General features: G+C 44.8%; 5 protein-coding genes and 1 long non-coding RNA gene across 11 annotated transcripts; 4 read left to right on the top strand and 2 right to left on the bottom strand.

Moving 5' to 3' along the window:
• Positions 1–30,213: 30,213 nt before the first annotated feature.
• GAA (alpha glucosidase) lies at positions 30,214–178,708 on the bottom strand. The gene is made up of 20 exons (XM_073588085.1): positions 178,559–178,708; positions 167,496–167,928; positions 167,270–167,415; positions 163,539–163,704; positions 131,128–131,224; positions 117,768–117,887; positions 114,910–115,028; positions 85,921–86,052; positions 85,722–85,832; positions 85,405–85,518; positions 66,025–66,109; positions 58,234–58,351; positions 58,029–58,162; positions 57,790–57,941; positions 57,186–57,334; positions 54,445–54,586; positions 38,943–39,041; positions 36,467–36,631; positions 36,228–36,380; positions 30,214–31,357 (listed from the first exon to the last, which is right to left on the bottom strand). The coding sequence occupies exons 2-20, from the start codon at positions 167,916–167,918 to the stop codon at positions 31,295–31,297; spliced, it is 2,688 nt and encodes an 895-aa protein (XP_073444186.1). The 5' UTR covers positions 167,919–167,928; positions 178,559–178,708; the 3' UTR covers positions 30,214–31,294.
• Positions 178,709–180,689: 1,981 nt separating this feature from the next.
• LOC141099953 (ferritin light chain, oocyte isoform-like) lies at positions 180,690–185,085 on the top strand. The gene is made up of 4 exons (XM_073588084.1): positions 180,690–180,958; positions 181,465–181,611; positions 182,733–182,858; positions 184,852–185,085. Exons 1-4 carry the CDS (start codon positions 180,857–180,859, stop codon positions 184,999–185,001), a joined length of 525 nt encoding a protein of 174 aa, XP_073444185.1. The 5' UTR covers positions 180,690–180,856; the 3' UTR covers positions 185,002–185,085.
• A 12,876-nt stretch (positions 185,086–197,961) lies between these two features.
• CCDC40 (coiled-coil domain 40 molecular ruler complex subunit) lies at positions 197,962–269,153 on the bottom strand. 5 transcript variants are annotated; one of them, XM_073588075.1, is made up of 19 exons: positions 269,127–269,153; positions 254,930–254,993; positions 253,591–253,726; positions 250,313–250,467; positions 250,001–250,084; positions 246,380–246,599; positions 244,211–244,368; positions 240,102–240,224; positions 239,896–240,017; positions 232,651–232,894; positions 230,672–230,854; positions 230,087–230,332; positions 226,683–226,896; positions 216,926–217,095; positions 216,718–216,809; positions 210,163–210,283; positions 207,520–207,708; positions 200,615–200,773; positions 197,962–198,313 (listed from the first exon to the last, which is right to left on the bottom strand). In XM_073588075.1, exons 2-19 carry the CDS (start codon positions 254,954–254,956, stop codon positions 198,050–198,052), a joined length of 2,907 nt encoding a protein of 968 aa, XP_073444176.1. In that variant the 5' UTR covers positions 254,957–254,993; positions 269,127–269,153; the 3' UTR covers positions 197,962–198,049. The 5 variants fall into 5 exon arrangements, with proteins under 5 accessions (XP_073444176.1, XP_073444175.1, XP_073444177.1 ...); XM_073588074.1 differs by lacking the exon at positions 269,127–269,153 and adding an exon at positions 266,945–267,082; XM_073588076.1 differs by lacking the exon at positions 269,127–269,153 and adding an exon at positions 266,917–266,976.
• TBC1D16 (TBC1 domain family member 16) lies at positions 267,017–359,182 on the top strand. Of its 2 annotated transcripts, none has more exons than XM_073588081.1 (12): positions 267,017–267,034; positions 305,512–305,719; positions 306,570–307,041; positions 311,320–311,502; positions 312,132–312,279; positions 316,925–317,086; positions 322,394–322,542; positions 323,140–323,274; positions 335,682–335,868; positions 337,249–337,428; positions 343,874–344,020; positions 358,368–359,182. In XM_073588081.1, exons 2-12 carry the CDS (start codon positions 305,548–305,550, stop codon positions 358,611–358,613), a joined length of 2,181 nt encoding a protein of 726 aa, XP_073444182.1. In that variant the 5' UTR covers positions 267,017–267,034; positions 305,512–305,547; the 3' UTR covers positions 358,614–359,182. The 2 variants fall into 2 exon arrangements, with proteins under 2 accessions (XP_073444182.1, XP_073444180.1); XM_073588079.1 differs by lacking the exon at positions 267,017–267,034 and adding an exon at positions 267,258–267,388.
• Positions 323,287–327,502, top strand: LOC141099952 (uncharacterized). Its single transcript, XR_012234565.1, has 4 exons — positions 323,287–324,872; positions 326,713–326,891; positions 326,964–327,118; positions 327,191–327,502. It is a non-coding gene; the product is annotated as an uncharacterized lncRNA (long non-coding RNA).
• Positions 327,537–329,294, top strand: LOC141100219 (uncharacterized). Its single transcript, XM_073588552.1, has 4 exons — positions 327,537–327,623; positions 327,719–327,932; positions 328,018–328,180; positions 328,300–329,294. Exons 2-4 carry the CDS (start codon positions 327,818–327,820, stop codon positions 329,279–329,281), a joined length of 1,260 nt encoding a protein of 419 aa, XP_073444653.1. The 5' UTR covers positions 327,537–327,623; positions 327,719–327,817; the 3' UTR covers positions 329,282–329,294.
• Positions 359,183–434,241: the final 75,059 nt, after the last annotated feature.

Below are 434,241 nucleotides of genomic sequence, written 5' to 3'. Positions count from 1 at the left end.
GACGCAGAACCACTGAAAAGATGCTGGAAGAGTCCCTGACGCCATCTGTCAAGCAAGGTGGAGGTAATGTGATGGTCTGGGGTTGCTTTGGTGCTGGTAAAGTTGGAGATTTGTACAAGGTAAAAAGGATTTTGATTAAGGAAGGCTATCACTCCATTTTTCAACGCCATGCCAAACCCGGTCAACAGCGCTTGATTGGAGCCAATTTCATCCTACAACAGGACAATGACCCAAAGCACACCTCCAAATTATGCAAGAAGTATTTAGGGAAGAAGCAGGCAGCTGGTATTCTATCTGTAATGGAGTGGCCAGCGCAGTCACCAGATCTCAACCCCATTGAGCCGTTGTGGGAGCAGCTTGACCATTTGGTACACAATAAGTGCCCATCAAGCCAAACCAACTTGTGGGAGGGGCTTCTGGAAGCATGGGGTGAAATTTCTCCAGATTACCTCAGCAAATTAACTGCTAGAATGCCAAAGGTCTGCAATGCTGTAATTGCTGCAAAGGGGGCATTCTTTGACGAAAGCAAAGTTTGAAGAAGAAAATTATTATTTCAAATAAAAATCTTTTTTTTTAACCTTGTCAATGTCTGGACTAGATTTTAAATTCATTTGACAACTCATTTGATTAATAAAAGTATGAGTTTTCATGGATAACACAAAATTGGATGACCCCAACATTTTGAATGGTATTGTAGGTGCCAATATTGTAAAAATAAAAAAAGCCTCTTTAATAAAAACTAGAACTCTCAATGAATATGTCTAGCTGTATGGTGAGCACCTTTGAACTCCGAGATGCTTCATAGAAGTTTATAATATGGAGTTGTGAAATAAAAAAAAATCAAATTTTTTCACCCGAAAAAAATATTTTGGGCCCCAATTTCTTTATTTCCATGAGGGTAACAAAATTGACCCCAAAAATAGTTGGGCAGTAGAATGAATGAAAAATCAGGAATTCAGGATTTGTTTTTTAGGGGGGTTTATGACGTTCCACATGTGGTAAAATTGATAAGGCAGCTTTAGTGTATGTGCGCACTTTGCAGATTTGCTTTTGTAAAATTCTGCGCGGATTCTGCCTCTCTTTGCAGAAAACGCCTTGAAATTACGCAAAGTTTAATATGCATTTTTATGCAGATTTTCATGCGGTTCTTTTAATGTGGATTTGTATGCGTTTTTGTAAGCTAAATAAAGATTTATTATTTAACAAAAAAAAAGAATTATGATGTCATTTCCTTGTCCAAATTCTTTTTCATAATATCATTACATACCATGTTCAAATATAAAGTTTACACACACAAAACAAATATAAGTGAATATAATACATATGTATGTGTCAGCCAGATACCCTCATTAATAAAAGACACACACACCTGAAATTTGCATGAAACGCAATATCAGTTTGTTTTTCGAAAAATGTTTAAAAAAAAAATTGCGTGGGCTCCCGTTTACTTTTCATAACCAGCAGAAGAAAAGCCGACAGCTAATGTTAATATTCTGGGAAGGAGCCAATAGCCATAAAGGTTCCCAGGCTATTAGTATCAGCTCACAGATGTTTGCTTAGTTTTTACTGGCTAGTTTACAGGGGAACCCCAGAAAATAATTGATATGGGGTACCCCTATAAAATCAAACTAGCAAAGGCTATGCAGACAGCTGCGGGCTGATATTAATAGCCTGGGAAGGGGCCATGTATATTGGCACCCCCCAGGCTGAAAACATCAGCTCTCCTCTGCCCCACAAATGGCGCATCTTATAGATGCGCCAATTCTGGCACTTAGCCTCGCTTTTCCCACTTGCCTTGTAGCGGTGGCAAGTAGGATAATATTTGTGGGGTTGATGACTCCTTTGTATTGTCAGGTGACATCAAGCCCACAGATTAGTAATGGAGAAGCGTCAATAAGACACCTATCCATTACTAATCCTAAAGTTATATGGTAAATAAAGACACAGCAACAATAAAGTCCTTTATTTGAAATAATCACACACTCCTTTATTGACTCTAAATTTACTATACTTACTGCATCCCCAAATCCCTCAATTTTCTGCAACAAAAATAAATAATAAACCAACATAAATAATACTCCTTGTCTGACGTAGTCCATTTACCGAGTGTGCCACAACGATCTGACGTGTAGAACAGTCACATCGGGAGATGTGACTGCTCAACCGAGGCTCCGGTGATACACTGCAGGAACGATTATCTCCTGTCAGTGTATCACTGAGATTTCTTCGGAGTGTGTTACGTTTCATACAATGTAGCTATGCATGTTTTTCTTTGGATTGAACACCCGTACTGTGGGTAGTTAGCGAGCAGCCCAGGTGTGTGAGTTTGTACCGCACTATAGTGCACATCAAGGTGGCGGCAGTGGTGCCGAATTTTCTTTTCTTCTTGGTCATCGGAGTTTGTGCTCATAGGTGTTTTGAGTATGAATGTTTTGGTTTTTTTTTGTTATAATTGAACACAGTCGCCAGATGATGGGACTACTGTCCTATCATCGGCTCATGCTGTCACTGTTATATGTGTAGCAGATATAGCCGGATGGGAGTATTAATCCCATCAGACAACACCTGGCTACAACAACAGACACCAGCAGACATGCACATATTCTCCGCTCACACATATTCTCCACCCACACACACAGTCTCCACCCACACACGATTCCTCCTTCCTTTATACAGCATTTTTGGCACGCAAATCTGCAAATCTTTTTACACCTGTGGTTTGGCTACGGATTTGACTGACTCAATGTAAGTCAATTGGTGTAGAAACGCTGCAGATCGGCAAAAATAATTGACATGCTGTGGAAAATAAAACGCTGACAATCGGGACGGAATTTTCCGCAGCATGCGCACACTAATTCTGGATTGCCATTGATTAACATTGCTTGAGCAATACTTTGCGGATTTGGTGCAATTCTGCACAGAAAAAACAATGCGGATCCGCAACAAATCCTCAACGTGTGCAGATAGCCTCATTCTTCGGGTCAGTACGATTACAGCGATACCACATTTATGTTTTCTTTTTTTGTTTAAGTGCTTTTACTTAATAACTATTTTTTAGCAAAAAAATTTGCATCACTTTATTCTGAGAGCTGTAACTTTTTTTTCCCGCTGATGGAGCTGTATGGCGACTTGTTTTATGCGTCACAAGATGACTTTTTATCTATACCAGTTTTGTTCCACTTTTTGTTCAGCGGTATGATAAAGCATTGTGTTTTGTCTCAGTATTGTTTCTTTTTTTACGGTGTTCACAGAGGGGGTTAACTAATGGGTCTTTTTTATAGGTCTGGTCCTTCCGAACACGGCGATACCAAATGTGTACTTTTATTGTGTTTATTCTCTAGTCACCTTCCATGACAGCATAGGAGGTTGTCTCCAGGCCCTAATGGGGGACAGGAAGCACAAAGAGGCTAAAAGCCCCTCCCACCTCCTATTTGACAATGACTTATAACGAGCACCATAGCACCGGTTACCTTTTAGGCTCTCAGGAATTATCCAAGGAACTTAGGGAGGGAATTAGTGCTGTCGTGGAAGGTTCCTAGAAACTGAAATAATTCTCGAGCTGCGAATTCTGCCCTGAGGTGAACAGATCGATTTCTGGTAAACCCCATCTTTCTACCAGCATCCAGAAGATTCCCTGATTGAGGCCTCATTCCCCTGGCTGTATAGCCTGTTGACTCAGGAAGTCTGCCTGAAGGTTGGAGGATTCCTTTAGATGGACTGCAGTCAGTGAGAGAAGATGTCTTTCTGCCCAATAAAACATTCGGCAGATATACACTTTAAAATGTCGAATCTTGTGCTCCCCTGATGATTGAGGTGAGCTACAGCAGTGACGTCCGAATACACCCTGACATGACGACTGGTGGCCAGGTTGCCTGCCATAAGAAGGGTCTCCTCCTCCTTTTTCAACTCCCTTAAGTTAGAGGATCTGGCTCTCATCTCCGGATTCCATTGTCCCTGGAAATGGGTATAGGATACCACGCTGCACCACCCCCTCTTGCTGGCGTCGTTTGTTACTGTAATCAGAGGTGATTGGGACCAGGCTACACCTTTTCGAAGATTTTTGGTGTTTAACCACCAAGTCAGGGAGGCCTTTACCTTGTCCGAGGTCTGAATCCTCCTGTTTAGGGAGAAACCTAGAAACTGAATTACCGGTAAGTCTAATTCTATTTTTTTTTTCATAAAAATATTTACATGTGAGTACAATATAAAATATATGTTTAAATTAAAAGATAATTTTCTTCTATTATTACTTTGTGGTTTTTTTTTTTAAATGTTTACACTTTTTTTTAATTAGTCAAGACTTTTTTTTTTACAGTACTATGGGACTTTAACTTTCTGCAGTCTGATTGTTGCCATAAAGCATTGCAATGCACGAGTATTGCTTTGCTTTTTAACCTTTTGTAGCCATATCCTCCTTCTCCCCTCCCTTCCTTAAACTCATGTGGCCAAATCTGAACTCATCATCTTTCCTCCATCTCACAGATCTTCTTTACCTAATCTATCACAATAAATCACGCTTCCCCCCATACCAGAAGTCCGCTGCCTCGGAGTAACCCTTGACCCTGCTCTGTCCTTCAAACCGCACATCCAAGCTCTTTCCACCTCCTGTCACCTCCAGCTCAAAAATATTTCCAGAATCCGTGCTTTCCTCATCCCCCAATTTACTAAAATGCTTGTGCATGCTCTCATCATCTCCCGCCTCGACTACTGCAACATTCTTCTCTTTAGCCTCCCTGCAAACACTCTCGCACCTCTCCAGTCTGTCCTTAACTCTGCTGCCCAACTCATTCATCTCTATCCTCGCTACTCCTCCGCTTCTCCCCTTTGCAAATCTCTTCACTGGCTCCCATTTCCGCAGCGTATCCAGTTCAAATTACTAATACTGACCTACAAGGCCATCTATAACCTGTCTCCTCCATATATCTCTGAACTAATCTCCCGATATCTCCCCTCATATTATCTCCAGTCCTTCCAAGACCTTGTTCTCTCCTCCGCACTTATTCGCTCCTCACCTAATTGCCCCCATGACTTCTGAATATCCCCCATCCTCTGGAATTCTGTGCCCCAACACACTCCCGAATATGAACCACATTTGGATCCTTCAAACTTAAGCTGAAAACCCAACTCTTCAAGAAAGCTTATAGCCTGCAGTGACCCCGCTGCCTCCTCACCACTACCGGAGTTACCGCCTCACCAACACCGGAGCTGCTGCAACCCCCTAACCTACCGTCTCCTTCCCCACCATCCTGTAGAATATAAGCCCCCAAGGGCAGGGTCCTCTCCCCTCTATCAGTCTGTTATTTTAGTTTGTTTACTGTAAGTGCTATCTGTAATTTGTATGTAACCCCTTCTCAAGTACAGCACCATTGAAACAATGGTGCTACATAAATAAATACTGTATATACTCACGTATAAGCCGAGAGGGGAACTTTCAGCCTTAAAAAATGGGGCGAAAATCTCGGCTTATACGCGAGTCATATACCGAGGGTCGGCGGGGGAGCGCGGGTGTCAGAGACCATACCCACCCCCTCCTGGTACGTATTTGCAACCCCTGCTTCTCCGTAGGTCTCCTGCGCCTGTGTTCAGGGTTACGTGGTACCGCTCATTAAAGTCATGAATATGTGCATATTCATGACTTTAATGAGCGGTACCACGTGAACGCTGAACACAGGAAGAAGACGACCGAAGGAGAAGCAGGGGCTGCAGAGAAGACCATGCGCCAGGAGTGGGTGAGTATGACGGGGGCAGAGCAATATTCACCTGTCCCCGTTCCACCGCCGTGCACTGCTGTGTCTCCCGGGTCCTCCGGCTGTGACATTCAGCAGAGGGTGCGATGACGAAGTCAGTGCGCGCCCTCTGCTGAACGTCACTGCAGAGACCCAGAAGACACAGCGGCGCTCAGCAATGGATCGGGGACCGGTAAATATCACCAGTGCAGGGGGCATGAGCAAGCGGCGACACCGGCACCTGGCCCCCAGCGACGAGAGCTGAGTATGTCCTTTTTTTTTTTTTAATCATTTTTTTTTTTAATTGCAGCAGTGGCAGCAGCAATATATGGGGGGTATTTATGGACCATCTTCTTGGGCCAGGATTTACCCTTGTGCAGCAACATATGGGGTTTTTTTTATCTATGGAGCATCTTATTGGGCCACCATTAACCCTTGTGCAGCAATATATGGGGGGTATTTATGGACCATCTTCTTGGGCCAGGATTTACCCTTGTGCAGCAACATATGGGTTTTTTTTATCTATGGAGCATCTTCTTGGGCCACCATTAACCCTTGTGAAGCACCACCCTCGGCTTATACATGAGTCAATAAGTTTTCCCATTTTTTGTGGCAAAATTGGGGGGGGGGGGGGGGTCGGCTTATACGCGGGTCAGCTTATACACAAGTATATACGGTAATGATAACCTTTAAAGCACTGCAGACACAAGTTAGTTAGATCTTGCACTGCACATGGTCTAACTATCTTGCTAGTGCCTGGTGCCCCAGATGTTGTGAAGAAGATATCGGGTCATCATGGCAATGATCGGGTCCCTGCGATGACGTCACAGGGGCAACGATTTGAAGGCAGCGGGGGCTCCCTCCCTCTGCCTGCTTTTTAAATGCTGCAAGCCCATAATTTAGGGCATTAAGGTGCAATATTTAAACACAGGTTGTAATGTAACAAAATACATAAGATGCTAAGGGGGTGAATACTTTCACAAGCCACTGTATAGGTAGAGTTGCACTTGAGCCAGGCAACTGGTTTACTTCAGTTCAGTTATATTCTGATTGTAAATGCAAATATTTTGTAATTTGTTTTCTTAACCCCTTACCTACAATTGACGTAATATTCCGTCCATGTGACCATGGACCTAATTACCATGGACGGAATATTACGTCATCGCGATCAGCGGCGCCCACGTGGTGAGCGCCGCTGATCGCGGCCGAGTGTCAGCTAATTATCATAGCTGACACCCGGCACAATGTGTCAGGGGCGGTCACGACACGTTAACCCCTTGCACACCGCGATCAAACGTGATCGCGGTGTATCGGGGGTTAAAGGGAAGCATCGGCAGGGAGGGGGCTCCCTCCGTGCTTCCCTGAGCCCCCCACGGCAGCGCAATGTGCAGCGCTGCTGCGGGGGGCTCTTTCCCTACAGGCCCCCGGATCCAAGATGGCGACGGGGACCTGTAGAGAGCTGACTTCCTCACTGCCTGCAAAGCGCAGGCATGAGGAAGTCTGCAGCAGTGCCTGTGACAGATCGCTGATCTGTCACAGTGATCTGTGATGTGACAGATCAGCGATCTGTCACAGGACAGTGATGTCCCACCTGGGACAAGGTAATAAAGTAAAAAAAAAAAAAAGTGTTAAAAATAATTAAAAAAAAAATCGCTAAATAAATTAGCAAAAAAAAAAAAAAATATTCCCCAATAAATCCATTTTTTCAAAATAAAAAAACCCAAAAACAATAAAAGTACACATATTTGGTATCGCCGCGTCCGTAATGACCTGCCCTATAAAACTGTCCCATTAGTTAACCCCTTTAGCGAACCCCTTAAAAAATAAAAATAAAAAACGAAGCAAAAAATGATTTATTATCATACCACCGAACAAAAAGTGCAATAACGCGCGATCAAAAAGACGCATATAAATATGCATGGTACCGCTGAAAACGTCATCTTGTCCCGCAAAAAACGAGCCACCATACAGCATCATCCGCAAAAAAATAAAAAAGTTATAGCTCGCAGAATAAAGCGATACAAAAATAATTATTTTTTATATAAAATTGTTTTCATTGCAAAAAACCGACAAAACATAAAAAAACGACCTAAATGAGGTATCGCTGTAACCGTACTGACCCGAAGAATAAAAATGCGTTATCAATTTTACCGCACGCGGAACGGTGTAAACGCACCCCCCAAAAGAAATTCATGAAACGCTGGTTTTTGTTCATTCTGCGTCCCAAAAATCGGAATAAAAAGCGATCAAAAAATGTCACGTGCCCGAAAATGGTACCAATAAAAACGTCAACTCGTCCCGCAAAAAATAAGACCTCACATGACTCGGTGGGTCAAAATACGGAAAAATTATAGCTCACAATATGTGGTGATGCAAAAACTATTTTTACAATAAAAAGCGTCTTTTTGCGTGCGACAGCCGCCAAACATAAAAACCGCCATAAATCGTAAATCAAACCCCCCGTTATCACCCCCTTAGTTAGGGAAAAATAATAAAACTAAAAGAAAATGTATTTATTTCCATTTTCCCGCTAGGGTTAGGGTTAGGGCTAGGGTTAGGGCTAGGGTTAGGGCTAGGGTTAGGGCTAGGGCTCAGATTAGGGTTAGGGGTGTGTTGAGGTTAGGGTTGGAGTTATAATTGGGGGTTTCCACTGTTTGGGCACATCAGGTGCTCTCCAAAGGCAACATGGCGTCTGATCTCAATTCCAGCCAATTCTGCGTTGAAAAAGTCAAATGGTGCTCCTTCCCTTCCAAGCTCTGCCATGCACCCAAACAGTGTTTTACCCCCACATGTAGGGTATCAGCCTACTCAGGACAAATTACAAAACAACTTTTGGGGTCCAATTTCTCCTGTTACCCTTAGGAAAATAAAAAATTGGGGGCAAAAATATAATTTTGCGGAAAAAAATGTTTTTTTTATTTTCACGCCCAGGCGTTATAAACTTCTGTGAAGCACTTGGGGGTTCAAAGTGCTCTCCACACATCTAGATAAGCTCCGTGGGGGGTCTAGTTTCCAAAATGGGGTCACTTGTGGGGAGTTTCAATAGTTTAGGTACATCAGGGGCTCTCCAAACGCACATGACACCCGCATACCAATCCATCAAAGTCTGCATTCCAAAACGTCACTACTTCCCTTCCGAGCCCCGACGTGTGCCCATACAGTAGTTTTCTCCCACATGAGGTATCAGCGTACTCAGGACAAATTGGACAACAACTTTTGGGGTCCAATTTCTCCTGTTACCCTTGGGAAAATTAAAAAAATGGGGACTAAAAGATGTTTGTTGAAAAAATACGATATTTTTATTTTCACGCCCGGTCGTTATAAACTTCTGTGAAGCACTGGGGGGTTCAAAGTGCTCACCACACATCTAGATAAGTTCATTAGGGGGTCTAGTTTCCAAAACGGGGTCACTTGTGGGGGGTTTCCACTGTTTAGGTACATCAGGGGCTCTCCAAACGCACATGACACCCACAGACCAATCCATCAAAGTCTACATTCCAAAACGTCACTACTTCCCTTCCGAGCCCCGACGTGTGCCCATACAGTAGTTTTCTCCCACATATGAGGTATCAGCGTACTCAGGACAAATTGGACAACAACTTTTGGGGTCCAATTTCTCCTGTTACCCTTGGGAAAATAAAAAATGGGGACTAAAAGATCATGTTTGTGGAAAAAATACGATTTTTTTATTTTCACGCCCGGACGTTATAAACTTCAGTGAAGCACTGGGGGTTTCAAAGTGCTCACCACACATCTAGATAAGTTCCTTGGGGGGTCTAGTTTCCAAAATGGTGTCATTTGTGGGGGGTTTCTACTGTTTTGGTACATCAGGGGCTTTCCTAACGCGACATGGTGTCCGATCTCAATTCCAGCCAAAAACGTCAAATGGCGCTGCTTCCCTTCCGAGCTTTGCCATGCGCCCAAATAGTGGTTTACACCCACATGTGGGGTATCAGCGTACTCAGGATAAATTGCACAATATCTTTTAGGGTCCTGTTACTTTTGGAAAAATAAGAATTGAGGGTGAAAAGATCATTTTTGTGGAAAAAATGATTTTTTAATTGTACTGCTGTACGTTATAAACTTCTGTGAAGCCCTTGGGGGTTCAAAGTTCTCACCACACATCTAGATAAGTTCCTTGGGGGGTCTAGATTCCAAAATGGTGTCATTTGTGGGGGGTTTCCACTGTTTTGGTACATCAGGGGTTTTCCAATCGCGACATGGTGTCCGATCTCAATTCTAGCCAAAAACGTCAAATGGCGCTGCTTCCCTTCCGAGCTCTGCTATGCGCCCAAATAGTCATTTACACCCACATATGGGGTATCAGCGTACTCAGGACAAATTGCACAATAACTTTTAGGGTCCTGTTACCCTTGGAAAAATAAAAATTGGGGGTGAAAAGATCATTTTTGTGGAAAAAATATGGTTTTTTAATTGTACCGCTGTACGTTATAAACTTCTGTGAAGCCCTTGTGGGTTCAAAGTTCTCACCACATATCTAGATAAGTTCCTTGGGGGGTCTAGTTTCCAAAATGGGGTCACTTGGGGGGTTTCCACTGTTTAGGTACATCAGGGGCTCTCCAAACGCGACATGGCGTCCGATCTGAATTCCAGCCAATTTTGCATTGAAAAAGTCAAACGGCGCTCCTTCCCTACTGAGGTCTGCCATGCGCTGAAACAGTGGTTCCCCCCCACATATCAGGTATCAGCGTACTCAGGACAAATTGCACAATAACTTTTGCAGTCCAATTTCTCCTGTTACCCTTGGTAAAATAAAGAAAATTGAACCTGAAGTACTGAAGTATTTTTTTTGTGAAAAAAAGTTAAATGTTCATTTTTTTTTAATATTCAAAAAATTCCTGTGACGCACCTAAAGGGTTAATAAACTTCTTGAATGTGGTTTTAAGCACCTTAAGGGGTGCAGTTTTTAGAATGGTGTCACTTTTGTGTATTTTCTATCATATAGACCCCTCAAAGTGGCTTCAAATGTGAAGTGGTCCCTAAAAATAAAATGGTGTTGCAAAAATGAGAAATCGCTGGTCAATTTTTAACCCTTATAACTTCCTAACAAAAAAAAATTTTGGTTCCAAAATTGTGCTGATGTAAAGTAAACATGTGGGAAATGTTATGTATTAAGTTTTTTGTGTGCCGTATCGCTGTGATTTAAGGGCATAAAAATTCAAAGTTGGAAAATTGCAAATTTTCAAAATTTTCGCCAAATTTCCATTTTTTTCACAAATAAACGCAAGTTATTTGAATGCAATTTTACCACTAACATGAAGTACAATATGTCACGAGAAAACAATGTCAGAATCACCGGGATCCATGAAAGCGTTCCAGAGTTATGACCTCATAAAGGTACAGTGGTCAGAATTGTAAAAATTGGCCCGGGAGTTAACGTGCAAACCACCCTTGGTAGTGAAGGGGTTAATGCAATAAAAACTTTTTCCATTTTCGTATGTTGCAACATTGTTTTTGCATGCCTGTTTTTATTATTATCATTGTTTTTTTTAGAACATCCCTAATTCCAAGGTATGTAAAAGGGGTTACATGCAAAATACAAATATATATCACAATAAACAAAATGACAGTGACAGACTGGAACAAAAGGTTCGAGGACCCCTGCCCTTGCGGTCTTACAGTCTAAAGGATAATGGTGAAAGAGACAGTAGGTTAGGGGGATTGCAGCAGCTCAGGTTGTGGTGAGGTGACAGCGGAGTCATTAGAAGCTGCAAACTTTTTTGAAGAGATGAGTCTTCTTACGAATGATGCAAGTTTTTCACACCTGGATTTGGGGATCCTCTGCCATTCTTCCTTGCAGATCCTCTCCAGTTCTGTCACGTTGGATGGTGAACATTGGTGGACAGCCATTTTCAAGTCTCTCCAGAGATGCTCAATAGGGTTTAGGTCAGGGCTCTGGCTAGGACAGTCAAGAATGGTCACAGAGTTGTTCCGAAGCCACTCCTTTGTTATTTTAGCTGTGTGCTTAGGGTCGTTGTCTTGTTGGAAGGTGAACCTTCAGCCAAGTCTGAGGCCCAGAGCACTTTGGAAGAGGTTTTCATTCATGATATCTCTGTACTTGGCCGCATTCATGTTTCCTTCAATAGCAACCAGTCGTCCTGTCCATGCAGCTGAAAAATGATTATATAATTATACAGTACAGACCAAAAGTTTGGACACACCTTATGAAAATTGTAGATTCACTCTGAAGGCATCAAAACTATGAATTAAGGCTGGTTTCACATTAGCGTTAAACCAACGCTGCGCCCTGCGTCGTTAAGCCCCGCCCCGAGCCGGCTCCCTGCCCGCCCCATCCGGGATCACCGCCTACTTTCGCATTTGCACGCATGCGATCGGCGCATTCTAGGTTCTTCAAAGTAGCCACCTTTTGCTTTGATTACTGCTTTGCACACTCTTGGCATTCTCTTGATGAGCTTCAAGAGGTAGTCACCGGAAATGGTCTTCCAAAAGTCTTGAAGGAGTTCCCAGAGATGCTTAACACTTGTTGGCCCTTTTGCCTTCACTCTGCGGTCCAGCTCACCCCAAACCATCTCGATTGGGTTCAGGTCTGGTGACTGTGGAGGCCAGGTCATCTGGGATAGCACCCCATCACTCACCTTCTTGGTCAAATAGCCCTTACACAGCCTGGAGGTGTGTTTGGGGTCATTGTCCTGTTGAAAAATAAATGATGGTCCAACTAAACGCAAACCAGATGGAATAGCATGCCGCTGCAAGATGCTGTGGTAGCTAGCCATGCTGGTTCAGTATGCCTTCAATTTTGAATAAATCCCCAACAGCGTCACCAGCAAAGCACCATAACACCTCCTCCATGCTTCACGGTGGGAACCAGGCATGTAGAGTCCATCCGTTCACCTTTTCTGCGTCGCACAAAGATACGTTGGTTGGAACCAAAGACCACAAATTTGGACTCATCAGACCAAAGCACAGATTTCCACTGGTCTAATGTCCATTCCTTGTGTTCTTTAGCCCAAACAAGCCTCTTCTGCTTGTTGCCTGTCCTTAGCAGTGGTTTCCTAGCAGCTATTTTACCATGAAGGCCTGCTTCACAAAGTCTCCTCTTAACAGTTGTTGTAGAGATGTGTCTGCTGCTAGAACTCTGTGTGGCATTGACCTGGTCTCTAATCTGAGCTGCTGTTAACCTGCGATTTCTGAGGCTGGTGACTCAGATGAACTTATCCTCCGCAGCAGAGGTGACTCTTGGTCTTCCTTTCCTGGGGCGGTCCTCTTGTGAGCCAGTTTCTTTGTAGCTCTTGATGGTTTTTGCCACTGCACTTGGGGACACTTTCAAAGTTTTCAAAAATTTTCGGACTGACTGACCTTCATTTCTTAAAGTAATGATAGCCACTCGTTTTTCTTTACTTAGCTGCTTTTTTCTTGCCATAATACAAATTCTAACAGTCTATTCAGTAGAACTATCAGCTGTTTATCCACCAGACTTCTGCACAACACAGCTGATGTTCCCAACCCCATTTATAAGGCAAGAAATCCCACTTATTAAACCTGACAGGGCACACCTGTGAAGTGAAAACCATTTCCGGTGACTACCTCTTGAAGCTCATCAAGAGAATGCCAAGAGTGTGCAAAGCAGTAATCAAAGCAAAAGGTGGCTACTTTGAAGAACCTAGAGTATAAGATATGTTTTCAGCTGTTTCACACTTTTTTGTTAATTATATAATTTCACATATTCATAGTTTTGATGCCTTCAGAGTGAATCTACAATTTTCAGTCATGAAAATAAAGAAAACCTTTTGGTCTTTAGTGTGTGTGTGTGTGTGTGTGTGTGTGTGTGTGTGTGTGTGTGTGTGTGTGTGTGTGTGTGTGTGTGTATGTATGTGTGTGTGTATGTGTGTATATATATATATATATATATATATATATATATATATATATATATATATACACACACATTTTATATATATATACTGCTCAAAAAAATAAAGGGAACACTTAAACAACAATATAACTCCCAAGTAAATCAAACATCTGTGAAATCAAACTGTCCATTTAGGAAGCAACACTGATTGACAATCAATTTCACATGCTATTGTGCAAATGGAATAGACAACAGATGGAAATGATTGGCAATTATCAAGACACTCTCAATAAAGAAGTGATTCTGCAGGTGGGGACCACAGACCACATCTCAGTACCAATGCTTTCTGGCTGATGTTTTGGTCACTTTTGAATGTTGGCTGTGCTTTCACACTCGTGGTAGCATGAGACAGAGTCTACAACCCACACAAGTGGCTTAGGTAGTGCAGCTCATCCAGGATGGCACATCAATGCGAGCTGTGGCAAGAAGGTTTGGGGTGTCTGTCAGCATAGTGTCCAGAGGCTGGAGGGGCTACCAGAAGACAGGCCAGTACACCAGGAGATGTGGAGGGGGCCATAGGAGGGCAACAACCCAGCAGCAGGACTGCTACCTCAGCCTTTGTGCAAGGAGGAACAGGAGGAGCACTGCCAGAGCTCTACAAAATGACCTCCAGCAGGCCACAAATGTGCATGTGTCTGCACAAACGGTTAGAAACTGACTCCATGAGGATGGTCTGAGTGCACGACGTCCACAGATGGAGGTTGTGCACACAGCCCAACACCGTGCGGCCCTACAAAGAATGCCACCCCACACCATTACTGACCCACTGCCAAACCAGTCAAGCTGAAGGAAGTTGCTGGCAGCAGATCGATCTCCATGGCTTCTCCAGACTCTGTCACGTCTTTCACGTGCTCAGTGTGAGCCTGCTTTCATCTGTGAAGGGCACAGGGCGCCAGTGGCGAATTTGCCAATCCTAGTGTTCTGTGGCAAATGCCAAGCGTCCTGCACTTGCGCTCAACACAATCCCTAACCACAACACCAACCAGAGGTGTATCTAGGGGGGGCAGCCGAGCAGCCTAATGAGGTGGTCTGAGATGTCTCCCATGGTGGCTGCATTTTGCCGCCCCACAGACTGGGAGTCAGCAGTTCTCTGAGCCGGCTTTCAACTGATAGCCTGCTCACAGAATGTCGGCTCCCAGTGATCAATTGTACTGGTGTCTTTGAGACGCGAGTACAGTTGAAGCTCTGACCGTCGGCTCAGAGTGACGTCAGTAGCATGATCAGGTCATGTGATCACGCTTCTGATGTCACTTGCTGTCGCGGAGAGCATTGGTGGTAAGTGTTCCATGCTAGTGGAGCTGAAGACACTAAAGATGGGGGGAAAATTAGTGTAATGGGGCTGGGGAGAATTTACTGTGTGTGTGGTATTTACTGCCTGGGGGTACTTACTGTGTAGAGGGGGAATTACTGTGGGTGGGGTATTTCCTGTATGTGTGGGTGTGGTATTTTGTGTATGTAGGGGGTATTTGCTGTGTGAGAGTATTTGCTGTTGGTGGGGGAAATTTACTGTAACGGCCCTGGGGGAGATTTACTGTGATGGGGGTATTTAGTGTAATGGGGGTGGAGGAGATTTAGTGTAATGGGGAGACACCGGTTTGGGGAGCAAAGAATGGACAGGTGCAGACAACATGGGGAGCGAGAGAAATTTGAAGACACAATATGAGGAGGAAGGGGTGAGATGGGGCATGTATGGGGGGTATGGGTGCAGATACAGTATAAGGCGTAAAGGGAAAATGTATGTGGACACAGTATGGGAAGCAAAGGTGATGGGATGGGTGCGGACACAGTATGGGGGTTCGGAGGGATGTGTGCAGAGACAGTATGGAAAGTGAGAGGATAAATTTAATGAGTAGGGAGGGCGAAACGTGTGAGGAGACAATTGAGAGGAAAACTGCAAGAAGACAGTATGGGGGAAGAAAAGTGAGAGTAGGCACAGAATAGTGTGGGGGGGGGGTAGCGAGGGCGAAACAGTGTAACGGCACAGCCAGTAGGTAACAGTATACAAAGGAGGGAAAGTGGTCAGGGGAGGACAGTATAGAGAATGGGCCCTATAGGGGGGACCCAGCGTAAGATGACAGTGTGAAGAGGTGGCCCAGAATAGAAAGGAAGGGACAGTGTGGAGGGCATGAACCATAAGGGGGCAGTATGGGGGTCATATTTTGTGCAGGGAATATAGTGAGGGTCAATTATTTATACAGGGGCTCAGCACAGGGCAGATATTTTTATTCAGGAACATTATAATGACACTGCTAGCTTTAAGGACATTGTGTGGAGATGTTCTGCAGAAGACCAGAGAAGATGAAAGCATGAAGAAATGAGCTGTGGATGAGAAAACTCATCATGGTGTCTGGACAAGATGAAGAAGAAAAGAAAGCGAACAACACCAGAGACTACGCCATCTATCAGGTACTTGGATGTAAAAAAATTTGTGATACTAATTCTCATATTTTTTATTTATGTTAGGAGCATTGAAGGAGTTGTTCAAGTTTGTGCTGAGTCTGCAGTCATTCTATGTAACTGCAGACTTTTGAATTCTCACAATGCGGACTGCACGCTGTCAGGACTCTCTCATGCCGGCAATTTACATACATGTGGTCATGTGCCGACTAGACATTTGGAGTTCCGTTTGGAGGTACATCTTCCGATACAGGATGCCATCATGCAACCGAAGCCTCTCCCATTGACGCAGCATTCTCAGCATTCCAGGTGATGCAGACCTCCTCTCGTGATGGCTGGGCACCTGTTTAGACGCAACCCACCGTCTCAACTGGGCTTTCTCCTGATCCTCCTGCTGCATTCGGATCCACTCATCGCGGGGTTGCTCCAGCAAACTCACACGGGTCTCCTCCTGATCTGTTTCCCGTGTAGCTGTCACCGTCCTGGCAGTCTCCAAACTCGGGGACTTCCACAGCCTCCAGCTCCTCATCCCGACTGGGCGATGGCTTGTGATTCACTCGAGAAAGGGCATCAGCATGAGTATTCTCTGCTCCTCTCTTATAGGAGATCCTGTATTCGAACTTTGCCATCCAGGCTACCCAACGTTGTTCTAGGGCCCGTAACTTTACTGTCTCGAGATGAGCCAACGGATTGTTATCCATACGCACGTGAACTTCTGAGCCAGCCAGATACTCCGCAAACATCTCAGTCATCGCCCACACCAGTGCCAACAACTCCAACTTTAATGAACTGTAGTTATCTGGATTTTTTTCCGAGTCATGTAAGGACTGACTGGTGTATGCTATGACGCGCTCTTTCCCGTCCTGCATCTGTGAAAGCACCGCCCCGAGCCCCTGTAGACTCCCATCGGTATGCAAGATGAACGGCTGTGTGAAGTCAGCATAGGCCAGCACTGTGGCCTCCGTCAAAGCTTTCTTCAGGGCTAGGAATGCTTCTTCCTGACGTTCTCCCCATTGTATATTCCTGTTTTTTGTACAAGAGGGTACTCCCCTCAACAACTCCAGAAGGGAATTTGTGATGCGGGCAAAATCTTTTAAGAAGCGCCGGAAATATCATGTGAGTCCCAGGAAGGCACGCACACCTTTCACGGTCTTTGCGGTCAGCCACTCTTGTACCGCAGCAATTTTCTTCCTGAGAGGGCCTTACTCCTTCAGCAGAGACAACGTGCCCCAAGTATTCAATCTGGATATGAAATAGGTGACACTTTTTTGGTTTCACTTTCAATCCATACTAATGTAGCCGACTCAGAACCTGCTCCAGTCTCTGCAGATGTTCATCAAAGGTGGGGGCAAAGACGATGATATCGTCCAGGTAAATCAAAGTAGCTTCAAAGATCAGGTCTCCCAGACATCTCTCCATGAGGCGTTGAAATGTTCCTGGGGCATTGGCTAGACCGAAGAACATGCGATCGAACTCATATAATCCCATCAGAAAGATGAAAGCTGTCCTGGCTCGATCTTGTTCGGACAATGGTACCTACCAGTAACCGCTGGCCAGATCTAGTGTGGAAAAGTACCGGGCATTCCCTAGCACCGACAGGGACACCTCTATCCTCGACAATGGGTACGAGTCTCGCACTGTACAAGCGTTGAGCCAGCGGTAGTCCACATAGAAGCGTAAGGACCCATCCTTCTTCCGCACCAAGACTATGGGGGCAGCCCATGGGCTCTGACTCTCATGAATCACTCCCTTCAATATCTGTGACAGCATCCCCTTTACCTCTTGATACATCTGTGGGGGTATCTGGTGATACCGTTCCCAGATTGGTGCCGCATCCCCGGTGGGTATCTCGTGGGTGATGGAAGTGGTGTGTCCAGTCATCTACGTTTTTGGTGAACATTTCCTGGTATTTTCCTAACAAGGCTACCACCCAGGGAACCTGCTGAGGGGTCAGTTTTGAGAGCTCTGCTCGCATGTGTTCCAGTATCCGTCACCCTTCCTGCAGCAATCTGGGGTCTGGGGCTGTCTCTGCCTTGACAGTCACCAATCACTTCTGGCTTTGCAGTCAGCTCTACTGTCTCAGATGGAATCAGCTCATCTGGCATGCCCAGGATATAAGCAACTTCACTAATGGGGGCAAAGTTGCATCGGTCTCCCCCCAAATTTACACAGCGTACGAGGACAGTGCCATCCCGTACATTAGCCAAGGTCCGTGCGACCAATATTCCCGACGGCAGGTGCTAGGGGGAGGAGGAGATCCATAGAATCCCCATCAACACCTGATGACTTTCCTCCGCAGTTCTCCGCCCTTCCATGTGCGCATACATCAAGTGCATTCTGCGTAAGTGCCATTTCCAGTATTCTCCAGTACACCTAATCAGCTTGTTGAACACATGAAGTGGCCCGTGCGCAAAATGCATTTGATGTCTTCCATTAATACAATGACGCCAATAAAATCGGCTATTAAACTTTTGTTCCCAGATTGTTACATGTGTAATAATGTGCATGTGCTGAGTATGTCACCATGGAACAGAGACAGACCAAAACTTTAAAGGGCTTATTTACAGGGGTCAGAATCTCCTCACAGGGAGAAAACAGTGGGGGTTAGACTGACAAGGTAATAGTGATTTAACGGTATACGAAAACTAGACAACATTATCAAACAGATTAAAAACACATGTGACATGCACAAATGTGAACAAGTCGGTCGGACAGTGTTCACACCACCCACTGACTGAAACACAAAAAGAAAACAGTGACAAATGTGCAAAAATACACTGCAGTAAAAAATATGACAGTAGTCAGCAAGTGCTGGTAAAAAGATGACAACAAATACAGGGTATATAGTAGATACGTTTTTTTTGCAAAAAAATGCATACCAAGCTACTCCACCTCGTCAAGGTAACCTTTAATGGAGCAGTCCCTATCTAATGTATTTAAAACCTGAACATATGAACAGTGTCTAAATGAACTAAAAGTCTAAAAGTTATCAAACAGTCAAGCAGAATAACGGTAATTAACGGGTATTCTTGCAACTTATCAATCTGATGAAATCTTGATCGAAGGGTCGTCTTCTCCAACGTAGGCACCGTCAACAGCGGCACTTGTAGTCTCTGTTAACTCTGTAATCTCTGTTAGCAGGTAACTGGGGCTTCAAGGGTTAAAGCGGGTGGCAGGGGGGACACTGGGCAAACTGGTCTGAGTCTCTGCTTCCAAACTAACAGTCACTCCTCTAGTCAATGGGGACTCTGTGAGTACTCACAGACAGCAGTATCTAAGTCACGTCCTCCTCTTAGCCCTCTAACCGGGAGGTCTCTCTCTTCTGATGCGCGCGGCTGCGACCTGCTCTCTCTGCTGCACACGCTGCTCTGACCCACGCACACTCTGCTTTTGCGCCCTCAGCCTGCACTGCTTCCTGTCCTGCGCCCCTTCAACTTCCCCACTGCTTCTGACAGTCACATGATGTGGTTGGTCCAGGTCTAAAAGTCTTCCCCCCCCGGCAACCCTGCTGCCCAGCTATGTGGTTCCGGACACTGAGCAGAGGAGGTAACCCCCTTCTGATTCTTCTTGTGCTTCACCCCCTTACACATGAGTATGCTGGACCTGAAAGATGCATACTACCATGTTCAGATCCACGTAAAAAACTAGAAATTCCTAAGAGTGGCACTATGTGTGACACAGTGTGACAGCACCGCAGACATGAGAGATGGTATCCGCCCCCAGGAAACCTGTAGCAGAGAGATAAGAAGGGGGCGGCACCTCTCTCCTCAGTTCGTTTCAGAGTATGCAAAGGTAACCACCTTATTAGTTTACATACATGTTATATAACAGTGTCACTAATATTCACCTTCTTTTTCCTTTTTTTTTTTTTTCATATATCTATATATATTTTTCCCTTCCCCATGACAGCACCGCAGACGTGAGAGGAAAAATAGAATGGACTCCTAGGGTGGGACAACAGCAGACAACACTTTTCTCCCAAAGGCCAGATTTGAGGGCTCTAGGTCTAGTCTATAGTGTCGGAAGAAAGTGGATGGCGAGGACCATACTGCTGCCTTACAAATCTGCTCTACCGAAGCATTTGCCCTTTCAGCCCAGGACGTGGCTATAGCTCTCGTAGAGTGAGCCGTTACACCCAGTGGGGGTCTGACCTGAAGGATAAGCCAGTGCAATACCCATACGTAGCCATTGTGCAATCGTTGACTTTGAAGCTTTCTTACCCGTTTGTCCCCTGAAAGGAGACAAAAAGGGCTGATGACTGTCGCCATGATTTTGAGGCTTCTATATATTGAAGCAGGCAACATCTGACATCCAGGCAATGAAAGGTTTTCTCTCCCTGGGATTTGGGGTTTGGACAAAACGAGGTCAAAATTATCTCCTGCTCCCTGTGGAATTTGGAATTAACCTTCGGTAGGAAGGCCGGATCAGTTTCTATGATCACTCTATCATCCAAAAAGGTGGTATATGGTGGATTTACGGATACTGCCTGCAGCTCGCAGACACGACGAGCTGAAGTCAGGGCCACCAAGAGTACTGTTTTTAGCGTTAGTGCCTTTATTGAGATGGAAGCAATAGGCTCAAATGGAGACGATGTCAGTGCCCTTAACACTAAATTTAGATCCCAGGGAGCTACCTTTGTTGGCAATTTTGTGGGCCTGGATGTAAAGGAGGCCCGAATGAATCTATAGATCCATGGGTGGTCAGCCAATTTTTGATCAAACAATGCCCCCAGGGCCGATACCTGCACCTTTAAGGTGCTTGTGGTCAGTCCTTTTTCTAGTCCTTTCTGGAGGAACTCTAGGATCTCTTTTATTGGTACTTTTTGGCCTCTCTCAGTCCATTGTCGGCCCGTGAACTGTAAGAATTTTTCCCAAATTTTTTGGTATTTACGTGAAGTTACCTCCTTCCTGCTAGCGAGCAGAGTGGTTACTAACGGAACTGAGAAACCCTTTGCTAGAAGGAGTCCCCTCTCAAGTTCCACGCAGTGAGGTGCAGCCTGTGAACTCGGGGATGTTCTACTGGGCCCTGGTATAGCAGATTCGGGGTATCTGGGAGGATCCATGGGTCCGAGATAGACATGCGTCTGAGCCATGTGAACCATGCCCTTTTCGGCCAGAAGGGCGCAACCAGGATTATTCGAGCTTTGCCTTGTCGGATCTTTTTTAAGACTACTGGAATCAATGGAAACGGAGGGAACGCATAGGCCAGACGAAATTTCCAGCGGTGTAGTAGCGAATCCACCCCCTCTGGTCGTTCTCTTGGATTTAGAGAGTAGAACCTGTCCACTTTCCGATTTTGTCTTGTAGCAAACAGGTCTACCTCCGGTGTGCCCCAGGCAGCGCAGATTTCCCCAAATATTTTTTGATTTAGGGACCATTCTCCCTGGTGTAGTACATGACGGCTTAAATAATCGGCCAGATAATTGTCTGCCCCCTTTAAATGTGTACCCGATAAAGGACAGAAGATTGTCTTCCGCCCATGCGAATAATTCCCTGGCCTCTGCCATAAGGGTTGCCGACCTTGTACCCCCGTGTCTGTTTATGTATGCTATGACGACGATCTTTTCGCACTACATAGCGCTTCTACAGGTCATCTGACCAGTAGTAGCGCTATGTAGCATGAAACGATAGTCGTCTGTTTTCTGCTCCATTGTTTTATCTGCCTGCTGTTGGTATGATGAATCCACAATAAAGGATTATTTTGCATGGTACGGTCAGTGCCTATACGCTTTCTTCACTATGGATATACAGAACTTTTTTCATTGGAAGTGACACCCGTAAACCCTGGTGTGTGTGCAGCTTCATTATCCTGAGGTAATACAGCTGTGCCAGATTACTGTTTCTTCTCTATGGTACGTGATTTGGATTTACTTGAAGCCGTGGGCCGCTGGCGGCACCAATTGGGATCTCGGGCTCCAGCAGCCATTTTCCTGAGGCTGTGAGCTTCAGTGAAATGTCCGGACTCCACATGTGCACAGACTGAGATCTCGGCTGGGCTGATATCTCAATCTGTGAACACGCCACCTCCAGCGCGCCATGGCTTCAAGAAAATGGCCGCTGGGAAACTAATCATGCAATCCGCTCTGCTCACTGCCGACAACGGGCACGCATCGCCACACTTCTGACGCCGCTGGCTTTCTGAGAAAGGGACCCCGCTTTACTCAACACTCTCTACCTCACTGTGGACATCGTGACCGCAGCATCGCACCGCTGGTATACACCCCTCCTCCCACCCAGGAACTGCAACATTGCTCTACTTGTGCCGCCACTAGCTTACTGAGGAAAGGACCACGTCTTCTGACCACCCCCCCCACTCCACCGCTGCCGGCACCCAGGTAAGAGGCCTTAAATTTGGACTAGAAGATGGACCCCCATCTTATAAAAATCTTTTTTTATTCAGGGGTGCATCTTCTGATCCGATGCATCTTCTAGTCCGAAAAATAAATACTTACCTGTAATGGGATTTTCCATATTCCGAGACAGCACCCTTATATTTTCCCCCTTCATTCGTATGGGTGTGCACTAATAGAATTCTAGGTGAATGCTTGATATTGTGTTTATAGCTTATGTTCTGCCCTTTTTATACAGTAGGCTTCTGTCCTTGATGGGCTTTTTTTTTTAACCCCTTTCCAACATCAGGCGTAATAGTACGCCGCTGTCAGACTCCCTCCCTTTGAAGTGGGCTCCGGCGCTCAGCCCCCATCTTTTCCGGCACATATTAGCTGTTTTGAACAGCTGACATGTGCCTCTAACAGCCGTAGGTGAAATTGCGATCCACCCGCGGCTGTTAACTAGTTAAATGCCGCTGTCAATCTCTGACAGCGGCATTTAACCTGCGCTTCCGGCAAGTGTGCTGGAAATCCCTCCCACTGGTGACCCTGTCACGTGATCGCGAGTCACCAATGCATTGGTATGACAACCAGAGGTCTCCAGCAGACCTCTATGGTTGTCACTGCTGGATTGTTATGAGCGCCGCCCGGTGGTCGGCACTAAAAGCAACGAGTTTGGTAAAAATCCTGGCAGAATGTAGTCGCTCCAGCAACTTAGGAATTATGCATGGGAATGACAAAATGAGATGATGGTGATTGCTCTTTGCCCTTATCCTGCATTACAGACTAGATGGTCTGCATAACCAGATCTAGCGGTGAAGAAAGGTCTTAATTGCTTGCAATTTTGGCATTTGTGAAGGCTATAGTCCTTATATTAGGACAATTAATGGCAAAATGTCCATAATCCCTACAATAGAGGCATAAATTCTCTGTATGTCACCCCTCCTTCTCTACTGCAAAGAGAGGTTTTCATATTACATCAATTTTCACAGGTTCAGGAACACTTTCCATTTCCTGTTGTTTTTTTAATGTGGATTGAGTAAAGGAGTAGTAAGGGTTCTTTCCAAATACTCGCAGTCTTTCTTTTTTTCGTTCAGTGAGTCTCTGATCAATTTGGATGCACAATTGAATAAAGTCCTCTAAGTTATCAGCGTTCTATGACCCGGAAGTATTGCGATATTTCTGGGTCATAGAACATAATGGCGTATGCGCAATAATGATTTTAAGATTTGCCCACAATTGGGCAAAGCATACTGTGCACGTGCGGGAGGACATTTCAATGCGCACGTGCGACAACTCTATGGTATCTGTGATATTCAGATCACAATACGTACAGCAAACCGAGGAGGGGGGTGAGAAAAGAATAAGCCCCGCCCTTCGGACCGGACCGCAGAGATTTTCATACACCGCAGGAGAGCTAAAAACGGTATTTATGCATCAAAGGTGGGGAGTCAGGGGGTATCAAAAGTACTGCTATAATGCTTATGTGACACTAAATTGAATGATATCTTTACAGCATATAAAAAATGGGTTACATATTCCCTTTAACGGCTATTCTTCTATCTTTCTGTGCAATATAAATACTGTATATATATATACACACACACACATACACACACCTATTCTATGTGTATATAGAATAGCACAACTCCCATCTGTGGACATCGGGCCCTCAGACCATCCTCATGGAGTCGGTTTCTAACAGTTTGGGCAGACACATGCACATTTGTGGCCTGCTGGAGGTCATTTTGCATGTCTCTGGCAGTACTTCTCTTGTTCCTCCTTGCACAAAGGCTGAGGTAGCGGTCCTGCTGCTGGTTGTTGCCCTCCTATGGCCACATCCACGTCTCCTGGTGTACTGTCCTGTCTCCTGGTAGCGCCTCCGGACACTACGCTGACAGACACAGCAACCCTTCTTGCCACAGCTCGCATTGATGTGCCATCCTGGATGAGCTGCAATACCTGAGCCACTTCTGTGGGTTGTAGAGTCCATCTCATGCTACCCCGAGCGTGAAAGCACAAACATTCAAAAGTGACCAAAACATCAGCCAGAAAGCATTGGTACTGAGATGTGGTCTGTGGTCCCCACCTGCAGAACCACTCCTTTATTGAGGGTGTCTTGATAATTGCCAATAATTTCCATCTCTTGTCTATTCCATTTGCACAACAGCATGTGAAATTGATTGTCAATCAGTTTTGCTTCCTAAGTGGACAGTTTGATTTCACTAAAGTTTGATACACTTGGAGTTATATTCTGTTATTTAAGTGTTCCCTTTATTTTTTTTGAGCAGTGTAGTTATTTCAACTTACTCTGCTTGTCCCCTTATGCTACGAGGTCATGTAACTTTTCAAAGTGGTTTATGATCCATGTAGGCCTGGACACTTGTTTATCTGCTCACTACATGTATTGTGTCCTGCTGTCTCAACTTAGTATGATTGATTGCTAACGAGAAAGGAAAAAAAAAAAGTATAAGATCTTAGAACTGGCCTCCTATATATTCAGACATAGCCTGGGGAAGCATTTATGTACATTTATCAAAGTATGGGAAGTTATAACATGGCAGTTAAGACAGGTAAGACAAATTAATAAATCTGTTCCCTGTACATTTGGATTACCACAAAGATATACCATATGCATTTGTATAATTTATATCCTGGCTGCTGCATTCACTCACATCCACCACCCTTGCATTAATTCTTTAAATTCCATCCATATTGGCCCCTCTGTCCTTTTCTTTCCTATGTATAGCACTCACGCTCTTTTCACATTGCTAAACAGCACAGATCCATTCTGTCACACCATCCAGGACGCGAGACGCTCTCACAAATCACTCTTTCTATCCTCCTTCTCCTAGTCGCAGGAGACATCTCTCCCAACCTCGGCCCCTCATGTTATAGTAAGTCGAACGCCTCAACTGCTACACTCAGAAACCCCTCTAATCTCAATAATGCCTTCTCTTTTAATTGTGCCCTTTGGATTTCTCGCTCAGTGTGTAATAAACTCTCCTTCATCCATGACTTCTTCCTTTCTGATTCTCTTAACCTTCTGGCTTTTACTGAAACCTGGATCCAGCAGTCAGACACCACCGCTGCTGCTGCGCTTTCATATGGCGGACTACACTTCTCTCATATCCCAAGATCTGTCAACAGACCAGGTGGAGGCGTTGGTCTGCTCCTATCACCCAAATGTACCTTTCAGGTTATCTCTCAAGTATCCCCACTTGTCTTCCCTTCTTTCGAGGTCCATGCTGTCAGACTCTACATCCCCTTCTCCATGCGAGTGGCGGTGGTGTATCGTCCTCCGGGTCCCTCCCATTAGTTTCTGGATCACTTTGCCACCTGGCTTCCACACTATCTCTCCTGTGACATCCCCACCCTCATCATGGGAGACTTCAACATCCCCATTGCTATTCCCCTCTCACCATGTGCTTCTCACCATTTATCTCTAACCTCCTTCTTTCGGCCTCTCGCAGCATACTAACTCCCCCACGCATGAAGATGGAAACTCCCTCGACTTGGTCTTCTCCCAGCTTTGCTCAGTGGATGATTTCCCAAACTCACCTCTCCTGCTCTCTGACCACAACCTTCTATCATTCTCTATCAAGAACTGCCATTCCGCCCAGGTCACCCCCACTTTCCACACTTTTAGAAACATACAGGCCATTAACACCCAAAAACTTATGAAGGACTTGCTGTCATCGTTGGCCCCTATCTCCTCCCTCTCATGTCATGGATTCTGCACTGAAGCATTACAATGAAACACTTCAAAGTGCCCTGGATGAAACCGCGCTTCCTATACATAGAACAACTAGGCGCAGACGGCGACAATCCTGGCACACGCTGCAAACACGCTTCCTACAGCGGTGCTCCAGAGGTGCGCCGAACATCTGTGGAGAAAATCCAATCTACCTGAATATTTCATCCATTATAAGTTTATGCTTAAAACATACAACATTGCCCTTCACCTCTCCAAACAAACCTATTTCAACACCCTCATCACCTCACTATCCAATAACCTGAAACGTCTGACACTTTTCATTCCCTACTCAACCAAAGAGTGCAGGCCCCAACCACGGATCTCCACGCTGACGATCTGGCTAATTATTTCAAAGAAAAAATTGACCATATCCGACAGGAAATTATCTCCCAATCCCCCGATACCATGCACTGTCCTCCCTCCCCCACTGCATCTAGCTCACTGATTTTGAACCAGTAACAAAAGAAGTAATCAGGCTCCTTGCATCATCTCGCCCTACCACTTGCACCAGTGACCCCATTCCATCACATCTCCTCCAGAACCTTTCCCCTGCGGTCACCACTCACCTAACAAAAATATTTAACCTCTCTCTCTCTTCCGGTATCTTTCCTTCCCCATTTAAGCATGCCATCATACAGCCATTACTTAAAAAAACCATCCCTCGACCAAAACTGTGCCGCTAACTATAGACCTGTCTCTAATCTTCCCTTCATCTCTAAACTCCTGGAACGCCTGGTTCACGCCCAACTTAGGCTAGTTTCACACTAGCGTTTATGAGCGCAGCGACGGGCTGCGCACGGCCGCCGCTAAGCCCCGCCCCCCTGCCGCGCCTCCGCCGGTAGCTCCGCCCACCGGCGCATGACGCTGCATGCGCCCTGCGTCCCCTATCTTTATCACTGGGGGCGCAGGCCGTGCGCAGTATGCGTTTGGCGGCGCATGCGTCCTTTTGACGGTGCGCCGACCTGCGCCAAACGCAACCTGCTGCACTTTGGTTGCGTCGGCGCACCGTCAAAAAGGCGCATGCGCCGCCAAACACATACTGCGCACGGCCTGCGCCCCCAGTGATAGATAGGGGACGCAGGGCGCATGCAGCGTCATGCGCCGGTGGGCGGAGCTACCGGCGGAGGCGCGGCAGGGCTTAGCGGCGGCCGTGCGCAGCCCGTCGCTGCGCTCATAAACGCTAGTGTGAAACTAGCCTCATCCGTTATCTTTCAGATAACTCTCTCCTCAACCCTCTACAATCCGGTTTCTGCTCTCTTCACTCTACTGAAACTGCCCTCACTAAAGTCTCTAATGATCTTCTAACCGCTAAATCTAATGGTCTCTACTCCGTGCTAATTCTCTTGGATCTCTCCGCAGCATTCAACACAGTGGATCATCAGCTCCTCCTCACTATGCTCCGTTCCATTGGCCTCAAGGACACAGTTCTCTCCTGGTTCTCCTCCTATCTCTCTGACAGCTGCTTTATTGTATCTTTTGCTGGCTCCTCCTCTCATCTTCCTCTTACTGTTGGGGTTCCTCAAGGATCAGTTCTAGGCCCCCTCCTCTTCTCTTTGTACACTGCCCCTATTGGTCAAGCAATCAGTAGATTTGGCCTCCAGTACCATCTCTATGCTGATGACACCCAATTCTACACTTCTCCTGATATCATGCCTGCCTTTTTGGAAAACACCAGTGATAGTCTTACCGCTATCTCTAACATCATGTCCTCCCTCTATCTGAAATTGAACCTGTCAAAAACTGAACTCCTTGTGTTTCCTCTCTCTACTAACCTACCTATGCCCGACATTGCCATTTCCGTGTGTGGTTACACCATTACTCCCCAGCAACATGCCCGCTGTCTTGGGGGTCATACTTGATTCCGAGCTTTCATTCACCCCCCACATCTGATCCCTGGCTCGCTCTTGTTATCTGCACCTCAAAAACATTTCTAGAATTCGACCCTTTCTTACTTTCGACTCTACAAAAACTCTTACCGTTTCTCGTATTCATTCTCGTCTGGACTATTGTAACTCTCTACTAATCGGTCTTCCTCTTACCAAACTCTCCCCTCTCCAATCTGTCTTGAATGCTGCAGCAAGGATCATATTCCTTGTCAATCATTATACCGATGCCTCTACCTTGTGCCAGTCATTGCACTGGCTAAAAGCACTCCATGGCTCAGCACCACCCTACATCTCTGCCCTTGTTTCATCCTACCACCCTACCCGTGCCCTCCGTTTTTTTAAAGACCTGATGTTAACATCCTCAATAATCAGAGCCTCCCACTGCCGTGTCCAAGACTTTTCACGTGCTGCGCCAATTCTTTGGAATGCACTACTCAGGTTAATACGATTAATCCCCACAGTTTTAAGCGTGCCCTAAAAACACATTTGTTCAGACTGGCCTATCGCCTCAACGCATTAACCTAATTATCTCTGTGTGGCTCATTCAAAATTTTTTACCATAACCAGGTTCCTCGCATCATGTTCTCACATGTTTTATGCATTTAATAGCCCTCTATGTCTGTACTGTTACATATTTAGACTGTTAACTGGTTCATGAAGCAACTGGAACACCCGATTCTTACACTATGTCTAGTCCAAACAATAAAAGCAATTGTTACCATCCACTTTCCGTGTCTCCCCTTTTTCCTTATAGATTGTAAGCTTGCGAGCAGGGCCCTCACTCCTCTTGGTATCTGTTTTGACCTATGTGTTTATTGGTATGCTGTAATGTCTATTGTCTGTACATGTCCCCTCTTTAATGTAAAGTGCAGCGGAATATGTTGGTGCTATAGAAATAAAATTATTATTATTAGAAGTGACTATTCACACTGTATCCCTCCGGAAACCTGAAAAGAAACGATGCACATTAGGTAGATATGGGTCTCAAGAGAGAACATTGTCCACCTCCTACTGACACGAAGCTAAAACTGATTAACTTAGTGCCAGTCAGTGGGGTGTATACTGCAGAGGCGCTAACTCTTTTTGCATACTGTCATCCTCCTAGTGGCAGCAGCATACACCCATGGTTCCTGTGTCCCCCAATGTAAGTTCATTGTGGGTTGAAAATAAACCGACTGTAACATCTTATGTACATTACTACTGCCAGATGAGAACATGACATCTCTAAGGGTACCGTTACACTTAGCGATGCACCAGCGATCCCGACAACGATATGGATCGCTGGTGCATCGCTAAGTGGTCGCTAGTGAGCTGCCACACAGGCAGATCTCACCAGCGACATCGCTGGGGTTGGGGGTCGCTACTTACCTGTCAGACGCGGCGATCCTGACGTCCTCCTGCCCGTGTCCACGCGTCGCTCGTCGGCGCCACAGGAAGCCCAGCAGTAAGCGCCCGACGAGAAATGGTCCAGTACGTTCTTGCGCGACCAGCGATAATCAGCGGGGGAGCCGGTCGGAGGTAAGTATCAGACATAGCGATATCGCTAGCAATATCTCTGCTACGTCACAAAATCGGTGACTTTACAGCGATATTGCTAGCGATATCTCAGTGTGTAACGGGGGCTTTAGTGTACATTACAAGTCATCTGATAATACATCAGATCAAACACAAATTAGGAATACAAGTTCTAAAATCAACAGGATTGCAAGATCACAATTAAAGATGGTTGTCTAAAAAACTCCTCCCATTAAGTTTTCACCCCAAACCTGGGCATGTGTATATAGTGTAGTGTGTATGTGTTAATAAACTCCTGTACTGCCATCTGTGGGATCTACGCTGGAGACTGTAGGAGGCGGCAGTAGGCATATTACCACGCAAGATAGATAGACAGACAGACAGATATTCCTTACTGCAGGTTTGACTTCTGAAATTACCAAATCGGCAAATGCCAGGAATTTGAAGCCCGCCATATATTCACCCTGCAGCAGCAGCTGAAAGGAGAAGTGGCTTTACATGGTGGCCATTCATTGATGGTTTGGGTCTGCGGCTGGGAAAGCAACTGATACTCTGTTTTTTCTCATTAGGAGAGCATATGGCCATCGCTAAGGGTAGCAGTCTTCTAACAGGTCATACAGAGTCGTCCTGATTAGATAACTGAATAGACAAGTGGACACCAAAAGTACAGTTTGCCAACCCAGCACTAATACATAGTAGCTGAAAAGGAGGAGTCTTCAATACATATATATTTTTCTACAATTTAACACATGGAAAATACAAGCAAGGTAGGATACAGGATGGTAAAAAGAAAAATTTACAGCACCACTTTGATGCAAATCCCAATAGATTTAAAGTAGTATTTCCATTTTAGGCATTTATGGAATAGCAACAGGACCTGCCCTAAATAGCAGATCGGTGATGGTCTCAGAGCTGGGGAGAGAACAGGAGTCCAGTGACGGATGTTCACCAATTACCTGCGGCACTCTACATATATTTCAAGTATACAAAGAATGGAGGAAAGAATGTGGAATTCTCATCCTCTTAGCTCAGGGCTTAATGTGGGACCCGCATCTATCCAGCGTATCTATATTTATCATACATGCTAAAAACGAGAATTTATTGCATTTTTTACATTTATTTATTTTAAAAGTTGAGTAGTCAAAGCAGACCTGTGAACAAATTTCACACTACAACCTGCATACCATATTATAATAGACCCCTAGGACCCGATGAGCTGCTGTGCTTCATTTGAAAATGTAAATCAGAATGGCTGTGTAAAACTCATTGAAAAGTCCTTTATCTCCAAATCAGCCTGAATGACAGCTCCTCAGTGTCCCTCCTCCCTGCTGCTGCTTTAATCTCTCAATGCTCCGTATGGGATGCACATATAGCTCGTCAAAGTGTATTGCATTAATTCAATAAATATCAAGATTGTACTACCATTCTGATGTAGATTTTCAAAGTAAACACATCAGCCTTATCAGGTCTAAGATCTATTTAACAATATAGGCAGTTTTGTAATTGCAAAATATGGTGACAGATCCCCTTTAGTTCTAGTACAGCAGTATTTTTCTAACAGCATTATTGCTATAGCACTATTTTCTTCTTACATCAAATCAATTTCAAAATAATCATTTTTGAACTGTGAAAATGTAAATTTGAACATTCAATGCAAAGATTTTCCAGAAGTCCTATGTAACATTATTAAAGAATGCAAATCAATATCCTGAAAAATGAAAACACATCAAATATTACAGTTTCTGGACTTTGAAAACTTCACTTTTCCAGAGTTTGAGCAGCAGCACAGCATCAAGACCATGTAATGGCAAACTGAGATCCTATTTGTAGACTGAGCTTTGATATGGTCAAAACCTGTGAAATATAAATGATTATTAGTACTTTAAATACAAGAGTAATTAAAGGGATCCAGTCACCTAACAATACGCCATTTAGCTGCAGATAAAGGTGTAATCTGCATTCTAATCATAGTTGGCAGCGTAATAAAACAGGAGCTAGAGGGAGAACATGGAGTTATATGCTCGCTAGCAGTCATTGGGGCGGAGCAGGGGTGTAACAGTTACCATTCACTATATGCTGTAATCACCCCCTGCACCTCGTGTAACAGCCTGAAGCACTGACTGTCAGCCAGAGGAGGGATTACAGCGTGTAGTGAACGATGATTGCTACAGCCCCCTGCACCGCCCCGATGACCAATTGAGCAGCTGTATTAAAGGTAGTTGGTTTGAACATTCATTATGTGCTCACAAAGTACAGGCGCTTATCCCCCCAGTCGGCGAGGTCAAACATTTAAGTGTACCTTCCCATCTACTACTTTTCCATCTATCTCTGTCCTTCTCAAGCTCAATAAAGCCAGAGCTGTCAATCAAAGAAGAGGAGGATGGTGGAGATAGAGGGAAAACAAGCAGGTGGATAGGTGCCCTTAAATGTCTGACCTCACCAAGGGTGTGCCGAGCGCCTGTATGTGGTTTGACCACTCATTCTGTGCTGACACAGTCCCTTTAAAAATATAAATTCATCTTCTCTGTAGACGCTGTTCCATCTACACAGCCAAGCATGAATGATTAAAATGCTACTTACCTGTAGGTCTGCAGGTGTACAGACATTCTGGAGGTTCCCATTTACAGACACTATCCATGAGTATTAACCCCAATGAATAAATAGCATTACAGAATACCAACAAAACACGTCATCGTTTGAAAACGAAACGTAAATCAAATGTAAGAAAAAAAACACATTACAAAAAAAATCAAACACATGAATGTTCACATAAAATAAAGGAATATAGATATCATGGTGGTTAGCACTGTGGCCTTTCAGCAACTGGGGTCCTGGTTTCACATCCCACAAGGATGCATGTGCTTGTATGGGTTTCCTTTAGGTACTCTGCTTTCCTTCCAAACTCCAAAAACATACTGAATTTAGATCATCATCACTGTCCCCATCGGGGCTCATTGTGTCTGTAACGTGCAGTGGAAATTAATGGCGCCATGTACACAAGTAAAGGAAATAAATATCATTAAGGCCACAAGAGAAACGTTTATGCCCTCTTGTGACCATTACTGGCATAGATTTTGGCATTCCAGACATACAGTACTGTGATTTCTGCAACTGTTTGGTCATGTCTTTTGTTTGACCATTTTCATGTATTTGATTTTTTTTTTTTTTTTTTAAATTGGCTTCAATAATTGTGGTTTTATTTTTTCATAACCATGTCCTACATAACGGTTCTGCTTAAAGTGCTACTCTGGTACTTTATAGCCTATCCTTCACATAGGTCATCATTATCAGATCGGTGGGAGTTTGACACCCACATCCCCGCCGATCTGCTGTTCTTTGTGCCAGCGAGAACTGGATGTGCCCAGTTGTGGAGGGTAACTGATCCATAACCTGTATAGTGGGTATTGCAGGTCCACACCTATCCATTTAGCATGGATCTGCAGTACCCCGCTGCAGCCATCAGGGCTGTGGAGTCGGAGTCGGAGTCGTGGAGTCGGAGTTAGTTTTGGTTGGAGTCGGAGTCGGTAGAAATGTACCGACTCCAGCTTTAAAAAAAATGTATTAATATTTCATAATTGAACTTTCATATGAATTTTATAAATGTTACTCAAATATATATGTTCTATCAAACTATGAACAACAGTGATAAGCAGTTCTGCTGGAGATAGAGACATTTCTTACTTCTTGTGTGTCACTGTTCTCCACTGCCCTTATCTAATCTTATACTTGGTTAACCTCATGCTGCCCCAACCCCCCTACTTACAATGTATGAAACTGAAAGTGAAAATGTGTTGCAAATTCTTAGTAGTAAAGCTCCTCCTCTAGACTAGATCATACTAGGTGTGCGTCTTCCAAGCATCTCACAGCTGCCTGCTACTCAGAAGAGGAAGACTGTAAGAAGTATTATCCTTTCAGCAAACTTTGCATCAGTTAACTGTGAGTACATGAGGAATAATAACAGTATTACTGACCACTATATCAGTTGTACAACCTGGCAATAATTTTGTACAATTGTTTTTAGGAAAAACAATTGTCATTTGGATTGTGAATGCAGAATTAAAAACCTGAGAATGTCAAAGAAGCATCACATTAAATCAGCTGTATTTGAACATTTCACCATCACTCAAGATAGAAAACATTATGTCTGTCAGTGTATGACAAATGATCCAGACAAAAACAAATGCTGTGAAGCCAAGATGAGTGCATATTCAGGCAAAGATAAAAATGCTCCTACCAGAGCTTCTAATCTAAAGAGACATTTACAGCGCTTTCATCCAGAAGTACTGAAAGCAGTGGATGAGAAAGACTGCATCCAAACCAATGAACCAGTGCCCAGCTCTTCCAGCCAAACAAAGGAGCAGAGAACTTTGCAGCCATCAGTTGCAAGATATTTTGTCAGTGACAAAGTTACTGTGACAATGACAGTAGATACATTTAAAAAACAGATCATAGAGCTTGTTGTAAAGGATAGTGTGCCTATTTCATTATTTTCACGACCAGCTTTTAAGTGTCTGAATGGGGAAATGGCCCGCAAGCTTGGTGTTTCTCTGGAGAGAGAGAGTATTAGAAAATTAGTAATCGAAGAAGCTTTTAAACAAAAGGAAGAACTTAAAAAAACTCTCAAGGGATGCTTTCTGTTTCTTAAAATGGATGCCTGCACACGTCACAGAGTGAACTATTTTGCCATCAATGTCCGATTTGTTTGTGACAAAAATGAAATAGTTACCAAGACATTGGCAGTAAAAGACACCAAAGCTCATCACACCAGTGAGTTTCTCCAGGTCTTGGTGGAAAAGGTTCTGCAAGACTATGAACTTAAAAAAGAGCAAGTTCTTTCTGTCGTAACTGACAATGCTTCAAATATGATAAGTACTATTAAGCTAATGAATGAGAGTAATGATGGTGACCAGCAGCTAGAAGAACATTCTGGGTCCACAGACACAGAAATGTTTGAAATAGAGGAACACAGTATTGTAACTGAGGAGCAAACTGAAGTTGCTTCAGATGAACAGCAACATGATAGTTTAGATGATCTTGTTGAAACTGTGTCAATATGTTCTTTCATTCATCACATGCGCTGTGTTGTGCATATGCTACAGCTGGCTATAAGAGACAATCTGCAAGAAGGACATGCTGCTGCACTGATTGGCAAGGTGAGAAAATTGGCTACTGTTGCCAGAACCCCTAAAGTCGACTCAATTTTGAAGAGACGTGCTGGAAAAGGGGCAATTATTGATCAAGCCACACGATGGGGCAGTACTTATTTAATGATTCAGCGCTTGGTTGAACTGAAAACCTTTCTTGTAGACATGGCTAACCCTCAACTGACGCTAAATGAAAGTCAGTGGAATCAGGTGACTGAGCTGGAAAAATTGCTAGAGCACCCATTTACAGTGACTAAAAAATTACAAGCAGAGGACTTAACTCCAGGTATTTTCTTAAAGGAGTGGAAGAACCTAATGTTTCGCCTGTCCCAAAGAGGAGGGTTAATTGCAAGTGGCATTGCTACATCAATGAAACGGAGAGAGGAGCTACTATTACAAAATAACATTCTTTTGGCAGCTGTTTATGTAGACCCAATGCATCGGATTCTTCTAGATGATCAACAGCTAAGTAAAGGAAAAGAAGCTCTGTTTGAAATAGCAGTAAGGATGAAAGGGTTGCAGAACAGTCAGGAGGAACAAGAAGAATTTGGTCGTCCTGCCACATCTTCACCCTCATCATCAACTGATGAAGAATTTAATTTTGAAAAATATTTGGATCACAATGACCGTGCAAAGCGTTCCCGCATAGAAGAAGAGTCATCCCCATCAAGGAACACAGCCAGTACATTTCAGCAGAATTTTTCATGTGCACTAAAAGAAATTGAGAAATTTGACCGTTCATCAAAAATAACAGTGCAACAAGCGATTCCTCTGTATCCTGACATTGTCAGAGATGTTGCCCGAGTGGTTACTGCTTTGCCACCAACACAAATTAGTGTAGAGAGGTTTTTCTCTGCTCTCAAAATAATTAGATCAGATTTGAGGACATCCATGAAGGAGGATCTGACAGAGGCAATACTTTTTCTGAGGACAAATTTATAGATTTCTTCTTATTAACTGCATAAAAGTGTTTATTGCATATTTACTTACAGTTTAGAAAAGTTTATAAAAGTTATTTGCTATATTCTAATTGTATTCTAATAAATGTAGTTTTTGCTCTAAGTGGTCTGATTACTTATATGATGGTGAGAAACTGAATAAGCACGATGTTTAATATTTTACAACAGTAAATTTGTTGTTATGAATTGGCCATTTATGAAGGAGTCGGAGTCGGAGTCGGAGCCTGATAAAATCCAGGAGTCGGAGTCGCAACTGTGGCTTACCGACTCCACAGCCCTGGCAGCCATTACGGTCTATGTACAGTAGGTGTGTAGTTCCACTCTGCAACTAATCACTTCCAGACAGCGGTGGCTCAAGGAGTCGTACCCACACCGATAGGATATGGATGACCTATTCTAAGGATATGCTATAAGTTACAGGATAACCCCTTCGATTTACATTTATTTCTACAAAAGGTACAGGAAGAAATACTTAAATTCTTCCAGAGGGAGAAATCTCCATCAAATCTACCTGGGTCTGTCCGATACAAGAAAAATATGAGCAAAGGCATTGTTATATTGTAAAATCACCAATTATCATTTTATAATATCTGTTATGTAAAAAACAGTAGCGTTCAATACCTTGGTATCTGATCTGAATGCAAAGTCTTTGGTGGGCACCTGGTTAACCAGAACCTTCTTGGGAGGGTTTGGTATGCCAAATATTTGCACTGATGCCAGTCTGAGGCCGTCTGCTTCACTGTTCAAGTGCATCACTTCACTAACAAGTGCATTCTGTGACAAAGAGCCTGAATTAGCTTATAGCATCATAAAGGTAATCTAAGTTTTAGGAACAATGCCCGACACATTACATTACGTACATTTGTCGCAATGAACAGCACTTGAGTGTAATCCATCCTCTCAAAAGTTCCTAAACTGTCTCCATCATCCCAGAACAGATCTCCTCTTGCAAATCCCTCTGGTGTAAGTGCCACCACTAGGTTCAGGCAACTCTTGCGGGTCTCCTCTGTAGTCAGACCCGGTACCTGCATAGAGAGAACAGAAGTGAAACAGATTTCCCATGAATTAAATGAGATTTATGAATAAATGGACAAACGAAGTGCCCCGACTATCAGATTTCTGGTCTGTTTCAGTAAGAATTTTGGGGGCAGGAGTTGCAGTCGCTCCAGGACCCTGGAGTAAAGGAGTAAAAAAAAAAAAGTCACTTTAACCAAAAGTAAAACCAATTAAAATGGCTCGTGATCGCTGGGGGCCCTATTAAAGATTTTGCATTGGTGCCTATGAGATTTAAGTTACACCACTGATAAGTTGTTTGTTTTTTTTTAAAGTGAATCTGTCAGCAGGATTTCATCCCCCAAACTATTTATATGCACATATAGCTCTTTCATAGACAAGTCCAGCAATACCTTTACATGGCCAGTCCATTACTCTGTTACTGACAAACCAGAGTTGTATTTGTTATCCATATAAAGTTGTAGAAATATTTGTAGATGTGAAGCCTCTGTCACTCCAGCTCTATTCCCAGCCCACCACCGCCTCCTCCTGCTTGACTGATTGCCTGCCTGAAGTCACACACTGTATATAGGCTAAGGAACCATCAATCAAGCAGGAGGTGGCGGCACTGGGTGGGGAATAGAGCTGGAGTGACAGAGGCTTCAAAACTTCACATCGCTTTTCATCCTCATGTGCCTTTTAATTCATATGCTGACTTCTCCGTAACAGAGAAACAAACCTTCCATGTAAAAGTATTGCTGGCCTGGTCTGTGAAAGAGCTACATGCACAAATAGTTTAGACGGGGGATGAAATCCTGCTAACAGACTGCTTTTATATACCGCTATTAACCTGCAGATATAGGGTTAATCTGCAGCTCAACAGCATTATGACGGTGCTAGGGTTTGATATTCTCTTTCTCACAGGATTATTAATACTATTTTTGTACCATCCTGTGCCCTGCTTATCTGCATTGAGCAATGCCACCCGGGCAATATACAGTATTATTTATCAGGGCACAAATATTTTTTTAAGGGAAAATGTGTAAACACCTCCATAAAAATTCAGTGTTTGCCCGGGAGGATACAGTGGGAATAATGTGCTGTGTCATTCAGGCAAGGGGGTGTCTTTAAGAAGGCAAATCAATCCTCAAATGTTGCCATTTAACCCTCGTTGGTGTGTCTTCACAGATATATGGCACAAGTAGTTTGTTAATTAGCTCACATCCTGATCTCACTCTACAAAGTTGTAAGGGTGTTACTAAAGGGGTGATCCAGGACTAATTTTTTTTTTGCTACAAGACACAAATGAATAGACACGTAGTTGCTGACTAGTTACTATCTACCTGCCTATTCTATCTGGGACCAGCTCAGAGTGATCATGGTCCGCTCCTGCTGGTGATTCAGCTGCTCCAAGTCAACATGGCACTTCCTCCTCTTCCAGGCTGCCATGTCGAGAGGGTGTGACTTCCGACTGACAGACGGCTTCCTGCAGTTAGGCAACAGCAGTCACACTCTTCACCAGAGCAGAACAGAAGAGAAGTCGCTACACTGTCAATATGACATTAGCGGAAGCTGCGGAATCACAGGCAGGAGCGGTCTGTGACTGCTCGGTACTAGCAGAGATACGTCACCGGGCACAGGAGGCAAGTAGTAGGCAAGTATATGCCTGGTCATTCTTGGGCTCATAGTAAAAAATTAATAGTCCTGGATAACCCCTTTGAGCCTTAGCAATTTTATACAGTGAAATCATCTAGAAGACAATGCCAGATTTTCACCATCTAATGCCTCATTAAGAAGTCTGTGATTTTTCTCATCCGCAAAAAAAGGTCTAAGTGTCATCAGTATTTTGAATCTGAGCGTCAAAATTTGGTCAGTGTCAGTTTTACCATCAGGGTATCATAAGTCATTTTTACATATAAAAAAATGCTAATGACGCACAACACAAGGGTTGCACACTGATGCCATCCATGTGCCATCTGTGATTTATATGGATCCCTAGCCTTGTACGAGAAATTTTGATCCGTGACTGATCAAAAACAGACATATTTCTGTGATTTTTGACAGAAACACTATCTGCAAAAAAGAAAAAAAAACAAACCCCGTACATGTGAATAGGATCAAAGATTTTAAAGGAAAAGTTTTATATCTGAAAATCACACACAGAACACGAACAGCTGAATGAGGTGTATTGCAGATTTATTAACATCACTCACATAGGGAGACATGGTGGAGGCAAGTACTCTTACTAAGCTCTACCACAACAGCTCCTCCCCGCCTGTAGCACAGTAGAAAGAAAGCAGCCATCATTAAAAGTCAGCTCAGAAAGATTACTGCTACTCTTACCTGTACAGGTAAAATATGGCCTCCTCTAACATGAACATTAATTGTATCCATTGGTGTAGGAAGATTGATCCATTGGCCCTTAGCTTGAATTTGTACACCCTGAGAAAGAAGAGACATTCCCTGTAAATACTAAAATGCACAATGGGAATCTAAAACTATTAGACAATAATAAGACAGCAGCGTAATGCACAAGCACAGACCCCAATTACAGCTATTTGTGACTTACTGAGCTGCTTGCTGTAGTTTTGATAAAAAAAACAAAAAAAAAAACACTTTTTCCCGCAGATTATTATTAGAGGACTAGAAAACCTGCTGCCATATAGTCCTCTATATTCCTGAGCTGTGTGTAACCCTGTCCCATTACGGATAGGTAGCTTTCTGTGCATTAGCAGAAAGCTACCAATCAGTGGAGTGGGGGATAGGTTATACTGAGCTCAGCATTCTGAGAACTGCTAGATCTGCAGAAGAGAAAACAGTGTTTTTATCAAAACTGCAACAAGCAGTCCAAATAAGTGATACATCAATGGAATCAGTGTCCCTGACATAACTTAGGTTATATACACATGTTGAGTAATTTCTTGCAGAAATTTCTGCAACTCTTAGCAGCAAAAACGCTGCGGAAAATTCCACTGTGTTTTTGGTGCGTTTTTTTGCAAGCATTGTTTTCCTGTGCATTCAATTGGTCAAAATCGCAGGCAAAAACGCACAAAGAATTGACATGCTGCAGATTTAAACACACTGCAAATCTTGATCATGTGCACATCACTTCAGGATTTCCATTGACTTTGGCATAAGGAATTCATAGCATTTTTGGGCCAATTCCACGCAGAAAAAAAAAGCATCAAAAACGCATCGTGTGCACACAACAGACTTAATGCTGTTCTCACATGAAATGACAAAAAGCAAGTAACAGTTTCCCTTTAACCCCTTTCCTACATTAGACGTACTATTCCGTCCATGTGACGTAAGTCCCAAGGACGGAATAGTACGTCTAGCGCGATCAGCTGCGCTCACAGGGGGAGCGCAGCTGATCGCGCGGCCGGGTGTCAACTGATTATCACAGCTGACACCCGGCACTATGTGCCAGGGGCGGTCACGGACTGCCCCCAATACGTTAACCCCTGGCACACTGCGATCAAACACGATCACAGTGTACCGGGGGTTTAGGGAAGCATCGGGAGGGAGGGGGCTCCCTCCGTGCTTCCTTGAGACTTCCACAGCAGCGCGATGTGCAGCGCTGCTGTGGGGGTCTCCTTCCCTGCAGGTCTGTGAATCCAAAATTGCGGCGGGACCTTCGGGGGCCTGCAGAGAGGCGGCTTCCTCATGCCTGCAAAGCGCTGGCATGAGGAAGCCTGCAGCACTGCCTGTGACAGATCGCTGATCTGTCACAGCGATCTGTCACATGACAGTTATGTCCCCCCTGGGACATTTGTAATAAAGTTAAAAAAAGGTGTAAAAATAATTTATAAAAAAATTGCTAAATCAATTTAAAAAAAAAATATTCCCTAATAAATTCATTTTTCGAAAAATAAAAAAAAACAAAAAACAATAAAAGTACACACATTTGGTATCGCCACGTCCGTAACGACCCGCCCTATAAAACTGTCCCACTAGTTAACCCGTTTATTGAACCCCTTAAAAAATAAAAAAACGAAGCAAAAAATAAAGCTTTATCATCATACCGCCAAACAAAAAGTGCAATAACGCGCGATCAAAAAGACAGATATAAATAACCATGGTAGCGCTGAAAACATCATCTTGTCCCGCAAAAAACGAGCCACCACACAGCATCATCAGCGAAAAAACAAAAAAATGATAGCTTGCAGAATAAAGCGATGCAAAAATAATTTTTTTTTATAAAAAATTGTTTTCATTGCATAAAAGCGCCAAAACAAACGACAAATGAGGTATCGCTGTAACCGTACTGACCCGAAGAATAAAACTGCTTTATCAATTTTACCGCACGCGGAACGGTGTAAACGCACCCCCCAAAAGAAATTCATGAAACGCTGGTTTTTGTTCATTCTGCGTCCCAAAAATCGGAATAAAAAGCGATCAAAAGATGTCACGTGCCCGAAAATGATACTAATAAAAACGTCAACTCGTCCCGCAAAAAATAAGACCTCACATGACTCGGTGGGTTAAAATATGGAAAAATTATAGCTCTCAATATGTGGTGATGCAAAAACTATTTTTACAATAAAAGTGTCTTTTAGCGTGCGACAGCCACCAAATATAAATACCGCCATAAATAGTAAATCAAACCCCCCGTTATCACCCCCTTAGTTAGGGAAAAATAATTTAGAAAAAAAAAAATGTATTTCCATTTTCCCATTAGGGCTAAGATTAGGGGGCTAGGGGTGTGTTGGGGTTAGAGTTGGAGTTAGAATTGGGGAGTTTCCACTATTTTGGCACATCAGGGGCTTTCCAACCGCGACATGGCGTCCGATCTCCATTCCAGCCAAAAAAGTCAAATGGCGCTGCTTCCCTTCCGAGCTCTGCCATGCGCCCAAATAGTGGTTTACCCCCACATATGGGGTATCAGTGTACTCAGGACAAATTGCACAATATCTTTTGGGGTCCTGTTACTCTTGGGAAAATAACAATTGGGGGTGAAAAGATCATTTTTGTGGAAAAAATATGATTTTCTAATTGTACGGCTGTATGTCATAAACTGCTGTGAAGCCCTTGGGGGTTCAAAGTGCTCACCACATATCTAGTTAAGTTCCTTTTTTCTAGTCTAGTTTCCAAAATGGGGTCACTTGTGGGGGGTTTCCACTGTTTAGGCACATCAGGGGCTCTCCAAACTTGACATGGCATCCGATCTGAATTCCAGCCAATTTTGCAGTGAAAAAGTCAAACGGCGCTCCTTCCCTTCCGAGCTCTGCCATGCGCCCAAACAGTGGTTCCCCCCCACATATCAGGTATCAGCGTACTCAGGACAAATTGCACAATAACTTTCCCGGTCCAATTTCTCCTGTTACCCTTGGTAAAATAAAAAAAATTGAACCTGAAGTAAATTTTTTTGTGAAAAAAAGTTAAAATGTTCATTTTTTTAAGCATTCAAAAAATTCCTGCGAAGCACCTGAAGGGTTAATAAACTTCTTGAATGTGGTTTTGAGCACCTTGAGGGGTGCAGTTTTTAGAATGGTGTCACTTTTGGGTATTTTCTATCATATAGACCCCTCAAAGTGACTTCAAATGTGATGTGGTCCGTAAAAATAAAATGGTGTTGTAAAAATGAGAAATTGCTGGTCAACTTTTAACCCTTATAACTTCCTAACAAAAAAAAAAAAATTGTTTCCAAAATTGTGCTGATGTAAAGTAGACATGTAGAAAATGTTATTTATTAACTATTTTGTGACACATAACTCTCTGGTTTAAGGGCATAAAAATTCAAAATTTGAAAATTGCAAAATTTTCTAAATTTTCACCATATTTCCGTATTTTTCATAAATAAACGCAAGTTATAGCGAAGAAATTTTACCACTAAAGTGAAGTAAAATAAGTCACGAGAAAACAATCTCAGAATCGTCTAGATCAGTTGAAGCATTCCTGAGTTATTACCTCATAAAGGGACAGTGGTCAGAATTGTAATAATTGGCTCGGGAATTAACGTGCAAACCACCCTTGGTAGTAAAGGGGTTAAAGAATAAGCTGTGACAGTATATTCAATGTTCGGCACTAGGGGAGGAACTAGAAATCTTAAGGTCATGTGAAAACACACCTAAATATAAAGCAAGGTTGATTCCTCCCCCCATTGCAGAACTTTCCTACTAAAATAACTGCAATATATACATAGTGTCAATATGTCCAAGTAAGTGTCCAAAGAAAACAGTTACACTGACTACTGTATTTTTCAGACTATAACATGCACTTTTTTTCCCTCCCAAAATGTGGAGATAAATGGGGGGTGCGTCTTATAGTGTGGATGTACCGGCTCTAGTTGTGGTAGGAAGGTGGGTGAGTGGTTTCAGCAGAGCAGCAGGTCACAGAAGCAGGAGTTGGTGGCTGCGGCTAACTCCTGTGCCCGCTGCTAAAGAGAAATGAATATTCTCTGCATTCCACGCCCATGGGTGTGGAGGGCAACGAATATTCATTTCTTTTTGGCATCCTGGTATGATTGGCCCCATCCCTGGTATGCATGGCCTCATCCTTATTGTGGTATGATTGGCCCCATCCCGGTCCTGGTATGCATGGTCACATCCTTATTCTGGTATGATTAGCCCTACCCCGATCCTGGTATGCATGGCCCCATCAGAAAAGATAACAAAAAAAAAAAACACATTACACTTACCTTCCTCCGTTCCCTCGCAGTTGCCTGCTCCGTTGTCAGCAGCTGATTAATGCTTGTAAGCAGCGCATGGCAGGGATGTCATGCGCTGCTCACAAGCAGTGCACAGCTGCCGGAATACTCACCGGAACTGTTCATCGCAGAGAGCAGTGAGCATTCATTGCTCTTCAGTAGCGCGCAGCATCAGCCGCCGGTGGTCACGTGTGCCGATACTTAAAGGGAACCTGTCACCCTTTTTTTTGCCCTATCAGCTGCCGGCATTGACATCAGGGGCTTATCTACAGCATTCTGTAATGCTGTAGATAAGCCCGCGATGTAACCTGAAAGATGAGAAAAACACGTTAGATTATACTCACCGGAGGGGGCGGTCCGGTCCGATGGATGTGACAGTCCGGTCCGGCTCCTCCCATCTTCATACGATGCCGTTCTCTTCTTCCCTTCCTGTAGTAGCTCCAGCGCAGGCGCACTGCTCTGCCCTGTTGTGGGCAGAGCAGAATACTGCAGTGCGCAGGCGCCAGACCTCTCCCGACGCCTGTGCACTGCAGGACTCTGCTCTCAATAGGGTAGAGCAGTGCGCCAGCGCCAAAGCCACTACAGGAAGGGAAGACAAGGACGTCATCGCATGAAGATGGGAGGCGCCGGACCAGACCGCCCCTTCCGGTGAGTATAATCTAGCGTGTTTTTCTTATCTTTCAGGTTACATCGGGGGCTTATCTACAGCATTACAGAATGCTGTAGATAAGCCCCTGATGTCAATGCCGGCAGCTGATAGGGCAAAAAAAGGGTGACAGATGCCCTTTAAGAGAAATGTGAATATTAAGTACAGAATTGACCACATATTTTGCTTCAGTTTTTTTCCTTACTAATTTCCTCCTCTAAAACCTAGGTGCGTCTTATAGTCCGCACATGAAAGGGGCAGTTATAAAGAGAAAAGGTCAGCACGAATTTGGCATGTAAAAGTAAATACATGGCTGAAATGATGCTATAATACTGATTACATTGATACCTTTTGTTTAAATCCATTTTGTTGTTCTTCTGAAATAATCATTTCATTTATGCTAATTAGGTTCAAGGGCAAGGGGGATGTACTGTGCACAGGGAGGGGAAGATCCAGTGCAAAGTCTGGCCCTGTGCACCTAAACCTAACTAGCATAACAAGTCAAATCGTGATTACTCAAGAACAAAGATTTCTTTAAAAGGTATCAACTTAATCAGAGTTGCAGCCATGTCATTACTTTAGATTCCAAATTCATGCCGTTTGATTCTCTTTCATACACTAAGCTTTCATTAAGGTAATAAACTCTTGGAAAACTATAATGCAGTCTTTTAAACCCCTTCTAGGTTAGCTGGAGTCAAAGTCCTGAGAAACCCACTATTTGCACAAAACAAATAAGTGCTCACACAATTGTGTATGGACATAATGGGAAGTCTCTGTATCTGTACACAACTGAGCACTTCTTACCTGGGGTGTGAGCAATCGGTGGTGGTGGTCTATAAACTTTAACCCCTTAATGACCGCCGATATGCCTTTTAACAGTGGCAGTTATGGGTACTTCTTCCTCAGCGCCCCATTTTAACGGCGCTGAGAAATTAGGTTATAGTGCCTCTCCAGCGTCATAAAATCTTGATTCAGACATGATTCGGGTCAGTTTTTACCATCCCCAGTGTTGTGATTGACGTTGTTCACCGAAAAAATTCTGACTTCCCATTTATGTCTCTCACCTCAGTTATGATCTAGCATACTAGATGACAGAGAAATTGGGTTCCCTGAGCTTCCCCCGGTACCTGCGGCATCCCTCAGTCCCTCTGGCTGTGCCCTGGCGTCTTCTTCCGGGAAAAACAAAACAATGGCGTGCGCAGGCGCAGTGCGACCGCCGAGATCTGCCGGTTGGCACCAATAAGAAATTTTTCCTATTAGTTCAGTTGGGGTTAGCGTGGTTGTGTTATGGGTGTGTTAAGGTTGGAGTTAGAATTGGGGGGTGTCCACTATTTATGAACATTAAGGGGACTCCAAACACGATTCCAGCCAATTTTGCGTTTAGAAAGTCAAACGGTGCTCCTTCTCTTCTGAGCCCTGCCATGCGCTCAGTTTCCCCCACATACAGGGTATCGTCGTACTCAGGAGAAACTGCACAACAAATTTTGTGGTCCATTTTCTCCTGCTACCCTTGTGAAAATTAAAGTTTGGCTCCAAAGTAACTTTTTGGTGAAAAAAATCGTAGTTACTTACCGTTAACGGTATTTCTCTGATCCCATGACAGCACCACGGAGAGAGGGGATCCGCCCCACGGGGACAGGAAACCTACCGATAAAAAGGTGGTACCTCTCTCCCGCATCAGTTGTTTTACAGAGCATTAAAGGAACTTCAGCCTAATACTAACACAACACTAAGAAAAAGGAATTTCTATAATTATTAAACTGCATAGAGGAGACACCATGTGACTTTCTGACTAAACTGTATTTACAATAAGTGCGCACCCCCCCACGTGTAGGGAGGGAATACACGGGTGCCGTCATGGGATCAGAGAAATACCGTTAACGGTAAGTAACTACGATTTTCTCTTTCCCCCCATGACGGCACCACGGAGAGAATTGCAGAGACTATCTATTAGGGGGGGACCACTGCTTCCAACACCCTTCTACCAAAGGTTAGATCTGAGGAGGTGGCTAGGTCCAGCCGATCGTGGTTCAAGAAAGTTGAAGGAGAGGACCAAGTAGCGGCTCTACATATCTGCCCAATGGAGACGCCTGCTCTCTCTGCCCAGGAAGTTGACACCGCTCTTGTGGAATGGGCCGTTATTCTGCCTGGGATGTCCGCGCCTTCTGACAAGTACGACAAGGTGATGGCGTCCCTTATCCACCTCGACAGCGTGCTCTTTGATGCCTTTCACCCTTTCTTTGGCCCCTGGAAGCAGACAAAAAGAGACCTATCCTTCCTACACTCCCTGGTTGCCGCTAAGTATTCCATTAAGCATCTTCTGACATCTAATGTGTGCAAGGTCTCTTCTCCCTTGTTTTTGGGATTGGGGCAAAAGGAGGGGAGGGAGATTTCCTGAGTACTGTGGAATCGGGATGCTACCTTCGGCAGATAGGCTGGGTCTGTCCTAAGTACCACCCTGTCATCCTGAATCTGTATGAATGGAGGAAAGGCTGACAGGGCCTGGATGTCGCTAATTCTACGGGCCAATGTGAGGGCAACCAGGAGGGAGGTCTTGAGAGATATTAATTTTAGCGGTGCTTCCTGTAAAGGCTCAAAGGGGGGCTTGGTCAGGGCTGAGAGTACCAAGTTTAGATCCCAGGGAGGGGTGTTTAGGGAAGACACAGGCCTGGATCTACTGACTGCCTTAATGAACCTGGACACCCAACGATTCCCTGCCAAGTCACAGTTGTATAGGGCCCTCAGGGCTGCCACTTGAACCTTTAGTGTGCTGGTAGCTAGGCCTTGCTCTAAGCCCCTTTGTAGGACCTCTAAGATCTTTGATATGGGTACCTTCCCCTTTGGACTAGCCTTTGATACTGAAAGGAACTTCCTCCAGACCCTCCCGTACTGCTTAGTGGTTATCGGCTTCCTGCTTCGTAGTAGCGTGGATACTAGATTTTGGGAGAAGCCTCTGTTGATTAATAGAGCCCTTTCAAATTCCAGGCCGTCATGTGTAGGTTCTCCGCCTGAGGGTGCAGTACTGGGCCCTGGGAGAGTAAGTTCGGGATATCCGGGAGGACCCAAGTATCGGAGATGGACATTCTCCTCAACCAAGAGAACCACGTCCTTCTCGGCCAGAAGGGGGCTATTAATATTACCCTTGCTTTGTCCTCCCAAATCTTCCTTAGAACTGATGGGATTAAGGCTATTGGCAGGAACACATATGCAAGGGGAAAGTGCCAGGGGATCATAAGGGCGTCCAGGGCTATCGGGTCCCCGGATGGGTCTATGGAACAGAATGTTTTCATTTTCCGATTCGTCTTGTTGGCGAATAGGTCTACATTGGGTTTCCCCCATAGCTTTGTGATCTGATTGAAAACTTCCTGGTTCAGCTCCCATTCGCCCTGTCTCAGCTGTGTGCGACTTAAAAAGTCCGCCATCACACTGTCTGCCCCTTTTATGTGTAATGCAGTTAGTGAGCCTAGGTTCCCCTCTGCAAAGTGGAAAATTGACTTTGTCACGTCCATAAGGGTACAGGATCTCGTGCCCCCCTGATGATTTAAGTAAGCAACTACAGTGCTGTTGTCCAAGAACACTCTTACGTGGTGGCGTCTGAGGGGGTTTAGAAAATACGGGAGGGCGCGCTTCACCGCTAAAAGCTCCTTCATATTCGAGGAGGCTGTCTTTTCGTTTTCTGTCCAGGCTCCTTGTGCTACCTGTTTGTCCAAGTGAGCCCCCCACCCCCTGGGGCTTGCGTCTGTAGTAAGGATCTGAGAGAGCGGTATCACCCAAGGAACCCCCCTGGATAGGTTGGATGGTTTCGTCCACCACTGTAGAGAGCGAGCTGTTACGGGTGAGATGTATAACTGCCCTTCTAAATTCCCGTGAAGAGAAATTTCTGCCTCTAGTATCTCCCCCTGGAGATCTCTTGTACGAGCTTGGGCCCACTGGACAGCTGGTAGGCAGGCTGTCATTGAGCCGAGCAAGGACATGGCCTTCCTGAGTGTCATTAGTGTCCGTGTTATTGCTCCTGTTAGCTGTTCTATGTGTAGCCTTTTCCCTTTGGGGAGGCGGCACTCCTGCCTGATGGAATCTATGGTTATGCCCAAATATTCTTGCACTTGACTCGGAATTAACCGAGATTTCGGTAGTTTCAGCAGCCAATCTAGGTTGGATAAAGATTCCATAGTCTGGTTCAACTGGTCTCTGCAATCACCGAGGGACTTGCCTACTACTAGGAAGTCATCCAAGTATGGGACTATTAGGACGTCCTGTTCTCTCAAGTGTGCCATAACCTCCGATATGATTTTTGTGAATACTCTCGGGGCGACGGCCAGCCCGAATGGGAGGGCTTTGAATTGGTAATGCTTTATTTCTCCCCCTATTGTGACTGCTATTCTGAGAAACCGGCGGTAGTCTATGTGTATGGGGATGTGAAAGTACGCGTCTTTTAAAGTCGAGTACTGTCATGTAACAAGCTGGAAACAATATCTTTACTGCAGATTTTATTGTTTCCATATTGAATGGAGGAATCACTAGGCATTTGTTTAACCTTTTTAGGTTCACTATCGTCCTGAACGTCCCATCTGGTTTCTTCCGCAAGATGATAGGGGAATAGAAGCCTTCTCCTTTTTCTTGGTGGGGAACCTCCTGCAACACCGCTTTCTCCACCAGGGTCTGAATCTCTTGTTGTACTGCAACTTGCTCTTCTATCGACTGCCTCTGTGGGGTCACTACGAAAGAGGGTTTGGGTGAGGTGTGGAATTTTGAGACCTGTTTCTACGATGCTTAGGATCCAGGAACTGCTTGATATCTTTTCCCAGGTCGGGAAGAAGAGGCTCAATCTTCCCCCTACCTGGGAGACACCTTCATTGGGGTTGCTTCTTGTCTGCTGGTTTCCCGAACATGAACCGCTTCCCTTTGCCTCTTCTATCTTCCCACTTGTCCTGGGAGTTTTTAGGTGGCTTCCTTTGGATAAATTTCCTGCTCCAAAAACGTTTGAAGGGGAAATTGGATGGGTTAGGGAAAGACTTCTTTTTATCCCGTCTTCTCAAGTATATCGTCAGTGTAGCCCCGAAAAGGAATTCACATCACAGGGGATGGAGCACAACTTTGTTTTTGTTTGCAGGTCTCCCGTCCAGCACTTGAGCCATAGAGCCCTTCGTGCTGCATTCGAGAATGAGGCTGCCCTGGCTGTCAACCTGATTGAATCCGCGGATGCGTCCGCTAGAAATGCCGCTGTTCCTCTCATTAACGGGACGGAGTCCAGGAGTGCTCCCCTTGGCGTTTTGTTCCTTAGTTGGTCGTCCAGCTGGTCCAGCCACACCATCAGGGCTCTGGCTGTGCAAGTGGCAGCTATAGCGGGTTTTAGTCCACCTCCGGCTGCTTCCCAGGCTCCTTTTAGGAATGTATCCGCTTTTTTATCCATAGGGTCTTTCAGTGTCCCCATGTCCTTTTTCGAGGCTTTTGCTATGGCTACATCCACTTTCGGTGCCTTGTCCCAAAACGAGCAGCTTGGCTCCTCAAAGGGGTATTTCCTTTTCGGTGCTAGGAGGCCCTTTTTCTCTGGCCTTTTCCACTCCCTCTGTATAAGCGCCTGGATTTTATCATTCATGGGAAAAGACCTGCTCTTCTTCTGCTCCAACCCACTAAACATGGCATCCTGGATGGTTCTTTAAGGCCTGGTGTCTACTAGCCCCATAGTGGTTCTGTCAGGCTGTGGAGTCGGAGTCGTGGAGTCGGAGTTAGTTTTGGTTGGAGTCAGAGTCGGTAGAAATGTACCGACTCCAGCTTTAAAAAAAATGTATTAATATTTCATAATTGAACTTTCATATGAATTTTATAAATGTTACTCAAATATATATGTTCTATCAAACTATGAACAACAGTGATAAGCAGTTCTGCTGGAGATAGAGACATTTCTTACTTCTTGTGTGTCACTGTTCTCCACTGCCCTTATCTAATCTTATACTTGGTTAACCTCATGCTGCCCCAACCCCCCTACTTACAATGTATGAAACTGAAAGTGAAAATGTGTTGCAAATTCTTAGTAGTAAAGCTCCTCCTCTAGACTAGATCATACTAGGTGTGCGTCTTCCAAGCATCTCACAGCTGCCTGCTACTCAGAAGAGGAAGACTGTAAGAAGTAATATCCTTTCAACAAACTTTGCATCAGTTAACTGTGAGTACATGAGGAATAATAACAGTATTACTGACCACTATATCAGTTGTACGACCTGGCAATAATTTTGTACAATTGTTTTTAGGTAAAACAATTGTCATTTGGATTGTGAATGCAGAATTAAAAACCTGAGAATGTCAAAGTAGCATCACATTAAATCAGCTGTATTTGAACATTTCACCATCACTCAGGATAGAAAACATTATGTCTGTCAGTGTATGACAAATGATCCAGACGAAAACAAATGCTGTGAAGCCAAGATGAGTGCATATTCAGGCAAAGATAAAAATGCTCCTACCAGAGCTTCTAATCTAAAGAGACATTTACAGCGCTTTCATCCAGAAGTACTGAAAGCAGTGGATGAGAAAGACTGCATCCAAACCAATGAACCAGTGCCCAGCTCTTCCAGCCAAACAAAGGAGCAGAGAACTTTGCAGCCATCAGTTGCAAGATATTTTGTCAGTGACAAAGTTACTGTGACAATGACAGTAGATACATTTAAAAAACAGATCATAGAGCTTGTTGTAAAGGATAGTGTGCCTATTTCATTATTTTCACAACCAGCTTTTATGTGTCTGAATGGGGAAATGGCCCGCAAGCTTGGTGTTTCTCTGGAGAGAGAGTATTAGAAAATTAGTAATCGAAGAAGCTTTTAAACAAAAGGAAGACGCTTTCTGTTTCTTAAAATGGATGCCTGCACACGTCACAGAGTGAACTATTTTGCCATCAATGTCCGATTTGTTTGTGACAAAAATGAAATAGTTACCAAGACATTGGCAGTAAGAGACACCAAAGCTCATCACACCAGTGAGTTTCTCCAGGTCTTGGTGGAAAAGGTTCTGCAAGACTATGAACTTAAAAAAGAGCAAGTTCTTTCTGTCGTAACTGACAATGCTTCAAATATGATAAGTACTATTAAGCTAATGAATGAGAGTAATGATGGTGACCAGCAGCTAGAAGAACATTCTGGGTCCACAGACACAGAAATGTTTGAAATAGAGGAACACAGTATTGTAACTGAGGAGCAAACTGAAGTTGCTTCAGATGAACAGCAACATGATAGTTTAGATGATCTTGTTGAAACTGTGTCAATATGTTCTTTCATTCATCACATGCGCTGTGTTGTGCATACGCTACAGCTGGCTATAAGAGACAATCTGCAAGAAGGACATGCTGCTGCACTGATTGGCAAGGTGAGAAAATTGGCTACTGTTGCCAGAACCCCTAAAGTTGACTCAATTTTGAAGAGATGTGCTGGAAAAGGGGCAATTATTGATCAAGCCACACGATGGGGCAGTACTTACTTAATGATTCAGAGCTTGGTTGAACTGAAAACATTTCTTGTAGACATGGCTAACCCTCAACTGACGCTAAATGAAAGTCAGTGGAATCAGGTGACTGAGCTGGAAAAATTGCTAGAGCACCCATTTACAGTGACTAAAAAATTACAAGCAGAGGACTTAACTCCAGGTATTTTCTTAAATGAGTGGAAGAACCTGATGTTTTGCCTGTCCCAAAGAGGAGGGTTAATTGCAAGTGGCATTGCTACATCAATGAAACGGAGAGAGGAGCTACTATTACAAAATAACATTCTTTTGGCAGCTGTTTATGTAGACCCAATGCATCGGATTCTTCTAGATGATCAACAGCTAAGTAAAGGAAAAGAAGCTCTGTTTGAAATAGCAGTAAGGATGAAAGGGTTGCAGAACAGTCAGGAGGAACAAGAAGAATTTGGTCGTCCTGCCACATTCTTCACCCTCATCATCAACTGATGAAGAATTTAATTTCGAAAAATATTTGGATCACAAGGACCGTGCAAAGCGTTCCCGCATAGAAGAAGAGTCATCCCCATCAAGGAACACAGCCAGTACATTTCAGCAGAATTTTTCATGTGCACTAAAAGAAATTGAGAAATTTGACCGTTCATCAAAAATAACAGTGCAACAAGCGATTCCTCTGTATCCTGACATTGTCAGAGATGTTGCCCGAGTGGTTACTGCTTTGCCACCAACACAAGTTAGTGTAGAGAGGTTGTTCTCTGCTCTCAAAATAATTAGATCAGATTTGAGGGCATCCATGAAGGAGGATCTGACAGAGGCAATACTTTTTCTGAGGACAAATGTACAGATTTCTTCTTATTAACTGCATAAAAGTGTTTATTGCATATTTACTTACAGTTTAGAAAAGTTTATAAAAGTTATTTCCTATATTCTAATTGTATTCTAATAAATGTAGTTTTTGCTCTAAGTGGTCTGATTACTTATATGATGGTGAGAAACTGAATAAGCACGATGTTTAATATTTTACAACAGTAAATTTGTTATGAATTGGCCATTTATGAAGGAGTCGGAGCTGGAGTCGGAGCCGGAGTCGGAGCCTGATAAAATCCAGGAGTCGGAGTCGCAACTGTGGCTTACCGACTCCACAGCCCTGGGTTCTGATAGCCTTTATTAAGTTATCCGTCTCTTCGATAGGGAAGCAGCTGCGACCTTCATCCGTAGAAAACGAGGAGCCGGATGACAGGCTGTGTCTGATGAAGAAGATCCGCTCTCCCTTTCACTAGGATCTGACTCGGGTTCCTTTCTTTTGGGTTTCTTATGCTTTCTGCTTTTTCCCCTGAAGGGTTTTGACGGTGTTCTCTACCTGGTGGGCAATTAGGGCTCTAAGGTCAGAAGCGAACCCTGGGAATTCCTTGCATATTGTATGTTCAATGCAGGACTGGCAGAGCCTTTTTTCCCCATGCCGTGGGGAGCTCCTCCTTACAAAGTGGGCAAATCTTGTGGTTGGATTTCTGTGTGCACTTCCTCCCCTATAAGAGGAGGACATGCCCTAATTACAGCATATACGTTCATGTAGTCCACTTACCCGCCAGACCGAAGAAGGATACCGAATCAGACGTGGGCCCCGGATCTGCACGCGGCTTGTCCTTTGGGACCCCTGTCCCCTCGGACTCCTTGCTGCGTCGGGACTCCGAACGGCTGCTGCTGCAGTGTCGCTGTGACTGCTCCTTGGTCTCCTTCTTACGGTGCTGCTGCGGTGACTTCCGTGGCTGCTGCTGGTGTCCTGTGTCTGAGGACACGTCCAATAGCTGCTGCTCTTCTGGCTCGGTGCTCATGGCTGCAGGTGACAGGCTGCATTATGCCCCCTGTGCGCTTTTAAGCCAAGTGAGGGGCAAATTTTCAAAAAAATTTTTTTCCTCCCTTGTACGCGCGCACCCGGCCAGCTGGTTTGCGAGGTCGCACTCTCCGCCCTACGCGTGCGCACCACCGTCGCTCCCAGTGGTGCATTGCGCAGGCGGTGGCGTCTCCCCCTGCCCTCTGGAGCGTGTGTAACGTCGCCGCTCCGCCCCGCGCGTGTGCACCACCGCCAGCTCCCAGTGGTGCATTGCGCGGGCGGCGGCATCTCCCCCGGCCTGCCGACCCCTGTGTGGCGTCACGCGCTCCGCCCTGCGCACCACCGCCGGCTCCCAGTGGTGCATTGCGCGGGCGGCAGCGTCTTCCCCGGCTGCCGGCGCGCGTGGGGGATACCTGCCCCCGCTGGCGCTCTCCCACCCCGGTACCTCTCCGGCCCAGGGCCGCTTCCGGCCGCCATCCTGAGGGAGGACGGGTCTTCTTGTTGCCGCCTCTCCCCCCCGCACACCCTGGAGGCCCGCTGACCCCAGCGGTAGCGCCTCGGGTAACCGCCCCAGCTGGGACAGGGGGCTCCCGCTGCCATCCTCCAGACTGGTCGGCCCAGGCATCTGGTAAGTCTGTAGGTTCCCTATGGGGACAGGAAACCAACTGATGCGGGTGAGAGGTACCGCCTTTTTATCGGTAGGTTTCCTGTCCCCGTGGGGCGGATCCCCTCTCTCCGTGGTGCCGTCATGGGGGAAGGAGAAAGTAAAATGTTCATTTTTTTCCTTCCACATTGCTTTAGTTCTTGTGAAATTGCTGGTCAACTTTTAACCCTTATAGCTACCTAACAAAAAAAAAATATATATATATATATGTTTCCAAAGTTGTGCTGATGTAAACTAGACATGTGGGAAATTGTTATTAACCATTTTGTGCGGGATGACTTGCTAATTTAATGGCACAAAAATTCAAGTTTGAAAATTTTTACAATTTTTGCCAAATTTCTGTTATTTCATAAATAAACGCATGTCATATCGAAGAAATTTTACCACTAACAAAGTACAATATGTCACGAAAAAACAAGCTCAGAATCAGTGGGCTCCATTGAAGCGCTCCAGAGCTACTGTATAACCTCAAAGAGACAGGGGTCAAAATTGTAAAAATTGGCTATGTCACTAAGGGGTTAATATCACTAACGGCTGTTTTCATGTTTCTGAACAGATTTTAATTAGCATACAATGTATGAAAGGAATATATTCCTAGGAGATGCTTACCGTTTGTAGTGCGTACCACGCTCCTGCAGGAAAGTATCCATTTACTTCAGTCTTTCCCTGCTCAAGGACTGGGGTGATCAGCAGTGCATCACCCCAAAGGAACTGACGGTCAATTGTCCACGTGTTTTGGTCAGTAGGAAACCTTGAAGAGACATACGGTAATCAAATCCTGATACACTGAGTAACAACTTTTTTGTATAGTTAGATTAAAGCATGCCTTTGAAACCAAACGAACCAAGTGCTGAGATTTTTAATTCCAAATACAAGTTTAGGGTAAATAAAAGAAAAATCCTCTTATTGATTTTTAGGAAGGTCACATTAAAACAGGGGACTCAAACCAAAACCGGGTTCAGGAGCCACAAAAAAAAACATTAGGGTGCAGTTCACATTTCTAAATTTAGGTTGGAGCTACATAACGCTTTGATAGAGATTAAGACAATACACTCTGCCCCTGAATACAGACAAGCAACACACCACTAATAGATAACTGGCTACTGTGCAATCCACAGTTCAAATTTTAAATAAATTGAATTAAATCAAGTTGTTAAAGCAGCACTCCTCCTCCTATCAAAATTTTTGTCCTCTTAATATATTGCAGTCATCATATTATACAGCACTGTGTACTTACAATTGCTCACTTTGTCCTTCTATCCAGTAAATTCTTCTCTTTTCTCTGCTCTATGTAAAAATAGGAAGTCTCTAGTCCCTACATTCATTATTCCCCTCTTCACCTACTGACCCAGCTGCTGCCTCCCCCTCCTGCCAGGGGCTTTTGCAGTGAGTGTAGAAACAGGAGGTCAATTTTGTTTGCACAAATCATCATAGAGGTTGGAAGGATTCAGCTAGTCAAGTTATTACCGTACAATTCTATGTTCTCTCACCAAACCAACCCAATTAATTGCAATTATATGTTCTTATTCCCTTATCTCACTAACATTACGCTGTGCAAAAAAAATAAAAAATAAGTCCCTTTCCTGTCCAATCCTCTGCAGCACAGCTTCCGTTCTCTTGTGGCCTGGTTTGCGCTAAATGACGCAGGCGACACAATGACATCAGAAAGATCTGGGTGGGAAGCCATAAATGATGGCAATGCATGGTACCAATGGAGACAATATGGCTACAGACACTATCCCAGGTTGCCCTCACAATCCATCCTTGGCTACGACAGAAAATGCATGTGGCCTGGGGGCTGCGTATTTGAGACCCCTGAATTAGAAGATCACAAATAGAATAGAGTACAGTTTTGAGAACCACTTTGTAAGAATGATGTAGGTGACCTGAAGAGGGTTCAAATCTCTGCAGGAGTTAAAAGATCTTAAGGGGTCATTTTTTTGTTATGTAAATGCATGCATTTTGAGCAAAACCACTTCTTTTTGCAGCTAGGTCTCATTAAAATATTGCACTATTAGCCTTCTGTGTTGCACTGACCGTTTCTGGCTGGAGAAAGGGATAACTAAAGCTGTGTCAGTGACTGCATTCTGATGGGGCATTTGGTCCTCATTTGCCTGTATTGTACGCTCAGCCAATTTATGACCACAGAAAAATTGATGTGGTTTGGGCTCATAAATGTGTCCATGTAAAACAAAAGAAAAAACAAAGAAACTGCACAGCAAGCTCTCGTCTCTTCCTTATTCTGGATGAGACTTGCCTATTTTACTCTACAGATAACGTCGGACTGGAGGGCCAAGAGCCCACCAGTAACCACTCCAGAGCCCCACTTTTCAGCTACATGCAAATGTGACATTATCCTCAATGACAAATTTAAATAAAAATTAACTTGGTAGATTGTTAACCCCTTTCCGACATGTGGCGTAAGGAAAATCAAAGTGAAGCTTATTATCGTGCCTTATGACGTGCAGTTCTTTCAAGCCTACATAGTATTGATGGCCTCTGGAGCCAAATGGTCAACTCCAGAGAATATGCACCTACTTCCAACTTTACACCTTTCATTGCGTCGTGCAACCCACACGGTATCTTCTTGTAGTAAAGGCTTTGTCACAGTAAGAGTACACTCAGAGTCATATATCAGCTAAATTTCATATGGAGCAGTAATACAACTGCCATCAATGCAAGCATGTCTTCTCGATGTCTTTGTTGCCAAAGGAAAAAAATACATATACCATAATATAATATATATATATGCGGGGGGCTCTGACGACTTTTTGTGAAAGGCCAGAGCCCCCACTGTTCCTTGGTTTCCTCCTGTGTGGTGTACTCCGGGAAAATGGCCCCGGGGGGAGACGCATGCACAGATGGAGAGCTCATCATCAAGATTTTGAAAGATGAGATTTCAGCGCTGAGATCTCATCTCCTAAGATCTTGATGCCGGGATCTCGATCTGTGCATGTGCTGCCCCCCCCCCCCCAGCGGCCATTTTACCCGGAGTACACCACACATGAGGACACCACAGAACTGCGGGGGCTCTGGCCTTTCACAAAATGTCGGCAGCGCCCCCCGCAGCACCGGAGACCCCGGCAGCAGAGCTGGAGACCCCTTCATCCCACCCTAGAGCAACGGTACTGATAAGGTATATACACATTATAAGACGCACCTCCATTTCCTCCCCAAATTTGGGAGAAAAAAAGTGTGTCTTATAATCCGTAGAATACGGTATGTAAATCGCATACTTGAGGTCACGCCCACCGCCAGAGATTCCGCACAGCGTGCAGTTTGAGGATTCACAAATCTGAAAAACACACACAAACACACCCATATACTTAAAAAAAAAATTAAAAACTTACTCAAGAAAGAGTGCACGAGCAACAGTCTCACCAAAACTGTGAGCCTTATGAAACAAGGTATAAAGATATGGTAGCAAGGAATATCGAATGTTTAAAGCATTCCTTATGGCATCCTGGGATTCTTTGCTAAAAACATACGGCTCTTGTGCCTGAAGGAAAAGGGAGAGGATATAACAATGACATTTCTTCAAAATTGAGCAAATCCAATATTTTGAAAAAGACAAAAAAAAAAAAAAGATGCAATAACAGCGATCAGAAAACTTTTCACATGTTATACAGAAAGCTTTGATTAGTTGGGTCTCAGCATCCATACCTCAACCAATCACTTCATGAAGGAGCAGAAGTAATCAACCAAGCTCTGCTTTCCTCTGAGGCAGAATTTGGGCTCATGGAGCGCCTCTTCAGTCTTAGAGAGGAGCTCCATTTGGTAAAGCACTTCCTTGGTTGTGGGGTTGTGGGTATCGCTTGGAGTCTCAGCACTTAGACCCCATGCAATTTTAGTAACAAACCAAACAAAAAGTAACATTAAAAAAGTAGCAATTTTAGTAACAAAAAGCAATACATGAGTACTACATTTCAGAAATGAGCACATTTATTTTCTTACCCGGGCATCATGACCGTTATGATTTCTCATAAATGGGTAAAAGGCACCAAGTTGACTCCATCGCACACACAGCTCTTCAGTTGTATCCCCATTAAAACCACATATGTCGGCTCCAACCAGAGGGATACCATACATATTGAAAAGCAATATGGCTGAAAAGTGAAAAAAATGACAAATATAGAAAAGAGATTGGCATCCGCTCTTATGATTATAGTAAAATTGTTCTATCCATATCCTACATGGCACTGAGTAGTAAAGCTGTTCCCAGGAACTTTCCACATCTCCTGTCCAATGACCTGCATAGTGACCATGACTGGAAAAAGTGGATCTAGATATCACAAAGGGACGTTTTCCCCGGATCTTCACCATGGCACTAGGAAAAAGCACAAAAGATATCAGTCATTAGATAAACATACAGTAGTAACATTTTATCTGTTCACTTACTGGTGGGATGCTATTGCCTCAGACAGTCCGTACAGATTGTGCAGGTTGTAATGAGAAGAGACGTGTTGCTGACTCGAAGCACAGATCGTAGCGCGTCGTAATGTACCGCCAACTACCGCTGAAAAAGTTAAAAAAAAAAAAAAAATCATACAGAGTGCTCAGTGACCACACAGTAAAAAAATCTACACATTTGGCCACAGTGTTTCATAGGAGATTAGAGATATGGAATAATAATAGTAATAATTTCAACAAACTACTTAAAAGGGGTTTTCCCCATGAACAAAGTACATTTTTCAAAAGATCTTTTAATAATAAGTTCCACAATTGAATGTGTAAAAACGTTCCTGTGCTGAGATAATCTTATAAATGTGCCCCTGCTGTGTACTGTGTAATGGCTGTGTCCGGCCGTGCAGGAACTTGGTCTGATCACATCACATGATGAGGTAAAAAGTGCTTACAAACTGGCAGGGAAATGTTTTACCTCACCAAAAGAATAAGCTGTGATCCAGTGCTGTGCTATCTGTATACTCTCTTCACAAGTGTGTCACGCCCTCCTGGGAGATCTGGGGTTAGGTGATCTTTACATACTGTGAATCGCAGCTCTTCCATTTAGCCTGTGTGTTTGGTTCCTCATATGAAATGGACTTCATTTTCTTTGGCACTGAAGAGGCTAACTATTTGTATATGCTGGTTAGAGACGTGCAGCTCCATCTTACAGCTGCTCCTTTCCCTCTCAATAAAACCTGGCCAGACCTTCTTATCCCCACCTGTGAAAGTTTTACTTCCTGGAGACTGAGAAAACGCTTTGGCTCCTCGCCCCCCAGGAGAAATCCAGCGAATTCTGCACTCCCAAATCAAATGCTTCCCTCCCTTCTTAGCCTCAGTATGCCTAAACAACATTTAGCATCCATATGTTTGGCATCTCTGTAGCGATGAGAGCCCACTTAACTTATGGGGGGCATATCTCCAGAAGCATGAGCTGGGCAAAATGTATGTGCACTATAATGTATGGGCATTACAACATACTGGAAACTACAATGGCAGATTTACATTTTTCACTCCACGTTCAGCAGAAATTGTGGGACACATTTTGGTGACATTTTAACCTATTTCCAGGGTGAAAGTGTAAAATTTGGGGCCAAAAACAAATTTATTGTGGTAAAAAAGTTTGTCTTCACTGCCCAAGGGTATGAAATTCTATGACACACCTGTGATCTCAATATGATCACTGCACCCTTAGATGAATTCATTGAGAGATGTAGTTTGTAAAATGGGGTGACTTATGGAGGAGTTCTGTCAATGTGACATGGCACCTGCACAACATAACAACCAAATCTGCACTACAATATGGCACTCCTTCCTTCTGACCTTTGTATTGATCCTCAAAACTTGTTTTTGACCATACTTCCGAGAAATTGTGTAACAAATTGTATTGTCCAATTTCCTCCATTATCTCTTCTGAAAATTTGGGGCAAAGCAACATTTTAGTGAATAAAAAGGTAATTTTCCAATTCTGTGAATTCCCTGAGGATGATAAATGGTCACTACATCCCTACATCAATTCCTCAAGACATCTTTCCAAAATGAGGTCACGTGTGGGGGTTTCTGTTTTTCCTTTTCCACGTCAGGGGCTCTTCTAAAAGTGACATGGTGTCCACTATCTATTCCAGCCAAAATTGCGCTCCAGAATTTAATTGGTGCTCCTTCCCTTCCGAGCCCTGACATGTGTTTAAACATTTACACAATATGTCCAAATAGTACCATAAAGCACTTCAATACAGAATTTTACCAAATAGTGGCAACAAATTATTGTATCAACCACAAAGAAGCGAACCACCTTTAATAAATTTAAAATATTCCTTTTATTGAGAAAATTAACAAATATTTAGTATGACCACATATACATAGATCCATAGAATTTATACCCACAAGAGGGCAGCAGCAGACCACTTCTAATAATTATTTGTTCATTCCAAAATATAATTAGAATTGGATCAATCCATAAAAGTACATCTATATATCATATAAGTAAACAGCACCCTAAAAAGAAAAAATTTAATAAATGTCCAAGAAAACACTTAGCGATTCGCATATCAAAGAAGGCCTATACGAAATTATGCGGGCAGGAAAGATTCCGCTCCTAATTAGACCACAGCATTTTAATAGCAAATCGCATGTGAAAAAAATGCCTGTACAAAGTTATGTGGGCGGGAATAATCTTGCTCCTAAGCTGACCCCAACGTTCTGACAGACAGCTGGCTAAAGACATACAAGGACATAAAAAGTATTTACCTAATAAGGTGCTGACAACCCGTGCTCCGATGCCAACCCCCGCACCCCGACGCGCGTTTCGCCCTTACTGTTTCTTCCGGGGCGTGGCTACATGTGGTTAGGGGAGGTTCTTTATATATCTAATGAACCAATCCCTGTCCGTATCTAAAACCATGCGACTCCTCGTCATGAATCGTCTGTCTCTATGGATACTGAATGCTTATCATTGACAGGCGCACAAGAAGTATCGGTAACAGAGAACTCTCATGGCGTATGCGCCCGTCATACCGCTCGTCTGTCGCGATAGATACCAGATGCTTCTTACTAACAGACGTATAAGAAAGGAAAGGAAATGCTGGTATTCCAAAGAGGCTCTATGGCGCATGCGCCCGTCATGCCACTCCATATGATTAAAAGCATACTTCCAATATAATTAGAATTGGATCAATCCATAAAGGTACATCTATATATCATATAAGTAAACAGCACCCTAAAAAAATATATTTAATAAATGTCCAAGAAAACACTTAGCGATTCGCATATCAAAGAAGGCCTATACAAAATTATGCAGGCGGGAAAGATCCCGCTCCTAATTAGACCACAGCATTCTAATAGCAAATCGCATGTGAAAAAAATGCCTGTACAGAATTATGCGGGCGGGAATAATCTTGCTCCTAAGCTGACCCCAACGTTCTGATAGACAGCTGGCTAAAGACAAATAAGGACATAAAAGGTATTTACCTAATAAGGTGCTGACAACCCGTGCTCCATTGCTAACCCCCGTGCCCCAACGCGCGTTTCGCCCTTACTGCTTCTTTCGGGGGCGTGACTCCTCGTCATGAATCGTCTGTCTCTATGGTTACTGAATGCTTATCATTGACAGGCGCACAAGAAGTATCGGTAACAGAACTCTCATGGCGCATGCGCCCGTCATACCGCTCGTCTGTCGCTATAGATACCAGATGCTTCTTATTAACAGATGTATAAGAAAGGAAAGGAAATGCTGGTATTGCAAAGAGGCTCTATGGCGCATGCTCCCGTCATGCCACTCCATATGATTAAAAGCATACTTCCAAGTCCACGCCCAGTAAAATGCACCGTAGATTACATGCTATCCACCAGTGGCACTACTTGGAAGTAACAGAAGTGCTGACAGGTATTGCATGCGTACCGCCTGGAGTCCCTCTATACTTCTATTCGTCATGAAGATGGTTTAAATTCAATTTGTTTATTCCTTAATTCTAGTTCCTTGGAAGCTTCTTTGAGTTAATACTGGTTCTATTAGAATTTGTATTGACTCATAATGTATTCATTTTCAATAATATCATCTATTTTCAATAATACCATCTATCTCCAATTGCAGGGTACTGCGATGGGGGCCATTTGTGCCCCCTCGTACGCAAATTTATTTCTTGGGACCTGGGAGAGGGATGTCTTCGGTGATGACCTCATCCAGGAAATGAACCATGTTCATAACTGGATGAGGTACATCGATGACATCCTCTTCTTTTGGGATGGTCCTATTTCAGGTCTCCATAAGATAATTGAACATCTTAATAAAAACAATCTTAATATCAAATTAACTTTCAAATATGGAAGAGAGATAGATTTCTTGGACATCTAGATGGCGATTGGAGATGATGGTTTTCTCAATACCAATGTATATCGTAAGGCCACGGCCACAAACTCTTTTTTGTCAGCTGATTCCTCCCATCCGGTTTCCACCATTCGTGGTATTCCATTGGGACAATTCCTATGAGCTAAAAGAATCTGCTCAAAGAATGATAATTTTGAAGAACAAGCTGTGGATCTCACTTGAAGATTTTTGGATAGGGGTTACAGCAAGATAATGATTAAAAGAGGTTACCGTACTTTTTGGACCATAAGACGCACTTTTTTCCCCAAAAATTTTGGGGGAAATTGGGGGGTGCGTCTTATGGTCGCAATATACTCACACTGGTGCAGGTGCGGCGTGGCTCTGTGGTGTGGTGGCGGCGGCGAAAAATTTGGGGAGCGTTTTATGGTCTGGTGCGTCTTATAGTCCGAAAAATACGGTATCTTCGAGCCTCTAAGACTCCACGCAATAAACTCTTATATTGTCCCTTTCCTTCCAAAAAAAACAAAGCCTGATGATCAAGTATGGTTTATATCAACTTATAGCAATAAATAGAATGAACTTAAAGATATGATCCGTAAACATTGAAATGTCTTGTTAGTGGATCCTACTCTATGTCAAATTTTGTCTAATCAGCCTTCTTTTGTGGCTAGGAGATAGGCAAATTTAAAAGATACTATGAACCAATGTCATTTTGAACCTAATAGGAAGAAAACTGGACTTGGAACGCCTAGCTTCTTTCCCCGTGGCCTCTGTAAAAGCTGTCTGAATCATCATGATCTACAGCCTTTTCTAATTTTGATGGATCACATCAGTTTGAAATGCGGAAGCACCTTAGTTGTAATTCCCAGGGTGTCATTTACCACGCCAGATGTCCATGTGGGAAAGTGTACATCGGATTAACCACCAGAGAAATAAAGGTAAGGACTAGGGAACATGTCAGGGATATAGAAAAAGCTGCCAATTGTGAAGATCTTTCTTCTATGAAGCCTATCCCTAGACATTTCAAATCTTTTCACAATTGTAATGCTAGAGGACTTGTGATCAAGGCAATTGATCAAGAGAATTTAGGTTCTCGTGGAGGACATCTGGGGAAAATTCTTGCCCGAGTAGAAAGTACTGTAGGTGGATCTACCGTCTGGGAACTTTGAGTCCCAATGATCTCAATGAGACATTGGGTTTTTCTGCTTTTCTATAAAAAAAAATAATAATAATAATAATAATAATCTTTATTTTTATATAGCGCTAACATATTCCGCAGTGCTTTACAGTTTGCACACATTATCATCAAATAATTAATAAGAACAATATTTTTGAGAGGTATTTTTATGGGTTAGGGTTTTATTAATTTTTTTAGGTTTATTTTAATTATTCATTATTAATAAAATAGATTTCTTTCTTTAGTTTTTAGAAAGTTCTTGTCCGTCCGTATGGTCTACTTATTCCATGTGATGTCTGGTGGTTATTATCAGAAGTAAGAAGAGTCCTGAAGAATACACTTTGAAAAAAATGGGAATATTTGCAATGTTATATTGTATTTTTTCTTTAAATATTTATTGTGTCACGGTATTTTTTGTATTAATTGTTAATTATATATGCATACTACAGTGTGCATTATTAATTCTATTCACTATATTCATTATATTTGTTTATGCACTATTTTGCACAGCAAATTATTATCATTAATAATTGTCACGATTTTGTAAATTATTTGATGGTTATATATATTATATATATATTCTAATTAATTGCACTTCATATTAATATAGTATAATGTTTTTTGTATTTTGAAGAGTTTATTATATTATTATATATTTTCTTTCAAAAGGCGTACCGGTACGCATGCGATACCTGTCAGCACTTCTATTACTTCCAAGTAGTGCCACTGATGGATAGCATGTACTCTATGGTGCATTTTACCGGGCACGGACTTGGAAGTATGCTTTTAATCATATGGAGTGGCATGACGGGCGCATGCACCATAGAGCCTCTTTGCAATACCAGCATTTCCTTTCCTTTCTTATACGTCTGTTAATAAGAAGCATCTGGTATCTATAGCGACAGATGAGCGGTATGACGGGCGCATGCGCCATGAGAGTTCTCTGTTACCCATACTTCTTGTGCGCCTGTCAATGATAAGCATTCAGTATCCATAGAGACAGACGATTCATGACAAGAAGTCACATGGTTTTAGATACGGACAGGGATTGGTTCATTAGATATATAAAGAACCTCCCCTAACCACATGTAGCAACACCCGGAAGAAACAGTAAGGGTGAAACGCACGTCGGGGTGCGGGGGTTAGCAATGGAGCACGGGTTGTCAGCACCTTATTAGGTAAATACTTTTTATGCCCTTGTTTGTCTTTAGCCAGCTATCAGAACGTTGGGGTCAGCTTAGGAGCAGGATTATTCCTGCCCACATAACTTTGTACAGGCATTTTTTTCACATGCGATTTGCTATTAGAATGCTGTGGTCTAATTAGGAGAGGGATCTTTCCCGCCCGCATAATTTTGTATAGGCCTTCTTTGATATGCGAATCGCTAAGTGTTTTCTTGGACATTTATTAAATATATTTTTTAGGGTGCTGTTTACTCATATGATATATAGATGTACCTTTATGGATTGATCCAATTCTAATTATATGTTGGATTGCGCAAATAATTATTAGAAGTGGTCTGCTGCTGCCCTCTTGTGGGTATAAATTCTATGGATCTATGCATATGTGGTCATACTAAATATTTGTTAATTTTCTCAATAAAAGGAATATTTTAAATTTATTAAAGGTGGTTCGCTTCTTTGTGGTTGATACAATAATTTGTTGCCACTATTTGGTAAAAATCATGTGTTTAAACAGTAGTTTTCTACCTTTCAGGGGTATTGGTGTACGGAGTTGAAATTGCAGAACAGATTTTGGGGCCCATTTTCTCCCGTTACCCTTGTGAAAATTAAAGAATTTGGGGCTAAAAGCAACATTTTTTCGGGAAAAATTTACTTTTTCATTTTCATGCCTCAACGATATAAAATTCTGAGAAGCATCTGTAGGTTCAAGGTGCTCACAACACCTCTAGCTAAGTTCCTTGTGGGGTGTGGTTTCCAAAATGGGGTCACTTGTAGGTGGCTATGCAAATGCGACATAGCGTCCGCCACCTATTCCAACCAATTTTAAGCTCCAACAGTCAAATAGTGCTCCTTCCCTTCCGAGCCCTACAGACCCCCAAATATTCGTTTTTTACATATATGGGGTATCTGCGTACTCAAGTGAAATTGCACAAGAAATTGTACGGCCAATTTCCTGTCACCCCTTTTGAAAACGCTAAACTTGGGGCAAAACTCAATTTTTCCATTTTTTTTTTCTTCTACACTGCTTTAATTCCAGTTAAGCCCCTAAAGGGTTCAAGAACTTCTTGAATGGGGTTTTTGAGGACTTTGAGGGGTGCAGTTTATAAAAGGGTGTCACTTTTAGATATTGTCTGTCAATGTGATGTGGTCCCTAAAAAAAAAAAAAAAATTGCTGATAAAGGTTTAACCCTTCTAACGTCTTAAAGAAAAAATAAAGTATCAAAAATAATGTAAAAGTAGACATGTGGTAAATGTTATTATCTATTTTGTGTGATACAACTACATAAGTTTTTTGTTAAATTTCTAATGTTTTCATAAATAAACGCAAATCGTATTGCCGAAAATTTACCACTAACATGAAGTAAGAAATGTGATGAAAATACATTCTCAGAATCCATGGGATCCATTGAAGCGTTCCAGAATTAGTACCACAAAGTGACACTGGTCAGAATTGAAGAAAAACTGGCCTGCTCAGGAAGGTGAAAACAGGCTCTGGGGTGAAGGGGTTAAAGGTTTTGTAGCTGATGACCATGAACTGAGTAGAATACACTATCAAAACTTACCTGGGACATATGGGGGGTTTTCAATATTGTTATCTGGGCAGTTGTCTACTGAACCTGGGACAAAGTTAGAAGGCTCATTCATATCCTGCAAAAGAAATTAAAGAATAGAACTCATGTGATTAAGACAAAACTGCAATGCCAGGCTCAGCCTCTGCTAAAAAGCGTGGCGCTGTGCTGCACAGAGCAATGCAAGCGCGTTTGTCAGGACGCCACCGTCCCTTTAACCTTAAGACCAGGCAATTTTTGCTTTGTTTCCTTTCGTTCTTTCAATAGCCATAACTCTTTGTTTTAACTTTTCCTTCTGCATAGCTGTATGAGGGCTTGTTATTTGGGGGACAAGTTTTAGTTGTTTATGGCACCATTTATTTTGCTGTATAATGTACTGAAAAAAGTGGGAGAATTTTTTTTTTTTTTTTTTTTTTTTTTTAAATGGGGTGGAAAAAAGGCAATTCTGCTAATGTTTCAATTTATTTATGTCACTAATTGTTAAAAAATAAATAAAAATGTATTTTCCAGCATATAAGACAATTTTTTAACCCCTGAAAATCTTCTTAAAAGTCGGGGGTCGTCTTATGCGCCGGGTGCAGACCAATCTCTGCATATAGTGGGGGAGTTGGTCCCGATGACGAAGGGAGGGGGCATCTCACAGGGAAGATGTAACTGGAGTTATCATCCCCCTTTTATCTCATTTGTGGCAGTGGTGCTATCTGCGGCTCTGTGCTGGGGGTCGGGAGCGGCTCTGTGCTGGGGGTTGGCGGTGGCTCCTCTTAGAGCCGCCACCGTCCCCCAGCTGCACAATGTCCTGTGTCGGGGCTCCGCTGGCATATCCCTAAAGCCCAGAGCCCCCCGCCAGCTCCACTGCTGCGATGTGGTGGCCTCCGGGAAAATGGCCGCTGGAGCCCGCGCAAGCTCAGATTCAGATCTCATCTCCCGAGATCTCGGGACAACATCTGAATCTGAGCTCACGCAGGCTCCGCATCGCAGCAATGGAGCTGCCGGGGGGCCTCCGGGCTTTGGGCATATGCTGGCAGAGCCCCGACGCAGGACATAGAGCCGCCGCCGCCGTCCCCCAGCTGCACAAAGAGGAGCCACTGCCAACCCCCAGCACAGAGCCCCCATGCTACACAAGAGGAGCCGCTGCCGAGCCCCAGCACAGAGCCACAGATAGCACCGCTGCCACCAATGAGGGGGATGATAACTCCAGTTACATCTTCCCTGTGAGACGCCCCCTCCCTTGGTCATCGGGACCACTCCCCCACTATATGTTGATTGCTCCGCACCCAGCGTATAAGAAGACCCCCCCGACTTTTATAAAGATTTTCTATTTTCACTGGAAAAGTTGGGGGGTCGTCGTATATGCCCAGTCGTCTTATATGCCGGAAAATACGGTAACTGGTGATCTTCTCCAGTTCAGTACCATTACTGTAATACCAGACATATAAGTTTTTATATACAAGAAGAGTAAGAAGTGTACTGTAGTCTCAGACTGGAGTACACTGACATTTTATTAATTAATTTTGTTGTTTTGACTGTGGTGAAGGGAACTTTTCTTCTAATCAGCGGCCTTTCAGACCTCTGGAAATACGGTATATGTATGAAGGCATTGTGATTAGGACATGGGGGATCTTGGTGTACGCTGGGGAAGTAAACTATCAACGCCTAACCATCACTGGACTGCAAACCTAAGCGAATTTATGGTACTTTACACACACTGTAGTTTCCAAATTATGAGCACACACGTCAATTCCACAGCAGCTCTGTCACCAGATTTCACACTACAAACTGTGTACATAATTAAATACACCTCTTCAACTTGATGATACTAATGTACTTACTTTTAAAATGCACTTCAGGATGACTGTCTAATCTTAATCCAATAGAATGTAAGTCCGCAAGGACAGGGTCCTCTCTCCCCTCTGTACCAGTCTGTCATCGTAAATTTGTTTACTGTAAACGATGTCTATAACTTTGTATGTAACCCCTTCTCATGTACATCACCATGGAATTAATGGTGCTATATAAATAAACAACAATAATAATAATCTTGATATTAACCCCTTAGTGACAGAGCCAGTTTGCAGCTTAATGACCAGGCCAATTTTTACAATTCTGACCACTGTCACTTTATAAGGTTATAACTCTGGAACGCTTTAACGGATCCCGCTGATTCTGAGATTTTTTTTTTTTATGACATATTGTACTTCATGTTAGTGGTAAAATTTCTTCGATATGTCTTGTGTTTATTTATGAAAAAACGGAAATATGGCAAAAACGTTGAAAATTTTGCAATTTTAAAACTTTACATTTTTATGCCCTTAAATCAGAGAGATGTATCACATAAATTTCTTAATAAATAACATTTCCCACAAGTCTACTTTACATCAGCACAATTTTGGAACCAAAATTTTTTTTTGTTAGGAAGTTATAAGGGTTAAAAGTTGACCAGTGATTTCTCATTTTTACAACAAAATTTACAAAACCATTTTTTTTTTTAGGGACCACATCATATTTAAAGTCATTTTGAGGGGAGTACATGACAGAAAATACCCAAAAGTGACACCATTCTAAAAACTAGACCCCTCAAGGTGCTCCTCAAAACCACATTCAAGAAGTTTATTAACCCTTTAAGTGCTTCCCAGGAACTAAAGCAATGTGGAAAGAAAAAATTAACATTTAACTTTTTCCTTGCAAAAAAATTTACTTCAGAACCAATTATTTTTTATTTTCACAAGTGTTAAAAGAGAAAAATCAACCACAAAATTTGTTGTGCAATTTCTCCTGAATACGCTGATACCCAAAATGTGGGGGTAAACCACTTTTTCAGCGCACAGCAGAGCTTGGAAACTAGACCCCCCATGGAACTTATCTAGATGTGTGGTGAGCACTTTGAACCCCCAAGTGCTTCACAGAAGTTTATAACGCAGAGCAGTGAAAATAAAATAATGGTCTGCGGGCGTCATGTTGCGTTTGCAGAACCCCTCATGTGCCTAAACAGTATAAACCCCCCACAAGTGACCCCATTTTGGAAACTAGACCCCTGAAGGAGTTTATCTAGATATGTGGAGAGCACTTTGATCCCCCAAGTGCTTCACAGAAGTTTATAGACGGAGAGCCGTGAAAATTAAAAATCATTTTTTTTCCTCAAAAATGATTTTTAGCCCGTCATTTTTTATTTTCCTAAGGGTAAAAGGAGAAATTTGACCACAAAAGTTGTTGTGCAATTTGTCCTGAGTACACATACCCCATTTGTGGGGGGGGAACCACTGTTTGGGCGCATGGGAGAGCTCGGAAGAGAAGGAGCGGCATTTTGGAATGCAGACTTTGATGGAATGGTCTGCGGGTATCATGTTGCTTTGGAGAGCTCCTGATGTGCCTAAACAGTATAAACCCCCCACAAGTGACCCCATTTTGGAAACTAGACCCCCCAAAGAGCTTATCTAGATGTGTAGTGAGCACTTTGAACCCCCAAGTTCTTCACAGAAGTTTATAACGCAGAGCCGTGAAAATAAAGTCTTTTTGCTTTCCACAAAAGTGATTTTTTTAGCTCCCAATTCTTTTATTTTCCCAAGGGTAACAGGAGAAATTAGACCCCCAAAGTTGGTAAATAGTGGAAACCCCTCAATTCTTGCTCCAACCCCAATCCCAACACACCCCTAACCCTAATCCCAATTCGCCCTAACCCTAATTCTAACCCTAACCCTAATTCCAACCCTAACCCTGCCCTAGCCCTAACCCTAATGGAAAAATGAAAAAAAAAAAAATTTCTTTATTTCATTATGTTTGCCTAACTAAGGGGGTGATAAACAGGGGGGGGGGGGGGGGGGGTATTTTTTTATTTTTTTTATTTTGATCACTGTGATAGTTTGTCATAGTGATCAAAATGGGTGCGATCACATCAGAGGAAGGAGAAAATAAATGCAAAATTGTGGCTTTTTTTTGCGATCGCCGTTATAGGGTTAATAACGGCGATCGCAAAAGCGGGTCGGTAAAAACCGACCCAATTCATGTTCTCTGGGGTCTCGGCTACCCCCGGCAGCCGAGACCCCGGAAAAAAATCAGACACTGGGGGGCGCTATTTCCTTTCTCCACAGCGCCGTGAATTAACGGCGCTGTGGTTTAAGTGGCCTTAATTACCGCCGTTAAAAGGCGTATCGGCGGTCGTTAAGGGGTTAAGATTCACATTTTGATGTGTCCAGCTATAAAATTAAATAGTTTATGGGCCCAGATGTATTCTGTGTCCGCTGCAGCTTGTACTGAGCCATGAGAGATCTCAGCAGGGAGGAGAGGCACTGAGGATCCATTAGACTAAGTGGAGGTATATTTAGCTACACTTTCATACAGGCTTATACAATCATTGTTACATAGATTTGGCATGTAGAGTACCATAATCAGGTCAATGAGATGTATTTAGTTACATATGCCATTTTCATTTAAACAGATGGCCCTTATGCTCACATCTGTATTTTGTATGGTGACCTCTGGGATCATTTTACAAGTTAGGTTGTATTTTTTAAAAAATAGATGCCATGCTTTTCTTGGACATAGATTTTTGTGGATATTGGGGGATGGCTACTAGGTTATGTTTTGTTAAACCACAGCAACATAAAAATAGTATGCAATAGCATTGAAGGGGATGTCCGTCTTCCTGAATACCCATTTTACAAACTACTTGTATTTGCCTTGAAATAATTCAGAAGCATTTTTCTTTCTTGTGGCACTCATCTATTATTACTTGTAAAAATGTATAAAAAAAATTGACCACTTTAGTATGTTATATAGAGATGTATCCTGCTGACTGTATCACATTGTGTAGGCACGCACCTCTTCCGAGAAATGAAAATGGTAACAACCATTTCCAAATGGCATAATAGTGGAGTTAGGCTATGTGCACATGTTGCGTAATTGCCGCGGAAATTTCCACGGGAATTCCGTAATTCCATTGGGCAGGAAATGTGCGAGAAAACCGCATTTTAATTCCAGTCTATTTCCTGCGGAAAAACTAGCGATTTGCAAGCGTAATTAGCTTGCAGAATGCTAGCGTTTTCCAAGCGATCTGTAGCATCGCTTGGAAAACCGATTGACAGGTTGGTCACACTCGTCAAACATAGTGTTTGACAAGTGTGACCAACTTTTTACTATTGAGGCCGCCTATGCGGCATCAATAGTAAAAGACAGAATGTTAAAAATAATTTAAAAAATGAAAAATCGTGTTTTTCTCACCTTCCGACGTCCCGTGCAGCGTCCCCGATCATCGCGATACTCCCGGCAGGTCCCGTTCCCAGTGATGCATTGCGACAATGATCTTTGATGACGTTGCGGCCTCGCGAGACCGTGACGTCATCAAAGGTCATTGTCGCAATGCATCACTGGGAACGGGACCTGCCGGGAGCATCGCTGAGGCCTGGTGACGCTGCGAGGGACATCGGAAGGTGAGAATATGACGATTTTTTTTATTTTAATTCTATTTTTTACAGGGATATGGTACCCAGAGCCCGGAAGACAGTCTCCTCTCCTCCACACCGTGGGTACCATCCGCAAATGTTCTGCTTACTTTTCGCATGGTGGGCACAGCCACATGTGGAAAGTAAGCAGAACAATGCATTCCTATGTGTGCGGATTTTCCCGCAATTCCGCACAAATAATGAGCATGCTGTGTATTTTACCGCGATGCAACTCCGCCGTGGAAAAATATGCAGCATCAGCTCAGCATGTGCGGAATCACGTCCCGACGCAAAAAAAAAACGCTACATGTGAACACAGCCTTACACTTCCTAAATTATGAGAACAGACACATTAGAAATGCTATGTAACTACTTCTGGACTGCTTAAAGACTTTATACTTCCAGGTAATCCATACTTTACTCTGCACTGATGTTTTAAAACACAAGTGCATAGTGTGGGGAGCTGGCTTTCAGACACAGCCAGACTCCCTAGAGCAGGGGTGGGGAACGTCCAGCCCGCGGACCGCCATATCATTTTGTGCGGCCCGCAGCCACTTTCCCTATTTTTTGGCCGCGGGCCCTTTAAGAATTGCGTGCTGTATTTTGCCGCGCTATTTAATAGCAGGAGCTCGAAGGTGATTGGTTGACGCCTCCGAGCTTTCCTTTTGGCTGAGCGGAAGGATGCGTCAGGCGCCACGTCTGCAGCGGCCAAAGTGAAGTGAGAGAGCGGCCGAGAGGTAAAGAGGGGCAGCGGCAGACGCCAACGGAGAGGTGATACGTGATGTCTACCGGTGAGTTGCGGTCACACCGAACTGTGCGTGGGTTTGTGACGTGGGACGAAGCAGTGCGACAACACCAACATGTCCCCGGGGGTAAATAATCTTCTCTCGCGCTCAAGGGACTATATTGGGGCTTATTAGGAGTAGTAGTCCCATTAGACCCTTGCGGTGCGGCTCCAGGTGTCTGTGAGGGACTGAGTCAGTGGGGAGACTCCTGCGGTGCCGGCTCCAGGTGAGGGACAGTTATAATCCGGCTGCAGCAATAGACACGGGGGCTGCATTGTCAGCAAGCCTGCACCAGGGAGACGCCAGACTCCACGCACAGGAACCAACCCCTACAGGAGTTGCTGCCCTCCCCCGCTCCATCCACTGCTGAGCGAGATAGCAGAGCTGAAAGTGTCACGTCCTCCTGGGCGGCTGCAATGTGCAAGGTAATCACGTTACCTCAGGCCCCATCTACCCCCCATGTGCTGTATACATCATGCCCCATGTACCCCCCCATGTGCTGTATACCTCAGGCCCCATGTACCCCCCATGTGCTGTATACCTCAGGCCCCATGTACCCCCCATGTGCTGTATACCTCAGGCCCCATGTACCCCCCCATGTGCTGTATACCTCAGGCTCCATGTACCCCCCCATGTGCTGTATACCTCAGGCTCCATGTACCTCCCCCATGTGCTGTATACATCATGCCCCATGTACCCCCCCATGTGCTGTATACCTCATGCCCCATGTACCCCCCATGTGCTGTATACCTCAGGCCCCATGTACCCCCCATGTGCTGTATACCTCAGGCCCCATGTACCACACATATGCTGTATACTTCAGACCCCATGTACCACCCATGTGCTGTATACCTCAGGCCCTAGAAATGGGGTTAATCAGCAGGTTAGTAGCGTTCTGAACCTGCCTGGCTCCTGCATATGAAACCCCACTGCTGGGAGGAAATGACCTCTAAATGCCCCGTCAGTAGGAGTTATTTTAATGTTTGAATAAATATAGTTGGCTAATGTTTAAGTTATTAATGAGTGATGAGTGAGTATACTCGTTGCTCAGGCTTTCCTGAGCATGCTCGAGTGTCCTCCGAGTATTTTGGCGTGCTCGGAGATTTAGTTTCTGTCGGCACAGCTGCATGATTTATGGCTGCTGGACAACCTGAATACATGTGAGGAATGCCTGTTTGTTAAGGAATCCCCCACATGTATTCAGGCTGTCTAGCAGCTGCAAATCATGCAAATGCATCGACAGAAAACCCGAGCAACGAGTATACTTGCTCATCATTTTTTTTTTTAAATTCGTTTATTGAACCATTAGCAGTTATATAATACACACATTTAGTACAAAATGTTAAGCGTGGTACATAGTATATATATATATGCTCAAGTAACTGAGAACGTGAAGCATAATATGGGCAACAATTGTGTGTGAATAAAGCAGACATAATCAAGTGAATCACAGTAGTGTTGTGTTATTGTACCAGTAATAAAAACCTGCCTGGCTTCTAAACCTACCTACATCTACCAAATCGTAAACAGTTCCGCAGCCTACTTCTATACAAGAAACGGTTTACTGTGCAACTTCCCCGCTCCGCAAAGTGAGGTGAGAGGAATTCCACCTCTCCCAAATCTTTTTGAATTTACCCGGGCATCCTCTATTTTGATACAGTGTACGTTCACATGGGATAATCGAGTTTACCAGAGTGATCCAGGACCCAAGAGAAGGGGGTGAATTCCCCATCCACCGTAATGCAAGTATCTTCCGTGCCATGAACAGTGTTTCCCGTAGAAAAATCCCCACATAATGACCCCAGGCCTCCTCATCCCACACTCCAAACAGACAAATCAGTGGCTCAAGGGGAACTGGGGTATGTACCAAGGATGTTAATAAAGATGTCACCTCCCTCCAGTATTGCGCAGCAACAGGACAGCATCAGATCATATGAATAAAATCTGCACCTATTGAGTGACATCTCAAACATTCCGATGACAGGTACCGGCCCATCTTTGAAAAGCTGATCTTAGCTGTAAATAGCAAAAAAATTGGGATCTCAGGACTCCACGATTAACTTGTAATTGCTCAAAGGATACCAATTTTCCATGATCATATAGATCACCTATCGTCGAGACACTGTATTGAGCCCAAAACTCAACGGATGGATGTCTAAGTAGCACCGGGAAAGTCATTATTCCATAGGGGCATTTCAGCTATAATAACCCCAAATCTAACCACCCCCCTAATTTGTCTCCATATCGATCGTGCCAGACGAAGCAGGGGTAACAGTTTCGAGACATTTATTTTCCTCATTTCCAAAAAACCCAGTGGGCAACCAATCCCTGCAGCGTGAAGTAGATAGTTCTCAGAATTCGGAAGCTGGCCTCCAGGCATCCATGTACTTATGGCCTTGGCCTGACCAGCCAAATAATATAAAAAGAAATCGGGTAACGCTGCCCCTCCTCCCCTCTTGGGCCTCTGTAGAGTGGCTAGTTTAAGTTTAGGCCTGGCTTTCCCCTAAATAAAGGATGTGGTTTGGTAATTTAAATTAGCAAAAAAGGATTTGGGCACCACCACCGCACTATGCTGAAGAAAGTAGCTAAGCTTGGGGAGTAATATTTTAATTAAATTAATACGTCCGGCTACAGACAGTGGAAGTTTGCCCCAGATCGCGAATTTACTCCTGACCATTGGTTGTATATTGAGCTGCAGGTCAAATTTACCACCCTGAGAGATATGAACACCCAAATATTTAAAACTAGTTACAATGGGCAGTAAGGAGAGAGTCTCAAGTCGTGGCATTGGAGTGTGGGAAAGAGGCATTAAAGCAGACTTCTCCCAATTTATGTATAGGCCAGAATATCTACTGAAATTATTTATGGTAGTGATCACTGTTGCCAGGGTCTCTTCCGCTTTGTCCATAAATATCACCATATCGTCAGCATATACGTAGGCCTATGGTATCTATCCGAGCCGCTATTTCTATACCAGCAATATTAGGGGAGGATCTTATACGTATTGCCAGCGCCTCACTAGCAAGAGCAAAAAGGGCCGGGGAAAGGGGACACCCCTGACAAGTTCCCCTATGTAATGAGAATGGCTCAGATATGGAGTTATTTACAATAACCAGGGCCTTGGGCTTCATGTATATAACATTAACCCATTTTTGGAATCTTTCACCGAATCCATACCTCTGTAAACATGCACGGAGAAAAGGCCATTCAAGAAAGTCAAAGGCCTTGGCCGCATCCAGCGATGCCAATGCCCATTCATTATCTGGTACCAGAGAGCTATATTGGACCACTGACTGTACTCGTCTGATATTTATGGAACTACTGATTCTCGGCATAAAACCCGTCTGATCAGGGTGTACAAGATCTAATATGATTGAATTTATTCTTTTGGCTAACATTTTTGTAAAAATTTTATAATCCACATTTACTAATGATGTAGGCATAGAATCATAGAATCGTAGAGTTGGAAGGGACCTCCTGGGTCATCTGGTCCAACCCCCTGCTCAAAGCAGGATTCGCTAAATCATCCCAGTCAGATGCCTGTCCAGCCTCTGTTTGAAGACTTCCATTGAAGGAGAACTCACCACTTCTCGTGGCAGCCTGTTCCACTCATTGATCACTCTGTCAAAAAGTTTTTTCTAATATCTAATCTGTCTCCTCCCATTCAGTTTCATCCCATTGCTTCTAGTCTTTCCTTGTGCAAATGAGAATAAAGTTGATCCTTCTACAATGTGACAGCCCTTTTGATATTTGTAGGCAGCTATTAAGTCTCCTCTCAGTCTTACGATCCACAGTCTACAGGATCCTTCCCCTCCTTTTTAAGAACTATTATATTGGCCTCATAAAAGGACTCCGGCATGCATCCCCCCTCCCAAATCCCACGAAACACTATCAACAAAAGGGGTGCCAGTATATCCTGATATTTCCTATATAGTTCCACAGGAAATCCATCCGGCTCAGGGGCCTTCCCAGAGGCCATGTCTTTTATGGCATCCTCTACCTCCTCCAGAGTAAACTCTGCATCCATAAAGGCAGGGAAGGACTTAGCTTAGGAAATTCTATATCTAACAAATAATTTAAACACTCCAGGCCATCCCCATCAGTCTTAGAATTGTACAATGAACCATAATAGTCAGAAAAACATTTTAGTATCTCTTCAGTTGAGGAAACCACAGTACCATGTGAGTCACGAACCTGTAGAATTGTATTAGTAGCATTATGCTGTCGTACTAAGTATGCCAGAAATTTACTCGCCTGATTCCCCATTTCAAAATAAGACTGACGGGCAAAGAATAATTTACGTTTCGTTTTAGTGTCAGAGTATTGAGCATATAGCCTTTGAGCGGTCAGCCATTCTACCATGTTACTGTTAGTTTGATCCAATATATAGGCTGCCTCCGAATCTTTCAGACGTTGCTCCATTTCGCCATCCTCTTTCGATGTCACTCGCTTAATATGAGAAATTGTAGAGGATAAGCAACCCCGTAAGTATGCTTTAAGAGCATCCCAGAATACATTGATATTTCGAGGTTCGAGGTGGGACGAGACGAAGCAACGTAATTGATCTATCGTTCTATCAGGGGATGTTATCAACTTCAGCCAAAAAGGGTTCAACTTCCATGTTATCCTATTAGTCAATGGCCCAAATTTAAGTTTGAGAATAACTGGACTATGATCCGAAATTCCTCTACTTCCATGTTTAATATCATCCACCCACGCCGCCAGACCACTAGACCCAAAAATGTAGTCTATACGAGGCAGAGAGCGCTTAGTGGAGGAATTTCAAGTATACTCCCTTGTCTCTGGATGACGCACCCTCCATAGATCTAGCCACCCACTACCCGTCATGAATTGTGACAGTTGGGATGTGCCCGGGGGGAGAACCCCACCCTATATTCCATCACCCAGTCTCAATTTATCCAAATGGCTATTCATGACTAAATTGAAATCTCCCATACTGTTGACATGTGCGTCTGGGTAATTCAAAGCAAAGCTCAATGCCTTCTGAATAATTGATATATTAGCCGGAGGGGAATTATAAATACAAAGGATGACATATTTCTGAGAATTAATCAACGCATGCACAAACACAAATCGACCCTTGGGGTCTTTCCGGGCCTCCCTAACCTCCCACCGAATATCCTTATGAACCAATAGTGAAACTCCCGTTGAGTAGCTGGTGTGAAAAGCATGTATAAACCATTGCACCCACGGTTTCTGTATCCACTGAACCGTATCTCTGGTCAAATACGTCTCCACCAGAGCCACAACGTGAGGACGGTAATGTCTAATTTGGGAGAACACTTTAATTTTTTTTCGAGGGCTTTTTATGCCTCTTACATTCCAGGTCATACAAATCAGCTCAGAACACATTCTCGTTTATCGGGATATAATGCATGATGATGCCTGAACCAGGTGCAGAGAACCCACACAAATAGCAGAATTTGACATAGGCTGCGGCCTCTATCTAAACAATTATAAAAAGTAAAACTTTTGAAAAAGAAAAGGCAAAACAGGAACCTAGTAACATAGGCGTACAGTCTTACGCCCCCATCAAAAGATAAACAAGGGGATACCATCACTGTATACAGCGTCCGGTATAGCTGGCATCTGGGAACTCGCCGAGAGAGCTCCAATTAGACCATTAATTGAGAGGATCCAAGTTAACAGCTGCAACATTAGGAATCTTTGGCTACGATCCCATAGGGGATCCTCTGCGATTCAGTTGCCTCCGCCGGATCTGTAAAAAATACGGAGGAGCCTTCATGGGCAATCCGGAGCCGGGCCAGATATATCATCGAATATATAATGTTCCTGTCCCTGAGCCGCTTCTTGACCTCGAAGAATTGTGCCCATTGCTTCTGCAGTTCCATAGAGAAATCCAGAAAGATGGAAACGACAGCATTGTTGAACTTGATAGGACTTTTCAGGCGTGCGAGACGCAGAATGGTATCTCTGTCTTTGCAATTGAGCAGGCGTGCCAGGAATGGCCGGAGGCAGGGGTCTTGTGGGGACCCTGTGAGCTCGTTCAACAGCGAACATTGAGGAGAATTCAACCCCCAAGGAGGTCTTAAGCCAATCTTCCAGAAACTGCTCAGGATGCTGACCTTCCGAGCGCTCAGGCAGTCCAACAATACGGATATTATTCCGGCGCATTCTATTTTCCAAATCATCCGCTTTCTGCTTCCTAGCATTCATGGAGCCCGCCACCTTCGTTAATTTAGCCTCCATGGGTGTAATGGTATCTTCCACCTTGGACACTCTTGTCTTCACCTCCATAATACGTCCCCTCATAGCCTGCATATCCTGACGGAGTCTCCCCACCTCCGTATGAACATCCTCAATTTTCTCCGTCAGGGATGTCCTGGTCAATGAGATAGTCTGCGTCAACTGCTTTGATGCTTGTTTAAGGGTCAATTCCTCCTGTTCCATCTCCTCTTCACCCCCAGAATGGCGATTTTTGCACTGAGCTTGAGAGGATGTGCTCCTATTATGTCACGCACTTTCAGCGGGGTCAGCTCTAGCAAATTCCTTCAGTTTTTCCGCCACTCCTGACCCTTTAAGTCGGCTCATGATTGTCCCGCTAAACCGCACTGCAGACAATTAAAACGCGTAATCCAGGTATTGCCCACTACAGATGGGAATCGCAGCGGGGCTGGCAACAGTTAATTGCGGATTAGACCACCGAGGGACGCCAGAGGGATTATAAGGATGGTAGCCAGGTACTGTCCAGATCTGAATGACCCGGGGAGGGAGGAGGAACCCCGCAGAGGCAGCTGCAGTGGGGAAGGGCGCACAGAGCCTCCCCTGGTAATGGCGCCAACCGGCACAGTGAGCCAATAGATGAAGAGGGATATCACGCAGGGCCCGTTTTTCCAGGGCACTCACCGCGCGCCCCCTCAGATTGCATGCCGGTTTTCTTCACTGCCCGGCGGCGGTGCAGCAATGGAGGTCAGCGCTGCAGCTCTCAGCAGCTGAGCTGCGGGCCCAAGATGGCCGCCGCCTCGTGGGGAGACCAGCCGTCCGCTTCTATCTCTTCTGCCGCCCGCTCCCAGAAGCCTTCCTCCAACCTGCCACGGAGTGTCCAGGGGTCCCGGTGTCCAAGGGGGTCCAGGTAGCCATGAGTGCGCTGTCAGGAAGAGGTCCAGAGGTCAGGATCTTACAGGGTGGTGAGGAGCTCTTTGTACCAGCGTCCTCTCCCGTTCAAGGCATAGCCACGCCCCCCATACTTGCTCATCATTATTAATAATTTTATGCGACCCACGAACGGTATTATAAAATTCCAAATGGCCCTCGGCAGAAAAAAGGTTCCCCACCCCTGCCCTAGAGAAAAGAGAACATGGTTTATTACCATTTTACCATCTCCATTACTATATAGGCAATGCTGAACCAGCATTCGCACATACAGACTAGGAAGCAGTGACACAGATTCCTAGTCTTAATAGATTCTCGCCCCAGCCGCGTAAATAAAAAAAAAAACCATGATCAATTATTAAAATTACGCTCCATGGAAAGAGAAATATAATTTGAATTTTTTTTTTAGTTGTGCTTTGTGGAAGTAAAGAAAAAAAAAGGGGGGGGTGGAATAAAAAAAGGGCAACAATTATTTAAAATTTGAACAGTCAAAATTTTATTTTATGTATTTTTTAAGAGCCGAAAAAGAATACATACATAAATAATATGTGCCAGGTCAGGAAAGTGGGAAAGAGGCCTGGTCTCGAGTTGGCTACTGAAGAATGCAAGTCATCACTAATTCACACAAGTCAGAAGAGCTGAAAGGCCATTTTTTTTTTTAATAATTTGAGGAGTAGATGCCTTCTGATACTTGTTTGACCTTCTGAATTTCAGAAGACGACTTGATTTAGTTGCAGTATGTGCGCAGTCGTGTGTGTGTGTGTGTATGTGTATATATATATATATATATATATATATTATGCGCATGTGTGTGTGTGAGTGTGTGCACACACTGTTCAAAAATTTTAAGGGAACACTTAAACAACATAATGTAGCTCTTCAGCATCAACCAGTCCAGTTATGAAGCGGCACTCATTATCAATCAATTTTTCCTGCTGTTGTGCAAATGGAACAGACAACAGGAAGAAATGATAGGCAATTAGCAAGACAACCCCTATTAAAGGAGTGGTTCTGCGGATGGTGACCTTAGACCATTTGTCTCTTTTCATCCTCTTTGGCTGTTTTTGTCACTTTTGCATTTTGTCATTGCTCTCACCCCTAGAGGTACTGTACAGTAGCATGTGGCGGTGCCTACAACCCACAGAAGTTGCTCAGGTGGTGCAGCTCATCCAGGATGGCACATGAATGTCAGCTGTGGCAAGAAGGATAGCGTTGTCTGTCAGCACAGTGTCCAGAGCATGGAGCAGGAACCAGATGACGTGGAGGGGGCCCTATGAGGGCAACAACTCATAAGCAGTATCACTACCTTTTCCTTTGTGTAAGGAGGAGCAGTGCCAGAGACCTGCAAAATGACCTCATGGAGGCCACTAACATCCATATGTCTGCTCAAACTGTCAAACAGACTCAAATGAGAATGGTATGAGGGTCCGACGTCCACATGTGGGTGTTGTATTTACCGTCCAACACCGTGCATGGTGATTGGCATTTGCCAGAGAGCACCAAGGAAGGCAGATTCGACCTTGGCTCCCTGTGCTCCTCATGGATAAGAGCAGGTTCACACTGAGCACATGACAGATGTGACTTGTCTTGAGATGCCGGGGAGAATGTTCTGCTGCAACAACTTCCAGCATGACCTGTTTGGAAGTGGGTCAGTAATGGGGTGGGAAGGCATTTCTTTGGAGGCCAGAGTTACCCTGACAGCAATTGGGTACAGAGATGAAATTGTCAAACCCACTGTGAGACCAAATGCAGGTGCAGTGAGCTCTGGGTTCCTTCTGATGCACGACAATGCTAGGCCTCATGTGGCTGAAATGTGTCATCAGTTTCTGATTGATCAAGGTATTGATGCTATGGACTGGCCTGCCCGTTCACTGGACCTGAATCCAACTGAGCACATCTGGGACATCATGACTCATTCTATCCACCAACAACACAGACTGTCCAGGAGTTGACAAATTCTTTAATCCAGATCTGGGATGAGATCCCTCCAGAGAACATCCACCGCCTTATAACGCCCCCCGAAGAAGCAACTAAGCGAAACGTGCATTGGGGTCTCCCTGTTCACACTCCAGCCAGGTTGGTCCTTGATATTATATGTATATATTTCCCTATATGTCTACATTGAATTTTTGAACCTCTGAATCTTACTGGTAAAAACGCTGCTGCCATTTCATACATATCTCTCTATATATATTTTGTGTATGTCCGTTTTTTGGTCCACACATATTGAACTATTGCGCTTTGTATTGTATATCATTTATCTTTTGAGAGCTATTTGCTGTTTTACCTGTGGATATATATTTACTTCATGAAGGTCTCCTTGTGACCATACACTTATATAGACAGTGCCTTGCGAAAGTATTCGGCCCCCAGGAACTTTTCAACCTTTTCCCACATATCATGCTTCAAACATAAAGATACCAAATGTAAAATTTTTGGTGAAGAATCAACAATAAGTGGAAAACAATTGTGAAGTTGAACGAAATTTATTGGTTATTTTAAATTTTTGTGGAAATTCAAAAACTGAAAAGTGGGGCGTGCAATATTATTAGGCCCCTTTACTTTCAGTGCAGCAAACTCACTCCAGAAGTTCATTGTGGATCTCTGAATGATCCAATGTTGTCGTATATAACTAATGATGATAAATATAATCCACCTGTGTGTAATCAAGTCTCCGTATAAATGCACCTGCTCTGTGATAGTCTCAGGGTTCTGTTTGAAGCACAGAGAGCATCATGAAGACCAAGGAACACAACAGGCAGGTCCGTAATACTGCTGTTGAGAAGTTTAAAGCCGGATTTAGATACAAAATGATTTCCATAACTTAAGGCTGTGGGCACACGTAGTGTTTTAAAACGCTCACTAAAAACCGCACTCCTTCCCAGAAATCGCGCGTTTTTTTCCCGCACGATTTCACCGCGATTTTGCCGCAATTTTCGCGTGCGATATTCAAGCACTTTCCAAGCGATTTGAAGCATCGCTTGGAAAGTGATTGACAGGTTGGTCACACTCGTCAAACATAGTGTTTGACAAGTGTGGCCAGGTTTTTACTATTGAGGCCGCCTATGCGGCATCAATAGTAAAAGATAGGATGTTAAAATGCTAAAAAAAAATTTAAAAATCGGGGTATATTTACCTTCCGGCGTCCCGCGCTGCCATCACGGGCCTCAGCGTTCCCAGTAATACCTTGCGAGACCTGTAATGACGTTGGTCTCCCGTTACTATAGCGATCTCGCGAGACCGCTAGAGTCACGTGAGACTACGTCATTACAGGGCCTTGCCGCAAGGCATTACTGGGAACGCTAGGCCGGGAATGCAGCGCGGGATGTCAGAAGGTAAATATACTCCGATTTTTTATTTTTTATTCTTTTTTTTACAGGGGTATGGTACCCAGGGCCTGGAGGACAGTCTCCTCTCCTCCACACCGTGGGTACCAACCGCACATGAGACGCTTAACTTCCCGCATGGTGGGCATAGCCACATGCGGGAAGTAAGCGATTCTCATGCATTCCTATGGGTGCGGAATCGCGGCAATTCTTTGCGATTCCGCACAAAAGAATGAGCATGCTGCGATTTTTTTCCGCGATGCGATTCCGCCGCGGAAAAAAGCGCAGCATTAGCACAGCATGTGCGGAATGCCATAGGAATGCATGGGGTGCGTTCTGTACACGATTTTTAAGCGTTTTCGCGCCGAAAATCGCGGCAAAAACGCTTAAAAATTGCTACGTGTGCACATAGCCTTAAACATCCCAAGGAGCACTGTGCAAGCAATCATATTGAAATGGAAGGAGTATCATACCACTGCAAATCTACCAAGACCTGGCCGTCCATCTAAACTTTCATCTCAAACAAGGAGAAGACTGATCAGAGATGCAGCCAAGAGACCCATGATCACTCTGGATGAACTGAAGAGATCTACAGCTGAGGTGGGACAGTCTGTCCATAGGACAACAATCAATCGTACACTGCACAAATCTGGCCTTTATGGAAGAGTGGCAAGAAGAAAGCCATTTCTCAAAGATATCCATAAAAAGTGTTAAAGTTTGCAACAAGCCACCTGGGAGACACACCAAACATGTGGAAGAAGGTGCTCTGGTCAGATGAAACCAAAATTGAACTTTTTGGCAACAATGTCAAACGATATGTTAGGCGTAAAGGCAACACAGCTCATCACCCTGAACACACCATCCCCACTGTCAAACATAGTGGTGGCAGCATCATGGTTTGGGCCTGATTTTCTTCAGCAGGGACAGGGAAGAAGGTTAAAATTAATAGGAAGATGGATGGAGGCAAATACAGGAAATTCTTGAAGAAAACCTGTTGGAGTCTGCAAAAGACCTGAGACTGGGACGAAGATTTGTCTTCCAACAAGACAATGATCCCAAACATAAAACAAAATCTACAATGGAATGGTTCACAAATAAACGTATCCAGGTGTTAGAATGGCCAAGTCAAAGTCCAGACCTGAATCCAATCGAGAATCTGTGGAAAGAGCTGAAAACTGCTGTTCACAAACGATCTCCATCAAACCTCACTGAGCTCGAGCTGTTTGCCAAGGAAGAATGGGCAAGAATTTCAGTCTCTCGATGTACAAAACTGATATAGACATACCCCAAGCGACTTACAGCTGTAATCGCAGCAAAAGGTGATGCAACAAAGTATTAAGTTAAAGGGGCCGAATAATATTGCACGCCCCACTTTTCAGTTTTTGACTTTCCACAAAAATTTAAAATAACCAATAAATTTCGATCAACTTCACAATTGTGTCCCACTTGTTGTTGATTCTTCACCAAAAATTTATATTTGGTATCTTTATGTTTGAAGCATGATATGTGGGAAAAGGTTGAAAAGTTCCAGGGGGTCGAATACTTTTGCAAGGCAATATATATATTATACTAGCTGAAGAGCCCGGCGCTGCCCGGGCATAGTAACTAACTGTGGTTAGTTATAGCAAATTATAATTATCCTCCATCCCATAGTCCCGTGCCCATATACCCATCATACATATCCACGATCCCATAGTCCCATGCCCATATACCCATCATACATATCCACGATCCCATAGTCCCATGCCCATATACCCATCACACATGCTCCATCCCATAGTCCCGTGCCCATATACCCATCACACATGCTCCATCCCATAGTCCCATGCCCATATACCCATCATACATATCCACCATCCCATAGTCCAGTGCCCATATACCCATCACACATCCTCCATCCCATAGTCCCATGCCCATATACCCATCATACATATCCTCCATCCCATAGTCCTGTGCCCATATACCCATCATACATATTTGCCATCCCATAGTCGAGTGCCCATATACCCATCACACATCCTTCATCTCACACACATATATATATACACACACACACATATATATATATATTTATGTTTTTGCACTTTATATCTGGCATCAATTTTCCATTTGTATTTCCATACTGGTGGTTCACTATACATGTAGCTGACTGTGAATTTCTGTATTATTACTAGGGTTATATTTGACGTATACAGACTCTGCCTAGTTTGAGTGTGGTATCTAGGTGTTGCTGATTCCCTTGTTCTTACATTGCTATATTATATACTACATTTTTATAATTAATTTTGTAACAGTAAAATTCTTATATTTTATCTACCGCTCTTTTGTCCTATTTTTCCTTTTTGGGTTTTTATTATAAGGAGGTCATACAAGCAAGCTGAGATTATAATTTATATATGTAAAAATTTTAGAGCAAAAACGGACCAGAAACTTTAAACATCTTTTTCAAAAAGTTTCTGCTCAATTTCTGCTTTGAAAATTCTGCAAAAAGACTCTTCGATATGAATGTTTTCTGCCTTTCACTAACATAATGTAAAAAACAAAGGAAAAATTCCTTCCGCTTAGAATAGATTTGTGGCATTAACGACTGCCATGATTTTTCACAACGAACACTTAAGTAATGACACAGTTTTGCCAAACTTTAAATGTTTTCACCCCACTGTATTAAGGCAAATATCCATCTTTAATACTCACTATCCACATGCCGTCAAAAGGAACCTGGTCATGAAAGTTCTTCACCATATCGTACCACCAATTAAATGTTTCAGGGTTTGTAAAATCTGGAAACACTGTCAGACCTGGCCAAACCTGATAGAAAGGTTATAAAAGCATTACTGGCTGCTTAAGGAAAAAACCTGAACCAAACAGACAGACATAAGAGGATTTTCACCATTATACTACGGATAATATACAGTTGCATTTACAGTAATAGGCACTTGTCTATTAGAACAATTCTATGTAGCTAAGGCAATAAAAACATTAGTAGCGTCAGTCTGGAGTGAACAATATACCTTTCCAACAAGAGGCTGACCAGTTGCGTTTTTTATAAAAACTCCTCTTTTCAGCCCATCACCGTAAGGAGGGTAACTGTCCGGGGAGCCAGTACTGCTGATGGCTGGATCCTAAAATTTAAAGAGTTGAACTATATTAGATTTCAAGAGTGTTGCAGATGTGGTTATAGCCCTGCAAGAATAGATCACACTTCCTTACCACAATTAGTACATATTTAAGTCCTTGTGCATGGAACTCTCCGAGCATGCTAGGATAGTCCCCGAAACGAGTTTTGTCATATGTAAAGTCGCGATATTCATCCATGTAGTCAATGTCATTCCACTGTACATCCTGGAGAACAAAGGAATATGCTAAAAGAAGAGATCACTTCTGAAATGCTCTTTTGTAAGAACTTCAATGGAGGCCAACATTGCCTAAGCAAATGTAGCACAAGAGAGTTCTAGAACTTAAAAAAAAAAATATAAAGTAAAATAAGCTGGAACCTAAAACTAGCAATATTAAAAACATCAGTCCAATCTGCAAAACCCAACTCTCAAGGGCCACTGCCCGAAAAATAAGTAAAAAGCTAGAGTTCTCAGAGGATGGTTATGAAAGCCAATATAGTACATTTTTTTTTTCTTTTTCCAATTTTGTTTTTAAAAATATATTAAAACTTACCGTATCTTACTATACTTAATAATGTAGCATGCCACAGAGCAGAGTTTCGCTATTTGCAGTTAATCCTAAGCACCAACTCCTTCCTGGCCTGGCGATTTTTTTTTTTTTTTGAGCTTTCATTTTATTTCTCCCTTTCTTCCAAATGTCATTACTATTATAATATTGCTTGAATATAGCCTCATGTGTTTTTTTTTGTTTTTTTTTTTAACCCCTTAACCAGGGCTGTGGAGTCGGAGTCGTGGAGTCGGAGTCGGAGTTAGTTTTGGTTGGAGTCGGAGTCGGTAGAAATGTACCGACTCCGACTTTAAAAAAAATGTATTAATATTTCATAATTGAACTTTCATATGAATTTTATAAATGTTACTCAAATATATATGTTCTATCAAACTATGAACAACAGTGATAAGCAGTTCTGCTGGAGATAGAGACATTTCTTACTTCTTGTGTGTCACTGTTCTCCACTGCCCTTATCTAATCTTATACTTGGTTAACCTCATGCTGCCCCAACCCCCCTACTTACAATGTATGAAACTGAAAGTGAAAATGTGTTGCAAATTCTTAGTAGTAAAGCTCCTCCTCTGGACTAGATCATACTAGGTGTGCGTCTTCCAAGCATCTCACAGCTGCCTGCTACTCAGAAGAGGAAGACTGTAAGAAGTATTATCCTTTTAACAAACTTTGCATCAGTTAACTGTGAGTACATGAGGAATAATAACAGTATTACTGACCACTATATCAGTTGTACGACCTGGCAATAATTTTGTACAATTGTTTTTAGGAGAAACAATTGTCATTTGGATTGTGAATGCAGAATTAAAAACCTGAGAATGTCAAAGAAGCATCACATTAAATCAGCTGTATTTGAACATTTCACCATCACTCAAGATAGAAAACATTATGTCTGTCAGTGTATGACAAATGATCCAGACAAAAACAAATGCTGTGAAGCCAAGATGAGTGCATATTCAGGCAAAGATAAAAATGCTCCTACCAGAGCTTCTAATCTAAAGAGACATTTACAGCGCTTTCATCCAGAAGTACTGAAAGCAGTGGATGAGAAAGACTGCATCCAAACCAATGAACCAGTGCCCAGCTCTTCCAGCCAAACAAAGGAGCAGAGAACTTTGCAGCCATCAGTTGCAAGATATTTTGTCAGTGACAAAGTTACTGTGACAATGACAGGAGATACATTTAAAAAACAGATCATAGAGCTTGTTGTAAAGGATAGTGTGCCTATTTCATTATTTTCACAACCAGCTTTTATGTGTCTGAATGGGGAAATGGCCCGCAAGCTTGGTGTTTCTCTGGAGAGAGAGAGTGTATTAGAAAATTAGTAATCGAAGAAGCTTTTAAACAAAAGGAAGAACTTAAAAAAACTCTCAAGGGACGCTTTCTGTTTCTTAAAATGGATGCCTGCACACGTCACAGAGTGAACTATTTTGCCATCAATGTCCGATTTGTTTGTGACAAAAATGAAATAGTTACCAAGACATTGGCAGTAAAAGACACCAAAGCTCATCACACCAGTGAGTTTCTCCAGGTCTTGGTGGAAAAGGTTCTGCAAGACTATGAACTTAAAAAAGAGCAAGTTCTTTCTGTCGTAACTGACAATGCTTCAAATATGATAAGTACTATTAAGCTAATGAATGAGAGTAATGATGGTGACCAGCAGCTAGAAGAACATTCTGGGTCCACAGACACAGAAATGTTTGAAATAGAGGAACACAGTATTGTAACTGAGGAGCAAACTGAAGTTGCTTCAGATGAACAGCAACATGATAGTTTAGATGATCTTGTTGAAACTGTGTCAATATGTTCTTTCATTCATCACATGCGCTGTGTTGTGCATACGCTACAGCTGGCTATAAGAGGCAGTCTGCAAGAAGGACATGCTGCTGCACTGATTGGCAAGGTGAGAAAATTGGCTACTGTTGCCAGAACCCCTAAAGTTGACTCAATTTTGAAGAGACGTGCTGGAAAAGGGGCAATTATTGATCAAGCCACACGATGGGGCAGTACTTACTTAATGATTCAGCGCTTGGTTGAACAGAAAACCTTTCTTGTAGACATGGCTAACCCTCAACTGACGCTAAATGAAAGTCAGTGGAATCAGGTGACTGAGCTGGAAAAATTGCTAGAGCACCCATTTACAGTGACTAAAAAATTACAAGCAGAGGACTTAACTCCAGGTATTTTCTTAAAGGAGTGGAAGAACCTGATGTTTCGCCTGTCCCAAAGAGGAGGGTTAATTGCAAGTGGCATTGCTACATCAATGAAACGGAGAGAGGAGCTACTATTACAAAATAACATTCTTTTGGCAGCTGTTTATGTAGACCCAATGCATCGGATTCTTCTAGATGATCAACAGCTAAGAAAAAGAAGCTCTGTTTGAAATAGCAGTAAGGATGAAAGGGTTGCAGAACAGTCAGGAGGAACAAGAAGAATTTGGTCGTCCTGCCACATCTTCAACCTCATCATCAACTGATGAAGAATTTAATTTCGAAAAATATTTGGATCACAAGGACCGTGCAAAGCGTTCCCGCATAGAAGAAGAGTCATCCCCATCAAGGAACACAGCCAGTACATTTCAGCAGAATTTTTCATGTGCACTAAAAGAAATTGAGAAATTTGACCGTTCATCAAAAATAACAGTGCAACAAGCGATTCCTCTGTATCCTGACATTGTCAGAGATGTTGCCCGAGTGGTTACTGCTTTGCCACCAACACAAGTTAGTGTAGAGAGGTTGTTCTCTGCTCTCAAAATAATTAGATCAGATTTGAGGGCATCCATGAAGGAGGATCAGACAGAGGCAATACTTTTTCTGAGGACAAATTTATAGATTTCTTCTTATTAACTGCATAAAAGTGTTTATTGCATATTTACTTACAGTTTAGAAAAGTTTATAAAAGTTATTTGCTATATTCTAATTGTATTCTAATAAATGTAGTTTTTGCTCTAAGTGGTCTGATTACTTATAGGATGGTGAGAAACTGAATAAGCACAATGTTTAATATTTTACAACAGTAAATTTGTTGTTATGAATTGGCCATTTATGAAGGAGTCGGAGTCTGAGTCGGAGCCTGATAAAATCCAGGAGTCGGAGTCGCAACTGTGGCTTACCGACTCCACAGCCCTGCCCTTAACGACCAGGGGTATTTTTGGTTTTACATTTTCATTTTTCCCTCCCCTTCTTTCCAGAGCCATAACTTTTTTATTTTTCCGTTTATATGGCCATGTGAGGGCTTATTTTTTGCGGGACGAGTTGTACTTTTAAATGACATCATTGGTTTTACCATATCGTGTACTCGAAAACAGGAAAAAAATTCCAAGTGCGGTGAAATTGCAAAAAAAGTGCAATCCCACACTTGTTTTTTGCTTGGCTTTTTTGTTAGGTTCACTAGATGCTAAATCTGACCTGCCATTATGATTCTCCAGGTCATTACGAGTTCATAGACACCAAACATGTCTAAGTGGTGAAAAAGAATTCCAAAGTTTGCTAAAAAAAAAAAAATTTTGCACAATTTTCCGAGACCCGTAGCGTCTCCATTTTTCATGATCTGGGGTCGGGTGAGGGCTTATTTTTTCCGTGCCGGACTGACGTTTTTAATGATACCACTTTTGTGCAGATACGTTCTTTTGATCGCCCGTTACTGCATTTTAATGCAATGTCTTGGTGACCAAAAAAACGTAATTCTGGAGTTTTGAATTTTTTTCTCGCTACGCCGTTTAGCGATCGGGTTAATGCTTTTTTTTATTGATAGATCGGGCGATTCTGAACGTGGCGATACCTAATATGTGTATGTGGGATTTTTTTTTTACTGTTATTTTGATTGGGGTGAAAGGGGGGTGATTTGAACTTTTAGGTTTTTTTAATTTTTTTTTATTTTTAAACATTTTTTTTTTTTTACTTTTGGCACGCTTCAATAGCCTCCATAGGAGGCTAGAAGCTTGCGCAACCCGATCGGCTCTGCTACATATGGGCGATGAGCAGATCGCCCATATGTAGCAGATTTACTGCTGTGCTTTCAGTGCCGACCACCGGGTGGCGCTGAAAGCCATATGCCTGGAACAACCATAGAGGTCTCATAGAGACCTCTGGTTGTCCAGGCAACATGACGCCGACCCCCGATCACGTGACGGGGGTCGGCGATGAGGTCATTTCCGGCCCGGCGGCCGGAAATGCTATTTAAATGCCTGCTGTCAGCTTTGACAGCGGCATTTAACTAGTTAATAGGCGCGGGCGGACGGCGATTCGGCTCGCGCCTATTGCGGGCACATGTCAGCTGTTCATAACAGCTGACATGTCCCGGCTTTGATGCGGGCTCAGCGCCGGAGCCCTCATCAAAGCAGGGGAGATGTCTGATGACGGACTGTGCACGTCATTGGACATTAAGGGGTTAAGGCTTTTTTGTGGAATAAAAATTAGCTTTCACCACGATTCTTCATGTAAAGACTCAATCACAAGAGCGATACTTTTTCAGACAGCACTCGGACCAATGTTACGCTATGGGAAGTGCTGACCAATATCTCCGGACTGGAACATTGGAGAAAATGGAGAAGTCTTTCTACATCTTATCATCAGAGAGAATCTCCTCACACTAAAGCTGACATTCTTATCAAACTGGGATCAGGGTGTCATTATCAATCCAATTTTCTTGCCTGAGAGAAACAACACTTGTGTGATTGAGCCCTCAATACATTTATCTCAAACCCAAACATGTATAGCAATCTATTGGCACAATGTGGACTTGTCTTAAGTGGGGACGATGAGCACCCAGATCGGCAGACTACCAAGATCTCGACATTTAGAGGGCTATTTCCATCTCAAAGACCCTATCCCAATAAGTAGTGGGTTTAATATTAATAGCAAATACCTTCAATTACAAATTTAGTATAGTTCTTCAGATTCGCTAAGTGGCTTACGCCATATAGGGCATTGCAGTAGGTTAGGTATCCATGGTTATAACTAGAGATGACAAATATCTTCGGAAAACGATCGCCGAATTTGCCATATTCAGGCCGAACTTATGTTTGATGATCCTTTCTGAACACACTTGCTCATCTGTACTCCCATTGACTCCAATGGCATATAGCTATGTTCGGCGAATATTGCAAATACGGCGATCGGAATCTAAACCGAATATTGGAATATTTGTTCAGCTCTAGTTATAACTACTGCAATGCCATGCACATGGGGTAAGCAGCATAGTGAATCAGAAGAACTATACTACATTTCTAACTGGAGTTATTTGCTAATATTACTATTATTACACCTACTACAGATTGGGATAGGATTTTGGAGATGGGAAACCCCCCTTAAATTCAGCTGCCAGTGATTGACAGCAGCATGTAAATGGTTAAAAACAGTCTAGCTCCGCTGTTAAAAGGCAGACACTGTACAACAAAGTCAGCATACATTGTGTGTGGAACAGACTCAGCCAATGAGCCTGTTCCATAAACCAGTACCAGACATTTGATGCACACGCATGTCATACGTCAGGAAGGAGTTAATCAACAAAGTGATCTTACTACAGAGGGATTTGGGGAAGGTGGAGGCTTGGGCTGAGAAATTGCAAATGAGAGTTCTGCAATTGGAAAACAAATATGTCCTTTCCCCTTGTCAACACTGTAGGGTTATAGGTTGCAATTGACGGGTCAATGTCTAATAAGTATATCAACTGTGTAAACATAGTGTCATGGAAAATGGCTCTTCTCTGTATGGCCATTAGGTGGCAGTACATTCACAATAATTGGCTGGTAAGCCAGCCCATACAGCATCCAGGAATGTCTTATCAGTATCACAAGATGTACCGAAGAACAATACCGCTGTGGATTACAGGAACCAAACTACAAAAATACTACATATTCTACAACACATATAATATGGAAATATATTCTGTCCCCAATGTCAGCAGAACTGGTCTACATCAATTTTAAAGCAAGACTTTTAGGACCATAATAATCATTTGCAGTTTTATTTTTTTTTTTTTGTATTGAGGTATTCATAGCCTTTTTTCCCCACAACAATCTTCAAAATAGTATAAATTGTTCATGAGTTGTGAGAATCAAAAGGGGGATTTTTGGTACTTACTATAAAATCTCTTTCTTGGAGCCTTCATTGGGGGACACAGGTTACCATGGGTGTATGCTGCTGTCGCTAGGAGGCTGACACTATGCAAATAAGAAAAAGTTAGCTCCTCCCCAGCAGTATACACCTACCGACAGGCCCAAATTACCTCAATAGGTGCAAAAGCAGTAAGAGGAGCTACTAAAATAACTCAACCGTAAGAACTCAACCTATGTACCAACTAAAACAATGGCACATTGGCCAACACGGTACAACATTAAGGGAGGCTGCTGTGTCCCCCAATGAAGGCTCCAAGAAAGAGATTTTACGGTAAGTAACAAAAATCCACCTTTCTTTCTCGCTTCATTGGGGGACACAGGTTACCATGGGACGTCCTAAAGCAGTCCCAAGGGTGGGAAATAAATGCTGAGAGAAGGGTACTTAGGTCGGCCGGTGAGAGACCGCCGCCTGCAGTATCTTCCTACCCAAGCCTGCATCAGCAGAGGCATGAGTATCTACCTTGTAAAATCTCACGAAAGTATGGAGGGACAACCATGTAGCAGCCTTGCAAACTTGCAAGGCCGAAGCTTGGTGGTGAACGGCCCAAGAAGCTCCCACAGCCCTGGTAGAGTGAGCCCTCAGCCCCGGAGGGGGCTGTTTGTCCTGGATGCGGTATGCCTCCAGAACCGCTGAATGAATCCAACGAGCAATGGTGGATTTGGAGGCTGGAAACCCTTTCCAATGACCTTCAGAGACGACAAACAAGGAATCAGACCGACGGAAGGGAGCAGTCCTAGCAAGGTAGATTCGAATCGCCCTGACCAAGTCCAACTTGTGAAGGGATCTCTCCAAGGGATGAGCTGGAGAGGGACAGAGAGGGGAGGACGATATCCTCATTGATGTGAAAGGCGGAGACTACCTTTGGCAGAAAGGCAGGAACCGGTCTGAGGACTACCTTGTCCTGGTGCAAAACTAGGAAAGGGGAACGGCAGGATAATGCTGCCAACTCTGAAACTCTCCTAATCGAGGTGATGGCGACCAAGAAGGCAACCTTCCACGAAAAGAGGGAGAAAGAAATATCATGAATCGGCTCAAAGGGCGCACGCTGGAGGGCTGTCAAAACAAGATTCAGATCCCATGCGTCGACCGGAGACTGGTAAGGAGGCGCTATGTGAGCGACGCCTTGAAGAAAAGTCTTCACTTGAGACAAATAAGCCAGATCCCTTTGAAAGAGGATAGCCAGAGCGGACACCTGACCCTTTAAGGTACTGATGGAAAGGCCGGAGTCGAGACCCGTTTGCAGAAAACCCAGGACGGAGGGGAGAGAAAAGGTCATAAGAAACAAACTGTTGACCTCACACCACCGAAAGAAGGCTTTCCAACATCTGTGATAGATGCGTGATGATGCTGGATTCCTTGCCTTAATCATGGTCTGTATGACCTTGTGGGAAAAGCCTGCGTCCCTCAGTACCATGGCCTCAACGGCCATGCCATTGAATTCAGAGACCGAGAATTCGGGTGGAAGAGGGGCCTTGCGATAGAAGGTCTGGATGGTATGGTAGACTCCAGGGAACGTCCGCGAGCATGTTCACTAGCTCAGCATACCAGGCCCTCCATGGCCAGTCCGGAGCTACTAACAGAACGGGGACCCCTTCTGCCTTTATCTTCTTTACGATTCTTGGGATCAGGGGAAGGGGTGGGAACAGATAAGGCAAGCGGAACTGGGACCACAGAATCACAAGAGCGTCGCAACCGACTGCCATTGGATCCCAAGACCTGGCTACATACCTGGGAACCTTGTGGTTTGTTCAAGACGCCATGAGGTCGACATCCGGAATGCCCCACCTCAGACAGATTTGGTGGAAGACGGCGGGGTTGAGAGACCACTCGCCTGACCAGAGCTCTTGACGGCTCAGGAAATCGGCTTCCCAGTGTCCACTCCTGTGAATGTGGCGGGGACATGGTTTTCCGCCCAACGCAGAATCCTCGCCACTTCCAGCATGATCTGCTTGCTGCGAGTTCCGCCTTGGTGATTTATGTACGCCACGGCCGTGGCGTTGTCTGACTGGATGCGGACCGGCTTCCCCGCGAGGATGGACTGCCAGCGGATGTGGGCAAGAAAGATTGCCCTGATCTCCAAGAGATTGATTGGGAGGAGAGCTTCCTAAGCATCCCAGCGGCCCAGCGCTGTCAGATGGAGAAAAACCGCTCCCCAACCCAGGAGACTGGCATCGGTGGTGATGACCTGCCATCGAATGGGAAGGAAGGACCTCCCTCGTAAGACAGAGTTGGGATCCATCCACCAAGTTAGGGAATGTCTCACCCTGAGAGGCAGAAGCACTGGACGATTCAGGGAGATCGTCGTCCTGTCCCAAGCAGACAGGAGGGCCAGCTGAAGAGGACGAGAGTGAAACTGAGCATACTGCACTGCTTCCATAGAGGCAATCATCTTCTCGAGGACTCTCATGCAGAGCCGACGGGGAAGAGGGACTGGGCGCTTTACAGCCTTGATCCCCTGTCGGAGGGACGAAAATTTCTTCTTTGGAAGGAAGACTCGAGCTTGGCTAGTATCAAATTCCATGCCCAGGAAAATGAGAAGCCAAGTTGGGATCAGGGTCGACTTTTCTTTGTTGATTATCCAGCCGAGACGATGTAGCGTGTCCAGAGTGATCTGGAGGCTGTGATGGCAGTCTCGGCGAGATGGACCTTTGACCAGGAGATCGTAGAGATAAGGGATTATAAGAATCCCCTTTGAACGAAGGATGGCCATGACCGCCACCATGATCTTGGTGAAGACCCCGGGGGCGGACGCCAGACCGAATGGGAGAGCCGTGAACTGATAATGGCACTCCTGTATGGCAAACCTGAGGAACTTCTGATGCTGCACACAAACAGGAACATGCAAGTAAGCGTCCTGAATGTCCACAGAGCAAAAGTATTCCCCCGGCTCCATGGAGGCGATCATCGAGCGCACGGACTCCATTTGAAAGTGGCACACCCGACGGTAACGATTCAACTGTTTGAGGTCCAAGATCGGACGAAGGGAACAATCCTTTTTTGGGACTACGAACAGGTTTGAGTAAAACAAGGAAAGCTGTTCGTGCCAAGGAACAGGTACGATTACTCCTGAGTTTACGAGGGAAGAGACAGCTTGGGAAAGCCCTGGGGCATGAGCGGGCTGTTTTGGTGGACGAGAGAGGAAGAAACGTCCTTTTGGGGGCGAAGAAAATTCTATTTTGTAGCCTGATGTGACAATCTCCCTGACCCAGGCGTCGTCGACCGCCGCTAACCAAGTTTCCTTGAAAAGAAGCCTGCCTCCCACCCTGGAAAGATTCCCAGGTGGGGGTGACCCGTCATTTAGAGAAAAATCTGTGACCGTGAGAACTGGAAGGCTTAGAGGGTCGGCTTCTAGACCTCCAGCGAGGGGCAGGTTTGAAGGAAGGTTTCCTTCTTTCTCCCTGTGCGGAAGAACGGTCCTGCTGAGAGGATCCGCCTGAGGAAGAGAAAGGCCGAAAGAGCTGAAAAGGCTGGGGGGCTCTTTCTGTTGAAAGGGCGTTTAGGCCTGGATTGGGGCAGAGAAGTACTTTTGCCTCCGGTAGCATCTGAGATGATCTGGTCTAGCTTGGCCCCAAAGAGCCTGGCGCAATGGAAAGGTAGGCCAGTGAGATTTTTTGGAGACCGGATCTGCGTTCCACGCTTTCAACCAAAGGATGCGGCGAATAGCAACAATATTGCGGTTTGCTCTTGCAGAGTAAGCAGCAGCATCCGGGGAAGCATTCAACAAGTATTTGCACGCATGGGCAATTTGTCTGCCAAATCTGCTAGCTCTTGTGTAGGAGCTGCCACCACAATGCCTCAACGAAGTATCTTGGCCTAGGCAGATATTGCTTTTGCCACCCATGAGGAGGCAAAGTTTGGGCAAAAAGAAGCGCCTGACGCCTCGAAGGCCAATTTGGCTAGAGACTCAATCTGTCTGTCCGTAGCATCCTTAAGGGAGGCCGCATCGGGAATGGACAGGACCGTGTGAGATGCTAAGCGTGAAACGGGCGGGTCCACCTCAGGAGATTCTGACCATTTGCTGACAAGGTCAGGACTAAAGGGGTAAAGGATGTCTAGACGTTTGCTTCCCGGGAAGCGATTCCCGGGATGTTCCCAGTGTCTCGAGGTAGTGACCTCAAACTCGTTGTGATTGGGAAAAAGCTTAGAAGGACGTTTTACCTGTTTGAATGAAATGGATTGGTCTTGAGCAGTAGCATTTTCCTCCTTTATTTCGAGTGTTGAACAATAGTCGAAATAAGGCTATCTACCATGTCCTGATTTCTAGAGGTGTGATCTGCATCAGAGTCAGATTCTGACAGAGAGGCTATGTCTGACCCGACGCCCACCTCCTAAGAGGGGGAACGGGCAGAAAGGGGCACCCGTGGTGCTGGCTGAATATGAGGAGGAGCTAGAGAGAGTCTGCTTCCTAGATCTTTCTCCTGATCTATCCATGTGGAGGTCTTGGTCAGGTGCGTGCGAATCACCGTGTGAGTTGTTCGGAGCACTGGTGGTGGCAGATAGATGCGGCATATGTTCCAGGACCTGTACCAGGGATTGTGATATTTTGGTGACGTCTGATATGGACAGACATGGCAACGGTCAGACCAGATACCAACTGGGACATGGTAACAGCCCACTCCGGAGGTGGGGAAGTGCTCTCATCCAGGGTGTTAGAGGTGTTTTGAGGGGCAGACATGGTGGAAGGACTGCAGGACGGGCAAAAAGGAGATGGCTGGCCAGAGGCCCACTTTCTCTTACAGCGGGCACAGGCATAGTGAACTACCGTAGGGATATAGCCAGAGGCCCATGCAGGGTTGGGCATAGGTAGAGCCTATGTGAAGACTGCAACAGGACGCTATGGAGGCGATACTGCTGAGGGAGCTAACAGCTGGCCAAGGGATGGAAGAGCAGAGCCTACCAGACACCCAGCGATGCAGTATCAGTAGCGCAGGTAGCTGTGTCCCCCCACCGGAACTTTTGAGTCCCCTGAGAGAGAGAAGACGCTGCAGGAGCACACGATGGAGGCTGTGCACTCTGAGCCACGAGACACGCTGAACGATGGGCAGGGTTAACAACTTAGGGACTTCCTGTAATTGGCCAGTCAGGCTGAGCGTGCCGAAAAAGAAGGGGGGTGCGCCCGGCCAAAGAAACTGAAAGCGGCGTCCCGATAGGCTGGCACGCCTGTGGAGGCGTGACCAGCCTGCTATGAGCAAAATGTAAGAGTCGGGACTATGAAAAGGAAGGGGTGCGTCCGGCGCTGTAAAGTGAAAGGCGCTGATTGGCTGATGCCGCGAGGGGGTGTGGCCTAAACGGAGAGCAGCCGGAGAAGAAGGCTGCAAAAAATGCTGAACAGCGCGCGCTATAAGAAAAAGGGCGTGGAGTTTGAAAGTGAGCCCTGAGCAGAGAGAGAAGCAGGGGCATAAGGGAGCTTTGGGGGGGGGCACACATGCTACCTGCTTTTTGGATCCGGTTCCTCTTCACGGCTGAGGATGACATCAGGAGCCCTCGGGATACAGAGGGTCCTGGGAGTAAGATCCTCCTTCAGGCACCGTCTCCTGACGGTGCAGAGGACTGTGTCACCCCTTGGAATAAGGGGGAAGGCCACCACCGGTGACCACCATCTTCCTCTCAGCCCTCTCCTAGGAGAGGGGTGAGGAGGGGATAAGGCAAGGACTGGCCACCGAGAGTCGCCCTCAAACACCCCGACGGGGGACAGGGGACAAAGTCCTGCCAGCGGGTCCGAGAGTGGGTGATGTGGGTGAGACCACACTGCTCTCGGTCGCTTAAATGTGGGAAAACAGGGTGAGAAACCTGCACCCTGTTACCCGAAGAGCTGTATCTGAAAAATAAAGCTGAAATGATTAATAAACACACACAAAACCTGTAAGGAAAAAACACTGCGGATCTGGTGTTAGATCCAGGTCCGCCTCCTTCAGACACTAAGCAAAAACTGAGGTAATTTGGGCCTGTCGGTAGGTGTATACTGCTGGGGAGGAGCTAACTTTTCTTATTTGCATAGTGTCAGCCTCCTAGCAACAGCAGCATACACCCATGGTAACCTGTGTCCCCCAATGAAGCGAGACAGAAAAGTGCAGAATGTCCAATAGTTCCACTAAAATTTAAAATTTTCACAAAAATTTTCAGGCATATCTAAAATCACTGTGGTGGGTGGGACTGGTGTACACTTGCACAAAAATGTTGTGACTTTAAAAACTCACGATCGATGTATTGGCCAGAAACATGTGAAAACACCCAAAACAAAAAAAAAGGTGAACAGACAAAACACAAAATAAAGTCACAAAGTGCACAAAATTAAAAGAAAAGTTTAGTGCATATCAAAAACAGTCTAAAACCACCAAAATTTTAAAAAAGGTAATAATGATTCGGGCTTTGGACACGTGATTAGTACATGCACTTATGCACTTAAGGGAGTGTTCTTATCTCTCTCCAGGAGCACACCACTCCACTGCCTCCTGGTTTCCTAGTCACCGGTGGAGGTTCGCTCATGAAGATTGACAGTTCGGACCAGTGGCATGGTGGTTGTGCCGCTTGTCCAAACTAGCAGTATGGGAGATCGCTCAGAAGTGATGAAATGGTAAGACAGGATGTTGAGAAGGCTGAACTTTTAAATTCCTATTTTGCATCTGTTTTCTCTCAGAAAGGAAATGTAACATCAACTGTTCTTCACTGTCCTATTAAGGGAATAGAAGAATCCAGGATATCTATAAACAGAAAGATAGTGAGGAAACACTTAGCTAACCTAAATGAATTCAAGTCTCCAGGTCCAGATGAATTACACCCCAGAGTACTGAAGGAGATAGCAGAAGAAATTTTTGAACCCCTCTCCATAATCTTTGAAAATTCTTGGAGAACAGGAGAAGTGCCAGAAGACTGGAGAAGAGCAAATGTTGTTCCTATCTTCAAAAAGGGGATGAAGGTGGACCCAGGCAACTATAGGCCGGTGAGTCTGACTTCTATACCAGGAAAGATCTTTGAACAAATTATTAAACAACATGTATGTCAATACCTGGATAAGAATGAAGTGATTAAACAGAGTCAGCCATGGGTTTGTAACTAATAAGTCATGTCAGACTAACTTAATTTCCTTCTATGACGGTATCACTGATTGGGTGGATCAAGGAAATGCTGTAGATATAGTATATCTTGACTTCAGCAAAGCATTTGACAAAGTCTCTCATACAATCCTTATTGAAAAAATGACTAAGTATGGAATGGACAAGGCAACTGTTAGGTGGATTCATAACTGGCTTAGTGATCGGACCCAAAGAGTGGTCCGTAAATGGCTGCACATCCAGTTGGAAGAATGTCTCAAGTGGGGTACCACAGGGCTCTGTCCTGGGCCCTGTATTGTTCAACATCTTTATCAACGATTTAGATGAAGGAATTGAGGGTAAACTGATTAAATTTGCTGATAACACAAAGCTAGGAGGGATAGCTAATACTAGAGAAGAGAGAGAGAGGATTCAAAAAGATTTAAATAAACTGGAGAAGTGGGCAGCAACTAACAGAATGGTTTTTAACAGGGAGAAATGCAAAGTACTACATCTGGGCAATAAAAATGAAAAAAGTATATACAGAATGGGAGGAATAGGGCTAAGTGACAGCACATGTGAAAAAGACTTGGGTACACTAATAGATCACAGACTGAATATGAGTCAACAGTGTGATGCAGCAGCAAAAAAGGCAAATGCAATTCTAGGATGTATTAACAGAAGCATACAGTCTAGATCACATGAATCATAGAATCGTAGAGTTGGAAGGGACCTCCTGGGCCATCTGGTCCAACCCCCTGCTCAAAGCAGGATTCGCTAAATCATCCCAGTCAGATGTCTGTCCAGCCTCTGTTTGAAGACTTCCATTGAAGGAGAACTCACCACTTCTCGTGGCAGCTTGTTCCACTCATTGATCACTCTGTCAAAAAGTTTTTTCTAATATCTAATCTGTGTCTCCTCCCATTCAGTTTCATCCCATTGCTTCTAGTCTTTCCTTGTGCAAATGAGAATAAAGATGATCCTTCTACAATGTGACAGCCCTTGAGATATTTGTAGACAGCTATTAAGTCTCCTCTCAGTCTTCTCTTTTGCAAACTAAACAATCCCAAATCCTGCAACCTTTCCTCATAAGACAGGGTTTGCAGACCGGTCACCATTCTGGTTGCTCTTTTCTGAACTTGCTCCAGTTTGTTGATGTCTTTTTTAAAATGTGGTGCCCAAAACTGGACACAATATTCCAGATGAGGTCTGACCAAAGAGGAGTAGAGGGAAATAATGACTTCACGTGATCTAGACTGTATGCTTCTGTTAATACATCCTAGAATTGCATTTGCTTTTTTTGCTGCTGCATCACACTGTTGACTCATTCAGTTTGTGATCTATTAGTATACCCAAGTCTTTTTCACATGTGCTGTTGCTTAGGCCTATTCCTCCCATTCTGTATATGCTTTTTTCATTTTTATTGCCCAGATGTAGTACTTTGCATTTGTCCCTGTTAAAAACCATTCTGTTAGTTGCTGCCCAGGTCTCCAGTTTATTTATATCTTTTTGAATCCTCTCTCTCTCTTCTCTAGTATTAGCTATCCCTCCTAGCTTTGTGTCATCAGCGAATTTAATCAGTTTACCCTCAATTCCTTCATCTAAATTGTTGATAAAGATGTTGAACAATACAGGGCCCAGGACAGAGCCCTGTGGTACCCCACTTGAGACATTCTTCCAACTGGATGTGCAGCCATTTACGACCACTCTTTGGGTCCGATCACTAAGCCAGTTATGAATCCAACTAACAGTTGCCTTGTCCATTCCATACTTAGTCATTTTTTCAATAAGGATTGTATGAGATACTTTGTCAAATGCTTTGCTGAGGTCAAGATATACTATATCTACAGCATTTCCTTGATCCACCCAATCAGTGATTCCGTCATAGAAGGAAATTAAGTTAGTCTGACATGACTTATTAGTTACAAACCCATGCTGACTCTGTTTAATCACTTCATTCTTATCCAGGTACTGACATACATGTTGTTTAATAATTTGTTCCAAGATCTTTCCTGGTATAGAAGTCAGACTCACCGGCCTATAGTTGCCTGGGTCCACCTTCTTCCCCTTTTTGAAGATAGGAACAACATTTGCTCTTCTCCAGTCTTCTGGGACTTCTCCTGTTCTCCAAGAATTTTCAAATATTATGGAGAGGGGTTCAAAAATTTCTTCTGCTATCTCCTTCAGTACTCTGGGGTGTAATTCATCTGGACCTGGAGACTTGAATTCATTTAGGTTAGCTAAGTGTTTCCTCACTATCTTTCTGTTTATAGATATCCTGGATTCTTCTATACCCTTAATAGGACAGTGAAGAACAGTTGATGTCACATTTCCTTTCTGAGAGAAAACAGATGCAAAATAGGAATTTAAAAGTTCGGCCTTCTCAACATCCTGTCTTACCATTTCATCATTTTCATCCTGTAAAAATCCTATAGCATCTTTGACTTTTCTTTTACTTTTGACATATCCCCAAAATCCTTTATTATTGCTTTTGACATCTCTTGCAAGCCTCAATTCATTGTCAGCTTTAGATAATCTGATTTGTGCCCTGCAGGTTCTACAGACAGCATTATATTCTTCTTTAGATATGCCTCCCTCTTTCCATTTTATAAACATTTTTTTCTTCCTTTTTAGCATGTGCTTAAGTTCTGTGTTCATCCATCCTGGCTTCCTTAAATGCTTCCTATTCTTCCCTCTTTTCGGAATTGTTAACAATTGTGCTTTGAGAATTTCATTTTTCAAGATTTCCCATCCTTCCTGGACATTTTTGTCTTTAAGGATATCCAGCCATTGGATCCCTCCAATTCTCTTTCTGAATCCCTTAAAATCTGCCTTTCTGAAATCTAACCTTGACGTCTAAGTCTTCACAGGTCTTCCTCCTCTAGTTATCCAAAATTCTAAAATAGCATGGTCGCTACCTCCTAGGGTCCCAGCCACTTTTACCTCCTCAACCATTTCCTCCCTGTTTATAAGGATTAGATCCAAGGTAGCAGTTCCCCTTGTTTTCTCCCGTACCTTTTGGAAGATAAAGTTGTCAGAAAGAGAGGATAAGAATTTCCTTGACCTGTTAGTTTTGCCTGAGAGAGATTCCCAACAAATGTCTGGATAGTTGAAATCTCCCATGACAACTATGTCATATTTTTGGGAGAACTTGGCCATTTGATGCATAAAGAGTTCATCCATATCTTCAGCTTGCACAGGTGGCCTGTAGTAAATGCCTACAATGGTGTCCTTTCCATTGTTCTGTCCTTGTATTCTTACCCAAACAGTTTCCACAGAACTCCCAGTCTCTGAAGCTTCAATCTCTGTGCAGATATACGCGTTTCTAACATACAATGCGACACCCCCTCCTCGTTTATCAAGTCTGTTTCTTGCAAATAAGTTGTATCCTTCTAGTCTTGTATTCCAATCATGTGTATTGTCCCACCAAGTTTCAGTGATTCCAATGACATATTTCTTTTCCTGCGTTAGTAGTTCCAATTCTCCTTGTTTGTTGCCCATGCTTTGTGCATTAGTATAGAAACATTTTAGTTTGTGATTGGTTTCTCTTTCTCCAATATTTTTATTAATTAGATTCTTTTGTCTTTGTTCTTCCTGTTCTTCCTTTCCACTTCTAATAGCAGAGTTCTCAATAGCATTTGTCAGGTGTATGGCTTTTTCTAGTCTTTTGCTTCCCTTCCCATGTTGTTCTAGTTTAAAGCTCTCCTTACAAGTGTAGCAAGACGACTTCCAAATACATGTTTTCCAATCTTCGTAAGGTGCACCCCATCTCTAGCAAGTAGTCCATCGTAAAGGTACCACACTCCGTGATCCAGAAATCCAAATAGTTGCTGACGGCACCATCGACGTAGCCAGTTGTTCACCTGCAGAATCTTATTCCACCTCCTTGTTCCATGGCCATCCACTGGGAGGATGGAAGAGAAGACCACCTGCGCTCCCAGTTCTTTCACTTTCTTGCCTAAGTCTTCAAAGTCTCTGCAGATGGTTTCCAGGTCGTTTCTTACGGTGTCATTTGTCCCCACATGTAGTAGCAGGAATGGGTAGTCATCTGTAGATCTGAAGAGTCCTGATATCCTGTCAGACACATCTTTAATTTTTGCACCTGGAAGACAGCACATTTCTCTTGAAGTTATATCCGGTCTGCAGATAGTGGCCTCTGTTCCTCTCAACAGGGAATCCTCCATGACCACCACTCTCCGTTTCTTCTTCACAACATTTTTCTTTCTCCATCCAGGAGGACTCTGAAGGTGTACAAGGTTGCTGTTTGTGGGCAAAGTCTTATCCTGATGTATTTCTTCATTGGTTTCCTGTGTGAGAGCCTGGTACTGGTTCCTGAGGAGTATGGGTGCCGACTGCCTCCTGATCCTCCTGCTTCTCTGGGTCACATGTCTCCATTCCTCTGTTTCTTCAGGTGCACTTCGAATTTCTTCTCTTTCTGTAACATGAAGAGATAATTCTGCTCTGTCCAAGAACTCTTCGCCTTCCTTAATGATCTTCAACGTAGCTAACCTCTCTTCGAGACTTTGCAACTTTTCCTCCAACAGGGACACAAGCTTGCATTTGTGGCATGTGAAGTTTGGCTTTTCCACTGGTAAGTCTGTGAACATGTAGCAAGAAATGCAGCTCACCAAATGGCTCCTGGCCTCTTCCATATTGAGATTTCTTAAAAACGATGAAAGATGAGCCAAAATTCGGCGCGCGGCTTTCCGATTTCCTCTTTTCAGCTGCAACAGCCAAAACCCAGTGATCGTTGAGCTCGCGGAGACTCTTCACTTATCCCAGAAGGCACTGGGAATATGCAGATGATCTCCTCAAGACTCTTCCCCTGGTTTTGACATGAAGTCATTATTTCCCTCTACTCCTCTTTGGTCAGACCTCATCTGGAATATTGTGTCCAGTTTTGGGCACCACATTTTAAAAAAGACATCAACAAACTGGAGCAAGTTCAGAAAAGAGCGACCAGAATGGTGACCGGTCTGCAAACTCTGTCTTATGAGGAAAGGTTGCAGGATTTGGGAATGTTTAGTTTGCAAAAGAGAAGACAGAGGAGACTTAATAGCTGTCTACAAATATCTAAAGGGCTGTCACATTGTAAAGGATCAACTTTATTCTCATTTGCACAAGGAAAGACTAGAAGCAATGGAATGAAACTGAATGGGAGGGGAGACAGATTAGATATTAGAAAAAACTTTTTTACAGTTAGAGTGATCAATGAGTGGAACAGGCTGCCACGAGAAGTGGTGAGTTCTCCTTCAATGGAAGTTTTCAAACAGAGGCTGGACAGACATCTGACTGGGATGATTTAGCGAATCCTGCTTTGAGCAGGGGGTTGGACCAGATGGCCCAGGAGGTCCCTTCCAACTCTACGATTCTATGATTCTATGCCAGCTCTACCCTGGTAGCATGGGAGAAGCGTAGGCGGATTGAAACATGCCAGATGCAGGAATCCGACAAACTTCAGAGCGGCACTTGCAGGCTATAAAGCATTAAGCTTGCAAGCTGCGCACACTCCTTACCCAGGTAACAGACCACTCTGAAGACAGCAGAGTTGCCGGTAACCTAGGAAACAATCATTACACAACAGAATTTTAAAAAAAAATTTCCATTTTTGAGAACGGAAAAGATTTAAGACAACCCCTTTAAACAGTCCATGGTTCCACACATGACAATGATCATTTCAATAGAATTACAGGGGTCATTGTAAATGGCGTCCACACCAAAATGCAAAAAAAAAAAAAACAGTGCAAGAAAATCAGTGATTGTCTTGATTACAGGTAGATCAGGTATTTATAAACGGTACATATATAGCATATATATTGTAACCAACTCTTTCATATCCTTCATGGGAAACTTTCCACTCATCTCCAGCTATCATACATAATCAAATGAATTGTAACCATGCCAATAAATCTAAGGCTGAGGAACACATTTGTTAGCCAATGCATCAATATAATGTGTTTATAATGATGGAGCACGTTCTGAACCTGCCAGACGGACAGCTGAAACACAAATCAGATTAAGGGAATCTGGCCTCAGCAAGTCCCTGTAGACTGACCTTCTACGCCCCCAAATAACTGTTCCCTTCTAGGGCTATTGGGAATTATAGTGATGAAATTTAAAGATGCTTAAAGAAGCGTATAATGCAAAGCTAACTGGATTCTTAATTCTGCACCACTATCACTCATGGAGTATTAGATTAGGTTTCCAAGCTGCACAATATGTATTGGCATCACTGTCTTGCCAGAAGATAGTAACTTACTGAAGTATTTGGAAACCAGAAATACAGAACCCAGGAAACTGTCTGTCTAAAGATGGTACACCATGCCATGTCATTTATTAAACCACTAGCTGAAGAGCCCGGCGCTGCCCGGGCATAGTAACTAACTGTGGTTAGTTATAGCAAATTATAATTATCCTCCATCCCATAGGCCCGTGCCCATATACCCATCATACATATCCACGATCCCATAGGCCCGTGCCCATATACCCATCATACATATCCTCCATCCCATAGTCGAGTGCCCATATACCCATCACACATCCTCCATCCCATAGTCCAGTGCCCATATACCCATCACATATCCTCCATCCCATAGTCCCATGCCCATATACCCATCATACATACCCTCCATCCCATAGTCGAGTGCCCATATACCCATCACACATCCTTCATCTCATAGTCCCATGCCCATATACCCGTCACACATCCTCCATCCCATAGTCCAGTGCCCATATACCCATCACACATCCTCCATCCCATAGTCCCATGCCCATATACCCATCATACATATCCTCCATCCCATAGTCCAGTGCCCATATGCCCATCACACATCCTCCATCCCATAGTCAACCATTATGACATCATAATGAGCGGCGGGGCTTGCAACCTATGACGACATCAGTGTCGCCATGGCAACCATTATGACATCATAATGAGGGGCGGGGCTTGATACACACACACTTTTTCCCCATTATGTAGATGGGGCAAAATTGTTTGGTGAATTGGATCGTGCGGGGTTAAAATTTCGCCTCACAACATAGCCTAGGACACTCTTGGGGTCCAGACGTGTGACTGTGCCAAATTTTGTGGCTGTAGCTGCGACGGTGCGGATGCCAATCCCGGACATACACACATACATACATACATACATACATACATACATACATACATACACACTTGAGCTTTATATATTAGATATTCGCGCAAATCAATTGTCAAATTGAAAGCTCATATAGTCTTTATCCAACAGCCCCAAACTATTCAACACTTTATTCCTTCCTTCATCCCTCATTTCAGCAGAATGTTCCAAACTTTTTAATAACCACATCAGAAATCACTAAATGCAAACCTCCACATAACAGACCAATGCTCTTCGCCAATAACCTACTGTACTTTCCTACCAAAGAAAAACTTGTTAATTTACTCTCCAAGTCACATCTCACCAGGCATGTGCTTAAACCTATACCATACTATTTCCTTCCTAACCTAAAGACAGGAAGAAGAAACCGATCATATAGTCCAAAGATAAATAGTTTATTAATTGAATACAGGTAAAAAATTACTGGACAATAAACAATGAATGATTAAAATTAGACAAATGCTAAAAAGGATGCACAACACAGGGATGTACAAAAAGGACTGCTAAGATGTCAGAATTATAAAAAAAATACTAAAGACAATATATGAACAAATACACAAAAATAGATATAGATGAACCAGTATAACTCTGACATCTTAGCGGTCCTTTCTGTACATCCCTGTACATTTACTTTTGGTCCCTTGAAGAAAAAAAAAAAAAAAAGGGAGCTACATATTACAGAGCTGTAATTCTCAAAACTTTAACTCCAATTAGGATGTAACTATCCTCAAATTAAATCTGAGATTCTGCAATTTAAGCGTATCTTGATTACCAAAACATATTCAAGATCGTTATATAAACTTCTAAAATGCCCCAAAACTTGTGTCACTGTCAAAATGTTTCTGGACCTAACTCTACATACCCCCCCCCCCCCATTGGGCTGGCATGACAGCTTTTTTTTTCCCGTAGTGAGCCAGTACATGCAATGTTTTTTTTTTTTCTGGGCAAAGGCGGAGGGGTGAAGTTGACATAGCTAACTGAAAAATGGAAATTCTGTCATTCTCTTTTCTTTATAGGGTTTACCATACAAGTTAAATGAAGTTTTTTGGTACAAACTTTAAAATCTTTTTCTCAGTCGTCATTGGGGGACACAGGAACCATAGGTTACTCTGCTGCATCTTACTAAAAGAAAGTTGGCTCCTCCCCAGCAGACTATACCTCGCATGCTAGCATCAGACTTCCTCAGCTTGTGAGAAAGTAGTAGGGGAAGCAAAAATGAACTAGAGCATAACCAACTTCAGAAGAAAAAACCACTTCAATGCATGCCTGACCAGGTAACCAAGGGTGGGTTTGGTGTCCCCAGTGAAGACCACAAAAAGAGGTTTTACAGTGAGTACTGAAACTCTTACATTTCTAGGTCACTTCATTGGGTGACAAAGGAAAAAAGGGACATCCTAAATCTGTCCCTAGGGCAGAATTTAAAAAAAAAAAAAAATAAAAAAATAAAAAAAAAAAAAAAAGAGAGAGGTTAGCACCTAACCTAACTGGTAGCATACTAAGCCATGGTTCTGGTGTCCTCCAATGAATAAGCCGAAAAATAATTTAACATTTTGTTAGATTGAGCTTTTACTGATGAGGCAATACCACCACTTTAGGTTATGTTTTAAAAAAAAATTAATATCTTTAATCTCAGGAAAATTAGGTTAATTTTTTTTCTTGTTTTGAAAAAAAGTTTTTTAAGTCTATCAAACAGACTTGAACATGCCAACATCCGATTGCTTGTTCTTGTTTTACATACTGCAATACTTTAATCTGTGGCTGGGCTTCACTAGACTGCCAAGATGGCAGCGATATTGGCCTTCAGCCTCCTCACAACTGCATCACAGGGGAGGAAGGTAATGGTCACCAGAACAGATCCTTTCACCGGATATAACCATTTAAATGCTGCAGTTAGAGATTGACAGCTACATCTAAGCTGTTCAACAGCAGCAATCACTCCCCAGCGGTGGAACTACCAGTTTTCACACAGTTGTTACTTTTCCTGTAGATATTTTCTCTTAAGTCAACCCCTATCCATCATAATAGGTAACCGTAATACTTAATTTGCCAATTTTCTTAGTTCAGCTACTTAAAAGGGGATCTGCCACGTTTTTTTCCACCTAATCTTAGAGCAGAATAATATAGAGAAAGAGAAACCGATTCCAGCGATGTATCACTTATGGGGCTGCTTAATGCAGTTTTGATAAAATGAGAATTTTATCAGCAGGAGATCATTAGAGTTCTAGTAAACCTGCTGCCAGGTAGTCAAGCATAATCATGATTTCTGCATAGCCCTCCCCCACCACTGATTGGTAGCTTTCTCTGTACACTGTGAAATCTGACAATCAGTGATTTGGGTGGGGTTATACAAAGCTCAACATTCAGAGAACTGCTAGATCTGCAGCATATAAAGCAGTGATTTATCAAAATGAGAGCAGGCAGTAAGTGACATAAGTTGGAATTGGAATCTCTGTTCTTACATTATACTGATCTTAAGATGGGGGTAGCGGGGAGCGTGGCCTAGCACCTGATGTGAGCGGTCGGCTTCTGGAGCTCCTCCGCTGTGACCCGGCATTTATCCTGACGATAGGACCCCTCTGGAGGCTGGTGATTTTCTGGGCGACTGAGGGAAGACTTGGGAGGTCGGCCCCAACGGGTGAGGCGGTGCGGAGCTGCAGAGATGGGCCGGAGAAGGCAGCAGAACGCCAAGACAGGAGCGGGGATCCGGACCCAAGATGGCGCCGACAGCGTGGAGGCGGCGGAGAGAGCGGACGCGGCAAACGCCTCATATGCAAAGAGGCTAGAAGTGGCGGCCAAGCTGGAAAAGTATACCTGGGTGGAGGGAGCACGGCAGGAGATCGCTGAAGAGAAGGAGGAACAGGCTGGAGAGCAGAGGAATGAGCAAGGAGAAGGCTCTGAGGCTGATACGGTACAGGGGGGGCCAGAGGGGGAAGAAGATGGAGGGGGAAAGGATGGTGTGGAGCAAGAGAATGTGGAGGAGCTTATTACAGGGGAACCCACTTTACGGGACATTTATAAGTTGATCAGGTCATGCAAGATTGCAATAACAACGCTAACTCACAGAGTGGATGGGACTATTACAGAAGTTAATACAATAAAGGCAGACATGGGCAAAATGGATAAGAGAGTGGGAGAGGTGGAGGAGAGAGTGAGTGTGCTGGAAGACCATATCTCTAAAATACAAAAGTCCCACACTCAGTGTCTGCAAAAATGTGCTGCTCTGATTAATAAGACTGATGATCTGGAGAATCGTTCACCGAGGAATAATGTAAGATTAGTGGGTATCCCTGAGAAGACTGAAGGAAATGACCCTACAAAATTTATTGAAAACTGGCTCCAGGACAAGATAGGCGTTGATAACCTGTCTAAGATGTTTGTGGTGGAAAGGGCTCACCGAGTTCCTATGAAACCCCTTCCGATGGGATCCCCCCCTCGTACGGTCCTTGCTAGGATCCTGAACTTTAGAGATAGAGATGCCATATTGAGGTGTGCTCGTACGGCTGAAAACATGTGTATTAATGGCCAGAAGATCTCTATTTACCCAGACTACTCGGCTGAGGTACAAAAACAGAGGATGAGCTATGGAGGGGTTAAAAGGAGATTGAGAGATTTGAAGTTGATGTATTCTACTCTCTACCCAGCGAAATTAAGAGTTGTAGCTCTAGGAACGGTTCACTTTTTTCCCAACACCAGAAGAAGCCAATAAGTGGCTGGACTTAAATCAGCAGAAGCTCTCGGCTAATAAAGAAAGAGGGAAGTGAAGGGACGAGGCTGGAAATGAAGAAGATGCTGCCGTGTTGCTGCCTTTGGACTCTGGTTTAATAGTTTATTGTGGTTTCCGGAGGACTTATTGTCATAATGTTGTTTTATATGCGGAGGGGTGGGGGAGATGTTTTAGTAACAGCGGATCGCAGGTACTGTGGAAGGGGTAGCTAGACGCTGGACTACCTACTCTCTGGTAAGAGAGGTGAACTACAACAGCGGATTAGTTATGGGTTACTGTGTTAAGAAATATTGGGGGGGGAGGAGGGAGGGGAGGGTTGGGGGCTGTTACGGGGAAGTGAGACTTACAGTTTGCTGGGAACAGTGTCCTATTTTAAGGGGTCAGGAATTGGTACTTGTGAGGTTTCATGGGGGGAGACACAATTAAAGTTGTTAGCTGGAATATAAGAGGACTGTCGGAGGGGAATCGGAGAACGGCAATAATGGAGTATGTGAGAAGACGGGGCCCGGAGGTCATTTGTCTCCAAGAGACACATTTACTTGCAGAAAAAGTAGATGTGTTAAAAAGAAGGTGGATAGGGAGGTCTTATCATTCTACGTATTCCTCGTATGCTAGGGGGGTATCGGTGTTGATTGGGGCGTCTACGCCCTTTGAAGAAATTGAGAGCCATATAGATAGAGATGGGCAATATGTTCTGTTATTCTGCAAACTTTATGGGCAGCCACTATGTCTTGCGGCTGTCTAATTCCCGCCCCCATATTCGGGGAAAAAGGTACAAGAAATATTTGAATTATATAAACGGGGTATGGGGCTACCCATGTTAATCATTGGGGATGTCAATAATGTGATGGACGAAGGGTGGGATAGACATAAGAAAGATTCAAGCAAAGGTATTAAAAAACTGTCGAAGTTTGGAAATTATATGACGGAGATGGGGATGGTAGACCTTTGGAGGGTGAGGAATGAGAGCGTAGTTTGTTACTCCTTTTATTCGGCAACTTATGGCTCCCTCTCCAGGATTGACCTGGCACTGGGAAATGTATTAATGACGCGCTTGATCTGTGGAATAGAATATCTGCCGAGGGTGATTTCCGACCATAGGCCTATAGAGCTCTTGATTAGACAAACAGGTGGGAGGCAGGGGCGGGGGGTGGGATGGAAATTTCATCCCTTGTGGCTTGAACATATTGATATGGATATCATTAAGAAGGAAATCACAGAGTACTGGCAGTTTAATGAGGAAAGTGCGGAAAGGCGGGTGGTTTGGGACGCAATGAAAGCTTTTCTGAGGGGTCTTCTTTTTAGGGAGATTTCTAGATGTCAATCCAGGACTAGGTTGGAAGATAAGGAGATCATAGAGGATTTGGAAAAAGCAGAAAGGGATACGGTGTTGGACCCATCAGAAACAACTAAGTGTAGTCTAAAAGAAGCTCAGGAAGCGGTTAATAAGCTATATATGAAAAAGGCGGAGAGAAGAAGGGCTTTTCAGAAATTACAGTTTTTTTGAGGATGGGGAAAGAGTGGGGCACTTACTTTCGGTGGTAGCTGCTGCACAGAGAGAATCAGGATATGTGTACAAATTAAGAACGGGGGAAGGGACTGTATTGACGGAAGTAGAGGATATTTTGGGGGAGTTTAAAAGTTTTTATGAGCAGCTGTATTCATCTGGGTTGGGAGATATAGTGGGGAATATTGAAAGTTTCCTGGGTGAGGCGAATCTGCCTAGGATTGGGGACGACGATAGGGGGAGGTTGGATGAACCTATAACGGAGGAGGAGATTAGATCTGCTATTATGTCAATGACTAACAACAAGGCTCCTGGGGCTGATGGACTCCCGGTTGAGATATATAAGAATTTAATGGACATTTCAGTGGCCAAATTAAAAAAAGTTTTTGAGGAGGCGTTAAGGGTGGGAGAGCTGCCGGCGTCCATGAGAGGCGCGATAATAGTAGTGATTTTAAAGGAAGGAAAGGAACCGGAATTGGCGGAGTCGTATAGGCCAGTTTCGTTATTGTCGGCGGACGTTAAGATTTTAGCTAAAGTATTGGCCGGCCGGCTGGCAAGTGTGGTCCAGGGTCTGGTCCATCCTGATCAGTCTGGCTTTATGCCAAATAAGTCTACAGTGATGAATCTACGTAGATTATTCTTGAACTTGCAGCTGCCGTCGGATAATGAAGGGAGTAGAATTGTAGTCTCATTGGATGCGCGTAAAGCGTTTGATAGTGTTGAATGGTGCTATCTTTGGGAGGTGTTGAGATCTTTTGGTTTCGGACCAACTTTTCTCTCGTGGGTGAGGCTACTGTATTCTTCTCCAACTGCTAGGGTGAGAGTTAATGGGGGGGTCTCTGGGAGTTTTGGTTTATATAGGGGGACTAGGCAGGGGTGTCCGCTGTCGCCGCTGCTTTTCGCGTTGGCTGTGGAGCCCCTGGCACAGACAATCAGGAATTCGACTTTGGTTAGGGGGTTCCGATATGGCATGATAGAGGAGAAAATAACCCTACACGCAGATGACATGCTATTATTCTTAGAAAATTCTGGAGAGACATTGGAGGGGGTGATGAACATTCTTAGGGCATTTGGGGATGTATCGGGTCTGGAGATTAATTGGGCAAAGTCAAATATCTTGCTGGTAGATGAGGGGGGCGGGGATATTCCGATGGCACTGGAGGGTAGCAGGTTGCTGGTGGTTCAGCGGTTCAAATATCTGGGAGTTCAGGTGTCTCTTCCTCTTTCGAGTTATGTCGATTTAAATCTGTCCCCATTGTTGGACAAATTTAGGAAGAAAGTAGGGGTGTGGTGCAGGCTGTGCCTCTCTGTGGTGGGTAGGATAAACTTAACTAAAATGATTCTTATGCCCCAATTGTTATATATATTGCATAACTCCCCCGTTTGGTTGTCCCGAAAGTGGTTTCATACCATCAATTCTATATTTCGTGACCTTGTTTGGGGGAAAAAACAGCCAAGAATTAGGCTGGAACTCCTGCAGAGGCCTAAAGATGGGGGGGGACTGGCTCTTCCGAATCCTTGGATTTATTTTTTGGCAGCACAGGGTCAACAGTTGAGAGGATGGAGAGAGGAGAATGGATTGGGTTCGGTCCAAAGGATTATGGGTTGGTTGGTGGGAAGGGACCCATTGGTTCAAGGTCTGGAGGCAGGGAGTTTTGTGAAGTCTGGTGCGACCTATCCTACTTTGATGCTAGTCCACAGAGTTTGGGAGGCAATTAAAAGGACAAGAGAAGTGGGAGCATTAACAAATCTCTCCCCAATTTGGAATAATGAAGTACTACCTGAATTTATTAAAATGGGGGAATTCAAAAATTGGATATCACTAGGTATACTATATGTAGATCAGATTCAGGATGCACGGGGGCTGTTGTCCTTTGAGACTCTGCAGGGGAGGTATGGGTTGCGGGAGACCAGTAGGTTTCAATATGGACAGGTGAGACATGCCTATCTGGCGCAGAGTAAAATGATGGATATGAAAATTAGTAGGGATATTCTAGTGGACTATGTCTGTGCGGCGGGAGGAACGAAAGGGGTAGTTTCAGATATTTACAGGGATTTATTACATACCTTTCTTAATAGATTTCCCATTAAAGCAAAAGAGAAATGGGAGGAGGCGTTGGGAAGGATAGAGGAGGATATATGGGAAGATGTGATGGCGTATATTCCTCAGTTGTCACTAAGCGAGCCGGGTAGACTTTCACAATATTATGTACTTCACAGAGTATATAGAACTCCAGATAGGCTTTATAAGGCAGGGTTGAGACAGACTTCTGAATGTCCTAGGTGCCGGTCTGAGGGAGCGGGGATTCTGCACATGCTATGGCAGTGTACGAGACTGAATACATACTGGTCGGAGGTGGGAGAAGCAATTGGGAAATCGTATAGATGTACAATCACATGGGATCCTGTGGTATGCATTTTGGGGTATGTAGAGGAGATCAGAGTGAAAAATCATCATAAACTGGCCATAGCTAGATTATTGTATGTTGCACGTAAATTGATTGCCAGACATTGGTTGAGTGGGGAGCCGCCGACTCTGCGGGAATTTTATAGACAGTCTGATGTAGTGATTAAAATGGAAAAGGATATTTATAAGAAAAGGAAAAGTGTGAAATCTTTTGAATCACTTTGGAAACCATGGGTGGAGAGAAAATGATTCCGGAGGGATGCTGTTTTAACGTGTAAGCAATGGGTGTTAATGTCTCATTATCGTTTATAGAGGATTTAAGGGAGGGAGGGAGGAGGGAGGGAACTGGAGGATTGGTTTTAAAATGTTTGTAAACAGGTCTATGCGCCTTTTTGTTCCTTTTTTTTTTTGGACACAATTGTGTGCAATGTCAATTTGAATCCTGTTAATAAAAATTATCTGATTTAAAAAAAAAAGATGGGAGTAGCAAAAATCTGGTGACGGATTTGCTTTAAAACACTCACATATTATAGAACAGGGTCTAGTATTCAGATGTGAAATAAAGTGGTGGTGGAGAATTGTATTCCCGCTTACCAAAGGCATTTCAGCTTTGCTCATATTTCTTACAACCTCTCGAGTCATATTTGAAGTCGAGTATCCCCATCGGCATATGTGAAATCCCAGACCCCAAAGTGGAGGCATGAAGGGAAGTCCTGAAAAGACAAAGTCATAGTTAGTATCCATTAGCCAATTATTAAAATAACCCCTAGCTAAATATTAACAAGTCAAGGGACTCAAAAAACTAAAGTACAACTCTTGTACCCAAACTATTGGTTCTGAGAAATGGAAATGTATTCCATAAATCTGAAAAATTATCAGCCTTTTTTTTTTTCTTATTAAAATAATTAATTGGGAAACAGTATGGTCTCGATTCATCAAAGCAATTTTGTGGCTGCACAGACATTTTGTGATTTGTGGCATTTTTACATCAATTTCTCCCAGCTTTGTCAGAATGGAAGAAGTTGGGACGTGGCACTACAGCGAGTCTAATTCATGAGAAGCCGTGGCATCCCTTACGCTAGAATACTTACTCCAGTGAAGAACTAGAGTAAGATTTATGGCAAGGTGCATGGAGTCGCACGAGACTCGTCAGACACTCTTGAGCGCCTCTTAATGAACTGTAATTGTGGCATTGTCAGTTCCTCCCCAGCGATCACACCATTCAAATTGGACACTGAAATTGATCAAGAAGAAAAGCCATACAGTTCTGGAAATTTTTCAAGACATCTTGATTAAATTATCGCGCATGGAATGCAACATGCAGAAATCCCCACTCTTCCACACTTTGGCTGCTATCAATGAGGTTATTAATGGTTGCCTGAGGAATGGTCTTCCAAGCTGAATGCACTTGGCCAGACAAACCACCAAGATCCATTGCTGGCAAGCCTATCTGTAATTGCTGACGAATGAAGTCAGAGATGTGCTAGATGAGAGACAACTGCTGAGACACTGCAGGCTAGGGTAGCATTTTTAGGTAGCATGGCATAGTTTTGAAAAACAGCTACAGGTACACTTTGTAGAAATGGTTGTACTTCTGGTTTCATGAGCAAATCAATGCAACACCGAGTCATTCGTGTACCTGGAATGAAGACTAGAGCTGTCAAGTTAGCATACATTATGCTTCTTCCCCTCCAACATGACCCTGGGAGCAGGACCAATGTGATGCTCCCTCGTGAAGTGTTCTTCATAGAATTGCCCACATGGTCTCCAGACCAATCTCCAGCTATCATTACATCCAAGACAAAAGTGGAACTGCTGAAATGGTTAGAACTCCATTGAAGCATTCATTGCCATGCCATTGATCTGCATCATGATAGTCTTTGAAAGCAGCAGTTTGAGGTCAAAGGAGTACCAGTAGCTGGATGGCTGTCTTATAGCCCAATGTCATTCAAACATCTTCTGATTCTTTATACAGACACTGCTTGACACAATAGGCTTGGTGTGTAGTGATGGGCGAGTAGCATTGTTGCTCGGATCTCCACGAGCATTCTCGGGTGTCCCCCGAGTATTTTGGCGTGCTCTGAGATTTAGTTTTCGGCGTCTCAGCTGCATGATTTGCGACTTGTAGACAGGCTGAATACATGTGAGAGTTCCCTAAGAAACAGGCATTCCTCACATGTATTCAGGCTGTCTAGCAGTCACAAATCATGCAGCTAAGACGGCAAAAACTAAATATCCGAGCACGCCAAAATACTCGGAGGACACCCGAGCAACGAGTATACTCGCTCATCACTATCTGTGTGTGATGTCTAGTTTCTAATCAGTACAGACTATGTTACTACGCACCATTCTTTTCATCTGATGATCCATATGTGCAGAGGTTAGCATCGGTGCACTTTTTGCCATCATTTCTGTTCATCATTCATTCTCCCCATCAGTGGGACACACAATGATGAACAGTTCTTTGTCTACGCTCAACATCTTCTGAGGTCTCTCAGTTCAAAGATCCCACCCATCTCAATTTGGGATAAGTGTCAATAATTGACACATCAATGAACAGGAGGGATTTCACAATCATACCAAAACACTTGACCTAATTTGGAGATTTCATTTAGCTACAAAAACAATTTGCTTTCAGTCCATAGTTTATGCCCCAGATTGAAACTAGGTACTCAAAGATTTGATCTTTGACAGATCTTCACGACACCTTCTATCTCCTCGATTTGCATAATCGTACAGCTTGTCCTTCTTGGTGTTGCTGCTTCAATGTTGAAGAGTAAAAATCTGCTCAGCTCCTGCTGCTATATAATATTATGCTGGCAGACTTGACTGAATGAGCATTGTGAAAAGTTCCTTTAAACAACAATTGAAGCAATATATTGCCAATTTTTAAAATAAGTCATGAAATTACAAGTTATATCAGGACAGCTGGTCTTCTCACTAATTCCTAAGTCAATTGTTGCATGGAAAGCCTCATCTGCACAGCGCCCATGGAGGTGAGGCGTTGGATCTGACAGTTGTCTACAGTGTCCCCCAGCACCAATTTTAACACTTTAGGTTTTAGTGCTGGCAGACACATAAAAATAAAAAAAAATAAAGTAATCTTAAGACATTTTAAAAGATGGGGAGAAACCACTGGTGATTGGCCTTGGACTAGCCAAGAGAGAGACATAGTCCCATAAACAACATGTGGGAGGAGCAGCATTAATCAAATGGGAAGTTCCCTCTAAAAAGAATGCTAATTCTTTTTAACAATAAGAAAGTATTTAATTACATTTCGTCAGGAGATGTACCTTTTTATGGACAAGATCTACATGTCCACTTGGTGGACAAGTCATATTTTATTAAAAAAATTACTATGTTCACAGCTTAATAAAGTTTTCCAGTTAGCTGGAAATAAATCCATTCCACGACAAACTGATTCAGATTTTCTTGTACGCTCGCATTCTTACCAATCACTTCATGATACTGGCGGATCACTGACTTGGGCTCTGGACCCAAAAACATATAAAAGTCCAAGATGCCTCCTATCGTTCTCCAGGTAAGGGCTGGGGCTGGCTGAAGAAGAACATCTAGATAGAAACAGAAATATTAAATACTACTAATGTTAGGCAACTGCTTTACTTTTTGCCCCTTCCTACGAGTACGGGGCAGAGATCAGATCGCCACTTTTTGCATTACAGCAATTTCAGAAAATTTCAGGGTATGCTGGCATCGTGAAGACGCAGTGTGTACAGCAAAATGAAAATTCTGCAGTTATTCTATGTGACTGCTGAATCTTCACAATTATCCGGTATTCTCCAGGCAGCTGGGCAGTCACTATGTAAGACATTTGCTTCCTTGCAGTCAAGTGACTAGTTCCACCCAACTTCTCTCAATAGAAGAACTCAAAGGCGCAAGAGTCTGGTTGGTAGGTGACCAAGTATACAAATCTCATACATGCAGTTAGCGCCCACACGCCTTGAGGATGGCGGAATCATAAGTGTGCAATTCAGCAGTCTGCAATCGCATAGAGGGAAGGAAATTCTGCAGTCAAAGACCAATCAAATCCATATTGTGGAAAGGTTAGCTATGGGGTTATTTAGCTTTACTTGTCCACTATGTATAAAATAATATTAGCAGCCTTGTAAAATCAGAAATTGGCAATAGCAACTTACTGGGGTTGTCCAGGATTATTTTATTATTCTATAATAAAAAAAAAAAAAAAAGAAAAGAAAAAAAAAAGGAAGACGTTGCTGCAACTATTTAGAGAACCAGATGTAATGTGACCACAGGGTGAAGGAAGTGTGGCATTCGCCTCACAGCATGATAGCATAGGTGGCTCCTCAAGTCCTTAACAGCAGTCCCATTGCATCAGAGCATGATCTACCAGGCACCATGTGATTTATTATATAGAGATCACATTGCTAATAAAAAAGGTAAAAGCACAACTTACCCAGGTTTCTAGTCTCTGCACAAATTAAGCAGACTCCTACTTCAATTTCAATTTTATTAGCAGAAAACTTCTGTAATACATCTACAAATCAGTCAGCGCAATGTCAATCTTAAAAGGGAACCTGTCCTGTCAGATAACGCTATTAACCTGCAAACATAAGGTTAATGAGCAGGTTTACAAATGACGCACAGTGCCATGAATGTTGACCTTATTAGCATCGAAACACTGGTATGAATGAAAGTTGGAGGTGCGTGGTAAGAACACACTAAATTACTTACCAGTAATGGAATTTTCCAGAGCCCATGACAGCACCACCTGAGGGGATCCACCTATCAAGGACAGGATCCTACTAAATAAGAAGTGGGGAACCTTTCCCCCATATCAGTTAGATTACAGAGCATGAGAGGACCTCCAAACAGTTATTTCACTCCTTAACCCCGGGAGGAATATTCGTTTTTGTGTTTTCGTTCCCCTTCTTCCCTGAGCTATAAAACTTTTTTATTTTTCTGTCAATATGGCCATGTGAGGGCTTGTTTTTTGCGGGATGAGTTGTACTTTTGAACGACACCATTGGTTTTACCATGTCGTGTACTACAAAAAATTACAAATGCGGTGAAATTGCAAAAAAAGTGCAAACCCACTCTTGCTTTTTGTTTGGCTTTTTTTTTTTTTTTTACTAGGGTCACTAAATGCCAAACTGACCTGTCATTATGATTCTCCAGGTCATTACGAGTTCATAGACACCAAACATGTCTAGGTTCTTTTTTATATCTAAGGCTGGTTTCACATTAGCATTTTTTAGCGCAGCGCATCGTGCGCATCCATGCACATGCGACATGCGCCCCTATGTTTAACATGGAAGCGCATGGTCTAGCGTTTGTACGCGTTCGTATGAGTTTTCGTGTGCATGATTTTTATTGTAGTGTGCGCCTAGGCGCGCCGGACGCAACCTATTGCATTTTTGGTCCGTCCAACCTGTGTAAAAAAAAAAAAACAAAAAACGCAAAATCACATTACAGTCTATGGGAACGCAGGCGTGTGCATGGACACGCGCACACCTGCGTTTAAAATCGCATGCGTTTTAAGAGTTAACATGGCTAGAAACTGGTTAAAACACATGGGCTTAAAAACACATGCGCTTAAAAACGCAAACGCATGCAAAGTGCATGATGCGGTTTTTGCATCCGTTTCTATTGCGCACAAGGCGCAGCGCTAAAACACGCTAATGTGAAAGTAGCCTAAGAGGTGAAATAAAATTCTAACTTTGCTAAAAAAAAAAAACCCCGCCATATTCTGATACACATAGCGTCTCCATTTTTCGTGATCTTGGGTTGGGTGAGGGCTTATTGTTTGCATGCAGAGGTGACTTTTTAATGATACCATTTTGGTGCAGATACAATCTTTGATCGCCCGATATTGCATTTTAATGCACTGTTGCAGCGACCAAAAAAAAATTCTGATGTTTTGACTTTTTCTCGCTACGTTGTTTAGCGATCGGGTTAATCCTTTTTTTGATTAATAGATCGGGCGATTCTGAACACGGCAATACAAAATATGTGTATGTTTAATTTTTTTTATGGTTTTATTTTGAATGGGGCGAAAGGGGGGGTGATTTGAACATATATAAGAAGACAATGCCGTCCCTCTTCTTTGCTGCCTGTCGTGTCCGGCACACTGCTCTGCCCTGTTGAGGGCAGAGCAGAATACTGCAGTGCGCAGGCGCCGGACCTCTCCCGGCGCCTGCGCACTGCATCGTATGAAGATGGGAGGAGCCGGACCGGACCGCGACACCCATCGAACCGAACCGCCCCCCCGGGTGTGTATAATCTAACTTGTTTTTCTTATCTTTCAGGTTACATCGGGGGGGGGGGGCTTATCTACAGGATTACAGAATGCTGTAGATAAGCCGCTGATGGCGGTGCCGGCTGCTCATAGTCGAAAAAAAGGGTGACGGATTCCCTTTAAACACATGTTGTAATGTAACAAAATAAGTAAAAAACCTAAAAAGGAGGGGGAGGGGAATTTAGCAAGCCACTGTAAATGTATAAAGATCTAACATCCAGCGTCTTGAATTTTTCCACCTTTGGATTCCTAGGATCAGCACAAAAGGAGGGAAGAACAATCCCCTGGCACCCAGGAAATTTCATGGCTATTTTTTGAAGGTAGGCCGGACCTGGTCTTAAGATATAACCTATCTTCAAGCATTTGTGTAAATGTGAAATTAACTGACATTATTTCCTGCCAATTTATAGTTATACAATGCTCCCAGGGTCGCAATCTGGACTTTAAGGCTGTGTGCACACGTAGCGATTTTTAAGCGTTTTTGCCGCGATTTTCGGCGCGAAAACGCTTAAAAATCGTGTACAGAACGCCCCCAATGCATTCCTATGGCATTCCGCACATGCTGTGCTAATGCTGCGCTTTTTTCCGCGGCGGAATCGCATCGCGGAAAAAATCGCAGCATGCTCATTCTTTGTGCGGAATCGCAAAGAATTGCCGCGATTCCGCACCCATAGGAATGCATGAGAATCGCTTAGAATAAAAAAATCGGGGTATATTTACCTTCCGGCGTCCCGCGATGCATTCCCGGCCTAAGCGTTCCCAGTAATGCCTTGCGGCAAGGCCCTGTAATGACGTGGTCTCGCGAGATCGCTATAGCAACGCGAGACTACGTCATCACAGGTCTCGCAAGGCATCGCTGGGAACGCTGAGGCCCGGGAATGCAGCGCGGGACGCCGGAAGGTAAATATACACCGATTTTTTTTTTTTTTTTTTTTTAGCATTTTAACATTCTATCTTTTACTATTGATGCCGCATAGGCGGCCTCAATAGTAAAAACCTGGTCACACTTGTCAAACACTATGTTTGACGAGTGTGACCAACCTGTCAATCACTTTCCAAGCGATGCTTCAAATCGCTTGGAAAGTGCTTGAATATCGCACGCGAAAATCGCGGCAAAATCACGATCATAATCGCGGTAAAATTGCGGTGAAATCGCGCGGAAAAAAACGCACGATTTCTGGGAAGGAGTCCGGTTTTTAGTAAGCGTTTTAAAACGCTACGTGTGCACATAGCCTAAGGCTGTGTGCCCACGTTGCGTTTTTTAAGCGTTTCCGCAGCGCTTTTAGACAAGCGATTCTGCTGCAGAAACGCTTAAGAAAAGCATCCAATTGATTTTTTATGAAAAACGCACATGTTGTGCCAATGGTGCGTTTTTAACCGCTCCGGAAATGCTTAGTGATTAAAAACGCAGCATGTTCATTAATTTTGTGGAATCGCCCGTGATTCCGCATACCATGAATTATATGGGCAAAAACGCTTAGGAAAACGCATGCAAAAACGCTTGACAAACGCTTACAAAAACGCGTCAAAAACCGCATGCGTTTTCCCGGGAGCAGGGTGTGCGATTCTGCTCAGGTTTATTCTGCTTCAGAATCGCTACGTGGGCACATAGCCTAAGGCTATGTGCCCACGTAGCGTTTTTCAAGCATTTTTTTCCTGAGCAGAAGCGCATGCCCATGCCAGGGAAAACGCATGCGCTTTTTGACACGCGTTTTTGACGCGTTTGTCAAGCGTTTTCCTATGCGTTTTTGCAATTACAGTGTATGTATGCGGAAACGCATGCGATTCCGCACAATTAATGAAATATGCTGCGTTTTTTTCCGCTAAGAGTTTCTGCAGCGGAAAAAAACGCACCATTAGCACAACATGTGCGTTTTCCATTCTATTACATTAGATGCTTTTCTTAAGCGTTTCCGCAGCAGAATCGCTTGTCTAAAAGCGCTGCGGAAACGCTTAAAAAACGCAACGTGGGCACACAGCCTAAGAGTGCTAGTGGTTAGCCCCAACTCTAATCTTTGCTGGAGAAACTCCAGGAAAGACCTAATTGGAATTTAAAGATGGAAAGGATTTCTCAGGCACTCCAACGAGGTTGGTGGAAATGATTATTATGTTGCTTGAACCTCTAGGTTCAAGCAACATATTGTAATCCAATTTCTTATATTTATATTGCTTTAAAGAAAGCACTATCTTGTAATCCGAACGCTGCTAACTTATTCTTCTTCTGCTTCTTATTATTATTCAGTTGATTTTCCGCAATTAATGTGGCCCGAATCGCTACACGCAGACTCCGTTGAGGTGTCGTTTTGAAGCCAACGTCCACGAGAGGTGTGCTAAGTAATTTTCGTGTCGATCGGATTTGTAGTTTTTGCGCAATATGCGTTTGAAAAAACATTTTCCTCAATGCATTTCAATGGGAAAATGTTAACATAGGGAAAACATGCCCTGAGGCGATTCAAATGTCAGTTAAGCTCATTGATATGCGCAGGCACACCCAGTTACTATGCCAACGCCTACAAACTTTTCATGACCCCTCCAGGACAGAGTTTCTGGCAGATAATATCAGCTCTTAAAGCGAAACCCACAGCACAAATGCAAATCTAGCTTCATCACATGACGCATGCCCCTGAGAGAGAATGTGCACCAAAGTGGATTTAGAAGCCCAGTGCGCCAAACTGGCTCTTAAACGGCTGACGCGCCTAAGTGATTCTTAAAGGGCCGACGCGCCAAATCGAAAGCTGAGTGACCCCAGGCTCCAAATCAGAGGCTGATCAACCCTGGCCTACAAATCGGACCCAGAGTGGCCACGCCCACCAAATCGGACCCTGAAGGGCCCCGCCCACCAAATCGGACCCTGAGGGGCCCCACTGGCCAACGTGGCCCCCGAGAGGCACCCACAGTTAAAACGGATCCTGAGTTGAAAGTCTTGCAGGGGCAGCAGGCAAGTCTCTCTTAAAGGGGCAGTCCGGGCACCATTTCAAACCACTATCTGTACTTCCTTCAGGAAATACACATCTAGTCGTCTTATTATTATTCAGTTGATTTTCCACAATTAATGCGGCCTGAACCGCTACACGCACAGACTCCGTTGAGATGTCGTTTCGAAGCCAGCGTCCACGAGTGGTGTGCTAAGTAATTTCTGTGTCGATAGGATTTATAGTTTTTGCGCAATTTGCGTTTGAAAAAACATTTTCCTCAATGCATTTCAATGGGAAAATGTTGCCACAGGGAAAACATGCCCTGAGGCGATTCAAATGGCAGTTAAGCTCATTGATATGCGCAGGCACACCCAGTTACTATGCCAACGCCTACGAACTTTTCATGACCCCTCCAGAACATCGGACACAGTGGCCCCACCCACCAAGTCAGACCCTGAGGGCCCCGCCCACCAAATCGGACCCTGAGGGGCCCCGCCCACCAAATCAGACCCTGAGGGGCTACTCCCACTAAATTAGACCCAGAGGGGCTCCGCCCACAAAATCGGACCCTGAGGGGCCCCAGCCACAAAATCGGACCCTGAGGGATCCCGTCCACCAATTCAAGCCCTGAGGAGCCCAGGCCACTGAATCGGATCCTGAGGGGCCCCACGCACCAAATCAGACCCTGAGGGGCCCCACAGGACAAAGTGGCCCCTGAGAGGCACCCACAGTTAAAACGGATCCTGAGTTGAAAGTCTTGCAGGGGCAGCAGGCAAGTCTCTCTTAAAGGGGCAGTCCAGGCACCATTTCAAAGCACTATCTGTACTTCCTTCAGGAAATACACATCTAATTCTTCTTCTTATTATTATTATTCAGTTGATTTCCACAATTAATGCGGCCCGAACCGCTACACGCAGACTCCGTTGAGGCGTCGTTTCGAAGCCAGCGTCCACGAGTGGTGTGCTAAGTATTTTTCGTGTCGATCGGATTTGTAGCTTTTGCGCAATTTGCGTTTGAAATTTTTTTTTCCCCGTCATTGGAATGCATTGTCTCAATGGGAAAATTTTGCCATAGGAATACATTGGGCAGTCGTGAGGCGATTCAAATGACAGTTAAGCTCATTGATATGCGTAGGCACACCCAGTTACTATGCCAACGCCTACGAACTTTACATGACCCCACCAGGACACAGTTTCTTGCCAGATAATATCAGCTCTTAAAGTGAAACCCAAAGCACAAATGCAAATCTAGATTCATCACGACGCATGCCCCTGAGAGAGAATGTGCGCCAAAGTGGATTTAGAAGCCAAGTGCGCCTAACTGGCTCTTAAAGGGCCGACGCGCTAAAGTGATTCTTAAAGGGCCGGCGCACCGAAATGAATCTTAAAGGGCTGGAGCTCCAAATCGGGCCCAGAGTGGCCCCGCCCACCAAATAGGGCCCAGAGTGGCCCCCCCCACCAAATAGGGCCCAGAGTGGCCCCCCCACCAAATAGGGCCCAGAGTGGCCCCCCCACCAAATAGGGCCCAGAGTGGCCCCCCGCCACCAAATCGGACTCTGAGGGGCCCCGCCCACCAAATCGGACTCTGAGGGGCCCTGCCCACCAAATAGGGCCCAGAGGGGCCCCCGCCCACCAAATCGGACTCTGAGGGGCCCCGCCCACCAAATAGGGCCCAGATTGGCCCCCGCCCACCAAATCGGTCCCAGAGGGGCCCCGCCCACCAAATCGGTCCCAGAGGGGCCCCGCCCACCAAATCGGTCCCAGAGGGGCCCCGCCCACCAAATCGGTCCCAGAGGGGCCCCGCCCACCAAATCGGTCCCAGAGGGGCCCCGCCCACCAAATCGGTCCCAGAGGGGCCCCGCCCACCAAATCGGTCCCAGAGGGGCCCCGCCCACCAAATCGGTCCCAGAGGGGCCCCGCCCACCAAATCGGTCCCAGAGGGGCCCCGCCCACCAAATCGGTCCCAGAGGGGCCCCGCCCACCAAATCAGACCATAAGGGGCCCCAGCCACAAAATCGGACCGAGGGATCCCGTCCACCAATTCAAGCCCTGAGGAGTCCAGGCCACCGAATCGGATCCTGAGGGGCCCCACTCACCAAATCAGACCCTGAGGGGCCCCACAGGCCAAAGTGCCCCCTGAGAGGCACCCACAGTTAAAACGGATCCTGAGTTGAAAGTCTTGCAAGGGCAGCAGGCAAGTCTCTCTTAAAGGGGCAGCCCGGGCACCATTTCAAAGCACTATCTGTACTTCCTTCAGGAAATACACATCTAGATATTCTACTTCTCTGCGTTTTCTGCAATTAATGCGGCCCGAACCACTCGGCGCAGAGACCCCATTCAGGCGGCGTTTCGAAGCCCTCGGTGGGGACAGGTGTGCTATGTATTTTTGGAGTCGATCCGATTTGTAGTTTTTTGGGTTTTTTTTAAATCGTATTTTAAGCAAAAATTTTCCCATAGGAATTAATGGCGACCTTTCCATGACCCCCAACTGACATGGATTGAAGCCACAGCACAGGTGCAGTGACCTTTACAAAGATGTCAGCTATGCAAATGCAGCTTCCACACATGACCCGTATTAGCTAAATGAACCTGACAGATTGCTGATTCAAGGTCTTAAAGGTGCAGTGCACCAATGGCTTCTGAAAAGCCCCACCCAGTGATGGCAAACCTTGGCACTCCAGCTGTTGTAAAACTACAACTCCCAGCGTGCCTCAACTGCTGCCTCAACTACTGCAGGTTGCAAGGGCATGCTGGGAGTTGTAGTTCTCCAACAGCTGGAGTGCCAAGGTTCGCCATCACTGCAGTCGGAGCCAAAGTGGCTTTAGAAGCCCAGTGTGCCAAAGTGACCCCTGAGGGGCCCGGAGCACCAAAGTGGCCCCCGAGGCAAAGTGGCAGCATGTGTCAACATGGCTACTGAGGTGCCGAATGTGCCAAAGTGGCTACCAAGTGGCCAAAGAGGCTACCGAGGGGCCGAATGTGCCAAAGTGGCTACCAATTGGCCAAAGTGGCTACCGAGGTGCCGAATGTGCCAAAGTGGCTACCAAGTGGCCAAAGTGGCTACATAGGTGCCGAATGTGCCAAAGTGGCTACCAAGAGGCCAAAGTGGCTACCGAGGTGCCCGAATGTGCCAAAGTGGCTACCAAGTGGCCAAAGTGGCTACCAAGGTGCCCGAATGTACCAAAGTGGCTACCAAGTGGCCAAAGTGGCTACCGAGGGGCCGAATGTGCCAAAGTGGCTACCAAGTGGCCACCGAGGGGCCGAATGTGCCAAAGTGGCTACCAAGTGGCCAAAGTGGCTACCGAGGGGCCGAATGTGCCAATGTGGCTACCGAGGTGCCCAAATGTGCCAAAGTGGCTACCAAGTGGCCAAAGTGGCTACCGAGGGGCCGAATGTGCCAAAGTGGCTACCAAGTGGCCAAAGTGGCTACCGAGGGGCCGAATGTGCCAAAGTGGCTACCAAGTGGCCAAAGTGGCTACCGAGGGGCCGAATGTGCCAATGTGGCTACCAAGTGGCCAAAGTGGCTACCGAGGTGCCGAATGTGCCAAAGTGGCTACCAAGTGGCTACAGAGGTGCCGAATGTGCCAAAGTGGCTACCAAGTGGCCGAAGTGGCTACCGAGGGGCCGAATGTGCCAAAGTGGCTACCAAGTGGCCAAAGTGGCTACCGAGGTGCCGAATGTGCTAAAGTGGCCAAAGTGGCTACCGCAGGGCCGAATGTGCCAAAGTGGCTACCAAGTGGCCAAAATGGCTACAGAGGTGCCGAATGTGCCAAAGTGGCTACCAAGTGGCCGAAGTGGCTACCGAGGGGCCGAATGTGCCAAAGTGCCTACCAAGTGGCCAAAGTGGCTACCGAGGTGCCGAATGTGCCAAAGTGGCTACAGAGGTGCCAAATGTGCCAAAGTGGCTACCAAGTGGCCAAGGTGGCTACCGAGGTGCCAAATGTGCCAATTCAAAACATGGAGACATGTATAAAATTTTTAACTACTTTACATAAAAATAAAAAATGAATATTGGGCTGTTCAAAAAAAAAAAATAGCAATGCCTGCATTTGACTTTTCAAGATCACAATATGTACTATTTTGTTGTCGATTTAGCATTCCTATGAATCACTAACCTAATATTCAGTTGTATACCCACAGTTTTTTAGAACTGCTTCACATCTATGAGGAGGAACCAAACAAACATCAATCCTCTAACCTTTCCTCTTCTGTCCTTCATTTTCTTTTGATCCCTGGGGACGTTTTCTCCAGGCATACCTTGTTCTCTAAGGCTGTGTGCCCACGATGCGATTTTTAAGCGTTTTTGCCACGATTTTCGGCGCGAAAACGTTTAAAAATCGTGTACAGAACGCACCCCACGCATTCCTATGGCATTCCGCACATGCTGTGCTAATGCTGCGCTTTTTTCCGCGGCGGAATCGCATCGCAGAAAAAAATCGCAGCATGATCATTCTTTTGTGCGGAATCGCAAAGAATTGCCGCGATTCCGCACCCATAAGAATGCATGAGAATCGCTTACTTCCCGCATGTGGCTATGCCCACCATGCGGGAAGTTAAGCGTCTCATGTGCGGTTGGTACCCACGGTGTGGAGGAGAGGAGACTGTTCTCCAGGCCCTGGGTACCATACCCCTGTAAAAAAAGAATAAAAAATCGGGGTATATTTACCTTCCGACGTCCCGCGCTGCATTTCCGGCCTAAGCGTTCCCAGTAATGCCTTGCGGCAACGTCCTGTGATGACGTGGTCTCGCGAGATCGCTATAGTAACGAGAGACCAACGTCATCACAGGTCTCGCAAGGCATCGCTGGGAACGCTGAGGCCCAGGATGACAGCGCGGGACGTCGGAAGGTAAATATACCCCGATTTTTTATTTTTTTATCATTTTATCTTTTACTATTGATGCCGCATAGGCAGCCTCAATAGTAAAAAGCTGCTCACACTTGTCAAACACTATGTTTGACGAGTGTGACCAACCTGTCAATCACTTTCCAAGCGATGCTTCAAATCGCTTGGAAAGTGATAAAATCACGGCAAAATCGCAAACAGAATCGTGGTGAAATGGTGCGATTTCTGGGAAGGAGTCTGGTTTTCAGTGTGCGTTTTAACACGCAACGAGGGCACATAGCCTAAAAGGACCTATTATACTGAGGGATGGACGAACTGGGGAACCCCTTCTTACTATCATCAGCCTTGTCCAGGATGTGGTCCAGAATCTGACCAGAGAGAACCTTTCCATCACAAGGAATGTAACATACTTTAGCTTGGTCTTAAACTGGACATCATCAGGCCAACATTTGAGCCACCGTGCCTTAAGAGTTAGAGAGACCTTCTGACCTGCCTACCAACCTTACAGAGCCTGCCGATGCATCAGCAAGAATGGCTGCTTCACCCTGCAAAAGAGGTAGGCTTGTCCAGCATCTTTATCCTCTGAACTTAATCATTCAGTTGCCCTTCCAGATCTTCATGGATCTGGTTGTACAGGTTGCCGATATAGCAAGTTTCAGGGCTCCTGCGGAGGATTCCCGGATGTGCCTTAGGTTACCATCAACCTTCCTATACAGAAGGTCTTTCAAGATTCCCATGTCTTCAAAAGGCAATGTTGATTTCCTGGATGATCTGGCCACTGCTACATCAAACATTGAAATTTTATCCCACAGGGTTGTCTCTTCCTCATCAACTCAAAGGGGTACACCCTCTCTTTGAAGATGAGAGCAGTGAACCATTCTTTTTCTATTTTTTCCCCCATTCCTTTTTATTGAGGGTTTGAATGTTCTTAGGAATGTATACTTTAATCCTCCAAACAAATCTTGCACTAATTTGGGGGTTTTAGCATGTATGATGCCTATAGTGGCCCTTACAGCCTTGACCAATCCAACCATGTCTTCTACAGGGAAACACGGACTACCACCTGCTCCGCCATCAGAGGATGAAGAGGAAGAAGTATCAGATACACATTCACTTTCCGATCTTACAGATTTGTCTGAATCGGTTGATAACATTCTGTATCTTTTGTTCCTTTTCCTATCAATTTCTTTGTACATCAGTGTCTTAAAAGGAATCGTTAACTTCTCCCCTAAAGACGAACTTCAAAACCATGGCAAAATTTGGGGATTCCTCACATAGTTTTCTGGATACATGCTGAGCAGTCTTTTCTGCTATGAGCTTGGTAACCTATCCCTACAAAGCGCACAGTCCTCATTTTTAATTTTTGCACCGCATTTCTTTGGCCTTTTCTAGTAATTAAATTAAAAAAAGGGCCTAATTGCCATGGTGAACATTTACAAAGATCACCGACCACTCAGTTGTTCAGGAAGGATACCGGATTTGGAATGTGAATGAAATCTCACGATTGTTCTTCCATAGACGCAGAGAATCCATGATCCACTCTGCTTTTATGGCTGGACTTTTTTTTAATGGCCAGTGTGAACATGCTCATATTTTGCGTGCATAATAACTTATGCTTCAGTTATTTTTTTTTCACGTTGAATGTCAGGTTTCTGCAACTAGTGCAGGTAAGGGTGTGGCCTCCCTTCCTTTGAGCTGGAAATTACATTTATATAGCTTCCCATTTGCTGTGAGTCCATGTTCAGGACCCGGTCCTGCTCAGCCCTTATTCACACTGGTGTAACTATGACGCATGGTAAGTTTTTAATACCATGACATGACCATACTGATTTGAGTACATCTTGACGCTGGTGGGATGGCGTTTTCGTTGTTTTGTTTGTTCTTTTAATCAAAAACAGCATTTATTAAGTACCCTGTGTTCTTTCAATGCACTTTTGCTTTTACTTATTAACTTACAGCAGGGTATATGTTCATTTTGTCTCCGTTTTGGGTTTTGTCTGGCTGGCGTTACTGTTGCTTCTTCTGACACTCATGCAACTGCTACTGTTGCACCTCCATGACCATAAAGGGGAAGAGAGCTGGAGCAAACTCGCTCTTTGGTGGTTAGACCACATTTTTAAATGAGGGCCGGCCACAGGACCTCTTGCTTCTTCTGGACCCCCCAGAAGTGGAACTAGGTCAAAAGTCACCGACACGCTCGTCATCAGGGCCTGCCACGCCCAGCATGTCCTGCACATGTGCAGACCCGGATCGATGCGGCAGCCGGCAAATATATAGAAAGTCTCAGCAGCTCGTGTCCGCATGAGCCCCTACTGGACCAGCAGAAGCACCTCCAGGACCCGACACCGGCCCTACAGGCTAGGAGCCGTTCAAGGCAACTGGGCTGGGCAAGCTCCTTTCGTTCCTCTTCTGCACATGATCTTCAGATACAGGTTCCCTCAATGACAGAAAACCAACTGATGTGGGAGAGAGGTTCCGCCCTTCAGTACGTTTCTGTCCTTGATGGGTGAATCTCCTCTCTCGTGTGGTGAAGTCATTGGGGAAAGGAAAAAAGTTCATTTTCTCCCAGGTGCCAGCCTTTCAGCACTGCGGCTGGGCACTTCACAACGTTATTATCTGCAGGTTAATAGAGTCATCCTACATGATACGTTCCCTTTAGTGAACAGTATATTAGCACATTCAACCAATTTTGTGAACATTTTACAATGGACAAGATTGCCAGTGGTTACTTCCACATCTTACAAGAACATGAAAAGCATTCATTAAAGTAAAATACTTACCCATAGCATTGCTGTTTAACAAAAACACCCCATGAGCTGAACCATCTTTTTCCAAAGCCAAGTAGAATGGATGGGAACCATATAAATTAGCCTCTTTCTAGTAAAATAAAATAACAAAAATTACACTTGAACAGCTACAATTCTTGAAATTTAAACAGCCAACAATTCAAAGTTCAGCAAAATGGTTTCTTTGACAATGCTTGTGCTTTCTTGTAAAGGGGGCGTTTCGGCAAAAAATTACTATTCAAACCAATTTCAAGCCCTCGGTGCACACTTGGTGTAGCCAAAAAGGTTCACCTTCTCACCTTCTAGTTCTCCCATCTATCTCAGCTCTCTTCCCTGACTGATGGTTGTAACTTTACAGAAGCCTGTGAAGGGTTGGGGTAGATAGAAAACAATTAGGAGGGAATGTGAACGTAACTGCTGCTCCCTGCCAAGGAAACACCAATGGACTGCTTTGTTTGAACAGTCATTTAGTGACGACAAACTCCCTTTACAATGAAACCATCACCGCATTTCACAAAACGAAAAAAAAAAACAAAAAAAAAACAAAAAAAACACAGCATAAAATAGATCTCTAAAAGAAAAAAAAAATGTTAACATGATTGTATAATTCTAATGTGAGCGCTTTAAAATGAGCTGGATTCATTAAAATGCTCATTTTAATATTAGACAGGAAAATTTTCAAAATTGATAATACAGCCATTTTGACATGGCTTTTCAGAGCAATAACGGAATTTCAAAGCCAAATTTTACAATTCTCACCAGTGTCACTTTATGAGGTTAGAACTCTGGAACGTTTCAACGGATCCCACTGATTCTGAGAATGTTTTTCGTGATCTATTGTACTTCATGATAGCAATAAAATGTCTTCCATATGACTTGTGCTAATTTTGGCAAATATTTTTTTTCACAAATATTGAAAATGTCACAATTTTCAAACATTTAACCCCTTTCTGCCATCGGACGGAACAGTACGTCTGATGGCAGAACCTGCACTTTGCTGTGGGCTCCGGCGGCGAGCCCGCATCAAAGCCAGGACATGTCAGCTGTTTAGAACAGCTGACATGTGCCCGCAATAGGCGCGGTTGGAATCGCGATCCACCCACGGCTATTAACTAGTTAAAGGCCGCTGTCAAACTCCGGCCATCCTCGTCACGTGATCGGGTGTCATCAGTTCGTCGGCATGACAACCAGAGGTCTCCCTGAGACCTCTATGGTTGTTAATGCCGGATTGCTGTGGCGCTCATAGCAATGCAGTAAATCTGCTACACAGAGGTGATCTGAGCATCGCCTGTATGTAGCAGAGGCTATCAAGCTACGGCAGCTTCTAGCCTCCCTTGAAGACTATTGAAACATGGCAAAAGTAAAAAAAAAAAAAAAAAAGTTTAAAAAAAAAAAACAAAAAAAAAAACATGAGTTCAAATCACCCCCCTTCCCATTCAAAATAAAATAAAAAAAAAAACAAAAAACAGACATATTTGGTATCGCCACGTTCAGAATCGCCCGATCAATATTTAAAAAAAAAAAAAAAAAAAAAAAAATTACCTTTAACCCGATCGCTAAACGGCGTAGCGGGGAAAAAAAAATCAAAACGCCAGAATTATTTTTTTTGGTCGTCGAGACATTGCATTAAAATGGAATAACGGGCGATCAAAAGATGGCATCTGCAGAAAAAAGGAATTAAAAACGTCAACCCGGCACGCAAAAAATAAGCCCTCATCCGACCTGACCCATGATGGCGAAAAATGGAGACAGTACGGGTCTCGGAAAATGGCGCAATTTGTTTTTTTTTGTTGTTTTTTTTGTTTTTTTTTTAAAGCAAACTTTGGAATTTTTTTTCACCACAGATAAAAAAGAACCTAGACATGTTTGGTGTCTGTGAACTTCTAATGACCTGGAGAATGATAATGGCAGGTCAGTTTTAGCATTTAGTGAACCTTGCAAATAAGCCAAACAAAAAAACTGTGGGATTGCAACCTTTTTTTGCGATTTTACCGCACTTAGAATTTATTTCCCGTTTTCTGTTACATGACACGGTAAAACTAATGGTGTTGTTCAAAAGCACAACTTGTCCTGCAAAAAATAAGCCCTTACATGGCCATATTGACGGAAAAATAAAAGTTATGGCTCTGGGAAGAAGGGGAGCAAAAAACGAAAAAAGCTCCGATCATGAAGGGGTTAATTCTTATGCCCTTAATTCAGAAAGATATGTCACACAGAATAGTTAATAAATAACATTTCCCACATGTCTACTTTACATCAGCACAATTTTTTAAACAATTTTTTTTTGTTAGGAAGTTAATGGTCAAAAGTTGATCAGCAATGTCTCAATTTTACAACAAATGTAATTTTTTTTTTCTTTTTTACTTTTTAGGGACCACCTCACATTTGAAGTGACTGAAGGGCCTATATAACACAAAGTACCCAATAAGTGAGTGACACCATTCAAAAAACTGAACCCCTCAAGGTGTTCAAAAACACATTCAAGAAGTTTATTAACCCTTCAGGTGCTTCACACTAACTGAAGCTATATGGAAGGAAAAAAAGGAGATTTTTGTGTACTCACCGTAAAATCTTTCTCTTAGCCTCTAATTGGGGGACACAGAACCATGGGTGTTATGCTGCTGTCCACTAGGAGGCGACACTATGCATAATCTGAAAAAGATTAACTTTGGCTCCTCCTCTGCAGTATACACCCCTGGACGGCGTCAGCCTTCTCCAGTTTTGTGCAAAAGCATTAGGAGGAACATAACCAAATAACATAACCATGCCTGTAAGAAGGCTACTATGTACGAGCTCAAAGAACAATATGAGAACTCAACCATAAACAACGGCCCATAAGGGCAACAGGGTGGGAGCTGTGTCCCCCAATTAAAGGCTAAGAGAAAGAGATTTTACGGTGAGTACACAAAAATCTCCTTTACTCTGTCGCCTCATTGGGGGACACAGAACCATGGGACGTCCCAAAGCAGTCCCTGGGTGGGAAGCAATGGACGAATATTGTGCTAGCAGGTCCCTAAATTTGGGGCACTGCCGCCTGCAGAACCAGTCTACCCAGGCTCGCATCCGCTGAGGACTGGGTATGAACACTGTAGTGTTTCGTAAACATGTGTAGGCTAGTCCAAGTGGCCGCCTTACACACTTGTTGTGCCGAAGCCTGGTGCCGAATGGCCCAGGAGGCCCCTACTGCCCGTGTAGAGTGTGCCGTGATACCGGCCGGAAGAGGGGAACTGTTAAGTCGGTAGGCCTCATGTATGGTGGACTTGATCCACCTGGCAAGGGTAGCCTTGGAAGCCGGCAGTCCCTTGCGACTACCTTCTGGAAGAATGAAGAGGGAATCAGACTTCCGGAAAGGTGCAGTCCTGGACACGTAAATCCGCAATGCTCTGACGAGGTCAAGCGTATGCAGAGCCTTCTCCACTCTATGAACCGGAACCGGGCAAAGGGATGGCAGTGAAATCTCCTCATTGAGGTGAAAGTTGGACACAACCTTCGGAAGGAAGGATGGTACTGTGCGGAGAACCAACTTGTCCTGGTGAAAGGCTAGGAAAGGCCGTCTGCAGGAAAGTGCTGACAATTCCGACACTCTGCGTAACGAGGTGATCGCCACTAGAAAAACCACCTTCTGAGACAGAATGGAGAGTGGAACTCCTCTAAGAGGTTCGAAGGGTGGAGCTTGCAATGCTGTCAGGACCAGATTGAGGTCCCATGTATCCAGCGGACGTTTGTAGGGAGGAACCAATCGGGAAACTCCCTGGATGAAAGTCCTTACTTGCGGTTTAGTAGCAATGCGCTTTTGAAAAAGGACTGAAAGCGCCGACACCTGACTCTTAAGCGAGCCTAAGGATAGCTTGGCATCTAGACCCGATTGAAGAAAACCTAGTACCTTCGGGAGGGAATAAGGGAGTGGGACTTGTCCATGAGATTCGCACCAAGAAAAGAAAGCTCTCCAGGTACGATAATAGATCTTGGCGGAGGCAGGCTTCCTTGCCCTGATCATAGTCGCAATGACTGCCGGTGAAAAACCTGCCTGGGTTAGAATCCAGGTTTCAAGGGCCATGCCGTCAAATTGAGAGCCCCTGAATTCTGATGGAAGAACGGACCTTGAGACAGAAGGTCGTGACGGTCGGGTAGACACCAGGGGACGTCTGCTGTAAGTTGAACGATGTCGGCGTACCATGTACGTCTGGGCCAGTCTGGCGCGATGAGGATGGTTGGAACTCCCTCTTGCTTGTTCTTCCTCACGACCCTGGAGATTAGGGGGAGGGGTGGAAAAATGTACAGGAGTCGGAACTGGGACCAGTCCTGGACCAGGGCATCCGCTCCGAGCGACCGCAGGTCGTGTGTCCTGGCCATGAAATTGGGGAACTTGGTATTGAGATGGGATGCCATTAGGTCCACCTCCGGGGTTCCCCAGCGTTGACAGATCTGGTAAAAAATCTCGGGATGGAGAGACCACTCCCCCGAGTCCATTCCTTGCCTGCTGAGGAAGTCGGCTTCCCAGTTTTCTACACCCGGAATGTGGACCGCAGAAAGTACCGACCTCGTGTCTTCCGCCCAGCGGAGGATATGCGCCACTTCTCTCATCGCCTGGGCGCTGCGGGTCCCGCCTTGGTGGTTTACGTATGCCACAGCCGTGGCATTGTCCGACTGTATCCGTATGTGCGAGGCTGCAAGCAAGTGATGAAAGGCTCTCAGTGCCAAGTGGATGGCCCTGATTTCCAGAATATTGATGGGCAATGTTACTTCCCTCGGTGACCACTTGCCCTGTGCCCTGTGATGTAGGTGCACCGCCCCCCAGCCTGTCAGGCTTGCATCGGTAGTCAGGATCTTCCATTGTCCTGAGAGAAAGGGCTTCCCTAGTGTAAGCGAGGTTGGTTTGAGCCACCAATGCAGGGACCTCCTGGTTGACGACGTCAACCTGAACTCCCTGTCGAGGGAGAAGGGATTCCTGTCCCAAGAGCTGAGTATGGCTAGTTGAAGGACCCTGAGGTGAAACTGGGCAAATGGCACTGCCTCTATTGCTGCTGCCATCCGGCCGAGGACTCTCATGGCAAACCGGAGAGATCGAGGAGGACTGCGAAGGAGTGTACAAACTCCCAGACGGATGGCCAGTGTCTTGTCCTTGGGAAGGAGCACCAGGCCCCTGGAGGTGTCGAATAACATTCCCAGGAATGTTAGAGTCTGACTTGGGATAGTCGACGATTTCTGTAGGTTGACTAGCCATCCCAGGCGACTCAGTGTGTCTACTGTGATTGAGACACTGACCTCGCAGTCTTTGAAAGTGGGAGACTTGATGAGGAGGTCATCCAGGTACGGGATGACTAGAATTCCTCTTGAGTGCAGAACGTCCATGGTGGCCGCCATGACTTTGGTGAGCGTTCTTGGAGCCGTGGCGAGTCCGAACGGAAGGGCGACAAACTGGTAGTGATTTTGGTTGACCGCGAACCTGAGAAACCTTTGGTGGGGCAATTGGTATGTGCAGATACGCATCCTGTATGTCTATGGAGGCAAGGTATTCTCCCTGCTCCATGGATGCAATGATGGACCGGAGGGACTCCATGCGGAAGTGACGGACTGGTACGTAATTGTTGAGCTGTTTTAGGCCCAGTATGGGTCGGACGCTGCCTCCTTTCTTGGGGACTACGAACAGATTTGAGTAGAACCCACGGAATCTCTCGTTCGCGGGAACCGGCACCACAACTCCTGCTTGAAGGAGAGAGGAGACCACTTGGTGGAAAGCAGGAGCCTTGTCTAATGGTGTTGGAGGAATAGAAAGGAAGAACCGGTTCGGTGGAGCGGAAGTGAACTCTATCTTGTATCCGGAAGACACTATTTCCCTGACCCACCTGTCTTCTGGAATAGGCAGCCAGACTTGCTGGAAGAGTAAAAGTCGGCCGCCTACTGCTGGGGTGTCTTCCGGAGTTCGTGAGTCATGATGAAGCGAAGTTCTGAGGTTTTCCTCCCTTGGGTTTCGCTTGGCCTGCTTTCGACTGCCAAGACCTGTCCGGTCGCTGCTGCGTCCGTGGGTTGTCCCTGCGCGGAGAGCGGTTACGGTTTTGCGCTGGGCGCGAGACGGACCAGCCTGAGGAATTCCGAAAGGATCGGAATCGCGTCTGGTTTCTTCGTTTAAACGTGCGTTTCGGTTTTAGTTGAGGGAGAGAGGTACTCTTACCCCCAGTGGCATTGGCTATCATTGTGTCCAGCTTTTCGCCGAAAAGTCTTCCAGTAAGATACGGAAGTCGCGTGAGGGACTTCGAGGCCGCATCCGCTTTCCATTCTCGCAGCCAGAGAATGCGTCGGATCGTGATGGCGTTTGATGCTATTCCCGCTATACCTCTTGCGGAATCCAGGGCTGCATGAAGCATGTAGTCTGCTACCACTGCTATCTGGACCGCTTGGTCCGAGAGCTCGGGATTTGAAGCTTGAAGACCCTCCTGTAGGTTTTTGGCCCAAGCCAGGATGGCCTTGGCCGCCCAAACTGAAGCAAACGCAGGGCCCAGAGAGGCGCCTGCCGCTTCGAAAATAGAACGAGCCATGCGTTCTACTTGCCGGTCTGCTGCGTCCCTGAGGGTTGAGCTATCTGGCAGAGAGAGTAAGGTCTGCGCTGCTAGCCTAGAAACCGGGGGGTCCACTTCAGGTGGATCTGTCCATTGTTTGGTGTCTGTCCGTGGGAAGGGGTACTTCGCTTCCAAATATTTGCGATTAGCAAATTTTTTCTCAGGCTGCGCAAACTGTTTGGTAAGTATTTCCTCAAACTCATGGTGATTAGGGAAGACCTTAGGTGGTTTCTGAACACTTTCGAAGCAAATCCTATGTTCTGGGACTTCCGGGGCCGACTCTGGAATTTTTAGCACCCGATGAATGGCAGAGATTATGTCCTCAACTAGCGCTGTATTGCTAGGGGGGAGAAGGTACCACGGACCTCTCCGTTTCGTTATCTGAGTCGGAGTCACAGATGCCCTCCGAATCCTGTGCCTCACTAAGGTGATCCCTGGAGGGCGACCTGGGGCAGGGGTCTTCTGTGGTGGGGGATCTCTGTGGTATATTGCACTCTGTCTGTCTGTGACAGGGGACTGCCTAGGAGACCTGGAATGACGCTGTCTCTCCCTGGGGGAGGGGACGACCTTGTGCTATAGGCCGACTCAGGTGATCGAGACCTGTGAGTCCGCTTACGTCTGTGAGAGTCGGAAGCAGCATGTTCCTGAGACAAGCTGTCCATTTGCTGTGTAAAGTCCATAGCCGGGGCCCGACTCTGCAGAGCTTGCAGCAATGCGGCAGTTAGGTTGTCTATGGACTGCGTCATAGACTGTGACATCTGAGTTGCCCATTCCGGCGTGGCCTGTGACACTGAAGCGTCAGTAGGGACTCCCTGGGGTTCTGACCCAGAGCTCTGGATGCAGTCCCGGCAGTGCGGATACGTGCTACCACTAGGGAGCGTGGCTTTGCAGGCTGTGCAGAATGCATAGAAACATTCCTGCCTGGTTCTCTTCCTTGAGCCCGGCATAGTGCACAGAGGCTGGCTATCAGGGATCGTACAGGGGTGGCTACGCAGAGGGAACCCACAGAGAGCCTTCTAGGAAGTACGGATTCACAGCTGAGTAATGAAAACCCAGCTGTGAGCTTACACCACCGGTGTGCCCCTAGGTCCAGCGCCGACAGATCCTAGTTCTGTGCCCCCCGGAGACCGCTGTGATGCTCCTCTCCTGGATCTCATCCAAAAAAAATGGCCACCGGGACTCTGAGGAGAGGGAGGAGGGGGCGGAGAGCTGAAAAGGGCGCGCTGGGCTTGTAAAAACGCGCCCTTTCTGCCTCACTCCGCCCCTTCTATGACACTCCAGCGTGTCATTTTAGTCATCCGGGGGGCGGGGGGCGGGGAAAAGGCGGCGGCTTCGGCTAGGCCGAAGCCGCGGTCTAGATTAGAGGCCTGATGCCCAGGAGGGCTCCAGAGCGGCACGGTAGTCCAGGAGGGGGTCGGATTTGCACCGGACCCCCCCCGGAATGGGCGACTGGCTAGCGGTGGGGGCAGCAGGGCTAGCGGTACCTGTGTGGGGGGTCCCTGGAGCACCATGGAGCCACTGCTGCTGCAGAGGCAGGGGAGCAGAAAGCCCTGTCTCTGCTGTGCCACGTCTGCCTGCACCCTCCCCCGGCCCCAGCAGGATCCCACAGCTGGGCTGGGGTCCCTGGTACAGAATGCTGTCTGTACTCCGACCCTACCTGTGGCGTCTCAACCTAATGACCCCTGCGGGGGATTAGGGAGGGTGCGTCTGTCACCGTCAGGGGGTCTTCATCCTTGCCTCAACCTCAACCCAGACCCTGAAGGGGGTTGGGGAAGGGGGGGGGGGGGGGTCTCAACTTCGGACCAGTACCCGAGGGACTGGGGAAGGAGCGACATGGGGAACCGCCATCTCCACTTCAACTGGGCACCCCTAAAAAGGGGGCCAAGGAAGGAGCCATGCCGGGAGTCTCGCTGGAGACCCACTTTTCTTCATCTGTTCCGACGAAAGGAAAAAAAGAAAAAAGGTGTGCCTCCTTGCGACACTAAGCAAAAACTGGAGAAGGCTGACTCCGTCCAGGGGTGTATACTGCAGAGGAGGAGCTAAAGTTAATCTTTTTCAGATTATGCATAGTGTCGCCTCCTAGTGGACAGCAGCATAACACCCATGGTTCTGTGTCCCCCAATGAGGCGACAGAGTAATGAACATTTAATTATTTTCAAAAAAATGTACTTTAGACCCAAACTTTTTTTATTTTCACAAGGGTAACAGTAGAAAATGGACCCCAAAATAGGTTTGCAATTTCTCCTCAATATGCAGATACCTTATTTGGGGGGGAAATCTACTGCTTGGCCACACGTCAGGGTTCGGAAGGGAAGGAGATCCATTTGACTTTTTGAATGTAAATTTTGATGGAATTACTATCAGATACCAAGTTTATTTTTTATTTAATATGCTTTGCTTATATAGCGCTATCTTAATCCGCAGTGCTTTACATACATTATCATCACTGTCCCCAATGGGGCTCACAATCTAAATTCCCTATAAGTCTTTGGAGTGTGGGAGGAAACTGGAGTACCTGGAGGAAACCCACACAAACACGGGGAGAAGATAAAAACTCTCCTTGCAGATGTTGTCCTTGGTGGGATTTGAACCCAGAACCCCATTTCCCATTTTGCGTTTGAAAAGCCCCTGATGTGCCTAAACAGTGGAAACACCCCCAAAAGTGACGCTATTTTTGAAACCACACCCTTCAAGGAATTTATCCAGTGGAATAGTGAGCAATTTAAACACACAGAATTTGATAACATTTGGTTGTCATAATGAATAGGTCGTCATTAGTTGAGCGCAAGTGCTCGTTACTTCAGTTTGCATGCGGTGCTCGCGGATTCACCAAATATTGCGGGTGCTCAAGTGTAATGCTCGAGACCCTGCCCTGCATCTTTCGCAGCTGTTAGACACCCCCCCCCCCCCCAAAAAAAAAAAAAAAAAAAACACACATGCCACGATACTCTGGGCACCCGATGCCATCTCAGGTAGCGAGCACACGTGCTCAACCCTAGCCGTCAGTTTTTGCTTATTTTTTTACTTTTGGAAAAAAATACTAAGGCCTCTTTCACACATCAGGTTTTCGCCGTCAGGCGCAATCCGGCACTTTTGACAAAAACCGGATCCGGCGAAATGCAATGCCGGATCCGGTTTCCCCCTCATTGACTTGCATTAGAGCTGGATCGCCATGCGTTTCATCCGGTTTTCGCCGGATCCGGCAATGTGTCGCGATCCGGAGTCTGGAAAAAACGGCTACTGTAACGTTTGTCTCCGGCGAAAAAGCCGGACACGCCGGATCCAGCGTGTCCGGCTTTTTCGCACAATGAAAGCCTATGAGCGCCGCAATGCGCCGGATCCGGCTCAGTAGCTCTGCCCACAAGACATATATAAAAGCATGACAGTGGGACCCTCAGCCACACCCAACATGCCACCCAAGACAGCAAACAGGCGCAGGAGAAAGCAGGAGACCACTGCAGCAGCACCATCAGCACCACCACCACCCCAAATGGAGCAGCATGCTGAACAACGGGAGGGGAGTCCAGCAGCAGATGAGAGATGGTAATTATCAAATCCCCCATTCCTCCAAACTAGGGCCATGGAATATCAAGATATTCATTGGCCCTTTGTTTCTCTTTATTCAACAGCCGCCCAAGAGATGCAGCAGCAGCAACAGTGGCAGCACTGGCAGCAGCAGTAACTCCACCCACAGGCATGGAGTCTGGCCAGCAGGAAGACAGGACATCTTCTGGGAGCCCTCCCTCGCATCGTCAGCGTTTGACGGTAAGTTTTTATTTCCAAAATCCATCATCTCTGTAATATATGTCTATTCATTGCCTTTTATTTCAAAACAGGAATCACAAGCTGAAGAGGAGCTCCCAGAAGAAGGAAGGGGTGGACAGACACCTGGAGTGGGCTCACAATTGGTAAGTTTTTTGCATCAAACGCAGAAACACAACATCACACTACACACAACACATAGAAAACCACCATGGTTACTTACCGGTAGCCGGTTTTTCCGGAACCCATGACAGCACCACATGAGAGAGGGATCCGCCCCGCCAGGACAGGAACCTACTGAAACATAAGGGGCGGCACCTCTCCCCCGCTTCAGTTGGATTACAGAGCATTTGAGAGGACTTCCCGGTTAGTTACATATTTATCCAACACCACATCACACAAATACACCCGACTATTGTGCACACCCAAACGGTGAAAAGGGGGGGAAATATACGGGTGCTGTCATGGGTTCCGGAAAAACCGGCTACCGGTAAGTAACCATGGTGGTTTTCCCTTCACCCATGACAGCACCACATGAGAGATTCTGGAGACTTCGAACACCTTAGGGAGGGACCACCGCTTGCAGCACCCTTCTACCAAAGGTCAAGTCAGCAGAGGAGGATAGATTTAGTCTATAGTGTCTAAAGAAAGTTGAGGGTGAGGCCCAGGTAGCGGCCTTACAAATTTGCTCTATTGATACCTCTGCTTTCTCAGCCCAGGAGGTCGCCACGGCTCTGGTGGAATGAGCCTTGATGCCGTCAGGAACCGGGACGCCACTAGCTGAATAAGCTACACTAATGGCCTCCCTAATCCATCGGGCAATAGTCCCCTTTGACACTCCATAACCTTTCCTAGCACCCTGGAAGGCTACGAATAGGGACTGGGACCTCCTGCACTGGCTGGTTATAGACATATACTCTACTAGGGTTCTTTTAACGTCTAGGCTATGAAATTTCTCCTCCCCTGGGTTTTTCGGATTCTCGCAAAAGGAAGGGAGGACAATTTCTTGGTTTCGGTGAAAGTTAGTTACTACTTTCGGCAAGTAAGCAGGGTCTGTTCTCATAACCACCCTATCCTGGTATATCTGGGTATATGGTGGGTTGACTGAGAGGGCCTGCAAGTCACTAACTCTACGTGCCGACGTTAGAGCTACCAAAATGATGGTTTTTAGGGTGAGATTTTTAGTTGAAATCTGCTGTATGGGTTCAAACGGCTCCTTCGTAAGGGCTTCCAGTACCAGATTTAGATCCCATGGAGCTATTTTTGGTAGGGAAACTGGCCTAGATCTGTGGCAAGATTTTATGAACCTGGCTACCCATCTGTTTGCCGCTATATTGCAATTGTATAATGCACCCAGCGCTGAAACCTGTACCTTGAGGGTATTAACCGCCAGGCCTAGCTGTAGGCCTGCCTGCAAGAACTCCAAGATGGACTCGATTGGGGGTTCTTGACCTAACGGTTTTCCCAGGAATTGTAGAAATTTTTTCCACGTCCTGCCATATATGTTGGTTGTTATTGGTTTTCTACTTTTCATTAGAGTAGTCACCAACCCCGGGGAAAACCCTTTATCTCTCAAAAGTGCCCTCTCAAATTACACGCCGTCAGATGGAACCCCTTGACTTGTTTGTGGAATATCGGCCCCTGAGCTAATAAATCTGGAATTTCTGGCAGTACCCACGGGTCCGAGAGAGACATCATTTGTAGTAGTGAAAACCACGGTCTTTTTGGCCAGAACGGGGCTATGAGGATTACTCTGGCTTGCTCATCTCTTATCTTTTTTACCACTGCCGGGATTAACGCTACTGGGGGAAAGGCATAGCTCAGTTTGAACAGCCACGGGATTTGCAGAGCGTCTACTGCCCACGGGTTTTCCCCTGGGTTTAATGAGCAGAACCTCCTCACTTGCCGGTTGTTTTTGGTGGCAAAAAGGTCGATCACTGGCTGCCCCCATAACTGTACTATCCTCTGGAATATTACACGATTTAAGGCCCACTCTCCCTGTTTTAACTTGTTGCGGCTTAGAAAGTCGGCTTGAACATTCTCTGTCCATTTGATGTGTAGGGCCGTCAGGGAGGTTAGATGTTGTTCTGCTTTGAGAAAGATTCTTTTGGCTTCGTCCATTAGGGAGTTTGACCTTGTCCCTCCCTGGTGGTTGACATACGCCACTGCCACCCTGTTGTCTGACATAATTTGGACGTTTTGACCCTGTAACATGGGAATGAATGCCTCTAAGGCTCTGTTTACCGCTCTTAACTCTCTTAAGTTGGAGGAAGCCTTCTGCTCTAGGTGACCCCAGGACCCTTGGGCTATTTGTTCTCTCAGGTGTGCCCCCCATCCCGAGGAGCTTGCGTCCGTCAATATTACATCGGACACGGGCCTGTGCCACAAAGTTCCTCCTGCTAAATTTGTGCAGTCTAGCCACCAAGTGAGAGAGTTTTTCCCCTTTTCGGAAATTTCCAGCTTCCCTTCTAAACGCCCTTTCAATCGTTTCTGGGCTGACAAGATTTCCGCCTGCAGTTGTCGGGTATGAAACTGTGCCCAGTTTACCGCAGGGAATCAGGCTGTTAGCGTGCCCAAAAGGGACATTGCCCTTCTTAGGGTCATGTGAGGATGCTGTATTGCCGTAAGGGTCATTTCTCTCACCTTCTCTAGTTTTTTCTCTGGCAAGAGACAAACTTGACGGTCGGAGTCCAAGACGAAACCTAGAAATGTTTGTTTCCTTAGGGGTTGAAGTTTTGATTTCTTTAAGTTTACCATCCAACCCAGTCTTTGCAGGGTTTCTGTTATTTTCTCTACCTGATGTGCGCAGTGATGTTCTGAATTGCCAATGACCAAAAAATCGTCCAAGTAAGGCACCATAATCACATTGTGGATTCGAAGGAAAGCTGTCATTTCCGCTATTACTTTCGTAAAAATCCTTGGCGCTATGGAGATGCCAAACGGAAGAGCTGTAAATTGAAAGTGCCTGAGGTCGCCCTGGATGTATAGGGCTACCCTGAGGTATTTCTGGTATTCTTGGTGCATCGGGATGTGGTAATAGGCATCCTTCAAATCTATTACGGCCATGAAGCAGTTGTGGTGTAACAGCTTTATGGCCGAAGTCACCGATTCCATTTTGAATGTTTGGTTCATGATCCATTGATTGAGGCGCCTGAGATTTATTATCGTTCTGAAGGAAAGGTCTGGTTTTTTTATTAGGAAGAGGGGAGAATAGAACCCCCTTCTCTCTTGATCTTTTGGGACCTCTATTAAAACCTGTTTCTCCAACAGTCCTAAAATTTCCGTTTCTATGGCTGATTGCTCTCCTGGTTCCTTTCTGACGGGGGTTACCACAAATGAAGCTCTCGGATGCTGGAAGAAAGGGATTTTTAGTCCATTCTTTATAATGCTCAGAATCCAATTTTTGGCCGATATTTTCTCCCATTCTTGAGAAAAGAGCTTCAATCTTCCCCCCACTGGAGGGCTGGCGTCATTGCGGGGATTTTTTGGCGGTTGAGGTAGTTCCCCCGAACATGAACCCTGGTTCTTTTTTCCTCTTGTCGTCCCACCTTTTCCGCTCTCCCGGGGGACGGCCCCGATTGAACTTTCCCCTCCGAAAGGGCGGTCTCCTCTGATCACCCATGAATCTGGGGAAGCCCTTCTTTTTATCACCGGCCTTCTCCAGGATGTCATCCAGGTTTTTCCCAAACAGGAACTGCCCATCACATGGTAACGAGCATAATTTCGCCTTAGATTGAATGTCCCCAGGGCAGCCTTTGAGCCATAACGCCCGTCTTGCGGCGTTCGATAGCCCCGCTGCTCTTGCCGTTAACCTCATTGAGTCGGCGAAGGTGTCAGCCAAGAAAGCGGCAGCTCCGTGTAGCAAGTACATTTCTCCTAATATTTTCTCTCTTGGTACCTTGGAGACTAATTTTTCTTCAAGTTGTTGCAACCAGACCATTAATGACCGGGCTGTGCAGGTGCCGGCTATTGCCGGTTTAAGACCCCCTGCCGCTGCCTCCCAAGTGTGCCTTAGGTATGAGTCCGCTTTTTTATCCAAGGGATCTCTCAAAACCCCTGAGTCCTCCAGGGGCAGGGCCGACTTCTTGGAAGATCTAGACACTGCTGCGTCAATCTTTGGGACCTTGTCCCAGACGTCCGTGTCTTTAGCCTCAAAGGGGTATCTTCGCTTTGAAGAGGAGGGAAGGCTACCTGACTTCTCCGGTTTCTTCCATTCTCTTTCGATTAGGGCCTGAACCTTGTCATTGACCGGAAAGGTACGCTTCTTCCTTTCTTGCAGGCCGCCAAACATTACATCCTCCAGTGATCTCTCTACCTTCTCCTCTTGCAGGCCCATAGTGGACCTGATGGCTTTGAGGAGAGCGTACGTATCTTCTACGGGAAAGCAAGGTCTGCCCCCCGTATCACTGTCTGAGGATGAAGATGACCCGTGCTCAACTTGATACTCCGAAGAGGAGGAGGAGCCTGATGAGGAACTCGGGGAGGCTCTCCTACTCTTACTTTTCTTTTTTAATAATTTTTTAAGTGAGCCCTGTACCTCAGATTTTATTATCGATCTGAGGTTTGTTGCCAGGCTCGGCACCTCTTCAGCCATAGTCCGCTGGATACAGCTGACACATAAGTCCTTTTGGTAGTCTTTTGCTAAAGGGCTGTGGCATATGGCACATTCTCTATTTTTCTTTTTGCTTATAGCTTTTTTGCCTCCCTAAAAGAGAAAAAAACAAGACATAGGAAGGCCTATTATTGTCTAAATTTCACGGAGATCACTCACCACCCAGGAAAGACGAATACCGGGCTCTGGGGCTGCGAAGGAGCGTGCGCTCTGCGCTCTTTTGATCTCGAGGAATCCCTCGATCGGTGACTCGGACGGCTGCTGCTTTTGCCGCTCGAGCGGCTCTTGCGACCAGAAGCTTGCGATGGGGGCAGGGACAACGGGGACGGTGAGCGATCCTCCTGAGACGCCATTGTCACCCCTGCAGCCGCTTCTGCTCCTTTTATGTGGTGAGTGAGCCCCTCATTACCCCTCCCCCCCGCGACCGCCAGCCGCTTCTCCTGGCCGGCGTCGCGCCCGGCGCCATGACCGTCGCGTCCAGATGACGTCAGCGGTCGCGCTCCCACGTCAGACGCCGGTCTCTGCCCCCGGCTTCCCCTGCATGCAGGGGAAGGAACGGGCGCGCGCGCAGGGGGAGGGCGGCACAGGGAGGAACCTCCGAAGGGAGGACATCGGACCGTGCCCGCACGAACCCGGGGCCCGTATGAGGAGAACCCCGGGGACTGCGCTACCAGCTGCCGACGGCCAGCGTCGCAGGTAAGCCAGCCCTGCATTTTTACACGCCGGGACGGCCCTGGGTCTTTTCATCCTGACAGGCACCGCCGCTGTCAGAGGGATTCCTTTCCAGGACAGGAACCCAACTGAAGCGGGGGAGAGGTGCCGCCCCTTATGTTTCAGTAGGTTCCTGTCCTGGCGGGGCGGATCCCTCTCTCATGTGGCGCTGTCATGGGTGAAGGGAAAACAATGTTCTGCAGACCACACACAGCAAACAAATGCCTACATCCAAAGACATAATTTTTTTCTTTTCTTCTCTAGTCTTCCCAATCTGGTGCTCGGCCAAGAGGTCCTCGCAGTGCCTCCCAGGGTCGTCGGCGACAGCGATGCGGCGGTCACCAGCGTGTAAGTATAATATTTTTGCTGTTTTTTTGCACTTTTTATTTCATTTCTTTTGTGGAGGCTAATTATGTTATTTTTGTCTTTTTCTTTAACAGCCTTCACAGCGTGCTCCCGACTCTGATGGTGAGGATGGAGGGATTGATGTGGACCACCTCATCGATCTCGTCAGAGAAAGGGAGCCGCTATGGAATATGGCTGACTGCCGTCATGCTGACCTGATCGTTACCCGACGACTCTGGGAGGAAATCTGTTCGCTCCTTGTGGACCGCTGGGAGGACCTTGATGCTCGGGCCCAGATTAAACAGCGTAAGTATATACAGTACCGGTTGCTTGATGTAAACCAGTGTTTCCTGAACTCCAGTCCTCGTGGTCCCCACGGATCATGTGTTCAGGATTTCCATTTACTATGGAAATCCTGAAAACATGACCCCTGGGGACCATGAGGACTGGAGTTTGGGAAACACTGATGTTGTATACTAACCACTCCTTTCTCGTTTCAAGGGACAGAATTGTGAAGCGGTGGCGGTCTGTGAGGGATCGTTTCAAGAAGGAGTTCAATAAAGAGATGCGGGCCCCGAGTGGATCTGGAGGACGCAGGAGCAAGTACAAGTACGCACAAGCCCTGTCGTTCCTCCGGGAAACAATGGTCACCAGAAGGTAAATATTACACACCACATGTGAAAAAAAAATGATTAGATGTAACAATTTTTTTTCAGCCAGGGCCATGCCATGTCACTATTTTAATTGTTTTTTTTTTTTTCTCTTTATTCCACAGCACGGTGAGCAGCACTCGGGAGCCTGCACGATTGGACCCTTCTGAGGCGATCCCTGAGGAGACTGGCACCGAGGGACACTTCGACCGCCCCGGTACATCTGCACCTTCCCACACATTCGATCCATCTGTCCCATCCACCAGCACAGGAGCATCGTGGCCGCCTACATTACATGAAGCTGCTGGTGAGATCGCTTTCCCTTTACCCCACCCTTCTGCCCCTGCCACCTCTAGTGCACCTGCGGGTACTGGGCGGCAGCGGCAGAGGGGTCAGGAAAAGACTTATGCGCCAGAGTTCTTGCATCTGAATGCATCTTTCCAGAACTGTCTAAAAGTCTTATCAGAGCAAATCTCCGCAGGCTTTCAGCAGATCAACTCCAGCATTCTGGAGGTGAAGACACTTCTGCAAACCATGCATTCAGAAGCAAGATCTTCGCCAAACCACACCTTTTTCAGGTCTGTTGTGGAGCGCATGGAAACGCTCTCTTCTACCCAGCAGATGCATGTAATGCATTCATGCCACAGTGCTCTCCAGCACGTTACTTCCCAACCTCCTCCTCCCACCCCAGTAGTTCCTCCACCTGCACCCCCTCCAGCCACTTTCCATCCTCCCCCTCCTATTACATACCAGCCACCTCCCCAGCACCAGCAACCTCCCCAGTACCAGCAACCTCCCCAGTACCAGCAACCACCCCAGTACCAGCAACCTCCCCAGTACCAGACATCTCCCCACTTCCAGCAACCTGCCCCGTACCAAACTCCTTCCCCGTACCAAACTCCTTCCCCCTACCAAACTCCTTCCCCCTACCAAACTCCTTCCCCCTACCAAACTCCTTCCCCCTACCAAACTCCTTCCCCATACAACTTGCCATCAACATCATCTGCTCCTACAATCCCTGCCCAACCCTCCACTCCACCGCCCACCACCTCTTCTGCCTCCCACATGTCCACCCATTCTGTAGCTTTTTCCACACCTTCACCTCTAACTGTTCCTTCCCCACCACGATCCCAGTCCTCTCTCCACACTCCCAGTGTCGAAGTGTCCCGCAGCCCCTCCAGCAGTATTTCCACCCCACACTACACAGATTTATAATGTGTTTTTTAATAAAAATGCCTATTGGTTTTAAAACCTTTATTAAAAAAGTTTTTTGCACATTAAAAACATTTTACAAAAAAAAAAATATTTTAAATAAAAGTTAAATTATCGTTTCACAATGGTTGTCTGTCATTTCTTTCTGCGGCGAACTATGCTTAAAAAAAAGGTTAAATACAGGGTATTTCAAAGGTAAAAAGGTATTCAAAACCAGGTATATAACTGTGGGTACATTTTACCTTTTTGCCACAGTTGTGTTCCTGGTTGTGTTTGAAGCAAAGTATTTCACCTAAAAAGTTGTGTTTATTGTTGGTGATTTCCTAACAATGTACACAGCTTTTGTTACAAGGTGAAATACTTTGCATAAAACACAACCAGGTACACACCTGTGGCCTAAAGGTAAAAATAGTAAGACCATGACAAGACAGCCAACTTTGGTTGGCAAAGGTATATACTGTTGGTACAGAAGGTACACAAGTTTGGTTAAGGGCACAAATCTTTCACACTCTGTCATCCTGCCAGTGTACTCTGCCTTGAGGTGACATAAAGTATAGTGCAAAATTGTCCCTCATTACTGAAACCGTCACAGAACTTCTAGTGGTAATGTTCTGGTAATCTTGCAAGGTGGTTTCTTCAGAGGTGTCCTCAATGGAAATGGGTTCCTTGCAGCTAACAAAATTGTGGAGTACCACGCAAGCTTTGATCACCTCGTCCACAGTTTCTGTCTTGAGGTTGATCACAGTCAATAGGACCCGCCATTTGGCTGTCAGAATACCAAAGGTACATTCAACCATTCTTCTTGCTCTTGTGAGGCGGTAATTAAAAATGCGTTTTGTTCTTGTCAATCCTCTGCAACCGTACGGTTTCAAAAGGTGTTCTGACAGCTGGAAGGCTTCATCCCCTACACAGACAAATGGCATAGGTGGACCAGATGTTTGCGGCAGCGGTCTAGGGGGTGGGAACTGGAAGGTGTTTCCATACAGTTTACGCCCCATGGCAGACAGTTTGAAAACTTGAGAGTCATTGGAGCGGCCATAGGCCCCAATATTAACAGCAATAAATTTGTATTCCGCGTCAGCGATGGCCATGAGGACAATTGAAAAATATTTCTTGTAATTGAAATATTCCGATCCCGATCCAGCTGGCTTTACAATGCGGATATGTTTCCCGTCCACAGCGCCCAAGCAGTTCGGAAACTGACATATCTGTTGAAACTTTTCTGAAATTTCAATCCACCTCTCTGTTGTGGGCTCTGGTAAAAACTCTTCAGCTAAGGAGTCCCACAGTGCACGGCATGTGTACTTCACTATTCCAGATATGGTGGAAATCCCGAGTCTGTACTGGAAATGCAGTGACGAAAGGGATTCTCCAGTTGCAAGAAATCTGTGGGGAATTAAAAAACAATCAATTAGTTTTAAATCACAGCATTACATACCAAAACTCAGCTATAACACTTGGAGATACAAACTACCACCAACAAGATTGCAGTGAAAGTGTGCTCTGATGCGAGCATATCCAATAAATGTGGCTTACCTTAAAGTCACCATCAGACGCTCTGCGGGTGAAACAGAGAAGCAGCAATAGGTGTCCGCTTTTCTTATGAGGTGTGCAATGCGCTCCACTAAGTAATCAAAATTCTCCATTTTCATCCGAACATATCCAAAAAATGTATCCGGGTTTCGTCTAAGGTCCATGCAGAGTGTAGAATAGACCCCACGCGTCATTCTCTTGGCTGTGATGGGGTGGATCCATAAACGTCGTCTACGATGCCTGATGCGCTGCTGTCTCGCTCGCTCCTTCTCCAGAACAATCACCCTCAAACAATTCGCCTCCGCTGTAAAATCCGCCAAATTCTTCAAAATATTTCCAATCACAACATCCATCTTCGCCAGTAACTTGCTCTTCTCTCCAACCTGCACTTTCTCCTCTACAACCTGTCAAAGAAGGGCTGTAGGAACACGGTATATATAGTTTTTCAGTAGCCAATCCCGTTCGGAAGGCCACAAGGGGCGATTTTAAAAACCGAATCCGGCGTAATCCGTCGAAAAACGGAACAAAAACCGGATTAACCGGATGAGACTGATCCGGTTTTGTCTGTCAAGAACAAGACGGATCCGGCAGAAAAACGGATCCGTCACATCCGGTTTTACGAAATATTTGCCGGATCCGGCACGACGCCGGATCGCGCCTGACGCCGAAAACCTGATGTGTGAAAGTAGCCTAACCCCGACCCTAACCCCAAATGCAAAGAATGGAATAAAGAAAGCAAAAATTATTTCATCATTTTTATCTAACTAAGGGGGGTGACAAAGATATTTGATTTACTATTTATTTTTTATTTTGATCACTGTGATAGACCCTATCACATTGATCAATAAGGAACCAAGAGGAAACATTTCCTATTGTTGCCGGGCACTGGCAAGCAGATCCTGGAGGGTGTACTACAAATATCTGACCTTTTTTTTCCCCAGAAAGATGATGCCAGGCCGGGGGATGGAGCAGGAGGGCCAGGGGGATGGCAGAGGTACCAGGACCTCTCGGGGGGGGGGGCATCATTTCTCTCTCCTCCAACATGTATATCCTGTTGGAAGAGAGAATAATCACTGAAACTATGGGCACACCTTTCTTGTGATTGCCATTATTCCCTGAATATCAGCGATCATGGCATCGGGCACCGGAAAATCTGACCCGGATAATGTTCTCCAGGGTCTCAACTACCTTCGGTAGCTGAGACCCCATAGATTTTCCGTCTCTGGGGGGGTCGCTACAACCTTACTCCCGACTGTCATATTAAAACGATGAGCAAATAAGTACCCTTTCATTTCAATGTCAATCTGGTGTGTGTTGTGCCAGAAATGCTAGGCGTAGCATCCCAGTTGTGCAAAACAGTTCTGACTAATTGGATAGGCAGCGTGACCACATCGTGTCCCGCTCTAGCCCCTCCCCAACTCCAATTTCAGCAAATTGACGTTAAAAGACCAAAAGTCACAACATTTTTCCGCAACTCTGGGTTACACAAGGCCGAAGTTTGCATCTAGCCGTGGCGCAAGCCCAACCCCGCTTCCCTGGGAATAAGCTGCTCCAGGAGATTGTTCTGATGAGCAACACCCTTGGTAGTGAAAGGGACAGTGCCTATCTCCTCTTTTGAGTATTGCAGTCATCAGAACAATCTCCAGCAGCAGCTGCTATCCCCAGAGTACACTAGCATATAAACCGGACAAGTGCAATGCGAGAAAAAAACAAAAAAAACAAAGTCATTGTACTCAGACCAGTGTTATGCAATGAGGAAATGCCGATCTGCGTATTTTCCAGGTAGTGGACAGCCCCTTTAATGGCTACAGAGTAAAAAAAAACAAAAAACATGGATTTTTGTGATAACTCACCGTAAAATCCTTTTCTCCGAGACGCTCATTGGGGGACACAGGTACTGTGGGAGTATGCTACTGCCACTTGGAGGCTGACACTAAGTGAAAAAAAGAGGTTAGCTCCTCTTCCGCCGTATACACCCTCGCCCCGATTGCGGGCGGAAATCAGTTTGGTGCAAAAGCAGTAGGAGATCAAACAAAAATCATAGAATCGTAGAGTTGGAAGGGACATCCTGGGCCATCTGGTCCAACCCCCTGCTCAAAGCAGGATTCGCTAAATCATCCCAGTAAGATGTCTGTCCAGCCTCTATTTGAAGACTTCTATTGAAGGAGAACTCACCACTTCTCGTGGCAGCCTGTTCCACTCATTGATCACTTTGTCAAAAAAAAATTTTCTAATATCTAATCTGTGTCTCCTCCCATTCAGTTTCATCCCATTGCTTCTAGTCTTTCCTTGTGCAAATGAGAATAAAGATGATCCTTCTACAATGTGACAGCCCTTTAGATATTTGTAGACAGCTATAAAGTCTCCTCTCAGTCTTCTCTTTTGCAAACTAAACATTCCCAAATCCTGCAACCTTTCCTCATAAGACAGGGTTTGCAGACCGGTCACCATTCTGGTCACTCTTTTCTGAACTTGCTCCAGTCTGTTGATGTCTTTTTTTAAAATGTGGTGCCCAAAACTGGACACAATATTCCAGATGACGTCTGACCAAAGAGGAGTAGAGGGAAATAATGACTTCACGTGATCTAGACTGTATGCTTCAGTTAATACATCCTAGAATTGAATTTGCCTTTTTTGCTGCTGCATCACACTGTTGACTCATATTCAGTCTGTGATCTATTAGTATACCCAAGTCTTTTTCAAATGTGCTTTTGCTTAGCCCTATTCCTCCCATTCTGTATATGCTTTTTTCATTTTTATTGCCCAGATGTAGTACTTTGCATTTTTCCCTGTTAAAAACCATTCTGTTAGTTGCTGCCCACTTCTCCAGTTTATTTATATCTTTTTGAATCCTCTCTCTCTCTCTTCTCTAGTATTAGCTATCCCTCCTAGCTTTGTGTCATCAGCAAATTTAATCAGTTTACCCTCAATTCCTTCATCTAAATCGCTGATAAAGATGTTGAACTATACAGGGCCCAGGACAGAGCCCTGTGGTACCCCACTTGAGACATTCTTCCAACTGGATGTTCAGCCATTTACGACCACTCTTTGGGTCCGATCACTAAGCCAGTTATGAATCCACCTAACAGTTGCCTTGTCCATTCCATATATACTATATCTACAGCATTTCCTTGATCCACCCAATCAGTGATTCTGTCATAGAAGTTAGTCTGACATGACTTATTAGTTATAAACCCATGCTGACTCTGTTTAATCACTTAATTCTTATCCATGTACTGACATACATGTATAATAATTTGTTCAAAGATCTTACCTGGTATAGAAGTCAGACTCACCGGCCTATAGTTGCCTGGGTCCACCTTCTTCCCCTTTTTGAAGATAGGAATAACATTTGCTCTTCTCCAGTCTTCTGGGACTTCTCCTGTTCTCCAAGATTTTCAAAGATTATCGAGAGGGGTTCAAAAATTTTTTCTGCTATCTCCTTCAGTACTCTGGGGTGTAATTCATCTGGACCTGGAGACTTGAATTCATTTAGGTTAGCTAAGTGTTTCCTCACTATCTTTCTGTTTATAGATATCCTGGATTCTCCTATTCCCTTAATAGGACAGTGAAGAACAGTTGATGTTACATTTCCTTTCTGAGAGAAAACAGATGCAAAATAGGAATTTAAAAGTTCGGCCTTCTCAACATCCTGTCTTACCATTTCATCATTTTCATCCTGTAAAAATCCTATAGCATCTTTGACTTTTCTTTTACTTTTGACATATCCCCCAAATCCTTTATTATTGCTTTTGACATCTCTTGCAAGTCTCAATTCATTGTCAGCTTTAGTTAATCTGATTTGTGCCCTGCAGGTTCTGCAGACAGCATTATATTCTTCCTTAGATATGCCTCCCTCTTTCCATTTTATAAACATTTTTTTCTTCCTCTGTGTTCATCCATCCTGGTTTCCTTAAATGCTTCCTATTCTTCCCTCTTTTCGGAATTGTTAACAATTGTGCTTTGAGAATTTCATTTTTTAAGATTTCCCATCCTTCCTGGACATTTTTGTCTTTAAGGATATCCAGCCATTGGATCCCTTTAATTCTCTCTGAATCCCTTAAAATCTGCCTTTCTGAAATCTAACCTTGACGTCTGAATCTTCACAGGTCTTCCTCCTCTAGTTATCCAAAATTCTAAAATAGCATGGTCGCTACCTCCTAGGGTCCCAGCCACTTTTACCTCGTCAACCATTTCCTCCCTGTTTATAAGGATTAGATCCAAGGTAGCAGTTCCCCTTGTTTTCTCCCCTACCTTTTGGAAGACAAAGTTGTCAGCAAGAGAGGATAAGAATTTCCTTGACCTGTTAGTTTTGCCTGAGAGAGATTCCCAACAAATGTCTGGATAGTTGAAATCTCCCATGACAACTATGTCATTTTTTGGAGAACTTTGCCATTTGATGCATAAAGAGTTCATCCATATCTTCAGCTTGCACAGGCGGCCTGTAGTAAATGCCTACAATGGTGTCCTTTCCATTGTTCTGTCCTTGTATTCTTACCCAAACAGTTTCCACAGAACTCCCAGTCTCTGAAGCTTCAATCTCTGTGCGGATATACTCGTTTCTAACATACAATGCGACACCTCCTCCTCGTTTATCAAGTCTGTTTCTTGCAAATAAGTTGTATCCTTCTTGTATTCCAAATCATGTGTATTGTCCCACCAAGTATCAGTGATTCCAATGACATCATATTTCTTTTCCTGTGTTAGTAGTTCCAATTCTCCTTGTTTGTTGCCCATGCTTTGTGCATTAGTATAGAAACATTTTAGTTTGTGATTGGTTTCTCTTTCTCCAATATTTGTATTAATTAGATTTTGTCTTTCTTCCTTTCCACTTCTAATAGCAGAGCTCTCAATAGCATTTGTCAGGTGTATGGCTTTTTCAGATAACATCAACCTTAATACAGGTAACATGTCTAGAAAATAGCCACCCTAGTTTCATACAGAAAGCATATTAATTAAATAAACAAGAGCCAGCTTGGCTAACAGGGTGGGTGCTGTGTCCCCCAATGAGCGTCTCGGAGAAAAGGATTTTACGGTGAGTTATCACAAAAATCCATGTTTCTCCTTCGCCTTATTGGGGGACACAGGTACTGTGGGACGTCCTAAAGCAGTCCCTGGGTGGGAAGTTGACTCACCGATCCAAGCTAAAGTTGTGCCATGGGCTTTAAACTTCTTGATGACACTGTGCACGGTACACACAGGAACATTCAGGTCTTTGGAGATGGACTTGTAGCCTTGAGATTGCTCATGCTTCCTCAAAATTTGGTTTCTCAAGTCCTCAGACAGTTCTTTGGTCTTCTTTCTTTTCTCCATGCTCAATGTGGTACACACAAGGACACAGGACAGAGGTTGAGTCAACTTTAATCCATGTCAACTGGCTGCAAGTGTGATTTAGTTATTGCCAACACCTGTTAGGTGCCACAGGTAGGTTACAGGTGCTGTTAATTACACAAATTAGAGAAGCATCACATGATTTTTCAAAGAGTGCCAACACTTTTGTCCACCCTGTTTTTTATGTTTGGTGTGGAATTATGTCCAATTTGGCTTTAGGACAATTCTTTTTGTGCTTTTTCATTTAAGGCAAATTAAATGAAGATAATAATACCAAAGAATTTGTGTTTGCAATCATTTTCAGGAAGAAACTGAGTATTATCTGACAGAATTTCAGGGGTGTCAATACTTTTGGCCACAACTGTACATGGACCTCTTGTCTAAAGGTGCGCCACTGCTGCTTGGAGAATCCTTCTACCCAGGCTCGCATCCGCCGAAGCCTGAGTATGGACATTGTAATGTTTACTAAAACGTGTGCAGGCTGGACCAGGTTGCTGCCTTGCTAACCTGTTCCGCCGAAGCCTGGTGTCGAAGCACACAAGATCCTTGTGCTCTGATCCCTGCTGGAATCGGCGGGCCTCTGACCCGGTAGGCTTCCTGAATAGCAAAACGAATCCATCTGGCTATGGTCGATTTTGAGGCAGCGTGTCCCTTCCTGCGACCCTCAGGGAGCACGAACAGCACGTCTGACTGACGAAAGGGTGCCGTCCGCGACACGTACCTCCTGAGTGCTCTCACCAGGTCCAACGTATGAAGAGCCTTTTCCACATGGTGCACCGGTGCTGGACAGAAAGAGGGCAAGACAATATCCTCATTAATATGAAACGAGGAAACGACCTTTGGTAAGAAAGGAGGAGCTGGTTTAAGAACCACCTTGTCTTTGTAAAAGGTCAGGAACGGGGCTCGGCAAGATAACGCTGCCAGCTCCGAGACCCTCCTGATCGATGTTATGGCTACCAGAAACACCACCTTCCAGGAAAGGTATGACAAAGAGACATCCTGCAGCGGCTCAAATGGAGCTTCCTGCAGAACACTTAGGACCAGGTTAAGGTCCCAGGCGTCTATAGGTGCCTTATAGGGAGGTACCAAGTGGGAGACCTCCTGGATGAAAGCCTTAACCTGCAAGTTGGTAGCAATCCTGCGCTGAAAGAGGACGGATAAAGCAGATAGCTGTCTTCTGAGAGAACTGGGAGCCAAGCCTGAGTCTAAACCAGACTGGAGAAAAGCCAAGATATTAGGGATGGAGAATCTCAGTGGCGAACAACCGTTGCCCTGGCACCATGCAAAGAAAACCTTCCAGGTGTGGTGGTAAACTCGTGCCGAGGTAGGCTTTCGGGCGCTAACCATCGTAGCAACCACCTTGCGCCCGAACCCCGCCTGCGTCAGGATCCAGGATTCAACAGCCAAGCCATCAAACACAGGGCCCCTGAGTTCGGGTGGCAGATCGGCCCTTGAGACAGTAAATCTGGGCGCTCTAGCAGGCGCCATGGCACGTCGACGAGCAGCTGCACTAGATCTGCGTACCACGCCCGACGAGGCCAGTCTGGGGCCAGCAGAATCACTGGCACCCCCCTCTGCCTTGATTTTCTTGATCACCCTCAGAAGTAGAGGCAGCGGGGGAAACAGGTATGGGAGGCGAAACTGATTCCATGGCAGAACCAGCGCATCCACGGCGATTGCCTGCAGGTCCCGGGACCGTGCGACGAACATGGACACCTTGGCATTCACCCTGGACGCCATCCGATCCACATCCGGGGTTCCCCACCGTTGGCAAATCTGCTGAAAAACCTCTGGGTGAAGTGACCCAGTCTCCGGACACAAGTCCCTGCCGGCTGAGAAAGTTTGCCGCCCAGTTCTCTACCCCCGGGATGTGGACCGCCGATATCAGCGAGCGGTTCCTCTCGGCCCAGCGAAGCACGTGCCCTACTACGCGCATGGTTTCCCTGCTGCAGGTGCCCCCCTGGTGATTTATGTAAGCCATCGCCGTGGCATTGTCCGACTGAATCGGGACGGGGCGGCCTGCTAGAAGGTGATGGAATCGATGCAGAGTGAGCCGGATCGCCCGTATCTCCAACAAGTTGATCGGGAGGGCTGCCTCCTGCGGTGACCACCGCCCCTGGGTCGTGTGGTGGCGAAAAACCGCTCCCCAGCCGAAAAGGCTGGCGTCGGTTGAGACCACCAGCCACTTATCTGGGGGGGGGGGGGAGGGTTTCCCCTGAAGCAGGGAGGAATTGATTGCCTGACCCGAGAGGACAACCGGCACCGATGATCGAGCGTGAATGGGTTCTTGTCCCAGGCTGACAAGAGGGCGTGCTGCAGGGGATGAAGATGAAACTGCTGCCACCATTTTCCCCAGAATCCTCATGCCGAAACGGATGGTGTGAGGGACTGGTTGGCGCAGTACTCGCACCCCCTGCCGGAGGGCTAGGGCCTTGTCTTGAGGGAGACCTACCAACCCTCGGCAAGTGTCGAAGGTCATCCCTAAAAGGAAATTCTCGGAGCTGGAACAAGGGATGACTTCTTTACATTGACCAACCACCCTAAGCGGGCAAGAGTATCTAGCGTAATGCTGACACTTTCCTCGCATGCCTGCCTTGAAGGGGCTTTGACCAAGAGGTCGTCTAAGTAGGGGAATACTACTATGCCCCGGGAGTGCAGGATGGCCATGGGGACTGCCATGACCTTTGTGAACACTCTGGGGGCCGTGGCTAGCCCGAAGGGCAGCGCTGCAAACTGAAAATGTAGACGGTTGATGACGAAGCGTAGAAACCGTTGATGCGGAGGGAAAATGGGAATATGCAGATAGGAGTCGTGGATATCGATAGAGGCCAAATACTCTCCCTGCCTCATTGCCGCTATGACTGAGCAGAGAGATTCTATCCGGAAATATCTGATCCTGATAAATGTGCTCAGGAACTTTAGATCCAAAACGGGCCTGACCGTCCCGTCCTTTTTGGGAACTGCAAACAGGTTGGAATAGAAGCCCTGCGCCTTTTTGTTTTCCAGTACTGGAATGATAACTCCGTTGTGAGAGAGCGAATCGATGGCCTCTAGTAGAGCCCTTGCCCGGGTATCCACTTTGGGAAGCCGGGAAAGAAAAAAATCGTCTTGGGGGGTACCTGACAAATTCTATCTTGTACCCTGTGGACACCAGCTCTCTCACCCATGCGTCGTGCGTAAAATTGAGCCAGGCGTGGTGAAACCAGAGTAGGTGGCCGCCTACCCCGCTGGTGCCGCCTGACAAATGCCCCGAGTCATTTGCCTGAAGATCTTTGGGACCTGGATCCTCTCGACCTAGACTGGTTAGCACACATCCTCCCCAATGGGTTGGCTCTATACGAGACCTGCCGGTCCCTATTGTGATTGGGACGCCCTGATGCGGCGGAGTTAGCCGCTGTCGTCCACCCAGGGTTGCAAAAGGTCCGAAATTGCGCCTGCAACTGGTGACAAAACGGCGGCTTGGCATTTTGCTGAGGAAGAAAGCCGCTCTTGCCTCCTGTGGAGTCGGAGATGAGCTGATCTAGCCTCTCTCCGACCAGGCGGCCACACTGGTAAGGTAGCGCTGCCAAAGACTTTTTTGAGGCTGAATCCGGCCACCATGTCCTTAACCATAGCGCTCTCCTAATGGAGATTGCATTTGTGGCTGCAAGTGCTGAGCAGTTGGCCGCATCTAAAGATGCATTAATCAAGCAGTCTGCCGCCATGGCTATCTGATTTTGGGATTTCTGATACTTCCGCTGGTAGGCCTAGGTCCTGCAAGGCTCTATTCATAGTTTCTGACCAAGAAATCATGGCCTTGGCTACCCGCGTTGCTGCGAACGAGGGATAAAGCGCTGATCCTGATGCCTCAAACATTGAGCGAGCCAAGTTCTCTATGAGACGATCAGTGAGATCCTTAATAGAAGAACCACTAGGCACAGATAGTAAAGTTCTTGCAGCCAAGCGCGACACTGGTGGGTCCACCGTTGGGGATTCCGTCCACTTTTTACGGAGATCCGGGCGAAAAGGGTACTTCGCCTCGAGTGCCCTCCGACTCGAGAACCGCCTGTCCGGCCGTTCTCTGTTTTTGCACTATGTCCTCAAATTCAGGGTGAGTGCAAAATACTCTATAGGGACGCTTGACATGCTTAAATGACACGTTATGGCCCACAGCCAGAGTGGGATCATCCCCCAGAGTCTGGTTGACGGGTTCTATGAGACTGTCAACCGTTTCCTGACCACCTGGCGTATATAGGTCAAGGGGTATATCCAAGTCGTAGTCCGAGCCTTGTTCGCTATCGACTGCTGGCGACGGGGAGCGAGAAGCAGAGCTCACAGATGCCGAGGCACCGGATGGACCGGGAGACGCCGTGTGGGTTTGTTTCCCCCGGGTCTGCCTGGAGTGAGTGCGACCCCTGCAGGCCAGAGGCTCGTGTGAGGTAGAGGACCCCTCTAAGACAGTGGATCCACTGCCCCTATCTGGGGCTCGAAGGGACTCGATTGCTCTCGTGACGCCATAGATTGCGACAGTGATAACGCCCAATCTGGGGGACCTGTTACACTGGGCTCGGTCGCAGGGGAGGGCTCCTGAGCGCGTTCGGACACGCAGGCTTCGCATACCCGTTTGGTCTGTGCCCGTGGAAAAGCTCACTGACAGGAGATGCATGCAGCATATAGGAATGTATGTGTCTTAGATTTTCCTGACATGATGTACCCGTCAGGTCTCCGTGCTGACAAAAAACCACCAGGGGAGGGCGCTCTTTGTTCCTGATAGCGTGGCCTGTCCGTGGGGCTGGGGGGCAGCACTTACCCCAGTCCTCTGTCCTCAGCATGCGAGGCGCCGCTTTAATTTGCGCGCCAGTACTGCAGGCTGGTCCCCGGAAGTAAAAGAAGGATCCTGGGAGCAGTCTTTTCTTTGCGGCCTAGTTCCGGCTTAAAGTCGGGGACTAAATTTCCTCCGGCGCCCGCCCAGGCTACGGAAATCGCCGGACCTCCAGAAACCGGATCCCTGGACGTCGCAGGAGCCCTCCCTGGCCATCATTCCTCAGGTAAAGGGGAGGGGGCCCTAAACGATTAGGACGGTGCAGGCACCCTAGCTCCATCTAACCCCCTGCAGGGGTGAGGAGAAGGACCGTCCGCCACCTTGCCCCCCGCAGTCCTTAGCATTGGTGGGGCAGCGGGGCCGCGTGGACTACGCTTGTGCCTCTGTGCAGCCCTGGGTTTCTATACCCTGGGGTGTACAGGACTAAGTCCGGCATCATATCCCACGGTGCGGGAGAGGATACGTGGAGGGACACTCACACGTGCTCGTTCGTTGCTGGTTTGGGGAGATCGGACCCCTTCGATAGGGTCCGTCGCCCATATCTCACCTCTGTAGTCTGAAAATATCCCACGGTGCGGGAGAGGATACGTGGAGGGACACTCACACATGCTCGCCCGTTGTTGGTTTGGGGAGATCGGACCCTTTCAATAGGGTCCGTCGCCCTATCTCGTTTTCATTGTGAAAAAATGGAACATCCGGAAAAAAAATCCCCGTTGCGAGAGAGCATACGTGGAGGGACACTCGCACGTGCTCGCCCGTTGTTGGTTTGGGGAGATCGGCCCCTTTCAATAGGGTCCGTCGCCCCTGTCTTATCTTCATGGGGAAAGAAAAAAAAAAAGTTCAGTCTTGAGACAGACCGACGTGTGCCTCCAACAGACACTAAGCAAAAAACTGGTTTCCACCCGCAATCGGGGCGAGGGTGTATACAGCGGAGGAGGAGCTAACCTCTTTTCTTCACTTAGTGTCAGCCTCCAAGCGGCAGTAGCATACAGCCACAGTACCCGTGTCCCCCAATGAGGCGAAGGAGAAAATTATATATATATATATATATATATATATATATATATATATATATATATATATATATATATATATATATATATATATTGTACACAGAGGACATGTGAAAAAAAAATCGTTTCACTTTTCTGGATGAAACTAGGACTTTTCCTAGTGTGAGCGTACCCTTAGTGAGATGTGCTGTGCTGACCCCGTCACTGATGTTAATGCAGTTACGGGCAGCCAAATAGACTGAGGAGAGGCAGAGGTTTTCAACCCACTTATATGCATTTTTAAACACACACAGGTTTGAAGACAAATTACCTAATTAAGTTGATTTGCGATGTTTTGCAACTTTCCATGCTAGACAAAGTTCTTAAAGTTTAGTTACTCTGAGTCAATGTAGTAGGAGGTCTTGTATATATATTTTTTAAAAGCATGCTGTTGATTTCATTGAACCATGTTAGTAAAATAGCTAAAGCAATTTTGCCATTTTGATTTCTTCTCTGGTTGGTGTTCACTATATTTTATTAGTTTGTTGAACTATGCAGGGATGCCAAAACAAACTTTTTCTATATTTTAGATTTTGCTGTCTTTTTGGGAACTAGGATTTAAATTTTTATATACTTAATGTTTTTAATGAAGTCACCTTAGGAAATCTGAATCAGCAATTGCCTATAAAATACACTGAAAAATAAATGATTTCCAATGAAGTCCAGCTGCAGACTAGCTTGTATGGGTGTAATAGCATGGCAGACACAGGGGCATTTATTACACCATGGGCCGCCATGACAACCCATGATCGCTTCTCTCTACTAATCGGTCTCCCTCTTACTAAACTCTCCCCTCTTCAACCCGTCCTGAATGCAGCAGCCAGAATCATATTCCTCTACGCAGTGCCAGTCATAGCACTAATTGCCCAGCCGATATACCGTTCAATATAAACTCATCACTCTCAATCACAAAGCGCTCCACGGTTCAGCACCACCCTACATCTCCACCCACATCTCAAGTCTACCATCCTACCAGTGCCCTCTGTTCCACTAATGACCTAAGATTAACATCCTCCATCCTCAATAATCCGAACCGCTCACTCCACTCTCCTAGAATTGTCGCGTGCTGCGACAATTCTCTGGAATGCACTACCCAGGACAATTTGATTAGTTCCCAATACCCACAGTTTTAAGAATGGCCAAAAATCACATTTTTTTTGACTGGCCTATGGCCTCAACATACTTATCCAACTATCCCTGTTTTGCCCATACAAAATATTCTTCAGAACCAGGACTCTTGTATCATCTGTTCACACACCCTATATGCACTCACTAGCCCTTTGTGTCCGTACACATACTGGTTGGTGATCGATTCATGCAGAATTATGTGAACACCCAATTATATTGATGGCTGGACCGTTCATTGAAAGCAATTGTTACCATCCACCTTTCAGGTCTCCCCTATTTCTTCATAGATTGTGAGCTTGCGAGCAGGGCCCTCATTCCTCTTGGTATTTGCTATAATCTATGTGATTATTGTTATGCTGTAATGTCTATAGTCTGTACAAGTCCCCTCTGAAATGTGAAGTGCTGCGGAATATGTCGGCAATATAGAAATAAAATCATTATTATTCATAGGGTGGGGCAATGGTCATCAGAAATAACACCCCAATTCCTAACGTATATAATGTTCCTGTCATGATTGAGAGCAGCACCTAAGATTAAAATTGAAGCAATAGCGTCAGTTACTTGTGGTTTCTGGCTGCATAACACAGCTGGCACCTGAAGCTTTATGGAGCGGGCTCAGCTCCTGAGCAAGTGAACACATCTTTCGTAACTGTACAGCTGATGTCACCAAAGTAATAATAATGTACTCACTTTATACTGGGAATGCCTTACCTCAGGAGCAATATCTCTATTCCAAAAAGTTAGCCGGGACCAATCAGTATTTAGGTTAATGGCAGTGAGATGCTCCCCCAGACCATATACATATTGAGAGGGAAGAGATGTGGAAATCTGTAAGAACTGATCTGCAAACAATAGTGGAGCCAGGGCAGTATTCACCCTGGAAAGACAAAAAAAAGGAACTTATAAAGCGAAACCACCGGCTCTCCTGCCCCTTGCTTTAGAAAGTGAGAACACGTCCTGTAATATACATCGTGCGTTCTGACGATAGGCCCCCGAGAAGCTTAGAAATAATTTGACAGCTGTCAATGTATTGCTAACATTCTTAAGGGAAATGGTCACATCCAATTTATTCATACATTTCCAAGAGAAAACAGGAAAGCTGAGCAACACAAAACTATAAACATGCTCCAGAATTGCTATTTCATGTGGAATAGTGAATACAGAAATAGAATACCAAGAACGATTAAAAACCAAGCATAATATATAGCACCCTGATCCATCAGAAGATTTCTATACTTTCCTACTTCCTTCCTCATACAGAGTCAGATATATGAACAGGATATTCTAATTTTTAAGTATGACATGTTTAGAATAAAATATATATTTTACAAACAAGAATAGTGTATTGGGAGGTTCAAAAAACTGGTATCTATGATCAAGCAATTGCACAGAAACCCAAGACTGATATGCAAAATACCAGGTGTGGGCTATAGTGGGATAAATTATACCACCACCAGACAGTGGAAGCATTCTCAGAGGATGATGCTACTAATGCCGGTAGAATTAATGCATTGTACCTACTGTGACATATGATGGAGCAAGGATAATTGTATAGGTCTTTTAAGAGTTTGGGATGAAGACCTCACATAACAGATGGCTTTTGGATGAACAATGCTTCAGGTGATTGTTCGGACAAAAGCCATCTTGTCCCTCTCCCATACACAGGAGTTCACTTTTGGCCAAGAGCTCCTGTGTCCCATACGAGAAAGCCGTCAACAGACATCACCGGTGGTGACCTATCTCCAAGAAAACTAAGCAACTGGCAGTCCAAAATCGGACATACTTGCTCAGTATCTCCTCCAACCATCAGTCTGCCGGCATCCGAATATACATTGGAGTTTTATACAAACCCATTGATTATTGGCGTGTGATTTCCATAGTCTAATCTTTATGGTGGGTGGAATGAGACTCTTATTTACAATATATGGTAATGTTACACCATACAATCCACTGTATTAAACTTTATGCTTCCAAATTTATGACAACAGTTTGGGAACGCCTTCGACAATTTCATCACAACTGTGACCCTGTATAAAGCGAAGTCCATAAAGACATCTTATGAGGAGTTTAATTTCAGGGAACTCTAGTGGTTTGCAAAGAGCCCTGGCCTCAAGCCTTTGGACACATTTGGGATTAAATGGAATGCCTATAGTAAGTGTCTTGTAAAAAGCCTTCCTGGAACAGCAGAGGCAGTTAAAGCTGCAAATGAGGACCCAACTTATCAACCACTCATGGCACTACCATTTCACAATCCATTTTCAGTGAGTATAGTCAGTTTCTCAACTGTCTGATAATGGAAAAGATGCCAGCATCATTGAAGACCAGAGCAAGTCTAGCACTGTTGCGGATATGACACCTTAGGCCTGTTTCACACTTCCGTTTTTTCAAATCCGTCAAAATCCGTTGTTTTCCGTTAAAAAACGGATCCGCCATTTTTCGCAGGATCCGTTTATTTTGTCCCATAGACTTCCATTAGCGGTTACCGCGGATCCGTCAAAAAAAGGATCCGTTTTTTTAAAAACGGATACGTTTGCATCAGTTTCCGTCAAAAAACGGAAACGGATCCGTTTGGCGGACACAAAAACGGAAGTGTGAAACAGGCCATAGCGATGTGCCATAATGATGATAGAAGGAACATCATGGGGCTGTGTATATAAGGTCTAGACGTGGAGTCACGTTGACCACCAGTTAGCCTGTGAGATTTTCTAGACTGAGTCCTGTTCAGAGACGTGTCGGTGAACTGAAGATCAGCAATGGTAATCTGTGAGGCAAGAGCAACCCATCCATTGCAAAAGGCTCAACTGAAGGCCACATTTTGTGACAAGATCAGCAGACAAACTGCACAGTGGGGCACTTGGCAGACTTTTAGGAAAGCCAAATGGAGCCTAAAGAGAGGACTACAAGCAGTATGTACAAGCGGGAGCATTAAAGTGAATAAGGGTCTTACTAAATGCTCAGGAACAAACTGTATAACCAGCAAGGAGAGATAAAGAGTAATAGTAAAGGTAAAAAAAACTTATTTGTATCATTAAACTAAACCTAGAATAGGACAAAAATACCATGCTGAACATATATAAAGTGCAAGTGCTCCCAAATACTAGTGCTCATAAATTTAAATGGTTAAATCACACCCACGTATCCTGATGAGACATATCCCTCCAAGGTCTACAAAATCAGAAGCGAGGATAAATCGGGATATGGCACACTTTTGCGACCCTGCAAGATTCCTGTCAAAGTGTGGTAACACAGAGTATAAGGCCCAAAAGTAACCCTCAATACGTGTTTCCTCCAGTGTTGAGCATTCTTCAAGGGAGAATGTGTGTTGGCAGTGAGGATAGGGAGGGTTCTGCAATGGCAGGAGATCCAAAAACAGGTTTGTAGGATGTTGCATAACCTGTATAGGACATGTGGTCATATTGAGCGTGCTGAGGCCTGTATGGCCAGGTTGGTTTAGTTTTGAACGGCAAGACACTTTACAGTGTGTGATAGGGATGAGGAGCTGGTGGGGGAAGGGTTCCTACAAACAAGGCCAGAGTATTAGGGAGTTTCATTCTCAGCATGCACGCAAAACTGTTATAAAATGCAACTTTAGTTACTAAGTAGTTGCACAAAGCTCTGAAAATAAGTTGAAGATAAAAAGATTCAGAGGTCTGTGTGAAGTTATCATTGTCCTGAGGCCCCTGGGTCATCAATAGTAACGAGTGAGAAAGCAATAACCATTGTACACTATTGTCTCTTCACGCAATAATGCCATCAAGTGTAATCTGCAACCAACAAGCTCTAACGGCTCATATGGGATCTGCAACCACCAAGCATGTGATGCCCTCTGTGCGTGAACAAAGGAAACTACATTTCCCACGTATCAATAAACTTCTGCGCTTGTGCATTGTTGGACTGATCACATTAGAATGCGTCAAATTTGTTAGGTTTATCTGTCCAACATAGGCTTTAAGCAATTAAGGCGATTCTGCAGGCAGAATCCACATCCTGAAATGTCCCCTACTGAAGAAACAGAGCATTATTGGTGGCCATTCACATACATCTCTCAAGAAAAACAGGTGGAGAGTCCACCATTTGAAGGTTTGGTTCCCACACTTAGGACATCCATGTTCCCTGTTTCATGGACAATTTTTTTTCTCCATGAGACAAATCAACTTTAAAATGTCTTTTAAAAGATCCATTGTCCAGTGCCTATATAACACATAATTAAGCAGCTTTCTCCGTATGCTGAAAGCAATGTCAAATGAATTCACATATGTACTGACTTAATATAATTGTTTAAGGGTTTTCCTATATCGAAATAAGTTTTTTTGCACAAGAACGTTTTCAGAACATTATCTTTATGAGAGACCAAAAATTATCAAAATGTATGAGACATTAATAAGGGACCTTTTATAATTGCAGTCTGAATTAGTTATATTATACACATCACAGCCACTTACAGCTCCTGTCCATTGCTCTTTCTTTTCACTACAATACTAAAGGGGTCTGCAGTAATTTGGACGTCATACTGGGTATTGGCTGCCTTTCCTTTTACACATGGAGTCTTCATGGGAACTTCATAACGTTTCTGAACTGGGTCAACGATCTGTAAAAAAAATATATATATGTGTAGAATAAATCAATGCAAGAAAAAAAGTGTCAAATATAAAAAATAAAAATACTCACAGTAAAATGCAGTCGATCATCAGTCTCAAATAACACCACAAGCTGCAAAGTCATAATATTGTTGGGCATAAAGGTCTCCTTGGATCGAACAAGGGTAGCAGTAAATCCATGCTCTGTCTCATTTTTGCTGGTCAGCCTATAGTTTGGATATGTGGATGGGAAAAAACACCATGGTTGTCCAATCCTTGGATCGTTTTCAGTTGGAGAGTAGCAGCAACCACGAGCTTCACATTCTTCCTTTGTTACACCTTTTTCTGGTGCACAGTCAAACCGACTAGCAGGGGCCACAGCACATGTATCCAACTCATTCCGAGAAGTGGGCACTGCATTGCAAACTGTACTGACCAAAACAAAGACACCAAGCCCCAATATCATATCATCAGACCACCATTTCCTTCTTCTGCAACACCTTAGATGGGTCATCTCGAGCTACCTGCAAGAATCCAAATATAAACTTTCAAGATCATTACACTCCACATAAATTTGTACATAAATGGGTAGGTAGTAATTATTCGATCAGTGGGGATCCTACTTGGTGGCACCCCAACCAGTTGTTTGATCAGGCATGAAGAGACTTTTATCATCTTAGTTCTCCCAGCCCATTAGAAGATTAATGGGGCATTAATGAATCCTGCTGCTTAATTTCAAGAGTGTCCATCACCCCCAAAATATATTTTAAATGGGCTGTACAGTGTTGTAGGGGTCTTAACCCTTATAACAACCCTACTAAGGCTGGGTTCACACGTAGCGGAACTCTCGCGGAAATTACCGCGAGAATTCCGGAATTCCATTCCGTGGGAAAATCGCATTTTAAATTCCTGCGATTTTCCCGCAGAAAAACTAGCATTTTGCAAGCGTAATTAGCTTGCAGAATTGCTAGCGTTTTCCAAGCGATCTGGAGCATCGCTTGGAGAACTTGACAGGTTGGTCACACTCGTCAAACATAGTGTTTGACGAGTGTGACCAACTTTTTACTATTGAGGCCGCCTGTGCGGCATCAATAGTAAAAGATAGAATGTAAAAAATAATAATTAAAAAAAAAATATATTGTTATTCTCACCTTCCGACGTCCCGCGCAGCCTTCCCGCCTCTCTCCATGCTCCCGGTGGTCCCAGTAATCCTTTGCGACAATTACCGCGATGACGTCTGTTCTCGCGGGATCGCGACGTCTTGCGGTCATTCGCGATGACGTCGCGCGAATGACCGCGAGACTTCGCGATCCCGCGAGAACGGACGTCATCGCTCGCAAAGGCTTCCTGGGACCGGGAGCGTGGAGAGAGGCGGGAAGGCTGCGCGGGACGTCGGAAGGTGAGAATAACAATATTTTTTATTTTAAATTCTATTTTTTACAGGGATATGGTACCCAAAGCCCAGAGGACAGTCTCCTCTCCTCCGGACCGTGGGTACCATCCGCAAATGTTCTGCTTACTTTTCGCATGGTGTGCACAGCCACATGTGAAAAGTAAGCAGAACAATGCATTCCTATGGGTGCAGGATCGCCGCGATTCCGTGAAATTAATGAGCATGCTGCGTTTTTTACCGCGAAGCGATCCCGCCGCGGTAAAAACCGCAGCATTAGCACAGCATTGCGGAATCCCATAGGAATGCATGGGATGCTTATTTTTTGTGTTTTCGCGGCAAAATCGCGCAGTTAAAACGCCACGTGTGAACTCAGCCTAATAATGAACCTGTACTGGCAGAAAGGAGGAAGTCCAGCTTCACGGAAAATCAATTTTTCTTTTATTAGTTATGATCTTGACACCAGAAACGCGTAGATGATTGCATTTCAACCTGTGACTAGTTTGTACACGCACCTGATAAAAGAAGATTTGCTTTCCTGTGAAGCTGGACTACCTCCTTTCTTCCTCTGAATGTGGTGTACAGCACCCACCTGGACGAAGCGCAGACCACTCCATGGCCTGCACAAAGACAGGAAACTATAATTCCACCATTGCACCAGCTGGCAGATATTTTATGATGATTCATTGCCATCAAAATCACCTGACCGCTGTAGCAAATTACAGGCTTCAGCGGTCAGGTGATTTTGGGCAGTGCATCATCAAACATTCAATGATGTACTCTTTAACTGCACTACTTCCATGCTCATGTGAAATTGGATTTGAGATGAAGTGACAGGGGGGCATTTGCAAAAGATCAAGTCTATAGCACTTAAAGAGAACCTGCCATCAGGACTGTGAGAAGAACAAGGGGGCATTCTCTTCGTTTGGAGGAAAGACAATTTCTGCACCAGCATAGAAGAGGGTTCTTCACGGTAAGAGCAGTGAGGCTCTGGAATTCTCTTCCTGAGGAAGTGGTGATGGCCAACTCACTGAATGAATTTAAGAAAGGAATGGATGCTTTTCTTGTGAGTAACAGTATAGAAGGTTACAAAATAACATAATATGGTTGACCCAGTTTAGGGGAAGGAATTTTTTTCCCTATGGAGAAAATTGGCTTCTACTCTGTTGTTTTTTTTTTTTGCCTTCCCCAGGATCAACAATGCAGAACAGCTGCACTAAAAATAGGCTGAACTAGATGGACATAAGGTCTTCCTTCAGCCTTCAAAACTATGTTACTATGTTCAAAACTATGTATCCCCCAAACTAATGGCACTAGAAAGGCGATTTCATGCCGATTAACTCTTTACCTTGCTTGTAGAAATCCATAGATGAATGTAAATGTTAATGAGCTGTAAGAGTAGGAGGGAGCCCTGTATTTCCAGCTCTATGATTGCGCTACCTCTTCCGCCTGCCTCCAGTGAACACCAGAAGATTAAACCTTCAATAACAATAGTGGAATTACAGTTCTTTTCCCATTCCCACTAAAATAACAGTAATGCGTGAATGTGCCCTAAGGAAGTGTGTCTGACATACTATGTGAAGGCACAAAACCTCTGAAGGTGGCATCTGGCATATGACAGCAGCTGATCGATCCACTGCAGATAAGTTGTGAGATGTGGCCTCCATCGATTCCATTTAAATCAATTACCGTAATAGGATTGCTAGAATTTGGAGACTCAGTCAACACCTTGAAAGGGTTTTCCCACTATACCCAAGTAGTTGAATAATTTTAAAACAACAAACTCAGATACCATTCACCCCCTCCCTTGGTCCAGCAACGGCTTTCCACCACTTCTCAAGTCTCAGCATTTTAGCTACATCAGTGATGTCAAGCCGGTGTTGCCATCAATCACTGAGCTTGGCTGCTCAGGTCGTCTACATTGGCAAAGCCAGTTAGCCACGTCATTGACTGCAATGGTGAGGTGTGCTGTTGATGTTATGTCACTGCTGCATCCAATCTACAGTGTCTGGCGCAGTGGAACAGTCGCTGCTGCACCACAGGTGGATGTATTATCAGCCTGTTTTAGAATCCTTCGGGGAGCACTTATAGAAATCCCTTTAAACATTTTGAACCTGATCAATCAAGACTGGCATTCTCTAAGGATATGGATCAATTTTTCAAAAGTTGGTAGAATAGGCCAAGAGTGGTGTAACAAATCGTTAAATTTTGAAATGTTTCAGATAATTTCACATCAGAATTCTGGTGAAAACTGTGCCATTGGTATGACCAAATCATGTCGTCGCACGGTCAGACACAGCCTTTAAGGTACTGTCACACTTAGCGATGCACCAGCGATCCCGACCAGCGATATGACGCGGTCAGGATCGCTGGTTCATCGCTAAGTGGTCGCTAGTGAGCTGCCACACAGGCAGATCTCACCAGCGACATTGCTGGGGACGGGGGTTGCTACTTACCTGTCAGACGAGGCAATCCTGACGTCCTCCCGCTCGCGTCCACGCGTCGCTCGTCTCCACAGCAGGAAGCTGACGACGAGAAACGGCCCAGGACGTTCTCGCGCGATCAGCGATAACCAGCTGGGGAGCGGTCGGAGGTAAGTATCAGACACAGCGATATCGCTAGCAATATCGCTATAACGTCACAAAAACCAGTGACGTTATAGCGATATTGCTAGCAATATCGCTTAGTGTGACAGGCCCTTTACACAGAACACAGCAGGGGAACATTTATAAGATTATCTCAGCACAGGAACATTTTTTTTTTTTTTTTTTAACAAATCCAATTGTGGAACTTATCTATTAAATAAAATGAACATTGTTCAAATCCTTCTGATCTCCCGGAGATAAGTCTCCGCTGGCTATCTCAGAGAGAACAGGAGAAGCTCAGCCAAAGAAGCGCTGCTGTGCATGGGAGAGGCAGCCAAAATGGCTACAGGACACAACTGGCCGACAGCCATCTAATATGTATCAAGGGCTTTACTTTTCAGACGTAATGGCATTTGTTCTTGGCATTGGGATGAACTGGATGACTGTGAGAAGAGCTTGTCATTATAGCAGAATTTGTGGTCTGGACAAACCATAGTGACATCTTGGTGCATCGATCATGTGTCTATGTATTACATGGCATTTAAAAAAAGAAAAAATCGTTTAGCACACTTCTTTGGCTTAACCTTGGATTTCTGCTGCAGAATTAAATATCTGATTTAACCTTTCAAATTGTTATGACCACAGTTGCATTATTTTTCACAAAGCACAGGACATGCACACTAGCTAAAACTATTTCCCAACAGCAGCTCTCTTCCTCTCAGTGCTGCAGACCCCCTTCCTCTCCTTCGTGTTGCTGACAAGCCATACTTATCTTAGTTGATGACTGGAATCTGTGCTGAAAGCCAACTGACTGATGACTATCAACTCTGCCATGCTTCGCTCAGCTGCATCCACCACAGATATTATGCATATCATCAAGCTTTTTTTAAGTGCAGAATTCATTTTTTTGTCCACTGTATGCTCCTGTACACCACTTTGTCAATTGTCCTAAGGTCTGTTCTGCCTGCACAATGAAATTTGTCATAATCAGGCAGCAGTGCAGTCTTGATACACAAACAGAGCAAAACGGTGTTTGATGCCAGAAGCAGATAACTTAGTAATTTGAAACTTCAAATGATGATACATATGGCAGAAGATTAACATCTGCTATGTGCTTCGCCCCAATGGCATTTGTAGTATATCATTAGTCAACTGTCTGCTGCATGTATCAAACACAGCTCAGCCATATTGGCATCTCAGGTCTGCACGGTCTAGTTATTACAAGCTCCATTGTGCAAGCAGAGCAGAGCGCAGGGTTGCGGAGCTATATTAGAATAATGATAATAATAATAATAAATTTTATTTCTATAGCGCCGACATATTCCGCAGCACTTTACATTTCAGAGGGGACTTGTACAGACGACATTACAGCATAACAATAATCACATAGATCGTAACAGATACCAAGAGGAATGAGGGCCCTGCTCGCAAGCTTACAATCTATGAGGAAAAAAGGGAGACACGAAAGGTTGGTGGTAACAATTGCCCTGATTGTATGGACCAGCCATAATGTTAAGTGTGTAACAGTACAGACACAGAGGGCTAATAGAGGCATAAAGCATGTGGGAACATGATGCAGGGAACCTAGTTATGGTAAAACTTTTGACTGTGCCACACAGGGATAGTTAGGTTAATGTGTTGAGGCGGTAGGCCAGTCTGAATAAATGCGTTTTCAGGGCACGCTTAAAATTGTAGGGATTGGGGACTAATCGTATTGACCTGGGAAGTGCATTCCAAAGAATTGGCGCAGCACGTGTATAGCCTTGGAGACGGGAGTGGGAGGTTCTGATTATTAAGGATGCTAACCTCAGGTCGTCAGCAGAACGGAGGGCACGGGTAGGGTGGGTAGACTGAAATGAGGGAGGAGATGTAGGGTGGTGCTGAGCCATGGAGAGCTTTGTGGGTGAGGGTAATAAGTTTGTACTGGATTCTGGAGTGGATGGGTAGCCAGTGCAATGACTGGCACAAGGTAGAGGAATCGGTTTAACGATTGGCAAGGAATATGATCCTGGCTGCAGAATTCAAGACAGATTGGAGGGGGGAGAGTTTGGTAAGAGGAAGACCGATTAGTAGAGAGTTACAACAGTCGAGACGAGAATGAATAAGAGAAACAGTAAGAGTTTTTGCGGAGTCAAAAGTAAGAAAAGGTCGAATTCTAGAAATGTTTTTGAGGTGCAGATAACAAGAGTGAGCCAGTGATTGGATGTGGGGGGCAAAGGAAAGCTCGGAGTCAAGTATGACCCCAAGCTAAACAAGCTAACAGAGGAATGAGGGAAAACCTTACAGGTGGCTATATGGATGTAAATGGTAGAAGATAAAATCGGTCAGGCTCGTTATTGAAGAATAGCATAGAATGCACAGAAGCAGAGTATACTACATGTATACTTGTAGTAGAATGCACTATTTTCAGTGCTGGAGGAAGCTATGCTAGAAGCCAGTGGAAAGACTGCACAACCGACCAGGCGTACTTGAACTACGGCAGGATGGATATAATGGTAATTGGAGGGTAGATATAGCATGGCATAGAGGGGCATTCTTTGGTGATGGGGTGAATTGTGCAATATGGCGCAGATTTAAAAATAAGGTCTACTGAAACAAAGGAATATACGTGCACAAAATTCTAATACCACATTATGATTTGGGGAATAACACTTTAATAACCAGGCCTGTTCAGCCAATTTGTTCTTTTTGCCTCTTCACTTTTCAGCAGCCAAAATTTAAAGGGGTTTTTGTTGTTCATCTTTACTCTGATCAAAGGCTTGGCCCAGAACTGACATGCTGCAGCACTGAGCTCACAACTACAACTCATGAGTCACGTCTGAGGTGTGCACGACCAACACAGCCAATAAATAGGTTCAGCAACACAAGACACAGAGTCCAGTGATTGGCTGCAGCGGTTACGAGTGCTGCAATTGTGACCTACTGGCTGCAGAACATCAACCTACAAAGACCTAGAGCAGTGGAGGGCTATTACTTTTAGGTAGAGAAAGCCTTTTACCAGAAAAAAAAAGTTGAGACCCTAAATCCGCTTTAATAAAAATGATTTGTGTCAAGTGTCCATCCCTTAGATACGCCAGTAACCAAAGAGGAACAATATGGGCCCAATGCACGTGTCTGCTCTATAAGGTTATAGTTAAACGCTGTGGTTTTTCTGCTGTACAGACGTACTGTGATTTCTCTCATAGCACATAAATAATAGAATAAGACTGCAGCAATTCCTAATATACCCCGAATTGTACATAATTATAACAGCATCAATAGACTTCTGTGGTGCTATACTGTATTTCCATATACATCCAAGGTCATTTGGCGGTATACAGAGGTTTCCGACTTATTATAGAGATATAATAGAACGGCTTTCTGTTCTGTATGGTGCCTCATGCGGCAGAGTGACTAAAAATTGCTTGTCCCCCCTCCCCCAATTTTCTGACACCCTTAAGGTCTTTTTTTTGTTTTATCCTCCCTTCCCACCCCACCACCTCCCACACTCAGCTCCACGGAAACCCTACAGCAGCTTGTAATCATGTCAGATGGGGGGAGGGGAGTGATGGTAAACATAGACATCGGCGTCTAAAGATCACAAGATCGCAGGGGGACACAGTGCTCAGCGCAGAGGGGCCAAGCCGGTCTCATAGAGGTAAGTGCGCCATTTATTTGTGAGAGCTGTCCATCAGTCGCCAATCCCTTTAAATAGTTCTGGTCACTGTTATTAGAGGCTGGAGCGTATAGGGTACTACCGACGTACATGTACATTAGGGGGAGCCTGGGGCGTATAGGGCACTACCAACGTACATGTACATTAGGGGGATGCTGGAGCGTATAGGGCACTACCGACGTACATGTACATTAGGGGGAGGCTGGAGCGTATAGGGCACTACCGACGTACATGTACATTAGGGGGAGGCTGGAGCGTATAGGGCACTACCGACGTACATGTACATTAGGGGGAGGCTGGAGCGTATAGGGTACTACCGACGTACATGTACATCAGGGGGAGCCTGGGGCGTATAGGGCACTACCGACGTACATGTACATCAGGGGGAGCCTGGGGCGTATAGGGCGCTACCGACGTACATGTACATTAGGGGGAGCCTGGGGCGTATAGGGCACTACCGACGTACATGTACATCAGGGGGAGGCTGGAGCGTATAGGGCACTTCCGACGTACATTTACATCAGGGGAGGCTGGAGCGTATAGGGCACTACCGACGTACATTTACATCAGGGGAGGCTGGAGCGTATAGGGCACTACCGACGTACATGTACATCAGGGGGAGGCTGGAGCGTATAGGGCACTACCGACGTACATGTACATCAGGGGGAGGCTGGAGCGTATAGGGTACTACCGACGTACATGTACATTAGGGTGAGCCTGAGGCGTATAGGGCACTACCGACGTACATGTACATCAGGGGGAGGCTGGAGCGTATAGGGCACTACCAACGTACATGTACATCAGGGGGAGACTGGAGCGTATAGGGCACTACCGGCGTACATTTACATCAGGGGAGGCTGGAGCGTATAGGGCACTACCGACGTACATGTACATCAGGGGGAGACTGGAGCGTATAGGGCACTACCGGCGTACATTTACATCAGGGGAGGCTGGAGCGTATAGGGCACTACCGACGTACATGTACATCAGGGGGAGGCTGGAGCGTATAGGGCACTACTGACGTACATTTACATCAGGGGAGGCTGGAGCGTATAGGGCACTACCGGCGTACATTTACATCAGGGGAGGCTGGAGCGTATAGGGCACTACCGACGTACATTTACATCAGGGGAGGCTGGAGCGTATAGGGCACTACCGACGTACATTTACATCAGGGGAGGCTGGAGCGTATAGGGCACTACCGACGTACATGTACATCAGGGGGAGGCTGGAGCGTATAGGGCACTACCGACGTACATGTACATCAGGGGGAGGCTGGAGCGTATAGGGCACTACCGACGTACATGTACATCAGGAGGAGGCTGGAGCGTATAGGGCACTACTGACGTACATTTACATCAGGGGAGGCTGGAGCGTATAGGGCACTACCGACGTACATTTACATCAGGGGAGGCTGGAGCGTATAGGGCACTACCGACGTACATGTACATCAGGGGGAGGCTGGAGCGTATAGGGCACTACCGACGTACATGTACATCAGGGGGAGGCTGGAGCGTATAGGGCACTACCGGCGTACATTTACATCAGGGGAGGCTGGAGCGTATAGGGCACTACCGGCGTACATTTACATCAGGGGAGGCTGGAGCGTATAGGGCACTACCGACGTACATGTACATCAGGGGGAGGCTGGAGCGTATAGGGCACTACCGGCGTACATTTACATCAGGGGAGGCTGGAGCGTATAGGGCACTTCTGACGTACATGTACATCAGGGGGAGGCTGGAGCGTATAGGGCACTACCGACGTACATGTACGTCAGGGGGAGGCTGGAGCGTATAGGGCACTTCCGACGTACATGTACATCAGGGGGAGGCTGGAGCGTATAGGGCACTACCGACGTACATGTACGTCAGGGGGAGGCTGGAGCATATATGGCACTACCGACGTCACGTACATGTACATCAGGGGGAGGCTGGAGCGTATAGGGCACTACCGACGTACATGTACGTCAGGGGGAGGCTGGAGCGTATATGGCACTACCGACGTCACGTACATCAGTGGGAGGCTGGAGCGTATAGGGCACTACCGACGTCACGTACATCAGGGGGAGGCTGGAGCGTATAGGGCACTACCGACGTACATGTACATCAGGGGGAGACTGGAGCGTATAGGGCACTACCGACGTACATGTACATCAGTGGGAGGCTGGAGCGTATAGGGCACTACCGGCGTACATTTACATCAGGGGAGGCTGGAGCGTATAGGGCACTACCGACGTACATGTACATCAGGGGGAGGCTGGAGCGTATAGGGCACTACCGGCGTACATTTACATCAGGGGAGGCTGGAGCGTATAGGGCACTTCTGACGTACATGTACATCAGGGGGAGGCTGGAGCGTATAGGGCACTACCGACGTACATGTACGTCAGGGGGAGGCTGGAGCGTATAGGGCACTACCGACGTACATGTACGTCAGGGGGAGGCTGGAGCGTATAGGGCACTACCGACGTACATGTACGTCAGGGGGAGGCTGGAGCGTATAGGGCACTACCGACGTACATGTACATCAGGAGGAGGCTGGAGCGTATAGGGCACTACCGACGTACATGTACATCAGGGGGAGGCTGGAGCGTATAGGGCACTACCGACGTACATGTACGTCAGGGGGAGGCTGGAGCGTATAGGGCACTACCGACGTACATGTACGTCAGGGGGAGGCTGGAGCGTATAGGGCACTACCGACGTACATGTACATCAGGGGGAGGCTGGAGCGTATAGGGCACTACCGACGTACATGTACATCAGGGGGAGGCTGGAGCGTATAGGGCACTACCGGCGTACATTTACATCAGGGGAGGCTGGAGCGTATAGGGCACTACCGACGTACATGTACATCAGGGGGAGGCTGGAGCGTATAGGGCACTACCGGCGTACATTTACATCAGGGGAGGCTGGAGCGTATAGGGCACTTCTGACGTACATGTACATCAGGGGGAGGCTGGAGCGTATAGGGCACTACCGACGTACATGTACGTCAGGGGGAGGCTGGAGCGTATAGGGCACTACCGACGTACATGTACGTCAGGGGGAGGCTGGAGCGTATAGGGCACTACCGACGTACATGTACATCAGGAGGAGGCTGGAGCGTATAGGGCACTACCGACGTACATGTACGTCAGGGGGAGGCTGGAGCGTATAGGGCACTACCGACGTCACGTACATCAGGGGGAGGCTGGAGCGTATAGGGCACTACCGACGTACATGTACATCAGGGGTTAATCAGTTTTCATTTCGCAAATATTTCACAGATCAGGGCACAATAATACACAAAATGCATAATGTTCTGGGGTAACAAGCAGATAGGAGCGGGACAGTAGGGGGAGGACACATGAGCCTTATAGCCAAAAGTGGAGCACAGGCCGGACCCCAGAGCTGACACAGGAGGGGCAGGCTTGTATGGCAATGTCTGGGTACAGGAGCTAAACACTACATCTACCAATAAAGGAAGAGGAAGGCACAAGGGTCCACACAATGTTAGCACGACCCTCGGTGTCTACTCACACTGTCCTCTCCAGCATGCCGCTCTGCTGCGGGCGCGTAGTAGCCAGCCCTTTAATAACAGAAGATCATGTGACTTGTGGACACGTGACAGTGCAGGAAGCGAGCACCGCAGAATAGTGGTACTCGGCTCTGGATGTGACTGGTGACACGCGCGTGCGCACAGTGCTGTCTGCGCCGGGACTAGGGCTGAGCGAGCCGTGACGTCACTGTGAGTCATTAGCATATCTCAGCCCATGTGATACACTAGTGGGACCGCTGAATTGCTTTTTTTTCCAGATGTAAACCCCCCTCCCCACTTCAAATTTTTTGGGGCTTTTCAGTTTTTATTGTATAGGTTAAATGTTATATTTTGATCAGACTTTTTGCATGCAGCAACACTGTATGTGTACACTTTAATATATATACATATTTTATTAATGGTTTTTCTAAGTGATTTACCTAATTTGGTGTCCCCTTAGGGGTACTATGACTGCTGTATAGTCCTGTCCTGCCTCAGACCCTTCCCCACACCGACCTAGGCTGACTGGCATCCTCTGTAAAGGTCTGTTCACACAGTGTGGATTTATCTTTTGCGCAAAGTTCCAAAACATCCTCATTCCAATTAATAGAAACCGATTTTCAGTCTCATAAATTAATGCAATTATATTTCCAGCGAGAGAATTGACCATGCTGGGGAGTGTGTGGAGACTGTCAGTCCTGCCCCGGGACTGGGGACTAGGCAGGCAGGGCTAGTCCTGCCTCATTAGCATATGTGACACTGCAGGAGACAACGTTCAGCTAAACATGCACCCATACAGAGCACCCCGTCTGGATTTCTGTCAGAATCCCCCATAACAGGAACACCAACAGAGACCCGCTGGAGCCATTCACTTCTTTACAGAGTCACTGTGGACACCATGTCCTCCAAGCTGACCGTACTCGTCTTTATCAGACGTGCACCAAAACATGAGCCCCGATTCACCACCGTGTGTAAGGCTACATTCACACTTACGTAAGGAGGAGCAGCGTACGACCGCCGTGCAGCTCCGCCCCCTGCCCTCCGGTCAGCTCCTCCTATGGGCGCATTACGCTGCATGCGACCTGTGTACCTTATCGTTAGCATTGGGTATGCAGACCGTGCGCTGGTATGCTTTTGCCGGCGCATGCGCCCTTTTGACGGTGCGCTGAGCGCATCAAAATGCAACACGAAGCGTTTGACGCACGTCGGCGCAGCGTCAAAAGGGCGCATGCGCCGGCAAAAGCATACCTGCGCACGACCTGCGTACCCAATGCTAAAGATAGGGTATGCAGGTCGCATGCAGCGTCATGCACCCATAGGAGGAGCTGGCCGGAGGGGGCGCAGAAGGGGGCGGAGCTGCACGGCGGTCGTGTGCTGCACCACCTAACGCAAGTGTGAAAGTAGCCTAAGGGTGGTTTCACATTTGCGTTTAAGACCGCAGCGTCGGCCTGCGCACGGCCTCCGCTAAGCCCCGCCCCCTGCCGTGCCCCCGCCAGTAGCTCCGCTACGGGCGCATGACGCTGCATGCGTCCTGCATCCCCTATCTTTAGCACTGGGGACGCAGGCCGTGCGTAGGTATGCGTTTGGCGGCGTATGCGTCCTTTTGACGCTGCGCCGAGCACACCAAATTGCAACCTGTTGCGTTTGCCGCTGGTCGGCGAAGCGCCAAATGGACGCATGCGCCGCCAAACGCATACCTGCGCACGGCCTGCGTCCCCAGTGCTAAAGATAGGGGACGCAGGACGCATGCAGCGTCATGCACCCATAGGCGGAGCTACTGGCGGAGGCACGGCAGGGGGTGGGGCTTAGCGGCGGCTGTGCGCAGGCCGACGCTGCGGCCTTAAACGCAAATGTGAAACCACCCTAAGCTACTTCAGAAAACACTTTGAAAAGTAACTTTTTTGCTCAGTGCAGAGTTGACCAAAATGTTGTGTCTTTTGCCATTTTCAATTGTCTCCAGCAAGCTGGGGAGGGGCCATGGTGGGAAGGGGCGCAGGCAGTGTCTGGTGAATATTCTCTTTCATGCCCTTTTACTAAATTACAAGCCAATCCGAATAATGTGAGCTAATGAAATAGCTGGATTGTGTTTTCAGTGGACTCCACCCAGTGAGTGTATAAAAAGCCAGGGAGCTGCAGTTTGTGGTTCAGAGCAGAGAGTTATAGGAGTTCTTGCGTCAACAGTGATTGAACGGAATAGGAATTCTCTGTGCTAGTCTCACTATACACCTCCTTGTCGCTAGGACTTTGTCTTATTCCCAGTGAAAGAAGCTACTACTACTACCACCACCCTCACCATCATCATGAGCTCCCAGATCCGCCAGAACTACCATCAGCACAGTGAGGCTGGAGTCAACCGCACCATCAACCTTGTGCTTCAGGCTTCCTACACCTACCAGTCCATTGTGAGTATGAGAGCATGAGAGCACTCTTCAGAAGCCTGTCTCTCCTGAGCTGTTGTGGGACCACAACGTATGCTGCATTGCTAGGGCTTGAGTTCCTAATATAGAGTCTCTAGACTCCAAATTCCATGCATGACTAATGTAATTCCTCATTGTTTACCAACCCTCTGATTATGGGTACAGAACAAAGTTTTGAATAGTCTACGTTTTGTGACACAATATAGATGGAAACGTGTCTCCTCGCCCAGCTCTTCTGATAAATCTTCCCAAACCTTCTGGCAGGACTAGTTATGGTGCTGTCTGCATTACTGACCTTCTTACACTTCTCCCTTCTGGCAATAGTCCCCATACATCCATCAAGGTCATCAACTTAACTTGTGCAGCTGGAAGTTCCGTTCTCTCTCAAGAAAGTATATACAATGCGTCATCTCCACATCTTGGGTTCCTCACAATGTCACGTTTTCCAACAATGCTCTCAATAGACTTTTTTTTTGTTTTCTTTCTCATAGGGATTCTTTTTTGACCGGGACGATGTGGCATTAGCCAAGTTCTCAAAGTTCTTCCATGAGCAGTCTGAGAAAAAGCAAGAACAGGCTGAGAAGTTTCTGGAGTTCCAGAACAAACGTGGAGGACGGATTGTTCTTCAGGATATCAAGGTACAAATGTCTGAGACTTGTAGACCTTGTGGATTAGCATATATGTATATTCCCAGCAGATGTTTAATCAATAGCTGATGTTTTTAGGTGATAATTGCATCACCTGCACAGGCAATAACTTCATCACCTGGGCAATACGAAGGAAACCATGATCTGTTGGTGGCTCTTGAGGATGGGAGCGGGGGATCATTGATTTAGATGATGGCAATGCTTTTTCTGTATAGCACAAACTTGGCAGAATTATTTAACGGGAACCTGTCATCCACCCCAGGGCGTCTTTCAGTTAAAGAGCCACCTTCAGCAGCACTAAGGCTGCATTCTGTGAAGGTGGCTCTTCTTTTTCTGACCCCCCCCCCCCCCAGTAATGCCAAAATATTGACTTTTATAATTAGCTCCTCATACCTGTAATGTGTCCCACAGGTATGTTGTGTCCCCCAGTATCAGCCGACTACCATCCGTCAATCTTGCCTGTCCGAGGCCTCGGTGCCGCCCACGATCTGTCCATGATGCCTCGGGTACGTCACTGCCTCCTCTTGATTTGAACCTTGGCGCCTGCGCTGTAACAAGTGTTCTCGGGCATGTGCAGTGTGTGCTGCCCGAGAACTGACATCAAGCTATTGCACCTGCGTGCTGCGGAGGCCCCAGCCCCGCAGTGTGAATACATCATAACACTGCAGGGTGGGATCTAGGGCCTCCACAATGCGCAGGCGCAATAGCTTGGTGTCAGTTCTCGGGCAGTGCGCAGAACTCTTGTCACAGCGCAGGTGCCGGCATTCAAAACAGGAGGATGCAGCGACGCACAGGGTCATCATGATGGACAGATCGTGGGCAGCGCCGAGGCACCAGACAGGCATGATTGACGGATGGTAGGCGCCTGATACTGGGGGACACACTACAGGTATGAGGAGCTAATTATAAAAGTCAATCTTTTGGCATTACTGGGGGACAGAAAAAGAGCCACCTTCACAGACTGCAGCTGAAGGTGGCTCTTTAACTGAAAAATGCCCTGGGTGGGGTGACAGGTTCCCTTTAATGTGGAGGAACTATGACATTTTAGACTGTTATCCATGACTTGAAGTTGTTCTACCATTAATGGAATATCTTGTTCATAATTTCTTTAGAAACCAGAGGCTGATGAATGGAGCAATGGCACCAATGCTATGGACAATGCCCTGAAACTTGAAAAGAGCATAAATCAGGCTCTGCTGGACCTCCACAAGACTGCTACTGACCACGCAGACCCTCATGTAAGTGACTCTTCTATAACATAATACCGCACGGTCATTTCAGTAAATATTCTTCATGAAAGAACTCTTATGGCTCTTCTGTGACCTCCATATTGTGCCATTCCTGGAAATATGAGTAACCTGACTGACATCTGCCTCTTTATTGCAATCTACAGAAGCTGCACCTTATGGTGGTGCTCAGTGTTTACCATCACACTATTATGAAGGGCGATGGTTGACAAACTGGTGCACTATCCTTGTGCTTCAAACAGCTTTTACAAGGTGTCTTAATATTTCCAGAAGGATGTTAACGTGCCAACAATATTTTCATAAACCTGTTGGAATGACCATTAAGTTCTTTATGGCAAAAAGAAGTGTGGCTTTTTTTTTTTTTTTTTTTTTCACGCCCATATAGTATAACTGGGGAAGCCAGACCCACTCTGGGGCTGTTCTGCACTTCTCCATCTTGTGTCGAGGCCAACTTTGCTGTCTGCCATGACCCTCCACCTGAGCAGCCATAAGAACTGTTTGCTGCATCTGTGACTATCTGGGCCCAAATATCCAGTAAGATTCCGTGAGCCAGCATTGTCCCATTCCAGTCACAAGATAGGTGGCTTGCTGTGGTGCACCACCTAAAAACTGCCACTGTCTACAGTGTAGGGTTGCAAAATGGCCTTAGAAGAAACTCTGCAGACCTCCCTTATGCATGGTCATCTGACCCCAATATTCAGTCTGCAATCACCACTAGTAAGCCCTTGTACAACTACCAAGGAAACTATATGGACCCCCTTAGAGTAGAGCTAAAACGCTGCCCACCACTATGGCCAATTGCTGTAGAATTTTATACTTGGCAAATGTATGGCAGTTGGCCTGCCGTGGGTGGAGCTTTATTACTGTTCCGCTGTCTTGTAATTCAGTCTATAATTTGTCTCTTCCCTAATTCCACTGAAAATGGCAGCAGTTACACAGGTAGTCCTTAGAACTTTCTTGAGTAAGGGGTTGTAAAGACTGTCCTGCACCCCCTTAAGTATGTCATGGTGTATAATGTATATACTTGTGTCGTATTGCCGTTATCTAACCCTGCATTATACCAGGTTTGTATTTGTACATAATGTAAATCATAGGGAAAGTGAGGTTTGTAGTCTGGTCACTAGACGGGGGCACAGAGTCCTTTAGTCTAGCCACCTTGTACATAGTTGACTGTAGGAGGGTTTAGCTGGGAAAGTAAGGTAGCAGGATTTCCTGGTTAGGCTCCTTGGTGGAGAGGACGCCCATAGAGCTCGGGTGGCCTCTGGCCCGGGCAAATGAGATGCCTCACTACATTTATACAGAAGTGTGCCCAGTCATCCAGAATGTGGGGAGCAGCATCACCACAGCCTAAGTGAGAAGCAGTGAAGTTACAGCAGAAGTGCAAGCAGTATAGCTACAGAAGTCACTAGAGTAGAAACTAAACAGCAGGACAGACAGTGTGGTACGATCCAATTTCAAGCTGTGTGACAGAGCAAGTAATGGAAGGAAGAGGTGAAATGAATACTGCTGTAAATGCTGTTCTGGATGTACTGTGAAGTTCCGAGAGTAAAGTCTATGTATTTTGAATTATACTTCGGCCGTGATTTGATCATTCGTCAAAGCTTCCCCCCCCCCCCCAAAAAAAAAGAAAAGGAGGGTGGACCTCAGCAGTGTCAGGAATGTGGAGGCAAGTGTACGAGAAGAGCAATGTAGTGTCTGTGAAGGGAGGCCAGGGCTCAGGTATCCTTGGCCATGACTACAGCCCTGGCTGTTCTTTACACCTGCATCCCCTTTACTGCAGTACACATGACTACTGGAGCAGTTCTCCCCTCTAAATCTTTTACACTCTCTCAGTCCAGCCTCCATTGCCTTCATGTTCAACAGATTGTGGTTGAGACTCTCTACCTAAATGTTAGACTGACTTGTTTTCTTTGGGCAAACTTGCAATAACCATTACCAGTGACTTCACGATTTAACTTAATATGTGGATCAATTCCCCATTCAGATGTGCAACTTCCTGGAGGATGAATATCTGGAAAAGGAAGTGGAGCTGATGAAGAAACTGGGAGATCACATTACTAACCTGAAGCGCTTGAAGGCAGCAGATGTTGGCATGGGAGAATATCTGTTTGACAAGCTGACCTTGGAGGACTAATGTGTGACTTCCTATACAAGAGCTGTAGTGTCACAATCAGGACTTGCTGTAAAGTCAGAAATAAAAATAACATGCAGAAACATGGTCTTGTGTGGTGTAAAGGCTACTTCTTCAATAGGACACTTATCAATTTGGAAACCGCTGGAAAACCATGAGGTATAATACACAGGATGCAACAGTTTTGCCATGTTCGGGTGTTGTGTGGAGAGAGGCATTTTATAAAGAGATTCAACTTTGGGGCAATAGGTCATCTTTTAAAGGGGTGGTCTGGTGGAAAACTACAAGTCTGAAGTCATTCTGACTGCAGACTTATGAATGCTCATATTGAGGCTTCTCTGTAGGTGATCCTATGACCAAGTATGTGATACGCATATGTGGCGCCACAGAGGTACTGCACCTTCTCCTAAGGTGTAGTGCCCCACCATCCAGGTATGGTGGGAGCTCCTTTCCACACTCTAACACTCGCACCCCACACAACAGGGTAGTTCTGCACAACCACATTGCGGCTCAGTGATTAGAGAGTAGCAGAGCGCCTTAGGTGGTTCCCTGCTTGGAACACTGGATGTGCTGGGAGGTGGGTGGAGTTAAGATGCATAAAAGAGTGGGAAAGTGTAGGATTACAGGTTCAGTCTGACAGAAGGTCAGTTGGTTAGGAAGTCACTCAGACAGGAGTGAGGATCCCTGGAAGAAGGGATGGAGGAAGGAGTGCTGCCTCAGTGATCTGAGCCAGTTGGCACGGGAAAGGAGAAAGACTTAGAACTGAAATCTAAGCTTCCATAAGAAAGAGAGGTACGGAACGAAGGAGTAGAGAGGACATGGTTTAGAAGAGGAACCCTGCCTATAGGTTCTCAGCGCAAGGCCGGGGCCCGGTCCCCGAGGTTGTATGGATGCTTATGGTTCTGCAGCAGACACCGGTGGAGTAGCTGGCTGTAAATGCACTACTCCCATCTAAGGCCTGTTTCACACTTCCGTTTTTTCAAATCCATCAAAATCCGTTGTTTTCCGTAAAAAAACGGATCCGCCATTTTTTGCAGGATCCGTTTTTTTTGTCCCATAGACTTCCATTACGGTTACCGCGGATCCGTCAAAAACGGATCCGTTTTTAAAAAAACGGATCCGTTTGCATCAGTTTCCGTCAAAAAAACGGAAACGGATCCGTTTGGCGGACACAAAAACGGAAGTGTGAAACAGGCCTTAGACTTGGGGCACAACAGCAACACGAATAGAGAGCCGGGACTCAGGAGAAGGGAGTCCCCGAAGCAGGCTACAGCTGTCTGCCGTACAAGTAGAGTTCTTGGGAACATCTGTAAAGAGGAACTCCAGAGTACCACGGTACTGGAGATCTTCACACTTAAAGGCGCAATAGAGGAGACGTTCAGGAAAGGTACATGTTGGAGGGGAGCTTTCCATCTTGCCTGGGGGTTGGCTGAGTCTCTGACCCGGAGGACACACAGCCTGGAGGCAGGCATCATTGTGTACCGCAGACTGTGAGTAAAGCTTTGGAACTGCAAGCCCCGGTATCCTCCATTCATTCTTGCGCCAACCCGCTCAGCACCACTACATCTGGGTACCATCCTCTACACGGCCTGCACCTCTCCTCATCCATTGCAACTACACGGCCCTGGGGCTACAGCTTCACCTGTGGGGAGCTACGCCATCTATGCTGCAGCACACCACCAGCCCCAGAGGATCCGCATGCAGCGTCGGCCTAACATCTCACTTGCCGAACACCACAGGTGGCGTCACGAACTATTCCATTCCACTTAAACTACATTATAAACCCCCTTTGATTACTTGGGCGCCCAGGGCCATGGACTGAGTCACCACCGCTGTGACAGATCCCCCTGACACCAGCCCGGTACCGAGTACCCCACGGCCCTGGGAGGGCGACCCACATACTTCTGGCCTCACTCAATGCACTTGCAGTGAGCAAGGCCAATACAATTTAGCTGGCACATGACTGCACGTAAACAAATCACCACAGTGCCTAATATCATGTAGTCATTGTTCTTGGGTACTGCAGCTCATCTCCAATTTAAGTGGATGGTAGGTGAGTTGCAATATGCCCCCAAGTGATACTTTGTACTAGGCCTCTCTCCACATTGAAATATTGCAGCAAACCCTTACTTTGTATTCCATAGCCATAAATATTTTTCAGCAGTTAAGAAAACCCAAATACCTTTTCATGGAAATTGGAAGTAAAGCGAGACCTGGATCTATGATCTCATCAATTACGATAATCAAGATGAAGACCTACAAACAGCACTCCTGCTCTGGAGGACCCAACATGTCTGATTTCCATGCACAGCCTAGTGATTAGAGGACTATGTGTAATACTTCTTTCCTCCTTTGGAGGCGCTGTAGAGAAATTCAGCACTTGTTTTTAGGTACTCACTGCAAAAGGTTTGTGCAGAAAGGATCAGTGTGATCATCTTATCAGCTGGTGCTCTTCTAACAAAAGGGGATAAGGAAAAGCTGTACACCTCTATGGGCTTTATTTACTGCACATTGGGGCTTTACCTCTGACCTGTATGGTGGAAACCTTACATGAGACTGAATGACCCCATCATGGTCCATGATCCAGGAGAATAAAGGTACTGTCAACACTTAGCGATGCACCAGCGATCCCGACAATGATATGGATTGCTGGTGCATCGCTAAGTGGTCGCTAGTGCGCTGCCACACAGGCAGATCTCACCAGCGACAGCAGCGGTCGTTACTTACCTGTCAGATGAGGCGATCCTGACGTCCTCCCGCCCGCGTCCACGCCACAGGAAGCCCCAGCAGGAAGCTGACGACGAGAAATGGCCCAGGCCGTTCTTGCGTGATTAGCGATAATCAGCGGGGGAGCCGGTCGGAGGTAAGTATCAGACATAGCGATATCGCTAGCAATATCGCTATAACGTCACAAAACCAGTGACATTATAGCGATATTGCTAGCGATATCGCTTAGTGTGACGGGCCATTTAGACTCGGGGGGGCGTCACTACATGAAAGATAAGAATAATCCTATTTATGGGCCGTGTTGATCCAGAGGAAGGTGAAACTCCAGGGTGAGGGATAGGACAATTTTCATATCGGGGGGGGGGGGATTCCTACCTGACCCCAAATAAACCATGTCAGTCAGAATAAATCCCAGGATCAAGGGCTGAGACCGAACCTGTGGGAATGAAATTTTTTAAATATTCTTAAACTATTTAACTTTATCTGCGTGATCGCATGTCACGGATTGGGTGCTATGACAGCCGGGGGTGTGCTGAAGACCCTTGTGATTGTCATTACAGACCTCCCTTGAAACCTAGTATGAGGCCAAACTTCAAAGGAGACAATCGCAGCTTAAAGTCCCCTAAGTCGACTAACAAGAACAGTGAAAAGTAAAAAAGTACATGTACTGCGCATGTCGTGTCTCCCCCTTTGATGTGGGCTCTGGAGCTGAGCCCACAACTTTCCAGGCACATGTCAGCTGTTTTGAACAGCTGACATGTACCCAGAAGAGCCGAGGGTGGAATCGTGATCCACTGGCGGCTATTAATCCATTAAATGCCGCTGTGAAACTCTGACAGGGGCATTTAACGCATGCTTCCGGCATGTGCGCCAGAGATCCACCCATCGGTGACTCTTGGTCACATGATCGCAGATCACAGATGGGTTGGCATGATAACCAAAGGTCTCCTGCAAACCACTATGGTTGTCACTGCTGGATTGCTATGAGCGCCTACCGGCGGTGGGCGCTCATAGCAAGTCAGCAATTCTGCTACATACATGCGATCTGATCATTGCCTGTATGTAGCAGAGCCGATATGGTTAAGGCAGCTTTAAGTCTCCCATGAAGACTATTGAAGCATGGCAAAAGTAGAAAAAATGTTTAAAAATATAAAAAAAAATTTAACAGTTCAAATCACACCATTTTGCACCATTCAAAATAAAACAATAAAAGAAATCAGACAAACACATTTGGTATCCCGCACAGCAACAGTTAACAGCCACCAGCCAATCACAGGCCGGCAGCTGGCGTCAATGTTCATGTCAACGGCGTATGACTTCACTGCCGTACGCCAGGACGACTGTCTGCGCCTCAGATAAATCGAGAAGAGGACACCGCTGGACCTCGGCCAGGTAAGGAAAAACTTTTTTTTTGTAAAGCCGCACTATGGGGTGCAATATACTACTATGTGGGTGCATTATCCTACTTATGGGGGTGCAATATACTACTCTGGGGGTGCATTATAGAATTATATTACTATGGGGATGCATTATACTACTTTGGGGGTGCAATATACTACTGTGGGGTGCATTATACTAATATATATGACTATGGGGGCGCATTATACTATTATATATGACTATGGGGGTGCATTATACTTTTATATATAACTATAGGCATGCATTACACTATGTGACTATGGGGGTGCATTATACTGCTATGGGCTGCATTATCCTACTATGGGGTGCAATATACTACTATGTGGGTGCATTATCCTTCTTATGGGGGTACAATATACTACTCTGGGGGTGCATTATAGAATTATATTACTATAGGGATGCATTATACTACTTTGGGGGTGCAATATACTACTGTGGGGTGCATTATACTAATATATATGACTATGGGGATGCATTATACTTTTATATATAGCTATAGGCATGCATTACACTATGTATGACTATGGGGGTGCATTATACTGCTATGGGCTGCAGTATCCTACTATGGGGGTGCAATATACTACTATGGGCTGCATTATCCTACTATGGGGTGCAGTATCCTACTATGGAGGTGCATTATACTATAATATGGGAGTGTAATACACTAATATTGGTGTGAATTATACTACTGTATATGACTATGGGGGTGCAATATACTACTATGGGGGCGCATTATACTGCTATATATGAATATGGGGTGCATAATACTATTATATACGATTATGGGGGTGCATTACACTATTATATATAACTATGGGCATACATTACACTTTATGTATGACTATGTGGGTGCATGATACTACTATGGATGACTATGAGGCAGTATGGGGAGACATGGGGGGCAATATGGAGAGACATGAAGCAGAATAGGAGAACACGTGGGAGCAGGATTTCGGACATTATTACTGTAGGGGCTAATTATTTTTTTGAGGATACGGTTTTCAGTGTGGGGGATACGGTCGCTTTTTTTCTTCATCTGGCATAGTGTAGAGGTTAACATCAAAAAGGGATAAAAATTATCCAAAAAGACACCATTTCACAAAGAGATAATTATTAAAAATCATCAATCTTTATTAGAAATATAAACATACAAATATAAAGATAGCCAGAACCGTGTGTACCACAAGACATGTATGAGGTATAGAAAAAATAGGGCTTCAAGTCCATACATATAGTGGAACAGACCAAATTTCAGGCTGCAACACAGTAAATTAACATTTTAGGACTCCACAAGGTCAGAGGCAAATGCCAGCAAAAACAAAAAAAAAAAAAAAAAAAAAAAACACAACCAAATGGAACAGTAATTCATCAATTCAATTGATCTTACCCATGTTGATGTAAGCCTCTGTCTGTGATGCCACTGAACACCCCAACGCGCGAAACGCACAACCGCGGAACAGAGGCAGGGGGGCCCGCCTGCCCCCGCCGCCGCATTGAACTATACCGGCGTCTGCCGGTACAGTTCAAAGCAATGATGGAGGAGAGCACGTCATATGATACTCCCTTCTCCCATCATTCCCCGCTCTGCTCCGACACAGCGGGTGCGCGATGACATCATTGCGCACTCACTGTGTGCCAGGCAGAGCAGCCGCTGAGACAGGAGCCAGCCTGGAGCAGCGCGGGCACGAGGAGAGGTGAGGAGTGCTTTTTTTTTTTTTTAAATATAACAGTGAGTACTGCACTGTGGGGCCATTCTTGGGGGGATGTGGGCTCTGTAATATACTAGGACGGCTGTGCTATATATTGTACAGTGCTGTGCAAATTAATTGGGACAAAGCATTTTTTTAAGTAAAATCGTAAGTTGGTTACCAGTCAGTGATTCAAACCAGTTTTAACTGCTTTGAACAGGCACTCACAACTGTTCAAAGCAGTTAAAACTGGTTAGAATCACTGACTGGTAACCGACTTACGATTTTACTTAAAAAAATGCTTTGTCCCAATTAATTTGCACAGCACTGTACCATGTTGCTGTGCTATGCTATATACCATGCTGCTGTGCTATATACTACGTGGCTGTGCTATATACTATGTGGCTGTGATATATACTACGTGGGGTGTGCTATATACTACATGGGCTGTGCCTTATAATACGTGGGCTGTGCTATATACTATGTTGGCTGTGCTATATATTTTATTGGGGGGGTATATAATATTCTATTGGGGGGCTGTGTTATATACTATGGGGGAGGCTGTTATATACTATGGGGGGGCTACATTATATTCTATGGGAGGTGAGTTGTATTATATTCTATGGGGGCTACATTATATTTTATTGGGGTCTGTACTAGATTTTATGAGGGAGAATTGCATCATACTCTTTGATGGGGCTACATTATATTTTATGGGGAGGTGGGCTGTATTCTATTCTATTCGGGGCAACATTATATTCTATGGGGGCTGTATTATAGTTATTATATTTTATGAGGGATGATTGCATCATGCTCTATGATGGGGCTACATTATACTATATGAGGGGGGCTGCATTATATTCTATGGGGGGGTTACATTATATTCTGTGATATGGTTGCATTATACTCTGCGCGGTGGCTGCATTATACTGCATCGAGGACTATGGGGAATACATTATACTATATGAAGAACTATGGGATGCATTATACTATGGGAAGTGAATTGTACTACATGCATGATTATGGCAGTACATTATACTATATGGAGCACTATGAGGAGTGTATTATACTATGTGGAGGACTGAGCAGTGTATTTTAATATATTGAGGACTATGATGAGTGTATTATGCTATATGGAGCACTATGAGGAGTGTATTATACTATATGGAGGACTGTGATGCACATTATAATATATGGAGGACTATGGGGTGTATTATATTAAACAGGCAAAATGCTGCCTATTCATAGAGTTGATTGGATTGTTTATGTCGGAACAAAAATCATTGTTCTCAGCAGCACATCTCCGATGTAAACTGTAGATATGCTGCTGATAATATGACACTGTATGGGGACAGATTGATCTAATAGTGATTGTTTTGTCCCCATCATTCTTTCTCAGACGGTGGAAAGAGGCCGGGAAACAAGTGTTGAACGACTTAAATATTGTTGATCACACTAATTTAGCAGCCTTAACTCAGCGCACATAACTACAACCGAAATGTTTCTTTGTGATATGCAATATGTTACCATTTGGGGCCCCATTTTAAACTTTGCCTAGGGCCCCACTTTGCCTAAAACCGGCCCTGAGTGCAGGGAAAGGTCAGAGAGGCCCAGCGCCTGCGCACCGCAGTACTTTGCTCTGCCCTCAACAGGGCAGAGAAGTATGCCTGCGCAGGAGCGCAATGTCCAGAGGGATGAAGCAAGCAGGAGAGCGGCATCGCAGGAAGATGGGAGGACCCGGACCTGCGACACCCACCAGACCGGACTGCCCCTTGGGTGAGTATAATAAAACTTATTTTTCTTATCTTGCAGGTCGGACCGGGGGCTTATCTACAGCATTATAGAATGCTGTAGATATGTCCTGAAACGCGGTGGCCGCATCTTATAGCGGCCAAAACAGGTGACAGGTGCACTTTAAATGGAACCCCTAATGCAGTTTAATTTCCATATCATTATGTTAAAAAACAAACAAACTGAAATCTTGCAATTTCTGGACTAGTATTAAGCCTAATACTAGCCTTACACTTCTTATTTTACAGAGAGGACTTTTCAGCAGTCTCATTATGTCACGCTCGCGCCTTGGCTGATTGGCGCGAGCCAGGGGTTGTGGCCCCACTGTGCCACAGACCAGACTACCCTGGAAGGGGCGTGACTAAGACAGCTGCCTTGGTCTTCTCTAGAGCCTCCAATGGTGAGGTCAGGGTTGTGCGGCAGGCAGCTGCTAGGTGCCACTCTAGGGTGGTGTCTGGCTGTGACTGCTGATCCCACTCGGGGACAGGACACTTCGTCAGGTGCCAGTGACAGACAGGCAGGTGGGCACGACTGAGACACAGAGCAAGCAGGCATGGCTTGGAGACACAGGGCAAGCAGGTGTGGCGTACAAAGGAACAGGTAGAGACCTGTTCACACAGCAGGAGCAGGTACTGGCAGGAAGGAATGCAATATAGAGGAACAGGTAGGGTCCTGTTCACACAGAAGGTGCAGGTACGGGTACTGATAGGAGAGAGTGGAATATGACAAAGCTGCAGGACTGCAGAGCAGGCAGAGCCTGCAAGAGTGCAGAGCAGGCAGAGCCTGCAAGAGTGCAGAGCAGGCAGAGCCTGCAAGAGTGCAGAGCAGGCAGAGCCTGCAAGAGTGCAGAGCACAGACAGTGAGGACACAGGGAAAGACAGAAGGGAAAGGAACCACAGACAAGGAGACTGACAGACAGAGGTAGGACAGAGTTCAGACAGGGAAACAACACGAGACAAGGTACAGGTGCGAGAAAATGCTTCCTCCTGGAGGGCGGAATGTTATGAATGAGTCACCGTAGGAGGCAAAAGCAGAAATACAAGCTAAGTCCAGAAAACCAGAGAAGTTGGCAACTATCAGATTGCAGACCCCTGAACCTATCAACACAACTAGCAGTAGCCGTGGGGGGTTCCTACGATGCCCTAGACCCCTTGATCACAGCCGGAGAAATACATAGGCCTAAAGAAAGAAAGGGGAAATCTAAACTGCCCCAGAGCAGACCCCAAAGCAATAGGCAGCCCCCAACATATAATGACGGTGAAGCAAGATGAAAATACTAACACAGACAGAAAGATAGACTGAGCAAAGACGGGGCCCAAAACTACCTAGATAGGAAAGGACAGGAAGGCTGCTGTCTGCAATCTGCCAAAACCCTATCAAAGACATAAGCCAACCAGCTGATATGAAAAAGGCCCTGAAGCAGCTAGGCTTCAAAAACTGAATCAGCACTCAGGTATTTTCAGAAGACAGAGCTAAATGAATTCAGCACACCTCAGCAGGGAATGGCAGAAATCCAGAAAAACAAAGCAAAAACAAAGTCAAAGCACAAAAGCAAAAGGCCGAGCAGCAAACTTAGCTTTGGAGGAGCAGGAATTCAGACTGGTCTCCAAGGATCCCACAGAGAAATCACCCGCAGGGCAGAAGGGCATCGGCAGCATTATATCCAGTCCGTAACTCCACTCAGCCAGTCACAATCATCAGCCTCAGGTGTTTGACAATCAGGCTCACTACCTTTCTTTACCAGAAGAGGGAGTTCCTCGGGCCTCAGTAATGAAGGGGAAAATGAACTCACAACAGCGGAAGGTTAGGTATAAGACAAAGCTAAGACGGAGACACAGAGACCAGGATATTCTGCCTCCTGGCGGGCAGACTAAGAATACTAAGCAAGGCTAGGAGTATTCCTCCAGAGAAGGAGGAGATACACAGGAGAGGACATGGCAGGCTCAGTAGCAAGATACTGAGTTTAGGCATTGCACAGGCAATGTTCCAGTGGATGGGGCAGGCCGAATAGTCGAGGACTCTAGGCAATTGGTCAGGGACACATTAGGAAGGTGCACCCTCACTCCATAAGAAGCAGAGAGTTCAGGCGCCGCCCCCCTATACACACAGTCAGGAAACATGAACACAGCAGACAGGAGGCAAGGAGCTGACAGAATTCACACAGCAAGGCCTGGAGCAGTGAGCAAGTTGGTGAGTGGGGAATGGGAGGCCATGCAGCAATGCCAGCAGAGTTGTTACACATTATCATCACAGATGGGATTGCAATGACAGCTAACGCCTCTATTTACAGCAGATAACATAAGAGCTTTACTTGCCAAAACTCATGATTTTACTATGACAGTCCCGTGAAAGAGGTGGAATTTAGGAAAACCTTGCTCTAAATTTAGCGTTTGTCCATTTTAGGGTGTCGCTATTTAAAAAGTTGGCTAATGTAATCTTTGGAATAGGACAGACGTGCATCTCACGAACGTTAGATCTCATGAAACATGGGAGTGAATAAAAACATGATAGTGTTAGGAAGAGAGATTCTCCCATGGGTCAAGGGATGAGAGTAGAATGCAGCATTGTTGCCCCTGTAGTGCTGGGGGTCGTTCCTGGTATGCAGTGGTTAGTAAGCACCTAACATAAAGAACAACTGCTTGGTAGCGCCATTAGTAGAGGTGGGTGAATCGATTTGCAGCACTCTAGCCCATGGGTCAAGTCAGTAATCTGTGATTGTGGGAGACTTTTTGGAGCACACAGTCAAAAGGAGAGCTTGGAACGCCAAGAAGTAAGGAGATACCACTTAAATCTTCTCTTCCAGTATATAAAAAAAAAAAAAAAAAAATGTCTTTTTCTTGGGTGTACGGTCACATTGTGGGAGAATTCTGAATCTTTGTTGTTTGATAACTTTTCTACACAAAATAAAGGGTAGTATTATAAGCCTATAAGGTTGCATGACACATCGATTCATTATTTTCTAGGATGGTTCTAAACTTTAAATTCTGACATTTTATATTCAGTTTGGTCATAGGTAAAAATTCATGAGGAGGCAGACTTGGATCACTGTCACCTCCAGTATAACTACAGTACATTAAGGGCCCCTTTCAGATGTCAGTCTTTCCAGTAAGTGTGGTGAGAGTTTTCACACGTACCAGAGACACTTACACACGTAGACCCTGTTAAGTGAATGTGTCTGTGCACATGTTGGTGTGTTTCCAAGGACTGTGTGTCTGTGGGCAAAATACGCTGACAAGTTCATTTTTTAACAGCAGCATGGGCTGCAAAATGTCCCGCGCACTAATGACATATGGATGTTATCCGTGTGTCATCAGTGTGACACATACCGGCACCAGGGAGGCAGAAGCAGCGGTACTGTTAACGCTGTTCCCCGGCGCTGGGTGCTGAAGTCGGCTGTCATCATTCTCCTCTGCTCAAGCCATGATCAGCAAGTGCAAGGAATAATGATGAGAGTAGTATTCAATTGATAACGCTGACAGATGAGGGTTGCAGCCTGCAGCTGTCAGTTTTTCCTGGCTGGTTATCACAAAGACAGGGAAACCGACGCTGGATCTTTCATTTATTTATAGCACAGGCGGCAGCTGATGAATACACCCATCAGCCGGCGCCTGCTCTCACTGTTATTAGTGGTTAAAGGCGGCAGGGGTAGGCTAATATGAGTAGTAGTCCCATCAGCCGCCGCCTGCTATCAGTTGAATATAACTCGTAACATTCTCCCCTGCTCGACGGCAGAGCAGGAGAGGATGTTGCGAGCAGTCTTCAACACCCAGCGCCGGGGAACAGCGCTAACTGTTCCAGGTTTTTCCAGTAGCGGAAATATCAGGAAGTGTGAAACCAGCCTTATTTACAGCTTAAACCTTAGACTTTTGTTGAGTCCAATTCTAACTTATTTGTTATAAAGAATATTACAGAAGACACTAGGTTATCAATTTTCTTTCCCATACTTTCACAAAAAAAACTGAAGAAAAGAATGTACGGTACTTGCTCCCTCACAAATATAAAGATAATAATGTCCTCAATCTCCTACTATTTAACCTGTCATGTGCTCCTCGATTGGTCAGTTCCTTTTCATTAACATCCTGCCAGCACTTTAGATGCTGTAGTTTCATTCTCCTCATATCCCAGCCTGCAGTGCTTCTGCTACTGTCTAATGGCTTGTCTGTTTTAAACTGAATGCCCACCTCTTTTTATGCAACAAGGAGATGCGACTTACCCCCACTTAATTTAACCAGCATTTAGGCCAAGAATGCAAAAACCTATCTAGTCAGAGGGCCACATTGTAAGATTGAACCATAAGACATTAATTGCTTATCAAAAGTAAATGTCAAATGTTTGATTTGTGCGGTCACCATTTTCAGTACTTCCACCTATCAAGACAATTGAGGTTTCCGTTTCCCCCATTCAAGCTCAGCCCATACATTTGACCCTCCATTGTAATTTATGCATGCTGCTAAGAAAAGTAGATGTTTCACTATTGATATAGCCACACTCATGCACGGCCATCATCTTATCAGCTCCTTTCAGGAGTGCCACATAAGAGCCAGGAGATCTCCGTCCTCCAAACATATAGGGACCCACATTGCATCATTAGGACTTAGGCCGGTTTCACATTTGCGTTTAGGGCCGCGTCGGCCTGCGCACGGCTGCCGCTAAGCCCCGCCCCGCCTCCTCCAGTAGCTCCACCTCCGGGCGCATGACGCTGCATGCATCCCCTATCTTTATCACTGAGGACGCAGGCCGTGGGCAGTATGTGTTTAGCTGCGCCTTCATCCTTTTGACGGTGCGCTGACCAGCGCCAAACGCAACCTGTTGCAATTTGGTTGCTCTCGGCGCACCGTCAAAAGGACGCAGGTGCCGCCAAACGCATACTGCGTCTCAGTGATAAAGACAGGGGACGCATGACGCATGTAGCGTCATGCGCCTAGAGGCGGAGCAGGGGGCGGGGCTTAGCGGTGGCCGTGCGCAGGCTGACGCTGCGGCCCTAAACGCAAATGTGAAACCGGCCTTACCTGCCTGTTCTCCACTGTTATGTGCCAGTCCTCTTCTTACTGACATAGAAAATACATGTCAGCAACCACTAGACACAATACAGCATGTCTGTGACCAGGAGGTTGGGAGCCGAACATGCTGCATCTGGCCACCAGGTGGCGCTCCCCTGCTCTAGACAGATATTACACTTGACAACAGGAAAACGGCAAATTGAAAGGGGACACCTCAATGTCAGCACTTTGGATTGATTTTTTGGTGGATAATACAACGTAGTTTAAAAAAACAAGTTATTTGAAGATTGTGTATTTAATCACATTATCAGATGAGATTAAGATATCTGACAACACAGTGACATGATATACTTTATTTAGTACCAGTACATTCTGACTACTTAAATTAAAACATAGAGTTTGTAAGACAATGTACGGAGCTATAATTCATGGGGCTCTCTCTGTAGCACTTTCCTGTGCTCCGAGCCTTGCTTCCAGTGCAAGACTTATGTGGTGCAGAACACTCTGATACTGCGGGTACTCCTGCTGGACCTGGTGGATGATCGTGCTGACTGTGTGCATGCGGGTCTCTTGTTTTTGCTGCTCTGCTTCCAATGTTTGTGGGCTGCTGAAAACTGGAACGTATTTGCCGTCCTTCACAGCTTGCAAACGCTTCGCACGAGTCTGAAGGGCCACAATCTGCGACAGGTTCTGGGAGACAGAGAAAATACTCGGCGTTAGGGCTCGCTCACACCAGCGTATAACATGGCTGAGAGCTATATGATGTGTTATCTGGCAGCATGTTATACTATGGGGCAGTGCAGATCTGTGATTTTTTTCTCATGCCGTCTCCAGTTTGCATGTTGCAAGTGCATCTGATAATTGGACCATGAGCACCCATACAAGTTTATGGGTGATTGTGAAACATTAGACTGCACTCATGTCAGAGTGCAGTCCGACATCCGCACACAAACAATGGAGAAGATGGAGAAACCAAGTTCTCCATCTTCTCCACACCAGTGCTCTGATGTGAGAGAATCACATTACACTAAGATGACTCTCGGCTCAAACTTTGACAGCATTAGCAGAACTGGCCCAATTCTCTCACACAATCTATGGCCGTGTGAGCGAGCCGTTAGTGAAAAGAGAATTTAAGGGGTAGTCCAGTGTACACAAGTTACCTTGCTGACTGGTGGGGGTGCCACCACTGGGTCCCACATAGATTTGCAAATCAGGGAATTTATATCCACATTACAAAAATTGAGTAGCTGGTCGGGCATCCGACCGTCACTTCATTCATGCTCGATGGGGCAGCTGGAAATTGCAGATTGCAGTGGCCAGCAGACTCATAGGGACTGACTGGATCACAGGTCGCACTGCAGCTCTATTCTAACCGGGATCAGGCTAGGGCTACACGAAGACTTTGGCCACAACAGCCATCGTGCGACCAAAGTTCGCTCCTTGCTACTGCTACATCACAGAGCTATACAAATGGATAACGTCACATTAGAACATCTACATGGCCACCACAACCAAGGTGTCAAAAAAATCCAACAGAAAATGATTTTTTGAGACTTGCTTGTTGCAGTTGTGATAGTGTAGTTATTACAATGTGATCCCATTCACTTGTATAGTGCTGAGACGTAGCAGCGGCACTGAGCAAACTTCAATCACTTGATGGCTGTTGTGGCTAAAGTAGCCATGCAGCCCTGGCCTAAAAGTCCATCTGTGAGGGTCCCAACAATTGGACGCCCACCAATCAACACGTATTCACATATTCTGTACATAACAGATAACTTGCCTTCAACAGAAAACCCCTCTAGGCTAAGTTCACACTGGGTGTTTTTGCTGAAGTTTTTTTTATGCTAATTTTCAGCAGCGTTTTACAGTACCAGCAAAGCCTATGAGATTTCAGAAATCTCATACACAGCTTGGTTTTTCTGTCATCAGGATTTTGTGCTTTGCATGGTTTTTGTTACGAACCGACTCCATTAAGTCTAATGAACGACAACGAACACCAACAAGGATGGAAAAAGGGGGAGGAAGGCCCTAACAATGGGGAACGAAGGATGGGGCACCTCCTAACTAAGCCTGTGCCTATCCCTAAGCTCCCCTAACACCCTATGCGGGTCCTCCCCCCCCCCCCCCCCCCCCCCCATCGCCGTCACGTGCTTAGTCCCTAGCTGTCACATCACTATACCCTGGCTAGTGCACTGGCCGGCAAGGACACTTGCATCACCACTGAAGATGGTTAAAACATAGGGTGTAGTGACAAGCACGAGACAGGCAAAGACAGGGAATAAGAAAACTTAGCATCCAAGCTGCTGTTGCAAACTCCACTCAGCAGAGGACACAGAAACCGGACCTCAGATAGCTGTTACACGCTGACACCAGAGAGCTCCACACTCATCGGCCGGTCTCCAGAGAAACTCTATCACCAACAGCTGATGCGTCAGTTGACTATTTAAAGGCTGTTGGGAGTGGTCACCACCCACATCAGCTGACCTAGCAATTCAGCAGCTACAGCACGCTGCCAGCAAGGGAAACTGACATTAACCCCTGCTGGCCGGAAGGGAAAAAAAGCTACATTTAAATTATAGTGGAACCAAAACTGCTACGAATCCAAAAATGGATTGTGACAGTTTTTTGGACAATAGAGCATGTCACTTCTTTCCTCAGTTTTCACCCATTGACTTGAATGGGTGTTGAAAAAAAAAAACACATAAAAAATGCAGGTATCATGTTTTGTTGTGTTTTTTGTGCCAAATTCAAAATCCTATGGAATAGGATTTTTGTTTCAACGCTAAGCTTTATCAGCACGCACAAGAGAGAACTCTAGCGTGCCAAAACCACCACAAAAAAGTACCAAAAACACAAGAAAAAAAACAAAGGAAACATGCTTTTTTTCCTGCAGCTTCTTTCCTGCAAAGAGATCAGGTTTTGGTGCAGGAAAAAAGAAGCTGAAAAAATGCCTAGTGTGAACTTACCCTCAAAGAATAAATGTAAGATTACCTGACGCTTCTTTTCTTGCAGCTGCTCAATGTCATTTTCCATGGAGCTGGCGTCTAATCTCAGGGTGGAGATATGGTGCTGTTTTTCTGAAATGGCTGCAGTGATTGTTTTCTGAGTGTCTTCCAGGTCAGAGATGGTGCTGCTACATTCATCTGTATTCTATGCAATATAAAGGGCAATATTTTACTTCCATTTGTCCTTACTTAAGGTGAGTAACATCAGATGAGAGATCATTTTCACTTTATAATAAACATTTTCCATCCCTTGTATTAAAGAGTAATCATTATTTTAATTTGTATTTCATTAATTAGTAATACTGATATAATATATTTGAAAGTTTCACATTTTTAAGAGAAGTTTACTTACTTCTCCCTGTGGACTGATCTTTCAATACATGGTCAAAATCTTTTTTTTTTTTAGTAACAAAAGATTTTCCCATTAGTGAGGTAAAAGATGACAGTTGGTGCTTGTAAAATTCTATAGGGAGGGGGAGGAGCTAGAGGCAGAGAGGAACAATCTGCTGTAAGTTCTTCTGAAACTACAGTTACCGTTCTCCAAAGTTAAAGGTGTATTCCCATCTCCAAGATGCTATCTGACTATGTAGTAGGTGTAATACTAAAGTTAGTATTAACAAATACCTCCAATTAGAACTGGATATAGTTCTTCAGATTCGCTATATCGCTTACCCCATGTGCAGGTCATTGCAGTAGCTTAGATATCCATGGTTATGACCACTAATTGTCACTAAGAGTGGTCACAACCATGAATAACCAAGTTACTGCAATGCCCTGCACATGGGGTAAGGGACATAGCGAATCAGATGAACTATACTACATTTCTAATTGGAGGTATTTGGCAAAATTATTAATAAAAGTTTAACATGTGCAGTGTCCATACATAACACTGTCTACTTTTTTATATATCTTTGTAAAATCATCAGAAATGGAGAATAAAAATATGCGCTGGAAAGTTCAAATCTGCTGTGTCACTTTAAGACGAACCTGTCATCAGGATTGTACTCAGTAAACTACAGGCATCGTCAGGCTGGCACTGTTATACTGATTAACCCGTTTACCCCCCCAAGGGTGGTTTGCACGTTCATGACCGGGCCAATTTTTACAATTCTGACCACTGTCCCTTTATGAGGGAATAACTCTGAAACGCTTCCATGGATCCCGGTGATTCTGACATTGTTTTCTCGTGACATATTGTACTTCATGATAGTGGTAAAATTTCATTGATATAACTTGCGTTTATTTGTGAAAAAAAAAGACAGAAATTTGGCGAAAATTTCGCAATTTGCCCTTAAATCACAGAGATATCGCACACAAAAAGCTTAAGTAACATTTCCCACATGTTCACTTTACATCAGCACAATTTTGGAACCAAAATTTTTTTTGCTAGGAAGTTATAAGGGTTAAAAGTTGACCAGCGATTTCTCATTTTTGCAACATCATTTTATTTTTACGGACCACATCACATTTGAAGCCACTTTGAGTGGTCTATATGATAGAAAATACCCAAAAGTGACACCATTCTAAAAACTGCACCCCTTAAGGTGCTCTAAACCACATTCAAGAAGTTTATTAACCCTTCAGGTGCCTCACGGGAATTTTTTGAATGTTTAAAAAAAAAATGAACATGTAACTTTTTTTCACAAAAAAATTAATTCAGGTGCAATTTTTTTTTATTGAGAAATTGGACTGCAAAAGTTATTGTGCAATTTGTCCTGAGTACGCTGATACCTGATATGAGGGGGGGGGGGGGGGGGAACCACTGTTTCGGCGCATGGCAGAGCTCAGAAGGGAAGGAGCGCCGTTTGACTTTCAGTGCAAAATTGGCTGGAATTCAGATCGGACGCCATGTCACGTTTGGAGAGCCGCTGATGTACCTAAACAGTGGAAACCCCCCACAAGTGACCCTATTTTGGAAACTACACCCCCCCCAAGGAACTTATCTAGATATGTGGTGAGAATTTAGAACCCACAAGGGCTTCACAGAAGTTTATAAAGTAGAGCCGTACAATTAAAAAATCATTTTTTCCACAAAAATTATCTTTTCACCCCCAATTTTTATTTTCCCAAGGGTAACAGGACCCTAAAAGTTATTGTGCAATTTGTCCTGAGTAAGCTGATACCCCACATGTGGGGGTAAACCACTATTTGGGCGCATGGCAGAGCTCGGAAGGGAAGCAGCGCCATTTGACTTTTTTGGCTGGAATTGGGAATGGACGCCATGCCGCGTTTGGAAAGCCCTTGATGTGCCTAAATAGTGGAAACCCCCCACAAATGACACAATTTTGGAAACTAGACCCCCCAAGGAACTTATCTAGATGTGTGGTGAGCACTTTGAACCCCCAAGGGCTTCACAGAAGTTTATAATGCCCAGGTGTGACAATAAAAAAAAATCATATTTTTTCCACAAACATGATCTTTTAGTCCCCAATTTTTTTCATTTTCCCAAGGGTAACAGGAGAATTTGGACCCCAAAAGTTGTTGTCCAATTTGTCCTGAGTACGCGGATACCCCATATGTGGGAGAAAACTACTGTATGGAGGCTCGGAAGGGAAGTAGTGATGTTTTGGAATGCAGACTTTGATGGAATGGTCTGCGGGTGTCATGTTGCGTTTGGAAAGCCCTTGATGTGCCTAAACTGTTGAAACTCCCCACAAGTGACCCCATTTTGGAAACTAGACCCCCCACGGAACTTATCTAGATGTGTGGCGAGCACTTTGAACCCCCAAGTGCTTCACAGAAGTTTATAATGCCCGGGTGTGAAAATAAAAAAATTATATTTTTTTTCCACAAAAATGATATTTTTGCCCCCATTTTTTATTTTCCTAAGGGTAACAGGAGAAATTGGACCCCAAAAGTTGTTTTGCAATTTGTCCTGAGTAGGATGATACCCCATATGTGGGGGTAAAAACACTGTTTGGGCGCATGGCAGAGCTTGGAAGGGAAGGAGCACCATTTGACTTTTTCAACGCAGAATTGGCTGGAATTGAGATCAAACGCCATGTTGCATTTGGAGAGCACCTGATGTGTCCCAACAGTGGAAACCCCCCAATTATAACTCCAACCCTAACCCCAACACATCCCTAACCCTAATTTCAGCCCTAACGGGAAAATTTAAATAAATACATTTTTTTCATTTTATTATTTTTCCCTAACTAAGGGGGTGATAAAGGGGGGTTTGATTTACTATTTATGGTGGGTTTTTATGTTTGGCAGCTGTCACACGCTAAAAGACGCTTTTTATTGTAAAATGTTTTTGTATCATCACATTTTGAGAGCTATAATTTTCCATATTTTAACCCACAAAGTCAAGTTAGGTCTTATTTTTTGTGGGACGAGTTGACGTTTTTATTGGTACCATTTTTCAGGCACATGACATTTTTTGATCGCTTTTTATTCAGATTTTTGGGACGCAGAATGAACAAAAATCCGCATTTCATGAATTTTTTTTTTTTTTTTTTTGGGGGGGGGGGGGGGGGAGGGGCTATTACACCGTTCCGCATGTGGTAAAATTGATATAGCGGTTTTATTTTTCGATTCAGTTCGATTACAGTAATACCTCATATATATTTTTTATGTTTTGGCGCTTTTATACAATAAAAACAGTTTTCTATAAAAAATTATTATTTTTGCATTGCTTTATTCTGCGAGCTATAACTATTTTTTTTGCTGATGACGCTGTATAGCGGGTCGTTTTTTGCTGGAAAAGATGACATTTTCAGCGGTGCCATGTTTATTTATATCCTCTTTTTAATTGCGTGTTATTGCACTTTTTGATTGGCGGTATGATAAAGCATTATTTTTTGCCTTTTTTTAAGGGGTTCTCTAAAGGGGTTAACTAGTGGGACAGTTTTATAGGGCGAGTCGTTACGGATGTGGCGATACTAAATATGTGTACTTTTATTGTTTGTTTTTTTTATCTACAAAAAAAAGAATTTATTAGGGAATATTTTTTTTTTATTTACTTAGGAATTTTTTAAAAATTATTTTTACACTTTTTTTTTACTTTATTACTTTGTCCCAAATGTGGACAATACTATATAGTGTCAGATCGCTGATCTGACACTTTGCAGTGCACTGTGTCAGATCAGCGATCTGACATGCACTGCAGGCGGCTTCTTAGCGCCTTCTCTCAGCAGGCACCAAGAAGGCAGCCTCCCTGCAGGACCCGGAAGGCCCCCACGGCCATCTTGGATCTGGGGGCCTGCAGTGAGGAGGCTCTTGGAACAACGTGGGCACATTGCGTTGTTCCGAGGGGCTCAGGGAAGCACGCAGGGAGCCCCCTCCCTGTGAGATTCTTCCCTATGCCCCCGGTACACTGCGATCATGTTTGATCGCAGTGTGCCAGGGGTTAATGTGCCAGGAGCGGTCCATGACCACTCCTGGCACATAGTGCCGGGTGTCAGCTGTGATATTCAGCTGACACCCGGCCGTGATCAGCGGCGCTCCCCCCGTGAGCGCCGCTGATCGGCTATGACGTACTATTCCGTCCATGGTACTTATGTCCCAGGTCACATGGACCTAATAGTACATCCAATGTAACAAAAGGGTTAAATAAACCAAAAAACTATACATGTTTGCTTTCAGTGTACTCGTACTGACCTGGAGAATCATATTCAGCTTTACCATATAGTGAACATAGTAAATGAAAAACCTCAAAACAATAGTGGAATTGCACTCTTAAATTGGCACTTGAAATTTTTCCAGTACACTATGTGGTAGAATGAACGGTGCCCTTGAAAAGTACAACTCGTACTGCAAAAAAAACAAGTTGTCACACGGCCATACTGATGGAAAAAAAAATGATGTCTCTTGGAAGAAGGGGAGGCAAAAAACTAAAACAGAAAATCGCCATGTCATGAAGGGGGTAAAACAGTCATAGTAGACGAAATAGTTACTGATTGACCTTTCCCATATGACTACCGTATTTACTCGTGTATAAGCAGACCCGAGTATAAGCCGACCCCCCTAATTTTCACACAAAAAATGGGAAACTTATTGACTCGCGTATAAGCCTAGGGTGGAAAATGCAGCAGCTACTGGTAAATTTCAAAAATAAAAATAGATACCAATAAAAGTAAAATTAATTGAGAAATCAGTAGGTTAAATTTTTTTGAATATCCATATTGAATCAGGAGCCCCATATAATGCTCCATACAGTTCACGATGGCCCCATAAGATGCTCCATACAAAATACACCCCATATAATGCTGCACAAAGGTTAATAACGGCTCCATAAAGGTTATGGCTCCATAGATGATGCTCCATAAAGGTTATGGCTCCATAGATGATGCTCCATAGATGATGCTCCATAAAGGTTATGGCTCCCTAGATGCTGCTCCATAAAGGTTATGGCTCCATAGATGCTGCTCCATAAAGGTTATGGCTCCATAGATGCTGCTCCATAAAGGTTATGGCTCCATAGTTGCTGCTCCATAAAGGTTATGGCTCCATAGATGATGCTCCATAAAGGTTATGGCTCCATAGATGATGCTCCATAAAGGTTATGGCTCCATAGATGATGCTCCATAAAGGTTATGGCTCCATAGATGATGCTCCATAAAGGTTATGGCTCCATAGATGATGCTCCATAAAGGTTATGGCTCCATAGATGATGCTCCATAAAGGTTATGGCTCCATAGATGATGCTCCATAAAGGTTATGGCTCCATAGATGATGCTCCATAAAGGTTATGGCTCCATAGATGATGCTCCATAAAGGTTATGGCTCCATAGATGATGCTCCATAAAGGTTATGGCCCCATAAGATGCTCCATAAAGGTTATGGCCCCATAAGATGCTCCATAGATCATGCCCCATATGCTGCCGCTGCAAATAAAAAAAAAAAAAAAAAAATGGCATACTCACCTCTTGATGCTGGGGGCCAGATGCCTGCGTCCGGTGTCACCGCTGGCTCAGTCCCCGACACCTGCTATATTCACCTGTCCCCGGTCCATCGCTACACTCCCCTCTGTCTTCTGGGTCCTCTGTCAGTGACGTTCAGGTAGCAGAGGGCACGCACTAACCACGTCATCGCGCCCTCTGCTGCCTGAACGTCACTGACAGACGATGCGGAGGACAGAGGGGCGCGCAGCGATGGACCGGGGACAGGTGAAAATTGCATATACTTACCCCCTCCTGGCGCGATCTCTGCATCTGCTGTCTCCGGCAGCTCTTCCTTCAGCAGTCACGTGGTACCGCTCATTAAAGTCATGAATATGCGCATATTCATGACTTTAATAAGCGGTACCACGTGACCGCTGAAGGATGGCGTAGGAGAAGAAGGTGGGCTGCAGAGACGCGCCACGGGGGTAAGTATGATCTGACACCTCCACTCCCCCCCACCGACCCCCTGGCGTATATGACTTGCATATAAGCCGAGAGGGGGACTTTCAGCCCAAAAAAATGGGCTAAAAATCTCGGCTTATACGCGAGTATATACAGTACTATGTTTGTTGTTATACATCCATTTATTTTTTGGGGACATTAGGCAGCTGTTTTGGCACCCCAGTGGATCTCCGTGTATAGGTGATAGGGTGTGAGCAATATATTCCATCAAAATTTCCTCTTCAAAAGACAAATAGTGCCCGTTCCCTTCTAAGTTCTGCCGTGTGACCAAGCAGTCTGGTTGTCTTCTTCTGTTGGTGACTTGCCAGATTCCTCCACTATTTGCTGGAGAAGCCGGGGTCACTTCTCGATGCTAGTCTATGAGAACCAGAACGAGGCCGGACCCAAGCTCCCATAAACTTACACTGAGAGCTGGTGACTGTTACCGCTGACTTCCAGCCAGTAAGAAGTTGCAGTAACAAGATGGCGGCATGAGACCAGAGTGGTGCCAGTAACAGCAGAAGACAGCAGGAGTGGAGCTTTAACACTTGCAGTATTTTCTTACCATCAGAATTTCCTTGATTTTTTTCCTTAGCTCATGTAGTTTCCCATGAAAATCATTTGCAGTCAGATGTTTCTTGTCCTTCTCAGTCTGAGTTTTACCCCGCATCATGATTGTTTCTCTTCTGGAAACCACGGCTTCCATGTCCCGGATCATTTTCTCTTGCTGTTTAATCAGCTGTGCATATCGAACCTACAGGCAAAGTAAAGGTTTAGTAGCGTCACCCTGGATCAAAACTGCCATGCAAAACGCCAGTCTTTATGAGTCGGCTTCTTCCGTTTAAGTGACTGAACCATCATATGTGTATAATTCATATCCTTATCCGCAAGTTATTATACAATCTATCAGGGCTAGGCAATTCATCTTCCCAAGGAGCCACACACGTAAGAGACGATGAGGGCCAAATCAATATAGACTGAAATTAATTCTGCTCAATAATATCATTAACATATTAATTATATTATGTTCTATTAATATTAATTGTATCTCTTAATATTGAGCAGAATTAAGTATGCTCACTAGCTGCTGCTAATACATGTTACGGCAGGGCTTATTGTAACCAGTATTCTTACCAGTAGCAGTAACAACCATGTAGTTCACTATTTTGTTTTTTTATTTTAGAAATTATTCTCATTCTGTTCAGCCCTCGTAACTTGATCAACAGCTCCCAACTCAATATGATGCCCCCACATAGTATAATGTCCACACAGCAAACCCAAATATGATGCCCCCACATAATGACCACATACCTCCCCCATACAATATGATGCCCCCACATAGTATAATGCCCACACAGATCCCCCATACAATATGATGCCCCCACATACTATAATGTCCACACAGCTCCCTCATAGTATAATGTCCACACAGCCCTCACACACAATATGATACCCCCACATAATATAATGACCACATACCTCCCCCATACAATATGATGCCCCCACATAGTACAATGCCCACACAGATCCCCCATACAATATGATGCCCCCACATAATATAATGTTCTCATAGCTCCTCCATACAATATGATGCCCCCACATAGTATAATGTCCACACAGATCCCCCATACAATATGATGCCCCCATAAGTGACAGCACATGTGAAAAAGACTTGGGTATACTAATAGATCACAGACTGAATATGAGTCAACAGTGTGATGCAGCAGCAAAAAAGGCAAATGCAGTTCTAGGATGTATTAACAGAAGCATACAGTCTAGATCACGTGAAGTCATTATTTCCCTCTACTCCTCTTTGGTCAGACCTCATCTGGAATATTGTGTCCAGTTTTGGGCACCACATTTTAAAAAAGACATCAACAAACTGGAGCAAGTTCAGAAAAGAGCGACCAGAATGGTGACCGGTCTGCAAACCCTGTCTTATGAGGAAAGGTTGCAGGATTTGGGAATGTTTAGTTTGCAAAAGAGAAGACTGAGAGGAGACTTAATTGCTGTCTACAAATATCTAAAGGGCTGTCACATTGTAGAAGGATCAACTTTATTCTCATTTGCACAAGGAAAGACTAGAAGCAATGGGATGAAACTGAATGGGAGGAGACACAGATTAGATATTAGAAAAAACTTTTTGACAGTTAGAGTGATCAATGAGTGGAATAGGCTGTCACGAGAAGTGGTGAGTTCTCCTTCAATGGAAGTCTTCAAACAGAGGCTGGACAGACATCTGACTGGGATGATTTAGCGAATCCTGCTTTGAGCAGGGGGTTGGACCAGATGGCCCAGGTCCCTTCCAACTCTACGATTCTATGATTCTATAGTATAATGTCCACACAGCTCCCTCATACAATATGATGCCCCCACATAATATAATGTCCACACAGCTCCCCCATACAATATGATGCCCCAACATAGTATAATGTACACAGCCCCCACACAATATGATGTCCCCATAGTCTCCCTCACAGTATGATGCCCACATAGCCGCACACACAGTATGATGCCCCCACAGATCTCAAATATAGCATGATGGCCCCACAAATCCCCACACAGTATGATGAATCTCACAGTCCCCTGCAATTGGTATGATAGTCTTCACTGCCCCCAACAGAGTATGATCCTCCACAGTCCCCCACAAAATATGATGGTCCTTATAGCAGCAAATTATATAATTTAATCAGCCACAGAGTCCCCAGTATGCAGTATGAGCCCCCACACAGACTGTCTATATACAGTGAACCCCCCATACAGCAGTCCCTACAAACAGTATTAGCCCAAACAGAGCCTCCCATATATACTGTATGAGCCCCTATATAAGGTATATAAACATTATATACAATTTGAGCTTACACACAGCCCCCTATATAAATATCCTTGCGTTGCTCCTGTTTCCTCGGTGCTCTGCTCCAGTTTTTGCTCTGTGCACTGAGGCTCCATACAGCAGAGCCGATGGGTTGACGTAATCACATCTGCTGTGTTAGTCGCACATGCTGAACGGTGGAAGGAGGATTTGGCATCTCCATCCGCCACCATTATATTCAGCGCTACCTGCTTCCTAACCATGCAATTAACAGTGATCAGAACCCTGGCCGCATGGTGCAGCCTGTGGCCCACTGTATTCAACCCTACAGGAGCATCTAGAGGGCAGGATGTGGCTAGACTATATATTTTCAAGTTTTCCTTGCATTCTCTGTACCTGCATGCGGTGGATCTCTGCTTTCATGGCTTTGATCTCTCCTTGGCCAGTTTCAGAATCCACTGCATTGCGCATCTCCTTTGCCAATTGAATTTTCTTTTCCCAAAGCATTATTTGGTGTCTGTTAAAATTGCAGAAATCCACATGAGGAAAAATAACCATAATATTTGTTTTTTTCCCCCCCCCCAACTCCTTCCAAATGTATTGTGTATTCCATTTTGTATAATCTAGCCTGGCTCTCTCGCACTCTAACACTCTAAAAGACATCAACGGAGAGATCTGTAGGCAGAAAAATGATATCAAAGTGCAAAAGGTGGAACTCAAAAATAGGCTATATCGATTGTTAAAATGAAAGGCGTCTGCCTTTTCAATTTTAGCATACGTGGCGGTCTCACTCCCGGACCCCCACCTGACAGTTTGCGTTTTGAGCTACAGATGTAAAATTTGCAGCAAATTACAATAGCAGAAATGAAATATCAACCAAATTCAGCAAAAAAAAATTAAAAAGTAAAAAATTCCATGTGGAAACTGAAACACAATGCTGATTTTACCCCTTAACGACTAGTGAATTTTTCTTTTTTTTTCTTTCCTTGTTCTGAGAGCCATAGCCGTTTTTAATGTCCTGTTGAAATAACCATAAGACAGCTGGGGATGTAGCATTGAATTACACTATTCGTTTTACCATACCATCTTTTGGGGAATTTGCTTTTACGACAGTAATTGAGTGGTCAGAATGACCTGTAGCTGGTACAATTACGCCAACATCTAAATTGGTCAGCTTTATTCACATTGTAGTTGTGAAAAGGTTTTAAAACATTTGTAAAAAATAAAAAAAAAATGTTAGCATTGCCATTTTATGAAGCATGTAACTTTTAGAGATATTTTTGGTGTACTTATGTTTTGATTGCTCTTTATTGCATTTTGGGGGGGAAGTGAGGTGCCTGAAAAGTGTCTATGATGGCATTTCAATTTTTTTTCCAGTGTTTAACATATAATTTCAGTAATTATTTATATTAATGGGAATATTTTACACATGATACCAAATACGTTATTTTTTAAATCGCTGTTTTGTAATGGGTGAAAAGTGTAATTCAAATTTTTTCCTATTTTTTTTTATTTTAATTTTTTGTTTTTAGTCCCCCTTAGGGACTTGATCACGTGATCATTTGCACTATACAGAGATAGCTTTCTTTGTATAAGAGCGCATACAGAGCTACAGGTTGTGCTCAAAAGTGTACATACCCCGGCAGAATTTTTGCTTTCTTGGCCTTTTTTCTGAGAATATGAATGATAACACCAAAACTTTTTCTCCACTCATGGTTAGTGGTTGGGTGAAGCCATTTATTGTCAAACTACTGTGTTTTCTCTTTTTATGTTCAATCTATTTTATTAAGCATTTTACAAACAAAGAATATATTATATGCAAACAGATAATCTATAGAATCATAGAAAATATCTAGTGTGGTGTAGTAATCACTGTGTCCGCTAGGGGGCGCTGTGTGCAGGTCCCAAGGGAAAGGATGAATGGAGTATTGAGTGGCCGTTGTGCATCTCAAAGTGGGTGGCTTTGAGATGGAGACTTGTGCATGTGTGATCAGCAAGGACATTGCTGAGGTGCTGCGTTAATAAGTGAGGGAAAAATCTCCAGGTAACTAGAGAGTTGGGGGGCCTGGTTACCTACAAACCCACCCAGGGTGTGTGTTTAAAGCACGGTTGTAAAGAGTGTGAAAATGCCTGAAGGACCTGTGATGAGGTCAGAGTCATGTGACCCAGTGGGCGTGGCTATGAGCGATATAATGTAGCCAGGGTGAGTCACAAGGGGTGAATGCAGGGACCTGGTTGGTCCAGAGCGGAAGGTCCCGTGTGCAGGAGTGTCTCCTGGCTAACAGCCTGTGTGTGGCTGTGTGTAATGGCTGCCAGAGCCTGAAAGTTCCCTGGAAGGATATGGACGTCTGCAGCATGAGTGACGGAACCATGTGGAGACCCTGACGTGGGTGAGATAAATGAGGCTAAGAGAGCCTGTATGCTGGACATTGAGCAACCTGTGTGAACACTGGGTTTACAGAGGGAAACTATAATGGACGCTCTGCTGTTTATGTGAAGTTTTGTTGATTGCTTCTATCGGTTTATGCTGCATAATAAACCGCATGGACTGCTATGTTTGATGGAAAACCCGTGCCGGATGTGTTTTGTTCGCTGCCAAGCGAGAATTCCCCAAGTAAATGACAGCGCTACCTCACATTAGTATTCAAAAATGAGAATACAACCTTCTATCAGTAAGTCAAACATACCATGGTAGACAATAACAGTAGCCATATGGCGAACGCCAACAAGGTATTCAAGAGAGGAAGTATCCTCTATATTATGCAGAGGAAGAGGGGGGGGAAGGGGTTATGGATAAAGAGGGCCTTAAAATCATATATATATTAATGTGCAAATTCCTATGTAACTGAAAAAGTCAGTGGAACAAATTATGGAAATCGGCTAAGTCCTGAAACAAAATCCATCCACTCCACATCCTTGTAAATTTATCGTTTGTACCATTGCAGTCTGCAGACAGCTCCTCCATTCTACACAGATTGACCATTTCCTTATACCAGTCTAATATGTCAGGGGGGTTTGTAAGTTTCCAAAACCGCGGGATTACCATTCGTGCTGCTGTTAGACAAAACCGAAGAATATCTCTCTTCTGAGTCCCTATTGAAGAAGGTAAGATTGACAGAAGAGCTATTTGAGGGGACCTTGCTACACAGTTTCCCGTGATTCGTTGATAATTGTCGAAAACCTTCTCCCAGAATGGCTTGATCTTAGAACATTCCCGCCAAATGTGAATCATAGAGCCCACCTCCCTCTCGCATCTCCAACAAGCCCCTGAAACTGCTGGATATATTGCATGTAGTTTAGAAGGTTAATGATACCATCTCATAAGTATTTTATAGTTCTTCTCTTGTGCAATCCCAGCGCTAACAAGTTTAAGAGTGAAGAGAAACCCCCTTTCCCATTCCTCAGGAGACAAGCTTATCCCCAAGTCTCTCTCACACGCCTGCTGAAATGTTAACTTCTCCGCTTCACCCTCTCTGCTTAATCTCCCATAAATCACAGATATAGCATGTGGAGGCTTATTTTCCTCTACGAACAATTTCTCAAAAAAGGTGAAGTTTGAAATCTAAATTTTATCAAAATTATGTGTCCCTAGGAAGGATTGTAATTGCAAGTACTCAAACCACCTAATTTTCTCATTTGGAAACTGAGCCTGTATAGAGACAAAAGAAGGCAACTCCCCATTTTCTAGCACCTGAAACAATCGGGTATCCTCCAGTGCCCTCCGACCGAGAAAAGATCCACGCAAGTATCCAGGGAGAAAGGATGGATTGAGAAAGAAGGGGTTCCCAGATAGGAATATTAGCCCACTTACATCATTGTTTTTCAGAGTGTGCCATATTTTAGGTGTGTCTCTAGTTAAATTACAATTGACAATAGTCAATGACTCCCCAGAACACCACGGCAGATGCCTTAAAGGGACATCTAAACCCTCCTGTTCCACCCCCACCCATTGTTTAGCATCAGCCCGAAAGTGCCAGTCTAGAATCCTAAGTAATGTAGTAGCCTGAAAATACCTCTTAAAATTGGGAAGACCAGCACCACCTATAGATTTAGGTCGAGAAAGGGTCTGTATGCTTATGCGAGGTTTGAGTTTACCCCATATGAATTGGTTAAAGTTGATTGTAATTTACATAAACTATGAGGGGGGGAAATTGGTATAGTTTGGAATATGTATAAGAAACGGGGTGAAACGTCCATTTTTATAGCATTCATCCTTCCAAACCAGGATAGTTGAAATTTACTATAATTCGCTAGGTCTCTGTATGTTCTGCTTAATAAAGCTTGATAGTTAAGCTCGAACAATTTTTTAGGATCAGAGGGGACCACGACCCCTAGATATTTCAATGACTCTCCTTGCCATTTAAATGGAAATTTATTCATGATTTGAAGGACCTCATTCTGAGAAAATGATATATTTAAGGCTTCTGATTTGGAATAATTGACTTTAAAATTACTAAGTGATCCGAACCTATCAAATTCTTTTAAAATCATTGGAAACAATATTTGTGGTTGTAAGATATAAAGGAGTAAATCATCTGCATACAGAGCTGTTTTATAAGAGTTAGGTCCTATCGTGTATCCATGAATATTGATATTATTTCTGATAGCGTTAGTTAGGTGTTCCATTACCACTACGTAAAGTAATGGAGAAAGTGGGCAGCCCTGTCTGGTTCCATTGTTGATCTTAAATGGGCTGGATAATGAACCATTTATTCTAACCCGCGCTGTTGGACCATTATATAAGGCTAAGATTTTCTGTAGAAAGTGAGGACCTAGACCCATCTGTCTCAAGACTTCCTCCATAAACCCCCAATGGACTCTATCGAAAGCCTTTTCTGCATCTACAGATAAAAGACCTAGTGGTGTGGAGCTAGTTTTTGCCTTGGAGATGATAAGTAATGTCTTAATAGTATTATCCCGGGCTTCTCGTCCTTTGACGAATCCCACCTGATCATTATTGACTCGGGAAGGAAGTAAAGGGGCTAGCCTCTCAGCTAAGATTTTTGAAAATAATTTAATGTCCATGTTTAAGAGAGAAATCGGCCTAAAGTTGGCAATTATTGAAGGGTCTTTACCTGGCTTAGGGAGCACACTAATGTGTGCCTCTAGAGACTGGGGAACAAATCCAGTACTTTCATCAATAGCATTGAAAGTTTTTGCCATTATTGGAGAGAGTTGTTCCCTAAAGTTTTTATAAAACGCCGGTGTGAATCCGTCTGGACCAGGGCATTTACCCGACGGAGAGGACCGTATTGCCAAATCGATCTCCTCTATTAATCTCCTCCTCTAAAGCTTTCAGAGCTGAACTACTCAACATAGGTAAGGATGTTTCCTGAATGTATTCTTTTATCTTATAGGAGAGGTCTAATGGGGGCATATCTGCGAGTGTTTTCTCTTTTTAAATATCAAGCGCGCAGTTCTCGCTAGACAGCCCAGGAATTTACAGGAACTGGAGGCTTTTTGCCAAGAAGAGTGGGCAGCTTTACCGTCTGAGAAAATAGAGACCCTCATCCCACAACTACCACAAAAGACTTCAAGCTGTCATTGATGTTAGAGGGGGCAATACACGGTATTAAGAAATGGGGTATGTGAACTTTTCATCAGGGTCATTTGGATGTTTTGGGTTGTCATTATGATTTAAAGAGAGAAAACACAGTAGTTCGACCATAAATGGATTCACCCAATCACTAACCATGAGTGGAGAAAAAGTTTTGGTGTTATCATTTATATTCTTTGAAAAAAGGTCAAGAAAGCAAAAATTCGGCCAGGGTATGTAAACTTTTGAGCACAACTGTAGCTGTCAATCACTGATCGGACCGCCCACTGGACCAAAAATCCCAGACAAATCCCAAACAAATAAACCGCATTCCTGAATCTCTGACTCCTGTTCATCCACTGGCAGCGCAGAATCGACCCATTTTTCGCCAGCCTTTGATAAAATCCCAGAGAGAGCAGAGGGTTAAATGGTTGAAAACATACATTATACTGGATCATTTGTCACTAAACTATATCAATCTCTCAGTGCCTCCTACTGTATAATATTATGCTGGCAGTTTGAACTGCATTTTCATGCTGACAGATTCCCTTTAAAGCAAATCTGTCAGCAGGTTTTTCAATGTGATCTGACAGCAGCATGATGTAAGGAATGAGACCTCGATTCCAGTGATGTACTACTTTGTTTACTTGTGATAGAAGCAGTTTTCTCAGCTGCAGATTACGGAATGTTGAGCCTTATATAAGCCCACCCACACCAATAATTTGGCCGCATTCTGTAAACACTGTATATTGATAGAAAGCCAATAATCAGTGGTGTGGGCGGGGTTGTACCAGGAGGCATGAGTGATAATCTCTTGCTGATAAAACACGGATTTTATTGAATTGTCAAAACAGTGTCTAATAAGTGACACATCACTGTAATCAGGATCTCTTCCACTACATCATTGTGCTCTCAGATTACAAAGCAAAAACCTGTTGACAGATTCCCAATACGTACATATCAAAGCTTTTTGCCAAATCCATCGCATTGTGTACAGCATGTCAAAATTGGCATGTTAGTCTGAGGAGACCTGTTTTTTCCTGAGTTCATTATTCCATTATTTTCTCCTATCTCTGACAGCGGCATCAGCAGTGCTCAGGCGGGGGGGCACATCATTCTATATGCCACCGGCACGTCTGTGACATAATCTTGGGACACTAATGGGTTGTTGTACCAGCCAGGGGGTCTGTTGAAGTCCTCCATGCTTGTCATTACGGAGCTGGGTTTCAAATGAAACAGTAATTTTTAAAACATGTAATACTGTGGTATTGTTGTATATAGCACAAGCGATCAGATGATCGCAGGTTATAGTTCCCTAAGGGGGCTAAAATATACTGTGAATAGTAAAAAAATTTTGTTAAAGCTGACACTGTATATAATACTACTGGGGTTTTATTACCACCATTCACACTCACTCAGTTTCCACCAGACTATGTAGAAGTCTTTCTTTCTCCTCCTGAACGTTATCCAGATTCTCCTGCATTTCTATTGATTCCTTCTCTGCCTCCTACAAAAAAAAAACAAAAACAAAACAAAACAAAACAAAAAAAAAAACACAAAAGTGAAGAGTCTAGGCCTCTATTGTGCTTCTTAACCTAGCAGAGTACTTCTCCTGGCACTTACCCGAAGAGACCGCATGAACTCGCTCTCCATCAGGTGGTTATGCTGCAGGAGATGTTCCTTAGAGGTTGCCTTCTTGCTGAGCAGCATGTTCAGGCGCAGCATGTCATTCTTCAAGCTTTTCATGTGATGTTCAGTGTCCTTTTGCTCGTTTTTCTCCTGTTCAATATCATCTGCCAGTAAAGAGTGTTTGTGATGACATGATTCAGCAATGAAACAAGAAAACTAAAAATGTTCAGCGTATAAGACAAATTGAGACACAGTAACTTCAGTTATCATGGCTGCCCCACAGAAGTCTTTGACCTACTGGCCACCAATATGTGTAATCCACATTTAAACAAAAAAAAAAAAAAAAAGCTTTATTTTTCACTTTTTAGCATAATAAAAATATTGACAATAGTAACCATTAGAATCATATAAATTATGTACAGTGGTTTAAGGGGTAATGTTTCTCCTTGCGGAGAGAACCATATCGGCTCTGGCATGCCAAGGTAGGGAGGCTTATTCACCGTGCAATGCTCCTCTGGGAAATGTAAAATACAAATTGCCTCTTCAGAGAGGAAGACGACTTTAACTCTATAGCGCCACCTGCTGGAAGGAGCAGTCCTACCAGTCACAATTTGCAGACACGGTGTTTCGGGGTATTGCCCCTCATCAGTGCAACGTATGAGATCCGATTTGGCTAGGTGAGCGGCTCTGGACTGTGGTCTAAGGGGTAAGATCTCTTCTTGCAGACAACGATATACTGCCTCTGGCATGCCAAAGTAGGCTTATTTGCTGTGCAATGTTCTTCTGGGAAATTTAGTATGCAAATTATGTCTTCAGAGAAAAAAGAGGACTTGAAATTAGTAGACAAGAGAGAGTCAGGGAGCTTGCAACCGTTACCAATCAATTCCACATGAGGCTGAGTTCAATGCATGCAGGTGAGTGCCGATCCCGCTGGTAAGCACAGCCACAATATGGAAAAAGAAGGGATGATCAGCTGATATGATCAAATCAGAAACCTTCATTTGGGGTGTCAAGCCATATTAAAATAGTAGGAAAACCTGACGCGTTTCAGGCGCGATAAACAGCGCCCTTAGTCATAGGATACAAAGGAAGACAAGTCATGTGTATATATACAAAAAAGGACCAATCATAGAATAGCATTACAAAATTGCATTGCTATGCACCAGGTGTATGTTATGTTGGCATCGTAAACCACAAAAGTGCGGACCTGCGCAAAGGAAAATGGACATATGCAATAGAAAAAATAAAAAACCATAAATGCACAAAAAATCTTTGTCACCAGTAGATATAGAATAAATAATTTCTGAAATTCATCCCATTGGGGTGCTTAGTGTTTAATTTCAAAATCCAAAATGCTTACCTCGTAGTGAGGAGCTTTACGTCTATCAACTCTACGAATGGGATTTTTCCATGCCATAAAACACAAAATCTGAAACATCACAATTGTGTATTTTGACAAAGTGTCTTTCCCACTATTTTAATATGGCTTGACAAATAAAGGTTTCTGATTTTATCACATCAGCTGATGTGCCGGAGATCAGCCCTTCTTTTTTCGGACTTGAAGTCAATTTCTCTTGCGTTTTTACCTGTGTTCAATAGAAGGCACTGCTTTGGAACAGCGAACATGTGCTGCGTCCAAAGTGCTGCTAGTTTCAGATCGTGGGCACCTGGCCTAGCAGAGTACTATAGGAAAGCAAGAGGTAAGGTTCTGGATGGTAGATATGTGTCAGTAATATAAGCTGTACCAGTAACAACACATGGTTACTGAGAGAGTTTAATGTGAATAGATTTTGGGCCCGGGTTTTTGGAGTAACTAAAAAGCTGGCTGGGGGAAAAGTCGATCCAGTCCAGGGTTTAAAGGCCTATTTTGCAGCAGCTGAGTTAGCTCAGCAGTGTGAAGTGTGTTGAGAATCAATAAAGGCAGAGCTGAGGATTAGGATGATTTTCAGAGGGATGTGCTGGAGCCAAGCAGAGGTGTTTGCTTGGTGAACACGTTTAATAAAAGTGTGAGCTGCTGCTGGAAATACTGAGGTTTGTGATGCTGCCAAATTTATGTTGTTTCATTCTGACTGAAGAAAAGGACTGTTTAAGTTATCCAAAATAGTAATTACGGCACGCCTGTAGATGATGCCCAAGTAGCATGTAAATCTTGTAGAAAACCTGGCACCAGGTAAAGGTGTAAGAAGATAATTTTATTGTGTGCAGGCAATCCAAAAATAAAGAGCTTTCAGTCATATAAACCACGTTCTGCTTATCCAGAGTATTTGATATTCCCTGTATCCTTGTGCACACGGCAATCTGTCTGACTGATGAAGGTCATTATATGACCAAATGTCTTATGTTTGGATCGCCTGCACACAATAAAATTATCTTGTTTATGTTATCCATTGATACTGAAGGAAGGCAGTTTTTGTTTTGGAGCTGTAAAGTTTATGATGGACAATAATCTACATGCTGTTTTGATATAAAACCCTGTTCTACATGTAGCCAAATTTCTCCCAAAGAGTGTTAACCCCTAGAGTACATATTTGGAATCTAAACCATTAGACATATACATGGGCAAATATATCAATACTGTCCAACTTTTACAGTGCAAAATTAAGTTAGATGGTGTTAAAATGCAGCAATGTTGTTATTAGTGGTTTATGCTATTTGATAAATCCAGAACAACATTATGCTTGCTATTCTAACTTCACATCACCTCGTAGCCGGCCAAAAAAAAGGAGATTTTTGTGTACTCACAGTAAAATCTCTCTCTTAGCCTCTAATTGGGGGACACATAACCATGGGTGTTATGCTGCTGTCCACTAGGAGGCGACACTATGCATAATCTGAAAAAAGATGAACTATGGCTCCTCCTCTGCAGTATACACCCCTGGACAGCGTCAGCCTTCTCCAGTTTTGTGCAAAAGCATTAGGAGGAACGTAGCAATAACATAACCATGCCTGTAAGAAGGCTACCATGTACGAGCTCAAAGAACAATATGAGAACTCAACCGTAACAACGGCCCGTAAGGGCAACAGGGTGGGAGCTGTGTCCCCCAATTAGAGGCTAAGAGAAAGAGATTTTACTGTGAGTACACAAAAATCTCCTTTACTCTGTCGCCTCATTGGGGGACACAGAACCATGGGACGTCCCAAAGCAGTCCCTGGGTGGGAAGCAATGGACGAATATTGTGCTAGCAGGTCCCTAAATTTGGGGCACTGCCGCCTGCAGAACCAGTCTACCCAGGCTCGCATCCGCTGAGGACTGGGTATGAACACTGTAGTGTTTCGTAAACATGTGTAGGCTAGTCCAAGTGGCCGCCTTACACACTTGTTGTGCCGAAGCCTGGTGCCAAATGACCCAGGAGGCCCCTACTGCCCGAGTAGTGTGCCGTGATACCGGCCGGAAGAGGGGAACAGTTAAGTCGTTAGGCCTCATGTATGGTGGACTTGATCCACCTGGCAAGGGTAGCCTTGGAAGCCGGCAGTCCCTTGCGACCACCTTCCGGAAGAATGAAGAGGGAATCAGACTTCCGGAAGGGTGCAGTCCTGGACACGTAAATCCGCAATGCTCTGAAGAGGTCAAGCGTATGCAGAGCCTTCTCCACTCTATGAACCGGACAAAGGGATGGCAGCGAGATTTCCTCATTTAGGTGGAAGGTGGACACAACCTTTGGAAGGAAGGATGGTACCGTTCGGAGAACCACCTTGTCCTGGTGAAAGGCTAGGAAAGGCCGTCTGCAGGAAAGTGCTGACAATTCTGACACTCTGCGTAATGAGGTGATTGCCACTAGAAAAACCACTTTCTGTGACAGAATGCAGAGTGGAACTTCTTTAAGGGGTTCGAAGGGTGGTGCCTGCAATGCTGTCAGGACCAGATTGAGGTCCCACGTTTCCAGTGGACGTTTGTAGGGGGGAACCAATCGGAAAACTCCCTGGAGGAAAGTCTTTACTTGCGGTTTGGTAGCAATGCGCCTTTGAAAAAGGACTGAAAGTGCTGACACCTGACTCTTAAGCGAGCCTAGGGATAGCTTGGCGTCTAGGCGCGATTGAAGAAAACCTAGTACCTTCGGGAGGGAATAAGGGAGTGGGACTTGTCCGTGAGATTCGCACCAGGAAAAGAAAGCTCTCCACGTATGATAATATATCTTGGCGGAGGCTGGCTTCCTTGCCCTGATCATGGTCGCAATGACTTCCGGTGAAAACCCTGCCTGGGTTAGAATCCAGGTTTCAAGGGCCATGCCGTTAAATTGAGATCCCCTGAATTCTGATGGTAGAACGGACCTTGAGACAGAAGGTCGTGACAGTCGGGTAGACGCCAGGGGGTGTCTGCTGTAAGTTGAACGATGTCGGCGTACCATGTACGTCTGGGCCAATCTGGCACGATGAGGATGGTTGGAACTCCCTCTTATTTGATCTTCCTCACGACCCTGGAGATCAGGGGGATGGGTGGAAAAATGTACAGGAGTTGGAACTGGGACCAGTCCTGGACAAGGGCATCCGCTCCAAGCGACTGCGGGTCTTGTGTCCTGGCCATGAAATTGGAGACCTTGGCATTGAGATGGGATGCCATTAGGTCCACATCCGGGGTTCCCCAGCGTTGACAGAACTGGTAAACAATCTTGGGATGGAGAGACCACTCCCCCGAGTCCATTCCTTGCCTGCTGAGGAAGTCGGCTTCCCAGTATTCTACACCCGGAATGTGGACCGCAGAGAGTACCGACCTCGTGTCTTCCGCCTAGTGGAGGATATGTGCCACTTCTCTCATCGCCTGGGCGCTGCGGGTCCCACCTTGGTGATTCACATATGCCACAGCCGTGGCATTGTCTGACTGTATCCGTATGTGCGAGGCTGCAAGCAAGTGATGAAAGGGCTCTCAGTGCCAAGATGATGGTCTGGATTTCCAGGATATTGATGGGCAAGGTCGCTACTCTTGGTGACCACTTGCCTTGTGCCCTGTGATGTAGGTGCACCGCCCCCCAGCCTGTCAGGCTTGCATCGGTGGTCAGGACCTTCCATTGACCTGAGAGAAAGGGTTTTCCTCATGCAAGCGAGGTTGGCCTGAGCCACCAATGCAGGGACCTCCTGGTTGACGACATCAACCGGAACTCCCTGTCGAGGGAGAAGGGATTCCTGTCCAAGATCTGAGTATGGCTAGTTGAAGAGGCCTGAGGTGAAACTGGGCAAATGGCACTGCCTCTATTGCTGCTGCCATCCTGCCGAGGACTCTCATGGCAAACCGGAGAGATCGGGGAGGACTGCGGAGTAGTGTACGAACTCCCAGACGGATGGCCAGTGTCTTGTCCTTGGGAAGGAGCACCAGGCCCCTGGAGGTGTCAAATAACATTCCCAGGAAGGTTAGAGTCTGACTCGTGGTAGTCGACGATTTCTGTAGGTTGACTAACCATTCCAGATGACTCAGTGTGTCTATTGTGATTGAGACACTGACCTCGCAGTCCTTGAAGGTGGAAGACTTGATGAGAAGGTCGTCCAGGTATGGGACGACTAGAATGCCTCGAGTGCAGAACGTCCATGGTGGTTGCCATGACCTTGGTAAACGTTCTTGGAGCCGTGGCGAGTCCGAACGGAAGGGCGAAAAACTGGTAGTGGTTTTGGTTGACCGCGAACCTGAGAAACCTTTGATGGGCGGGAGCAATTGGTATGTGCAGATATGCGTCTTGTATGTCTATGGAGGCAAGGTATTCTCCCTGCTCCATGGATGCAATGATGGACCGGAGGGACTCCATGCGGAAATGACGGACCCGTACATATTTGTTGAGCTGTTTTAGGTCTAGTATGGGCCGAACGCTGTCTCCTTTCTTGGGAACTACGAACAGATTGGAGTAGAACCCTCGGAATCTTTCATTCGCGGGAACCGGCACCACGACTCCTGCCTGAAGGAGAGAGGAGACCGCTTGGTGGAAGGCACGAGCCTTGTCTGATGGTGTTGGAGGGATAGAGCGGAAGAACCGGTTCGGTGGAGTGGAAGTGAAGACACTATTTCCCTGACCCACCTGTCTTCTGCAATAGGCAGCCAGACTTGCTGAAAGAATAAAAGTCGCCCGCCTACTGGTGGGATGTCTTCCGGAGTTCGTGAGTCATGATGAAGCAAAGTTCTGAGGTTTTCCTCCCTTGGGTTTCGCTTGGCCTGCTTTCGACTGCCAAGTCCTGTCCGGTCTCTGCGCTGTCCGTGGGTTGTCCCTGCGTGGAGAGCGGTTACGGTTTTGCGCTGGGCGCGAGACGGACCAGCCCGAAAAATTCCGAAAGGATCAGAATCGTGTCTGGTTTCTTCGTTTAAACGTGCGTTTCGGTTTTAGTTGAGGGAGAGAGGTACTCTTACCCCCAGTGGCATTGGCTATCATGGTGTCCAACTTTTCGCCGAAAAGCCTTCCAGTAAAGTACGGAAGATGCGCGAGGGACTTCGAGGCCGCATCCGCTTTCCATTCTCGCAGCCAGAGGATACGCCGAATCGTAATGGCGTTTGCCGCTATCCCCGCTAGACCTCTTGCTGAGTCTAGGGCTGCATGAAGCATGTAGTCTGCTACCACTGCTATCTGGACCGCTTGGTCCGAGAGCCCGGCATTTGAAGCTTGAAGACCCTCCTGTAGTTTTTTGGCCCAAGTGTTGTGAGTTCATTTTTCCCTTCACCATTGAGGTCTGATGAACTCCCTCCTCTGGTGAAGGAAGGTAGTGAGACTGATTACCAAACACCTGGGCAGTTAGATGATAACTGGGTGGCTGGAATTGAGGACTGGATATAAGGCTGCCGACGCCCTTCTTCCTGGCTGGTGATTTTCCTGCTGGATTCTTGGAGACCAGTCTGATTCCTGCGTCTCAAAGCTAAGTTTTTCTGCTCTGCTTTGTAATCTTCAGTTTTGTTTTTGTTTTGCCTTGTTTTTTGGGAGTTCTGCCATCCCCGGCCGGGGGTGAGCTGAATTCCATTTTTGTCTCTGATCTGTTGATCTTTTGCTCTGTCTTCAGAATATACCTGAGTGCTGATATAGTCTTTTGAAGCCTAGCGACTTCAGGGCCTGTTTTTCCTATCAGTCGGTTGGCTCATTTTGATAGGGTTTTTGCGGATGGCAGACAGCAGCTTTCCTATCCTGTCCTATGTAGTTAGCTTGGGCCCCATCATTTGCTCAACCTCTCTTTCTATCTGTGTTAGTGTTTTCATCTTGCTTCACCGTCATTATATGTTGGGGGCTGCCTATTGCTTTGGGGTCTGCTCTAGGGCAGTTTAGTTTTTCCCCTTTCTGTCTTTAGGCTATGTAGCTCTCCGGTTGTGACCGAGGGGTCTAGGGCACCATAGGAACCCCCCACGGCTACTGCTAGTTGTTGTGGATAGGTTCAGGGGTCTGCAATCCGATAGCTGGTATTTTGTTTTTTCCTCCTTCGGTGACTCATCATAACACCCAAGCCAGGATGGCCTTGGCCGCCCAAACTGAAGCGAACGCAGGGGCCAGGGAGGCCCCACCTGCTTCGAAAATGGAATGAGCCATGCGTTCTACTTGCCGGTCTGCTGCGTCCCTGAGGGTTGAGCTGTCTGGCAGAGAGAGTAAGGTCTGCGCTGCTAGTCTAGATACCGGGGGGTCCACTTCGGGTGTATATGTCCACTGTTTGATGTCTTTCTGTGAGAAGGGGTACTTCGCTTCCAGATATTTGCGGTTGGCAAATTTTTTCTCAGGCTGCGAAAACTGTTTAGTAAGTATCTCCTGAAACTCATGGTGATTAAGGAAGACCTTAGGTGGTTTCTGAACACTTTCGATACAAATCTTATGTTCTGGGGCTTCCGGGGCTGGCTCTGAAATTTCCAGCACCCGATGGATGGCACAGATTATGTCCTCAACTAGCGCTATATTGCTAGGGGGAGAAGGTACCACAGACCTCTCCGTTTCGTTGTCTGAGTCGGAGTCACAGATGCCTTCCGAATCCTGTGTATCGCTAAGGTGATCCCTGGTGGGCGACCTGAGGCGGGGATCCTCTGTGGTGGGGGATCTCTGTGGTGACCTGCATTGTCTGTCTCTGACAGGGGACTGCCTAGGAGACCTGGAATGACGGTGTCTCTCCCTGGAGGGGGGGGGGATTGACCTTCTGCTATAGGACGACTCAGGTGAACGTGACCTGTGGGTCCTCTTACGTCTGTGAGAGTCGGAAGCAGCATGTTCCTGAGACAAGCTGTCCGTTTGCTGGGTAACATTCATAGCCGGGACCCGACCCTGCAGAGCTTGCAGCAATGTGGCGGTTAAATTATCTATGGACTGTGTCATAGACTGTGACATCTGAGTATCCCATTCCGGCGTGGTATCTGACACTGAAGCGTTGGTAGGGACTCCCTGGGGTTCTGACCCAGAGTTCTGGATGCAATCCCGGCAGTGCGGATACGTACTGCCTCTGGGGAGCGTGGCTTTGCAGGCTGTGCAGAATGCATAGAAACATTCCTGTCTGGTTCTCTTTCTTGAGCCCGGCACAGTGCACAGAGGCTGGCTATCAGGAATCCTACAGGGGTGGCTACGCAGAGGGAACCCACAGAGAGTCTTATAGGAAGTATGGATTCACAGCTGAGTAAAGAGAACCCAGCTGTGAGCTTACCCCACCAGTGTGCCCCTAGGTCCAGCGCCGACAGATCCCAGTTCTGTGCCCCCAGGAGACTGCTGTGGTTCTCCTCTGCTGGAGGCGTCCGTTATCAGGATGTCTGCAGCCCAAAAAAATGGCCATTGGGACGCTGAGGAGAGTAAGGAGGGGGCGGAGAGCTGAAAAGGGCGCGCTGGGCTATGTAGAAACGCCCCCTCTCTTCCTCGATCCACCCCTTCTATGACACTATAGAGTGTCATTTGAGTCATCCGGGGGGCGGGGAAAAGGCGGCGGCTTCAGCTAGGCTGAAGCCGCGGTCTCAAGAGAGGCCTGATGCCCAGGAGGGCTCCAGAGCGGCGCGGTAGTCCGGGAGGGGGTGGGATTTGTACCAGACCCCCCCCGGAATGGGCGACTGGCTAGCGGTGGGGGCAGCAGGGGTAGCGGTTCCTGTTTGGGGGGTCCCTGGAGCGCCATGGAGCCGCTGCTGCTGCAGAGACAGGGGAGCAGAAAGCCCTGTCTCTGCTGTGCCATGTCTGCCTGCACCCTCCCCCGGCCCCAGCAGGATCCCATCAGCTGGTCTGAGGTCCCTGAATGCTGCCTGTTCTCCGGCCCTACCTGAGGTGTCTCAACCTAATGCCCCCTGCGGGGGATCAGGGAGGGTGCGCCTGTCACCATCAGGGGGTCTTCATCCTCGCCTCAACCTCAACCCAGACCCCAAAGGGGTTGGTGAAGGAGGGGGGTCTCAACTTCGGACCAGTACCCGGGGGACAGGGGAAGGAGCGACATGGGGAATAGCCGTCTCCACTTCAACTGGGCACCCCTAAAAAGGGGGCCAAGGAAGGAGCCATGCCGGGAGTCTCGCTGGAGACCCACTTTTCTTCATTTGTATTCCGGACGAAAAAGGAAAAGACGGAAGAAAAAAAGGTGTGCCTCCTTGCGACACTAAGCAAAAACTGGAGAAGGCTGATGCCGTCCAGGGGTGTATACTGCAGAGAAGGAGCCATAGTTAATCTTTTTTCAGATTATGCATAGTGTCGCCTCCTAGTGGACAGCAGCATAACACCCATGGTTCTGTGTCCCCCAATGAGGCGACAGAGTAAAAATCATGTAAGAAAATGTTTGGTGCAAATGAATCCAGAATTGGACCAGAAATGTATTGCTGGCTTGGCTAGAGTTACTTTATATGGCTACTCACTTTCTGTGCGGACTTTTCTCTGTTGTAATATAGTCAGTTCTCTCTGTAACATCTCTACTGAAGCAGCCTGCTCTTCTCTCTGCTTGGTCAACCTGACCATCTCTGTCTGCAGCCGGAGCCAATACTGCTGGACTGATGCAATTTCCAAATTACATTCTTCTATCTGTTTGGTCAGCGCAGTTATCTGGATCTCCAGGGGTCCTAGTTCTTTACCCTTCAGACAAAAAAAAACATAATATAATAATATTCATACAATAGAAAAAAAGGTCAGCACTATTCGCGGAAACAGGATAAACACATTGGGCAGTATTCACACATGTGCGCAATATTATAGAGAGCTAAAATGAAGCACATGAAAAAGTAGATTGGCACTCACCATGCAGTATGACAAAAAGCATCTATTTTTAAGGTACCTTAAGAAAGCACTCTTTTTATTTACCCCTTAACTATGCAAAGAAAGTAGGTAGCTGCTTCACTATTCTAGGTGGCGAGTGCCAATCTTCCTTTTGATGTGTTACATGACTTTAATATAATGTAAAATAAGTTAAATGTATCACCGGGATTTATATTTTGCAATGCCTACTTGGACTTAAACGCTTGTACCCCAGATTGCTGCCAAAAATCAATACAGTTGTGAGAAATAAAGTGTTAAATACACTGTGTTCCAAATTATTATGCAAATGATATTTTTCTCTGATTTTCCTAAATAGTTGGTACAAATGACAGTCAGTCTAATAAAAGTCATCACCCGTTAGAGTATACATCAAATTTTAGTGAAGAAACCTCCCAATAATAACAGTATAATCTCCAAAATGAATAAAAACTCAAATTGCACTGTTCCAAATTATTAGGCACAGTAGAATTTCTAAACATTTGATATGTTTTAAAGAACTGAAAATGCTCATTTGTGGAATTTGCAGCATTAGGAGGTCACATTCACTGAACAAAAAGGATATTTTGGAGTTAAATAGCTTAACAGGCCAAGTTACATGTTAACATAGGAACCCTTCTTTGATATCACCTTCACAATTCTTGCATCCATTGAACTTGGGAGTTTTTGGAGAGTTTCTGCTTGGATTTGTTTGCATGAAGTCAGAATAGCCTCCCAGAGCTGCTGTCTTGATGTAAACTGCCTCCCACCCTCATAGATCTTTTGATGATACTCCATAGGTTCTCTATAGGGTTGAGGTCAGGGGAAGATGGTGGTCACACCATGAGTTTATCTCCTTTTATGCCCATAGCAGTCAATGACTCAGAGGTATTCTTTGCAGCATGAGATGGTGCATTGTCATGCATGAAGAGGATTTTGCTCCTGAAGGCACCTTTCTGCTTTTTATACCATGGCAGACAGCTGTCAGTCAGAAACTCTATATACTTTGCAGAGGTCATTTTCACACCTTCAGGAACCTTAAAGAGCCCTACCAGCTGTTTCCCCATGATTCTGCCCCAAAACATGACTCCTCCACCTCCTTTCTGACGTCGCAGCCTTATTGGGACATAGTAGCCATCCACCAACCATCCACTACTCCATCCATCTGGACCATCCAGGGTTGCTCGACACTCATCAGTAAACAAGACTGTTTGAAAATTAGTCTTCATGTATGTCTGTTGCCCACTGCAACCGTTTCTGCTTGTGAGCACTGTTTAGGGGTGGCCGAATAATAGGTTTATGCACCACAGCAAGCCTTTGAAGGATCTTACACCTTGAGGTTCGAGGGACTCCAGAGGCACCAGCAGCTTTAAATATCTGTTTGCTGATTTGTAATGGCTTTTTAGCAGCCGCTCTCTTAATCCAATGAACTTGCCTGGCAGAAACCTTCATCATTCTGCCTTTATCAGCACAAACATGTCTGTGCTCAGAATCAACCACAAATATCTTAACAGTACGATGATCACGTTTAAATTTTTGGGAAATATCTAATGTTTTCATCTCTTGACCAAGGCATTGCACTATTTGATGCTTTTCAGCAGCAGAGAGATCCTTATTTCCTAAATTCCTTGAAACCTGTGCCCTGCTTAATAATGTGGAACATCATTCTTAAGTAGCTTTCCTTTAATTGAGCTCATCTTGTAAATTATCACAGGCATTTGAGATTGATTTCAGTAATCCAAAGAGCCCTGATACACAATACCATCTGAGTTTATTTGAAAAACAAAAAAATAACATCTTTATGACACTTAAATCCAATTTGCATAATAATTTGGAACACAGTGTAGTAATGAGTGAATTTGTTCGGGTCACTGCTTATTCAGCAAGCTATAGCGCTTACCGAATAAGCTGCAGAGGGAACCCGGATAGATGGAGTGTGTCGGCTGATCAGCTGCATCACAGTCACAACACATGCATGGAGAGCCTCTTTGTTGTGACAGTGACACATGCAGCTGCAGAGCCGAACAGTTGATCAGCCGGCACGCTCTATGTATCCGGGTTCCCTCTGCAGCTTATTCGGTAAGCGCTATAGCTTGCTGAATACGCAGGGACCCGTTCAAATTCGCTCATCTCTAGAGTAGAAGCCATAAGCAAATCAGACTGATAGAGTAGTGGGGGAGCATGTCACCGGACTCAACATGCCCAAGCCCACCAATCTACATTATATTTCTTATGACTGGAAAATTGAATCTCTAGAAAAAAAAAGTAGCATTTTTATCTACTATATAATCGTCTAATTCTGCGGCGCAGAGAGAGAGATTGATTCTAGAATACCCGATGCGTTAGAATCGGGCCACCATCTACTTTGAGCATAATTGCCTAGAGAGCCATTTAACTAATTCAATATGTAAAATATACATAACTAGGCAATCCCTGCATGTTTAGTGGATGTCTAACAGCCTCGACACATGCGGCCGCGCCAACTCAAACATCTCACTCGAGCATGGGCGATACTTGGTGCATACCCAAGCACCCGAGGCAAACTTGCGCAACAAGCACTTGCGCTCATCACTAATGCTTACAGAACCTCTTAAAGATAGATATGGTGCTAATTAATTTGCAGTACCCGGTTCAATAGTCAAGGAAATGGGAGGGGAGTCCTGCGAACCACTTACCTGCTGGCATCCCAGGTTCCTTTCTTGATTTGCTAGCCTGGCGTGAAGTCATTGTTGCGGCATGATGCACATGTGACATCACGTTAGGCAAGCTAAACAAAAGCAGAGCCGCTGATTCTGGGAAGTGGTTCTCAGGGCTCCTGTCCAATAGCCACAGATTAGCAACCTGGCCACTGGACCGTGTCCTAAAAATTGATTTGGACTATCTGCACTTAAAATATTTTTGGTTTAGATCTCAATATAGTCACCCGTGGTGACTTAAAATGACATTATGGAGAATCACATATAGATACATAATATTTTTCTAAATATTTTATGTAGGGAAATATACTTTTCCACGATTTTCTAAAATGACATACCCCAATTTCTGCCAGAGTTGTCTCAATTTGCTTGCTGTATAAATTAATGCTGGCTTGCTTCCTCTCGATTGCCATGGTACGCTTTGCAATCTCGCTCTGGCTGCGGGAGATCAGCTCATTGGTGGTATCAATTTTCTGCTCCAGCTCCGCCAATGTCCTCTTTAGAGCTTGGATACGCGATGAGCTGTGATTAAGCTCCAGTTGTACTTGAGCAGTCTCGTTCTCCATCTTGGTATAATCGATCTCCTGTATAAGCAGAGAAATATACACTATAAATTGCAGCGTAGTCTGTGATCGGCAAAAGGAATGCAATTAGTAAAATAATGATTAAATAATTAAAAAATCCTTCTGTAAAATAAAATGGTTGTAGCAAGTAACGCTACGTGGGCATTACCTGATAAAGCGATAATGCAGTAGTACAACCTGCATGGAGCACACTTATATTGCTACGCATGGAGAATCAGAATTGTGAGCAATACTTTTATTCTAAGGTGACAGTCATAAAATAATCCGCAGGGCACAACAGCTGAGAAAATGCCAACATGGGCAGAGGCTTCCAGCTGTCGTTACACTGACGTCACATACCAGCTCCAGCTTTCTTCTTTGCAGTTTCTCAGTCAGGAGGGAGGAATATTTTGCAGCTTTGTCAGATGTCATCTTTTCTTGAAGCTTTTCCATTATCTGAGTTTCCAGGGTTCCTTTCACTTGGGATTCCTTCTCCATTTGCTTCCGGAGAGAGTTGAGCTCAGTCCAACGTCCAGCTCTTTCCTGAAGAGAGTTCATAGTGGGTTGGTAAGGGGTAAATCTTTATCATTTGTATTAAAGTAAAACATGCAGCAATGACAGTAAGACAATACAAGCCCCAGTTTAAGGGGTTGTCTCTTCTTGGTAAAACAAGCAACTTTTCTATTTATCTCTTATTAAAATTCCCCTCTGTTCCCAGTAATGGAAGGATATTTCCTTCTAGCCTACAGTTTGTTGCCTATGCTACCCGCCACCTCTGCAGTCTACCAGAGGTGGCAAGCTCTATTCTTTAAAGCTTCCGAGCTGCCCAGATCACAGCTTCTGTCGTCCCGAGCGCCTTCCATGTTGCAAGAGGCGAAGCTTCCTCTGCTTCCAGCATGGGAGAGCGCATAGTCTGGACCAGCAACTCACCTCTGCCGCCGGGCAGACCTGTCAATCATGAAGAGCGTACCGCCCACTCCCAAGAAGAAAGCTGTAGAGATGTGGCCTCCTCATCAACAAACCTGAGAAAGTCAGTATATCTGCACATGTCGTGGATCTGACACAGATTTTCAGCAGAATATCTACAGACAAATCTGCATTTGGATTTTTGCCACAAAATTCAACCCATGAATTACAAAGTACGAAATCGGCAAATCCACATCACAGGTCAATTTCTGTGCAAAGACATCGGTGACGTGCAGATGAGGTTTTTTTTTTTTTTTAAATGTCATCTACCCAGACTGTTATATTCTATGGATTTTCTGCATTCAAATCTGCCTGGAAAGTCCACAGCAAATACCGTTCATGGCTACACTAGATGACCGTTATCCGAAGTAGCCGACTTCAGAGCCAGAAATGTCCGGCAGGGTCTTGGTCTTCTTTTCTCATTTAGGACACACATTTCCACCCCATACATGTATGAGGAGGGTCATAAGGGATAGCTGCCGGCTGAAGCCCCAACCTAATTGTTCCATCCATTGCCAGATGCACAAGGAGAGGCTGCCACAAACTAAATCCAGCTCCATTATGGCCTGGCAAAGACGGATATTGGAGTAAGAAGTTACATGCAGCAATGAAGTGCTCTCACTACCCACTTGTACTGTTCTACCCAAAGAAGTGTGTCAGCTTACAGTGAATCCATTCTCTCGCATGCGAGAATCGCAGAACAGGTGTGGAGAAGATGGAGAACTTAATTTCTCCATCTTTTCCATTGTCTGAGTCTGCACTCGGATGACATCTGCCTGCAGTCTGATGTTTCACACCTACCCATAGGCTTGTATGGTTGCGCGTGATCAGAACTGCAGAGCCACACGCAAATCTGCACTGCCCCATAATATAACATTGGTCCGATGAAACATTGGATAGCAGTTATACGAGTATCTGAGCGAGCCCTAATACTACTGTTGTGTCTACTGGCAGAATAACAAGAGACCATGCTGTGACTACTAGATGGAGAAGGTTGGTCCAAGTGTACTAGGGGTAGAAGGACCTGATGGGATAGAGGGCACAAGTTGGCATGCAGTACCTATTAGAGGATAGAGGTGACAGAGGCATTAAGCAGAGGGGGAAACCCTGGAAGGAAGCCGACTTTGCTGTGACTACTTGGGAAACTCCATGAGGCTCTGCTGTGTGTCCTGGAGTGGATGGTGGGGTCACTACTATAAATAAATAGTAATGGCATCGGATGAATTGATTCCGTAAAACACCTATCCCTCAGTGACACTTATGAGGAGGTGAAGAACTGAATGACTGCTCTCTGCTTTCCAATTGTACGGCCCACTACTCATTGAAATTGCTTTGATTTCGTCATTTTCAACACCATGTAGAAGCATACGTACTGTGGTCACCCGGCTCAGCGCTTGCTCGGTCTCCTCCAGCATACGCATGTACGTGCCGAACTCTACTCTCAGTGCCTCCTGCTTAACCTGACACTGAGAAATCAGTTTTTTGCTCATGGCAGCGTCACTCTCTGCACGATTAATCATAAAAGAAAGTTTCTCATGTTTTTCCTCTTCCTTCGTAACAGACTTCTTATAGCCATCTATCTCTGTCTCCATGGAGAGCAACTCCTGCTGTGCCAGGCTGAAACGGGAAAAAAATATAGCAACTATATTAATTGTTGACAAACAATTTGCACATTTTCTGCATCCGTCACCCGTCAACCCCATCGATCAACAGCTGGAAGTACACTGCGGACCAAGCTGGGATAGCAAAGCGCCTTAAAATGTATAGTGGCAGTATACAGTATTGCAGCTCAGTTCAAATCTAAGTTAATGAGCTGCAGTACCCCAAAACGGCCACTACACGGTGTAAAGAGCTTTGTTATCCTGGCTCTGTACATGACATATCTGGCTTCCCAGGAGCGGCAGTACACGAGAACGTCCACTGCACGGTGTAAAGAGCTTCATTATCACGGCTCTTTCACGGCTTACATCTGGCTGCCCCAGGAGCTGCAAACACTTGGGCCCTCATTGACAGGTCATTGATATCAAAACACGTATAACTTCAAGATATGAAAAGGTTTTTAACGGCTTACGGACTTGCCCATTTTTGGGGTCTTTAGGACCAAACTATTTTTTTTTTTCATCGTTGCATTCAGTAATAATTGTACTTGTTCATCAGCGTGGCTGTAGGAGACCTTGTTTTTTGTGAGAAGAGTAGCATTTGTGAACATATAAATTATTATCCATCTTTTAACAACTCATTGTGGTATGGAATTAGAAAAAACAAAGCAATTTTGCTACTGCTTTTGATGTTTTAAAACTTAAGTTAGCATGTGCTACACAAATAAGAAGTTCACTTTATTCAGTGGGTCAGCACAACCCTGACTAACAAATTTATATACCGTAGTTTAAGAAGTTTTATGGGTCGTGGTATTCTGAGATCCATACAAGTTACATTTTTCCTTCAATAGAGCTATAAGAGGGCTTCATTTTTGCATTACAAGATATAGTTTTCAGTGGTACCATTTTCTAATACAAACAACTTAGATCAAAATCAATTTTTTTTAATGAAAATATTTTTATAATAATTTGAAAACCATAACTTATTAATATTGTTTAGAGTTTCACGTGGGCATGTTTTATTGCGTAACATGCTGCAGTTTTTATTGGCATTTGTTATTGGGGTACATATGAATTTTGATCACCTATTATTTCAAACAATTATGGTATTGTTATTCTTTTGTTTGTGCAGTGTTCCACCTATGGGACAAATAAATGCACCTTGTGTGAGAAGGTCACAGGTAAAATACTGGAGGGATATACCGTGGGTACGGAAAGTATTCAGACCCCTTTCAATTTTTCACTCTTTGTTTCATTGCAGCCATTTGGTAAATTCAATATAGTTCTTTTTTTTCTCATTATTGTACACTCTGCACCCCATCTTGACTGAAAAAAACAGAAATGTAGAAATTTTTGCAAGTTTGTTGAAAAAGAAAAACTGAAATATCAAATGGTCGGTCATAAGTAATCACACCCTTTGCTCAGTATTGAGTAGAAGCACCCTTTTGAGCTAGTACAGCCATGAGTCTTCTTGGGAATGATGCAACAAGTTTTCACACCTGGATTTGGGGATCCTCTGCCATTCTTCCATGCAGATCCTCTCCAGTTCTGTCAGGTTGGATGGTGAACGTTGGTGGACAGCCATTTTCAGGTCTCCCCAGAGATACTCAATTGGGTTTAGGTCAGGGCTCTGGCTGGGCCAGTCAAGAATGGTGACAGAGTTATTCTGAAGAAATTCCTTTGTGTATACCTTTGGATATATCCATAGATATATAGATATATCTATGTATTCTATCATCTGTCTATCTATTCCATATCTATCTATAGATCTGTGTGTGGGTGTTTTTAAAAACGGATCTGTCAAAAAATGGAAGAGACGGATAAAAAAACGGATGCGACGGATCCGTTTTTTTGCCGGATCAGTCGAAAAAAAATGGATCCGTTGCATCAGTTTTTCACAATCTCTAACGGATTGTGACTGATGTAAAAAACTGAAGTGTGAAAGTAGCCTAAGAGAGGAAGGACTTCCTCAAAGTAGTCAGTCGGGCCAGGGTCCCCAAACCGCCCTGAATGATAGCAGTGACCATGCAACGTTTAAGGGAGAGACCCAGCCATCCACAGCCATAGGACAGTACAGCAGGAGACCACAACTGACTTAGCCTCTGTTCTAAGACAGAAACAGTGGCAACACGGGGACACAGGTGGCTTCATTATGTGGCAACTTATTGCATAGGCCGATTCCCTCAGATCCGGGGCAAAATGGCTGAGGGAACTCTCAGATGCAGTGAGTTTAGACCAGGAGGATGCTGTGTCACCGCAGGAGACAGTACTGTACAGGAGGGCAGGTCGCTCGCCATGTGGCAACTGACTTCGGAAACTGATGTTCTTATGTCTGGGGTGAAACAGGCAGAGGATTGTCTAACCATAGCAGAGCTAAACAGGGAGGACGCTGAGGAACCGTATGAGACGGTTCGACGCGGGTACGTGCTGTGTGACAGTGAGAGAAGTGCAGGGAAAGAGGAAGAAATGTGCAATGTGGTTAATGCGGTGAAGAACATGGATGTGCGGCGTAACAAAATCAGTAAAGTTGTTCTTTTGAAAATTGATATGGACTGCGTCTCAATTCATGCGAAACCGATGGCAGACAACCTTCAGTGGCGCAGAAGAGACCCTGATGAGGCTGGACCTGAAGTCACAGGTATGCTGACTGATGGACAATGTTTTCATATGATGGGAGGCCAGAGCACAGATGCCCCGGTGTCCTCGGCCATGACTACGGCCCTGACCCTCCCTCACACTTGCACCAGGAACAAATTTCATGTTACGTTCTGGATAACCTTTCAGTGGGACAGGTGTTGGGATTCACCTGGTTACAGTTGCATAATCCTGTTATTGACTGGGAATCTCGTGATATTCTCAAATGGGATTCTAACTGTTCTAATGGTTGTCTTTCTGCTGTTCTGGTGTCTTCCGTTAATCTGGAGGGTATTCTGGAGTACCTGAAAGATTTTGGAGAAGTGTTTTCCGAAAAAGAGGCTGAGGTCTTGCCACCACATCGCCCCTATGATTGTACTTTTAATCTAATTCCGGGTGCTAAATTGCCCAGGGCCAGTTTGTACAATCTTTCTGGCCTGGAACGCACCGCTATGAAAGAGTATATCTGTGAAAGTTTACACAAAGGTCACATCCGTCTGTTTCACCTGTGGTTGCTGGATTCTTTTCTTGTTAAAAAAAAGTTGGTGATTTATGCCCTTGTCTCGATTTTCGGGAATCAAATAAACTTAAGGTGAGAAATACCTAACCCCCTCCCTCTCGTTACTGATCTTTACAACCAATTATCGGGGGCTAAGTTGTTTTCCAAGCTGGATCTAATAATAATAATAATCTTTATTTTTATATAGTGCTAACATATTCCGCAGCGCTTTACAATTTGCACACATTTTCATCACTGTCTCCGATGGGGCTCACTATTTAAATGGATCTCAGGGGAGCGTGTAACCTTATCCGCATTCAGAAAAGGGACAAGTGGAAAACGGCATTTATCTCCTCTGAGGGTTTGTTTGAAAATCTAGTCATGCCATTTGGTCTCATGAACGCGCCTGCAGTGTTTCTAATCTTCATTGATGTGTTTTCTGATTTCATTGGGCACTTTATGGTTGTATAGCTGGATGACATTCTTATTTTTTCATCTGACAAAGAATCTCACGTGGGTCAAACGTGCGGTTCTTCATAGATTACGGAAGAACTCCCTGTTCGCTAAGCCTGAGAAGTGTTCATTTTGTGTCCAAAAGCTTTCCTTTCTGGGATTCATCCTCTCTGCCAATGGGTTTCGAATGGACCCCAGAAAAGTACAGGCCATTGTTAATTGGGTGCAACCCAGAGACCTTAAGGGTCTTCAGCGTTTTGTGGGTTTCTCCAATTATCGCAAATTTATCAAGGGGTTTTCTCAGGCGGTTAAGCCACTCACCGACCTCACTCGTAAGGGGGCTGGTCTAAGAGTCTGGTCGCCTTTGGCAGTTGAAGCATTGACAGCTTTAAAGAAGTGTTTTAGGTCTGCTCCTGTGTTGGTTCAGCCCGATCCATCAAAACCATTCATTGTAGAGGTGGACGCATTGGAGGTGGGAATGGGGACGGTACTGTCTCAGGGACCCGTCACTTTGACTAATTTTAGACCATGTGCCTTTTTCTCCAAGAAATTTTCTCCTGCGGAGAAAAATTACGATGTTGGTAATTGGGAGTTGTTGGCCATAAAATTGGCTTTTGAAGACTGGAGGCACATTTTTGAGGGGGCTGTTCATTGGATCAAGGTGATTACAGACCACAAGAACTTTGAGTCTGCCAAACGTTTAACTCCTAGGCAGGCTAGGTGGTCGTTTTTTTTCCCATGTTTTCATTTTTATCACCTTTTGGCCTGGTTCCAAGAATATCAAGGCCGAAGCCTTATCTCACAGCTTGGATCAGATATCACCTCCCGAACCTCCTTCCTCCATTCTTCAGCATGGGGTGGTCGTAGGGCTCCATGTCAGGTTTTGTAAGTTGCTCGGCGTGAATCAATGACATCATTTTAGGATTATTTAAGGTACATTTAGACACCTGTGTCTTGGGATTGAGACTTCAAACTTCTATGTTTGGAAAGCTCCACCTTCTGGTCATACTGTGCTTCAAGTTGCTTCCATCCTTCGTGGGTTCCACTTCACCCGTTCTGCTGCTCCTGAGAATGTCAAGACCTTGCTTCCCACGTGCCATCCTTCTTCTGAGCACCCGGACTTCAGGCTTAGGAGGATCCACCTCCCCAGGTGAGCCTAACAGAATCCCAAAACCATTGATTTCAAAGATGCAGGAGCCACAACTCAATTGTTGTGGGATATGGACGATCTGCTTGAACTGGTAATGCAACTTGCTATAAGTTATTGTGAGCTTGTCCAGGCTGTAAAGGAACAATGATATTTTCCTGGCTGTTTTCTATGCAGGCTTATCCAGTTACAGAGCAAGAACAAAACAGACCCTGCCGGATGTCACAGGTCATTCTACTTGGGTAATAATGGGAGCTTCCTATGCTTTCCACCATCAGGAATCGACGTTGCAGCTTTCTAGGGAATGCTTTGCAATGTCCCATGGTTTCCTGTGTCCCCCAATGAAGAGCCTGAGAAAAGAGGATTTTTGTCCATAACGTAAAATCCCTTTCTTGTAGCCATGTTGAACATGTGTATAGTAAGACTGTAGATTTTGTAACAGCTTTTCTCACTATGTGAATCTCTTGGTTTCGAATAGGCGGATGTAGCTTACTGAGGATGAGTAGACTTTTTTTTCTCTGGTTGAAATTATTAGTGTTAACCTCCTGGTGGCAGCAGCATACACCCATGGTACAGACATTACTTAGCTTGTCAGTGTCAGACTAAAGGCCCCGTCACACTAAGCGATCTCGGTAGCGAGATCGCTGTGTGTGACAGCGATCAGCGGCGACCCCCCTGCCGGTATCGCTGAAAGAAACCTCTGGACATTTCTTTGGTCACTGGTCTCCCGCTGGCCAGCACGCATCGCTGTGTGTGACAGGCGGTAGACCAGCGATCAGGTGTAAAAAAAAAAAAAAAGTTATTCTCACCTTCCGACGTCCCGTTCAGCCATCCTGCCTCTCTCCACGCTCCGGTCCCAGTGATCCTTTGCACGAATGACTTTATTATCCCTCGAGACCGTGACATCTTGCGGTCATTCTCGCAAAGGATCACTGGGACTGGAGCGTGGAGAGAGGCGGGATGGCTGAACGGGACATCGGAAGGTGAGAATAACTATTTTTTATTTTGATTCTATTTTTTACAGAGATGGCAAGCGATGCCGGGCGCTCGGCATCGCTGTGCTGATCGTTGGTGAAGCTGTCTGTGTGACAGCTCACCAGCGATCACATAGCGACTTACCAGCGATCCTGACACCTTGATATCGGTGTTGGGATCGCTGGTAAGTCGCTTAGTGTGACGGGGCCTTTACAGCCTATTAAACCACGCCTCCAGCAGCATCTAACAGGCTGAGGTACATGGCAGACCTGGAGGCCATTGCTAGGCATCTGGTTGCCATAGCAACCCATCTGTACCCTGAAACTGTACTTTTTTGGGGGGGAGGGGAGGCTCTCCCTCTATCAAACTCCTCATGTGCTGCTGTCACAAACATCAGCATATGAGAGGGTTAAAGAAATGTTTTCACCCAATACCAAATTAAAAAACTTATACATTCATATATAGGTCGTAGCCCCTATAAAAAAAAACAAAAAAAACACACACTTGTGGTACAAATAATTATTTTGTTTTATTACGTATGTAAATGAGGGGCTTCGATTTACCCTTGACCTGCCCAAGAGCTAGGTACAGCATAACACCCCCTAAATTACTTCCACCCATCCCCTTATAATTGTCTAACCTGTCCCTGGGGCTGTCCCGTCTGCTATCTGGGGCCTGTACAGTCTTAACCTGTCCCTGTGGCCATCTGGTCTGCTATCCGAAACTGCACAGTCTGAACCTGTCCCAAGTGGCCGTGCTGCCTGCACAGTCTGGACCTGTCCTAGTGGCCACCTGCCCTGTCTAGGAATTTGAGTGGCTTAGAACCTAGGGATCAGCTGTTACTGCCTGACCCCGCTCACACTGGAGTGGCACCTGGCAGCTACCTGCATCATAAGTCTGACCTCACCACTAGAGGCTTCAGTAACAGCAAGGTAGCTGTTTATTCCCACCCCTCCAGGGCAGGTCCGGTCTGTGGCAGTGAGTCCACGAATTACATGCACCACCTGCATGTGCAACAGCAGTAGCCTAGAGCTCACACAATGTACCGGTGTGCGTTCGGATTTTTATAGATTTCTACATAAGTGTATAAATGGTTTCGTTTGAGTAATGGGGTGAGAGACTCCATTTAAAATACTGGCATTGGTGAGAGCATCAACCCTAGCTGTTACACCAGGAGGCCATCTGGGTATATCAGTCGGGCTCCTGCGGCTGATAACACCAGTACAAAAGCTGTTCCGTACGATCGGTAGGAAATATGTATCAGTCATGCTCGTGATGGAGATACAAGTCAAATAGCTTTAATCATACACACCTAAAAGCCTCCTGAATAGCAGCATAGGCTTCATCCCTTCTTGTCATCCCAATAAGGCTACTATTCCACTGCTGCAGTAGCTGCTTCTTTTCAAAAGCAATAGCTTCAATTTCCATATTGGCCTGTTAAAAAAGTGATCAGAGTTTTTTGTTGAAAATTATTTCAATATTCATTCATTCTTAAGATGAGGAAACATATACTCTAACCTCTGCTACTGCTTCTCGTGCAGCCTTCGTGTCTTCTCTTTGAGCAGATATTTGGGATTCATAGACAGCAATTTGTTCCCTAAGCCTGTCAACATCCCGTGTTAGCCGATCCACAAATAAGTCCTAATAGAAAAAAAAAAAAAAAAGTGTAAATATTTTAAAAAACTTCTCTCACCCCCCACTGCGGGTGGTCTGTGTAGCCCTTTCTCATTCTCGGGTCCTCCACCAGAGGGCTAGGAGTTTGAGGGTTCTGCACAGGATCTTAGTTGTTCCCAGTATTATTACGGTAAATACCTTTTCTCATGATTTGATACACCTGGCTATGAAGTTCAAAGCTCAATGAGGTTACAAAACCAATTTAGTGCTTCAGGAAGTCAGTAAAAAGTAGTTAGGAGTGTTCAAATCAAGAAAATGATAAGGGTGCCCATACTTTTGCACCGGTCAAATTTTGTTTTCTGTTAGTACAATAAACCTCATTTGACTCCAGAAATCCATCAGTTATTAGATATATGAAACTGAAATAGCTGTTGCAAAAGCCAAAATTGTTATAAAGAAAAAAGGTTAACATTAATAGGGGTGCCCAAACTTTGACTATAATATATATATATATATATATATTTTAGATGGTGGCCCGATTCTTCTAACGCATCGAGTATTCTAGAATATGCATGTAGTTTATTTATGAAGTTTTCATAATAATGCAATAATGCACCCCCCCCCCCCCAATCCTGATATGCATGGTCCTCTCACCCCCCAATCCTGATATGCATGGTACCCTTCCCCCCCTATCCTGGTATGCATGGTCCCCTCACGCCCCAATCTTGATATGCATGGTACCCCTCACCCCCCAATCCTGGTAAGCATAGTCTCCTCACCCTCCAATCCTGGAATGCATGGTCCTCTCACCCCCCAATCCTGGTAGGCATGGTCCGCTCACCCATCTTTCCTAGTAAGCATGGTCCCCTCACCCCCTTTTCCTGGTATGCATGGTCCCATCACCCCCCTTTCCTGGTATGCATGGTGCCGTCACCCCCCTTTCCTGGTATGCATGGTCCCCCCTCACCCCCCCCCCCCCCCCCCCTTTGCTGGCATGCATGGTCCCCCTCACCCCCCTTTGCTGGTATGCATCGTCCCGTCACCCTCCTTTCCTGGGATGCATGGTCTCTGTTAAAATAAAAACTAGTTATATACTCACCTTCCGACAGCCCGCGATCTCCACTCCACGCGCCCGGCCTCGTGGTCCCAGTAACGCATTGCGCGAAAAACCGCTGATGACGTCGCGCTCTCGCGAGGGTGACATCATCTCTGGTCTAAGGCGCAAAGCATTACTGGGACCGCGAGGCCGGGCGCGTGGAGTGGAGATCGCGGGCCGTCGGAAGGTGAGTATATAACTATTTTTTATTTTAATTCTTTTTACAGAGCCCTGCGCCCGATTGAGCGCTGCGCCCAACTGCGCCTGCCACTGATTGGTTGCCGCGACCTAACAGCGGAAGGCGCAGCTTACCGTTACAAATAGCAATCAGCGCCACGGGATTTCGGTTACAGACAGACACGATAAGACGATTATATATATGTCACTGTTAAAGTACTGGAGGGGAGACATGTTTCAATTCATTTAATGACATCAGTGATATAAAACCCACAGATCTTCCTCCAGCACACAAGTGCGGTGAGGGGTTAACAGCTAATTTGCATAATTGGCCGAGTTTTATGTGGACAACCATAGAGCGGGTGGGAGGATGTCCACCTTATCTCCACCCCAGGGTGTGGTCTGGGGCTTAAGTAGCTGGCCTCCAGAGGCAGTAGTTGTTCAGTAGGGCTGGAGAGAGGATCTCCAGCGGTTTGTGTCCTGAGGAGGAAAGACTGAACCTGTTCTATCCCTGAGTTGCTCCCAGGTCCCTGTAAATGTATAGACTGGGAAACAGCATCTTGTTTTTTTGTTTTGCCCGAAGGGTTTTGTTTACTTTTCCCTTTTTGTTGGTTTATTAGACAGACGGCATAAACTAACAGAAAATTTAAAGAGACAGTGTTCCTGTTTTCTACCTCTGCGTACTGCTGAGTGATATATTTACATATATATAAATATATAGCTGAAGAGCCCGGCACTGCCCGGGCATAGTAACTAACTGTGCTTAGTTATAGCAAATTATAATTATCCTCCATCCCATAGTCCCGTGCTCATATACCCATCATACATATCCACAATCCCAGAGGCCCGTGCCCATATACCCATCATACATATCCTCCATCCCATAGTCCCAAGCCCATATACCCATCATACATATCCTCCATCCCATAGTCCCATGCCCATATACCCATCATACATATTCTTCATCTCATAGTCCCGTGCCCATATACCCGTCATACATATCCTCCATCCTATAGTCCAGTGACCATATACCCATCACACATCCTCCATCCCATAGTCCCATGACCATATACATATCCGCCATCCCATAGTCCCGTGCCCATATACCCATCAAACATATCCTCCATCCCATAGTCCAATGCCCAAATACCCATCACACATCCTCCATCCAATAGTCCCGTGCTTGACGCGCACACACTTCCCCCCAGTATGTAAAAAAAATTGTTTGGTGAATTGGAACTTGCGGGGTTAAAATTTCGCCTCACAACATAGCTTAGGACGCTCTCTCCTGGTCATTGCTTGCGTTGAGAAACATGTGATGGTGTCTCCGCGGCTTCTGTTTTGCATGTTTTACATATTTCCCATAAGGGATGGGGGCAGTGCTCTAGAATCACTGCGTTGAGAAACACGTGATGGTGTCTCCGCAGTGTCGGATGTTGATCTCTAGGAGTTCATTCATCCTCCTTTTCATAGTCTTTTTACTAGGCATTGCTCCTACCAGCCAGTTTCCTACTCCACACTGATGAGGGGCAATACCCCGAAACAGCTGTCTGTGGATGGATACCATGTTTTGGCATAGGTGGTTTCCTTCATTGGAGACTGCCCTTCCCGTGGTTGTTCCTTCCCGGGCAAAGACCTGGCTGGTCATTGCTTGCGTTGAGAAACATGTGATGGTGTCTCCGCAGCTTCTGTTTTGCATGTTTTACATATTTCCCTTAAGGGATGGGGGCAGTGCTCTAGAATCACTGCGTTGAGAAACACGTGATGGTGTCTCCGCAGTGTCGGATGTTGATCTCTATGAGTTCATTCATCCTCCTTTTCACGCTCTCGGGGTCCAGACGTGTGACTGTGCCAAATTTTGTGGCTGTAGCTGCGACGGTGCGGATGCCAACCCCGGACATACACACATACATACACACTTTGAGCTTTATATATTAGATTATCTATCAGATAATAATACCTAAATACACCATTATATAAATTTGATTTAGTTGTAATTGTAATGACATCATGGTATAAAAACTAATCCTGAAAGTTAATGACAGATATCCATTTTTACTTCCGTACCCCCACACAAAAAAATAGTTTTAAAAGTTTTACAATAAATTATTCATATTCCAAAACAGTGCCATTAAAATACAACTGCTGCCACAATAGAAGCCATCTATATAGATGGAAAAATGAAAACATTTTGGTTCTCAGAATGCAATAATGTAAAATATGCTGCACACTGTAGAGTTGAGAGGTAAAATCTTGAGAGTTTAACCCCTTTCCGACATCAGGCATATATTTACGCCGGACTCCCTCCCTTTGAGGTGGGCTCCGGCGGTGAGCCCACGCCTTTCCCGGGATATGTCAGCTGTTTTGGACAGCTGACATGTGCCCGCAATAGCTGCAGGTGGAATCGCGATCCACCCATGGCTATTAACTAGTTAAGTGCCGCTGTCAAAGGCTGACAGCGGCATTTAAATGGCGCTTCCGGCAATCACGCTGGAAATACACACCGGTGACCTAAGTCACATGATCACGCAGTGGTCAGCGCTCATAGCAAGTCAGCAATTCTACTACATAGAGGCGATCTGATCAAAAACAAGCCCTCACATGGCCATATCGATGGAAAAATAAAAAAGTTATGGCTCTGGGAAAGAAGGGAGCGAAAAACAAAAAAAAGCAAAAACGAAAAAGTTCTGGGGGTTAAGGGGTTAAAGCCCAGAAATGTCTGCCTTCAGAATGCCATTACCTGCTTCTGCTTCTCCATCTCAGCCTGCATTCTCTCTGCTTCAGTTTTCTGGAGAGCGCGTTTCATAACGGAGATGTCTGATCGCACATCGCTGGACATATTCTCCATGTAGAATAAACGCAATGCCAAATTCTCCACCTCTGTTTGCATAGAAGACACTAGAAGAATGAAAATGAGATGTTAAAAAATGTTTATGCCGAGACTAGAATGGCTAATATTATAAATAATTTAGACACTGAGACATTCAAGTATATTTTTATGATCTCAAGATGGCGGTCATTAAGGTTTAAAGAGGTTGTCCACTACTTATACATTGACCTTTCCTTACGATTGATGATCTATGTCTGATCGGTGGCGGTGCAACAATGTTCCCGATGTTGGCCGGAACTTACCAGTTAGGGTAAGTGCACACGTAGTTTTTAGGTTGTGCTGATTTTGTTAAAAAATCCGCAGGACAGAAGTCCTGCGGTTTATCTGCGGATTAGCCTGCGGTTTCACACCTCATAATGATAAGGTGTGAAACCGCACAAAGAGTTGACATGCTGCGGATTGTAACCCACAGCAAATCCACGCGGAAAAATCCACAGCATGTGCACATCGTTTCTTTTTTCCCATAGGAAATAAAGGTACTGTACAATGCAGCAGAATCTGCTGTGGACCCACAGAGCCAAAACCGCTGCGGATCCGCAGCGTGTGCACAAACCCTTACGGAGCAGCACAGCACAGTCTACTGCATAAAGGCTGGATCCGGCCACTATTCAAATCAATAGGGAGCAGATGTGTAGTACCCGGCCACGGCCATACAGTAGATGGAGCTGTGCAGCTCCGTAACTGGTCAGTTCCAGTTACCACCAACATCGGGAACAGATGTTGTGCGGGGGTAAAGGGTGTCATACCCCCATCAATCAGACATTGACGACCTATCCTAAGGATAAGCCAACAATGATAAAGCATAAAAGGTCTTACTTAATAAATGCAAGCAGAGATCTTGAAACCTGTGAGGCATTGACAAAGTATTTTAGGAAAATTGTAGAACTTTTCATTAGATAAATTCAGCAAGTAAATGTTATGCCTCGACACCACTGTAAGATAAAGATGCTGAAAAAAACCTAAACTTTCTGGGCCACACGCATTGCGCAAACATCATATACCACGAGGGAACGTTACTAGACAATTTGTGCCAAATTTTCTGGTCTAGAAAAGTCAAAATTTTTGGTAAATGCAACAATGTTTACTTTTCTTGCCACTTTTGAGCAATTTTGAGAAAGGCGGGCAGAAATAGGCAGAGGGGTGGTCCGCTGACTGTCAAACACGTTTATTTACAGCAGAAATTGGCGCAAATGACATAGCAAACCTACGCCTGCTCAGTTCAAGTACAGCAAACGTTGTGCCAAATTTATCAAGAGGCCAAGGAGAAAGAATGTGAGGGCCTATGAAGCTAAAATAAAACTACTGTAAGTCCCATTTTCAGAAAGGGATCTTTGAATTTGGTGTGTGTGCTCAGATTTTTGCCTACAGTGGGCGCTCCGACACATGCTGAGCCCCACAATACTAAACACAGCACTACATCAGAAAATAGAATGTTATTAGCATGCCACAATTAAGAAAGTCATAATTAAAAGGAATGTGTCACCAGGTTTTTTCTACCCCATTTCACAGCTGAATAATACAGAGGCAGAGACCCTAATTCCAATGATGTACAGGCTGCAGCTTTGATAAAATTCCTGTTTTCTCTTCATCAGATCTACCAGTTGTCTGAATGTATAACCCGCACAACAATGACCACTTGTGTGGCCGAGAGTAATTCCAATGTAACCCCCTTCCCAATTCTCCCTGAAGCAGATCTAGGATAATTTAGCGTGGATTCGAGACAGAGGTATCCCATAAGAAAATGTGTCAGTCTCAGGATTACCTTCTAGTTTACATAGGCAGCAATAGCCAAAACATACACGTGAATGGGCTGAGCTGCAGAACCAGGCACAGACATACTACTCCAGCATGTGCCACAGCTCCTCTACTCTGCTGACAGGTGGAGGTCTTAGGAGTCAGGACCCCACTAACTATGCACTGACTGCCTATTACTAGGACATATTCTCTTCCTAAAATCCCCGCAAACTCTTAATGAAACATTGCTTAGCAGTAGCATCTAATATGAGAGGATCTCTGCACCTTTTTTGCGCTCAGAACCTGCATTTTGGTGTGTTTTCTTGTACATATTTCGGATATTTTCCAGCTCCTCTTCCACCTGCCTACGTATTGTGGAGATCTGAGCATGCTTATCATGTTGCTTCTCCAGCCCCATCTGATGACGAGCCAATTCCTGCTGCATGCCATACAGAATGACCCCGAGATCTTCACGTTCGCTTTTATTTTTCTTCATTGACGTACTCTGCAAATACAGAAATGTAAAATAACTGTGTACAACGATTACATTCGGATAACGATATCAGACCTAAGAAAAAAAAACAGACAATATGAGATGCTTTAAGGCCCCGTCACACATAACGATGTCCCAGCGATCCCACCAACGATCCGACATGATGGGATCGCTGGGACATAGTTAGACAGCCCCAGCGATCAGGACCAGCGATGCTGTATGCTGGTTTCTAATGCAAACGTCGGGTATCCAGGAGCCGCGCGACTCCTGGATACCTGCTGTTTACCTTGGAAACTGGCGTACATGCTGGTTTCTAATGCAAACGTCGGGTATCCAGGAGCCGCACGACTGATCGCTGGTCTCTTGTTGCCACACGCAGCGATGCGTGCTGGGCAGCGGGAGACCAGTGATCGAAAAACGGCCCAGGCCGCTCGAGCATGATCAGTGATAACCGCCAGGGTGGCCGGTCGCTGATCCCCGTCACACACAGCGATCTCGCTGCCGAGATCGCTTAGTGTGACGGGACCTTTACTGCTGTGGTTCCAGGCATAGTCAGATATGGAGATATTTGAAAGCATTGCTTGTAGATCTGTTCAACCAGTTTTGATTTCCCCAAACCCTCCCACACATGGATGCTCCACTGAGTGTAGATAAGGGACTAAGCTGCCGGCAGACTCCTCTGGTAGTCACATATGTCCTTGAGAAGGAAACCATCAAACAGTGGTATTGCAGTATACAGAGAAAGATTCAAGGCCCCAATGAGGACTAAAAAATAATTAAAAAGAAAACAAAATAAAATTAAAATCAACCCCTTTTTCACCTTTAAAAATAAAGAAATTTAAAAAAAAAAACCATAAATCGGTAGCTGAACTGTCAACATATAGAATTATATTTTTGATCACATCACCTCCTTCAAAAAACAAAAAAAAAATCCAAACATTGTAAGTATCCAACAACAGTATCGATAAAAACCAATAAGCTGCTATATATCTGTTTTGCTGGGGAAAAAAAAAAGGTTTTGGTCTCAGAAAACAATTTTTGTAAATTTTTATAACAAATTTCTGAATTTATAACAGACCATCTAACTGTGTTATCATCACAATCATTCTGACCTGGAATATCAGGTCATTTCTACCGTAAAAACAAAACCTAAAAAGCAACGGCAGAATTGTGTTTTGTTTTTTGTTTTTCTCACAAAAGACGAAAATTGAATGGTGTCATTCGAAACCAAAACTCATCCCGCAAACAACAAGCCATCGCACAACGAAGTAGTCGGAAATATGTAAAAAACAAAAATTAAAAAGTGAAAAAAAAAAACTGAATTTTGGAAGAAGGGGATGAAAAGAAAAACAGATCAAAAATTAAAATTGGCCTTGACGAGAAGGGGTTCATGACTGCTCCAACCTTTGGGGGGATTATAGAAAATGACATGATGGAAACTAACAAGCCTGGTATATCAAATATTTTGGTAAGACTCCTCAATTTTACAGTTCCTTATTGCATTTCTGATTGGTAGAAATTTGCAACCAAGCAGAACTTCCCTCCTATACGTCTCTAGATATCCCCTAGTAATAATCCAACGGCATATTCCTCACTGAAATCCCCATAACTGGATCAGCAAGGGAATAAAGCAATTACAGGGCCTGATGACCATCTCAGACCTCAGGTGCAGAGCATTCCCTCTGGAGATATCTCCTACTGAGGCATTACTTGGCCTCCTTACCTTCCCATTGGGACTAGCCGAGGTCTGTACATAAAGTACTTCTCCGATGCCTATAAAAATGGATCGCCATGGCTTATGTAGCACTGGTAAATGACTCCAGTTCACCCATGCCAGCTATCATGCAAGTAGGAAGCTGACTTTCTAAAGATCAGTGCCTTAAGGCTTAGCCCATTAGTTCTTTTACTTCAGTGTGCCAATCCTCTAGAAGCTTCCCATAAAGTATTTTTATAGTCGGTATGTAACATCTTATCATCTATATATTTGTGTAAGTGATTCTGAACAAAGACAGCAATGTACACTATATGGCCAAAAGTTTTTGGACACCTACATATTAGACCTAAAGCAGCATGTATGATATCCTATTCTAAATCCATAGACATCAGTATGGACTTGGCCTCCACGTTACAGACATAAGAGCCTCTGCTCTTCTCGTAATACTTACCACAAGATTTTGGAGCGTGTCTGGAGAACTTTCACTCATTAATGCAGAGGAGCCTTTGTGAGCATAGCCATTGAGGTTGGCTCATAATTTTCAGTTTACACCAAAGGTGGGATTGTTTTTAGGGATTGCCTGTCAAGTATGTACACCAAACTCGCCCAACCATGCCTTTACGGACCTTGCTTTGTCCACTGGGGCACAGTGATGCTGCAACAGAAAAGGGCCTTCCCCAAACTGTTCCCACAAAGTTAGAGACATTTGTCCAAAATGTTTTATATTCTCAAGTATTAATATTTTCCTTCAATGGGAGTATGGGCTATAGGTAATTCCCTGAAAAATAACCCCATATCAATATCCCGTAACAATCTCCAAACCCAGACTCAGCCACCCGACTGCTAGATTAAGAGGCGTGATTCCTCACTCCACAGAACACATTTCCTCTGTTCAAGAGTCCAGTGGTGTGTGCTTTACACCACTCCATCTGACACTTGGCATTGTGCTTGGTGGTGTAAGGCTTACATGCAGCTGCTTGACAATGCCATGAAGCCTTTGTGCCGATATTAATGCCAGAGGAGGTTTGGACGGTTATTGAGTCAGCAGAGCACTTTTATGCTCTATGATCCCCTGTTCTGTAACTTTGGGTCCGCCATTTCATGACGAAGTTGCTCTGGTTCCTAAACACTTCCACTTTTCAACAATACCACTCACCGTTGATCGTGGAGTATTTCGGAGGGAAGAAATATTATGGACTGACTTGATACAATGGTGACATCCTATTACAGGACCATGCTGGTATCAGGGAGTCTTAAATAGTATGTTATAAAGAAGTTTTTCCTGTCTTCACATCTCTAGCATTCAATTGGCATCACGGAGGAAAATGGAGAAAACAGTCTTGTTATATGACCTTACTCTAAGTCCAAGGAAATCTAGCATCGCTCAGATTGCAACTTATTACAGTCATTTTTCATCTTAAAAACACCTCCCTAAAAGATTTCAGCTCCCGGAGTAAAACAAAAGGGTTATGCAGAATTGGAAACATAAGGATTTGCTTTCCATACAGCTCCAATCTCATCTATGGACAGTAGGTGGTATTGCAGCTGTCTCATTCCCTTGAATGGAGAGGAGCTGTAATGTCAGAGCCCAAGAGGGGTGTTTTTTTCATTTGTTTTTTAAATCCTGCCAGTTAACCTCTCTACCTATATTATATATTGGCCCATATTTTAAGATCTTGTACTGTTTGCTGGTACACACCATTTCCCGCAGTTCAATGTCCAGGCTTTGTATTTGCTTGACGAGGTAATTCCTAAGAGCTGTTTGGAACCTTGTCATCAGTGGCTGCAAAAAAAAAAAACATTTTCATTACTCTATTTTATTAAATTAACACATGTATGAAGCATTACATTACATTTTTGGGCTGCATAATAAAAGTAAAGTCTAGGCGTCTGGTACCCAGATTATCTAGTAGCCATGCAGTGCAGCCTACATTTGTAGAAGTCATCCTATGACATACACTAAATAACATTACACGTCATTCTCAGGTTGATGATCTCAATGAGATCTTACGTGATCTGGGTCTAACACCACCAGTTCTTCGTCATCGTCTTCTTTTGGAGGTTCTTCTCCTTGGTTGGCCTGTTCTTCCTTCTCATATTCACCATCGGCCATTTTATTACTTAGCTGAAGAAGAGCAGAGGACGACACCGCTCCTCTGCCATCATCTGAAAAACACATCACCATGTTAACAAAAACAAGATATCCCATAAATGCTTGATCCAACCTATCCGCTAATCCAAGCTGGCCACTCTTCCCTCATATACAGTCAATAGAAAGGGTGACCATGCCAATGGGCGGTCCTGTCCATTGACATCTGTGGGAGATATACAAGAACCTGATTAGTACTGCTTTATACCTAGATGGCATCATTTTTGGATATGTCACAATTTTTTTTTAACCCCTTAGTGACATCTGCCTTGTATTGATGGTGCATGAACTCACTGACAGTATAGAGTGCTCATGCACAGAAGGTGCCAGCTGCGGTACACAGCCAACACCTGAGCGCAACTACAGTGATCGGAGCTAGCCATCATTGCAACCCTGTAGATGCTGCCGTCAATCAGGACACTGGCATTCAGGAGATAAGTAATGTGATGTGGGTTACTTCTGATGACCAACGCCTAGTCAAGTGATTGCAAGGTGCCGATAGGCTGTCATGGATGTCATGTTAGTACATCTATAAAGGCCAGCTGGTGGCTGGGTTTCATAGGAAGCCAGTAATAATACAATACACTGAAATACTATAATATTTCATTCTACAGTATAGGTGATCAAGTGACTGCAGGGTCATTTGTTTTAAGGGGACTAATAAAAAAAAGTAACAGAGCAAAAAAAAAAAAAAAAAAAAAAAAAAAAAAAAAAGAGCTAATTACAACATATAGGCAAAAAAAACACGGCACTCCAGAGAAAAAAAAAAGGAAGGTTGTTCTGTGCTCAAGTAAGGTTTCCAACCCGTAAATATGTACAAAAATACTTGGCACTCAAAAATGAAGAAGCAGTATATTCTTTATTTAGCATCCAGACAAAAATAGACTCATATCGTATGACCGTTTTCGGTCCAACAACGGACCTTCATCAGAAAGGTTTTTTGGTTTCTTTTGGTAGAAAACTGCAAAAGATACTGACAGGGTAATAGATATCCTTAGGTGGTAGCAAAGTCTATGCTGCTGGTATTATATAGAGGCTGGAACACGAGTCTATCTGGTTGGAATTAGATAAATGTGACTGGATAAAGCAGGGCTACAGGAATGGGTTAACAGCGCTAGGAGTGCAGGCTCTGCAAACAGATACAGCGCTTAATGCCTGCAGGAGAAATCCAGGGTGCCGCCGTGTGAGGAGTTCCAGCCTCTATATAATACCAGCAGCATAGACTTTGCTACCACCTAAGGATATCTATTACCCTATCGGTATCTTTTGCAGTTTTCTACCAAAAGAAACCAAAAAACCTCAGGATAGGGGATAAGGAGCCATGCATACAAGGATAGGGATGAGGAGGCCATGCATACCAGGATAGGGATGAGGAGGCCATGCATACCAGGATAAGGATGAGTGAGCCATGCATACCAGGATAGGGATGAGTGAGCCATGCATACCAGGATAGGGATGAGTGAGCCATGCATACCAGGATAGGGATGAGTGAGCCATGCATACCAGGATAGGGATGAGTGAGCCATGCATACCAGGATAGGGATGAGGGAGCCCTGCATACCAGGATAGGGAAGAGGAGGCCATGCATACCAGGATAGGGATGAGTGAGCCATGCATACCAGGATAGGGATGAGTGAGCCATGCATACCAGGATAGGGATGAGTGAGCCATGCATACCAGGATAGGGATGAGAGGACCATATATACCAGCATAGGGATGAGGGAGCCATGCATACCAGGATAGGGATGAGTGAGCCATGCATACCAGGATAGGGATGAGTGAGCCATGCATACCAGGATAGGGATGAGTGAGCCATGCATACCAGCATAGGGATGAGTGAGCCATGCATACCAGCATAGGGATGAGGGAGCCATGCATACCAGCATAGGGATGAGGGAGCCATGCATACCAGGATAGGGAAGAGGAGGCCATGCATACCAGGATAGGGATGAGTGAGCCATGCATACCAGGATAGGGATGAGTGAGCCATGCATACCAGGATAGGGATGAGTGAGCCATGCATACCAGGATAGGGATGAGTGAGCCATGCATATCAGGACAGGGATAAGGAGCCATGCATACAAGGATAGGGATGAGTGAGCCATGCATATCAGGACAGGGATAAGGAGCCATGCATACAAGGATAGGGATGAGGAGACCATGCATATCAGGACAGGGATAAGGAGCCATGCATACAAGAATAGGGATGAAGAGGCCATGCATACCAGGATAGGGATGGGGGAACAATGCATACCAGGCTTATACTCGAGTTAATGTTTTCCCAGTTTTTCGTGGCAAAATTAGGTGCTTCAGCTTATACACAAGTATATAAGGCACATATAAAAACCATAACCACTTATGGACCCCAAAAGCTTACCAATACAATAAGAGGGTTTCCTGCAAAAACAAGCTTTCATAGAACGCTATTGACCAAGTTATGGGTATCAGAATACGGCGACTTAACAGTACAGTAGTAAAGTAAAAAAAAAAACAAACTAAATTTTGTATGGCTATAACCAAACTGATTCATAGAACAAAATTACCAGATTATTTTTACCCTAGAGTGAACGTTGTAAAAACAATACATGGTTAGGGTTGCTCTTCTTTTTTTCCCCCCCAATTCCATCCCAATTGGAATTCTCTTTTCTTGTTTTTCAATACATTATATGGTAAAATGAATGATGTCATTTATATATACACATCTGTTATCGCGAAAAAAACAAGATGTTGTACACCGATGTCAATGGAAAAATGAAAATGTTCTGACTTTGGGGGATGAAAGCTAAAAACAAAAGCGCAGCCTCCAAAGCGCTTAGGTATCAACGGCCCTTTAATGAAAAGTAGAAGCAGTGTGGGTTAAACGCCTAAAATCATAGCAAATTGTATTTTTCATATTAAACATTACTTTGAAGTCCAATTTACAGTTTCCATTTCATTGATTCATCTGCTAATATTTAGCTACACCACGTCCGTCAGTATACCGTACTGGTCTGGTTGGTGAATAACACCCATAAGTAAATACAAAAAAAAAGAGGGCATGTGTTCATTGGAAGAGGAATGCTTATTTATCAGGGAACACTGCTGGAATAAAGATGATAAAGAGTCTTTAAATAGAAAGGTACATGCCAAAGCATACTTACCCAAGCCTGTGCTGCTTTCCATGTCAGGAGACAGAATAGACCTTGAGAAACTTGCTGCAGAGGAGATGCGGGCTACACTCATGTCACTAGTTTTCAGGTCATCTCTTTTATCATCATCTATGTCATCCCTTTGAGTCTGCACACAAAAAAGAAACATGTGATCCCTATGTATTCTATGCAATCATACATTGCCTTTTTCGTGAACCGGACATATCTCCATATATGTATTCTAGTGACTGTGCCTGGTATTGCAGAATCCCTTGAATTGGACTCAGCTGCAAAGAGCTGAACCACCAGGCACAGCCACTAGATAATGTATGTCGCTGTGTCTGCTAAGCAATGAAGGGAATGCAGAACTTGCAGGAGAGGTTGTGTGGGTGCAGGGAGTCAATAGATACCAAGGTCTGCAATATGGCCTACTTTGCGTGTGAAAAGATCCACTATGTCCACCAACGCAGTCCTGTTAACCATTTCACAAACAGTGGCTCAGTGATTAACACTGTTGCTTAGCAGCGCTGGGGTCCTGGGTTCAAATCCCACCAAGGACAACATCTGCAAGGAGTTTGTATGTTCCCCCCGTGTTTGCGGGGGTTTCCTCCGGGTACGCCGGTGTCCTCCCACACTCCATAGACATATTGATAGGGGATTTAGATTGTGAGCCCCAATGGCGACAGTGCTGATAATGTCTGTAAAGTGCTGTAGAGATAATGGTGCTGTATAAGTGGGTTAAATAATACTAATAACCAGTTCCTCACCAGGCACATTATTGTTTTGTTTTTTTCTCGTATGAGTGGCTTAAACAGCTATAAGAAATTTTGTTTTCTCTTTCGAGAATTAAAGTAATTTAATTTCCAAAAGTCGATACATGGGGCTTCATTTTTATCTCACTGTCATATTCTCTTTCTCTTCTGATATTGGTGGAAAAATAAGGGAAATAAGCGCTTTTCCCATTTTTTATGACCACACAGGACCACTAAAATACATTTAAAACTGTGTTCCTCATTGGGTACCAAACATTTTTATATATTGAACGCAGGTTTTTTTTCTGTTTTTTTTTTTTAAGGGGCGGGGCTAGTAAAAGCGATTTGGATTAACAGTGGCTTTTTGTTACTCATTTTTTTCCTGTTATTTTTTTATTCATTCATGTTTCATTTATATTACACATTGTGTCGCATTGGACAGAAACAGCGTTTGTTATTTTGAATCTCGGCAAGCCTACAGAAAGAAAAGGTTTTGTAATAAATGGTTCCTTTTTAAGAGTAAAAAACAAAAACAAAAAAAACCACATGACAGATGTGCTGAAACCGTTTTGCATACACTTTGCTAGTTGATCTCTTACCTCTTCACTTGTAGCTTGGGTGTCCATTGCTATGTCAGAATCATATTCAGCTTCAGACCTAGGACTTAAAAATGAATAATACACGTTTTACCTAACATAAAAATGTATATGGCAGCACAGTGGCTCAGGGGTTATCACAATTGCTTTGCAGCGCTCTGGTCCTAGGATCTAATCCCACCAAGGACAACATCTGCAAGGAGTTTGTATGTTCTCCCCGTGTTTGCTTGGGTTTCCTCCAGGTACTCCAGTTTCCTCCCACACTCCAAAGACATACTGACAGGGAATTTAGATTATGAGCTCCATCGGGGCCAGTGATGTTTGCTTTCTTATATAGCACAACGGAGTATGATAGCGCTCTATAAGAGCATAATAAGCATATGTTATGGTATTTCATGCAGGGCCGCCATCAGGGCTGGACAGACATCTGCTGGGATGATTTAGTAAATCCTGCTTTGAGCAGGGGGTTGGACCAGATGGCCCAGGAGGTCCCTTCCAACGCTACAATTCTATGACTCTAGGGCATTACTACCGTAACTGGTGTACGGGGCCCGGTGAGCAAAATCTCCTTTGCGTTTGCTCATGGGGTCCCAGGATACAATAATGCATTGTGCGCTATGTAGGTGAATGAACTCGTGTAAGGATATCAGAATTAGAGCTTCAAGGGATTGTGAGAAAAGTATGGAAAACTGAGTGTGGGGGGGGAGCAAATGAAGATGAATTGAGGATGTGGGACGGGGACAGTAAATTATGTATTGCGTTGGGGGATAGGGACAGCAAACGATGAATTCAGGGTGGGGGATAGACAATGATGAACTGAAGATGGGGGTGGAGAATTGAATTGAGTGTGGCGTAGAGTAAATGATTATGAGTTGAGAATGAGGGGATGGGGAACAGCAAACAATGATGACTTGTGGGTGAGGGAGAGCAGATAATGATGAACTGAAGATGGGGGTGGAGAATTGAATTGAGTGTGGCGTAGAGTAAATGATTATGAATTGAGAATGGGGGGATGGGGAACAGCAAATAATTTTGACTTGTGGGTGAGGGAGAGCAGATAATCATTTACTGAGGGTGGGGGAGAGCATATAATGATGAATTGAGGGTGGGAGGAGTAAACGATAATGTATTTAGACTGGGGGATACGAGACAGTAAATTATGATGAATTGAGGGTGGGGAGAGTAAAGGATTATGTAATGAAGGTGGAAGAGAACAAATAATGATGAACTGAGGGTGGAGAACAGCAAAGGATGATAAATTGAGAATGGGGAGAGTAAATGATGATTTCAGTGTGGGGGAGAGCAAATTATGATGAATTGAGAGTGGGGGAGAGTAGATGATAATGAATAGAGGGTGGGGGTGTGAGAGAAGACAAGACAATGAATTGGAGCAGAAGGGTTATGTAAATATATTGAATCAGGGAGAGTGAAGAACAGAGTGGGAGTATGAAAAGTATTAAAGGGGAAAAGAGAACAGGTGTGTGAGGCAGTGACAAATGCGAGGGTTGCTATGTGTCCCCCCAGGATGCGCACAGAGGTGTATTGAGACTGCGGGAGTGCACTGCAGTCACAGGCATAGCTCTGATTGCAATGCAAAATAAAAGTAAATGTTGATCTTGGGCAAGCTATTTGTCCAAGGCAGATTTAAGAAAACCTGCTATGGGCTTTTGTTTTTGAAACGGACTACAGCATGGTAGTGGCGCAGTCCGCTTCCTTCCCGGCCGTGTTTTCCATGTGGCCAACGGCCACGGGTTTCTTGTAAGAACCCCTGCAGCAAAGGGTTGGGTGTGCAGTTTGGTCCTGCATGTGTGCAGAGCAGGAGGCTCTGCAGAGCTCCACCTGTGTGAGGCAACACAGGGCCAAGCGGAGCCAAAAGCCTTGGCACCCCTCAGTGTACATGGCAGTGCAGTCGCCCATGGTAACCGTCACGGAGGAAGGCTGTCCTGTGCCCGGCTGTGAACAGGAGGTGGACTGTCCTGTGCCCGGCTGTGAACCGGAGATGGATTGTCTTGTGCCCAGCTGTGAACCGGAGGTGGACTGTCCTGTGCCCGGCTGTGAACCGGAGGTGGACTGTCCTGTGCCCGGCTGTGAACCGGAGGTGGATTGTCTTGTGCCCAGCTGCTTTCGGGAGGTGGACTGTCCTGTTTCCCGGCTGCAAGCCGGAGGATATCGTGTGCTATGTATTTTTGCGAGTACGCTGAACAATAAAAGACTTTGCTTTGAACTTTGCTGGGTCACTGCCTCATCCCTGCTCAATGTGGATACCGCTGCACTAGAAGGTGCTAATTAATTTATATGTAGATATATACACCTGCGCTCCACCTAATGCAAACTAGATCTGCAGGCACTGAGACAGCCTCTGTGCTGGTGGCTGACAAAAAGGAGGTTTACAAAGACAAAACAAGAAAGCACTGCGCTAAAGTTGCTATTGTGTGAATCAAAATCAAAGAAGCAATAACTAAACATCATGGAGGCATAACATGTAGATGAAAAACCCGTCTGCCTACCTTGAGGTGAATATATGGTCCAGCACGGATAGAATGATACTATGAAGAAAGTTTCTGGGTTACCAACCCGCAAAAAGATCCGCAGAGGTAGCTGCACCAGAAGGATCCTATACGTGTCATGGGAAGCCTAGGTAACTTTAGACTGACACCCCGGGGCCCATGCGGTGTCCCTCAGACTAGGGGAAACCCTGTCTGTCCCTCAACCCAGGGTTTACACTGAAGGTGTGCCTGCCTGGGCCTCCACCCTGTCCTTGTCTCCTGTCCAGCCCTAAGCTGAACCCACCACCCTCCACCCAGTGAGGAGGCCAAACACCAGACCCCACAAATAAGTATGGACAGGGATAACGGAAATGCACCACACCGCGTACACACAGGGGAATACAGTAATGTGCAAGGGCAACCAAATAATACAACACAGGGAGGCAAAATGGCAACAACAGAATATACTACACCAGAAACTGTATGCTCCTTAGACCACCACTCCAGACCGGTATCGCTTAGCACAAGGCAAGAGCTATAGTCGACGACGTCCATAGTCACAGAGGGCAATTTAAAGACAGAGGGCGTGGCTAAGCCCTCAGCCAGAATGACAACTTGGTTAACCCAATCCAAGCCGGATCAGAAGACCAACCAGCGCCGCTGAGAACCATGTGGTAGGATGGGGTATTACCGCTGTCTGCCGGACACCCTGGTGCGAACAGTGTCCGACATGACAATACGCTGGAGCAGGGAAATGGGAGCCAGCAAGTGTGCAGGTACTGGCATGAAAACACAGCGGCACGTAGGGAAAATAACGTGCACCCCAGGTAGAGGACAAGTGGAGACCGGGGAGCGTCCCCACCCTGAGAAGTGGAGCCCAAATGAATCCTCACCAAGAGTAAAAAGCACGCAGCGTGCACCGGCCGAGAGACGCTGCTGCCAGTGCCGAGTGTCGGGGGGCGTGGTCTGGGTGACGTCACCTAGAGCAGGGAGCTAGACACAGGGGGAACGGAGGCTGAGAGGGGCCAATCGCCTACGCGTTTCGAAGGTGCACGGACCTTCTTCGTCAGGGCTGATGATTGGTCCCATCCTTATTCTGGTATGATTGGGCACGTCCCTGCCATTCGCTGCTTACAACCATTAATCAGCTCCTGGCAATGGAACAGGACACTGCGAGGGAGCAGAGGAAGATAAGTGTAATGCCTTTTTTTTTTAATCTTTTCTGATGGGACCAGCGTCGGACTGGAACACCTTGGGTCCACCAGAGAAAATCATTCTTGGGGCCCACTATGTAGCTACATAGAAATAAATACAAGACCACCAATTGTGTGGTAAAACACGCCAATATCAGGGTATAATATGAGGTAGTACATGTCTTATTTATTTAGCAGGGGTTGGGGTAGCCCCCTCATAGAATATAATGTAGCCTCACTTATAGATTTTAATGCAGCCCCACTCATAGAATATAATGTAGCCTCACTTATAGAATATAATGCAGCCCACCTCATAAAATAATGTAGCCCCTCTCATAGAATATAATGAAGCCCACTCATAGAATATAATGCAGCCTCACTTATAGAATATAATGCAGCCCACCTCATAAAATAATGTAGCCCCTCTCATAGAATATAATGCAGCACCCCACAAAATATAATGCAACCCCCCTCATAAGGTATAATGCAGTCCCCACCATAGAATATAACGTAGCACTCTCATAGGGTAAACTGCAGCCCCCCTCGTATAGTATAATGCAGCCCCCCCAGAGTATACTGCAGCCCCCTCATAGGGCATAATGCTGCCCCCCTCATATAGTATGATGTAGCCCCCTAGAATATAATGTAGTCTCCTGAGAGAATAATGCAGCCTCACCACAGAATATAATGCAGGCCCCCTATAGAGTATACTGCAGCCCCCAGAATATAATGTAGTCCCCTGAGAGAATATAATGCAGCTCCTGTCAGAATATAATGTAGCCCCTCAAAGTATAATACAGCCCCCTCATAGGGTATAATGCAGCCCCTCTCCACCTCCATCATTGTTCTCCCCCTCCGCCCCATCATTGTTCTCCTCCTCCACCCCCATCATTGTCCTCATCACCATCTCCATCATTGCCTTCTTCCCCACCACTCCTATCATTGCCCTTTCCACCACCTCCATCATTCCTTTCTCCCCCACAACCCCTATCATTGCCCATTCCACCACCTTCTCCCCCACCACCACCATTGTCCTTTCCACCACCACCATCAATTTCTCCCCCACTACCCCCATCATTGCCCATTTCAACACCTCCATCATTGCCTTCTCCCCCACCACCCCATTATTGCCAATCTCCAATACACACAGCACCACTCTCACACAAAGCACCGCACCACATACATACAGGCACGCAGGCAGACACACACTCAGCACCACTCACCTCTCTGCAAGTTCCCCACAGCATCTTCCTCGCCGGCAGCTTTCTGTCTGAAACAGCGGCACACTAATTGATTACGTCATCCAGCTGCACTGTCTCAGACAGGAAGCACCATGCAGGAAGCTGGGATGTGCTGCGGGGAACTTGCGGAGAGGTGGGGGGCTGTGTGTCTGTCTGCGTGTGTGCATGCATGTGGTGCGGTGCTTTGTGTGTGAGTGAGAGAGTGTGGAGCGGTGGTGGTGGGGCTTTACATGCGGGCAGTGTTAGCTCCAGCCTGCGGCTAACGCTGCCCGCTATTAAAGTGCAATGGGGGTGTGGGGAAGCATGAATATTCATTTATCTTTAGCAGTGGGGACAGGATCCAGCTGCTGCTCCGCTGACACGATGGGACCATGCGTACCAGGATGAGGGTGGGGCCAATCATACTAGAATAAGGATGGGACCATGCATCCTAGGACTGGGATGGGGCCAATCATACCAGGATAAGGATGGGACCATGCTTACCAGGATGGGGCCAGTCATACCAGGATAAGGATGGGACCATGCGTACCAGGATGAGGGTGGGGCCAATCAAACTAGAATAAGGATGGGACCATGCATACCAGGACTGGGATGGGGCCAATCATACCAGGATAAGGATGGGAACATGCATACCAGGACTGGGATGGGGCCAATCATACCAGAATAAGGATGTGACCATGCATACCAGGACCTGGATAGGGCCAGTAATACCAGGATAAAGGCCCTTTTACATTTAGCGATGCACCAGCGATCCGACCAGTGATACGACCCGGTCAGGATCCCTGGTGCATCGCTAAATGATCGCTAGTGAGCTTTCACACAGAAAGACCTCACAGCGATGCAGCAGCGACACAGCGCACGATACTCACCTTTCACACACCGCGATGAAGACGTCCTCCCGCCCGCCTCCACGCGTCGTTCGTCGGCGCCAGCAGGAATCCCAGCAGGAAGCGCCCGACGAGAAATGGAGCCGGCCGATGGTAAGTATCACACACAGCGATATCGTTAGCAATATCGCTATAACGTCACAAAACCAGTGACGTTTAAGCGATATTGCTAGCGATATCGCTATGTGTAAAACCCCCTTAAGGATGGGCCAATCATACCAGGTTAAGGATAGGGCCCTGCATATCAGGATAGTGATGGGGTCATGCATACTTGGACAAGATTGGGACCCTGCATACCAGTATAGCGATGAGGGTGATCATTCCTGCCAGGATAAGGATGAGGGGGACCACTCCTAGCAGGATAGGGATGAGGGGGTCATGCAAGCCAGGCTAGGGATGAGGACGAGGCAGGCATACCAGGATGGGGATGAGGGCCATGCATATCAGGATAGGGATGAGGGGGCCATGTGTATCAGGATGGGGATGAGGGGACCATATTTACCAGGATAGGGGAAATTAAGCACAGAATTGCCCACATTTTTTATTCAGTTTTTTTCTTAATTTCCTCCTCTATAACCTAGGTGAGTTTTATGGTCCGATACATCTTATAGTCCGAAAAAATACACAATACATTTATTGTGGGGTAAAGTGGCTATTTATAGTTAGTGAGAGCAAGGTGGTGGATTATCAATCTAAACTTGGAATGGTGGCTTGCATAATAACTAATCATAAATTAATGTTGGGTGCATGTCTATATTCAGCTTTGTAGTGTAGAAGTTGGGGAAAAAGTGGGGAATGTGCACTGGAAGCGGGATTCTAGATAACTGTGTTATTTTCTACAGAGACGAGTCCTGGCTGGAAGAAGTCATGGCGGTCTGCGCTGGATGAAGAAAAGCAAAGATAAAGGACTTCAACTAGAGATGTCACTGATGAATCAGTGTGTTACTTGTTCACTGAGACTATACACTACAGTATATACAGAGCATATGTGTATAATGGTACTGGTGATTACTATATTACCTATACACTATATACAGAGCTCCTGTGTATAATGTTACTGGTAAACACTATTACCTGTACACTAAATATACAGTATATAGAGCTCCTGTGTATAATATCACTTATGGTAATAATCTTAGTTTTTTTTATATTAATGATCAGTATTAAAGTATTCTGTTACTATATGGTGATAATATGAGTTTTGGTCATGCTGTGTGGTGGTATATGTTCCTTGTATGTGGTATTATTTGATCACTATGTCGTGGTAATATGTGGTGGTATTATTCTGTCTCTATGTGGTGGTAATATATGGTCTGGTTCTGGTGTGACAGTATTTGTTCCTTGTATGTGGTATTATTCAATAATTATGTGGTGGTAATATGTGGTTTGGTCATGGTGTGGCAGTATGTGTGTCTTGCATGTGGTAATATGTGGTCTGGTCATGGTGTGGAGGATTTTGCATCTTGTATGTGGTAATATGTTGTCTGGATCTGGTGTGACAGTATTTGTTCCTTGTATGTGATATTATTCGGTCACTATGTGGTGGTAATATGTGGGTGGCATTTGTTCTTTGTATGCAATATTGTTCAGTCACTATGTGTTGGTAATATGTGGTCTGATCATGGTGTGGCGGTATTGGCTCCTTGTATATAGTATTTTTTGGTCACTATATGATGGCAATTTGTGGTTTGGTCATGGTGTGGCAGTATTTGTGCCTTGTATGTGGTATTATTCGGTCACTATGTGGTGGTAATATATGATCTGGTCATGGTATGGCAGTATTTGTGCCATGTTTATGGTAATATAAGATCTGGTCATGGTGTGGCAGTATTTGTCGCTTGTATGTGGTATTATTAATCATTTAAAAAAATGCATGTGACATATTCCCTTTGAGTGTCAGCTATGTATTCCACAACTAGTTCTGAAACCCCCTGACCCCCCATGTATCACCCATAAAAACCTTTTTTATTTGTGCTGCGCTGTATGTTAATCTGTTTGGTCCGGTCTGATGGGCGTTGCGCCTGTTCCGTCACTCCACCCCTTGTCGGCTTGCTGTAAGCATTCTTCATTGTTAATATTGCAGATCACGTACAGATTTTGCGTGTGCACAATTAATTGTGACCTCGCGAGTGCACAGTATGCTTTGCGCAACTGAGGGCAAAGCCGAAAATCAGTAGTGCGCATGCGCAGGCATACACAGTTGTTTCTTATGTCCCGGAAGTATTTTGCGGCCACTTCTGTGTTTCCTGCCGCCGGATACAGGAACACTGATATGTCCGGACTGAACAGATTAACATACAGCGCGGGACAAATAAAAAAGGTTTTTATGGGTGATACATGGGGAGTCAGGGGGTTTCAGAACTAGTTGTGGAATGCATAGCTGACACTCAATTAAATGATATTTTTAGCTGGTAGGCCAAAAAGAGTGGTGATAGGTTCCCTTTAAAGAAAAATAAACATATACCTAAAAAAGAGTATTGGATATTTTAAGAGATTTGTAATAGGTTAGTAGGGCCCTGTCAGAAGAGTCTACTTTGTTGATCCTCCATCAAGATTGAGCCAGTGATGTGGCTCATGTGATATCTGTATAACACAGCCTGATCCTCATCAGCTTTGTGCACCCATACCCGATATATGAAGTAGGAGCGAAACTTTCATCTTTACAGGCTTCTGAGTGTCTAAAACTTTGCTTTAGTCAGAAGGTTAGTCACAAATATGAATGTACCATGCCTTTTCTGGATGGATGTCCGTGAAGCTGGGCAGTATAAGTGTTAACTGGCTTTCTGCCAATCAGCCATTACTTCTCTTGGTAGATCACAATTGTGAGAATTGGCACAGCTACTGGAATTGCACAATAGCTACAAATATCTGGCAGTAAAAGGGTTAATGTTATCTAGAGAGACAAGTGGCCATATCTATGATTCAGTGGAAATGACAAAACATTTGGCGCATGTTCAGACTGTCTGAAGTCACCAAGCTGCTCTCTGCTTGTTACTGGACACAATTAGCCCTGTCCATACACGATTCAAGGGTCTTGAGTAAAAATTCCTTATCACTTTGCCTCTACAGCTCCTTTGCAGGCCTAAGTGTCACCATGGCAACAGACAACAAACAAACCCTGCACAGTGTCACCCTGCAGCCAGGCTCTATCTGTCCCCTTCTCCTTTCTAATCTACCAAATGGGGACCCCCAAAAGCGACTATCACTGCAGGACCTCCCAACTTTGGAAGTTAGGATAGAGGGACGCAGCAATCATTATTGTACGCTAAGCCACCTACCTATCCTCACCCAGTCTATTATCGACCAGTGCCCTACAGAAATATTGCACCTAGTGAAGACCATTAGTGTTCCCACATGTGTGATACCCATTTCATGGACAACAGTGCCCCCCACACAATGTATGATGCCACACATTCCCATCTATACACTATGCTGTCCCCACAGTACATTAAATGAAGGATAATGCCCCGTAGCACTTCCCCAAAAGAATATAATGTCCCACAACACCCCCAAACAGTATATTGCCCCCCCACACAGTATAATTCCCATACAACATCCTCACCAAATATAATGCCCTACAGCACATCTGCACAATATGATGTCATACAGTACAATGCCCCCACACTCCCCCCACAGTCTGATGCACCCACAGGACATACACTCAGACAGAATGATGCCACACAGTATATTGCCCCCACACACAGCCCCTCCATAGTATGATGAGCACACAGTACAATGCCCCCACACCACAGGATTCTCCCAGAACCACCACACACAGTATGACATTTTCACAGCACTCAAAACAGTATGCTGTCCCCACAGCCTCCAGCACAGTATGATGCCCCCATAGTCCCCCGTATAATGCCTTCACAGTCCAACACAGTATAATGCCCCCTCAACCCTCCAAATACAGTATGATGTCTCCACAGCCCCCCCAACACAGTATAATGCCCCCTCAACCCTCCAAATACAGTATGATGTCTCCACAGCCCCCCAACATAGTATACTGCCCCCTCAACCCTCTAAATACAGTATGATGCCTCTACAGCCCCCCAACACAGTATAATGCCCCCTCAACTCTCCAAATACAGTATGATGCCTCCTCAACCCTCTAAATACAGTATGATGCCTCTACAGCCCCCCAACACAGTATAATGCCCCCTCAACCCTCCAAATACAGTATAATGCCTCCACAGCCCCCCCAACACAGTATAATGCCCCCTCAACCCTCCAAATACAGTATGATGTCTCCACAGCCCCCCAACATAGTATACTGCCCCCTCAACCCTCTAAATACAGTATGATGCCTCTACAGCCCCCCAACACAGTATAATGCCCCCTCAACTCTCCAAATACAGTATGATGCCTCCTCAACCCTCTAAATACAGTATGATGCCTCTACAGCCCCCCAACACAGTATAATGCCCCCTCAACCCTCCAAATACAGTATAATGCCTCCACAGCCCCCCCAACACAGTATAATGCCCCCTCAACCCTCCAAATACAGTATGATGCCTCCACAACCCCCCAACATAGTATACTGCCCCCTCAACCCTCTAAATACAGTATGATGCCTCTACAGCCCCCCACAGTATAATGCCCCCTCAACTCTCCAGATACAGTATGATGCCTCCTCAACCCTCCAAATACAGTATGATGCCGCCACAGCCCCCCCAACATAGTATAATGCCCCTCAACCCTCCAAATACAGTATGATGCCTCCATAGACCCCCCAACATAGTATAGTGCCCCCTCAACCCTCCAAATACAGTATTATGCCTCCACAGCCCCCCACATTATAATGCCCCCTCAACCCTCCAAATACAGTATGATGCCTCCACAGTTTTAACCCCTTGACACACAGGATTTGGGATTGTTTAGTTTGCAAAAGAGAAGACTGAGAGGAGACTTAATAGCTGTCTACAAATATCTCAAGGGCTGTCACATTGTAGAAGGATCAACTTTATTCTCATTTGCACAAGGAAAGACTAGAAGCAATGGGATGAAACTGAATGGGAGGAGACACAGATTAGATATTAGAAAAAACTTTTTGACAGTTACGGTGATCAATGAGTGGAACAGGCTGCCACAGGAAGTGGTGAGTTCTCCTTCAATAGAAGTCCTCAAACAGAGGCTGGACAGACATCTGACTGGGATGATTTAGCGAATCCTGCTTTGAGCAGGGGGTTGGACCAGATGGCCCAGGAGGTCCCTTCCAACTCTACCATTCTAGAATTCTATAACTCCATCCGTGCTCCGGTCTGCATGTGTGGTGTGTGTTATACAACAGGCGTTTGCCTGTAACGGGAGCTGTCTCCTACTCCTGCTGTTTAACCGTTTAGATGCCGCTGAGCGAGGCCGAGCACGTTTAGTTGGCATGACTGGGTTACAGTAATAAATGAGCCATATTCACCTTAGGCTGTGTTCACACACAGCTTTTTTTAGCGGTTTTTACCGCGGTTTTCACTATAAAACCGCTAAAAATAAGCTTCCCAGTCATTTCTATGCATTTTGCACATTGATGCGTTTTTTACCGCAAAAAAACGTATTGCGGTAAAAACTGCAGCATGCTCATTAATTTTGCGGATTTTTCCGCGGTTTTGGCTTCTTCCCTGTGGTTTGAAACCGCTGTGGAAAAAAACACAAAAACCGCCACGGAAAAATAGGTGCGGTTTCTGGGAAGGGATTCAGGTTTTTGAGCAGAAATTTTCTGCAACGTGTGCACTTAGCCTTACCGATCCCCTGCCGCTCTGTTTGGTGATGGCCCACCATGGACATGTGACCACTGCAGCCAATCATTACGTGATGGGACTGACTGCAGCAGTCAGGTGGAACAGGAGCGGAAAGATTATTATGTTAACCCATTCTGATTTAAAAAAACAAAACATTACCTGGCTAAACAATCCCTTTAAGGACTTATTACCTAGTGACAAGATATGGGGGCTCGGGGCCTCACCGATCACTCCATTCAATGCCTGAGAACAGCAGGGCATGCTGGGAGCTCCGGTGATACCTATCTGGTGCTCCCTCCTGTGTGACCCCTGTACAGTTCGGCCGTACGAGCAGTCACTGTGTCACCAGCGCTACAGCTCGGGGTTGGCTGAAGCACTGTCCCTCGCCCACCAACTGTCCACCATGCTTTACACTGCCATCACCTGTCCGTTCCGATACAATAAATATCACCTCAATGATCAGAGATAAAGGCACCGACCTCCGCGCTCCAGACATCTTCTCGTTGCTAAGCGACGCTGTCAACTTCCGGAATGGGCGTAACCTGTGCTGGACTGTACCAAAGCTCATTGTGAGGGGGGAGCTGAAGTGCTGCTCCCGACGCTAGCGTGTATTGGGGAACATTGCGGAGGTCGGGTATATGCGGGGGAGTGTAGTGAGAAGGCGCTCGGTGACCATGTAGGAGGCTTGTCTGCCCCTGACGGCATAACGTGGGGATCGGGCACACAGCGACGTGCTGGGCTCAGGCAGGGCTGCGACCGCCGATAATGCTGGCGCTGTGCGCACGATCTCCTGTGCACGGAGCCTGCTGCTGATGGTGTCCAGCCTGGCAGGGAAGGGGTTACCCGGATCCGCCCCGCCCGCTCACTGGATGGTGCTCGTGGCTCAGGCCGGACGGGGCAGTGTGACCCAGCGGGCGGAGAAGGTAGGTGGCTGGGTGCCCGCTCCGCGAGTGATCGGGGCCCGCAGCTGGCTCCATTACCTATATATATGTAGAATGTGGCAGCCCCCTCTTACCCCAGACCCACTCTTGGGATGTCCGGCTCCCATCACTTGAGTGGGACTGCTGGGATCGTCCACACCTTGAGGGTCTCTGCTCATGGACCCAACTGATCAGTTCCTGTCTCCTTACCATCACTGTCCCCATTGGGGCTCACTATGTAAATGGCCTATTAGTCTGTTTTTAGCTGACCATACAAAAGGTTTGACTTGAGACTGCCCGATCCATCTGTCTCCTGACATAGTTTATGGGGGACAGACGAGAAGCCCCCCATACACGTTACATAGCCATCTGATGACTTTTGGGGTCCTTTTTGCAGTATTGGAAGGAAACTCTCCTATTAAAAGGGGGTTGTCCGGTCACGCCCCGTTGTCACATTTCCTCAGAGTAGGTGACAACTCGATTGGTGGGTGACATGATGCTCCTGTTGGTGAATTTTTATCCCATTTACAGAATGGCGTGGCCGGCCGAGCCGTGCGCCCATCATTCTTTCTAGGGTTGTTGGGAAATGCCAAGCACAGTGCCAGTCAGCCCCATATGGAGAGAACAGAGTGGCGGTGACACAGTTCCCTGTTCTGCCAGTCTGTGCAGGTCCCACCGATCAATAAGTAATAGAGGGTGGTGGCTAGGTGATAACTTGTCACTGGACATCCCCTTTAAGCAGGATTCCTCATGGAGTATCCGTTCTGGAGCTTCCTTTCTTAGGTCTTTGCATTGATCGGTTCCTCTGTTATTTGGCTTAGAAATATATGTCCGAATTGACAACTGGGTGGTAACAGCTGGTGGGGTGTCGCTATGCACTGTCCAATCGGTGCGGACTATAGGGACACGCCCCCTTGACAAAGACAATTGTAATGCCACATTGTCAATTTATTCCCTCCACAAGTTTATATCAGATGACACCACCTAGTCTCAATATTAGCCATGGCTGCTTTCTTCCAAAAACTGCGCCCCATTGGTCAAACTGTGCGTGGCATTGCAGCTCAGCCCTATTATCTTCCATGTAGTTTAACTGCAGTACCAGACATAACCTATAGACCGGGTGTTATGAATGAGTCACCGGAGGAGGAAAAAACAGAAATACAAGCTAAGTCTAGAAAATCTGAGAGGTTGGTAGCTATCGGATTGCAGACCCCTGATCCTATACACCACAACTAACAGTAGCCATGGGGGGTTCCTACGGTGCCCTAGACCCCTCGATCACAGCCGGAGAACTACATAATCCTAAAGACAGAAAGGGAAATCTAAACTGCCCCAGAGCAGACCCCAAAGCAATAGGCAGCCCCCAACATGTGTTGCCGGTGAAAAGCAGATGAAAACACAAACACAGACAGAAAGACAGGCTGAGCAAACGATGGGGCCCAACTAACTAAATAGGAAAGGACAGAAAAGATGCTGGCTGCAATCCGCAAGAAACCCTACCAAAAATGTCCCAACCGTCTGATAGGGAAAACGGCCCTGAAGTCGCTAGACTTCAAAATCACTATATCAGCACTCAGGTATATTCTGAAGACTGAGCAAAAGATCAGCTTGACCAGAGACAAAAATGGAGCTCAGCCTGTACCAACAAGGGCAGGCAGAACACAAACACTAAGTAAACAGACACAATCTCATGGAAAAATAAGAGAGCAAAAACTTAGCTTTCAGAAGACAGGGACTGAACTGGTTTGCAAGAGCTCAGAGCAGAAAGGATCACCAGCAACCCTGCAGGGCATCAGCTGCCTTATATCCACTCAGTGATTCTGGGTGTCCAATCACGCTCCACCTGTTCAGATGACAGGTTTTTCCCATCCCAATCAATTTCACTACCTCTCTTCCCCAGCAGAGGGAGTTCATCAGACATCAACGGTGAAGGGGAAAATGAACTCACAACACCGGGGGTGGCGCTGTTTCTGGCAGGAAGCGGCTATTTTCTGTAACGGTGGGCAGTAGCTTTGAAAATGATTGCGGGAAATCAAGAGCGGTCATTGTGGCTTCTATTTATAACAAAAGCCACAGGGTTTGTGCCGAATCTGTGGTACGACAACTCCCACCGGTGCCTGACGTACCCAACTCACAAGTTTTAGGGTCCTTCGGCTCCTTTTTTTTTTTTTTTTTTTTTTTCTTTTTATAAACTACAGTATTTTATTTTACAAAATTTGTAATTGTAATTTTTTTTTAAATTTCCTTCTGAGGACATTTTGGTGTAAGAAATACATGGCCTGTGCATACTGAAAAATACTATACTGATCACCTGCGCTCGTCGTCATGCTTTCTAGTGGCCGCCAATCACAGGAGCTCGGCTCCTCGCAGTATCAGAGCCGTGTGTCGGTCGCATGATCGGGACAATGCGAGATCCTGCTGAATGACGGCAAGCAGAGATATTGCTAAGAACAGGCAGCTTGTAAAGACAAATAACCTTTATTAGGTAGGTGGGGGCTGGCTAAAGGGTTAATTTAGTCTGTGTGCTTTCTTTTGTCGTATTCCCCTTCCTAGGAGAATGGAGGCGGTGAACATATTGTGTATTCCGCTCCATGGCATCGTGTCCCTCTCTGCCCCACAGAGGTGAGAGCGGTACGTGGGAACCCATGTTGTTCTTGCCTCCTAGGGCCGTATACATGACTTATGTCGCGGTGTACACTACCTTCCTGTAAATGGGAAGGAAGCCTGAAGGTGACGTAATACACCAGATGGAAGAACATGTAGGCGTAAGAGCTGACTATCTACTGTATATGGGTCTCCATTCTCCCCTGACACCCTATGTCCCGGGGTAAGAAGGGTGGGCGTCCTACATAGCCATGGGAGGTAACCCAGTGATGGAGGAGTCTGGCAGCTGCTTATTCCCCTCTCCCTTTTGAAATTAGGCCATGTACACACGGTGCGGATTCTGCTGCGGATCCTCAGCGTTTCTGGCCCTGCGGGTCCGCAGCAGATTTAGGTGCGTTATACAGTACCGTTGTTTTCAATGGTAAACTGAAAAACGCTGTGCACATGCTGCGGATTTTTCCGCGGGTTACAATCCGCAGCATGTCAATTCTTTGTGCGGATTCCGCTGCGGCTTCACATCTTCTCCATTGTAGAGGTGTGAAACCGCAGGCTAATCCGCAGGTCTTTTGACCTGAGAATTTATCTGCGGATTTTTCCAAATCCACAGGACCAAAATCTACGTGTGCACATAGCCTTACTGGCATGCTCGTCTGAGTATGGTGCGCAAAGCCAGTCATCCACATTTTATAACTGATGGCCAAATATTCTACTGAGATCTCCAGATATACAGAGCCATATAAAAGTTTGGACACCCCTGGTCAAGAATTACTGTTATTGTGAACAGTTAAGCAAGTTGAAGATGAAATGATCACTAAAAGGGCTAAAGCTACAGATGACACATTTCCTTTATGTTTTAGGCCAAAAAAAAAAAAAAAATTAGATATATTTTCCATCTTTGACATTTTAAAAATTTCAAAAAGGAAAATGAGCTGATGTAAATGTTTTGGCACCATTGGAGATTTGTGTGCTCAGATAACTTTGCCCAAGGTTTCAGACCTTAATTAGGCCGTAAGGGTTATGGCGTGTTCCCTATCATCTTTAGGAAAGGCCAGGCGACGCAAATTTCCCAGCTGTATAAAAACCCAGCCTCCTCTAACCTTGACTTGGCCTAGCCATGAGTTCTCCTCAGCAGCTGCCTAGCGCTCTGAAAATGAAAATGTTGGAGGCCCACAAAGCAGTAAAAAGGCTGTAAGAAGATAGAAAAGCAGTTTCAAGTTGCCCTTTCCTTAGTTCAAAATGTAATTAAGGAACAGTGGAGGTCAAGATAAGGTCTGGCAGACCAAGCAAAATTTCAGTGAGAGCTGTTCGTAGGATTGCTAGAGAGGCAAATCAACCCACCACCACCACCACTTAAAAGCCAAAAAGATTTAGCATACTCTGAACAATAGAACAGTGCACCACAACTTCAAATATGGCCTTCATGGTAGAGTCATCAGAAGAAAACCTCTCCTGTGTCCTCACCATAAAATTCATCTTCAGAAGTATGCAAAAGAACATCTAAACAAGCCTGATGCATTTTAGAAATAAACACTGTGGACTGATGACGGTAAAATGGAACTCTTTGGCCACTATGATCAAAGGTATGTGTGGGGAAAAAATGATACAGAATTTCAGGTAAAGAACATCTTGCCAACCATTAAGCATGGGGGTGGATCAGTCATGCTTTAAGGTTGTGTTGCAGCCAATGGCATGGGGAACATTACTCAGGTAGAGGGAAAATGGATTTGATGAAATTTTAACAAATTCTTGATGCAAGATGAACAACATCTGTAAAAAAAAAAGCTGAAGTTGAAAAGAAGATGGCTTCTTCAAATGGATAATGATCCTAAACGTACATCAAAACCCACAATGGACTACCTCTCAAAAGGCGCAAGCTGAAGGTTTTACAATGGCTCTCACAGTCCCCTGACCTGAACACCATTGAAAATCTGTGGCTAGACCTTACATGCAAGATGACCCAGGAATCTCACAGACATGGAAGAATATTCAAAGGAGAATGAATGAAAATACCTCACAAGAATTGAAAGACTCGTGTCTGGCTACAAAAGTGTTTACAGGCTGTTATACTTGCAAAGGGGGAGCTGCTAACTACGCAGGGTGCCCAAACTTTTGCATCGACCCATTCTCCTTTTTGTAATTTTTAATGTAGAATATGAAAATACATTCAAAATTTATTTGCCTATAATACAAAGGAAATGTGTCATCTTTAACTTTGGGCCTTTTCAAGATCATTTCATCTTCACAATGCTTAACCGTTCACAATAACAGGAATTTTGACGAGGGGTGCCCAAACTTTCACATGACACTGTATATTTGTCGTGACCGAGCGTTCATGTGCTCTGAAAAGTTACAAAGACCTGTCTGGGGCTGTTGGCACAAAAAAGAGTTGCCTGAGACAGACTTCGCACAACCATACCACTTAGGTTCTAGAGATACCCTGGCCTTCATCCTTTACCCCTCTTCAGGAATTTGGGCCTACAACAAGGGCCCCCTGGGGTTGTATCCCCAGAGTAGCTGCTGGTCGGTGCATCGATTCTGAGGCAGAAGTGTTAAACAAGTCAGGTCAAGAACAGGGACAGAATCAGGAGATGTAGAGAAGTATGAGGAATAGCCAGGGTCAGGTACCAGGAGGTCAATTAAAGAGTAACAAGCTCAGGTCAAGGTCAGGACAAATGAAAGGGTAAAGCTGGATTTAGACAGCCGAATTGCCGGTTGCTTTTTAATTGCATGTTTAGACAGGCCGACCACATATCCATGTGTACAGAACATTGGTCTGTGCACATAAAATCTTACTCTTCTCGGCAGCATGTTTACACACAAGATGTGCTGCTGAGAATGAGGATTTGTAAGAAATCTTCAGAATTATCACACCTGATGACCGAGTAGGAGGGTACAGGGGAGCGCTTCTTCCTGATTATTGGATAGTGTAAATGGGTGAGAACATACAAACTTGCAGATATTGCCCTTGGTGAAATTTGAACCCAGGACCCCAATTACTGCCGTTATTAGGAAGGTCACATTTGGAACACTAAACCCCTTATGTATAATCACATGCTTACCCTGGGGGTCTAGTGACCGTTTGGCTTCAGCTTTTTTTTGGCCAAAGTGGTTTAATGCATGTGACAAGAACACAAGGCATACGTTCTGAGCATGTCGAGCTCTTTGTCATGGCTGATGCCTTCTCCTCCCCCTCTCACCAGTAATCTCACAGTGATCTTGTAGTAATATGCTTCTCAGATGGAGCAAGGGAAACTCAAACACGTGATATCCACATGGGAAGGAAACCGCAGATCCTGCAGAGTGATTTCGAAATCTGAAGCTGGAAGTCAGCACAATTCTGTGAGCGACACGTTATACTCACCGAAGACCCGAAAGGGTGCTCTACTCAGAGATTTTAGCTTCACGTCCTTCATTAATTAGAACCCCAATAAACGAAGCTTATGGACATTAAAGGGTTATATGGATGTACAGTGGCTATGAAAAAGTATACACACCCCGATAAAATCCCATTATACCAAGAAGAATCATTTCAGAACCTGTTCCAACTTTAATGTCATTCATCATTTTTACAATTCCAGTGAGAACTGAAGTGAAATTATTTTTGGTGGGGGAAAAAAAAGTTACATAAATGTTCACACCCTTAAACGAATACATTGTTGAAGAACTGGAATTTATGACACTATTCAGTGTTTTTGGGCAGGCGTCCATCGGCATGATACACCTAGAATTGGCAAGCTTGGCCCACTCTTCCTTGCAGTTGCTCTTCATATATGTGACAGCTCCTGTGTACAGCGCCCTCATCAGGTCAACCTACAGGTTTTGAATTGGTTTTCAGTCTGGTCTCTGGCTGGTCCATTGCAAAACTTTGATCTTCTAAGTCATTTGTTGATTTGTAGGTATGTTTAGCGTCGTTGTGCTGAAAGGTGAAATTCTTCCTCTTTTAGCAGAGGCCTAAAGGTTTTGTTGCAAAAATGGCTGATGTTCCTGCGGCTTTTTTAATATCTCTCTAAGCCTCTTGGCAGCCACCAGGACCAATTTTCTTCTTCTCTTCTCATCATTTGTAGAGAGACGTTCAATTCTAGGTACTGTCACAGTTGTACTAACTTTAATCCAGTTCTTGATGACAATCCACCTAATGTCTTGGAAATTTTCTTGAACCCTTTCCCTGAGTGATGACTTTCAATAATGAGATCCCTTTGCTGTATTGTAAGCTATTTATGCACCATGGCTTTTGCTGTAAAATGCTACTAAGAAAATGTCAGGAAAACTTACTAGAACAGCAAAACTTTATATGGGGTTATTCAGAATCACTGTAAGTGATGGCAGCTGTGTGCAGACTATTATTTACCATGAGTTTGAGGCCGGGGTCACACGACTGTCGATTTTCTCATGCGAGAGACAATTGGGCTGACTATGCTAATGACACTAGGATCAAACTCTGTCTGAGTTTGATCCGAGTGTCATCTTAGTGCGATCCGATTCTCTCGAAGACTGAAAACTTAATTTCTCCATCTTCTCCATTGTCTCTGTGAACGTACACTGAACTGCACTCAGATGACATCAGAGTGCAGTCTGCTGTTTCACACGCACCCACATACTTGTATGGGTGTGCATAATATAATTATCGGATGCACTCACTGCGATTGTTTTCTGAAGCCGAATTGCCATGAGAAAATAATCACAGATCTGCTCAGCCCCATAGTATAACATTGGGCCAACTGCTATGCGATAACACCTTGGATATCACACGGTCGTGTAAGCGAGCCCTAAATGGGATTGGCTAATTCTGAATACAACCACATTCCCAATTATAAGAGGGTGTTCACACTTCTGCTACACAGTTCTATACACAGCTTCCATCTGCAGTACATTGCTCTTCAGCTCTGTGTACACTGTGCATAGGCAGAAAGCTGCCAATCAGTGGTGGGAGAGGGGTTATATAGAGCTCATCTTTCAGAGAATCGATAGATCTGCAGCAAAAAGTGATTTTTATCAAAACTACAGCAAGCAGCCCAAGGGAGCAATACATCTCTGCAATCATAGTCTTTGCCCCTGTCCTGTCCTAGCAGTGAGATAATGTCCTGAATGGAACTGCAGCATCCTCTGCTTATCTGCACAGCTGCAAGTAGCCTCACTGTAATAGGTGTAGGAGTGGAATGACTGACAGGATGACAGCTGCATTGATAACATGACAGCCCTAGATGAGAGCGGCCTGGACAGATTGGGAAAGACATGAGGAAAAGTTCTGCTACTTTGCACATTTTCATTTCATAAATCAGTCCCCCACTACCACCTGATTATAAGATCATACCCTGTTGCACCCACCCGTAGTATCCTATGAAACCCCCCTTCTGCAGTAGTCAGTCTTCCGAACTATAATTTCACAACCATGTTGCATAATAATTAACCCCCATAATTAATATACCCCACTGCAATAATCATTCCCCTCCTCCTGGGTTTATAATCGCACACCTCCTATAGTATTATAGTTAAAGGGTTATTCCCAACAAATGAATTTATTATATATATACCAGAAGATAACCTTCTGATCATTGGGGGTCAAACTGCTGAGCAGCTCTGGAACCCCAAGATCAGAGCTGTGTAAATCTGTCACGCATTGTCTATGGGACTGCTGAGCATCGTACACTGAAATTTCCATCAGTCCCATAGGCCGAGAATGCGCACCTTACCGTTATACAGGACAGATCTGCAGAGCGCACCGTTCTCTGGGTTGCAGAGCCCCGCTTCTGGGATCTCTGGGAGTCCCAATGGCCACACTCCCACAAATCAGTAATTTATCCTTTATTCTAAGAATAGCAGATAATTACATCATTGGGAAATAATTAATCCCTTCAGAATATAATAACACTCCACACAGCGCACTTCTGTTGTAAAAATGTATACATTTCACCAAAATCGCCATACCACAATCCTCCCAAAGAACCAAGAGCGCTGCTGTACCACATTGCCATATTAAAGCATGACCAGGTGAGTGCTGCCTCCAGTGTGACACAATCAGATGACAGCGTCGCCCAGCAACCTGAGTACTGCTGTATGAGTGACCAGTCTCATCAGGTGTCACCTCCAGTCATGGAGATTGCATCTCCCAGCCCGAAGCCCAGCACTCTGGCGAGGAGCAGGACAGGCCTGCTGCTGTGTCGGTCATGTTATAGACTTGGATGTGACCGCAGGTGATTTACCAGCCCACTATACAAGCACACCCTACAGCACATTGCTCCTCAACCCCCTCTTACAGTACAGTACTCCTGTCAGCCCTCTATATACAGCTTCCTCCTGCAGTACATTTTTCCTCAACCCATCTATACACAGCATCCATCTGTAGTTCATCTATCTTCATCCCCTTTATACATAGCTTCCATCTGCAGTAGAATCCTAGAATGGTAGAGTCCCAGCAGATGTCTGTCCAGCCTCTGTTTGAAGACTTCTATTGAAGGAGAACTCACCACCTCCCGTGGCAGCCTGTTCCACTCATTGATCACTCTAACTGTCAAGTTTTTTTTCTAATATCTAATCTGTGTCTCCTCCCATTCAGTTTCATCCCATTGCTTCTAGTCTTTCCTTGTGCAAATGAGAATAAAGTTGATCCTTCTACAATGTGACAGCCCTTTAGATATTTGTAGACAGCTATTAAGTCTCCTCTCAGTCTTCTCTTCTGCAAGCTAAACATTCCCAAATCCTGCAACCTTTCCTCATAAGACAGGGTTTGCAGACCGGTCACCATTCTGGTCGCTCTTTTCTGAACTTGCTCCAGTTTGTTGTCTTTTTTAAAATGTGGTGCCCAAAACTGGACACAATATTCCATATGAGGTCTGACCAAAGAGGAGTAGAGGGCAATAATGACTTCACGTGATCTAGACTGTATGCTTCTGTTAATACATCCTAGAATTGCATTTGCCTTTTTTGCTGCTGCATCACACTGGTGACTCATATTCAGTCTGTGATCTATTAGTATACCCAAGTCTTTTTCACATGTGCTGACACTTAGCCCTATTCCTCCTATTCTATATATGCTTTTTTCATTTTTATTGCCCAGATGTAGTACTTTGCATTTCTCCCTGTTAAAAACCATTCTGTTAGTTGCTGCCCACTTCTCCAGTTTATTTATATCTTTTTGAATCTTCTGTCTCTCTTCTCTAGTATTAGCTATCCCCCCTAGCTTTGTGTCATCAGCAAATTTAATCAGTTTACCCTCAATTCCTTCATCTAAATCGTTGATAAAGATGTTGAAAAATACAGGGCCTAGGACAGAGCCCTGTGGTACCCCACTTGAGACATTCTTCCAACTGGATGTGCAGCCATTTACGACCACTCTTTGGGTCCGATCACTAAGCCAGTTATGAATCCACCTAACAGTTGCCTTGTCCATTCCATACTTAGCCATTTTTTCAGTAAGGTTTGTGTGAGATACTTTGTCAAATGCTTTGCTGAAGTCAAGATATACTATATCTACAGCATTTCCCTGATCCACCCAATCAGTGATTCTGTCATAGAAGGAAATTACCGTAACCCCTTCCCGACCAGTGACACAGCGTATGCGTCATGAAAGTCGGTGCCATTCCGAACAATGACGCATATGCTGTGTCATGACTTCAAAGCCCCCCACTGGGGTCAATGAAAGGTCACCCGACCCGCATATACAGGGGCTTTGTACTTCATCCCAGACCCAGATCCGACCCCCCACACCGACTCACGGGGCCGATCGGCCCCCGATACCGACTGACGGCGGCAATGTGCCGCCGCCGTCATCATCAGCTCCACCTTCTCTCCGCTCCCCCCACCTTACGATCCCCCCCTCCGGTACCTCCGATGTCCCGCTCTGGCTCCCGATGTCCTTCTTCATGGGCGCCGCCATCTTGGAAAATGGTGGGCGCATGCGCAGTACGCCAGCCTGAATCTGCAAATGCTTTAGATTCTCATTCAGTCATTTTGATCTTTCACAGTGATCAAAATGAAAAAAAAAAAAATAGTAAATAAACCCCTGCCTTTATCACCCCATATGCAGGCACATATAACAAAATAAAGAAATAATTTTTATTTTTCCATTAGGGTTGGAATTAGGATTAGAATTAGGTTTGGGGTTAGGGTTAGGGTTGGGATTAGGGTTATGGTTGTAACTAGGTTGGGGTTGGGATTACGGTTAGGCTTGTGGCTTGCGTTAGAGTTTGGATTAGGGTTAGGGGTGTGTTGGGGTTAGGTTTGGAGTTAGAATTGAGGGGTTTCCACTGTTCAGGCACATCACAGGGTCTCCAAACGCGACATGGCGCCACTATTTATTCCAGCCAATTTTGCGTTCAAAAAGTCCAACAGTGTTCCCTCCATTCCAAGCCCCGACATGTGCCCAAAAGTGGTTTACCCCCACATATGGGGTATCAGCGTACTCAGTAAAAATTGCACAACAAGTTTGGGGGTCTAATTTCTCCTGCTATCCTTGGGAAAATAAAAAATTGGGGGCTAAAAAAATGATTTTTGTGGAAAAAAAATGATTTTTAATTTTCACGGCTCTGCGTTATAAGCTGTGAAGCACTTTGGGGTTCAAAGTGCTCACCACACATCTAGGTAAGTTCCTGGGGGGGGTCTAGTTTCCAAAATGGTGTCACTTGTGGGGGGTTTCCACTGTTTAGGAACATCAGGGGCTCTGCAAACGTAACATGTCGCCCGCAGACCATTCCATCAAGTCGGCATTTCAAAACATCACTACTTCCCTTCCGAGCCCCGACGTGTGCCCAAACAGTGATCCCCCCACATATGGGGTACCAGCGTACTCGGGACAAACTGGACAACAACTTTTGGGGTCCAATTTCTCCTGTTACCATTGTGAAAATAAAAAATAGAGGGCTAAAAAATCATTTTTTGAGGGGAAAAAAAATATTTTTATTGTCACGGCTCTGCGTTATAAACTTCTGTGAAGTACCTGGGGGTTCAAAGTGCTCACTATGTATCTAGATAAGTTCCATAGGGTGTCTAGTTTCCAAAATGGGGTCATTTGTGGGGGAGCTCCAAAGTTTAGGCACACAAGGGCTCTCAAACACGACATGGTGTCCGCTAACGATTGGAGCTAATTTTCCATTCAAAAAGTCAAATGGCGCTCCTTCCCTTCTGAGCCCTGCTGTGCGCCCAAACAGTGATTTATGACCACATATGGGGTACCAGCGTACTCAGGACAAACTGGACAACAACTTTTGGGGTCCAATTTATCCTGTTACCCTTGTGAAAATAAAAAATAGCGGGCTAAAATATCATTTTTATGACTCTGCGTTTATAAACTTCTGTGAAGCACTTGGGGGTTCATAGTGCTCACTACATATCTAGATAAGCTCCTTGAGGGGTCTAGTTTCCAAAATGGGGTCACTTGTGGGGGAGCTCCTATGTTTAGGAACATCAGGGGCTCTGCAAACGTAACATGACGCCCACAGACCATTCCATCAAGTTGGCATTCCAAAATGGCGCTCCTTCCCTTCTGAGCTCTCCCATACACCCAAACAGTGGTTCCCCCCACATGTGGGGTATCGGTGTACTAAGGACAAATTGCACAACAACTTTTGGGGTCCAATTTATCCTGTTACCCTTGTGAAAATAAAAAATAGCGGGCTAAAAAATCATTTTTGAGGAAAAAAAATGATTATTTGTTTTCACTGCTCTGCGCTATAAATTTCTGTGAAGCACGTGGGGGTTCAAAGTGCCCACCACACATCTAGATAAGTTCCTTGGGGGGTCTAGTTACCAAAATGGGGTCACTTGTGGGGGAGCTCCAATGTTTAGGCACGCAGGGGCTCTCCAAACGCGACATGGTGTCCGCTAACAATTGGAGCTAATTTTCCATTCAAAAAGTCAAATGGTGCGCCTTCCCTACCGAGCCCTGCCGTGTGCCCAAACAGTGGTTTATGACCACATATGAGGTATTGTTGTACTCAGGAGAAATTGCCCAACAAATTTTAGGATCCAATTTATCCTGTTACCCATGTGAAAATGAAAAAATTGATGCTAAAAGAAAATTTTTGTTGGAAAAATTAAAATGTCCATTTTTTACTTTCACGTTGCTTTAGTTCCTGTGAAGCACCAGAAGGGTTAATAAACTTCTTGAATGTGGTTTTGAGTAACTTGAGGGGTGCAGTTTTTAGAATGGTGTCACTTTTGGGTATTTTCTGCCATATAGACCCCTCAAAGTGACTTCAAATGTGAGGTGGTCCCTAAAAAAAATGGTTTTGTAAATTTTGTTGTAAAAGTGAGAAATCGCTGGTCAACTTTTAACCCTTATAACTTCCTAACAAAAAAAATTTGTTTCCAAAATTGTGCTGATGTAAAGTAGACATGTGGGAAATGTTATTTATTAACTATTTTGTGTCACATAACTCTCTGGTTTAACAGAATAAAAATTTGCAAATTGCGAAATTTTCGCCAAACTTCTGATTTTTTTCACAAATAAACACAAAAATTATCGACCTAAATTTACCACCAACATGAAGCCCAATATGTCACGAAAAAACAGTCTCAGAATCGCTAGGATGCGTTGAAGCGTTCCAGAGTTATTACCTCATAAAGGGACACTGGTCAGAATTGCAAAATGGCCTGGTCATTAAGGTCAAAAAAGGCTTGGTCATGAAGGGGTTAAGTTAGTCTGACTTGACTTTTTCGTTACAAACCCATGCTGACTCTGTTTAATCACTTCATTCTTGTCCAGGTACTGACATACATGTTTAATAATTTTTTCAAAGATCTTTCCTGGTATATAAGTCAGACTCACCGGCCTATAGTTGCTTGGGTCCACCTGCTTACCCTTTTTGAAGATAGGAACAACATTTGCTCTTCTCCAGTCTTCTTGGACTTCTCCTGATCTCCAAGCATTTTCAAAGATTAAGGAGAGGGGTTCAAAAATTTCTTCTGCTATCTCCTTCAGTACTCTGGGGTGTAATTCATCTGGACCTGGATACTTGAATTCATTTATGTTAGCTAAGTGATTCCTCACTATCTTTCTGTTTATAGATATCCTGGATTCTTCTATTCCCTTAATAGGATAGTGAAGAACAGTTGATGTTACATTTCCTTTCTGAGAGAAAACAGATGCAAAATAGGAATTCAAAAGTTCGGCCTTCTCAACATCCTGTCTTACCGTTTCATCATTTTCATCCTGTAAAAATCCTATTGCTCATCAGCCTTTCTCTGTATACACAGCCTCCATCTGCAATACATCACTCCTCATCCTCCAACTGCAGTACATCACTCCTCAGCCCCTCTATACATATCCTCCATCTGCAGTACATCACTCCTCAACCCCTCTATACATATCCTCCATCTGCAGTACATCACTCCTCAGCCCCTCTATACATATCCTCTATCTGCAGTACATCACTCCTCAGCCCCTCTATACTTATCCTCCATCTGCAGTACATCACTCCTCAGCCCCTCTATACTTATCCTCCATCTGCAGTACATCACTCCTCAGCCCCTCTATACTTATCCTCCATCTGCAGTACATCACTCCTCAGCCCCTCTATACTTATCCTCCATCTGCAGTACATCACTCCTCAGCCCCTCTATACTTATCCTCCAACTGCAGTACGTCACTCCTCAGCCTCTCTATACATATCCTCCAACTGCAGTACGTCACTCCTCAGCCCCTCTATACATATCCTCCAACTGCAGTACATCACTCCTCAACCTCTCTATACATATCCCACCAAGGACAACATCTGCAAGGAGTTTGTATGTTCTCCCCGTGTTTGCATGGGTTTCCTCCGGGTACTCCGGTTTCCTCCCACATTCCAAAGACATATTGATAGGCAATTTAAATTGTTAGCCCCATCAGGGACAGTGATGATAATGTGGTGCAAACTGTAAAGCGCTGCGGAATATGTTAGCGTTATATAAAAATATCCTCCAACTGCAGTACTTCACTCCTCAGCCCCTCTATACATATTCTGCATCTGCAGTACATCACTCCTCAGCCTCTCTATACATATCCTCCATCTGCAGTACATCACTCCTCAGCCCCTCTATACATATCCTGCATCTGCAGTACGTCACTCCTCAGCCTCTCTATACATATCCTGCATCTGCAGTACGTCACTCCTCAGCCTCTCTATGCATATCCTCCATCTGCTGTACGTCGCTCCTAAGCCTCTCTATACATATCCTCCATCTGCAGTACGTCGCTCCTCAGCCCCTCTATACATATCCTCCATCTGCAGTACGTCGCTCCTCAGCCCCTCTATTCATATCCTCCATCTGCAGTACGTCGCTCCTCAGCCCCTCTATACATATCCTCCATCTGCAGTACATCACTCCTCAGTCACTCTATACATATCCTCCATCTGCAGTACATCACTCCTCAGTCACTCTATACATATCCTGCATCTGCAGTACATCACTCCTCAGCCCCTCTATACATATCCTGCATCTGCAGCAGAATCATAGAATTGTAGAGTTGGAAGGGGCCTTCTGGGCCATCTGGTCCAACCTCCTGCTCAAAGCAGGATTCGCTAAATCATCCCAGTCAGATGTCTGTCCAGCCTCTGTTTGAAGACTTCCATTGAAGGAGAACTCACCACTTCTCGTGGCAGCTTGTTCCACTCATTGATCACTCTAACTGTCAAAAAGTTTTTTCTAATATCTAATCTGTGTCTCCTCCCATTCAGTTTCATCCTTCTACAATGTGACAGCCCTTTAGATATTTGTAGACAGCTATTAAGTCTCCTCTCAGTCTTCTCTTTTGCAAACTAAACAATCCCAAATCCTGCAACCTTTCCTCATAAGACAGGGTTTGCAGACCGGTCACCATACTGGTTGCTCTTTTCTGAACTTGCTCCAGTTTGTTGATGTCTTTTTTAAAATGTGGTGCCCAAAACTGGACACAATATTCCAGATGAGGTCTGACCAAAGAGGAGTAGAGGGAAATAATGACTTCACGTGATCTAGACTGTATGCTTCTGTTAATACATCCTAGAATTGCATTTGCCTTTTTTGCTGCTGCATCACACTGTTGACTCCTATTCAGTCTGTGATCTATTAGTATACCCAAATCTTTTTCACATGTGCTGTTGCTTAGGCCTATTCCTCCCATTCTGTATATGCTTTTTTCATTTTTATTGCTCAGATGTAGTACTTTGCATTTTTCCCTGTTAAAAACCATTCTGTTAGTTGCTGCCCACTTCTCCAGTTTATTTATATCTTTTTGAATCCTCTCTCTCTTCTCTAGTATTAGCTATCCCTCCTAGCTTTGTGTCATCAGCAAATTTAATCAGTTTACCCTCAATTCCTTCATCTAAATCGTTGATAAAGATGTTGAACAATACAGGGCCCAGGACAGAGCCCTGTGGTACCCCACTTGAGACATTCTTCCAACTGGATGTGCGGCCATTTACGACCACTCTTTGGGTCCGATCACTAAGCCAGTTATGAATCCACCTAACAGTTGCCTTGTCCATTCCATACTTAGTCATTTTTTTTCAATAAGGATTGTATGAGATACTTTGTCAAATGCTTTGCTGAAGTCAAGATATACTATATCTACAGCATTTCCTTGATCCACCCAATCAGTGATTCCGTCATAGAAGGAAATTAAGTTAGTCTGACATGACTTATTAGTTACAAACCCATGCTGACTCTGTTTAATCACTTCATTCTTATCCAGGTACTGACATACATGTTTAATAATTTGTTCAAAGTACATCACTCCTCAGCCCCTCTATACATATCCTACATCTGCAGTACTTCACTCCTCAGCCTCTATATACATATCCTCCAACTGCAGTACGTCACTCCTCAGCCCCTCTATACATATCCTCCAACTGCAGTACATCACTCCTCAACCTCTCTATACATATCCCACCAAGGACAACATCTGCAAGGAGTTTGTATGGGTTTCCTCCGGGTACTCCGGTTTCCTCCCACATTCCAAAGACATATTGATAGGCAATTTAAATTGTTAGCCCCATCAGGGACAGTGATGATAATGTGGTGCAAACTGTAAAGCGCTGCGGAATATGTTAGCGTTATATAAAAATATCCTCCAACTGCAGTACTTCACTCCTCAGCCCCTCTATACATATCCTGCATCTGCAGTACATCACTCCTCAGCCTCTCTATACATATCCTCCATCTGCAGTACATCACTCCTCAGCCCCTCTATACATATCCTACATCTGCAGTACATCACTCCTCAGCCTCTCTATACATATCCTCCATCTGCAGTACATCACTCCTCAGCCCCTCTATACATATCCTACATCTGCAGTACTTCACTCCTCAGCCTCTCTATACATATCCTCCATCTGCAGTACATCACTCCTCAGCCCCTCTATACATATCCTACATCTGCAGTACTTCACTCCTCAGCCTCTATATACATATCTTCCATCTGCAGTACATCGCTCCTAAGCCCCTCTATACATATCTTCCAACAGCAGCACGTCACTCCTCAGCCTCTCTATACATATCCTCCATCTGCAGTACATCACTCCTCAGCCTCTCTATACATATCCTGCATCTGCAGTACATCACTCCTCAGCCTCTCTATACATATCCTCCATCTGCAGTACATCACTCCTCAGCCCCTCTATATATCCTCCATCTGCAGTACATCGCTCCTCAGCCCCTCTATACATATCCTCCATCTGCAGTACATCGCTCCTCAGCCCCTCTATACATATCCTGCATCTGCAGTACATCGCTCCTAAGCCCCTCTATACATATCCTCTCTATACATATCCTCCATCTGCAGTACATCACTCCTCAGCCCCTCTATGCATATCCTCCATCTGCAGTACATCACTCCTCAGCCTCTCTATGCATATCCTCCATCTGCAGTACATCACTCCTCAGCCTCTCTCTACATATCCTGCATCTGCAGTACATCACTCCTCAGCCTCTCTATACATATCCTCCATCTGCAGTACATCACTCCTCAGCCCCTCTATACATATCCTCCATCTGCAGTACATCACTCCTCAGCCCCTCTATACATATCCTCCATCTGCAGTACATCACTCCTCAGCCCCTCTATACATATCCTGCATCTGCAGTACATCACTTCTCAGCCCCTCTATACATATCCTCCATCTGCAGTACTTCACTCCTCAGCCTCTCTATACGTATCCTCCATCTGCAGTACATCGCTCGTAAGCCCCTCTATACATATCCTGCATCTGCAGTACGTCACTCCTCAGCCCCTCTATACATATCCTCCATCTGCAGTACATCACTCCTCAGCCCCTCTATACATATCCTCCATCTGCAGTACATCGCTCCTAAGCCCCCCTATGCATAGAGGATGTTTGTTTTCTGTTGTCTCCCTGCCACAATTAAACTCTCCAGTACAGTTGAACATGCAGGGGCGCTGTAGCCCCATGTCAGCACCTATCATAATTTTTTCTGGTGACAACCCTTTCAGATACAGCCCTCTACACTGCAGCGAGTTGACTTTTCCCCATCTTTGAGGATTCATTTGACTTTGCATTTGCTTTGTGTAGTTTTAATATGTCTTGCTAAAACTTCTGGGCTGTGTATAACCCTGACTGTCAGCTTCCTGTTTACAGGGTGAATTGTCAGCAAGCTGCCAATCAGTGGTGGGGGCGGAGTTACACGGATTAGCCAGACTACTCTGCACATGAACTGTAGTCCTGAAGTGGTAATCTCCTGCTGATAAATTACAACACACAGACTGATAAGTGACACCTCTCTGTAATCAGGCTCTCCTGCCCTATATTATGCTTCTCTCAAGATTAAATAGTGAAAACCTGCTGACAGATAACCCTTAATAGCTTGGAAAGCCCCTATTCTGCTTGTGGTTTTTGTTTTTTTATTTTTTGTAGGAGTTGCACAATTTGAGAAACGAAATGCTGATTTTTTTTTTTTTTTTTTTTTTTTTCATATTTAATTTTTTAGTCAAAATTTCTAATAAGTGTTACTTATTTATGTAAAAAAAAATTATAATTTATATTTTACTGTCAATGGAATAGATTGAAAAATGGTCTTCAGAGCTGCATTCACAATTCTGCAGCCTTTAGTGCTAATTCTGTGCCATCACACTGCATCTGGACTGAGCTTATTGTGGTGATCTGCATTCTGCAAATTGTAGTTCTTACACCAGGCACCATACAGTAATCTGATGTAGGAGACAGTAACAGGCGCGATCATCTGAATTCACTATTTAATCTAGTTTTTACATTTTCTAAGCGTTTGGCATTTATTTATTTTTTTAATTGAAAGTTCATAAAATCCAGAAATCCTTACCAGCAGTTGCAATGTTAGCATAATGGGTCATAGTGGATGACCGATGTTATTTAAAGAGACAGGGCACATTGATGTAGCTGCCATTGTTCGAGGCCGACACCCTATAAAATAGCACAAAGACAAAACTTCTGTGCATTAGCAGAATAAATTCAGTGCCAATGTAATAAATATATAATAAAAATGTGAGTTTTTTTTTTTTTTTTTTTTAAGGACAAATGTACCCCAAAATACATGAGCCTTCTGTCAGTCAGTGCCGGGGTGCGATTACAGCCGCCGCTCTCGGAGCGGTGACTGAAGCCCTGCCGTCACCATCCCTATGACTGAAAGAGTGAGACTGCCAGGGGGACTAAAGTTAATTTCCTCCTGGCAGTGGGGCTCTCAGTGCAGGCGCCACTCGGTGGTCAGAATGCTAATCTGCTGCAAATTAACCCCATATCTGCAGGGGTGTTATTTTACATGACAGGTTCCCTTTAACCGTCTTTTAGTCTAGATTAGGAAGAAGGGCTTCCAGCTCTAGACCACAAGGCTAGTGCAATGAACCGATCCACTCGTCCATGGTTTAAATGGGGGCAGCACAGGGATCCACAGATCACACATATGTGCCGCTGTCTATTTGAACAGTTGTCAAAAAAGGACATGTGATTTAGGCCTAAGGCGTGAGGGTTCTAGAACACTATAAAAGTATCCTGTACATGTAGCAGATGTGCGGCTCTTTGAAGAAAGAAATTGCTACCGTCCATTTCTTTTTACTTTTATTTGTCATTCTGCTTTTAGTATTACCTTGGCATGGAGCAATGGTTCAGAAAATTATTTAAAATATCCTCTATCAGCTCTTGTAATTTCCATCCAAGCCAATATTCTGATCACATTCAGCCATGCAAGTCAATGAGGATGTGGAAATAATTGGACTGCACTCGGATTTCATCTGAGTGCAGTCAGATTTCTGCGCACTGACACAATGCAGAAGATGGAGAAATTTTTTTTCCATCTTTGGTCAAATCACAATGTGATACACTCTGATCACACTCATCATAATCATTATCGTCACATCAGAGTTTGATCGGAGTGTTATTTGCATAAACTGTTTGATTCTCTTGAATGACCGAATCTACGGCCTCCTGGCCTTTGCCTTAAGATGACCCTGTACCTTCAGTAGCTTTTGGCAGAGCTTTCATTTGCAGACTCAACCCCCCCCCCCCCCTCCGTAAACACATGTTCTAGAATTGTCCGTGATTATTCTATAGAGAATGGGAATCGTGCAAAATAGCAGCGTTTTATTTTTGACAAAAACTGTTTCAGAAATGCAGTTAGACGAAAAAGAGAGCCTGAAACTAAATGCATTCTGCAGGCTCATTGGGGCACATCCACTTCTTCTGTGTCTGGCAGCTACATCCGGACTAAACAGGACATTTCCTAATCAGTTCTCCAGGTAGGTAATTTCTTGGTGCTTGCCACTCCAAATGACTCTGTAATTAAAATGTAGTTTTCCTCACTGAGTGTAATAGACATGCCGATTATATGATATGTCTGTGAGTAACAGTGTTCCTTAGTATTTTAGGGAAGTGGTCAGACCAGATGAAAACATTTATCGAGTTGGGCAACATATTTTTCACAGACTGAGCCGTGAATGATAAATGTACAAAAACAATACAATTCAACTTTGCAAACTGTTTTTTTTGAGTGAATACTACAAGATATATATATATATATATATATCATATTCGTTATTTATTAATCTTTGGTGTTTGTGGGCATATGAGTCCTTGTATCATACAGACATATCTGTCAGTCACTACTAAGACCTCCCACTGGACTCGTACGCATGCAGACACCAGGGATTTCAGTGGATAAAATACAATTTATACTAAATCTTTCCCAGCAGACCTATGTATCATGATAACACAGGCCCCACTCTCATACATAAGAAAAAAGGACACGGAGTTCTCAGTTTGGCATAAAATGGCCGTGGCGTTTATTTTGAGTTACTCAACAACCAATTTTATTTCATCATAACCATTAAAACCATTAAATATCTCCATCACTGAATAAACTTATTACTCTCATGACCCAATCCTCCCTAAAACAGGGAGATTATCCACACGCCGTGCATATTAATGCATGGCCCACCCAAAACGCCACAGCCATTTTTCGATGCTGTCCTGGAAAAAGTTAAAAATGTCCAGGCCAACATCTGAAAGGTGCACAAGGTTCCTTCTGTACATACCGGGGATCTTTTCTTCCAAGTCGACGTGTCTGTAAGAAAATCCGTCAATCAAAACCATAAACTTCGGCATACTCCTGTTAACCCTTATTCTTATTTTTTCAACAAACAACATATTGTATGCTGCCCATAACAATCTAGGGACAAGTTCTGAAAATACAAAAAATGACTTAAACAATTCCATTTTTAGTAAATTCAAATCCTTCCTCATGAAGGCTAATAAATCGAGTGTGTTAACTTTACCTAAATCGTTACCCTCTAAATGCAAAATTATTAAATCAGGATATGGATGACTCTATGACAACTGTTGCATACATCCAACCAAATTCTTCCATAACATTCCTCTTCTGCTAAACCAAAAAATGTGGAGGGAAGAAGTATTAAATGAGAGATTCTCTGTATAGCACCGCATCGTCGCCCTTTTTTCGGCCCAATAAATATACGAGTGTCCGATGATCCACACAAGTAGCGGACCTACAAAATGAATAAGATGTTAGCATTCATATAAATTTGGCCGAACATACAATTTGAACCTTTTTAATTCCCACCTTCCAATTTTCATTATATTATTGTCTTGAAAACCCAACCTAGCCGCTTCCGTTGCTGCTCCAATACGAAAAGAGTGCGATGTGATTTTTAACATTTTTCAAACCCAATTGGACCAGACATTTTTTTTTCAAAATAAAATTAAATTGAAAAACAGTCACCGGTGTACTATTGCGGTGACTGAAAAATGGACCTGCTAAACTTGGTCTCATGCGAAGCCATCTCTTCACATTCAAGACTGGACAAATGACTGAATCTGAGATTGCAGATAAACTAACTGCAGCTCCTCTTCCTAACTGATCCGTTTTTGACTTTTTTATAAATAAAACGACAGAGGATTCAAATACCTTTATATCCTCCATTAACAGGCCAGAAGGTGAATTTTTTTGACTGAGAAACTATTTCCCCGACACGAAGAGCTGCAAAAAATGCTAATGTAAATGTTGCTGAAAACAAACACCTTTCTTCAAAATTGTCGCAAACTGATGGGAGAGACACGCAAATGTCTTTTAGCAAGCGAAATGATATGGGGCGACGATCATCCTGTTTAAAATTAGCCCTTCTGAATCCTTTTAACAATTGTTTCATCAAAAAATTGTCATTCAACGGTTTCTTGCCTAAAGTTTTAAGGAAAAATGAAACCCCAGCAATGTGTTTTGCTAACGCTGAATAAGACAAACCATTCAAAACCAAATGCTCCGCAAATTTCAGAGCGGTTTCTTCCTTAGCTTCGTTATGAGTAACAGTTTGCTGTACTAAATCTTATCCATACATTCCAAGCGCCCGAACAAGTTTTTTCAGCCAAGGACTTTCCAATAAAATATTGAATTAGACCTGTACTATGTCCCATATATTCTCTGGGCAAATCGTTCCTTCTTTGTCGGCTCCGGGAACATGCTCCAAAAACTTTGACTACTGGCGGTGACAAATAAGTGTAGCACAATCATTAACTCATTTGAAAAGGACGCTTTTAACCAGATATTACACTCCATACAGGCATGAACTAACGGCCTAAAAATCTGGTTAGCCCATCTGTTTTTATCCGAAAATGTATTTAACATAAAACCAAACCTTGGTTGTTAGAACGAAATAATATACGCATATTGCAAAGGCTAGGTCCCCACAAAAGAATGGCTACATATATGGCGAAAAGGTCTAAAATTGCTCCCTTCTTAATATTACTGTAAGACCAAGAACTAGGCCATCTGTTTGACGACCAGTGCGATTTAAAAGATAAACCAAAACCTTCTGATTCGTCCGTAACAATTTACAAATCCAAACGGGGTCTGCCACATTGTCTTGCCATTAAATTTAGATAGGAAACGACAACCAAGCTTTCAAACCCCTCCGTAAGCTCAATACCTAATCTCAGGTGTGAATTAGGAGCAAGGTTACCTGCTGTGGCATCGTATAGCCTTCTCGAAAAAACCCTACCCATGGGTATGATTTTTAAGGCAAAGTTCAAGGAACCTAATAACGACTGCAAATTTTTCAATAAAACTTTTTCCTTCGACAAAAACAGATTAACCATATAGCAAATTTTGTCAATCTATTCAGCAGGGAGAGAGCATGTCATAGATTCTGAATCTATCAGAATACCCAAAAAATTCCAAAGAAGTACAAGGATACAATTTTTTTTTTTTTTTTTTTTTTGCCATAGATATTCTAAAATGTTCGCAAACTTTAGCAAACTTATCCATCAAAGCAAAACAAACGTCAGAATCTCTGGGACCAGTAAACAAGAAATCATCAAGATAATGCACTACGCCGCCGCCTTTTGATTTGGACTCCACTACCCATTGAAGAAAAGTTGAAAACGTCTCAAAATAATAAGATAATGAAAAATCCCATAGGGAGACATTTATCAAAAAAAAAATTCTTTAAAACAAAAACCAAGGGAATTGAAACCTCTCTGATCAACTGGTGACAACCTGAACGCAGCTTTTATGTCAGATTTTGCTAGCAATGACTTGTGACCAAAACTTTGCAGAAACTCCACTGCAACATCAAACGAAGTGTACCTCACTGAACAAATTTCCGTATCCACTTCATCGTTTAGGGAACTTCCTATGGGATACAATAAGTGATAAATCAGTCTAAACGAACCCACCTCTTTTTTTAGGAACTAAACCCAAGGGAGAGACCCTGAAATTATCAAACGGAGGAGAGTCAAATGGGCCCTCTACTCTACCTGCTTCAATCTCTCTTGGATAATCTAACGCTGATCGCAAATTGTTCCATTGTTTACAACCAGTACCTGAAAATGTTGGAACAAAAAATCTGTTACAGAAACCATTTTTTAGCATGTAACTACTCTCTATGTCTGGGTACATTTCTAACCATGGGATCATATTTTGTAACTTCACTGGAGTCAGCGCTCTTTGAAAGTGCATCTTTATTGGGTCCTTGTTGACCATTTTGTGACTGACTTTTGAAGCATCTAAACATTGCATGTGCACCCCCGCAAAACGAGCACTCATAGCGAAAATGACGGTTTGCAGCCCACTTACAGCTTGATTCGTTGAATGCAAAACACACCCCGTTTTTTATAGGTGTAGACATATTCTGCTTATACAGTCATATGTTAAAGTTTGGGCACCCCTATTAATGTTAACCTTTTTTCTTTATAACAATTTTGTTTTTTGCAACAGCTATTTCAGTTTCATATATCTAATTACTGATGGACTCAGTTATATTTCTGGATTCAAATGAGGTTTATTGTACTAACAGAAAATGTGCAATCTGCATTTAAACAAAATTTGACCGGTGCAAAAGTATGGGCACCCTCATAATTTTCTTGATTTGAACACTCCTAACTACTTTTTACTGACTTCCTGAAGCACTAAATTGGTTTTGTAACCTCATTGAGCTTTGAACTTCATAGCCAGGTGTATCAAATCATGAGAAAAGGTATTTAAGGTGGCCACTTGCAAGTAATTCTCCTCTTTGATTTTCCTATGAAGAGTGGCATCATGGGCTCCTCAAAACAACTCTCAAATGATCTGAAAACAAAGATTATTCAACATAGCTTTTCAGGGGAAGGATACAAAAAGTTGCCTCAGAGATTTAACCTGTCAGTTTCCACTGTGAGGAACATAGTAAGGAAATGGAAGAACACAGGTACAGTTCTTGTTAAGCCCAGAAGTGGCAGGCCAAGAAAAATATCAGAAAGGCAGAGAAGAAGAATGGTGAGAACAGTCAAGGACAATCCACAGACCACCTCCAAAGACCTGCAGCATCATCTTGCTGCAGATGGTGTCATTGTGCATCGGTCAACAATACAGCGCACTTTGCACAAGGAGAAGCTGTATGGGAGAGTGATGCGAAAGAAGCCGTTTCTGCAAGCACGCCACAAACAGTCGCCTGAGGTATGCAAAAGCACATTTGGACAAGCCAGTTACATTTTGGAAGAAGGTCCTGTGGACTGATGAAACAAAGATGGAGTTGTTTGGTCATACAAAAAGGCGTTATGCATGGAGGCTAAAAAACACAGCATTCCAAGAAAAACACTTGCTACCCACAGTAAAATTTGGTGGAGGTTCCATCATGCTTTGGGGCTGTGTGGCCAATGCCGGCACCGGGAATCTTGTTTACGTTGAGGGTCGCATGGATTCAACTCAGTATCAGCAGATTCTTGACAATAATGTGCAAGAATCAGTGACGAAGTTGAAGTTACGCAGGGGATGGATATTTCAGCAAGACAATGATACAAAACACCGCTCCAAATCTACTCAGGCATTCATGCAGAGGAACAATTACAATGTTCTGGAATGGTCATCCCAGTCCCCAGACCAGAATATCATTGAACATCTGTGGGATGATTTGAAGCGGGCTGTCCATGCTCGGCAACCATCAAACTTAACTGAACTGGAATTGTTTTGTAAACAGGAATAGTCACAAATACCTTCATCCGGGATCCAGGAACTCATTAATAGCTACAGGAAGCGACTAGAGGCTGTTATTTCTGCAAAAGGAGGATCTACGAAATATTAATGTCACTTTTATGCTGAGGTGCCCATACTTTTGCACCGGTCAAATTTTGTTTAAATGCAGATTGCACATTTTCTGTTAGTACAATAAACCTCATTTGAATCCAGAAATATAACTGAGTCCATCAGTTATTAGATATATGAAACTGAAATACCTGTTGCAAAAACCAAAATTGTTATAAAGAAAAAAGGTTAACATTAATAGGGGTGCCCAAACTTTAACATATGACTGTATGATGGGAACTTCTGGGGCAACATCAAAGTTAGCCATAATCCTAGGTCTTTTTTTACCCCATGATAGGTTAGGGTGCATGGCTAATTTTTGACGAAATGCTTCGTCATATTGTAACCATGACATGCCCCCAAAGTTCCGATATGCATCCAAAATTGAATCTAAATGCTGAAACAGCCCCGAACATAACAAAGGGTGTTTTTCATGCAGTACAGTAGCATAGATGGCAAATGCCTGAAGCCAATTATTAAATCACCTCTGAATAACCACCCGTTTCTTTTCTTCCGGTTCATCTTTTCTTTCATATCTATGGTATTGTTCTTTAATTGACAGTAAAAGGGAGAAAATATCAATGTATTCCCCGTGCCAAATTTGTTCTTTTACTGACATATAAATATGGAAACCAAGTGGGGACATCTCACATGACAAAGATTCTTTTACAGGACTTCTAGCAGCCCTGTTTATACAACTACTCTGCTGCTGGCTGCAACCTCATGAGGGCGTAACACTGGGGCTGTTCCTGCAGACATACATTCACTTAACACTTCTTTAACCAAACATTTCAAATTAGCATACAATGGGGTAGATAAAGGGACATTAGAAATCTCACCCCTCTGATCCTGTGTGTCGACCGGGTCCAAGGAAGCTTCGGCACTCAAGCCTGTCACGGCAGGCGAATGGTGCTGAGGAGATGATTCCTGGCATACTTCGGTATCCATTGCCGTCGAGACTGCTCTCCATGATAAAGCAGCAGCCACAGCCTCGCTGTCTTCATTTGCACAGACCACTGCTGAATGCTGCCTGGCTTGTACTGGGGATCCCTGGGCCGCTGCAGCTCTTTTACGGCTGCCGCGGCTAGATGTCTCCGGTAAGTTCAAATTCACCGCTGTTTCCCCGGCTGCTCCTCCCCGTCGCCTCCCTGACATGCCGGCGTCTGTGTCTCATGACGTGGACCGGCTTCGCTGGAGTTCTTGCGTTGCCTCATAAGTAACTGCTGAAGTAGTGAATCCATCTCCATCCTGCTTATCTTGAAATCTTCTTGAGGTAAACTGAGGTAACTGTCACAAACAGCTGATTATATACCACAAATTCTTCCCACTCTTACTCTGTCAGCCAATCAAACAGTTTAAAAAAATAAAGAGCGGGAAGGCAAATCTGCCTAACAGGGAACCTGCTCATATCACAGCTTACTGAAACATTAACTCTTTGTAAACCAGAGCTTAAGATAACCAACTGAACACCATCAAATTAATAGTTATGGGAGCCGCGTTATTATGCGCCCCCCCTCTTGTATTCACTAAGGGGGGGCCGTTCATTCTTCTCAGCTTCTCCATACTGTGGTGTCCACAGATCAAACTGCATGACCAGTTCCTTTTAAAGGGAGTTTGTCATCCCAAAAATTGAAATTGAACTTTAAACCTTCATATAGGGGACCTAGAGAAAAGAAATCATACTGGTATTGTAAATTTCAGTAATTAAGTTTGAGAGAAAAATCATTTCATTACATATATAAATGGTGGAGCACAGGGAACTTTTCTGCCCCTCCCCTCATGGTGTCTGACAACAGTGTCGGTGTGCACGGTGTCGGAATTCTCATCCCTCTCCTGCATATAAAGGTTCTTTTACACTTGCCTTGTTTTTGCGACCCCCAATAGATTTCTATGGGGCCGCAAAGACGGCCCGCAAAATTTCATCGGAGTGCCGTATGGCCGTGAGGGCCGTATATACGGCCATGAAAAAATATCGCGCTTGCTCGATATTTTTCACAGACACGGCCGTGATACATTTCAATGATACCGCAAAAGCAACGGTAGCTTGTTTTTGCGGTACACCGTATTTGCAGATCGCCATTTTTGTTCTCACCAATTTGCTAAAACAGGGAACAACGACTATCCGAGAAGGGCCGCAAAAAACCACTAAGTGTAAAAGAAGCTTTATGGCCGCTTACTGCTTGCAGAAGGAGAACGCACACCATGTCAGTATATGTGCAGTCTCATCACTCTCCTGTCTGTAATGGCTGCTTACTCCTGACAGGAGAGGAAGGAGAATGCACACCGTGTAGGTGTATGCGCACTCTCATCACTTTCCTGTCTGTAATGGACGCTTACTCCTGACAGGAGAGGAAGGAGTACGCACACCGTGTCAGTGTATGCTCACTCTCATCACTGTCATGTGAAATGACTGCTTACTCCTGACAGGACAGAAGAGGAATGAGAACACACACCGTGTCAGTGTATGCGCACTCTCATCAGTCTCCTGTCTGTAATGGCTGCTTACTGCTGACAGGAGAGAAAGGAGAACGCACACTGTGTCAGTGTATGCGCAGTGCACTCATCACTCTCCTGTCTGTAATGGCTGCTTACTGCTGACAGGAGAGGAATGAGAACGCACACTGTGTCAGTGTATGCGCAGTGCACTCATCACTCTCCTGTCTGTAATGGCTGCTTACTGCTGACAGGAGAGGAATGAGAACGCACACCGTGTCAGTGTATGCGCACTCTCATCACTCTCCTGTCTGTAATGGCTGCTTACTCCTGACAGGAGAGGAAGGAGAATGCACACCGTGTCAGTGTATGCGCACTCTCATCACTCTCCTGTCTGTAATGGCTGCTTACTCCTGACAGGAGAGGAAGGAGAATGCACACCGTGTCAGTGTATGCGCACTCTCATCACTCTCCTGTCTGTAATGGCTGCTTACTGCTGACAGGAGAGGAAGGAGAATGCACACCGTGACAGTGTATGCGCACTCTCATCACTCTCCTGTCTGTAATGGACGCTTACTCCTGACAGGAGAGGAAGGAGAACGCACACCGTGTCAGTGTATGCGCACTCTCATCACTCTCCTGTCTGTAATGGCTGCTTACTCCTGACAGGAGAGGAAGGAGAATGCACACCGTGTCAGTGTATGCACACTCTCATCACTCTCCTGTCTGTAATGGACGCTTACTGCTGACAGGAGAGGAAGGAGAACGCACACCGTGTCAGTGTATGCGCACTCTCATCACTCTCCTGTCTGTAATGGACGCTTACTGCTGACAGGAGAGGAAGGAGAACACACACCGTGTCAGTGTATGCGCACTCTCATCACTGTCATGTGAAATGACTGCTTACTGCTGACAGGAGAGGAATGAGAACACACACCGTGTCAGTGTATGCGCACTCTCATCACTCTCCTGTCTGTAATGGCTGCTTACTGCTGACAGGAGAGGAATGAGAACGCACACCGTGTCAGTGTATGCACACTCTCATCACTGTCATGTGAAATGGCTGCTCGCTACAGGCAGTATCATACAGCAGTGTGCGGCAACCACACAGAAGGATAAGAGTGTGTATACACGGACACTGTGCACGTTGTCATTCTGTCCTGTCAGCATCAGGCGCCGCTGCTTTGGGATCCGAGCAGCGGGTATACACAGGAGACGAATGAGAACTTTCACAGTGTCCGTGTATGTGCGCTCTCATCCCTCCAATGTGTAGTGGCTTCTTCATACAAGATCACACAGCAGCACTTGGCCACGATACACAGGAGAGGGGGGATGAGAGCACGCACACATACTGACATTGTGCTAGTTCTCATCGAGCCTCAGGAGCCAAGGTTTTGTGATCGTGTAAATAGCGAGCAGCCGCTATACGCAGGAGGAGATGAGCGCTCCATGCACGCAGTTCTCACCAACCTGTCCGCTCAGCAAGCAAAAAAAAGACCTTGTATAGCTCCACAGATAGAAATATAGAAATGATACGAATATAAGAAAATGGCAACACAAATCAATTTTTTTCTCTTTATCATTTTCTAAACAAACTTCTGATTTTTTATTTATTTTTTTAGTTTTCACGACTTACATTAAAAAAGTAAACTAAAAACTAAAATAGATGGTGTCATCCCAAACCACAAATAAACCTAGCCCTCACATGGCTATGTTGACTGAAAAATAAAGTTAAGGCCTTTGGAGGAAGAAGAATAGGAATAAAAGAGAACACCAAAAAATGGAAAATCGCATGTCTGGCACAAATGAGGTTAACTCTTTAATGTTCTCATTTAGTAGCAAAAGCTCTTGTGTAAGGAGTAGCAGGATATGTGCAGAATGTGGACACTGAGCAGGGAAGAAGAAGCCTATGGGGTGAGGGTTCCAATTTTCACTATACCTTGGAGGGTGTGCTGTATTGTATCATGGGTTGTCTGATATTTTTATATTGATGGCCTATCCTTAGGATAGGTCATCAATATCTGATTGGTGGGGGTGCGATATGCAGCTCCCCTGCCGAACAGCTATTCTCGATGTCGGACGCATGTGCTCAGTTGTGGTACAGCACAGCTCCATCAACTGTGTGGTGGCCATGGCTAAGTACTGCATCCCACCTGCAACCATTATTCCTCGCTGAAACGCTGTTCAGCAACTCAGTACATCCAGCCAGCATCAGGAACAACTGATCTTCGGGGGTGCTGGGTGTCACACCCCCATGATATGATGAGTAATCCTAAGTATAGGCCATCAATACAAAAGTCTTGGATAAACCATTTAATAGCCCCTCATGCTGCATTATATCATGTATAATTGGTAAAATAATTATGCTTTTCCTTACAGGACAGGGGTGCACAACTTTTTGGTCCAAGGGCCACACTGCCATACTAAACCAATCCCAAGGGCCGCAAACAAATTTAAAGGGGTACTTCCATGAATACATCTTCAGAACCACTATCGGTACATTCATAAATCACCAGAACCAAGTTTTGGAGGAAGATTTGGAGAATTTCTGCTCCAAAAAAAGCAGTGTAAACACTCGCTAACTTAAACAGTTTTGGGGGCAGAAACTCGCCAAATGCTCCTCATAATTTCCACATAGCCATGAAGCACACTGTGGATTGCTGCATGTGTACAATGTCAGGTCCACTGTCGGCACATGAGTACGGCTCTAGAACCACCATCAGTACATGAATACAAAACCACCGTCCGTATATGAATACAGCATTAGAATTACCATCAGTACATGAATGCAGCACCTGCACCACTGTCATTACATGAATGCAGCATCAGAACCACCATTAATATATGCTTAGTACAACAATCAATTGCAATGTCAGGTCAGCCCCATGTACAATTGTATCACATGAACCTACAACGCCCCAGTGTGTCATTTACAACATTTACAATGGTAAGGATATGCTGGGAGTTGCTGTTGGCAGCCATCACCAGACTGCGAACCATACAGGAACCATAGTAGTGATGAGACGTATTAAGTATCACAAATAAACATTTACATGCAGGTATCTTCTAAGTGACATCTTCTCTGATTGAAGTCATGCCCATCCTTTTTGTCTCCATGTAGAACACACACCATGATAATAATAATAATTTTTATTTCTATAGCGCCGACATATTCCGCAGCACTTTACATTTCAGAGGGGACTTGTACAGACGATAGACATTACAGCATAACAATAAACACATAGATCATAACAGATACCAAGAGGAATGAGGGCCCTGCTCGCAAGCTTACAATCTATGAGGAGATTTCACTCCCAGAGCTCATCTCTGAAGACTTCCGTCTTCTCCATCTTCAACAGCACATCCCGAAATGGTGCCCTTAAAAATAAAAGCATCGTGAGGGTGTGTGCACACGCTGCGGATTCGCAGCGGTTTTGTTCCTGCGGATCCGCCGCAGTTTCTGCTGCGGTGTACAGTACCATAATATCCTATTGGAAATGGAAACTGCAGTGCAGACGGTGCGGATTTTTCCACGGTTTCTAATCCGCAGAAAGAATTGACATGTCAATTCTTTCTGTGGATTCCGCTGCAGTTTATCATCTCCTCCATTGTAGAGGTGATAAACCGCAGGGCAAAACCGCAGGCTAATCTGCAGATAAAAGACCTGCGGACTTACCTGCGGATTTTGCTGAATCCGCGCGATCAATCCGCAGCAGAATCCGCAGCGTGTGCACACACCCTTATACTACCTCATAAATATAAATATCTCCCATGCTATGCCCATGAATAAATTTCTCTTTGCTGTGCTTCCTGCACAAAATATCCCCCCACTGCCCCTCTACATATTGTCCCCACCACAGTTGTTCTCTCCATATTACCCCCCTACACTGACACTCTATGCTACATTCCCCCACACTGCCTTTCTCCATAATGTCCCCCTCACACACTGCCCCTTTCCATATTTCCCCCACACTGCTACTTTCCATATCTCCCCCACTGTGCTTCTATGCTTAAAGTATCGTTGGCACCATCCCTGCCACCCACACTCCAGTTGCCCCTCCTGCAAGGAATTATAGAAGGTCTATCACCAGGTCAAAAGTGGCTCCTACACTGCTCCCTTGATTACCTTTTTCTTTAAAAAAAAAAAAAAAAAAGCCACCATACTGTTCCAGAGATAGGGACCTTTTTATTTGGTGCTACTTTTATGGTCTTTCCCAAGTGGCTGTAGCTCACCGGATTTTCTGGGGATGGGTCTTTAGGCTGCTCTGCACAATTCTACAACTTGAAATCTTTGAAGTAATATATTTATTTATTTTACTCACTTATATGGCGCCATTAATTCCACTTTGCTTTACAATCACTTCGAGAACATACAAACTCCTTGCAGACTGGTTTGGACTGGCCAACAGGAGAATCCTCCGGTGGGCCGCAGTGCAAGAGTGGCCACCACCCTCTTATATGAGCAGTACTTGGTACAATATGCTTGAATCGCTATGTACAGACAATGACAGCATCTTATTCATGTAACAATCTACCCAGCAGCTCATTGTTATATAAGTTTGTGATTGAGGATAATGGCATACTTGCATATAATTGAAAAGTGGGACGCTGGAGCTGGTTACTGGTGGGCCCTTGGCATTTCAGACTGATCTATCATATTGTCCTGTGCATCCTACACAAGAAGCCATACTCTAATACAGTATATTTTTTTTATGCTCTGTTTTTATTTTTTATGTTGTAGCCTGTCACTTGCTGTAAATCTGGATTTTTTTTGTTTTGTTTTTTTCCCGTGCTGTAAATGCCACTGTTTGCTTGAATCTGGCATTGTTTATTTTTTGTTCTTGCACCTCTTCCTGAGATATTACCCCCTCTCATGCTAGTATTTTAGCCAAGCAAGCTTGGTCATCAGCTCTTCTTTAACTAAGTCTTGAGAACCACCCCCAAGAAGCTAAAAATCCTAGATTTGTATGCAGGGAAGAGGTGGCCATGTTTGCAAAGCAGAAGTGCAGGATCAAAAAAAATAATGCCAGATTTGGGAGAACAGCAGCATTTATACCAGGTAAAAAAATACTTATTTCTGGCAAATGGCAGATAAACATCAGTCCCAAAATACGGTGTCTGCTGAGCGATTGTAACAACATTAGGTTGTGTAGTGTTGATAACCCCAGGTGAGGGCTATTGGATGTAGATTGGAGAGAGGTTGGCCATGTTGGCTTTTATGTCTAGTTGTACTGATGAGCTCATGATTGCTGGCCTTGGGAGCAGCAATGTTTGGTGTCTTTACAGCAGCCCTTACTTCCCAGGGAGCTGAACAGCTGCTGACTGGTCAACTATTGGTATGTAACAGCGCAATTGCATCACCATGTGGAAAGAACAGGTGGTGGAAGACAGCCGGGTACTGTAACGTGGTGAGACAGCTACTCATGGCTTGCCTTCACGGGTGCCCCTACCAGAGCGTATCCAAACTAATCCATGACAAGCTTTCAATGTAATATTTACATTCTGCCCTTTTTATAATTCTAGGAAATCTGTGTTGCTGATATATAAGTACTACTTAGTAGAATTATTGCTGTGTTTACAGAATGGGCATGGCATGTTAGCAGTGCGCCTTAGCAGATCAACAGGTTCCAGGACTATATCTTGCAAAACTAATTTATAAAAGCAATCTTCCCTTCTTTATGTTTGCTTTTACATTGGCTGTGTTCAAAGGCTCAGAGCCTACTTCATCCTTTTTGTCACATTTGTTGGCAGCATGCAGCTTTGTATATGCTTTTGAAGTGCAGACACCATGAGAGAAGTTAAGTATCGTAAGTTAGTAATGACCAGCATAGGACTGACCCATCGGAGAACCCAGAGAATCCTCCGGTGGGCTCCAGTCACTGATACTGCTGTTGTAGGTTTGGGACACAGACACATCCATCAGCTCAAGTCTGCAACTTCATTTAAGTGCTATCTTAGGCCGGGGTCACACTTTCAAGACTTGCGCGAGTTTCTCGCATCAATACGCAGCGCTGCCACCGACAGTTGGGACCGGAGTGTGCGGCTGTATTTCTATGCAGCTGAGTGCTCCAGTAATAAGTGCCGGGTATTGATGCGAGAGACTCGCGTGAGTTTCTCGCATTGTACACACAAGTGTGACCCTGGCCTTTAAAGGAGTCTGTCATCCCCCAAAATGCGTTTTAAACCACAACGCCATTTCCAAAAACATTTTAAAACTATAATGGCGGGAAAAAAAACAAGACTGCAATAATTTGAAAACCTTTTTACAGCCATTTTTATTCACAACTACACATATAACACAAATCAGAAGATGAACATAACACATTTTAGAAATTTATGGCAACACATCTCAAAAAATAAAAGTTGTGCCCGTGTCATGTCTACCATAGTGTAACATCCTCTCTTCTTTTTACAACCGTCTGTAAATGTCTGGGAAGCCAGGAGACCAATTGCTGAGCTTTGGGAGAGTAATTTTGTCACAGTCTTGTCTAATACAGGATTCTATCTGTTAATAAGTCCTGGGTCTTCAGTCCCGTATTTTTCGTTTCATAATGCACCAAATGCTTTCTATTGGTGAAAGGTCTGGACTGCAGACTGCGGCCAGTTCATCACCCGAACTGTTCTGTTCTTCTGTGAAGCCATGCTGTTTTTGTGATGGATGCAGTATGTGGTTTAGTATTGTCTTGACCCCCCAAAAAATAGGCCTTCCTTGAAATAAACATTGGACCATTTTGTCAAGACTCATGTAACACTTAATCGCTCTATGCCTGTCTTGCTGGCGTAAAGGTCTCCAAATTCATTAACCCCTTTACCCCCAAGGGTGGTTTGCACGTTAATGACCGGGCCAAATATTACAAGTCTGACTTCTGTCCCTTCTATGAGGTTATGACTCTGGAACGCTTCCATGGATCCCAGTGATTCTGAGAATGTTTTCTTGTGACATATTGTACTTCATGATAGTGGTAAAATTTCTATGATATGACTTGCGTATATTTGTGAAAAAAAACAGAAATTTGGCAAAAATTTTGAAAATTTCGCAATTTTCCAGCTTTGAATTTTCATTCCCTTAAAACAGAGAAATATGTCACACAAAATGGTTAATAAATAACATTTCCCACATGTCTACTTTACATCAGCACAATTTTGGAACCAAAATTTTTTTCTTGTTAGGAAAATATAAGGGTTAAAAGTTAAACAGCGATTTTCTCAATTTTCTGACATCATTTTATTTTTAGGGACCACATCACATTTGGTCATTTTGAGGAGTCTATATGATAGAAAATACCCAAAAGTGACATCATTCTAAAAACTGCACCCCTCAAGGTGCTCAAAACCACATTCAAGAAGTTTATCTACCTGTCCGTGCAGGTCAGACAGGCAAGCGGGTGGTGGACAGTCAGTTCCTCCCTTCCCCCGGACCATTGGTTGGTGGTCACAACCGACGCCAGTCTCCTCGGCTGGGGAGCGTTTTTTCGCCATCACATGACCCAGGGACGGTGGTTGCCGCAGGAGGCACGCCTCCTGATCAACTTGTTAGAGATACGAACGATCTGGCTGGCTCTGCAACATTTTCATCATCTTCTAGCAGGCCGCCCCGTCCGGATTCAATCAGACAACACCACGGCCGTGGCTTACGTAAATCATCAGGGGGGCACCTGCAGCAGGGCAGCCCTGCACGAGGTGGGGCACATCCTTCACTCGGCCGAGAGGAACCACTCTGTGATATCGGCAGTCCACATCCTGGGCGTAGAGAACTGGGCGGCAGACTTCCCCAGCAGGGTCTTGCGTCCGGGGAATGGTCACTACACCCCGAGGTCTTCCGGCAAATTTGCCAACGTTGGGTGACGCCAGACGTGGACCTGATGGCCTCCAGGGTGAACGCCAAGGTGCCCGCATTTGTCGCTCGGTCCCGGGACCCGCAGGCAATCGCCGTGGATGCGTGGGTTCTGCCATGGAACCAGTTTCACCTCCCATACCTATTTCAAGAAGATCAAGGCAGAAGGGGTTCCAGTGATTCTGCTGTCCCCAGATTGGCCTCGTCGGGCGTGGTACGCAGACCTGGTGCAGCTACTCGCCGACGTTCCCTGGCGACTGCCAGAGCGCCCAGATCTACTTTCCCAGGGTCTGATCTACCACCCGAACTCAGGGGCCCCCGTGTTTGACGGCTTGGCCGTTGAATCTTGGATTCTGACCCAGGCTGGGTTCGGACGCAAGATGGCTGCTACAATGGTTAGCGCCCAGAAGCCCGCCTCAGCACGTATTTACCACCACACCTGGAAGGTTTTCTTCACATGGTGTCGGGACCACGGTTGTTCTCCACTGAGATTCTCTCTTCCAGCGCAAGATTGCTACCAATCTGCAGGTAAAGACCTTCATCCAGGGGGTCTCACACTTGGTACCCCCCTATAGGACCCCTCTGGACTCCTGGTGTTCTCCAGGAAGCTCCATTCAAACCACTACAAGATGTCTCTTTGACATACCTTTCCTGGAAGGTGGTATTCCTCGTGGCTATAACATCAATCAGGCGGGTCTCGGAGCTGGCAGCTCTATCTTGCTGAGCTCCGTTCCTGATATTTCACAAGGATAAGGTGGTTCTCAGGCCAGCTCCCCCTTTTCTGCTGAAGGTCGTTTCACATTAATGAGGACATTGTCTTGCCCTCCTTTTGGCCGGCACCGGTACACTGTGTGGAAAAGGCTCTTCATACGTTGGATCTGGTGAGAGCTCTCAGGAGGTACGTGTCACGGATGGCATCCTTTCGTCAGACAGACACGCTGTTCGTGCTCCCCGAGGGTCACAGGAAGGGACTCGCTGCCTCAATTCGACCATAGCCAGGTGGATTTGGCTGACGATCCAGGAATCCTACCGCATCAGAGGCGCAGCTGTTCCAGCAGAGATCAGAGCGCACTCAACTCGAACAGTGTGCGCCTCTTGGGCTCTTCGGCATCAGGCATCGGCGGAGCAGGTATGCAAGGCGGTAACCTGGGCCAGTCTGCACATATTCTCTAAACATTACAATGTCCATACTTAGGCTTCAGCAGATGCAAGCCTGGGTAGAAGGATTCTCCAAGCAGCGGTGGGTGGCGCACCTTTAGACAGGAGGTGCATGTAGCTTTTACCGGTGAGTCGACTTCCCACCCAGGGACTGCTTTAGGACGTCCCACAGTCCTGAGTCCCCCAATGAGGCGAAGGAGAAACATGGATTCTTGTGATACTCACCGTAAAATCCTCTTCTCCGAGACGCTCATTGGGGGGGCACAGCACCCACCCTGCTAGCTAATTGGCTATTTTTTGTTTATTAATATGTATTTATGATACTAGGTGGGTTTTCTAGACATGTTACCTGCATTGAGGTTGATTTTGTCTTTTTGTGATCTCCTATTGCTTTTGCACCGAACTGGTTTTGCCTGCAATTGAGGCGAGGGTGTATACTGCAGAGGAGGATCTAACCTTTTTTTTCAATCACTTAGTGTCAGCCTCCTGGCGGCAGTAGCATACACCCACAGTCCTGTGTCCCCCAATGAGCGTCTCTGAGAAAAGGATTTTACGGTGAGTATCAAAAAAAATCCATGTGTCACAGCTGCAACCAATCACTGGCCTCAGCGCTTGTGCCATCAAGAGAGCAACTTATCAACAGAGATCAGAGCAGCGGCAGAGATGCAGTGCTAAACACAGTGAGGATGTGTAACAGCTGTAATTGTTATTTTATAGGTCTACCTAAATTTTTAAACTAGACAATCCCTTTAACGGCCTGCTCTATACAACTAAAACAGAATATGGAAAAATATGCGGCCCATGAAAGGGTCAAGGAAAGTCAGAGGCCTTCACTGAGTATAAGTTTGACCAAAGATGCTGATGATCATGTACTTCCGGGCAGCCTACTTTGTAATGCTGCTATGAGGGGCAAAGCAATGGGGAACAGGCGGGACATGTGAAGCATATAGCATTCTACATTATTGTTTAATGCATTTTTATTTTTGATGTTTTATTGATATACTGTAATATTTTTGTAAAATAATGAAGAGTATATATTCACTGATCACTTTATGCTATGTGTTGTGATAAACAATGTCTTGCTTTGCAGGAACTATATAGTTTAACAGATGATGGAATTGATGCCATGTCTCTGGGAAAACTTCTTCGCCGTGCTTCATCCAAGGCCTCCGACTTCTTGACCTTAGGCTCTGGGGGAGAAAACTCTTCAGTACTGGATGGAGAAATATTATTCTCTAAAAACAATGTATGCGTACACCCCCCAGAGCTGCTTCAGAATGTTGCATCCCACCATCCAGGTGAGTGATCACATTAACCAATGGTGTTGTCAAGCCATGCAAAGCCTTGTATATGGATTAGGGTTTTTTTTTTAGATCAGGCCCTTGCAAAGTGCTAAAATGGAATTTCCCTGCCTGTTTTATCACTGGGTTGTTTGTTTTTGCCACATCCACAGCTCTTTGAGTGCATCTTAAATTATGTCAGTGACATAAGCTCAGCTGCCGGTAGGAATTCCTATGTCATTGACTTGTTTTATGATGAACTCAGATGGCTAAAGATGCGCAAGAACACTCACTCCTGTGATAAAATGGGCAGTTAAATTTGTTACCTCAGAAAGCATCAGCTTTTTTAGCTAGAAAAAGGAGATGGCCTCCAAAATGTTTCAAGTGTGATCTCTTGCTGCACATAGCTGTGCTTCTGCTGACCTCTCCAAGCCCTTTTCAGCTACGTCCAAAGAACTTTCTGAAAAACAATGACTGAAAAATAAGTATGTTTTATGTTATTGGATCATTATATTTGATATATTTGTGAAATGGTGAAGAATGTCATTGAATTGTGAAGCACAGTCTCCTTGCTTTAAGATCACTGTTGAGGCCAATGACTGTCAGCAGTGATCCTTTTTTTGTTTTTTCTTAAATATAATTTACTACTGTTCACAAAAATTGTTGATCGCATTTCTAACCCATTTTACGTGTATTTTTTATATTCTTAGTGGTATGTACTAACTTGTATATACAGTCAATGTTGATTTTATCTGAAACCCAATCCTGTTATCTCCAATTTATAGTCATCATAAATTTTCCGAACTACAAAAATAAGATTTAATTCTTCCTACTGCTTTTAATTACTTAGTAATTTTGTATTTTTCAGGCTATTTGTGTGTGTACATGGAGAAAGATGAGACCCTGGGTGCTACACTAATATTGGCCTGGGTCCCTAATTCGCGCATACAGCGGCAGGATGAGGAGGCTTTGCGCTACATCACACCCGAAAGCTCCCCTGTTCGAAAAACGCATAAAAGAAGTCGTCACATTGCTAATTCTACATCTTCTACTTTTCCAAAGTCTTCTGTTTTTACCAAAGAGAACACTGGGGATGCCCCAAGCCCTAGCAAAGCTGACTCCATTTCAGAGCGTAATACCTCTGATGGCTCCGCAGAAGGAGCAGCAGACGTCACAGAGCAAGGGGAGGACGAGAGGTCTCTGGACATATCGTCTGATGAAGTCAGCAAAGATAGTACTTTGGATTCCGATTCTGATGCCTTCTCTTCCCCCTTTTGCATGTCTCCAATTTCTGAAGCTCTTGAAGAAAACAGTTCAGTGTTTTTGGAGAATGAACCCAGGTAAGTTAATATTGGAGCCAATTCCAGTTTACTGTTTATATACAGAACTGAATCAATTACTGGCACCTAGAATAAGGGGATCTGCAGCGGATTTGGTGTACAGTAGCATAATATCCTATGGGGAAAAAAAGATGCTGTGCAGACGCTGCAGAATTTTCATCGCGGATTACGCTGCAGTTTGCCATCTCCTCCATTGAGGAGATGCAAAACCGCAGGATTATCCGCAGGTAAAACCGCAGGTCTTTTGACCTGCAGATTTACCTGCGGATTTTACAATATCCACGCTGCCAAATCCGCAGATCATTCCGCAGCGTGTGCACGTAGCCTTAAAGCTACGGTTTCTGTCCCTAGTGCTGATCCTGAAGCCTTTGAAATCTGTAGCCAATTTAACTTTCTGCTTTAAAGAGGACACGATACCAAGTCAAAAGTAGTCCGTTTTTAGTTACCGTGTTTTATTTCCTCTCTTCCACTAAGTATTCCCTTCTATTGTTAGTTTTTCAATTCCGCTGTACAGTTCCAGAAATGTGGGCATTTTTATGTAGTGTTAATTATAATGGTCTTTACCATTGCGGTGGTGCTCAAAGGCTAATTATGCACAGCAGCCCTTAGAGAATTGTGTGAGACACTCCACACCCTAGGTAACAAAAAAGGCCCATTTTTCTGGAACCGTATGGCGGATTTGGAAGAAAAAAAAAAAATTAAATTGATTATTCGAGAGGTTTCTGTCAGTCAGTGATGTGGGCTGGGTGATACAGGGCTCAGCATTCTGAGAACTGCTAAATCTACTGCAGAAAAAAAGTGATTCTATCAAGATGACAGCATACAAAGCAGCAAGTGACACATTGGTGGAATCAGGTTCTCTGTCCCTACCTACATAATGCTGCTCTCAGATTACATTGCAAAAACCTGGCGACTGGTTTGCTTTAATTTTTTAAGTTTAATTTTTTTAAGTTTGTTTCCTTTGAAAAACTACAAAACATACATGTCTGTGGTAATGGAGCCGGGCAATGTGATGCCTGTGGTTCAGGCAACATGAATCAGCTGTTTGGATCACCCAAACGTTCATTCATGGACAAACATCCTCGGCAATCAACTGGTAAGATGCACCTTTCATGTGTACTTTAAAAAAAAATTTAAAAAAAGGATTTTGCCAGTGGTACATCCCTGTGTATAAACCAGTTATGTGCTGCCAACCATTAGGGAAACTGGGGGTTGGGGGTGAAATATTGTACGACTGGAAAAAAGTAAAGCCCCCTTTCATTTACCATAAGCTCTGGAGGCAGGTTCTCCTACAGATCAGTGTTCGGCCCATAGATCTTAACAGCTCATTTTCATATTTAAAAAAAAAAAACAAAAAAAAAAAACGTGCTTTTCTCTGGACTAAGAAATTGGATGTCTGATATAAAGATATCACTATATTCAGATTCCTATGACCTACTTGTCCATATAGACGTCTTAGGAGATTAGATCCTACTGACAGTGCTCTTCTGTAAATATGACTAGGAACGACCTCCTAGTCTTCATTTGTCATTTTTACAAGGAAATAATGTAACTTATTAATATTGTTTATATAGAAATGTTGAGGGTGTACTTATTTAGAAATTCCATGTTGAGAGCAGAGTACTGCATTGCGCAGGCGCCGGGAAATGTCAGAGAGGTCCGGCGCCTGCGCACTGCAGGACTCTGCTCTGCCCTCAAGAGGGCAGAGCAGTGCACCTGCGCAGGAGCTGCGACGGGAAGCAAGGAAGAGGACATCATCATTAGAAGATGGGATGCACCAGACCGCGACACCCATCGGACCAAAAGCGGACCCGGATCGCCCCTGGGTGAGTATAATATAACTTTTTTTCTTTTTCAGGTTACATCTTGGGCTTATCTACAGCATTACAGAATGCTGTAGATAAGCCCCTGATGGCGGTGTCGGCAGCTGATAGTCGAAAAAATAGGTGACAGATTCCCTTTAAGGCTTTTGTGCCATTTGTATTTTTTTCAGCCCTCTTCATTTTTCTAGCTTTGCTCATAATGTGGGCTAAGCTTTTTGTTCTCTGGATGTTTCAACAAATTGATAATTTTTTTTAAAGGCAGACCACAAAATCTCTCATTTTTTTATTTTTGCATAGTGGAAGGCACACATGCAACTTTTAAGTCTTAGTAAAAGTGCTGTGCAAAATATTCGAAGATCATAAAAATGACCAATTCTGAATACTTTTTGAATATAAAAATGTTTTACTATAAAATATGAGGGGCTGCTGATAAGTCTTTGCCTTTACCCAGAAAGAAACCAAATAGGAAGATGAAACTTTACATTTATTCCACATACTCTCCACTGATGTCAACACACTTCTTACATCTTTATTCCAAGTTCTGTAAGCCTTGCAAAAAGAAGGATTTCGGTTGTGCCTCAAACCAGGCATCCATAACAGCCGTGGCATCAGAAATGGTGTGAAATTTGGTACATTTAAGGTGTTTCTTCAGGTTTGGAAACTGATGATAGTCGGAGGATGCTAGACCTGGTGAATAAGGTGGTGGTCAACCAGCTGGAAGCCCAGCTCTTCCAGTTCTGCCTTGGTCGTTTGTGCAGTGTGAGCAGAGGCGTCTTGCAGGAACAAGATTCCTTTGGACAGCTTGCCGCGCCTTTTGGCCTTCAGAGCTGCCTTCAATTGGTCCAAAAGTTCAATGTAATACCTTGAATTGATGGTGGAACCCTTTTGAAGGTAGTCCACTAGCAGCACACCCTCCTTATCCCAGAACACAGACGCCATCACCTTAGTGGCTGATTGTTGCACCCTGAACTTCTTTGGACGAGGAGAACCACTGTGCCTTCACTCTTTTGACTGCTCCTTGGTTTCAGGGTCATACAAATACGTTCAGGTCTCTTCCATAGTGACCAGTCAATCTAGGAAGTTCTTATCAGTCTGGAAATGCTGACAAATGGACCAGGAAGTTTTCACTAGCATGCTTTTCTAATCTGTTGTCAAACATTTGGGGACCCACTTTGCAGATAGCTTCTTCATGTCTAAGGGCCCCGTCACACATAGTGATCTCGCTAGCGAGATCGCTGCTGAGTCACAAGTTTTGTGACACAACAGCGATCTCACCAGCAAGATCGCTGTGTGTGACAGCGATCAGCGATCGGCCCCCCTGCCGGTATCGCTGATCGCTGCAAGAAACCTCTGGACATTTTTTGTCGCTGATCTCCCGCTGGTCAGCACGCATCGCTACGTGTGACAGGCGGGAGACCAGCGATCAGCTGGTAACTAAGGTACACATCGGGTATCCAAGGGACGCGCGTCCCTTGGATACCCGATCTGTACGTTAGTTACCAGCGCGCTGAAGCAGGAAGCTGGTAACTAACGTACACATCGGGTATCTAAGGGATGCACGTCCCTTGGATACCCGATGTGTATGTTAGTTACCAGCTCCCTGCATCAGCGCGCTGGTAACTAACGAACACAGCGACGCCGCGCGCTCGGCGTCGCTGTGCTGATCGCTGGTGAAGCTGTCTGTGTGACAGCTCACCAGCGATCACATAGCGACTTACCAGCGATCCTGACACGTTGATATCGGTGTCGGGATCGCTGGTGAGTCGCTATGTGTGACTCCAGCTTAAAAGTTCATGGATAATTACACAAATGCGTTCAGGGGAAATCCCCATGATGTTTGCTATTGCTTTAGCTGAAATTCGCCGATTCTCCAGTATGAGGTTGTGCACAGCATCGACGGAACAACAACCACTCTCGGTCGTTCAAGACGTTCCTCATGGTGCTGAAGTGGCCCGTTAAAATTTTGGAACCCAGTTCTTAGCTGTAGAATATGAAGGGCATTGATCCCCCAACGTCTGCGACATATCACCATGAATATCCTTCGCGGACTTTCCTTGCAGAAACAAGAACTTTATCACTCCTCTGCTCTCATTTGCTGTGAATATCGCATTAGACTTTGCCATTTTGTTTTCCCGTGTGCATAGAACACTTGCCATAAGCTAAAAACACAACATTTTGAAAACATAAATTAGACACCTTAGGCTTTCATGTGATGTAACATTCATTACCATAGAAACAAAAAAAAAAATCACAAAGCCAAAGACTTATCAGCAGCCCCTCGTATTGTTGGTTAGACAATCCATTTAGGAAATGCTTTACTGCTAAACTAAAGTTTGTACTGGACAACCACATGATTTTTACTATTAATCTGCTCCTTTTTTTAATGCAATATTGAAATATAGAAACGTTTTTATATAAAACGATTAACGGCTTTACTTTGTGTCCTTTTGGTCAGACAAGAGGCTGACATGGCCTGCTACGCATCTAGTCCAGATAACCTTTCCCAATGTTCAGAAATAAATGGTCGCGGAAGCCCCGCTAAGTGGGAGGAGCAGCAGAAGCTCCTGGCTCTTGAGCAGACGTGTGGAGTTTTCCGGGTCGATTTGGGTCAGATGCGTTCACTGCGACTCTTCTTCAAGTAAGTTCTACATTTCTCATCAGTATATGAAATTACTATTCCTTCACTAACTTTGATTTAACTTTTCTTTTTTTTTTTTCATTAGAAGCTGCAATATATTTTTTGGCACATCTTTTACTGTATCATCAGTGTCATGAATAATATGTTAGAGATTTTCCAATTAGCAATATTTATCAGCTAAAACTCACATGTTGCAGATGGAGAAACACCCAACCCGTCAATGTGTGCTGATTAATAAATGATAAATGACCATGGAAAACATAGAATGGATTTGGAACTGCTTGTCACAGTGTTCCTAGTGTAAAATATACTTAATAATATATTAGTTTTTTAATACATAGAACATTGTGGTCCCATAATATGCAGCCGCACACGCCAATATGGTATTTCAAGGGCTGCATTGTTTTCGATATATGATTAGTATTAGTGCATGCTGTACACCAAAGGGCTTATCCAGGACTTTATTTTTACGATGGGTGTAATTATATATATAATATTATACTACAGCCACCCCATAGATTTTCTGGGAGTTGATATGTTGTGACACTACTAACTTGAATCCTGCACACTTATATACCTCCCCATGAGGCATTAGTTTTCATTTGTTTCTCTTTTTTTTTTTTTTTAAGTGATGGAGCTGGTACTAGTGGACAATTGGTGATAGCCAGCAGGGAAAGTCAGTACAAAGTATTTCATTTCCATCATGGAGGACTGGGCAAGTTATCCGAAGTTTTTCAGCAATGGAAATATTGCCGTGAGCCTCAACTCAAGGAGAAGGTGAGAAGACTATACACTGATGCCATCCGTGAGATGTCCGTGACTAGTATTGCTACTTTATCATCAGTTAAGCTGGTAAAAAGACCTGTCTCTGCGATTTCTGCACTGACACAGCCTGTAAAATATCACGGAACAACCCTATCCATAGACTATAATGGGTATGTGTTGTATCAGTGAAAATCTCAGAATTCATCCATGAAACACGGATGTTTCTCAATGAGACCTTAACGTGCTTGAGTCCAAGGTTATTCACTAACTCTCCTTTTTGAATCGGAAAATCCCATTTTAGCTATTATCTCCATATAGAAAATGTAGCATTAGCTGGAATTGTAAATGGGTAGTTTTTCATACTTAAATTATTTTCATCTGATCCTCCCAATTTCGGCAAGTGATATGTATGATGATGGCCATATTCTGCCAGATGTCCAGTTTCACAAGAAGGATAATTACAGAGCAGGACTTTTCTAACTAACTGTATTAGAATCGTAGAGTTGGAAGGGACCTCCTGGGCCATCTGGTCCAACCCCCTGCTCAAAGCAGGATTCGCTAAATCATCCCAGTCAGATGTCTGTCCAGCCTCTGTTTGAAGACTTCCATTGAAGGAGAACTCACCACTTCTCGTGGCAGTCTGTTCCACTCATTGATCACTCTAACTGTCAAAGTTTTTTCTAATATCTAATCTGTGTCTCCTCCCATTCAGTTTCATCCCATTGCTTCTAGTCTTTCCTTGTGCAAATGAGAATAAAGTTGATCCTTCTACAATGTGACAGCCCTTTAGATATTTGTAGACAGCTATTAAGTCTCCTCTCAGTCTTCTCTTTTGCAAACTAAACATTCCCAAATCCTGCAACCTTTCCTCATAAGACAGGGTTTGCAGACCGGTCACCATTCTGGTCGCTCTTTTCTGAACTTGCTCCAGTTTGTTGATGTCTTTTTTAAAATGTGGTGCCCAAAACTGGACACAATATTCCAGATGAGGTCTGACCAAAGAGGAGTAGAGGGAAATAATGACTTCACGTGATCTAGACTGTATGCTTCTGTTAATACATCCTAGAATTGCATTTGCCTTTTTTGCTGCTGCATCACACTGTTGACTCATATTCAGTCTGTGATCTATTAGTATACCCAAGTCTTTTTCACATGTGCTGTCACTTAGCCCTATTCCTCCCATTCTGTATATGCCTTTTTCATTTTTATTGCCCAGATGTAGTACTTTGCATTTCTCCCTGTTAAAAACCATTCTGTTAGTTGTTGCCCACTTCTCCAGTTTATTTATATCTTTTTGAATCCTCTCTCTCTCTTCTCTAGTATTAGCTATCCCTCCTAGCTTTGTGTCATCAGCAAATTTAATCAGTTTACCCTCAATTCCTTCATCTAAATCGTTGATAAAGATGTTGAACAATACAGGGACAAGGCTTCTCAATATTCTTCAACTTGGGCTTTACCAGACAGACGATGGTAATACTTGTACCTCCACAATGGTCATTGCTCTTTCACCTTAAGACCCCAAGCCCTGAGAATGAATACTAACTATAAGATATAGAACTAAAGAAATGGCATCCAAGAACCCCATAAATAAAAAGAACTGATCACACTTTCTCCCTCTGTAAAGCCTTGCTGTTCTCCCCTCAGGCATCATACCCTCAAAATAAATGGACTCCAGACCGGACTCCAAAATAAAATGACTCATGATGTCCTAAATGAATAACGACCTAGACCAAACTTCCTAAATAAAGACCTGACTCCTATATTACACACACCGGCTCACCCTCTGTCCCTTTGCTGCTCTTCTCTTAGGCTTCAGGCACTTGAACATATTTAAGCTGGTTCTTCCAGATGTTGTGTAGCGCACCTCTTTTCTGCTTCAGGTGTAGGGGTATTTCCTTAATATTCAGCTATCTGAGCCTCCACAGTCCAATCCTTTTGGATAACCTTGGAAAGAAGGGAGAACACCAGCACCATAAATCGCATAACGTCTAACTTTACACAGTTGACTATTGCCAATAAAGTCCATCCTTGTAGGTCTTTGACGGCAGTCACTTATCAGTGCAGAAGTCATGTTGTTCATGTGCAGCGAGTACTTTGCCTCCTGTTGTTATGATCCCTGGATAGACCCAGTGAAGATTTCTATAACGGAAGCAGAAAGTAGTGATGGAAGAGAGCGTTGTCTCACCCCCATGCAAAATGGGAAAGGAGCCTGTCTGGTGAATAAAGTAGCAAGAAAAGTACAGTTCTTCCATATCCATCCTGCATAGTGCCTTGGCCATAAATTCACAAGTTATACGGTGAGATACTTGTGCTTGGTCAACACTGAGCAGGTTCTCCTGCACACAGTGGCACTTCATTTATTGACCATGCAGCTGTTTACATCATTGCTGTCATCAGAGAAAAGATGGCCTATAACCTGTTAGCCTGTTCATTCCACTTAAACAAGAGTGTGTTTGTTCCTAGTCAACGAAAGGGGTACTTTTCCATAATCCACCATTTATTTGAATGGCTCCAACAGGCTGTGAAGATGAGATTTCAAAACTCTAAATGACGTGCTGTTGAGAGGTCATCACTACCCCATAGTCCTGCTCACGCCAAAGGATTTAGTAGAGGACAATAGCTCCCCATCTATCAAGGAGCGTATTGCCGATCGACCTGCAGAATTGATGTTTGTACCAGGTAGCTAGCTATCAGATACTTCATGGAGAGAGGTCACTGTAGGAGTATGGGCACACATTGAGTATTTAGATGCATACAATTCTGCACCATTTCTGTATCTCTTGGAAGAAAATACGCAGCAGCAAAACGCGTCTTTTGCTTGTGGTTTTTGGACAGCAATGAATGCTATAGAGATAGATCTAGATAGGCAGATGGCTGCACAACCCTCCAAAATTATTATAAAATTGCACCCTGTGGTGCTTATTGGACAGCTTTTTATATTTAAATGAATGAATGAAAAAAAATGAAGTGGCGTCCCCCCCATTTTTTGTAACCAGCAAAGGTGAGAGCTGATAGTATCAGGTTGGGAAGGTCCATGGTTATTGGGCCCTTCTAAGCCTAAAAATAAAAGCTCGCAGCCGCCCCTGAAGTGGTGCATCACATTAGATGAACCTATTCTGGCCTTTTGCCTTGGCTCTTCCTGATTACCCTGGCGCAGTGGCAATTCGGGTTGATGTCAGCTGTGAATTTTCCAAAAACACAGCTGACATTAAGCTCTGATGTTAGTAATGGAGTGGTATCTATCTGAAACCCCTGTTCCTAACCCAGTAATAAAAGGAAAAGCACACACACAAATACTTCAATGAAATAATCACTCCCCCACACTTTCCCTACTTCACCACTTTTTATTAAAAAAAATAAAAAATAAAATTCCCCACGTAAGTCCTTAGCAGTCCACTGATTTAAAGGTATTACAGCGTGACCAGGAACGTCTGAAGAGCACTGACGTTACTGACATCACTCCTCTTCAGAGCGGTCATGTCCTAGATCCCGTGTTATAATGTCTTTATAAACTCTTTTGCTCCCCATGCCCAGGAGCTGTGGTATGACCAGACCATATCCCTGTATGGTCAGACACAGCCATTTTACAGTACACAGCAGGGACACATTTATAAAATTATCTCAGCACAGGAACATTTTATTTAAAGCGAACCTGTCATTGGGTTTGGCCGATAAGTATTGCAGCCACTGCCTTTCAGGGCGTATCTACAGCATTCTATAATGCTGTACATAAGCCCCCGATCCGACCTGCAAGAGAAGAAAAATAAGTTTTATTACACTCACCCGGGAGTATCGCAGTTCCTGGTCCGACGCCTCCTATCTACTTGGGATGCTACCCTCCTGCTTGCTTCATGGCTCCCCGGCATCATGCTCCTGCGCATGCGTACTTATCTGCCCTGTTGAGGGCAGAGGAAAGTACTGCTGTGCAGAGGCGCCGGAAAAGGTCAGAGGCCCAGCGTCTGTACACTTCAGTACTTTGGTCTGCCCTCAACAGGGCGAATAAGTATGCCTGTGCAGGAGCGCGATGACGGAGAGCCATGAAGCAAGCTGGAGGGCGGCATCGCAAGAAGATGGGAGGCGCCGGATCAGGTCCTGTGAACCCATCGGACTGGACCGCCTCCCGAGTGAGTGTAATAATAGTTATTTTTCTTCACTTCCAGAACGGATTATACAATGCTGTAGATAAGTCCTAAAAGGCGGTGGCCATAACCCTTATCGGCCAAACCTGTTGAAAGGTTCGCGTTAAACACCTCCAATTTTGGAAATTATTATTATTCCAAGATCTATTGAAAATCAACTGTTCATGGGAAAAGCCGTTTTAAGGGGCTTCGATATGCTCCTCCTTCGGCCTGCTTTCTTCTGTCCCAAGGGTATCTCAGGAGCTCCAGTGCTCGTGGCCCGCATATGATAGCCTTAGGGGCTGCACGTGGCCCCCCAGTCTAAGCAGTTTGAGACCCCTGGTCTACAGGGTTTTTATGACTCAGAATGCTCACTATCTTTTATTGTCATTTTCATAATCCAAAGAAAATGGTGTCTGTAGGGCCTCTGCCCCGCTGCCTGTCATTCGCTCTTAGGAATAAAAGCATTACTGAGAAGTGGTTGTTAGATAGACATAGCTTTTCATTTAATCCTGAATTTCCTATTTCCTCCAAATCAGGTAACAGAGAAGACCTGTCTACATTTCTCAATTCAAAGGCCAAGTATCCTCTCCTCTGAGTCTCATCCTGAAGAGGGTATTTATCAAAAACTGAACGTCTCTAGGTGGTTACAGCATCTTAATGAAGCTGGGCAGGTGGAAGAAGAATATAAACTACGGAAGGTAGGAACAACTGTCAGAAGGGATGTTGGGTGCTTATAAAGAACAGTGCCTATAAGGGAGGACTAACAGTAAAACATAATTCCCAACATTAAACTTTCTCACCTATTCGTAGTCCTTAAGTGATAGCTTATTTATTGGTCAGGGTCTGACCGCTGGGGCCTCCTGATCTGGTGAAGGGGAATTCACATCCCCATATCAGAATGGAGCAAGCAATTTGGAGCACCATTCTCGGGACAGGAGTTGAGTGAATTTTTCAAAATTCGGTTCCGAATATAATTGGCTGCGAATATTGTTTTTGCAATATTGCCGAACATCATTGGAGTCAATGGGAGTTGAACTGAACGAATGTTTGACAAATTTATGTTTGACGAGCCTAATAGGGCACCATTGTGGCACGGATATGGCAAATTCAGATTTGGTGACCGATTCCGAACATATTCGCTCAACTCTAGTCAGTACCCCACCCATCCCCTTTTTATAAAGTAATATTAAATGTTGTGACTTACCTTTTTAGGTTTAAAGTTAGGTCCTATGTCTGGCCCCTAACTTTGATGCAGACTTGCACACCAGACCCGCATCTTTTCCCAGCAGATAATGGCTGAATTATTAAACCATCATCTGCCTGTATTAGCCGTGGGTGTATCAGTAATTTTAAAACGTTACGGGTGTCGGAAAATGGCTACACAAGCAATTTTTGTTTCTTGCAAATTTCCAAATACTTTTTCACCACTTCATTAGAAAAAAAAAGATGCATGTTTGGTATCTGCGTACTCGTAATGATCTGGAGAATCCTTTTGCCTGTTCAGTTTTACCTTCTGGTAAATGCAAAAAAAAGAAAAAAATTGTGAAATTGCACTTTTTTTTTTTTGCAATTTCAACACACTTGGATTTTTTTCCCACTTTCCAGTGCATCATATGATAAAGTGAATGGTGTCATTCAAAAGTAATACTTGTCCTGCAAACAATAAGCCCTTGTACGACTAGGTGGATGAAAAAATAGAAAAAAAGTTATGACTCTTGAAAGAAAGGGAGGGAATAAACAGAAAATAGCCTGGTTATGACCGGGTTAACTATTAACAGAAAGGCAAATTAAAACTTCTTTTGACTGATGTGATCAATTCAGGATTATAATATAAATAAAATTCTATTTTGCTTGCAGAAACTACTTCCAGATAACGTTAACTTCATACCCCTTTTTTTATATTTTAGAAAACTCTGCTTATTAGATGGAATGCATCTTCAGGAAACTACCTGCTGTATTAAGTGTAGTTTAAATGTAATTTTTGCTATATATGTCAAATATTACATATATGTATTTATATTCTGTTTTAACAACAGATACTAGAAATTTTGCAATTTTCCCTCTGGCAACTAGGACTATTCTAGTCACAAATCCTGTTCTTTCAGGAAGTTATTTTTTTTTCAATACAGATTTTTATATGAAAAAATACATTTAGCACAAAAACCTGATTTAAAAGGTCAATTTCTGATGATGATGATGATGATGATGATGATGATGATGATGATGATGATGATGATGATCACAATTTTATCATTGTTTTTGTCGTAAGTAAAGGCCCCATCACACACAGCGAGATCGCTGATTTTGTGATCTCGCCAGTGATCTTGCTGTGTGACATGTATTCGCGACCGGCCCCCCGCCGGGTATCGCTGATCGTGCAGGAATGTTCTGGGCCATTTTTTGATCGTTGGTCTCCCGTTGGCCAGCATGCATCGCTGCGTGTGGCAGCAGGAGACCAACGATCAGCGAGCTCCCAGCACTGTAAGCAGACGCTGGGAGCTGGTATACAAGGTAAATATCGGGTAACTAAGCGCGCGCGTCTTTTAGTTACCCGCTGTGTACCTTAGATACCTGCGTGCTCGCGCTGGGAGCTGGTATCCAAGGTACACAGCGGGTAACTAAGTAATGCGCGCGCTTAGTTACCCAATATTTACCTTGGATACCAGCTCCCAGCGCGAGCACGTAGGTATCCAAGGTACACAGCGAGTAACTAAGCGACGCGCTTGCTTCGTTACCTGAAATTAACCTCGGATACCAGCGTCCTCGCTGGTGAGATCTGCCTGTTTGACCGCTCACCAGCGATCATGTAGCAAGGCACCAGCGATCCTGACAAGGTCATATCATTGGCGGGATTGCTGGTGCATCGTTTAGTGTGACGGGACCCTAACTCTTGTTACTGACCCATGTATTGTCAGCTTAAATGGAATGAAGAACCTCTCATCAATGATTGAAACCACTTCCTTGCATATACTTATACATGTTAATAACATGATTTTTTTTTTTGGCACAGCTGAACGAGCCCATATTATACATTCAGAAGAGACAGACAAAATCTTATTTATTTATTTATTTTTTTAAGAGGAGACATAATTATTGTGTCCACTAGTTGGCGGCATTACCGTGAAGTGCTGCCTTTTCTTGCACCACAGGAGGGCGATAGAGCACAACAGCATTTTTCACATCTTCTTCTCTGGCCTGTGAAAAAGGGAGAAGTGAGGAGAATGGGAAGTTCCTCCATCCCTTTTTGAAACCAGGAGAAGCTGTTGGTTTAAACGTAGACCTCTGCAGTGCTGAACAGACTTGAACGGTTACTCAAGTTGTAGCTTTAGTATATTCACCCATAGGAGAATGTATGCAGGGAGATGATCAAATTACAGTATTTATACCTCATTTATAAGTTGTTCCCTTTCTATGTGATTGAGGCTAACATCTTGATTCATGAGGGACGATCACTGGGAACCCCACCTATCCCGAGAACAGAGACCTATCTGAATGGAGTGGAAGTTGCACATCTCCGTTCCTTTCATTCTCTATATATAACTGCAGGAGAAAAGTGAATACATTCTTCAACATTTTCCGGCAGTCCCAAAGAGAATAAACAGAACGGAGATGTGCATGTGTGACCTCCACTCCATTCAGATGGGTCACTGCAGGTCCCTCTTCTCTGGATTGGTTGGACCTCCAGCAATCGGGAAGTCAACTGTTCTCTTATGGATAGGTGATAACTACAGATGAGGAAATCGATTTGCAGGACCCTGGGTAGAGCTGTTTTGTCCATAATCTCTGGCCGCCTGGATGGTAGCCCTGTGGACCACTTACTACCTACTACCATCTCCGGCGCTTCTTCGGTTTAGTAGGCCAAGTGCAATAGCATGTGTTCATCACACCACAACAGTCATGCCAGGTCTACAAGTTGGAAAAGACACCAGGGATGATGGCAGGTAAGAGGTTTGCAAGACTCCCAAATAGCAGCCACAAAATACTGATGTGGCCACTGGATCAGGGTCCTGCATATAGACTCACTCCTCTATAGTTATAACTTTGTAAACACCCCTTTCTGACACCACAGAACAATTTTTATTGATTTCCCCAAACTAACATACTTATTAAATCTTTATGGATGCCCCAATTACAGTGGGTTGAGAAACTCCAGGCAGAGGGCCTCCTGCACTCTGTCATTGATATGCTTGACTAACCTGGCTCCATATGTTCTGGTCTGGATTTACCACAATCACTTGCTTGGGAAAACCCTTTTCTCTATATCATAGCTGTTTTAAGCACTGTCACAAAGAAAAAAAAAATAAACATTTACCCTAAAAGAAAAGTTAATTGTAGATAGCTAGTAAAGAATAGCTTTATGGAATCTATGGCAGGTAGGATGAGCATTAGGGGCAATATAATTGGGATTAGGCTAGGGACACATTGCGTTAAAGCAGCCCGTTCAACGCACAGCATTGACGGGCTACGTTAACGCTATAGCATAATGCGATCGCGTTATGCTATACCGCTAGCGCTGATGATTCATCTGGGCTAGAGGTGACGGAGCCTCAGATGCTGCAGCCCGCGTCCGAGGCTCCGTCACTGAATGACTGCACATCGCGAGCGCATTCCATGCGATGGCAATGCGCCCGACAATGGGGGTTAATGGCAGCTTTAACTGACTGCATTACACCATGTTATACCGCGGTGTAACGCAGTCCGTCTAACGGACTGCCACAACTCAGTGTGACCCCAGCCTTAGTTTAGGGAGAGTTTAAGGTTAAAAATTCATATTGACACAACAAGGTTCAGGGTTTTTGATTTAACTATGGAAAGGCAGTGAAATAGCTTAGAGGGTATTTCACCTGGTTTAGCATGTTAAACTGGCCACATCATGAGAGAGTGAATGCAGAGTTGGCTCTTTATATATAGTTTTTACTTTTGAATTTCTCCTCCTCTTAGAAAATTTAGATTCTAGGTTCTGCTAAGTCCCAGGGGGCATTACTAGAGATTTTTTTCTGTGGGTATGCACTTCGCCTGTATGGTGTTGACCAATCATAAACAGACAGCAACATTCAGGGGCGCAAAAAGATTGCCATAACCCCCCACAATAGCTTAGAGCAGGTTTCTCAGTATAAGACATGCAATCATTTCACTGATCTCACTGCAGAGCTGAGTGTGGTTGCCAAGTGATGGTATCAGAGCAAAGATGAGTGTGATTAGACACCTTTCATCTTACTACAGCCTGGGAGGCGGGGAGAGAAACATTAGAGCTGTCAGCACTGTGAGAGGAGAGCTGCAGACTTGTTTGTAATCAGACAAAGGTCTGCTGACCTCCCCCCACATTGGCCGAATTGATCTGAAAGTTGAAATGTGTTTATCATCACACTCATCACTACTATATTTCCGGTATTTTGTAATTGCACACAGTTCTTCAATAAGATCAGTGAAAGCTGTCTGTCATTACATGTCTCACACAGGGGAAAGCCTGTTCTAAGCTGTTGTGGGAGGCGTGTTTTTGTTTTCCAATGTGTTTTTGCTTGTTTATGATTGGGTAACATCTTGAGCTACGTCCACGCGGTCAGTAACCAGTAGCACTTTGAACTCAGCACATGTCCGCTGTGTCCAAAGCGCTGCCGGCTTTTGAACGCAGGTGATTTTGCATGTGTTCATCGAACCGTATACATGGCACTGGTGATATCTTCACATATCTGCCTTTAGTCACCATCTTTTATTCTAAATCGTCAGCAAATAATTGAAATTAAGTTTTTTGGCCTCCCAAAATCTGGAGATTTGATCAGCTTTATAATTGGGCTGTTCACATGTTTTGTGTGCAGGTTTCTTTTTCAATATTAGACCCTGGGTGGTGGCAGTATGTATTCTAGCCATGTGAAATATAGAAGGTAATCTGTATTGGAAGTCATTTTGTACTATGTATGAACGATGATTGCCAGCTGTAATAATGCTTATTTATATGTAGGCATGTCAGCCGAAAACTGTGGGTTCCTTTTTTTTCTTGCTTTTAGGTTATTTTCTTCGGTGGCATCGAATCCTCCCTTAGAGGAGAAGTGTGGCCATTTCTTTTTGGATATTACAATTGGGAATCGAGTTCGGAGGAACGTGAAGCTCTGCGGGTTCAGAGAAGAGAAGAGTATGCTCAGATTCAGAATAAAAGGTACAAATACAATACAAATGCAAAGAAAAAAAACACGTTTTTGAATGGCATGAAAATAACCCTTGTTTTACTGTATCTAATAATGTAATTTAAAGGGAATCTGTCACCAAGTTTTTGCCATTTAATCTGAAAGCAGCATTATGTAGAGACAGAGACCCTGATTCCAGCGTATTGTCACTAACTGGACTGCTTGCTTTAGTTTTGATAAAATCTCAGTTATCAGCAGGAGATTATCACCAGAGGACTAGTAAACATGCTGCCAGACAGTCCAGCTTATTCATGAGCTCTGTATAACCCCCCAACCACTGAGAACACTGTGCATACACAGAAAGCTGCCGATCAGTGGTATGGGTGGGGTTATACATAGCTCAGCATTCAGAGAACTTCTAAATATGCAGCAGAGAAAAGAAGGATTTTATCAAAATGACGGCAATAACCCAGTAAGTGATACATAGCTGGAATCTGAGTCTCTCCCCCTACATTATGTTTCTTTCATATGGGGTAGCAAAGACCTGGTGACATATTCCCTTTAATAGCACATTTGTATTGACCTTTTTCAGTTATTGTTTTTTACTATATTTACATTTTCTCAATCAGATTGTCCATGAGCCCTGATGCCCAGAAATCTTTTTGGAGGAATGTTCAATTTACTGTGGACAAAGATGTTGTCAGAACAGATCGTAGTAACCAATTTTTTCGAGGGGAAGATAATCCCAACGTGGAGGCAATGAGGTAATTGTGAAAATATATTTATTTAAACCATGTACAGTATTGGACTCTAAATCTGCATTTTACAACATTTTCTATTATTGCATAGTTTGTCTTGCAGCTGAAAGTATCCCTTCAGTTTCTCTGGTAGCTGGTCAGTAAACTACAGACCTGCTTTTATCTGCCAGTAGTATGGAGTCCTGTTTCTTACTATCCCTTTAAGAGCGCAAGTGATAAGGCAGACTAGGCAAATTTAGGACATGACTAAGTAAGCTGTCTTGTGTACAGATCCATAACGCTCATATCCAGGAATGTGTGATGTCCTCAGCGAGATTCCCTGTGCATAGGAGGCATTCAGAGGAGACGTCTGTGTCTTCTCTGCATGTTTGTCTATACAAATCAGTTACAAAGGTGAGCTAATAGTCGTATTCTATGCAAACCAACTCTTCAGGGACAGAGGACTTGGACTCTAGTGCCACCTATTGGAAGTAACAATCCTAAATGTCAGTATTGACCCTTTAAAGGGAACCTGTCACATGAAACAAGCTATTACCTGCAGATATGGGGTTAATCTTGAAGGTTATTAACATTCTGAACCTGCCCGCCACTGACACTTAGACCTACGATGCCAGGAGGAAATTAACTTTTTATTCCTCCCGGTAGAGTTCCGGTTTCAGTCACTGGGTGGCGCTGGCGCGGTGTCAGTCACCGCTGTGTGCATAGTGAACGTGGCTGTAACCGCGCCCCTAGCACTGACTGACAGCAGCTCATTATTAGGGTTGGCTAGCAGCACGGTTACTGTCACCGCTGACTATGCACAGGGCGGTGACTGATACCACTCCAGTGCCACCTCCAAGACGGAAACGTGACAGGCTTCTTTTAACGAACTTTACCACATGACTTGGGATAAAAGCCAAACCAGAATCTCTATATTTTCATACAGTGTTTCCAGGCATGTTGCCTCTCATCATTGCAAAGCATGAGGTCTGATTTGGCTTTATGAGAGGCTTTTGTCTGGCATCTTAGGCCTCTTTCACACTTCAGTTTTTTGCCATCAGTCAAAATCCGCCAAAATTTGAAATTGGCGGATCCGCTTTTTCTTGTTGCGGATCCGCCAATTTCCCCATTGGGATACATTAGTGGCGGATTTTGACGGATGGTCGTCCGTTGCGTCCGATATTCGGCGGATCCGCAAAATTCTTTGCGGATTCTGTCTGAGGGGGACTGAGCATGTAACGTTTTTTTTCGCCGTCAAAATGGCGGATGACGGCGGATCCGCCGTCATCAGCCATGCGGTAGAATGGGGCCCTATGGGCGGCGGATCCGCCGGGATCCGCGATTTTGCGGAATCCGCCGGCAGGATCCGCAAAATCGCACTGCGCATGCCCAGAAAAAAAGATACTTTTCCAGACAGTCCCAAAACTATATAAGATGGGCTAATTGGGCCCAGACATGCAGTAGCAGCCAGACAGCAAGCCAGCCAGACCACCACCAAGCCTGCAAGACAGCCACCAAGCCTGCAAGACAGCCACCAAGCCTGCCAGACCACCCAGCCTGCCAGACACCCACCAAGCCTGCAGCCACAGCTATCAAGAGGCCTGCCAGTACCAGCTTTACCAAGTGTGAGTATACCTATGACATTTCTGTGTATGGCCTGCAAGTGTGTAGCCTGTGTGTGTGTGTGTGTGTGTGTGTGTGTGTGTGGTCTGCGAGTGTTGCATGTCTGTTTTTTGTTTTTTTTTATATTTTTTTTTTTTTCTGTTGCATGTGTACTGCATGTTATTTTCATACAACTTTAATATTGTATTTCTTGCTGTGATTGTGTGGTGTAAGGCTGGTTTCATATTTGCACTTTATAGCGCAGTGATAACCTGCACACGTCCACCACTAATCCCCGTCCCATCTGGTCATCACCGCCTACTAGCACACATGGACGCTTGCGATCTGCACACCCTATCTTTAGTATGGGGTGCGCAGATTGCAAGCGTTCATGTGCGCTAGTAGGTGGGGATTAGTGGCGGACGTGTGCAGGAAATAGCTGCGCTATAAAGTGCAAATGTGAAACCGGCCTAAATGGTATTGTATGTGGTGTTATTGGGCCCAGACATCTACATCAAACACCAGCCTGACTGTATCAGTCAGGCTGGTGTTTGATGTAGATGTCTGGGCCCAATAACACCACATTCAATACCATTTAGGCCGATTTCACATTTGCACTTTATAGCGCAGCGATGGCCTGCACACGTCCGCCACAAATCCCCGCCTACTACCGCACATGAATGCTTGCGATCTGCGCACCCTATCTTTATCATAGGGTGCGCAGATGGTGCGCTGGCAGGATTTTACCGTGTGCTGCGCACTTTTGAAGGTGTGCCCTTGTGCGCCAAACGCAGCATGTTGCATTTTGGCGCGCACGGCACACCTTCAAAAGTGCGCAGCACACTGTAAAATCCTGCCAGCGCACCATCTGCGCACCCTATGATAAAGATAGGGTGCGCAGATCGCAAGCATTCATGTGCGGTAGTAGGCGGGGATTTGTGGCGGACGTGTGCAGGCCATCGCTGCGCTATAAAGTGCAAATGTGAAACCGGCCTAAATGGTATTGTATGTGGTTTGGGCCCAGACATCTGGCAACAGCCACACTGAAGAAACCGAACCAGACATCAAACACCAGCCTGACTGATAGAATTTCAAACTCCGCTGCAAATCTTCCACCTGCAAGACACCTGGAGTGTGTAGCCTGGCTGTGTGTTATGCGTGTTTGCGTTTTTTTATTTTTCATGTATTGTGGTATTTAAAATAAAGAGCAGAGTAGCTCCTATTTTTTGGAAAAAAAAAAAATAATAAAAAAAAAAATAAATAAATTGTTTTGAAAAAATCTCCTTTGTATCATTTTAAAAAAGGTAAAATTAAGTTACCATAAAGGTAATTGAAGTGTTCTGGTATACAAGTGTGGTTAAAAGTGAGATTGCAACATACCATGAAAAAATGGGTATACACAACTGAGTTTCAGGGAATTCAAAACCATGCAAACACAGTGGGTATACACAGAAATTAAACACCTTCAATCACTGGTTACATACTCTGTTGAGAGTTTCAGGGAATGCAAACACTGGTATACACAGCAATTACACACTACACGCCTTCAATCACTGGTTACACTCGGTGAGACCTTTAATCACTGGTTACACTCTCGGTGAGAGTTTCAGGGAATGCAAACTGGTATACACAGCAATTACACACCTTCAATTACTGGTTACACTCAGTTACAAAACACAAAGAAAGTAGGTTTACACAAAATATTACACACCTTCAATCACTGGTTACACTCTGAGATAAGGGAATGTAGACATGCAAACACTTAAAATTGCGTATAATTAGTTTCAGGGAATTACACATACAAAATGTGGTTTGTTTTTTTTTTTTTGTTTTTTTTTAAACTTTCATATCATTTTCTTTCAGTTCACACAATGAAGCGCCACCATACCGGCAGACACGGCCAGCCCAACCGTAGCAGAGATTCAGACCGCAGCAGGGATCAACGCAGCAGACATGACCGGTCAGACCGCAGCAGAAACAACCCTGACCGCAGCAGAGAGGAACAGCCACACCGTGGCGTACAGGCAACCATTAGTTTCCCTGTAAGTATAAAGACCTGAAAGCTTATTATGATCCTTTGTATAGTAGCTTAACAAGTGTCTTTATACTTGCAGATCACTTCAAGCACTACCAGCAGGGTCGCAGCAGAGAGAGCCAGCCAGGCTGCAGCAGAGAGAGCCAGCCAGGCTGCAGCAGAGAGGGCCAGCCAGACCGCAACAGAGACTGCCAGCCAGGCCGAAGCAGATACTGCCAGCCAAACATTTTCCCTGTAAGTATAAAAGCCTGAAAGCTTATTATGATACTTTGTATAGTAGCTTAACAAGTGTGTTTATACTTGCAGATCAGTTCAGGAAGCAACACAGCTGCCCCAAGCCGTAATGTCTTCTCCTGAAAGCTCCCCCTCACATCATCAGCGAGCTGAGGTAAAAAAAATTTTGTTTTTTTTTTATTTAAAATAATTTTTTTGTGGTTAAAAACACTATCCTATTATGTTTTAACAGGAAGCTGATTCAGAGGAGCTTCCAGGAGGAGACGTGCAGGGTGGAGAGACACACGGAGGGGGTGCGCAGATTGTAAGTTTAGCACATACACAGATACATAATGCTACACCCAACACAAACATTCATCACAGTGCACACACCATAACTATGCATCCATCCAAACATTTCCCCCCCCCCCCCCCCCCACAGTCTTCAGAATCCGGTGCCCGCACTAGAGTGACTCCCAGGACATCCCAGGGTCGTGAAGGTGATGCCTCTGGTGGTCGGCAAACTGTAAGTAACCCTATTTTGATAATTGTTTAAATGAACATCATGTGTTTGAATATAATGTAATTTTTTGCTTTTTGTTTTGTTTTTTATCTTCACAGGTTTCACAGCGTGCTCCCCGCAGACATCAGGAGGAGGGTGTCATTATTGATACTGATGACCTCATCCATGAGGTGGAAATCCGGGAGCCGCTGTGGAACATGGCAAACCGTCTTCATGCCGACCAACCAACCACCCGACGGCTCTGGGATGAAGTCTGTTCTTCAGTTATTGACAACTGGGAGGAACTCAATGCGAGGGCCAGGGATTTTGTGCGTAAGTATTACAACTTCAGTAACTTATATTTCCAGCATGTGAAGTGTTGAATACTAAACATTTTTTTTTTTTTTTTGCTTCACAGGTGACAGGGTTATCACACGGTGGCGGTCGCTCCGGGATCGCTTCAAGAGGGACTACAACAAAGAGATTCAGACCCCGAGTGGATCGTCGGGAGGACGCCGGGGACCCCAGTACAAAAACTACCAAGCCCTGGCGTTCCTGCGATCTACAATGGCGTGCAGAAGGTAAATATTCCCCAAACAATTCCTGTAGTAGAAATGTTTAACCAATTTTTTTTTCAGCAGACTTAAATTAAATATCAATATTTTTAATATACATTTTTTTCTTCTTTTTTTTTTTTTAGCACCATCTTCAGCACTCGGGAGTCTGCATCAGAGTTGCGTCCCTCTGGAGTGATCCCTAGTGAGACCGCCCCCGGTGACCACATCGAGGTATCCGACCCCTCTGTACCTACCCTCTTGTCTGATCCCTCTATCCCCTCCACCAGCACTGGAGCAGCAGGGCAGACTTCATCACATGAAGCTGCTGGTGACGACTTGTTCCCTGTTCCCCACCCCTCAGACACTGCCGCAACATCTCGACCAACTTTTGGTTCTGGCCGGCAGCGTCTGAGGAGTCAGGAAAGGCTGACCTTGTCTGACTGTTTGAGTCTAAACTCAACTGTTCAACACGGTTTCCACACTTATGGACAACGGTTATCTTCTGGGTTGACCATGATCAATCAAAGTATCTTGGAACTCAGAAGATACATGGAACAGATGAGTTTAGAATCAAACCAGACACCGAGACATACCTTTTTTCAATCTGTTGTCCGGCAAATGGAAGGTTTAAGTACTCACCAGCAGATGCGTGTGATGCAAGCCTGTCAGAATGCTCTAGTGGAAGTGCTTGCTGAAGCATCTCTTCCTCCCCCTGTCCATCCTCCCCCTGTCTATCCTTCCACAGTCCATCCTCCCCCTGTCTATCCTTCCACAGTCCATCCTTCCCCCGTCCATCCTTCCACCACCATCAATCACACAGCCGTCCCTCCTCCTACCACTCCCTCTCCTTTCTCTAGTTCCCCATTCCATTCTTCCCAGTACCTACCTTCCCCATTGCATTATACCCCAATGCCCTCGCCATACCCACCCCCACATACACCTTCAATGTACCCACAAACCTCGTCTGTCCATCCACTCCCGTCCCAACCACATGTGTTAAACCCCCCTTCCACTTCTGGTCCTCACCAACTCCCTCCCCAGTCCCCTACCCCCCCCCTCGATGTGGTCAACCCTGTTAACCCCCCCTCCAATACTATCTCCACCCAACATTATCATAGTTTGTAATTTTTCTGTTGTAATATACCAAAAAAAAATTAAAAAAAGGTAATATACCAAAAAAAATTAAAAAAGGTAATATTATACCAAAAAAAAAGTTACCAAAAAGGTAATATACCAAAAAAAGTTACAAAAAAAGTTAAGAAAAAAAAAGTAAAAAAAAAAAATACAGTTAATACAAATTGTCAGAAATAAACTGTTTTTTTTCAAAAAACTTTATTGTGATGTTTATTTTTTGCTTCTTTATTCAAATTACACCAGTGGTGTAAAAGGTAAACACAACACTTGTTAACACAACACACAACCCTGGGTAATATTTCACAGTACACCGGTGGTGTACAAGGTACAAAAAAACACTTGGTAGCACAACATTTGATAACCAACACTTGTGAACATTTCAAAGTGTAAAACGCTTGGTACACAACACTTGGTAACTTTACGCTTGGTACACAACACTTGGTAACTTTACGCTTGGTACCCAACAATTGGTAACACTGCAAAGTGTAAAACTAACCAAATCACATGGTAAAACACAATGCTTGTGCAAAGCAAACACTTGGTAAAATTTCAGATAAAAAAAAAAAAAAAAATTACTCACAATTGGTATGAAGAAAATTATATCATGTCATCTTGCCAGTCCACTTGTCCCTCTGGTGTAACAAAATAATCTGCAAAGGTATCCCTAATTCTTGCCACTGAACCAGTACTCCGAAAAGTTTGCTGCTCATAATCCCACAAGGTGGTTTCATACACATTTTCATCGATGGAAACTGGTTCCTTTGAAAGGACAAAATTGTGCAGGATTACACAGGCCTTTACCACCTCATCCACAGTCTCTGTTTTCATTTTCATGGCCGTTAACAGTACTCTCCATTTGGCAGTTAAAATTCCAAACGCGCACTCCACCACTCTGCGCGCTCTGGTTAACCGATAGTTATAGATTCTTTTCTGGTGTGTTAATCCACGACTACCATATGGCTTCAGTAGGTGTTTTGAAAGTTGAAAAGCATCGTCGCCAACGCACACAAAAGGCATTGGTGGGCCTGTTGTTCCAGGGAGTGGTCTTGGAGGTGGGAAGTTAAAATTGTCTCCATACAAGCGACGGCCCATGGTGGAAATCTTGAACACCTGAGAGTCATTAGAACGACCGTATGCACCAATGTCCACGGCAATGAATTTGCAGTTTGCATCCGAAATGGCCATAAGCACAATAGAAAAGTATTTTTTATAGTTGTAAAACTGTGAACCAGATCCCATGGGTTTCACAATCCTGATATGCTTGCCATCCACGGCACCGATGCAGTTTGGAAACTGGCAGATTTCTTGAAACTTCTCTGCAATCTCCAGCCAACTCTCCTGTGTTGGCTCTGGGATGTATTCCTCCTGTAGAGAATCCCATAATGCCCGGCAGGTCTGTTGTACAATTCCAGCAATAGTGGAAATCCCAATCCGGAACTGGAAATGGAGGGAGGTGAAGGATTCTCCAGTTGCCAGGAATCTTAAAAAAAGGGAAAAAAAGTAAAATTAATACAAACTACAAGCCATAACATAACAATAAAAGCCTGCAGAATCTGAAACATTTTAAAAGGTAGATAACTTACCGAAGGGTCACCATCAAACGCTCCGCCGGTGATATAGAAAACCGCATGTAGGTGTCCCTTCTCCGGATTTGTTCTCCAACACGATCCACCAATATCTCAAAGAATTCCATCCGCATGCGCACGTAGTTGAAGAACTTGTCCGGATTCTCCCTCAATTCCAGGTACAGTGTGGAAAAAACGCCACGGGTGAACCTCTGCGCATTAATGGGATGAATCCACTGGCGCTGTCTCCTCATACGCAGGATTCGCAGTCTTCTTTTCTCCCTCTCGATAGCAATAATTGCCAACCGATTCAAGTGAAGATCCAATTCCACACAGAAGCTGTCAATACTCGCAATAACTCCTTCCAGACTCGCACTAACTCCTTCCATCGCTGCCACTAGCTCTAAAACCTTTCAAAGAAATTGTATCACAACACCCTAGATATATTTCTCCCTAGTTTCCAGCATCCAATCACATTTGAGAGCATTTTCCAAGAGCGAATCATATTTGGGAGCATCCCATTTTGGAGGTGTGGAAAAACGGATCCGCAAGAAAACGGATCCAACGGATGACAAAACGGATGCAAACTGATGGAACGGATCCGTTTTGTTGAGGATCCGCAGTAAAATCGGTATGGCGGATCCTCAACAAAACGGATCCGTTCCATCAGTTTGCATCCGTTTTGTTTCCATTTTTTGCGGATCCGCCATTTTCAAATTTTGGCGGATTTTGACTGATGGCAAAAAACTGAAGTGTGAAAGAGGCCTAAGAGGCAATAATTCTCTTTGTGGAAAGTGATATGCCTGATATACCAGTGTAAAGAGGCTCCTCTGGGAAATTAAATATGCCAGTCACTTCTTTAGAGAGTGAGAGAACTTTAGCTCTCGTGCCATTTATTGTCAGTAGCAATCCTAAAAGTCTTAGACCTTAGAACCGAGTCCGAAACCACTCATACAGCCAGATCCGATATCGTGCTTTCCAATGAGGAGGGGTAACACAACGAAACACACTTTCTCAAATTGAGATTCTGGTTTGGCCTTTACCCCAAGTCACATGGCATGGCTCCTTTAAAAGTGTCAATATTGACTTGTAGGATTGCTACTTCCAATAGCTGGCACTAGAGTTCAAGTCCTCTTCCTCTGAAGAGACTATTTGTATATTTTCATTTCCCAGAGGAGCAGTGCATGGCTTCTAAGCCTCCTTACACTGGCATGTCAGACATGTCTCCTCTCGTAAGAAGAAATATTATAATTGGATCACAAAGTCTTCCTCAATTGACTTTCCAACCTGAAGTATCGATCATTTTTTGGAAGTTGTGATTTTTTTAACTCCTTTCGTTTTACTTTACAATGTACTGGAAATGGGCACGAATATATATACAGTTGTGGCCAAAAGTATTGACACCCCTGCAATTCTGTCAGATAATACTCAGTTTCTTCCTGAAAATGATTGCAAACACAAATTCTTTGGTATTATTATCTTCATTTAATTTGTCTTAAATGAAAAAACACAAAAAGAATTGTCCTAAAGCCAAATTGGATATAATTCCACACCAAACATAAAAAAGAGGGTGGACAAAAGTATTGGCACTGTTTGAAAAATCATGTGATGCTTCTCTAATCTGTGTAATTAACAGCACCTGTAACCTACCTGTGGCACCTAACAGGTGTTGGCAATAACTAAATCACACTTGCAGCCAGTTGACATGGCTTAAAGTTGACTCAACCTCTGTCCTGTGTCCTTGTGTGTACCACATTGAGCATGGAGAAAAGAAAGAAGACCAAAGAACTGTCTGAGGACTGGAGAAACCAAATTGTGAGGAAGCATGAGCAATCTCAAGGCTACAAGTCCATCTCCAAAGACCTGAATGTTCCTGTGTCTACCGTGCGCAGTGTCATCAAGAAGTTTAAAGCCCATGGCACTGTGGCTAACCTCCCTAGATGTGGACGGAAAAGAAAAATTGACAAGAGATTTCAACGCAAGATTGTGCGGATGTTGGATAAAGAACCTCGACTAACATCCAAACAAGTTCAAGCTGCCCTGCAGTCCGAGGGTACAACAGTGTCAACCCGTACTATCCGTCGGCGTCTGAATGAAAAGGGACTGTATGGTAGGAGACCCAGGAAGACCCCACTTCTTACCCCGAGACATAAAAAAGCCAGGCTGGAGTTTGCCAAAACTTACCTGAAAAAGCCTAAAACGTTTTGGAAGAATGTTCTCTGGTCAGATGAGACAAAAGTAGAGCTTTTTGGGCAAAGGCATCAACATAGAGTTTACAGGAGAAAAAAAAGAGGCATTCAAAGACAACAACACGGTCCCTACAGTCAAACATGTCGGAGGTTCCCTGATGTTTTGGGGTTGCTTTGCTGCCTCTGGCACTGGACTCCTTGACCGTGTGCATGGCATTATGAAGTCTGAAGACTACCAACAAATTTTGCAGCATAATGTAGGGCCCAGTGTGAGAAAGCTGTGTCTCCCTCAGAGGTCATGGGTCTTCCAGCAGGACAATGACCCAAAACACACTTCAAAAAGCACTAGAAAATGGTTTGAGAGAAAGCACTGGAGACTTCTAAGGTGGCCAGCAATGAGTCCAGACCTGAATCCCATAGAACACCTGTGGAGAGATCTAAAAATGGCAGTTTGGAGAAGGCACCCTTCAAATATCAGGGACCTGGAGCAGTTTGCCAAAGAAGAATGGTCTAAAATCCCAGCAGAGCATTGTAAGAAACTCATTGATGGTTACCGGAAGCGGTTGGTCGCAGTTATTTTGGCTAAAGGTTGTGCAACCAAGTATTAGGCTGAGGGTGCCAATACTTTTGTCTGGCCCATTGTTGGAGTTTTGTGTGAACTGATCAATGTTTTGCTTTTTTCTTCATTCTCTTTTGTGTTTTTTCATTTAAGGCCAGGGTCACAATGGTGAGGAATACAGCCGAGTGAGAGGAGCTAAAAGCACGCATTAGACACGGACAAATGATTCTCTATGGGGTCACTCGCACCAGGCGTATATTTCTCATCCGTATTCTACGCTCCGTGCCAATCGCAGCATGCTGCGATTGTCAGCGTATTACGGCCGTAGTACGCCAATGCAAGTCTATGAGTGCGCAAAAAATACGGATTACACACGAACCACACATGTGAATTGCGAGAAATACGCACCCGGTGTCTTTTAGCAAAGCCGGCAATTCAGTGCGCTATACAGTAAACTCACACTGACAGGTTTAATAAAGAAACGAAAGAATAGATATATACACATAGAATGCATATATATATATATATATATATATATATATATATATATATGTGTGTATTCTATGTGTATATATCTATTCTTTGTTTTCTGTTATAAACCTGTCATAGGGCTCCATTATATGTCCATTTTGCAAGCCTGCGAGAAAATCTCGCCATACGGATTACATACGGATGCTTACATGCGCAAAATACGCGACCACACCTTGATTACGGATGACATACGGAGCACTGTTTAGGGGCCATTCATCCGTATTACGCATGTAAAATACTGACCGTATTTTGCGCTGGTTAGTGTGACCCCGGCCTAAGACAAATTAAATGAAGATAATAATACCAAAGAATTTGTGATTGCAATCATTTTCAGGAAGAAACTGAGTATTTTCTGACAAAATTGCAGGGACACTTTTGGCCACATCTGTGTATATACATATATGTGTGTATGTACTGTGTGTGTGTGTGTGTGTGTGTGTGTGTATGTATATGTGTATATGTATGTATATATGTGTATATATATACACACACTATGTGTGTGTGTGTGTGTGTGTGTGTGTGTGTGTGTGTGTGTGTGTGTGTGTATATATATATATATATATATATACACACTGTGTATGTATGTGTGTGTGTGTGTGTGTGTATATATATATTACAGTATATATAATTTTTTTTTTTTTTTAGGTAATTCTTTAAACCCTTCCAGGATTACTTATACTATATACTGCCACACCACAGTTTTGCAGTATATAGAAAAGTCCCGGTTCTTCTATGAAGCCTAGACTGGCTGAAATTCACATAGCGACCAACGTGGCTGCCATGTTAACCATTTGTTTTCGCACGCTTGTGGGAGCAAAAACATTGCTGTCCGAGGTTGAAAGTGACATTTAAGGCCATGTGCACACATTGAGTATTTTGTAAGTTTTTGACCTCTGTATCTGTAAGCCAAAACCAGGAGTGGAACAGGAAAAGTATAATAGAAACATGTCACCACCTTTGCGTTTGGCGCCGGTCGTCGCACCGTCAAAAGGACTCATGCGCCGGCAAACACATACCTGCGCACGGCCTGCGTACTCAATGCTAAAGATGGGGTATGCAGGTCGCATACAGCGTCTTGCGCCCATAGGCGGAGCTGACAGGAGGAGGCACGGCCGTGGGCGGAGCTTAGCGGCGGCCGTGCGCAGCCCGATGCAGCTCCAGGAAACGCTAGTGTGACACTAGCCTTAGTTGTTAAACTACAGCAAACTTCTCCCTCTAAATCTCATCCTTGTCCTGCAAAAAGCTAAAAAAAAAAGTGTCTTGTGGTGCAAGACAAGTAGGTTCGGGTTTTGGCGTAAATTATGGCAGAATTGAGTTGCATTTCTCTTAGAAAATCTTCTAAACTTTTTTGGCTATGTTGGGCACCACAGACACTAATGACGCTCTATATTAATAAATGAACCTGCGGTAAGGATTCTCTGTAATGTGCTGTACTGTCATCCTGATGAGCGGTAATGACTTATGTATAGTATAGATGAGATGTGCTTGCCCTTTTCGGTTTCCCGGTGCCTTCCATTCTAATGGCCACACCCATTGTCTTTCTCTAGGAGGATCCTTTTGAATTACGCTGTATACTGCCCCAGAGTGGGCTATTCACAAGGAATGTCGGACCTTGTCGCCCCGCTGCTGACCGAGGTTCTTGACGAGTCTGACACGTTCTGGTGCTTTGTTGGCCTTATGCAGAACACTATCTTTATCAGCTCACCCTGCGACGAGGACATGGACAAGCAATTAGTGAGTGTTTCCCGACTTCTAATCCGACCTTACCTGGAGTACTTGTCCTTGCAGTAATTGCATTTTATTGTTTGACTCTAAATAGGTTTATTAACGACTGATTGATATGAAAAAATAAACCATTTGCGTTGTGCTCCACTTCCTATTGACTGAATGCCACATGCGTGATTCTTATACACGTCCTTGATCCGCTGTGGGGCTGAATGTAGCTGCTGATTGCGCTGTACATTGATATTAAAGAGTCTTCTGTTTTCACATCAGCCACGCTCATCTGTCATGTAATATTACAGTAATGGGGGTCTCCCGCAGCATGTGTCTGTAATACCACCAGTGTTGCAGGTCCCAATTTGAAGACCCTATCCATTTCTCCATTTTAAGGAAGACACTGGGGGCCGTGATCCTTATTCACAAATGTATTATTCACTGCTTTTCTCGGTGATGTCTATCAACGCAGAGTTGACCATGGTTGTGCGCCATGCTAGAACGGAAAAAGCGCCACTTTTCTCTTTCCAATTCTCCAATAAACTCCCAATGATGGTGGTTACCTCTCTGATTTTAAAACAAATTGCTGCTTTGAATTGACAATTTTTGTTATTATGGGCTACAGATTCCCTTAAATGTATCAATCAACAGGGTTTTGGGACCGCATCTGAATGCAGCATGATATAGTGGCAGAGACAGTGATTCCAGTGATGTATTACTTACTGGGCTCCTTGCTGGAGTTTGACGAAATTCCTTTTTTAACCTCTGCAGATTTAGCAGTTCTCTGATTGCTGTGCTCAATGTAATCCTGCCCACACAACTGGCAGCTTTCTGCCTATGCACAGTGTACACAGAACGCAGTCAGTCAATAGTAGGGGCGGAGTTATACAGAGCAGGAGGACAACATGGCACAAGACAAGTGTTTTTTTTACTGATAATCTCCTGCTGATAAAGCATGGTTTATATTGAAACGGCACCAAGCAGCCTAGTAAGTACGATATCACTGGAATTAAGGGCTTAATTATCGAAAATAGTCTGACAGATTCCCTTTAAATGGATGGTTAACAGTGCTATCTATCAACTGTTCAATTAATGGGTGCCTCATGTAATGGCTTAACAATGTATCCTTTAGACAGGCCCCATATTAGTCAGTAGATTATGGATGTTGCCGTGAGATATCCATTACAGCCATATTGCAGTAACTCGACCGTCTGCTCACATTGGCATGCTAGGGTATCGCGATAGTGTGCATATCCTTCGCTGTCACGATTATACCGTGACTGCAGACTTTTTCCCCAAGCCTGGAGAACCCCTTTACGAATGCCTGAGAGCTATGGATACAAACCTGGGATATTTTAAAAGCTGCTTTAACTTTATTTTTTGTGAAATTTATTTTAGATGTATCTTCGTGAATTACTTCGGTTGATGCACTTGCGTTTCTACAAACACTTGGTGTCTCTGGGGGAAGATGGTCTCCAAATGCTGTTTTGCCACAGGTGGATCCTTCTGTGTTTCAAAAGAGAATTTACAGACTCTGAAGCCCTAAGGATGTGGGAAGCTTGTTGGGCTCATTACCAGGTACTGTTCATAGTTACTGTGCCCATGAAAACATTAAATCGCTGCTTCCATGATTTAATTTGGCTTACTCGCACTGATTTAAAGAGGCGTTCCCATCTCCAATATCATATCCCAATGTGTAGAAGGTCTAATAATATTAGTAAATACCTTCAATTAGAAATGTAGCATAGTTCTTCTGATTGACTGTGTTGCTAAACCATGTGCAGGGCATTGCAGTAGCTTAGGTATCGATGGTTACCACTAATCATATAGTGAGTTAGTTATTTAGTTAGTTGTTGGTCATAACCATGGATATCTAACCTCTGCAACGCCCTGCATGGGTGAGGTCACAGAGAAGCAGAAGAACAATGCTACATTTTTAATTGGAGGTATTTGCTAATATTATCATTATTACACATACTACATATTTGGATAGGATCTTTAAACTGTAGGTAATTTTTCAGTGATGCCTTACCCTTAAAGGGGTTTTCCCCATCTCAAAGATCCTATCCTAATATGTAGAAAGTGTGATAATAGAAAGTGCTCACGATTGCAGTGCCATCAGGAAGGTCCTGCGAGTTCACAGCTAATGAACTCCGTTCAAATCACTCACGTCAGCGCAAGCACTGTTATGACTTTTCCCACGGTTTTCGTGCTGACGTCAGTGAGATGAAAGGAGTTCACCGCCAGAAGCTGAGCAAGCACGCACAGCTCAGTGTCTCTGCTAGATGGCAGGCTGTATAGTCGCATCATGCAATAATGCAGCCTACAATTTAGATGTAGCAGAGTTAGACTGGTCGTGGGTAGTGTTGAGCATTCCGATACTGCAAATATCGGATATCGGCCGATATTCGCTGTATCGGAGTTCCGATACTGAGTGCCGATATTTTTACAATATCAAATACCGGAATCGGAAGTTCCCATAATGCAATGAGCCAGTTGTGTTAGCCATGTTAACTAATGGCATGGCTGTGATTGGCTGCTGGAATGATGTCATCATGATGCGCGGTCTGTGCGGGCCTACCCGGGGGTCTGTGCAGGCCTGCCCGGGGGGTGGGTGTGTGTGTGTGTGTGTGTGTGCAGGCATCGTCCGATGGGACTACAAGTCCCATCGGGCTATGCCTGCTACAATGACAGTGATTGACACATTAGCCAATGATGGGACAGTAGTAGTCCCATCATCCGGCTAATGTGTTGAATGTAAAAAAAAACATACATACATACATACATACATACATACATACATACATACATTCATACAACATGCATACATACTACATACATACTACATATATAATACATACTACATATATACAACATTCATACTACATACATACTACATAAATACTACATTCATACAACATACTTACATATATACTACATACATACAACATGCTACATACATACTACATACATACTACTTACAATACATTCATACAATACATACATATAGACATACAGTACATATAACATAGAGTACATACTCACCATCACTTGTCACTTTGATCCCCGAAGCCAGTGTCATCTGTAAAAATTATTAAAATAACAAACAACCAATATACTCCCTGATCTGCAGAAATCCACGAGTGTCCCACGACGATCTCCTGCAGTGCATCACTGAGAGGTTACTATAGTTCACTGGTCTCACTTTATGGCAAAAGCTGCGTGGGAACTTTCTCACACAGCAATGCCAAAAGTGAGACTAGAGACTATTTTTTTTACAGTGGCGGAGGAATACAGTGCGGAAGGATACCTACCTCCCGTCATTGTATTCCTGGAGCCCCTAGAGAGCGGTCGCATAAGCTGATACTGCTGTTCTCCACGGGAGATGGTCGTGGGACACTCGTGGATTTCTGTGGATCAGGGAGTATATTGGTTGTTATTTTAATATTTTTTACAGATGACTGGCTTCGGGGATCAAAGTGACAAGTGATGGTGAGTATGTACTCTATGTTATATGTAGTGTATGTCTATATGTATGTATTGTACGAATGTATTGTATGTAGTATGTATGTTGTATGTATGTAGTATGTATGTTGTATATATGTAGTATGTAGTATGTATTTTATTATTTTTTTTATTTTATACATTCAACACATTAGCGGGATGATGGGACTACTACTGTCCCATCATTGGCTAATGTGTCAATCACTGTCATTGTAGCAGGCATAGCCCGATGGGACTTATAGTCCCATCGGACGATGCCTGCACACACACACGACCCCCGGCAGGCCCGCACAGACCCCCGAGAGGCCCTTACAGACCCCGCTCGCACACACGCATAGTCTCTGCCCCCGCACCGCCCACTCTCTTCCCTCCTCCCGAACTGGATGTGCAAGGAAAGAAAGGGTTTATTTTCATTCCGATATTTGTGCCCCATTGACTTGCATGGGTTTCCGGTATCGGAATCGGCGATACCCGATATTTTTGGGGTATCGGTCCGATCCAATCCGATATTTCCCGATATCGGAAGGTATCGGTCAACACTAGTCGTGGGACAAATAGATTATTATGTACTAGGCAGACAGGTGAAGAATACAGTTGTTTTAATTCTCTTACCGGGGACAATTGCTTCAGTGGACTGAGCAATGATTTGAGTATGGTTTCATTTAGATTCGTAAAAGGAGTCTGTGTCATTCCTTCAATTAACCCTTTCCTGACATCAGACGTACTATCCCGTTCATGGGACCCGGGCCCCTATGCCCATGGACGGGATAGTACGTCTACCGCGATCAGCGGCGCCCACGTGGTGAGCGCCGCTGATCGCGGCCGGGTGTCAGCTGATTATCACAGCTGACACCCGGCACAATGTGTCAGGGGCAGTCATGGACCGCCCCCGACACGTTAACCCCTTGCACACCGCGATCAAACATGATCGCGGTGTACCGGGGGTTAAAGGGAAGCATCGGCAGGGAGGGAGCTCCCTCCGTGCTTCCCTGAGCCCCCCACGGCAGCGCAATGTGCAGCGCTGCTGCGGGGGGCTCCTTTCCTGCAGGCCCCCGAATCCAAGATGGCGACGGGGGCCTTCGGGGGCCTGCAGGAAGCTGGCTTCCTCAGTGCCTGCAAAGCGCAGGCATGAGGAAGCCTTCTGCACTGCCTGTGACAGATCGCTGATCTGTCACAGTGATCTGTGATGTGACAGATCAGCGATCTGTCACAGGACAGTGATGTCCCACCTGGGACTATTTAATAAAGTTAAAAAAAAAAAAAAAAAAAAGTGTTAAAATAATTTAAAAAAAATCGCCAAATAAATTAGAAAAAAAAAAAAATATTCCCCCAAATAAATCCATTTTTTGGAAATAAAAAAAAACCAAAACAATAAAAGTACACATATTAGGTATCGCCGCGTCCGTAACGACCCGCCCTATAAATCTGTCCCATTAGTTAACCCCTTTAGCGAACCCCTTAAAAAATAAAAATAAAAAACGAAGTAAAAAATAATGATTTATTGACATACCGCCAAACAAAAAGTGCAATAACGCGCGATCAAAAAGACGCATATAAATATCCATGGTACCGCTGAAAACGTCATCTTGTCCCGAAAAAAACGAGCCGCCTCACAGCATCATCAGCGAAAAAATAAAAAAGTTATAGCTCGCAGAATAAAGCGATGCAAAAATAATTTTTTTATATAAAATAGTTTTCATTGCATAAAACCGACAAAACATAATAAAACGACCTAAATGAGGTATCGCTGTAACCGTACTGACCCGAAGAATAAAACCGCTTTATCAATTTTACCGCACGCAGAACGGTGTAAACGCACTCCCCCAAAAGAAATTCATGAAACGCTGGTTTTTGTTCATTCTGCGTCCCAAAAATCGGAATAAAAAGCGATCAAAAAATGTCACGCGCCCGAAAATGGTACCAATAAAAACGTCAACTCGTCCCGCAAAAAATAAGACCTCACATGACTAGGTGGGTCAAAATACGGAAAAATTATCGCTCTCAATATGTGGTGATGCAAAAACTATTTTTACAATAAAAAGCGTCTTTTAGCGTGCGACAGCTGCCAAACATAAAAACCGCCATAAATAGTAAATCAAACCCCCCGTTATCACACCCTTAGTTAGGGAAAAATAATAAAATAAAAAAAATGTATTTATTTCCATTTTTCCGTTAGGGTAGGGTTAGGGCTAGGGTTAGGGTTAGGGCTGAGATTAGGGTTAGGGGTGTGTGGGGGTTCGGGTTGGAGTTAGAATTGGGGGTTTCCACTGTTTGGGCACATCAGGGGCTCTCCAAATGCAACATGGCGTCTGATCTCAATTCCAGCCAATTCTGAGTTGAAAAAGTCAAATGGTGCTCCTTCCCTTCCAAGCTCTGCCATGCGCCCAAACAGTGTTTTACCCCGACATATGGGGTATCAGCCTACTTAGGACAAATTGCAAAACAATTTTGGGGTCCAATTTCTCCTGTTACCCTTAGGAAAATAAAAAATTGGGGGCAAAAATATCATTTTTGTGGAAAAAAAATGATTTTTATTTTCACGTCCGAGCGTTATAAACTTCTGTGAAGCACTTGGGGGTTCAAAGTGCTCACCACACATCTAGATAAGTTCCGTGGGGGGTCTAGTGTCCAAAATGGGGTCACTTGTGGGGAGTTTCAATAGTTTAGGTACATCAGGGGCTCTCCAAACGCACATGACACCCGCAGACCATTCCATCAAAGTCTGCATTCCAAAACGTCACTACTTCCCTTCCGAGCCCCAACGTGTGTCCATACAGTAGTTTTCTCCCACATATGGGGCGTCAGCGTACTCAGGACAAATTGGACAACAACTTTTGGGGTTCAATTTCTCCTGTTACCCTTGGGAAAATAAAAAAATTGGGGACAAATTGATCATGTTTGTGGAAAAAATACGATTTTTTTATTTTCATGCCCGGGCGTTATAAACTTCTGTGAAGCACTGGGGGGGTTCAAAGTGCTCACCACACATCTAGATAAGTTCCTTGGGGGGTCTAGTTTACAAAATGGTGTCATTTGTGGGGGGGTTCCACTGTTTAGGTACATCAGGGGTTTTCCAATCGCGACATGGTGTCCGATCTCAATTCCAGCCAAAAACGTCAAATGGCGCTGCTTCCCTTCTGAGCTCTGCCATGCGCCCAAATAGTGGTTTACCCCCACATGTGGGGTATCAGCGTACTCAGGACAAATTGCACAATAACTTTTAGGGTGCTGTTACCCTTGGAAAAATAAGAATTGAGGGTGAAAAGATCATTTTTGTGGAAAAAATATGATTTTTTAATTGTACCGCTGTACGTTATAAACTTCTGTAAAGCCCTTGTGGGTTCAAAGTTCTCACCACATATCTAGATAAGTTCCTTGGGGGGTCTAGTTTCCAAAACGGGGTCACTTGTAGGGGGTTTCCACTGTTTAGGTACATCAGGTACTCTCCAAACGTGACATGGCGTCCGATCTGAATTCCAGCCAATTTTGCATTGAAAAAGTCAAACGGCGCTCCTTCCATTCTGAGCTCTGCCATGCGCCGAAACAGTCGTTCCCCCCCACATATCAGGTATCAGCGTACTCAGGACAAATTGCACAATAACTTTTGCAGTCCAATTTCTCCTGTTACCCTTGGTAAAATAAAAAAAATTGAACCTGAAGTATTTTTTTTGTGAAAAAAAGTTAGATGTTCATTTTTTTTTTTTTTAAATATTGAAAAAAATTCCTGTGACGCACCTAAAGGGTTAATAAACTTCTTGAATGTGGTTTTGAGCATCTTAAGGGGTGCAGTTTTTAGAATGGTGTCACTTTTGGGTATTTTCTATCATATAGACCCCTCAAAGTGACCTCAAATGTGATGTGGTCCGTAAAAATAAAATGGTGTTGCAAAAATGAGAAATCGCTGGTCAACTATTAACCTTTTATAACTTCCTGACAAAAAAAAATTTTTCGTTCCAAAATTGTGCTGATGTAAAGTAAACATGTGGGAAATGTTAGTTATCAAGTTTTTTGTGTGCCGTATCTCTGTGATTTAAGGGCATAAAAATTCAAAGTTGGAAAATTGCAAAATTTTCGCCAAATTTCCATTTTTTCTCACAAATAAACGCAAGTTATTTGAATGACATTTTACCACTAACATGAAGTACAATATGTCACGAGAAAACATTTTCACAATCACCGGGATCCGTGGAAGCGTTTCAGAGTTATTACCTCATAAAGGGACAGTGGTCAAAATTGTAAAAATTGGCCCCGTCATGAACGTGCAAACCACCCTTGGGGGTTAAGGGGTTAAAGAACAGCACCACATTTGTGCATGGTTTGTGACTGGTATTGCAGCTAAGCCCAATTCATTGGTCATGTGTATCCCCCATTTTGTGTGTAAGGTCGCTGTTTGCCGAGCACACATTTGGCTGACCGCTGTCATGTATAATTCATGCTCCAATACCTGACCGTGACAGGAGGACAATAACAATTACAGTAAATGAATGTAAAGTGATATAATCACTTTTTCTCCTTTTAGACGGATTATTTCCACCTTTTCCTATGCGTTGCGATAATTGTTCTTTATGGCGAGGATGTCATTGAGCTGCAACTACCGACTGACCAGATGCTGCTACATTTCAGTAACTTGGCTATGCATATGAACGGAGAGCTGGTTCTTAAAAAGGTAAGAACTTTGTTACGTGGCTTACATTTGTCTTATTGTTCCACAAATTAATCCCTTATTCTCCAGTGAAAAAGTAGAAGATGATATATTCTGATAACCAATTTGGCTCCTGTCATCCAAGATTACATTTTGTTATGTTGTTTGGGCCTCAGTGGTCATCATACAGTTGTGGCCAAAAGTATTGACACCCCTGCAATTCTGTCAGATAATACTCAGTTTCTTCCTGAAAATGATTGCAAACACAAATTCTTTGGTATTATTATCTTCATTTAATTTGTCTTAAATGAAAAAACACAAAAGAGAATGAAGCAAAAAGCAAAACATAGGTCATTTCACACAAAACTCCAAAAGTGGGCCAGACAAAAGTATTGGCACCCTCAGCCTAATACTTGGTTGTACAACCTTTAGCCAAAATAACTGCGACCAACCGCTTCCGGTAACCATCAATGAGTTTCTTACAATGCTCTGCTGGAATTTTAGACAATTCTTCTCTGGCAAACTGCTCCAGGTCCCTGATATTTGAAGGGTGCCTTCTCCAAACTGCCATTTTTAGATATCTCCACAGGTGTTCTATGGGATTCAGGTCTGGACTCATTGCTGGCCACATTAGAAGTCTCCAGTGCTTTCTCTCAAACCATTTTCTAGTGCTTTTTGAAGTGTGTTTTGGGTCATTGTCCTGCTGGAAGACCCATGACCTCTGAGGGAGACCCAGTTTTCTCACACTGGGCCCCACATTATGCTGCAAAATTTGTTGGTAGTCTTCAGACTTCATAATGCCATGCACACGGTCAAGCAGAGTGCCAGAGGCAGCAAAGCAACCCCAAAACATCAGGGAACCTCCGCCATGTTTGACTGTAGGGACCGTGTTCTTTTCTTTGAATGCCTCTTTTTTCTCCTGTAAACTCTATGTTGATGCCTTTGCCCAAAAAGCTCTACTTTTGTCTCATCTGACCAGAGAACATTCTTCCAAAACGCTTTAGGCTTTTTCAGGTAAGTTTTGGCAAACTCCAGCCTGGCTTTTTTATGTCTCGGGGTAAGAAGTGGGGTCTTCCTGGGTCTCCTACCATACAGTCCCTTTTCATTCAGACGCCGACGGATAGTACGGGTTGACACTGTTGTACCCTCGGACTGCAGGGCAGCTTGAACTTGTGTGGGTGTTAGTCGAGGTTCTTTATCCAACATCCGCACAATCTTGCATTGAAATCTCTTGTCAATTTTTCTTTTCCGTCCACATCTAGGGAGGTTAGCCACAGTGCCATGGGCTTTAAACTTCTTGATGACACTGCGCACGGTAGACACAGGAACATTCAGGTCTTTGGAGATGGACTTGTAGCCTTGAGATTGCTCATGCTTCCTCACAATTTGGTTTCTCCAGTCCTCAGACAGTTCTTTGGTCTTCTTTCTTTTCTCCATGCTCAATGTGGTACACACAAGGACACAGGACAGAGGTTGAGGCAACTTTAATCCATGTCAACTGGCTGCAAGTGTGATTTAGTTATTGCCATCACCTGTTAGGTGCCACAGGTAAGTTACAGGTGCTGTTAATTACACAAATTAGAGAAGCATCACATGATTTTTCGAACACTGTCACTACTTTTGTCCACCCTCTTTTTTTTTTTTTGTGTTTGGTGTGGAATTATATCCAATTTGGCTTTAGGACACTTCTTTTTGTGTTTTTTCATTTAAGACAAATTAAATGAAGATAATAATACCAAAGAATTTGTGATTGCAATCATTTTCAGGAAGAAACGGAGTATTATCTGACAGAATTGCAGGGGTGTCAATACTTTTGGCCACAACTATATTGCACTTATCGCTAGCAACTAAGTTTACTGTCTGCCGAAAACGACTGCCGCCAATTATCCACCTACGTTTCGAGATCACTGCTGATTGAATATAGTTACTCTGAGCAAGTGCGGATTTGTATCTGCAAAGTCAGCGCATTGTCTGTCTACGCCGTGTAGTTTTCTCCACTGACAACTGTAAAATACTGAAGAAAATAAACCACACATCAGACTTTGTGATGCAAATACAATTAGGGATTTATCATGTCGCCAGGATTTCACAAGAGAGCAGCAATGATTCAGAAAATTGTATCCACCTTCTGGCCAGATAAAAGCGGATGGAGCACTGTGGAATCTTAGCATATTTTATAGATCATCGCACTATTACATTACAAGAATAAACGTATTTTGTCTTGCGGAAAAAAAAATAACATCCAGCTAGGTCAATGGGAATTAAAATAGATATACAACTCTAGCAAAAATTAAGAGACCACTGCACAGTCTTATAAAAATCAGCTTCTCTCCATGTCTGACAGCCATTCCATTCCAGTGTCAGTTGAATCCCAACCAGAGTACACCTCATTCTGCTTAATGTGCTTCTGATTAGGCGATCATCTGAACCAAATCTTATTTAACTAAGGGAAGTATAAAAAAACCCTGCTGTGGTGTTCACAGTCCTCTTGCAATAGGACAAGCTGGATGGCAAAACAAGTGCTAGTAATATCCCAAAAGTAATAGGAAGGAAAAAATAACTTTTAACCATGCCAAGGAGTTGAAAAGAAAAGTCTTGAGTGAGCTCAATTCTTAAAATTTTCAGTCCAATACAACAAGGTCAAGCAGCAGTCATTGGGGACAACAAAACTACAGACCGGTAGAGAGCAAAAGCAACTCTCTACTGACCAGGATGACCGTCCTCTTATTCGAATGTCACTCGGCAACCGCAGGATGATATCAAGTGACCTACAAAAGGAATGGCAAAGGGCAGCTGGGGTGAAGTGCACGGCAAGAACAGTTTGTAACAGGCTCCTAGAGGCAGGGCTCAAGTCTTGTAAAGGTAGAAAAAAGCCTTTCATCAATGAGAAGCAAAGGAGAGCCTGGCTGAAGTTTGCCAAAGACAACAAGGATTGGGCCATAGAGGAATGGAGTAAGGTAATCTTCTCTGATGAATCTAATTTTCAGCTTTGCCCAATACCTGGTTGATGGTTAGACGGAGACCTGGAGAGGCGTACAAGCCACAGTGTCTTGCACCCACTGAAATTTGGTGGAGGATCGGTGATGATCTGAGGATGCTTCAGCAAGGCTAGAATTGGGCAGGATAATCTTTTGCGAAGGATGTATGAATCAAGCCGCATACAAGGATATCCTGGAAAAATAGTTAATTCCTTCTGTTCAGGCAATGTTCCCCAACTCTGAGGACTGTTTTTTCCAGCAGGGCAATGCGCCATGCCACACAGCTAGGTCAAGCAATGTGTGCATGAAGGACCACCACATCAAATCCCTGTCATGGCCAGCCCAATCTCCAGACCTGAACCCCATTGAAAACCTCTGGAATATAATCAAGAGGTAGATGGATAGTCACAAGCCATCAAACAAAAAAGAACTGCTTACATTTTTGTACTAGGAGTGGCATAAGGTCACCTAAAAGCAGTGTGTAAGACTGGTGGAAAGCATGCCAAGACGCAGGAAAGCGGTGATTAAAAATCAGGATTATTCCACAAAATATTGATTTTCCCTTCACCCATGACAGCACCACATGAGAGAGGGATCCGCCCCGCCAGGACAGGAACCTACTGAAACATAAGGGGCGGCACCTCTCCCCCGCTTCAGTTGGGTTCCTGTCCTGGAAAGGAATCCTTCTGACAGCGGCGGTGCCTGTCAGGATGAAAAGACCCAGGGCCGTCCCGGCGTGTAAAAATGCAGGGCTGGTTTACCTGCGACGCTGGCCGTCGGCAGCTGGTAGCGCAGTCCCCGGGGTTTTTCCTCATACGGGCCCCGGGTTCGTGCGGGCACGGTCCGATGTCCTCCCTTCGGAGGTTCCTCCCTGTGCCGCCCTCCCCCTGCGCGCGCGCCCGTTCCTTCCCCTGCATGCAGGGGAAGCCGTGGGCAGAGACTGACGTGGGAGCGCGACCGCTGACGTCATCACGACGCGACGGTCATGACGCCGGCCAGGAGAAGCGGCTGGCGGTCGCGGGGGGAGGGGTAATGAGGGGCTCACTCACTGCATAAAAGAAGGAGCAGAAGCGGCTGCAGGGGTGACAATGGCGTCTCAGGAGGATAGCTCACCGTCCCCGTTGTCCCTGCCCCCATCGCAAGCTTCTGGTCGCAAGAGCCGCTCGAGCGGCAAAAGCAGCAGCCGTCCGAGTCACCGATTGAGGGATTCCTCGAGATCAAAAGAGCGCAGAGAGCACGCTCCTTCGCAGCCCCAGAGCCCGGTATCCGTCTTTCCTGGGTGGTGAGTGATCTCCGTGAAAGTAAGACATTAATAGGCCTTCCTATGTCTTGTTTTTTCTTTTTTAGGGAGGCAAAAAAGCTGTAAGCAAAAAGAAAAATAGAGAATGTGCCATATGCCACAGCCCTTTAGCAAAAGACTACCAAAAGGACTTATGTGTCAGCTGTATCCAGCGGACTATGGCTGAAGAGGTGCCGAGCCTGGCAACAAACCTCAGATCGATAATAAAATCTGAGGTACAGGGCTCACTTAAAAAATTATTAAAAAAGAAGAGTAAGAGTAGGAGAACCTCCCCGAGTTCCTCGTCAGGCTCCTCCTCTTCAGAGTATCAAGTTGAGCACGGGTCATCTTCATCCTCAGACAGTAATACGGGGGGCAGACCTTGCTTTCCTGTAGAAGATACGGACGCTCTCCTCAAAGCCATCAGGTCCACTATGGGCCTGCAAGAGGAGAAGGTAGAGAGATCACTTGAGGATGTAATGTTTGGCGGCCTGCAAGAAAGGAAGAAGCGTACCTTTCCGGTCAATGACAAGGTTCAGGCCCTAATCGAAAGAGAATGGAAGAAACCGGAGAAGTCAGGTAGCCTTCCCTCCTCTTCAAAGCGAAGATACCCCTTTGAGGCTAAAGACACGGACGTCTGGGACAAGGTCCCAAAGATTGACGCAGCAGTGTCTAGGTCTTCCAAGAAGTCGGCCCTGCCCCTGGAGGACTCAGGGGTTTTGAGAGATCCCTTGGATAAAAAGGCGGACTCATACCTAAGGCACACTTGGGAGGCAGCGGCAGGGGGTCTGAAACCGGCAATAGCCGGCACCTGCACAGCCCGGTCATTAATGGTCTGGTTGCAACAACTTGAAGAAAAATTAGCCTCCAAGGTACCAAGAGAGAAAATATTGGGAGAAATGTACTTGCTACACGGAGCTGCCGCTTTCTTGGCTGACACCTCCGCCGACTCAATGAGGTTAACGGCAAGAGCAGCGGGGCTATCGAACGCCGCAAGACGGGTGTTATGGCTCAAAGGCTGCCCTGGGGACATTCAATCTAAGGCGAAATTATGCTCGTTACCATGTGATGGGCAGTTCTTGTTTGGGAAAAACCTGGATGACATCCTGGAGAAGGCCGGTGATAAAAAGAAGGGCTTCCCCAGAGTCATGGGTGATCAGAGGAGACCGCCCTTTCAGAGGGGAAAGTTCAATCGGGGCCGTCCCCCGGGAGAGCGGAAAAGGTGGGACGACAAGAGGAAAAAAGAACCAGGGTTCATGTTTGGGGGAACTACCTCAACCGCCAAAAAATCCCCGCAATGACGCCAGCCCTCTGGTGGGGGGAAGATTGAAGCTCTTTTCTCAAGAGTGGGAGAAAATATCGGCCAACAATTGGATTCTGAGCATTATAAAGAATGGCCTAAAAATCCCATTCTTCCAGCATCCGAGAGCTTCATTTGTGGTAACCCCCGTCAGAAAGGAACCAGGAGAGCAATCAGCCATAGAAATAGAAATTTTAGGACTGTTGGAGAAACAAGTTCTAATAGAGGTCCCAAAAGATCAAGAGAAGGGGGTTCTATTCTCCCCTCTTCCTAATAAAAAAAACCAGACCTCTCCTTCAGAACGATAATAAATCTCAGGCGCCTCAATCAATGGATCATGAACCAAACATTCAAAATGGAATCGGTGACTTCGGCCATAAAGCTGTTACACCACAACTGCTTCATGGCCGTAATAGATTTGAAGGATGCCTATTACCACATCCCGATGCACCCAGAATACCAGAAATACCTGAGGGTAGCCCTATACATCCAGGGCGACCTCAGGCACTTTCAATTCACAGCTCTTCCGTTTGGTATCTCCATAGCGCCAAGGATTTTTACGAAAGTAATAGCGGAAATGACAGCTTTCCTTCGAATCCACAATGTGATTATGGTGCCTTACTTGGACGATTTTTTGGTCATTGGCAATTCAGAACATCACTGCGCACATCAAGTAGAGAAAATAACAGAAACCCTGCAAAGACTGGGTTGGATGATAAACTTAAAGAAATCAAAACTTCAACCCCTAAGGAAACAAACATTTCTAGGTTTCGTCTTGGACTCCGACCGTCAAGTTTGTCTCTTGCCAGAGAAAAAACTAGAGAAAGTGAGAGAAATGACCCTTACAGCAATACAACAACCTCACATGACCCTAAGAAGGGCAATGTCCCTGTTGGGCACGCTAACAGCCTGTATCCCTGCGGTCAACTGGGCACAGTTTCATACCCGACAACTGCAGGCGGAAATCTTGTCAGCCCAGAAACGATTGAAAGGGCGTTTAGAAGGGAAGCTGGAACTTTCCGAAAAGGGGAGAAACTCTCTCACTTGGTGGCTAGACGGCACAAATTTAGCAGGAGGAACTTTGTGGCACAGGCCCGTGTCCGATGTAATATTGACGGACGCAAGCTCCTCGGGATGGGGGGCACACCTGAGAGAACAAATAGCCCAAGGGTCCTGGGGTCACCTAGAGCAGAAGGCTTCCTCCCACTTAAGAGAGTTAAGAGCGGTAAACAGAGCCTTGGGGGCATTCATTCCCATGTTACAGGGTCAAAATGTCAGAATTATGTCAGACAACAGGGTGGCAGTGGCGTATGTCAACCACCAGGGAGGGACAAGGTTAAACTCCCTAATGGACGAAGCCAAAAGAATCTTTCTCAAAGCAGAACAACATCTAACCTCCCTGACGGCCCTACACATCAAAGGGACAGAAAATGTTCAAGCCGACTTTCTAAGCCGCAACAAGTTAAAAGAGGGAGAGTGGGCCTTAAATCGTGTAATATTCCAGAGGATAGTACAGTTATGGGGGCAGCCAGTGATCGACCTCTTTGCCACCAAAAACAACCGGCAAGTGAGGAGGTTCTGCTCCTTAAACCCAGGGGAAAACCCGTGGGCAGTAGACGCTCTGCAAATCCCGTGGCTGTTCAAACTGAGCTATGCCTTTCCCCCAGTAGCGTTAATCCCGGCAGTGGTAAAAAAGATAAGAGATGAGCAAGCCAGAGTAATCCTCATAGCCCCGTTCTGGCCAAAAAGACCGTGGTTTTCACTACTGCAAATGATGTCTCTCTCGGACCCGTGGGTACTGCCAGAAATTCCAGATGTATTAGCTCAGGGGCCGATATTCCACAAACAAGTCAAGGGGTTCCATCTGACGGCGTGGAATTTGAGAGGGCACTTTTGAGAGATAAAGGTTTTTCCCCGGGGTTGGTGACTACTCTAATGAAAAGTAGAAAACCTATAACAACCAACATATATGGCAGGACGTGGAAGAAATTTCTACAATTCCTGGGAAAACCGTTAGGTCAAGAACCCCCAATCGAGTCCATCTTGGAGTTCTTGCAGGCAGGCCTACAGCTAGGCCTGGCGGTTAATACCCTCAAGGTACAGGTTTCAGCGCTGGGTGCATTATACAATTGCAATATAGCGGCAAACAGATGGGTAGCCAGGTTCATAAAATCTTGCCACAGATCTAGGCCAGTTTCCCTACCAAAAATAGCTCCATGGGATCTAAATCTGGTGCTGGAAGCCCTTACGAAGGAGCCGTTTGAACCCATACAGCAGATTTCAACTAAAAATCTCACCCTAAAAACCATCATTTTGGTAGCTCTAACGTCGGCGCGTAGAGTTAGTGACTTGCAGGCCCTCAGTCAACCCACCATATACCCAGATATACCAGGATAGGGTGGTTATGAGAACAGACCCTGCTTACTTGCCGAAAGTAGTAACTAACTTTCACCGAAACCAAGAAATTGTCCTCCCTTCCTTCTGCGAGTATCCGAAAAACCCAGGGGAGGAGAAATTTCATAGCCTAGACGTTAAAAGAACCCTAGTAGAGTATATGTCTATAACCAGCCAGTGGAGGAGGTCCCAGTCCCTATTCGTAGCCTTCCAGGGTGCTAGGAAAGGTTATGGAGTGTCAAAGGGGACTATTGCCCGATGGATTAGGGAGGCCATTAGTGTAGCCTACTGAGCTAGTGGCGTCCCGGTTCCTGACGGCATCAAGGCTCATAGCCCAGGAGGTCGCCACGGCTCTGGTGGAGAGAAAGCAGAGGTATCAATAGAGCAAATTTGTAAGGCCGCTACCTGGGCCTCACCCTCAACTTTCTTTAGACACTATAGACTAAATCTATCCTCCTCTGCTGACTTGACCTTTGGTAGAAGGGTGCTGCAAGCGGTGGTCCCTCCCTAAGGTGTTCGAAGTCTCCAGAATCTCTCATGTGGTGCTGTCATGGGTGAAGGGAAAACCACCATGGTTACTTACCGGTAGCCGGTTTTTCCGGAACCCATGACAGCACCCGTATATTTCCCCCCCTTTTTCACCGTTTGGGTGTGCACAATAGTCGGGTGTATTTGTGTGATGTGGTGTTGGATAAATATGTAACTAACCGGGAAGTCCTCTCAAATGCTCTGTAATCCAACTGAAGCGGGGGAGAGGTGCCGCCCCTTATGTTTCAGTAGGTTCCTGTCCTGGCGGGGCGGATCCCTCTCTCATGTGGTGCTGTCATGGGTTCCGGAAAAACCGGCTACCGGTAAGTAACCATGGTGGTTTCTGAACTCTTCCGGAGTTAAAACATTAGTATTGTTGTTTCTAAAGGATTATGAACTTGTTTTCTTTGCATTATTTGAGGCCTGCAAGCACTGCATTTTTTGTTATTTTGAGCTATTTCTCATTTTCAGAAAATAAATACAAAATTTAGTCCTTGGAAATTGAGAGACATGTCAGTAGTTTATAGAATAAAGGAACAATTTACATTTTACTCAAAAAAATACTTATAAAGAGAAAAATCAGACAAACTGAAAATTTTGCAGTGCTCTCTTAATTTTTGCCAGAGCTGTATATCTATATATTTGTGTGTGTGTGTGTGTGTGTGTGTGTGTGTGTGTACGCGCGTGCCGCGACCAATCAGCGACACTTGCTTAGTCGTTGTGGCAACACGGCCGCATTGCTTATTGTACAGGCACATTAGAGCCGTTAAAGGCATCACTGCTGCATTGCTCATTACACAGGCACAGTCCTGTACATATTCTGGAGTACAATACATTAGGTAATTAGGTAACAGTAGAACAGTGACTACAGCTCTGGGTGTAACTGGAGTACAATACATTAGGTGACAGCAGAAAAGTGAATGCAGCTCTGGGTGTAACTGGAGTACAATAGGTAAGAGCAGAACAGTGACTGCAGATCTGGCTGTAACTGGAGTACAATACATTAGGTAACAGCAGAACAGTGACTGCAGCTCTGGTTGTAACAGGAATACATTAGGTAACAGCAGAACAGTGACTGCAGATCTGTGTGTAACTGGAGTACAATACATTAGGTAACAGTAAAACAGTGACTGCAGCTCTGGGTGTAACTTGCGTACAATACATTAGGTGACAGCAGAAAAGTGAATGCAGCTCTGGGTGTAACTGGAGTACAATACATTAGGTAACAGCAGAACAGTGACTACAGCTCTGGCTGTAACTGGAGTACATTACATTAGGTAACAGAACAGTGACAGCAGCTCCGGGTGTAACAGGAGTATAATACACTAGATGGTGGCCCGATTCTATCGCATTGGGTATTCTAGAGTCTCTGTTAAAATAAAAAAGTTATATACTCACCTTCCGATGACCCCCGGACTCTGTCCCTCCTCTAACCACGCTCCCGGCATCTTCCGGTTCCAGTAATGCTTAACGAGAAGGGCCGGAGATGACGTTACTCTCGCGAGAGTGCGACGTCATCAACAGTGTTTCGCGCTAAGCATTACTGGGACCGGAAGATGCCGGGAGTGTGGTGAGAGGAGAGAGAGTCCGGTGGCCGTCAGCAGGTGAGTATATCACTATTTTTTATTTTAACAGCGTCTCTAGAATACCCGATGCGATAGAATCGGGCCACCATCTAGTATAATATAATGTGTATATGTACTCAGGGACATCCTTGTATTTTGCACCATCCATCTTCCCCTTGAATCGTAACACTTTCCCTATCCCTGCTTCAGTAAAACATCCCCACAACATGATGCTGCCACCACCATGTTTCACTGTGGGGATGGTCGTCATGGTCAGGGTTTTCCTTCTTCCATCTCTTTCCCGGCTTTGTCATGTGTGGGTTAACCTTTCCCTGCCTCTCTTTGGTGCGTGGTCGGCTATTTCTCTGCGCTGCTGCTGACAGCCCATATCAGTTATAGTTCCAGTCTGCTGACCCCATTACACCCTGGTTTTCCCTGACTTCCTGTGTTTGAATGCTCCCTGTACCCTTTCCTGACAGCCTTTTACCCCCGTGATTGGACCCCATTGTGTTTGGACCTGGCTTGTACTCTGACCTGTTACTGTCTAGCGCCCTTGGTATTTCCGCTCCCGACTGGCTCTGACCTTCTGGCTTGTTTCTGACTACACATTCGCTTCTCCCCTCTGGTACCGCGCTCGTGACTGTTACTGACCCAGCTTGGCTGACTTCCCTTCAGCTCCCTTGCGGTGGCCGCTGCGGCATCACGGTTTTACATTAGTAGTACCCTACAGAGTCCACCTCTCTATCTCCCTCTGGTGGAGGTCTCCCGTGCCCGTTCTGCAGCGTCAACAATGGTGTTAGGTAGAGTTGAGCGACTTTGGTCGGATCGGGTTTCGTGAAACCCGAATGAAACAAAATAAGTTTCAGATGAAACTCGTCCGACTAGAGCAAAAAAAGTCGGAGTTTCGTCCGACTTTTATTTCCCATTGACTTGCATTGGGGTCGGGTTTCGGACGAAACTCCGACTTTGTTTTGCTCTAGTCGGACGAGTTTCATCTGAAACTTATTTTGTTTCATTCGGGTTTCACGAAACCCGATCCGACCAAAGTCGCTCAACTCTAGTGTTAGGGTGATGGGCAGTTTGTTTGTTTTTTTTTTTGTTTTTGTTTTTTTTTGTGCCTGATAAAAGCACCTTCCTCCATACATTTGAGGAGTCTTCCAAATGTCTTTTGGCAAACTCAAAACAATCCTTACAATATTTGTGCGGAAGTAAAGGGTTTTCTTCTGCTCAGTCTTCCATAAAGTCCACCTCTATGGAGTGTACAGATTATTATGGTCGTATGGACAGACAATCCAGTCTCTGCTTGGGAATGCTGCAGCTCCTTAAGGGTTACCTTTTGGTCTCTGTGCTGCCTATCTGATTAATGCCCTCCTTGCCCGGGCTGAGATTTTCAGAGTGCGGTCCTCTCGTGGCTGGTTTGTTGAGGTACCATGTTCTTTCCATTTTATGATAATGGATTTGATGGTGATCCTGGAATCATCAGAGATTGGGATTTTTTTTTTATAACCCAACTCTGACTTGTACTTCTCAACAACTTGGTCCCTGACTTGTTTGGAGATCTCCTTGGTCTTCATGGTGTTAGGATAGTGATGCCTCTTGCTTCATGGTGTTAAAGCTTCTGTGGCCTTTCAGAAAAGGTAAAGTGTATATACTGACTGACCATGTGAAACTTAGATTACACACAGGTGGACTTCCTTTCATAAAGCATGTGACTTATGAAGGTAATTGCTTGCACCAGAAATTTTTAGGGGCTTCGTAGCAAAATGCGTGAATACATATGTACATGCCAATTTTTGGTTATTTGATACCATAAAATTAATTTATGCCTACATTTTTCTCACTTCACCAACTTAGACTATTTAGTGCTGATGCATCTTACACAAATCAGATTACAAAAATATTTAAACACAGGTTATGTAACAAAATATGTAAAAAGCCAAGGAAGAGGAGGGATGAATACATATGCAAATCACTGTACTTCAGTCTGTTCAGCTTCCCCTGCTCTATAACACGGTGCCTGCAGATTGGACAGCATTTTCATAGTGACAGGTTCCCTTTAATGTTGCTGTAGGCCTCTTGCTAGCCTTTTATTTTAACCCCTTCATGACAGCCAATACGTATATTTACTGACCTGAGATATAAGGGAACAGCATCCCCATACAGGTGACAATCCAGCAGCTGTCGGCTGTCCACTATAGCTGACAACTTGCTGTATCACAAATGATCGGTGTTGTCACGGTCCATATCTGTTTAACCCCTTAGTTGCTGCTGTCAAAAGTGACTACATCAAATAAATGGTTAATAGATTGTGGGGGCTTGCACTTTAATCTAATTGACACACCGAGATCATGATTGTGTACACGGTCCTGATGTTTGCCATAGCAGTTCATGGCCAAATAGCGGCCTTAAGGTACTGTCACACTTAGCGATGCACCAGCGATATGACGCGGTCAGGATCGCTGGTACATCGCTAAGTGGTCGCTAGTGAGCTGCCACACAGGCAGATCTCACCAGCGACATCGCAGGGGACGGGGGTCGCTACTTACCTGTCACACTAGGCGATCCTGCGTCCTCCCGCCCGGCTCCACGCTCGTCGTCACAGCAGGAAGCGTCGCAGGAAGCTGACGAGAAACAGTCCTGGACGTTCTCGCGCAATCAGCGATTACCAGCGGTGGAGCGGTCGGAGGTAAGTATCACACACAGCGATATCGCTAGCAATATCGCTATAACGTCACAAGTTATAGCGATATTGCTAGCGATATCGCTTAGTGTGACAGGCCCTTTAGAGTCTGCCGGCTACAGTGACCAGTTCAGAAGTTAGTGACATTTAGGTGGTAAACAAACACTTTTTCATTCCGGCTATACCACTTTGCATTAATTCCTGAAAATCACCTGAAGGGTTAATAAACTACCTGACAGCAGTTTTCAATATGTCAGGGGGTGCAGTTTTTAAAATGGTATCACGTTTAGGGTTTTCCAATATATAGCACTGCCAAAGTCACGTCAAACCTGGATAGGTCCCTCAAAAAAATAAATTTTGTAAATTTTCTTGAAAAAATGAAAAATTATCGCTACATTTTTATTTTCAATAATATTTATTGAATTTAAAAAAGAAAAAAACATTTTCAACAAACAAAGGAAAAGCAAAGGAAAGCTGGGAGTTAAGGGAATAGGGAAAAAAAAAAAAGGAAAGATTGCTACATTTTTAAACCTCCTAAAAGGCTAACAAAATAAAATCGCGTTTTTAAAAATGGTGCTGATGTAAAGCGGGCATGAGGGAAATGTTATTTATTCATGTTTTTCTGTGGTATGACTATCTGGATTATAGGGATAATCATTCAAAGTTTGAAAATTGCATTTTTTTTTTTACATGTTTAAGTTTCTGATATTTTTTATAAATAAACACAAGACACATCAACCTAAATTTACTATTATCATAAATTATAATGTGCCACGAAAAAACAGTCCCAAAATCACTGGGATTTGTTGAAGCATTCCAGAGTTATGACCACATAAAGTGACATTGGTCAGAATTTAAAAAATTGGCCCAGTCACAAAGGGGTTAATCAATTTCCCAGGGACATCTGGTTCTAAAGCCACATTCACACGTTCAGTATTTGTTGTGTCTTTTACCTCAGTATGTGTAAGCCAAAACCAGGAGTGGGACAATTAGAGGAAAAGTATAATGGAAACCCGTCACCACTGTATTTATCACCCACTCCTGGTTTTGGCTACAAATAGTGATGTAAAATACTGACCAAATACTGAACATGTGTACGTGGCCTAAGCAATACTATTGTTGTGCCAAATTTAAACATCTATGTTCCTTTGCTGTGTTGTAAGCTGTTTATGGACCATGGCTTTTGCAGGAAAATACAACTAAGACAATGTCAGTAAAATCCTACTAGAACTGTGAAACTTTATATGCGGTTAATCAGAATCACTGTGAATGATGGCAGCTGTGTACTGACTACTCATTAACATATGTTTAAATGTGATTGGTTAATTGGGGACACAACTGTATGCCCAATTGTAATAGGGTGTAAAAACTTATGCAACCACATTGTTTTTGTAAAAAAAAATAAATTTCTCTCTCAAAATGATTTGCTTGTCTCAAATGGATTTGTATAGATTATGGGGACATTAAAGGTGGAAAAAGTTCTAAAAAGATTCTTCTTGGTATTTTGTTTTACATGACAAAACCTGACATTTTAACAGGGGTGTGTAAACTTTTTATATCAACTGTACATTGCTTGTCTTATTATAAAAATGCTGCGGTTTCTGATTTCTATTTTTAATACCTTTTTTTTGTTGTTGTTGTTCACAGGCAAGGAGTTTACTTTATCAATTTCGTCTCCTACCCAAAATTCCCTGCAGCCTCCATGACTTGTGTAAGCTGTGCGGTCCCGGTATGTGGGACAGCGGCTATATACCAACAATTGAATGCAATGGTGAACACCCAGACTCCAAAAGTTGTTTGTATGGTGGAACTGTAGAAAAACCTATTCCAACGTCGCCTAGCGAAAGCAAGAAAAAACACAAACCACTTGATGTTTTTACCTTTAGGAAATAAAATGTCTCCAAACTCCTCGAAGAGTTTCAAAGTGAAGTTCTTTATTCACTGTGAATTGGGTTCAGTGGACTCTACATTTATTTATACTGTCAGTGGACTAGCTACCATTTCGATCACTGCCTAAACTGGACTAATTGGTTTAGGAAAGGTTGTTGTTTTTTCTTTTTTTTTTCTATATTTGATTGGTAACAATCCTTAAAAATTTGTCAGGAACATTTTCAAATCTATTATAAAGCCTTTGCTAGCGAAGCACAATCCTGTACCACTTTTCTTCCTAAAACTCACATGAAAATGTAATTTAATTCAATAAATCTGTTAGTGAGCTTTTAACCAATCTGTAGTTTCTAATTACGATTATTTTCAATTATTTTTTAGCTTTTTATGTCTTATTTTTTTTCCTAGTTATTTTCTATTATCGCACAACCAGAAACCAATCAGGTGACTTACGACTATCAATATTTTCCACTGCACTGCATTAATGGGAGATACATGATTTACTTGAAGTCAGTTCCTTTATGTAACCTGTACCGTTCATAGCAGTGTAAATAAATTGCATTTTCACAAAAAAATTTTGTCCTTTCATAATTACTGTAACTTGTATAAAGAATAATGTACCCACCAAAATGACTGTCATCAGGTTTTTGCTATGTAATCTGAGAGCAGCATGATGTAGTGGCGCTATCCCTGATTCTATTGGTGTCACTAACTGGGCTGTTTGCGGTTTCAATACAATCAATTTTTTTTTTTTAATCAGCAGGAGATTATCACTGGAGGACTAGTTGGCTGGTGCCAGGAAGTCCAGCTAATCTGTGTAATCCTGCCCCCATCACTGATTAGCATCTTACTGACCATATACAGTGGAAACAAAAAGATGCCAATCAGGTGTGTGGGCCAGTTATGCACAGATCAGCATTTATAGCACTGCTATGTCTACAGCAGAAAAAAATGGGATATCAGACCTTCAGCTTGCGGTCCAGTAAGTGACAAGTCGCTGGAATCAGGCTCTCTACCCCTACATCATGCTGATTACATGGCAAAAATCTAGTGACCGATTCCCACCAAAAGCCATAAGCATCATGCTAATGTATCCAGCAATTGGTAGGAACACAAGTATCTTTTGATCATGGTAAAGAATCAGGAAAAAAAAATCATGTTAAAAATTTGAAGCCATATATTTTCTTTGCTAGATGTAATTGTGACAGCCTGTTCTTTTAGGAATAACTTTTTAGAATTGAAACATAAGTGTCGCTGCATCAACACCGATGATTAGGAACTGGCTCATTGAAATGTTAGTGTCTCAAAAGTTATGCCATGGAATCATGCTGCTGATCACCCGCTAAACCAGCAAAGCGCTCGTTTGTTGGGTGAAATGTTCTTTTAGTTTCTCGTCAGCGCATGGTGCTGCTGTGAGCGATGGCGGCATATGTGCACTGGACGATCAAGTAATTACCGGTTCAAAGCAGGTTCGGTCTGTGTTTAACAAGTGATCAAACGACTGTCAAACATGTTGCTGATTGCCAGGCATTTGGTGCTGCGAACTGGCAGAAGTGCATGCACCCACAGAAGTGCATGCACCCACAGGGATTTCTGATTCATCTGAAGACCTAAAGCTCAAGTTTGGAACTCATTAGGTACATAAGCTCATGCTTTGGCTTAGATTTGCACAGGATAGGCACAATTTTAGAATTGAAATTCACATTGATAACGTCACTAATCTAGTCTTTTAATGCAAATCTGTCGGTCCCGATGAATATTTAGAATAAACCATTGTGTACATGAGCATTAACAGTGTTCCTGGCCACAATGTCACCTCTAATATACATTTCAGCTTTCAGTAGACTCATCTTTGTCATTTTTTTTTCCTAGTCTTCGCTTCACAAGAGATTGGCATTAGCTACGGTGTTATTCTCTCACTCTTAGCTGCAGAAATTCCCTAGGTCCTGATCAATATCCTAGGTGAACACACTCTGTTCTACCATTTTAAGTAGTGTAATCAGTCACTTTCTGCATTAGGAGAACTGGTGACACAGCAGCTATGGATTTGACACCAAAGCTTGCATTTATTAGATTTTGCACCGAGAAGATTGGACATTTATTCAGTACTGTGTGAATGAGAACGTTTCATGCTGTTGCAAATATCATGGTGAAAATGGCGCAGTTCACACTAGCATTTATACAATCGCTGCGATGTTCATGCCGAAAAGTAGGAAGAGTGTCGTGTATGTCATGTGCTATTCTTCTTTTTCTCGCCTAGCATCCGTATACTACATGCTTTTTAACAATCTTTGACACATTAAAATAATACTCTATGTAAATTAAAACTGGTTGTCATAAACAATAAAGCAGTCTTATATAAACATAGATGATAGAAAGATACTAGATATATAATAGAAATTTAATGAATAGATGTCCTGCAGATACAGTTGTGGCCAAAAGTATTGACACCCCTGCAATTTTGTCAGGTAATACTCAGTTTCTTCCTGAAAATGATTGCAAACACAAATTCTTTGGTATTATCTTCATTTAATTTGTCTTAAATGAAAAAAACACAAAAAGAATTGTCCTAAAGCCAAATTGGATATAATTCCACACCAAACATAAAAAAGAGGGTGGACAAAAGTATTGGCACTGTTCAAAAAATCATGTGATGCTTCTCTAATTTGTGTAATTAACAGCAGTATTATCTGACAGAATTGCAGGGGTGTCAATACTTTTGGCCACAACTGTATGTAATTTCACATGCCCCCTGCATATAATAAACTTGCACCCTTTAGTACTTTTCATGAGACACTAAAGAGTGTTTTAACCTAATAAAAAATTAGAAAAAACAAAATGGGGTCCCCCCTATTTTTGATAACCAGTCATCGTAAAGATGCCCTACAAGTGATGTGCCAGTTTTGGGGCGACTGTGAGCTGTTATTTTTTAGTCAGGGAAGGGAGCAATGACCAGGGACCTTCCCAGTCTGACATCAGTTCTCAGCTGTCTGCTTTACCTTTGCTGGTTATAAAAAAAAAAAAAAAAAAAAAAAAAAATAGTTGGGAACCCAAGCCATTTTTATTTATTAGGTTAAACCAGGCTAAGCACCCTTTAGTGCCACATAAAATGCACTAAAGGGTGCAAGTTTATTATATGTAGGGGGGCTTGTCAAATTATATATCTATCTTATCCTGAGGGTTCTGGCTGTGAGCTTCCTGTGATTGGCCGTGTGCATTCCTTTTTTTTTTTTTTTTTTTAATAAAACATGCAGAATAGCACTGACTCATTAAATAACATTGGTCAGAGAGCAATCCGGTTTTTTTATCACATTGCACTCCTCCAATTTATACGCTAATGTGAGCGAACCTTAAGCAACGTATTTAAAAAAAAATGTAAAGTCTGCGTTAACACCCACAGCATAAATTGACATGCTGTTGATATTATACCTGCAGCGCTGGTCAAGCTATGCTGTGAATGTTGGTTTTAGCACATGCATTAAAGTTCTTAAACTCATGCACAATGCTAATACTGTAAAGCGCAATGGATTTTTTATGCACAAAAAAAAGTTTCAATCCGTACTGACCCTAAGTGAGTGTACAAATAAAGCAGTTCCTCTGTAAGCCCAAGAGACCCCAAATGCGATTGAGAAATCCTGATCCTGTTTGCCGTGGGCATAACAATGGTTCACACAAGTTTTTCCATGTATTGTACCTAAGGGTACGTGCCTATGATCAGGAAGAGCAGTGTTTTTGGACACAGCTCACCTACTGTGCTTCCAAAACGCTGCGTTCTACATTAGAAGCACTGTGGATGGGTTAAAGAAATCCCATTCCCTCTGTGCTTCTATTTAACGCTGCGTAAACTCACCCGCGGTGCGGGTTTACAAGGCGCAGCATGTCAATTACCTGCAGCAGAGACTCTAGTCTGCACTGTGTAGTTTCACCATTAGCCTTAGCTACATTAGATGTAGTAAATCCTCATGGTTCACTGAACACACAGGATTAAAGTGCATGATTAGAACTCAAAAATATGGTGTGTCCAAATCGCTATTTCCTGTTCAAGGACACATAGTCTAGGAGTCAAAACACATACAGACCTTTAAATGATAAAATGTTGCAAGGTTCAGTCTCCTAATAGGAGGACAAAAATGAAGGGGGAGCATTTAGGAAAAGTACAGAAAAATAGAAGAACAAAACTATTTTTCTCTTACAATATGTTTTATCATTAAATTAGTTTTCACGCATCAGTAATGCACCATACTGTAAAAAAAACATTATTTCTGTCAAAAAATGCTGTAAATAAACTCTATGTATTTTTTATTCATCCTGTTTCTCCAAAAGATAACGTGTAATCAAGACGACTCTGTTGAAGTAAAAAAAAAAAAGTTATGGGTAAGGAAAAACTATTTTTCGAACTAAAAAAGTTATCGTATAAAAGTAATAAAACAACAAAAATATACAATGTGATGAACTGTATATTAATAACAAGCCCAAAAAACAAGGATGAAATTGCAGTTGTTTCTTCGCTGAGCACCTCAACTCCCTCCTCCCTACAAAAAAACATCCATAGAAGTTATTGTGGCTAGGCTGACATACAGCCGGGAGCCACACATCAATGGCCATGAGCCACATGTAGCTCCGGAACCACAGATTGGGGATCACTGGTCTAAATCAGGGTTCCCCAACTCCAGTCCTCAAGGCCCACCAACAGGTCATGTTTTCAGGATTTCCTTTGTATTACACAGGTGAAGCAATTATCACCTGAGCAATACTAAGGAAATCCTGAAAACATGATCTGTTGGTGGGCCTTGAGGACTGGATTTGGGGAACCCTGGTCTAAATGAAAGCCTCAAAACAATTTTGTCTTCATGGAAGAACTGGCACGTGATTGGCCACTAAAGCGCGCAGCTCAATACATTTTGGTATGACCACTACCAAGAATGTTACCCTTCCTAACCAATAGTGATTTACAGAGTGGTTCACTGAATCTTCTTAGCAGTACGGTAGTTGTTAGTAGATTCTAGATGTCCAGCAGGAACTTCTTCATCAAGTGTTCATGAAATGGTGACATGGAGAGGTCAAAGGTAAAGAAATCTAGTCTTTGCATTTATGCTTAGAATTTTTTTCCCAATACAGCCTTTAAATATTTAAGGCTGTTCCTCTGCTATTAGGCTTTATTGGTCATACCACCTCCTCTTTGGACTTCTTTGGGATTGTCATCTTGCAGATTGATGACCCAAAATCTTAACACTTTTTGTAAAGCAGATATACAGACTCTAGCCTGGACTTCACTGGCTGTGTAACTTTGTCACTAGAAAGAACATTTTAATAAATTCCTAGGGAGATAGGACAATAGAAAAACATAGTAAGCAGGTAAGGGTATGTGCACACGTTTCAGATTAGCCTGCGGAATTTTCTGCACAGAATCCGCACCTCTTGGCAGAACACACAGGTGCGTTTTTTATGCTGATTTTTATGTTTTTGTAAGCTAAATAAAGATATGTTATTTAACAAAAAAAGATTTGTGATGTCATTTCTTGTCCAACCTCCTCTTACATTTGTCCAACCCATACTCCATTACCCACACAGATGGATAGACATAATTATAGATAGATAGATCTGGGAGAGAGAGATATGGGATAGATAGAGATATGGGATTGATAAAATGGTACATAAATAGACGCACACGCACACAAAATCTTCATGCAATATCTTTAATTTAAAAAAAAAAAAAAGGTGTGGGCTCCCGTGCAATTTTCTCAACATGTGCATGTGGCCTTATACCTATGTGTAGACAGATTGAGCTAATGACTACATGTAAGTGACCCAGAACATCCTGATTAAAGCTTGCAGGGTTAGATTTAAAGTGCCCCCCCCCCAAAAAAAAAAAAAAAAATGACCCAGTGGGCACCTGAAAAGCATTTTCTTCATTCTATTTTAGGTATAGATCTCTATCGTAGCCTAGTCTTTCTAGCTACCATAGAAATGAATTAGGGTTCATACCATCTATTAGGCTGAGCAGGTTAAGCATGACACTTTTTTTTTTGTCAATTATGTGTTCACCATCCAATTTGTTTGTCACTTAAGATAATGTTCCCTTATGGGTGTGTAAGAACCAGCAGGAACTTGGGACGCAGTGACAGGCAGGAGGCAGATCAAGAGTTAAATGGTGTTTTAATACAGGGAATACTCCACACAGGGAGAGAATATGGGGGGTATGGAGGTTAAGGTTCAAGACGAGAATAAGTAAACGGGTAAACTTATCAGTCTGAGGCTTGGAGATCCCACGGTGGCGTCGCAAGTGACACATGAAGTCTCTGGCCTGGTCCTGGAGGAATGTGAGGCAATGTCTCCTGACAGCCACGACGTATCCTGGCTCTCCTAGGCGTAGCCTTGTAACACCGGAGCAGATTGTCCGTGGAGGAGGAATCTGGGGCGCCGGGGTAGTAGGATGGAGGTCAGCGGCGGGTACCGGGAATATGTTGGCAGTCTGTGCATGTTTAACCCCGGGAAGGCCTACAGCACACAATCTTTAGTCAACGGGACGGTATGGGACGTCACCCCAGTATCGGAGGTGAGCGGGACCACTGTCATACACTACTCACCGTCTGTTTGAGTGTGTGAGGGTAGTCAGCTATGCGGCCTGGTCTCCTGTAAATTGTTCTTTTAGTTTATAAACTTCTGACAACATGTCGCTGAATTTCCAAGCAATACATTTTTTGTTTTTTTTTTCTGACAAAGAATAATGGTAAAAATAAAAAAAAACAGTGCTTTCAGACCTCAAATAATGCTAAGAAAACAAGTTCATAATCATTTAGAAACAACAATACTAATGTTTTAACTCAGGAAGAGTTCAGAAATCAATATTTTGTGGAATAACCATGATTTTTAAAAACAGCTTTCATGCGTCTTGGCATGCTTGCCACCAGTCTTTCACACTGCTTCTGGTGCAAAAATGTAAGCAGTTCTTTGTTTGATCGCTTGTAACTATCCATCATCCTCTTGATTACATTCCGGAGGTTTTCAATGGGGTTCGGGTCTGGAGAATGGCCCATGACAGGGTTTTGATGTGGTGGTCTCTTAATTTTTGCCAGAGCTGTATATATGTATGTAATTAACATAATGTAATCATTTTATTACATGAGAACAAGTACTTTTAGTTTGACAGTATGCGCTGATTAATACTGCTAATATTTCAAAGTGGAGATGCTGCTTCTTTAACTGAAAAAAAAAGATTAGAAAAGAAACACGTTCAGTAATTAATCTGATGTAATTTTTGTCTCTTGAGTCTGTATTGCTTCATTTCCTGAAGTAACCTTGTAACTCCCTGATCAGTTGACAGTAATGTATGGCTGGAAATAGCACCCGGCCGCATGTGGTTTTAGCACCTTTGAGAATCTTTAAAAATGCAATAAGATGCCTGGTGCCTATGGATGATTCAATAATTAAGTAATATGATAAAACTATTGTATTTTATTGCACCACAGCAACACATAAAGGGAACCTGTAAACGCCATCAGTGCAGTTCTCCTGCGTATATAATAAAGGACTAGATACTACATACATCCACATGTTGTTCTGGACAAAACACTATACAAAGACCATTATTACTAATGATACCACTATACTAGTCTAAAATAATACCTCCACACCATAAGCATTAATGCTACTACTACATAGTGAAATACATAATACTCTTATGGAACAAAACATTCTAAAAAGACCAATATCACAGTGATCATACAGTGTTAGCTACCAGTTCTGCAATACAGTTATATTAGGTGACTTACAGTTGATGTTTTTTCTGATTTGGAGTTATTCATTTACAGTATATCTTAGTTTCCATTGGGCCTAGATGACCATAGCGACTACTTGACGACTTGTATCTACAAAGTGTGTAACAGACATATTTTACTTCACATCTCACAATGTGATGAACCCGCACCTCGCCACCCCGCCTGACATCACTATTACTTCAGAAGGATCACAATGTGATCTCCCCACTTTCAACAATGTGACGTTCCGCATCCCCTGGGGACACGTAAGGTTAGCTTAGTACAGTTTTACACAGATGACTCCTGTCCACCCAGGCCCAGAGAGGCACAGGAAGCAAGAGGATGTGGCCCATGCAGTCACTGATGTGGCATCACACCTGCTAACACTTGCTGAGGGGCCCCTTTCACTAGCACCAGTGAAACAGATAGCTACCAGACCAATAGGACTGCCACCAGTTGCTCATTACATATTAACCCAGTCCAGTAATGGGATTATGTCAGCCTAGAAACCAGCCCCGGTAGCATGCAAAGTTAAACCGAGAAACGGATGTGTGGATTCGTGGATCAAGATAAAAGAGCAGCCCAAGGTTAAATTATATATTTAATCATCTTAAAGGTACACTAGATAATGCACTGTATACACTATAGTTTATATATAAATTATATACAGTGGTCAGATATGCAAATACAATAGTGGTAGGACAAAAGATATAAGCAGATGGATCATGTCAAATACCAGGTTGAAGTTTTGCAATGTGTGTGCTGGGCCACAGTGGGACAGGGGCTGCCAGCTGGCTCTTAGGTCCTTCAGAGTACATTACTCAACGTGAACCCCCTTCTGAAGTGAACCGCATGCGTAACAGAGAGAGCAACCACATGGCTTTACACTAGCCTTTGGGTATGTGCACACGCTGCAATTGGTCTGCGGATTCATCAGCGTGGATTTTGTAAAATCCGCAGATAAATCCGCAGGTCAAAAGACCTGCGGATTGTTCTGCGGTTTGGCCCTGCGGTTTCACCATCTCCACAATGGAGGAGATAGGAAACTGCTGCGGAATCCGCAGAAAGAATTGACATGTGACACGTGGAAAATTCTGCAGCGTCTGCACTGCGGTTTCCATTTCCCATAGGGAATAATGGTACTGTACACCGCAGCAAAAACTGCTGCGGATCCGCAGCGGCCAAATCCTCTGCGGATCTGCAGCAGAATTCGCAGCGTATGCACACACCCTAAGTCACATTTGGGTCACTCCCTGCCTGCCAAATGGGCAGAAAAACAAATCTCATCCCATTGCCTCTCGCAGCTTAAAACTCCGAAACCTAAGATGAGTCAACTCTTTAATGGACCGTCATAAGGAGGCGTTTTTTTTGCCAATGGATCCAGCCGGGCTCCTGCTCTGTGTTGAGACTGAACAAATCTTTACTATCTGGTGCTTACTGGCCATTCTACATACCCCCCTTCCCTGACGTGTTAGAACGGATCAAGACCCTTGGAGACGTTCTGTCCATTCCAAAGACCTCGAAAATGTATGTGATGTATGGATAGTAAGTATAGTATCTCCATAACGCCTTATGGAATTATGTTTCTGGAATGTTCTTACAATATAGCTCAGAATATAATTTATATATTCAGACATAGTTGAAAACAGCCACAACATTAAAATTATCCGCAATGTTTAAGTGGTATATGTCTAAGTAACATGCAACTCTATAACAAGGTTTTCCTCCAGAATATTGCCCTGAGCCTTCCACTGCCTCTGCTAGCTCTTATTATTTTTTCAGTGCATCCTAGTAGTATCGATTTCCCCAAATAAGCAATACACACATGAACCCAGCCATTCACATAATGTAAAAGATAACAAGATTCATCGAACCAGGCCACTTTCTTACATTACAGGATGGCACAACTACAGATGCTCCTCTGTCCATTGTCAACACTTTCAATGTTGGACAGAAGTTGGCAGACATCAGTTTGTAGCTTCTTTGCAGGATCACACCAGCTGGGTTTGCCCTTGCTCTCTAAGTACATCAATAAGCTTTGGGCCTCATGAAAACCTGACATTTGTTAGATGAACCCGTTGTTTAACCATCAAAACTTTGCCCTTGTCAATTTCTCTCAGATCCTTATATTTGACCATTTAGTATTGTTAATGCTGTAGAAAAAGTCTTAGATGAACATCCCATAGTGCCCTAGAAAAAAAATTAGATGTTTGCTCTAACTGCTGGATTCTCAGAAAACGCATATCTCGGTCATGTAACACTTTGATTTCTGTGGTTTCCTGATATCACAAGGGCTGGGGGACAGGTTTGTCTGTTTACGAAGCTTACTGTTAAAGAGGGCCTTTCACCAATTTGAACATGATAAACTGACCACATCATGGAATAGTGTTGGTAGAGCTGAGTTAAACTGAGTTTTTATTATTAAATTTCTCCTCTCCATTGCAAAGATGTTAGCTTGTAAAGTTTAGGTTATGATTTATAAGTTCAAGATTCTTTTCTTATGGCATGTATTGCTTCCCCTGTATGACATTGAGCAATCATAAACAGGCAGCAAGATACAGTTGGAAAAAAGAACACGACCCTACAATAGCTTTGGGCAGGTTTTTTACTTTGTAAAATGTAATAACAGACAGTCTTCCCTCATTGGTTTCACTGCAGAGCTGTGTGTGATTCAGATTTGTGTGTGAGATCAGTGAAGAATGCAGAGTGTCATTATATGTCTAAACACGGAGAAGCCTGCCTTAAGCTATTGTGAGGGCATATTCTTTTTTTCCCCTGTATGTTGCTGCCTGCTTATGATTGGTCAACCTCATACAGTTTGAGAAGTATAAGCCCCCAGTAACATCTCTGCAATAGAGAGAGAGGAAACTAAAATATGAAAACTATGTTTTATTCAACTCTGCAGCCACTATTTCATGATGTAGCCTGTTTAGCATGCCAAAACTTGTGAAGGGTCCTCTATAAGGCAAAAGTTTATTTGTCTTAATAGCAGTCTATGCCATAGTGACACGGGATAAATAAAATAATATATTCCTGTTTAATAGTTAGAATAGAAAAGATAAACAGTATTCTCTTAATATGATTAACATAAATATGAGGAAAATAACTTATGAAAACAAGTAAAAAAAAAAATTTGCCCAAACATTGTTTTCTAAATTTGAATTGCAAAAAATTAGATAAATTCACCACTAAGCAGCATCAGGAAAAATGTACAAAATATAGAGAAGCAAACAAAAATCAGCTGATTATTAATTCAAAATAGGATGAGACATTTAGGGAATGGATAAAAAATTAGACATAGTTACTCAGTTAATATGGCTGAAACAAACAAATGTCCATAAAGGTTCCGGAGCGATGGGAAAAGACATAAACGCTCCAAAAGAGCTAATCTTTCCCTCCTGATGCCAATTGTCATTCTACTAAACCAAACATTCAGAAAACAACTTTACACATGTCCATAAACATTTATGAAGCAGTTTTTGTCAGTTTTCTTTGATAAAACTTCTTAAAATGACACAACAGCCTTGATGAATTGATGCTATAGCCTACAAGGCAATGAAAGGCTTACCGTAATTTGTAAAAATCCAGGTTCTAATAAGAAATATGTATTACTCTTTAATTTGTAAAATATACTGGAAGAGGTTAATGCTATAAAATTGAAATCATTTTTGTCTATGTTCTCTTAGTTGAGATTAATAACAGGGCCATACAATGTGTAAATAACTGGAGCAAAGAAGCAATGTTTAACTAAAAATGTTAATGGGGTTGTGCACTACTCGGACAACCGCTTCACAATTACAAAATTCCTCCATGTAGAGTAAAAACACCTTATACACAGCTTCGGTGCTGGAAGCCAATTCATGCTGAGTCTCTTGATGCTCACATATCGTTATATCACGTGATCCCTGCAGCCAATCAATGGCCGCTAATGGACAACTTTGCTCTCACGTCCTTCAGACAAAACTGACATCCTGAAAAAGTAAGAACTAGAGTTGAGCGAAACGGGTCGAAAAATTTCAAAAGTCGCCGACTTTTGGTAAAGTCGGGTTTCATGAAACGAAACCCGACCCTAGCTCGGCGACTTTAGTGCCAAAGTCGCGTTTCAAAAGTTTGTTTTCCGCCCTTTTTCAGCCAATCAGGATCCACGGACACTGTGGGCAACGTGATGACATAGGCAGGGGTCACCAACATCTTTGAGAAGGGCATGCAAGTGATTGGCTTGCTTTGGGGGGCGTCACAGAGGGTATAAAAGGGCGTGCACGCCGACCGCCATGTTACTCATGCTGATCTCAGAATAGGGAGAGCTGCTGCTGCTGCTGATTCTGTAGGGAGAGCGTTAGGCAGGGAAGAAGACACCAAAAAACTGCTTCTGCTGCTAGCGATTTTGCCTGTACAACACACCAGTCACTGTATGTGCAGTGCAAGTGGAGGCTATATTTTTCTGGATCAGCTGTGTTGGTTGTTAGGCTGCCTTCTAAGGCTTCCTGATAGCTGCATTGCTGTTTTCCCACTGCTCTGCAAACTGCTTTTTTAAAAGCAATCCAAATTTTTTTTTTGTCCTGGTGAGGTACTGAGCGTGCATTTTTTCACACCATACAGCGGTGTACGCTCCTCACACAGTACCGTGTAACGGCTGTTATCACGGCCACAGTGAAGCTATCTGTGTGTGACTCTGTAAGAATAAGTCGAGGACATGTTCCGTTCTTACAGACCTCCACCTTCTAGTTTTGTCTGGTTTTCAAACACTTAAGTATATTTGCTGTTTGATCACATTCAAAACTATAGAGAGACAGCGTGTGTCAGTCCGTATACTTAAAAAACACGGAGCTTGACAATTTTACGGACACCGGACAGCGGTGTACGTGCACGCTCCTCTCTCAGTACCGTGTAACGGCAGTTATCACGGCCACAGTGAAGCTATCTGTGTGTGACTCTGTAAGAATAAGTTGAGGACATGTTCCGTTCTTACAGACCTACACTCTAGGGAGATTCCTATTCTGCCCAATTCTATATACACCTTGTAGTTTGTCATACACTAGGCAATTTCTGCCTGTGACATAGCGGTGTGATATTCACTGGGCCTCACACAATCCAACAGTGTCCACAAGTGTGTTCAGAAATTCTACATCTCCCCTGTCCTATAGTGACATTTTTCACACCTACGACATTGAGCCTGTGAGATATCGGTGTTATATTCACTGGGCCTCACACAATCCAACAGTGTCCACAAGTGTGTTCAGAAATTCTACATCTCCCCTGTCCTATAGTGACATTTTTCACACCTGCGACATGGAGCCTGTCACATAGTTGTCTGATATTCACTGGGCCTCACCCAATCCAATAGTGTCCACAAGTGTGTTCAGAAATTCTACATCTCCCCTGTCCTATAGTGACATTTGTCACACCTGCGACATTGAGCCTGTGACATAGCGGTGTGATATTCACTGGGCCTCACACAATCCAACAGTGTCCACTAGTGTGTTCAGAAATTCTACATCTCCCCTGTCCTATAGTGACATTTTTCACACCTGCGACATTGAGCCTGTGACATAGCGGTGTGATATTCACTGGGCCTCACACAATCCAACAGTATCCACAAGTGTGTTCAGAAATTCTACATCTCCCCTGTCCTATATACACCTTGTACCTTGTTTTACATTACTATATAGTTTGTGGGATTTTGTGTACATTTTTACCAAAAATGAGGAAGGCTTTTGGAAGAGGCCGTGGAATTGGGCGGGAGTTGCCAGCTGGTAATGATGGTGTTGGTGGTGGATCTGATGGTGGTGGCAAAAGCAAAATAGGACAGAATGCAGGAGGTGTTGAGCCTGCATCATCGTCTGGCTCCACAAGGCCTCGAAGGCTTAGTTTTCTAGGAGTTGGCAAACCGCTTTTAAAGCCATAGCTTCAGGAAAAAGTTTTGGCTTACATTGCTGACTCATCCTCCAGCTCTATCGCCTCCTCTTCTGAAGTTGTAAAAAATAAAAGCACTGAGTCGTCATTGGAGGCTCATGTTCATGAACCACACCTTTCCTTGTGTCCTTCACCCCAACCAAGATTGAAGGATGACGCAGGCCATACAACTGATTACTTCATGGAGCTGTTTTCACATACCATGCCTGGGTTATCAAGTGAAATGGTGAATTACCCAGGCCAAGATGAATCTGACATGGAGTGCACTGATGCACAGCCACTGATAGATGATTCTGCTGGTACATTCACTCAGAGCACTACATTGTCCTCGCAGTGTAATGAGCCAGATTCTGACCCTGATGAGACTCAGGTGCCCCTTCCCGCATACTATACCACCATACACGGTGACACAGAGGAAGGTGCACATGACATTGAAGAGGAGGTGATGGATGACCCAGTTGTTGACATCCCAGATTGGCATCCATTGGGAGAAGAGGGTGCTGCTTCCAATAGCTCAGATGAGGAGGAGGAGCATCCACAGCAGACATCGACATCGCAACAGCTGTTATCTGGCAGGCCCGGAGCACTCCAAAGACAGGTTCCAAAAATCAAAAGAGTTGCTGGACAGCTTGTCCAGACGGTCAAAATAGCACAGCGTGCTAGGCCGCAAAATGTCTTCCAAAGTAGGATGAGTGCAGTGTGGCACTTTTTTGAATAAAATCCTCATGATCAGGTCAAGGTTATCTGTAAGAAGTGCGCAAAGACCTTTAGCCGAGGGAAAAATCTGAAAAATTTGAATACCAGTTGCATGCTTAGACATTTAACCAGCATGCACTTGCAAGTGTGGACACAACACCAAACCTGAAGTATCACATGTGCAACTGATCACAAAGAAGGTAGTCAGTAACGCTACATTGTTTCCACCACTGTAAGCCCACCGGTTAGCACAGCAGCAAATGTTGAGGTGTCGTTGCAAGGCCAAAGCAGTCAGGGAATCCCACTGTTATATCAACGAAAGACTGAATCTAGGCCATCAGAAAGAACACCAACTCCATCACCATCATCAACACTCTCTCAGTCCGCCCTGTCCACCGCTAGTTCCACCATATGCAGCTCTCAAGTCCAGCTCACCCTCCCAGAGACTATGAGTAGGTCAAGAAAGTACTCAATAAAAAAGAAGAAATGCCAGCTTACCCGGTTGGTTCAAAAGATAAGCTGCTATACTGTATAAGCTCCCAGCAACGAATAAATGACTCGAGCTCTTGTCAACAATAAATGCGAAAAGGAGATGAATCCAGCGAGCCAAGTTTGAATTACATAAAAAATCTTGTTCTTTATTTCAAACGTAGATTAAAAATATTTATCCATAGCAGTGTAGGGAAGGTGACCTGACGGACGGACGGACTAGTCAGAGTGAAGAAGGAAAGGTTTGCACAGTGTAGGTAGGTGTCAGTTATTACAGTGGGGAAACAGCTAGGAAAGTGTAGTGGACGTGCAGTACCTTGGGTGGACATTAGATGGCAGGGTGGAGTGTGAGCAAAGGACGTGACATCAGCTTAGGGCTTTAGAAACTGTTGGTCATGGGGGGCGGAGTGACAGTTAGAGTGACAGTTTCAAGGAACCGGGAGAGCTATAAATATTGAGGGAGGGTTCCAGAAGGTTCCAGTCCCCAGGGGGAGCTCAGGTGACAGGATGACTGCGCCAGTCTGTGCGCTCTGAGGAGAATCCGACCAAGGGGACTGAGGAGAAAGAACGTCAGGGGGGTGGTCCTGACAGGAAAGGACCGCAGCAGAGACGAGGCTCTGGGTGAAGGACACCGTATGTGTAACGACGAAACTGGCCAGTAAAGTGCTGATGGTGTACGGGCCTAAGGCGGCCACAGTGACTGAGCTGTCAGGATTGTCACAGTGTGAGACGGGACGGTACTTATAAATACGTCCCTAGTGTAAGAGGACCGTCAGTTGGACGGTGAACAATAAACTTGGACCTGTTGCACCCAGAATCTGCCTCATCGTGTCTCTGTTTATATCTCTGCGCGGTAAGAAGAGGGACCACCCCCCAGCTCGGCACCCCCCAGCTCGCCCGACCCACCGACACTACATTTGGCGTAGTCGGCAGGATCGCCGCCGCTATTACCCCATCTTCTGCGGCAGGCCTGCCTTAAAAGAATGGAAAAGGACTTGGATTGTGCTGCTTGGATTATTAATACCTGTGGATTACAATTGGCTTACCTGTGGATTACAAATTGGGAGCGCTGTGGTGACTCCGTGGTGCTGACCGAAGATCGGGGGCGGTATCAGGAGCTGCGCAAGATGGCGGCATTACTACAGCGCAGGGGAGAGGTCCGGGTGTTTGCAGTCGTGTTGAATGGACTGGGACCCCCTCCAACGTACCCCCGTGGACAGCAGTATGTGCCCGGAGGCCGACGTTTTCATATATTGGACCCTGACAGGTGGGTGGAGAGGCCTGCCAACGCCCCACCCCACAGAGGGAGTGACACCGAAGAAAAGCTTGGGAGCGGCTGTTTGGCGCCATTCGATTGCTGCCCACCGGACGGTATGAGACGCTGCGGGTGTCGGGGCATTGGCCGCCTAGAGTGGCAGTGGCGGCAGGAGAAAGAGCTGAGACAGAAGACGTCATCTTCGGGTCCATGGGCAAGAAGAGGAGTCTGTGCGGAGCCCGTGAGGAGCCAGAAGGAGCGGCCGCCATTGATACCGGCGGAGAGTCTCCCCGTGGAGCCCCTGAGTCTGGAAGCTAGGCCCGCTGAGCAGCGAGCTAGAGAGCGGAGGCTGCGGGATGAGCCGTGCGGTGGTGTGACGGAGGCCGCGGCGCCGGGGAAGGTGAGAATTCCCCCGGGCCTGCCGGCGGCTTCACAAGCGGCCCCTATCATTTTGCCACAACACGCAGCCTCCAGTGAACCGGAAGGCCCGGCTGCGGAGGGCCCTACGCTATACGCGGGGTTGAGCAAGGCCCCCGCTCCTGTCCCTGAGCCATCCCGCCCGGAGTCCCCAGGGCGGAGCTTATTTACAGAAGGCGCGGTTGCGCTCCCTCGGCCGGTGCCAGCCTCATCACCCGAACCGGCCGTTACTCCGGCTCTGCTGGAAGTTGTGGAAGCGGCCTACCCTGCGTCCGCGGTAATGCCAGTATTGGAACCGGCTGTGGTCTGTCTAATGGGCCCTGTGGACCAGCCCTCCGGAATCACGGCTGCTCCCATCCGCTACCCGGCCCCAGCGGCTGCTGGGCCACAGATATCATCGGCCGCCTCTGCCCCGCGCCCTTTCTCGGCAAGTTCCCGCCCACCGGACTCTGGGACTGGCGTGGTACCCTCCGCTTGGGTTGCGGAGGTGGTAAAACAAAAGAAGGTTCGAGAGCAGGAGGTATGGAGCCTGCTTCATTCAAAAGGGGAGGCTGGCATGGCGGTGGAAAGATCCCGGGGGCGGCTGGTGTACACCAATGTGGATCGGGGGTATGGTTTCATACGTGATCAGACTGGTCAGAAGGTATACGTGAACGTAGCCTCCATACGCCACGGCCGTGCCCTGGAAATAGGGGACTTTGTCTCTTATTATAAGGAATACTGTCCCCGCGGGTATTATGCGGTGGCAGTCCTGGCGGTACCCGAGGAATGCGAACCCCCATAAAGAGGACTGTATTGGACACTCCCTTCACCCCAGGAGTTCCACGGCTGTGGGCCCCTTGCTACCGGCCATCAGGAGATGGCCTGGACTGTCAGAGTCTGAAAGAACAGTTCTAGTTTTAAAAAAAAAAAAATGTTTTATGTGTTAAGTTGTTTTCTTTTTAAGAATGTTCCTCTTACAGGATGTTATTTGCTAATTTGGAAACTTGACAGAACGGGGATACGAAGACAAGAGGGAGTGTCCATGTCCAAGGAAGGGGGAGGGAAAAGGAGTACTGGCGAGGTTCATTGTTGAATGTTGAGTTTTAAAGCAAGAGAAAATGAAAAAAAAAAAAATGTATAAAAATGGGTACTTGTGATATTGTAAAGTTGTTTTGGTGTACAATATGCACAAGTAAAATGCAACAGGTCCGAGTGCGGGAAGGTCTGCGGGACCAAAGGAAAGTGTGAGATCCGGTAGGGATCTAAGAGTTGAGGAGGTCTGGGAGACCGGGACGCCGACCATGACATGTAATTGAAAGAAGGGAAAATGAGTTGGAAGACGTGAGAAAAGACAGCCGTCCTAGGTCAGGTCCCCAACACCACGGACACCCCTGAAGGAGGAAGGCGGGCGCTGGTAATGATCTGGAAGGTAAGAGACCTCGATCATGGCGTACCGAATAGTGAAAGGTAACAGAAGGGGAGAGTAGAGGAAAGATACATGCCATAGAGAGAATACGGGTGTACCTTGCCCAGTTTGAAAGACGTTGTCATGTGGCGTGCGCGCTGGTGAGTAGCAGTAGGCTGCTCAGAGCATAGTGCTCCCAGTATGGTTCGGCCCCCGCAGATAGTGGGTTTGGCTCAACAGCTGGTCCGACAACAGAATGTAGGTGTAGCTTCAGAACGACGAAGGCAGGGATGATGATTGTCGAGGACGACAATGGACAAAGGAAGGGGGAGTGTAGGGAAGGTGACCTGACGGACGGACGGACTAGTCAGAGTGAAGAAGGAAAGGTTTGCACAGTGTAGGTAGGTGTCAGTTATTACAGTGGGGAAACAGCTAGGAAAGTGTAGTGGACGTGCAGTACCTTGGGTGGACATTAGATGGCAGGGTGGAGTGTGAGCAAAGGACGTGACATCAGCTTAGGGCTTTAGAAACCGTTGGTCATGGGGGGCGGAGTGACAGTTAGAGTGACAGTTTCAAGGAACCGGGAGAGCTATAAATATTGAGGGAGGGTTCCAGAAGGTTCCAGTCCCCAAGGGGAGCTCAGGTGACAGGATGACTGCGCCAGTCTGTGCGCTCTGAGGAGAATCCGACCAAGGGGACTGAGGAGAAAGAACGTCATGGGGGGTGGTCCTGACAGGAAAGGACCGCAGCAGAGACGAGGCTCTGGGTGAAGGACACCGTATGTGTAACGACGAAACTGGCCAGTAAAGTGCTGATGGTGTACGGGCCTAAGGCGGCCACAGTGACTGAGCTGTCAGGATTGTCACAGTGTGAGACGGGACGGTACGTATAAATACGTCCCTAGTGTACGAGGACCGTCAGTCGGACGGTGAACAATAAACTTGGACCTGTTGCACCCAGAATCTGCCTCATCGTGTCTCTGTTTATATCTCTGCGCGGTAAGAAGAGGGACCACCCCCCAGCTCGGCACCCCCCAGCTCGCCCGACCCACCGACTCTACAGCAGCATATTATAAAAATAGGCAGAGATAGGAAAAATTACTGCTGTAAAGTGCACAGCAAGACGCGTTTCGGCTAAACCTTTATCATTGCCATAATACACATTGCTATTTTTCTGGGATATAAGAAGGAAAAGATCCTAAGAAAGGTGGTGCTATAGTTGATTAAGCGTTAATAGATCACACTTGTGGGCATCCACCTATAAGATTAACTATTTAAAAACCTATTTTTATAATATGCTGCTATGGATAAATATTTTTAATCTACGTTTGAAATAAAGAACAAGATTTTTTATGTACTTCAAACTTGGCTCGCTGGATTCATCTCCTTTTCGCAAGAAAGTCTCTCATTCGCGTACACTGGGTTTGAACGCCCACATTGCCAAACTAATCTAATTAGAGATGATGTCCTATCGGTTGGTGGAAAGCACAGCTTTCCATGAACTCATGGCCTATGCAGTACCACGCTATGACCTACCCAGTCGCCACTTCTTCTCTCGCAAAGCCATCCCAGCCCTCCACCATCATGTGAAAGACCGCATTGTCCATGCACTCAAGCAGTCAGTGAGTGGAAAGGTGCACCTCACAACAGATGCATGGTCCAGTCGGCATGGCCAGGGCCGTTACGTGTCCATCACTGCGCACTGGGTTAATGTGGTGGATGCAGGGTCCACAGGGGACAGCGGTGGTGGGACAGTGCTGCCTAGCCCACGGTATAGGAAACAGTTGGCTGTAGGCGTTCGACCCTCCTCCTCCTCCAGAAGCGAAAGCTCGTCCACAGAGCGCAGTCGTACGAGCACTCCATCTGCAGCTGCCACTGTTGCACACGAGGTGTCCCCCTATCGAGCAGCTAGTGGAAAGCGTCAGCAGGCTGTGTTGCAGATGATGTGTTTGGGAGACAGACACACTGCGGAGGTGCTGGCCGAGTACTTTCAGCGACAAACTGAGTCATGGCTGGGCAGTATACATCTTGAGGCAGGCAAGGTAGTTAGTGATAACGGCCGTAATTTTGTGGCAGCCATAGCCCTTTCAAAACTCAGCCACATACCTTGCTTGGCTCACACCTTGAACCTGGTGGTGCAGTGCTTCCTCAACAATTAACAGCCCTGCTCCAGAAGGTGCGAAGACTGTGCGCGCACATCCGCTGGTCGCCTGTACACTCCATTCGTATGCAGAAGCTGCAGCGATTGCTCCACCTTCCCAACCACCGCCTCATTATCGACATTGCCACAAGGTGGAACTCCACCCTGCACATGGTTGAGCGGCTGTGCGAACAGAGGCAGGCCATAATGCATTTGTGGGTGGATACACGGCCAGGCACTTTGAGAGCAGACATGGAGTTGACAGGTGTGCAGTGGTCGAAGCTGAAAGACCTCTGTAAAGTCCTTCAGTGTTTTGAGGAATGCACACGGCTGGTAAGCGCAGACGACGCCATCCTAAGCATGAGCATCCCACTTATGTGTCTGCTCATGCAAACTTTGACGCACCTTAAGGAGCAGGCGTCTGCAGCCAATGTTGACGAGGAGGAAGAGGAGGAGGGAATCCTTGATGACATTCAGCCATTGTCTGCTCAGGGACCTCTCCAGGACGAGGTGGAGGAAGAAGAGGAAGAGGAGGATGATGATGGGGATGATTACTTAGGGGATGAGGATGCATATCGTGGGGCAATTGAAAATGTTGGCGTGGCAAGGTCTGGTACAGGGTTTGTGCGTGACTGGAGGGATGTGGATTTGCCAGAAAGTGCTCCTCCAACCAGCACTCGCAGTGCATCATTAACACTGGGAACATTGGCCCACATGTCAGATTATGCCTTGCAGATCCTAAAAAGGGACCCCCGCATTGCCAAAATGATGAACGATGACTAGAGTTTTGTTTTTTTAGGGTCGAGTTTCGTTTCGTGAAACCCGACTTTTCCAAAAGTCGGGTCGAGCAAGATCGGCCGATTATAGGGAAAAGTTGGGGTCGTCCCGAAACACGAAACCCAATGTAAGTCAATGGGGAATAAAAGTCGGCAGTGAGAGGAGGACAGGAAACATACCTACAGTGCCCATTTGAATGCCAAAAGCATCAATTCTTCTTACTTAAGCTTGTCAACCTTAATTAACTTCATAATACAAGTTACGCACTGAAAAATGGGGGTTATTTGGCTAAAGTTGTGGGGGGGTAGGGCTGGCTCCAGGTTTTCATGTGCCCTGGGCGAAAGAGCGCCCCTTTAACACATACCACAACTCATCATGCTCCGATACGGCAGAGAAATAGCGGTATAGTACAATGAAAAATACTTCACTTTTTACATCTCATGACGAGGCCCATCTATTTCTCCATACAGAATCATTGGTCCCATATAATGTTTGAAACAGTATATGATGAGCTCCACATAATGCTACAGTATATGTTGGTCCCCATGGATGAAGCTCCACTGTCTTATGGGCCCAAATAATGCTCCAAACATAATGGGCCCCATTTCTAATGCTCTAGTGTATAATGGGCCCTGTAAATGCTGCTCCAGTGTCTGATGTCCACCTTTGGAATGTTCCAGTGTATGGTGGGCCCCATCTATCATTCTTCAGAGTATAGTGCTCCCCAAAAATTGCTGTCCCAACATTGAAAACAATCAAATAAGTCTCCTCGCTAGGGAATCCCTGTACTAGTCTGGACTCCTCGTCGTCCCCATCTTCCATCTCACTGCACAGTATTTCAACCTTGCAAGTGCTGTGATCCTGAGCAAGCAGGGGGGGCCCACTCGTTGGCGACGGCACTGGCACAGGGCCCCTGATAGTACGGTGGTGTGTCTGATGGCGGGTGGGCCGAACCTGCACTTTCATCTGCAGCTTCCTCTTTGTCACCGTGTAAGATGGAACTGTATATGGGAAGGGTAACCTGAGTTTCATCAGGGTCAGATTCAGGCCGTGTAGCGTGCGAGGGGAATGTAGTGGTCTGGGTCAATGTACCAGCAGATTCATCGAGCAGTGTCTGGGCATCAGTGCACTTGTGTCGCCCCCAGGAGTACGGTCGCCACAGTGGCATTACTTTCCTCCTAGGGAGTGTGATGTCATGCTTGGGAGCAACGAAGGATCTCTCTAGCAGGTTAACTGATTGGGCGGCGTTATTCCCACGTGTCATGACCCTCCAAACAGCGTTCATGAAGGCAAAGTGTTTGTTTTACGTGGGCAGTATGGTTGCAAAGCTGAACCTTAAAGGAATGTCCAGAAGGGCACCACCAGGAGTGGAGCCTACGGTTAAATTCGACTCCACCTGGGAAACCTCAACCATGCCAGCTACAGAACAGATGCACACATTGCAAGCTTAATTCCGTTAACGAACGAGACTCTGTCATGCCCCGCGGTCCGAGTCCGGCTTACTAGAGGGACACGTGAGGCTCTGGCACATGAGATTGGCCAATAACTGGTGTGTCATGCCCTTACATGTCCGTGGCTGCATGTGCGCTACACTGAAAAGGCCAGCGTTTGTCGCTTACAAGTGCAGATAACCCGCTGAACAACGTTAGTGATGGGGATCACTGATTACAATTATTACCCGTGAACGATGATTTCCCAGTAAGTGCAGGTCAACCGCAGTTCCGGAATTAGGCCTAACCGTCATTCCTGAAAAAATGAAAAACTTACGTGTGCAAACCACAGGTGCTGTAGCTTGCTTAACAGCTCGCCAGCCGTTCTCACGCCCAGTATGGATTACACGTGATTGCACAAAGGTGAGAAAGGGTACCGTATCGCTGGATAACATGTATGGATAGCGTACACATTCAAAATATATGTCTATACATCAGGAGGCAGGCTCAGACGGTGTTAGGCCCAGTATGGATTGCACGTGATTGCACAAAGGTGAGAAAGGGTACCGTATCCCCGGATAACATGTATGGATAGCGTACACATTCAAAATATATGTCTATACATCAGGAGGCAGGCTCAGACGGTGTTAGGCCCAGTATGGATTGCACGTGATTGCACAAATGGAGAAAGGGTACCGTATCCCCGGATAACATGTATGGATAGCGTACACATTCAAAATATATGTCTATACATCAGGAGGCAGGCTCAGACGGTGTTAGGCCCAGTATGGATTGCACGTGATTGCACAAAGGTGAGAAAGGGTACCGTATCCCCGGATAACATGTATGGATAGCGTACACATTCAAAATATATGTCTATACATCAGGAGGCAGGCTCAGACGGTGTTAGGCCCAGTATGGATTGCACGTGATTGCACAAAGGTGAGAAAGGGTACCGTATCCCCGGATAACATGTATGGATAGCGTACACATTCAAAATATATGTCTATACATCAGGAGGCAGGCTCAGACGGTGTTAGGCCCAGTATGGATTGCACGTGATTGCACAAAGGTGAGAAAGGGTACCGTATCCCCGGATAACATGTATGGATAGCGTACACATTCAAAATATATGTCTATACATCAGGAGGCAGGCTCAGACGGTGTCAGGCACAGTATGGATTTGACGGCCCAGACTACACAGCGGAGGAGCAGGGAGAGGTAAAGATTGCAAATGCTGGGGCCCTGCCCAAGCAAGGGGGGTCCACTCATGGGCGTCGGTACTGGCACTGGGCCCCTCATAGTACGGCGGTGTGTCTGACGGCGGGTGTGCACCACCACCGTCAGAGACACTTGATTGCACTATGAGGGACCCTGTGCCAGTGCCCGCGCCCAAGAGTCGGCCTACCCACCTGTCCAGGGCAACGGCACTCGCACGGTGTCGTGCGCTAGGTGGTGACCCCGGCCATGGGGGGGGGAGGCAGCACAGTTAGGGAGTTTTAGAAAGTGGCATATGTTGATGTTGGACATTCAGCTGATGCAAAAGGCGAAATAGGTCAAGTCCCAGGAAGAGGTGGACCAAAGCAAGCCATTTTTCTGTCACCCTATGTGTCATCAGGGGAAGGTGGGACAAAATCCTTGGAAACCCATGCATGGTTCATTTTAATGAAGGTTAGATCATCCACATTTTGGGTTGACAGACGGGTCCTTTTTTCTGTCAGGATTGATCCAGCTGCACTGAAGACTCTTTCCGATAGCACACTTGCAGCTGGGCAAGCGAGCTCCTGTAAGGCATATTGTGCCAATTCAGGCCAGGTGTCCAGTTTAGCGGCCCAATAGTCAAAGGGGAATGACCTGTGTGGGAGAACATCGATATGGGAGGAAAAGTAGTTTGTAACCATAGTTGACAACTGCTGTCTCCTGTCACTTTCCATCGATGCAGTATTACCAGTTGTGTGAGCGGTACTTGAAAAATCAGTCCACAACATTGTCATGAAACCCCTGTCTCCAATGCCACTTCTGCTGTGTGCACCATGAACACCTCTGCCAAGCTGCCCCCAGCCCGTACGGCTCGTGTGAGAACCATCACCGCTGCTGTGTGCTGGGAATGCCTCAAGCAACCGATTTACCAGAGTTGCTTGTTTATTAGCCAATATTAGGTCAAGGTTCTCCTGTGGCATGATGTTTTGTAATTTGCCTTTATAGCGTGGATCCAGGATGCTGGCCAACCAGTAGTCGTCATCGTTCATCATTTTGGCAATGCGGGGGTCCCTTTTTAGGATCTGCAAGGCATAATCTGACATGTGGGCCAATGTTCCCGGTGTCAATGATGCACTGCGAGTGCTGGTTGGAGGAGCACTTTCTGGCAAATCCACATCCCTCCAGTCACGCAAAAACCCTGTACCAGACCTTGCCACGCCAACATTTTCACTTGCCCCATGAGATGCCTCCTCCTCCCCTAAGTAATCATCCCCATTATCATCCTCCTCCTCCTCTTCTTCCTCCACCTCGTCCTGGAGAGGTCCCTGAGCAGACAATGGCTGAATGTCATCAAGGATTCCCTCCTCCTCTTCCTCCTCATCAACATTGGCTGCAGACGCCTGCTCCTTAAGGTGCGTCAAAGTTTGCATGAGCAGACGCATAAGTGGGATGCTCATGCTTAGGATGGCGTCGTCTGCGCTTACCAGCCGTGCGCATTCCTCAAAACACTGAAGGACTTTACAGAGGTCTTTCAGCTTCGACCACTGCACACCTGTCAACTCCATGTCTGCTCTCAAAGTGCCTGGCCGTGTATCCTCCCACAAATGCATTATGGCCTGCCTCTGCTCGCACAGCCGCTCCACCATGTGCAGGGTGGAGTTCCACCTTGTTGCAATGTCGATAATGAGGCGGTGGTTGGGAAGGTGGAGCAATCGCTGCAGCTTCTGCATACGAACGGAGTGTACAGGCGACCGGCGGATGTGCGCGCACAGTCTTCGCACCTTCTGGAGCAGGGCTGTTAACTCCGGATAGTTTTTGAGGAAGCACTACACCACCAGGTTCAAGGTGTGAGCCAAGCAAGGTATGTGGCTGAGTTTTGAAAGGGCTATGGCTGCCACAAAATTACGGCCGTTATCACTAACTACCTTGCCTGCCTCAAGATGTACACTGCCCAGCCATGACTCAGTTTGTCGCTTCAAGTACTCGGCCAGCACCTCGGCGGTGTGTCTGTCGCCCAAACACATCATCTGCAACACAGCCTGCTGACGCTTTCCACTAGCTGCTCGATAGGGGGACACCTCGTGTGCAACAGTGGCAGCTGCAGATGGAGTGCTCGTACGACTGCGCTCTGTGAACGAGCTTTCGCTTCTGGAGGAGGAGGAGGAGGAGGAGGGTCAAACGCCTACAGCCAACTGTTTCCTATACCGTGGGCTAGGCAGCACTGTCCCACCACCGCTGTCCCCTGTGGACCCTGCATCCACCGCATTAACCCAGTGCGCAGTGATGGACACGTAACGGCCCTGACCATGCCGACTGGACCATGCATCAGTTGTGAGGTGCACCTTTCCACTCACTGACTGCTTGAGTGCATGGACAATGCGGTCTTTTACATGATGGTGGAGGGCTGGGATGGCTTTGCGAGAGAAGAAGTGGCGACTGGGTAGGTCATAGCGTGGTACTGCATAGGCCATGAGTTTGCGGAAAGCTGCGCTTTCCACCAGCCGATAGGGCATCATCTCAAACGAGATTAGTTTGGCAATGTGGGCGTTCAAACCCAGTGTACGCGGATGAGAGACTGAGTACTTTCTTGACCTACTCATAGTGTCTGGGAGGGTGAGCTGGACTTGAGAGCTGCATATGGTGGAAGTAGCGGTGGACAGGGCGGACTGAGAGAGGGTTGATGATGGTGATGGAGTTGGTGTTCTTTCTCATGGCCTAGATTCAGTATTTCGTTGATATAACAGTGGGATTCCCTGACTGCTGTGGCTTTGCAACGACACCTCAACATTTGCTGCTGTGCTAACCGGTGGGCTTACAGTGGGGGAAACAATGTAGCGTTGCTGACTACCTTCTTTGTGATCAGTTGCACATGTGGCACTTGAGGTTTGGTGTTGTGTCCACGCTTGCAAGTGCATGCTGGTTAAATGTCTAAGCATGCAACTGGTATTCAAATTTTTCAGATTTTTCCCTCGGCTAAAGGTCTTTGCGCACTTCTTACAGATAACCTTGGCCTGATCATGAGGATTTTGTTCAAAAAAGAGCCACACTGCACTCTTCCTACTTTGGCAGACATTTTGCGGCCTAGCACGCTGTGATATTTTGACCCTCTGGACAAGCTGTCCAGCAACTCTTTTGATTTTTGGAACCTGTCTTTGGAGTGCTCCAGGCCTGCCAGATAACAGCTGCTGCGATGTCGATGTCTGCTGTGGATGCTCCTCATCTGAGCTATTGGAAGCAGCACCCTCTTCCCCCAATGGATGCCAATCTGGGTCAACAACTGGGTCATCCATCACCTCCTCTTCAATATCATGTGCACCTTCCTCTGTGTCACCGTGTATGGTGGTATAGTGTGCGGGAAGGGGCACCTGAGTCTCATCAGGGTCAGAATCTGGCTCTGTACACTGCGAGGACAATGTAGTGCTCTGAGTGAATGTACCAGCAGAATCTTCTATCAGCGGCTGTGCATCAGCGCACTCCATGTCAGATTCATCTTGGCCTGGGTAATTCACCATTTCACTTGATAATCCAGGCATGGTATGTGAAAACAGCTCCATGGAGTAATCAGTAGTATGGCCTGCATCATCCTTCAATCTTGGTTGGGGTGAAGGACACAAGGAAAGGTGTGGTTCATGAACATGAGCCTCCAATGACGACTCAGTGCTTTTATTTTTTACAACTTCAGAAGAGGAGGCGATAGAGCTGGAGGCTGAGTCAGCAATGTAAGACAAAACTTTTTCCTGAAGCTCTGGCTTTAAAAGCGGTTTGCCAACTCCTAGAAAACTAAGCCTTCGAGGCCTTGTGGAGCCAGACAATGACGCAGGCTCAACACCTCCTGCATTCAGTCCTATTTTGCTTTTGCCACTACCATCAGATCCACCACCAACACCATCATTACCAGCTGCCAACCCCCGCCCAATTCCACGGCCTCTTCCACCAGCCTTCCTCATTTTTCGTAGAAATGTAGACAAAATCCAACAAACTATATAGTAATGTAAAACAAGGTACAAGGTGTCTATAGGACAGGGGAGATTTTGAATTTCTGCAGATACTTGTGGACACTGGACACTTTTGGATTGTGTGAGGCCCACTGAATATCAGAGCGCTATGTCACAGGCTCGATGGCACAGGTGTGAAAAAAGTGACTACAGGATCACAGAGATTTTGAATATCTGCACACACTAGTGGACACTGGACACTTTTGGATTGTGTGAGGCCCACTGAATATCAGAGCGCTATGTCACAGGCTCGATGGCGCAGGTGTGAAAAAAGTGACTACAGGATAAGGGAGATTTTGAATTTCTGCACACACTAGTGGACACTGGACACTTTTGGATTGTGTGAGGCCCACTGAATATCAAAGCGCTATGTCACAGGCTCGATGGCACAGGTGTGAAAAAAGTGACTACAGGATAAGGGAGATTTTGAATTTCTGCACACACTAGTGGACACTGGACACTTTTGGATTGTGTGAGGCCCACTGAATATCAGAGCGCTATGTCACAGGCTCGATGGCACAGGTGTGAAAAAAGTGACTACAGGATCACAGAGATTTTGAATTTCTGCACACACTAGTGGACACTGGACACTTTTGGATTGTGTGAGGCCCACTGAATATCAGAGCGCTATGTCACAGGCAGAAATTGGCTAGTGTATCACAAACTACAAGGTGTATGTAGAATTGGGCAGAATAGGACTCTCCCTAGAGTGTAGGTATGTAAGAACGGAACAAGTCCTCCACTTTTCCTTCCACAGTGACACACAGATAGCTTCACTGTGGCCGTGATAACAGCCGTTACACGGTACTGAGAGGAGCGTACACGTACACGGCTGTCCGGTGTACGTAAAATTGTCAAGCTCCGTGTTTTTTAAGTATACGGACTGACACACGCTGTCTCTCTATAGTTTTGAATGTGATCAAACAGCAAATATATTTAACTGTTTGAAAGCTAGACAAAACTAGTAGGTGCAGGTCTGTAAGAACGAACATGTCCTCGACATATTCTCACAGAGTGACACACAGATAGCTTCACTGTGGCTGTGATAACAGCCGTTACACGGTACTGTGTGAGGAGCGTACACCGCTGTATGGTGTGAAAAAATGCACGCTCAGTACCTCAGCAGGACAAAAAAAAAATTGGGATTGCTTTTAAAAAAGCAGTTTGCAGAGCAGTGGGTAAACAGCAATGCAGCTGTCAGGAAGCCTTAGAAGGCAGCCTAACAACCAACACCGCTGATCCACCACAATATAGCCTCCCCTTGCACTGCACACACAGTGACTGGTGTGTTGTACAGGCAAAATCGCTAGCAGCAGAAGCAGTTTTTTTTTCTTCTTCCCTGCCTAACGCTCTCCCTAAAGAATCAGCAGCAGCAACCTCTCCCTATGCTAAGATCGGCAGAAGTAAGATGGCGGTTGGCGTGCACGCCCTTTTATAACCCCTGTGACGCCCACCAAAGCAAGCCAATCACTTGCATGCCCTTCTGAAAGATGGTGATGACCCCTGCCTATGTCATCAAGTTGCCCACAGTGTCCGTGGATCCTGATTGGCTGAAAAAGAGCGCAAAACAAACTTTTGAAACGCGACTTTGGCGCGTAAGTCGCCAACCTCGTGGCCGACCTCATCCTAGGGTCGGGTTTTGTTTCATGAAACCCGACTTTGCCAAAAGTCGGTGACTTTTGAAATTTTTCGACCCGTTTCGCTCAACTCTAACGATGACTACTGGTTGGCCAGCATCCTGGATCCACGCTATAAAGGCAAATTACAAAACATCATGCCACACAAGAACCTTGACCTAATATTTGCTAATAAACAAGCAACTCTGGTAAACCGGTTGGTTGAGGCATTCCCAGCACACAGCAGCTGTGATGGTTCTCACACAAGCCGTACGGGCCGGGGGCAGCTTGGCAGAGGTGTTCGTGGTGCACACAGCAGAAGTGGCGTTGGAGACAGGGGTTTCATGACAATGTTGTGGACTGATTTTTCAAGTACCGCTCACACAACTGGTAATACTGCATCGATGGAAAGTGACAGGAGACAGCAGTTGTCAACTATAGTTACAAACTACTTTTCCTCCCTTATCGATGTTCTCCCGCACAGGTCATTCCCCTTTGACTATTGGGCCGCTAACCTGGACACCTGACCTGAATTGGCACAATATGCCTTACAGGAGCTCGCTTGCCCAGCTGCAAGTATGCTATCGGAAAGAGTCTTCAGTGCAGCTGGATCAATCCTGACAGAAAAAAGGACCCGTCTGTCAACCCAAAATGTGGATGATCTAACCTTCATTAAAATGAACCATGCATGGGTTTCCAAGGATTTTGTCCCACCTTCCCTTGATGACACATAGGTTGCCAGAAAAATGGCTTGCTTTGGTCCTCCTCCTATTCCGCGAACTTGACCTATTTCGCCTTTCGAAGCAGCTGAATGTCCCACATCAACATATGCCACTTTGTAAACCGCCCTAACTGGGCTGCCCCCCCCCATGGCCGGGGTCACCACCTAGCGCACGAAACCGTGCGAGTGCCGTTGCCCTGGACAGGTGGGTAGGCCGACTCGGGCGCGGGCACTGGCACAGGGTCCCTCATAGTGCAATCAAGTGTCTCTGATGGTGGCGGTGCACACCCGCCGTCAGACACACCGCCGTACTATGAGGGGCCCAGTGTCAGTACCGACGCCCACGAGTGTGCCCCCATTGCTTGGGCAGGGCCCCAGCATTTGCAATGTTTACCTCTCCCTGCTCCTCCGCTGTGTAGTCTGGGCTGTCAAATCCTTCACTGGGAGTGCCACTACAAATTGATTGAACTGAAAGATGATGGTTAAGATGTAGCTATGCCCTGTCCTGCTGGCCAGGCTCTAGCTCCAGATGATCAATGGCTTCCATTTCTTATGGCAGTGGTGGTTTATCATCAGCTTTCACGGTTTTCCTACTCACAAACGTGTGACATTCCGGCGCACATTTTAAAATGTGCCCTCTCATGCCAGTCAAATAGAATCGCCTACGGCCTGTGGCTTCTGTCTTTTGCACTCAAAAGTTACGTGACAGATCATGATAGCTAGTGAGCACCATGTTTACATCGCTCCCTGTGATAAAAATATGATTGAGATGAGTAACAGTGATGGAATCAACGGAAGTGCGATACAGCAAGACTTTATTCACAAAAAAATGTTTTCACTGTCTCAACACACAAATTAATTGAGGGTCAGCATCGCCTATGAGAATTGTGACGGAAGTTTTTCCCGTGAATAGTAATTCCTAGATTTCTGCAATCACTAGCCTTTATGTCAGTAATTGTATGCATCTCATTTCCTATTGCGGAGAGGCTGGACTGTATTACTGAGACAGAAATATATCTGAAGATTTAAAAATAACACCAAAAGTATATAGTTGTGTATGCCTCAAATGCATTTCCTTTTTTCCACTTTTTAGATTGCTGTGTAATCCATACTGAGAAGACAGAGATTTTACATATTTAAACTATGTTATATATACCTGCTATCCAGTGATAAAGTACCCTTTCTCAACTTTGTACAATCTGGTCAAATCTATACTGGGCCTGAGAACATCTGAGTCTGCCTCCTGATCTATAGACATATATTTTTAATGTGTAAACTAGGCTACAATCATGGCCAAAAGTTTTGAGAATGACACAAATATTATATTTTCACATGATCTGCTGCCCTCTGGTTTTTATGTGTGTTTGTCAGATGTTTTTATCACATACAGAAATATAATTGCAATCATATTATGAGTAACAAAAGGTTATATTGACAGTTAGAATGAGTTAATGCAGCAAGTCAATATGTGCAGTGTTGACCCTTCTTCTTCAGGACCTCAGCAATGCTCCCTGGCATGCTCTCAATCAACTTCTGGATCAAATCCTGACGGATAGTAGTCCATTCTTGCAAAATCAATGCTTTTTTTTGTCTGAATTTGAAGGTTTTTGTTTGTCCACCCGTCTCTTGATGATTGACCACAAGTTATGTTTTGTTCCCTGAGCCATTTAGTTATTACCTTTGCTTTATGGCAAGGTGCTCCATCATGTTGAAAAAGGCATTGTTGATCGCCAAACTGCTCTTGGACGGTTGGGAGAAGTTGCTCTTGGAGGACATTCTGGTACCATTCTTTATTCATGGCTGTGTTTTTAGGCAAGACTGAGAGAGCCCATTCCCTTGGCTGAGAAGCAACCCCACACATGAATGGTTTCAGGATGCTTGACAGTTGGCATGAGACAAGACTGGTGGTAGCGGTCACCTGGTCTTCTCTGAATAAGCCGTTTTCCAGATGTCCCAAACAATCGAAAAGGGGATTCATCAGAGAAAATGAATTTACCCCAGTCCTCAGCAGTCCACTCCCTGTACCTCTTGCAGAATATCAGTCTGTCCATGATGTTTTTTCTGGAGAGAAGTGGCTTCTTTGCTGCCCTCCTTGAGACCAGGCCTTGCTCCAAGAGTCTCCGCCTCACAGTGCGTGCAGATGCACTCACACCTGCCTGCTGCCATTCCTGAGCAAGCTCTGCACTGCTGGTAGCCCGATCCCGCAGCTGAAGCACTTTTAAGAGACGGTCCTGGCGCTTGCTGGTCTTTCTTGGGCGCCCTGGAGCCTTTTGGGCAACAAGGGAACCTCTCTCCTTGAAGTTCTTGATGATGCGATAGATTGTTGACTGAGGTGCAATCTTTCTAGCTGCGATACTCTTCCCTGTTAGGCCATTTTTGTGCAGTGCAATGATGACTGCACGTGTTTCTTTAGAGATAACCATGGTTAACAGAAGTGAAACAATGATGCCAAGCACCAGCCTCCTTTTAAAGTGTCCAGTGGTGTCATTCATACTTAATCATGACAGATTGATCTCCAGCCCTGTCCTCATCAACACCCACACCTGTGTTAATGGAGCAATCACTGAAACGATGTTAGCTGGTCCTTTTAAGGCAGGGCTGCAATGATGTTGAAATGTGTTTTGGGGGATAAAGTTAATTTTCTTTGCAAATATTGACTTTGCAAGTAATTGCTGTTAAGCTGATCACTCTTTATAACATTCTGGAGTATATGCAAATTGCCATTAGAAAAAATGAAGCAGTAGACTTTGTAAAAATTAATATTTGTGTCATTCTCAAAACTTTTGGCCATGACTGTACATATATACATGTTATCTGGTGAAACTGTACCCTTTATCAACTTTCTACAATGTTGTTGAATCCATACTGGGCCTGAGAACGGCTGCCGAGCTGTTAAGCAAGCTACAGCACCTGTGGTTTGGACACGTAATTTTTTCAGGAATGACGGTTAGGCCTAACTCCGGAATTGCAGTTGACCTGAACTTACTGGGAAATCATCGTTTGCGGGGAATAATCTGAATCCCAGATCCCCATCACTAACGGAGTTCAGCAGGTTATCTGCACCTGTAAGCGACAAAAGCTGGTCCTTTCAGTGTAGCGTGCATGCAGCCCTGGACATGTACGGGAATGCTAGACCTGTTATTGCTCGATCTCATGTGCCAGAGCCTCGCTTATCCCTCTAGTAAGCTTGACGTGTACTGCGGGGGCATGCCGGAGTCTCGATTGTTAACGGAATAAAGCTGAGAAATCGCTAGCACAACTACAAACACATACCACACCACACACAGAATCGACAAAGCTTTCAAAGTGTGCATCTTTTCTTTAGGTGGCATGGTTGTGGTTTCCCGGGTGGAGTCCAATTAAGCCACAGGCTCCACTCCTGGTGGTGCCCTTTTGGACATTCCTTTAAGGTTCAGCTTTGCAATCAAACTGCCCCCGGAAACCAAAAACTTTGCCTTCATGGACGCTGTTTGGAGGTTCGTGGGAATAACGCCGCCCGATCAGCAGTCGGCATATGGGTCGCCCTTCTAGGGCTGTGGGGTACTCGGTATCGGGCCGGTGTCAGTGGGATGTGTCGCAGCAGCGGTGGCCTAGGGCCCCCATGTAAATGGCGTGGTATAATGGTAAAGCGTTTATATAGATAGTTTGACGCCACCTGTGGTGTTTGGCAACATAGATGTTAGGCCGACGCTGCATGCAGATCCTCTGGGACTGATGGTGTTGTGCAGCAAAGATGGTGAAGCTCCCCACAGGTGGCGCTGGAGTCCCAGGGAAGTGTAGATGTAGTGATGGGGGAAAGGCACAGGCGGTGTAGGTACTGGTACCCAGATGTATCGGTGCTGGAATAACTGTAGGACACCAGAGCGTGCAGTTCCAAAGCTTTACTCACAGTCTGCAGGTTACACAGATGCCTGCCTCCGTGCTGTGTCCTCCGGGTCAGGACCTCAGCCAACCTCCGGGACCAAAATGGAAAGCTCCCTTCCAACACTCCGCCAACATGTACCTTCCTGAACATCTCCTTTCTAGCGCTTGTGGGGGAAGCACTCACAGGACCGTGGTTCACTGAAGCGCCTCCTGTCTAACAGATGTTCCTCAGACTTTACTTGTATGGCAGACAGCTGTAGCCTTTTCCTTCTGGCTCCCACACGTCGATGCTGGGGCCTCCGAGCCTTAGTTGGGTACAGAGCATTTATAGCTGCTACTTCCCCCGGTTTCTGCTGCAGGAACGTCAGTGTCCCTACAAACTCGGAGACCGGAATCGGGACCATGCGTTCCAGCTAGGAGTGAGCCTTAACTCTGCTCATCCTCCAGCTCCCCTTCTCACGTCCACACACTTCCCCTTCCCTGCACAGAGTGCCCTAACTTACCTCCTCCCGACCACAGAGAGCAGCTCCTCAGCAGTAAGGTTCAGAGGTCTCCCTGCTGGCCTGGAGTGGGAAATGAGTTGTGTGTTGGTTTCACTGCTAGAGAGATCCTTCGTTGCTCCCAAGCTTGACAACACACTCCCTAGGAGGAAGGTAATGCCACAGTGGTGACCGTACTCTTGGGGACGCCACAAGTGCACTGAGGCCCAGCCACTGCTGGATGATGCTGCTGGTAGATTGACCCAGACCACTACATTCCCCTCGCTCTCTACACTGCCAGAATCTGACCCAGAGGAAACTCAGGTTCCCCTTCCCACATACTATACCACCTTACACGGTGACAAAGAGGAAGGTGCAGATGAAAATGCAGGTTCCTTGAGCAGGTGGGGGTGGCATACTCATGGGCGATGGCACTGGCACAGGGCACCGCATAGTACGCCAAAGTGTCTCTGTCGGTGGGAGGGCCTAAACAGCCAGGTGCAGTGAGATGGAAGATGGGGACGACAAGGAGTTCAGAGTAGTGCTGGGATTCCCTAGCAAGGAGACTTATGTAATTGTTTTCAATGTTGGGACAGCAATTTTTGGGGAGCACTATACTCTGTTGAATGATATATGGGGCCCACCATACACTGGAGCATTCCAAAGGTGGACATCAGACACTGGAGCAGCATTTACAGGGCCCATTATACACTAGAGCAGTAGAAATGGGGCCCATTATATATGGAGCATTAGTTGGGCCCATAAGACAGTGGAGCTTCATCCATTGGGACCAACATATACTATAGCATTATGTGGAGCTCATCATATACGGTTTGAAACATTATATGGGATCAATGATTCCATATGGAGAAATATATGGGCCTCATTACTCTGTATAGCGCACTAAGCGCTGGCCATAATACTGTATGGAGTTATATACTGTCCGTTTTTGGAGGTATATATATTTGGAGAATTTAAAATGGATATCAGTCATGAGATGTAAGAAGTGAAGTATTTTTCATTGTACTATACTGCTATTTCGTATCGGAGCATCATGAGTTGTGGTATGTGTTAAAGGGACGCTCTTTGGCCCTGGGCCCACGAAAACCTGGAGCCAGCCCTACCCCCCCACAACTGTAGTCAAATAACCCCCATTTTTCAGTGCGTAACTAGCATTATGAAGTAAATTAAGGTTGACAAGCTTAAGTAATAAGAATTGATGCTTTTGGCATTCAAATGGGCACTGTAGGTGTGTTTCCTGTCCTCCTCTCACTGCCGACTTTAATTCCCCATTGACTTACATTGGGTTTCGTGTTTCGGTCGGACCCCCGACTTTTCCCTATAGTCGGCCGATTTTGCTCGACCCGACTTTTGGAAAAGTCGGGTTTCATGAAACGAAACTCGACCCTAAAAAACCAAAAGTCGCTCAACTCTAGTGAGAACTGCTACGGCTCCTTCCTCCTGATGTCAGTTACGTCTGAAGAAAGTGAGAGTGAAGTGCTCCATTAAAGGCCACTGATTGGCTGCAGGGCTCATGTGACATGATGCCACTCGAACCCAGGGAGGCTCCATGTCAATGTCTCTGTAAAACGGCCGACATCGGAGGTGAGTATAAGGTGTTATTATTTTACACGGAGGAATATTGTAATTGAGAAGGGGTTGTCCAAGTATTATACAACCCATCTAACAAGTGAGCTAATAACAGATACCATGCACAAATAACTGTGCCAAATAATATCCATAGAAGAAAAAAAGGTCTCCTCTATCGCAGTGCACGGATATCACCCTTTTTTTCTTCCTAGTTCAAATAATATCCATATCACAGTAAAGTACAGTACACCAAGCAACTTGCCGGTCATAAAAACTGGGCAAAATGCAACTTATAAAACAATACCCTGTGCAAATGGAAATGACTGTAATATATCAAATAATTATTACTGCCATAAACTACTAGTTTTAAAAAGCCATATAGTGGCTGACAAGCAGTCTCTCGCCAGCTTCAAGTCCATGCTTACTGCCGCAAAACAAACTTACTTCTCATCTCTCATATCATCCCTGTCTCACAACTCTAAACAGCTTTTCAACACTTTCAATTCTCTACTCCATCCCCCAGTACCTCGTCCCTCTCCTCTCATTTCTGCTGAAGACTTTGCCTCCTTCTTTAAGCAGAAGATCGATAACATCAGAGAAAGCTTTGGCCCGCAGCCCCCAATGCCCCTCCTTTTAACTTCTCAGCCCTGTTCTTCCAAAACTAGCTTCTCCACCATGACAGAAGATCAGCTCTTCACCCTTCTGTCATTATCACATCTCACCACTTGCACGCTTGACCCGCTCCCGTCCAACCTCATCCCTAACCTCGCCACAGTCTTCATCTCAACCCTAACCCATCTCTTCAGCATTTCACTTACAAATGGTGCCTTCCCCTTATCCTTCAAACATGCCTTGATCACACCCATCCTCAAAAAGCCCACCCTCGGTCCATCCTCTGTGTCTTGCTATCGCCCGATATCACTTCTCCTCTATGCCTCAAAACTACTGGAACAGCATGTACATTTTTTTTTTTTAAACCAGTTATTTTTATTTAGGTTTCAAAAGATTTTAAACAATAAACAGTGGATATCAATATACATGTAACAATTCACATATCTTGTAATAATACAATCAAAGCCATCCCCCCCTCCCCCAATACTCCTTATGCCGGGTATACTTGAGAGTCTTAGCAATCATATCACTGCCATCCAGGCGGACCATATTTTTTCGAAAGTGCTTTCACCATGCCTTCGCCTGTAAATGCTTTCCTCTAAATGCATTACCGTACGTGTCTGAGCAATAAATTCCCTCCTAGTGGGGGGTTCCGAATCCTTCCATTTTCGTGCTATTAGTTTGCGTGCCACATACAGCAACCTCGCTATTGCCACTTTGTAATGTTCTGAGACAGGTATCCCATCCACCTCCCCCAAAACACACAGCACTGGATTCCTGTCGAGCGTACATGCATAAGCTCTCTCAATTTTGTTGATAACGACCAGCCAGTATGCCACCAGCCGCGGACACGACCATAACATATGTAACAGTCCGGCCTGGTCTGTGCCACATCTAGGGCAGCAAGAGTCTCCCCTCAAGCCCGCCTTGAATAGGACCAGCGGTGTTTTGTATGTTCTATGTATTACATATAATTGGGAGAGCCGTGCCTGCTCGCTTAGAGAGATCTTCGGGACATATTCAAAAATTGTCTCCCATTGTTCTGTTGTGAGGGTACCCACCTCCCTCTCCCATTTACTCTTTGCAGTGAGGTGATTGTCCCCCAGATAGGAGTGTAGTAGATCATGATATATGCTCGATATAACTCCCCTCGTCCCTCCTTTCATACACACAAATTCTAGTACAATGTCGCCCTGAACCGTCATGGCTCCCAATCTACACTGTGCCCTCCAAGCATGTCGAAGCATATAGTATTGAAACCCCCATACCGAAGGCAAATCAAATTCCTCTCTCAATGTCTCAAAGGTCTTCAGGTCCGTTCCACTCTGCAGCTGGCACACATATCTTACTCCTTTCGCCTTCCAATTGCCCATTTGACGCAGCTTATTAAGTTCCGGCAGATGCTCATTGTCCCACACCGGTGAGTACCTAGTCAGCTCATCCACCCCTCTGATCCTTTTAATGGTGTCCCATACCTTCTGAATCATGCCTATGGTAGGATATGGTGCTCCCAGTTTCTTAAAGGTACCATCCTCTAGACCCTGGATAAGTGGGCGTCTCCCCGTCACATGTACCAGCACCCGGTGAGCTGCTCCTCCACAATCGAGCTCTCTCCATCCCCTGACATGCTGGCCCTGTACTGCCAAGAAATAGACCCATGGATTTGGTGCGGCCAGTCCTCCCTCTTCCTTTCCTTTTTGCAGAGTTCCAAATTTAATCCGTGCCTGCTTCTTGCCCCATATCAAGGATCTGAAGATAGCATCAAACCGTTTTTTTGGTAGCCATATCGGCGAATTGTGCAAAACGTACATTAGTTGTGGCATAAGGACCATCTTAATCAGGTTAGTTCTACCCGTTACCGTTAAAGCCAATTTGCACCAAGCACCTATTTTCCCTTTAAATTTCTCTAGCAGAGGAACCAAATTCAGATCCGTGAATCGGGACAGTGGAAGAGCTACCCATATCCCTAGGTATTTAAACTGTGAAACTAGCTGGAGTTGTTTCCCCCTCTCATCTATCTCCTCCGCTTCTATTGCTCTATCCACAGCCATGACATAAGACTTGTGCCAATTTATCTCCAGTCCCGAAATGCTCCCAAATTGTTTAATTACATCCATCGCGCACCCCAGTGTCTCTCCTGCACTTTCCAAAAACAACAGGATGTCGTCGGCATGCAATGATATTTTTTCTTCCAGCTTCCCAAATTTAAATCCGACCACTCCCCTCTCAGCTCTAATCTTGGCCGCCAGGGGCTCCACTGCCACCGCGAACAATAGCGGGGACAGCGGACACCCCTGCCTTGTGCCCCTATGCAAGTCAAACATCCCGGACTGTTCTCCATTCACCTTAACTACCGCCTTTGGGGATGAGTACAATAACTTCACCCAGGCCATGAACGCGGGGCCGAATCCCATCAGTTCCATGATTTTCCATAAGTATTGCCATTCCACGCTATCAAATGCTTTCCTAGCGTCCAATGACATCACTATTCTCCTGCCACCATTATCAGCAGGCAGTTGCATATTAAGAAATAATCTTCTTAAGTTAACAGCCGTGGAGCGGTTAGGCATAAAGCCCGACTGGTCCTCGTGTATAATGGTATGCACAACCCCGGTGAGCCGGGTGGCCAGGATCTTAGCGAGTATTTTGACATCCGTTGTCAACAACGAAATGGGCCTGTACGACTCCGCATCCATGGGATCTTTTCCCTCCTTCGGCAGAACTACTATCACCGCTTCCTCCATTGATCTCGGCAGTGCCCCCATCACTAAAGCCTCATCAAGCACAAATTTCAATTTCGGATCCAGCAGTTCCACTAACTCCCTGTACACCTCCCCAGGTAGACCATCAGCTCCCGGTGATTTGTTATTGGGCATAGACAGTATTGCACATTCCACCTCCTTCACACTCACAGGTTCTTCCAACCTCAACCTATCTTCCTCAGACAATTTAGGTAGTGAAATGCCTTCCAAAAATTTCTCCACATCCCCCTCTGTGTCCCGTGCTCTCGAAGTGTACAGTGCCATGTAATATGCCTTGAAGACCTCCAGTATGTCCTTTGTGTCTGTCAGAGTCACCCCTGTTTGATCTCTCAGTTTATACAACCTGGAAGACTCCCTTTGTGCCGCAGATATCACCGCCAACAAGTGACCTACTCTCTCTCCTTCTTCAAAGAATTGAGCTTGCTGAAATGCCCTTTTCCTCTCAGCTTGCATCATGTGCAGTTTATCAACTGCCTCCTGAGCCAATTTTAGTCTATTGTGAGCTTCACTCGTTGGCGCCAAAATCATGTCTGCCTCCGCTCTTGTCAGGTCATCCTTTATTTGTTGATCTGCCAATTTAGTTTTCGTCTTACACCTCGCAATCTCACTTATAAAAAGTCCCCTCGTAAACGCCTTCATGGCATCCCATACCGTTGTGGCCTCAGTACTCCCTTCGTTCATTTGGAAGAAGTGCTCTAGCTCTTTGGTTATGCCACCCATGTCCACCACTTTAAGCCACGTCGGGTGTAGACGCCAACCTCCCCTCTGACCCCGAGCAGATCTCACCAGAAGCGTGACCACCATAGGACCATGATCCGAGAGAGTCCTCTGTAGGTATTCCACCTCCCCCACCATCCCGTCCATAGCGGTATCCCCAAAAGCCAGGTCTATCCTCGACAGTGTTCCATGTGTTGCCGAATGACATGAAAAAGTCCTCTTACCCTCATTTCGTACTCTCCACAGATCTACCAGCCCAAGTTCCCCTACATACTTGCCAAAGGCAGTCATCCTGTCCTGTCCAGCTTCCGTACCTGCCGGTCGTACTTTATCCCAAAAATCATTCATAGTGTTATTAACATCTCCCATAATCAACAATGGAGTCTCCCCCCATCTGCCCGTCAGTTCCAGTACTGCTTGTAGTTTCTTTTTAGAGTAAGGTGGAGGGATATATAAAGCCACTAAAATCATTTTGTGTCCGAACAATCTGCAAGCAATCCATACATACTGCCCTTCACTGTCTACATGCACTTCCAGCTCTTCATAATGTGTGTTTTTGTGTATTAGGACTGACACCCCCCTGGAGTACGAGGAATAAGTAGAATGATATGTCTTTAGCATCCAGGCTCTTGACAACCAGTGCATAGTGTCTCTAGTGAGATGTGTCTCCTGCATGCACGCGATCATAGGTTCACAGGATTTGATATGATTCAGAACAGCCGCCCTCTTAACCTTATCAGATATACCGCGTACATTCCAACTTAACATCCGAACAGTACGGTTACTCATTGTGCATTAGAAAGAACAATCCATCATCATCAAGTAACATCATTACATTGTGGTCCCAATCATACCCGGTCAAACAGCATGAAAACCCCCATCTCCCTACAAATCCGCCCCACCCACCTCCCCCCATCCCTCTCCGCTTCCCCTCCCCCCACCCTTCCCCTTTTGCAGTTGTCACTCTCTCCCCAACGTGAGAGTGGGAGCTCAAAGAACCTGAGCAACTTCTCAGTATTCCGCACTTCAACATGCGTCGTGTCCTCCTCCATCATTGGCAGCCTCTCCGCCATATTGTCAACAGTATGCATAGTCCCGAACCATTAGTCAAACAATTAACCATAATACGTAGATCACAGTGGGGAGTTCTCCCCCTCCTCTGCGCTCCTATTTCGCAGAGTAAAGCAGCGCCACAACCCTGTCCAGTGATCAGTCTAGCAGGGTCATGTGGTCATATTGCCATTATCTTCTCTCAATTTGCTCCGGTTGCGCTCCAACCACGAAGCAGCCTCAACCGGTGACGGGAAAAAAATGAGCTTTCCAAAAGCTTCCACTCTTAATTTAGCAGGATAAATTGTAGAGTATTTCAAATGCAAAGAGCGGAGCTGTTTCTTCACTTCGCCATACCGCAGTCGCAACTTTTGCACCTCGGCTGAGTAATCCGGGTATATTCCGATTCGTTTGCCCTCCAGGTTAAGATCTGTCAACTTTGCAGCCTTTCGTAAGATAGTGTCCCTGTCTCTGCAATTCAGGATTCTGGCCAGCATCGTGCGAGGTCCATCTCCCGGCACTGGGGGTCTCATGGGTACGCGATGGGCACGCTCCACCGCAAACACTCTCGACAAGTTATCAGCACCAAACTTGTCCAGCAGCCAGGTTTCAATAAAGGCTGTGGGGTCAGCACCCTCAGCTCTCTCAGCGATGCCCACAATGCGCAAATTGTTCCTACGTGACCGGTTTTCCAGGTCATCATTTTTATTGGCTACTACCGTGATCCTCTGAGTGTGCTGTTGTTGTGTCTTTTGCACTGAGGTTAAGTGATCTTCTGTTACACCAACTCTGTCCTCCACCTCAGTTAATCTGGCTGTAACTTTCTGCATAGATGTTTTTATGCCTCCCATTTCTTCTTTCAAGCAATTCACTTGCTTTGTTAGAGCAGTTAAGGCAGTCTTGCAGTATAAGACAGCTTGGAATACATCCTGCAGGGTGGGCTCTGCTACATCTGCACTTTCAGCTAACTGCACAGTGTCACCATCCCCCTCTTCCTCCTGCTCCAGCTCTGCATTCAGCACAGGCATCTCCTCATCGTCTTCCTCCTCATCTCTGTGCTTCTCACTCTCTCCATTTCCTTCTTCATCTGTCTCTATGCCCTTCACATACCTGTTCAGCCGGGCTGAGACTTCCAGCCTCTGTGCAAAGGCTGTGTTTCTTCTTCCCGCCTCCTCCTCTCTCTCAGCACCATCTTGGACTGAGGCACTGCTGCAGGCTCCGACATCTTTCTGCCTTTTGCGGCCCATGTCTGTCTCTCTGAGTCTGGCAGAAGCTCACCCCTGACTCCTGGGACCTTCAGACATCTAATCCTGGTAAAGGAATTAGCTGGTTCGGGCTCTGTGCAGGATAATTGAGGCTAATGGTGGCAGAGAAGCACAGCCACCCGACTTCTCACATCAAGAGCTAGGCCCCGCTCCCCAGCATGTACATCTTGAACTACTGTACTCCCACCTCTCCTCCTGCTCCCTCTTTGACCGGTTACAATCTGTCTTCCGACCAAATCACTCAACTGAAACTGCACTAATTTAAGTCAATAATGACCTACTAACCGCCAAGAGCAAGCAACACTACTCTGTCCTTCTCCTGGACCTGTCTTCTGCCTTTGACACCGTGGGCCATTCCCTCATGTTACAGATTCTCTCATCTCTTGGCATCACAGATTTGGCCCTATCCTGGATCTCATCGTATCTAAGAGACCAAACATTCAGTGTCTTCCTCTCCCACACCACCTCCTCACCTCGCCCCCTATCTGTCGGTGTTCCCCAAGGGTCAGTTCTTGGACCTCTACTCTTCTCCATCTACACCTTCAGCCTGGGACAGCTCATAGAATCCCATGGTTTGCGTATCATCTCTACACCGATGACTCGCAGATCTACCTATCTGGACGTGACATCACCTCCTTGCTGAACAAAATGCCACAATGTCTGTCTGCTATTTCATCTTTCTTTTCTGCTTGCTTTCTATAAATAAACATGGACAAAGCAGAATTCATAATCTCTCCCCTATCTCATTCCTCCCTTCGACCAAACCTAACCATCAATGTCAATGGCTGCTCATTTTCGCCAGTCCCGCATGCTTGGTGCCTCAGGGTGATCCTCGACTCTGCTCTCTCTTTCAAGCCACATATCCAAGCCCTTGCCTCCTCCTGCCGACTCCAACTCAAAAAGATTTCCCAGATCCGTACATTTCTTGAACAAGAAACTGCAAAAACGCTCGTACACGCCCTCATCATTTCCTGCCTCGACTATTGCAACCTCTTACTCTCTGGCCTCCCCTCTAGCACTCTTGCACCTCTCCAATCTATCCTAAACTCTGCTACCAGACTAATCCACCTGTCTCCCCGGTATTCCCCAACCTCTCCTCTCTGCCAAGCCCTTCACTGGCTTCCTATTGTCCAGAGGCTCCAGTTTAAAACCCTAACTATGACATACTAAGCCATCCACAACCTGTCTCCTCCATACACCTGTGGCATAGTCTCCTGGTACTTACCTACATCGATCCTCACAAGTTCTCCTTCTCTAATCCCCTCTTATCTCTTCTTCCCACAACTGCATACAAGACTTCTCCCGTGCTTCCCCCCAACACATCAGACTTTCGCCTACCATGGAAACTTTCAAAAGGAACCTGAAGACCCACCTCTTCTGACAAGCCTAGAGCCTGCAGTGATCTTCAGTCTAATGAACCGCTGCACAACTGGCTCTACCCTCTCCTAGTGTATCCTCACCCATCCCCTGTAGACTGTGAGCCCTAACAGGCAGGGTCCTCTTTTCCTCTGTACTTGTGTGTGCCTTGTATTGCTCATGTTTATTGTACTTGTCTATGCATGCCCCTTTTTCACATGTAAAGCACCATGGAATAAATGGTGCTATAAAAATGAATAATAATAATAATAGTAAGCAAATAACAGTAACCTTTCATTTAGACATCTTATATCTCTAAGGGATCGTTCATATGTCGGTTTATATCATATGAGTGCTATCCATGATCTTCAGTGATATCACTTGTACCTATGATAGTCTATGGGTATTTCACTTGTCCGATTTTTTTTTTTCCACAGACAGAGTGTTCCACATAAAAAGGACAAACACTTGATTGCCTAACAAACAGGCAATCTCTGCATGTGTTGCGGCTGTCGGATAGCCACAAGACATGCAGCCATGGGGACTCAAACTTATTGTTAGAGCATGCCAAACACATGTATGCTCGGATAACACCTTATATGAGCACGCTCGCTCATCACTAAAGTTTATGGATCCATTAAAAAAAAATCAGCACTCAGATGCCATCCCTGTGCTGTCCATTTTTCATGGACTGTTTGATAGGAGAAGCTTGAGAAACCTCCACCAGTTTTTTTTTTTTTTTCTTTTACCTGAGAAAAACTGATGAAGCTCTGACCAAACTCTGATGGTAAAAACTTACACTGACCAGACTCTCGGGCACTCTGATCTAAACTAGTGATGAAACCTTGACTGTTTTTCGCATACGAGAAAAATCACTGAATTCTGAATGAGCCCTTACTCAGATGACTGGAGCCAGCCATTATACTTGTCAACTCTCTTGAAAAATACGGTATGCTCCTGTCTCAGCCACAGCCATTTTTCTTACTGCAGCTGAGATTGTGTCTGACATCTCATTCATGGTTGATGATTTGTGGACCTTATACTATATACAGAGTTAATACTCACTCTGTAATACATGGCGCTAAGCCAAACATCATACGAAAAGAACAAATTGTAACCGAGCTGTGATGAGTCCTTGAGGAAGGATTGTTGATCCTAATGACACATTCATGGATTTTTTCCTAGAGGTACATCAGACAAAACTTGGGCAATGTGCCCCACCAAAGCCAAATGAAAATGAAGAGTTACTCGAAGAAATGTACTGGGCTTGGGAAATGGCATTTTTATCAATTCGTACCTCTAGTTAAGCCTGAGAGTTACTGTGACTGGGAAAATAAAAAGCTGGTTGTAAATTGTAATTTTGTTACATCCTTTCCCCCTAATTTTACAAAACTTTTATAAAAGAACGTGTTGCATGTAAGAGAACTACCCCTGGATAAGTATGCCGCTCTGTACATTGCAGTCCTTCCCGAACTGTAGATGGGGAGGTAGTTTTCATAGGAATGATCGATCATATGATGTATGGTCCTATCTTTGATTAAGGCAAGATTTAGGTTAGCAAAATAATTGACTCTTTTTGAAATGGTATTGTAAAAAAGGAAAATTGAAAGATATTTTAGTATGGACTACCCATACAAATGGTGAAGATTAGGGTTAATCACATAACTTTCATTACAAAATCTTCAGTTTTACTTAAATTAGTTGATGCAAAAATGAATACATCTCACATCACAAACATCTACATCTAGTCATAGAATCAGAATGAGAAAGTTGGCGCCATGTTGTTGTAACCTATCTTTTTCCATTCCTCAAGAACAACCTCTTTTAGAGCCTGGATGCTGGAAGGAGATTGATGCTTAACGTGCCTCTTCAGAATTCCCCATAAGTATTTCACCCTGTTCTTCTTCAGAAATGCAATAGATGTCTGTTTTGGATCATTTAACAAAAGACTGACTGGCACTTCTAAATCAGAAAACTGGTGTGCACAGTTGCGAACTAGGAGTATCCATCTCTATACAAAACAAACAAATAAAGCTGTACTATTAAGTAAACTAATAAAACAATACCCTGTGCAAATAGCAATGACTGTAAAGTAATGCTAGAAACTACTCATTTTAAAAACCATATAGTGATCCAATAACAGTACTCTCATCTTAGAAGTCTCATATTCCTATGGGCTCATTAAGACATCAGTTTTTGTCATACATTTCTCAAAATCTAGATTCATCACTGCTTGGATCCATTGCTGGCCTTAGCTATGTATGAATTGTGTGAGCACAAGACACCGGCTGTTAGTCTACTGTGGGCTTTACCGAACTGGGGTGAAAACGTGCCACCATCTGGGTTCTCTTCAATATTTAGTCAGGAGAAAGCTTAATTGCCTCACTGAATAGACAGAATGACATCAGATAGACAGTCCAGCGCAGGGACTGATCATCCCCGAATCCTTTCAGATAGGAACACATAGGGCTGCCACTAGGAATTTCGGGGGCCCCTTGAGACTCCGTCCAGGCTCCACCCCTCGAACTGTCCACAGTCCCACCGCTTTCTCTTGGAAACACTCCATTTCTCACCATTCACACATTAACAGTTCCCAACACCAGATCGCTTTTGTTTTGGCCAAAAGATTTTTTTATGCTGCCACCACAATACAGTAGACTATTTTGGCCGGACTCTACTCTACTCTAACCTTTTAAACATTACTCTGCACAGTAACAGGACCGCCCCCCCATTTAAAACAGTATCCCCTAAAATAAATACATCACTGCAGTAATAATATCCCTTAATTAGCCCCTATGGTAATATCCCCATCCTGGCCCCCATGTGTCTCATTCCTGGCTCCAGCCACATGTTCTCCCATCCTGCCGTCATGAGTATCCATTCTGCCCCATATGATCTCCCCATCCTGCCCCATCTGTCCCATGATCCTGCCCCAACTGTCTCCATCGTATCCACCCTGCCCCATGATCCTGCATCATCTGTCTCCATCCTGCTCCATGATCCTGCCCCATGTCTCCATCCTGCCCCATGATCCTGCATAATCTGTCTCCATCCTGCCCCATGATCCTGCCCCATGTCTCCATCCTGCCCCATGATCCTGCATCATCTGTCTCCATCCTGCACCATCTCTCTCCATCCTGCCCCATCTGTCTCCATCCTGCTCTATAATCCTGCCCCATCTGTCTCCCTCCTGCCCCATATATCTCCATCCCGCACCATGTCTCCAATCCTGCCCCCTGTGTCTCCAACCGTGCCCCCATGTCTTTCAACCTGCACTTGTGCCTCCAATCCTGCCCCATGGTCCAGCACCATCTGTCTCCATCCTGCCCCATGATCCTGCCCTTTCTGTCTCCATCCTGCCCCGTCTCCAGGGTGAAGGGATTAAGGGGTTAAACACTGCAATTTCAGGTAGAGGCCATGTGTTTGACACTCACTGCTGACTGACTGGTTATTTTAGGTATTCCTATATCTGTGCACAGTCAGCCTCAGATCACTTTGCATTTCTCACCCACAGTGGACATGGCAGCAACCACAGAAATTAATAGCAGACAGGTAGAAATTGTCTATGTAATATGGCCTCCTCGTCTCCTGCCCATTGTCACCTCTCTCCCTGTCTGACAGAATGCAATAACATTGTGTGCACTGTGGCTGCACTGTCAGAGCGACTCTTACACTTCATTGACGTCAGCAATTTACTGAAGGACCTTAATTATGTCACTGATCACGTGCACAGACTAAGCAGCCAGTCATAAGTGTATGGCTCAATAGGGAGGAGTCTCACAGGACATGGCCATTCCTTCCCCCCCTGCATTTGTGCTCCCTTATACTGCTCACCTTCTCCCACTGCCCAGTGATTGGCTCAGCTCCCAGTGAGCCATCCTATCACTAATGTGGACACTGGAACAGTGCAGAGACCTGCCGCCGAGGCAGTGGGGCCCGATGCGGGCCCCCTCTGCTGATTGGGCCCCATACGCCAGTCAGGGCATTAATGCCCTGATGGTGGCCCTGGAAACACATGACATATATACTATGTTACTATGTTGTTCTATCTCCTAAAGGGTTTATTGATGGGAAACATTTTTTCCTCAACAAGGTGAATGCAGTATTTCCCTTGCTCAACTCCCTGTTTCCCTGTCCCAATTGTCTTCATGTTTAACTTCCTTGCAGGACCTTTTCCCATGTAGAATAAATCCCTCTGTAGGTATTTAGCCATTCCCCCCATGCAGCGCTGAGATCTCATCTCCTGAGATCTTGGTGCCAAGATCTCCATCTGCGCATGCTCCGCCCTGGAGTCCACCACATAGGAAACCATGGAACTGCAGGGGGCTCTGGCCTTTCACAGAGCCCCCGCAGCACCAGAGACACCCGCAGCAGCACTGGTATAGACAACTTGGCACACTCAAGTGGATGAAGTGAGAAAATTTAATGTGGTCTGGAGTACACACAGTAGTCACAACAAACATTTCGGTTGTCAAGACCTTCATCAGTGTACTACAATCAAGAACAAAATAATAAATAGAGAGCAAAATAAAATAAAAAAGAATATACATAACAAAAGTATATACGGTACAATATGGTGATGTTTGCAAACGAGTCGCAAGGATACAGTGAGTATATCCAACACTATTGACTAAAAATTGTATGCAGAGAAAAATAGTATTGACATGTGCATGATACCAAATAGCATGATGAGAAAGTGGATAATGAGAAATATAACTACCACTGACATATGGTAGTAGGATGTGTGGTTAACACAGTCACTAAGATGGGAACAGAGGAAAATTGAGGCCAGAGATGTACAAATAAGTGCATGGAATAAGGTGGTGAGTGAGGAACACCTACCAGTATATATGGTATAGCAGGTATGCTGGTAGCCAGAACCATGCTACTGGCATATCTAAGGGGAACATAGTATATAATTAGCACCATACCGTATAAGGAAGATGCCTTTGACTGCGGAGCCCCCTAGGAGATAATCCTGATTGAAACTCCGTTCAGTGCTCATTCCCCCCTCCGACTACTCCGCCCAGATGATGCCTTGAATGGGATGCCCAACTAACCAATGGGAAAAAAAGAGGAAGGGGCATCCGGCCACTCCTTCAGGGGTTAATTTCAGTGCCTAGGGTCAGTGACTTTCTGTTTCTCCCCGGCTGGCCCTTTGGAAGCTGTTGTCAGCCGGGAAGAAAGAGGAAGTCACTGACCCTAGGCACTGAATTTAACCCCTGAGGGTGTGGCCGGATGCCCCTTCCTCTTTCTTCCCATTGGTCATTTGGCGTCCCAATCAAGGCATCATCTGGGTGAATAGTGGGAGGGGGGAATGAGCAGTGAACGGAGATTCTATCTAGATTATCTCCTAGTGGGCTCCACAGTCAGAGGCACCTTCCCTATACGGTATGGTGCCTGCCAGATTTCAAGTCATTGAACACATTTCACCTCCTCGTCATGGAGGGGAACTTGTTACAATGCTTAAGCGCAGGGAGGCATATTGGGTCCACGAGTTAAATACCTTGGCTCCTAAGGAACTCAACAGAGATTACGAGCCCTGTGTAGATCATACACATGGTCCTCCGTGGCGGTAGTGTAGGGGGGGCAAAGGTTCGTAACCTCTCATCTGCTTGCTTGTCCAGCAGTCAGTGACGGGGCCTTCAGCGATGAGTCCATTGCGAATTGTGCTTGCCTCTCTCTGCTTATAAATTTAATAAACTGTGACCGACCTGTTCAACCCATCTATGCCTGTCAGTGTTTTTGTTATTACGGGATTGGTGGGAGGTGGGAAGGCACTGTTTACGACACACGGGTCTCTGCAGTCTGGCAGGCACCATACCGTATAGAGAAGGTACCTCTGACTGCGGAGCCCCCTAGGAGATATTCTAGATAGAAACTCCGTTCAGTGCCCATTCCCCCCTCCCACTACTCCCCCAGATGATGCCTTGATTGGGACACGCAAATGACCAACGGGAAGAAAGAGGAAGGGGCATCGGGCCACACCCTCAGGGGTTAAATTCAGTGCCTAGGGTCAGTGACTACCTCTTTGTCCCCGGCTAACCCTTTGGAAGCTGTTGTCCCACCCCCCCTCCCTAATAGACTTGCGATTGTGGTGTGCGGCTATAGTTTTAAAATGTTATTATTTAACAAAAAAAAATTTTTTTTAGATACATTTCATAATTACTATTCACGTTGTTATTGTTGTTATGATGTCACAGCGGTAGTGTAGAGGGGTCCAAAGGTTCGTAACCTCTCATCTGCTTGCTTACCCAGCGGTCAGTGACGGGGCCTTCAGCGATGAGTCCGTTGCGAATTATGCTTGCCTCTCTCTGCTTATAAATTTAGTAATCTGTGACCGACCTGTTCCACCCATCCATGCCTGTTGGTGTTTTTGTTATTACGGGATTGGTGGGAGGCGGGAAGGCACTGTTTACAACACACTGATCTCTGCAGTCTTAACTGAGACACATTGTGACCCCTGGAGACGAAGTGTTGTGGAATGGGGAGTAAGAGATTCTTACACCTAATGGTCGATTTGTGCTTTGAAATTCTGTCTTTTATCGGCTGAGTGGTTTTGCTGACGTAAAGTAGACCTCAGGGGCACTTGATCAAATACACCACGAAAGTTGAATCACATGTAAAAAATTCACTAATGGTGTATCTCTTGCCAGTATGAGGGTGGTGCATAGTGTCCCCTTTGAGGACATTGCTGCACTGATTACAGTTTAAATAAGGGAATGTGCCCATTTTGGGATTACGCAAAAAACGTGTGGTGGATGTCCGAGTAGGGCCAATGTTGGCTCTAACTAAGGTATCACGTATATTGCGTGCTCTTCTGAAGTAGGGAAGAAAAGCAATTTTGAAAGATTCAATATTAGGATGGCCATCTGTAAAATATGCCAGTGTTTTTGAATAGTTCTGTGAATAATATAGGTTGACGGATAATAGTGATGTACGAACGGGATTCGGTTGGTAATATCATTACCTTGATTCCTAGTGTTAGAATTGATTGTGTGTAGAGCATGCGGGGGGTAACTCCTTGCAAGGAATTTGGACTTCCTTTCCCCAATTCTGTGTTGTAAAGAGGGGCTGGAGACTATTCTATTTACTCTTTGGAATTGGGAACCGGGTATGGAATTTTTCATTTTCCTCGAATGGAAGCTATCGTAGTGTAGTGTTTCAAACATTTTATTGGATTTTTAGTACAATAACAGGGGATAGGAAGAGGGGAGGGAAGGAAAAGGAAAGAAAGGGAATAATAAAGGGAAAAGGGTTAAGGGGATAAAAATAGAGAACTCAAGTCTATTTGACCATACCTTACTAGTACATGAATATACAAAATTAAGTTATCGTAACCGCGTACACAATGTATATATTTGAAGTCAAGCTAGCGAATTCAAACCAGACCAAATATGATTAAGCGTTGCAATATTTAGTATTCCAAACCTTCCATTTGTTGGAGTATTTGCTTATTCCGTCATTTACAATTGCGAATCTCTTTTCTATGGAGCTGTGCTGATGGATCTTATCCAGAATTTCAGAAAATAATGGTGAGTCGGGTTTCTTCCACCAAAAGGCAATTGTGTTTTTAATAACTAGAAAAATATGTATGATAACAAATTTAACAGACGGATCAACTAGCTCCAGATCAAGAGATAACAGATCTCTTTGAGGTGTAATTTTGAAATTGTGGTAAAAGGAAGTAATGTGCAGCGACACACTGTTCCAAAGATCTTTAATCTTTGGGCAACCCCAAAACAGGTGAAAGAGATTTCCTTGTTGATCACAATTCCTCCAACAAAGAGGCGAATGTTCTTGATTTATGTGCAATAGTCTAATATGGGTGAAATACCACCTAGTCAGAATCTTGAAAAATGATTCATGAAGAGTTATTGAAATAGTAGACTGGTAGGTGGATCTAATGGCACTGTCCCAATGTTCAATTCCAATTGCCAAATTTAAATCAGACTCCCACCTCCTCATGTATGAATTACTTGAGCTATCCAGATCACCGTTGAAATAATTATATAAGTTTTTTAAACTCCAGGTGTTTTTGTTGTTAGTATTGCACAGCAGTGATACAAATATCGCCAAATTCATATTTTTGACTTGTTTAAGTTTCTGAATATGTTCCTTTAAAATCAAGAAGGGCACCAACTCGGATGACGGCATTTTATATTTAGACTTAACCTCGCTAAAGGTGAAAAATTTGTCTTCCTTGTGGAGGCTTCCAACTGTTTTAATGTTTTAATGTCCGAGTTGAGCCAAAGTTCCTACAGAGGGATGTTATAAACAGAGGCCAATAATTGTATAGGGAATCTCTCAAACTGAGCCCGATTGGAGTGTGATTTTGGAAGCTTTAAAAGTGATCTCCAGGCCAGTATGATGGGCTTAAAAATTGGATGAGATGAAATCAACCTCGGATGGTGAAATATAAAGTTGAAGAAATGTTCTTTGGCTAAAACATGACTACCCAAATCATCTTCCAAATTTATCCAAACAGGACAAGGCTTGTCACAAAACCAATACCAACTTTGTTTAATCAACAGCGCCTGATAGTATGCATATATGTTTGGCAAGCCTGAACCTCCATTATGTTTGCTTTTGTACAGTAGAACACGCAAGATTCTGGCCACCCTTTTCTCTCCCCAAATAAAAGAGTTAATCAAATTTTGAATCTTGTTAATAAAATTATGAGGGATGGTCAAAGGCAAAGCCCTAAAGAGGTAGAGAATTTTTGGCAGAAAATAGTTTTAGCAGTCAGTATTTTCCCAAATAAAGAGAGATCTAGACCTGAATGAAAAGATGTATCAAGAGAAATAGTAATAGAGAAACAGAGGATCTCATTTAAGTTTGTTTTAATAATATTTAGTAAATTATTAGTTATAATTATCCCCAAGTATTTTATCCCTCCTTCCTCCCATGTGAACTCATTGTCCTTCCCAAGCTCTTCAATCTCCCGATTATCCATATTAAAGGTCAAATAGTTAGATTTATTCTTGTTGATCTTAAAAAAGGAGGCCTTAGAGAAAAACTCCAGATCCAGATTCAATGCAGCAATGGATTTTCTAGGGTCAAGTAGAGTCAAAAACAAGTCGTCCGCAAACAGACCAATTTTATACTCAAGATGACAGCTTTTAAAACCTTGGATGTCAGTATTGGATCTAACTCTTTCATCAATGGGTTCAATGGCAAGGACGAACAATAGAGGTGACAACGGGCAACCCTGCCTCGTGCCATTGGAAATAACACATTTTTCAGACAAAAAATTATTGGAGCATATTCTTGCACTGGGCGCCGAGTAAAGTGCGAAGACCAAAGACAGAAATCTCTGGTCAAAACCAACATTTTCAAGGGTGGCTTTGAGGTATGACCAGTTCAGTCATCCAATGTCAAAAAGACCGCTTGAGAGCCAGATGACTCAATTTTTTAACCCCTTCATGACCCAGCCTATTTTGACCTTAATGACCTGGCCATGTTTTGCAATTCTGACCAATGTCCCTTTATGAGGTAATAACTCAGGAACACTTCAACGCATCCTAGCGATTCCGAGACTGTTTTTTCGTGACATATTGGGCTTCATGTTAGTGGTAAATTTAGGTCGATAATTTTTGCATTTATTTGTGAAAAAAATGGAAATTTGGTGAATATTTTGAAAATTTAGCAATTTTCAAATTTTTTATTTTTATTCTGTTAAACCAGAGAGTTATGGGACACAAAATAGTTAATAAATAACATTTCCCACATGTCTACTTTACATCAGCACAATTTTGAAAACAACATTTTTTTTTGTTAGGAAGTTATAAGGGCTAAAAGTTGACCAGCGATTTCTCATTTTTACAACAAAATTTACAAAACCATTTTTTTTAGGGACCACCTCACATTTGAAGTCACTTTGAGGGGTCTATATGGCAGAAAATACCCAAAAGTGACACCATTCTAAAAATTGCACCCCTCAAGCTACTCAAAACTACATTCAAGAAGATTATTAACCCTTTAGTTGCTTCACAGGAACTAAAGCAACGTGGAAGGAAAAAATGGACATTTTAATTTTTCCAACAAAAATTTTCTTTTAGCATCAGTTTTTTCATTTTCACATGGGTAACAGGATAAAATGGATCCTAAAATTTGTTGAGCAATTTCTCCTGAGTACACCGATACCTCATATTTGGTCATAAACCACTGTTTGGGCGCACGGCAGGGCTCAGAAGGGAAGGAGCGCCTTTTGACTTTTTGAATGGAAAATATGCTTGAATATTTAGCGGTTGCCATGTCGCGTTTGGAGGGCCACTGCGCGCCTAAACATTGGAGCTCCCCCACAAGTGACCCCATTTTGGAAACTAGACCCTCCAAGGAACTTATCTAGATGCATAGTGAGCACTTTGAACCCCCAGGTGCTTCACAAATTGATCCGAAAAAAAAAAGTACTTTTTTTTCACAAAAATTATATTTAGCCTCAGTTTTTTAATTTTCACATGGGCATCAGGATAAAATGGATCCTAAAATTTGTTGGCCAATTTCTCCTGAGTACATTGATACCTCATATGTGGTCATAAACCACTGTTTGGGCGCACGGCAGGACCCGGAAGGGAAGGAGCGTCATTTGACTTTTTGATTGGAAAATTAGCTCCAATCGTTAGCGGACACCATGTTGCGTTTGGAGAGCCCCTGTGTGCCTAAACATTGGAGCTCCCCCACAAGTGATCCCATTTTGGAAACTAGACCCCCAAAGGAACTTATCTAGATGTGTGGTGAGCACTTTGAACCCCCAAGTGCTTCACAGAAGTTTATAACGCAGAGCAGTGAAAATAAAAAATCATTTTTTTTGCTCAAAAATGATTTTTAGTCCACCATTTTTTTATTTTCACAAGGCTAACAGGAGAATTTGAACCACAAAAGTTGTTGTGCAATTTGTCCTGAGTACACCGATACCCCATATGTGGGGGGGAGCCACTGTTTGGGAGCATGGGAGAGCTCAGAAGGGAAGGAGCGCCATTTTGGAATGCAGACTTTGATGGAATGTTCTGCGGGCGTCAAGTTGCGTTTGCAGAGCCCCTGATGTGCCTAAACAGTAGAAGTGACCCCATTTTGGAAATTAGAACCCCCAAGGAGCTTATCTAGATGTGAAGTGAGTACTCTGAACTCCCAAGTGCTTCACAGACGTTTATAAACGCAGAGCCATGAAAATAAAAAATTATTTTTTTTCCTCAAAAATGATTTTTTAGCCCACTATTTTTTATTTTCCCAAGGGTAACAGGATAAATTGGACCCCAAAAGTTGTTGTCCAGTTTGTCCTGAGTACGCTGGTACCCCATATGTGGGGGGTAAACCACTGTTTGGGCGCACGGCAGGGCTCAGAAGGGAAGGAGCGTCATTTGACTTTTTGAATGGAAAATTAGCTCCAATCGTTAGCGGACACCATGTCGTGTTTGCAGAGCCCCTGTGTGCGTAAACTTTGTAGCTCCCCCACAAATGACACCATTTTGGAAACTAGACCCATCTAAGCAACTTATCTAGATGCATAGTGAGCACTTTGAACCCCCAAGTGCTTCACAGGAGTTTATAACGCAGACCCGTGAAAATAAAAAATATTTTTTTCCTCAAAAAATGATTTTTAGTCTACTATTTTTTATTTTCACAAGGGTAACAGGATAAACAAAAGTTGTTGTCCAGTATGTCCTGAATACGCTGGTGCCCCATATGTGGGGGGGACCACTGTTTGGGCACACGTTGGGGCTTGGAAGGGAAGTAGTGACGTTTTGAAATGCCGACTTGATGGAATGGTCTGTGGGCGTCATATTACACTTGCAGAGCGCCTGATGTACCTAAACAGTGGAAACCCCCACAAATGACCCCATTTTGGAAACTAGACCACCCAAGGAACTAATCTAGATGTGAGGTGAGCACTTTGAACCCCCAAGTGCTTCACAGAAGTTTATAACGCAGAGCTGTGAAAATAAAAAAAAAAAATTTTTCCTCAAAAAATGATTTTTAGCCCTATTTTTTATTTTCACAAGGGTAACAGGATAAATTGGACCCCAAAAGTTGTTGTCCAGTTTGTCCTGAGTATGCTGGTACCCCATATGTGGGGGGACCACTGTTCGGGGACACGTTGGGGCTCGTAAGGGAAGTAGTGACGTTTTGAAATGTCGACTTGATGGAATGGTCTGTGGGCGTCATGTTACATTTGCAGAGCCCCTGATGTACCTAAACAGTGGAAACCCCCCACAAATGACCCCATTTTGGAAACTAGACCACCCAAGGAACTACTCTAGATGTGAGGTGAGCACTTTGAGCCCCCAAGTGCTTCACAGAAGTTTATAACGCAGAGCCGTGAAAATAAAAAATAATTTTTTTCCCACAAAAATAATTATTTTAGCCCCCATTTTTTATTTTCCCAAGGGTAACAGGAGAAAATAGACCCCCAAAGTTGTTGTGCAATTTTTCCTAAGTACGCTGATACCCCATAAGTGCTATTTCAGCATCAGCCATGGCTGGATTGTAATATTTCACCAAATTTCATTGGTGAAATATTACAATCGCTCTGATTAGCAGTTTCACTTTTAACAGCCAATCAGAGCGATCGTAGGCACATGGGGGCTAAGCCACGCCCCCTGGGGTTAACTATGAAGGGTCCTTTGTGTGCGGGTCGGGTGACCTTTCAGTGACCCCGGTCACCCGACCCGCAGAGGGGCAAACAATTCATTACGCCACATAGGCGTCATGGGTCATATTGGCACGACTTTTCATGATGCCTACGTGGTGTCAAAGGTCGGGAAGGGGTTAATTAAATTTATAACTCTCCTTGTTCCATCCGAAGCCTGATGCCCCTTTATGAAGCCAATCTGATCGTCTGTGAGTAGGGATGGTAAGACATTTTTTAAAAGATCCGCTAAAATTTTGGAGTATATTTTGGCGTTGCTATTGATCAATGATATTGGCCTGTAATCCCGAATCCTCTTAGGTCTCCCCCCCTTTAGGAATCATGATAATTGTTGCTTCCAACATTTCTTTTGGAAAGGAGCCCCGAGAGGATGCAGCTTCAAAGACCGACACCAGATGGGGAGCAAGAAGACCTGAAAATGACCTAAAATATTCGTTAGACTGGAGACTTCTGAGTTTTGAGTTTATTTACGGTATCAATCACTTCTTTTACGTTGAATGGTCCGTTAACATAGTCAAGATCAACCAGAGAAATCTTAGGTAAGTTAATGCTAGATAGAAAAGCATTTATAGAGTTTGAGTCCTCATTGGGAGTATCAGAATCTTCCTTTAAGTTGTACAAGTTACGGAAAAATTCTGCGAAAGAATTAACATTGTCTTTAGGATGAATTAAAGTTTTGCCTGCCGGAATAATGATTTTGCTGATTCTCCTATTAATTCTCTCCCTCTTTAGTCTCGCCATCATAAATTTAGTGGATCTATTGATGGATGTATAAAATTTGAATCTAGAGGCCCTAATCATGGAATCGTATTCCAGATAGATTTCAGACCTCAGTTTTTGCCTAAGTTCCAAGATCTCTTCTTGGATTGAAGAAGATGGAGCAAATTGATCTGTTGTTGCACTTTCTTACAAATTTGAGCCTGTAGATTGATCATGTTTTCTCTATTTTTCCTCTTATATCTAGAAGCAATCTGGATGAGGCAGCCTCTGATAACAGCCTTATGCGCAGTCCATAAAGTGAAAGCGTCCATTTCAGGGGTTGCGTTCTCTCTAAAGTAGTTAGTAATTAGGTCCTTTATTTCCTGCCTATATTCTGGTATCTTAAGTAAGGTTTGGTTATATTTCCAGAGGAATGTATTTTCGGAATTCGGGCCTATGGAAAACTCGATGCGTGAAGCAGTGCCATGAACATCCGAGTGGTGCGAGTACTCTCTGGAAATAGTATTTAGACACCGAAAGATGTCATAGAGCTCATTTTGCTTTAGCCAATTTTTCAGCACAGGAGCTTTATAACGCACCTTAGAAGAAGAATCAATTGTGCTGTCAGGAACAATATTAAAGTCTCCCAGCAAGATGACCTCTCCTGTTTTGGCCTCATTAACTTTCTTAAGTAATCTATTCAGAAAGGAGATTTGTTTTTTGTTTGGAGCGTAAATGTTCACTACCGTGCAATGTGCATTATTTAATACACAAACGAGAATGTGGAATCTGCCCAATGGGTCTGCTACCTCATTGACAAGTTGAAATGGGACAGCACCCCTGATCATTGTAATCACTCCCGCCTTCTTTGATGGAGAAAGTGCTTTAAACATATGTAGAAAAGATTTATGTTTAAAAATCGGTTGGTTATCATTTGCCAACTTGACCTCTTGAAAGCAGATTACATCAGCATGTACGTGAGAAATTTCTTTCAGCAAGACATATCTTTTATTGGTACTACAGAGACCCCTAACATTATATGAAAGAATTTTCATTAAAACAGTAGAGTATAAACAAGTGTTAAATAACAGCCTAATAAGGCCAATTTTACAGAGATGAAGACTGTAAGAGCCCTCCTGGCGGACTCACAAGGTTGGAGTCTCACCTATTTGCAGGGTAAAATAAAAAAATTGTGACAAAGTTCCCCACAGATCCCACTAGTTTAAGTATGTACACATACAGTTAGGTCCATATATATTTGGACAGAGACAACATTTTTCTAATTTTGGTTCTAGACATTACCACAATGAATTTTAAACAAAACAATTCAGATGCAGTTGAAGTTCAGACTTTCAGCTTTCATTTGAGGTATCCACATTAAAATTGGATGAAGGGTTTAGGAGTTTCAGCTCCTTAACATGTGCCACCCTGTTTTTAAAGGGACCAAAAGTAATTGGACAATTGACTCCAAGGCTATCTCACGGACAGGTGTGGGCAATCCCTTCGGTATCTCATTCTCAATTAAGCAGATAAAAGGCCTGGAGTTGATTTGAGGTGTGGTGCTTGCATTTGGAAGGTTTTGCTGTGAAGGAAACATGAGGTCAAAGGAGCTCTCCATGCAGGTGAAACAAGCCATCCTTAAGCTGCAAAAACAGAAAAAACCCATCCGAGAAATTGCTACAACATTAGGAGTGGCAAAATCTACAGTTTGGTAAAAAGAAAAAGAAAGCACTGGTGAACTCATCAATGCATCTGAATTGTTTTGTTTAAAATTCATTGTGGTAATGTCTAGAACCAAAATTAGAAAAATGTTGTCTCTGTCCAAATATATATGGACCTAACTGTATATGGCAATGGTTACTATTAGTAAGCACCTGTTCAAACCTGATTTCTGTTTGGAAGTCTTTTGTTATTTGGAAGCAGTTATATGGTGTCACATAAGTGCATCATCATTCTGACATGTCTGTACTCTGCTTCTCCCCTGCGCAACACTGGAGCAGCTCCTGTGAGGAATAACCACATTGGAAGGGGCCGGTGTCATGATCCAGGACGGGGTTTTGTCTTTGGCCCGTCCTGGTCAGACAGGGGTTAATTGTTTCTGCCTCTCTCTGGCAGAGGGCGGCTATTTAGTGGCCACTCGACCTAGGTCCGGTGTCAGTTATACTCCTGCCCTCGGCTGAGTTAGTTGACCTCTTGCGTACGTGTGCCCTGTGCCTGATAACTTGTTGCTTGCTTGGTTTTGATCCAGTTCCGTGCCTGTTACGAGTTCTGCCTGTCCCTCTTGTACTGCGCTACCTTCTCTGTGTATGACTCTCTGCCTGTGACTTGACTATTCTCTGCTCGTTCCTCTAGTACCGCGCCGCCCTCTCTGCTTGTCTGACCTGCGTTTCCCTCTCCTCTACTACAGTATCCCTGCAGTTAGTATATTACATAATCTGCAGCAGTAGGACGCTAAGCCCCACCCCCTGCAGTCACATGATCGTAGGTCCTTGTACTCCTTACTACTTTCAATGTCGCAGGTCCTACCTCCTTGAACTTTCACTTCAGTATCGGACCCCGGGCCCTCTCGTAGTGTGGGTAAGTCACCCTGCTCAGCCGTGGCAGTTTGCCGACGCTGACAGGATCCTGACAATATAACTGACCGTTACCTTTTTTTTTCTCCTCTCCTGTGTGTGTGATGGATCCTATGCATGCTCTTTCTGAGCAGGTAAAGCATGTGACTCAGATGTCTCAAACTCATTGGGGAACAACGAGTTCTGGCTCAGTCTCAGCAGCTGATCGCTGACACTGTGCAGGGGGTTTTATAAGATGTTACATTAGTTTCCCCTGAGTCCCTGGTTAAATTACCGGATACCTTTTCTGGAGCTAAAAAGGAATTTAAAATTTTCAAGGAGGGCTGTAAGCTTTTTTTCTAATTAAGACCGCACTCTTCTGGGGATGAAAGTCAGAGAGTGGGGGTCATTGTGTCTCTGTTAAGGGGAGCCCCCCAGGCTTGGGCTTTCTCCCTTCTGACCACTGCCCCTGAGCGTATGACTGTGGATGCATTTTTTGAGGCCCTGGGGCATATTTATGATGAGCCGGAGTGGGTGCGTATGGCTGAGGACATGGTGATGAGTGTATGTCAGGGGAAGCACTCAGCCGAATGGTTTTGCTCAGAGTTCAGATGCTGGGCTGCTGAGGTCTTCTGGGGTGATGCCGCCCTCAGGGGCTGGTTCCGTAGAGGCCTGTCTGAACATCTGAAAGATGCCTTGGCACTCCACCCTCCGCCTGATTCTCTGGAGGATGCTATGACACAGGCCGTCCGAATGGATCGCAGGCTACGGGCGAGAGGAATGATGCAGATTGAGACCCCGTTATTCTCTCAAGGAAGGGGAGCCAGTCCTACATTGGAGACCATGGAGATGGGAACCATCGACCTCAAAGAGAAAGAAAGGAGACAACGGCGCTTTGGAAAACTGTGTTTTTACTGCGGAGATCCCGGACATTGGAAAAAAGACTGCCCCTCCTGTCCTCCGACTAACAAGCGGCTGAGTCTGGGTGATCATCTTGGAGGTCACTCAGACTCTCAGGTACCCCTTTCTTCATTTTCTAAGATACTGTTAAAGGTGGAACTTGGTGTTAAGAACTGTTTTTTCCCTACTTCGGCTTTTGTGGACTGTGGGTCATCCTTGAACCTGATTGACTCCAAGCTGGTGGCCAGCTGTAGATTAGGGATAGTTAGGTTGGAGACTCCTATAAAAATAATGGCCATTGATTTTACACCTCTCACCAAGGACAGTCTCCATTTTGCCTCTGAGGAATTCACCCTCAGGGTGGGGGCCCTTCACCAGGAGCGTATGTCATGTTTTGAATAGGATAACCTCTCTGCTGGCCTGGTGTTAGGGTTTCCCTGGTAGCAACGGCATTGTCATGGTCCAGTCCGGAGTTTATCTTCTGCTGTCTTCACTCCGGACTGGTCATGCGGGGGTTAATCTCCTCAGCCTCGTTCTGGAGCTAGCTGGGCTATTTCAGTCTCTCACAGCCTGCTGACCAGTGTTAGTGATAGCTCAAGCTTCCAGTTTAGAGCCTCTGACCCTTGTACCTTGGTGATCCTCCTGCCTTCGACTGATATTCACGTGTATGACCCGGACTGATCTCTGACCCCGTCTCTTGGTATTCGTCTCTGCTGTTACGTTCCCTCTCTGGCATCTGCCCCCCCGGCTTGTACCCCGACCACGTATTTCGTCTCACGTTTTGGACCCCGTGCTCATGTTCTGACTCTCGGCTTGGTATTTTGACTACGTATATTGCTGCTCCTTCTGGTACATCTGCTCCTGCTAGTTTCTGAATCGGTTCGTCTGACTATTCTCTCTCGTTACCTGTGGCACCTGTGTTGTTGCTCAGGGTTGCTGCTCTTAGTGTGTAACCTCTCTTCCCTCACCAGCTCCCCCTGGTGGAGGTTTCACTACATTATCACTAACGTATACATTTAAACGGGATTTTGCACTTTTTTTTTCTTTGGTCATGGATCTGCTGCATAACTTGGCAGATCAAGTGTCCGGTTTGACGCAGATGGCGCAGGACTTTTCTGTGAATCATCAGTCCCTTGTCATGTCTCATACCCACTTACAGAAAGAACTGACTGAGACTATTAAGACCATGCAGGGAAACACCTCTCATATTGTTTGTCCACCAGGTGACTCTGTAGATGTGATTTTGCACTCTCCTGAACCCTCAGTTAAACTTCCTGACACATTTTCTGGTGAAAAGGATAAATTTCACATATTCAAGGAGAGTTGTAAATTATGGTTTTCTCTTAGACCCCGATCGTCTGGGGATGAGACTCAGCGGGTGGGGATTGTTATCTCCTTACTTAGGGAGGGTCCCCAATCCTGGGCTTTCTCGATGCCCCCTACTGCACCTGAACGGATGTCGGTAGATAGGTTCTTTGAGGCCCTAGGACTTATCTATGATGAACCGGACCGTGTTAGTGTGGTAGAGGACACAATTATGGGTCTGGGGCAAGGGAAGCACTCAGCCGAATGGTACAGCTCCGAATTCCGTCGATGGTCCACTGAGGTGTCCTGGGACGACTCCACACTGAGATGTCTGTAAAGGAAGGGACTGTCGGATTGCTTGAAGGACGCTCTGGCTCTCCATCCACCTCCCAGCTCATTGGAGGAGGCTATGACTCAGGCTATCCGTATGGATCGGAGACTGCGGGAGAGAGGTGTTACTCAGCGAGGGTTTCCGTTTTTCCCTGCTAACCCTGATGTTTTGCTTCCATCTGAACCTATGGAGGTGGGAACCGCCAACCCCCAGGAGAAGGAGAGGAAACGGCGACGTGATGGAAAGTTGTGTTTTTACTGCAGAGATCCCGGACATTGGAAAAAAGACTGCCCCTCCTGTCCTCCGACTAACAAGCGGCTGAGTCTGGGTGATAATCGTGGAGGTCACCCAGACTCTCAGGTACCTTTTTCTTCATTTTCAAAGATACTGCTAAAGGTGGAACTTGGTGTTGAGAACGGCTTTTTCCATACGTCGGCTTTTGTAGACCGTGGGTCATCCCTGAACCTGAATGACTCTGAGCTGGTGGCTCGATGAAGATTAGGGACAGTTAGGTTGGGGACTCCCTTAAAAATTGTGGCTATTGACTCTACACCTCTCACTAAGGATGGTCTCCATTTCATTTCTAAAGAATTCACCCTCAGGGTGGGGGCCCTACACCAGGAGCGTATGTCATGCTTTGTTTTGGATAACCTCCCTGCTGGCCTGGTGTTAGGGTTTCCCTGGTTGCAATGGCATAAATCGGTTATTGACTGGGGGTCCCGGGATATTGTTAAATGGGGACCTGGTTGTTCTGAAAATTGTCTTGCTACTGTGTCTATGTCATCCGTCAGTCTGGAGGGTATTCCGGAGTACCTGAAGGATTTTGAGGATGTGTTCTCTGAAAAGGAGGCTGAGGTTCTACCACCACATCGCCCATTCGATTGTGCCGTGGATCTTGTTCCCGGTGCCAAATTGCCCAAAGCCCGGTCGTACAATCTCTCCGGCCCTGAGCGGTCTGCTATGAAGGAGTATATCTCTAAGAGCCTCCGTAAAGGGCATATACGGCCATCTGTCTCTCCCGTGGCAGCGGGGTTCTTTTTTTGTAAAAAAAAGGATGGTGGTTTATGCCCATGCCTCGATTTTCGAGAACTGAATAAAATAACCATAAGAAACACTTATCCTCTCCCACTGATACCTGATTTGTACAATCAATTGTCGGGGGCCAGGTGGTTCTCTAAGTTGGACCTCAGGGGAGCGTACAATCTCATCCGTGTGCGGGAGGGGGATGAATGGAAGACTGCGTTTCTCACCTCTGAGGGTCTGTTTGAAAATTTGGTTATGCCCTTCAGTTTGACTAACGCACCAGCGGTATTCCAGTATTTCATTAACCATGTTTTTTCTGATTTTATTGGATGCTTTGTAGTTGTTTATCTTGATGACATACTAATATATTCTTCTGATAGACAAAGTCATAAGGGTCATCTTCATGCGGTTCTCCAGAGGCTCAGGGAGAACTCACTCTTTGCCAAGTTGGAGAAATGTTCATTTTTTACTCAAGAATTGTCCTTTCTAGGGGTCATCCTGTCCACTGAGGGGTTTCGTATGGACCCTAGGAAGGTACAGGCCATTGTGGATTGGGTGCAAACCAGAGATCTCAAGGGTCTTCAGCGATTTCTGGGTTTCGCCAATTATTATAGAATATTCATCAAGGGGTTCTCTCAAGTGGTCAAACCCCTCACTTATCTCAAAAACTGGTCAGCTCCAGCTGTGGCGACGTTTTCTTTGTAAAAAGAACGTTTCATGACTGCTCCGGTAATGGTTCAACCTGACTTGTCTAAACCATTCATCATAGATGTGGATGCCTCTGAGGTGGGAGTGGGGGCTGTGTTGTCCCAGGGGCCCACCACATTAACTAACTTAAGACTCTGTGCCTTATTTTCTAAAAAAAATTTCCTCTGCTGTAAGAAATTATGATGTGGGTAACCGAGAGTTGTTGGCCATTAAATTGGCTTTTGAAGAATGGAGGCATTTTTTGGAGGGGGCTGTCCATCGTATCACTGTCATTACAGATCACAAGAACATGTCTTACATCGAATCCGCCAAACGTCTGACTCCGAGACAGGCAAGGTGGTCACTTTTTTTTTCCCGATTTCAGCTTTCCATCACTTTCAGACCAGGTTCCAAGAATGTGAAGGCGGATGATTTGTCTCGCAGCCTAGATCCGGTATCGCCTCCTGAGCCTCCTTCCTCCATTCTTCAGCGTGGGGTGGTGGTGGCTGTGGTGTCCCTGAGATTGGAGCAAGAGATTCATGAGGCCCAATCTCTTGCTCCTCCGTCCATATCTGAAAATATGCTCTTTGGCCTGTCCTGTATCGGTTAAGGGTGCTTCGGGAGTTCCACGACTCAGCTCTGAGTGGGCATCCTGGAATCTCGGCCACTCGTAAAGCCATCACTAGGCTGTTCTGGTGGCCCTCGTTGACTTCTGACATCACTGGTTTTGTGTCCTCCTGTGAAATTTGTGCCCGCGCTAAAGCCTCCCATAACCCGGCCGGCCGGGGAATTGGTGCCACTGCCAGTTACGGATAGACCGTGGACTCACCTGTCCATGGATTTCATCACCGATCTCCCACCCTCTAATGGCAAAACCGTGATCTGGGTAGTTGTGGATAGGTTCAGTAAACAAGCACATTTTGTACCTTTAACGGGCCTTCCTAATGCTGAGACTCTATCTAAGCTATTCATTGAGCATGTGATTCGGTTGCATGGTGTGCCTGTCAGTGTGGTGTCTGATAGAGGGATGCAATTCGTGGCAAAATTCTGGAGAGCTTTTTTGTAAAAGGCTGGGCATCAGTCTGACCTTTTCATCGGCCTACTATCCCGAGACCAATGGTCAAACTGAAAGGACCAATCAGTCTTTGGAGCAGATCCTGCGGTGTCTTGTCACATCCAGACAGGATGATTGGTGCTCTGTGACACCTATAGCGGAATTTGCCTTCAATAATTGTGTCAATCAGTCTACTGGTACTTCTCCTTTCTTCTGCAACTATGGGTTTCACCCTCATTTTGGTGAATTCTCCAGACTAGATTCGGAGTGTCCAGGGGCTGATTCGGCCTTTTTGCGGTTGGAGGAGGTTTGGAGGGAGGTTTAGAGAAACATTGGGGAGGCTCAGGGCAAATATAAATTTTTTGCGGATAAACGTCGCTCGGTGGGGCCGACTTATCAGGTGGGGGATAAGGTATGGTTATCCACCAAAAACATAAGGCTGAGAATTCCCTCTGCTAAGTTGGGTCCCAAGTTTATTGGTCCGTATGAGATTTTAGAGGTGATTAATCCTGTGGCCTTTCGCCTGCGTTTGCCTCCGTCATTACGGATTCCTAATGTGTTCCATAAAGCGCTTCTGAAGCCGTCGGTGTCTTCCTCTGATGAGTCTCCCTCGCACCCGCCGCCTGTTATGGTAGATGGTCAGACCGAGTACGAGGTGGAACAGGTGGTGGATTCTCACATGCTCCGTCGTTCACTTCAGTACTTGGTCCATTGGAAAGGATACGGTCCTGAGGATCGGTCATAGGTGCCTGCGCGTTCGGTCCATGCGGATCGGTTGGTCTGGGCCTTTCACGTTCGTCATCCAGGGAAGCCTGGGGGTCCAGTGGCCCCCCCATTGAGAGGGGGGTACTGTCATGGTCCAGTCCGGAGTTTATCTTCTGCTGTCTTCTCTCCGGACTGGTCATGCGGGGGTTAATCTCCTCAGCCTCATTCTGGAGCTAGCTGGGCTATTTCAGTCTCTCACAGCCTGCTGACCAGTGTTAGTGACAGCTCAAGCTTCCAGTTTAGAGCCTCTGATCCTTGTACCTTGGTGATCCTCCTGCCTTTGACTGATATTCACGTGTATGACCTGGACTGATCTCTGACCCCGTCTCTTGGTATTCGTCTCTGCTGTTACGTTCCCTCTCTGGCATCTGACCCCCCGGCTTGTACCCCGACCACGTATTTCGTCTCACGTTTTGGACCCCGTGCTCATGTTCTGGCTTTCTGACTCCGGCTTGGTATTTTGACTACGTGTATTGCTGCTCCTTCTGGTACGTCTGCTCCTGCTAGTTTCTGCCTCGGTTCGTCTGACTATTCTCTCTCGTTACCTCTGGCACCTGTGTTGTTGCTCAGGGTTGCTGCTCTTAGTGTGTAACCTCTCTTTCCTCACCAGCTCCCCCTGGTGGAGGTTTCACTACAGGCATAACCCGATTATTGACTGGGATTCCCGGGTGTTAGGAGTGGCGGAAGGCACTAAATAAAAATATAAATAAAGTGCCTTCGCCACTCGGGGTCCACCGTGCAGAAGATGTAATAACTGCTGCTAGGTGACGGCAGAGCAATCTGGCGGTAGTGTGCACAGGGTTAACTGCACCCAAAGTGCACAGCACAGACTCTGTTAAACTCACAGAGTACTAAGAACGAGAATAAACACAAAAACGCTGAGTCTGTTTGGGGCACAGGACTACAGTGCTGCACCCGCTGGCTGCACCCTCCTGGTCACAGGAGAAAAACTAGATGGCGGTAATTACTCCGTCTAGACCTACCGACAAGGATCGGGTGCAGAGCGTCGCAACCGCGAACGCACGAAGAGCTGCTACTGGAGCGCGGCAAGAACAGAGCCACTGCAAAGACTCTGCTAACTAGCAGGCGCAATGCTGACGCTAGGCTGCTGAGGCAATGGAGCAATAGCGCGCTGACGCTGGCGCTGATACTGGCAATAACTCAGACACTCTCACAGACGTAGTATCAGAGGGTAGGGGTTTCCAATGAGTCATTCACCAGTCCATGCATCCATCAACAAACATACAGCAGCAGTATGGCTATACAAGCGCATGGTGGAACAGCCATGCGTGCTTTTTATAGCGAACGGGACCTTCCGGAAATCTCCAGGTCTCCAAGAGGAGCCAATGGGATCCAACACAGGATCTGAACACCTGACTCCCGAACTCCAATGGGAGTTCGTCCCATGAGCATGCTCAGATGCAGGAATAGAGGACTTAGCCTCTGGAGAGAGTTGCCGCAAGGCAATCTCCTCTGCAGTCTCCTCTACAGCAGATGCAGAGCAGGAGACTGCAGAATGTGAGGATCTAGATTTCAGCAAAGGAGAGGCAGAAATCTGACTCCTAACATTACCCCCCCTCCTAGGACCCCCCCTCCCTGAGCCCTCCGGACCATCAGCCTGTGCCCGACACTGGCATAGGGCTGAAACTCGCCCAAAGGCGAGCTTGGTGTCCTGGTGGGTGATACGGTGAACCGGGACACATGGAAGTCTTCAGTGGAGGCAAGGTCACCAGGTTTCAGAAGGGACACCTGGGAGATAGCAGGAGCGGGCGATGAAACAGAGCGCCGCCGTGAGTCAGCGGTCGTCACTACTCTCCGCCTAGGTAGGTTATCCTGAGCACATGAGGCGCAGGCCTGAATACATTTTTTGATGTCCTGAGCCCTATGGGGCCACCAATACGCGCCAGCCAATAGCTTCGTGGTTTGCATATAGCCCTGATGGTTGTGCGCATTGGATGCGTGTGCCCAGGTGAGGACCTGAGCCCTAAGATGAGGAGGAACAAAGGACTCATCGACCGGCTCAGAGTCCGACCATTGCGGGGAGCTGGCTTCCTGAGAAGCCGCACACACATGATGACAACCGCAAATGGACACCTGAGCCGGAGCTGACTCAAAATTGGTACAAGACACCTCCATGGGCTCTGGGGGTAGAACCTCGGGCTCAGACAGCTCAAGAGGCTCAAAACATTTGAGAGCCGGACTGGCTCTCCGCTTGGAGTGAGCACGCTCCATACCGCGCTCCGAAAAACAGAGGTCAATACGTCAGGAGACAGAAATTAGCTCCTCCAAGGTAGTGGGGATCTCTTTGGTAGAGAGAGCATCCTTGACATGCTCCACTAGCCCTAGCCAAAAAACGGGAATAAGGGTCTTATCGGACCATTCCAACTCGGACGCCAGTGTCCGAAAACGGACGGCATACTGGCTAATCAAGAGGGATCCCTGAGTAAGAGCGAGTAACTGCAGAGATGTATCGTGCGTGACCCGTGGGCCGAGGAAAACCTGCTTGATAGCCATTAACAGGTGACCTGCGGTCCGAATATCAGGACCACCGCGCTCGCACAAAGGCGTAGCCCTTTCCAAGGCCTTGCCCGACAGTAGGGAAATAACAAACGCCACCTTGGCCCGTTTCATAGGGAAATGCGCGGCCAGCAACTCCAGGTGGATTGAGCACTGGCTGATAAAGCCCCTACAGGAGGCCCCATCCCCGGAAAACTTATTGGGTAACGGGAGGCGGGTGACTGTCGGTTCAAGGGTGGACACGGACATACGGCCTACCGCATCAGTTAGACCAAAAATTGTGGAAACCACAGTAGAAAATTGCGACCATAGATCCATATTGATAAAATTGCTTCTCTTTATTAAATTATGAACAAGACAAGACAAAAATGGGGAACATGTGCAAAGGACAATCAAAAAGTGCAATAGTATAAATGCTAATACAAGCAGGACCTGCCCCAGTCTACCTGAACTATCATATGCCGAGATTAATGTATATATTTTCTGTATTTATACTCCATATAACGAGCATTATATATCTTACATAGAAAGGGGAACAATGCCCATCATCTATCATACAAAATAAATCTATACATTATCCCAAAAGAGGTAACTTTGAGGGGTTAACAACAAGTTAACACTACTACCCTCGGGCCATGTGGAACACATCTTACATGTAGAGAAAGACGGAAAATTGGTGCAGCAAACAATGCCAAGGCTGCACCAGCGGGCAAATAACCCGCCCTAAATGGATTAAGACCCAAAAACGTTACCTTGATGAGGCTACAGGATGACCGGGCGGAACGCTCGTTTCCCCGACGCGCATTTCGGAGCAATAATCAGTTAGAGCCTGCACAGCAGCATCAGAAGGTTGTGCAGCGGCGAGAGCCTTCTGAAGAGTGACTAAACGGTTCACAAGCTGCCGCATGCATTGCATAAGTTGCTGCTGATCTGCCATCCCTAGCCAGACCCTGGCGCTAGTATAATGTTAGGAGTGGCGGAAGGCACTAAATAAAAATATAAATAAAGTGCCTTCGCCACTCGGGGTCCACTGTGCAGAAGATGTAATAACTGCTGCTAGGTGACGGCAGAGCAATCTGGCGGTAGTGTGCACAGGGTTAACTGCACACAAAGTGCACAGCACAGACTCTGTTAAACTCACAGAGTACTAAGAACGAGAATAAACAGAAAAACGCTGAGTCTGTTTGGGGCACAGGACTACAGCGCTGCACCCGCGGTATCTGGTCACAGGAGAATCACTAGATGGCGGTAATTACTCCGTCTAGACCTACCGACAAGGATGGGGTGCAGAGCGTCGCAACCGCGAACGCACGAAGAGCTGCTACTGAAGTGTGGCAAGAACAGAGCCGCTGCAAAGACTCTGCTAACTAGCAGGTGCAATGCTGACGTTAGGCTGCTGAGGCAATGGAGCAATAGCGCGCTGATGCTGGCGCTGATACTGGCAATAACTCAGACACTCTCACAGACGTAGTATCAGAGGGTAGGGGTTTCTAATGAGTCATTCACCAGTCCATGCATCCATCAACAAACATACAGCAGCAGTATGGCTATACTAGCGCATGGCAGAACAGCCATGCGTGCTTTTCATAGCGAACGGGACCTTCCGGAAATCTCCAGGTCTCCAAGAGGAGCCAATGGGATCCGACACAGGACCTGAACACCTGACTCCTGAACTCCAATGGGAGTTCGTCCCATGAGCATGCTCTGATGTAGGAATAGAGGACTTAGCCTCTGGAGAGAGTTGCCGCAAGGCAATCTCCTCTGCAGTCTCCTCTACAGCAGATGCAGAGCAGGAGACTGCAGAATGTGAGGATCTAGATTTCAGCAAAGGAGAGGCAGATATCTGACTCCTAAAACCGGGATATTGTTAAATGGGGACCTAATTGTTCTGAAAGATGTCTTGCTACTGTGTCTGTGTCGTCCGTTGGTCTGGAAGGTATTCCGGAGTACCTGAAGGACTATATGGAATTGATCTGTCTTTTTAATCCGCTTATCATCTAGAGACTAATGGGCAGACTGAGCGGACCAATCAGTCTCTGGAGCAAATTCTGCGTTGCCTGACCTCCGCCAGACAGGATGATTGGTGTACTGCGTTACCTTTGGCCGAGTTTGCGTTTAACAACCGCAGTGACCAGTCTACGGGTACATCTCCATTTTTCTGCAACTATGGGTTTCATCCACATTTTGGAGAGTTCTCCCGTTTGGACTCTGGGTGTCCTGGGGCGGATGAGACTATCCAGCGGTTATCTTTTGTTATATTAGCTCTGTGAGTACAACAGAGTTTGCTTGGTGCACTTGGGTGACATCTAACCCTGTGCACACTACCGCCTGATTGCTCTGCCACCACCTAGCAGCGGTTTTAACAACTACCGCACGGTGGACCCCGAGCGGCGAACACACTTTATTTATATTTTTTATTTAGTGTGTTCCGCCACTCATAACAGTCCATCTGTAGTATGAAACGACGACCAATCAGTTTGGCTGCATTTGGCTGGATCTGAGCACACAGTATGGCTCTGAATACCTCAGAATTCATTCCGCTGCTTCTGTCCTGTGTCACATCATCAATAAACACTAGTGACCCAGTGCCACTGGCAGCCATACATGCCCAAGCCATCACACTGCCTCCGCCGTGTTTTACAGATGATGTGGTATGCTTTGGATCATGAGCTGTACCACACCTTCGCCATACTTTTCTTTTTCCATCATTCTGGTAGAGGTTGATCTTGGTTTCATCTGTCCAAAGAATGTTCTTCCAGAACTGTGCTGGCTTTTTTAGATGTTTTTTAGCAAAGCCCAGTCTAGCCTTTTTATTCTTGATGCTTATGAGTGGCTTGCACCGTGCAGTGAACCCTCTGTATTTACTTTCATGCAGTCTTCTCTTTATGGTAGATTTGGATATTGATACGCCTACCTCCTGGAGAGTGTTGTTCACTTGGTTGGCTGTTGTGAAGGGGTTTCTCTTCACCATGGAGACTATTCTGCGATCATCCACCACTGTTGTCTTCCGTGGGCGCCCAGGTCTTTTTGCATTGATGAGTTCACCAGTGCTTTCTTTCTTTCTCAGGATGTACCAAACTGTAGATTTTGCCACTCCTAATGTTGTATCAATTTCTCGGATGGGTTTTTTCTGTTTTTGCAGCTTAAGGATGGCTTGTTTCACCTGCATGGAGAGCTCCTTTGACCTCATGTTTCCTTCACAGCAAAACCTTCCAAATGCAAGCACCACACTTCAAATTAACTCCAGGCCTTTTATCTGCTTAATTGAGAATGACATAACGAAGGGATTGCCCACACCTGTCCATGAAATAGCCTTGGAGTCAATTGTCCAATTACTACTACTACCTGGTTGATCCTGCCAGTAGCATATGCTTGTCTCAAAGATTAAGCCATGCACGTGTAAGTACACACGGATGGTACAGTGAAACTGCGAATGGCTCATTAAATCAGTTAAAAACAGGGTGGCACATGTTAAGGAGCTGAAACTCCTAAACCCTTCATCCAATTTTAATGTGGATACCCTCAAATGAAAGCTGAAAGTCTGAACTTCAACTGCATCTGAATTGTTTTGTTTAAAATTCATTGTGGTAATGTCTAGAACCAAAATTAGAAAAATGTTGTCTCTGTCCAAATATATATGGACCTAACTGTATATGGCAATGGTTACTATTAGTAAGCACCTGTTCAAACCTGATTTCTGTTTGGAAGTCTTTTGTTATTTGGAAGCAGTTATATGGTGTCACATAAGTGCATCATCATTCTGACATGTCTGTACTCTGCTTCTCCTCTGCGCTACGCTGGAGCAGCTCCTGTGAGGAATAACCACATTGGAAGGGGCAGGACCTTATACTGCAGAATTAAACTGTATAAAGATGAGAGATGTAATGCTGGATGGAGCTGTATAGCGATGCAAGGCATAATATACTGCAGGATAAGGTTTACGTAGATGAGGTCTGATGTACTAGAGCATGTGCTGTATATTGATGACATTAGTGATATGTGGCAGAATAAAGCCATACATGGAGTGGATACAAAGCATTGAAGTTATATACTGCAGGATGGAGCTGTATATAGAGAAGAGCAGAGTTATATACGACAGAGTGGGGCTGTATTTAAATGCAAAGATCAATATACAGCAGGGTGGGGCTGTATATACTGTAGATATGCAGAGTGATATACTGCAATGTAAAGCTGTATACAGATTAAAGAAGTGATGTACTTCAGGATGAGGATGTCTAAAGATGACAGGAATAATGAACTGCAGGATTGGGCTGTATACAAATGAGAGGTGATATATACTGCACAAGATTGCTATATTCAGAGGAGAGGAGGAGATATATGCTGCAGGATAAGGTATCATATAGGGGTGGCTGAGAAGAGTGGTGTATTGCAGAATGGGTTTTGTATACATGAGAGAAGTGATGTTCTGCAGGATGGAGCTGTTTACAGAGGAGAAGAGTGATGTATTACATGATGGTGCTGTATATAGAGGGGCTGACAGGAGTGATGTATTGCAGGAGGAGGCTATGTACAGAGGAGGGATGTACAACAAAATTGAACTGTGTATACTTTAGAGGAGTGATATATTGCAGGATGGAACTGTATATAGAGAAGAAAACTGATGTACTGCTGTTTTAAATGCAGGATTAGGGGAGTGATGTACTGTGGAAGGGGCAGTATATAGACTTGCTAAGAGGAGAGGTGTACTCTAGGAGGGGGATATATACACAAGAAGAATGTTGCAGAAACACAGGTAGTGAGGACAGCGACAAAGGTGAGCTTCCTTATTGGAGCAGAAGACAGTTCTATGTTTTTTTGCAGTTTAGTTTACTTTATGGAGAGGGTGCAGAATGGAGAGGGCAACATTGAGTGGGATTGAAGAATGAAGAGGGGCAGCATTTGGGAACAGTGAGTGTGAAGAGAGGAACAGAGTGAAGGGAGGATAGTGTAGAGAAGGAGCAGCATAGAGTGGGGCAGAGAGGAGAAGGGGTAGCGCAAGGAGGTGGGGGTCACAGTGAAGGCCATATTCATAAGAGGGGACAGAGTAGAGCCTATAGATCAGTTGTCCCCAACCTTTCTGACCTTGAGAGCCACATTCAGCACTGAGAGAGGGTCGCGAGCCACATTCAGCACTGAGAGAGGGTCGCGAGCCACATCCAGCTCCCACCTCCTTCAAAGTAGTGTCAACCAAAGCCCCCATTACAGGTATAATGATAGCCAAAGCATTTCCACAGAAATCACTCCAAAGCAGTACACTGAGATCCAGGGGTTTCCACAATACCCCCACTCAGTATTCTCCCAACAAGGACTCCCATCCAGCTTCAAGGACAGGTAGTACCATCCTCCAGCGTACCATACCTAAGACATCTCTAAACCACTAAGACCAGTCAGTATATGTGCATCCAGATCTGCACTTCTATGTCAGGCTACTCACAAAATTCACCATTTTGAAATGTGCTCTTCATACCTGTTTGCTAGACCTGGAGCTAATGCACCAAGCTGACAGACAGTCACGAGCCACAAATCATGGGACCGCGAGCCACATGTGGCTCCCGAGCTACAGGTTGGGGACCCCTGATAGAGATCATATGGGAGGATGATGTGGATGTCATAGTTAACAATGAAGGGCAGTGTGAAGGGAATATTTTATAGGAGAGGGCAGTATGTAGGCAATGTACAGTTGTGCTCAAAAGTTTATATACCCCGGCAGAATGTTTACTTTCTTGGCCTTTTTTCAGAGAATATCTCCACTCACGGTTAGTGGTTGGGTGAAGCCATTTATTGTCAAACTACTGTGTTTTCTCTTTTGAAATCATAACTGTAAATTCTGCCGGGGTATGTAAACTTTTGAACACAATTATATTATTAGACGGACATTGTGAGGTGATATTCTGTGCAGGAAATACGGTAAGGGGCAAAAAAAACAACTGGATATTATTATTCAGGAGGCACGATGACACTTTTTTTTAAAGGCAGCATATTGGGTTGTGCTGCAGAGGGCTAGAGAAGAAGGCAATCTGCAGTGAGGAGTTGTGGATGTCAAAATTCATCATTGCATCTGGACAACATGGAGGAGCAAAGTAAGAGTATAACTTCAATCAGAGGAAACTTCAGCCATAAGGTACCTTGATATTAATTTTTATTTGTGATACTGAGTTCATTTAATGTCCTGTGGTTCCTGTATAGTGCACAGTCTGAAGATGACTGCTAACAACAACTCCCAGCATCTTGTTGCAAATGTTAAGGTGCTATTGGGAGTTGTAGGATCATGTGATATAAATGTATATCACGGTGACTGACCTATCATGGCAATTGATAGCTGTACTAAGCTTGGTGTTGTAGTCATATATTGATGATGATGGTTGTGGTTTATTTACCTATGGTGGTTCTGGTTTTGTGTTCAAGTACTGATGGTGATTCTGATGCTGTATTCATGTACTGATGGCGGTTCTAGTGCTGTATTCAAGTGCTAATGATGATTCTGATGCTGTATTCATGTATTGATGGTGGTTTCAGTGCTATATTCAAGTGCTAATGATGATTCTGATGATGGATTCCTGTAGGATAGGAACAAAAACTGTAATCCAGCACCACTTGAAGGTTAAAACTTTACTTTTGTTTCTACCATTTAAAAAGAATGGCTCCTTGCATGCATCAGAAGTTGAAAAAAATGTTAAAATCACTTAATCATACAGCTCTGCCAAAAATTTAGAGACCACTTCCAAATGTTCAGTTTGTCTGATTTTTCTCTTATAGGTATATTTTTGAGTAAAATATAAATTCTTCCTTTAGTCTATAAACTTCTGACAACATGTCTCCGAATTTCCAAGCAATAATTTTATTTTATTTTTCCTGAAAAGGAGAAATGGTCAAAATTAAAACAAACAAAAAAAAACAGTGGTTTCAGACCTCAAATAATGCAAAGGAAACAAGTTCATAATCATTTAGAAACAACAATACTAATGTTTTAACTCAGGAAGAGTTCAGAAATCAATATTTTGTGGAATAACCATGATTTTTAAAAACAGCTTTCATGCGTCTTGACATGCTTGCCACCAGTCTTTCACACTGCTTCTGGTGCAAAAATGTAAGCAGTTCTTCTTTTTTTGATGGCTTGTGACTATCCATCATCCTCTTGATTACATTCCAGAGGTTTTCAATGGGGTTCGGGTCTGGAGAAAGGGCTGCCCATGACAGGGTTTTGATGTGGTGGTCTCTTAATTTTTGCCAGAGCTGTAGTTGGTGAAAGTGAGACACCAGTATAATTTGTATGGCGGGTTCACAACTCTTCTTCGACAGATGATGTAAGGGGATAGACGGATTTGGCATGTTGAGAATCTTCTGGCAGCTGCTCTCTCATAGAAAGCCGAGTAGCTCTTGGCTGAGTCCAGTGTCTCTGTGCATGGAGGTGTCATGGTGTTAACTTCAGCCAAAAGCTATTTATTATGTATGGAGAGCTTATAGGGGTTTTACTGTTTTCAAGAAAGTTTTGTTCCTAGGTGCAGTTTGTAAACAAACAAACTGTGCTTTACCTAACCTAAATGCAGTGCTATGCCTACGACTTTGTTCCCAGTGTCTGCATTGCAGACGTCATGCTAACAGCCAATCATAAAGATCAGCAGCTCGTGCCAGTAGTGGTGATGAGTTCTGTGTTCTCAACATGAC

This window comes from Dendrobates tinctorius, unplaced genomic scaffold, assembly GCF_039654945.1.
Source record: "Dendrobates tinctorius isolate UK_male_01 unplaced genomic scaffold, ASM3965494v1 ptg000103l, whole genome shotgun sequence".
Lineage (NCBI taxonomy): Eukaryota > Metazoa > Chordata > Amphibia > Anura > Dendrobatidae > Dendrobates > Dendrobates tinctorius.
Note: the sequence above shows the minus strand (reverse complement) of the source record. Positions and strands in the feature narration are given on the sequence as shown.

What these genes read in the sequence shown, in the direction of transcription:
- GAA (XM_073588085.1), bottom strand. Translation starts at nt 167,918, where the DNA reads ATGACCCATCTAAGGTGTTGCAGAAGAAGGAAATGGTGGTCTGATGAT. An exon ending in ATAACGGTCATGATGCCCGG is followed by an intron (nt 57,335 to 57,789) that starts GTAAGAAAATAA and finishes CTTTTCCTTCAG; the next exon opens with GCACAAGAGCCGTATGTTTT. An exon ending in GCCATATTTTACCTGTACAG is followed by an intron (nt 36,632 to 38,942) that starts GTAAGAGTAGCA and finishes CTCTCTATGCAG; the next exon opens with GTACCGGGTCTGACTACAGA.
- LOC141099953 (XM_073588084.1), top strand. Translation starts at nt 180,857, where the DNA reads ATGAGCTCCCAGATCCGCCAGAACTACCATCAGCACAGTGAGGCTGGA. An exon ending in CCTACACCTACCAGTCCATT is followed by an intron (nt 180,959 to 181,464) that starts GTGAGTATGAGA and finishes TCTTTCTCATAG; the next exon opens with GGATTCTTTTTTGACCGGGA. An exon ending in CTGACCACGCAGACCCTCAT is followed by an intron (nt 182,859 to 184,851) that starts GTAAGTGACTCT and finishes TTCCCCATTCAG; the next exon opens with ATGTGCAACTTCCTGGAGGA.
- CCDC40 (XM_073588074.1), bottom strand. Translation starts at nt 267,033, where the DNA reads ATGAGCTTTGGTACAGTCCAGCACAGGTTACGCCCATTCCGGAAGTTG. An exon ending in CGCTGAGCCGGGTGACCACA is followed by an intron (nt 230,855 to 232,650) that starts GTACGTATGCTT and finishes AACTCTCTTCAG; the next exon opens with GAAAGAGCTGGACGTTGGAC. An exon ending in AGTTCATGCGGTCTCTTCGG is followed by an intron (nt 216,810 to 216,925) that starts GTAAGTGCCAGG and finishes TTTTTTTTGTAG; the next exon opens with GAGGCAGAGAAGGAATCAAT.
- TBC1D16 (XM_073588079.1), top strand. Translation starts at nt 267,278, where the DNA reads ATGGTGTCCAGCCTGGCAGGGAAGGGGTTACCCGGATCCGCCCCGCCC. An exon ending in AGGACATGGACAAGCAATTA is followed by an intron (nt 335,869 to 337,248) that starts GTGAGTGTTTCC and finishes AATTTATTTTAG; the next exon opens with ATGTATCTTCGTGAATTACT. An exon ending in GAGAGCTGGTTCTTAAAAAG is followed by an intron (nt 344,021 to 358,367) that starts GTAAGAACTTTG and finishes TGTTGTTCACAG; the next exon opens with GCAAGGAGTTTACTTTATCA.
- LOC141100219 (XM_073588552.1), top strand. Translation starts at nt 327,818, where the DNA reads ATGGCAAACCGTCTTCATGCCGACCAACCAACCACCCGACGGCTCTGG. An exon ending in GAGGGCCAGGGATTTTGTGC is followed by an intron (nt 327,933 to 328,017) that starts GTAAGTATTACA and finishes TTTGCTTCACAG; the next exon opens with GTGACAGGGTTATCACACGG. An exon ending in TCTACAATGGCGTGCAGAAG is followed by an intron (nt 328,181 to 328,299) that starts GTAAATATTCCC and finishes TTTTTTTTTTAG; the next exon opens with CACCATCTTCAGCACTCGGG.